The following is a 576,716-nucleotide window of genomic DNA, read 5'->3' as shown; positions in this document are numbered from 1 at the left end:
ATCACAAAAATTAGTTCACTTTTGCATTCTAATGATTTTTATTGTGAATTTGTCATGAAATAGTTTTAAAACAATTTTAGGAATTAATTAGTCTTTATTTTGAAATAATTAGGATTTCATGTTGGTGTTACATCTTTATAAAAATTATAAAAAATTTAAAAATGAGAAAAGAAAATAAAAGAGAAAAGAAAATAAGAGTAGAATAGGTGGTCATAAAAAGGGCTGGCCAATTTTGGGCCACTCTCGTGCAAAACCCCAGCCCAATCACGCCCAAGCAGCCCAGAACCCTCTGGTCCAAGGCGTTAGATTAAAAACGACGTCGTTTGGCGTCGATTGATCCAAGCTGTCGAGGTCCCATGATCTAACGGCCAGGAAGCCCCACTCCCACACTATATAACTGTCCAAACGTTACCCCCCCACCCCGGTCCTTCACCTTCCTCACCCTACCTCTCTGTGCAAACCCTAATCCCAACCGCCCCAAAATCCTCGCCGGCGGCGAGTGCAACTTACACCATTCAAACCCAAATTAACACCATAGATCCCCCATGAACCCCTCTTCTCATTCCCACTATTGGTTTCTCTCGAATATGGCCAGAGTTCATCGAATCTCCGTTTGAAGTTTTCGGTCAGGTCGCAAGTTTATCCAAACCAGCTGAAAATCATACCACACAATCCCCAGACTTCCCTCAACCCAAATCCATGACCATCTTCCTTCAAATCTCTGAGAAGTGGCTCGAATTTCAGATCTAAAATTTCTGGCCAAAACCCTAAAACCAAAATCTTTATGATTTCGAACCGTAATATCCTTAACCATGTGTTCTCTTGTAAGAACACATGGTTAGGGATGTTGCGTGTCAAAAATCTGGAGAGATTCGAAAGGCAGTGCTTAGTCGGAGACTTAGCTCTGTGGGTAAGTTTTCTTTAACTCTCTGAGTCATTTTCAATAGTCTCATGCTCCCTTATTTGGTTAGTTGGATTGTTTGTTTATCGATCATATTTTAATGTCGTTCATAGATAATAATAGTTGTTAGTTTAATTAGCTAGTATTAACGTTAGTTCATGCTGATACACTGTCTTGATTGCCCTGTTTATCTCGTTCTGGTTGTTTAATGATTCTGAGTTTAGATGTTAGTTTAATGTTGATGATTACACTCGTTTGATTAATGGATTGTTAGAATATGCAGTAGGATAAGTTGTATTTTGATTCAATTTTGATATTCTGCCTTAGAGTTGGACCTGGTTGGTTATAGCTGAGCAAATCTTTTGTTTTAGTTAACTTTAGTTAGATTTTAGCTGGGGCTAAAAGGATTGGAATCAGTTAGCATTGGGCTGTAAATCCCAGACTAGTAGAAGGACATTTTTAGGGATAGAAAAGGGCAGTTTCTTTGAGAATAGTAATTTCAAAATAGGGGTAAGGGTAGTATAGGTGTTTTAGTGGGAAAAGAGCATCATAGGGCCTTCTAGAAGGGTATTTTAGTGTAGATTTCAGCCAACTTAGGATATTAGCTTGAGAAACAAGTCATGAAATGAGGGACTAAACTAAAAATAAGGGAGGGACTAAAAAAGAAACACAAAACCTGATTCACCTTCTGGGGTCACCTATAAAAAGGGCATCAAGTGCCTTGAGTGGGGGGGTCTTCTTTTGGTCAGCCATTTTTTGGACTCAAAAATAGTTCCCTGCCATTAGCCTATCTCCAATAATTCTTAAATTCCAATTCTATTAGCTACCCCTACTGATCTGAATGGTTTTCTCCAGTTGGATTGGATTTCGAATGTTGCTTGAAAATTGGTAGACATCTGTTGGTTAATTGTTAGAGATTTTGGTCTGGTTTTGAGATTGATTTGAGTATTGCTCTTTCATTTTTGTTTGTATTTCAAACTACTCTAGGTGAAACTTACATCTCTGGGGTTGTGAATTGCATATTTGTTGGCTTGGTATTGTCACTGCCACTGCTGACCTTCATTTCCTCTGTTGAAACTCCATTCTCAGGTACACACTCGATCATTGTATTGGCCCATCTTGGAAATTGAGATATTGAAATAGAATTGGCCTTCCATTTGCTATCAGAAGTTTATATGCTCGATTATTTTAGCAAAATGTAGTCAGTACTTGTTTAATATCATTTAATTTTTCTTTGGGTGTGTTCGTTATGCCTAGCTGGACTGTATCCATGTTCTGTTAATTATAGATGAACTAGTGGTTGGACTGTATGAATGTTCGAGTCATTGGTATTAGTTTAAACTTTCTCAATACGCTCAGACTTGTGACTGTCACCTTTTGTTATTCGTAGTATCATAGAAAACTTAATTCAATTGTTTATTTGTACTTCAAAAATTCAATGCTTTCAATTACTTAATGAATTTAGTAAGATAATTTAGTGTCAAATCGGAGGTTGAGTGGTCAATGCTCTACTGCAATCATGTTGAGCAACCTGAAGGAAATGTCTTTGATAATCTGTCTGTGTTAAATTCAAATGAGACGCTCTGCAGACGTTGTTTGGGATTCGATGCTATTTTGAGCATCACAATGGCATGGGCCATCTACGCCGGCTGGGGACTCGAACCTAAGTCCTTGATAAAAAGCAGGCTCGTGGTTTTCCGTCTTCCGTCTGGGCCAACCTTTGGCCCATGGGGTTTATCAATTTGAGCCCGTTTCAAAAATAGCAATTTAAGATTCGAATGATAAAATATGGGTTTTGAATTAGGTAGCTGGTTCAAGCTAAAAGGTGTGTCCTTTTCTTTGGATCCGGACTTGAACTCGAGACCCGGACTTTGATGTTAACCAATTAGGATTTTTCCTTTTTCTTTTAGAAACAAAAACAAAAAATAGAAAATATAGTCGCTCTTAGGCTTACCTTTGAAATGAAATGAGACGAGCCTCGCTCAAGAAAACACAAAATGCGGGGCCCTCAATAAATGGTTATTAAAATTGATTAGAATTTGGGAGGGACATTTAGCGAACTTCACGGCTTTTCCCCAAAATAATATTACGATAGAATCTTTAGGCGCAATTTTAATTAAATGACCTTCTTAAACTCGGGTGCGCATTGATGCCACTCAAATCCAACTCTCGACGAAGTCAAAATGTGTTGATAACCACGGGTACATTGATTGCGACGTGGATCGAAACACGTTTTCACGACGTCGCAATTCTTTTAAAATAAATAATGATAATAAGCGGTTTCACAAGTAAAAGGTACATAAGCTAGCATGTATTAAGATTAGATACAATTAAATACAACAGTTAAGCGACCGTGCTAGAACCACGGAGCCCGGGAATGCCTAACACCTTCTCCCAGGTTTACAAAATTCCTTACTCGGATTTCTGGTTTGCGGACTGTTAACAGAGTCTTAAATTTCCTCGGTTCGGGATTTAACTGGTGACTTGGGACACCATTAATCTCCCAAGTGGCGACGCTGAATAATTAATAATGAAATCTCGTTCTGATTGTCCTTTAAATGGAAAAACTCCTTTACGCCCTTGCGGGGGGTGTAGATGAAAAAGGAGGTGTGACACGGGCTACCACCAAATCTTAATAGATGAGGAGGACGTAGAAAAGGCGACATTCATCATGCCATGGGGAACATACTGCTATCGGGTCATGCCATTTGGTTTGAAAAATGCTGGGTCAACCTACATGAGGGCAATGACGACCATATTCCACAACATGATACACAAGGAGATCGAGGTTTATGTGGATGATGTGATTGTAAGGTCTAGAAAGAAGTCTGACCATGTCAGAGATCTGAGAAAGTTCTTCCAAAGGCTTCGCAGGTACAATCTCAAGCTCAATCCCGCAAAATGCACGTTCGGTGTTCCATCTGGAAAGTTGTTGGGATTCATAGTCAGTCGTCGATGTATTGAATTAGACCCGTCAAAGATCAAAGCTATCCAGGAATTCCCACCCCCAAAGAACAAGACTGATGTGATGAGTCTGTTGGGGAGATTGAATTACATCAGCAGGTTTATTACTCAGCTCACGACAACTTGTGAGCCTATCTTCAAATTGTTAAAGAAAGACGGTGTGGTCAAATGGACAGATGAATGTCAGGAAGCATTTGATAAGATAAAGGGGTACTTGTCAAACCCACCTGTGTTGGTCCCGCCAGAACCAATGAGACCTTTGATTCTATATTTGACGGTCTTGGACAATTCACTTGGTTGTGTGTTGAGTTAGCATGACATTACCGGCAGGAAGGAGCAGGCCATCTATTATCTCAGCAAGAAGTTCACATCTTACGAGGTTAAGTACACTCATCTTGAGAGGACGTGTTGCGCCCTCACTTGGGTGGCACAGAAGTTGAAGCACTATTTGTCATCTTACACTACTTACCTCATATCTCGTTTAGATCCGTTAAAGTATATCTTTCAGAAGACTATGCCTACAGGGAGGCTCACAAAGTGGCAGATTTTGCTCATAGAATTTGACATTGTCTACGTGACCCGAACTGTGATGAAAGCACAAGCATTGGTTGACCATTTGGCTGAGAATCCTGTGGATAAAGAATGCGAACCTTTGAAGACTTATTTCTCTAATGAAGAGGTAATGCACATTAATGAATTGGAACAGGTTAAAAAGCCAGGATGGAAACTTTTCTTTGATGGGGATGCTAACATGAAAGGCGTTGAGATAAGAGCGGTACTTATTTCTGAAACATGGCATCACTACCCTGTTACGGCTCAGCTTCGTTTCTATTGTACTAACAACATTGCTAAGTATGAGGCGTGCATTCTGGGTTTGAGGTTAGCCGTAGACATGAGTGTCCAGGAATTCTTGGTCTTGGGGGACTCGTACCTTCTGGTGCACCAGATTTAAGGAGAATGGGAAACACGGGATTTAAAACTCATACCATACCGACAATGCTTGCAGGATCTTTATCAACGGTTCCAATCAATAGAGTTCAGGCATATTCCAAGGATTCACAATGAGGTCGCCGATGCTTTGGCTACTCTGGCGTCAATGTTGCACCATCCCAATACGGCTTATATGGATCATTTGCAGATTCAGATCAACGATCAGCATGCCTACTGTAATGTGGTGGAAGAAGAGCTCGATGGGGACCCTTGGTTTCACGATATCAAGGAATACATCAGGCTGGGGGTGTATCCAGTACAAGCCATAGGTGATCAAAAGAGAACAATTAGGCGGTTGGCAAGCGGTTTTTTCTTCAACGGAGGGGTTTTATACAAAAGGACTCCAGACCTTGGGCTGCTGAGATGCATAGATGCAAGTTAGGCTACAACTATTATGACCAAAGTACATTCTGGAGTCTGTGGACCGCACATGAGTGGGTATGTTCTGGCAAAGAAGATCCTTCGAGCACATTATTATTGGCTCACCATGGAGCGAGATTGTGTCAGTTTTGTGCGCAAGTGTCATTAATGTCAGGTGCACAGAGATTTGATTCATTCTCCACCATCTGAATTACATACAATGTCTGCACCATGGACCTTTGTTGCTTGGGGCATGGATGTCATTGGACCAATCGAGCCAGCAGCGTCCAACGGGCACGGGTTTATTCTGGTGGCCATAGACTATTTCACCAAGTGGGTAGAAGCTAAAACATTCAAGTCTGTAACCAAGAAGGTGGTGGTTGATTTTGTGCACTTAAATATCATTTGCCGGTTTGGGATACCAAAGATAATCATTACAGACAATGGGGCTAATCTCAATAGTCATCTGATGAAAGAGGTATGTCAGCAGTTCAAGATTACACATCACAATTCCACCCCATATCACCCCAAGGCGAATGGAGCAGTCGAGGCAGCCAACAAGAACATAAAAAAGATACTTCGAAAAATGGTGGAAGGGTCCAGGGAGTGTCATGAAGGCAACCGTTTCCATTGCTGGGTTATCGCACTACTGTCCGTACTTCAGTAGGGGCGACTCCTTATTTGTTGGTGTATGGCACCGAAGCAGTGATACCCGCAGAAGTAGAAATTCCATCCCTTCGAATTATCGCGGAGGCTGAGATCGATGATGATGAGTGGGTCAAAACCCGCTTGGAATAATTGAGTTTGATCGACGAGAAAAGATTGGCATCAATGTGTCACGGCCAATTGTATCAACAAAGAATGGCAAGAGCATATAATAAGAATGTGCGTCCACAGAAGTTTGAAGTAGGTCAGCAAGTGTTAAGACGTATCCTTCCATATCAGGCTGAGGCCAAAGGCAAGTTCGCTCCAAAATGGTAGGGGTCGTTCATCGTAACTAGAGTGTTGTCAAATGGTGCTTTGTATTTAATAGATATAGAAGGCAAGTATGTAGAAAACATCAATTCCGATGTGGTCAAGAGATACTATGTATGATTTTCTTTGGTTAATTTATATTTGTTTGTATTTGGCATATTTTTGAAGATTTAAAATGATGAAGGCATTTTGTTCTGCTATCTAAACACTTTATCCTTTGTTACCCCCTTTGAGCCTTATTTATTTTCTTTCACACCCCTCTTTCGGGATCAGTAGCAAATATCATAAACATCAGCATGAAAGATAAGTAAAGGAAGAAGAGAAAAAGAAAAAAAAAAGAAAAGAGAAAAAAAAAGAATAAAAAGAGAAGGAAAAGAATGAAAAGAGAAAGAAAAAAAGGAAAAAGAGAAGAAAAACAACAAAAAGAGAAAAAGAAAGCAAAAAAGAGAAAGAAAAGAAAGAGAAAGGAGAAAACCACAACAACAAAGTAATTCCTATGACATGAACTACGTTCGACCTGATTCCTTTAAGGATAAGTAGACAGCCTCACGGTTCGGTCCCATCAAAATAAAAATCCAAACTCCACAAGTAAGAAACTGGGGCAGAATTTGTGGGCAGAAACTTGATTCCGAAAGTTGCAATTTTAAACCTATTCGAATTGTTTTGAGCCTTTGATATCCTTTCTTTCTCACCCTATCCAAAAACCCGCACTACGGTCCAAAGAAAGACCTTCTGATCATTCTTCGAGAGATGCCAAGTCAAGAAAGCGGAGGTGATTCATGTCAAGGGCAACACTCTAGTCTAAGCAAAAAATATTGAAAATGAGAGAGTCTTATTGGTGAAAACCCTCACGGGCACCATAAGGCGATGAGAGGTGAGAGAGATCAAAATGAGAGAGTCTTATTGGTGAAAACCCTCACGGGCACCGTAAGGAGAAAGTGAGTTGAGAGATGAGCAAATGAGAGAGGCTTGCTAGGGAAAACCTTCAGGGCACCGCAGGTCGAACAAGGTCAAAGTTTTGATGAAGAAATCAGGTTATGGAAATTCCGGGGCAACAAAGTATGGCAACTGAAAGTTGATCAGTTGGACAGATTGGACCGATTAATCCGAAATACATGTCATGATCATTGGTGCCAGCCGCTCCACTCAGATAAGTCTCTTTTCTTTTTCTTCTTCCGATAGTCTTCCAGTTTTGGATTTTCTTATCCTTAACTCTGAAAGTCATTGCATTTCATTTCTTTTGGGTTTATTTATCTAAGGTTCCCAATGTCAGTTCTGTTTAAGCAAATAAGAAGCAATTTCAAAGCTCACTACCAGCTTCAAAATTGCAAAGCACAGTGCTGCCAGAGCATACCAAATATAGCATGATGTAAAGTGGGATAAAGTGCCAGCAAAAGTTCCATCGGCAGAATGATTTAGTAATTTCATGAGAGATGCATAGGTTCAGTTAAAGGGGTCAAAGGAGTGAAAAAACGGTTCGGGTTTAGAACACTCAGATCATCAAGGGTCATGGGGTTTGAAAGACAGTCAGAAAGTCAAGTGATTCAGGGCCAGTTCGGTGAATCCAGTCAAAACAAAACAATGCAGCGGAGAGACCTTCAGCAAGAATGCCATCAACTAACCACCAAATTTTAAACTGACAAATTTTTTCTTTGATTAAAACAGGGGCAGGAAATTTCAGTTGGTTCGAAGAAACCCTCCGTGAAGAAAAGCAGTCACCAAACAGGTTTGGTTTTTGATTTTCAGGACCCTCCTCGATAATGGAATTTAATTTTAAAATTTTCAGGACCCTCCTGGATAATGGGATTTAGTTTTTAAGTTTTCAGGACCCTCCTGGATAATGGGATTTAATTTAAAATTGTCAGGACCCTCCTGGATAATGAGATTTAGTTTTTAAGTTTTCAGGACCCTCCTGGATAATGGGATTTAGTTATTTAAATTCTCAGGACCCTCCTGGATAATGGGATTTAATTTAAAATTCTCAGGACTCTCCTGGATAATGGGATTTAGTCTTTAAATTCTCAGGACCCACCTGGATAATGGGATTTAGTTTTTAAATTTTCAGGACCCTCCTAGATAATGGGATTTAATTTTAAAATTTCAGGGTCCTCCTGGATAATGGGTTTTAACCTTAAAAACTTCTCAGGACCCTCTTGGCCAATGGGACTTAGTTAAAATTCAAAACGTGCATGAGTAACAAGATCTAGCTAGGCTCTACCTTGAGGAAATATAAGTTTGGCTTTGAAGTTTTCTTGCTTTGGATAAGATTCAATTTGAAATTCTCAGGACCCTCCTAGATAATGGGATTTACTTTTAGGTGTTCAGGACCCGCCTGAATAATGAGATTTAGTTTTAAGTTTTCAGGACCCTCCTAGATAATGGGATTTAATTTTTGTTGTTAGTACCCTCCTGGATAATGGGATGTAGTTTAATACTTTCTTAGATAAAAAGATGTAGCAGGAGTAACACCTTTAGAAGATATGATTTAGATTTTTAAAGCCTTCATTTAACTAGGAGTTTTCAGGACCCTCCTGGATAATGTGATTTAGCTTTCAAATTCGTAGAGATATTTGAAAACATGATGCAATGCGCCCAACATCAAACCAGGGCAGTCGTTTTCTTTGTTTTGCTTATTTTATGGAAATCAGGCGCCCACCTGGAAAACAAGGGAATATATTTTCACGTTTCAACAATCAGGCGCCCACCTGGAGAACAAGAGAATATATTTCAAGTTCAGCAATTAGGCCCCCACCTGGAGAACAAGCGAATGCATTTTCAAGATTCAGCAATAAGGCGCCCACCTAAAGAACAAGGGAATATATTTCAAGTTTAGCAATCAGGCGCCCACCTGGAGAACAAGGAAATACATTTCAAGTTTCAGCAATCAGGCGCCCACCTGGAGAACAAGGGAATACATTTCAAGTTTTGGTAATCAGGCGCCCACTTGAAGAACAAGGGAATACATTTTCAAGTTTCGGTAATCAGGCGCCCACCTGAAGGACAAGGGAATACATTTTCAAGTTTCGGTAATCAGGCGCCCACCTGGAGAACAACGGAATACATTTCGAGTTCAGCAATCAGGCGCCCACCTGAAAAACAAGGGAATACATTTTCGAGTTCGGCAGTCAGGCACCCACCTGGATAACAAGGGAATACATTTCAAATTTTTGTAATCAGGCACCCACATGGAGAACGTGGAAATACATTTTCAAGTTTCGGTAATCAGACGCCCACCTGAAGAACAAGGGTATATATTTCAAGTTTTGGTAATCAGGCGCCCACCTGGATAACAAGGGAATACATTTCAAGTTTTGGTAATCAGGAGCCCACCTGAAGAACAAGGGAATACATTTTCAAGTTTCGGTAATCAGGTGCCCACCTGAAGAACAAGAGAATACATTTAAGTTTCAGCAATCAGGCGTCCCCTTGGAGAAAGGGAAAATATCTCAGATTACAATTCAAAGCGGCAACAAGGGGATTCCACAGGGAGAATGAAAGTCAACAGGGCAACAAGAACCACAAGAGCAAGTTTGAAGATATAGATAGGATTTTGTAATGCATAGATCATAGTCTAGTCTAGCTTCTTTTTATTTTTATCATGCTGTAATAAGGGGTTCAGTAAGCAGTAGCAGCAGCAACAGCAACAGTGAAATCACAGCTTCATGGTAGTCTCAGCTACTAAAACTTCCTGAACTATACTGACCTGATTCCTTTATAGCCAAGGATATGTAGGCAACCTCGAAAGTAGGGTGCGGTCAAATCTTTCAAAAATGCTTCCCATGGAGTATTCAAACGGGCAAAAATCGCTCGTATCCGCTCACTTTATCTTTGCACGAAAACTCTTCGTGTTTCCGGGCAAAGAGGGGCAGCTGTGAGCATGTGATTTTTGCCCTATATGAATTACTCCCATAAATTCAAAACAAAATAATTTCTTTCAGTGTTTGAAATTTTGTGGATTTTTGTGGCATTTTATGTTAAATGTTTGCATTTGTCTGTGCATATTTATTTTATTTAATTAATGAAAAATACAAAAATATATTTCATTTGCATTTAGGATTTAATTCCACATTTTAGGATTAATTAACAAATTAGTTGTTTTATAAAAATGGAAAAATCACAAAAAAATAGTTTATTTTGCACTTAGTAAATTTAATTTCGAATTTTGGTAGTTTTTCCTTGAATTTGGTTTTTAATTAATTGGGGTAAATATTATTTCGAGTAATTAGTTTAATTTGGTGAAATATTTAGTTTAAAGAGTAATTTAGGATTTAAATTAATTTGAAAAAGAAAAAGAATAGAAAAAGAATTAATTAAAAGAAATGGGAAGAGTCAATTAAAAGGGGGCTGTAATTTGGACCATTTTTAATTAAAATCCGCCCAGAACACTCCCCAGCCGAGGCCCAAACCTGGTTTCCAATCGGTCTAGACTCTCCAAGTATTGGGACAATTTGATCTTGGCCCTTCATCTCTTTTCATCAGACGGCCAGCGAAGCCTTTTCCTTTTAATTAAAATTGTCTGAATTGAAGGCATCAGAATAGTTTAGACCATTTTAGTTTCTCCGTCATCGTCTATGTTAGAGTTTAGAAACCCTAAACGCCGCCCCAAAAGCTCACCATCATCCGGTGGCGGCACAGCCTTGCACCACCCCTATCCGCCTCAAAATCACACCCTAGAACCCTCTCCGTCTCCACATCCCAAATTGCTAGCCCTTTAACCTTGAATTATATCCTAGTTCGTCGAATCTCAGATCAAAGAATCAAGTCCTATGAACCCTAATCTTGCTCCCTCTGTCAAGTTCAAGCTTCTGGGCTGAAAATGGTTCGAAGTTTATGCCATGTCGACTTTTCTCCTCGAGAACGAGTGACTGGCATGGACTTCAATTCATTTTAAAGCCCATCGGCCTCATGCAAGACCAAAACCAGCAAGTCTGTTGAGAGATGCTTGCCTCCGTTAGTCAATATGTATTTCTCCTCCTTTGTGTCATTTTTCTTTGTTTTCTGAATTTGGTTGAAATAGTTCATTGAGAATATAATTGGGGCCAAATACTCTTAAGTCGTTTATTCGTTGTTTTGTTTGATTCACTTGTCTGGTTCATAAGTTTCCAATTGTTGCTGGTTTGATTAAGTGTTTCTTTTTGTTTTGCTTGAATCATTTGAGGTCTCTGAGACTCAATTCTTTTCCCTCCCTGTATTTTTTTCGTTTGGCACAAACAGCCCTGTTCATTTGAGCCTCAGTGCTCGTTGATTAATGGTCTGAAGTTAGTGGGTTTGGGCTATAGTACTCAGACCCATGGGTTGGGTGAAGTTTTGTTTTAAGTTGACCCAGTTTTGGTTTCTGAAGGTAAATAACAGTTATTTAAGGGGTAATTTGGGGAAATAGGGGTAGGTAATCTTTTGATAACTGTTTAGGAAATTTCCTAGAAGCTGAAAAAGGATTTACTTGGCCAGCAGGTCAGAAGTTTAGGGATCAAGAAGCAAAAATGAGAATTGGAAAGGGATTAAGGGAGTGAATATTAAAATCTAAGTTCTGCCCTAGTCCCTTGCCTATAAAGGCATCCTAAACTTGCCTTTCAAGGCAGACCCAAGAGAATTTCAAAAGAAAATCCAGAAATAATTCTAACGGCTGAAAACTTTAGTAAAACACTGTTACATCTATTTTCTTTTGTAATTTTTGAAGCTTTTTAATTCTGAAACCATTGCTGGTTTAATCTGGGGGCTAAAATGGCTTGATTCTGGGGTCTTGAAAAGCTGATTCGAAGTGTTGGTTTTAAAAGTTACTGTTTCATTGTCTAAGTCCAGTGGGTTTTTTTTTGCTTGGCTTCCTGATTCCTGAGTGCTGACTTACTAGTTTGTTGTTGTTTATTGTTGCCTCATTTCTCTCTACCCTTTTCCATTTCTAGGTATTATCTTGGCTATGATAGCTGCTGAAGTATTGAAGCATGCTTGATGTATGTAGTTGTGATGAAAATTGGTAAAATTCTGCAGACTTTCTTATGTATCTTTGTTTCGGAATTTCTAAGTTATGCTTAGTTTGCTTATTTTAGTTTGTATAATTCTCATGGAGTGTGTTGAGTAAACAATGAGTTTGGAAAGAATTGCATAAGTATTAAGATTTAGACTATGATAGCCACATAAGCTGCCCCTTTGGTTAAATCAGTGTTTGGTTTCTGCATTTTCCATTCATGTTTAAGTTTGTTAGTTTGGATGTCATTTCAATTTTGATTGCAGAAAGCTTTCTAGTTTAGTTATTTGACTGTTAATTGGCTATTGAAATTGTAATAATCGTCCGCTTGCAACCATGTTAGGATGTTTTATTAGTGTAGAGGTTAATATGTTTAAAGAGTAGATCCATGATTCATTATTGATTTGTAATCAACTATAAAAATAGATTCACAACCTGGTAATGCATGTACATGTCTCTTTGCTCTTTTCTGAAAATCTCAAAAGAAGTTGGGCCTGACTTTGGCCCATGCCATATAGTCCATTTGGACTAGCTGTGAAGATGATGTTATTATTTTTCTCTTCAGGGATTCGATCCTGAGTCCCCGTTTTTCAGCTACAACGTTTTCGAATTGGGTCTGCTATTTGAGGTTTGGCCCAAATCGTTTTAAAATCAATGGTTCACTAGTTACAGTAAGTTATTGGGCTTAGGCTTTTAAAAGGAAAGGGACTTTTGTTTACTTATTCCGTTTTTTTTAGTTTAAACTTTAACATAGAACACCTTTTAATTCCTTTAGGCTTTTTATTTAATTAAGCTAGACTCTTCACAAATAGATTGAGGTGAGCAATATTAGAAAACATAAATAGCTTATGGCCCTCGTTTATGTCAATCTTGTTTTAATCCTTTGAAATCGAGGCGTGCTATTTAGGCGAATTTCCATGGCCCTCGCAAAAGTTAAAAACGTGTAGCTGCTTTAGGCGTGTTGTTAAATAACATTACCTTCCTAAATTTGGGTGTGCATTTCATGTGACCCAAATCAAAATCTTAAAACGTTGACTAAAATATTTTTAGGATTGCGGGTGCATTTTATGTGGCGTGATCTAAAGACACGTTTTAAACGACATTTAATCTTCTTTAAAATTGAATAAAAGCGGTTAAAAGCTAAAATGCATATAGGTCTAAAAGTGTTTCTAAAATCAAATAATTGAGCCAAAAATAACAGTCGAGCGATCGTGCTAGAACCACGGAACTCGGGAATGCCTAACACCTTCTCCCGGGTTAACAAAATTCCTTATCCGGATTTCTGTGTTCGCAGACTATAAAACAGAGTCAATCCTTTCCTTGATTCGGGATTTGAACCGGTGACTTGGGACGCCATAAATTATCCCAAGTGGCGACTCTGAATTTAATACAAAAATAATCCCATTTCGATTGTCACTTAAATTGGAAAAAACTCCCTTATTTACACCCTTTATGGGATATATAGAAAGGAGGTGTGGAAGTTAGCTTTAGCACTGGCAAACACAAGACAAGTGGAGTGCTAAACTACATCCATTCAGATTTATGGGGTCCCTCTAAACTTTCATTGAAGGGCAGAAAGAGGTATCTTCTCACTTTTATTGATGATTTCTCACGAAAGGTTTGGGTGCATTTTTTGAAGGCAAAAAGTGATTCTTTTGAAGCATTTAAAGAGTAAAAGATTTTGGTTGAAAATCAAATGGAATGGAAATCAAGTATCTTCGCACAGACAATGGCTTGGAGTTTTGCAATGAAGAGCTTAATGAATTCTGCAAGGTTCATGGGATCTCAAGACATAAGACTGTCAGGCATACGCCACAGCAGAATGAAGTTGCCGAGATAATGAATAGAACTCTTCTTGAAAAGGCTCGTTGTATGCTCCTACAAGCAAAAATGTCCCAAGTATTTTGGGCTGAAGCAGTTCACACTGCTGCTCATATTGTCAGTTGATCTCCAGCATCGGCAATTGACTGTAAGACTCCGAATGAGGTGTGGTCAGGTGAACCCTTTAACTATTCATACTTACGAGTATTTGAGTGTCCAGCTTATTATCACGTTAACGAAGTAAAGCTTGAACCAAGGGCTAAGAAGGACATATTCGTAGGGTATGTGGATGGAGTAAAAGGGTACAAACTTTGGTGTTTGTCTTTACTCAAATTTATAGTTAGTAGAGATGTCACCTTCGATGAATCCTATATACTTGATTCCCGTAAAATTTTTGTGGAGTTTTCAGGAAACAAGAACGACGAGCAGGTGGAGCTTTAGGTGGAGCTTGCCAAGGAAAAAGGATCAAGAGATACAGGTTAAAGATAAGTCAGAAGATGTAGACCTTGAAGAACTTGCTGTCAATGAACCATACACAATTGTGAAGGGGAAGGAGAAGAGGCAGACACGAGAACCAGAATACCTTATAGATCAAGCAAACTTGATTGCATGTGCGTTCGTAGCTGCATAGGAAGAGATTAAGGATCTGGAGCCCTCCTCATATATTGAAGCAACTTCTTGCAAGGATGTTGTACAATGGCGGTTAGCCATGACTGAAGAGATGGAGTCTCTTCACAAGAATCAGACATGGGTCTTAGTGAAAAGATAAAAGGGGAAAAGGACAGTTGGATGCAAGTAGGTCTACCGAAAGAAAGAGGGAATTTCTGAAGTGGAAGATGCTAGGTTCAAGGCGAGATTGGTTGCAAAAGGTTTCAATCAGAAGGAGGGAATTGACTACAATGAGATTTTCTCTCCAGTCGTGAAGCATAACTCAATTTGCGTGCTACTAGCATTGGTTGCCCAATTTAACTTGGAGCTTCAACAGCTTAATGTCAAAACTGCTTTCTTACATAGTGATCTAAAAGAGACAATCTACATGGATCAGCCTGAAGGTTTCCTAGCTGAGGGAAAAGAAAATCACGTATGCCAACTAAAGAAGTCTTTGTATGGTTTGAAGCAATCCCCTAGACAGTGGTACAAGAGGTTTGATGCATTCATGACTACATATGAATTCTCAAGGAGTGTATTTGATAGTTGTGTGTATCATAAGAAGATGTCTGGTAACTCAATAATTTATTTACTGTTGTATGTTCATGATATGCTTATTGCTCTAACAACATTACAGAGATAAATGCTTTGAAGAAATTGTTGAGTAAGGAATTTGACATGAAGGATTTAGGAGCTGCAAAAAAAATCCTTGGTATGGAGATTTTAAGAGAAGACAGTGTTGTACATCTTTCTCAGAAGATGTATATTGAAAGGGTTCTCGAGAGATTCAATATGCATACGTGCAAGCCTGTAAGTATACCATTAGCTCCTCATTTTAAACTTTCAGAGTTACAAATGCCTCAGTCCGAGGATGAAGTGGAGCATATGCAAAGATTCCTTATGCCAGTGTAGTCGGTAGTATTATGTATGCTATGGTATGCACACGTCAAGATATTGCTCAATCTGTAAGTGTGGTTAGTAAATACATGTCCAGCCCAGGAAAGAGGCATTGGGAAGCTGTCAAGTGAATATTGAGATATCTCAAATGAGCTTATGGTGTTGGTCTAACCTTTTGAAAAAGTGGAGGTATTTCAATTCTCGGTTATGTAGATTCTAACTATGCAGGAGATCTTGACAGAAGAAGGTCCACAATTGGATACATCTTTACCCTCGTTGGTAGTGCCATTAGTTGGAAGTCGACTCTGCAGTTGATTGTCGCTTTGTCTACGATAGAAGCAAAATACATGGCAGCAGCGGAGGCAGTGAAGGAAGCTATCTGGTTGAACGGTTTAGTAGCAGAATTGAGTTTGGTTAAGCTAGAATCAACTCTTAGATGTGATAGTCAGAGTGCTATTCATATAATGAAAAATCAGAGATTTCATGAGCGCACTAAACACATTGATGTCAGATTTCATTTTATTCGAGATGTTGTTGAAGTGGGAACTATCAAGATCGTGAAGGTTATCATAGACGATAATGTTGCAGACATATTGACCAAGATAGTCCTGCTCGCTAAGTTTGCACAATGCAAGGACTTGGCGGGGGTGTGCATCAACTGATGCAACTCCGAAGAGAATAGTTGTTAGGTGGAGGTGGTACGTTCAACAATGGTTTGATTCAAGTTGTTCACACGCACGCTCGAAACGCAAACCAAGGTGGACATTGAAAGTGTTGGTTTATGTTTAGTCAACAATGGCATGCCAATTGGAAGAGTTGGTGGAAAGAGTTGGTGTGGATGCTAGGAGGAAGCTTCCTCCTTTGATGTCACCCATGACATCAAGAGGAGGTAGTTTGATGTCACCAATGACATCAAGAGGAGGTCTTTACCTCTATAAATAGATGCACTTCTCTTAAGTGTAATTGGGAAATCTCCCTTTCCTTCGTTAATATTAAAAAAGGCAATTGTTCTCTGGTGGACGTAGGATTATTTTTCTTTCTTTTACGTTTCCGCTAAAAGATCATGTAGCTGTTTTCTGGAGTGCTAATGAACCTCATATGCCATTGATTTGACATTCATTTTATTTGATTATTCCAGGTCATATACTGTGAATTTCAGAGACATGGCATGTAGAAGTCATTGTGATCAAGAGTTGGGAGAATCTGCCCGATGTAGCTTACTAACGAGCTTATAGCTACTTGATAAACAATTAATTAGTAGTTACTAGATTCAAATATTTTAGCATTTCGTTATGTTATTTGCACTCTCAAATTATGGATTAATAAAGTGCATTGAGCTTTTTGAAGTGAAATATTATTATTATTATTATGATTGTTGTTGTTATCCTAGAATGTAAATAGGTATAAAAGGCATTACAAATGTTGGAATAGTTCTTTATTATTTTTAGCGGCAAATATAAAAGTCGCTAAAATATCCTCTTTTGTAGCTAGATATTACTGACTATAATAAAAGTCATAAAATAAATAACAACAACAACAACAATCACCCAGTGTAAGTCCACAAGTGGGGTCTGGGGAGGGTAATATGTACGCAGACCTTACCTCTACCCCGAGGGGCAGAGAGGTTGTTTCCAGGAGACCCTCGGCTCAAGAAGGCAACAAGAGCCACTATATTAGTACTATCAATAGACTCATAATAAAATAATATAAAATACCATAAAATCTATAACATGACATAAATACCATAAAATAACAAAGTAACAGCAATATAAGAAATATAGAAAATACGAGAAAGATGTAAGGTATACTAATAAATAAATAAATAAATAAAGTTGAATTCAAGAATCGTTTTAGCGGCTATTGTATTTGCCGCCAAATGAGCTACCTTTTATTGGTCATTAAATTGGTTTTAGCGGTAATAATAAAGGTTGCAATATGTATGACCTATGTAATATTGGGGAGATTTTAGTGACTATTGCAATTGCCGGCAAATAAATGCCGCTAAAACTCAAGGATCTTTACTGGCCATTAAAGGGGTCTTTACCAGCACTTGGTTTAATGGTCGCTAATAACTTTACCGACGTTGGATACAACTGCCAAAAGGTAATTGCCGGTAAATGATTTTGCGTCCATTTCTATTGCCGCTAAAAAGTAATTTTTTTTTTGTTGTAGTGAGAACTCTAAATCAGTCAACAAAGAAGAGGATCTAAATACAAAGAACTTAATTGAAACAAGTATACATACAAATCAAACAAAGACAATTTCAGAACCCAGATGAAACCAAAAATACCTAGGGTTTTAACACGATGAACAAGGTAGAAGAAAATATAATAAATTATTTAAACATAGTAAAATCATAAAACAACACTAGAAATTGGAGAAGAGATCTTTTAAAAGAGGTTGAGAAACCCCTAATTGTTGAAGATGAAGAGTCGTTTTGAAAAATCGGAAAACCTTTAAGGAAAACACTTAAGAGGTTCATACCACACACAGATCTAAGACAGATATGAAAGAAAATCGGAAAGCCTTTAAAGTTAGGGTTTCGGAGAACCCAGAAAAATGAGAAAGACTTCGAAAAGTTACCGATCAAGATGGAAAAGTCAAGGATCTAACTCGAACAGCCATGGATGGCCGGAAAGAGACCATGGATAGAAGTTGAGCAAGGTCTAGACTAGATCTCTTCGAGAACTTTCCATGAAATCACGAAAACAGGCAACTCGTAGACATAGGAGATCGGTATACATCTCAAACAGCCATGGGAGTCCATAGATTGGGTGAGGATCGAAGGGGATTAGGGTTAGTTTGAGTGGCGGCGGCTAGGGTTGGCTTTAGGTTTCAGATAGAGTTTGAGAGGAGAGGGGATTCAAGGGCGGCGGACCGTAACAAATGAATTAAGTTAGGGGTCGTTTTGGGTTAAAAATGGTAAGGGGAAAAGGGGACCATTGATCTGAATGATCAACGGTCATGATCAAATGGATAGGTAGGGATCCGGTTTGAGCTTGAGTTAAAATTGTGTTAGGGTCGGATTTGAATTGGAATTGGGTTGGGGAATTGCGGATTCGATTTGGGCTAGATTTTAAAGTCAATTATGGTTATAAGTTAAATAACCATTTTTCCCTTTTAATTTTATAAAAATAATAAATAATTTCTGAAAACTAATTTAAAAGGATAAAATTATTTATAACACATAAATAATAATTTAAAAATATAGGATCTAATTTTATGAATATAAAACATAATTAAACCTTTTAAAAGGGGCTAATATTGTAATTATATGCAATTTACCTTTAAACATACTAAATAAAATTGTAAAAATATGTAAAAATTACCTTAGCCATATTTTGGTTATCATAAATATGAAAATCCAATAGATGAATTATCAAAATAATAATTTTGAAAATAATTTTTTGGGATTTTATGGATAAAAAGGGAGAAAATAAATCAATTTAAAACTTTAAAAATTATGGAAAAATAATAAAACACTTGGACATGCTTATATATGCATACATATGCTATTTTGAAAGTATTTTGCATATATAAATATAAAGTATTTTTATCCATATGTTACTATGTATATTAAATAATAAAAACAACATCGAATCCTCAAAAAACCCAAAGGGTAAAGTTTACATGCTAAGGCATAAAGAAATTTCTTACTAAGTCTTTTAAGCCGAAAAGAGGGAAAAAATAGCCATCTTTTAAAGGCCATATCGGTCTAATCTAAAGAGCCTAAGGTCCAATACACTTAGATTTTGAGATCTTATTCTTACTCAATTCGGGCCTAAGGGTTCCACTATTCCGAGCTCAAGTAAAACTAACTTGAATATAGCTCGAAGGTTTATCATTATTTGATATAAAACCTTAAGGGGTCTTTTACCATGAGTTTGAAACTTACTCGAACTCGATTATAAAAACAATACAATTATGGATTTGATCAAGCCATCCAAAATCAAAATCCCGAACATATTGTTGAAGCTCAGGGACTTGCCCTCGCTTAACTAAAAAAATTAAGGGTTTGTTCTACTCTGAGTTCGAGCTAGTGCTCACTTGATTATAGAGGCTAAGCAACCCGATTGAAATAACATTTTCACAAGGCAAACGCATAGCGGAATTTATCAAAAATCAAAAATCAGAGACAAAATGGAAAGAAAAGGAATTTTTCATATATGCAAAGTATTTACAAAGACCACACAAGGTCTTACACAAAAACCAAAAAATAGAAGGAGAAAAAATCCTAAGTGCCTAGTGTCGCACCCCCTTTTTCCTTCGCGGAATCGGGTTCATAACATTTTTGGTATGTTACAACTCTTTCCTTTTGGGAAAGGGATTTGCATTTTTGAAGAGTCGCCACCTAACGATTTAAGGTGTGTTAGTGCACCTATAGGGTTCATTTATAACTACGTTTGGTAATCAGAGATAGGGTAAGGGCTTGAAATTATCTTAAGGGAAGGTGTTAGACACCCTTCAGGATCCACTAGTGTAGTTACCGACCAAACAGTTTTTGTGAATTTGTACAATTAGAAGATAAACGAGTATGGCTCAAATGGTAGGGGATTTATGTTTGAATACACGATCGTAAGAAACCAACTAATGAAAAAAAAAACTAGATTTTGAAAAGGATTACAATCTAAGCATATTCATGAATGAAAGAGAGGTGTCCTAGGTTCGTTTATAATATGGATCATATCAATGCAATACCCGGTATGACACTCCTCTAAGAGGGGCTATAAGTGGTATTAATGCACTGGTCATCATATCCATATCTACCCTTTCCCACCACGTGAAGGTAATTAAAGCGAAGGTTGGTCTCGACCACTATTGCATGTTGTTACTTGTCCCATCCTATCAGTCCCGGAGGAATTTTGGACTTCTATCCTATAAGAGAAGGGTTCTAGGAAGACCCTCAGGTTTAAAGGCAAAATACTAGGCAACAAAAAAAACACATAGGACTGCATTTAGGGGGTAAACAAAGAAATCAGATAGAAGGCTCAGATATACCTCCACAACTAATGAACATATATAGCACGACTCATACACAATTAAAGTCTAAATTCAGATCCTAACAAGGTATTTAAGTGGTAATAGTAGAACCAGATTTATTACATGACTCAGAAATAAAATATGAATCAGGCATGCCTACTGATTTTAACATGCTGGCAATTAAGCAAAGACAATTCTGGCTTTATTTAAGTTATTACCTAAGGCTTGCCTAGGCGTAAAATAATATGCAGCAATTACCAGAATTATTAAAAACAGTTTGGAGGTTATTTTATCTAAAACATGTTGTTCTAAATATTGCAAAGACATGTAGGGATTATTACCAGTTTGTTTAAAGTAGGATGAGACTGTTGATACTCTTTTTCATGCATCAGTAGTTTAACTAAGCGTAGCTGAGTGAGTATGAACGAGAACCTAGTCATGGTATCTAATGATTTATATGCAGGATTCCTAAAGTAGGATTTTTAAATGCACAACATGATTTCAGAATTTCCTAAGAACAGGATTTCTAAATGCACAGCATGATTGGAGAATTTCCTAAGAACAGGATTCCTAGATGAAATTTCAGAACATGCTTTGTGGGCAGAATCACATATTAGCAGCTTATTTTATTGTTATTATCTACCTTATAGACATGATTTCTAAGTGTGGATGAGATGCTGAAAACAGTACATATAAATCCTAAATGGCATGATATCTAATGCATGGCATGCTTGGCATGTTGTACCTAAACATGGCTGCTATTGAGCATAGAGAAAGTAAACCTAGGAACATGATTTCTACCGTGGATTATACTGCAGCATGCATATTACCCACCCCTTTTCACTATCCAACCCAGAGTTATCTACAAATAATTATTACAGACCAACACTAAAATGAATTAGATAAGAAGAGTAAAATTTACACTATAGAGAGCCTAAAACAGGCCCAAACATTCAATACCTGATTAGGACTTCTTCCCTGAGTTATATAATAAATCACCTCAAGTGCCAAGATTTTTCCATAGCCTTTCTCATATCTGGGTGTGTCAGAGTTCCCTAAGGACCTCAAGGGATCCCGGGCAGTGCTCACAGCCAGATTGCATAACCAAGTCAGAGTAAGTGCAGTGTGGAAAGGCAAGCTTTTATGTGTCCAAGTTCAAGGCAGAGTAAGTGCAGTGTGGAAAGGCAAGCTTTTATGTGTCCAAGTTCAGAGAGAGCTCAAGGGTCCCAAGGCAAGGCTCACACAAAAGGGGCAGAAACTAGTGGTCTAAGAGTATATATGAGAGTGCTTGACATAGATTTAAAAGAGTTGAGTTGGAAATAGTTTTGACAAAGATTAGTTTGAAATAAGTTTTGGAAAGCAATAGAAGAGTTTGCCTTAGTGAACCAGTTTTGAAGAAGAAAAGAAACAGGACAATCAGCAACTCAAAACCAAACCAACATACATAGTTCAAATATATGAAAAGCATATTTGCACACAGGTTAACACCATAGAAATACTACAGAAACTTAAATAGTCACAACAATAGTTCATCACAAAGGGTTCATACCAGGAGCTTAACAGTATTAGATTAATGAGTGCTAAAAAGTGTTACTCATTAGGTTTAGGGGGAAGGGTTCAGGATCACATAGCGACTAGGTGTCACAAACATATGCTTATAATGTATTGGGGGTTAGGGGGTAGGGCAGAATAGTAGTAGAAAATGTAAGAAAGCAGTAGACACGCTAAATTACAGGGAATGGGTAATCCCATGACAAAATAGGCATGCTATTTGCAAGGGAGACATCAGAACTACAAGTAGAAGCATAAGAGAAACAAAAGTAAGTGCAATACAAATAGAGATATGTTGTTTTGGATGCTGTAAGTTAAACTGAAAACATACCAGTAAAAAATGAGAGAATAAGTGCAGAGTGAGGAGTGAAGAACAATACAATGAAGGAAAGTAGAGCAGTAGTGTGTAGAGCAGTAGAGCAATGTAATCACTCAGTTTTGGCTTGCAGCCAACTGAGTATCAAGTAAACATCAAGAGAAGTAAGCGAGTATGCATGTGTGTAAGAGAGACTTCAGAACAGTGTCATTATTCGTCTGTTATGCTAAAGAGAGGGTAGAGTATTCATAGTTTGAGAACATGCAGGAAAATAAGGTAATAAGTACTGACTTAGCACAATTATAGAAATAATACAAATCAGAATCAATTAAAAACCCGGACTCCCTTCAATTAGGGAATCATAGTTCAAATGGGTACAAGTTGTATCAAATAGGAAAAAGAATTACTTATAAGACTGGTTTTACCACAATAGGAGTAGTAAAAGCATGTAGCATGTAATAAGGACTAAGTACAAAATATTTTCAAGTAAGGAAAGTACACGTTAAATAGCTAACAGCATATTTGTGCACAAAAATTAGGTAGAGTACAATTTTAATTCTGAAAGTTAGTTCAAAGAATCACGAATGAGATTCAAAATCACAGGGAATCAGTACTAACTAAGGAAAGTACCACAAAAGTAAAGAAGAAATCCAAAAAATCAGTACAGAATTACAAGGAAAAATGCACAAAATAATAGATTCAGGGAAGATATCGCAGGTCTAAGGAGATCACACAAAATCAATATAAATCATTATGTGAACAATCAATAAAACAAATAGTCGGAACTATTAAACGATAAATAACACGTGTTGAGCAAAATCAGCGAAACCCTAAGAACAAATTAGAGCAAGAAGCACAAGAGCATATAGAACATACATGAAACCTAGAATGTTCATGAGAGACATGCAAACACATCGCAAACAGACTCAAACTTCAAATCAAACCTAGAAGTATTAGGGTTTCTTAACAAAAATGAATTGAGCAAAAGGAAAGACTCCAGCGGTGTTTAAACATACTAAAAATCACAAAGTAATTGCTAAAAATCAAAAAGAAATAGTTTTTTGCAAAAGGGTTTGGAAACCCTAGTCTGGAAAATGAGGAAATCGTTTGAAATCAGAGAAATCTTTTGAGAAAAACAGGTGACAACCTTAAAAGACATATAGATCCATCACAGATCTAAAAATATCGGAGAATTTAAAGCTAGGGTTTCCAGAAAAGTAGTATAGATGATAGAATAGGTCAAGAACCCATAGATCTGTAATAAAACAAGAAGAAGTTCTTACTCACAAACGGAAAATGGCCTGAGACAAGCTTATAAACAAAGTTCCAAACCGGAACCAACTGGGGTTCCCTTGATAAAATCTCAAAGATCCAAGAAATCGAAGAGACATGGCGTGTGGAAGACAAAGTCTGGTCGAAGAATGACATAGAAACATCGTAGGAGGGGTTCACGCTGGTGACGGCATTTTAGGGTTAGGGTTAGGTCTCAAAGAGAATTTGGAGAGGAAAGGATCCAAGGGCGGCTTTTTTGGTAAGAATGAAAGGGTTTGGGGGGTCGTTTGGGATTAATTATGGAAAGGAATAACGTGGACCGTTGATATGAGAGATCAACGGCCGAGATTTAAAAGGGTAGGTGGGTTTCGGGTTTGGGTATGGGTTAATAGGGTGTGGGTCGAGCTTTTAATTGCAAAATTGGGCTAGGAATTGGGGTCCGATTTGGCTATAATTGAAAGCCAATTCGGCTATAATTTAAATAGCCAGTTTTTCCTATTTCATTTATAAAAAATAGTAGATAATTTTTGGAAAATAATTTAAAGTTCTAAAATGCTTTAAAATACATAATTGACAATTTAAAAATACAGGGTCCAATTATATATATATATATATATATATATATATATATATATATATATAACATAATTAAATATCAAAAAGGGCTAATATTGTAATTATGTGCAATTTAGCTTTAAAAATACTAAATGTAATTTTAAAAATATATAAAAATGATCTTAGCCATATTTTGGCATAAATATAGAAATCCAATAGATGAATTATCAAAACAATAATTTTGCAAATAATTATTGGGGATTTATGGAGAAAAAGGGAGAAAATAAATCAATTTAAAACCTTAAAATTATAGAAATAATAAAAACCTTGAACATGTTTATATATGCATATATATGCTATTTTAAAGGTATTTTGCATATTAAAAATATATAGGGAAAAATTGGGTATCAACAACTGCCCATCTTTTCCAGGGAAGGATGAAAAAGTTTTCGGGTAAAGAAACGATGGCCAATTTTGACCGAACGAAACAGTTCGAGAGATTAGGCCGTGCCCTGTCTTCGGAGCTGCCTACATATCCCTGGTTTCACAGGACTCAGGTCGTATGTAGTTTCGGATCCATCGGCAGAGTGCACCGATGAAGTTATTTCAAGAACGGACGCAACATCTAGGGCTGGGTGAGTGAACGGTTTATGGGAATGGTTAGGTTTAATATGGCTTGAGGGAACTGGAGCGGGATCTCTCCTGCTAGGATAGCCATTGCTCGTCGTTTCACCTGCAAATAGAAGCAATACAAGCGTATGCTATGCATAAATTTAAACATGATGCAAATTCCTGTTGGACCATGAATGTTATCTTCGGACGATGAGGATGATGTCCTTAGACCATGATGTCCTTGGCCATGGGTTGTATGATAAGGGATTCGCAGGCCATGAAATGATGTTCTCGGGCTATGAGAATGGTACCTCCGAACCATGACGATTTTGAATAATGATATGCAGAAGATTGAAGGAGATCCTCATGCCATGACATGGTGTTCTCGGGCTATTAAGATGGTGCCTCCAAACGATGATGCCTTTGGATGAGTTGGCGATATTTCAGCCCATGAAGGATGCAATATGTGGCGATCTTTCAGCCATGCAATGTAGTTTGTGGCAATCTTTCAGCCATGCAGATACAGTATGGGGCGATCTTTCAGCTATGCAGATGGAGACAGTGTTTAGTCTCGGAATGCAGAATGGTAGTCTTATGCAATGCAGATGCAGATAGAGGTAGAGTTTAACCCCGGAAGGCAGAATAGTAACCTTATGCAAATTGGAATGCAAATAGTAGCCTTATGCAATGCAGTTGCATATGGAGACATCGTTTAGTCTTGGAAGGTAGAATGGTAGCCTTATGCAATGCTAATGCAGATGAAGACAACGTTTAGTCTCAGAAGGTAGAATGGTAGCCTTATGAAATGAAGATGCAGATGGAGACAATGTTTAGTCTCGGAAGGCAGAATGGTAGCCTTATGCAATGAAGATGTAGATGGAGACAACGTTTAGTCTCGGAAGGCAGAATGGTAGCCTTATACAAATTGGAAGGAAGAATAGTAGCCTTATGCAATGCAGATGCAGATGGGGTAGTGTTTAACCCCGGAAGGCAGAATAGTAGCCTTATGCAGTGCAGATGCAGATAGAGACAACGTTTAGTCTTGGAAGGCAGAATGGTAGCCTTATGCAATGCTGATGCAGATGGAGACAACGTTTAGTCTTGGAAGGCAGAATGATAGCCTTATGCAAGAAATAAGATAACACCGACAGTAGAGTTTTCTTAGTTGATAGCAGATTGCGACATTGTGATTACTAGGAACATTGTGACGTATGGAACATCACTGGTGTGTGCTGATAATAGATGTTGGCAAGTGCAATGGTTCTGGGAGTCATATTTTGAACAATGTTTGTCCCATGGGTGTACAGTATGTTTAATGACTTCGTAATCCTAGTGCCTGCATCCAAAGAAAATCGTGAGTTTTGTAAGGAGGATGGTTAGTTCGTATCCCTGTTGGCTTTGCTTGACTCATTCGGCTTTGATCTGGTGATACCATCTATATCATTGGGGTAGCGTTGCTAAACAAAGCAGTTTCAATAATAAACATGCATGATTTTGTAAAAGTATGACATAAATGTATAGTTAAAAATAGCTTTTAGATGAACCGACGACTATGACATAGTTCAGGACATTGCAACCTCTCCTGCTACGGAATTTTGAGGGTCCTCCTCAAAATTCTACCCCAGTATTATGGGTTGATGTTTTTGACTGTTGCTCGTGCGGCGATCGGCTGAAATAACTTTCGAATTTTGAGGGTCCTCCTCAAAATTCTGCCCCAGTTTCCAATTGCGGGGAAAATGAAATTTTTATTGAATTGTGACCGAACCCATAGGGTTGCCTAAATATCCCCTCTTAAATGGGAATCATGTCAGGCGCAGTTTAATTTACATCATATAAGGAAAGCACAAAGATTACACATAGTAATGCTTGACTGCATCTGAATTAATTGGCTTTGGCCAGACTTCTCCGTCCATTTCTGCAAGTATGAGGGCTTCTCCCGTCAAAACCCGGTAAACCATGTATGGACCCTTCCAGTTGGGAGAGAACTTCTTTTTAGCTTTGTCTTGATGCGGAAAAATTTTCTTCAACACCAGATGTCCCGGTGCGAACTGTCTTGGTTTGACTCTTTTGTTGAAGGCTCTGGACATTCTATTCTGATAGAGTTGACCATGGCAGACTGCATTCATTCTCTTTCCGTCTATAAGGGGTAATTGCTCATAATGACTTTTTACCTAATCTGCGTCGTCGAGCTCAACTTCTTGTATGATCCTTCGGGAAGGAATTTCTACCTCAGCGAGAATGACAGCCACCATACCGTAAACCAGCATATAGGGGGTTGCCCCGGTTGATGTATGGACCGTGGTACGATACCCTAGAAGAGCAAATGATAACTTCTCGTGCCATTTTCTGTGATTCTTTATCATATTTCTTAATATCTTCTTGATATTCTTGTTGGCGGCTTCTATAGCTCCTCTCATCTAAGGCATGTAGGCTGTGGAATTCTTGTGTTTAATCTTGAAAGTTTCGCACATAGCTTTTATCAAGTCGATGTTGAGGTTGGAGCCATTATTAGTAATGGTTGATTCTGGAATTCCGAATCGACAAACAATGTGGTTGCAGACAAAGTCTGCCATGACTTTCTTAGTTACTGCTCCGTAAGATGCTGCTTCAACCCATTTGGTGAAATAGTCGGTGGCTACTAGGATAAACCTGTGTCCGTTGGAAATAGCAGGCTCGATTGGTCCAATAACGTCCATTCTCCAGGCGGCGAATGACCATGGTGATCTTGTTGTGTTAAGCTCGCTTGGATGTACCTTTATCATGTCTGCATGTATCTGATAGCGGTGGAATTTTCGGATATACTAGATGCAGTCCATTTCCATAGTCATCCGAAAGTAACCAGCCCGGAGTATCTTCTTCGGTAAGACAAAACCGTTTATATGTGGACCGCAGGTCCCAACATGAATTTTCTCTAGTAGCCTGGATGCTTCCTTTGCGTCGACACATCTCAATAATCCTAAATCGGGAGTTCTCCTATACAGGATTCCTCTGTTATGAAAGAAGTTGTTGGACAATCTCTAAAGTGTGCGTTTCTGAGTAGGATTTGCAAGCTCCGGTTACTCTCCTTTTGCCAAATACTCCTTGATATCATGAAACCAAGGCTTTCCGTCTGCTTCATCTTCAACATGGACACAGTAAGTTGGCTGATAATGGATTTTTACTGGAATGAGATCAATGAAATTCTTGTCGGGATGTTGTATCATAGATGATATGGAGGCCAATGCATCGACAAACTCATTCTGGATTCTGGGAACATGTTGGAATTCCATCTTTGTGAACCTCTTTCTAAATTCCTGTACGTGATATAGATACGGGAGTATCTTGGAGTTCTTGTTTGCCCATTCTTCTCGTACGTGATGTATAAGTAAGACTGAATCTCCAATCACTAGCAACTCTTGAACGTTCATGTCAATGGCCATTTTGGGTCCTAATATGCAGGCTTCATACTCGGCCATATTGGGTCCTAATATGCAGGCTTCATACTCGGCCATATTGTTGGTGCATGGGAACCTGAGTTTGGCAGACACCGGATAATGCTGACAGGTATATGATATTAAGACTGCTCCTATGCCAACTCTTTTGAAGTTTCCGGCATAGGGTTCCGCAATGTCTTCTCCTATGAATGATACTTCTTCATCAGGAAAATACGTTTTCAAGGGTTCGTATCCTCCATCCATGGGGTTTTCAGCAAGGTGGTCTGCCAGTGCCTGTCCCTTGACCGCTTTCTAAGTCACGTAAACAATGTCGAACTCACTTAACAGGATTTGCCACTTGGCTAGCTTGATAGTGGGCATGGGATTCTGAAAGATGTGCTTCAAGGGATCCATTCTAGATATGAGATATGTAGTATAGGTGCATAAGTAATGTCTTAGCTTCTGGTCTACCCAAGTCAAAGCACAACAGGTTTGTTCCAATAGAGAATACCGTGCCTCGTAAGGGGTGAACTTCTTACTGAGATAGTAAATGGCTTTTTTTCCTCCCTGTTTCATCATTTTCATCATTCTGCCCTAGAACGCAGCCGAAAGCTCTATCTAACACTAAAATGTAGAGTAATAGGGGTCTACCTGGCACGGGAAGGACTAAGACTGTGGCATTGACATGTACTCTTTGATTTTGTCGAAGGCCCTTTGGCAGTCATTGGTCCATTTGGTGGCGGCGTCCTTCTTTAACATCTTAAAGATTGGCTCACAGATAACTGTAAATTGTGCTATGAATCAACTGCTGTAGTTAAGCCTTCCCAAGAAACTCATCACATCCTTCTTGTTCTTTGGCTGTGGTAGTTCTTGAATGGCTTTGACTTTCGATGGATCCAGTTCTATTCCTCAGCGACTCACAATAAACCCAAGCAATTTTCCAGCAGGAACCCCAAATGCACATTTTGTGGGGTTTAGTTTCAGGTTGTATATATGCAGCCTATTGAAGAACTTCCTCCGATCTCCTATGTGGTCAGTGGCCTTCTTGGATTTGATAATAACATCATCCACATACACCTCTATCTCCTTGTGTATCATATCATGGAAGATGGTAGTCATGGCCCTCAAGTAGGTGGCCCCTGTATTCTTTAGGCCGAATGGCATCATCTTGTAACAGTGCACTCCCCACAGTGTAATGAAAGTCGTTTTCTCAGCAACTTCCTCATATATCCAGATCTGATGATATCCAACGAAGCAATCTACGAATGACTGTAGCTCATGCTTGGCACAATTGTCAATCAGGATGTGTATATTTGGAAAAGGGAAGTCGTCTTTTGGACTGGCCCGGTTGAGATCCCGGTAGTCGACATAGACTCTGACCTTCCCATTCTTCTTTGGCACTAGCACAATGTTGGCTAACCATGTCGGGTATTTTACTACCCTGAGAACCTTAGCCTTGATCTTCTTGGTGACTTCTTCCTTGATTTTCAAACTCATATCAGGCTTGAACTTTCCGAGTGTCTGCTTTATTGGTGGACGCATTGGATCAGTTGGCAGTTTGTGAGCCACAATAAACGTACTTAGACCAGTCATGTCATCATACGACCAGGAGAATATGTCCTCATACTCCTTTAGAAATTCTGTGTATTCTTTCTTCTCTGATGGCGATAGGCGAATGCTGATTCGCGTTTCCTTGGTATTTTCTGCATCTCCTAGGTTGACAATATCGATCTCGTCCAAGTTGGACTTAGGTCTGTTCTCAAAGTTCTCAACTTCTTCGATTATCTCGTCAGGTATACCATCTTCCTCAAAATCAATGTCCGTTTGTTGCATTGTCTCATTGCATGTCACAGTCATTGGTTCATCAAGATAAGTAATAGTAATGCTATATTGGTAAAGTAAGAAAGAAAACGATAGCAATAAATATTAATTCATAAGAAAAATTAAAAATGCTTTCGATAAATTGAATACTGTTTTGAACACCAAAGATCTTATTGTAGGAATTGAAAAATGCGAAAAGAAAATCATTTATTAAAAATAGTGAATAATACTTGTTTTCGCCTTGCTACCCTGAGGCTCGTTGGGCTCTGGTTGTCCTGATGGTCCAATTCTTGAGATGTGCCCCTTTACTCACAGCCTGTATAGAAGGGCCTTCCTCCCCCTCCTCCTCGAGAATAACACAACAGTCCATATCATTGTCTTCCAGAAACAAGTTCTTCACTGCTACAAGTTCTTCTTCTTCATCTGACCCATAAATAATGTTAGCCTGTTGGAAAGTCTGCTCCATATATGGTATTGGCTGCTCTAGTAGGTAGTAAGGACCGCGCCATGGTGGCAACCAGTTATTGAATTCTTCCCAGGTGTATTCATATCTCCAAGCCAAAGGTAGTGCCATGTTTCTTGAGTTTTATGGGTTTAGGGATTCATTGGAGGTTGTTGTCGAGCCCTTTGCCGGGTTTGTACCTACTCCAACTCAGTATACTTTTGATTTTGCTATCCCACCATTTGTCTTTGTCGATAGCATTGACCCACTCAATGTGGTGGTAAGTTTCTCCTCCCAGATTCTTTCTTCGCTCGATCACCAGAATGGTCTGGCGACTGTATATAGGGTTACTACCGTCATCGTGAATGATCACTTGTTGGTGATTCCATTCAAACTTTACTGCCAGACGCAGTGTTGATGCTACGACCCCAACATCATGAATCCATGGCCGTCCCAGCAGCAAGTTGTAAGATACTGATACATCTATCACCTGGAAATCGACCTCGAACCAGGTTGGTCTCATCTGCAAGCATAGAATAATCACACTAATGGTGGATCTCTAAGAACCATCGAAGTCTTTCACATTGATTGCTCCATCCTTTATCTCATGTAGCCCTTTACCCAACTTCTTGAGGGTTACCAGCGGACAAATGATATGACTGGAACCTCCATCGATCAGTATTCTGGTGATGAAATAATCTTCGCATTACACGGTGATGTGTAGTGCTTTGTTGTGCCCCAGCCCTTCAGGTGGCAGCTCGTCCTCATAAAAGGTGATCTTATGGCTTTCCAGCACTTGTCCTACCATATTAGCCCCTTCCCCGCTAGTGATGTTACTTGGTACGTACGCTTTATTTAGCACCTTTAACAAAGCATTTTTGTGCGTCTCAGAATTTTGCAGCAAAGAGAGAATTGATATTTGTGCTGGCGTCTTGTTTAACTGGTCGATGATCGAATATTCCTTGACCTGTATTTTCCTCCACAGGTCGTCCGGACCTGTCTCAATGACGGGCGACCAATTGGACGCCTACTTGCTTGATTCAGCTAGATGTTCAGGGGTATAGACTCTACCAGTTCTTGTCATACAATGTGCTGCGACAGTTTCTTCAATCTTGACCTTGCCTTTCCTTCACGCCTTGGTTGTATAGTCCTAAGGTACAATATTTGTATAGAATGGTGGCATGGTTGACATCTCCACTAGGATCAGCGCGGCTATCCTCACTTCGAATGGAACATATGCCTTGGGTGGCAAGACTGCAACCTCAAATGGTGTGAGTGCATTAACCGGAGACGTGAATTCAACCTCAATTGGCGTCGGTGCCTTTGCGGGTGGCGCTGCTTCAAACTCAAGAGGTATAGACATATTCACCTTAGCGTCCTCAAACGGTTGGATCTGGACTATGATAGGATTGAGAATAATTGTTGGTTTATTTGGGTCATCACCTTCTGCGACCAACCCAATTGATCCCTTGGGATCCGAGTCATCTTCTACTTCAATCATGTGGATACATACACCCTTGTGTTCTGGCACAGTGTTGTTGCAGACGTTTGGAACGGGTTCCTTTGTGACAATGGTCTTGTTATCAATCAAAGACTGTATCTTATCTTTCAAGGAGCTACATTTATCGATGGTGTGCCTTTTATGCTAGGGTGGTATGCATAGGACTTGTTTGGGTTAACCCAATAAGAAGGATTCTCAGGTGTTGTAGCAGGGATGGGGGTGACAAAACCAGCAGCTTTGAGCCTCTCATACAGCTAGTCGATGGGTTCAGCGATGGCGGTATATTGCTTTGAAGGTCTGCGATCAAAATTAGGTCGGGGTCTAGTGAAATTTTGGTGTGCAGGGGGTGATTGATAATGGGATGGTTGAGCATTATAAGTTTGGTAGACATGAGCGGGTTAAGAGTATCTGGGTGAGGTAGGTTGGTATGTAGGATGTGGAGATGACTGATAAGTTGGTGGCAGAGCTTGGTATGAGGGTGCTTGGTAATTTGGGGTTAGTTGATATGCGAGTGGAGGTGTTGGATAAGCTTGGCATTTAAGGGGAGACTTGATCCTTTATGCAACCATCACGACCCCTATGTCCCTTTTCTTGGACACACCACCGAACTATAAAGCCTTATTCGTAGCTTGCAAGGCTTTAAAATTTGTAACCATACCACTTTTAATACGTTCTTCAATTCTTTCACCTAATTTGATAATGTCGGAGAACTTGTGGTTCTCAATCATCATCACCCGTTCATAGTACTAATAAGCAAATCCTTTTCATCAGACTCAGGCGTGCATGGTATAGGTTGGGTAGAGTGTGACATGGTCTCCACGTAGATAGGATTGTTATGGTGGCCTGGTGTATGGGTGTGGAAATGGTTGTTTATGGAGTTTTGAGGTTCTGGGATGAGTAGTGGAGTGTTGTTTGGGGTATGACAAGTGTTACATTGGTTCTTTGGTGGAGCAACTTGGTGGTGAGGCGCGGGATGATTCTGTTGTTTTGGGATATTTTGAGGAGGTGTAGGGTTTTGAGCGTTGGGGAAGTTGGTATCTGGGGTGCTGAGGGAAAATGACAGGTTTGCCAGATTCCGAACCTAATCGAGCTTTTCCTGGAATTTCAATAGTTTCTATTCAAGTTGTGACACATTCTCGTTAGGAACCCGAATACCCTGGCGATCAGTGGCCTCTACCCATTCAACTATGTTTTCCTTCCTGATGTTGTTCAAATCTTCCATTTTATTCTTGCCTATGTCTTTGCCTTTAATGGGACTAAGAGGAGGAGTGGGTAGAGGGCCCCTGGATCTTGTGAAATAAGATGATGATGCCATAGTGCACGAACTAACCTTTGGGGAGGGAAATAATAAAAACAAAATAAAACAAAAGGTAATCAAGTCAGTGAGGATTATGAAAAGTATTGCAATATTTAAACACATAGTGCGGGAAATATAAAGCGTGTCTTAATTGGGGAACCTCTTTGTGCCCGATTAGGCTTAGCGACAAATAGACTTGGAGAATTTTTAATGCTAAATGCCTCATTTTATTGATAAAAATAGGCGAATCCCAAAATGACACTAAACAAGCAAGAAATAAAAGTCACTAATAGTCATTGACCTTATTACATTCATAGAGAGAAAAAGTAAATTCCTATCTATTTGGTCCCAGAAGGACCTTCCCCAGATTCGACATCCTTGGCTCCCTCAAACAGCTCCCTAATTTGCGAAGTCCCAGCAACAAGTATGCTCTGGCTAGATGTCCACCTTCGGTCCCTTCAGCTTTTTGACAGTCTTCAACCCTTTTGAGAAATTTTCCCTCCAGTTCTATTATGCCTCGCTCCAAGTATTCTAGCCTTTTGTTGGCACTGATAGCCATGTCTTTCCATTCCTCAATCAGCTTCTGGTTGGACTCTTGTATCCCGCGGTGTTCTCTCTTGCATTCACGGATCATTTTACGCAGCTGGTTGTACTTGACTTGCTCCTCGGCCTTTTCATCTATAATTATGTGACCTCGAACAAACCCTGGCTGGCCTAGACCATCCCAATTGTCTTCCAACCAACCCGAATAGAAAAGGGTACAACCGACATGATATATGTCTGGATCGATGGTGTCTTTCCTGTTACAATCTTGCAGTGCCACATGTGCTGGGCTTGGCACTTGTAGGGACTATCATCATTTTGGAAGTCAGCTCGAAGATTGCTCATTTTGTCGACTCTGGGTATGACTTGTTTCCCACCTGCTTGCCTCATAACTCGAAGGTAAGTGAGAAGGTTACGAGAATATGTATGTCCTCGGGATTAAACCCATCAAAATAAGGGAGCTGATGATTTCCATATGTAATAAAAAGCTCGGTACAGCCTGAATGAACACAAAGGAGTCTGAGACTAGATGCATTTAGAAGAGATGGAATGCTGCCCTGGCAGTAGAATAAGGGTGTAATTGTGATAGATAAGAGGATGATGCTTAGGCATTTGATTGAGTAATAATTTAACGAGATATGGATTTCATTAATTGCACGGGATTAGAATACCCCCATAAGATGAATCGCGTTGGGATGCAATAAAATACAGCTATTGAAGTATAGTATTATCCCTAGGTGGATCAGGAAAATCACTTCATATGTTCCCCGATAAGATGTGAGCCCTAGTGACAGTGTATTACGTAAGAGGTTGCAAGTTATCAGTGATATATTATAGATCAACATTAAGGTGAGTAAACAATAGATGGGTACAAGTTCCAAAGTTCGAGATGAGATTTGTTTGTTATTCTTAGATGAATAATAATGAGGAAGCACTAAAGGACATAGATTTATACATATAGGATAAGCAGCGAGAGAGTAACCTGGAGTTGGGTAGCAAACCTCGGTAATAATAAACCGAAGTAAGTTTTATGGTATAGTATAACCTACCTTGATGTATTAAATCCATAAGGATAGATATACAAGGCTATGAAACAAGATATAGAAATAGTCTTAAGTTCGATAAAGTACCAAGAGAAAGACATCAGTACACCTATAGATGCCTAGAGGAATAACTTGTCATAATTCTGTATATGTTCATAAAGTGAGGCTTAGAAATTGGCTAAAAGATGTAAGAAAAAGAGAATACGAGTCGCTAGGCGCTCATACAAGGACACAGTTGTACATACTGCATGACATAAGGTAGCAAATGTTACGATGTTGGAAGAATTCTGACCACATGTCATGGCGTGACAAAGAGGCCTAAAAGGGGGGAATGCCCAAATGTTTAGATTTATTCACAAAACAGTGGCTTAGATGGAAAGATGAGCATTAAAGTATTCGTAAGAGCTATAGTTTATGAAACTAATAAGTGCATCAATCAACATTCGAGGACGAATGTTCCATAGGGGGGAAAGATGTTACACCCCAAGTTTTCATATATGAGAGTACATCGTAAGTCATTGATGTAAGCTTGGAAATGAGATTATATTTGGAAGCAAATAAAGTAAGTTAATCATGTTACCTTGGAGGTTAAAAATATTTAAGATTATGAATAACGAGTACCAAGAGGGTTGGAAATCTTAGAAGCTAAACCAATTGAAGAAAATAAGTTTCGTCAAAAGTCGACAAGTTTGGAATGTTATAACATGTACTTTGGGGTGAGACTAGGGTTCTTAACATGATAAGGAGGTTATTCTATGAGTTATTTTAGTAGTATGATAATCATTTTCTATATTTTGAAGGCAAGAAAGTTGTGGAACAAGAGTAGGCAGAGGTCATCACAAGTTACATTCATAGATTTGCTGAAATTTAGGTCAAATGTATCTGAGAATTTCTCCAAATATACTTGGATTCATGGGGTGTTCTACCTACCAAATTGAATATCTACTAGTCTAGTTTCTAATGCATTAAACCATTTGTCAATACGATATCGGAGTAGAGAATATTCGTGTTTTCGCGAGACCGCGCAAGTAGCTCCCAATGGGACCCACTTAGGCGGTGGTTGACCTACTTCAATTTATAAACGATTTGAACGCCTATTTTTGCTCATTTTTCAACTAAAATTCTTCTCCAAACTTCTACTAACCCTCCTAAACATATACCACAAGGGTTTGAAGTGATTCCAAAGTGATTACACCATATTTCAACATCAAAACTTAGTTCTAGTGAAGAACAACACCTCTTTGAGGTTGTGTTGTCATTGAGGATTGTTGTGGGCTGTATTTGGATGAAATTCCAAGTTGTTGCTGCTGTATAAAGTGAGTATAACAGCCTACTAATTGTGCTTAATCTTTCTTGTATGTTGGTTAAGTTGTTAGGATGATAAACTACAAGATAATACTTGGGTTAGCTTAAGTCACTTCTATGGTGTTGTATTGCTATTGAGGGTTGTTGTAAACTGAATATAACTTGCATTTTGACTTGAAGTTACTGTAGGAGGTATTTATATTGTGTTATTACTTGTTCCTAAGGTTATCTTGATGTTGATTAAGTTAAATGGATGGGCTAGACATGAACTAGTGAATAAAGTTGCTAATTGAGGATAGTTGAAGTTGTGGATTATTTTCGTTGTTATAAATATATGGTTTAAGGTTGGAATCATTGATTAATGACTTAATTATCATGTTAGTGATACTTTTTTGTTGAAGTAATAAGTCTATAAGGATTGATAAGGGGTATACGGATTCCAATAGGAGCTTGTCGCTCGTCGTAATGTAGTTGTGACTTGTTGTTGTTATATGGTGTCTTGATATTGATAATTATGTATTGATGGATTGATCTGGTCATTGTTGTTTGTATATTGTATTGGAGTAGGCCCTTGTTACAAGGGAGATGCTGCCAAAATTTACGTAAACGAGCTACTAGCTTAAGTTATAGACTTAGCCTTTGCTCAACACTGATTTTGAATCTCCTTATACTATGATAGATTGAGTTGACTTGTTTGAAGAGTTTCTTGGAAGTGATAAGGACTCAACGGGTTTAAGGTATGTTAAGGCACTTTCTTCTTTCTTTTGGCATGATCTAAAGTGAAATGAATACGCTACTTCATAACGGATCTACTCCTAGCAACTAAGGTTGTCCTTGTTGTTCTTTCCTTTAAGTTTATTCTAAGCAAGTGTGTATGATCCTTGAATCCTACTAAGGTTCATATTAAGGGTATGGATGTCCATATTGTGCTTAAGTCACTCCAAAAGGTTTAGAAGGTGATTCCATGAGTCTATCATACATTATATATAGTATCTATTTTACTCTACCGAGCTGCTCTATAGTCGGCCGGGTACGGAACCAATTGTGCAACCACTGATCAGTTGGGTTTACCGAGCTCCACGTGGCCGGGTATGATTCTACCGAACCTTATGATGGCCGGGTACGTTTTACCGAGTCCTCTTTGAGGCTGGGTACGATATGATGATGATGATGCCCACAGAGGTGAATGTTTTAAAACGTTTATGTATATATATGTATTATGCATTTCATATCAGTAACCCCCAGAGGCACTCAGATGTTACAGGTTGTATCTCCTCTATCTCTCTCTTTACATTACTATTCTTGTTTATGCTTTACTCCTTGACATACTCGGTACTTTATTTGTACTGACGTCCCTTTTGCCTGGGGACGCTGCGTTTCATTCCCGCAGGTCCCGATTGATAGGTTGACAGTCCTCCTAGTAGGCTATCAGCTCAGCGAAGGTGTTGGTGCACTCCACTTGCTCCGGAGTTTCCTATTTGGTCAGTATGCTTTGGATATGTATTGATTGGTATGGCGTGGCCCTATCCCAACCTTTATGATTTTATGTACTCTTAGAGGCTTGTAGACAAATGTCAGGTGTATGGATAATTATATGGCCTTGTCGGCCTATGTTTCGAGTTTACAAATGGTCATGTCGGCCTTATAGGCCCGTATGTCACATATATTAGTTTGTATATCATGTTGGGTCTTTATATGTTGAGTATTCCCTTATGTTTTATTCTTGTTATCTTATGACGGGTTTTCTAGCTCATTTACTCATGATAACATGATAAGAAAGATATGTTACGTTGGTACTCGGTTGAGTAAGGCACCGGGTGCCCGTCGCGGCCCTTCGGTTTGGGTCGTGACAGAAGTGGTATCAGAGCAGTTCTATCCTAGGGAGTCTACCTTAGCCAGCCTAGTATGGATTCTCCCTTTCTTAATTGGAAACACGATCAGACCCAGGAAGCAAAACATGAAGATGAAAACCCTACGGTGGATATGTCCCAAAGACATGATGGCAAATTCGTCATGGTAGGTACGGTATGATATGATGTGACCGTACCATTCATACATGTAGCTAAAAGGGATGTATGATTCCTTCAGGCATACCAATTCTGCATTATTCTTCAAACCCATCATTTTAAGGAAACCCTTTCCTGTGCGGTTCTCAGGCATTATCAAACCCGGAGTTTCCCATAATAGACCAGCCAGTCCTCCTATCTCCTCTAGCAAAGGTGTCATCTCGATGTCCCCAAAATGGAACACGACCCTTTCACAATCCCAAAATAAGATAGAAGCTTCCAGTATCATGTTGTTAGGCTGGATCTCCAGGAGGGATGGTAGATTGCCCAAATATTTTCTGACGAGAGTTTTGTCACTAGAATGTAAATCTTCCTACCAACTTAGCAATCTTTGGTGGATATTGGTGACCATGCCGAATCTGGGGACTTCATGCCTCATGTTTCTACAAGACAAACAATGTTAGGCCCTTACCCCCACCAGACTCGACTATTTAATATCAACAATTAGCATGAAGAATTTAGTTATCCAAATAAATAAACAGAACGTGAAGATGTCTGTTTGGGTTTAGAGAAACCTAGTGGATTTTGGACAAGGCTATCTTAAAGGATCATTACATGGACAATAAAATTGACCCCGCTAGGATTGACCATGATGCATCTTAAATAGAGTAAGGTTTATATGGGGTTTTAGAATGGTACCCTTGAGTGGACAACTCGAGAGGGAAGGCATAGAATTGTCGACTGCACCGCTGATCGACTAGTTTTACCGCAAATAAGCCTTTCTGAATTTAGGGGGTAATGATATAGGAAGGGCGCAACCACTCATCAAGCGTTGCTATAGTATTTATTTGGCACGAGTGGAGTATGATGTTGATCATGATTATGCAATAATTAAAAGCATGCTGACATGTATTTGCACGTTAAGAAAGCGATAAATACAACAGTTTTACAATTTAAAGCAGTCATAAAGGAAGGAAACAAGAAAGATACGTCAGTTTTGCTTTTGGAGAAGAAATTAAATGCTTAAAGAATTTAAACAAATAATTGCACATAGGGAGGTACAAATTCACAAAAACGGTATGAAATGGTAAAAACCTAGATATCCCCAGTAGAGTCACCATGATGTCGCGCCCACTTTTTCCTTTGCAGAATCGGGTTCATGACACTTTTGGTATGAGACAACTCTTTCCTTTAGGGAAAGGGATTTGCATTTTTGAAGAGTCGCCGCCTAACGATTTAAGGTGCATTAGGGCACCTATAGGGTTCATTTACAACTACGTTTGGTAAAAACTCAAAACCAAATCAACAAACATAGTTCAAACACAAACAGGGAAATGAGGCATTGGGGACAAGTAGTTCATATATGAAAAGCATATTTGCACACAGGTTAACACCATATAAATACTACAGAAACATAAATAGTCATAGCAATAGTTCATCACAAAGGGTTCTTACCAGGATCTTAACAGTATTAGATTAAGGGGTGCTAAAGAGAGTTACTCATTAGGTTTAGGGGGGAAGGGTACAAGATCACATAGCGACTAGGTGTCACAAACACACGCTTATAATGTATTGGGGGTTAGGGGGTAGGGTAGAATAGTAGTAAAAAATGTATAAAAGTAGTAGACATGCTGAATTACAGGGAAGGGGTAATCCCATGGCAAAATAGGCATGCTATTTGCAAGGGAGACATCAGAACCACAAGTAGAAGCATAATAGAAACAAAAGGAAGTGCAATACAAATAGAGACTTGTTGTTTTGGATGCTATAAGTTAAACTGAAAACATACCAGTAAAAAATGAGAGAATAAGTGCAAAGCGAGGAGTGAAGAATAGTATAATGAAGGGAAGTAGAGCATAGTGTGTAGAGCAGTACAACAATAGAGCAATAAAGCAATGTAATCACTCAGTTTTGGCTTGCAGCCGACTGAGTATAAGGTAAACAACAAGAGAAGCAAGAAAGTATGTATGTGTGTAAGAGAGAGTTCAAAACAATGTCATTGTTTGTCTGTTATGCTAAAGAGAGGGTCGAGTATTCATAGTTTGAGAACAGGCAGAAAAATAAGGTAATAAGTACTGACTTAGCACAATTATAGAAATAATACAAATCAGAATCAATTAAAGACCCAGACTCCCTTCAATTAGGGAGTCATAGTTCAAACGGGTACAATTTGTATCAAATAGGAAAAAGAATTACTTATAAGACTGGTTTTACCACAATAGGAGTAGTAAAAGTAATTAGCATGTAATAAGGACTAAGTACAAAATATTTTCAAGTAAGGAAAGTACACGTTAAATAGATAACAACATATTTGTGCACATAAATAAGGTAGAGTACAATTTTAATTCTGAAAGTTAGTTCAAAGAATCATGAATGAGATTGAAAATCATAGGGAATCAACACTAACTAAGGAAGTACCACAAAGTAAGGAAGCAATTCAAAAAATCAGTACATAATTACAAGGAAAAATAAACAAAATCACAGATTCAGGGAAGATATCACAGGTCTAAGGAGATTAAAATAAATCGATATAAATCATTATGTGAACAATCAATAAAACAAATAGTCGGACCTATTAAATGATAAATAACATGTGTTGAACAAAATCAGCGAAACCCAAAGAACAAATTAGAGTAGGAAGCACAAGAGCATATAGAACATACATGAAACCTAGAATGTTCATGAGAGACATGCAAACACATCACAAACAGACTCAAACTTCAAATCGAACCCAGAAGTATTAGGGTTTCTTAACAAAAATGAATCGAGCAAAAGGAAAGACTCCATTGATGTTTAAACATGCTAAAAATCACAAAGTAATTGCTAAAAATCAGAAATAAATCATCTTTTGCAAAAGGGTTTCGAAACCCTAGTTTGGAAAATGAAGAAATCATTTGAAATCAGAGAAATCTTTTGAGTAAAAGAGGTGAGAACCTTAAAAGATACATAGATCTATCGCAGATCTAAAATGATCAGAGGATTTAAAGCTAGGGTTTCCAAAAAAGTAGTATAGATGATAGAATAGGTCAAGAACCCATAGATCCGTAATAAAACAAGAAGAAGTTCCTACTCACAAACGGAAAATGGCCTGAGATAGGCTGATAAACAAAGTTCCAAACCGGAACCAGCTGGGGTTCCCTTGAGAAAAACTCAAGGATCCAAGAAATCGAAGAGTCATTGCGTGCGGAAGACCAGGTTTAGTTGGAGAAGACATAGAAACATCGTAGGTGGGGTTCACGTCGGTGATGACGTTTTAGGGTTAGGGTTAGGTCTTACAGAGAATTTGGAGAAGAAGAGATTCAAGGGAGGGTGTTTTGGTAAGAATGAAAGTGTTTGGGAGGGCGTTTGGGATTAATTATGGAAAGAAATAACGTGGACCGTTGACTAGGAGATCAACGGTCGAGATTCAAAAGGGTAGGTAGGTTTCGAGTTTGGGTATGGGTTAGTAGAGTATGGGTTGGATTTTTAATTGCAAAATTGGGCTGGGAATTGGGGTCTGATTTGGCTATAATTGAAAACCAATTTGGCAATAATTTAAATAGCTCGTTTTTTCCTATTTAATTTATAAAAAATAGTAGATAATTTCTAGAAAATAATTTTAAGTGCTAAAATTCTTTAAAATACATAATTAATAAATTAAAGATACAGGATCCTATTTATGCATATAAAACACAATTAAATCTTAAAAGGGCTAATATTGCAATTATGTTCAATTTATCTTTAAAAATACTAAATGTAATTATAAAAATATAATAAAATTACCTTAGCCATATTTTCGTATAAATATAGAAATCCAATCGATGAATGATCAAAACAATAATTTTGGAAATAATTATTGGGAATTTTATGGATAAAAAAGGAGAAAATAAATCAATTTAAAACCTTAAAATTATGGAAAAATAATAAAAACCTTGGACATGTTTATATATGCACATATATTCTATTTTGAAGGTATTTTGCATATTGAAAATATATAGGGAAAAATTGGGTATCAACACCAAGTCCGCTTCGGGAGCCGCATCTTTGAGAGTTTCATCTTCATCTCCTCCTCTCTCGGTTCCACTGGCGGAGTCTTCATCATTATAAAGCAAAGCTCCGGCCACGTCCTCCAACTCCTTCGCCTTCTCGATGTCAGCAGAGAGGTCGAAGCCACGAGCATGCACCTCCTCAAGAGTCTCTCTTTTAGATTGGCGCGTAGCATGCTCGGCAACACAGGACAATCTAATCTCAGCAGCATCAAAAATTTCCTTTGCTCGAGTGTTAGCAGCTTCAGCGTCGGCTCGGTGGGAGGCCACAAGCGCCCCCACCTCGGAAGTGGCCCTTGCAACCTCAGCGGCCAACATAGCATCGAGCTCTTCAATCTTCTAGGCTGGGCCAAGCTCTCCTCCTTCACACTTTAGAGTTGATGCTCAACCAATGAAAGTTGGGCCTGCAAACAAATATGGCAAATATTTGTTTAAATGCAATAACACAATTTTTGGATGATCCAGAACTGATAACATATGCATATGGATGCTTTGCAATGAAAGAGCTGCATTCCACCATATGATAGTAGATTTACCTTCCAGGAATGAAATTTAGTTTACACCTCCTTGATCAAATCTTCATAATATGCTTTATACAGGGTAGCCTAGTAGTTGAAATGGAATTCCCCTCTAGAGAAGCATGTGATCTCACCCATTGATTCAAGTAAAACGTTAGCCACAATTAAATGCTTATAGTACGAGATTTTAGATTTATTGATTAATTGAGCAGAAACATCTTCATATTTCTTCAACAATGTCGTAAATCGTTTTTCAATTAAACAAGTTAAGAAGAAGAAAAGATTATGCTATCAACATTATATTCCAGGTGATTAAATGGATCAGTCAACTTAGACATTCCATATCCTGTAAATGATTTGTCTTCAAATAATTTATTCAAAGACCTTGGTAGAAACTTAGTTGGTAGAAAAAATTAGGTTGGAAGTGGATCACGTTGCTTCAAACCTGTAGTGCAATGAAAAAATCGTGCTGCCTGTGTGGGCTCCATCCCATCTATATAGGTATGTTCCTACATAACAATACGTGGCTATTACTCATTCTTGGGGATCAAGTTTTGGAATGTGTGGAGAAGGATTTTAATTCTCTTGTAGAATACTTGGAGACCGTGTCTCTTTTGCCTTATAAAAGAAGAGCTTTCTCACTTCTTCGGATACACAAGCAAAGATACACAAGCAAAGAGAGAAAGAAAGAGTGCGGCATTATATACAGGGTATAAGAAAATAGTTTATGAGAAAAAATAGAAAGATGTGAGCGGTATTGTAGTGAGGTGCGAATGTAAAAAAGGATTATTTATTTTGAGTATTGTAGTGGTCTTTGTAGTATTTTACTCGGGCCTACAAAGTGAGTATAAAATTCTTACTATAATGATATTTGTTGCTCCTCTCGTGATCGTGGTTTTTTCCTTATTCGGAAAGATTTTCCATGTAAAACATTTTATGTCGTTGTCACTCTTTTTATTGATGATTATCGTATCTCAATGCTACATTTTTTTCCGCTTTTATTACCGTGAATATTATTTCTTTGGGGTTTATTTCCAACAATTGATATTAGTGCACTGGTTCTGCTCGTACACAGAAATGCCAATCATGGCCGATATTACTATACTCGGTGAAAAGAAAATGTTCAAAATAAAGTACGAGGTAGTAAAATTTAACGGAGATAGCGATTTTTAAATATGACAAAGAAGGATGAGAGAGTTTCTCATCCAACGAGGATTACACAAGGTACTAGATGATGATACCAAAAAGAATGATACCATGAAAGCTGAGGATTGGGCTGACTTGGATGAAAAGGTTGCTAGTGCAATCAGGTTGCACTTATCAGATGATGTGGTAAATAACATCATTGATGAAGGCACGACCCATGAGGTATTTGGACAAGGTTGGAAAGCCTATACATGTCCAAAACGTTGACAAATAAATTGTACCTGAAAAAGCAAATATATACCCTACACATGAGTGAAGGTACGAATTTTTTTTACATTTAAACGCGTTTAATGGACTAATCACACAACTCTCCAACCTCAGAGCAAAAATCGAGGAAGAAGATAAAGCCATCTTGCTCTTGAACTCTTTTCCATCTTATTACGATAATTTGACAACAACCATCCTGCACGGTAAGACTACCATTAACTTTAAAGACATCACATCGACTCTTCTACTCAATGAGAATATGAGAAAGAAGCCTAAAAATTAAGGGCAGACTCTCATCACAGAAGGTAGGGGTGTGAGTTTTCAAAGGAATTCGAGCAACTATGATAGATCCATAGCATGTAGAAAGTCTAACAACCGATCCAAATCAAGAGCTAGAAATTGCTACAATTGTGATCAATCAGGTCACTTCAAAAGAGATTGCCCAAATTCAAAGAAGGGTGAATATGAAACCAGTGGCTAGAAGAATGACGATAATACAACTGCCATAGTACAACATAATGATAATGTTGTTCTCTTCATAAATGAAGAAGAGGAATGCATGCACTTGCAGATCCAGAGTCGAAATGGGTGGTTGACACAGAAGCATCTTACCATACCACACATGTAAGAGATCGTTTTTTTGCAGATATACAACAGGTGATTTCGACACTATCAGTATGAGTAACATAATGTTGGTGACATTTGTATCAAGACAAGTATCGGATGCACATTGGTTCTAAAACACATGCGGCATGTACCTAATTATCTTGGGAATTGCTTTAGACTGAGATGGATATAAGAACTATTTCGAAAATCAAGAGTGGAGACTCACCAATGGATCATTGGTGGTTGCAAAGGGAGTTTCTCATGGCACATTGTACAGGACAAATGGAAAAATATGCCGAGGTGAATTGAATGCGGCATAAGATGAGATTACTGCAGATTTGTGCCACAAAAGAATGAGTCATATGAGCGAGCAGGGATTGCAGATTCTTACCAGAAAATCACTCATTTCTTACGCCAAAGGTACAACAGTAAAACCTTGTGACTATTCTTTATTTGATAAGCACCACCGAGTCTCATTTTAGACATCGTCTTGAAGAAAATTAAATATACTTGATTGGGTAAATTCTGATGTTTGTGGTCCAATAAAAATTTAATCGATGGGCGTGTTGCTCCCAAACGCATATGTACGTATAAATGGTCGTACAAGTAATATAGGATTGTAAGTCCAGATATCGTACCCACAGGGACTTGTGATTAACTATCACTAAATTAAAACAAGAAAATTAATCTATTCAATCAATTTACTAATAATTATTAACTACAACTAATCTAGCATAACAAATTAAGAGATTAAACGAAATAAGTTTGAAATCTTGTAGATTAATTCTATGGGAGAAAATATTCTAGAGCTATAGGTTAGCTAACAATCCCGTTGGGTTTTTCACTTAAATCGTATAATTAATATATCTGGTTTATTGGTTGACATTGTTAATATTGCTCGCATCCTTCTCCCGAAGTACTACTCGCCTATTCAAGCTAATCTAACGCCTATAATCCTATGGAATTAGAATTAACAAGAACGCATTAATAATTCCTATATAGTGTCGCACCTCCTTTTTCCGCCCCCGCGAGGGTGCGTGGGGTGAAGGAGTTTTCTCCAATTAAAGGACAGTCGAAACGGGATTTGTTTGTTTGTTTTAGAGTCGCCACTTGGGAATTTTAAGGCGTCCCAAGTCACCAATTTTAATCCCTAAATCGAGGAGAATATGACTCTGTTTATTATTCTGCGAACCAGAAATCCTGAGTAAGGAATTCTGTTAATCCGGAAGAAGGTGTTAGGCATTTCCGAATTCCGTGGTTCTAGCACGGTCGCTTAACGGTTTTTATTCTTGGCTTAATTATCTCGATTTTACGTTTTTTATTGCATGATTTTGTTATCGCTTCTGTTTAGATTGTTTATAATTAAAGACCCTTCTTCGAATCGAATCACGCATACGTGTATCCGTTTTATATATTATATTTTTTAACGTGAAAAATCGTGCTACGCGTACGTATACACAATGATATTGATAATATAATAATTATTATTTTTTTTCGAAATTTTTATTTATTTATAAAAATAGACTTAAGTTCGAAATTGTGCTTAAAATAAAATTAAAAACGTCTGTCGCTCTTGTATGATTAAATAGTGAACTGCACTTCTCGGGTTATATGAAATTAATTTAAGATCCTCCGACGAATCTCTTTTTATTAAAAATTTGCTCGAAGTTGCGCGAACGCATAATCCGAATTGCCTTTAGAAGTATAATCAAGTCACGCGAACGCATCCCTAATTATGCAAATATTCTTGACAGTAATATAAATTCTCTACAAATGTTTATTGCATCCATCTATTTTCTAATGGAAGTCATGACAAATCACTATTTGAGATGCCTCTAAATTCCTTGAAAAGAATTCACAATTCATTAAGTGTTGACCGCAAATTATATTTTACACGTATGAATTATATTCCTCCAAACCATTCGAATTTAAGGAGTAAAAATGAACAACGTATGATTACTACCATTTGTAGTGAATACATTATTTGCCTACCCAAATAAACAACGTGCGAATTACGTATAAACATTGGGAAAGAATTGATGTAAGAAAGGAAATGATATTTTCCAAGAATTTTCATCATTCTATTTGAGGCGAATACTATATATTTTTTTTATATTTTAAAATGTTATAATCTATAGATCTAATCACCTTCTACATTACTTGTTTTTAATCCAAAGTTATAATCGTTTAGTTAATTTGTTTTCAATGGTAGATAAGAATCAAGTTGATAAGAAAGAGAACTATTATACAAATTGATTCAATAAAATTGCATCACATGCAGTATAGTTGTACGTTTGGACCATTCCTAATATTCTAAACTCATAACAAGCTAGATCAAATCACCTTCCACATATGATTATATATATACTCATCATCATGCCATATATGAACATATAACTTATATCAATCTAAACCAAAATCAGATTTTTTATAAGATATACTAATAATGTAATTTCTTGATACTTCCATTCTATTTTACATTTAGCTAACAATATTACGGGATGTAATAAATGGCCCATTTTATACCATGTTCCCTACCTTGATATTTCAATCATGACTTTGCTTAATGAAAATTTCGAAATAGGTGATATTATTACAACACTTAAACGAACTTTATGAGGTAACAATTATCTTATATTCATTACGCCAAACGTACTACTATATTAATCAAATGAAACAAAAAACCAAATTTTAAACTAATGAATCTTGAACGAATGGAAAACAGAATTATAATTCCCGAACTTCATTAATTTGTCATGTTGAAGCTTTTCATGACATGAATTTACAGATATGTACCTGGTATTGGAAGCAAAAGAAAATGAAGATGAGAATCAGCAGCAGTAATAACAGTACAACAGCAACAACTGCCCAGCAACAGTAACAACCCAGTAACAGACCGGTGGAGTAGTAATCCCAAAAATAAAAGCTTTAAGCTTTAAATGAAACAACAACCATTAATACTAATTTCAAACAAAGAAAGAAAGCAGAAGATTTTTTAGTTTTATTTTTATTTTGAAAGCTTAAATATTTTTCGGAATTTTTCTCTCTTCTATTCTCTGTCTGTTTTTTCTCTCTATCTGTGTGTGTATTTTTTCTCTCGTCTCTCTTTCTATTGTCTTCTCAATGTCTTGTGTTCAAGACTTCATCTTATAACTCATCCCATAAACCTTTCAATTAATTAAAATTCATACTTTTTCTCTACCCAACCCATTATCTTTCCACTCATCCCTATTACATTAAATAAACATATCACACCACCCCATTATATTTTGTCCCTCATGCTTCATTTAAAATAATGCAAGATTCCCCCTTTAAATTAAATCTTGTCCCCCCTTTATATTAAACAACTATATCACAACTCACCCCATTTCATTTTGTACCCCATGCTTCAAATAAACAATTTCAAAATGTACAATTCCTAAACTACCCCCTCCGATCTTACTGAAATTACCAAACTACCCCTGAACGTACTACAAATTTACCAAACTACCCATCAGCTATAACACATCAATTAATCAAACTTAACCAAAATATAGACAATATGATCAATTTCTAACAATGTTCAAACAACAATATGAACACGGATGAACATCATAACAACAATATCACATGAACACGATTTTAACAACATTTCAACAACAAAGCACATGAACATGATTTCAACAACATTTCAACAACAAATCACATGAACACAAATTGAACAACAAAGAACAACTAAAATTTGATTGAACAATATTTTAGCAACAAACAATCTTATTTTCGGATTCAACAACAACAACAAACAAGTATATTTTGATTTCTAAATTCAATAATATTGAACTTAAAATCAACTCTAACAACATTACAACAAACAATTCTTATATTAAACTTTAAACAAGATTATGAGAACAATTCAAGAAATAATCATAAATGGTAAACAAGAAATCAAACTATACAAAATTCGGATTCAAGATCATCCAAACAAAGTATGAACATGAATGAATCTATTTTAAACAACAAACATGATGGATTTAAATGATTAAACCAACATATTTCTCTAACACAACTAAATTCTTTTAGACAAATAACAAGATCGACGAATAAACAATTATGAACTTAAGCTTAAACTTAACAATATTAACAACTTCTAACAATACATAAACACATGAAACAAATTGAAGAAATAGTTAATTAAATTTCAATTTGAATCTAACAAACATCAAACTAACAAATACTTACTTAAACAATAATACAAACATGAAATAAATATGAAAACAACTAATTAAACTTCTATTTTGAAATCTGAAAATTAATTTAACAAACAACATGAACACACTAGAAAATTATTTCAAAGATGAACAACGAACAAAACAAGAATCAAATATTTAACGATTTTAACTTTTAGAAATATAAAAACGAAATATGGACAAAATAAAACTCAAAAACAACTAACCGGAGATGAATCAACGAAGAACTTTGATTGTAAACAAATCTGTCTGAGCCTCGACCAAAGCTCGAACAAATGACGACGAAGACGAAGAGAAGATGAAGCAGCCCGTAGGTACTGCCGCGACGAGCAGCAGCAGCAGTCCGTCCAACACCTGCTGTGACGAGCAGCAGCAGCACTACGTAGGAAGCAGAAGCAACGGCGGAGGAAGGAGGAGAAGCAACGGCGATAGGCGTGTTTGGATGACGGCGTGTTTGCTGAAAAGCAGCTGCGCAAGCAGCAGCAGTTCGGTCATGTTTGGTTGAAACAGAAGCATCAGCGACATGGATGACGACGAAAACACAAAGAAGAAGAAGAAGAAGAAGCAGTTGAACGCAGCAAGAAGGAGAAGCAGTTGAACGCAGCAGGGGAAGCCATGGATGAGCTCAAACTCGACGATGACGAAGCTTGACGGAGGAGGGCAACTATGGAGTTGTTGGTGCGTGTGTGCGTGAGTGACGGGGTGAGGGGGCATTCGTGGGGGAGGCTGGTCGACGTTGCAGGCTGGGGTTTGTGGGGGGGGCAGCCATGGGAGCTTGAGAAACTTGGAGAAGAAGAAGAAGATAGGAAAGGGGGGGTGGCGGATTGGTTAGGTCTTTTTAGGGTTTTCTTCTCTTTTTTTTTGTTTTGTGTTGTTTGTAAGATAATAGGATGTTGGGTTATGGACTGGGTCGACCCAGTTCGAAATGGACTGGGTCGTAGGGAAGATTGGGCCATTTTTTGGGCCTATGGCTTGAAATCGAAGAAGAGGCCCAATTCCGACTTTCTTTATATTTTCGCTCTCTTTTCTTCTTTTATTTCTCTAAAACTAAATTATAAAAATACTTAAACTATTATTAAGAAGTAAATTAAGTTATAAAAGCGCAAATTAACTCCCAATAACAATTAACGCACAATTAAGTATTAATTAAGCATAAAATTGTATATTTGGACATTAAATGCTAAAAATGCAAACGATGCCTATTTTTGTAAGTTTTTAATTTTTGTAAAACAAATTCAATTACTAACAATTGTATAATTAAATCTTACATGCAAAATGCGACATATTTTTGTATTTTTTATTAATTTAGCAAATAAACATGCACAGACAAATGCAAATAATTATTCAAAATATCACAAAATTGCACACCAAAGAAAAATCATTTTATTTTTGAATTTTGTTTTGGGAGTAATTCTCATATAGGGCAAAAATCACGTGCTTACAGCTGCCCCTCTTTGCCCGAAGACACGAAGGGTTTTCGTGCAAAGATAAAGCGAGCGATTTTTTGCCCATCCGAGTACTCCGTTGAAGCATTTTTTGAAAAAGATTTGACCGAACCTTTGCTTCAAAGGTTTCCTACATATCCTGGGCTAAACAGGAATCAGGCCAATGTAGTTCGGGAAATTTTGGTAGCTGGGACTACCGTGGGACTGCATTGTTACTGTTGTTGCATGCTATTACCACTGCTTACCGATCTCCTTGTTACACCATGCTTAAAAGAAAACAAGAAGCTAGGCTAGAGTACAATTTGTTTTTGTTGCCTTGCTTCTTTGTCTGCTTGCATTTCTTCCGGTGCTTTTCTTCTTTTGACACATGCACTTGAGTTTGTGCTGTGACCTCTTGTTGCAACCTTCTGCTTCCCGGTGCCGGGGAATTTTATTGTTTCCTACTGGGGATTCCTATTGTAACCCTCTGTTTTATTGTCCTCTGACTTGATCTTGAAATGTATGCCTCTGTTATCTGGGCGGGCTCCCAACTTCAATACTTGAAAATTAAAGACTTGAAATGTATGCCTCTGTTATCTGGGCGGGTTCCCAAGTTCAATGCTTGAAAATTAAAGACTGAAATGTATGCCTCTGTTCTATGGGCGGGCTCCCAACTTCAACTACAACTTTAAAAATGAATGTCATTCCTCTCTTCAGGCGGGCTCCTGACTTCAACAACAACTTTGAATATAATTCACCATTCCTCTCTTCAGGCGGGCTCCTGACTTCAACAACAACTTTGAAAATAATTCGCCATTCCTCTCTTCAGGCGGGCTCCTGACTTCCACCAATACATCGCCATTCCTTTCTTTAGGTTGGCAAGATTTCAACAACTTTTAAAAATGCCTTTCCTCTCTTCAGGCGGGCTCCTGACAACAACTTTGAAAATAATCGCCATTCCTCTCTTTAGGCGGGCTCCTGACTTCAAACCATACATCGCCATTCCTTTCTTTAGGTTGGCAAGATTTCAACAACTTTTAAACTCCTTTCCTCTCTTCAGGCGGGCTCCTGACAACAACTTTGAAAATAATCGCCATTCCTCTCTTCAGGCGGGCTCCTGACTTCAAACCATACATCGTCATTCCTTTCTTTAGGTTGGCAAGATTTCAACAACTTTTAAAAACGTCTTTCCTCTCTTCAGGCGGGCTCCTGACAACAACTTTGAAAATAATCCGCCATTCCTCTCTTCAGGAGGGCTCCTGACTTCAACAACACATCGCCATTCCTTTCTTTAGGTTGGCAAGATTTCAACAACTTTTAAAAATGTCTTTCCTCTCTTCAGGCGGGCTCCTAACAACAACTTTGAAAATAATCACCATTCCTCTCTTCAGGCGGGCTCCTGACTTCAAACCATACATCGCCATTCCTTTCTTTAGGTTGGCAAGATTTCAACAACTTTTAAAAATGCCTTTCCTCTCTTCAGGCGGGCTCCTGACAACAACTTTGAAAATAATCGCCATTCCTCTCTTCAGGCGGGCTCCTGACTTCAAACAATACATCGCCATTCCTTTCTTTAGGTTGGCAAGATTTCAACAACTTTAAAAACGCATTTCCTCTCTTCAGGCGGGCTCCTGACTTCAACAACAACTTTGAAAATAATCGCCATTCCTCTCTTCAGGCGGGCTCCTGACTTCAACCGATAAATCGCCATTCCATTCTTCAGGGGGGCTCCTGACTTCAACCATTTTTTTTTTCAAAAGTGCCATTCCTTTCTTTGGCTGGCACGATTTTAACAACCCTTTTTTTTTAAAGAAAATGCCTTCTTCTTTAATTCTTCATCCTCATTCTCCAGGTGGACGCCTGATTTATTCTTAAATTCTTCATCCTCGTTCTCTAGGTGGACGCCTGACTTCTTCTTAAATTTTTCATCCTCATTCTCCAGGTGGACGCCTGATTTCTTCTTCAATTTTTTCATCCTCATTCTCTAGGTGGACGCCTGATTTCTTCTTCAATTTTTTCATCCTCATTCTCCAGGTGGACGCCTGACTTCTTCTTCAATTTTTTCATCCTCATTCTCCAGGTGGACGCCTGATTTCTTCTTCAATTTTTTCATCCTCATTCTCCAGGTGGACGCCTGACTTCTTCTTTTCTTTTCTTTTTCCTTCGCTCTGCTTTGTTCTTGCTTGCTGGGGATAATACCACTGTGGGAGTCTCCTTTCTTCCCCTCCTTCAAATTCAATTTTTTTTTTCAACACTGCTGGGGATAAAAGTGTTATCTTCTTGGGATAACGTTGTTGAGGATAATGCTTCTGGGGAATTTTATCCTTTCAAATCGATGCTTCATTCTTCTGGAAGCTGCTGGGGATGATAATGGTTTTTGCTTTTCTGAGCACAAATGTCATCCCTTTGTTCTGTCTGCTGGGGAACAACTTCCTTCATTGGAAACTTATTATGTCGGGGGCAACACTGGTTCAATGACCACTTCCCTTGAGACTGGTGTTATCTTTATTCTTCCTCGAGTGGGTACCTGACTTCCAGAAAATTTTCCAAATGAAAGGAAAATTTTCTGCCCCAGTTTTACAGTCTCCCTTATGGCATGCATTTCTGTCATCAATGCCATTCCCTTTACCTGTTTCAAATCAAACAAAATTTGTTAGTTTAAAACGTGGTGGTTGGTTGTGATACTCCCACTGGGATGGTTTTCCCTTTTCCCTTCCTTGCTCTGCGTTCCACAACTTGTTGGGGATGATATTATTTGCTGGGGATAATCCTTTTCTGCTGGGGATATCCCTCTTCTTTCGTGGCATGGCTCGGAAACTTGTATTTTCCCGACCTTTTAGTCTCGCATGAATTTCCCAAATCATGCGCATTGCTCTCCTTGTTTGTCCACGGGCCTTGGCCTTGAGGTTTTAATAACCTTTGATTTTGGCAAGGATATCCCTCTTGATACTCGTTGATCCCTTTGTCAATCTCCTTTTGCTGGAGATATCTTTCTTGACACTAGCCTTGCGCTTGTTCCTTGCTGACTATATCATTTGTATGCACTAGTCAGATCTTATCTTGGAAAGCTGATGGCCTATTTTGAAGTCATTTCCCACTGGTACTGACCAAACAGACTCTACTGGGGAATTTTCTATGAAAGGAGGAAGATAAAAAGGAACAGAATAAAAGACAAAGGAAAAAGATGACTTTTTAACAAAAGAAACTATAAATAAAAAACCCATCACACGCCGACACCGACTCTAATGGTCATGACATGCATATGTGGCCTATCCTCTGCTGTCAATCATCTTTCAAGATCTTCAATTGGCAATTCCCCATCTGATTCTTAATCTTATTCGACTTGTAGTGCTCGAAGGGTTTTCACTATCAAGACTCTCTCATTTTGGGTTTTTCTCTCAGCTTTCATCGCCTTATGGTGTCCGTGAAGATTTTCACCGATAAGACTCTCTCATTTGTATCACTTTCCCGCTGGGGATTTGGAGTGTTGCCGGTATGACTCTCTCTGCTGGAGATTAGAGTCCTTTCTGCTGTGGAACAGAATGTTATGTTCGTCGGTAAGATTCTCATTTGTCTGACTTGGCATCTTTTGCAGACTGATCAGAAGGTCTTTCTTTGGACCGTAATGTGGGTTTTTTGGATAGGCTTAGAAAGAAAGGGTATTAAAGGCTCAAAAACAAAATAAATTTGGGGTTTTAAAATTACAACATTCGGAACCAATTTGTTTACAACGAGTACAACTCTTGCCCCAGTTTCTTGCTTGGGGATTATTTATTAAAAAAAAATTTATTATTATTTATTACACCATGCATACCATGCACATTATGCACACTATGCACCCTATGACCGAGCCGTGAAGCGCCTACGTATCCTCTTTGAGGAATCAGGTCAAACGTCGTTCCCAATTCCTCTTTTTTCATTTGACTTTCTTTTGTTTTTTTTTCATTTTTCTTTTTCTTTTTCTTTTTTTTTTTGATTTTTCTTTACCTTCCAGGCTCGTATTTCCTAGTCGTTGCTATTGATTCCGAACGAGGGGTATGAAAGAAAATAAATAAGGCTCAAAAGGGGTAACGAAGGATAAAGTGTTTAGGTAGCAGAATAAAATGCCTTCGTCATTCCAGTCTTCAAAACATGCCAAGTGCAAACAACACAATTGAACATAGATTTATAGTCTCTTCCGATGGTGCTGGACTTGACAATTATGTTAAACACTTGCTTTTTCATTTGTCATTTCTAAAGCACTGCTGGGCGACACTCTCACTCTCATGCACGACCCTCATGCCAATTTGGCGAATCTTGCATTTAACGGTTTTCATTATGTTTTACTTGTCCCAGTTCCACATGACTTGGGCTTCAAATAATCTCAAACCGTTCTTATTTCCTTTAAATGCTTTAATCACCTTCCCAGGGTTTTATGACTAACTTTATAGACTAGGCCCAAACTGTGTGCGCATGTCATGTCCCTAGAATCGGCATTGAACGAAAATGACAAAAGGACTAAATAAAAAGATGACTGGAAATAATAAAAGACCGGCTTTTGTATTAGACTTCCGGCGAAATGGTTAGAAAAACAAACAAAACAACCAGAATAAAATCTTAACACAACATCAACGAGACTTAAACAAACTGATACGACAAAAATGGAAAGATAAGAAGGTTTGACACAAGACAATATTCGGATTACAACCCTAAGAATAATCCGGATAACAGAAATGACAACAAAATAAACCACCAACAGCTTCTCTCTTGCTAACCAAGGAACGGAGCGTCCTCCCATTTTATCAAAATTGGCATCTTAGCCACTAAGCTTTGCATTAGTATTGCCAAGACCATTATCAACTTCAATATCATCAACCTTAGTCAACAAGTCCCAATAGGATTCGAGTGCTTCTGTTATCAGGATTGATCCCCGCAAAGTGTGCTTCTGGGTCTTGTATTTCCGGCTTACCACAAACCAACCACCTGTTCCGGCTTACCACAAACCAACCACCTAACTTTCTTTGTGATTCAAAGCAAAACAGGTTAGAATGGACTCAGTCGGTCCTCATTATTAACAACATCTTTTCCCTTTTTTTCTTTTTATTTTTTCGATTTTTTTTTCATTTTTTTCGATTTTTTTTTTGTGGTCGAATCTTATGGAGATTGCCTACGTATCATGACCCCGCATGAATCAGACCTTGCGTAGTTCGGACCAATAAAATATGAACAATACTAATCATTTTTTTTCAATTTTCATATTAAAATAAACTGGGTTTCAATGGTTTGAAGATGACCTACAAACTCGAAAATCAAACAACCCACATATTTTAATCAAAAGATTTACAAACTCAAAAACAAACGGCCAGCTTCCTTTTCCCGTTTGACAAATGCAACCAAACGGCTATTTTTGCAAATGTGGCCTCTTCCAAATTTTGAGGCCGGAGAGGATTATTTTATGACACTTTAAAAACTTGTCCATTCTTTTAGGAAAATAACCTTTCGACAACTGAAAGATACTCTAAGGCTATTTCGGCAAGAACGGTTTAAGACACTGTCGAAGCTAGCTCGGCTTATTTTTGACTAAAAAAAAATTCACCTGACCGTTGACTCTTTGTTTTTTTTTCAAATTACAATAAAAACCAGGTGTTGCAACACGACCCTTCAGCGCCTCGGGGACGAAGATTTTTAAGGCTGTGTGGGTCAACTGAACCATTTTTTAAAAAAATGACCCAAAGGTGGCTGTTTATGCAAAGTCAGCCTTCCGGCGTCCCTTTCGGGAACATTCGGCTATGTCTTGATAAAACAGCGTCACCCGACTTCTTTATGACAAAACTAAAATTTGACATATATATTTTTTTTTTGGCTATTTTGTTTTAGTAAAAAGAGAAAAGAAAATATTATTTTTTTGAATTTTACCTTTAATAAAAGAAATGCTTTCTAAAAAAAATATTTCTTGAATTTTGAATTTTCTTTTCAATTTTTAAAGAAGAAGGAAAATATTTTCGAATTTGTTTTATTTTATAATATATATTTTTTCAATAATTAAAAAGACTTTCTAAAGAAGTCAATAATGTAAAATATTTTTGGATTTTTTGTTTTGAAAATTGGGAGTCTAAAAAAAACTTTTCCAGACTTTTCGGCAGGACAAATATTTTTGCAACAAATAAAGATATATATACATTTTTGGAAATAAAGAAAAACTTTTTGGATTTATATATATATTTGCAACAAATAATAAAACCACTTTCAACGCGACTCTTTTTATTTTATTATTTTTATTTTTATTTTGGTATCTAAACAAAAATAATAAAATAAAAACCCATTTTAAAAACAAGACTCTTTTTCATTTTCATTTTTTATGGCAAGACAAACTATTTTTTTTCTAATTTATTTTTTTAAAAAAAACAAGACAGAACAACGACTCTCTTTTTTTTTCTATTTTTCCTTTGCTTTTAATAAAACAAACTAATAAAACATTTTTTTTTCATTTTCTCAAAATTTCGGCAGAGTTTTGACAGTTATTTGGGCATTGGTTTTTTTTTCAAAAATAAACAATCAATTCCCTAACCGCTATTTTTTTTTCAATTTTAAAATATTATTCCTGATATTCAAAAGTCAATCAGCACACAAGTACGAATCAAATAAATGCGCAAGTAGGAGCAAGTAAGATGCATCAGGATGGTCATTTTCATTTTTTGGTACACCTGTCCTAGACAGACCCAACCCCTGTGTTGAGTCTCCAAAGTCAAATGCACGTGATGCAAACAAACGCTCCTACTAGGGATCCGGCATGAAGCTGAGTTATTCTAAGTGAAAAAACCTGAGGCATATTGATCTAGCCCTGGCTTACCCAAACAGACAGTTTGAGCCGAAGCGGGGGCAACGTACCGGGAGCACGAAAGTCTACCCGGCCTAGTTACTTGTCCCAACTTCGTCTTATTTGGTATGACTTTAACAGAAAGGTGGGTCACGCGCACGTGTGCACCATAAATTTAGAAGGCTCAGAAAGAAGGGGGTTTCGTAGCAGTTGTATATATTCATAATTCAAACAATATTAAAGCGGTAAAAGTGTCATTTAGCACATTGGGCATATATCATGTGAAAAAAATCAGATAATAAATAAAGCCAACTATAACAATTATTTTAAGCTCGAATTCTTGAACCCTGAACCAGAGGTTCTGGGTAAATTCCCCAGCAGAGTCGCCAGAGCTGTCGCATCTCCTTTTTCCACCCCCGCGAGGGTGCGTGGGGTGAAGGAGTTTTCTCCAATTAAAGGACAATCGAAACGGGATTTGTTTGTTTGTTTTAGAGTCGCCACTTGGGAATTTTAAGGCGTCCCAAGTAACCAATTTTAATCCCTGAATCGAGGAGAATATGACTCTTTTTATTATTCTGCGAACCAGAAATCCTGAGTAAGAAATTCTGTTAATCCGGAAGAAGGTGTTAGGCATTTCCGAATTCCGTGGTTCTAGCACGGTCGCTTAACTGTTTTTATTCTTGGCTTAATTATCTCGATTTTACGTTTTTTATTGCATGATTTTGTTATCACTTCTGTTTAGATTGTTTATAATTAAAGACCCTTCTTCGAATCGAATCACGCATACGTGTATCCGTTTTATATATTATATTTTTTAACGTGAAAAATCGTGCTACGCGTACGTATACACAATGATATTGATAATATAATTATTATTATTTTTTTCGAAATTTTTATTTATTTATAAAAATAGACTTAAGTTCGAAATTGTGCTTAAAATAAAATTAAAAATGTCTGTCGCTCTTGTATGATTAAATAGTGAACTGCACTTCTCGGGTTATATGAAATTAATTTAAGATCCTCCGACGAATCTCTTTTTATTAAAAATTTGCTCGAAGTTGCGCGAACGCATAATCCGAATTGCCTTTAGAAGTATAATCAAGTCACGCGAACGCATCCCTAATTATGCAAATATTCTTGACAATAATATAAATTCTCTACAAATGTTTATTGCATCCATCTATTTTCTAATGGAAGTCATGAGAAATCACTATTTGAGATGCCTCTAAATTCCTTGAAAAGAATTCACAATTCATTAAGTGTTGACCGCAAATTATATTTTACACGTATGAATTATATTCCTCCAAACCATTCGAATTTAAGGAGTAAAAATGAACAACGTATGATTACTACCATTTGTAGTGAATACATTATTTTCCTACCCAAATAAATAACGTGCGAATTATGTATAAACATTGGGAAAGAATTGATGTAAGAAAGGAAATGATATTTTCCAAGAATTTTCATCATTCTATTTGAGGCGAATACTATATATTTTTTTTTATATTTTAAAATGTTATAATCTATAGACCTAATCACCTTCTACATTACTTGTTTTTAATCCAAAGTTATAATCGTTTAGTTAATTTGTTTTCAATGGTGGATAAGAATCAAGTTGATAAGAAAGAGAACTATTATACAAATTGATTCAATAAAATTGCATCACATGCAGTATAGTTGTACGTTTGGACCATTCCTAATATTCTAAACTCATAACAAGCTAGATCAAATCACCTTCCACATATGATTATATATATACTCATCATCATGCCATATATGAACATATAACTTATATCAATCTAAACCAAAATCAGATTTTTTATAAGATATACTAATAATGTAATTTCTTGATACTTCCATTCTATTTTACATTTAGCTAACAATATTACGGGATGTAATAAATGGCCCATTTTATACCATGTCCCCTACCTTGATATTTCAATCATGACTTCGCTTAATGAAAATTTCGAAATAGGTGATATTATTACAACACTTAAACGAACTTTATGAGGTAACAATTATCTTATATTCATTACGCCAAACGTACTACTATATTAATCAACTGAAACAAAAAAAACAAATTTTAAACTAATGAATCTTGAACGAATGGAAAACAAAATTATAATTCTCGAACTTCATTAATTTGTCATGTTGAAGCTTTTCATGACATGAATTTACAGATATGTACCTGATATTGGAAGCAAAAGAAAATGAAGATGAGAATCAGCAGCAGTAATAACAGTACAACAGCAACAACTGCCCAGCAACAGTAACAACCCAGTAACAGACCGGTGGAGTAGTAATCCCAAAAACAAAAGCTTTAAGCTTTAAATGAAACAACAACCATTAATACTAATTTCAAACAAAGAAAGAAAGCAGTAGATTTTTTAGTTTTATTTTTATTTTGAAAGCTTAAATATTTTTCGGAATTTTTCTCTCTTTTATTCTCTGTCCGTTTTTTCTCTCTATCTGTGTGTGTATTTTTTCTCTCGTCTCTCTTTCTATTGTCTTCTCAATGTCTTGTGTTCAAGACTTCATCTTATAACTCATCCCATAAACCTTTCAATTAATTAAAATCCATACTTTTTCTCTACCCAACCCATTATCTTTCCACTCATCCCCATTACATTAAATAAACATATCACACCACCTCATTATATTTTGTCCCCCATGCTTCATTTAAAATAATGCAAGATTCCCCCTTTAAATTAAATCTTGTCCCCCATTTATATTAAACAACTATATCACAACCCACCCCATTTCATTTTGTACCCCATGCTTCAAATAAACAATTTCAAAATGTACAATTCCTAAACTACCCCCTCCGACCTTACTGAAATTACCAAACTACCCCTGAACGTACTACAAATTTACCAAACTACCCATCAGCTATAACACATCAATTAATCAAACTTAACCAAAATATAGACAATATGATCAATTTCTAACAATGTTCAAACAACAATATGAACACGGATGAACATCATAACAACAATATCACATGAACACGATTTTAACAACATTTCAACAACAAAGCACATGAACATGATTTCAACAACATTTCAACAACAAATCACATGAACACAAATTGAACAACAAAGAACAACTAAAATTTGATTGAACAATATTTTAGCAACAAACAATCCTATTTTCGGATTCAACAACAACAACAAACAAGTATATTTTGATTTCTAAATTCAATAATATTGAACTTAAAATCAACTCTAACAACATTACAACAAATAATTCTTATATTAAACTTTAAATAAGATTATGAGAACAATTCAAGAAATAATCATAAATGGTAAACAAGAAATCAAACTATACAAAATTCGGATTCAAGATCATCCAAACAAAGTATGAACATGAATGAATCTATTTTAAACAACAAACATGATGGATTTAAACGATTAAACCAACATATTTCTCTAACACAACTAAATTCTTTTAGACAAATAACAAGATCGCCGAATAAACAATTATGAACTTAAGCTTAAACTTAACAATATTAACAACTTCTAACAATACATGAACACATGAAACAAATTGAAGAAATAGTTAATTAAATTTCAATTTGAATCTAACAAACATCAAACTAACAAATACTTACTTAAACAATAATACAAACATGAAATAAACATGAAAACAACTAATTAAACTTCTATTTTGAAATCTGAAAATTAATTTAACAAACAACATGAACACACTAGAAAATTATTTCAAAGATGAACAACGAACAAAACAAGAATCAAATATTTAACGATTTTAACTTTTAGAAATATAAAAACGAAATATGGACAAAATAAAACTCAAAAACAACTAACCGGAGATGAATCAACGAAGAACTTTGATTGTAAACAAATCTGTCCGAGCCTCGACCAAAGCTCGAACAAATGACGACGAAGACGAAGAGAAGATGAAGCAGCCCGTAGCTACTGCCGCGACGAGCAGCAGCAGCAGTCCGTCCAACACCTGCTGTGACGAGCAGCAGCAGCACTACGTAGGAAGCAGAAGCAACGGCGGAGGAAGGAGGAGAAGCAACGGCGATAGGCGTGTTTGGATGACGGCGTGTTTGCTGAAACGCAGCTGCGCGAGCAGCAGCAGTTCGGTCATGTTTGGTTGAAACAGAAGCAGCAGCGACATGGATGACGACGAAAACACGAAGAAGAAGAAGAAGAAGCAGCTGAACGCAGCAAGAAGGAGAAGCAGCTGAACGCAGTAGGGGAAGCCATGGATGAGCTCAAACTCGACGATGACGAAGCTTGACGGAGGAGGGCAACTATGGAGTTGTTGGTGCGTGTGTGCGTGAGTGACGGGGTGAGGGGGCATTCGTGGGGGAGGCTGGTCGACGTTGCAGGCTGGGGTTTGTGGGGGGGGGGGGGCAGCCATGGGAGCTTGAGAAACTTGGAGAAGAAGAAGAAGATAGGAAAGAGGGGGTGGCGGATTGGTTAGGTCTTTTTAGGGTTTTCTTCTCTTTTTTTTTGTTTTGTGTTGTTTGTAAGATAATAGGATGTTGGGTTATGGACTGGGTCAACCCAGTTCGAAATGGACTGGGTCGTAGGGAAGATTGGGCCATTTTTTGGGCCTATGGCTTGAAATCGAAGAAGAGGCCCAATTTCGACTTTCTTTATATTTTCGCTCTCTTTTCTTCTTTTATTTCTCTAAAACTAAATTATAAAAATACTTAAACTATTATTAAGAACTAAATTAAGTTATAAAAGCGCAAATTAACTCCCAATAATAATTAACGCACAATTAAGTATTAATTAAGCATAAAATTGTATATTTGGACATTAAATGCTAAAAATGCAAACGATGCCTATTTTTGTAAGTTTTTAATTTTTGTAAAACAAATTCAATTACTAACAATTGTATAATTAAATCTTACATGCAAAATGCGACATATTTTTGTATTTTTTATTAATTTAGCAAATAAACATGCACAGACAAATGCAAATAATTATTCAAAATATCACAAAATTGCACACCAAAGAAAAATCATTTTATTTTTGAATTTTTTTTGGGAGTAATTCTCATATAGGGCAAAAATCACGTGCTTACATATAGTAACCAAGCAAGTCAATTAGGTATATTCTTATCCTAACCGCAAACCTACTCCCCCCCCTCTCAGAGTTAAGATCTTTCTCTACTCAATCTTATATGCAATCTATAATTCCCTCTCCCGAGTTAAATCCTAGATTCGTAGATAGTATTCAATTGGTGAACAAGTAATCAAATAATTAAGCGCAAAATTGATTAAATAAACCAATATGAAAAAAATAACAAGAATAATTTAAACTTCAAACTACAATGTTCATGTATCACCCAACAACTCTAGAACTAATAAATTTTGAGAATAAAGGAAGATAAGAGAAGAAAAACTAGTTAGAACCCTACTCCAAGCGTGGTGTATGTTCCCCTTGTGAATTCTCCTTCAAAATATCTTCGATCCCCTCCAAATTAGGTTTAAAACCTCTTTTATACGGGTTAGGTCCGTGTAGGGGTGAAATAACATTATCTCGGACGAAATAAAGAAACCCGCACATGCAGCATACAGACCAGCGCGAGGTGCTGGTCTTAGCGCCAAATCTAGTGCGTTTTCACGTTCAATTCCTTCGTTGCATTACTTTCATCAATTTCATTCTAAATGAAACGGAATTATATATCCTTTTTCATGTCCTCCACTTGGGGGACAAAACCCAAAGGGTGTACTCCTTTTTATTCTTTAATTTTCTTTTTTTTTCTTCGGCATTTTATCAAATTTTACTCCAAATATCTTTATCTTTGCATAACTTTATTCCTACAAAGTTAAAATATAATATTAAGCACAATTTAATATAATTAATTCTTAAAAGACGATTAAAAGTACTCGAACACAAGGCAATAATGGGAAAGTATATGTTTTTGATTGAACATCAACACCCCACACATAGACACTTGCTCGTCCTCGAACAACTCTCAATAAATCAAGCTTATAAACACCACCACTTCGGTTGATACTAACCATTAGGACCTATAGCAACCCAAACCATCAGATATACAATTCATGATCATCGTGCAAGATATACAAGTAACAAACAAACAACAAACTTCTAACATTTTAATCTCAGAGATGGTTTAACTTACAAAATTTAAGCTCGCTCGCCGACTCTGCCATATAAATGTAATAACATCACCTATCTATCATGAAATAAGTGCCCTTACAAGAATAAATAGTCCATATACTCAAATGAAAGAATGAATATAATTTACGGACTTAGCATCAATGAACAACTCTCTCACTCACAAAGAATTCACATGTATGCACAAAGAACCGTTGGCTTGCCCATTTGTGATGACCTTGAATTCAGTGTTCCGAGGCCTAAAAACCTCCCTTTAACCTCACCTTGATTTACGTGTGTGGTCCGGACCTATATCCGGAAAGCCTTCTATGTGAAAATATGAGAAATAGAAAATTTTTAGAGTTAAAATTTGATTATGGTTGACTTTGGTCAACATTTTGAGCAAACAGACCCGGATCCATGTTTCGACGATCCCGGGAGGTCCGCAGTAAAATATGGGACTTGGGCATATGCCCGGAAATGAATTCCGAGGTCTCAATCCTTAGAAATTAATTTTTGAAAGAAATTATTTTACTTAATTATCTAAGAAATGAAGAAAAGAATTAATATTTGAAACCATTGTTATCATGCCCGTATTTTGGTTCCGGAGCCCGGTACAAACTTGTTATAGTATTTGAAAGATAACTATAAATTTTGGTGAAAAATAGAGTCTATTTGATGTGAGTTGGACTTCCAGTTGAAAAGTTATGAACTTTGAAAGTTCTTGATGAAATGTTGAGTTTGAAGGTTTAATTTATGATTTTACATGTTATTTTGATGATGTGATCGCACGAGTAGGTCCATATGATGTCTTTGAGTTAGTATGCACACTTAGTTTGGAGTTCCGAGGGCTCGGGTGAGTTTCATGTAGGTCCAGGATGTCTTAGGCTTAAAACATGGATGTTGCAGGTTCAGAGAAGTGCAAATCTCTGAACCCGCCAGTGCTGACCGCACTGGTTTTGTGCTGTGCAGTCCGCACAGGTTCACTGGTTCAACTTCGGAAGCCTATATCTTTTGATCTACAAGAAATTTTGAGATGATTTAAAACGGAAGTTGTAGCCGTTCGTGTCTAGTTTCTAGAAAGCTAAATAATTCACAATTTGGACATCTGTATAGAAAGTTAGGGCCAAAATACTAAAACATGTCACTGCAATCCACATGGGAGTTGTGCGGTCGCACTCAATTATGTGCGGTCCGCACAGGGGGTCTGAGAGGGGTATATTAAAATGGTATTTTTAGTAATTTTTCATTTTTCAAAACCCCAAAAACGTAAGAGGCAATTTTTCAAACATCCTTTTTTCTCCAAAATATTGGTAAGTGACTTCTAACTCGTTTCTTCAATCATTAACATTTTTTCACATGATTTTACCTCAAAATCAATGATTTTCATGGAGGAAATTGAGTGTTTTGGGTAGGACCTAGATTGTTCGAAAAATGAGGATTTGGACCTCGATTTGAGGTCCGATTTCAAAATAAATTATATATTTGGGTTCGGGGGTGAATGGGTAATCCAGTTTAGGTTCGAACCTCGGGTTTTGACCATGTGGGCTCAAGGGCGATTTTTTACTTTTTGGGAAAAATACTATAAAACATATTTTCATGCATTAGAATTGGTATACTTACCATTTATTAATGTTATTAAGTAACTTTTGGTTAGATACGAGCGAGTTGGTGGTGGAATGAAGAGGTAAAGCGATAGTTGAGGCTTAAATTGTGTTCGTGGCATCGAGGTAAGTATTTGGTCTAACCATAGCTTGAGGGATTAGGAGTTGTGTCTTATTTGCTACATGTTAATTGTGGATACGACGTATAGGCATGGTGACGAGTATCTATACGTTGGTGTCAAGCATGCCCGTGAGTCTTGTATTATAATTGTTATGACTCCGTTGTGGTTTATTGCGCTTCATATGTTATTATCACCATTGTTCCATTGCCGGGATGTTTGTTTGATATTATTGTTCCCTTGCCGGGATGTTTGTTTTGATAGTATTATTCCCTTGCCATGATGTTGTTGAAATATCATTGTTCCCTTGCCGGGAAGTGGATATATTGCTCTTGTTCCCTTGTCGGGATTCCTTGTGATTATTGTTGGCTTGTAACTAGGAGCGGGTGGTACGCCTACCACAAGATATAATGAAATAGAAGCGGGTGGTATGCCTACTACAAGATGTAATAAAATGGGAGTGGATGGTACGCCTACCACCAGATGTAATGAAATGGGAGCGGGTGGTACACCTACCACAAGATTTATTGAAATGGGAGCAGGTGATACGCCTACCACAATATATAATGAAATGGGAGCGGGTGGTATGCCTACCACAAGATATAATGAAATGGGAGCGGGTGGTACGCCTATCACAAGAGATAATGAAATGGGAGTGGGTGGTACGCCTACCACGAGATAAATGAAATGGGAGTGGGTGGCATGCCTGCCATGAGATACATAAAGTGGGAGCGGGTGACACGCCTGCCACGAGATACAGGAAATGGGATCGGGTTGCACGCCTGCAACAAGATGTGAAAAGAAAGTGAAATCTGCCTTTGTTTTCCTTATTCTTGTTAGTGGTTGGATTTTGATTCCTTTATAGTTCTCTTGATATTCTGTTTTACCTGTTATTCCCCGAAGCATGTTTCCCCTCCCATCTTTACTTGTTTATTCCTGATTTACTTTCCGCTATATATTATATAACTGCACAGGTTTATTTGGTGGTTTGGTCCTAGCCTCGTCACTACTTTGTCGAGGTTAGGCTAGACACTTACCAGCACATGGGGTCGGTTGTGATGATACTACACTCTAAACTGTGTGCAGATCCTGGAGCAGCTCTTGGACCGTAGTTTGGAGGCTACCTTCAGTCCACGCGGAGATCCAAGGTAAACCTGCGGCGTCCGCAGGCCCTGGCATCTCCTCTATTTTTTATTTTCTGTTTCATCTTTTTGCTTCAGAAACAATGTGTCTTTTATTCTCGGACCTTGTATTTAACAGTCTTAGACCGTCTGTGACACTGTGACACCAGGTTTTGGGTGATTAAGGCTTATGTAATTGTAATAGCTATAGAATCAAATATTTTATTATTTTTCTTCCGCTTAAATAAAAATTCTGCTGTTTATACATTATCTCTTTATATCCGTTAAAAAGAATTAATTGGATAATGGAGTAATTAGTTTAAAGAATTGGCTTGCCTAGCTCAAATTAGTAGGTGCCATCACGACTCTCGGGGGTGGCAAAACTGGGTCGTGACACCATTATGTACATCTCTATTAAGTAAGCATACTCGACTAGAATCAAATATGACTTTAACGGGATGTAATGTTGTCTAAGGGATGAGTAGGAGAATTATATAATAGTGACTTATATTTTCCTACGCACTTTGCACTTTTAGACCTCATAACCCATTATTTTCTACTCTTCACTTTATTTTTCATCCTTCTCTTCATCAATTGTTTCACATGTATTTCCATCGTATCAAGAACTTTTTTTTTTCAAAGCAATTTTTTTCTTTCACTTTTTTTTTCATGTCACGTTCTTTTGAAGAGGACCTTTTCATTACTTTTCACTATAGTTTGTCACTATTTTTCACTTAATCATCACTTTCATTAAATTTATCAATTAAACAGTCTATGCAACAGTGCTCAAGGAAGCATGATGCAAAAACTAGGGATTCAACAAATGGATCAAGGCAAAAATACGGCTTCCAAACAAAAAGCCACATGTTCCAAGGGCTAACTAGTGATATAATATTTGAAAAGGCTAAATCCACAAGACATATCAAAGAAAGCCTATCATCATCTTCTAAACCGAGTAACACTTTTATTTCGCTTCAATACATGTAGGGCAAGTTCTAGACTAAGATGGAAAACATGGAATATATATAAGATATCCCCACCACACATTGCACAAGTATAAATCAAGATGGACTATTCTACTCCAAGACAGATAAGATCATAGCGAACGACAAAATAAGAATAAGTTATATACAAAGTTACAACCCTGAGTTTAGGTGAAAAGTCTACAATTTTATTCATTACTCAAGCACTCAGAGGAAAGTACTACTCAAGATGAGGTTCAAGTTACATCTCCTAGAAAAGAACCAATGCAAAATGAAAAACCAAGGGGGATTATTACCTAACCGAAACTAACTAGAAACAAAAAATATTTTGAATTTTTTTCTATTGGACCTTAATCCCTCAAGAAAGCTGCCTACAAAATCCATCATCAGGAAAAGTCCCACTTTTATGATTTTTTTATCTTTTCTTTTTTTTATTTTTTTATTTTTTATTTTTGACAAAAACTACTACACTAAGAACGAGTACCACAACTAAGCTAAGATAGCACAAAAAATTAGTTAGACAATCTCCTCACCCCACACTTAAAATTATTCAATGTACTCAATGCACACTATAAATAAAAAGAACGTAAAAGAGACTCCCTGATAGGCCAAAGGGCGAAGCATTAGCAGCTCACGGAATATTCAGACTTCTCCCAGGTATGGTCCTTTGTGTGGGTACCTCAAACTTAGTTTCAACTACCTGCTCGATTTTTCACACTCGCCTATTGCCTTTGAATCCATGCTCCTACTCTGACAAACACAAAAACAACACTACAAAAAGAAAAATCCAACTAAAATAAATAAATAAAAAGAAAAATAAAAAATAAAGTTGGGTTGCATCCCAACAAGATCTTCATTCAACGTCACAACACGACGCAATTACTTTTACCACTTTTCATCCTACTCTGACGATATGAATTGCGCCCCAAGCACATAGAGGAAAGTACTACTCAAGCTTAGGCCAAAATATACTAGTATCAAACAAGTTACATATTTTTCTTCTCCCTCTTTTCCTACTCCTAAAAAATATCTAATACTAAAAACAAATTTACCCAGTTCAAGTTACGTCCCCTGAAAAAAGAACCAACACAAAAAGAAAAACCAAGGGGATTATTACCTAACTAAAACTAACTAGAAACGAAAATAAATATTCTTGATTTTTTTACTGTACCTTAATCCCTCAAGAAAGATGCCAACAAAATTCATCATCAGGAAAATCCGAATTTTCTGATTTTTTCTCTTTTTTTTCCTTTTTTATTTTTAACAAAAACTACTATACTAGGAATGAATACTACAACTAAGCTAAGACATCACAAAAAATTACTCAGACTATCTCCTCACCCCACACTTAAAATTATGCAATGTCTATAAATAAAAAGGACGTAAAAGCGACTCCTTGGTAGGCCAAAGGCTGAAGCATTAGCGACTCACGGAATACTCAGACTTCTCCCAGGTATGGTCCTTTATGCGGGTACCTTATACTTAGTTTCAACCTCCTGCTCTATTTTTCACACTCGCCCATTGATTTTAACTTCATGCTCCTACTCATACAAATACAAAAAAAAACACTACAAAAAGAAAAATACAATAAAAAAACACTACAAAAAGAAAAATACAATAAAAAAATAATACAAAAGGAAAAATAAAAAAATAAAATTGGGTTACCTCCCAACAAGCACTTTATTCAATGTCGCGGAACGACGCAATTACTTTCACCACTTTTTCTTCTACTTTGACGATATGAATTGCGCTCCCAATTTTGCGTCAATATTCTATCGCGTTCCTAGGCAGTGGTGTGAATACCAAAGAACGAAGTAAACAATGTCGCATCTTGAACTTCTTGGCCTTTAAGTGAGGGATGATGTTTTGTCTCACTGGCATTGCAAATTTCAGAATGTATGTGTCTTGTTCTTCATCTGTACATCTTCCTAAAGGTTCAATCTCCATCTCTCCATCCAAACATAATGTAGTAAATAATTAGAATGAGGACCAATATGCCCCAACTCAATAATTGTATTATTTTTGATATCCTCATTAATATATACTTCCTCAGCCTCAGCATCATCAACAAGAATTGGTATTCTCGTTTTAGCTCCTCAATTTGGCCTAGAGATCCTTTTCAACTTCACACAACTCATCACTATATTGTTGGGCGTTACGCGCATCAACATTTGCACTCAATTGAGCCTCCAAGTCGCAAATAGAACTGCAAAATTGGTCGATCTCTTGTCTCAATTCAGCTCTTTCTTCTATAAAGTATTGCATCTCATTTGTAATTTTCTCACGGAAACGTCCATATTCATCTAATAATTTCATGTATATATCAAGAATGTGAACATCATGTTCCATATTATCCAATTTCCTACTCCTTTCAAATGCACAAGAATTATTACAATTATCACAAGAAGGGATTGGAGTAGGATAACAACACTTAGAGCAATTGTTCCAATTTCCACAACAAATAGTACATGATTCAGATGGTGCACACAACTCTGTCCTGAGAATATTTTTGCAATATTTCAACAAGTGGGTCCCTATACAATATGCATCACAAAAACAAGACTACTTACTATCTTTCGTTCAAAGATGTCATATAAAAAAAATATAATACTAACTACTTTAAACTAAAACTAAATATTTAAATAGATAAAAATAAAACTCTAATCTAGTAAAATAGTTAATTTTTATGTCCTCGGAAATGGCGCAAAAAACTCGTTACTTCCAAATGTACACGCAAGTATATGTGGTCGTACAAGTAATATATGATTATAAGTCCAGATATCGTACCCACAACAGCTTGAGATTAACTATCACTAAATTAAACTAAGACAATTAATTTATTCAAGCGATTTTCTAAAGACTATTAACTACAACTAATCTAGCATAGAAAACTAAGTGATTAAAGGAAAAAAGGTTGAAATCTTAGAGATGAAATCAATGGGAGAAAATATTCTAGAGTTATGGGTTAGCTAACAATACCCTTGAGTTTTCCACTTAAATCGTTTAATTAATTTATCTGGTTTATTAGTTAACATGGTTAATATTGCTCGTAGCCATCTCCGAAGTACTACTCTCCTATTTAAGCTAATATATCGCCTATATATGGAATTAGAATTAGCAAGAACGCATTAATAGTTCCCAGGTATATTCCTATCCTAACCGCAAATCCGTCCGCTACTCAGAGTTAAAATCTTATTCTACTCAATATTATATGCAATCTAGAATTCCCTTTCCGGAGTCCAATCATAGATTCGTAGATAGTACTCAATTGGTGATCAAACAATCAAATAATTGAGCATAAATTTGAATAATAACCCAATATGATAAAATAATAAGAACAATTTAAACTTAAAACTACAATATTTATGTAGCACCCAACAACTAAACTAATAAACTATTAGATTAAAAGAAGAGAAGAGAAGAAAAACTAGTTAGAAGCCTCCTCCAAGGGTGGTGTGTGTTTCCCCACGTAAAGTCTCCTTCAAAATATCTTCGATCCCCCCCCCCCAAATAGTTTGAAAACCCCTTTCATATGAGTTTGGGCCATGTAGAGCAGAAATAACATTGTTCAAGATGAAATAAGAAAAACCGCACACGCACCGTCCAGACCAGCATGAGGCGTTGGCCTTAGCGCCGAATTCAGTACGTTTCCACGTTCAATTCCTTTGCTACGTTACTTTTATCAATTGCATTATAAATGATATTGAAGTATACAAATGCAATTAAAATAATTATTAGTGCATATGGGCTATTATTGCAAGTTGTGCAATTTTAGCCTTTAAAAATGTAAATGTAATTATAACAAAGGCACTAAATTATTTAAAAGCTAATATGGTATAAATGATTATCTTAGATGATAAAAGCATCATAAAAATTATTTGTAAGGTTATTAATGGGTATTTATATAGTAAAAATGCAGAAATAAATTGATTTAAAACCCTTTAACAAATTAATGAAAATTATGAAAAATACTTATGCATGCTTGTAAGTCAAATGATGATGCACATGCAATATTTTGAAGGTATATATATATATGAAAAAATATGAGGAAACAATTGGGTATCAACAGTTGCCCCTCTTTATCCGGAAAGGATGAAAGAGTTATCGGGTGAAGAAATATTGACCGATTTTGACCAAATGGTGTGATTTGAAAAACATAAGATGCACTCTGGTCTCTTATCTACCTATGTATCCCTGGTTTTACAAGAATTAGGCAATGTGTAGTTCGGGATCCGGCGGTGGAATAAACTGATGGAATTATTGTAAGAACGGACTGGATATTCTAGATAGGACAAATCAGGATTGAGAATGATAACGTATATTTGAGTATGTATCATATTAGAATGGGTAACAGATGGTGATCGGTTATGTTTGAAATAATTGAAGGCTATGAACGTTGAATGGAAACTGGAGCAAAGATTACTCCTGTTATGATAACGGCTACTTACCGGATTACCTGCAAACTCAAGAAATGATGCATGCATATAGATTATCGCATAAATTGAAACATGATGCAAATTTTCTTTGGATCATGGAGATCGTCTTGGGGCGGTGAGGATGATGTCCTTGCACCATGATGTCTTGGGCCATGAATTGTGCAGTAAAGGATTCGCATGACATGAAATGATATTCTCGGCCTATGAATATGGTACCTCTGAACCTGACACCTTTGAATAATAATGTGCAATATCGAGAGATCCTTGGGTCATGACATGGTGTCTTCCGTCTGTGAGGATGATGCCTTCGGACTATGACGCCTTTAGACAAATTGGCTATATCGGCCCATGAGATGCGGAGGCATGATGATTGAGATAGAACAAGACAAAACTTAGTCTTGTGTAGAATTGGTAGTAGAGCTTAGCCCAGAGAGAAGAGAATAATGCAAGATTTTGGAATAGAGCAACATTTACGGTTATGCAAGGAGAGACAATGCTTAGTCTCGTACAAGATTGGAGACAATGCTTAGTCTCATGCAATTGAGGAGGCAGGGCTTAGCCTCATGCAAGATGGAAGGTAGGGCTTAGCCTCATGAAGGAAGAGGAGACAATGCTTAGTCTCATGCAATGAAAGGCAGTGCTTAGCCTTATGCAATTAGGGAGGCAAGGCTCAACCTTATGCAAGAAGAGCAGAAAATTCTTAGTCTCATGCAATGGAAGGCAATGCTTAGCCTTATGCAATTAGGGAGGTAGGGCTTAGCCTCATGCAAGAAAAGGAGACAATGCTTAGTCTCATGCAATAGAAGTGAGTGCTTAGCCTTATAAAATTAGGGAGACAGGGCTTAGCCTCATGCAAAAAGGGAGTCAGGGTTTAGCCTCATGCAAGAATAGGAGACAATGCTTAGTCCCATGCAATGGAAGGCAATGATTAGCCTTATTCAATTGAGGAGGTCGATGTCACGACCCTAAAATAGACCTGATCATGATGGCGCCTACCATGGAACTAGGCCAGCTGACACAATTCCTAAATCTAACCAATTTTTCTATAACAGTCATTTTTAAGCCATTAATTAACAAGAAATCTTATAGTATATGTTTAAATAACAAGTGCGGAACAAATATACAAGCTCGACATCAGGGTGTCACGAGCATCTACTGAGGTCTGAATATAACTAAGAGTCTAAAATAAACTAAAAACAGTCTAACGAAAACAAGAGAGAGAAGAGTAGGGCTGCGAACGTCGGACAAATACCTTGCTAACTCCGATGACTGTGCCACTGAGCAATCAACACCAGCTATCGGATTCATAAATACCTGAATCTGCACACAAGGTACGGGGAGTAATGTGAGTACGCCAACTCAGTAAGTAATAAAAGTAAATGAAAGATGAGTAGTAAGAAAACACATAATTTCACGTCATAGCACTATAACAAATACAGTATATTTCTCAAAAACAGTACAAAAACCAATTACTTCGTAAATCAAGCTTAGTTTTAGAAAAACCTTTTAAAACAACTGTCAATAGTTTCAAAAAGTGATAAAATAGTGAGTAAAATGATAGAAATGTAAACAGCCCCTTGGGTAAAACATGTATCATAAACGCCCCTCGGGCATAATATCAACAGAACCAGTCCCTTGGGCTACCTCACAATTACTCGTAATCAGCTCCTAGGCATATCATGAATCAACAACCGCCCCTCAGGAAAAATATGGATCAAGAGCAGCCCCTCGGGCAACAATATGAAACAACAACATCCCCTCGGGCTACATCATATCGCTCACACTGGGTACCTATGCTCACTGGGGGTGTACAGACTCCTGGAGGGGCCCCTTACGGCCTAAGCGCAATAACAAGTCATCTCGTGGCAAAATCAAATAGGCTCTCGGCCTCATATCAACAAGCCACCTCGTGGCGCAACAAATCAGGCCTTTGGCCTCAAAATCATGAATCAGTATAACACTACTGCGGCGCGCAGCCCGATCCATAATATCCTCACAACACAGGCCCTCTTCCTCATTTAGTCAGAAATCTCTCAGGCCACTCGGGCAACAGTAAAACATGATGCTCAGCCCAAAATATAATTTAAAATACCAAAACGGATTAAATATGGATGTGTTATGAAAATAGTAGAATACAGTATGACTAAGTACAAATATGAAGTCAAAATAATGAGGAATAGTAGTAAAAATCCCCTAAGGGTACAAAACAGTTGGCACGAGGCCCAAATATGGCATTCATCCCAAAACATGATAATACTTTCCAAAACACAATGATATCAAATAGTTTTCAATCAAATACGTAGTTTAACAGTCATATGGGACGGACTAAGTCACAATCCCCAACGGTGCATGACCCCACGCTCGTCATCTAGCATGTGTGTCACCTCAAAGTAGCGCACAACGATGTGAAATCCGGGGTTTCATACTCTCAGGACAACATTTACAATCATTACTTACCTCAATCCGAGCAAATTCCTACTCTGAAATGCCTTTTCCCCTCGAATCGACCTCCAATCGATCCGAATCTAGCCACAGTTAATTCAATTCAGTCAATACTAATTATAGGAATAATTCCACATGAAATACTAATTTTCCAACAAAATCCGAAATTAACCTAAAATTTGCCTGCGGGGCCCACGTCTTGGAATACAACAAAACTCACAAAATGCAATAACTCATTCAATTACGAGTCCAACCATATTAATTTTACTCAAATCCGACTACGAATCGATGTTCAAATCTTGAAAATTCGTTTTTGAAGATTTTACAAAAATCCCAATTTCTTACACCTAAATCCAAAATAATTGATGAATATGGACATGGATTTATGAAATATAATCACTTTCGGATATAGAACACTTATCCAAGTCGAAGTCGTGAAAACCCCCTCTGGAATCGCCTAAATTCGAGACTCAAAACTCAAAAATGAGTAAAAATGGCTAACTCTTGTGTTTAAGAATCTATCCAGGCAAGTTGTATTTTTCAATTGAGACTTATAAATCGCATTTGATACATGTGATTTCGCCTATATCCTAGAAAAAAAAAAAGCATTACCAACCTTTAGTAAATCGATCATAACTTTCTGTATAAATTTCCAAATGATGAATGGTTTAACTTTTTGGAAACAAGAAACCAAGGCTACAACTTTGATATGTTGCTCATCACCTAATTCTTTATAGATAGCGAGATATAATCTCTCAAATTAGCCGACTCGCATCAGAAATTTCTGGAAAATTTTCAAAACAGCTTGACCAGCCTTCAGTAAATTGATCATAACTTTCTGTATAAATGTCGAAATAATTAATAATTTAACTTTATGGAAACTAGGATGCAAGAGATACAACTTTCATGTTTTGTAAATTTTCATATTCCTTATATATTTCGAGATACAAGCTTCTGAAATAGGCTCCACAATTGAACAGTGCTGTCCAAATCTTCTGCAGCAAAAATTTTCAGCAACTTGTTTTTTTGTCCTTATGGACTGAGCACGCATGTCGAGGAATTATTCTCACGTTGCCAAATTGATGATTTTACTTTAACACAAATATTCACGGTTGATCCCATATTACCGCATTCAACATAAGTATGACAATACCATTTCAATTGAGATTATCTACTTTATCCATATTTGTAAACTTGAAGACCAAATTTCTTACACTCCAATCATTTCCAGAAAGGTCCGATTTTCACGTCAGCACATGATATTAGTCTCGACTAGCTATAGCAACTCATGCCTACACACCCATCAAATATGGGGTATTACATTCTTCCCCACTTAGGGTCATTCGTCCTCAAATGAGAAGTAGAGTCCGTCCTCAAATACATAATGTAACTTATCTCTTTCTTTGCACATCTCAATATCCCAAATTTTTCTAACTCCCAAAATTTTCAGAAATTTCGGCAGAGTCTCCCCTGTAATTGGGCCTATCTACCTGTCAGAGTAACATCAAAACAACTCCTAACAACATGTACATAACCCAGCAAAGCACCACAAAGTATATATCAATAACACTAATCTCCGCATTACAAGCACGACATTATCACAATGATATCTTTTCATAAAACGCATTATATGTATGACCATAACCACATCTCTGGTCTTAATAGTTGTTCATAATAGATTACAACATCGCTAATTAACCTCATATTAATAAAATCTCATTTTAAACCTCCAATTTACCAACAACGAGGCATGAAGATCTCATAATTACTTACACGAATTAACGAGTAACAATTTACATCCCCGAGCACTCACCTCGTAGTCTAAAACTCAATAATTACAATAAAAACCTTGCAAGTTATGCACAAAGATGTTCATACATGATTGGCTTTTTTTTTTGCAGATAAGTCTAATAGGCATGACTCCCTATAAGTACTATAGTACAAATTTTAATTTCATGAAGGGAGAATTTAAATATATAATTTGTTTTCACCACAAGGGCCTCGTCCTTATATAACATCAACCGTAGCTTGTATCCCGGTTTAAATATTTCACATTATATAAAACACGAGGATCTCTTCCTCAACTCTGTACCACAAGTAATATGCACATCGTGCCAAATTGGAACATTCCATTTCCTTCTTTTAAATAATTTTCCGTTTAACAAAATGACAACACATAATAATAGACATACGTATCTCCATCCAATCTCCTAATAGGAGTATTCACATAAGCAGATTTCAGAATTACAAAGCTCACTCATAAGTGGAGAACAATAGGATGACTTGCCTCAATACTCAGAACTGAATCAAGTTAACAAAATTGTTACTTTATAATCATTCGATACTGTACTTGTAACGACACCATCTGGTGTTGCGACCTCAACCATACCATAAAAAATATATCAATGGCTCGGTCTCCACCTCTAGGAGTCTCACCTCCACCTCTAACATCCTGACCCCTACATTTGTTTGGTCATGTAAGTGGAGCAGTAACTGTAATGGGGCACGTAGTATGAGTGCTTTTACAAAATATGTTTCTCCCAAGTCTAGGAAATTTTTTCCATGATGTGCCTAGTAATACCACATTCATAACAATCCCTTTGAGGGTTCGGCTGCTCATATTGAGTCTATTTTAAATAACTAGAATAACCATTATATGAACCTCGTGGTGGTGGTGCATTAAAAGAACTTTCTAGAGTAACCATAGTAATTAATATATTGACTAAGATGGACGACTGCCCGAGCCCCGATCATTATGATTTGTAGTTGTAGTGTAAAATCCGATGAATCCTTTAAAACCTCGAGACCTCTTGGTCTTCTTAGCTTCCTCTTTTCCTCATTCAGAACACATTCTAACATTTTGGAAATTTCTACCACTAGCCGAAATGAAGCATCAACCTATAGCTTCCTGGGTTTTACTAAATTTCAAGATCATAATTGTGTCCTTTAATGAGTCTGTGGACTCGCTCTCTAGCTTACAGACTAAAGTAGGAGTATGACGACTAACTTATTAAACCTGATGATATATTATGACACCATTATGTTGATCTGGTACAACCGTTCAGACCGCATATACCACATATTATGGAGAATCTGGGAGACAAACTCCTTCAAAAACATTTATGAGAACTGAGCTGAGTAGGTGTCTAGTCTGCCCTCTTCATAGGCTTGCCACAAACACCAACGGCTAATTTCTTCTTTTGCTATGTTGACTCAACACTGCTGAGCTAACCTATTTATTTATATACTCCCTGATTCTTCTTTGGGGTAACTCTTTCCCCTAATTATGCACAATAATCACAAAAGTATACCTACATTAAGATAAATCTTGGCTCGAACTACATAGTCCAAAAGATCGTCAACCACTGTACTTCCTCTGAAGCACCCCAAAATCTGCAACCTTGACTTCCACACTAAGTGGACCTTCAATAAATTTAAGGTTGTTTTTCTAACTCCTTTGATATTGAAGTATTGGATAATTAAAGAGGCAGAGATACCGCAAGTCCCAACCTTATCCCCTACATGTCTCATACCTTAAATATGTGTAAATTATTGGGGAGCCTTTCAGTACCATATATATATATATACATTTCAGGTCAAAACTGATATAACACATGACCATTCGATCTATTCATTGATAGTGGACATCCCCATTTTGCATGAAGTCATGGGTCACAACGTCCGATAATCCACAATGTTGACCTTTTAACTCATATAAGTCAACCAGACGTCAAGGTCCGTTGCACCCCTACAAGATTTACTGGGTGATCTTCTCAATACGTCCGCATCTTCGGACAGAACTATAATGGGTCTAGTAAATACCTAATCTTTCCACCACCTGTTGGTGGAATCTGTCATCTGAAACACAATAAAATCAACCCCTATTGCTTTCAACTATTCCCATATTCTGCAATACTTCATAGTAGCGGTTCAGAAAATCATGTGGGTCCTTAGAAGGTGTACCACTGAAATGGACTGGAAATAGCTAGGTAAACTTATCCAATCTTGGCAAAGCCTCAAAAGACAAAGCAGGCCTATCATCGGCATGTGTTGCAATAACTGGTTGAGCTGCCCCAACTGGATGAGATTAAGCTAAATCCTTCATAAACTCATGCAACACAACCCATCTAATTCCTCAAACCATTTGTAAATATTGCACTCACCGTCAAAACAGTCAATCTAACTCTCATACGCAATCCAAACTCAAACTGTAGCACATGTAATTCACTAGTAAAAAGAGGACTCGCTAAAACAACATAGGGTTCACACAAACCTCGACACACCCCGCAGGAGGTAACCCACCTGCTTAGCCTCAAACTAGTATCTCGCTACATACTTCTATAATCATACTATTACGCAATCACTTAATCCCCCCTCAGTCTGAACTCATAACACAACATGAAGATCTACTCCACTCCACAACTAAACTACACGAGTGGTCCTTCAACACACCCATAGTTCGAGGTCATACGTCAACTCAAGACGAAAGTCAAACAGCCAATAGTCCTTACTACATCTCCAGCAAACTCTTCTTGTCACATTCAAACAATCTGAATACATCTCGCAATCAAATAATACTCGCCCCATAGTTATCCAGTCACAAATCCCACCAATAAGAACACAAACGGACATATAAGTCCCAAATGCACATGCTCACAAAATCAAAATCTTAGTAGTGAAGCCACAGACAAAGCCCGGCCTCATGTCCTCCAGACTGGCCCAACATCACACATAGAAATCACATCTCGCACCTTATCCAGGGAATCACAAGCTGTTGATGCACAGTAGATACTGAGCGCTCATGTGCATAAACAAATGCATGGAAGGAATTCAAGGAATTATGCTTCAACTTTAATCAATGTCGTACAATAAGAATTCAAGAATGTGGAATTTTCTAAAGGGTTCTGTAGCCTCTCGAAGATAAGTACAGACGTCTTCGACTAATCTGCAAAACTCTACTAAACCCACTCATTACTCGTGAGATCTTTGTAACCTAGTGCTCCGATACCAACTTGTCACGACCCTAAAATAGACCGGGTCATGATGGCGCCTATCGTGGAACTAGGCCAGCCGACACAATTCCTAAATCTAACCATTTTTTCTATAACAGTCATTTTTAAGCCATTAATTAACAAGAAATCTTATAGCATATGTCTAAATAACCTGTGCGAAAGAAATATACAAGCCCGATATCGGGGTGTCACAAGTCATGAGCATCTACTAAGGTTTGAATACAACGAAGAGTCTAAAAATAAACTAAAAATAGTCTAAGGAAGATAATAGGGAGAAGAGCATGGCTGCGAACGTCGGGCAACTACCTTGCTAACTCCGATGACTCTGCCACTGAGCAATCAACACTCGCTACCAGGTTCAGAAATACCTGAATCTGCACACAAGGTGCAGGGAGTAATGTGAGTACGCCAACTCAGTAAGTAATAAAAGTAAATTAAAGCTGAGTAGTAAGAAACACATAATTTCACGTCATAGCACTACAACAAATACCATATATTTCTCAAAAATAGTACAGAAACCATTTACTTCGTAAATCAAGCTTAGTTTCAGTAAAACCTTTTAAAACAACTTTCAATAGTTTCAAATGAGTAATAAAATAGTGAGTAAAAATGATAGAAAAGCAAACATCCCCTCGGGCAAAACATGTACCATAAATCGCCCCTCAGGCATAATATCAGCAGAACCAGTCCCTTGGGCTACCTCACAATCACTCATAATCAGCCCCTCGGGCACAACATGAATCAAGAACCGCCCCTCAAGCAAAACATGGATCAAGAATAGCCCCTCGGGCAACAATATGAAACAACAACAGCCCTTCGGGCTATATAATATCACTCACACTGGGTACCCGCACTCACTGGGGGTGTACAGACTCCTTGAGGGGGCCCTTATGGCCCAAGCGCAATAACAAGCCATCTCGTGGCATAATCAAATAGGCTCTCGGTCTCATATCAACAAGCCACCTCGTGGCGTAACAAATTAGGCCCTTGGCCTCAAAAGCATGAATTAGTATAATACTGCTACGACGCGCAGCCTGATCTCATAGTATCCTCACAACACAGGCCCTCGGCCTCATTTAGTCAGAAATCTCTCAGGCCACTCGGAAAATAGTAAAACATGATGCTTAGCCCAAAATATCATTTAAAATACCAAAACGGATTAAATATGGATGTGTTATGAAAATAGTAGAATATAGCATGACTAAGTACAAATATGAAGTCAAAACAGTGAGGAATAGTAGTGAAAATATCCTAAGGGTCCAAAACAATTGGCACGAGGCCCAAATATGGCATTCAGCCCAAATCATGATAATACTTTCCAAAACACAGTGATATCAAACAGTTTTCAATCAAATATGCGGTTTAACAGTCATATAGGATGGACTAAGTCACAATCCCCAACGGTCCACGACCCCACGCTCGTCATATAGCATGTGTGTCACCTCAAAGTAGCACAACAATGTGAAATCCGGGGTTTCATACCCTCAGGACAATATTTACAATTATTACTTATCTCAATCCGAGCAAAATCCTACTCCGAAATGCTTTTTCCCCTCGAATCGGCCTCCAATCGATCTAAATCTAGCCACAGTTAATTTAATTCAGTCAATACTAATTATAGGAATTAATTTCATATGAAAATACTAACTTTCCGAAAAAAACCGAAATTAACCCAAAATTTTTCCGTGGGGTCCACATCTTGGAATATGACAAAACTCACAAAATACGATAACCCATTCAATTACGTGTCCAAACATACTAATTTTACTCAAATCCGACTCCGAATCGATGTTTAAATCTTGAAAAATCGTTTTTGAAGATTTTACAAAAATCCCAATTTCTTACACCTAAATCCAAAATAATTTATGAATATGGATATGGATTTATGAAATATAATGACTTTCGGATATTGAACACTTACCCAAGTCGAAGTCGTGAAAACCCCCTTTGGAATCGCCTAAATCCGAGACTCAAAACTCAAAAATGAGTAAAAATGGCTAACTCTCGTGGTTAAGAATCTGTCCCGGCAAGTTGCATTTGTCAATTGAGACTTATAAATCGCATTTGATACATGCGATTTCGCCTCTTTCCCATAAAACAACAGCATTACCAGCCTTCAGTAAATCGATCATAGCTTTCTGTATAAATATCCAAATGATGAACGGTTTAACTTTCTGGAAACTAAACAACAAGAGCTACAACTTTGATGTGTTGCTCATCACCCAGTTTCTTATAGGTAGTGAGATATAAGCTCCCAAAGTAGCCTACTCGCATAAAAAAAAATTGGAAAATTTTCAAAACAACTTGACAAGCCTTCAGTAATTCGGTCATAACATTCTGTATAAATGTCCAAATGATTAATAATTTAACTTTCTGGAAACTAGGATGCAAGGACTACAACTTTCATGTTTTGTATTTTCATAATCGAATTCCGACCAAGATATCAAAAAGTCAACTCTCGGTCAAACTTTCAAAAATCTTCTATTTTCCAACTTTCGCCAAAATGCGTCAAATTGTCCTACGGACTTCCAAATCCAAATCCGAACATGCTCGTAAGTCTAAAACACCATACGAAACTATTGCAATCATCAAAATTCCATTCCGGGGTCGTTTCCTCAAAAGTTAAATCTCCGGTCAAACTTAAGAAATCTTTAGCCTTAGATTTCTAGATTCCGTTAAATGGCGATAATTTGAGCTAGGGACCTCCAAATTCGATTTCGGGCATATGACCAAGTCCCAAATTATGATACGGAACTACCGAAATGGTCAAAACTTGGATCTGAGTTCGCTTTGCTCAAAATGTTGACCGAAGTCAACTCCGTTGAGCTTTAAAGCTCTAATTCACAATTTAATCCATTTTCACATAAAAACCTTCTGGAAATTACATGGAATGTGCACGCAAGTCGGGGAATAATTGATACCACTCTTCAAGGTCTTAAAATATCGAGATAATTATTTAATTTAAAGATGACATTTTGGGTCATCACAGTAGAGCTTAGTCTCATGCAAGAGTAAGGCAGTGCTTAGCCTTATGCAATTGAGGAGACATGGCTTAGCCTCATGTAAGATTTGCGACAGTTCTTAGTCTCATGCAGTGAACATGTAATAATTAGCAACAGAGTATTTCTTAGCTGGAAATATGTTTGCGCTTGGCAGCTTTGTCGTTATGAAGATTGTGATTTTGAGGTGTGCCTGAATTTGGGAATATTTCTTGTTCCTGCATCCAAAGGGAAATTGTGAGTTTTATTGGGAAGGTCGTTTCATGTCTTCGCCGGCTTGTTTTGCCTTGCTTTGCTCCGGAGATCCTGTTCGATTACCATGGGCAGCACTGGGTGCCACATAAATGAAATTTTCGAAAAGTATGCATGCATTCGATAAATATAGTTAATTTTAAAAATAGTTGTTTACGATATCGAGAAATTAAATGAGTTAATGACTGTGATACTTTAGAGACATTGCGACTTTTTCACATTAGAATTTTGAGGGTCCTCCTCAAAAGTTTGCCCTAGTTTAATAAGCAATTATTTGGTCGTTCTGCATGTGACAAAGTTTGTTGGATTTACTTCGGAATTTTGAGAATCCTTCTCAAAAGTCTGCCCCGGTTACTTAACCGATTCACTAATTGTTTTGCAAACGACGACTTCGGCTGGACTTGTTCCTCCTTAAAATCTACCCAGTTATTGGTTGTGGAGAAAATGAAAATTTTATTGAGATGTGATCGAACCCATAGAGCTTCCTATGTATCTCCTCTTAAACGGGAATCAGGTCAAGCGTAGTTCAGTACATCATGTCAAGAAATGCAAAAAGTTTAAGCATAGTATCTTTTGATCGTGTATGAATTGATAGGCTTTGGCCAAATTTCTCCATCCATTTCTGCGAATATGAGTGCTTCTCCTGTTAGTACCCTGTGAACCATGTAAGAACCTTGCTAGTTAGGTGAGAATTTTCCTTTGGCTTCATCCTGGTGTGGAAAAATCCATTTCAGCACCAGCTGCTCCAGTGCGAACTATCTAGGTTTGACCCTTTTGTTGAAAGCTTTGGACATTCTGTTCTGATAAAGCATACCATGACACAATGAACTCATTCTTTTCCCATTAATGAGATCTAATTGCTCATAGCGGCTCTTTATCCATTCTGCATCACTAAGTTCAGCTTCTTGTATAATTCTCAAGGAAGGAATTTCTACCTCGATGGGGATGACGACTTTAGTACCGTAGACCAACAGGTAAGGAGTTGCCCCCCAAGACGTGCAAACTATGGTACAGTATCCCAATAAGGGAAATGGTAACTTCTTGTTCCACTACTTGTTATTCTCTACCATCTTCCTTAGTATATTCTTAATGTTCTTGTTGGCGGCCTCCACAACTCCATTCATTTGGGGTCGGTATGCTATGGAGTTTTTGTGCTTGATTTTGAATTTTTCGCACATGGCTTTCATTATATTACTGTTGAGATAGGCGGCCTTGTCAGTGATGATAGATTAAGGAACACTGAATCAAAAAACAATATGATCCCCGACAAAATCTGCGACAACTTTCTGTGTTACAACTTTGTAAGATGCAACTTCAATCCAGTTTGTGAAATAGTCTATGGCCACTAGAATGAACATGTGCACGTTTGAAGTGGTAGGCTCAATTGGTTCAACGACATCCATTCCCTAGGCAGCAAAAGGCCAAGGTGCGTTGGTTGCATTAAGTTCACTTGGAGGTACGCGTATTATATCTGTGTGTATCTGGCACTGATCAAATTTCTGGACATACCAGATGCAGTCTACTTCAATAGTCATCCAAATGTATCCGAATCTATGTATTTTCTTGGCTACGATGAAACCATTCATATGTGGGCCGCATGTTCCAGTGTGTATCACTTCAAGCAACTTGGAGGCTTCCTTGGGATCAATGCATCGTAAGAGAACTAAATTTGGAGTTCTTCTATACAGAATTCCTCCACTCTGGAAAAAATGGTTTAACAGTCTCCAAAGTGTGCATTTCTGGGTATGGTTTGCATGCTCTAGATATTCTCCTTTTGCCAAATATTCTCTAATATCGTGGAACCATGGATTCACATCTGTTTCTTCTGCAACATGAGCATTGTAAGCCGGTTAATTATGAATCCTTACCATAATGAGATCGATGAAATTCTTGTCCGAGTGTTGTATCATGGAGGACAAAGTGGCCAATGCATCTGCGAAATCATTTTGGATTTTGGGGATATGCCGAAACTCTATCTTTATGAATCATTTCATCAGCTCTTTTACGTGATGCAGATATGGTAGTATCTTGGTGTTCTTTGTAGCCCATTCTCCTTTTACCTGGTGTACCAGCAAGTCTGGATTGCCAATTATAAACAATTCCTGGATATTCATGTCGATGGCCAGATTGAGTCCCATGATGCAAGCCTCATATTCTGCCATATTGTTAGTCAGTCCGCATCGACCCGGTCTCACAGACGGTGGAACAACGTTGTATTAGCATCCCCATTCTGAGCCATTGATTGATTCAAATGAACGGCCCAGATCAGGCCATTCACTTACCCAAACGACGCCGTAAAGGGCCATCTCTCAACCGTTAACCCAATCCCATCCAACGGCCTCAAGCCATCCCCATATGCCCGACCCATTTTACCCCGGACCAGCCCGACATCCTTTTAAGTGGAACGACACCGTTCCCTTTAAGTGAAGGGATCCTGGCCCTCGATTTCACCTGATCCAATGGCCAGGATCCATTTCCCCCCTCCGTATATAAGCCCCTCATCACACCCCACGCCCCTTATCCGAACACCCCCCCCCTTTTCATCGTCTCTCTCAAGAGACTAACCTAACACCTCTGTCCAAACCCTATCTGCCCCCATACACTCTCACCGTGAACCCGGCGGCAACGATGCCGGTGACCACCAAAGTAACACCCCTGATGCACCCAACTACCCTGAACTCGGATCTGCAAACCGTTGGGTTCAAATCATTCCCCATCGTCTCGAATCTTCGTTTGAAGGTTCGAGAAAATTCCGATCTACACCAACCCACCCCGGATTCATACCATCCATTACCTTGCCCTCACTCGTGACCAAACCAAGCTTGGTTTGGTCCGAATCTACCCACAAATCCTCAAGCCCCAAATCGGACTGTTCAAACCCTAGAACACAAGAACTTTGGAATTCGACCAGTTTAAATGGAGGGTTGGGGTCTAATAGACCTTAATTGAAGTGTTCTCGGTTAATAACACTTCGATTAAAGTCCGTTCGACCTCAAATGATCGAGTCTGGTTCAAGCTTGGGTCGTTTGTTGTTGAGCTTCCAGAGTAAGTTCTCTTTTCCTTTGTTGTTCTTGTTTGAATGGTGTTTATGTTTGTTAGCATATTTAGTTAGTTTGGATGATGTTTCTGATATTTTTCTTTCAATTTCCTCCATCTTCGTAAGACCTTTTTATTTGGTCAATTACTCTTCTGTTTATGGTTGAATACGTATGGTGATATACATATTTCAATTTGATTAATATCGTCGAATAGATAATTCATATAGATTCCCTGTGTCGTGCAAAGTTGTTGAAGGTAGTTGATGCCCTATTCGTGTTGTTCGTTTAATCGACTGATTGTTCTATGTTATGATTAATATAGTCGATTAGATAAATGTCGTCGATTAGTTTAATAGGACTGAATGTGCAAATATTCTGATTCATATAGCTTCATATGACTAATCGAATCATTGTCGTTTAGCTGATTGTTTGACATTATCGGTGAATGGTTTGTAGCTGCAATGTAATAGCTAGAACTCAGTTTAGGGCAGCTTGAATTTGAACTTTCAGAAGTTCAAAATTTCCTGCTGTTGAAGTAGGGTAAACAGTAGTAACCAGGGGTTAACAGGGGTAGTTTTGGGTGTGAAAAGATCATAAATGGTTAGTTTAAGTTGGGCTGACATAGGGTACTGAAATAGGATTAAACTAATACAATAGTGGGGAACAAACTTGATAGAATGGAGTTAATTGAAGATTGTCAGTTGCCCATACCATTTGGGGCACAAAACACATGTTAATGGGAAATAAAGGGGTATGGGCAGAGTTGAGGGTTGGGGAAAACGAGGCAGCCTGGGGCCTGCCTGTATTTTGCCTATAAATAGGCTCTTTTAGGGTAGAGAAAAGGGTTGGACATCAGAGGTTAAGAGGTTAGGAAATCAGAAATTAAGGTTGAACACTAAGAAGCTTTCAGCTGCTTTTTTCTGAACCTTCACAAGTTAGAAATAGGCTGAAAGTTGAGCTAATTTTCCAAAGCTAAAAGAGTAGTTTGAGAGATAAAAGAGGTCTTTTCTGTTGCACTATTGAATATCAGGACTGTAGATGGTGCTGTTTATTGGGTCTTCTGTTTTTTTTTGTTCACTGATTCTGCTGGAGTTCTGTTTAGTACTCAAAAAATTGCACTATTTATTGGTTATTGTTAGCACTGGTTGTTGCTGTTGGGTTTTTCTGAAATTTCTGCTGGGCTTTCTCTTAAGTTGTTGCTGAGTTTTGGTCTGTTATTGGGTTGTCTCTGTTGTTGTTACTGGTTTGGGGCTGTCGACTGTCTGTGTTGCTGTGTTGTTGCATACTACTCTGCTGATCATTCTTCTTCTTTTGCTTTCCTATACCAGGTACACAACGGATACATTTGTCAATGTAGGCTGAAATTTGAAGCATGAATACAAAGAGTTGAAGTTATTTTGAATTCATTTTAGAAATATACTGAACATTAGTTGTATGTATGATAGTGTACTTTCTCTACTAGAACCATGAAATCAGCTGTGGTGTAACTGCACTTTTATACATATCATTTAGTTGGAAAACTCTATGTTTTTGCTTATAATAAAAAGGATTAATGTTGCAGTAGCCATTTTCTGTTAAGTTCATCATTGTTGTCAAGAAGCATGTTAGGTATCCAATAGTTACTTCCTTAAACAAATGTCAGTTTTTTTTTAGTTGGTAAAAATATGGTGTGATTAAGGTAAGCTGTACATCGCATGTTAGCCTTTCCCCTTATGAATGTTAAGCACATACCAAATAAGTTGAATAGGCCCAATTGGAATAAGGGTGGCCCAGGCCGAGTATCACGTCATGCACGTTGGGCCTGGGCCCGTAATATCTAAATGACTGCCCATATACGCATTCATGTTCGGATTTTGCAAATCCTATTCGGAACCCGACTAATAACTAACTTGTAAGCATGTAAATAAAGTTGGACCGTTCTTTTTCTTTCATTATTAGAGACAAACTCAATAGAAAACATAGCCACTATAGGATGACCTTTTAAATAAAACGAGACGAGCCTCGCCAAATAAAAATGTAAGTTGCGGGGCCCTCAATAATTGGTCATAATAAATACTTAGAATTTGGGATGGACTGTTTAGTGAATTTCACTGCCTTCCCCAAAGATAATAATGTGTTAGACTCTTTAGGCGCGATTTAATTAATCTTACCTTCTTAAACTCGGGTGCGCATTTTATGCGACCCAAATCCAAATCCCAAAACATTGAATAAAAATGTTTTCCGGATTGCGGGTGCATTTCATGTGACGCAATCCAAAGACATGTTTTTTTAAATGATGTTCACATTCTTTAAAAATATAATAATAAAAGCGTTAAAGAGTTAAAACTTGCACGTGAGCGCATAATTGTATAAAATCAGATAAATAGGCTGAATATGACAGTTGAGCGACCGTGCTAGAACCACGGAACTCGGGAATGCCTAACACCTTCTCCCGGGTTAACAGAATTCCTTATTCGAATTTCTAGTTCGCGGACTGTAATACAGAGTCATTCTTTTCCTCGACTCGGGATTAAATTGGTGACTTGGGACACCTTAAATCTCTCAAGCGGCGACTCTGAAACAAATAAACAAATCCCGTTTTGTTTGTCCTTTAATTGGAAAAACTCCTACGCCTCTGGCGGGAGCGGAAAAAAGAGGTGTGACATTTATTAGTAGTGAAAAAATAGATATTAAGGTCGGAATGGAATTTCGGAAGTTGGAGTAGGTTTATAGGGGCATTTGTGACGTGTGTGCAAAATTTAAGGTTATTCAGACGAGGTTTGGTAGGTTTCGGCGTCGTTTGCGGAATTTGAAAGTTTAAAAGTTCTTAGGCTTGAATTTGAGGTTGATTTAGTGTTTAGATGTTGTTTTAAGTGTTCCGAAGGCTCGACTAAATTTGTATATTGGTATAGGACTTGTTGGTATCATTTGCCCGACGATCGAGCTTGATTAATCCCCTCGAAAGATCGACGACTGTAGAGGCGAAGTAGATGACCGATGGTGAATCGAGGTGCTTCAGTGTTATTAACAAAGTGGCGGAGGAGGATCACGACCCTCCAAAAGAACTGGTCAATCAGCTCGAGGCAAACCTCGTACCTTTTGCAAAAGTCAAGGACTATGGGATCCACCTGGGCAAGTGTGAATTGGTATGTGTAAAAACATAGATACCCTTCCACATATGTGGTGATGTCCTCATCGAGACCGGTGACGACCACTTCCTTCCCCTCCCATTTGCAGTCCTCTCAAACTGTAGGGAGTGTGTCCTCGGTGATGGAGCATATGTACCTCCTCACCTCGATCATGTTAACTTGAAGCTTTTCGCCCTTTAAGTTGATTTCTATAGAGAAGCCTTCGGCGATGAAGTTCTTCATAGGAGGTTTGGGGCCACATCAGGTACGACCACCTTAGCATCCGTGGCCGAGTTAGAAGTTAAATGGACAGTCGGTTGAGCTACTGATCTTCACCATCGAGTTCGGGGAAATATGAATATATGAAGGCAAATGTGAAGATATGAAGATGAGGATTAATATTTAAAGGTCAAACTTAGGTTTAAAGATGGAGTGTGAAGATCTGGAGATGAGAAGATGAAGATATGAAGTTATGAAGAACAATATATCATGATTTGAAGGGGTTAAAGGCAAGTGAAAAGTGTAAAAAGGATCAAAGTTTTTATAGAGAAGTGGTAATATATGTGTGATGTTTCACATTCGAGGACGGTCAACCGAAGGCTGATATGTGATTGAGTCAGAACGACATGACTGATGGGACGTTTCAATAACTTATTGACGCGGTTGTAGCATAGGGACGAAGGAACCGGGGTAAATTAATCATTTTTCTTCACTTCAATAAATTTGTTCTCCAAAAAATAAAAAGACTATATGTGTACGGGTAAAATCGGAGACAATGTTACCCTTAATTCCCTAATGAAGAGACGAGAGGGAAGCACGGTCCGACGCAACTTCGAGTGAAGTCCAAGGATCCCTCATGTCAGAGTCCGAGGGGGATGACTGATATATCTGGGATCGATCACGGCTGAACAACGGTTCCAGGACAAAATACAGTTCGAACAACGGGAGCCGTAATATTCACCCTCAATCGGTTATTACAGTGCAAATATCGTCCGACATCAACTTTGGATAACATTTACCGATATTTAGACTTGTACTAGGATTGAAATTCTCCTACTATATAAAGGGGTGAATTTGTTCATTTTAACACAATGTTGACATGCATATCAAAACAATAAAAGTTTATTTTTGTCTTCTAACTATTATTCACAACGTTCTTCAGTTACTTCCTTCTTTAATCGCAACCGAGCTCATATCGAGGATTTGTTCAAGGCCGAATTTTGGTGTTCATCGTGTGCAAATTTAGTTGTTGCTCCTTTTAAAGTGTAAACTGAGTTCAGATTTGCCACTGAAAAAATTTGTACTATATAAATTTATGATCAACAAAAGTCTTGACGAGTGGTTCCACCAAATTGAATAACTTGGTTGTGAACTTTATCACTGTCGGTGGTTGGTTTTCAATCATTTCTTGAGAAACTCCTATAAATTATTTAAAACTAAAATTTGTTTTCAAAAAGATTTGGGAAATCTTCTAATGTTGCACAATTTCGGCTAGTTTCATTGTTGGATTTTCTACTGTCAGCAGTCACCTCATTTTATCTTTTAAACGTTTTCCTACGGCTTGCCCTTCGTCTATAAGCTACTGCGGTTTGTATATATATCATTTATCCCGATTTTAAATTTATATACAATAAAAGAAGAAGTAAAGCCGTCGTAACAAGTCAAGTGAAATAATCATAAGATGACAAATATATATTTTTAGTACAAAGCTCTAAAAAAGTTAGAGTACTAAAATTATTTTAAAATTAAAAAGCAAAAATACGAGAAAATTAAAAGTTACCAATTTAAATTGGGGAGTTGTTTCCAGTTGGAATTTTAAAATATTTAAAAATAAACAAAAACAAAATTAAGAAAAAAAATACCAATTTAAATTGGGGAGTAGTTTCAAGTTGGAGTTTTAAAACTACTTTAAAATAAAAATACGAAAATAAAAGAAAAAATCAATTTAAATTGGGGAGTAGATTTTTCTAATAGTAGTCTCTATATATAGTTAGTAGATTTTTCAAATAGTAGTCTTTATATATATAGTTTCTCCTTATGGTTATATATAGAGAGAAGTCAAATAATTATATGATGCCAAGTGGTATAACCATATAATGACTATATAGATTTTTAGGACTCCCAGATCCCATTTCCCAACTCCCTGTATCCTCTGAATTGTCAAAAACTAAAGCTCCTGATTCAATCTGCAACAAATTCGTGATTCCAACACAATTACGACCCTTCTCCCGTAACGATTCGATCGTTCATTTTGAGCATTTACACTTCGCTCGGTAGTTTGAGGGCATAAGTAACTCCTTATGATGTATGATAATTTATGCAAATCGTTGATTTTGGGGTTTCAGGTTATTTGGAATAGGTTTTGGAATATTGAGTTCGCCGTGGGTACTTTAAGTTGAAAAACGCTGACCAAGTTTGATTTTTCAAGAATTTGACCCCGGATGTAAATTTTGATGTTCTGTTAGCTCTGTTAGGTGATTTTGGACTAAGGAGCGCGTCTAAAATATAATTTGGAGGTCCGTGGCAGAATTAGGCTTGAATTGGCAAAAGTTGAAAATTTGGCGATTTTGATCAGCAGTAGAAAATTAGATATCGGGATGTAGGATATTCGGGGAGTAGGTCTGTAGTGTCATTTGTGACGTGTGTGCAAAATTTGAGGTTATTCGGACGAGGTTTGGTAGGTTTCAAAGTCGTTGGCGAATATCGGAAGTTTAGAAGTTCTTAGGCTTGAATCCGAGATTAATTTGGTGTTTTGTTGTTGTTTTCGGTGATTCGAAGGTTCGACTAAGTTCGTATGATGTTGTTGGATATGTTGGTATGTTTGGATGAGGTCCCGAGGGCCTCGGGGTGATTTTGGGTAGCGATCGGAGAGTTTAAAGTGGGGAAAATGCAGTTGAAGCTGATGTTGTTGGTGTGTCCGCACCTGCAGAAAGGGGACCACAAGTTCGAGGATTGCAGGTATGAGGATCGCAGGTGCGGTAGACTGAGCGCAGATGCAGAAAGGGCAGGTTGGAGTTTGAGCATAGGTGCGCAGGTGATGGCCACACCTGCGAGCCCGCAGGTACGATACATGGGTTGCAGGTGCGAAAGCTGAGGAAGCTGGCATTTAAGTGAAAACCGCGGGTGCGAGGTTCTTACCGCATGTGTGTGGATATGGCCGCTAGTGCGGACATGCTAGGCAGAAAACCCCAATTAGAGGTATTGTTCTCTATTTTTCGATTTTTTGGATTTGAGGAGTTCGGGAGAGAGGCGATTTTCGAAGGATTTCAAGGAGCAACGTTAGGGTAAGTGATTCTAACCTATAATGGTATAAATTCTTGAATCTATGGTTTTATTCATCATCTAAGTGGGAATTTGAGCTAGAAATTTGAGAATTTAAGGCTTGAAAATTGAAGAGTTTGATATGAGGATTTGAGGGGCCAAACAGTGTTGGATTTTACTAAATTTGGTATGGTTATACTTATGAGTGAATAAGCTTTCTAGTTTTGTAATTTTTGCTGGGTTTTGAGGCATGGGCCCGAGGGTCGGGATTGAGCTGATTTCGGGATTTTAGTCTAATTAGATAGTTTTTCTTATGGAATTCATTCCATTAGAGTTTATTGATGGTATTGTACTGGCGGTGAAATAGATTCGGAACTTTTGGAGGTCGAGTCGAGGGGCGAGAGCATCCCGGAGTAGGAATTCTACGCTGCTAAGGTAAGTCACTCTTCTAAACTTAGTGTTGGGGGTATGAAACCTCGAGTTAGGTATTATGTGATTGGTATTGAGGTGACGCATATGCCAGGTGACGGGCGTGTGGGTGTGCACACGGTGAAATGTGACTCTATGGTTCCCATGGCCCATTATAGTGGCCCTATTTTGTCGATAATTGTGTTTTTACCATGTGATAAAGTAATTGAGCTGTCAATCATGCTAGATATCATATTTAGACTTTATGCCAATACAATTGAGACCCATAATGGTCGTTTCCTGTTATTATTACACAGACTTCATTAATATCTTGCACTCAGTCATGTTCATGCATTCATATCATATCTCAGTCTCAGTTGTTAATTATTGATACATCATATTCTTGTTGTCGGGCTAGTTTTCATGACACTGTGAGGCCGTGAGTGAGACTAGAGTGATTGATGACTGAGTAAGGCCTAGAGTCTAGTTGTGAGGATATTGATACCATAGCACATGAGTTGTCCGTACAGCACGTGGGTTATTCGTGCGGATCCAAGTATGGATATTATAGCACGTGAGTTTGTCCGTACAACACGTGAGTTGTCCGTGCGGATCCAGATTGATATTATGGAACGTGAGTTGTTCGTGCAGCACATGAATTGTCCGTGCTTAGCGCTTGAGTTGTAGGAGCCCCTCCGGAGTCTGAATACCCCAGATGAGCGCACTTGACTATAAACGAGTGTGGATCAAGATTCATGGCATTTGCATACACATATGACATACAGGCATTTGCATGCATGCATGACATCCTGACATAAAGATGCATTTTTCCTCATGTTATATAGTATTACGACATCCATGACTTATTATACACATTGACATGTTGGCTCAGAGGTATTCTATACTTGTTATTTTGTGAAAAAAATGAAACATCTTACTTGAAGATTTTGAGAAAAATTATAGTTTTCAAACTTACCTATATTTCAACATTTTGGCAACATATTTGAGTTATCACAAAAATATTTGAAAAGCATGTCTATTTTCTGGAATTGTGAGCGAGTTGAGCATGTTACTTCTAAGATACTCTTTTGATACTTATATTACGCTGTTGTGAGTTGTTGTAGAATACTTATATTGGATCGGACCTAGTGTTAGCTCATCACCGCTTTCAACTTAATGTTAGGTTTGTTACTTAATCTGTAAATGGGGTCGGTTGTACTGACACTACACTTCTGCACATTGCGTGCAGATGTTGGATGTTATTGTTGCTGTGCTAGATTTTTGCGAAACTTGAAGATGTACCGGCGTCCCTGTTATAGCTGCCTCTTTTGTTTGGGGTAGCCTTAACTTATAAAACTCTGTTTATGTACTTTTCAAATAGACTGTGTATTTTTTTCATTGTTGCATTTAATCTTTATTCGTACAAGCTCTTGATTTGTACTACCAGTCCTTGAAAAATGTATAAAATTCCGTAAATTACCTTCATTTAATTGTTGTGTTAATATAATTGGAATTGAATAATAAATAGTTGGCTTAACTAGCGGGTAAGGTTATGTGACATCACGACTAGTGAATTTTGGATCGTGATATTTTCTTCCGCAGAAACAACGGTCAAAAAGCTCAAATAATATCAGGAAATTGGAGTGAAGGATTTTTGTTCCGAATTCTATACGAATCGGAGTCGCACGGACAGAGAGTTATTATTCCGAGTAACACATACAAAGTTGTTATTGAAATTTAAGTATCTTCTCACTGGTATGACGAATTTTGGAACTCAAATCTGCCTGATTCGTACATAGAGAATAATAGTTTGACTATCCGGAGATGCCACAGATTGTACAGGGATGTTTTATTGAATATAGATGATCATCTGGTAGGATTCATGGTTCCATTCCCTCTGATTTTCACAGGTGGAATTAATCCTCTGTATTGGGATCCAATTCTTTCAATAGGGGCATTTGATTTTCCTTCTTACGGCATTGATTTAACACCATTTTTGGGGATTTTACTTGACGGCCAAGCCCATTTTCTAAGGATTTGTTCTTTTCTTTTGGCAACAGAAGAGGAGTCTGAAACCTAAATGGTAACTTTTTGGACTCAAAACACGTTTCTATTGTTTAAAAAAATATTTTTTACCTAAAACGCGGTATTATACTGCATGTTACTTTAACGGAATTTTAGCCGTTAAAGTAAAATGCAGTACAATACCACGTTTTACATATAACGCATTGTTATATTGCATTTTGCCCACAGCATAGTGCAAATAAGTGAACCTAAGGGCCCCACTCTCTTCCTTTTCCGTTTTTTGTCCTTGTGCTAAGCTTCAGGTATCTCAAGTATATGCAATCTGTTTTTTTTTTTAATAACTTCAACTTAAAATATATTTCGAAATATATTTTAAAATACAACTACAGATTGGTAACTTGCAAGAAAATATATTTAAAATACAACTAAGAGTAATTAGTGACCAAATAACTAAGATTGAAACTTTAATATATTTTACCCTGTATATGTGTTTAGAAGCGACTTACTTCAAAGATATGGAAAGGACACAAGCGCACAACATGTCCTCAAATATCTAAATAGTGCAGTTAGACTGTCCGTCCATCTAAGGGTAAAAAGTTGTGCTGAACCTAACCTAAATACCCAACCCTCATTGCACGGCCCTCTAAAACTGCGATGTAAATTGAGTACCCCTATCTAAAATAATGGAAACTGGGATACTATACAAGCTAACAACCTCTCGGATATAAATCTCAGTCAACTGCTCAGAAGTGTTGGTAATACCAACAGGAATGAAGTGCACAGACTTGGTCAGCCGATCCAAAATAACCCAAATAGCATCGAACGTCCTTGAAATCTGTGAGAGCCTAACTATAAAGTCCATAGTGATCCTCTTCCACTTCCACTCCAAAATATCTAATCTCTGAAGAAATACACTCAGTCTCTGATGCTCATACTTAACCTGCTGATAGTTGAGACGCCAAGAAACAAATGCAACAATATCCTTCTTCATCCTCCTCTACCAATAGTGTTGTCTCAAATCCTGGTACATCTTCATGGCACCCGGATGGATGGAATACCGCGAGCTGTGTGCCTCCTCAACAATCAACTCCTGAAGCCCATCTACATTAGTCACACATATCCGGCCCTGCATCCTCAACACACCATTATCACCAATAGTCACATCCCTAGCATCACCTCGTCGGACCCTATCTTGAAGAACGAGCAAGTGGGTGTCATCATACTGATGCTCCCTAATACGGTCATAAGAGGATCTGGAGACCACGCAAGCCAATACCCGACTAGGCTTTGAAATATCCAACCTTACAAGTTGGCCCATTAAGGTCTGAACATCCAATGCCAAAGGTCTCTCTACAGCCGGAAGATAAGCTAAACTCCCCAAACTCTCTATCCGGCGACTCAAAGCATCAGCCACCATATTGGTTTTTTTTGAATGGTATAGAATAGTGATATCATAGTCCTTAAGAAGCTCCAACAATCTCCACTGATGCAAATTAAGATCCTTCTGCTTGAACAGATGTTATAGACTCCGGTGATCAGTATAAATCTGACAATAAACCCCATACAAATAATTACACCAAATCTTCGAGGTGTGAACAATGGATGCCAACTCAAGATCATGCACTGGATAATTCTTCTCATCGGTCTTCAACTGACGCGGGGCATAGGAAATCACCCTACCCTCCTGCATCAAAATACAACCAATGCCTACCCTCTAGGAATCACAATACGCGGTATAAGAACCTGAAGCTGATGGCAGAACTGATACTAGAGTTATGGTCAAGGCAGTCTTGATCTTCTAAAAGCTCTCCTCTCACTCTTCCAACTACCTGAATGGAGCACCTTTTTGGGTCAATTTGGTCAAAGGAAAAGAAATGGATGTAAGTCCCTCTACGAAGTAATAGTAATAACCTACCAAACCAAGAAAGCTCCTAATCTCCGTAGCTGAGGACGGTCTAGGCCAACTTTGCACCGCCTTTATCTTCTTCGGATCCACCTGAATACCCTCAGTGGACACCACGTGTCCCAAGAATGCTACTGAACTGAGCCAAACCTCACACTTGGAGAACTTTGCAAAAAGCTTCTCCTCCCTCAATCTTTGTAATACAATCCTCAAATGCTGAGCATGCTCCTCCTGGCTACGAGAGTACACCAGGATGTCATCAATGAATACAATAATGAATGAGTCCAAATAGGGCTGGAATACATTGTTCATCAAATGCATGAACGTTGCTGGGGCATTGGTAAGCCCAAAAGACATCACCAAGAACTCATAATGGTCATATTGGTCCTGAAAGTTACCTTAAGAATATCTGAATCCTGAATCTTCAACTGGTGATACTCGGACCTCAAATCAATCTTGGAGAACACCCTTGCTCCTTGAAGCTGGTCAAATGAATCATCAATGCGGGGCAAGGGATACTTGTTTTTAACTGTGACCTTGTTCAACTGCCTGTAGTCAACGCACATTCTCATGGAACCATGTGTATTCTTCACAAATAGAACTGGTGCACCCCAAGGTGACACACTAGGATGAATAAACCAATTATCAAGGAGTTCCTAAAGCCGTTCTTTCAATTTCTTTAACTCCGCTGATGCCATACAATATAGTGAAATTGAAATAGGCTGAGTGCTCGGCAACAAATCAATACCAAAGTCAATATCCTTGTCAGGCAGCATGCCCGACAGGTCTACAGGAAACTCATCCAGAAAATCACATAGCACCAGAATAGAATTATAGCAGGAGTCTCTGCACTACCATCTCTCACAAAAGCCGAGTAAGAGAGACAACCCTTCTCAACCATACGCTGAGCCTTCAAATATGAAATCACCCTACTCGGTACATAGTCTATAGAGCCACTCCACTCTACCCTCGGCAACCCCGGCATCACTAACGTCATAGTTTTAGCGTGACAATCTAAAACAGCATGACATGGAGATAACCAATCAATACCCATTTAACATCAAAATCAACATACTGAGCAACAAAAGGTCCACTCGGGTCTATAGACCCCCAATAGACAACACATGACCGATATACATTGTCCACAACAATAGTATTACCCACCAAAATAGATAAATGAACAGATGAAACTAACAACTCATGGGGCATATACAGAAAATGAGCGAAATACGAGGAAACATATGAATATATAGAACAAGGGTCAAATATAGAGGCATCTCTATGATAGACGGAGACAATACCTGTAATCATAACATTTGAAACAATAGCATCTGGGTTCTGGCTACCTCCTGATCTGCCTCCCCCTCTCGGGCGACCCCTAGCTGACTTGGCTCTTCCCCTTGTTGTCTGAGGTCCACCCCTGGCTGGCTGGGCAGGTGGTAGAGGAACTGGTGTTGGTGCTATCGGCCAAGTACTCCATTATGGAGCCCCACCTAATAGCCTAGGGTAATCTCTCATAATGGGACCAATATCCCTGCACTTGAAACAACCCCTCCTCTAATGAAACTGGTGCTCCTAATGCCCAAAAGAACTGCTTGGAGATACTTGAGTGGAGGGGAATGATGAGAACTCTGCATTGGAAGTGCAATAAGTGATGACTAACCCTGCTGATGATTGTGAGAACCATGGCCATATGATGCGCCACGGTGAAATGGGCGAGCTGACGGAGCCTGAATAGATGGCCTCTACCGTGTTGGAACTGACCCCCATGAGGAGTACCACTAAATCCACCTGCTCCACGAGGCCACTTGGCCTCCTTTTCAACCCTCTCGTAACTACGAACCATCTCAATATGTCGATAAATGTCGACAACCTCATCAAAGGTAGCAACACACACCCTCTCTCAGGTCATAAGCAATCGTAGCTAAAAAGTGAGACCATCGATGAACCTCATAATCCTCTCCCTATCCGTGGGAACCAAGCAGATAGGATGTAGGTTCAACTCCAGGAACTACATCTCGTATTGCGTTATAGATATATCACCCTAGCAAAGCTACACAAACTGTTTACGTAGCTCCTCTCTGTTGGACTGGGGCATAAACTTCTGAAAACATACCACGGAGAACTGCTGCCAAGTGAGGGGTGCTACGCCAACACGCCTACACTTATCGTAAGTCTCCAACCATTGGAGTGAAACCAAAGAAAACTGAAATATAGTGAATGACACCCTATAAGTCTCTAGAATACCGGTTGTGCAGAGTAATCTCTGACACTTGTCCAAGAAATCCTGGGCATCCTCTCTCTCTATGCCACTTAAAGGTGGAGATTGGAGTCTCCCAAACCTCTCCAAACTACACTAATCATCCTCCCGCATAGTAGGAACTGCATGCTCTTGAGCAACTACAACCAGCTAGGCTGGTGGTACACCTGGTGTCTGGAGTCCCTGGCAACCTGCTCTGGTGTGCGGGCGGCGGGAGTTTGAGAATGCCTCCCCGGCCTGAGAAGTGGCAGCGATCGTAGTAACTGACACCGGTTGAACAAGGCCCGTACATACTAATAAAATCTAGACCAGGGCCTCCTGAATGCCTGGAATCACAATAGGCAAAGGTGGAGCCTGCGCTGGTCTCGCTGGAACATCTGCCACGGGAACCTAGTCTTGCTCTGGGACAACTGGGGGATTTGTAGGTGCTACCCTCGCTGCTGCGCTGGCGATGTCTCTACCTCTACCATAGCCACTAGTACTGGTTGATGTCCCTCTTGACCGGTAGCATGAGTCTTCACCTATATGTGTGAATGAAATAATAAATGTTTAGTCACCAGAATAAACAGAACGCACGATAGGAATACAAGAATGTGAAATTTTCCTAAGGGATATGCAGACGCTCGAAGATAACTATAGACGTCTCTGTACCAATCCGCAAGACTCTACTAATCCGCTCATGACTCGTGAGACCTATGTAACCTAGGCTCTGATACCAACTTTTCACGACTCAAATCTAAACCCTATCGTGATGGCGTCTATCGTGATACTAGGCAAGCCTATTTATCCAAACAAATACTACCAATTTAATTATCAAAGTTAAGTAAAGATTCTTAATATTAGAAAATCCCATGAAATCAAGTTAAACTCAAATTTAAAAATAAAATACGGAAAACGAGCCCCAAACATCAGGGTATCACTAAGTCATGAGCGTCTAAGTACTTAAACTATTACATCAACTGTCTAAATGTCAATACAACCAACAAGAATAAATAGAAGGAGAAACAAGGTCTTGAAGACGCTGGCAGCTACCTTGCAGTCTCCGAAACCCTAAGGGCCTAAACTCAACAATCGCCGCGCTCAAACACACCTGGATCTGTACATGAAGTGCAGGGTGTAGTATGAGGGGTACAAATGACTAAACAAGTAACAACAATAACAAAGGAATTGAGTAGTAGTGACGAGCTAAGTAGAATAATTCAATTAATAGATTTTTCTACAGTTAAGAATAAACAGGAGTAAAAGGTCAGTTTCATGAATTATCAACTACTACAAGGCAAATAGCAGATAAAAGCAACAACAACAAAAATAGATGAAACCTCACGAGCACTGTCACTCAATCTCCTCAACCCTCAATGCACATGCTCAATAGGTACCTACAGTCACTGGGGTTGTTCAGACTCCGGAGGGGCTCCTACAGCCCAAGCGCTAATCTGCACGAACCAATCACGTGATGCACGGACAACTCACGTGTTATCATGTCATATCTAGATCTGCACGGACAACTCACATACTATGGTATCAATCTGGATTTACACGGACAACTGAAGTGCTATAGTACAATATCTCACAATAGGCTTTCGGCCTTACTCAGTCATGTACCTCTCGAGCCTCATAGTTTTCAATAAATAAAGGAAAGCAGACCAATTCAATGTATTACAATGTATTAGCAAGAAGATAATAGAGACTAAGGTAAACATGTACAAGAATCACATAACTGAGTATATCTACTGTAAGCAGGGATAAAGTCTAAGCATGATCTCTAACATGGAAGCAGTCAAGTTCTAGCGAACATGAAAAACACATAAACACAAATAAAGGCTATTAGGCTTCACAGCCTCACAGGACCCCCAAGTCTAAATCCCTCATGGCGTACATCCACATGCCCGTCACCTAGCATGGATGTCACCTCCAAACAGTCACATGATATCAAATCTCTAAGTTTATACCCTAAAACCCAGATTTAAAATTGTTACTTACCTTAACATCGTAGGTATCCTACTCCGGGATGCCCTCTCCCCTCGTCTCGGTCTCTAAAAGCTCTGAATATATTCACAACCAGTACAATACCATCAACATACGCCAGAGAAACGAATTCCACAAGAAAATTACAAAATTAGGGTAAACCCCGAAATTGGCTAAAACTCGGGCTCGGGGCCCACGTCTCAAAACACGACAAAAAGTACAGAACTATAAAGCCCATTCACTCACGAGTCTAACCATACCAAATTTATCAAAATCCAACACCGTTTGGTCCCTCAAATCCTTACATCAAACTCTCCAAAATCCAAAGCCCTAATCCATCAACTTCACCCATAATACCCACTAATTACAAGATTAAACAGTGGAAAATCATTATAAACACGAGTACTAAGGCTCAAGCAACTTACCTCACAGATATCCCTTGAATTCCCCTTCAAAATCACTGCCCAAAGCGCAAAAACCGACTAAAGTGGTGAAGGACGTACCAAAGTTCGCGAAGTGTGCAATATATACTTTCTGCCCAGGCTTCTCGCAACTGCAGCCATTTACTCGCACCAGCAAGACCGCACCGGCAGTAAAATTCTTGCACCTGCGGGCTTTCCTTAAATGCCCAGCTTCCGAACCTGTGCCCAGGTTTCGCATCTGCGGGCTCGCAGATGCGGCCAAATGCTCGCGCCTGCTCACCAACCCTGGGCTTCCCATTTCCGCATCTGCAAGCCTCCTTCCATGCTTGCGACCTCGCACTTGCGGCTCCCCGTCTGCATGCAATTCAAAACACCAGAAAAACAGTACTTCCAACTCTAAAATTCATTTCGTTAATCACCTAAAACACACCCAAGATCCTCGGGACGCTCCATTCTCGAGAACTGAGAAAGTGTAATGATCCGGCCAATCGTTCCGAGAGTTATAGTTCTATTTCCCCCATTTTTACTCCTTTATGTGTTTTTAGCTTTATTGTATTATATCGGGTTGGTTGGTTTGGGTCCGGGATGGCTTTGGAGTGAAATGATATACTTAGTCTCTTATTAGAAAATTTAAGTTGGAAAAGTTAACTGGATGTTGACTTATATGTGAAAGATCTCGGATTTTGATTTTTTTGATTCGGATAGCTCCGTTAGGTAATTTTGGGCTTGGGAGCGCGCTCAAAATGTAATTTGGAGGTCCGTCATAGAATTAGGCTTGAATTGGCGAAAGATTATAATTTGGGGATTTTGATCAGTAGTGAAAAATTAGATATCAGGGTCGGAATGGAATTCCGGAAGTTGGAGTAGGTTTGTAGGGGCATTTGTGACATGTGTGCAAAATTTAAGGTTATTCAGACGAGGTTTGGTAGGTATCGGCATTGTTTGCGGAATTTGAAAGTTTAAAAGTTCTTAGGCTTTCGAGGTTGATTTAGTGTTTAGATGTTGTTTTAAGTGTTCCGAAGGCTCGACTAAGTTCGTATATTGGTATAGGACTTGTTGGTATCATTTGCCCGACGATCGAGCTTAATTAATCCCCTTGAAAGATCGACGACTGTAGAGACGAAGTAGATGACCGATGGTGAATCGAGGTGCTTCAGTGTTATTAACAAAGTGGCGGAGGAGGATCACGACCCTCCAAAAGGACTGGTCAATCGGCTCGAGGCAAACCTCGTACCTTTTGCAAAAGTCAAGGACTATGGGATCCACCGGGGCAAGTGTGAATTGGTATGTGTAAAAGCATAGATACCCTTCCACATATGTGGTGATTTCCTCATCGGGACCGGTGACGACCACTTCCTTCCCCTCCTATTTGCAGTCCTCCCAAACTGTAGGGAGTGTGTCCTCGGTGATGGAGCATATGTACCTCCTCACCTCGATCATGTTAACTTGAAGTTTTTTCGCCCTTTAAGTTGATTTCTATAGAGAAGCCTTCGGGGATGAAGTTCTTCATAGGAGGTTCGGGGCCACATCAGGTACGACCACATTAGCATCCGTGGCCGAGATAGAAGTTAAATGGACAGTCAGTTGAGGTATTGATTTCGAAGAATTCACCATCGAGTTCGGGGAAATATGAATATATGAAGGTGAATGTGAAGATTTGAATATGAGGATTAAGATTTGAAGGTCAAACTTAGGTTTAAAGATGGAGTATGAAGATATGAAGTTATGAAGAACAATATATCATGATTTGAAGGGGTTAAAGGCAAGTGAAAAGTGTAAAAAGGATCAAAGTTTTTATAGAGAAGTGGTAATATATGTGTGATGTTTCGCATTCGAAGACGGTCAACCGGAGGCTGATACGTGATTGAGTCAGAACGACATGACTGATGGGACGTTTCAATAACTTATCGACGCGGCTGTAGCATAGGGACGATGGAACCGGGGTAAATTAATCATTTTTCTTCACTTCAATAAATCTGTTCTCCAAAAAGTGAAAAAGACTATATGTGTACGGGTAAAATCGGAGACAATGTTACCCTTGATTCCCTAATGAAGAGACAAGAGGGAAGCACGGTCCGACGCAACATCGAGCGAAGTCGAAGGATCCCTCGTGTCAGAGTCCGAGGGGATGACTGATATATCTGGGATCGGTCACGGCTGAACAACAGTGCTAGGACAAAATACAGTTCGAACAACGGGAGCCGTAATATTCACCCTCAACCGGATATTACAGTGCAAATATCGTCCGACATCAACTGTGGATAAACATTTACCGATATTTAGACTTGTACTAGGATTGAAATTCTCCTACTATATAAAGGGGTAAATTTGTTCATTTTAACACAATGTTGACACGCATTTCAAAACAATAAAAGTTTATTTTTGTCTTCTAATTATTATTCAAAGTGTTCTTCAGTTACTCCCTTCTTTAATCGCAACCGAGCTCATATCGAGGATTCGCTCAAGGCCGAATTTTGGTGTTCAGCTTAAGACCATGCTTTATTGTTCCATTACGATTGGTTTGATCGCTCATTCTCTCTACAATCTAATTATTTGTTGTTGTTAGATCATTCATAATGAATTAAATCATGTATTCTATAAATCGTGTGCAAATTTAGTTGTTGCTCCTTTTAAATTGTAAACTGAGTCTAGATTTGCCATTGAAAAAATTTGTACTATATAAATTTATGATCAACAAAAGTCTTAGACGAGTGGTTCCACCAAATTGGATAACTTGGTTATGCACTTTATCACTGTCGGTGGTTGGTTTTCAATCATTTCTTGAGAAACTCCTATAAATTATTTAAAACTAAAATTTGTTTTCAAAAAGATTTGGGAAATCTTCTAATGTTGCACAATTTCGGCTAGTTTCATTATTGGATTTTCTACTGTCAGCAGTCACCTCATTTTATCTTTTAAACGTTTTCCTATGGCTTGCCCTTCGTCTATAAGCTACTGCGGTTTGTATATATATCATTTATCCCGCTTTTAAATTTATATATAATAAAAGAAGAAGTAAAGCCACCGTATTAAGTCAAGTGACATAATCATAAGATGACAAATATAAATTTTTAGTACAAAGCTCTAAAAAAGTTAGAGTACTAAAATTATTTTAAAATTAAAAAACAAAAATACGAGAAAATTAAAAGTTACCAATTTAAATTGGGGAGTTGTTTCCAGTTGGAATTTTAAAATATTTAAAAAGAAACAAAAACAAAATTAAGAAAAAACAATTACCAATTTAAATTGGGGAGTAGTTTCAAGTGGGAGTTTTAAAACTACTTTGAAATAAAAATACGAAAATAAGAGAAAAAATTAATTTAAATTGGAGAGTAGATTTTTCTAATAGTAGTCTATATATATAGTTAGTCGATTTTTCAAATAGTAGTCTCTATATATATAGTTTCTCCTTATGGTTATATATAAAGAGAGAAGTCAAATAATTATATGATGCCAAGTGGTATAACCATATAATGATTATATAGATTTTTAGGACTCTCACATCCCATTTCCCAACTCCTTGTATCCTCTGAATTGTCAAAAACTAAAGCTCCTGATTCATATCTGCAACAAATTCGTGATTCCAACACAATTACGACCCTTCTCCTGTAACGATTTGATCGGTCGTTTTGAGCATTTGCACTTCGCTCGATAGTTTGAGGGCATAAGTAACTCCTTATGATGTATGATAATTTATGCAAATCGTCGATTTTGGGGTTTCAGGTTATTTGGAATAGGTTTTGGAAGATTGAGTTCGTCGTGGGAACTTTAAGTTGAAAAACGTTGACCAAGTTTGATTTTTCAAGAATTTGACCCCATATGTAAATTTTGATGTTCCGTTAGCTCTGTTAGGTGATTTTGGACTAAAGAGCGCGTCCAAAATATAATTCGGAGGTCCGTGGTAGAATTAGGCTTGAATTGGCAAAAGTTGAAAATTTGGCGATTTTGATCAGCAGTGGAAAATTAGATATTGGGTCGTAGGTTATTCGGGGAGTAGGTTCGTAGTGTCATTTGTGACGTGTGTGCAAAATTTGAGGTTATTCGGACGAGGTTTTGTATGTTTCAACGTCGTTGGCGAATATCGGAAGTTTAGAAGTTCTTAGGCTTGAATCCGAGGTTAATTTGGTGTTTTGATGTTGTTTTGGGTGATTCGAAGGTTCGACTAAGTTTGTATGATGTTGTTGGATATGTTGGTATGTTTGGATGAGGTTCCGAGGGCCTCGGGGTGATTTTGGGTAGCGATCAGAGAGTTTAAAGTGGGGAAAATGCAGTTGAAGCTAATGTTGCTGGTGTGTCCGCACCTGCGGAAAAGGGACCACAAGTTCGAGGATTGCAGGTATGAGGATCGCAGGTGCGGTAGACTGAGCGCAGATGCAGAAAGGCCAGGTTGGAGTTTGAGCGTAGGTGCGCAGGTGATGGCCACACCTGCGAGCCCGCAGGTACGGTACATGGGTTGCAGGTGCGAAAGCTGAGGAAGCTGGCGTTTAAGTGAAGACTGCGGGTGCGAGGTTCTTACCGCAGGTGTGTGGATATGGCCGCTAGTGCGGACATGTGGCAGAAAACCCCAATTCGAGGTGTTGTTCTCTATTTTTCGATTTTTTGGATTTGAGGAGTTCGGGAGAAAGGCGATTTTCGAAGGATTTCAAGGAGCAACGTTAGGGTAAGTGATTCTAACCTATAATGGTATAAATTCATGAATCTATGGTTTTATTCATCATCTAAGTGGGAATTTGAGCTAGAAATTTGAGAATTTAAGGCTTGAAAATTGAAGAGTTTGATATGAGGATTTGAGGGGCCAAACGGTGTTGAATTTTGCTAAATTTGGTATGGTTAGACTTATGAGTGAATAAGCTTTCTAGTTTTGTAATTTTTGTCATGGGCCCGAGGGTCGGGGTTGAGCTGATTTCGAAATTTTGGTCTAATTTGATAGTTTTTCTTGTGGAATTAATTCCATTAGAGTTTATTGATGGTATCGTACTGGCGGTGAAATAGATTCGGAACTGTTGGAGGTCGAGTCGAGGGGCGAGAACATCCCGGAGTAGGAATTCTACGCTGCTAAGGTAAGTCACTCTTCTAAACTTAGCGTTGGGGGTATGAAACCTCGAGTTAGGTGTTAAGTGATTGGTATTGAGGTGACGCATATGCTAGGTGACGGACGTGTGGGTGTGCACCCTGTGAAATGGGACTCTATGGTTCCCATGGCCCATTATAGTGGCCCTATTTTGTCGATAACTGTGTTTTTACCATGTGATAAAGTAATTGAGTTGTCAATCATGCTAGGTATCATGTTTAGACTTTATGCTAATACAATTGAGACCCATAATGGTCGTTTCCTGCTATTATTTCACAGACTTCATTAACATCTTGTACTCAGTCATGTTCATGCATTCATATCATATCTCACTCTCAGTTGTTAGTTGTTGATACATCATATTCTTGTTATCGGGCTAGTTTTCATGACACTGTGAGGCCGTGAGTGAGACTAGAGTGATTGATGACTGAGTAAGGCCTAGGGCCTGGTTGTAAGGATATTGATACCATAGCACGTGAATTATCCGTACAGCACGTGAGTTATTCGTGCAGATCCAAGTATGTATATTATATCACGTGAATTTGTCCGTGCAATACGTGAGTTGTCCATGCGGATCCAGATATTGATATTATGGAACGTGAGTTGTCCGTGCAGCACATGAATTGTCTGTGCTTAGCGCTTGAGTTGTAAGAGCCCCTTCGGAGTCTGAATACCTCAGGTGAGCGCACTTGACTATAAACGAGTGTTGATCAAGATTCATGGCATTTGCATACACATATGACATACAGGCATTTGCATGCATGCATGACATCCCGACATAAAGATGCATTTTTCCTCATATTATATAGTATTACGACATCCATGACTTATTATACACATTGACATGTTGGCTCAGAGGTATTCTATACTTGTTATTTTGTGAAAAAAATGAAACATCTTACTTGAAGATTTTGAGAAAAATTATAGTTTTCAAACTTACCTGTATTTCAACATTTTGGCAGCAGATTTGAGTTATCACACAAATATTTGAAAAGCATGTCTATTTTCTGGAACTGTGAGCGAGTTGAGCATATTACTTCTAAGATAATCTTTTGATACTTGTATTACGTTGTTGCGAGCTGTTGTAGAATACTAATATTGGATCGGACCTAGTGTTAGCTCATCACTGCTTTCAACCTAATGTTAGGTTTGTTACTTAATCTGTACATGGGGTCGGTTGTACTGATACTACACTTCTGCACATTGCATGCAGATGTTAGATGCTGTTGTTGTTGTGCTTGATAGTTGCGAAACTTGAAGATGTATCGGCGTCCCTGTTATAGCTGCCTCCTTTGTTTGGGGTAGCCTTAACTTATAAGATTTTGTTTATGTACTTTTCAAAGAGACTATGTATTTATTTTATTGTTGCATTTAACCTTTATTCGTACAAGCTCTTGATTTGTATTACCAGTCATTGAAAAATGTATAAAATTCCGTAAATTACCTTCATTTAATTGTTGTGTTAATATAATTGGAATTGAATAATAAATAATTGGCTTAGCTAGTGGGTAAGGTTATGTGACATCACGACTAGTGAATTTTGGATCGTGATATTTCCATCCGCAGAAACAACGATCGAAAAGCTCAAATATTATCAGGAAATTGGAGTGAAGGATTTTTGTTCCGAATTCTATACGAATCGGAGTCGCATGGACAGAGAGTTATTATTCCAAGTAACACATACAAAGCTGTTATTGAAATTTACGTATCATCTCACTGGTATGACGAATTTTAGTACTCAAATCTGCCTGATTCGTACATAGAGAATAATAGTTTGATTACCCGGAGAGACCACGGATTGTACAGGGAAGTTTCATTGAATATAGATGAGCATCTGGTAGGATTCGTGGTTCCATTCCCTCTGATTTTCACAGGTGGAATTAATCCTCTGTATTGGGATCCAGTTCTTTCAACAGGGGCATTTGATTTTCCTTCTTGCGGCATTGATTTAACACCATTTGTGGGGCTTTTACTTGACGGCCAAGCCCATTTTCTAAGGATTTGTTCTTTTCTTTTGGCAACAGAAGAGGAGTCCGAAACCTAAATGATAACTTTTTGGACTCAAAACACGTTTCTATTATTTAAAAAAAAAAATTATTTTTCTACCTAAAACACGATATTATACTATATTTTATTTTAACAGAATTTTAACCGTTAAAGTAAAATGTAATATAATACCACGTTTTACATATAACGCAGTATTATATTGCATTTTGCCCACAGCACAGTGCAAATAAGTGAACCTAAGGGCCCCACTCTCTTCCTTTTCCGTTTTTTGTCCTTGTGCTAAGCTTCAGGTATCTCAAGTACATGCAATCTATTATTTTTTTTTTAATAACTCAACTTAAAATATATTTCGAAATATATTTTAAAATACAACTACAGATTGATAACTTGCAAGAAAATATATTTAAAATACAACTAAGAGTAATTAGTGACCAAATAACTAAGATTGAAACTTTAGTATATTTTACCTTGTATATGTGTTTAGAAGAGACTTATTTCAAAGAAATGGAAAGGACACTGCAGATTCATAATTTTATTTGCGCCAAAAAGGAATCAGATTTAAAATCTGGATAACATAGCCCCAAAATCAAAACTCTTTAACAAATAAGCTAATCAGAACAATAAATCAAACATTCAAATGAAATGAAATGGCATAAGAAAAAGGTATAATGATTTGCAAAAAAGAAGACTTTGGACTCGCAAGAATGTTCCTCTTTAAGATGGGAACAAAGAGAGGCAATATCAAAATGCTCATAACAATACGGGCATGGGAAATCGGGTCGGACCTCTTCTTCAACCTCGAAATCATCTATGCTCAGCCTATCTACTTCACCTCCAATATCATGCCAAAAAAAAAAAACAGAAAATAAAAAATCTCCTTGTTTTTTCCTAGACAGATCAATGAAAAGCAATAAAATCCATAAGAAAAAAAAACACAAACCAAGTTGAGAACTTTGATGATTGTAGGAATTGTGTTGCTGTAAATTCAACTGCCAGAAATCTCAATCCATGGAGAAATGAAGAAAGAGAGAGAAATGGGTTCAGTGACAAAAAACGGAAAAGGCCCTTTAGTGGGGCCCTTAGGTTCACTGATTTGCGCTGTGATGTGGGCAAAACGCAATAAAAACGTGTTTTGAATCAAAAAAGTTGCTATTTAGGTTTGGGACTCAACAAGGGGCGAGCGCCGGTGAAGATGATGGAGGTGAGGTAGTCCAAGCTTACACTTTTCGGTCGACGGTCTTTTTCCCACGTTTTTTTATATGCTATAGTACTCGAGGAAGCACATCTTGTATGTTGTAGAAATTTTATTTTGTTTCTTGTCACTGAGACTCTTTTCTGTCTTATAAATTTATGGACCCTAATCTTACACTTTTGAATTTGTAAAAATTTGAATTCATAAAAATATGAGATAAAAAAATTGTCTCGTACACTTAATGTTAGCTATATGAAACACAAAATAAAATTTACACCGTTTGAAAAGGTACGGGTATGAGGTGGGACTTTTAGGCAAGGTGAAACTCTCAAGTAGTTGAATTAATAAAGCTAAACCACAAAAATTAATTTTTCCTTCTTTTTTTATACATAATTTCTTGAACTCCACCACCCCCTAATCCATATCATTCTTCTTCATCCTTCACACCCCACCCTCTTTAAAAAATCACATTTAAATTTTACAAAAATGGACATGGACTATGTACGCAAAATGTAAATCATCAAATAGAACTATGAAAGATCTCGAAACACAAAATAGGAACTCAAAACGATTTATCTCCATCTTAATGCCAACTTTCTTCCTTCTCATTTTTACACCCACTCACTTCGGGAAAAGAATTTGCTTCTACCGCATATCATTAGGCCGTTATTCATCTCCCTTAATGTGCATACAAGGTGTAAAGGTATGGTACGAGTACAATTAATCATAGATATACGTTAAGTATCAAGACTAACTTCAACAAATTAGTGATAACATTAAGTCAAAAGATACTAAATTTACATAACCTGCAAAGTTCATAAGCGTATAAAATAATAGAGACACAACCATGAAATAGTGGATATCAATAATAAAGTGCACAGTTGTTTCCCCGTAAAAAGATATAATTAAATTTATAACGTAATTCATAAACACATGAATTAATTTGATCCAAAGATATGAAATAAACAAGAATAGAACCAAGATTATGTAAATAACTCAAAGGTAATATAAGTATGGCGGTATGATTGCCTCTCAGGAAGCGGTCACAAGAAGGATATTAAGAACAAAAAAAGCAAGTAGTTTTATAAAGCGAGAGAAAAGTATAGAATTGAGTACAGATGATTTTTCGTCCCACTATGAATACAAGTTTTTCTATTAATAGCTCTATTCAGGGAGACAAGATCCCAAAATCAAACCCTTCTCGAATGAAGATAAAACCCCTATTGATGATTGTGTAACGGTTGATAATTAATAAAAAAAATATTTGTAAAAACTACTCACTGAATGTTGTTCTCCAATTAATGTCTTACTTTTGATCATCCTTCTCGGTTTCAAGCCTTCGGAACTCTCTCAACACCGATTACATGCTCACATCCGGTACTAATTATTTGCTGACCCATATCTTACATATCTTTGTTTTCACGTGTCATTCATCCAGTTGTCACTAACCAATTTTACCCCATATAGATAGTTCCCCTACTTTCTGGTGACAAAACTTTGTGTTATGGGGAAGTAGATAACACCCCTTATCTTGGCGAGAAACTTACTGAACGGTTTATGACACTTGAAAAATCGCACATCTTCTCGCATTTAATGACCCGAACACGTGTTATCCCATGATTCGACAAATTGTTTTGCAAGTTTTTAAGGTAATCATGACCCTGAATTTTGCCATCTATAAAATTCTATACTACTCTTCACTTTTTGTCACGACCCAAACTGCTGGGCCACGATGGGCACCCGGTACCTTACTCAATTGAATACCAACATAAAGTATCTTTGCGTATCATGCTATCAAAAGTGAATGAGACAGAACGGTTGTCGTAGGATAAATAGAATAAAACATGTAATACCAACTTATACATAAAACATACGGGTATGTAAGACCGAAATGATCACTCGTATACTAAACATAGGCCGACAAGGCCATACAATCTTTTACGTACATGATATATGTCTACAAACCTCCAAGAATACATAATCGTCATATGACCAGGACATGACCCTGATATACCAATTAATATGTGTCTAATGCATACTCACCAAATAGATAACTCCGGAGCAAATGGAGTGCACTAACACCTTCCGCTCAGTTGATAGCTTACTTGGAGGACTCTAGAACTATTTATCGGGACTTGCAGGCATGAAACGCAGTGTCCCCAGGCAAAAGGAACGTCAGTACAAATAATGTACTAAGTATATAAGGAACGGAAATCAGTTGTAACGACCCGGCCAGTCGTTTCATGAATTGCAGTCCCGTTCTCTCTATTTCTGCTTCTTTATGTGTTGTTCAGTTGTATTTCATGATGTCGTGTCGGTTGTTCTGTGTTTGGATTGGTTATGGAGTGAAATGAGACACTTAGTCTCTACTTTGGAAGCTTTAGTTGGAAAAGTCAACCGAAAATTGACTTGTAAGTAAATGATCTCGAAATTTGATTTTTATGGGTCGGATAGCTTCGATAGGTGATTTGGGTCTTAGAAGCATATTCGGAATGTAATTTGGACGTCCGTGGTAGATTTAGGCTTGAATTGGCGAAATTAGAAATTTGGCATTTTCCGGTCAGCAGTGAAAATCTTGATATCGGGGTCGGAATGGAATTCCGGAAATTGGAGTAGGTCCGTTGTATCATTTGTGACGTGTGTGCAAAATTTTATATTATTCGGATGAGGTTTAATATGTTTTTCGATCGAATTCGGAATTCGAACGTTTTGGAATCCTTAAGGTTGAATCCAAGGTGATTTGGTGTCTCGATGTTGTTTTGAGTGTTTTGAGGGTTGGTACAAGTTTGAATAGTGGTATATGACTTGTTAGTATTTTTGGTTAAGGTCCTAGGGGCATCGGGATGAATTCGGAAGGATGAGGGGAAGTTTGGAATTGAAGTTGAGCAGCTTCAGCTACTGTTCTTGTCATAACCGCACCTGCGGATAGGGGACTACAGGTGCGGTGTCGCAGATGTGTGGACGAGGTCGGAGAAGTGATTTTGGTCAATTGGTTTTGGATCGCAGGTGCGGGGCTATAGGTGCGAGGTTCTAACCGCAGATGCGGAAGTTGGCCCTTAAGTGAAAACCGCAGGTGCGGGTATTTTGATCGCAGAAGTGGTCCGCAGGTACGAGAATTTGTCCGCGGGTGCGGAAATACCTTGGCAGAAACTATATAAGCCTTCCTTCGTGATTTTTAGCCTTGTTCCTTCATTTTTGAGACGGGTTGAGAGCTTTTTGAGAGTATTTGAATAGGGATTTAAGGAATAACGCTTGGAGGTAAGATTTTTGAACTCATTAATACTCAATTCTATGGCATTATCTTACTGATTTGGCTTGAAATTATTGGAAATTAAGGGTTAAAAGAGGAGAATTAGGGCTTGGTATTGAAGATATTCCATTAGGGATTTGAGAGGCCATTTGGGGTCCGATTTTGATGTTCTTGGTATGTATAGACTCGTGGGAGGATAAGGATTCTACTAATATAAATTTTATCAAAATTCGAGACATACGCCCGAGGATCGGGTTTGACCAATTTCGGGATTTTGAGTTTTGTTTGATGATTTTCACGTGGGCTTTGTCCCTTTGGCTTGTATTGATGTTATGATTCTGATTTTGGATAGATTCGGGACAATTTGAGGCCGAGTTGAGAGGAAAGGGCATTACGGAATACATTTCCATCCGGTTCGAGGTAAGTAACGATTGTAAATCTAGACTTGAGGGTATGAAACCCTGGAATTTTGTACTATTTTGATAAAAGAGGTGACACACATGCTAGGTGACGGGCGTGCACCCGTAGGTATTGTGACTTGGTCCGTCCCGTGGAGATTGTAGAGTTGCATATTTAGATAAACTTTATACGATATCCATACGATTTAGAAATGAATCTGTTAACTTGTGCTGAATGCCATGTTTGGGGCCTTGTGCCGAACTGTTTGGACCCTTAGGGGTATTTACTACTTCCCTCACACTGTTTTGATTTGAAAGCATATCCTCAGTCATGATTTTACCTGTTAATTGTTGATTCAGTTTCATTACTCTACTTTCAAATATATGAAAATTGTTTGGGTTGAGTTCCCTGATTTTTACCAAAATGCCCGAGTGGCTGTGAGGTTAATGACTGAGGGAGAGAGGTCGAGGACCTGATGGTGAGGATTATATATATATATATATATATATATATATATATATATATATATATATATATATATGGATCGGGCTGCACGCCGCAACAATATTGATATTTATATATATGGATAGGGCTACACGCTACAGCGATATGTTGGATCGGACTGCGCGTCGCAGCGATATAACGCTTGGGCTGTAGGAGCCCCTTCGAAGTCTGTACACCTCCAGTGAGTGTAGTCTACTATATATTACGAATCAGGCTGCATGCCGCAACGGTTATTATTATAAGATATCTATTGAGCGGGAGTGCTGGGTGTGAGTACTGATTGATGAGAGTTGAGTCACGAGTGACTAAAAGGCTTGCCCGAGGGGCTATACTTATGAGTGATACTTTGTCCGAGGGGCTTATTTATGAGATTTTCTGTTTTTACTCTTCTTTTATATTGAGCCTCTATTGAAAAATATTGAATAAATGCTTTAAAGGATTTTCCTTGAAACGGGAGTTTTTAGGAGATATTTGGTTATTGAACTATAGATTTTAACCTTGATATTTTTGTTGGGATTTTTGATAAAGTATGTATATGATTTTAAATGCTCGTCACTGCACTCAGCCTTTATTTACTTTAGTTACTTACTGAGTTGGCGTACACACGTTACTCACTGCACCATGTGTGCAGATCCAGGTGCCAGAGCCTCCGAGTGAGAGTTGATCGTTGCCTTCAGAGTCTTATTAGGAGATTGCAAGGTAGCTGCACGACGTTCGCAGCCTTGCCTTTCTTCTTCCTATTCTAGTACTTTATATTTCAGACTTATTTTGTTTTAAGCAGACAGTGTTGAGTTGTACGTAGTGGCTTATGACTAGTGACACCAGATTCGGGTTGTGTTGATGTATTTACGTACTTGTTTCTGTGTATTTTTATATAAATTAAATTAAGATATTTGAGATTCTGATTAAAAAATGAATTTATAAAAGAACTCGATGTTGTAAAAGTTGAATCGGCTTGCCTAGTACTATGATAGGCGCCATCGCGACCAGGGTGGTTTGGGGTCGTGACAAGTTGTTATTAGAGCCTAGGTTACATAGGTCTTATGGGTCATGGGCCGAATTATTAAATTCTCGGGGATCCGTACGGAGACGTCTCTACTTATCCTCGGGAGGCTGCAGAACCTTTAGGAAAAACTTCACATTCTTGAAATTCCTGTTGTGCAAATTTGTTGATTCTGGTACTAAACTTTTGTTATTCTATTCTCTCACAGATGGTGAGGACATGTGCTACCGGTCAGAACGGACGACCACCAGTACCACCAGTTGGGGCCACTAGAGGCCGAGGTCGAGGTTAAGACCGTGGTAGGGGTAGGGGTGTAGCCCACACAGCAGCTAGGGCAGCACTTGCAGATCCACTAGCTGCCCCAGTTTATGATCAGGTCCCAGTTGCGGACGTTCCAGCAGGACCAGCTCAGGCACCGATTGTGCCGATTGTTATTCTAGGCCTTTAGGAGGCCCTAGTCTAGATTCTATCAGTGTGCAGTGGCTTGGCTCATGCGGTCTCAATTACTACGGTTGTAGCTATTTCTCAGGTCGGGGGAAGCATACAGACTCTCGCTCCTCGCACACCTGAGCAGGTTGTGTAGGGACTTCAAACACCGGGAGCACCTCCAACCAAGCCGGTTGCCCCAACCCAGGATTATGTGGTACTAGTTATGCCTGACGATGAGCAATGTCTAATGGAGAGGTTTGGTAGTCTTCAGACTCCGACTTTCAGTGGTGCAGAGGGCGATGATGCCCAGGGTTTCTTAGATAAGTGTCAGAGGATGCTTCAGACGACGGGTGTTTTGGAGACCAGTGGGGTCTCGTTCACTACTTTTCCAGTTTTTAGGAGTTGCCTTTACTTGGTGGAAGGCTTATAAGAGGCGTAGTCCTGTTGATGCAGCGCCCCTTACCTGGTAGCAGTTCTCCGCTCTTTTTTTTGAGAAGTATATGCCACAGTCTCACAGAGAGGAGCTGTGTAGCTAGTTCGAGTAGTTGTGTCAGGATGATATGATTGTGACACAGTATGAGATTAGATTTTCAGAGCTATTTCGTCATGTTGTGTGGTTGGTTCCTATGGGTAGGGAAAGGATTAGGAGGTTCGTGGATGGCCTCACGTACCAACTTCAGATTCTTATGACTAGAGAGAGGTTGTCAGGTGTTACCTTTGAGCAGATTTTTGATATTGCCCGAGAGATTGAGTCAGTTCGTCGCCAGGAGCAAGAAGAGAGGCAGGCCAAGAGGTCTCGAGGATCTGGTAGTTTTGGTGGCTCCTTCGAGAGGCCAGTTTCAGCATGGTAGAGGCCATCTATTCAGACATGCTCAGTCGGCTTGCCCAGTTCATCGTGGGGCATCATCGGGCCATGGTTCTCATAGTTCTCATCAGGTCCATTCATACTTAGTACCCTTCCAACCTAGAGTTCATATCGTGCTTCATCAGTTCAGGGATCTTCCGTACCAGGCTCTTCTGCCAGTCATCCCGGTGCTAGGGGTTCCCTTCAGTCCCTATCTCCAGCACCAGGGAGCTATTATGAGTGTGGAGAGTTTGGGCATATGAGGAGGTAGTGTCCTCGTCTTAGTAGGGGTCCAGCTCAGCAGAAGAGTCAGCCCTCGACTTTAGCTCTAGTTACTTTACCACCCGCTCAGGCAGCCAGGGGTGAGGGTTAGTCAGCTAGGGGTTACCCTTGAGAGGGAGGTCAATCAGGTGGTGGTCATACCCATTTCTATGCACTCCCAGCTAGACCAGATGCTATTGCTTCAATGCCGTAACTACAAGTATTGTCTTAGTTTACCACCGAGATGCCTCTGTGTTATTTGATCCTGGTCCCATTTTTTCATATGTGTTATCATATTTTGCTCATTATTTGGATACACCCCGTGAGTCTCTTGTTTCATCTGTTCATGTATCTATTCCGGTGGGCAATACTGTTGTTGTGGACCGCGCGTATCGGTCTTGTGTGGTAACTATTGGGGTTTGGAGACCCGAGTGGACCTTTTGTTGCTTTGTTTGGTCGATTTTGATGTGATATTGGACATGGATTGGTTATCTCCATGTCGTGCTATTTTAGACTATCATGCTAAGACAATGATGTTGGCTATGCTGGGTGTGCCACGTATTGAGTGGCAAGGTTCGACTGATTTTGCTCCCAGTAGGGTGATTTCATTTTCGAAGGCCCAGCGGATGGTTGGGAAGGGTTGTCTTTCTTACTTGGATTTTTTTGAGGGATGTCAGTGCAAAGACTCCTACCATGTATTCGGTCCCGGTAGTGAGGTACTTTCCAGTTGTGTTTCCTGCAGACCTGTCGGGCATATTACCAAACAGAGATGTTGATTTTGGTATTGATTTAGTGTTGGGCACTCAGCCCATTTCTATTCCACCGTACCGTATGGACCTAACGGAGTTGAAAGATTTGAATGAGCAGCTTCAGGAACTCCTTGATAAGGGGTTTATTCGGCCTAGTGTGTTGCCTTGGGGTGCGCATGTTCTATTTGTGAAGAAGAAGGATGACACAATGAGGATGTGCATTGATTATAGGCAGTTGAACAAAGTTACAATCAAGAACAAGTTAGTTACAATCAAGAACAAGTATCCTTTGCCTCATATTGATGATTTATTTGATCAGCTTCAGGGAGCGAGGGTGTTCTCCAAGATTGATCTCCGTTCAGGGTATCACCAGTTGAAGATCAGGGACTTGGACATTCTTAAGACAACTTTCAGGACACGATATGGTCATTATGAGTTCCTTGTGATGTCTTTTGGGTTGACCAATGCCCCAACAGCGTTCATGCATTTGATGAACAATGTGTTTCGGCCTTATCTCGACTCATTCGTTATTGTATTCATTGATGATATCATGGTATACTTGCATAGTCAGGAGGAGCACGCAGAGCATTTGAGAGTTGTGTTGCAGAGATTGAGGGAGAAGAAGCTTTATGCAAAGTTCTCCAAGTATGAGTTTTGGCTTAGTTCAGTGACTTTCTTGGGGAACGTGGTGTCCAGTGAGGGTATTCAGGTTGATTCGAAGAAGGTAGAGGCGACTCAGAGTTGGCCCAGATCATCCTCAGCCACAGATATTCGCAGCTTTCTTGGTTTGGCGGGTTATTATCGTCGGTTCGTTCAGGGATTTTCATCTATTGCATCTCCCTTGACCAAATTGCCTCAAAAGGGTACTCCATTTAGGTGGTCGGATGAGTGTGAAGTGAGCTTTCAGAAGCTCAAGACAGCCTTGATCATAACTCTAGTGTTAGTTTTGCCATCAGCTTTAGGTTTATATACAATGTATTGTGATGTTTCAAGAGTTGGTATTGAGTGTGTGTTGATACAGGAGGGTAGAGCGATTGCTTATGCTTCTCGTCAGTTGAAGCCCCATGAGAAGAACCACCATGTTCATGACCTAGAGTTGACCGCCATTTTTCACTTGTTGAAGATTTGGATGCATTATCTTTATGGTGTGTCTTGTGAGATGTTTACTGATCATTATAGCCTCCAGCACTTGTTCAAGCAGAAGGATCTCAATTTGAGGCAGTAGAGATGGTTGGAGCTGCTAAAGGACTATGATATCACTATCTTGTACCATCCGGAAAAGGCCAATGTAGTGGCCGATGGCTTGAGTACGATGGCAGTGAGTATGGGCAGTTTGACATACATTCTTGTTAGGGAGAGACCTCTTGCAGTTGATGTTAAGTCCTTGGACAATCGGTTCATGAGGTTGGATATTTCGGATCCTAGTCAGGTATTAGCTTGTGTGGTTTCTCGGTCTTCTTTGTTTGATCGCATCAGAGAGTGCCAGTATGATAATACTCATTTGCTTGTCCTCAAGGATAGAGTTCAGCACGATGATGCTAGAGATGTGACTATTGATGATGATGGGGTATTGAGGATGCATGGCCGGATACATGTGCCCAATGTAGATGGGCTTTGGGAGTTAATTCTGGAGGAGGCCCATAGCTCGCGGTATTCCATCCATCCGGGTGCCGCGAAGATGTATCAGGATTTGAGGCAGCACTATTGGTGGAGGAGAATGAAGAAGGATATTGTGGGATTTGTAGTTCGGTGACTTAATTGTCAACAGGTGAAATATGAGCATCAGAGACTGGGTGGATTGCTTTAGCCGTTAGATATTCCAGAGTGGAAGTGGGAGCAGATCACTATAGATTTTGTAGTTGGGCTCCCATAGACTTTGAAGAAGTTCGATGCTATTTGGGTGATTGTGGATCGACTGGCCATGTCCGTGCACTTGATTCCTGTGTGTACTACCTATTCTTCAGAGCGGTTAGCAGAGATTTATATTCGAGAGATTGTTCGCCTGCATGGGGTTCCAGTTTCCATCATTTTAGATAGGGGTACTCAGTTTACTTCACAATTTGGGAGGGTCGTGCAGTGAGAGTTGGGTACTTAGGTTGAGTTGAGCACATCTTTTCAGCCTCAGACGGATGGGCATGTTGCACACTTGTGTCATTGATTTTGGAGGGTCATGAGATTAGTTTCTACCGCTCACGGAGTTTGCTTATAACAACAGTTATCAGTCGAGTATTTAGATGGCTCCATATGAGGCTTTATATAAGAGACGATGTAGATCTCCAGTTGGTTAGTTTGAGCTGGGCGAGGCTAGGCTTTTGGGTACAGACTTGGTGCATGATGCTTTGGACAAGGTGAAGGTGATTCAGGAGTGGCTTCATACAACACAATCAAGACAAAAGAGTTATGCGGACATGAAGGTTCGTGATGTGTCCTACATAGTTGGGGAGAAGGTTCTACTGAAGGTTTCACCCATAAAGGGCGTTATGAGATTTGGGAAGAGGGGTAAATGGAGTCCTCGGTTCATTGGGCCTTTTGATGTGCTTCGTAGGATTGGGGAGGTGGCTTATAAGCTTGCTTTGCCACTCAGCTTGTCGAGTGTGCATCCGGTATTTCATGTTTCTATGCTTCGAAAGTATATTAGCGATCCGTCTCATGTTTTGGATTTCAGCACGGTTCAGTTAGACGGTGATTTGACTTATGATGTGGAGCTAGTGGTTATTTCGAAGCGTCAGGTTCGAAAGTTGATATCAAAGGATATAGCTTTAGTGAAAGTGCAGTGGAGAGTTCGGACCGTGGAGGAGGCTACCTAGGAGACCGAGCAGGAGATGCGAAGCAGATATCCTCACCTATTTGATGCTTCAGATATGTTTCTTAACTCGTTTCGAGGACGAACATTTGTTTAAGAAGGGGAAGTTGTAATGACTCGGCCGACCGTTTCATGAGTTGCAATCCCTTTCTCACCATTTCTACTTCTTTACGTGTTGTTCAACTGTATTTCATCATGTCATGTCGATTGCTCTGTGTTTGGGTTAGTCATGGAGTGAAATGAGACACTTAGTCTCTACTTAGGAAGCTTTAGTTGGAAAAGTCAACTGGAAGTTGACTTGTGAGTAAACAGTCTTGGAATTTGGTTTTATAGTTCGGATAGCTTCGATAGGTGATTTTGGACTTAGGAGCGTGTTCGGAATATAATTTGAAGGTCCGTGGTAGATTTAGGCTTGAATTGGTGAAATTGAAAATTTGGCATTTTTCGGTCAGCAGTGGAAATTTTGATACCGGGGTCGTAATGGAATTCCGAAAATTGGAGTAGGTGTGTTGTGTCATTTGTGATGTGTGTATAAAATTTCAGGTCATTCGGATGATGTTTGATAGGTTTTTGGATCGAATTTGGAATTCGGAAGTTTTGGAATCCTTAGGCTTGAATCCGAGGGTGATTTGGTGTTTCGATGTTGTTTTGAGTGTTTTGAGGGTTGCTAAAAGTTTGAATAGTGCTATATGACTTGTTCGTATTTTTAGTTGAGGTCCCGGGGCCTCGGGATGAATTCAGAAGGATAACGGAAAGTTTGGAATTGAAGTTGAGCAGCTTCCGCTGCTGTTCCTGTCATAACCACACCTGCGGATAGGGGACCGCAGGTGCGGTGTCGCAGATGCGTGGAGGAGGTCTCAGAAGCGGTTTTGGTCAATTGGTTTTGGATCGCAGGTGTAGAGCTTCTATCCTCAGGTGCGAGGTTCTAACCGTAGATGCAGAAGTTGGCCCTTAAGTGAAAACCGCAGGTGCAATTATTTTTACTGCAGAAGTGGTCCGCAGGTGCGAGAATTTGTCTGCAGGTTCGGAAATACCTGGGCAGAAACTATGTAAGCCTTCCTTCGCGATTTTCAACCTTGTTCCTCCATTTTTGAGACAGGTTGAGAGCTTTTGAGAGGATTTGAAGAGGGATTCAAGGGATAACGCTTGGAGGTAAGATTTTTGAACCCAATACTCGATTCTATGGCATTATCTTACTGATTTGGCTTGAAATTATTGGAAATTAAGGGTTACAATTGGAGATTTAGGGCTTGGTATTGGAGAGTTTCCATTGAGGATTTGAGGGGCCATTTGGGGTCCGATTTTGATGTTCTTGGTATGTATATACTCGTGGGAGGATAACGATTCTAGTTATATGACTTTTATCAAAATCTAAGACGTGGGACCGGGTGTCGGGTTTGACCAATTTCGTGATTTTGAGTTTTATTTGATGATTTTCGTCTGGGCTTTGTCTCTTTGGCTTGAATTGATGTTATGATTCTGATTTTGGATAGATTTGGGATGATTTGAGGCCGAGTCGAGAGGTAAGGGCATTGCGGAATAGATTTCCATCCGATTCGAGGTAAGTAATGACTGTAAATCTATACATGAGGGTATGAAAACCCCGAAATTTCGTACTATTTTGATAAATGAGGTGACTCACATGCTAGGTGACGGGCGTGTGGGCGTGCACCCATAGGGATTCTGACTTGGTCCGTCCCGTGGAGATTGTATAGTTCCATATTTTGATAAACTTTATATGATCTCCATGTGTTTTAGAAATGAATCTGTTAACTTGGGCTGAAACGTTTGGGGCTTTGTACCGAACTGTTTAGACCCTTAGAGGTATTTTACTATTTCCCTCACATTGTTTTGATTTGAAAACATATTCTCAGTCATGATTTTTTCTATTTATTGTTGATTCAGTTTCATTACTCTACTTTCAAATATATGAAAACTGTTTGGGCTGAGTTCCCTGATTTTCACTGAAACGCCCGAGTGACTGTGAGGTTAATGACTGAGAGAGAGAGGTCGAGGAAGTGACGGTGATGATTATATATATCTATGGATCATGGATCAGGCTGCACGCTACAACGATATATATACTGGATCGGGTTGCACGCCTTAGCGATATATATATTGGATCGGGCTGCGTGCTGCAACAATATGACGCTTGGGCTATAGGAGCCCCTCCGGAGTCTGTACACCCCCAATGAGCGTAGTCGACTATATATTATAGATTGGGCTGCACGCCGCAACAGTTATTATTATGAGATATCTATTGAGCGGTAGTGTTGGGTGTGAGTACTGATTGACAAGAGTTGATTCACGAATGACTGAGAGGCTTGCCCAAGGGTCTATACTTATGAGTGATACTTTGATCGAGGGGCTTGTTTATGAGATTTTCTTTTTTCACTCTTCTTTTATACTGAGCCTCTATTGAAAAATGTTGAATAAATCCTTTAAAGGATTTTCCTTGAAATGGGAGTTTTTACGAGATATTTGGTTATTGAACTATAGATTTTGACTTTGATATTTCTGTTGGGATTTCTGATAAAGTATGTATATGATTTTAAATGCTCGTCACTACACTCAGTCTTTATTTACTTTGGTTACTTAATGAGTTGGCGTAGTCACGTTACTCTCTGCATATTGCGTGCAGATCCAGGGGCCAGAGCCTCCAAGTGAGAGCTGATCGTTGCCTTCAGAGTCTTATTCGGAGATTGCAAGATAGTTGCACGACGTTCGTAGCCCTATCTTTCTCCTTCCTATTCTAGTACTTTATATTTCAGACTTATTTTGTATTAAGCACACAATTTTGAGTTGTACTTAGTAGCTCATGACTAGTGACACCAGATTTAGGCTGTGTTGTTGTATTTACGTACTTGTTTCTGCTTATTTTTATATAAATTTAATTGAGAGATTTGATATTATTCTGATTAAAAAATAAATTTATAAAAGAACTCGATGTTGTAAATGTTGAATCAGCTTGCCTAGTACTGTGATAGGCGCCATCACGACCGGAGTGGTTTGGGGTCGTGACATCAGTAAACAATAGACATGAGTGAAACATAGAGTAAAAGACTCAACATGTATATCTGAATAGCTTTGTGAATCATTTAATATTCAAAATGTCATGCTTATGCGTATAAATGTCATACCATGCATGGGTATATGCGTTCATAACATCATCAAGGCTCTGAGGGCATCCCATCATATCATCTCGGCCACTATGGGCAAATCATCAACGTATGCCTAGCTGATCAGGTGGTGGTGCGTATATAACGCCGTAACCTTTTTCATATCCCATATACATATATATACATATATATATATATAACGCCATCTGGTCATGGGTCAGTGTACATGTATAAATGAATGTAATGTATGAGAAGTACGCTAATTAAATCTTTTGGAACGTCATAAGACCATTATACCTCTGATTGATATCATGAAATAAACACATCAACTTACGTATTTTCTGAAACCCATTAGAGATATAATAATAAGACATATGGGAGTTCAAGAATATAGACATCTCTAATACTTCTATGAATCGAGTCATTTATGTAAGTTGTGCATTTGCTCGTTTCATTTATATCGTATAGATCATGCCAAAAAGAATTAAGGTATAACCTTAACATACTTGAGCTGATTCATTTGACAATTCCTTTAACATACGTCTTGTGCAAAAACACGTGACAGCGGATTGAAGTAGGAAAAAATCCGTATGATATTTTTGAGAAAGATTGTATCGTGCTCTCTTAGAATTGCAAATCCCGTTGCTATTATGTAGTATAACTTCATACTAATTCCTTTATTGAAGATCCGATTCTTGGAGATTTTGGTGAATTTGATCAAACTCTTGTATGGCTTTCCTTGGTAGAACAGTAACGTTTCCATGCCTATCTTTATGAATTGTTGGAGATACTTATAAAATCTCATGTTACTTTGTCTTTTAAATTGCAGAGCTCTTATATTAGAATGGGTGTAGGCCCACTTTATGTGGTGGCTTAACCACATCACCATCTTAATTGCAACCTTATCATAATGACTAATGAGCCATTAATTAGAATTGGGTGGGGGATGTTAGGGGGGATTTAGATTTATCCAAAATTTTACCCCTTTTCCTTAATCAATTTATTAATCCCCGCAAATTCAATAATTAATAAATTACCCACATAATTAAGTATTATCTCAAATTACTTATAATACTACTCACTTTTAACACACCTTAATATCATGGCTATATGTACCTTGTATGACCACATTGGTATGTCATCCAAGATTAATTGTGTACAACCATGCAAGAGTAGATTTATCATTCACAGCAGACACTCTATATAAAGGCTATAAGGTCTCGCTAAATTTAATTAGCGAACTAGTGTAAGAAAATCCCAGACTGCTAACAAATGGGTCTCAAAGGCAAATTAATCGCTCAAATAGAGATGAAGTGTGCTGGAGATTTGCTTCATGAACACTTCAAATCAAATCCACACCAAACCTCCACCATGTCTCCTAATAAGATAACAAATTTCACGTTACATGAGGGTCAGTTGGGCAGTACTGGTTCTGTTGTTAGCTGGAAGTTTGTTCTCGGTAAGCCTCTATTTCCTTTCGAATTTCAATTTGCTTTGGTACAAGTGACCTATTTCTCAGCATTCTCTCTTCTTTTTATTTTGTGATAGAGTGGGTTTAGTACCCAAAAATAATAATTTTTTTTGGAAAATAAGAGATTTTTTTTTTGTTTTGTGTTTGATTAGGTAGGAGAGAATACATTTAAAAAATTATAATTTAGGCAAACACTCTATGGGACGAAATAACATAAGGGTAGTAGATTTGGCCTAGGAGCCGGAGTAGCGGTGGCAAGGAGATGGCGGCTGGAGGGGGTATTAAGGGGGAGGGGTGAGGTTGGGCAGGTAGAGGTAGGGGCGGATGCACCTTTGATGAAGTGGTGTCACGAGATACCGCTTCGTCGGAAAATTTTATTAAATATATGTATTAATACTGTAAGAAAATGGATAAATAGAAAAAAATGACATCACTTGATGTAAATTATCTCTTGATGTGTTGGTTATGTACTTGATTTTGTTCTAGGACTTCAAAGGTTCAAACGTCAATGAGTAATTTTTTTTAACGAATATTTGAGAGATCCTCGGTGGTTAAAATTGTGCTTAAGTAAAATTGAACTCGAGGCATTTACTAACTTAAGATTCAACAAAACCAATAGACTAAGGTTATTTTTTGTCCAAAAATATGATAATTAGAGTTATTATTCCTGTTCTTTTATAAATTTCAATACGGCTTATAAAAATTTCTGCGTACGCCCCTGGGTAGAAGGTACGTAGGAGGTAGGGGTGGAGGTGGGGGTAGAGGTCGGGGTGGAAGTGGGAAATATGGCGGGGAAGATTGAGAAAGAATTTTGAAAAATATTTTTTCTCCTTTTGGTAGGGAATTCTTTTTCCTCCAATTGGAGAATTTCTCCAATTGAAAAAAATGTGTTCATGCAGAAAATATTTGTCACAATATTAAAACAAACTAAACATGAAAATATTGAATTTTTCAGTCATACCTAACATATCCGTAATGTATTGCAATTTCCGTGCAATTAAGGCATGATCTTAAATTTCCGTGCAATTATTTAAAATGTATCATGTATGACATGAGCTTAAATGTTTTGTTTTTTGTCACTATGTTCGTTTTGACAACAGGAGGAAAAGAGAGGCATGCGAAGCAGGTCCTGCACATAGATGATGCAAAAAAATCAATCACCTTCAATTTTGTTGAAGGTGATATGAATGAATTATACAAGTCCATGACAGCTACTTTGACTGCAGAGGGAAACTGGATGACTTGGACCTTTGTGTATGAGAAGTTGAATGAAAACATACCAGAGCCCCTTGATATTTTTGAATTAGCTATTTGCCTCCTCAAAGACCTTGAGCCTCACCATGTTGGGAAATAGATATTTCTTCCCCCTCCCATCAGTATGATGAAGTATTATGGCCATCCTAAATCCTTATGAATAAATAAACTTATGGATAAATAAAACTATTTGGTGTGATATATATTCCCTATGTGTTCTATGTTGCGTTTCCAATGGTAATAATATTATATTAATGAATATGATGTACTTTTGGATCGACTCTATGTAATAATCTAACCTCTCTTTTGGTATTTTTATGTGTCAATACATATTTTGAGACTTTTCGTAGGTTCATATGATAATTGGACTTACTGGTATGGTCGGTTTGGAACCCGACGAGCTCGAGGGTGTTCCGGCACTATTACGTGTAATTTGGAAGTTATAGAGTTCCTTGTATCGACCCTAGCAACATTGATTAGAATAGTTGCATTCGCTTCATTATTCGAGACATTTGAATAGATCAGTATAGTATTATTGGACTTGTTTGATTGTTTAGAGGAGTCCCGGGGTCTTGGATGAGTTTCGGCGGTTGAACAAATTCTGAAGTTGTAAATTTTTCTAGTGCCTTTATTTTGATCGGTTGGGTAGTGTCAGGATCTCGAAGGCTTGTGTGAGCTTGTCATGGTGGCCGTGTGTAATGACCCCGTCGGTCGTTTTGTGTAATGTTGTTACCCTCCATATTTTTGTACGTAAAAATGCGTCGTAAGCAAAATAAAGTAGGAAAAAAAATGAGATCATCTTTAAAGTATATAAAGTAAGCTAATCAATTTACCTCAGAGGATACAAATATTGAAGATCATTATCAACAAGTACAAAGAGGGATGGAAGGTTCAGAAGATAACGGAATTAAAAAAAATAATATTTCGTTGAAAGTCAACAAGTAGGGAATGTTATAACATGTACTTTTTGGATGAGACTAGGTACTTAACATGATAAGGAGGTTATGTCATGACTTACGTTAGTTGTATGATAGTCATGTGTTATGTTTTGAAGTCAAGAGAGTTGTGGAACAAAAGTCGATGAAAGTCATCACAAGTTACTTTCATAAGTTTTACTGAAACTTTGGGTCAAATGTAACTGCGATTTTCTCGCCATATACTTAGGGTTATGGGGTGTTCCACCCATCAAATTAAATATCTATGAGTCTATTTTCCAACTCATTAAACCGTTTATCAATACGACATCGGAGTAGAGAGATATATGCGTTTTGCGAGACTGCACAAATTGCTAGGTGACAAGTAGGTGTGTCACCTACTTGTTTAAATGAGAGGATTAAATATTTTCAAAAGGGGGCTATTTCGGGTTGGCCAAAGAGCCATTAAAGGATTATCTCCTACAAATATAACACCCATTATATAACAAAATAGCTAGAGATAAGCCCCTGCAAAAATTGTTGCAAAAATTAAACACAAAGCCCAATTGATTTTGTCTCCTTTTAAAGTTTCAGTTGGAGGAAAAACCTAGGGTTTGAAGAACCAAGCTAGGATCTGCGGTATTCAAAAAATAAGGTAATTTTATCGCTCTCTTTCATCCATAATTTTGTTGGAAATGTACGTAAAGTCGTTCTATAATTGTGAGAACTCACAAGATGGTAATCGGAAGTCGTGAGCTCAAGTTATTCAACTTTTATGGACTGTTTTATGTTGCTGTTGCATTGTGTGTTTTACTACTATTTTAGGGAGTTTTTGGGCAGAAAGAGTGTGGAGAAACACCACATAAATAAAGGGTGGTGGGTAGGTCGTTCGTCGTAATATTTTCGGGTTGTTTGACACTACTACGGTTGTCGTTTTGCATAAGAAGAGATTGGGGTATGTTGGGCTGTATTGTGATGGATATAAGTCAGGAATTATTATTGTCTTCTTGTGTTGTTGGTGTTGGATCGAATGGGAGGAAATAAAGATTATAGGGGAAATGCCATCCATTTTAATTTAAAATAAGTTTGTCGTTCGTTATGTGATAGTTGTGTCTTTCGTAACTTAATGATAGTATTATTATTGTTTTTGTAGATTAAGATGAAAGGAGAAGAGTTCAACCTGTCATCAGAAAGATTGTGATAAGGTATGTTAAGAGTAAACCTTTCCTTCATTTTTGCATCTTCTTGTAACTACATGTGTTTGATAATAAGACATAAAGAGAAGTCCGTACTCCTGAATTTATGTACATTATCCTAGTCTCATAAGTTATAGTATTCTCCCGTATCGAGACATTATATCCAATTACATATTGGCTTCTCTCAATCAAGAGCATAGAGGGTCTATATATATATAGTATTCATGTATTTTCACCACCTTTGAGCTATAATCGGTGGGCAGGCCCTGTTAGGCAACCTTCTATCAAATGATAAGTTATACACTGAGCCAACTGTGGCCGAACACCTATGAGCGAGCTCGGAATGGATGAGATACCGATCCTAGCATTTGAGCGTCGATGAGAGAGCCTAATGCGGCCAAGCAGTTACATGTTCAGAGCCTTATATGGCCGAACAATTATTTTACATACAATATTGAGAGAGTTGTGTCAATATCAGCAGGTAAGTATATCTCCATATCATCTTTGACCCCCAGTTACTTTCAGTTATTATATTATCACTTTAGTTTCAGCTTTTAGTTATCCTATTGCCTTACATACTCGGTACGTTGTTTCGCACTAACGTCCCTTTCTTGGGGAAGCTAATTTCATGAATGCAAGTTTGGATAGCCGGACTAGTAGACCTCCTCCATGGTGTCTATGTTGAGCTTTATCGGTATGCTCCATGTCCTTTGGAGTTGTCGGGTCTAGGGTTTTGAGTACATATTGTGTATATATGTATTTATATTATGGGTAGGTCGAGGCCCTGTTCCGACTACAGTACATATATCAATACAGGCTTATAGACATATCCTGTCAAGTTAGTGCAGTATGTTGGGATTGTATGCCTTGTATGTATATTTTTTTTGGTTTGTCAGTTGTAGTAGTTATGACGACCTTGTCGACCCAATATTATATTGATACTTAGTCAGATCTAGTTTCCGTTCAGTTTTATAGTTTGTTTCTCAGATTGTCTGGCAATGTGTAACTATAGCAAAAGTATGATATTGTATGTTCATTGTCCCTCAGTATCAAGTTGGTACGCTCGGACAAGTGAGGCACAGGATGTTGGCCTCGCCTCCCCAAGTGTGGGGCGTGAAAAACTTGGTATCAGTGAAGTCCTATCCTAGGGAATCTACAAGTTGTGACTTGTAGGGTCTTGTTTATAGATGTGTTGTGATTCATATTATATAAGCAGGGATCTACAGGCCATTTAGGAGTTGGTTAGTCTTATTTCAGATCCTCGGGATACCGAGAAATCCCTAGCACGTATATTGAGGATACCAAGAGATCTTCGAGATACCAAGATATCCATGGATTATATTGAGAATACCGAGAGATCCTCGGGATACCAAGAGATCCCTGGCTTATATTGAGGATACTGAGAGATCCCTGGCATATATTCAGGGTACTAAGAGATCCTCGGGATATTGAGAGATCCCCGATTATTATCCTTGTGAAGAATGGTATCTCCTTGTGATTGTTTTTGGCCTCTATTTCAGTTATTGAGTTCCTTATATTCCTATATTTAATTCTTATTGTTAGCTTTCAACTGTACTGCTTACCTTATTCTGTCATACCTTATATTTTTATTTATCTCAGTAGGGCCCTGACCTTCTTCGTCACTACCCGACCGAGGTTAGGCTTGGCACTTACTGAGTACCGCTGTGGTGTACTCATACCCTTTCTTCACATGTTTTTCATGTGCAGATCTAGGTACCTTGACTCAGACTTACCATCCTTGAGGCGAGGCGACCCTTCGGAGACTTCGAGGTATATCTGTCGCATTCGCAGACCGAAGAGTCTCTCTCTATTCTTTCTTGTAGTTACAACCCTTATGTATTTACTTGTTTTAGACTATTCTAGAGTTAGAGCACTATGTAATATCCTTAGCTTGTGATTCATGGGTTTTCAAGTTTTGGGGGAGATATTTATTGGATTTGAGAGTTATATTTTGTATGTCAAGCGGCACTTTTAAAACATTGTTCTATTACATTATTTCTGTTTTAAATTATATTCTTCCGTAAATTGATTTATCTTCTGCATTTAGGCTTACCTAGTCGTAGAGACTAGGTGTCGTCACGATGGTTCATGGAAGGAGAATTGGGGTCGTGACACATGTGGTCATATATGGTAAGTTCTTTATGAAGTAAGTCTCTTATAATTTGTTTCCTTTTATGATTTGGATTTTTTATGCTACTAACGTGTTACCCATATGTAGTCCAAGTTTACCTCATTTCAGGCATGTACTTCCATTATTTTTTCTGAGTAAATTGAGAGAAAAATTAGAAAAAACGAGTTTAAAATTTCAAAGTGGATATTGAAGGCTTGAATGTGTAGAAAAACCAGACTAAAGAACTTGTTCCTTTGATACAATATCAAATTCATTGTACCTAGTCTAGTTCATTGTATTAGGCTTATTGAGTTGTAATCTTATATGGTTATATTTGAAGCATTTGAAGAGATTTTTCTTTGGGAGAGAATTCAAGTCTTAGGCTAGAGTTAACTTGAGCATTTTGCTAAAGTCAGAGTGGTCGTAGGCAGTTAAGTCGCTAGGATTTAGTCTCTTAAGTTATAAGAGTTTTGTAACCTGAAATTGATCGTTGTTTTAGTGAAGTTTTTGTGAGAAATTCCAAAGGTGTGTCTTACTCCCTTGAGCAAGGAGGTTTTTTTTTACGTAAAAATCTTCTGTGTATTTAATTTCGCACTTTATTATCTCAGTTGTTTAACGAAGGAGCATATATAAGAACCAAGTTCTTATACAGATGTCTAAGTGGTACATCAACTCAACAATTACCGGGCTATGAATAATAAAGGAAGTCTTTGCACCACAATTTGCAACATCAAGTGCAATTTTCATGCCTGAATTTCCACTCCCAACCACTAACACATTTTTTGCCTTAAACTTTTCTCCATTTTTGTATTGAGTTGAGTGCATGATCTCACCATTAAAACTCTCTATTCCAAAAACATTAGGTATAAAAGCATCACCAAACTCTCCAGTTTCCACCACAAGAAAACTACCGGAATATTCCTTGACGTTGTCGGAATATTCTCCTCCATTATTCCTCCACCTAACACTTAAACCTTTGTTCGTCCTCGAGCAAGGTAAAATCAACCCACAATCGATCGAACAAAATTAAGCTTATCGCTAGCAAGCCACACATTTCAATTAAGCTTAAGCACCCATGACTTTGGTTGATACCAACAATTAGCCCTTTGCATATGCGTTCTCGGACTTCCTTCTCCATGTTAATAACCTGCCAAGTACACTATTGAACAATTCAAACCAATCAAATAGCACATTCGGGATATCTCAACCTCAGAAATTGACTCCTTAGGATAACTACTTTCGGGCCAACTTACTCACTATGGCTGAAAAGTTTAATAAAGTCGCCTATCCATCATGAAACATGTGCCCTCACCACAAAATCGAGAAAGATAGTATGCACACTCAAATAAAATTTGAGCGCAATTTAAGGACTTCAAAACATTTGAAGAATTCTCTCACTCTTTCAATGAAGTTCACATGCGCACAAAATGTACCATATGCTTGCCCTTAATGTCAATCTCTACTATTATAGGCTTGCTCGATCTCAAATCAATTAAGACTTTTCATGGTTATAATATGGGCTAAGGGATGAGTAGGATATATTAAGGAATAGTAGTTCACCCTCCTAAGCACTTTAACACATCACATAATCAACTTTGAGCGCAAATTCTTCAATCCCAACTTCCATTTTTCAACAAAAATCACTCCCGACAACGTTCCTTTTTTCTTTAAGCACTACCTTAATATATCCCCCACTAGCAAGAATAGAACAACAATTTATTCACTTTTCCTTATCTTTTTTTTTCAGATTTTTCTTTTTTTTTTCTTTTCCAAATTTCGCTAGTGGTGTATTATTTTACAAAATAAGTGCCCCCTTCTTTCTTTTATTGGTTCCACTCAAAAGTCACCACACACTCAGTCCCTTCTTACTTCTTTTAGCGCTCATTTTATAATTACAGTGCCTTAAAAGGTAAATAATCAAAACAATGTTAATTAGAAACAAAAAGGGTATAGGCTTGTAATGTGGGTGCCAAATAAAAGTATATAGGCTCAAAAGGGTTAACTAGGGATATATTTGATTTGTGGTAGCATTATAGTTCAAAAGGATCAAAGAAGGGCTAAAATCATATTTCGAACCGAGCAGAACCTAGGATTTTGCTTCAACTCATATACCGGGCAAGTTCTAGACACAAATGTACAACATGAGACTTATACAAAAAATCTCACTACACATTGGCACATGATTCACTTAGGATGACTACATTTCAACTTTCAATCAAAGCAAATACTGAGTTAAGTCCCAATTTTTAATGAACTCAGCACAATAATTAGCACAAGAGTCAAGACAATAAGCCTAAGTGTCACGAGGAAGCTTTTCAACTTTTAAAGGCAAAAACAATCCTCACAAACTCATGGAGAAAGTTATAATCCACATGCTTAGGTCTAACTCTGTTAATACCAAACAAGTCACAGAATATGCTGAATTTAGTCTAAGTCTTTACATGCTACACTACTCAAAAAAGAAAAACTAATACCCGGTTCAAAAATTCATCCCTTGGAAAAGAACCAATGGCCAAAGAAAAATCAAGGGGGATTATTTCCTAATAGATTATATTTACTAACTACTCAAGGCTAAGAAAATCATTTTGTGCTTTTTTGAGGACCTTAATCCCTCAAGAAAACTGTCTAGGAGAACCATCGTCGGGAAAAATCCAATTTTCTATTTTTTTAAAACAAAAACTCTACACTAAAAACGAGTACTAAGCTATGCTAGCACAGAAACTCACCCAAACAATATCCTCACCCCACACTTAAAATTGTCAAAATTCCCGACTCTGCTACTTATCTAACTGTTCTGTGATTTTCAATAACCTCAGGTAGTTATTGAGGCAACTCCATTAGAATATTTAATAGGTATCACGGGAACATTTGAACACTGTGGCAGCCATTCGGTTATAAAATCTCTATGTTTTATAACTAATGCAAAGAATTATGGACCATTTGGGTCTAAGGTTGGGGGAACCCCATTTTCACTTATGATGAAAGAAGGTGTAGCTATTGTGGGATTTCACGGGCATTGTGGAGCGTATCTTGATGCTATTGGTGTTTATTTGCAAAAACTTACTCCTCCTAATTTCGCAAAGGAACCTATGGTTGAAGACATTGAAATTCGTGACGTATGTTATGATTATTCCCTCATTCGCTTAATCACTTCTACTTTTATTTCTTCACCTCATACTTCAGCAAATGAACCTAAAGCAAAAAAGAAAATGAGGCAAATGAAACTATTGTTGAAGAAATTGAAATATATGACGTCTATACTACTTTTTCTCTTACTATCATGAATCGGATAAATTTTGTTTCTTGTTTGTTTTATTTTATTTCTTTCCGATTAATTGTGACTTTATATACTAAACCAACATATGCATGCCACGTGTCTGCACATAAATTTCTTTCATTTAATATGTATTCTTACGTTATTAAATCTCTTAACCATTATAAGTTAGTACTTTCGGTACAAATACCGAGTACGAGCAAGTTTTTGCTATCAGAGACATGTGCATTCACTATTTTATAACAAAGAATATGACCTTATTGATAGAATTATAGACTTCTTGTTGTAAGAATAAAAAAACAACTAAACATTATAAAGCTTATCAATCCTGATTAGTTATGATTTTCACTAAATCGCCAATTCCCCTTTTTAGTGCATAATGTAGTAAATTGAAGAGGGGGGGGGGGGCACCAGCTGAACATATTCTTTTAATGTAGTTGAACATATTCATAGTAAACCATTTTCTTGACATGCTTATTTTGGATATATAACTAGTTACTCAAACTCTAAAAAAATAATATATAGAGAATTAACTGTCTTTCTTTGTGAGAATTTGATATAATGTTTGGTCTTTTGGCAGGTGTCATTTTCTACCCTTCGCAAGGACACTTTCAATGTTCTGGATTTTATAGAGAGCTTAAAGAATGAAGAAATTCAAAAAGCCGTTGACGTGGATCTAACTGAAAAGCTGATATTGGAGTTGGACTTCCTCCTTCTGAATCTCCATCATCTTTCCAAGTATCATGCTGAACAACGTTCTCCATTCATGATAGAATATGAGATTCTTCAGAATGCATGTGGCAGCATAAGACATTTCTACGAGTTGATAGTGAATGGTTGTGTTGGGAATGAATTTTTGAATATGTCTTACCTCAGTTTCAACTAATGGCTGAGAGAGTACGACGCTTCCTATGACATAATCAAATTGGTGGACACTTTCGACTCGTCAAGCTAGCACATCTATTCTTGGAGATTATTCCAACTCAGCTGGAGGTTATGCAAATATGTCTTACAAATTTGAAAGCTTCAACATCATCAAAAGTTGGACACTTTATTAAGAAGCTCCTAAAAACCTCTCCGGATATTCTTAAAGAATATATGATTCATCTACAAGAGCACTTGATAAATGTTATTACCGCTAACACTCTAGGGGCTCGAAACATTCATATCATGATAGAGTTCCTATTAATCATTCTCACTGATGTGCCTAAGGACTTTATTCATAATGGCAAGTTGTTTAAATTCCTAGCGCGTGTCGGAGCACTTACCTGGGACGTATCAGCTATTGGTCGCGACTTAGAAGAGAAATCAAAGAATGCAAAGAGTACCAATGAAACAAACGGTGCAACTCTAGTCTTTCTCAAAAATATTGAACTCCTGAAGAGAGAACTCAAAGATGTTTACTTGAAAGCCCCGAACTCATCTCAACTCTGCTTTCCCATGAGTGATGGATCCATGTTCATGCATCTTCTACTTAGACACTTAAATGATTTGCTCAATTCCAATACTTATTTAGTTGATTTGATAAAGGAAGAAATCGGGCTGGTGAAAGAAAATCTAGAATTCATAAGATCTTTCTTCGAGAATGTTGAGCAGGAATTCTATAAAGATCTCTGGGCACGTGTTTTAGATGTGGCATATGAGACAAAATATGTCATTGATTCAATTATTGTAAGAGACAATGGTCTCTTACATCTTATTTTCTCACTTTCCTTTTCCTTAGAAAAGATCAATCTTATCAAAGAAGGGGTCTTAAATTTATTTGAGAAGAATCCCGAGAACATGGGCGTCATTGTTGTGAACTCTCCCAACAAGCTAGTTGAGCGCAAGTCATCAATACCTAGTAAAATAATCGTAGGTTTTAAAGAGGAGACATCCTTGATAATTAGGAAGCTCACCAGTGGACAAAAAACGCTAGATGTCATTTCGATCACTGGCATGCCCGGTTCGGGTAAAACTACATGGAGCGTACAAAGTGTATAATGATAAGTCAGTTTCTAGTCATTTTGACATCCGTGCATGGTGTACAGTCGATCAAAAGTATGACGAGATGGCGTTACTGGAAAAACTTTTTAATCAAGTTGTTGGCTCAGCTTTGAAATTCGGTGAGAATATTGATGTTGCTGATAAGCTACGGAAACATTTGTTTGGAAAGAGGTACCTTATAGTCTTAGATGATTTGTGGGACACTACAGCATGGGATGAGTTGACAAGGCCTTTTCCTGGAGTTGAGAAAGGAAGTCGAATTATTTTGACGACTCGAGAAAAGAAAGTGGCTGTGCATGCACAACGCCACAGTGATCCTATTGACCTTCGATTGCTAAACCTAGAAGAAAGTTGGGAGTTATTAGAGAAAAAGGTCTTTGGAAAAGAAAGTTGCCCTGATGAACTACTGGATGTTGGAGAAGAGATAGTCCAAAACTGTAAACGGCTTCCTTTGGTGGTTGATTTGATTGCTGGAGTCATTGCAGGGAAGGAAAAGAAAAGGAGTGTATGGGTTGAAGTTCGAAATAATTTGAATTCCTTTATTTTCCAGAAAGAAGAGGACGTGATGAAGATTATAGCATTAAGTTATGAAATACCTGATCCCTTAAAGTCGTGCTTGATTCACCTTGCGAGTTTTCCAAAGGACGAAGCAATTCCCGTCCGTAATTTGGAAGTTTTATCGCTTGCTGAAGGATTTTTGGAGCAGAGAGAGATAAAAAAGGGTCACACCTCCTTTTTACACACCCGAGGGTGATATAAGAGAGTTTTTTCAATTTAAGTGATATTATTCGAAAATGGGATTATTTATTTTTTTCAGAGTCGCCACTTGGGAAAGGTTTGGCTTTTAGTGTCCCAATTCGCCGGTTTATCTTGAATCCCAATTTGAGAAAAATATTCGACTTTCCGAATGAAGTCTGCGAACCAGAAATTCTAAGTAAGGAATTCTGTTGACCCGAGGGAAGGTGTTAGGCACCCCGAATCCCGTGGTTCTAGCACGGTCGCTTAAATTGTTGTAATGGCTAAATATCTGATTTTTATACACGTTATATCTTGTGTGCTTTTATTAAGTTTAAACCGCTTTTATTATTATTTTTAATAGAATTGCAACGTCGTAAAAATGCATCTCGAACCACATCACAATCAATGTACTCGTGGTTGTTAATACGTTTCGACTCCGTTGAGATTTGGATTTAGGTCGCATAAATGCGCACCCAAGTTTAGGAAAGTAATATTATTAAAAACGCGCCTAATGATACTAACACGTTTGCAATTTACGAGGGTCATGAAATTTACTAAATGACACACCTCAAATTCTAAGGATTAAACGACACTTTGACTAAAAACGAGGGCCAAGATTTCGTTATTTCTTAATTAGTATGGCGCGCCTCGAGCAAACTACGATATTCATGATTTGCTCCTTGCCTAAGCAATACATGATTCGTTTAAGCAAATATGGTGCAAGATATTTCATGCAATAATCTTTATCTGGTCAGAATAAATAGACGAATTCGGACCATCATCTAAACAAAATCGGCACACTCTATATAGTATTGCATAAAATACTTACCCAATCTTAATAAAGCGGCTTGGGAATAAGGGTTTTTTTTAGTGGAAGAAAAAGCTTTTATTGGGATTAAACTAAGTTATATGTCAAAAAATAAAAATAAAAGAAAAATTAATATACAAAATCTTCTAGTAGTTGGTACGTACTATTTTTGACCCAAAAATAGAAAGAAATGAGACTAGGCTTTTAATCACCTCTATACAACTTCAATCCTTTCTTTCTTCTTAGTTTTGCCAATCCCTTTTTTCACATGAGAACAGATTCTTGTGGTTGCCATGAAAATATATCGGTTTACAATGGTGAGAAGTGAGTTTTGTCCACTGAAATTCATGCCATCAATATTTAAATATTTCTTGAAAATATTAAATCTCATGTACTAGTCAAATAAAAAATATATAGGAAAAAGTCATTCTTTTCACCTTGGATGCGGTACTTCAATGCAACAAACAAGCAATATTAGACCAAATAAAATTAAAAGAGGGAGACCCATGGATAGCATGATAAATCCATTAACAAGAAAATGAAATGAAACCATAAACCACAACTTAACTTCACTACAACAATCATACCATCATGAAAATATTCATTCATTTCCTAAACTCATAAGATTTAAGCAGAATACTTGATTGAACAAAACTCTAAAACAACGAGTTTATAGAATAGCTACAGCGTCCAACAGTCACAATAAAGAGGAAAGTAATTACACAAAACTATGTGATTTAACTCTTAATTACAAACCCTCTTTTGGGCAGAATATACTAATTGAAAACTCAAAAGAACACAGTGATAGTATATTAAAAGAAGAAAGGGTGTAGACTAGCTTTCTCATTCTTAATTCATGATTCAAGTTTATACCTCAAATGATATCCATAAGATCAAGATATACCTGGAAAGAGGAAAACAAATAGGGGGGGGGTGAGATTTAGCAGACTCAGCAGCAACAAGAATCAGTGTTCAGCAAGCACAAATGACTAAAGAGGACCAACTTAAAACTCACAATTTAGAACCAATAGTATATCAATGGAACACAATCAACAAAACCACACCAAGCAGGGTCCAATTACTTGAATGCAAACTAAATTTAGCTCTTCAAATTGATGAAAATAGTTCAAGAAGAGTGAGTTAAGAGAGATCAGACGATCAAACTTAAACCAACAATACAGTTTTCTATACTTTTATATCATTTCTTCTGGATTTCTCAACTTCCTCACTCAGGTTTTCAAACTGTACAAGGTTGTCCCTCTCTATTGCTCTCCGTCAGATTGTTAAGCTCCCTTGACCTCTCTATTTTTGAGGTTTTTTTTCTTACAATTTCAGATCCTCCTCTTTCTTGTGTTCTACCTCCCTTTTATTCTGATTTCCAGCTCTCTAAAGTGGGCATTCCATTAGTGCATTTGCCACTAACAACTTATCTTTTCAGTTTTTAATTACCCCACTACCCTAGTGCCTTCTTATTTTACTACTAATGCCCATTTCAATCCCCTAAAATCAACCAGTGCCTTTCTCATTACAAGTGTCCCTTCCCTTATTAATTAATTAGTTAGTGCAACTTCCATTACCAATCTCCTTTTCCATTTTTTAATTGTCTACTTGCTGAATTAGTGACACACTATCCTAGTGTTGTTATTAAAAATCAGTTGATGAATAGCAAGCCATTATGTCCAGCTATAACTAATTCGAGCAAACATACGGGCAAATAGCTAAATGAACAACTTCAAATCCGCAGAGAGCAACTACGAAAGAAAAAAAAATCTATAACTGCAGCTTTTTAACTACATTTAATCCACCAGCATTTGTGCAGTAAGGGTGTAAACTGTCCAGAAAACATGTTCTAGGAAAAGACATAAAATACTCCAACATTTCCTATAACAAGTATTTGGCCAGCAACTTAATTTGAATATCATTTGGAATACTAATGGCGCAAGTCTTATCTTTACGGTATCTAACTTGATTTTCCTAAATCAATTAGAACATGAAGATTGCAATTCTACCTTTGCACTATAAGGTAAACATCCATATTTACAACATGACAGTAAAGTAAGAAGAGGACATTTTCCTTTACAGAGCAACCAAAACCCATCTATTGCTATACAGATTCAAACTTATGCACAAATTAAACCATATCAACTCAATCATCAAAACCATGTATATGAAATTAAAAGAGATAGGAAAGAATTGAACCTAGTGTTGCCAATTAATGAGAGTTTTCAACTTCACAACTTCTGGACGCCAACATGGCTACAACAAGTGACATAACTGAAATTTGAACCACAGATGCAACACGGACCTCAAACCGGAAATAACGATTCTGCGAAATGTGACTCCGAACCTCGACAGCGACTCAAAATTAGCAAATTCAACTTTGACTCAAACAAACTCCATCTCGTCACTAGTGAACGCACAAGCTAGTCTCGCGGCAAGGTTAAAGCAACGTAAACAATCCATAAAGCAAAGAGAAATGCTAACCCTGCCCCTGTTTCTGTCCGTTTCCTCTATGTGGATTAGAGATGAGAAAATTAGTTCATCTCTTTCGCTCTTGTTCTCTCCCTATGTTTACGTGTGTGTGTGCGTGATTTTCAGGCTGAACACGCCGCGAATTTGGTGGCTGTTCGGCGACGAGGCTGGGTGGAGTCGTCTGGTTCGTGGTTGGAGATGGAGGAGGGAGTTGTGGCGCCACTGGTTGAGGTCATTTGTTGGGTGGGGAAACGAAGAAGACGGGGTTGGGAGGCGTGGAGAGGACGATGGTCTGGGAGGTGTTATTTGGGGGTGGTGGCTCTAATTAGGGTTGAAGAAGATGGGGAAATGAAAAATGAAATGGAGTGGGGGTCGTTTGTCTAGAGGTAGTGGACCGGGTCGGGTTGACCGGTGGGTTGGGGCTGATTTAGGTAGGTATAAGGGTGTTTAGTTTGGGCTTGGGGTGAATTGGGTTGTAATTGGCCCAAATAGGGTCTTTTAATTAAGAAGACTAATTCTTTCTTCTTCTTTTTTTTCTTTTCATTTTCTTTTCAATAAAAATGCAAACCTAATTTTAACCTTGATCAAATTATCCTAGAATACTAATCTAAATAATAATTATCACACATAATCAAATACTAATAAACTTACACAATTTTGATATTAAACACTAAAATGCGAAGTACGTTATTTTTTGTGATTTTTTATATTTGTAAAACTTACTTAATTAATCCTAATTGTACAATTAAATCCAAAATGCAACATATTTTTCATTCTTCATTTATTTAAACACATAAATATGCACGGACATAGGCAAATAATGACATAAAATAACATAAAAATTCAACAAAAATGCATACAATAAAATCGACAATGTTTATTATTTTTGATTTCTTTGGGAGTAGTTCGTATGGGGCAAAAATCACGTGCTCACAAAAAGTGTGGAAGAACTTATTGAGATTTATCTGGATAATTTAATTTCCAGTAGCTTGGTAATTTCTTTCAATGAAATAGGTGATGATCGGACTTGCCAAATTCATGATCTTGTGCATGACTTTTGTTTGATAAAAGCAAGAGAGGAAAAGTTGTTTGGCGAGATAAGTTCAAGTGCTCCATCATCATCTTCTTCAGATCTGATGCCACGTCAAATGAACATTGAATATCGTAAGTGGCACTTTGGGCATAACAATTTTGTCCTGTTCGATTCAAAAAATAAAAGGAATTCTGGTTATAAAAACCTCTATTCTTTGAGGATATCTGGACACGTATATCATGACATATGTCATTATGATATATGTCACCTAAGACACTTGAGGCTTCTTAGAGTATTGCAAGTGGATAGATTTTCTATCGCGGTAAATGATTGTTTGCTGAATGAAATATGCACATTGGTTCATTTGAGGTACTTAAACATTCAGACAGAAGTTTACTCTCTGCCTTCGTCTTTTTCAAATCTCTGGAATCTGGAAATTTTGTTGGTGAATAATTACGGACCACCCTTGGTGCTATTACCAATAATTTGGAATCTTGTAAAGTTGCGAGTGCTGGGCATAGATAGTTGTTCTTTCTTTGATTTGGATGCACATGAACCAATACTGGTAGCAGATGACTCAAAGTTAGTGAGCTCGAGATTATTACGGGGACTAGAGCTTTCCAATTCGAAAGATATAGAGGATATTTTCAAAAGGTTTCTTAATCTTCAAGAGCTTCGATTTGATCTCAAGGAATCATGGGATTGTTCAACAGGGCAATATTGGTTCCCGAAATTGGAATTCCTAAATGAACTAGAATCTCTCAAAGTAACTTTTAAAAGTTCAAATTCAAATGATAGTGCACTCGCTGTAGAGACAAATCGGCTTTGGGATTTTCACTTCCCTTCGAGTGTGAAAATGTTGTGTTTGTGTGAATTTCGTCTGACATCCGATTCATTATCAACAATAGGAAGACTGTCCAATCTTGGAGAGTTGTACCTTAAAAGTGCATTCATCGAGGGGGAAGAATGGAACATGGAGGAGGAAGACACCTTCCAGAATCTCAAATGTTTGACATTGCCGAGAGTGAATCTTGCTAAGTGGGAGGTTAGAGAGGAATCCTTTCCCGCGCTTGAGAAATTACGACTGCGGGACTGTCGTAAGCTTGAGCAGATTCCACCAAGTTTCGGGGATATTTGTTCATTAAAAAGTATCGAATTACGGAGGAGCCCTCAACTGGAAGAATCTGCTGTGAAGATTAAGCAAGAAGCTGAAGATATGAATAGGGATATTCTGGTCCTTGTTTATAACTGATCAAGTCCTGCGCACTTTTACCCTGAGAAAATATGTGAGTATAGACGAATTTATTACCTCATTTTCATTATATGTGGCAGAGTTTGACTAGTGTAATTTTCTTTTGCAAAAGGCATCTAAGGAATACATCCTCAGACATCTAAATTGTGATGCATTCTCCCAGCTATTTCCGTTCTTCTTTTCTTCATTTTGTGGGTAAATATATTCCAGCATTTGTTCTTTCAAATTGTTGTTCTTGTATAATCTCCTTTCTTCTTCGGCATGGCTTGAATTGTTTGCATATCATATGTTACTCCTCAAGTACAGAAACATACATGGGATTGCTAACTCTGCACAATGATGGGATAATATTCACTCAGATATTGATTAATTGTGATGCAGGCTGCAAGAATCAGCCCATCGACGCATTTGGAGTTGAGGCTGTTGTATCTTTGATCAAGATGTTTCAATAGGAGCTGCTGTACAATATTTGACCTCATGTGCAACAGTAAATGTTATTATAATCCTCCAGTGCCTACTAACGCATGGTATCCCATCGCAAACTTCAGAAAAATGTACTAATCCTAATGCTTTAGGAAGTGGCATTATCTCCTTCAGACACTGATCCATATGCTTATTGTTCTGCAGTTGCAGTTAGCTCTAGATGTGTAGATAATTTTGCTCCGTCTTCTGTGAAACAACAAACAAGAAGCTCACACTTTCGTCCCTCCCAAATCGACAATGCCTTGATTGTTGTTCAATAGCCCGGCTTAACTGCTGTACTAGTTTTGGTGATGCTAAGCTTCGATAGCACTCTGTCACGGACTCGCCAACTTTGGCTGCAAAAGCTAACTCATGATGTGAAAAGTTGTGAGCTGCTTGTAAACTATTCAGAAATCTCTCTTCAGTGCTTGTGAACAGCTATCACTAGTGGTTATAGTGGTGGTAGTGGTGGACGGACGAGCAGTTGGAGTGGAGGTGGTGGAGGAGGTGGAGGGATTAGCAGCAGCAGTTGGGGTGGAGGTGGTGGCTGTGGAGGCGGAGGTGGTGGATGTGGCGGTGGAGGTGGTGGTGGATGTTGAGACTATAGAGATTAAAAATAGTTAAAATTGTCTTCTTTTCTGCTTTCTAGTGTGGCTATATACTAATATGTATAATGGTAACGTCTGCGTACACATTACCCTTCCCAGACGCCCAACAATGGATCGTGTTCACAAGCAGTTCTGAATAGTTTCTTTATACATTACTTTGTGGTACAAGATGAGGGTCTGAGAGGGGAGAGTGAATGAGAGAATAAATCCTCATAAATGTTGCATACTCTAGATCTCTAACTCAAGTAAAACTGCAGTGCCTATACATTTTTGAACTTGCTCTGTAGTATTTTGTTTTTTGAGGTTTAACTTTATGCACTGAAATTGTAAATAAACATTTACAATAACACAAATGGTGCAAAAACTTTTCTCACTATCAATGTATATACTAAAATTTATTATTCCAATCTCATATACATAGAATTATTTACAAGTAAAGAGGTGGTTTCATCGTTGATTCTCACAATTTTATGCCAAAGTGGATGCCACAAGCTATTAAAAAGTATTGAATTTTTCCAGGGTAATGGAGGTGTTGATTAGACTCCCTTTTTAATCTTTAGTATTTTTTAACCGTGGCTTCTTTTATGTTGGTGGCTGTTGGGAATAAACCCCGTAAAAATAGTATTCCCGATATTAGTGATAAACGCAAAACACTAAGTTATGGTTAAATCAACAAGAATAGAAATGCAGCAATAATGACACCAAGATTTTTACGTGGAAACCCTTCTGAATAAGGGAAAAACCACGGCCAAGAAAAGCAACTGATATCACTATAGCGAGGAATTTTACACTGTGTAGTAACGAGTAAAAAATACTCCTAAGACCACTACACCCTCAAAAGAAATAAACACTCTTTTGCTTTTTCCACCTCACTACAATATCTCTCACACTCTATTTTTCTTCACAAACTATTTTCTTATAGTTTATGGAATACCTTGCTCTCTCTTTTCTCTCTTTGTTGGTGTGTAGAAATGAGAGTTAAAGCTCTCCTTTTATAGCCAAAACCTCACTCTCTAAAGCCTACAATATTTGACAATTTACACACCCTTTTCATAATTTCAACAAGGTTGGCTACCAAACCAAACCAAGTCAATAAAATTGGCTACCAAATTATACAAATTCAACAAGGTTGGCTACCAAACCAAACCAAGTCAATAAAATTGGCTACCAACTCATTTGAATGAGATGGACACCATATCAATCTCCCCCTCCAGCCTCATTCATCTAGAGGAGGTAGCACTGTCTTCTAGTTTGAGTGCATGCTGACAAGTTCTTTGCATAACTCGAACTTGTCTCTTGGTACCACCTTGGTCAACATATCTGCAGGATTTTCACTCGTGTGAATCTTTTTGACTTGAAGTGATTCGTTCTCCACTTGCTCACGAATCCAATGATATCTGACGTCAATGTGTTTTGTTCTCGCATGGTACATAGAGTTTTTGCTCAGGTCTATTGCACTCTAACTGTCGCAATAGACAACATACTCCATCTGTCGCAATCCAAGTTCTTGAAGAAATCTCTTGAGCCATATCATCTCTTTGCCAGCTTTAGTAACCACAATATACTCCGCTTCAGTTGTAGCTATTGCAACACACTTCTGCAACTTCGACTGCCATGATATAGCTCCCCCTAAAAAAGTAAACAAATATCCAGTAGTGGATTTTCTGTTATCAAGGTCACCTGCCATATCAGAATCTGTATAACCCTTCAAAATTGGATTTGATCCTCCAAAACATAAGCATTCACGTGAGCTTCCTCTTAGATCCTGAGTATCCACTTTACAGCTTCCCAATGCTCTTTTCTTGGATTTTCGAGAAATCTGCTAACAACACCGACTGCATGAGCAATATCTGGTCGAGTACATACCATTGCATACATCAAACATCCAACGGCAGAGGAATAGGGAATCTTGGCCATTCTCTCTTTTTCCTCCGTTATTGTTGGACACATCTTCTTGCTCAACTTCAGATGACCTGGAAGAGGTGTGCGAACCAACTTAGCACTTTTCATATTGAAGCGCTCCAGTACACGTTCTATGTACTTCTCCTGTGACAAGTAAAGCTTCCTTTCGTTTCTCGAACGAGTAATTCACATGCCCAAAATCTGCTTAGCATGACCCAAGTCTTTCATTGCAAAAAACTTATTCAACTGTTTCTTCAACTCGTCAATCTTAGAAGAATTCCTGCCCACAATCAATATATCATCCACATATAGCAAGAGGATGATAAAATCGTCATCAGAAAATCTTTGTACAAACAAACAGTGATCTGAAGAAGTCTTCTTGTAGCCTTGCTCCCCCATAACAGACTCAAACTTCTTATACCACTATCTGGGAGCTTGCTTCAATCCATATAGACTCTTCTTAAGTTTGCATACAAGATTTTCTTTACCTTTTGCCTTGAAGCCTTCAGGTTGTTCCATATAAATCTCCTCTTCTAAATCACCGTGAAGAAAAGCAGTCTTCACATCCATCTGCTCAATCTCCAAATCAAGACTGGCAGTCAAACCAAGATCTGTCCGAATGGAGGACATTTTTAGGACAAGAGAAAATATTTCGTCAAAGTCAATACCTTTCCTTTGACCAAATCCCTTGACAACCAATCTAGCTTTGTATCTGGGCTTCAAACTATGTTCTTCAGCTTTAACTTTGAATACCCACTTGTTCTTCAAAGCTCTTATGCCCTTAGGCAATTTCACCAACTCATAAGTATGGTTCTCATGCAGAGATTTCATCTCATCTTGCATGGCTTCAATCCATTGATCCTTGTGCTCATCTTCTATAGCCTCCGCATAACATTCAGGTTCTCCCCCATCAGTGAGTAATACATACTCATTGGGTGAATAACGGGAGGAAGGAGTACGAGGTCTAGAAGACCTCCTGAGTGGAATATCTAACTCGTCAACAGCTTCATGAGTATGAGCATCTACCTCATCAACATTAGCATTGTTATTACCATCACCATCAATATGTTGATCTGGAATATGGTTCTGGGCATCACCATCATTATTGAGCCCACCAGCGTCATCCCCATTTGTATGAGGAACTTGATCAAGATTAACTAAACCTTCAGAACTTGAAGATTTTAACTTCTCCGCTTTGTTAATATCTTCAATGGTTTGATCCTCCACGAAGATAACATCACGGCTTCTCACAACCTTCTTCTCAATTGGATCATATAGCCTGTAACCAAACTCATCAAGGCCATAACCAATGAAGATGCACTGCCTTGTCTTGGCAGTTAATTTTGACCTCTCATCTTTAGGCATATGTACAAAAGCTTTGCAACCAAACACTTTCAAGTGGTCATAGGAAACATCCTTGCCATACCAAACTTTGTTTGGAACATCACTTTGCAAAGCAACCGCAGGGGATAGATTAATAACATGTGCGACGGTCAACAAAGCCTCACCCCAAAAGGAATTCGGCAACTTTGCTTCAGAAAGCAAACATCTGACTCTTTCCATCAATGTCCTGTTCATCCTTTCTGCTAAACCATTAAGCTGAGGAGTCTTAGGAGGAGTCTTCTGGTGTCTGATACACTATTGTTTGCAGTATTCGTCAAACGGTCCACAATATTCACCACCGTTATCAGTACGAATACACTTCAGCTTCTTTCCAGTTTCTCTTTCAACTGAAGCCTGAAACTGCTTAAAGACACCTAACACTTGGTCTTTAGTCTTCAAGATGTAGGCCCAAAGTTTCCTTGAACAATCATCAATAAAGGTAGTAAAATAAAGTGCACCACCCAAAGTTCTTGTCTTCATTGGACCACATAAATCTGAATGCACCAACTCAAGCAACTCTGTCTTTCTTGAAGGAGGATGAGACTGGAAAGAAACTCTTTTTTGTTTTCCAGCCAAGCAGTGCTCACATTTTTCTAATTTTGCACTTTCAAAATTTGACAACAATTTCTTCTTGGCCAGAACATTTAGTCCTTTCTCGCTAATGTGGCTAAGCCTCTTATGCCATAACGTTGAAGAGTTATGGCTCTCAACGACATTCACCATATCAACACAGGTAGAGGCTGTAGTCCAGTATAGACCACGACGCTTTTCCCCACGAGCCACAATCATGGAACCCTTAGTGAGCTTCCACTTTCCAGCACCATTGGTACTGACATATCCTTCATCATCTAAAACACCAACAGAGATCAAGTGCAAACGAACATCAGGTGCATGCTTTACATTGTTTAAAACTAGTTTAGTTCCAATACTAGTTTCCAAACAAATCGTTCCAACACCAGCCACCCTAGATACAGTCTCATTACCCATACTCAGAGTTCCAAAGTCACCCTGAGTATAGGATGAGAAAAATTCCTTCCTTGATGTCACATGAGGTGCGACACCACTGTCCACAACCCAGCTTGACTCATCACAAGCAATATTTATCAGATCCGCATCAAGGACTGTAACAAGATCTTCTGTAGTGACGGTGGCCACACGATTGCCATCTTCTTTCTGTTCTTCCTTGTCTCTATTCTCCTTTTTCAAAATCCGGCAGAACTTCTTTGTGTACCCTTTCTTCCCGCAATGGTAGCACTCAATATCTTTAAGTCTGCTTCTGGATTTGCTTCTATTATGTTCTCTATTTTGAGAACCCCGATTCTTGTTTCTCCCCCTAGAGTCAGTCACCAAGACATCTGATGAGGAGGAACCCTGAGATTTTCTTCTCATCTCTTCATTTAGAAGGCTGCTCTTGGCAAGATCCATAGAGATCACACCATCTGGAGCAGAATTTGATAATGAAGTTCTAAGAATTTCCCAAGAATCTGGTAGGGAACCAAGTAGAAACAAGCCTTGAATTTCTTCATCAAATTTAATGCCCATAGCAGATAACTGGTTCATGATCCCCTGAAAATTATTCAGATGATCTGTCATCGCGGAACCATCGTGGTATTTTAAACCGAACATCTTCTTTATCAAAAACATTTTGTTGTTTTCAGTTTTCCGAGCATACAAACTTTCAAGGTGCTCCCATAGGGTCCGAGCATGTGTCTCCCCAGAAATATGGTTCAAAACATTATCGTCAACCCACTGTCTAATAAAGCCGCAAACCTACATGTGTAACAGATTCCACTCTTCATCTGATTTATTATCAGGCTTTACAGTGGCGAAGACAGGTTGATGAAAATTCTTGACATAGAGCAAATCTTCCATTTTGCCCTTCCAAATGACATAATTTGTGCCATTCAAGGTAACCATTCTACTAGTGTTGGCTTCCATCGTTTATCACAAATACAAATACTATTTATTAGGAGACCAAAGTAATTCTTTTCTAATATGGAAGTTCAGACTGTGCTGCAACCACAGAGCATACTCAGACAGAACCTTGGCTCTGATACCACTTGTTGGGAATAAACCCCGTAAAAATAGTATTCCCGATATTAGTGATAAACGCAAAACACTAAGTTATGGTTAAATTAGCAATAATAGAAATGCAGCAATAATGACACCAAGATTTTTAGGTGGAAATCCTTCTGAATAAGGGAAAAACCACGGCCAAGAAAAGCAACTGATATCACTATAGCGAGGAATTTTACACTGTGTAGTAACGAGTAAAAAATACTCCTAAGACCACTACACCATCAAAAGAAATAAACACTCTTTTACTTTTTCTACCTCACTACAATATCTCTCACACTCTATTTTTCTTCACAAACTATTTTCTTATAGTTTATGGAATACCTTGCTCTCTCTTTTCTCTCTTTGTTGGTGTGTAGAAATGAGAGTTAAAGCTCTCCTTTTATAGCCAAAACCTCACTCTCTAAAGCCTACAATATTTGACAATTTACACACCCTTTTCATAATTTCAACAAGGTTGGCTACCAAACCAAACCAAGTCAATAAAATTGGCTACCAAATTATACAAATTCAACAAGGTTGGCTACCAAACCAAACCAAGTCAATAAAATTGGCTACCAACTCATTTGAATGAGATGGACACCATATCAGTGGCAACTTTAAGACCTTACATAAGTATTGGATCGATGAGTTCATTGACGAGAAGTTTGTTTAAAAATACATTTTGATTGAAGGTGATGCCTTGATAGACAAACTCGGATATACTTACAAGGATAGCTAGCGATTTCAAGCTCAAGGAAAAAGAAGTCAAGGCAGGCACTGGCGTACGCAGGATTTTTTACTGTTATAAAGTAATGCCCTTTGGTCTCAAAAATGCTGGGGCAACCTATCAAAGGTTGGTCACCAAAATGTTCCAAGAACATTTAGGGAAAACAATGGAGGTATATATAGACGATATGCTCGTCAAAACCCAGCAATCTCATGATCATATTTCTCATCTATCTGTTACGTTTGAAATTTTGCAAAAATTTAATATGAAACTCAACCCAGAAAAATGTGCATTTGGAGTTGCATCAGGTAAGTTTTTGGGTTTTCTTATTTCTAATCGTGGTATTGAAGTGAATCCTTCTCAGATCAAAGCAATAGAAGAAATCCCTGATATCCTTACTAATAAAAAGGAAGTACAAAGATTAACGGGAAGAATTGCAGCTTTGGGAAGATTTATTTCCAAATCCTCAGAAAGGTGTTTTAAGTTTTTCTCTACGCTTAAAAAGCAAGATCATTTTGAATGGAATGAAGATTGTCAACAAGCCCTTAGAAATTTGAAAGCTTATTTGTCAAAACCACCATTGTTGGCAAAACCAAGGGTAGGGGAAAAACTTCTCCTTTATCTGGCTGTATCCGAAGTAGCAGTGAGTGTTGTTTTAGTCCGCGAGGACCAAGGTAAACAATCTCCTATTTATTATGTAAGTAAGTCATTATTGGATGCTGAGACACGATACCCACAGCTAGAAAAATTAGCATTAGCTTTAATCATGGCATCTAGAAAATTAAGACCTTATTTTCAATGTCATCCCATTATTGTGGTTACTGCTTTTCCGCTTCAAAATATTTTGCATAAACACGAACTTTCAGGAAGATTAGCAAAATGGGCTATAAAAATAAGTGAATATGAAGTTGTTTATCAACCCAGGACCGCTATAAAGTCTCAAGTACTAGCTGATTTCGTGACTGATTTTAGCCAGGGGACGCATTTAGAAGCAGAAAAAGAATTATTAGTTTTTAATGGAGCGAACCCGGGGACTTGGGTTTTATTCACTGACGGTTCATCTAATGTAAAAGGAGCAGGCCTAGGAATAGTCCTCGTACCACCTGCGGGTGAGACTATTAGACAGGCTATAAAATGTCATACTATAACTAACAATGAAGCAGAGTATGAGGCTGTAATTGCAGGTTTAGAATTGGTACGAGAACTCGGCATAACACAGATTATAATCAAGAGTGATTCTCAACTCGTGGTTAATCAAATGCTGGGGACTTATACAGCCAGAGAGACACGAATGCAAGAATACCTTGCAAAGGTACGGGAGTTAATAAAGCAATTCCAGACTTGGAAAGTAGTGCAGATCCCAAGAGATGAGAATGGAGAGGCAGATGCTTTAGCAAATCTCGCATCTGCAGCAGACGTAGCAAACAATACAAATGCTTCAGTCATACAGCTATTTCATTCCGTTCTCGAATCTGATAAAAACGAGGTAAATTTTAATCATCTAACATGGGATTGGAGAAACGAAATTATTGCCTTTTTACAGCATGGTACCGTGCCTATTGACAAAGGAAAGGCTCACGCGCTTCGTAAAAAAGCTGCACGATATTGTTTATATCAAGGAAATCTTTATCGAAAGATGTTCGGTGGACCACTAGCAAGGTGTATCGGACCCTCTCAAACAGAATATGTGATGAGAGAAATACACGAAGGACATTGTGGGAATCACGCAGGGGGACGGTCACTGGTAAGAACATTAATTCGTACAAGATATTATTGGCCTAAGATGGAAGAAGAGACAACAAGTTTCGTGTCCAAATGTGATAAATGTCAGAGGTACGACAATAATATGCACAGACCAGCTGAGTTACTACATCCTGTTATAGCCCCGTGGCCCTTTATGAAATGGGGAATGGACATCGTAGGTCCGCTTCCGCAAGCAAAAGGTCAGGTAAAGTTTCTACTTGTACTTACAGATTATTTCACTAAATGGGTAGAAGCAGGGGATTTAAACAGGTACGGGAGAAAGAAGTTAAAGACTTCATATGGCGAAATATAATATGCCGCTTTGGAGTACCAAGGGAGATCGTGTGTGACAATGGACCACAATTCATTGGAGCTCAAATCACATAATTTCTTCAAAGTTGGCAGATCAAAAGAATAACGTCTACGCCATACTATCCAGTAAGAAATGGACAAGCTGAATCTACTAACAAAGTCATTCTTAACAACTTAAAGAAGAGGTTACAGGATTCAAAAGGTAATTGGCCTGAGGTGTTACCTGGAGTATTATGGGCTTATCGTACAATGACCAAAACGGGCACTGGAGAAACACCATTTTCAATGGTTTATGGTGCGCAAGCTTTAATTCCAGTTGAAATAGGTGAGCCAAGCACACGGTACGATCAGGCAACGGAAGAATCTAATGATGAAGAGATGAGGGTTAGCCTAGATTTACTTGAAGGGAGAAGAGAAGCTGCATTGATAAGGATGGCAGCACAAAAGCAAGTAATAGAACGATATTACAATAGGAAAGCACGCTTCAGATTTTTCAAAATTGGGGACTTCGTGCTTAAAAAGGTGTTCCAATCTGCAAAGGCTGCTAACTCAGGAAAGCTAAGTCCAACATGGGAAGGACCCTACAAAGTCCGTGGCATTGCGGGAAAAGGAGCATACCAGTTGGAGACAATGGACGGTAAAGTCTTACCTTCACATTGGAATGCCGTCCACTTAAAAAGATATTACTTTTGAGGAAGTACCTACGGTCAGGTATCATCATGTTAAAATTTATCTATTCGATTATTAATATTTTACTAACGATTTTAGATGCTAGGCAAAATACCCTAACTCGTGCCAAATGATGAGTCACAACCTGCAAGGCAAAATGGAGTATACTTAAATTCCTAGCCCAAGGTTACAATTAATCTGATGGAAATACACACGAGTTAGGCAGTCTTCGTCTATAATCGCACCTTCGAGTCCCATATATCTTTCTGTTTCAGGAAAAAGGGCCAAAGTAAAAGAAATAAACAAGTGCTCGAGGCTTCATACTTCACCGCTCAAACACTTGGGGGACTACAATACTGTACATAGATACGTGCAGAAATGCATATATGAATGTCGAACAACAGAGTCAAGTGTTGAGTAAAAGTTACTAAGTCTTCAGCGGTTGTGAGAATAACAGAGTCATCTCTCGAAACTCATAAGCAAAGTCATCCCTCAAACCCTTCTTAATATGTAAAGATGGGGTCATGACGATGTACTGAAACAGGTTATGAAGAAAAACCTTGTTTATTCTATGTTATGTACAAATCTGTTACAAGAAAAACAGTTACGAGAAAGTTGTAGATGCATTGTAATACATGTAACCGTCAAACAATTGTTAAAGTTTATGAATAAAAACTTGCCAAAGTTGTTTCATACAAAACGTGTGTTTTCCTATTTCTTTCATCGTATTATAACACCATTATGAAGTTGAGACGTCTTCTTCATTAAGTGTCGATAAAATAAAAGGGCCCTCTTTTATAAGTCTCATGTTGATAATCCATTAGAAGAATCATAAAGCATTTAAAAGGATAAAAATGCTAAGCTATTCCATGAGTCCTATAGGCAAGAATAGAATATGCATAAGTACCAATAAAACTTCTTAATATAAAAAAGAATATAAGACTTAAGTACAAACTTAGTCAATAAAGCGTCTGTTTGTTACAAGTGTCCTATTGAAGGGTTTGGAGCATCAGAAGTTTCACCCTCGGAAGCAGGAATTGCTGCGGTAGCCACTTCTTCACTTAAAGGTTCTTCCGTTCCAGGAGCTTCGAGTACAGGGGAAGGAGTATCGGTAGATTGCTGACTTTTCTCAATGGTATCTACAACTTTGGCCAGCTCAGACTGCAAGTCAAAACCTTCCTGAGTAGCTTCTGTCAAAGCATCACGGCGAGATTTCAGGAAAGCCCAACTCACCTCAATGTTGAAATTCTCCTCCAGAAGTCCGTATTCCTTTTCCCACATAGCAAGATCATTTTTTAAGATTTGGTACTCAGCTAAATGGGAACTGAGCTTGAGTCAAGCTTTGCACTAACTCTCCTGCATACTCTTCCTTCTTGGCCAAAAGTGCCTTAAGCTCCCTAATTTCTTCGCTAGCCTTGGATAATTGTTCTAACAAAGAGCATTCCAAAAGCTCTTTGTCTCTTTTAAATTGGCTTGAAGAAGCCTTGACAGTTGCCAGTTCAGAAGTCAAGCCACGATTTTGCTGCTCAAGGAGGTTCTTATTTTCTTGCAACTCTTCTATGGTCCCTTGAGCATTCTCAAACTGTTCTTTCCAATTGGCTGCTTCAAGCTGGGCTCCCCTAGCTGTTTCTTCAGCCTCATGGACAGTTTTTTCAGACTCTCGGACTTTTCTTTCCAGAAGGGAAATTCTTCCCATTAATTCCGTGCCAATGAGGTTAGCCTACAGAGACAACTCATAGAAATGAGGGATTGAAGATAATAAAAAAAACTTGCTGGTAAAAGAAAAATACCTTCAAAGTAGAATGAACTATGTCATTCATCAGAGTCAAGCAGCTATGGCTCTCCATCTTCTTCTTCTCAATATCTCCAATTAGGGGCTCAAGCCAGACATCGGCCCTACCAGTTTTCCTTAAGAGGCTATGATTAGCAGGAACTTCCAGAGTAACGCTTCTCATAGTCATACTTCCACTGCTAGAACCCGTCTCTGTACTATGAATAGAGGGAAGTGGAGCAATGGAAGGAATGGAAGGAATGTAAGGAGAAGATGTAAAAACCAATGCAGAAGCAGAAGCAAGAGCAGTAGAAACTGCTAAGGGAACGAATATAGGAGCGGTAGAAACTGGCAAAAGAACGGAAGTCGTCAAAACTGGTAAAGAAATACTTGCGGTTGGCAGAGGAATGGAGGAAATAGGAATGAATGAGGAAAGAGGAGCTTCATCAAAAACATGTCCGAGCTCGCTACTCTTGAAACCACTATAAAAAAGATGCTGAATTGACTCATTATTATCTCTTGGTTCGGTGTCCTCGTCAGAGAGAGTCAAAACAGGCTCGGTGGTGGAGGTTCGAGCAGGAGTATCTTCAATTTCATCATCAATGATTATCCGCCTCCTGACCCTTGGTCTGGTGACTAAAGAGGTACCCTCCTCTTCTTCTTCTTCAGAACTTTCCTTTATTGCTTTCCTCTTTGACAGCAAGGTTCGAGCCTTATCCAAATCAAGAGCAACATTCGCAGACATGCGAATGGCCATAGCTACTTCAGCCGTCATTCCTCTAACACCAAATCCTGATTAAAGGATGGATATACATGATCAAAATTAAGGAAAAAATGCTTAACATGTAAAAAAAAACATATAAAAAGGGGCATACCATGGGTTTTGACCTTCCAGCCATGTAAGGAAGAAATTGACTTCCAAGTTCTTTGTTCCTTAGAAGCAATCTTCAAAAGTGAATCAACCCAACCACGGAAGTTGGGAATAGGTTCCACATCTCCCATGGTTGCTACAAAAAACCAAGAAGAGACGAGGTTAAAAATAAAATTTCTTTTGAAATTCTCAAAAGTAGGTACGGTAAATACAAGGAAACCTACATTCAAAATTCCACTTCTTAGGGAAGGGAGTATTTGTTTCGCCAATCAAGTCCACCGTGCGAACAACAACGTAATGAATATACCACCCACGATCTTTGTCATCTTCAGGATTTACCAGAACTTTTTTGCTCCTTGCAGTTAAGGTAAAAACACCATGGCGTATTAAGTTAGGGTGGTATAGATGAATGAGGTGAGAGAAGGTGAAATTGACATTGACTTTGGAGGATAAATATCTCAAACAAGCCACTGTTCTCCACACTAGTGGACCGATTTGGGCCAAACAGATTGTAAAGAAACGACAAAAATCAAGGATAACTGGGTCAATCGGAGGATTAAAACCTAAAGTGAAGGGGTAAGTGTAAACAAAAGAATACCCACTTCTAAAGGAGGAGATTCTTTGGCTTGGGGGAAGGAATTGACATTCGAAGACTATCCTTCCAGTTACAATCTTTTCTTATGGTGGAGATTGTAAGCTCAGTTACTATTGTAGGGTAAGTATCGGCTTTTTCTAAATTTGCAATTTGTTTTTGAAGAGACGTTTTGTCACTTTCAAAAGACAAATCGTTGGGAACTATCTCATCAACTGAGGGTTCTTGAGAAGAATCAAGAATTTCTCTACTTTTAGAAGAGGGGGCTTTTGGGGTAGAACTCCTTGAAGAAGAACCAGAGGAGCCGCCTCGAGTAGATTCTAACCCTGTTCGAAGCCTACCTCCTCCGCCTCTTCTGTGTCTAATAGGGGCGTTGGGGAATGGTCTAGAATTGGAACTTTCTTACGGTTAGGGTTTGAAGAAGACATTGTTAGAAAGGATAAGTCGAAGGAAAGTGAAAACGAAGAAGAGAGTGATTGCTGAAGGTTTGTAAAGAAGACAAAGGAAGAAAAGGTTATGTAAATAATGAGAACCGTCAACCTTAGAAGTGTAATGATGGAAAGCCTATAATAAAGGCAGCTATCACTTCGTGAATAGTGAGGATGAAGAAGTCTTGAAAAAGGGTGTAAATAGCGGAATCAATCAGAAAATGACACATGGGCAGAACATTAAATGGAAAAGACTACTGAGGTGTTAGTACTGTCATAAGCATTAATTGTGGCAAAAATTCCTTTTTCATGGGGGTCCACTTCCCAATTATTTAATTGATAAATAAATGGAAAGTGGGGGGATTATCTGTATTGGGAAAAAACCGAGTATTAAATTAAAGATGATGTGGCAAGACACGTGGCTCAATTAAATGGTCAAAGCACAACAATTGACTAAGAGGCACGGGTAGAGACAGCCATGGGAAGAAGAATTTAAATAGGTACGAGACGAAGTATAGCTACGAGTCTCGTACCAATTTAAATTATTTACAGCCAACGGATTAGAAGGCATTAAAAGACAAAGATTTGATGACAGAGAGGAGTACAAATTCATTATTAAATACTTGATACGTTAGGAAATTGGTATTTAATAGGAATGATTGTATAACGGCTTATTAAATGTCATTTATTGCTCATAATTATATCATTAAAGCTGAAGCTTCATTCCTTTACCTAGAATTACCTATAAAAGGAAGAAGTATCATCATTTGTAAGGACACGGAATACTACTGAGAATTCATTGAAATACAAAGTTATTCGCTATTTTATCATCATTCTCAAAAGTATTTTATTTTTGTCTCTTGATTATTAGTAACCCGAATTTCTTTTTAGCTTTGACCAAAGACTCAGATTTTTGGTTAAACAGTTATATCATCCATATCTTCTCATAGAACTTCTACTCTAGACTTAGAAGTAGAAGCAGAAGTTTTACCACCTGTTCTTTCCATAGACTTATATTTATCAAACATTGATCTAGCATAAGAATATATGTTAGTTTGGCAGTCTTCGAGAGATGGTTGTTCATTTTCTTAAATTGCTAAATACTCCTAAATTTTACAAACAAGTCCCTTTGCACCTCTTAATTTTAAATAAGGGTTAAGTAGAGAAGAAATTAAATAAACTTGGGGAATAGGGAAAAAATACTTTTAAAATTTTGCAATCATTTTATTAATGGCTGGTAAGTTGGATTTATTTTATACTTACCAAATACAACAGAAATTACACAAATATACCATAATATTTGTGTAACGGTAGGATAATATAAACCAGAATTTTTTTTTGTAGCATTATAAATTTTTTCTAAAATTTTAGTAAACTCTTTGATCACATCCCAATCGGAATCAACAATTTGACCAGCAGGGATACCATTATGCATATCAAATACCTTTTGCATAAGCGTGTACAGTGATGAAAAAGTTATGAATGCAATACAATGCCATTATTCTAATCTCTTTCACCAATTAACTCCCAAATACTGCAACCTTTACCTACTACATAGCATGGAAAATCGACCAAATATTGTAAGGTCAAAGAAATCTAATGCAATTTATTTCAACGACGTATGAAATATGAAAAGCACATCAAGTCCAAGCCTAAACAAAAGGAAGAGATTAGTAATAACCAAACCTTGATGAATACTGTCAATGAACTCAAAGAATCATATAACCAAACCTTGACAAGAGCATATAGGTATCAGATACTATAAAAGTTTAGCAAACGGAATTCCAAATCAAAATCACTAAAGGAAATCCAAATGAAGTTTAGATTGATCAGAAGAAATATAGTGTTTATAAAATTTATATGGAATGAAAAAGATAAAGATCAAATCTACATATTGAGAATCATATTTAAGTTATGAAGATAGGAAATAAGAGTTTAAATACCTCCTCATTTTACAAGCCATGACACAAACTAATGACTTGGAGTGAAATTTATAATGTGAGTCCTCCGAGCGGAGGGTGCAACCACACCCGCAGTACCCTTTTTTAGAGAGTAGTTTTATTTTATTACTTCTGAGGAGGAGGTGGTAGACGGGAATGGTATGTTACTGACGGGGCTTGAACCCTTCACCTTAATCGTAAAAGATCGTGAGCTCATAAAGGAAGCCAGCTCTTAGCCAGTATATGAAGTACCTAGTATGGAAGGGTCCATCTTTACGCCCTTTACGCCTTCCCACTCCAAAATATTTGCTTATATCTCCATAAACAAGCTTGCTTAGCATCACTGATCTGAAGTCAGCCACTTTGAATGAAAAATATCTCAACATTAGTATCCCCAAATGTGACATTTCTTTTGTCATTATGTGCATCTGCTTATACAAAATAAAAATAAAAAGATTAGAAACAACAATATTGAAGTTTACTAACATGAAAAACTACAACAACAAATCCAATGTGATATCACAAGTTGAATTTGGGGAAGATAGCTATTTACCCGTAAAACGGTACAGTTGAATTTACGCGTGATTTATAGACAAGTGAATCGATTTGATCTTAAAACGATAAATGAATTAGACTAAAATAGAAGACTTAGCCTTAAAATTTAGATAAAGCAGCAGAAATCATGGTTCCGGGAATTACACTACTAGATATCCGGAAAAAAGCGACTACAAAAAGCGACCAAAGTTGGCCGCTTACAGGTCAAAAAGCGACCAAAAAGCGTCCAAACTAGCTTGGTCGCTATTTTGCTGGTCCCTTTACCTTAGAGACCAAAGTTGGTCTAATTAGCGACCAACTTTGGTCTCTAAGGTAAAAGGACCAAATATTCCGGGTTTTAAATATAGAGACCATCTTTGGTCGCTTTAGTATTTTAATAATATAAATTTAGCGACCAAAGGTGGTCTCTATATTTAAATTACGTCTTTTTTATTTATTATTAATCAAAATATAGCGACCAACTTTGGTATGTAAACCAAATATTATATTTTAAAATCTGAAAAATAGCGACCAAAGTTGGCAACTTTTTTTTTTGTTTAAACATAAGCGACATAAATTGGTCACTAATTGCAAGAATTTAATTATTTTTTAAACGTATTTTCCAGAAATTATTATTTTTTAATCGAATAGCGACCAAAGTTGGTCGCTTTTTAAGAAATCTGGGTTAATTAGCGACCAACCTTGGGCGCTATTGCCCAGATTTTTTTAATATGAAAAGCGACCAACAAGAGACCAAAGTTGGTCGCTTTTCTGGGTATAATTTTGGCAGAAACTGCCTTTTTTGGCAACTACATCACTTGCCAACATACTAAATTCCCTATTACAAGCAACAACAACAACAATACCAACAACAACAACAATAACATTAAAACCAACAAAGTATAAAGTTCAATAGAACTAACACATTATGCTAACAAAACTAAGTTAACACTTATTACAAGCCCATTCAAAAACTGGTTCTATTATCTAGTTCAAAGTATATATTGTACTCAGGGAGTGTTCTTTCAGCATCCTCGTCCAAAAGTTGGATTGCCTCGCCCGACTCATTAGGTGGCTGACTGTGTATGAATTCCTCCACGTTAGCTGTGAAGTGAACCTATAAGAAAATTTACATTGAATTAGTATTTCAAAATTTATATAAAAGTATATCAAAATACTTAATGAAAAGTAAAAAATTTACATGTATAGTCGAGGCTTGGCCCTCGACCCACCTTTCTGGATCAGTCTCTTTCTTCTTCTTTACAATACGAGTCTCATTGAATAGCTCATCTTGCTTTATTGGCATCATAAAGCTGTCTAGTGGCTTTGGTGATTATCCTCGTGGTACTATTACTAGGGATGAACTTGGATACAGAGAATAACTTAGATACAGTACCCGACAGGGTGTGTCTTTGATCAATTGTTGTTCTCATTAGCGACAATGATAATGAGAAGGCAATGGCATGTGTTTCAAACAGTGATGGTGTAGGTAGGAATTTAACATTTCCTAAGCAGATAAAAGAAGAGGTTATAGAGGAATTCTCTACTTCATTTTTCAAGAGGAAAAGAAGTTTAATTGAGAGTGACAAGGTTGATGGTAATGGAAAGAATTGGACTATGAATTGGACTTCTTTTCCTCTTGAAAAATGAAGTAGAGAATTCCTCTATAACCTCTTCTTTTATCTGCTTAGGAAATGTTAAATTTCTACCTACACCATCACTGTTTGAAATACAAAAGTATGGAAATGCTTCAAAAGAATTAAAGGTAAAACACTTCTCTAAGGAAGAGAATGATGCTGAACTCTGCATAAACGTGATATGTGCACTTTATAGCCAGCAGATTTCTCCAAACGTCTCTTCCTTGGAGAAGTGTTTTACCTTTAATTCTTTTGATTAGCATTTCCATACTTTTGTCACTCAAATCATTGTCTGAATCCGAAGAAATATCACCAATCCCATTAAGCTTTTACGGATCAGACTTAGAAGAAAGTTGAGAATAAAACTTTCTTTCGTCCTTGTCATCACAAAGTCATATGATCCCATTTTATTTGAACTGCAATGAGCAACAGACAACTTTCCATTACCATCAACCTTGCCACTCTCAATTAAACTTCTTTTACTCTTGGAAAATGAAGTATAGAATTCCTCTATAACCTCTTCTTTTATCTGCTTAGGAAATGTTAAATTTCTACCTACACCGTCACTGTTTGAAATATATGCCATTGCCTTCTCATCATCATTGTCGCTAATGAGACAACAATTAAAGACCCACTATGCCAGGTACTGTATCTAAGTTATTCTTGGTGGAAGTTCCATTGCATGTCTAATAAAGTCATCAACCCCTTCTACAAAATCATGACGCAATCCTAAATTTCAATTCATATCCACAAAATTTTAATTCATATCCTAAAGGCTCAATTCATATCCTAAAAGTTCAATTCATACACAAAAATTTCAATTCATATCCTAAATGTTCAATTCATATCCTAAAAGTGCAATTCATGCACAAAAATTTCAATTTATAAACTAAAATTTCAATTTATAAACTAAAATTTCAATTTATAAACTCAAATTCCAATACATAAACTAAAAGTCCAATTCATATCCTAAATGTTCAATTCATATCCTAAAGGTTCAACTCATATCCACAAAAGTTCAATTCATATCCTAAAATTTCAATTTATAAACTAAAATTCCAATACATAAACTAAAAGTCCAATTCAGATCCTAAAGGCTCAATTCATATCTTAAAAGTTCAATTCATACAGAAAAATTTCAATTCATGTCCTAAAGGTTCAATTCATATCCTAAAGGTTCAACTCATATCCACAAAAGTTCAATTCATATCCTAAAATTTCAATTTATAGACTAAAATTCCAATACATAAATTAAAATTCCAATTCATATCCTAAAGGTTCAACTCATATCCACAAAAGTTCAATTCATACACAAAAATTTCTATTCATATCCTAAAGGTTCAATTCATATCCTAAAGATTCAACTCATATCCACAAAAGTTCAATTCATATCGTAAAATTTCAATTTATAAACTAAAAGTCCAATTCATATCCTAAAGGTTCAACTCATATCCTAAAGGTTCAACTCATATCCACGAATGTCACGACTCGGATTTCCCACTCTCGGGAGTCGTGATGGCGCCTACTCGTAGAAGCTAGGCAAGCCGCTAAATATAGAAATCACAAACTCTTCTGTTTTAACCCTTTTTAACATCTTAGATTAACAAGTAATCAGCACTGAATACTAATGATAAACAGAACAAGCGGAAGACTTAACAGATGAAAATAACCAAAATCAGTACAACAGTGCCAAAATACTCCTTTACTCGGAATCTGGTGTCACAATATTCACGAACTGTCTATGAATACTACATACAAATGTCGGAAAAAGGAAATACAGTCTGTCTCGGATACAAGTGAAAATAGAACATATAAATAGATAGAAGAGAACGTCAGGCCTGCGGATTCCTACAGGACTACCTCGGGATCTCTGGGTGGACTGAAGGCTGGCTCCCCAAGTGCTACTGTCCCAGTGCTGCTCCGGTATCTACATAGAGTGAAGAGTGTAGCATCAGCACAACCGACCCCATATGCTGGTAAGTGTCTGGCCTAACCCCGAGACGAGGTAGTGACGAGGCTAGGACCAGACTCTAAATAAACCTGTACAGTTATATATATATATATATATATACAGCGAAAAAATAAACAGGAATAAACAATTTAAATGGAAGGGGGTACATGCTACGGGGAAAATATCAAGTCCAGCAGAAACTAAAGAGAAATATGAGAGAATAATCCAAATCTACAAAAAACAATAATAACACTATTGCGGTGCACAACCCGATCCCTTATCATTTAACACTATTGCGGCGTGCAACCCGATCCACTTATATCACTGTTGCGGTGTGCAAACTGATCCAATATAATGTTGTTACGGCATGCAACCCGATCCAATATAATATTGTTGAGGCGTGCAACCCAATCCAATATAATATTATTGTGGCGTGCAACCCAATCCAATATAATATTGTTGCGGCGCGCAACCCAATGCATATATTTATATACCTTAAACTCAACTATACCACGAGTCCCGGCAAGGGATCAACAATAAACTACACTATCCCGGCAAGGGATTCAACAGTAAAAGTAAATACGTCCCGGCAAGGGAGAATCAACTATAACTAATCTTAACTCAACTTCTACTCATCTCATCTAACACCAATACTCAATCATAAATAATTTTCATGAAAACAAACTTAATCCTTGCTCAATATCGAGAATCATCAATTAATGTATCCGTAGTATCGTTGAAGAACATAACAAATTTCAATATAAAACTCATGGTCATGCTTGACACCAACGTATAGATACTCGTCACCATGCCTATACGTCGTACTCAACAAGAAGCAAATAGAAAATAGGACACAACTCCTAATCCCTCAAGTTAGGGTTAGACCGAACACTTACCTCAAACTTCCACGGTCAACTCAAGCCTCAAACACCGCCTTTCCTTTCGAATTTGGCTCCAAATCAATTGTATCTATACATAATTGACTTCGTAACATCAATAAACGCTAAACAATCCAATTCCAATGCTTAATTATAGCTTTCTAATCATTCTTCCCAAAAAGTCAAAAATTGACCCCTGGCCTGCTCAGTCAAAACACGAGGTTTGGACCAAAACCCGATCATCCATTCACCCACGAGCCCGAATATATAATTTGTTTTGAAATCCGACCCCAAAATGAGGTCAAATTCCAATTAATCAAAAAGCCTTAACTCTACCAAATTCCTAATTTTTTACCCTTAATCTCATGTTTTAGGCCTAGAAATCTAGTGGGTGTTGATAAAAATGGAAGAAAACGAGCTTAGGATTACATACCTATGAAGCTATGGTGAAGTTCCTCTTCAAAAATCGCCCAAGAAGTGTGGAGAAGATGAAGTTTATGAAAAGTGGAGGAATTATCGTAATGTAATTTGTTTTTGAAACTTAAAATAACTGGGCGAAAATGGTCTTCGCATTTGCGATAGGCTCATCGCGTTCGCGATGAGTCAGGCCTGAGAGACCTTCGCTTTCGCATAAGTGGGCTCGCATTCGCAGAGAAATAACTCCTCGACCCTTCGCGTTCGCATCCAGGTGGTCGCGTTTGCGTAGTGTATAGTACCCCTCCCCCTGCCTAGGCTATAAGCCTTCGTGAACACGAGGGTGCCACAAAGATGTATCAGAATTTGCGGCATCATTATTGGTGGTAGAGAATTAAGAAGGATATCGTTAAATATGTGTCTCGGTATTTGAATTGTCAGCAGGTTAAGTATGAGCATCAGACGCCTGGTGATTTATTTTAGAGGACTAAGCTTCCCGAGTGGAAGTGGGAGCAGGTCACTATGGATTTCGTTGTTGGACTCCCGTAGACTCGGAGGAAGTTCGATGCTGTACGGGTCATTGTTTATAGGCTGACCAAGTCAGCACATTTCATTCCTGTGCCAGTCTCCTATTCTTCTAAGAGGTTAGCTGAGATCTATATCCAGGAGATTGTTCGCCTTCATGGTGTGCCCGTGTCTATCATTTCGGACCGAGGACACAATTTACCTCACACTTCTAGAGAGCAGTTCAACGAGAGTTCGGCACTCGGGTTGAGTTAAGCACAACATTTCATCCTCAGACGGATGGCCAGTCCGAGCGGACTATTTAGATTTTGGAGGATATGCTCCGAGATTATGTCATTGACTTTGGAGGCTCGTGGGATCGGTTTTTACCTTTAGCCGAGTTTGTCTACAACAATAGCTACCAGTCGAGTATCCAGATAGCTCCTTATGAGGCTTTATATGGTAGACGGTGTCGATCTCCGATCGGATGGTTTGAGCCGAGAGAGGCTCGGTTGTTGGGTATGGATCTGGTTCAGGAAGCATTGGACAAGGTCAGGATTATTTAGGATAGGCTTCATATAGCTCAGTCCAGGCAAAAGAGTTATGCCGACCGCAAGATTAGAGATTTGGCTTTCATGATCGGTGAGTGGGTATTGCTTTGAGTGTCGCCTATGAATGGCGTGATGAGATTTGGGAAGAAGGGAAAGCTTAGCCCTAGGTTCATAGGTTCGTTTGAGATTCTTGAACGAGTGGGAGAGGTGGCTTATAGACTTGAATTGGCGCCGAGCTTATCAGCCGTTCATCTAGTGTTTCATGTGTCCATGCTTCGAAAGTATCACGACGATCCATCCCATGTGTTAGATTTCTGCACTGTCCAATTGGACAAGGACTCGTCTTATGAGGAGGAGCCGGTAGCTATTCTAGACCAGCAGGATCGTCAGTTAAGATCAAAGAGTTTTCCTTATGTTCGTGTTTAGTGGAAAGGTCAGCCTGCTGAGGCATAGACCTGGGAGTCCGAGTCCGATATGCGGAGCTGTTATCCCCATCTTTTACCTGACTCAGGTACTTCATTCTTATGTTCGTTCGAGGATGAACGGTTGTTTTAGAGGTGGATAATGTGATGACCTAAAAGGTCATCACTTACCTTTAAATTGAATTCTGTGTTCTGAGGCCTTGGAAGCCTTATTTAGCATCACCTCAATTTGCGTATGCGGTCCGGGCGTGTAGCCAGAAATCCTATATGTGAAAATTTACGCAAAATAATAAATTTTGAATATAAAATGAGTTAATTTGACTTCGGTCAACGTTTTGTGTAAATGGACTCGGACCCTTGATTTGACAGTCCCCGAAGGGTCCGCAAAAGATTTTGGGACTTGGGCGTATGCCCGGAATCGAATTTCAAAGTCCCAAGCCCGAGAAATGAATTTTTAAAGAAAATTATTTTCTAAAATTGTTTAAAGGATTTGGAAATGAAATTTCATTAGAACATGATGGTATCGGGCCCGTTTTTTGGTTCTAGTACCTGGTACAGGTCTGATATAAGATTTAAGATGATTATGTGGAATTTGGTGAGAAACGGATGTCATTTGACGTAATTTGGACCTAATTTGCAAAAATTGATATTTTAAGAAGTTTGAGATAATTCTTTGATTTTGAGATTTAATTCGATGTTAATGATGTTGTTTTGGCAATTTGATCGCAGGGATAAGTTCATATGGTGTTTTTGAGTTAAAACATATATTTGGTTTGGAGCCCTAAGGGCCCGGGTGAGTTTCAGGTGTGTTTTGGAAGGTTTTTGGAACTCAAAAGTTGCAAGTTTTTTCCAGTTTCTAGTGTGCTGATACTTTCTTCTTCGCATTCGCAGGAGGACCCTCGTGAACGCGATTTGTTATTTGTGCTGAAGGAAAATTCCTTCTACGCGAACGCGTAACCCAGGTCGTGAACGTGAAGCATTGGAGGGCCTTCCCTTCGCGAACGCGAGCCTAGTATCACGAATGCGAAGGCTTATAGCCTAGGCAGGGGGAGGGGTACTATACCCTGTGCGAACGCAACCTCTTAGACGTGAACGCGACCACCTGGACGCGAACGCGACCACTTGCCCGGGCAATTTTCGTAATTTAGGTCCGAATCACGTCAAATGACATCCGTTTCTCACCAAATTCCACAGAATCATCTTAAATCATATATAAGATATGTACCGGGCACCAGAACCAAATATGGGCCCGATACCATCATGGTCTAATAAAATTTCATTTTCAAATCCTTTAAACAATTTCAGAAAAAAAGTTTCTTTAAAAATTCATTTCTAGGGCTTGGGACTTCGGAATTCTATTCCAGGCATACGCTCAAGTCCCAAAATTTCATGCGGACTCTCTAGGATCGTCAAATCACGGGCCCGGGTCCGTTTACCTAAAACATTGACCGAAGTCAAATTAACTCATTTTATAGTAAAAATTTATCATTCTTTTACAGATTTTCACATATAGGCTTTCCGGCTACACTCCTGGATGGCGCATGCAAATCGAGGTAATGCTAATTAAGCTCTCCAAGGCCTCGGAACACAAAATTTAATTAAAAGTCAAGTGATGACCTTTTGGGTCATCACAACAAAAGTTCAATTCATACACAAAAAATTCAATTCATATCCTAAAGGTTCAACTCATATCCACAAAAGTTCTATTCAAACACAACAATTTCAATTCATATCCTAAATGTTCAATTCATATTCTAAAAGTTCAATTCATACACAAAAATTTCAATTTATAAACTAAAATTTTAATTTATAAACTAAAATTCCAATACATAAACTAAAAGTCCAATTCATATCCTAAAGGTTCAACTCATATCCTAAAAGTTCAATTCATACACAAAATTTTTAATTCATATCCTAAATGTTCAATTCATATCCTAAAAGTTCAATTCATACACAAGAATTTCAATTTATAAACTAAAATTACAATACATAAACTAAAAGTCTAATTCATATCCTAAAGGTTCAATTCATATCCTAAAAGTTCAATTCATACACAAAAATTTCAATTCATATCCTAAAGATTCAATTCATATCCTAAAGGTTCGACTCATATCCACAAAAGTTCAATTCATATCCTAAAATTTCAATTTATAAACTAAAATTCCAATACATAAACTAAACCCTGATTCTATCTAAACTATCAAGATAATACAACATATAATTCAAATATAACTAAACTAAATTCAACACTAATTAAACTAATTAGTTAATAAAATTAATTAACAAAGCTAAGTAAAACAAGAATAAACCCTAATCCTCAATAAAATACAATGTTCAAAGAATTTAAACACTAATTCATATCCTTAATCTACAATATTGAAATAATTGAAACCAAAACTAGAAATTACAAAGATTCAAGATTATAATTCAAATCTAGTTTTTTTTAGGTGGAGAAGGAGAGAAAGGGGCAGCGGCAGCTCCGGTGGTGGCTCAGGCGGTCACAGTGGTGGCGCGGGGTGGGGGGATTGATTTGTGTGAGAGACATAGAGAAGGTGAGGGGAATGTGTTGAGAGAGAATTTGGGGAAATATTTGGAAGAAAATAAGAGAATGGGAGGGGGAAACCCGTTTTTGAGTCTGGATTTACAAAAAAACGACCAACGTTGGTCGCTAGTTTGGTAGCTAATTAAGTTTTGATTGTATGACCAAAATAGCGTCCAACGTTGGTCGCTATTTTTGACTGTTTGACCAAAATAGAGACCAAAGATGCTCGCTATTTCTAAAAAAAATTAAATTAAATAACTTCTTTTTCTATTTTGGTTTTTAAATATTATAAGCTATAAAAAAATCTTATTAGCTATAAATATTTATTTTATTTAACTACAATTATTATAAATAATTAAAAACTATAAGCATAATCTTTAAAAAAATTATATTAACTAGGTAATTACTTGTAATAGATTATAATAGCATGTATGCAAATGAATTTTTTTTTAATATTCAACGATTTATCTGAGTAGGTTATAAGTCGATGAATCAATTTACAAGTGTATCAATACTTAAACGAACCTGCCCTTGTGTTCCTAGCGCTTCATGTTCTTATATATATTCAGTGTAATACTATAACGTATATATAACTTGTTATAGTATATGTTAGTATGTGTATATATATATAACACATACACTTCGTGATACTTTAACGACATATATAGCATGTTATAGTACATGATACTGTATTCATTATTTATATTGTAACAGAGTTAATGAATTACATTCATTCATCACTAGGTTATCAGTCGATGAAACAATTATAACAGATTAATTGATATAAGTCGAGACATTTTGTTTTTAATATTCAACGATGCATTTGAGTAGGTTATAAGTCGATAAATCAATTTACAAGTGTATCAATACCTAAAAGAACCCGACCATGTGTTCCCAGAGCTTCATGTTCTTATATATATATATGAGAGAGAGAGAGAGAGACACCACACACACACACACACACACACACACACAAATACTTCACTGTAATACTATAACGTATATATAACTTGTTATAGTATATGTTAGTGTGTGTATATATATAACACACACACTTTGTGATGCTTTAACTATATATATAACATGTTATAGTACATGATATTGTATTCATTATTTGTATTGTAACAGAGTTAATGAATTACATTCATTCATCATTAGGTTATAAGTCGATGAATCAATTATAACAGATTAATTGATATAAGTCGAGACGTTTTGTTTTTAATATTCAACGATGCATCTGAGTAGGTTATAAGTCGATGAATCAATTTACAAGTGTATCAATACCTAAAAGAACCCATCCCTGTTCCGAGCGCTTCATGTTCTTATATATATATATATATATATATATATATATATATATATATATATATGAGAGAGATATATATAGACACACACATACACACACAGACACTTCACTGTAATACTATAACGTATATATAACTTGTTATAGTATATGTTAGTGTGTGTATATATATAACACACACACTTCGTGATACTTTAACTACATAAATATCATGTTATAGTACATGCTAATGTATTAATTATTTGTATTGTATCTTCTTTTCTTGTTCATTGACACTTATCTTGCATAGTACTAACACATACAAGTACTTTCAAGACTTCTTCAGGAAATTTTTATAAATCCCAAGACTACTTTTAAATAAAAGACAACACATTAATTTTGAAAAGAAAAGGCTATATATTGAATGCCATAAATAGTGAGACTTTTTCTCTGACCAGTAGTCTTTTCTTGTCAAAAATAATGTATGCGTACATTTCCTTAAATATTATATAATATAATTTAAAAGCAGTCAAGACACTTTGGTTTGTCAAAACAAGAAACTTTGATTTGCACACATAGGGTCCTTTGGTTGCCGGTTAGATTTATGTAGGTATTAGTTATTCATGTATTAGTTATGCATGTATCAGTTATGCAAGAATAAATAATACAGTGATTAGTTATACATGAGGGATATTGGAGCCGAGGCTCCCAGTATTGATTTTTTCCTATCCAGATATGTTTCCTGCAGACCTGTCAGGCATGCCACCGGACAAGGATATTAACTTTGGTATTGATTTAGTGCCGGGCACTCAGCCCATTTCTATTCCACCATATGGTATGGCACCAACGGAGTTGAAGGAATTAAAGTAGAAGCTTCAGGAGCACCTTGATAAGGGATTTATTCGGCCTAGTGTGTCACCTTGGGGTGTGCCGGTTCTATTTGTAAAGAAGAAGGATGACACAATGAGAATGTGCATTGATTATAGGAAATTGAATAAGGTAACACTTAAAACAAGTATCCTTTGCCTCGCATTGATGATTTATTCGACCAGCTTCAGGGAGAGAGAGTGTTCTCCAAGATTGATCTCCGTTCAGGTTATCACCAGTTGAAGATCAGGGATTCGGATATTCTTAAGACGACTTTCAGGACCCGATATGGTCACTATGAGTTCTTGGTGATGTCTTTTGGGATAATAATGCCCCGGCATCGTTCATGTATTTGATGAACAGCGTGTTCTAGCCTTAGTTCGATTCGTTTGTCATAGTCTTCATTGATGATATTCTGGTGTATTCGCATAGTCAGGAGGAATACACGGAGCATTTGAGAGTTTTGTTGCAGAGATTGAGAGAGGAGAAACTTCATGCAAAATTCTCCAAGTGTGAGTTTTGGCTTGGTTCAGTGGCTTTCTTGGGGTACGTGGTGTCCAGTGAGGGTATTCAGGTTGATCCGAAGAAGATAGAGGTGGTTCAGAGTTGGGCCAGACCGTCCTCATCCAAAGAGATTCGCAGCTTTCTTGGCTTGGCAGGCTATTATCATCGGTTTGTTCAGGGATTCTCATCTATCGCATCGCCCTTAACCAAGTTGACTTAGAAGGGTGCTTCATTTGTATGGTCGTAAGAGTGTGAGGAGAGTTTCCAGAAGCTCAAGATAGCTTTGACCACAACTCCAGTATTGGTTTTGCCATCAACTTCAGGTTCATATACAGTGTATTGTGATGCTTCGAGGGTTGGGATTGGTTGTGTGTTGATGTAGGAGGGTATAGTCATTGCTTATGCTTCTCGTCAGTTTAAACCCCATGAGAAGAACTACCCCGTTCATGATTTGGAGTTGGCTGCCATAGTTCACGCATTGAAGATTTGGAGGCATTACTTGCATGGCGTATCATGTGAGGCGTTCACTGATCATCGCAGTCTTCAGCATTTGTTCAAGCAAAACTCTACTGGAAATATAATCAGTCAAGCCTCGCCACTCAATCCGTGGCACACCCGGTATAGACAATGTGAGTGTCTTAGCATGACAGTCCAGAATAGCACGACATGGAGATAGCCAATCCATGCCCAAAATGATATTGAAATCCACCATACATAATAGTAAAAGATCCACTCGGGTCTCTAGACCTCTAATAGTCACCATACACGATCATACACACGGTCTACAACAATAGTATCGCCCACCGGACTAGATATATGAACATCTGAAATAAGAGACTCACGAGACATATCCAAAAAACGGGCAAAGTATGATGACACATAGGAAAAGGTGGAACCGGTATCAAATAATACAGATGCATCTCTATGGCAGAATGAAACAATACCTGAAATCACAGCGTCTGAAGCAGCAACATCTGGTCTACCTGGGAGGGCATAGAAATGAGCCTGACCGCCACCTGATCGACATCCCTCTCTAGGGAGACCCTTGGATTCCTGACCGCCACCCTTAGCTGGCTGGGCAGGTGGTGAAGTAACTGGAGCAGAAGTCGAAGGCTGACCCCTCTGCTAAGACTGACTATCATGAAGACGAGGGCACAACCTCCTTATATATCCAAACTCTCCGCACTCATAACAACTCCTCGGTGCGGGAGATTGGGACTGAAAGGAACCCCTAGCACCGGAATGACCAGTAGAAGGACCTGGCATAGAAGAACCCTGGACTGATGGAGCACGAGTCGATCTTTGAGCTGGAAGAGCACTAAGTGATGAGTGGACCTGATGAAAACTATGAAAGTCATGACCCGATGATGCTCCACGGTAACCTGGGTAAGATGAATTAGCTTGCCTGAAAGAACGGTCTCTGCCCTGCTAGAACTGACCCCTCTAAGGAGCACTACTAAAGCTACCAGATCCCCGAGGACTCTTGGCCTCCCTCTCTTCTCGCTCCTGCTGGCGAACCGTCTCAATCTTATGGGCGATATCAACAACCTCCTCAAAGGTAGCACCTGTCACCCTCTCCTTAGTCATGAGAATCCAAAGCTGGTACGTAAGGCCATCAACAAACCTTCTTATCCTCTCTCGATCTCTGGGAACCAACCAAACCGCATGACAGGATAACTCAGAGAACCGCATCTCATACAATGACACCGTCGTATCCCCCTAACGTAGCTTCTCAAACTATCTGCGTAGCTCTTCTCAACGCAACTGGGTACATACTTCTCCAGGAAGAGGACAGAGAACTGCTGCCAAGTAAGGGAGCTACACCAACAGGCCTACGCCTCTCATACGCCTCCCACCAAGTGAAGGCATCCCCAAAAAATTGAAAGGTAGTAAATGACACATCACTAGTCTCAAGAATCCCTGATGTATGAAGCATCCACTAGCACTTATCCAAGAAACCCTAGGCATCCTCGCCCTCTGCATCGCTGAATTGGAGTCTACCAAACCTCTCAAGTCGACACTGCTGATCATCCGGCATAACTGGTGTTGACATGTGATTTTCGTCCCTCCCCAAATTTTTCACATTTTAGCACGTAAATATTTAATTTAGCCTTAATGTAGCTATTTCAGCTTATTTTGACTCTTTTACTTTATTTTCGTCAAAAAAATGAAAATTACAAAAAAAAAAAAGATATAAAAAGATATATAAATTTTAGTTTATTTATTTCTCATAAACTTTAAAAAATACAAAAATAGTACTTTATATTTTTATCTTTATATATAAAAAAATGAAAATTGTAAAAAATAGTTTAATGAATGTATTGTAGCTTTTTTTTTTAAAACTTGAAAAAATATAAAAATAGTTTTGTTTTAATTGTCAGTCTTATTTTTATAGTTATTTTGCTTATGTAGGATTAATTAAATAAATTCATGTTTTCATTCTCGGTTCCGGGCAAAGAATAATATTCGGGTTCAAATGACCCATTTTTAGGCCTAATTTTCGAACCTAGCCCGTAACAATCCGAGCCCACCACATGTGGGGGACAGAGACAAAACACAAGAACATGGACACATGGACAAAGTAACATGGGAAGGCTTTTAAAATTGGACCACTTAGATTTAAAAAAAAGAAGAGAAAAGCACATGAAAATACCCTACATTTACATATACACGGATGAGCACATGAAGGGGGAGGGACTTAGACATTTTTTTGAAAAAAAAAGGAAGACCACTACTATTGGTCTTCTTCTCCAAAAATGGAGAAGAAGAAAAAAAACCATACACGCCGGAAAATCAGTACGACGAACCACACCACGTCGTCCCTCTCCCTCCAGTCGACAACCATCACCCCAACCAGTATGCTACACCCTTCCAGCCACCGTTTCCGCCAAACGAACCACCACGACCATAACTCCACCTCCTTCACGTCTCAAAACCACCACTGCCCATCACCGAAAAAATCGAACAAACCACCCTCATCGTCGCCATAGACTCCCTCCGTTTGTCGCTACATCCATCAACCAGACGAGCTCAACCTCTCTATCGAGCAACCAGATCGTCCCCGTCATCCTTCTTCCTGTCGACAACCAATCAACCAGCCCCACGACAACCGGAGCCCCGTCGAGCAGCAGCTGTTGCTGCTGCTGTTGCTGTCACACCTCCTTTTTGCGCGCCTACCCCGAAAGATAAATGCGTGAGGGAGTTTTTCCAATTTAAGTGACAATATTCGAAATAGGATTATTTACTTAATTTAGAGTTGCCACTTGGGAAAGGTTTGGCTTTTGGTGTCCCAAGTCACCGGTTTATCTTGAATCCCAATTCGAGGAAAATATTCGACTTTCCAAATGAAGTCTGCGAACCAGAAATTCTAAGTAAGGAATTCTGTTGACCCGAGGGAAGGTGTTAGGTACCCCCGAATCCCGTGGTTCTAGCACGGTCGCTTAAATTATTATAAATGGCTAAATATCTGATTTTAATACATGTTATAACTTATGCGCTTTTATTTAACTTTAAACCGCTTTAATTATTATTTTTTAATAGAATTGCAAAGTCGTGAAAATGCATCTCGAACAACGTCGCAATCAATGCACCCGTGGTTGTTAATACATTCCGTCTCCGTTGAGATTTGGATTTGGGTCACATAAATGCGCACCCGAATTTAAGAATGTAATTTAATTAAAATTGCGCCTAAAGAGTCAAACGCGTTATTGTTTTGGGGAAAGCTGTGCAATCTGTTAAACAGTCCATCCTGAAGTCTAAGTATTTTTTAATATACACATTCATGAGGGCCCCGTAATTTGTACATTTTATTCGGCGAGGCTCGCTTCATTTTTTATTTAAAGAAAAGGCATTCAACCGAGTGAACTACATTTTCTTACTAAATTCATCTCTAAAAAATAAAAAAGAAAGTCTCCAAATTAATTACATGCTTTAAACGGGCGTAACTTATTAGTCGAATTGAAACAAGTGAAAACTGAAAATTGCAGTAGAGACAATAGAAGATTGTTTCATGCCTTATTCTATAATTGAATATTACTAATTTGGAGTTATAAATAGAATACAGAATTTACAAACAATATTGTCAAAATAAACTAATTATCCTTTAACTAATTTGAAACCCTCATTGTTAGGTGGATTAAACCAACTTCGAACTTCCATTATTTCATATGTATTCATGCTTCATGTTTCAGCTTACAAAGTATATCGGTGTATCAGTTGTGTACCTAGTATTTGGAAAACAAAGAAAGAAGATGAAGATCAGTAGAAGCAGCAGTAGCGTGAATGCACAACAACAACAGGTTCAGCAACACAACAAAACCAGCAGAGTCCAGTAATGACTAGTAGAATAAACCAGTAACAGATTGAAACCCAGCAGTACCAGAATGTAATCGCAGTCAAAGCAGAAGAGAGACAGCTACAAGACAGCAGTAGTTTACTGATTTTTTCAACACTAAAAGAAAAGCAGCCTGAAATTATTAAAGTAAAAGTTCAGTTTTGTTTTTCTCTTTTGCTCTCAAATTCTGATTTCTCAAAATTCAGTCCACTCTCTCTCAACTTTTTCTTCTCGAATCCCCCTTACACTGTGTAAAGTGACTCTATTTATAACAAGACCTTGCCTTGATTACCAACTACATTATGTCTTGTTCCCCACAAGATTAAACAAGTACATTATTCCCACCGCATTATATCTTGTCCCTCATGCCTATACTTAAACAATTATATTATTCCCCCACTACATTATGTCTTGTCCCCCAATAGTACTATTTTAATATTATTTAATTTCTAGTGGGCGAAACACTCAAATTAATTATTCAAATCCCGAAAATACCCCTGATACTAGTGAAATTACCATTCTACCCCCAAAATAATTTGAAATTACCATAACACCCCCATCAGCTATATCCAAACCCTAATCAATTAAACAATTACAACAGCTATGACCAATTCCTAATCAAATTTAACTAATAAATTTTAAGCTAGAAACTCAGATTATGTAAAAGATCATCAAAACAAAGACTAAGGATTCAGGGAACCAAAACATATGATGAACAACAACTAAAATCATTTTGACTGAACAACATTTTAATCAACAAACATACTTTCAGATTCAATAACAGTAACAAATTAAACATAACGAACAAGTAGATTCAAATCACTAAACTCAATAATCAATTGAACTCAAACTAAATCAAACAACATCATAACAAAGATGAATGATTCAAACTAAAATAAAACTCGACATTAAATGACTTGATGAACAACTAACAAACTTCAAACAAAAATGAACACGAATTATCTCTAATACAAACAAAGACCCGGGTTCGAATTCAAACCAAACCATCGGAACACAAACACAATCAGAGAAAGACGAAAAGGAGCGGAAGATGAACTCGCTGAACAAAAATTAAGAGAACGAAAACTTACTAGTTTGAAGCCCGGATTCGAACGAAACCTCGATGCGCTGGTTGACCAGAGTTAGAAGTAGAACGATGAGGGTCACTGGTTGGCCGTTTGGAAGAGCTGGACGTCGACAAAGTAGCCGGCGAAGCTGCACGCAGCAGAAGCTCACGTCGTTCATGGCTGCAGCTCTATGGACATCACCGACAAGCATCTTGTCACCATCTTTATCCTCATAAGTGAGTACATATTCCTACCCATGAAGCAAATCCTTCAGTTTTATCTCACTTAATAACTCCTTTCCAAGAGCACCATGAGATCCATATTGACCAATAGTAAAACAGCTAAACATCTTCTCGAGAGCGGAAGAGAGCTCCTGGTATGCAGAATAGCTTCTAAGGTCCACTTTCCTTAAATAAGGAGCAATGTCCATGTTGACCTTAATGAAAAGAGCTGGTGATCCAGCTTTTCTATCCACCTCTTCATTGTTCTTTGAGGTAGAGGCTAATGTGTTCTTTCTAAAAGATCGAATAGGTGTCCAACCCACAACTTGTGCCTTGGTAGCGGGGGCACCGCTGCCTACACGGTTTGAAGCCTCATTCACAGCAGAAGCCCTCTCTAGAAATGTGTTCTGATTAGTTGCCTCTTTCATTTTTGGTGGTTGACACGAGAGGTCTCCTTCGCATCGCCTGCTTTCACACCTTACTCTGTCGTTCTGGCTGGGAGGTGAAAGATGGTCGATGACTGTGTGTGTGCGTGCGACACATAGTCAATCTTGGAGCTCACGTCGTTCGTGGAAGGAGCTGGGGTTGTCGTGGTTGTTCAAGCTTGAGCTTCGCGGCGAGGGGTCGTTTGGTCGTTTGGATGAAGCTGGACGAAACAGCAACAACAAAGCTGTATTGTGGTCGACGACGAGGGTGGATGCGTCGGGTAGGTGTTGTTGTTGTGTGTGTGTGTGTGTGCGGGGAGACGCAGCAAAAGGGGAGGGAAGCCATGGAAGGGAGCTTGGTTTGGAGAAGGAGAAATAGAGGGAGATGGGGCAGCCATGGCCATGGCTTGGGGTGAAGGTTTGGAGAAGAAGAGAGGGAGAGAGGGGGCGGGTGGGGTTTAGGTTTAGGTTAGGTTTTTTTGTTTTGTTTCTGTGAAATGTAAAGTGGGAAGATAGGGGAATTGGGTTGTTGGGTTTGGACTGGGTCGACCCGGTTTGAAATGGACCGGGTCGTAGGGGAATATGGGTATATTTGGGCCTGTGGTTCAAAATTGAAGAAGAGGCCCAAATCCGATTTTCTTTGTATTTTTTGTTCTTTTCTATTTATTTAATTTCCTAATTAATAAAGCCGAAAATGCTACGATTAAATTATAAAACTCAAAATTATCTAAAAATACTAATTAACTCCTAATAACAATTATCGCACATTTAAATAGCAATTAACGATAAAATCACTCAATTTGGACGTTAAATGCTAAAAATGCAACGTACATTATTTTTATGATTTTTTCATTTTGTAAAACAAACTTAATTAAATATTAAATGCGAACGCGACATATTTTTTATATTTTTATTAAATTAAACAAGTAAACATGCACAAACAAAAATACAAATAATTATCCAAAAATGCCACGAAAATTCAAAAATCGCATGCAAAGGAAAATTATTTTATTTTGGATTTTTGGGAGTAATTCTCATATAGGGCAAAAATCACGTGCTCACAGCTGCCCCTCTTTGTCCAAAAATACGAAGAGTCTTCGTGAAAAGATAAAGTGAGCGGATACGAGCGGTTTTTGCCCGTTCGAGTACTCCATGTGAAGCATTTTTTGAAATATTTGACCGAACCTTTGCTTCAAAGGTTTCCTACATATCCTGGGCTAAACAAGAATCATGTCAATGTAGTTCGGGAAGTTTTGGTAGCTGGGACTACCGTGGGACTGCAATGCTATTGTTACTGATGTTGCATGCTGTTACTACTACTTTAACGACCTCCTTATTACACCAAAGGAAAATTAAAACTAAGCTAGCTATGCCTATCAATTACTAGTTACAAGATTCCTATCTATAATTCTTTCACAAATTGATCTCTTGAGTCTTAGCTGATTCTGCTTGTAGACTTTGATCTGAATCTTGATGCTCGCAAGTTGTAGGCACTTATTATTTATGTGAAGCATTGAGTGAAGCGGGATTGGCGGAGCTCGTGGCTTCAATCAGATTTTGATCGATCTGCACTTTGTCTGCTACAGTTTTGGGCTAATCATCTTTTTTTCCTTCTTTATTCTGGATTGAGACTCACTCCGTAGGTCATCTCGATCCATGTGCCTCGAGGTCGAACCTGCTCAGACAACAAAACAAATAAACAAACGAAATTTTTCTGCCCCAGATTTACTAGGAAAATTTCGTGAGTTAGTTGCCATAAAAATCTACAGAATTGATGAGGGGATTGGAAACCTCAAATCTAAAAGACGCAACTCAGGGATTGGAGGCCTAATGTTTGCAAAATGCGAGACGCTCAATTCAAGGATTGGAGCCCTAATATTGAATAAAAGAAAACATTGCTCAACTCAGGGATTGGAACCCTAATGTCGGCTAAATGAAACTTGCTCAACTCAGGGATTGGAGCCCTAATGTCGGCTAAAGGAAAATTGCTCAACTCAGGGATTGGAGCCCTGATGTCGGCTAAACGAAAATTGCTCAACTCAGGGATTGAAGCCCTAATGTTGGCTAAGGACAATCACTCAACTTAGGGATTGGAGCCCTAATGTTGTTAAAGGCGACTAGGGAATGGAGGCCCTATGTCTAAAAATCTCAACTTAGGGATTGGAGTCCTAATATTGGTAAAGGCGACTAGGGAATGGAGGCCCTATGTCTAAAAATCTCAACTTAGGGATTGGAGCCCTAATGTTGGCAAAAGGCGACTAGGGAATGGAGGCCCTATGTCTAAAATCTCAACATAGGGATTGGAGCCCTAATGTTGGCAAAAGGTGACTAGGGAATGGAGGCCCTATGTCTAAAATCTCAACTTAGGGATTGGAGCCCTAATGTCTAGTCATTGTTGGTATACCACCACGAAACCCTGAGAACGCACTGTTGACATGTGATTTTTGTCCCTCCCCAAATTTTTCACATTTTAGCACGTAAATATTTAATTTAGCCTTAATGTAGCTATTTCAGCTTATTTTGACTCTTTTACTTTATTTTCGTCACAAAAATGAAAATTACAAAAAATATATATAAATTTTAGTTTATTTATTTCTCATAAACTTTAAAAAATATAAAAATAGTACTTTATATTTTTATCTTTATATATATAAAACGAAAAATTGTAAAAAATAGTTTAATTAATGTGTTGTAGCTTTTTTTAAAAAAAACTTGGAAAAATATAAAAATAGTTTCGTTTTAATTGTCAGTTTTATTTTTATAGTTATTTTGCTTATGTAGGATTAATTAAATAAATTCATGTTTTCATTCTCGGTTCCGGGAAAAGAATAATATTCGGGTTCAAACGACTCATTTTTAGGCCTAATTTTCGAACCTAGCCCGTAACAATCCGAGCCCACCACACGTGGGGGACATAGACAAACACAAGAACATGGGCACATGGACAAAGTAACATGGGAAGGCTTTTAAAATTCGACCACTTAGATTTAAAAAAAAAGAAAGAGAAAAGCACATGAAAACACCCTACATTTACATGTACACGGATGAGCACATGAAGGGGGAGGGACTTAGACATTTTTTTGAAAAAAAAAAGGAAGACCAATACTGTTGGTCTTCTTCTCCATTTTTGGAGAAGAAGAAAAAAAAACCATACACGCGTAAAATCAGTACGACGAACCACACCACGTCGTCCCTCTCCCTCCCATCGACAACCATCACCCCAACCAATCTGCTCCCTCTTCCAGCCACCGTTTCTGCCAAACGAACCACCACGACAATAACTCCACCTCCTTCACGTCTCAAAACTACCACTGCTCGTCACCAAAAAGTTGAACAGACCACCCTCATCGTCGCCATAGACGCCCTCCATTCATCGCTACATCCGTCAACCGGACGAGCTTAACCTCACTATCGAGCAACCAGATCGTCCCCGTCATCCTTCTTCCAATCGACAACCTTTCAACCAGCCCCACGACCACCGGAGCCCCGTCGAGCAGCAACTGTTGCTTCACGTTCTTCTCCTTCGAACACCATAACACCAGCCCCCCCCAGGTCTCTAACCAATCTGCCCAGTTGCCGCTATTTCTTCATTGTCGTCGCGCAGTCCGTCTGAGGTCGTTGTTTGAGTTGTGCTCGTGGTTTCCGGTCTGAGATCTTTGAGCTTGACATTGAGGTTCCAAGGTTCCATCGTTGGAGAGGTTTCCGATAGTTTTCGGTCCAGTTTGGTTGTTTTTCTTGCTTTAAACAGGTGCATACACATTCCTAAACTTGTGATATTTGCTTAAATGGAATGAAAATGGCATGGATTTCCTATGAACTTTTTGTGTGTTGTCTTTGTTGAATTGCTTTTGATTTTATCATGGATATTATTACCTATTAGAATTGTTGTTCCATATTTGTTTAACCTCGGATGACTTCATTGTTGTTTTGTTTAATTCGTTTTTCGTTTGAATTTTGTCTTATAAGATATGTTTCACAAAATGGGTACATGAAAGAAATAAGTTGCTAGATTTAGATTATAGCATAACGATTAGTCTTCATGATTTAATTGTTAGTCTAATTCTATAATGCTTGCTTTACAATAGTCACAAAGTTTGAGAAGAATAACTAACACCTAGTATACTTTTAGGTGCGCCTTTAATTTATTATCATGATTACGGGTACGATTCTCGTGACGTAGTTGTGATACTTAATTTCTAAATTCGGGTGCACATTTATGTGACCCAAATAAAAATCTCAACGGAGTCGGAATGTATTAACAACCACAGGTGCGTTGATTGCGACGTGGTTCGAGATGCATTTTCACGACGTTGCAATTCTATTAAAAAATAATAATAAAAGTTGTTTAAACTTAATAAAAGCACACAAGTTATAACATGTATTAAAATCAGATATTTACCATTATAACAATTTAAGCGACCGTGCTAGAACCACGGGATCCTTGGGTGCCTAACACCTTCCCTCGGGTCAACAGAATTCCTTACTTAGAATTTCTGGTTCGCAGACTTCATTTGGAAAGTCGAAAATTTCCTCAATTTGGGATTCAAGATAAACCGTTGACTTGGGACACCAAAAGCCAAACCTTTCCCAAGTGGTGACTCTGAAATAAATAAATAATCCCATTTTCGAATAATGTCACTTAAAATGGAAAAACTCCCCTCACGCATTTATCCTTCGGGGTAGGCGCGCAAAAAGGAGGTGTGACAACTGGTACCCCAAACTCCTGAACTGGTGTAACAGGCTGGGCTGGAGGTGCCCCCGGTGTCTTTAGTCCATACACAACCTACTCAGGTGTGCCTGAAATGGGAGTCTGGGTGACTCCCCTGGCCTGGGAAGTAGCTGCGGCCGTAGTAGCTGAGACAGCCTGAGCCAAACCGGTACACACTAATAAGATCTGAGCTAAAGCCTCTTGGAGACCTGAGATCACAATAGGCACAGCTGGTGCCTAAACTGGTTCTGCTGTTGCGTCCACAATTGGGACCTGATCCAAAACTGGGGCAACTGGTGGATCTGCCGGTGCTGCTCTAGCTGCTCTTCCCCTACCACGGCCTCAACCGCGACCTCGGCCTCTAGTAGCCCCAGCTGGTGGTACTGGCGGTCGTCCTCCCTACCTGGCACCACATGTCCTCACCATCAGTGAGAGAATGTAATAACAAAAGTTTAGTACTCAAACAAACAGATCTGCACGACAAGAATTTCAAGAATATGAAGTTTTTCCTAAAGGTTTTGTAGTCTCTCAAGGATAAATACAGACGTCTCCACACCAATCCGCGAGACTGTACTAAACCGGCTCATGACTTGCGAGACCTATGTAACCTAGGATCTGATACCAACTTGTCACGACCCCAAGTACTGGTCGCGATGGCACCTATCACATTACTAGGCAAGACAACTAGTCAACTAACCACAACCCATTTCTTTTAGTAAGAAACCATTTTCAACACAAGTTTTAAATGCCAAATTTCATAATAAACATTTAAAACAATAGAAAATATGCGAAAGTCATAATTGATAGAAAATTACATAGTCCACAATCTGGTGTCACGAGTCTAGAGCCTCTAATACAGGTCTGAATACCTACTACATCACTAGTCTAGAAAAAAAATACGGAAAATAACATGATAGACATGAGAAAATAAGGCTGGGAACGCCATGCAGCTACCTCGAAATCCCCGATAGAAACTGAATCAGCTGAAGATGCTCACTCGGCCGCTCGGGAACCTGGATCTACACACAAGATGCAGGGAGTAACGTGAGTACGCCAACTCAGTAAGTTACTAAAGTAAATAAGGACTGAAAGTAGTAACGAGTAATTGAAAACATATAACTTTAAAATCAGTTCTATCATAAAAATCATCATTTTAAATTTAAAACATTGAATCAGATACATAGCAATATATTCAACAGATGCTTATTTAAAAGAAGAGTGAAACAGTGAAAATATTATAACAGGGCCCCTCGGGCAAGGAATCACTCAAAATATGGCCTTTCGGGCAGCCTCTCAGTCACTCGTGACTCAACTCTTGTCATACAATACTCACTCTTAGCACTCGGCTCATGTATAATCTCATAATATTAGAAATCATAGTAACCACTGCGGCGTGTAGCCCAATCCATATATTTATAGTAGACTACGCTCACTGGGGAAATGCAGACTCCGGAGGGGCTCCTACAGCCCAAGTGTCATATCGATGTGGCGTGCAGTCCGACCCATATAATCATTGTTGCGGCATGCAGCCCGATCCATAACTCACATATATATAAATATCCTCACAATTGGGTTCTCAACCTCTCTCAGTCTTTAAACTCACAGCCTCTCAGGGCACAACAATAGAAAATAGGGGAGCTTAGCCTAAACAGTTCTCACAATTTGGAGTAGATTAATAAAACAAGTTTTAAAACATTTAAGCAGGTAAACCATGACTGAGGATATGCTTTTAGCAAGTAAAGTAAGGAAAATAGTCAAAATGCCCCTAAGGGTTTCTACAGGTCGGCACAAGGCCTCAAATGTGGCATACAGCCCATAAAACAGTATAAGAATCCAAAATACGGAATAATATAACATTTCCAAATCAAATACGCGGCTTAATAGTCGCTACGGGACTGACCAAGTCATAATTCCTTCCGGTACATGGCCACACGCTCGTCACCTAGCATGTGTGTCACCACTTTTATCAAATCAAGTTAAATACCGGGGTTTTGTACCCTCAGTTCCAGATTTATAATGGTTACTTACCTCAAACCGGTGAAAATACTACTCTCCGATACCTTTGCCCCTCGAATCAGCCTCCAGTCACGTCGAATCTATTTAAAATCAGAATCATGGAGTCAAAATATGCTAAGGGAATGAAGCCCAAGAGAAAACAATCAAAAAATACCAAAATCCCGAAATTGGCCAAACCCGACCCTCGGGCCCACGTCTCGAAATTCAGAAATTTTTACATCAAAGATTCCTTATCTCCCCACGAGTTCATGCATATCAGAAATGCTCAAATCCGACCCCAAATGGTCCTTCAAATCCCAAATCAAAAGCCCAATTTTCAATCCCTAGTTCTTCAATTTGAGGCTTAGATTTCATGATTTTCTAGGTGGAATTCACATAATAATAGAGTTTTTAGTCAAAAAATCTTATCTCCCAATGATTCTCCTTGAATCCCTCGTCAATCTCATTCAAAAATCTCAAACAACGAGCAGTTATGGGTAATATAAGCCCAAAATTCGCGGACAAGACGAGCTTAAAAAAATTCTGCCCAGGTCCAATTTTCTTCTTCGTAAATGCGGTCAAACCCTCGCGTTCACGAAGCACAAACTCACTTTGAACAACTTTTCCTCTACGCGAACGCAACATAACCATCACGAATGCGATGCTTCCTCGACCTTACCCTTCGCGAACGCGCTCACTCTTCCGCGAATGCGATGAACAATCGACCTTGAATCCATCTGACCCAAATTCCTCTATGCGATCGCGAAAACCTTCTCGCGAACGCGGTGCATAGCCTCGCAGCCCTTCACGAATGCATCACCTACTTCGCGAATGCGAAGGTTAAACTTTCACCTCCCTCAGTAGACTCTTCGCAAAAGCGAGGGTCCTCTAGCAAACGCGAAGACCAAAATGTCTGCAATTGCTGGAACTCAAAATCTACAATTTTCTTAACTCTCAAATGATCTGATTGACAACTCGGAACACACCCGATGCCCCCGGGACCTCTAACAAAGGCACCAACGCATCTTAAAACCTTATTCAAACTTGTTCCAATCATCAAAACACCTCAAACAACATCAAATCACCCAAAACACATTAGATTTAAGCCTAAGTTTCTAAAATCTTCCGAAATACACTTTTGATCAAAAACCCAACCAAACCACGTCCAAATGACTTGAAATTTTGCACACACATCCCAAATGACACAACGAAGCTCCTGCAACTCTCAAAATTCCATTCCAACCCCTATATCAAAATCTTGCCTATCAACCGGAAATTGCCAAAATATCAACTTCACACATTCAAGCCTAATTCTACTCCGAACCACCAAAACCCATTCCTACCATGCTCTTAAGTCATAAATCACCTCCCAAAGCTAACTTAACCATCAGAACTCATATCCGAGCCCTCTAACACATAAATCAATATTCGGTTGACTTTTCCAACTTAAGCCTTCTTAAAAGAGACTAAGTGTCTCAAATTTTCACCAAACGCATTTCGGACTCAATCCGACCAACTCGATACCATAAGACACAGATAACGAAGCATAAAGAAGCAGAAATAAAGTAAACAGAGTGGTAACTCATGAGACAACTGGTCGGGTCGTCACACTAACAATTCATTTGCTTGGCAAGCCAGCATTAGAGTAATTTCTTTTGCCAATTTTTAAAAACACTTCGAACAATTTAACCAATTAAATAGAAATAAAACTAAAATGAAGAAATAGTAGCATAATATGTTATAACTAGGGATTTTGATGCATTTTATACTCCTTCTTGCTTATGTTTTGATTAGGAATTTGTACAAAATAGCTCCAAAAGGCTCACAAGTTGTGCTTAATTGCAGGCTTGATCAACAAAGTGATAAGATGTCAAAGATCATTTCAAAAAGGAGTGAAATTTGCACAAGTACCAAGACAAGACAAAGCTTAGGCAAAACAAGCCCAATGCGGCTGCACACCATTATGTGAGGTCCGCACAAGTGAGGTTCAGAGAAGGTGATTTCCAGGCCAACATGCAATGTAGCCGCATGAGATTTAATGTGGTCCACATTGAAGTCACTACGGACGCACTCGATTTAGTGCCGTCGACAGAACCAAAGATCAGAGTTGCCATTTTTAGAGATTGAAGTCAATGCGGTACGCGCTCCATTTCATGCAGACTGGACTAGAAGCTATCGCGATCGCAATCCATTATATGCGATCCGCACATAATTTTGTGTTGTCCGCACTAGCCCCGCAGGGGTATTTTTTTTAAAATTTTTTAACTTAGTATAAATAGCTTATTTTCCCATTTTTAGGTCATCAGAGAGTTTTAGCTAAGAGTTGTGCTCGTGACTTCGAAATTAGCCATTTTGGGCATTTTTATCTTTATTTCAACATTGAATCTTCTAGTTTATCTTAGCAATTAATTAATATGAGTTTTTCTTCATCTATTTCTTGTTTTCCCTCTTTAATTATGAGTAGCTAGATCTATAAGCTAGGGTTGTAGCTCAACCCTAGTGTGAGTAATTGATGAGTCTTGTGTTTTAGGGCTAGATTGACTATGGGTGTTTGATATTTAGGCTAATTTCATGTTTAATTGCCGAATTAGTGGTTTCAAACACTAGTTTGTGTTTAGTTGACTTGAGCTCTTCTTGAGAAAGAGAGCCTAAGTCTCTGAAATTGGTCCACAAGGAATTGGGGCATATTCAAGAGATTGATAGCCCCAATTAAAGGGTTAAACCTCGAGAGATTAATACCCGACATGAATCATAATTGCTTGTCCAAATTTGCATACCCAATTGGTCTTGATCACTTGAACCACCAAGAGGTGTATAGTGGGTAAAATCATGTAAAGGTTATATTATACTCCCCAAATATGTCAATCATGCCTTAGACTCAAGTACCCTCAATTGACCACCTAGGTGAAAGTCACTACCCTGTGCCTTTTAAACCATTTGAACAACCCCCAACATTTTATTCTTAGCTTATTCTAGTTTAATTAAATATTGTAGTTTGATAAAAGTAGAAGTAAAATAAAAACCCAAAAATGTTTAGAAGTGTAATTTGGAACACATACACAACTCTAAACTAGATAGATACCCGACTCCAATTTCTATCTCTCTGTGGAAATCGATCCTGACCCTAGATCGGGTAAAAGCTGCTTCGACCCTATCTCGCTACTCAATAGTAGTGCAGGGTAGGCCTCGATCACTTTTTGGCACCATTTTCGGGGAGATAACGGTTTTGGCTATCTATCTAGTTAGTTTTATGTATTGTTCTTCTTTCCTTCTTTGTTACTAATTTCTTTGTGTCACAATTCCGGTACCAAATGGCAGCGAACAACTCTAATGAACCTCTTGGAAATGTGATTACGGGGGAGGAGGTAGTTGATGTCGGAGATGATAAGGTGCCTCTTATAACTCAAGGACAACGTAGAGGCCGCCAGACTAATGCGAATGTTAATGACAATATTCCATAACCTCCTCCGCCACCTCCAAGAGTGTCTCCTAGAGTGCTTCCGAACCAAGGCTATGTAAGTGCTATTGTCCCACCCCAAATCCGGGCGGGAAATTTTCAAATAACCAATGTGATGTTGACCTTACTTGAGTAGCGTGGGTATTTCACGGGCGCTGCAAATCAAAATGCTTACAAACATCTCAAGGGGTTCGTGGATACATGTTGTGGGAGCAAGCAGACTAATGTGTCTGGGGATGCTCTTAGGTTGAGACTCTTCCCATTCTCACTTAGAGGGAAGGCATTGGATTGGCTCGAGCAACTTCCCAACCATTTCATCACTACTTGGGATGAGTTGGCGGACAAGTTCATTGCAAAATATTTCTCTCCAGGGCATATGGCGGCGTTGCGAGATGAGATATTGTCTTTCAAGCAAGAGCCCATGGAACCTTTGCATGAGATTTGGGAGCGTTATAGAACAATGGTGAAATAATGCCCCAACAATATATGACTGAGGCGATGATCCAACAAACCTTCTACCGGGGAATTAACACCACAAACCAATGCATAGTGAGCCAACTTGCTGGGAGCAACTTTATGAAGATGTCGTATGATGAGGCATGTGATATTCTTGACGAGATGGCTAACACTTCTTCTATGTGGCAAAGTAGAGCCAATGTGCCCTAGGGTGACCCCACAGTTACTCATTTGCACAATGAGTTACATGATCATGGGTAGGCTATAGCCAAGTTGACAACTACTATGAACAAACTAGCAAAGGCACAATTGCAACAAGTTCAAAATCCTCTCCAAGTGAATGCCATGGAGGGTGTCAATATGCTTGTCAACAAAAGAAGGCAAATAGGGAAACAAAACCAAGGGAATTTTGAGCAATTTGATAATGACTGCGGTGGATTTCAAAATGATGGTTGTGATGAACAAAGTGAAGAGGTTCAATACGTGAATAATTATCAAGGCCAATGGGGAAACTCTTCCAACCAACAACAATGGAGACCTCAAGGCAATTGGGTAAATCAACAACAAGACAATAGTAATTGGGGGAACAACAACCACAAAAACAACAGGGGCGATCAGAACAACAATCAAACCGACCAAGGAAATTGGAATGGTAATAACAACAATTGGGGTGGTAATAACAATCAAGGTGGATGGAATAATGGAAACCAAGGAAATCGGGGGCAAGGCTTTCAAAGGCCCCCAAAGTACCAACAACCGAACAATCTACCCCTATTTCCATCTCAAGGTCCTAGTTCTTCTAGAAATGATATGGGTAGAATTGAAATGATGTTTGAACAGACGATGAAGAAGAATGCAGATTCTGATGCATAGTTAGCTTCCCATAATACCTCTATCAGAAACTTGGAGGTGCAGTTAGGCCAAATCTCCCAGTCCTTGAATACACGCCCTAAAGGTGCTCTACCAAGTGATATAGTAGTGAACCTAAAGGGTAGGAACAATCATGTGATGGCAGTAACTACATGGGGTGGACTAAGCGGTGATGTGAATGCCTCCAAGCAAAAGAAAGTTTTAAGTGATGATGTTGAGTTGCAAGAAGATGAAGTTCCTTTGGTGGTTGAGAATGTGATTGATGAAAATGTGAATGAAAAAGTGAGGATTGATATTCAAGATGTCGAGGTGGAAACTCAAAATGATGTAAACCCGACTAGGGAACACATAATAGACATGCCGGAGCTGGTTGTGCCTAAAGCCAAAGCTCCTTTTTCAAGGCCACCTCCACCTTATCCTCAAAGCCTCACGAAGTACAAAAATGAGAATCAGTTTAAAAAGTTTATTGACATGATGAAGAACTTGTCCATTATTGTATCTTTGGTGGAGGCTCTTGAACAAATATCGGGCTATGCTAAATTCATGAAGGACTTGGTCACAAAGAAGCGTACTATGGATTGTGAAACTATAAAGATGACTCACCGAGTTAGTGCATTCAATGGACCCGAAGCTTGAAGATCCCTGTATTTTCACCATTCCTTGCACCATTGGGAGTGCGGACTTTGCCAAGGCTCTATGCAATTTGGGGGCTAGTATCAATTTGATGCCCTACTCAGTTTTCAAAACCTTGAGTATTGGGCAACCTAGGCCGATTTCCATGAGGTTACAAATGGCAGGTAGATCGATGAAGAGACTATTGGGTATTATTGATGATGTGCTTGTCTGGGTGGAAAAATTTATCTTGCCAGCTAACTTTATGATCTTGGACTGCAAGGTGGACTATGAAGTTCCTATCATATTGGGAAGACCTTTCCTAGCTACGGGGAAGGCCTTAGTTGATTTGAAAGTAGGGGAACTCACCTTCCGGGTGGGTGATCAAAAGGTGGTCTTTCATGTATGGAAATTAATGAAACAACCCAACAGTACCGAGGTGTGATCTTTTGTGGACCTCGTTACAGTAGTGATAATTGATGACACCAGTGCAATGATCAATGTGAAGGACCCATTGAAGGTCTTATTGTTGAATCTAGATGTCAATGAGGATGCAAGCCGAGTGGAGTGTGTGAATGCTTTGGAATGAGCTCTTACTCTTATGAGCCTAGGAAATTATCTTTGGATATCGAGAATAGAAAGACTCCACCAACTAAACCTTCAATTGAGGAGCCTCCGGTGTTAGAGTTAAAACCACTGCCTCCACACCTCAGGTATGAGTTCTTAGGCTCAAACTCTACTTTGCCAGTTATTCTTCTTGCCTTACTAACATGCAGGTTGATGCCATATTGGCGGTGCTTCAAAAGCGGAAAAAGGCAATTGGATGGACTTTAGCTGATATTCAAGGGATAAGCCCCGCATTCTATATGCACAAGATTATTCCGGAAGATGATGCAAAGCCCTCCTTGGATCATCAAAGGAGGTTGAACGAGGAACTATAAGAAGTCGTGAAAAAGGAAATGGTCAAGTGGTTGGATGTCGGGGTTATGTACCCTATCTCTGATAGCTCTTGGACTTCGTCGGTGCAATGTGTACTGAAGAAGGGTGGCATGACTGTGGTTACAATTTTAGAAAATGAGTTGATTCCTACAAGAACTGTCACCAGTTGGAGGGTATGCATGGACTACCTCAAGTTGAATAAAGTGACCGCAAGGATCACTTTCCTTTGCCTTTTCTTGATCATATGTTAGATCAACTTGCTAGGCATGTCTTCTACTATTTCTTGGATGGGTATTATGGGTACAACCAAATCTTGATTGCTCTGAATGATTAGGAGAAGACCACATTCACTTGTCCATATGGAACCTTTGTTTTTTCTAGGATGTCTTTTGGGTTGTGTAATGCACCGGCTACATTTCAGTGGTGTATAATGGCCATTTCCACCGATATGGTGGAAGACATTTTGGAGGTGTTCATGGACGACTTTAGTGTTGTGGGGGATTCATTTGATGAATTCTTGAAGAATCTTGATAGAGTTTTGGCCCGTTGTGAGGAAACTAATCTTATCCTCAATTGGAAGAAATGCCATTTTATGGTGGAAAAAGGAATAGTTGTTGGGCATAAAATTTCAAAGCATGGTATTGAGGTAGATAAAGCAAAGATCGATGTAATTTCAAGGCTCCCTCCCCCTACATTCGTCAAGGAAGTTAGAAGTTTTCTTGGGCATGCGGGGTTCTACCGGAGATTTATCAAAGACTTTTCGAAGGTAGTGAATCCCTTGTGCAAGTTGTTGGAAAAAGATGCTAAGTTCGTGTTTGGTGAAAAATGTATGCAAGTCATTGAACTTCTCAAGCATAAGTTGACCACCACTCTTATCATTACCACGCCTAATTAGAGCTTGCCCTTTGAGATCATGTGTGATACGAGCGATGATGCGGTTGGGACGGTTTTTGGTCAATGAGTGAACAAAATATTTCATCCAGTGTACTATAAGAGAAAGACAATGAATGAATATCAAGTGAACTATACGGTGACTGAAAAATAACTTTTGACTATTGTGTTCGCAATGGAAAAATTTTGACCGTATCTTATGGGTTCTAAAGGTTATTATTTATACCGACCATGACACACTCCGGTACTTAATGATGAAGAAAGATTCTAAATCTAGACTGATGCTATGAGTCTTGTTACTTCAAGAGTTTAATTTGGAGATTGTGGACCGGAAGGGTAGTGAGAACCAAGTGATGGACCACTTGTCCCGCTTGTAGGAGGAGGGGAGGCCTTGTGATTAATGATTCATTTCCCAACAAACAACTCCTTTTGGTGTCGATGAATGATATGCCATGGTTTGCTGATGTTGCTAATTTCCTTATGACTGGTATAATCCCGTGTGAGCTCTCTTCTAACTAAAGGAAGAGGCTCAAGCGGGATAGTTTGGATTTCTATTGGGATGAGCCATACTTGTTCAAGATTTTCACGGATGGTGTGATCCGAAGGTGTGTCCCGGAGGAAGAGCAATTGAGTATCTTGGAGGCTTGTCATTCCTCTCCCTATGGTGGCCATCATGTCAGGGCGGGGATGGCTTCAAAAGTTCTTAGTTGTGGGTTTTATTGGCCAACTTTGTTCAAAGATATGGGTGATTTTGTGAGGAGATGTGATGCATTCCAAAAAGCCAGTGGAATTTCGAAGAAATATGAGATACCTCTCAATACCATCCTTGAGGTTGATATTTTTGATGTATGAGCCATTGATTTTATGGGATCGTTTATTATCTCGTGTGGGAACACGTACATTCTTGTGGTGGTGGACTATGTTTCAAAGTGGGTTGAAGCCGTGGCTTTTCCCAACAATGAGGCCCGGTGTGTTGTTGCATTTCTCAATAAGATCATTTTTACAAGGTTTGGTACTCCTCGTGCAATTATAAGTGATGGCGGGTCTCATTTTTGCAATAGAGCTTTCGACACTTTGCTTGCAAAGTATGGTGTCAATCATAAAGTTTCAACTCCCTATCATCCTCAAGCGAGTGGTCAAGTGGAAGTCTCCAACAAGGAAATCAAAAGCATATTGTCAAAGATGGTCAATGCAAATAGGACTGATTGGTCAAAGAAGTTGGATGACGCTCTATGGGCTTATAGGACTGCTTACAAGACTCTGATTGGTATGTCTCCGTATCGGTTGGTGTTTGGTAAAGCTTGCCATCTACCGGTTAAGTTAGAGCACAAGGCCATGTGGTCTTTGAGGAAGCTAAATCTTAAATGGGATGTTGCAGCTAATCTTCGTGTGGAGCAGCTTAATTGTCATGACTCCAACCCCAGTCATGATGGTGCCCAATACACTGCTAGGAAAGCCCGACCATTCAACAACATTATCCTAAATTCTTATTCAGATTATAGATAAATATCACAGAGAATTTACTAAGTCATCACTTTTAAGTAATTATAACTAATAATAAAATCTCCGAAAATTCAACTAAAATACCACACCATAGCCCAATAGAATCCGGTGTCACGAATATGACCCTCTAATACAGAATATCCACCCTTTACAAGTCTCTCTAGAAAAAAAATACGGAATAAAAGATAGAGATAGATGGGAGAGATCAAGGCTGCGAACGCAATGCAACTACCTCAATACTCCCGGATACTGCTGTTTAGCTAAACAAATCCTCACTCAGCCTGTAGTGTACCTGGATCTGCATGCAAGGTGCAGGGAGTAATGTGAGTACTCCGACCCAGTGAGTAATAAACAAAAATGCTGAGAATAAGAAATCATGGAAAAATACAAAGTAAACTATAAATGCCAGTTTAGGACAACAATTAGTGAAGCAACAAGTCAATTAAATTAGAGTACCAAATACTGAGACAGGTATAACAGATAAAAACAGATACATGAGTGCAATGCAATGCATATGATTGTACTCTCTAGTACCCACTGCGGCATGCAGCCCGAGCCATCCATTTTATTTATCGTCGACGGCGCTCACTGGGGGTGTGTACAGACTCCGGAGGGGCTCCTACAGCCCAAACACAATAACAAGCCATCTCGTGGCATCAATCAAGTCTTGGTCAGTCATTGTTACCTGACCAATTTATATCACACAGTGCCATTGTTACCACTGTTTCAATGTAATCAACCAGGCCCTCGGCCTCAATATCAATGTAATCAACTAGGCTCTCGGCCTCAATATCAATATAACAATGCTGTGGCACGCAGCATGATCCATGCTCAGTCCAGAAATCATCATAAGCCCCTTGGGCATTTGTAAACCAGTAGTTCTCAGCCCAAAATATCATTTACGAATACCATTTATGTTTTCAAATCTTAGAAAGATGGCCGAGTTTGCAAAACAGTATTTAAAAATCTTAGACCGTGATCAAATGATATGCATGTATGCGAAAACAGTGATATCAATCCCTAAAGGATTCAAATAATTGGCAAGAAGCCCAAATGTAACAATTAAATCCAAGTAAGGATGATTCTCAATTTAGTTCAAGCAGAAAACACGGTAAAAACATCTCTCAGGATGGACCAAGTCACAATCTCCAATGGTGCTCTACCCCACGCCCGTTATCCGGCGTGAAAGTCACCTCAATATAGCGTTACGATGTGAAATTTTGGGGTTTCAAACGCTCAGGACATCATTTACATCAATTACTCACCTCGAACCGGCTACTTCTTTAGCTCGCGATGCCTTTGCCCCTTATTGACCTCTGAATGCCTCGAATCTAGCCATAACGATTCAATTCAGTTAATAAAAATTATAGGAATTAATTCCATATAGAATTCTACATTTTCCATCAAAATCCGAAATTACACTCAAAATTCGCCTGTGGGGACCACGTCTCGGAATCCGGCAAAACTCATAAAATCTAACAACCCATTTCGATACGAGTTCAACCATACCAAACTTATCAAATTTTGACAACAACTCGACCTCCAAATCTTAATTTTTCATTTTTGGAAGATTTTGTAAAAATCATGATTTCTTCCATTTAAATCCGAATTAAACGATGAAAATAACCATGGATTTATGTAATATAAACACTTTCGAGTATAGGACACTTAATTGAGTTGAAATCGTGAAGAACACCTCAAAATCGCCCAATAACCGAGCTCCAAAAATCCCAAAACGAAAAATGAAGAAATGAGCATTTTTGGTCCTTAAGTTTATGCCCGTCCGTCACTAAAAGTCTATTTTCATCACTAAACGTCGTCACTAAAAGTCCACCAGAAACAACTTTACCAGCCATATTCAATCGATCATAACTTTCTATACAAATATCTGAATGACAAATGGTTTCACTTTCTGGAAACTATAATCCAAGGGCTACAACTTTTGTGTTTTTCATATTTTCTGATTCCCTATATATTTTGAGATATAAACTTCCAAGTAGACCCCTGGCATCACATATTTCTGAAAAATTTCAAAACAACTTTACCAGCCCTTATTCGATTGATCATAACTTGCTGTATATATGTCAGAATAATTAATAGTTTAGCTTTCTGGAAAATAGGATACAAGGGCTACAACTTTTATGTTTTGTAAAGTTATAGATTACTTATGTATTTTGAGAAATAAGCTTCCGAAATAGGCTCCACGATTGCACAGTTGTTGTCCAAGACAGCTTCTGCAGCAGAAAATTCCAGCAATCCTTTTATCCGATTTCCATTCCGTTAACGTTCCGAAATCCACCCGAAGACCTCGGGACCTTAACAAATTATACCAACTTGTCCCAAAATACAATACGAACTTAACATTGCAATCAAATCGCCAAAATAATGTCATATACCACGAATTAAGCTTTAAAATCCAAGAATTCCTTCAAATTTCATAAAACATCAAATTTTCCATTTTGAGTCCAAAACACGTCAACGACGTCCATTTTCAACCAAACTTTACAGAAAGTACTTAAACCATATATAAGACCTGTACTAGGCACCAGAACCAAAATACGGGCCCGATACCATCACTTTCTAATCAAATTTCATTTCCATTTTCCTTAAATATTTTCATAAAGCAATTTTACTCAAAAATTTATTTCTCGGGCCTGAGACCTCGGAATTTGATGATTATAGTTCCTATGAGTCAAAAATAATTATACGAACATAGTACTTCAATAGACACTCAATTCGGAGCTCGTTTGCTCAGTGCGATATGCATTTCGCTCGTTAAATAATTAACTCATGTTTCGCGTCAAAAACCCAATCGCGACTTGATGAAATTAGACCAAACTTTCCAGATCACTCCTATAATTCATTATTTAAATTCTAGAAATCTCAAAATAAAATTTCGATCTGTAGAACTAAAAATAGAACTTTAGATCATTACATGCTTATTCTCAAACGACAAAAATCTTCCAAAAACTCTTCAAAAACTTATCCGAGCCTCATGGGACCCCGACAAAACATGCCAACATAATTCATAACATTATTCAAACCTCTTCCAATCATTAAAACACCTCAAACAACATCAAATTATCCAAAACTCATCGAATTCAAGCCAAATTTTATAAAAACTTTCGAAATACACTTTCGATCAAAAACCCGACCAAACCACGTCCGAATGACCTGAAATTTTGCACACATATACCAAATCACCTAACGAAGCTACAAAAACATTTGGAATTCCATTCCGACTCTCGGATCAAAATCTCACCTATCAACCGGAATTCGCCAAAATACTAACTTCGCCAGTTCAAGCCTAATTCTACACCGCCTCCAAAACCAATTCCGATCACGCTCCTAAGTCACAAATCACCTAATGGAGCTAGAAAAATAAAAAAAAATCCGATCCGAGATCATTTACACATAAGTCAACTCTTGGTCAAACCTTTCAAATTCAAAGCTTTCAACTGAGACTATTCTTTCAAATTCATTCCGATTTTTCCTGAAAACCAAAACCAACGATCTACATCAGTCATAATACATAACACGGGGCAAGTCATGCTCGAGAACTGGCAATCAAAGCGCAAAAGCTGAAAACGACCGGTCGGGTCGTTACATCCTTCCCCACTTAAACACACATTCGTCCTCGAACGTTCCAGAGTTGTTCTAAAAGCTAACCAATAGCTGAATAACCTTACCAAACACATACCCGGGGGTGATCCCACGTCACCCTATCTCATATAGTTCCGATAGCACAATATAACTGAAATTTCACAACACACTCTAGCCCATAACCTTAGAACCACATTTTCATTTCCGAAATCATACACAAGGTCAGAACCTCACATCTATATTCAGAATAAGCCCGAACCAGCTGTAATAACCGATACCTGCAACCTCAGGTGCAATTATATGATAGACCACATAACTCAAATGCTTGTCATGATAACTTCTAATCTTAGCAGTTGCACACAACACCCGAATACCGATAGAAAAATTCTTATCAACTAAAGTGTCATCTCAACACTTTTACATACTTCCAATGCTAACTAAATCACGCGGTAAGCCATAACCATTTTCCATATCAACCATTCATGAAGCCACTTCTCCTTTGGCAAATGCTACATCAAATTTCTGAGCCAAAGCTCGATATTATCCTTCCAACATGCTGAAATCAAATTCGTTCGTATTCATTAATGATCCCACTGATCTCTTCTAATCCAACACATTATTCTAGTGACATGACATATCAATACAGGCCTAATCCACCACTCGCACAATACGCGCGCCAATAAGCAATAGTTCAAGCGTACTCAATTCATGAAAATGACTCAAACGAAAGAGTTGTACCTCAAGCTCACCAGTACCACCACAACACAAGGCTGAGAACCTGTCTCACATCATAGAAATATAACACACAAATCTAATCCGGAAGGTCATATCTCCACATAGCTTCGCTGCCATGCGCGACCCTATCTAGACACTAGTTCACATGAGACGCCTCAAGTCACCATGCTCAAAATCATCAACCAAGCGCAATTTGATATCTAGTACCACTAGTGAATCACCATACCCACGGAGAAGTACATAATACAATGCCATAACGGAAAACCTCACTATTATGCCATCCGGTTACCCTAAAAAGGGAGAATACCTTAAAGAAAAAAGCCACTTTGCAAGTTCCACAAGTACCACCCCAACGATATACTATTGGCTCGTCAATCACAGTGGAACCAAGATATATGAATAGAATAATAATAACCAGCTCTTCTATAGCTCACATTGACATCAACCTCATGAGAAACTTAGCTGCCAATAACATAATCCACCTGGCACGGTCACAGACCTCCAGTCCAAGCATATCATATAGAAGCAATCCAACAAGTACACATGTATATGCTAACTGAAACAAGATTCTCATTCTCCTTGACTGGAATAAATAATACTCTATATTGTAGGCATGAGCAAAATGCACTGTCATAGCTCAAATTAGCAAGTTAACACAGAATTAGTAATTACCAAGTTTGTTATGGAATTTAGCATCTTGGAAATCTCAAGTATAGTCCAGATAGTTCTTAAAAGAGTTACGAATATGAGAAATATGATACCTTAGCCCAATATCCCACTCTAGGCATATCATAGCCTATGTATCTTCCCAGCATGAATATTAGCTCGTTGTTTGCACACAGGTTCAACCCTCACATATATTCTCGCTCACAGCGCATAGTTATCACCATCAATTAGCTCAACTAGTGCATCCAAAGAGTTTAGATAAGACACTCACCTCAAACATACCATAATCCCGAAATAGTATATTTTTGAGAATTCCCCGTCTCCAAATTCCTAGATTACATAAATCACCATAACTGATCACAACCTCAGCACTCAATGACTGACACCTCCCTCAAGTACGATCATTTCATGATAATTATTCTCAAAATTTTCCTACAATACATAGCAAGATCGAAATATTGGCAGTCGATCAACCATGTGGGTGTTGAAATACAAATAGACATTTATTGGTTAAAATATAGTGTGCACCCTTCTAAGGTCTTACCGAGCAGTTATAACATTCATCTAAATACCTGAAACTGACTATTCCATCCAGAACATGTTACCTTCCCTTTAAGAATGAATTGCCACGTTGCACATGAAAATATCAATCATGTACCACACACCACGTCTATCATGCCATCTTTTTGCAAACACAAAATCTCATTAGAAATTTCTGGGCTATAGGAAAATTACATTCCGGCAATTCGAAATCTTCTATTTTCTCCCATTTAGGAGGAGTTCGTAATATACAATATGTTCCGTGCACCGGTAGAAGATATCCAGCTAGAACTATTGCAAAAACCATCAAGAAAACTTTCAAATCTGCTCACACATACCCAAGTTATTAAAATGGAATTCCTCTGGATTGACCCGCCCATGTAGGTCACCAACCCAAAAATATTGCCATAAAACATCTGTAAAGCATCACAATATACGGTATATGAATCTGAAGCTGATGGCAAAACCAACACTGGAGCTGCGGTCAAAGCTGTCTTGAGCTTCTGAAAGCTTTTCTCACATTCGTCTGACCATATAAACGGTGCACCCTTCTGAGTTAACTTGGTCAAGGGCGATGCAATGGATGAAAAATCCCTCACAATTGGGATAGAATCAATACTAGGAGTCTCAGCTCCAACATCTAGCACAAATGCTAGATATGACAGACAACCCTTACCAACTATACACTGGGCTTTCAAGAAAGAAATTACTCTGCTAGGAACATAATTAGTCATACCACGCCACTCGATCCGCGGTACACCCGGCATAGCCAAAGTAATTGTCTTAGCATGATAGTCTAGAATAACATGACATGGAAATAACCAATTCATGCCCAATATAACATCAAAGTCCTCCATGCTCAATAGCAATAGATCAACTCGGGTCTCCAGACCCTCAATAATCACAACACATGACTGGTACACACAGTCCACAACAACAGTATGACCTACCGGGGTAGATACATGAACAGGTAAAGAAGGAAACTCTTGGGGGCGTACCCAAATAATGAGCAAAATATGAGGACACATAAGAATATGTGGAACTGGGATCGAATAATACAGATGCATCTCTGTGGCAGACTAGACAATTCCTATAGTGACAGCATCTGAAGCAATAGCATAAAAAATTAGGTCCATCCACCGCCTGATCGATCTTAATCCCCGTAAGCAATAACCGACTCACCAACACGCCTCAAACTGGAACCAATATAGCACATAATCGTGCAATCAACTTATTTAATAGAAAACTCTACAACTTGGCTCAAAGACATAGATCAAAACGCACTCAATAAATCATAACGCACATACTCTATTATTGCCATAATACCATAGTGAGATTGAACTCACTCCTTCATAAGCTTGTGGAAATACAAATCATCTAGAATTTTAACTTTTCTGCAATTCTTCATTCACTCACATAACAATTAAGCCCACTCTCTAGGAGACCAAATTTAGATTTCAACGCATATTCTTCACTTGTAAATGAGATCTTCTAATAAACAGTATAAGAATCGCACCACCTTAGAACACTCCGCATGAGATAACCCACCTGTTTCACTTATAATTAATATTTTTGTATACCTTCCACCGTCATTCACATTACACAATCACTTAGTCTTCCTAAGTCTAAACTCATACCATAACATGAAATTTACTTCACTCCAAACAGGAGACATGAAAAGATTCTTCACAGGCCCATAACTCAGGGCTACACATCAGATCACAATGAAAATCAAACACTTAATAGTTTATCTATCATCCTGTTGCCCTTCCTCGTTACCTCTAAGTCATATAGATATATCTCGCAGTACTAACATACTCCTCACGTGGCTATCCAACCATCATTCCCACTAATAGGGACAATACCAGACATATAATTTCAAAACTCTTGCTCGCACAATCAGCACTTCGGTGCTCAAGCCATAGGCAAGGATCCAACCTCAAGTCCTCCAGACTGGCCCACCATAAACTCATAGAGATAACACCTCGCCTCTCTATCGGGGAATCACAAGCCATCGAGGCATATCTGATACTGAGCGCTCATGCGCGCATACGAACACATGGAAGGAATTTCAAAAGTTTCTTTTCAAGATGAATCAAGAACGCAGGATAATAATTCAAAAACGTGAAGTTTTCCTAAAGGTTCTGCAGCCTTTCGAGGATAAAGACAGATGTCTCCGTACCGATCCGCGAGTCTCTACTAAACCGGCTCATGACTCGCGAGACCAATTAACCTAGGCTCTGATACCAACTTTTCACGACCCCACCCTGGTCATAATGGCGCCCAATACACTACTAGGAAAGCCCGACCATTCAACAATATTATCCCAAATTCTTATTCAGATTATAGATAAATATCATAGATACTTTACTAAGTCATCACTTTCAATTTTATAATTAATAATAAAATCTGCGAAAATTCAACTAAAATAACACACCATAGCCCAATAGAATCTGGTGTCATGAATATGAGCCTTTAATACAGAATATCCACCTTTTACAAGTCTGTCTAAAAAAAATACGGAATAAAAGATAGAGATAGAGGGGAGAGATCAAGGCTGCGAACACCATGCAGCTACCTCAATACTCCCAGATACTGTTGTTCATCTAAACAAATCCTCACTCAGCCTGTGGTGTACCTGGATCTGCACGCAAGGTGCAGAGAGTAATGTGAATACCCCGACCCAGTGAGTAATAAATATAAATAAAGTCTGAGAATAAGAAATCACGAAAAAATAAAAAGTAAGCTATAACTGGCAGTTTAGGACAACAATTAGTGAAGCAACAAGTTAATTAAATCAAAGTACCAAATACTGAGACAGGTATAACAGATAAAAACAAATGCATGAGTGCAATGCAATGCATATGATGGTACTCTCTAGTACCCACTGCGGCGTGCAGCCCGAGCCATCCATTTTATTTATCGTCGACGGCGCTCACTGGGGGTGTGTACAGACTCCGGAGGGGCTCCTACAGCCCAAGCGCAATATCAAGCCATCTCGTGGCATCAAATCTAGGCCCTCGACCTCATATCAATATCAGTATAATCACCTAGGCTCTCGGCCTCAATATCAATGTAATCAACCAGTCCCTCGTCCTCAATATCAATGTAATCAACCACGCACTCGATCGCAATATAAATATAACACTACTGCGGCGCGTAGCCCGATCTATGCTCAGTCCAGAAATCATCATAAGCCCCTTGGGCATTGTAAAACAGTAGTTCTCAGCCCGAAATATCATTTAAGAATACCATTTAAATTTTCAAATTTTAGAAAGATGGCTGAGTTTGCAAAACAGTATTTAAAAACCTTGGACTAAGATCAAATGATATGCATGTATGTGAAAACAGTGATGTCAATCCCTTAAAGATTCAAATAATTGGCAAGAAGCCCAAATGTAACAATTAAATCCAAGTAAGGATGATTCTCAATTTAGTTCAAGTAGAAAACACGGTAAAAACATCTCTCGGGACGGACCAAGTCACAATCTCCAATGGTGCTCTACCCCATGACTGTTATCCGGCGTGCAAGTCACCTCAATATAGCGTTACAACGTGAAATTTTGGGGTTTCAAACCCTCTGGACATCATTTACATCAATTACTCACCTCCAACCGGCTACTTCTTTAGCCTGCGACGCCTTTGCCCCTTATTGACCTCTGAATGCCTCGAATCAAGCCAAAACGATTCGATTCAGTTAATAAAAATTATAGGAATTAATTCCATATGGAATTCTACATTTTCCATCAAAATCCGAAATTGCACTTAAAATTCGCATGTGGGGCCCACATCACAGAATCCGGCGAAACTCATAAAATCCGACAACCCATTTCGATACGAGTTCAACCATACCAAAATTATCAAATTCCGACAACAACTGGACCTCCAAATCTTAATTTTTTATTTTTGGAAGATTTTGCAAAAATCTTTCCATTTAAATCGGAATTAAACGATGAAAATAACCATAGATTTATATAATATAAACACTTTCGAGTATAGGATACTTACTTGAGTTGAAATCGTGAAGAACACCTCAAAATTGTCCAAGAACTGAGCTCCAAAAATCCCAAAACGAAAAATGAAGAAATGAGCATTTTTGGTCCTTAAGTTTCTGCCCGTTCGTCACTAAAAGTTTATTTTCATCACTAAAAGTCCACCAGAAACAGCTTTACCAGCCATATTCAATCGATCATAAATTTCTGTACATATGTCTGAATGACAAATGGTTTAACTTTCGGGAAACTAGAATCTAAGAGCTACAACTTTCGTGTCTTGTATATTTTGTGATTACATATATATTTCGAGATATAAGATTCCAAAGTAGCCCCATCGCATCACACGTTTCTAAAAAATTTCAAAACAGCTTTACCAGCCCTTATTCGATCGATCATAACTTTTTGTATATATGTCGGAATAATTAATGGTTTAGTTTTCTGGAAACTAGGATGCAAGGGATACAACTTTCATGTTTTGTGAAATTTACAGATTCCTTATATATTTTTAGTTATTAGCTTCCGAAATATGCTCCACGATTGCACAGTTGCTGTCCAAGACAGCTTCTGCAGCAGAAAATTCTAGCAATCCTTTTATCCGATTTCCATTCCGTTAACCTTCCGAAATCCACCCAAGGCCCTCGGGACCTTAACCAATTATACCAACATGTCCCAAAATACAATACGAACTTAACCGTGCGATCAAATCGCCAAAATACCGTAATATACCACAAATTAAGCGTTAAAATCCAAGAGTTCCTTCAAATTTCATAAAACGTCAAATTTTCCATTTTGAGTCCGAAACACGTCAAACGACGTCCATTTTCAACCATACTTTATAGAAAGTGCTTAAACCATATATAAGACCCGTACTGGGTGCCGAAACCAAAATATGGGCCCGATACCATCACTTTCTAATCAAACTTCATTTCCATTTTCCTTAAATATTTTCAGAAGCAATTTTATTCAAAAATTCATTTCTCGGGTCTGGGACCTCGGAATTCGATGATTCTTATTCCTATGAGTCTCAAATAATGATACGAACATATTCCTTCAATCAAAACTCAATTCGGAGCTTGTTTTCTCAGTGCGATATCCATTTCGCTCGTTAAACAATTAACTCAAATTTCATGTCAAAACCCCAATCGCGACTTGATGAATTAGACCAAACTTTCCAGATCACTCCTATAATTCATTATTTAAATTCTACAAATCTCGAAATAAAATTTCAATATCTAGAACTAAAATAGACCTTTGGATCATTACATGTTTATGCTCAAGTGGCAAAAATCTTCCAAAAACGTTTCCAAAACTTATCCGAGCCTCATGGGACCCCGACCAAACATGCCAACATAATTCATAACATTATTCAAACCTCTTCCAATCATAAAAACACTTCAAACAACATCAAATTACCCAAACCTCATCGAATTCAAGCCTAATTTTCTAAAAACTTTCGAAATACACTTTCGATCAAAACCCGACCAAACCACGTCCGAATGACCTAAACTTTTGCACACATATCCCAAATCACCTAACGAAGCTACACCAACTCTCAGAATTCCATTTCGACTCTTGGATCAAAATCTCACCCATCAACCGGAATTCGCCAAAATACTAACTTCGCCAATTCAAGCCTAATTCTACACCGGACCTCCAAAACCAATTCTGATCCCGATCCTAAGTCACAAATCACCTAATGGAGCTAGACAAATAAAAAAATCCAATCCGTGATCATTTAAACATAAGTCAACTCTTGCTCAAACCTTTCAAATTAAAAGCTTTCAACTGAGACTATTCTTTCAAATTCATTCCGATTTTTCCTAAAAATCAAAACCAACAATCTACATCAGTCATAATACATAAAACTAGGCAAGTCATGCTCGAAAATTATAGATCAAAGCGCAAAAGGTGAAAATGACCAGTCGGGTCGTTACATTAATGAACTTGATGAATTCTGATTCCATGCCTACTCCAGTTCATCCTTGTACAAGGACAAGATAAAGTACCTTCATGATAAATATGCTCGTAGCAAGGAGTTCAAAGTGGGTCATTTGGTTCTCTTGTTCAACTCCCAGTTACATCTATTTTCGGTAAAGCTCAAGTCAAAACGGAGTGGACCTTTTGAAGTGGTGTGTGTGACCCTGTTTGGTGCTCTTGATTTTAAAAACAAAAATGGGAAAATTTTCAGAGTGAATGGGCATAGGGTCAAGCACTTCTTGGGAAAAATTGATGACAGCCACGTTGTGGCACTTCTTCATCTTAAATAATGTGATGGTAACCTGTGTCGTGCCGCGACGTTAAATCAGGAGCTTCTTATGAGGCAACCCATGTGTTTTTCTTCATGTTTTAATTTGATTTTCATTGTAGTATAGGATTGATTTTTGGATTAACTGGTTGTGAGATGCTACAGGATTGTGTTGATGCAGTACAGGACATAGTGGAAAAAGTGTTCAGGTCTCTGAAGTTGTCAATGCGGACGCACTACATTCAGTGTGGACCGCACTAGTGAAAAGTGAAATGTCCAACTCTCTGAAGTTTTCCACTGCGGACGCATTATATTTTGTGTGGTCCACGGTGGACCACTGCGGCCGCATGACATTTTGTGCGGACCGCAAAGGGTTGCCTTCTAAAACTTGAAACAAGCTGTGTGGTGTGGACCGCAGTCCATTCTGTGCGGTCCGTATTGGGTTGGTAAGACTGGGATCCAGGTCTTTTTCTATAAATAGGGCATGAGGCCCTCCTTTTACACTTCTAGATCTCTTGACTCTCTGAAATATTAAATCATTGTTCATCTACTCTTCTCGCAATTAACTGCTTGGAATTGTTCATTTACATTTATTCTAACATCTGGTAACACCATCTTCTTTTTAATTGTCTAAATTTTGTTATTTTTCCTCTACTTTTTGTTTTCTTGTCTATTTTTCTTTTCTTCTCGTATTTCTTTCAATTTGGTAGGATTAGGTTAGTTCTTTTCTTGTTTAATGTGGACTTAAGTAGTTAAAATCACTGGGCAAGCACTTATGTGTTAGATTGGACTTAAAATCAAATTATTTTGAACCCTAAGTTAGTACCGTAACTGGGCACTCAGTGCCGACCGCATTGGTTTTTGTGCAGTCTGCGGTGCCCTTGTGTGGTCCGCAATACCATTTTGTGCGGACCGCATTACTGATAAACCTGAAACCTGATCTTTGAAGACCGCTGCCGTATTGCATTTAGTGCGGTCCGCGGTACCTCAATGCAGACAGCATTACCATTTTGTGCGGTTCGCGGAGCAATTGTTCAGAGAGTGGGTAGTCTGATCCCCACCTCTGTATGGACCGCAGTTCCATTTTGTGAGGTCTGCATTGACCTCTGTGAAGCCCCACTCCATTTTGTGTGGTCCGCACTGTGAGATTTCTACAACTTTTTGCAATTTTTTCTGTTCTGCAACCCTATACTTAATTGAATCTATTGATACTAACAAAGCATAACTGAACTTGTTTGCAGACAATGGTGAAACAAAGAGGCAAGGTCTCTAAACAACCAGGCAGGGAGAGTCATCCCGGGGTGGCAAAGGTAAGAAAATGATAAAACTGACCCTTTAGGTCCGGCAAAACATCAAGAACCAAAGAAACATTATCAAGGCTACAGACAGGGCCTGTGACCAGTCTGGGAGTGAGTGTGAGCCTTCCCAAGAGATTTCTTCAGACTCCGTACTAGAGTACATTGAAGACTGGCCGGAGAGAAACAGACTGAGAGACACACCTCCAACACACTCCACTACCCAAGTGTCAGTGAATGTAACTTCTGGGTTGTTTGAGGGCTCAGTGAAGGTAGTGGATAATATTCCACCTCTCCCACAGCTTCATTATCTAGAGAGGGTGCAGTAGGAGATGATGAGGAAGTAGGAGGAGAAGAAGTAGTAGGAGAAGGGGGTGAACCTCAAGTGGGAGGTGTTGCGAGAACTAGAAAATTGGAGGCGTGGCAAGATCGGTTTGTGAGTGAAGTAGCGTATCATAAATTTAGGGAATGGTTGCCAGTAAAATAATTAATCCTGTAGAGGAGTTTTGTTGATAGAGACTTGCTGCCTCGCAACCCTAATGTGAGGAGTTAGTTTAGGAAGAGAGTTGGTTGGGAGTACTTTTTGGGTGAATGTGTAGTTGCCAACTAGTACTTGGTCAAGGAATTCTACACTAACGTTGCCCAAATCAAAAAAGGGCACCAAAGTGACCAAGGTGCAAAACTTGAAGGTGCTATTTGATGAAAAGACAATAAATGGCTACCTTTTTTGATGAGGAGGATGAGGCACTATATATGGAAAAGATGGAATTGGGCGAGGAGGACCGACCGTGGTTGGCATAGTATCTGGAAATCCTAGGTACCACCCCTAATTGGTTGAATGCAGGCGTCAAGATTCTGAGAAGAAGTTTGAACTTCGAGGACAAGGGGTGGGAAACATTTGTGTGCAGTAGGTTGGACCCCACTACTCATGACAACTCCCTCCCTCTGCATCGGGCAGTTTTGGTGGAATCGATCATGGTGGGGTACCCGATAAATGTCGGAAATGTAATGTCTAGGGTAATCACACTTGTGAATAGTGAGAATGACAGAAACTACCCTTTCCCTAGCTTCTTCACTATGTACTTCAGGGACCTCAAAGTTTAAAACAGGCCATTTGATATCAAGGTCAAAGCAAAGGCCCCTTTCTCATGGTACATCATGCAGGGGGGTAACAACCCAAAGAGCAAGAACTTCAAGGGAACAACTACTGCTCCAACTGGCTAGTCTGAAGATCCAGTTGTGGTAGTGGCTCCTGCTAAGCCTGCCTCCACCTCAGCAGACATTCCTCCTGGACCATTATCGCGCCCCCATTTTTCTAGAGCAAAATTGGGTTCATGACATTCGGGAGGACAACTCGTTCCCTTTCGGGAGTTGGGTTTGAATTGAAGAGTCGCCACCTAATAATTTGAGTGCATTAGGACACTATGGAAGGTTTGATTTGAACAACCATAGATTGGGTAAGGGCTCGCAATTATCTCAAGGGGAAGGTGTTAGGAACCCCTCAAGATCCATTAGTGTGGTTCCCAGCCAAGCTATTATTGTGACTTTGGGTGCAAACAATACATAGGCAAATAAAGACTTCGAATAGGAGGGGATTTTCACATAATGGTTACACATAAACAGAAGCAAGAAAAAAGGAACTAAAAGGAGTAGATTAAAGTAATGGTAAAAAAAAGATTTAAAATAAACAAAGAAAACAAAAGGAGGGGGGGTCCTAGGTTTATTAATAATATGGATCACCCCACACAACATCCGGTAATCACTCCTCAATGAGGGGCTACAAGAGATGTTACCGCGTGGTCATCATATCCATATCTACCCTTCCCCGCCCTATTGAGGTATTAAAGTGCAAAATTGTCTAGTTTACTTATTGCATGCTATTACCCGCCCCAATTCTATCAGTCCTGGAGGCATTTAGGACTACTAATCCTAAAGGGGAGGTATGTTGGGCTCATTTATGGTTTCAAAGATAAAAATACTAAAGCAACAAGCAAAAACATATATATATCAAGTATGGGGAATCACATAAACAAATAAGGCTCAAACAGGCATCCCTAAAAGAAAAGCATATAGTTTAGCATGTCTTACACGTACTGATTGGGGTCTGATAAAACTTAACAGTTGGGGAAGACTGATTTATTGTATATTTCACATAAGAAACCCAAATCAGGCATGCCTACTAGTTGTAGTTATTGACAGAACTGATGTAGTTTATAAACCTTTACCCTAAGGCTTGCCTAAGTGTTGGGCAAGGGTCCTATAGGCATGATATCTACGCGTTATTGACTTAAAAACCTTTTATGGACATGGTAAACAATGTAGAAAGCATATAGGCATGGCATCTAAATGATGTACTTTGTTTAAGCCTATGAACATGATATGTAGATGCAGTTAATTATTTAAGCACTATAACAGGTTTGCCTAGTGACAGATGTATATCCAGGATTCGGATTTCTAGTTAACTATGAGCACGGTATCTAAATGTTGTAATTCATTAAGCCTATGAACACATTTTCCTAGTGCAAGATGTATATGCAAAATTTAGAATGGCCTATGGACATGTTTTCTAGATGCATATGCAGAATTTAGGTTTCGAGTAATTACAATAATGGAAACAAATGAAAGTGCAGAATTATATAGACATGGCATCTACATAAAGGTGCATAGGTTATTATAATCATGATATCCATATGTGAAGGTGCAGAAGTCCTTATAGGCATGATATCTACGTATGGAAGTGCAGAACTCCTATAGGCATGATGTCTATATGAATGAAGAATCATGTACACATATAAACAGGATATCTACAGATGAGAGTGCAGAAATATGCAAACCTACAGGCAGGATATCTACCCTTTGCATACAGTTACCCCTCCCTCTTTTCATTAGCCATCCCCAATAGTTTATTACAAAGTTATTACATCCTAGAATGAAATAAGAAAAACACATCAAAAATTGAAAAATTACAACCAAGGAGAGCCTAATTCAGAATTCCTGTCTTAAACATGAAGTAAACCAACTCCAAAGATCAAGATCCAAAGCCTTTCTCTCATTTGGATGTATCAGAGTTTCCTAAGAGCCTCAAATGGACTCCAAGCAGTGCTCACACCCAAATGCATTACAGGATTAAGTTATAGTGTAGTGTGGAAGGGCCAGCCCTCTAGTTTCCAAGTTCAGAGGGAACTCAAGGTCCCAAGGCAAGGCTCATAGGAGGGGGCAGAACATAGAAGCTAAGAGTGAGTGCTAGTCCAAAAGGGAAATTCTGAAAGGTGAAAGGAGAAGGAAGTAACTTAAAACCAGTGCACATAGGGGTATATGGGAGTGGGGAATTTGCAAGAAAAGCAGGCAAATGGGCATACCCAGCAATGAGACATACTGGCACACTCTCCAGCCTACTTAGAGGTTAAGACCTCAGGGGTTCAAAACTCAGTTCATGGACAACAATTCTTGTTGTCATGCCCTAAGTCTTGACTTACAAACACATAGGGGTAATGGGATAGGGAGTAATTGTTCACAAAAAAAGCAAGCAGTAGCACATAGGCATATTAAGTTAGATGCTAAACTTTACAAGAAACAATAAAGTAGACATGGATACAAAGACTGTAAGTAAACACCTTAGGGTGATGCTGAAAATTAAGTTAGGACATACCAGTTTCAAAGGGACAAGTAAAGAAGAAAGTTGTAGTCTTGTAAAAGCCAAAGTGCAGACAAGAAGCAAGAATACTCTAAGTATGAATTCAGAAAAGTTTGTGACCTTGTGAGGTCTGAAGTGTGTGCTGGTGAAAAGGGGCCATGCTCTTTTATAGTGTAGAAATCAAGCAGAAATAAGGTAAGAAAATGGTTTGAAAAGTTGATTTCCAATCAATTACACTAAGCTTCCCTTAATCAAGGGATTCATATTCAAATGGGTATAAACCAATTAAGGAAAGAAATTAGTCAAACACTTTTGTGTAAAGTAGCAAATTAGGGGGAAATACATAAGGGTTATTTAAGGACTAGGCCTTTGAAATCCACGGTTGTACAATTTAAGGAAAGAAAATCAATTAACAACTAAGAAATCAGAAGTTAAAGATTTGGTATGAATGAACCAAGTTAGAAAGGTGGAAAAGCTTTTAACTTAAGGAAATTCAGTAACAATCAATTAGACCTATTAAAAAGGAATTCCGAATCAATCACTAGTTTGAAAACTCTTTTGAAGAGAGATTCATCACATATAAAAAGCATACAGACACGTTAAACATGAAAGAAACTTGTTATGCCATTGTAAAATCGGTAGAAACTCTAGTGTAGAAGAGTTTAGCAAAAGGTCAGAGTCATATGAAAGCAAGGAATGTGTCTGAAAGAGTTAGGGGTTTTGAAATAAACCCTAAGTTCAATCAAATCACATAATAAAACTTGGCAGAACCCCAAAATTCTAGGGTTTCCACATTGAATCAAGTACAGAGATGAGAATGCGAGTAGTTGAAATGGGCTTAGAGGTTTCAGAGTTGAAACCTCTTGCATGCCTCTTTCATCAACAGAAACTCATGAGAAAAACATGATAGCAAAGTAACATATGAAACGTAGTAGAAGCACTCAAAAGAAAAACACTGATAGGAATAGTAAAAGAAACATGCTTAAGAGATTTTTCAGAAGAAACTTAAACAGGGCTTAATAGAAGGAAAATAAGGAAACTTAAGAAAGTAGCAGGAAAATACAGTAGGAGAAACATGCTGGATCATAGTAGAACACAGTAGAAAAGCATATGAGAGAATAATATGGAAACATGGCAGAAGAACATACAACCATGGAGTATATAAAACTCAGTAAAAGAATGTACAAGAACGAAGTGTAAAAACTCAGTAGAAGAACATACAAGAACGGAGAACATACAAAAATGGGGTGTAAAAACTCAGTAAAAGAACATACAAGGTAGAAGAAAACATAAGAACACAGTAGAGGCAAATAAACACAAAAGACAAAGGAGAGAAAGTTAGAGAAACACTTAAGCATTTTCAGAAAACCCTAGATTGGAAACGAAGCGGTTTTGAAAGTAATGTTTGAAAGAAAAGTCAAGGAAATCGTTTGAAAACCCAAGGAGAGGATAGATACACAATGGATCTAAGTAAATCGGAGAAAACTTCGAAGGGTTAGGGTCTCATAAGAACCCTAGAAATGAGAAACGCTTGGGAAAAGGTCCGATCTGAGCCTGAGAAGTAAGAACCAGGCTCGAAACACCATTGTACGCCAGAGCAAGGATAGAGATGGTCGTACAACCTTGAATCGGTAGAGATATGAGCAAACACCTTCGAGGTCAGGCCTCGAATCTTCAAGTATCAGGCGCGTGGGAGCAAGACGCGGTGGGTATAGGACTCCCAAAGACTGAGAAGCTATGGATTCCAGTGGTTTCAGGGTTGAATATAGTGAGAGGGGATAGGGTTAGGGAATGTTTGGGAGAGTCTGAGAGAGGAGAGGATTTCAAAGGCGGCGGGTTAGGGGAAAATTATTTTAGGGTTGGGTGTTTGTGAATTAAAAAAGGAAAGGAATGATTGTGGTCGTTGATCAAAATGATCAACGGCCTGGATCAAAAGGGGAGGCCGGGCAGGTGAGATTAGTTGGGTCAGGGGCGGGTTAAATTGAAATTGGGTTAATTGGGGAGTTGATTCAGGCTATAATTGAAATGAAATAAGGCTAGCATTTAAATAACCACTTTCTCCCTTTGGTTTTATAAAAAATAGTAAAATGATTTCTGAAAATAAATTAAAGGTAATAACTTAATTAATAATATATAAATATTACATTAAAAATATTGGAACCAATTTCATAAGTATAAAATGCAATTAAATCTTAAAATAGGCTAAAATTGCAATTATATGCAATTTAGCCTTAAAATACTAAATAAATTTGTAAAAATGTGAAAAACTTACCTTAGCTATATTTTGGTATAAATGTGAGAAAACAATAAGTTAATCACCAAAATGATAATTTGAGGAACAATTATTGGTTTTTGTATTGTTAAAATAGGGTAATAAATTGATTTAAAAATCTTTTAAAAATTAGGAAAAATACTAAAACATTTGGACATACTTATATATGTATATATATGCTATTTTGAAAGTATTTTGCAAGTATTTTGAATATAAAAATACATAGGGAAAAAATTGCGTATCAACAGCTGCCCCTCTTTACCTGGGAAGGATGAAAGAGATATCGGGTAAAGATATGATGGCCAATTTTGACCGAACGAAATGGTTTGAATAATTTACCTAGATATGGCTCCTAATATGCCTACATACCGTTGGTCTTACAGGAATCAGGCCATATTTAGTTCAGTACCCGTTGGCGGAATATGCTGATAGAGGTTTTCCAAGACGGGCACGCTATTTGGGTTGGGATGGACGGTTAAAATCTGACAAGGTTGTTAGAACTAGAGCAGGATTGCTCCTGCTGAGACGGACGTTGCTCGCCGATTTACTTGCAAATAAGCAATACAAGTGTATAATGTGCAAAAAATTTAAACATGATGCAAGTTCCCATTGGACCATGAATGTTATCTTTGGGTGGTTAGGATGATGTCCTCAGACCATGACGTCCTGGGCCATAAAGCGTATAATAAGGATTTGCAGGCCATGAAATGATACTCTCGGGCTATGAGAATGATGCCTCCGAACTATGATGCCTTTGAATAATGATATGCAAAAGATAAAAAGGAGTCCTGAGGCCATGGCATGGCGTTATCGAGCTATGAAGATGGTGCCTCCAAACAATGATGCCTTTGGACAGATTGGCGATCTTTCATCCTATGAGATGATGTAAATGAAGTGGAGATCTTTCATCTGATACAAGGTATAAATGAAGAGGCAATCTTTCAGCCATGCAAGATGTAAATGAAGTGGTGATCTTTCTGCCGATTCAAAGTGTAAATGAAGTGGCGATCTTTCAGCCGATGCAAGGTATAAATGAAGTGGCGATCTTTCAGCCATGCAGATGTAAATAAAGCGGCGATATTTCAGCTGATGCAAGGTGTAAATGAAGTGGCGATCTTTTAGCCGATGCAAGATGTAAATGAAGCGGTGATCCTTCAGCTGATGCAAGGTATAAATGAAATGGCGATATTTCAGCCATGCAGATATGAATAAAGCGGCGATATTTCAGCCATGCAGATGGAGGTAGAGCTTAACCTCGGAAGGCAAAATTGTAGCCTTATGCAATGCAGGAAATGCAGATGGAGGTAGAGCTTAACCTCGAAAGGCAGAATGGTAGCCTTATGCAATGCAGAAAATGCAGATAGAGACAGAGCTTAGTCTCAGAAGGTAGAATGTTAGCCTTATGCAATGGAGGTAATGCAAATGGAGACAGAAATTAGTCTCGGAAGGCAGAATGGTAGCCTTATGCAATGGAGGTAATGCAGATGGAGGTAGAGCTTAACCTCGAAAGGCAGAATGGTAGCCTTATGCAATGTAAAAATGCAGATGGAGGTAGAACTTAACCTCGGAAGGCAGAATGGTAGCCTTAGGTAATGCGAAAATGCAGATGGAGGTAGAGCTTAACCTCGAAAGGCAGAATGGTAGCCTTATGCAATGCAGAGAATGTAGATGGAGGTAAAGCTTTACCTCGGAAGGCAAAATTGTAGCCTTATGCAATGAAGAAAATGCAGATGGAGACAGAGCTTAGTCTCGGAAGGCAAAATGGTAGCCTTATGCAAGAAGTAAAAGGGCAAATGATAATAGGATTTTCTTAGCTGATAGCGGATTGTGATATTGCGACTATTGGGGATACTGTATCTGCTTGGGAAACTGTGTGCAGATAGCAGCTGTGAGTAAGTTCAACGGTTCTGAGAGTTTTATTCCTAAACTTGGTGAGTGAGCATTGTAAGCACGTGATTTTTGCCCAATATGAGAATTACTCCCAAAAAAATTCAAAAATAAAATAATTTTCCGTGGTGTGCAATTTTGTGATATTTTGTGATATTTTTGAATAATTATTTGTATTTTGTCTGTGCATGTTTACTTGCTAAATTAATAAAAATACAAAAATATGTCGCATTTTGCATGTAGGATTTCATTCTACAATTGTTAGTAATTAAATTTGTTTTACAAAAAATAAAAATTACAAAAATATGCATCGTTTGCATTTTTAGCATTTAATGTCCAAATATACAATTTTATGCTTAATTATTACTTAATTGTGCGTTAATTGTTATTGGGAGTTAATTTGCGCTTTTATAACTTAATTTAGTTCTTAATAATAGTTTAAGTATTTTTATAATTTAGTTTTAGAAAAAATAAAAGAATAAAAAAGAAAACAAAAATACAAAAAATCGGAATTGGTCCTCTTCTTCAAATTCAAGCCACAAGCCCAAAAAATACCCAATCTTCCGAAACGACCCAGTCCATTTCGAACTGGGTCGACCCAGTCCAATACCAACAACCCAACTCCCCTCTTCATTTTCATTTTTCATTTTTACAAAACAAAAACAAAACAAAAAAAAAAGAGAAGAAGAAGAAATCCCTAGACTTAAGCCATCCACCCCCCTCCTATCTTCATCTTCTCCAACCTCCAAGCTCCACCTCCAATGGCTACCCTTCCTCATACCTCCACCACCTCAACACACACACACACGACATTCTCATCGTCCCATCGACCCCAACACGAGCAGCCATGACTGCTTTCACCCCCTCGTTTCCCGTTGTCGAAACCAAACGACCATTGGAGTAGCTTCACGTCCGCCATTGTTGCTGCGTTTTCTTCCAGTCGTTGCAGCTGCTACTGCTGTTCCTTCGTCATCCATGGAGGTCCTTCTGCTTCCATCTTCTCAACCTCAAGTCCAAACGACCAAGCTGCTCCGTTCTCCAAAACGCAGCAATGAAAGTTGCTCGAAACTAGCCCAAAAACGAGCTCACATCGCTGCCTCGTCGTTGCTGCCTTCCTCCTCGTGTCCAGCCATTGCAGCTACTGTTTCATCGTCCAAACGAACCCAGCTACTTCTTCTTCATGTTCGTCGTCGCTGTGTCGCCGCTGCTGCTGCCGCTGCGTCGCTGCTGTAGCTGCCCGCGTCGCCACTACTGCTGCGTTTTTCTTCCAGTTGTCTGCTGCTTCACTTCATCGTCCTCGTTGCTGCGTTTGCTGCTGCATTACAGCATTTCCGAGCAGTTGTTGCTGCTTTCTTGGCCAGCTGCGTAGGCTTCAAAGTTCTTCTTCAATGCAAGCTTCGTGTTCTTCGTTTCTTCGTCGTTGTTTTGAATCGGTTAGTTGGTTTATGTTTCAAATTTCGTCCATATCTTGTTCGTTGTTTTCGGATCCAAAATCGTTAAATATTTGATTCTTGTTTTGTTCGTTGTTCATCGTTGAAATAATTTTCTAGTTTGTTCATATGTTTTGTTGATTTAATTTTCAGATTCAAATGAAACTTTGATTAATTAATTTTTCAGTTTGTTTCATGTTTGTTTCATTGTTCTTATTTATTGTTTAGATAAAAGTTGTTAGTTTAATGTTGGTGAGATACAAATTGAAGTTTAATTAATTGTTTCTTTAATTTGTTTCATGTGTTTTATGTATTTTTAGAAATTGTTAATATTGTTAAGTTCAAGTTTAAGTTCATAATTGTTTCTTCGTCGATCTTGTTATTTGTCTAAAAGAATTTAGTTATGTTAGGGAAATATGTTGGTTTAATCGTTTAAATCCATCATGTTTGTTGTTTAAAATAGATTTAATTCATGTTCATACTTTGTTTGATTGTTCTTGAATCCGAAATTTGTATAGCTTGATTTCTTGTTTACCATTTGTGATTATTTCTTGAATTTCTCATAAAGTTTAATATAGGAATTGTTGGTTGTAATGTTGTTAGAGTTAATTTTAAGTTCAATATTATTGAATTTAGAAATCTAAATATACTTGTTTGATTGTTGTTGTTGAATCCGAAAATAGGTTTGTTTGTTGCTAAAATATTGTTCAATCAAATTTTAGTTGTTCTTTGTTGTTCAATTTGTGTTCATGTGATTTGTTGTTGAAATATTGAAGAAATCATGTTCATGTGATTTGTTGTTTGAACATTGTTAGAAATTGATCATATTGTCTATATTTTGGTTAAGTTTGATTAATTGATTGTTATAGCTGATGGGGTAGTTTGGTAATTTATAGTACGTTCAGGGGTAAAATGTTAATTGCAATAAGGTCGGAGGGATAGTTTAGGAATTGTACATTTTGTAATTTTTTATATGAAGTATGGGGGACAAAATGAAATGGGGTGGGTTGTGATATAGTTATTTAATATAAAGGGGGGACAAGACAAATTTTAGTGTGGGAGAATCTTGTATTTGTTTATGTTAGGCATGGGGGACAAAATATAATGGGGTGGTATGATATATTTATTTAATGTAATGGGGATGAGTGGGAAGATAATGGGTTTGGTAGAGAAAATAGGTTGATTTTAATTGATTAAAGGATTTATGGGATGGGATTATATATAGAAAGTCTTGAACACAAGACAATAGACACAGATAGAAAGAATAAGAACGATAGAGAGAAAACGAATCTGAAAACAAAAGAGAGAAAAAGGGCCGAACATTTAAGAGAGAGAAAATTCCGAAAAATATTTAAACTTTCAAAATAAAAAAAAAAACTAAAAAAAATCTTCTGCTTTCTTTCATTGTTTGAAATCAGAATTAATTGTTGTTTCATCAAAGCTTGAAGCTTTTGTTTTTTGGGATTACTGCTCTACTGGTTTGCAAACTCTTTTCCTGGGTTGTTACTGTTGCTGGGCTGTACTGTTATTACTGCTGCTGATTCTCATCTTCATTTTCTTTTGCTTCCAATATCAGGTACACAACTGACACGCTGGTTATTGTAATCCGAATATGAAGCATGAATACGAAAAATGAAGAGTTGAAATTCTAAATTTACTTTAATTATATTCTAAATTTTATTTGTATGTATAATTTATTTAGTTTGCAAAAAATCAGAATCGTGTAGCTATTTAATACATATAGTGGAACATCCGACGATAGCTTAACGATTGAATTATCTATATATTGCCTAAAAATAAATAAATGGTGTAGTAACTCCGTCAAGTAAAACGAATAGGCCATTTAGTAGGAACTTGGTAAAAATATTGTTTAGTTAAATAATATTGGTTAATTTCAGCATGTAAATGGGCTAGGATTAAAATTAGATTGCTAAGTTTTTTTTAATTTGACAAACTGAGAGCATGCCTAGTATAATGTAACTAGGTAATAACATGTGAATAAGACTGCCCAGGTCTAATTTTATGTCATACACGTTGGGCCTGGGCCTGCAGTGGCAACGGGCTGTCATGTTTGCATATTTTCAGATTTTATGAATCATATTCAAAATTCATCTATAATAACTCAAGCATGTAAATAAATTAAGATATTTTCTCTTTTATTTTGTAGAGACAAATTTCAATAGAAAAATGTAGGCATTTTAGGATTGTCCTTTTAAAAATAAAAATGAGACGAGCCTCGCTTAATAAAATGTATAGATTGCGGGGCCCTCATAAAATGTTTAATTAAAATTAATTAGATTTTGGGATGAGCCGTTTAGCAAAATTCCACGGCCTTACCCAGAAATAATAATACGCTAATTGCTTTAGACGCGCATTTTAATAAGCTTACATTCTTAAACACGGGTGCGCATTTATGCGACCCAAATCCAAATCCCAGAACATTGAATAAAAATACGTTCCGGATCGCGGGTGCATTTTATGTGACGCAATCCAAAGACATGTTTTTAAAAGATGTTCACATTTTAAAAAATATATATATATATATAATGATAAAAGCGGTAAAAAGATAAAATTTGCACATAAGTTCATATTTGTATAAAATCAGATAATCAAGCCGAATATAACAGTTGAGCGATCGTGCTAGAACCACGGAACTCGGGAATGCCTAACACCTTCTCCCGGGTTAACAGAATTCCTTATCCGGATTTCTGGTTCGCAGACTGTAATACAGAGTCATTCTTTTCCTCGATTCGGGATTAAAATTGGTGACTTGGGACACCCTAAATCTCCCAAGTGGCGACTATGAAATAAATAAATAAATCCCGTTTCGATTGTCCTTTAATTGGAAAAACTCTCTGCACCCTCTCGGGGGCGGAAAAAGGAGGTGCGACAGCTCTGGCGACTCCGCTGGGGAATAGAGACCCAGAACCACTGGTTCAGGGTTCAAGAATTCGAGCTTAAAATAACTGTTATAGTTGGCTTTATTTATTATCTGATTTTTACATGATATATGCTTAATGTGCTAAATGATGCTTTTACCGCTTTAATATTATCTGAATTGTGTATATAAAACTGCTACGAAACCCTTCTTCTTTCTGAGTCTTCTGAATTTATGGTGTACACGTGTGCGTGGCCCACCTTTCTGTTAGAAGTCATACCAAATAAAACGAAGTTGGGACAAGTAACTAGGCCGGGTAGACTTTCGTGCTCCCAGTACGTTGCCCCCACTTCGGCTCAAGCTGTCCACTTGAGTAAGCCAGGGCTAGAACAATATGCCTCAGGTTTTTTCACTTAGAATAACTCAGCTTCATGCCGGATCCCTAGTAGGAGCGATTGTTTGCATCACGTGCATTTGACTTTGGAGGCTCAACACAGGGGTTGGGTCTGTCTAGGACAGGTGTACCAAAAAAAAAATGAAAATGACCATCCTGATGCATCTTACTTGCTCCTACTTGCGCATTTATTTGATTCGGACTTGTGTGCTGACTAACTTTTGAATATCAGGAATAATATTTTAAAATTGAAAAAAAAATAGCGGTTAGGGAATTGATTGTTTATTTTTGAAAAAAACCAATGCCCAAATAACTGTCAAAACTCTGCCGAAATTTTGAGAAAATGAAAAAAATATTTTATTAGTTTGTTTTATTAAAAGCAAAGAAAAATAGAAAGAAAAAAAAATCGTTGTTCTATCTTATTTTTCAAAAAATAAAATAAAAAAATAAAAAAAGGAAAATAGTTTGTCTTCCCCTGAAAAATGACAATGAAAAAAAAAGAGTCTTATTTTTAAAATAGTTTTTTTATTTGTTTCTGAAAATGCCAAAATGAAAATGAAAGAGTCGTGCTTGGAAAGTGTTTTTTTTTATTTGTTGCTGGAAAAAAAAATTCTGTTTTAAAATAGTTTGGTTATTTGGCCCGAACTACGCGGGTTTGATTCTCACCGGATGTGAGATACGTAGGTAACCCTCATCGGGTCCAACCCCCATTTTTGCTAAAATAGCCAAAAACCAATAAATAAAATAAAGAACGTGTCAAAATTTTAATTTTGTCATAAATAAGTCGGACGGTGTCTAGCCTCCCCTTTTGCTAAAAATAGCCAAAAAAAAATATGTCAAATTTTAATTTTGTCATAAAGAAGTCGGGTGACGCTGTTTTATCAAGACATAGCCGAATGTTCCCGAAAGGGACGACGGAAGGCTGACTTTACATAAACAGCCACCTTTGGGTCATTTTTAAGATTTGGTCCAGTTGACCCACACAGCCTTGAAAAATCTTCGTCCCCGAGGCGCTGAAGGGCCATGTTTGCAACACCCGGTTTTTATTGTAATTTTTTTAAAAAAAAAAACAAAAAACAAAGAGTTAACGGTCAGGTAAATACCGTTTAGATTTTTTTTGTCAAAAATAAGCCGAGCCAGCTTCGGCCGCGTCTTAAACCGTTCTTACCGAAATAGTCTTAGAGTATCTTTCAGTTGTCAAAGGCTATTTTCGTGAAAGAATGGACAAGTTTGTAAAGTGTCAAAATAATCCTCCCCGGCCTCAAAATTCATGTGAGATTTGGAAAGGGCCACATTTGCAATAATAGCCGTTTGGTTGCATTTGTCAAACGGGGAAAGGAAGCTGGCCTTTTTATTTCGAGGTTATAAATATTTAATTAGAATATGTGGGTTGTTTGATTTTCGAGTTTGTAGGTCATCTTTAAACCTTTGAAACCCAGTTTGTTTTAAATTGAAAAAAAATGTTTAGTAATGTTTATCTGTTATTGGTCCGAACTACGCAAGGTCTGATTCATGCGGGATCATGATACGTAGGCAATCTCCATAAGATTCGACCCCCACAACAAAAAAAAACAAAAAATGAGAAAAAAATGAAAAAAAAAATCGAAAAAAAAGAAAAGAAAAAATGAAGAAAAAAAAAGAAAAAAAAAAGAAAAAATTGAAAAAAGAGGAAAATATGTTATTAATAAGGGGGACCGACGAAGTCCATTCTAACCTGTTTCGCTTTGAATCACAAAGAAAGTTAAGGTGGTTGGTTTGTGGTAAGCCGGAAATACAAGACCCAGAAGCACACTTTGCGAGGATCAGGCCTGATAACAGAAGCACTCGAATCCTATGGGGGCTTGTTGACTAAAGTTGATGATATTGAAGTTGGCAATGGTCTGGGCAATACTGATGCGAAGCTCAGTGGCTGAGATGCCTGTTTTGATAAAATAGGAGGACGCTCCGTTCTTTGGTTAGCAGGAGAGAAGTTTTTGGTGGCTTATTTTGTTGTCATTTCTGGTGTTCGGATTATTAGGGCTGTAATTCAGATATTGTCTTGTGTCAAACTGTCTTAGCTTTCTGTTTTGTCATAACGGTTTGTTTTTGTCCAAGTTGTGTTAGGATTTTATTTTGGTTGTTTTGTTTGTTTTGTTATTCAAACCATCTCGCCGGTAGTCTAAAGCAAATCCGGTCCTTTATTATTTCCAGTTTTCTTTTTGTTTAGTCCTTTTATCATTTTTATTCAACGCCGATTCTAGTGACATGACATGCGCACACAATTTGGGCCTAGTCTTTAAAGTTAATCATAAAACCCTGGAGAGGTGATCAAAGCATTTAAAGGAAATAAGAACGGTTTGAGATTATTTGAAGCCCGGGTCATGTGGAACTGGGGCAAGTAAAGCACAAAGAAAACCGTTTAAAAGCAAGATTCACCAAATTGGTGTGAGGGTCGTTCATGATAATAAGAGTGAGAGTGTCGCCCAACGGTGCTTTAGAAATGACAAATGTTAGCATAATTGTCAAGTCCAGCACCATCGGAAGAGACTATAAATCTATGTTCAAATGTGTTGTTTGCACTTGGCATGTTTTGAAGACTGGAATGACGAAGGCATTTTGTTCTGCTACCTAAACACTTTATCCTTCGTTACCCCTTTTGAGCCTTATTTATTTTCTTTCATACCCCTCGTTCGGAATCAATAGCAACAACTAGGAAATACGAGCCTGGAAGGTAAAGAAAAAAAACGAAAAAAGGAAAAGAAAAGAAAAATGATAACAAAAAAAAACAAAGGAAAGTCAAATGAATACAGAGGAATTGGGAACTACGTTTGACCCGATTCCTCAAAGAGGATACGTAGGCGCTTCACGGCTCGGTCATAGGGTGCATAGTATGCATAGTGTGCATGGTGTGCATGGTGTAATAAAAAGTAAAAAAAAATTAAAAAAAATAACATAATAATAAATAATCCCCAAGCAAGAAACTGGGGCAAGGGTTGCGCTTGTTATAAACAAATATGATTTCGAAGGTTGTAATTTTGAACCCCAAATTGATTTGTTTTTGAGCCTTTAATACCCTTTCTTTCTAAGCCTATCCAAAAAAAAACCACATTACGGTCCAAAGAAAGACCTTCTGATCAGTCTTCAAAAGACGCCAAGTCAGACAAATGAGAGTCTTACCGGTGAACATAACACTCTGTTCTACAGCAGAAGGGACTCTAAGCAGAGAAAGTCATACCGGCAACACTCCAAATCCCCAGCTGGAAAGTGATACAAATGAGAGAGTCTTATCGGTGAAAATCTTCACGGACACCATAAGGCGATGAAAGCTGAGAGAAAAACCAAAATGGGAGAGGCTTGATAGTGAAAACCCTTCGGGCACTACAAGTCGAATAAGATCTGGAATCAGATGGGGGAACTGCCAATTGAAGGTCTTGAAAGACGATTGACGGCAGAGGATAGGCCACATGTGCATGTCATGACCATTAGAGTCGGTATCTGCGTTTGATAGGTTTTTTTTATTCATAGTTTCTTTTGTTAAAGAGTCACCTTTTTCCTTTGTCTTTTATTCTGTTCCTTTTTATCTTTCTCCTTTCATAGAAAATTTCCCAGTAGAGTCTGTTTGGTCAGAACAAGTGGGAAATGACTTCAAAATAGGCCATCAGCTTTCCAATTGTGCAAGACGAGATCTGATTAGTACATCCAAGTGGTATAGTCAGCAAGGAATAAGCACGAGGCCAGTGTCAAAAAGATATCCCCAGCAAAAGGGAATTGACAAAAGATCAACGAGTGTCAAGAGGGATATCCTTGCCAAAATCAAAGGTTATTAAAACCTCAAGGCCAAGGCCCGTGGACAAACAAGGAGAGCAATAAGCATGATTTGGGAAATTCATGCGAGACTAAAAGGTCGGGAAAATGCAAGTTTCCGAGCCATGCCACGAAAGAAGAGGGATATCCCCAGCAAATAATATCATCCCCAACAAGTTTTGGAACGCAGAGCAAGGAAGGAGAAAGGGAAAACCATCCCAGTGGAGTATCACAGCCAACCACCACGCTTTAAGCTAATAAATGTTTGATTTGAAACAGGTAAAAGAAATGGCATTTATAACGGAAATGCATGCCACAAGAAAGATTGTCAAACCGGGGCAGAAAATTTTCTTTTCAGTTAGAAAATTTTCTGGAAATCAGGTACCATTTGGGGAGGAATAAAGATAGCACCAAGGAAGTGGTCTTTGAACTAGGGTTGCCCCCAACATAATAAGCTTCCAATGGAGGAAGTTGATCCCCAGCAGACAGAACCAAAGAGATGAAATTGGTGTTTAGAAAAAGCAAAAGTCATTATCATCCCCAGCGGCTTCCAGAAGAATAAAGCATCGATCTGTAGGGATAAAATTCCCCAACAGCGTTATCCTCAACAACGTTATCCCAAGAAGATAACACTTTTATCCCCAGCAGTGTTGAGAGAATTTAAAATAAAATAAAAAACAAAAAAAAAAAGAGAAAAAAAAAAGAAAAAGAAAAAAAATAGTCGGGAGATTTGAAGGAGGGGAAGAAAGGAGACTCCCACAGTGGTATTATCTCCAGCAAGCAAGAACAAAGCAGCGCAAAGGAAAAAGAAAAGAAAAGAAGAAATTGCAAAGGTAAGTTTTTCAAATCATTGATCTTTACATTTCTCTCCTAGGATAAAAAGTCCTAGTCTGATGAATTTCCCTCCCGATACAATCTTGGTCCGATGAAATTTTCTCCCAAGATAAGATATCAAATCTTAGTCCGATGAAATTTTCTCCTAAGATACCAAATCTTAGTCCGATGAATCTTTCTCCTAAGACAGAAATCTTGGTCCGATGAAATTTTTCTCCCAAGATAAGATATCAAATCTTAGTCCGATGAATTTTTCTCCTAAGATATCAAATCTTAGTCCGATGAATCTTTCTCCTAAGATAGAGATCTTAGTCTAATGAATTTTTCTCCTAAGATATCAAATCTTAGTCCGATGAATCTTTCTCCTAAGATCACAACAAAATGAGCCTAGTTTGATGATTTATCTCCTAGAGTCACAATCTTGGTTCGATGGAATTTTTCCTCCTAAGATAAGAAATTAAATCTTAGTCCGATGAATTTTTCTCCTAAGATAGAAATCTTAGTCTGATGAATCTTTCTCCTAAGATCACAACAAAATTGACCTAGTTTGACGATTTATCTCCTAGAGTCACAATCTTGGTCCTATGAAATCTTTCTCCCAAGATAAGATATCAAATCTTAGTCCGATGAATCTTTCTCCTAAGATAGAAATCTTAGTCCGATGAAATTTTCTCCTAAGATGTCAAATCTTAGTCCGATGAATCTTTCTCCTAAGATCACAACAAAATGGACCTAGTCTAACGATTTATCTCCTAGAGTCAAAATCTTGGTCTGATAAAATTTTTCTCCCAAGATAATATAATAAAATCTTAGTCGGATGAATTTTCTCCTAGGATCAAAATCTAGTCTGATGAATTTTCTCCTAGGATAATTTGAAAAAAAAAGAAGAAGTTTGAATTTGAAAAAAAAAAGGTTGTTGAAATCAGGAGCCCCCTGAAGAATAGAATGAAGATTTATTGATGGAAGTCAGGAGCCCCCCTGAAGAATAGAATGGCGATTTAGTGGTTGAAGTCAGGAGCCTGCCTAAAGAAAAGAATGGCGATTATTTTCAAAGTTGTTGTTAAAGTCAGGAGCCCGCCTGAAGAGAGGAAAGGCGTTTTTTAAAAGTTGTTGAAATCTCGCCAACCTAAAGAAAGGAATGGCGATGTATTGGTTGAAGTCAGGAGCCCCCCTAAAGAATAGAATGACGATTTAGTGGTTGAAGTCAGGAGCCCGCCTGAAGAGAGGAATGACGAATTATTTTCAAAGTTGTTGTTGAAGTCAGGAGCCCGCCTGAAGAGAGGAATGGCATTTTTAAAAGTTGTTGAAATCTCGCCAACCTGAAGAACAGAATGGCAATATATTGGTTGAAGTCAGGAGCCTCCCTGAAGAACAGAATGACGATTTAGTGGTTGAAGTCAGGAGCCCGCCTGAAGAGAGGAATGGCGATTATTTTCAAAGTTGTTGTTGAAGTCAGGAGCCCGCCTGAAGAGAGGAATGGCGATTTATTTTCAAAGTTGTTGTTGAAGTCAGGAGCCCGCCTGAAGAGAGGAAAGGCGTTTTTAAAAGTTGTTGAAATCTCGCCAACCTAAAGAAAGGAATGGCGATGTATTGGTTGAAGTCAGGAGCCCCCCTGAAGAATAGAATGGCGATTTAGTGGTTGAAGTCAGGAGCCCGCCTGAAGAGAGGAATGACGATTATTTTCAAAGTTGTTGTTGAAGTCAGGAGCCCGCCTGAAGAGAGGAATGGCGATTTATTTTCAAAGTTGTTGTTGAAGTCAGGAGCCCGCCTGAAGAGAGGAAAGGCGTTTATTTTAAAAGTTGTGTATTTGAAGTCAGGAGCCCGCCTGAAGAGAGGAATGTCGCTTATTTTTAAAGTTGTTGTTGATGTTGGGAGCCCGCCCAGATAACAGAGGCATATATTTTAGTCTTTACATTTCAGTTGTTAAAGTTGGGAGCCCGCCCAGATAACAGAGGCATACATTTCAAGTCTTTAATTTTCAAGTATTGAAGTTGGGAGCCCGCCCAGATAATAGAGGCATACATTTCAAGATCAAGTCAGAGGACAATAAAACAGAGGGTTACAATAGGAATCCCCAACAGGAAAAAATAAAATTCCCCGGCACCGGGAAACAGAAGGTTGCAACAAGAGGTCACAGTACAAACTCAAGTACATGTGTCAAAAGAAGAAAAGCACCGTAAGAAATGCAAGCAGACAAGAAAGCAAGGCAACAAGAACAAATTGCAGCCTAGCCTAGCTTCTTGTTTTCTTTTAAGTACGGTGTAACAAGGAGATCGGTAATCAGTAGTAATAGCATGCAACAACAGTAACATTGCAGTCCCACGGTAGTCCCAGCTACCAAAACTTCCCGAACTACATTGACCTGATTCCTGTTTAGCCCAGGATATGTAGGAAACCTTTGAAGCAAAGGTTCAGTCATCAAAAAAAAAAATGCTTCACACGGAGTACTCGGATGGGCAAAAATCGCTCGCTTTATCTTTGCACGAAAACCCTTCGTGTCTTCGGGCAAAGAGGGGCAGCTGTAAGCACGTGTTTTTTGCCCAATATGAGAATTACTCCCAAAAAAATTCAAAAATAAAATAATTTTCCGTGGTGTGCAATTTTGTGATATTTTTGAATAATTATTTGTATTTTGTCCGTGCATGTTGACTTGCTAAATTAATACAAAAATACAAAAATATGTCGCATTTTGCATGTAGGATTTAATTCTACAATTGTTAGTAATTAAATTTGTTTTACAAAAAATAAAAATTACAAAAATAGGCATCGTTTGCATTTTTAGCAATTAATGTCCAAATATACAATTTTATGCTTAATTATTACTTAATTGTGCGTTAATTGTTATTGGGAGTTAATTTGCGCTTTTATAACTTAATTTAGTTCTTAATAATAGTTTAAGTATTTTTATAATTTAGTTTTAGAAAAAATAAAAGAAGAAAAAAAAAACAAAAATACAAAAAATCGGAGTTGGGCCTCTTCTTCAAATTCAAGCCACAAGCCCAAAAAATACCCAATCTTCCAAAACGACCCAGTCCATTTCGAACTGGGTCGACCCAGCCCAATACCAACAACCCAACTCCCCTCTTCATTTTCATTTTTCATTTTTACAAAACAAAAACAAAACAAAAAAAAAGAGAAGAAGAAGAAAACCCTAGACTTAAGCCATCCACCCCCCTCCTATCTTCATCTTCTCCAACCTCCAAGCCCCACCTCCCACGGCTGCCCTTCCTCATGCCTCCACCACCTCAACACACACACACAAGACATTCTCATCGTCCCATCGACCCAACACGAGCAGCCATGGCTGCTTTCCCCCCCTCGTTTCCCGTTGTCAAAACCAAACGACCATTGGAGTAGCTTCACGTCCGCCATTGTTGCTGCGTTTTCTTCCAGTCGTTGCAGCTGCTACTGCTTTTCCTTCGTCATCCATGGAGGTCCTTCTGCTTCCATCTTCTCAACCTCAAGTCCAAACGACCAAGCTGCTCCGTTCTCCAAAACGCAGCAATGAAAGTTGCTCGAAACCAGCCCAAAAACTAGCTCACATCGCTTCCTCGTCGCTGCTGCCTTCCTCCTCGCGTCCAGCCATTGCAGCTACTGTTTCATCGTCCAAACGAACCCAGCTACTTCTTGTTCATGTTCGTCGTCGCTGTGTCGCCGCTGCTGCTGCCGCTGCGTCGCCGTCGCTGCTGCCGCTGCGGCTGCCCGCGTCGCCACTGCTGCTGCGTTTTTCTTCCAGCTGTCTGCTGCTTCACTTCATCGTCCTCGTTGCTGCGTTTGCTGCTGCATTACAGCATTTCCGAGCAGTTGTTGCTGCTTTCTTGGCCAGCTGCGTAGGCTTCAAAGTTCTTCTTCAATGCAAGCTTCGTGTTCTTCGTTTCTTCGTCGTTGTTTTGAATCGGTTAGTTGGTTTATGTTTCAAATTTCGTCCATATCTTGTTCGTTGTTTTCGGATCCAAAATCGTTAAATATTTGATTCTTGTTTTGTTCGTTGTTCATCGTTGAAATAATTTTCTAGTTTGTTCATATGTTTTGTTGATTTAATTTTCAGATTCAAATGAAACTTTGATTAATTAATTTTTCAGTTTGTTTCATGTTTGTTTCATTGTTCTTATTTATTGTTTAGATAAAAGTTGTTAGTTTAATGTTGGTGAGATACAAATTGAAGTTTAATTAATTGTTTCTTCAATTTGTTTCATGTGTTTTATGTATTTTTAGAAATTGTTAATATTGTTAAGTTCAAGTTTAAGTTCATAATTGTTTCTTCGTCGATCTTGTTATTTGTCTAAAAGAATTTAGTTGTGTTAGGGAAATATGTTGGTTTAATCGTTTAAATCCATCATGTTTGTTGTTTAAAATAGATTTAATTCATGTTCATACTTTGTTTGATTGTTCTTGAATCCGAAATTTGTATAGCTTGATTTCTTGTTTACCATTTGTGATTATTTCTTGAATTTGTCTCATAAAGTTTAATATAGGAATTGTTGGTTGTAATGTTGTTAGAGTTAATTTTAAGTTCAATATTATTGAATTTAGAAATCTAAATATACTTGTTTGATTGTTGTTGTTGTTGAATCCGAAAATAGGCTTGTTGTTGCTAAAATATTGTTCAATCAAATTTTAGTTGTTCTTTGTTGTTCAATTTGTGTTTATGTGATTTGTTGTTGAAATATTGAAGAAATCATGTTCATGTGATTTGTTGTTTGAACATTGTTAGAAATTGATCATATTGTCTATATTTTGGTTAAGTTTGATTAATTGATTGTTATAGCTGATGGGGTAGTTTGGTAATTTGTAGTACGTTCAGGGGTAAAATGTTAATTGCAATAAGGTCGGAGGGATAGTTTAGGAATTGTACATTTTGTTATTTTTTATATGAAGCATGGGGGACAAAATGAAATGGGGTGGGTTGTGATATAGTTATTTAATATAAAGGGGGGACAAGACAAATTTTAGTGTGGGAGAATCTTGTATTTGTTTATGTTAGGCATGGGGGACAAAATATAATGGGGTGATGTGATATATTTATTTAATGTAATGGGGATGAGTGGGAAGATAATGGGTTTGGTAGAGAAAATGGGTTGATTTTAATTGATTAAAAGATTTATGGGATGGGATTATATATAGAAAGTCTTGAACACAAGACAATAGACACAAACAGAAAGAATAAGAACGAGAGAGAGAAAACGAATCTGAAAACAAAAGAGAGAAAAAGGGCCGAACATTTAAGAGAGAGAAAATTCCGAAAAATATTTAAGCTTTCAAAATAAAAAAAAACTAAAAAAATCTTCTGCTTTCTTTCATTGTTTGAAATCAGAATTAATTGTTGTTTCATTAAAGCTTAAAGCTTTTATTTTTTGGGATTACTGCTCTACTGGTTTGCAAACTCTTTTCCTGGGTTGTTACTGTTGCTGGGTTGTTGTTGCTGTGTTGTACTGTTATTACTGCTGCTGATTCTCATCTTCATTTTCTTTTGCTTCCAATATCAGGTACACAACTGACACGCTGGTTATTGTAATCCGAATATGAAGCATGAATACGAAAAATGAAGAGTTGAAATTCTAAATTTACTTTAATTATATTCTGAATTTTATTTGTATGTATAATTTATTTAGTTTGCAAAAAATCAGAATCGTGTAGCTATTTAATACATATAGTGGAACATCCGACGATAGCTTAACGATTGAATTATCTATATATTGCCTAAAAATAAATAAATGGTGTAGTAACTCCGTCAAGTAAAACGAATAGGCCATTTAGTAGGAACTTGGTAAAAATATTGTTTAGTTAAATAATATTGGTTAATTTCAGCATGTAAATGGGCTAGGATTAAAATTAGATTGCTAAGTTTTTTTTAATTTGACAAACTGAGAGCATGCCTAGTATAATGTAACTAGGTAATAACATGTGAATAAGACGGCCCAGGTCTAATTTTATGTCATACACGTTGGGCCTGGGCCTGCAGTGGCAACGGGCTGTCATGTTTGCATATTTTCAGATTTTATGAATCATATTCAAAATTCATCTATAATAACTCAAGCATGTAAATAAATTAAGATATTTTCTCTTTTATTTTGTAGAGACAAATTTCAATAGAAAAATGTAGGCATTTTAGGATTGTCCTTTTAAAAATAAAAATGAGACGAGCCTCGCTTAATAAAATGTATAGATTGCGGGGCCCTCATAAAATGTTTAATTAAAATTAATTAGATTTTGGGATGAGCCGTTTAGCAAAATTCCACGGCCTTACCCAGAAATAATAATACGCTAATTGCTTTAGACGCGCATTTTAATAAGCTTACATTCTTAAACACGGGTGCGCATTTATGCGACCCAAATCCAAATATCAAAACATTGAATAAAAATACGTTCCGGATCGCGGGTGCATTTTATGTGACGCAATCCAAAGACATGTTTTTAAACGATGTTCACATTTTTTTTAAAAAAAATATATATATAATGATAAAAGCGGTAAAAAGATAAAATTTGCACATAAGTTCATATTTGTATAAAATCAGATAATCAAACCGAATATAACAGTTGAGCGACCGTGCTAGAACCACGGAACTCGGGAATGCCTAACACCTTCTCCCGGGTTAACAGAATTCCTTATCCGGATTTCTGGTTCGCAGACTGTAATACAGAGTCATTCTTTTCCTCGATTCGGGATTAAAATTGGTGACTTGGGACACCCTAAATCTCCCAAGTGGCGACTTTGAAATAAATAAATAAATCCCGTTTCGATTGTCCTTTAATTGGAAAAACTCCCTGCACCCTCTCGGGGGCGGAAAAAGGAGGTGTGACAAGCATAGAGTATATTTGATGATTTTGCAACTCAAGTGCCTACATCCAAACAAAAATCGTGAGTTTGTAAAGGTGGAAAAGTTGGTTTGTATCCCCGCTGGCTTTGCTTGACCTGCTCAGCTTTGATCTAGTGTTATTGTACGTATCATTGGGGTAGCTTTGCTAAACAAGGCAATTTTAGTAATAAACATGCATGATTTAGTAAAATCATAACATAAGTACATAATTAAGAATAGTTTTCTTTAGATGAGTCGACGACTGCGACGTGGTTCAAGACATTGAAACTTCTCCTCAAAATTCTGCCCCAGTTTAGTGGGCTATTATTCCTGACGGCTGTTAATGATAAATGGCTAGAATCGATTTCGAAATTTTGAGGATCCTCCTCAAAATTTTGCCCCAGTTTCCAATAGCGGGGGAAATGGAAATTTTATTGAATTGTGACCGAACTCATAGGGCTGCCTACTTATCCCCCCTTAAACGGGAATCAGGTCAGGCGTAGTTCAATTACATAAGGAAATCATAAAGATTACACATAATATCACTTGACTGCGTCTGAATTGATCGGCTTTGGCCAAACTTCTCCGTCATTTCTGCGAGTATAAGGGCTCCTACTGTTAGAACTCGATGAACCATGTACGAACCCTGCTAGTTGGGAGAGAATTTCCCTTTGCCTTCATCTTGATGCAGAAAAATTTTCTTTAACACCAGCTGCCCCGGTATGAATTATCTCGGCTTCTCTTTTAGTAAAGGCTCTAGACATCCTGTTCTGATAAAGCTAGTCGTGGTAAACTGCATTCATTCTCTTTCCATCTATAAGATCTAGCTACTCATAATGATTCTTCACTCATTCTGCATTGTCTAGCTCTGCTTCCTGCATGATTCTTAATGAGGGAATTTCCACCTCGGAGGGAGTGACGGCTTTTGTACCATAAACTAGCATATAGGGGGTTGCCCCGCTTGATGTGCGGCCTGTGGTACGATACCCAATATATCAAAAAATAGCTTCTCATGATACTGCGTATGCTTCTCTATCATTTTCCTAAGTATCTTCTTGATATTCTTGTTGGCAGCCTCTACGACTCCGTTCATCTGAGGTCTGTAAGCTGTAGAATTCTTGTGTTTGATCTTGAAGGTTTCACACATGGCTTTCATCAGGTCATTGTTGAGGTTGGAACCATTATTAGTGATAATTGACTCTGAGATCCTGAACTAACACACGATATGGTCGCGGACAAAATCTTCCACGACTTTTTTAGTTACTGCTCTGTAAGATGCTGCTTCAACCCATTTGGTAATATAATCAATTGCTACTAGGATAAACCTGTGCCCATTTGATGCGGCAGGTTTTATTGGTCCGATAACATCCATTCCCTATGCGGCGAGCGGCTATGGCGAGCTTGTTGTATTAAGCTCATTTGGAGGCACCTTTATCATGTTTGCATGTATCTGGAAACGGTGGCACTTTCAGACATACCGGATGCAGTCTATTTCCATAGTCATCAAAAAGTAACCAGCTCGGAGTATTTTCTTTTCTAAAACAAAGCCATTCATATGTGGACCGCAGGTCCCTGCATGAATTTCCTCTAATAGCCTGGATGTTTCCTTTGCGTCGACACACCTTAGTAATCCCAAATCAGGAGTCCTCCTGTACAGTATTCCTCCGCTATGAAAGAAATTGTTGGATAACCTCTGAAGCGTGCTCTTCTGAGTAGCATTTCCGAGTTCTGGGTATTCTCCTTTTGCTAAGTATTCCTTGATATCATGAAACCAAGGTTTTCCGTATGCCTTTTCTTCAACATGAGCACAATAAGCTGGCTGATCATGGATCTTTACCGGAATGGGATCAATAAAATTCTTTTCTGGATGTTGTATCATGGATTATAGGGTAGCAGTGTATCGGTGAATTCATTCTAGACCCTGGGAACATGCTGGAATTCTATCTTTGTGAACCTCTTTCTCAAATCATGTACATTATACAGATAAGGGAGTATCTTGGAGTTCTTGGTCACCCATTCTTCTCAGACCTGATGTATAAGCAAGTCTGAATCCCAAATTACTAGAAACTCTTAGATATTCATGTCAATGGCCATTTTGAGCCCTAAGATGCAGGCTTCGTACTCGGCCATGTTGTTGGTGCACGGGAACCTGAGTTTGGAAGATACCAGATAATGATGACTGATTTCTGATACTAGGATTGCTCCTATGCCAATTCCTTTGAAATTTGTTGCTCCATCAAAAAACATTCTCCAATCGTCATAGGATTCTGTAATTCTTCTCCTATGAATGATACCTCTTCATCAGGAAAATATGTTTTTAGGGGTTCGTATTCTCCGTCCATGGGATTCTTGGCAAGGTGATCTGCTAGTGCCTGTCCTATGATCTCTTTCTGAGTTACGTAGACAATGTCAAATTCGCTCAACAAGATTTACCACTTGGCTAGCTTGCTAGTAGGCATGGGCTTCTGAAAGATGTACTTCAAATGATCCATCCTTGATATGAGATATGTAGTGTAGGCATAGAAATAGTGCCTCAACTTCTGAGCTACCCAACTTTGAGCACAACAGGTGCGCTCTAACAGAGAATAACAGGCCTCGTACAGAGTGAACTTCTTACTGAGGTAATAGATGGCCTGCTCCTTCCTCCCCATTTCATCATGCTACCCCAGAACGCAACCGAAAGATCCATCCAATACTGCAAGGTAGAGTAATAAGGGTCTACCTGGAGCAGGTAGGACTAAAACTAGTGGTGTTGACAGGTATTCCTTGATTCTGTCGAAAGCTTTTTGGCAATCATCAGGCCATTTGGTAGCGACATCCTTCTTCAACATCTTAAAGATCGGCTCATAGATAACTATAGATTGTGCTATGAATCGGTTGATGTAGTTAAATCTCCCCAAGAAACTCATCACGCCCTTCTTGTTCTTTGGCGGTGGTAGTTATTGAATAGCTTTGACCTTTGATGGATCCAGTTCTATTCCTCAGCGACTCACAATAAACCCAAGTAGTTTTCCAGCAGGAACCCCGAATACACATTTTGCGGGATTCAATTTCAGGTTGTACCTTCGCAGTCTATTGAAGAATTTCCTCAAATATTTCATGTGATCAGAGGCTTTCTTGGACTTTATGATGATATCATCTACATACACCTCAATCTCCTTGTGTAACATATCGTGAAAGATGGTAGTCATGGCCCTCATGTAGGTGGACCCTACATTCTTTAACTCAAACGGCATTATCTTATAATAGTACATTACCCACGGCGTAATGAAGGCCATTTTTTCAGCGTCTTCTTCATCCATCCGGATCTGATGATACCCAGAGAAACAATCTATAAATGATTGTAACTCATGCTTGGTGCAATTGTCAATCAGGATTTGTATGTTTACCAAGGGGAAGTCGTCTTTCGGACTGGCTCGATTGAGATCCCGGTAGTCGACACAGACTCTGAACTTCCCATATTTCTTCGGTACTGGCACGATGTTAGCTAGCCATGTTGGATATTCTACTACCATGAGGACCTTAGCTTTGACCTACTTAGTGACTTCTTCCTTGATTTTTAGACTCATGTCGGGGTTAGACTTTTCGAGATTCTGTTTCACCGATGGACATGTCTGATCAGTTAGTAGTTTGTGCGCCACAATAAATGTACTTAAACTAGTCATGTTATCATATGACCAGGCGAATATGTCCTCATATTCCTTCAGAAATTCTGTGTATTCTACCTTTTCTGACGGTGACAAATAAACGCTGATCTGAGTTTCTTTGATATTTTCCGCATCTCCCAAGTTAACAATCTCGATCTCATCCAGGTTGGACTTAGGTCTGTTCTCAAAATTTTCAACCTTTTTAACAATCTCTTCCAGTATATCATCTTCCTCTAAATCTGTGTCCGTTGGTTGCGTTGTCTTGTTGTATGTCACAGTCATTGGTTCATCAAGATAGGTAATAGTAATGCTGTATAAATAAAGTAATGAGAGGAAAATAATAAGAGTAAGATTTGTAAGAAAACAAAAATGTTTTGATAAATTTCATACTATTTTGGACATTGGAAGATCTTATTGCGAAAAAATACGAAAGGAAAGTCAACTAGTAAAAATAAAAGATAGTGCATGATGCTTTGTTCAGCCTTAATACCCCAAGGCTTTCCGGACTCTAGTGGTTCTGATGGTCCAATTGTTGAGGGATGTTCCTCAACTTATGGCCTGTATGGAAGGGCCTTCCTCCCCCTTCTCCTTAAAATGACACAGCAATCGTGTTTTTGACAGGACTTGGAGGAAGAGTGGGTAGAGGGCCCCGGGATCATGTGAAATATGATAATGATGCCAGAGTGCACGAACTAACCTTTGAGGAGGGGAATAAATAAACAAAAATAAAAACAAAAAGGTAACAAGTCAGTGAGGATTATAAGAAAGTGTTGCGATATTTAAACACATATTGCAAGAATGTAAATCGTGTCCTATTTGGGAACCTCTTTGTGCCCGATGTAGGCCTAACAACAAATTGATTTGGAGAACTGAGAATGTTAAATGCCTCATTTTATTGATAAAAAGTATACGAGTCCCAAATCGACACTAAATAACAGGAAATAAAATATCACTAGTGGCCATCGGCCTTATTACATTTCATAAAGAAAAAAGATAAAATCCTATCTACTTGGCCCCAAATGACCTTCCTCAGGTTGAATGTTCTCGTTGATCAAATCCTCCAGTTCGCACAGATTCACCAGTAAAAACGTCCTTGCCCGGTGTTCTCCGTCGTTTCCCTCAACGTTCTGCTAGTCGGTGACTCTCTTCCTCACTTTTCCTTCCAATTCCAGCAGATTGTATTCTAGATATTCCAACTTTTCGCTAGCTTTGGCAACCCTTTCTTTCCACTCATTAATTCAGTCATTTGATGGAAGACTCCTCCACCAGTCTAGCAAAAGTGAGGGTGTTCTAGCCATACCGAAGCTGAGGACCTCGTTCTTCATTTTCTATAAAACAAAAAGGTTGAGACCTTACTCCCACCACACTCGACTATTAATATCAATAATTGGTATAAAAGCATTTAGTTCTTCAAATAAATGCACAAAACGTGGTAGTGTCCGTTTGGGTTTTAGGGAAACCATGTTGACTTTGGACAGGGCTATCTTTAAGAGTCATCATGCAGACAACATAACTGAGTCGACTAGGTTTGACCATGATGCATGCACAATTAAACAGAGTAAGGTTTCTATGGGGTTTTAGACTGGTACCCTTGAGCGGACAACTCAAGAGGAAAAGGCACAGAACCGTCGACTACACCGTTGATCAACTGGTTTTACAGCAAATACGCCTTTTTCTGATATAGGGGTGATAATATCGGAAGAGCGTAACCACTCATTATAAGCGTTGTTATATGATTTGTTTAGCACGAGTGGAATATGATATTGAAAACATGTTTATGCAATAACTAAAGCAGGTTGTCACGTATTTGCACGTTGAGAAAGTAGTAAATACAATAGTTCTTCATAATTTAAAGTAGTAGTAAAGGAAAGCAGTAAAGGAAAAGAAACAAAAAGACAAGTCAGTTTTGCAATCGAAAAGAAAATTGAATGCTTAAAATAAATAAACAAATAATTATGCATAAAGAAGCATAAATTCACAATAATAGTCTAAAATGGTGAAAGCCTAAAAGATATCCCCAGCAGAGTCACCATGCTATCGCGCCCCCATTTTTCTAGAGCGAAATCGGGTTCATGACATTCGGGAGGACAAATCGTTCCCTTTTGAGAGTGGGTTTGAATTGAAGAGTCGCCACTTAATGATTTGAGTGCATTAGGCCACTATGGAAGGTTTGATTTGAACAACCAGAGATTGGGTAAGGGCTCGCAATTATCTCAAGGGGAAGGTGTTAGGCACCGCTCAAGATCCACTAGTGTGGTTCCCAGCCAAGCTATTATTGTGACTTTGGGTGCAAATAATACATAGGCAAATAAAGACTTCGAATAGGAGGGGATTTTCACATAATGGTTACAAATAAACAGAAGTAAGAAAAAAGGAACTAAAAGGAGTTGATTAAAGGAATGGTAAAAAAAAGATTTAAAAGACACAAAGAAAACAAAAGGAGGGGGGGTCCTAGGTTTATTAATAATATGGATCACCCCACACAAAATCCGGTAATCACTCCTCAATGAGGGGCTACACAAGATGTTACCGCGTGGTCATCATATACTTATCTACCCTTCCCCATCTCGTTGAGGTGTTAAAGCGCAAAATGGTCTCATTTACTTATTGCATGCTATTACCCGCCACAATTCTATCAGTCCCGGAGGCATTTAGGACTACTAATCCTAAAGGGGAGGTATGTTGGGCTCATTTATGGTTTTAAAGGTAAAAATACTAAAGCGACAAGCAAAAACATATATATAGCAAGTATGGGGAAGCACATAAACAAATAAGGCTCAAACAGACCTCCTTAAAGAAAATCATATAGTTTAGAATGTCTTACACGTACTGATTGGTGTTTGATTAAACTTAAAAGTTGGGGCAGACTAATTTATTACATATTTCAGATAAGAAACACAAATCAGGACTGCCTACTGGTTGTAGTTATTGACAGAACTGATGTAGTTTATAAACCTTTACCCTAAGGCTTGCCTAATTATTGGGCAAGGGTCTTTTAGGCATGATATCTATGTGTTGTAGATTTTAAAACCTTTTATGGACATGGTCAACAATGTAGAAAGCCTATAGGCATGGCATATAAATGTTGAACTTTGTTTAAGCCTATGAACATGATATCTAGATGCATTTAATTGTTTAAGCTGTATAACAGGTTTGTCTAGTGACAGATGTAGTTAATTGTTTAAGCTTTATAACTGATTTATTGCATATTTTAGATAAGAAACCCAAATAAGGCCTGCCTGCTGGTTGTAGTTATTGACAGAACTGATGTAGTTTATAAATTTATACCCTAAGGCTTGACTAAGTGTTGGGCAAGGGTCCTATAGGCATGATATCTATGCGTTGTTGATTTTAAAACCTTTTATGGACATGGTAAACAATGCAGAAAGACTATAGGCATGGCATCTAACAACGAAGTCTATGAACATGATATCTTGATGTAGTTAATTGTTTAAACTCTATAACAGGTTTACCTAGTAACAGATGCATATAAAGGATTCGGATTTCCAGTTAACTATGAGCATGGTATCTAAATGATGTACTTCATTAAGCCTATGAACACATTTTCCTGGTGATAGATGTATAGGCAAAATTCAGAATAGCCTATGGACATGTTTTCTATATGCATATGAAGGATTCAGGTTTCGAATAATTACAGGCATGGTAACATATGAAAGTATAGAATTCTATGGACGTGGTATCTACATGAAGGTGCAGAGGTTTTTATAATCATGATATCCATATGTGAAGGTGCAGAACTCCTTATAGGCGTAGTATCTACATATGAAAGTACAGAACTCCTATGGGAATGATGTCTATATAAATGCAGAATCATGTAAACCTATAAATAGGATATCTACAGATGAGAGTGCAGAAATATGCAAACCTACAGGCAGGATATCTACCCTTTGCATACATTTACCCCTCCCTCTTTTCACTAGCCATCCCCAATAGTTTATTATAAAGTTATTACAGCCCAGAATGAAATAAGAAAAATACATCAGAAATTGAAAAACTACAACCAAGGAGAGCCTGATTCAGACTTCATGTCTGAAGCATGAAGTAAACCAACTTCAAAGATCAATATCCAAAGCCTTTCTCTCATTTGGATGTGTTAGAGTTCCCTAAGAGCCTCAAATGGACTCCGGACAGTGCTCACACCCAAATGCATTGCATGATTAAGTCATAGTGCAGTATGGAAGGGCTAGCCCTCAAATGTCCATGTACATAGGGAACTGAAGGTCCCAAGGCAAGGCTCACCGTAGGGGGGCAAAACTTAGAAGCTAAGAGTGAGTGCAAGTGCAAAAGGGAAATTCTGAAAGGGGAAAAGAGAAGGAAGTAACTTAAAACCAGTGCACATAGGGGTATATGGGAGTGGGGAATTTGCAGGAAGAGCGGGAAATGGAGCATACCCAGCAATGAGACATACTAGCACACTCTTCAGCCTACTTAGAGGTTAAGACCTTAGGGGTTCAAAACTCAGTTCATGGACAACAATTCTTGTTGCCATGCCCTAAGTCTTGACTTACAAACACATAGGGGTAATGGGATAGGGAGTAAGTTTTCACAAAAGAAGCAAGCAGTAGCACATAGCCATATTAAGTTAGATGCTAAACTTTACAGAAAACAATAAAGTAGACATGGATACAAAGACTGTAAGTAAACACATTGGGGTGATGCTGAAAATTAAGTTAGGACATACCAGTTTCAAAGGGACAAGTAAAGAAGAAAGCAGTAGTCTTGTAAAAGCCAAAGTGCAGACAAGAAGCAAGAACACTCTAAGTATGGATTTAGAAGAGGTTGTGAGCTTGTGAGGTATGAAGTTTGTGCTGGTGAAAAGGGGTCGTGCCCTTTTATAGTGTAGAAATCAAGTAGAAATAAGGTAAGAAAATGGTTTGAAAAGATGATTACCAATCAATTACACTAAGCTTCCCTCAATCAAGGGATTCAGATTCAAACAGGTATAAACCAATTAAGGAAAGAAATTAATCAAACCCTTTGTGTAAAGTAGCAAATTAGGAGGAAATACATAAGGGTTATTTAAGGACAAGGCCTTTGAAATACACGGTTGTACAATTTAAGTAAAGGAAATCAATTAACAGCCAAGAAAACAGAAGTTAAAGATTTGGTATGAATGAACCAAGTCAAAAAGGTGGAAAAGGTTTTAACTTAAGGAAAATCAGTAACAATTAATTAGACCTATTAAAAAGGAATTTTGAATCAATCACTAGTTTGAAAACCCTTTTGAAGAGAGATTCATCACATATTAAAAGCATACAAACACGTTAAACATGAAAGAAACTTGTTATGCCATTGTAAAATCGGTAGAAACTCTAGTGTAGAAGAGTTTAGCAAAAGGTCAGAGTCATATGAAAGAAAGGAATGGGTCTGAAAGAGTTAGGGGTTTTGCAATAAATCCTGAGTTCAATCAAATCACATAATAAAGCTTGGCGGAACCCCCAAATTCTAGGGTTTCCACATTGAATCAAGTACAGAGATGAGAAGACGAGTAGTTGAAACGGGCTCAGAGGTTTCAGAGTTGAAACCTCTTGCATGCCTCTTTCATCAACAGAAACTCATGAGAAAAACATGATAGCAAAGTAACATATGAAACACGGTAGAAGCACTCAAAAGAAAAACACTGATAGGAATAGTAAAAGAAATATGCTTAAGAGATTTTTCAGAAGAAACTTAAATAGGGCTTAATAGAAGGAAAATTAGGAAACTTAAGAAAGTAGCAGGAACATATAGTAGGAGAAACATGTTGGATCATAGTAGAACATAGTAGAAAAGCATATGAGAGCATAGTATGGAAACATGGTAGAAGAATATACAAGCATGGAGTATATAAAACTCAGCAAAAGAATGTACAAGAACGAAGTGTAAAAACTTAGTAGAAGAACATATAAGAACGGAGAACACACAAAAATGGGGTGTAAAAACTAAGTAAAAGAACATACAAGGTAGAAGAAAACATAAGAACACAGTAGAGGCAAATAAACACAAAAGACAAAGGAGAGAAAGTTAGAGAAACACTTAAGCATTTTCAGAAAACCCTAGATCGGAAATGAAGCGGTTTTGAAAGTAATTTTTGAAAGAAAAGTTAGGGAAATCATTTGAAAACCCAAGAAGAGCATAGATACACAACAGATCTAAGGAAATCATGGAAAAACTCGAAGGTTTAGGGTCTTAGAAGAACCCTAGAAATGAGAAAGGCTTGGGAAAAGGTCTGATTTGAGTCGAAGAAGTCAGAACCAGGCTCGAAACACTATTGTACACCGGAGATAGCCGTAGAACCTTGAATCGGCGGAGATCTAAGCGAAAACCTTCGAGGTCAGACCTTGAATATTCAAGTATCAAGCGCGTTGGAGCAAGAGGGGGTGAGTATAAGACTCCGATAGCCTAAGAAGCTATGGATTCCGGTGGTTTCACGATTGAAGACGGTGAGAGGGGCTAGGGTTAGGGAATGTTCGAGAGAGTCTGAGAAAGGAGAGGATTTTAGAGGTGGCGGGTTAGGGGAAAATGATTTTAGGGTTGGGTGTTTGTGAATTAAAAATGGAAAGGAATGATTGTAGTCGTTGATCATTTCATTGTGGCCGTTGATCAAAATGATCAACGGCCTGGATCAAAAGGGGAGGCCGGGCGGGTTAGATTAGTTAGGTTAGGGGCGGGTTAAATTTTAAATTGGGCCGGTCAATTTGGGATTTGAAATTGGGTCAATTGGGGGGTTGATTCAGGCTATAATCGAAATGAAATAGGGCTAGCATTTAAATAACCACTTTCTCCCTTTTATTTTATAAAAAATAGTAAAATAATTTTCAAAAATAAATTAAAGGTACAAAATTAATTAATAATATATAAATATTACATTAAAAATACTGGAACCAACTTCATAAGTATAAAATACAATTAAATCTTAAAATAAGCTAAAATTGCAATTATATGCAATTTAGCCTTAAAAATACTAAATAAATTTGTAAAAATGTGAAAAAACTACCTTAGCTATATTTTAGTATAAATGTGAGAATAAAATAAGTTATTCACCAAAATGATAATTTGAGGAACAATTATTGGTTTTTGTATTATTAAAATAGGGCGATAAATTAATTTAAAAATCTTTTAAAAATTAGGAAAAATACTAAAACATTTGGACATACTTATATATGTATATATATGCTATTTTGAAAGTATTTTGCATATAAAAATACATAGGGAAAAAATTTGGGTATCAATACCCATCCACTTCAGTAGATCCCGAGATACCCTCTTCCCGTACCTACCTAGTGACTGCACACCGACTGAGCCAGGCTCTTCTCAGCATCAACAACTGGATGCAGACAACTTCATCCATGTTGTCGATCCTCACTTCTACAGTAGAGTCTTAGTCGGCACCTCCGCCTCCGCCTCCACAGGTCCCATAGTCCATAGAGGGTGCCCTCAAAGAGATTCCGGCGAACCAAAAGAAAATCCTCGACACTCAGAAGGTGCTCATAGATGCGGTTGATTCACATAGCAAGGCTCTCAAGGAGCTTGCTAGGGAGCACAAGAAGTTGAGAAAGACGCTGGTTTCCAAAGAGTCCGTGAAGGAGCTGAGGATTGATGTTGACAGGTTGAAGGCAGATTAGCTGCCTTTGGACTTATTGCTACAAGATCCGGTACCGGCAGCTCATCCCCAGCCCGAGAAGTCCTAGAGGCCTCCCAAGAGGAATATGATGATTCCAGAGCAGACGATGCAATCATCCAGTTGGCAAACCCATAGGAGACCTCCTCTAGTCAGCCACATGGTGCACCTCAAGAGCCTGTCCAGGCCCAGGTCCCAGCAGTAGAGCAGCAGGCCATAGGGAACCAGTCTGAGGTTTCCAAGCACAGTGAGGACCCAGGGACAACTCAGGAGCCCATGCAGATAGAAGGGCCATAGGGAGTCTCTGTATCCTTTTTCCTTTTTTATTTTTAGTGCTTACTTAGTTTAGTTAGCTTTTGGGGACGATGCTAGCTTTCATTTGAGGGGGTAGGCCCTAATTTTATGGATTCAGATGATTGTATAGATTTGACATTTTTTATGCTTTCTTTATTTTTCATCTTTGGTTTGTATATAATTTTAATATTTCGTTACATTTCTCGTACTTTTATTTTACATTGGGTATGTATATAAAGTTATGTTACATTGTACATATTTATCCCATCTATTGTATATTCGACAAATCCCCTCTTTTATATATTCATTTTACTTTCCGCAAATTTTTCTTTCTAAGCTTCTTAATTATGTCTGTAGCTTCTTGTTTTGAAAGTTTGCAATAAGCCTTTGGTTTGTTTAATGTCACGGTTCTTTCCAAATGTGGAGTTTGTGTGAACCGGGTGGCTCTTCCCAATGATGGATGGTGTGACAACCTTCTTAAGGGTTTGAGTCTATTTTTCTTTTTTTTAGTAATTAGTGGTTAAGGGTGCCTCAAGGAAAGCTTCACTTGGGCCTAGCACATTTGCCTTTGATCTTATGGTCAAAAATAAATTATTGTGTTTAGGATGGTGAAAGTCGTGACCGTGAGACTCTTGTGTTGACTGATAATCATCAAGTGGTTTTTCGAGACCATTTTGTGCTCAAATATTATCTAAGGTCGTTGTGGTCCCCCAAAACTGTGTCTTTAGCGATCCCATAGCTTGTGTGGTGAGTAATCGCATTGCAAGTCCAAGTCTCGAGCCATTGGTCTAGAACTTGCCCTGAATGTTTTTTTGAGGCGAAATCCTAAGTGAATTTTGACTTGAGACATGATTATATAATCTCTTTGGTCCAAATGATAGCTTGAACACTTCCATAACCTACCAATGATAAGATCCCTAGTCAACCCTTTTGAGCCTTAGACCTTTTTCCTTCAAGAACCATGATACAAGCCTTTACCCGTTCTAAAAGATACCCTCTCTTAGAACCCAATCTTTCCTTTAACACATGGCAAAAGTATAAGTTTGGGGGGAGAGACGGGGATTGCAACAAAGTGGTAAAAATGCATAAAAATGAAGAAAAGAAAAGGCAATGAAAAAGAAAGAAAAGCAAAAAGACAAAAAGAATGTTCAATATGTAAGAGAATAAAAAGGGATTCAAGAAAAGCAAAGAATGAAAGGTGTGGAAAGTTGAAAAAGGAGAAAAGGTTTGAAATGTATAAAAAAGAGTGATAGTGTGTCTCTCTAACCCCTTAGAAAGAAGTGAAATTATTCAAAGAGTCAAGTGAATATGTGCCAAAGGAAACAAAAGAAGTGCTTAAGGGAAGATGGAACCTACTTAGACCAAATATTTCCTACCCTGAACCAAAAGCCTTCACTATGTCTCCACAAAATCCCTATATGATCTTGAGTTGAATGAAGCTTACATTAGTGGTGACTCACATAAGGGGCAAGCATATGGTACTTATAGCCAAACTTATGACTTTTTCTTGAGAGAGATGAGTGAACTTCCATTGTCCTCGTTCTGAGTGCCACTATTCTAAAGGTGAGGTTTGCTTAGGGAGAGTTGAGGATGTGTGAGTTTGGGTTCCACAATGACCGAAGTAATAGAAAGAGTTCTTTGATGTGTTGAGTCAACTCTTGATGCTCTTGTGTCGCACTTAATCCATGGTGTTTCAAAGAGTAAATGTTGTTAATGATTCATTTGTATTGAAGGCAATTGTTAGTCCCAATTGATGCTAGATGAGGTTACTTTAGGACAGCTGAATTTTCTTGGATTTTTCCTTAAGGGGTGGGTCTTATTTTGTTTGCTTGAGGACAATCAAAAGCTTAAGTTTGGGGGAGTTCATAACTAGGGATTTTGATGCATTTTATACTCCTTCTTGCTTATGTTTTGACTAGGAATTTGTACAAAATAGTCCCAAAAGGTTCAAAAGTTGTGCTTGATTGCAGATTTGATCAACAAGGTGAGAAGATGTCAAAGATCAGCTCAAAAAGGAGTGAAACTTGCACAAGTACCAAGACAAGACAAAGCTCAGGCAAAACAGGCACAATGCAGCCGCACACCATTCTGTGCAGTCCAGACAAGTGAGGTTCAGAGAAGGTGATTGTGAGAACGTGATTTTTGCCCTAATCGAGAATTACTCCCAAAGAATCCAAAACGAAACAATTTTCTTTTGTGTGCGATTTTTGAATTTTCGTGGCATTTTTTGGATAATTATTTGTATTTTTATTTGTGCATGTTTAATTGTTTAAATTAATAAAAATATAAAAATATGTTGCGTTTGCATTTAATATTTAATTAAATTTGTTTTACAAAATGAAAAAATCATAAAAAATAATGTACGTTGCATTTTTAGCATTTACCGTCCAAATTGTGTGATTTTATCGTTAATTGCTATTTAAATGTGCGATGATTGTTATTAGGAGTTAATTAGTATTTTGAGATAATTTTGGGTGTTATAATTTAATCTTAGCATTTTTAGCTTTATTATTGAGGAAATTGAATAATTAGAAAAGAACAAAAATATAAGAAATCGGATTGGGCCTTTTCTTCAATTTTAAACCACAGGCCCAACGATACCCAACATTCCCCTATGACCCGGTCCATTTCAACCCGGGTCGACCCAGTCCATAACCCCAAAGACCCAACCCCTTTCTTCATTTTTCATTTTTTCATTTCCCTAACCCTAAACCTAACAAACCACTCGCCCCCTCTCTTCATCTTCTCCAAAACTCCAAAACACACACATCCATGGCAGCTCGTCCATGGCTGCCTTCGAATAAACGACCATCCCTGCTGCGTCGTCTTCTTCATCACACCACAGTCCGTCGAGCTCCAGCCATCGACGACGAACAGCTCTGTCGACCACTTGAAGCAGCCCGCCAACGACCATCATTGTTCCATTTGCAGCAGCCATCGCTGTTGCTTCACCTTCTCAAATGACCACCAGTCTGACGACCCCCCCTCGTCTACCACTCTTCAGCGAGAAACTGCCATCGTCGTCGACCAGTAGCTCGTTGGCCAACAGCCCGTCGTTCACCTGCAACTCCAGCCATCGACGACCAATGCCTGAACCACCAACAAGCACAGCCAGCCCGTCCTTCACCGCCATGGCTGCTGCTTTTTCTACTTCAAATGCCATGCTTGTCGACTTCCAGCCCTTCGTCTTTGACTCCAACCATGAACGACGCCATGAACAACCATGTCCATCACGTCCAAACAAACCCCATCGCTTCTGCTGCCTTCCCCACTGTCAAATCAGCCATGAACGCCCAGCTCTTCCAGTTGCGAGGCTCTAGCCATGGATATGAGTTGTTACTACGTGCAGCTTCAACGCGTGCAGTTCGTCGAGGTTAAAAGAGAAGGCGGGTTTTCGTTGAGTCGTGATCCGGTACGTCGAGGTTGCTGTCCGCGTTTGGGTTCGTCGTCGTTCCGATCTGGTTAGTGGGTTTAAGTTTCACTTCTGTCCGTATTTTGTTTGATATTCTTGGATCTGAAATCAGTATACGTTTGGCTCTTTTCTTGTTCGATGTTTATCGTTTCTTGATTATTTCTTCAGTTTGTTTCATTTGTTCTTATTTATTTTTTAATATAGAAATTGTTAGTTTAATTGTAATGCATTTAGATTTAAGTTGAAGTTTAATTAATTATTTCTTCAGTTTGTTTTTATTCATTTAAAAGGATTTAGTTTTAATATATAAGTATGTTAGTTTAATAACTTGAATCTTTCATCTTGACTGTAATATTGTTAGATTCTGTTTGAGGTTCAATTGGTTATTTAGTTTTAGTGATTTGAATCTATTTATTTATTCTGTTTAAGCTTAATTTGAATTTAAACTCAGTAATTTGAATATGCTTGTTTGATATTGTTGTTGAATCTGATAGTAGGTTTGTTGTTTAAAGATATTGTTTAGTCAAAATAATTTCAGTTGTTTCTTTGTTGTTCATCATTTAGTTTGAATTTTTTGATTGAATTTGATTAAGAATTGGTTATAGTTGCTATATTTTGGTTAATTGATTAGGTGAATTGGTTATAGCTGTTGATTTGATTTTAGTTCTTAGATAATTTTTGAAGTTTGAATAGATTTTTGAATCAGGGCAGTAACAGTAGTTTTACGGGTAATACGGGAATTAATCAATTGCAGATTTATTTAATTTAAGTGCTCTTCCCACTAAGCTCTAATAATAGTAAAATATTATAGTGGTGGATAAGACATATGTTAGTGGGGAACAAGACATGATGATGTAAAGTAAAAAGGAAGGGATTAATGATGAGGTCTTCTTTGACCATTCAAAAAGGAGAGAACCGTGGGGTCCGTGTTGACTGCTTTTACTTAAGTAAAAAATCAGAAATAGTATAGGTAATAATAAAAGTTAAAAGGTGTACATAGTAGAAGAATATTGGGAAAAAAGTAAAAAGAGGAAAAAGGGGGTAGTAATAATAGTTTAAAAAGTAAAAAGGAAAGAGGTAAAAAGAAAAAAGGAGTCTTGCTTTGGATATAAGAGGACTCATTTGACACTTAGAAAAAAAAAACGGAAGAAAAAAAGGGAGAGAAAACGAAACTGGAAAAAGATTCTGCCTTCCTTCATTGTTGAAATCAGCATTAATTGTCATTGTTTCATCGAAGCTTGAAGCTTCTTTCTTGGGTGCTAAAAATTAGAAGTTACTGTTTCTTTTGCAATGGGTTATCTCTCTATTTGTCCGTGTTTGTTTTCTAGTACTACTGGTATTCAAGTGGTGTTGCTTGGGTTTACTATTGGTCTTCGGTTGGTTTGGAAGTTCCTGGTTTTTCCCACTTGGTTGTAGTCTCCTGGGTTTTCGGCTATTCCTACTGTTACTGGTCTATTTCTGTGTTGCTGGACTGTTGTTGTTGTGCTATATTGTTACTACTACTGCTGATTCTCATCTTCATCTTTTCTTATTTCTAATACCAGGTACACGACTGTAACACTAGCTATTGCAAGCTGAAAAATGTGAAAGCATGAATACATATGAAGAATGGAACTTTGAAGTTTTAATTCAGCTTTTTCTTTGTTTCTTTTACTGATTGTATTTAGGCTATTTCAGGTATTATTATTTTATAAATTTCTATCGCTTTGCATAACTAGGCATCTTATAATGATGTACTAAATAATACTCTGTTTTAGTTTGGTTATTAGGTAGTATATGTTTAAGCATGCTCCTTACTGTCAAACTGTTTAATAATTGGAATAAGAGGAAAATAACATAAGTTGGTCTTTAGTGAATCGGCTTGGCAAAATGGGTTAATTCACTAGCTATGAATGTTTTAATATTGTCAACAGTAGGTTAATCGTGAACGGGTAGCTAAATTTAATTAAGGCATGATTTGAGTTCAAACAAGACTAGATAATGTTTAAGTTTAATAAACTTTCTAATAAGCTTTAGTAATTATGGTTAAATCTTGTTTCAAATGGTTGTGAATGATTAATTCCAATAGTTTTTTTTTATAACAATGCGAGCTTCAATCTATTTATATTTGATTTCTTTTGAATATTAGTTGTCGAATTTCGTATTTTATTTACAATTTTGAATTTTTTTTTTATTATTTTTTTAAAAAAATTCCTTTCCATTAATATTTGTCTTAATCTAGCAATTAGTATGTTACGTTTTCTTATTTTTTTAAGTTCGTAATTAATTAGGATTTTCTTTCTTTATTTTAGAGACTAATTTAAATAGAGATGTAGTCACTTTAGGATATCCTTAAAATAAAGGAGGCGTGCCTCGCCACAGTAAATCACAAATTGCAGGGCCCTCAATAGAAGGACTCAATAACCGGGTAGACTTTGGAGTTGGCCGTCTAGTGAAATTTTACGGTCTTTCCCAAAACAACAATACGCTAGTCATTTTAGGCGCGTCTTTAATAAATTACTTTCTTAAATACGGGTGTGCATTTATGTAACCCAAATTCAAATCTCAACGGAGTCAAAATGTGTCGATAACCACGGGTGCATTGACTGTGACGTGGTTCGAGATACATTTTCACAACGTTATAATTCTCCGTAAAATAAGAATAAAATTGATAAAAGCGGTTCAAAGCTAAAATTTGTATATAAGTTCTTAATTGTTAAAAATCAGATAAATAAGCCGAATATAATAGTTGAGCGACCGTGCTAAAACCACGGAACTCGGGAATGCCTAACACCTTCTCCCGGGTTAACAGAATTCCTTATCCGAATTTCTGGTTTGCGGACTGTTAAACAGAGTCATTCTTTTCCTCGATTCGGGATTCAACCGGTGACTTGGGACACCATAAATCTCCCAAGTGGCGACTCTGAATTAAATAAATAAATCCCGTTTCGGTTGTCTTTTAATTGGAAAAAAACTCCCCTCGTACCCTTGCGGGTGCCAGAAAAAGGAGGTGTGACAGATCTGGCGACTCTGCTGGGGATAGGAACCCAGAATCTCTAGTTCATGGTTCAAGAATTCGAGCTTAGAATAATTGTTATTATTCGGCATTGTCTATTATCTGATTTGATTTTATGATTGGGCTTAAAATGTGCAAAATGATGTTTTTTACCGCTTTGATATTATTTGGACTGTATATATAAAATGTACCGAAACCCCTCTCTTATCTCTCTTGAGGAGTGCACGCTGGTCATGACTTCTTTTTGTTAGTGTCATATACCAAAATAGAACGAGGATTTGGAGGTGTTGCAAAACCGGATGGCCTTTTGGTTACCGGTACACAGCTCCCATCCTCGGCTCGAGTTGTCTGCTCGGGTAAGCCAGGTCTAGAACAAACACCTAGGTTTTAAAACTTAGTATAACAAATCCTCATGACAGATCCCTAGTAGGAACGCTTATTTGCATCATGTGCATTTGACTTAGGGGACTCAACACAGGGGTTGAATCCGTCTAGGACTAGCAACCTGAAATGAAAAGGTCATCCTGATGCATCTTATTTGTTTTCCTCGCATTTATTTGTTTCGGGATTGCATGCTGACCGGTTTCGAAATATCAAAAAAATTGAGAAAACAAAGAGAGAGTAAATAGCAATTAATTACCTATTTTAGAAAAAACCAATGCCCAAGTACTATCGAAACTCTACCAAAATTTTGAGAAAATATTTTATGTTTTAAAAATTGTTTGTTTCACTCAAAAAAAATGCGTGAAAAAAAAAGTCTTTTACTTTAGTTAGTTTGTTTGTTTGTTATGAAATATATATATACATAGTTTGATTGTTTGTTATGAAAAAAAGGGGGAAAGGGAAAAGTGTATTGTTTTCAAAATTTTATTTGCCCGAACTACGCCGGTTTGATTCTCACAGGATGTGAGATACGTAGGTAACCCTCATCGGGTCTGACCTCCCCTCTTGTAAAATAGCCACAAATGTCAAAAAAAAAAATCGTCGTAAATAAATTAGGTGATTTCATTCTTGTAAAAAATAGCTGAATGTCCCTAAAAAGACGCCGGAAGGCTGTTTTTGCGAAAATAGCCACCTTTGGTCATTTTCAATGTTTTGTCCGGTTGGTAAAATACAGCATTTAAATCTTCTTCGAAGTGCTGAAAGGTCGTATTGACAAGACCGGAGTTTTATTTTAATGTGTGTCAATTTTTGTTTATTCTTTCTTTGAGTCCAATGAGTGTTAATCACCCCAAACAAACATACAGAATGAGCCCGGGTCCAAGTTTGCTGGTAACAGTTAGGAGCAAGATCCCTTTGGAGTTGCGCTTGTGGTGGGAGGATTTGGAAAAATCAGAGTAAGACAAGATCAAACTACATCTGGGAGGTCTCACCAGTTTGTTGAATGTCGGACCTAGATGTGACATCATAAAGGCTTTGGTTACATTTTGGGACCCGGCCCACAATGTATTTCACTTCTCAGATTTTGAACTCCCCCCAACCTTAGAAGAGGTAGCAGGCTATATGGACATTACCGAGGGGTTAAGGCACAAATATCTGATCCCTCCAAGAGCCGTAAATTCGCACAAGTTCATGGATCTACTGAAGATAAGCAAGGGAGTCCCATACTCTGAGTTGGATAGGGGTTTTTCTACTCTGCAATTCATATACCAGAGGTATGGGCATATAGGAGGGTTCGACGATCTGAAAGCGGGGTTTGCAGCAGAGGGAATCGGACAAAGTGGGATGAACATAGTGGGTTCGCCTTCATGGTAGCGTTCTTGGGCATTGTGGTGTTTCCTTGGAAAGATAGAAATATTGATTTGAATGTGGCTGGAATCGTCAAGGTCCTAATTACCAACAACAAAAGCACGCTTGCCCATATGATAATGTCCGAGATATACCGAGCTCTCATAGCCTGTAAGGCCGGGGCAGATTTCTTTGAAGGATGCAATTTGTTGTTGTAGATGTGGATGATCGAGCACTTGTGTCATCACCCTCAGTATATGAGCTATAGATCTACAAACGAAAGCTACATTGAAGGATATAACACAAGGGTTTCAGGGCTCAAATTGCCACAAGGGTTTGAAGGCTGGGTATCCTATTTCCGTGCCATCACCGCAGTGCAAATAGATCGGACATTGGGTTGGCTTACTGTTGAAGAAATTATGTATATGCCCGCCACTGGTCCTTACTTCCTCTTAATGGGACTCCGAGGCATTCAACCTTATGCGCCTTACCAGGTCATGAGACATTTGGGAAGATGTCAGGTAATACACCCAGACGAAGATCTTAGTTTTTATGCCGTCGAGGTTAGCAACGACGACCAATTTCATGAAAAGACCGTTCGTTATATATGGAGCGAATGCCAGTATTTGCCGGCAAATACTCGAGTGTGTGACTTATCCAGAGGTGAAGTCTCACCTGCTTATCTCGCTTGGTATAGAAAAAAGAGTATTGCGAGAGACGAACTAGAACGGCCAACCAAAAGAACTCACCTCCAAGATTTTGTTGAGTCATCACAAGAACGGTGTGGCTAGCTTGCAAAAGAAGAAAACTACAGGGCGGAAATAGGCAAGCTGAAATAACAGATTAGGGACCTGGAGTTTGTAAACAGTGTGCAAGTTGCTTCCGACAAAGGGGAAAAGAACAAATTGGCCCAAGAAAATGGGGCGCTGAAGGCCCAAATCCGACAAATAAGAAAAGATGCTGACAACCAACAAAGGAGTCGGTCAGACAAAAGGTTGATAAATGGGTTAAAAAATCAACTTACCAAATGTCAGAAAGGTTTGGAAATATCGGAAGCTAGCATGACGAGAATCCGATCCAGATGGGCAAGGGGTACAAAAGCGCGAGCAAAGTACATGCAGCAAATAAAGAGGGACTACGAAGGGAACATCGCTATATTGAGAGAAACAATATCCACCCTCGAAGAGCGGATCTTCAGACAAGCCCGAGATGCCAAAACAGATAGGGAGCACTACTACGATATGATGGCCCGAATGGAGAAATAGATGAGTGAGTTTCAGGATTGACTCTTTTGCAACGCTCAAGTGCTAGGGATGCGGAATCAACAAATAGAGCAATTGCTCACGGAAAGGGACAGAATCAAGGGCAGAATCGACAATATCGGGCACTAAATCACCATAAAGTGCTTAGCTTGTAAAGATATGTCCCGTACCACTTTTTTCGCTTCAATAATGATTTATGTCCATCAGATCATGAAAGATTTGAAAGATCTGCAGAGGGGCCTTGCACAAAAGCTCGCGGCAAGGCCAAACGACGTCCTGCGGGTGCTAAAATTCGAAACTCTGAGACATTCATAGTTTAAGTCTGCATTTTCCTTGTCTTCGGAGTTTTTTGTTCGTTGGAGTCTGTATTTTCCCTTTTTGCATAAAGTCTGTAGTGTGTATCAAGTCTTCCAGTTTCCTTTCAAAAATGTTTCGCCTTGTAATAGAACGTTTTGCTGAAAAAGATTAAAAAAAACAAAAATGGTGTCTTTAATTTTTGCACTTGTGGGCAGAACTACGCTTGGTCTGATTCATGAGGGGACATGATACGTAGGCAATCCACATAATATTCGACCACTACTAAAGAAATAAAAAGAGAAAGTGAATAAGAGAAAGAAGTGAGCGAAACCTGAAAGAAAGAGACAAGAAAAAAAAAGAGGTTTTTTGAAATACTTGAAAGAGGCAAATAAAATAAGTCGGGACGATGCATACGGTCGGAGTAAAAACATGATAGAAATGGTTAAACAACCTAGGAACATTGCATCCCCCAATGTGCAATTGCAATATGTGTTAACTCTAACGCTAATCAGTTTGTTGTTGATCTCCGAAATTTTGAACCAGTTAGTTGTTAGAACATTCTGGCAGATTACCATTACTAGACAAGATCAAAGGGCCCATACTGAAAAGCTTGACTAATTCAGACCAAAGTGTTGAGGATGAAAGGACTGAGAATCAAATGTTGAAGGAAGAAATGGATAAGATGAGGCAGGAGATGAAAGAAATGCAGCTGGCCTTAGCTAGGGTACAAAAGGCGCCAGACCCTCCCATTACTCCCACTCTCCCACCAGGACACACGCCGGGATACCTTCCCCCCCCCCCGGCTCTTCAACAAGCCTCCCCAGTCACCCATACTATCAAGGAAGAAATGCCTATGATCCCCAAGCTTCACAACCCAATCAGAACCCTCCCCCACCAAATGTTCCTATTTTCGTGGCACCCCCACCAGCCACGCTACAAAGATCACCCAGTGAGCCGTTGTTTCAGGCTCATGACAACCAATATTACCCCCCTAAACCAACCTTCAAAGCACCCGATCCATACATTTACACCCCTCACCTTGAGCTCCCGGCGGAGACTGAAAGGCCGGCCAAGAACCCGGAGCAGGACGAAGTGCTTCGCAAAGTGAAAAGCCTGGAGCAGTACTTCAGGAATATGCATGGATTGGGAAACCAAGTTAGTGTGGACTACAAGATCTGTGTCCCTCCAACGATGTTCAATTGCCGGTAGGTTTTAAGATGCCAAAATTTGAACTATATGAGGGACATGGTGATCCCATGGCACATCTACGATGTTTTTGTAGTAAGATACGAGGGACAGGTGGGAAGGATGAGCTGCTGATAGCTTATTTTTGTCAAAGTTTAAGCGGGTCTGCACTGGAATGGTACACAAGACAGGATCCGAGCAGGTGGTACACCTGGGACGATCTAGCACAAGCATTTGCAGGTCATTTCCAATATAACCTTGAGATTGTCCCCGACCGTCTCACATTGTTGAAACTTGAGAAGAAGTCGGGAGAGAGCTTTAGAGAATTTGGGTTTCGGTGGAGAGAATAGGAAGCAAGAGTTGATCCTCCGATGAGAGAGGGGGAAATGGTGAACAACTTGCTGCAGACTCTAGAGCCAACTTACTTTGGTCACTTAGTGACGTCAATTGGAAAATATTTTAATGAGGTGGTGAAAATGGGCGGTATGATTGAATATGGACTTAAGTCTAACAAAATCCTGAGCTATTCGGCAATCAAAACAACCACCCAGGCCATTCAGAGTGGCACGGGAGGTGCGCTCGGGAAGAAGAAAAGAGAAGAAGTCGCAATAATAGAGGCAAGTAATTGGTCCAGATCGAGAGGTCCTTTCTCCCACTACCAAGCTAGACCCCATCACCCAAATTACCCGCACACCCCAAATTACTCTCCACAGCCCTACTACCCACCACAAGAACCACATTTCTCTGTCTATCAAGCCCAGACATATACCCATCCTTCGGCTCGCCCACAGTAGCGCGCGTCGGCTCCCCAAAATACCTATCCACCTCCACATAACACATATCCACCTCCACAAAACACATATCCACCACCAAAGGCCTACAGGAATCCCACAGGGCCAGGTTTTCGAGGGAATCAGGCTTTCAAAAATGAAAGGGTGCAGAGACAAAGAACATTCACTGAGTTGGTAGAAAGCTATACTGCTTTGTTCCATAAATTAAGGCTGTTAGGTTTGTTGAGTCCTGTTGAGGCCCTTCCCTAAAATTAAGGCCCTTCCCTAAAATATGGACCACTCGGTAAGCTGTAATTATTGTTCGGGGGCTCCCGAACATGATACCGAGAAGTGCTGGAGGTTGAAACGTGAAGTGCAAGATCTTATTGACACCAACAAGATCGAGGTTCAGACACCGGAGACACCCAACATCAATCAAAACCCGTTGCCATCACACCACGAAACCCATTTGACCGAGCTTGTGCACAAAGGAGGGGAGCTAAATAAACCCTCGTAGATGGTGATGGTGATTCGTGCCAGTCCAAAAGAAAGGTCGACAAGTGGAGAAGAGGTGGTATAGTTGGAAGAGGTAGACGTCAAGCCAGTAGTGGTGATGGGGAAGAGTTCGCCTTTTGTTGCAAATAATCCAGAGCCGGTTAAGGTAACGGTGTGAGGGGCGCCAAGTAGCCAGCACGCCTAGGGCCAGTTGTCATCAAGCCAGTAATGCAAATGCCGATAGCCAGTGAGAAAGCCGTGCCATGGAATTACAGTAAAGCGATGGTAACATACAAAGGGAAGGAGGTTATGGAAGAAGTATATGAGGCCCAGGGGTTAACTCGTTCGGGAAGGTGTTTTGCTCCTGCAGAGTTAAGAAAGGCCAATCTAGCAGTGATAAAGAAGCCAGTGACAGAGGAAGAGGTGGAAGAGTTTTTGAAGAAAATGAAGGCACAAGACTACTCCATTGTGGAGCAGTTAAGGAAGACCCCGACACAGATCTCATTGTTGTCGATGTTGATCCATTCAGACGAGCACCACCGGGTATTGATGAAAATTCTGAACGAAGCCCATGTTCCGGATAAGACGTCTGTGAACCATCTGGAGAAAATAGTAAACAAAATTTTCGAGGTCAACAGGGTCACTTTTTTAGATGATGAATTGCCAGTAGAGGGTACGGAACACAACAAAGCTCTCTATTTGACCGTGAAGTGTGAAGATTCGGTGGTCACTCGGGTATTGATTGATAATGGGTCAAGCGCCAACATTTGTCCTTTGTCTACTCTGAACAAGCTGAAGGTTGATAATGACAGGATTCACATGAACAACATCTGCGTACGAGGTTTTGATGGGGGTGGTACTGACACGGTAGGTGGCATCATGCTGGAATTGACAATTGGTCCATTCGAGTTCACCATGGAATTCCAAGTGATAGACGTGGCAGTCTCGTATAATCTTCTATTGGGGCGACCCTGGATCCATGCCGCAAAAGCAGTGCCTTCTACATTGCACCAAATGATGAAATTTGAGTGGGATAGACAAGAGATCATGGTCCATGAGGATGACGGCGCATGCACTGTGAGTGATGCCATTGTGCCATTCATAGAAACTGATGATGATAAGGGGCCATGGGTGTACCAGGTTTTTGAAGCGGTTTCAGTGGATAAAATTTCTAAGGGCGAGGACCTTCCACTTCCCAGAATCGCAGCTGAGACCTTCATGATGGCATCGGAAATGTTGAATAGCGGGTTTGTACCAGGAAAAGGTTTGGGGGTTGATCTGCAGGGTATTGTCCATCCTGTTTCTTTGCCAAAGAATTTGGATACATTTGGGCTGGGGTTCAAGCCTACAGCAGCAGACGTGAGACGACCCCGCAAGTTGAAGAAAAGAGTCTGGGTTCTCCCCAAGCCGGTTCCGCGGTTATCTAGATCATCTGTCAGAGCAGGTGATAGAAAGTTGTCGGTCCCGAAAGTTCTTGGAACAATGATTGGGCCAGATGGAGATTTGAACGAGAGCTTTGAAAGGTTGTTCGCTGATGTCAACATGGTAGAAGCTGGAGAAGGTTCCAGTAGGGTAGCTATACAGTTTGTGGGGCCTAGGACCAATATCAACAATTGGACAGCTACTCCCCTTCCTACCCGGAGGGAGTCTTGGTAGTGGGCTCTGATTTTTCTTTATTTATTGTTTTGGGTTATTCCAGGATTTTAATCCAGTTTGGTTTTGTATTCAGCAAAGTGTGAAACTCTGTTATCCCGTACTTTAATAAAGTAAAAGTTTTTTCTTATTTTGTTTTCTTTTTTTTTATTTCTGAACAGTTCTCGTTATACTGGTTCTAATGACATGGCATGCACAACGGATCTTCAACCCAGTCTAAATAATCAATCTGATTCCGAATTAATTGCACAAGAGGTTGATTGTGATGATGAATCAGAATACGAGAAGATGAAGCCTTCAAAAAGATAAACAGAGAGTTAAGCCAGTTTGAAGAGAAATCCAAGCCCAACTTAAATGACACAGAAGCCATCAATTTAGGGGATGCAGATGACATCAGGGAAACTAAAATAAGCATCCACATCGCACCGAACATCAGGTAGGAACTAATCAAAGTGCTCATTGAATTCAAAGACGTTTTTGCATGATCATACGATGGCATGTCGGGCTTAAGCACCGATCTAGTGGTTCACAAATTGTCCACTGACCCGGTGTGCCCTCCTATCAAGCAAAAATTAAGGAAGTTCAAGACAGATATGAGTGTGAAGATCAAAGAAGAAGTAACCAAGCAGCTACAGGCGAAGGTTATTCGGGTCACTCAATATCCTGATTGGTTGACTAATGTGGTACCGATGCTGAAGAAAGATGAGAAAATCAGAGTATGCGTCGATTACCGCAATCTGAACAGGGCAAGCCCAAAGGATAACTTTCCATTACCCAACATCCATATCTTAATCGATAATTGTGCTAGACATGAGATCGAGTCTTTTGTAGATTTCTATGCTGGATATCATCAGATTCTGATGGATGAAGAAGATGCAGAAAAGACGGCATTCATTACGCCGTGGGGGACTTATTGCTACCGGGTAATGCCTTTTGGCTTGAATAACGCTGGGGCAACGTACATGAGAGCAATGACTACGGTGTTTCATGATATGATAGACAAAGAGATTAAGGTGTACGTAGATGATGTGATCATAAAATCTAAGAATCAGTAAGACCACGTAGCAGACCTAAGGAAATTTTTCCAAAGACTTCGAAGGTACGACATTAAGCTCAACCCGTCCAAATGCGCATTTGTTGTTCCATCTGGAAAGTTGTTGGGATTCATCGTCAGTCGGCGAGGCATTGAGTTGTACCCGTCAAAAATCAAATCCATCCAAGAATTGTTGTCACCGAAGAACAAAACAGAAGTAATGAGTCTGTTGAGAAGGTTGAATTATATCAGCAGGTTCATCGCTCAACTCACGGCCACTTGTGAGCCCATTTTTCGGCTACTAAAGAAAGATGTTGCGGTAGAATGGACGACAGAATGTCAGGAAGCTTTCAACCAGATCAAGGGCTATCTATCAAACCCACCTGTGTTGGTCCCGCTCAAACTAGAAAGACCGTTGATTCTCTATCTAACGGTACTAGAAAATTCATTTGGTTGCGTACTGGGAAAACATGATATCACAAGAAGGAAGGAGCAAGCCATCTATTATCTCAGTAAGAAGTTTACGGTCTATGAGGTTAAGTACACTCAACTTGAGAAGACATGTTGCACCCTAACTTGGGTGGCACAGAAGTTCAAACATTATCTGTCATCATATACTACTTATCTCATTTCACGCTTGGATCCACTGAAGTATATTTTCCAGAAGCCTATGCCCACAGGGAGGTTAGCGAAATGGCAAATATTACTCACAGAGTTCGACATCGTCTATGTGACGAGGACGACCATGAAAGCCCAAGCAATTGTCGATCATTTGGCTAAGAATCCTGTTGATGAAGAATACGAGCCATTGAGGACGTATTTTCCTGATGAAGAAGTGATGCATATAGATGAGTTGGAAATATCTGAGTTACCAGGTTAGAATCTCTTCTTTGATGGAGCCGCAAATGCAAAAAAAGTTGGAATAGGAGCGGTACTTATTTCTGAAACAGGACATCATTATCATGTCACGGCGCAACTACATTTCTATTGTACCAATAACATGGCTGAATATGAGGCGTGAATTTTGGGCATATAGTTAGCTGCAGACATGGATGTCCAGGACGTCTTGGTCTTGGGAGACTCGGACCTCCTGGTGCATCTGATTCAGGGTGAATGGGAAACACGGTATTTGAAGCTCATGCCATATCGACAATATTTGCATGACCTAAGCAAGCGATTTCGATCAGTAGAGTTCAGACACATCCCAAGAGTTCACAATGAGTTTGTCGATGCTCTGGCCACTTTAGCATCGATGTTGCACCACCCAGACAAAATTCATGTTGACCCGTTGCATATCCAAGTTCGTGATCAGCATGCTTATTGCAACATGATAGAGGAAGAAATGGATGGCGAACCCTGGTTTTATGATGTCAGGGAATACCTCAGGATGGGGATATACCCGGAGCAGGCCACCGGAGATCAAAAGAGAGCCATTCGGCGATTGGCAAATGGATTTTTCCTTAGTAGAGGAGTGTTGTACAAAAGAACGCCAGATTTGGGATTGCTGAGATATATAGATGTTAGTCAAGCCACAGCAGTTATGACAGAGGTACATGATGGAGTTTGTGGGCCACATATGAGCGGATATGTATTGGCCAAGAAGATTCTTCGAGCAGGGTATTATTGGCTCACTATAGAGCGTGATTGTATCAGATTCGTGCGGAAATGCCATCAGTGTCAGATACACGGAGATCTGATTCATTCGCCACCTACAGAATTGCATACAATGTCAGCACCTTGGCCTTTTGTTTCCTGGGGCATGGATGTCATTGGACCTATTGAGCTGGTAGTTTCCAACGGTCATAGGTTCATTCTGGTGATCATCGATTATTTCACTAAGTGGGTTGAAGCTGAAACTTTCAAATCTGTAACCAAGAAGGCAGTGGTAGATTTTGTTCATTCCCATATCATCTGTAGGTTTGGGATACCAAAAGTGATCATCACAGACAATGGTGCTAATCTCAATAGCGGCTTAATGAAAGAAGTATGTCAATAGTTTAAGATTACACACCGTAATTCCACACCATATCGTCCTAAGGCCAGTCGAGGAAGCCAACAAGAACATAAAGAAGATATTGAGGAAGATGGTAGAAGGGTCTAGGCAATGGCATGAAAAGTTGCCATTTGCATTATTGGGTTATCGCACTACTATCCGCACTTCAGTAGGTGCAACTTCTTATTTGTTGGTATATGGAACTGAAGCAGTGATACCAGCAGAGATTGAAATCACGTCTCTCCGAATTGCCGCTGAGGCTGGGATTAATGATAATGAATGGGTCAAAGCCCGATTGGAACAGTTGAGCTTGATTGATGAAAAGAGATTGGTAGCAGTATGTCATAGCCAGTTGTACCAAAAGAGAATGGCAAGAGCATACAACAAAAAGGTGCATCCCAGGAAGTTTGAAGTGGGGAAGCAAGTATTGAAACGAATCCTGCACATCAGGCTGAAGCAAAGGGCAAGTTCGCCCCAAACTGGCAAGGACCGTTTATTGTGACCAGGATGTTATCCAATGGCGCTTTAAGTCTAACAGATGTCGACGGAAGATGCGTCGACATGGCTATTAATTCTGACCCAGTTAAGAGATATTATGTATAATTCTTTGATTATAATTATTGTTTATTTGTTTGCTTGTACTTGGCATTTATCGGAGAATGAAATGACGGAGGCAATTTGTTCTTATATCCAAACACCTCAACCTTTGTTTCCCCTTTTGAGCCTTATTTATTATTTCATACCCCTCTTTTGGAATCGGTAATGAAAATTAGAGAAGAAAAGAAGCGAAGAAAAGAAAAATAAATAAAATAATAATAATAATTATAATAATAATAATAATAATAACAAAAGAAAAGAAAAAAAAGTCACAAGAAAAACAGAGGAATTGGGAACTACGTTTGACCTGATTCCTCAAAGAGGATACGTAGGCACCTCACGGCTCGGTCATAGTGTAACAAAAATCATAGTGTAACAAAAAATAAAAGTCTCCAAGCAAGAAACTGGGGCAGAAGTTGTGTTTATAATCTTATGAAGGAAGTTTGATTCCAAGAGTTGTAATGTTTTACCCATCAAAATTATTTTGAACCTTTAATACCCTTTTTTATTTTAGCCACACACAAAAAGCCATATTGATGTCCAAAAAAGACCTCCTGATCAGTATCCGAGAAATGCCAAGGCATGCAAATGAAAGTCGGGAATAACACTCTGATCCCTAGCAGGGAAGAGGATCATAAGTTGGAAATGAATTGATAGCCGAAAAAATCCCCAGCAGAGAGAGTCATATCAGCAGCACTCCAATCCCCAACGAAAAAATAAAATAAAATGAGAGAGTCTTATCAGTGAAAACCTTCACAGGCACCGTAAGGCGACGGGAGCTGAGAGAAATGAGAGATTCTTATCGGTGAAAACCTTTACAGGCACCATAAGGCGACGGGAGTTGAGAGAAATGAGAGAGTCTTAGTAGTGAAAACCCCTCGAAGGGCACTATGAGGCGACAAGATAAGATGGGCGGAAAGGATCCGTATTTGGCAAAGAGTTGAGGGTCCGTTTATGCCCAGCAAGATGAGGCCATCCGGAAGATTGATTGATACAAATAGACTGGGTTGACTAATATGGGATGCATGACATGATCGTTGGGATTGGGTATATCATTGAGATAAGTCCTTTTCCTTTTCTTCTCACCAACATTTGTTCGGAAAGACTTTTTCTTTTTCTTTTCATTCTTTTGTTTAAAGACTTTTTCCCAGCAGTTTGTCTTTGAAAGAGTTTTCAGAGCTCACTACCAGTTTCCAAAACAGTGCGAGGCTAAGTGCAAATAAGACAAGCCCAAGACAAGAAGTTTGTCGCAAGACCAAATGATGGATGGGTCTAGACTCCGACAGAAGTTGGAAAAAAACAGGAAAAACAAAGTGGAAATAGTTATGGATCAAATTCCAAGAGGATACCCAACAGATTTGCAAGATGCAGGAACAACTCCAATAGATTGTCGACCAAATTCTGCGATGATCGGACAATACAGAATGGGAAGGAAGAGAAAAGAAAAACCATCCCCAGCAGGGACATTATCCCCAGCAAGTTTTGTAATAAAACGCAAAGCAGGGAAAGGCAAAGGGAAAAATCATCCCCAGCAGGAGTAGCACGAACACTCACCACATTTTAAAACTAACAAATATTTCTTTGATTTGAAGCAGGGAGTGGAAATGCCATGACAGCGGGAAGACATGGTCACAAAAAAGATCATCAAACTGGGGCAGAAAATTTTCCCCCATTGCGAAAATTTTCTTGAAATCAGATACCCACTTGGGGAAGATGGAGGATAACACAAGTTTTGAAGGAAGTAGAATTCCCAGCAGTTTATAGGAGAAGGCAATATAAGTCCTTAAGAAAACAATCTTGGAAGAAGCATGATAACACAAGTTTTAAGGATAGTGATCTTTAAATCAGTATCATCCTTACCATTATTAAAAGGAGGAAAGCAACTAGTCTTAAAGAAGGAAGATAATTCCCCAGCAGCGTTATCCCCGGCAGGTTTCAAAGAAGTGAAAACACCAGTTTGAGGGAGGTTATTTATTTTAAAAGCTAAAGAAGTCAGGAGCCCGCCTGTAGAATGGAGATTGTTATTTTAAGTTGAAGAAGTCAGGAGCTCGCCTGTAGAACGGAGGTTGTTAAATTTCAAGTTGAGGAAGTCAGGAGCCCGCCTGTATAATGGAGCTTGTTAAATTTTGAGTTGATGAAGTCAGGAGCCCGCCTGTAGAACGGAGGTTGTTATTTTAAGTTGAAAAAGTCAGGAGCTCGCCTGTATAATGGAGGTTGTTAAATTTTAAGTTGATGAAGTTAGGAGCCTGCCTGTAGAACAGAGGTTGTTAAATTTTAAATTTTGATTGAAGTCAGGAGCCCGCCTGTAGAACGGAGGTTGTTATGTTTTAAGTTAAGGAAGTCAGGAGCCCGCCTGTAGAATGAAGGTTGTTAAATTTTAAAGTTGAAGAAGTCAGGAGCCCGCCTGTATAACGGAGGTTGTTAAATTTTGAGTTGATAAAGTCAGGAGACCGCCTATAGAATGGAGGTTGTTATTTTAAGTTGAAGAGGTCAGGAGCCCGCCTGTAGAACGGAGGTTGTTAAATTTTAAGTTGAGGAAGTCAGGAGCCCGCCTGTAGAACAGAGGTTGTTAAATTTTAAGTTGGAATCAGGAGCCCGCCTATAAAACGGAGGTTGTTAAATTTAGATTGAAATCAGGAGCCCGCATGTAGAACATAAGTTGTTATAATTTTAGGTTGAAGAAGTCAGGAGCTCGCCTGTAGAACGGAGGTTGTTATTTTCAAGTTGAAGAATTCAGGAGCCCGCCTGTAGAACGGAGGTTGTTATTTTAAGTTGAGGAAGTCAGGAGCCTGCCTGTAGAACGGAGGTTGTTAAATTTTAAGTTGAAGAAGTCAGGAGCCCGCTTGTAGAACAGAGGTTATTAAAATTTTAAAGTAGAAGAAGTCAGGAGCCCGCTTGTAGAACGGAGGTTGTTAAATTTTAAGATGAGGAAGTCAGGATCCCGCATGTAGAACAGAGGTTGTTAAATTTTAAGTTGAAGAAGTCAGGAGCCCGCCTGTAGAACAGAGGTTATTAAAATTTTAAAGTCGAAGAAATCATGAGCCCGCCTGTAGAACGGAGGTTGTTAAGATTTTGGTTGAAGTCAGGAGCCCGCCTGAAGAATGGAGGCTGAATTATCTTTAAATTGTTGTTGAAGTCAGGAGCCCGCTTGGAGAATGGAGGTCTTATATTTTAGGAAATTTTTGAAGTCAGTAAAGCAGACGAATACGAAAAAAAATCCCCAGTGGGAAACAACAAAAATCCCCAGCAGAGGGAGGCAGTTCAAGATTCGAAGAAAAAATAATCCGAAGCTCACAAGAAAGAAGTAAGCAGTTCGAGATTGACAATCAATGGAGGATACAAGCCAAATCAGAAGTGAAGAAATACCAGAGAAAGACAAGGCAACAAGGCAGTAACAGTCACATGACCAAGTTTGAGAATAAATCTTTGTAATTCATAGATCATAGCTTAGTATAACTTCTTTATTTTTCATCGAGGTGTAATAAGGAGGTCAGTAAGAGGTATCATCGGTAGCAACAGCAGTAACAACAAAATTGCAGTCCCATGGTAGTCCCAGCTACCAAAGCTTCCCGAACTACATTGACCTGATTTCTGTATAGCTCAGGATATGTAGGAAACCTTTGAAACAAAGGTTCGGTCAAATCTTTCAAAAAATGCTTCACATGGAGTATTCCAACGGGCAAATATCGTTCGTATCCGCTTATTTTATTTTTGCACGAAAACCCTACGTGTTTTCGAACAAAGAGGGGCAACTGTGAGCACGTAATTTTTGCCCTATACGAGAATTACTCCCAAAGAATCCAAAACGAAACAATTTTACTTTGTGTGCGATTTTTGAATTTTTGTGGCATTTTCTGGATAATTATTTATATTTTTGTCTGTGCATGCTTATTTGTTTAAATTAATAAAAATATAAAAATATGTTGCGTTTGCATTTAATATTTAATTAAATTTGTTTTACAAAATGAAAAAATCATAAAAATAACGTACGTTGAATTTTTCGCGTTTAACGTCCAAATTGTGTGATTTTATCGTTAATTGCTATTTAAATGTGCGATGATTGTTATTAGGAGTTAATTAGTATTTTGAGATAATTTTGGGTGTTTTAATTTAATATTAGAATTTTTAGCTTTATTATTTAGGAAATTGAATAATTAGAAAAGAACAAAAATAGAAGAAATCAGATTGGGCCTTTTCTTCAATTTTAAACCACAGGCCCAAAGATACCCAACCTTCCCCTACGACCCGGTCCATTTCAACCCGGGTCGACCCAGTCCATAATCCCAAAGACCCAACCCCTTTCTTCATTTTTCATTTTTTCATTTCCCTAACCCTAAACCTAACAAACCACTCGCCCCCTCTCTTCATCTTCTCCAAAACTCCAAAACACACACATCCATGACAGCTCGTCCATGGCTGCCTTCGAACCAATGACCACCCTTTCTGCATCGTCTTCTTCATCGAACCACAGTCCGTCGAGCTCCAGCCATCGACGATGAACAGCTCCATCGACCACTTGAAGTAGCCCGTCAACGACAATCGTCGTTCCATCTCCAGCAGCCATCGCTGCTGCTTCACCTTCTCAAATGACCACCAGTCCGATGACACCCCCTCGTCGACCACTTTTCAGCGAGCAACTGCCATCGTCGTTGACCAGCAGCTCATCGGCCAACAGCCCATCGTTTACCTGCAACTCCAGCCATCGACGACCAATGCATGTACCACCAACAAGCACAGCCAGCCCGTCCTTCACCGCCATGGCTGCTGATTTTTCTGCTTCGAATGTCATGCTCATCGACTTCCAGCCCTTCGTCTTCGACTCCAACCATGAACGATGCCATGAACAACCATGTCCATCACGTCCAAACAAACCCCATAGCTTCTGCTGCCTTCCCCACTGTCAAACCAGCCATGAACGCCCAGTTCCTCCAATTGCGAGGCTCCAGCCATGGACGTGAGCTGCTGCTACGTGCAGCTTCGACGCGTGTAGTTCATCGAGGTTAAAAGAGAAGGCAGTTTTTCGTTGAGTCAAGATCCGGTACATCGAGGTTGTTGTCCGCTTTTGAGTTCGTCGTCGTTCCGATCCGGTTAGTGGGTTTAAGTTTTATTTCTGTCTGTATTTTGTTTGATATTCTCGGATCTAAAATCATTATACGTTGGATTCTTTTCTTGTTCGTTGTTTATCGTTTCTTGATTATTTCTTTAGTTTGTTTCATTTGTTCTTGTTTATTTTTTAATATAGAAATTGTTAGTTTAATTGTAATATTGTTAGATTTAAGTTGAAGTTCAATTAATTATTTCTTCAGTTTGTTTTTATTCATTTAAAAGGATTTAGTTTTAATATAGAAGTATGTTAGTTTGATAACTTGAATCCTTCATCTTGACTGTAATATTGTTAGATTCAGTTTGAGGTTCAATTGGTTATTTAGTTTTAGTAATTTGAATCTGTTTATTTGTTCCGTTTAAGCTTAATTTGAATTTGAAATCAGTAATTTGAATATGCTTGTTTGATATTGTTGTTGAATCTGAAAGTAGGTTTGTTGTTTAAAGATATTGTTTAGTAAAAATAATTTCAGTTGTTTCTTTGTTGTTCATCATTTAGTTTGAATTTGTTGATTGAATTTGATTAAGAATTGGTTATAGTTGCTATATTTTGGTTAATTGAGTAGTTGAATTGGTTATAGCTGTTAATTTGATTTTAGTTCTTATATAATTTTTAAAGTTTGAACAGATTTTTGAATCAGGGCAGTAACAGTAGTTTTAAGGGTAATACAGGAATTAACCAATTACAAATTTATTTAATTTAAGTGCTCTGCCCACTAAGCTATAATAATAGTAAAATATTATTGTGGGGGACAAGACATATGTTAGTGGGGAACAAGACATAATGATGTAAAGTAAAAAGGAGGGGGTTAATGATGAGGTCTTCTTTGACCATTCAAAAAGGGGGGAACCGTGAGGTCCGTGTTGACTGCTTTTACTTAAGTAAAAAATCAGAAATAGTATAGGTAATAATAAAAGTTAAAAGGTGTACATAGTAGAAGAATATTGGGAAAAAAGTAAAAAGAGAAATAAAAGGATAGTAATAATAGTTTAAAAAGTAAAAAGGAAAGAGGTAAAATGAAAAAGGGGTCTTGCTTTGGATATAAGAGGACTCATTTTGACACTTAGAAGAAAAAAGATGGAATAAACAAAGGGTGAGAAAACGAAACTGGAAAAAGATTCTGCATTCCTTCATTGTTGAAATCAGCATTAATTGTCATTGTTTCATCGAAGCTTGAAGCTTCTTTCTTGGGTGCTAAAAATTAGAAGTTACTGTTTCTTTTGCAATTGGTTATCTCTCTGTTTGTCTGTGTTTGTTTTCTAGTACTACTAGTATTCAAGTGGTGTTGTTTGGGTTTACTGTTGGTCTTCGGTTGGTTTGGAAGTTCCTAGTTTTTCCCACTTGGTTGTAGTCTCTTGGGTTTTTGGCTATTCCTACTGTTACTGGTCTATTCCTGTGTTGCTTGACTGTTGATGTTGTGCTGTATTGTTACTACTGCTGCTGATTCTCATCTTCATCTTTTCTTATTTCTAATACCAGGTACACGACTGTAACACTAGCTATTGCAAGCTGAAAAATGTGAAAGCATGAATACATATGAAGAATGGAACTTTGAAGTTTTAATTCAGCTTTTTCTTTGTTTCTTTTACTGATTGTATTTAGGCTATTTCAGGTATTATTATTTTATAAATTTCTATCGCTTTGCATAACTAGGCATCTTATAATGATGTACTAAATAATACTCTATTTTAGTTTGGTTATTAGGTAGTATATGTTTAAGCATGCTCCTTACTGTCAAACTGTTTAATAATTGGAATAAAAGGAAAAATAACATAAGTTGGTCTTTAGTGAATCGACTTGTTAAAACGGGTTAATTCTCTAACTATGAAGGTTTTAATATTGTCAACAGTAGGTTAATCGTGAACGGGTAGCTAAATTTAATTAAGGCGTGATTTGAGTTCAAACAAGACTAGATAATGTTTAAGTTTAATAAACTTTCTAATAAGCTTTAGTAATTATGGTTAAATCTAGTTTCAAATGGTTGTGAATAATTAATTCCAATAGTTTTTTTATAACAATGTGAGCTTCAATCTAGCTATATTTGATTTCTTTTGAATATTAGTTGTCGAATTTCGTATTTTATTTACAATTTCAAATTTTCTTTTTTTAAAAAAAAAATCCTTTCCATTAATATTTGTATTAATCCAGCAATTAGTATGTTACGTTTTCTTATTTTTTTTAAGCTCGTAATTAATTGAGATTTTCTTTCTTTATTTTAGAGACTAATTTAAATAGAGATGTAGTCACTTTAGGATATCCTTAAAATAAAGGAGGCGTGCCTCGCCATAGTAAATCACAAATTGTGGGGCCCTCAATAAAAGGACTCAATAACCAGGTAGACTTTGGAGTTGGCCGTCTAGTGAAATTTTACGGTCTTTCCCAGAACAACAATACGCTAGTCGCTTTAGGCGCGTCTTTAATAAATTACTTTCTTAAATACGGGTGTGCATTTATGTAACCTAAATTCAAATCTCAACGGAGTCGAAATGTGTCGATAACCATGGGTGCATTAACTGTGACGTGGTTCGATATACATTTTTACAACGTTGCAATTCTCCGTAAAATAATAACAATAATAATAAAATTGATAAAAGCGGTTCAAAGCTAAAATTTGCATATAAGTTCTTAATTATTAAAAATCAGATAAATAAGCCGAATATAACAGTTGAGCGACCGTGCTAGAACCACGGAATTCGGAAATTCCTAACACCTTCTCCCGGGTTAACAGAATTCCATATCCGAATTTCTGGTTCACGGACTGTTAAACAGAGTCATTCTTTTCCTCGATTCGGGATTCAACCGGTGACTTGGGACCCCATAAATCTCCCAAGTGGCGACTCTGAATTAAATAAACAAATCCCGTTTCGATTGTCCTTTAATTGGAAAAACTCCCCTCGTACCCTTGGGGGTGCCGGAAAAAGGAGGTGTGACAGTGATTTCCAGGCCAACACGCAATGCGGCCGTATGAGATTTAATGTGATACGCACTGAAGTCATTGGGGACGCATTCGATTTAGTGCGGTCCGCAGAACCAAAGATCAGAGAGTTGCAAGTTTTGGTGATTGAAGTCAATATGGTCCGCGCTCCATTTCATGCGAACCGCACTAGAAGCCATTGCGGCCGCAGTCCATTCTGTGCAGTCCCTATGGGCCCAGTTTAGAGAGTTCGATTTTAAATTCTAGAGCCTTAGTGCGGCCGCACGTGTTTTTGTGCGGTCCGCACTAGCCCCGCAGGGGTAATTTTGTCTAGATTTTTCAACTTAGTATAAATAGCTTCTTTTCCCTTTTATAGGTCATCAAATAGTTTTAGCTAAGAGTTGCACTCGTGACTTCGAATATTTTACCCATTTTGGGCCATTTTATCTTCATTTCAACATCGAATCTTCTAGTTTTTCTTATCAATTAATCAATAAGAGTTTTTCTTCATCTATTTCTTGTTTTTCCTCTTTAATTATGAGTAGCTAGACCCATAAGATAGGGTTGTGGCTCAACCCTAGTGTGGGTAATTAATGGATCTTGTGTTTTAGGGCTAGATTGACTATGAGTGTTTGATATTTGGGCTAATTTCATGTTTAATTGTTGAATTAGTAGTTGCAAACACTAGTTTGTGTTTACTTGACTTGATCTCTTCTTGAGAAAGAGAGCCTAAGTCTCTCAAATTAGTCCAGCAAGGAATTGGGGCGTATTCAAGAGATTGATAGCCCCAATTAAAGGGTTAAAGCTCGAAAGAGTAATATCCGACTTGAACCTTGATTGCTTGTGCAAATTTGCATACCCAATTGGTCTTGACAAAGTGAATTCGGGCAAAATTACTCGAACCATCGAGAGGTGTAGAGTGGGCAAAATCGTGCAAAGGTTATATCATACTCCCCAAATATGTCAATCATGCCTTAGACTTCTGATTGACACAATGGTGGCCACAAAGGGGATTGGTGGTGGAATGCAGTTGTCCAAGGTAAAGTGGAAGCAAAGAAGGCGGCTTACCTGCGGTTAGTAGGGAGCACTGACGAGGAGGAGAAGAGAGAGAATAGTCAAAGGTATAAGGTAGCTAGGAAGGAGGTGAAGATGGCAGTGACGGAGGCTAAGTCGACAGCTTTTGCTCATCTGTATGAGGAACTAAGGAACAAAGGTGGGGAGAAGAAGTTATTCCAACTCGCTAAGGCGAGAGAGAGGTCAACTCGGGATCTGGACCAATTGAGGTGCATAAAAGATGATGACGACAAAGTTTTGATGGGAGATGACCAGATTAAGAGGAGGTGGTAGATGTACTTTCATAAACTTCTGAGTGAAGAAGGGGATCAAGATATTATACTTGGGGAATCGAGGAATACCGACAGTCACCATGAATTAAGTAATTATAGGGACATTGAGATCGATGAAGTCATGGAGGCAATGCATAAGATGAGAAGGGGCAGAGCTACCGGGCCAGACGAAATTCCGGTTGAACTGTGGAGGTGTGTGGGTAGAGCAGGCTTGGAATGGCTTACTGCATTGTTTAGTGTTATATTCAAGACTAATAGGATGCCCGAAGAGTGGAGGTAGAGTACAATGGTCCCGTTGTATAAGAACAAAGGTGATGTCCAGAGCTATAACAACTATAGGGGCATCAAATTACTAAGTCATACCATGAAAGTTTGGGAGAGAGTGGTAGAAATGAGAGTGCGAAAGACGGTGTCTATTTCAGACAACTAGTTCGGGTTCATGCCGAGGCGATCTACCACAGAAGCTATCCACCTTATTAGGAGGATGGTGGAACAGTACAGGGATAGGAAGAAGGATCTCCACATGGTGTTTATTGATCTGGAGAAAGCGTACGATAGGGTTCCAAGGGAGGTCTTACGAAGCTGCTTAGAGGATAAAGGGGTCTCAGTTGACTATATTAGGGTGATTAAAGACATGTATGATGGAGCTAAGACTCGGGTAAGGACAGTAGGAGGCGACTCTGAACACTTTCCAGTTATTACGGGGTTGCACCAAGGGTCGGCGCTCAGCCCATTCCTATTTGCCCTGGTGATGGATGCACTGACTCATCATATTCAAGGGGAGGTGCCATGGTGCATGCTATTCACTGATGGCATTATTCTAATTTACGAGACACGAGGCGGCGTCAACGAGAGGCTAGAGATTTGGAGACATGCTCTTGAGTCTAAAGGTTTCAAGTTGAGCAGGACGAAGACAGAATACCTCGAGTGCAAATTTGGAGTTGAGCCGACGGAAGCGGGAGTTGAAGTGAGGCTTGACTCTCAAGTCATTCCCAAGAGGGGTAGTTTCAAGTACCTTGGATCGGTTATTCAGGGGATCGGGGAGATTGACGAGAATGTCACACACCATATAGGGGTGGGGTGGATGAAGTGGAGGTTAGCGTCGGGAGTCTTATGTGACAAAAAAGTGCCATCGTTACTAAAAGGTAAGTTTTATAGAGCAGTGGTTAGGCCTGCAATGTTATATGGAACTGAATGTTGGCCGGTAAAGAACTCACACATCCAGAAGAAGAAAGTAGCAGAGATGAGGATGTTGAGGTGGATGTGCGGTGATACAAGGATGGATAAGATTAGGAATGAATATATTCGAGAGAAGGTGGGCGTGGCCCCCATGGAGGACAAGATGCGGGAAGTAAGACTCAGATGGTTCGGGCACATTCAGAGGAGAAGCACTGATGCACCGGTGAGGAGATGTGAGCGACTGGATGTAGTGGGCACGCGGAGAGGAAGAGGGCGACCTAAGAAGTATTAGGGAGAGGTGATCAGACATGACATGGCGCGACTTAGGATTACTGAGGACATGGCCCTTGACAGGGAATTATGGAGGTCGAGCATTAAGGTTGTAGGTTAGGGTAAAGTTGTGAATATTTCTACAGCACAATAGAGTGAGACTAGCCAGTTAGGAGTTAGACTAAGAATGTCATTGGTAGTCTATTGATGCAAGGCTTTACCTGCTAGTTTTTACTATACCAGCCATCTATTTTGTATTTCGTATTCCGTATTTCATATCTCTTATATTGTTGTTATTTTGTTATGTTATTTTATGTTATGTTATTTTATGTTATTTTGTTATGTTATTTTATTATGCATTTTTACGGTACTAATATATCGGGTCCTGTTATTTTTTTTGAGCCGAGGGTCTTCTGGAAACAGCCTATCTACCCTTCGGGGTAGGGGTAAGGTCTGCGTACATATTACCCTCCCCAGACCCTACTTGTGAGATTATATTGGGTCGTTATTGTTGTTGTTGTTGTTGTTGTGCCTTAGACTCAAGTACCATCAATTGACCACCTAGGTGAAAGTCACTACCCTAGTGCCTTTTAAACTATTTGAACAACCCGTAACATTTCACTCTTAGCTTATTCTAGTTTAATTTAACATTGTAGTTTGATAAAAGTAGAAGTAAAACAAAAACCCAAAAATGTTTAGAAGTGTAATTTGGAATACATACGCAACTCTAAACTAGATAGATACCCAACTCCAACTTCTATCTCTTTGTGGAAATCGATCCCGACCCTAAATCGGGTAAAAAGCTGCTTTGAACCTTTCTCGCTACTCAATAGTAGTGCAGGGTAAGCCTCGATCAATAACCTAATCATCTAGTACAACCTGGATCTGGAGTCACAAGTATAAGAGCTTCTAGAGTTTCTATAATAAGGTTTGAAATAAGTACGACTGTCTCGAATGAAATGAAAAGTAAATAGGGAAGAAGGAAGGGGACTTCAAGGTCTGCGAACACCAGCAGATCTACCTCGAGTCTCCAAATATGCCAATCTGAGCTGATGCACCTCACGTACAGCTGGGACTAGTACCAAAATTTGCACAAGAAGTGCAGAGTGTAGTATGAGTACAACCGACCCAATATACTCCGTAAGTGTCGAGCCTAACCTCGACGAGGTAGTGATGAGGCTATGACAGGACACCCACGTAATTAAACATGTGCAGACGAAAATATACGTACAATATAACAATAAATAAAGACTAAACTTGTACTATTAGGAGGGGACATGCGAAAGAGGGGGGGTACAAGATACGGTAACTACAGTAGGAAATGACGACATGAACAGTCAGTAAACCTTCAACCAATGAAAACTGATAAACATATGAATAAAGACTGCACGACATCACCCATCGAGCCTCAATTTGCTGAATCTGGTGCTTTTGGTTTTCATATCCGTGATCGCGAGTGGATTTACGCAATCACGAAGAGTAATTTGGCATCAGGGGAATTTTTCTCTATGCGATCGCGAAAGGATGTATGCAATCGCGTAGAGGTTTGGCTTGCAGTGAATCGCAAACGCGTAAAGGTAGTCGCATTCGCGAAGAAGGAATGGTAAAGCTGGGGGGTTGAGGTAGTTGTGTTATGCGATCGCGTTGCCTGGGATTCGATCGTGATGTTGAGGCAGCTTGTTAATCTTGTTCGCCAATGCTTTTACACAATTGTGGAGAGTATATTTGATTTGGGCAGAAATTGTCTTATGTGATCGCGAATGAATTTCCGTGATCGCGATGTGTAAATAACTGGCCAACAAAACTTATGTTTGAAATAGAGGGTTTATTTCATATTTCAAAAGATGGACTTAGAGAGCTCGATTTGGGGCGAAATTTCGAGGGATTTTCAGAAAGATCATTGGGGTAAGAATTCCTAACACAATTTTGGTTAAGTTACTCGAATCTATCATTGTTTTTATCATGTAATTAAGGATTGAAGTTAAAAAAATTGCAGAAAAATGGTAGAACTTCTTAGACTAAGTATTTGAGTTTTGAAAGGCGAAATGAGGTTGCATTTGAATAATTCTTGTATGGTTGGACTTGATATCGAATGTGTGTTCAGATTTTTATAATTTTGGTCAGGTTCTGAGACGCGAGTAAGGGTTGACTTTTTGGGTCGATTTTTCAATTCTTTGCAAAGATCGTAATTTCATTGTTTGAATTAGTTTTCTATAGTTATATTTATAATATTAAATTCTTTTTGGCTAGATTCGAGCCGTTCGGAGTTGAAAAATTGAGGAAAAAGCCTTCTAGTGGATTGATTAGTGTGGTTTGAGAAAGTGGATTGCCTAACTTTGTGTGGGGGAAATTATCCTTGGGGATTGGTATTATTTGTGATAATTATAATATGTGAAAGTCGTGTACGCAAGGTGACGAGTGTGTATATGGACTAAAAGTAGAAATTTCCGGTTTTTGCTATGTAGATCCATTTTCATGCCTTAATTGAGTTACCTTAACATGTTATATAGCTATAATTTTTAGTTTAATTTCACATGTCTACTTGTTTTACCCCTTAATTGCTAATAGTCCTACATGTTTAGTTGAAGTACTTGCTTCCTTTATTCTGTATTCATTATTTAACTGTTGACTTCTTTACCTGAAATTTCTATTTTTGGGATACCTTGTTGTTGAATTTTGTATTGAGTCGCAAAGGCCGTGATTCCTATTGATGCTAAGTGTTAAGTTGTGAAATATTATTTTATTGAGTTACTCTATGGTTGCTATTTTTAAGATTTTGTGTACATATCGTGGTTGAGTCGTGGGGTCCTTATTGTGAAATTCTGTTATTGCTTGTTTTTTTTTTCTGGCAAGTTGTAATATTGGGCACTTGAGGAGCGAGTTGTGCTACGTTGTGATATTGATACGCATACAGTGGTATAAAATCTAGGTGTTGAAACACATGGGTTGAGATAAGGTGGACTTGATACGCGTGGCTAGTAGGGGAACTACTAGGAGCCATGCGGTATGATAAGATGGGCTAAAACACGGGATGCTATTTCGGAAAAAAAAAAATTCAAACTGAATGTAAAGGCTAGCACGGTGATATTAATATTGTGATTCATTTTGTAATTTGAGACTATGAGGCGGTACCTCGGTAGTGACTCTTGTCGACATTTCCCCATTCTTTTGTACTTGTCTTTGATCGGTGTTTCCCTTATCATACTACTAATTGTCTTTCTCCATGTTGCACTATTTACTTAATTCTGCATAGTTATTCTTCTTATACCATTCGTTGTTTCAATTTCATTATTGTCTTTATTACACTGTATATATTTGTTCAGCCATTTATTAATTCCAGTAGGGCCCTGATCTGACCTTGTCACTACTCTATCGATGTTAGGCTTGACACTTACTGGGTACTGTTGTAGTGTACTCATGCTACTCTTTTGCATATCGTTTTGTGCAGATCCAAGTTTATCTTATCAGTCCCCGCACTAGTGAGCTGAGTTGCATTTGGAGACTTCAAAGTAGACCTGCCTACGTCTGCAGGCCTCAGAGTCCCCTTCTATCCATTTTTACATTTTCCTCCTTTACTAGACACAATTGTATATGAATGGTTTTGGTATTGTCATAGAGCTTGTGACTAGTATTATGCCTTGGGCTATTGTATATACTTTGAGCCGTAGAGATTTCCCTTCATATATATGTTGCTAAGTGTTTTTTTTTTTTTGAGATTCTAGATTATTGTATCATTCACTTTCGCATGTTTGTTAGGCTTACATAGTCTTAGGTCACGACATCCATCGGAGGAAAAATGGGGTCGTGACAAAAAGCATCACCAAATTCTCCAGTTGCCACCACAAGAAACCTACCGGAATATTCCTCGGTCGCTGGAATATTCTCCTCCATTATTCCTCACCTTGACAATCCATTTTCTAGAGGACTCCTCAAAAACTGCAGCTTCAACAGTTTTGTCTTAAAATATTGATGAACCAATGTTGAAATATGAAACATAGCCATCTTAATATTTAATGAATTGTTTTGTTGAAATATAAGTAGGATATGAGGTGGAAAAGGGATATATGGAAGTCGACAAAATTGTTTAGGCAAATGAAGATTAAGAGGATCATATGAAGCATAACAATCTTCTTTTTCAAGAATATAATTATGTTACGGATTGAGGTGACTTGTCATTAAAAAAAACCAAGACTCTAATCCAAACCTACTATCAATAATTTCATGCGCCGGCCACGTTTTATCTAATTCAACTTGTAGTTAATATATTGCTTAAAGAAATTAATGTTTCCTCTTGGAAGTTGCAATAATTATTTAAGTATAAATTCTTGCTTAGTAGTTAATTTATTTACTCATCTATTATGTCGAGAAAGCATAAACAAATGAGCACTCACATTTTGTGGTTTTTTATATAACAGAAAATAGATACCCGAATTTGCAACTTCTTTTCTTGTTGAAAAGAGGAGAATTCATACATGATACATACACAGCAACAGAGAGGAGAAACCATTCCATATCTCAGATTTTTCATCTTCAGCATCAATTAAAAAGGTTAGTCAACATCTTAGCCCCGATTAGCTAAACAAAGTTTATTTAACTGAATTTGCAATCATGTTTTCTGCTTCTTTTCTTCAGTTTCATTCTATTCTTTCTCCTGATTAGGTTTTATACATGAGATCTTGAGAAAATTACAATGATGGATAGAGGAAAAGAAATTGAAGGAGAAAGAGAGAAAGGGGAAGAATTCAACTTTGAGGTATGCCATACAATATATTGATTAACTTTTATTGTATACTTAGTTTCTTGCTATTCTCTACGGAGTTCAATTCAAGTAATGGGAAAGAATTTAACAGTGAAGTTAAACAAGTATCAATAGAGCAGATCCATCCCCTTTTTAGTGCATAACCAGTAAAAATAATCTATTAAACTGAAGGAAAAAAATGAAACTTATTTCGACGCATATGTGGACAAATAAGAAAAAACAATGTTTGGTCTTTTGGCAGGTGTCATTTTCTACTCTTCGCAAGGACATTTTCAATGTTCTGGATTTCATAGAGAGGCTAAAGAATGATGAACATCAGAAATCTCTTGACTTGAATCTAATTGAAATGCTTAAATTGGAGCTGGCATTTGTTTGTACATATGTCCAGCTTTCTTATTCCGATTTGGAAGAGTTTGAAGAAGTAATGACTCGCAAAGGACAAGATGTTGAAGATCTGCTTCGAAGAATTTTGAATGATGTTGACGACGACGTGCAGTTTAAATATGACATGCATCATGTCCTTCCTCGCCTTAAGTATAATATTTATATCAGCTCACGTCGCCATTCTGAATCAAGTGCCACCATGACTAAGGAGCATTTGCACTTCCTGCTCTTGAGTCTCCACCATCTATCCAAGTATTGTTCTGAACAGGATTTTCCTTTAATGACTGAATATGAGATGCTTAAGAATGTATGTGGCAACATAAGCGATTTCCATGGGTTGATGGTGAATGGTTGCGTTGAGCATGATATTGTTGAGAGTGTAATACCTCAGTTTCAACCTATGGCTGAGAGAGTTGGACATTTCCATTGGAATGATCGGATTGATGGAGACTCTCGACTCTTCAAGCTAGCACATCTACTCTTGAAGATTATTCCAATTGAACTGGAGGTTATGCACATATGTTATACAAATTTGAGAGCTTCAACGTCAACAGAAGTTGGATGCTTCATTAAACAGCTCCTAGAAACCTATCCAGACATTCTTAGGGGATATTTGATTCATCTACAAGAGCACATGGTGAATATAATTACCGCGAACTCTTCAAAGGCTCAAAACGTTCATGTCATGATAGAGTTCCTATTGATCATTCTCACTGATGTGCCTGAGGACTCTATTCATAATGGTAAGTTGTTTGAATTCCTAGCACGTGTTGGAGCACTTACCAGGGACGTATCAGGTATTGCTCGCGACTTAGAAGAGAAATCAAGGAATAGAGAGAGTACCAATGAAACAAATAGTGCAACTCTAGGCTTGCTCGAAAATATTGAACTCCTGAAGAGAGAACTCAAAGATGTTTACTTGAAAGCCCCAGACTCATCTCAACTCTGCTTTCCCATGAGTGATGGACCCCTGTTCATCCATCTTCAACTTAGACACTTAAATGGTTTGCTCAATTCCAATGCTTATTCGGTTGCTTTGATAAAGGAAGAAATCAAACTGGTGAAAGAATATCTAGAATTCATAAGCTATTTCTTGATGAATGTTGAGCAAGAATTGTACAAAAATCTCCTGGCACATGCTTTAGATGTGGCATATGAGGCAAAAGATGTCATTGATTCAATTATTTTAAGAGATAATGGTCTCTTACATCTTATTTTCTCACTTCCTTTTGTCATAGAAAAGATCAATCTTATCAAAGAAGAGGTCTCAAATTTACTCGAGAGGATTCCCAAGAATAGGGGCATCATTGTTATGAACTCTCCCAAAAAGCCAGTTGAGCACAAGTCATCAATAGCTGGTAAAATAATCGTAGGTTTTAAAAAGGAGACTGACTTGATAATTAGGAATCTCACCATGGGATCAAAAACGCTAGATGTCATTTCGATCACTGGTATGCCTGGTTCGGGCAAAACAACTTTGGCACACAAAGTGTATAATGATAAGGTTGTTTCTAGTCATTTCGACATCCGTGCATGGTGCACAGTGGATCATGAATATGACGAGGAGGAGTTGTTGGAGAGCCTTTTTAATCAAGTTACTGACTCAACTTTGAAATCTAGTGAGAATATTGATATTGCTGATGAGCTACGGAAACAACTATTTGGGAAGAGGTACCTTATTGTCTTAGATGACTTATGGGATATTGCAACATGGGAAGAGCTGAGAAGAATTTTTCCTGAAGTTGAGAAAGGAAGTCGAATTATTTTGACGACTCGAGAAAAGAAAGTGGCTTTGCATGCACAACGCCACAGTGATCCGCTTGATCTTCGATTGTTAAGATTAGAAGAAAGTATGGAGTTATTAGAGAAAAGGGTCTTTGGAAAAGAAAGTTTCCCTGATGATCTACTGGATGTTGGGAAAGAAATTGTCCGAATTTGTAAAGGGCTTCCTTTGGTGGTTGATCTAATCGCTGGAGTAATTGCGGGGAAGGAAAAGAAAAGGAGTGTGTGGGTTGAAGTTCGAAATAATTTGCATTCCTTCATTTTCCAGAATGAAGTGGACGTGATGAAGGTTATCGCATTAAGTTATGACCTTTTACCAGATCCCCTAAAGCCATGCTTACTTTACCTTGCAAGTTATCCGAAGGACAAAGCAATTCTAGTCGAATCTTTGAAACTTTTATGGCCTGCCGAAGGATTTTTGGAACATAGAGAGATGGAGAGTGTGGAAGAAGTGGTGGAGGTTTATCTGGATAATTTAGTTTCCAGTAGCTTGGTTATTTATTTCAATGAGAGGAAAAATTGCCAAATTCATGATTTTGTGCATGACTTTTGTTTGATAAAAGCAAGAGAGGAAAAGTTGTTTGAGCAGATACGTTCTTCAAGTGCTCTATCATCATCTTCTTCAGATTTGATGCCACGTCAGATGACCATTTATTATAATAAGGGGCACTTTGGGCATATCAATTTTTTCCTATTCGATTCAAAAAAGAAAAGGCATTCCGGTAAACACCTCTATTCTTTGATTATAAATGGACAGAAGCTGGACAATAGTCTTTATGATATATGTCACCTAAGAAACTTGAGGCTCCTTAGAGTGTTGCTCCTGCGTGCCTCTTTTATCAAGGTGAATGATTATTTGCTGAATGAGATATGCACGTTGGTTCACTTGAGGTTCTTACAAATTGAGACTGAAGTTAAATCTCTGCCTTTGTCTTTTTCAAACCTATGGAATCTGGAAACTCTGGTGGTGAATAACGATGGACCAACCTTGGTACTACTTCCGACAATTTGGAATCTTGTAAAGTTGCGAATGGTGGTCATAGATGATTGTTCTTTCTTTGATTTGGATACAGATGAACCGATACTGGTAGCAGAGGACTCAAAGTTAGAGAGATTGAGAATATTAGGGGGACTCAAGCTTTCCTATTCGATAGAGACAGTGGATATTTTCAAAAGGTTTCCCAATCTTCAACGGCTTGAATTTAATCTCAAGGAATCATGGGATTGTTCAACAGAACAATTTTGGTTCCCGAAATTGGACTGCCTAAATGAACTGAAATTCCTCAAAGTAAACTTTAAAAGATCTAATACAAATGATATTGTGCTCTCTGTGACAAGTCGGATGTGGGATTTTCACTTCCCTTCTAGTTTGAAAGGACTGTTTTTGCTTGAGTTTCCTTTCACATCTGATTCACTATCAACAATAGCAAGACTGCCCAACCTTGAAGTGCTGCACCTTATAGTCGCAATCATCGAGGAGGAAGAATGGAACATGGAGGAGGAAGACACCTTCCAGAAACTCAAATGTTTGACATTGCAACAAGTGAGTCTTGCTCAGTGGGAGGTTAGAGAGGAATCCTTTCCTGTGCTTGAGAAATTACGACTGTGGGATTGTCAAAAGTTTAAGGAGATTCCGCAGAGTTTCGGGGATCTTGTTTCATTGAAAATTATCGATCCGTGGAGAAGCCCTCAACTTGAAGATTCGGCTCGGGAGATTAAGCAATATGTTGAAGATATGATGGGAGAAGACAGGATTCAGGTTCTTGTTCGGCAATGAGTCTTGAACACTCTTACCCTGGGAAAAATATGTGAGTATAGATGAATTTATTACCTCCTTTATTTCATTTTATGTGGCTGACATTGACCAGTATAGTTTTCTTTGCAGAGAGCTAGTAAGGAATACATCCAGCTTTTTTGAGGCTAAAGATGAATCCTCAAACATCCAGCTTTCACTACTTTTCTTTTACTCTGTTGTGTGGTGAATAAGTGATATATTTGTATTGATATCAATTATTACTATTTAACTTTTGTCTAATTTCCCTGTTTTTTCTTCCTTTTGTGTGCTTATGGTAAACAAAAATGTACTCTAGTTATGTATTCCAAGATTTGTTCTTTCAAATTGTTATTGGTGTATACTCTCTTTGCATTATCATACGTTACTTCTCAAGTCCAGAGACATACATGGGATAATATTCACTCAGATATTGATTACAAGGTGTATTTGAAGTGAAACAAAAGGTGGGCAACCTCTGTACTAGATGAAATTTATCTTATATCTCAGCTTTTTCATGTTTTTATATATCTTTCAAGATTTACCTTCACAATCAGCTCATCGACACATAGAGTTTTAATTGTGATGCAGACTGGTGGAATTCACGGGCACCAAGAATCAGCCCATCGACGCATTTGGAGTTGAGACTGCTGTATCTTTGATCAAGATGTTTCAATAGGTGCTGCTGTACAACATTTGGCCTCATGTGCAACAGTAAGTGTTTTTAAAAATCCTCTTCTGCCTATTTATACATCAATGCAGGATATCCCATCGCAAACTTGAGACAAATTGGTGCAAGAAAAATGTACTAATCCTAATGTGAGTGGGAAAGATGCAGTCAAAATTGAGTACTAGCGCTACTGGTAGTTGTGATAATATAAGGGAAGCTGAAAATAATTAATCGAAATGTGCAAGAGCCACTAAGATATTAGCTCCTTCACTAAAGGAGTCCCAAATACCTTTCTTTTTCCTTTTCAAAGATGAACAATATTGTTGTTTTGACCTTTATCTGTCCACTTTGTGTTGCATGCATTACAGTCCTACTGAGATCATCCATAACCACTAACCAGGATGAATGGAAAAGGAAAATTTTGTCCGCTTGTCTCAATCCTCTATGAGGAAAAGAAAAAAGTGGGGATCTTTTTTTCAAAACAGAAAATTCACAGGGCTTTGCAAAAGTTCAATTTGTTGATCCACCAAACCCCAGCTATTTGCGTAGATCAAGGAGGAAATTCCAGTACTTTACGTGATCGAAAGCCTTTTCAATACCGTATTTGCATAATAACTCTACTTTCGCAGACGTTTTCTTAATGTCTGGAAGAATTGAGATGGTACTTTGTATAAAAATACATAATTATTTTGAACATATTAACCATTTCTTTGTTTTCCGATTGCCTGGAAAGGACAAAAGAAAGATCTTGTTTGCACTCTAGCAAGACTCTTCAGCGTTAGTTTTGATGGTGTTATCTTCTATAGTATGTGTAAAGCCTTTTGTAGTATCTAATAATTTCATTTCTGATTGTGCTATCCCTGTTCTCATCAAGTGTAGTACTTCCAACTTATCTATGTAAACTTCTTTTCTGTCCCATCCTTTCGGTCATAAGCCTCTAGACTTTCGTCTCCTAGATACTTTCCTCAGTATTTTGCTATGTCTTTCTGTTTCATCTGTGAATTTGCTGTTGATATGAGAACTTCCTCCCTCAAACTTCCTTCTCCAGCATTCTATCAAAAAATTATAACCGGTGCTATTCCATTCTCTAATTTACCCTTTAGCATCTTCAAATTTCTTCTTCAGGCCTTTAGAGAGAGTACACGTATTTACATTTACTTAATTATATCTACAACGCGCCCACTCATATGAAGAACTGATTCTTTTTCTTGGGCCCAAGCACATGGAAATTCTTTTTTTAATCATCACTGTTTAGATCTATTCTATTGCCTCGGTGATAGGAAGGACAAACGACGGTTCTCCATTCACGTCGCGGGTATCAGATTGTTAAAATTTTCTTGGATATTAATTTGCTGAATCTTAAGTTAAGATCATCCGACTTTTGATGTGATTTTTATGGGCCCATGGGTTTATCAGGTTTTTGACGCAGTCTCAGTAGACAAAATTCCTAAGGGTGGGGGCCTTCCACTTCCCAGAATCACAGCTGCAACCTTCATGATAGCCTCAGAGATGTTGAACAACGGGTTTGTACCAGGAAAAGGTTTGGGGATTGATCTGCAGGGAATGGTCCAGCCAGTTTCTTTGCCCAAGAACCTGGATACTTTTGGGTTGGGATTCAAGCCTACCACAACAAATGTAAAGCGGGCCCGCAAGTTGAAGAAAAGAGTCTGGGTCCTTCCTAAGCCAATCCCGCGCCTATCCAGATCATTTGTGAAAGTAGGGTTCAGAAAGTTGCTGGTCCTAGAAGTTCTCGGACCCCTGATCGGGCCAGATGGAGATTTGAATAAGGGCTTTGAAAGAATGTTCGCAGATATCAACATGATAGAAGTTGGAGAGGGTTCCAGTAAGGTAGACATACAGTTTGTGGGGCCAAGGGCCAAAACAATTGGATAGCTAATCCTCTTCCTACTTGGAGGGAGTCCTGGTAGTTGGCTCTGATTTTCCTTCTTGTTTTCTGGATTATTCTAGGGTTGTAATCCAGATTCCTTTTTATTTTTATTATTGCTCAACAAAGTGTGAAACCTTGTTGTCCCATAGTTCAATAAAATGAAAAGTTTCTTCTTCATTCCTTATTTTATTTTTAATTGTTGTTTTTTTCTATTTTTTTTCTCAACAGTTCTTTTCATACTGGTCTTAACGACATGGCATGCACAATGGATCTTCAACCTACTCTAAAAGATCAATATGATTCCGAACTAACTATACAAGAGATCGATTATAAATCGGAATACGATGAGGATGAAGCCTTCGAAGAGATAAACAGAGAGTTAAGCCAGTTTGAAGAAAAATCCAGGCCCAACTTAAATGACACAGAAGCCATCAATTTAGGGGATGCAGTCGATATCAGGGAAACTAAAATAAGTATCCACATTGCACCAAATATCAGGGAAGAATTAATCAAAATACTTATTGAGTTCAAAAATATTTTTGCATGGTCGTATGATGACATGCCGGGTTTAAGCGCGGATTTAGTGGTTCATAAATTGCCTACTGACCCGGCATGCCCTCCCGTCAAGCAGAAGTTGAGGAAGTTCAAGACGGATATGAGTGTGAAGATTAAAGAGGAAGTAACCAAACAGCTGCAAGCAAAGGTTATTCGTGTCACTCGATATCCTGATTGGTTGGCTAATGTGGTGCCGGTGCCAAAGAAAGATGGAAAGATCAGGGTGTCTGTCAATTACCGCAATCTGAACAGGGCAAGCCCAAAGGACAACTTTCCTTTACCCAACATCCATATCTTGATCGACAATTGTGCCAGACGTGAGATCAGATCTTTTGTAGATTGCTATGCTGGGTATCACCAGATTCTGATGGATGAAGAAGATGCGGAAAAGACGGCATTCATTACGCTGTGGGGAACTTATTGCTACCGGGTAATGCCATTTGGTTTGAAGAATACTGGGGCAACGTACATGAGAGCAATGACTACTGTGTTTCATGACATGATCCACAAAGAAATTGAGGTGTACGTGGACGATGTGATCATAAAATCCAAGCATCAGGAAAACCACGTAGCAGACTTAAAGAAGTTTTTTTAAAGGCTTCGAAGGTACGATATTAAGCTCAACCCGGCCAAATATGCATTTGGAGTTCCATGTGGAAAGCTGTTGGGATTCATCGTCAGTCGGCGAGGTATTGAACTGGACCCGTCGAAGATCAAATCTATCCAAGATTTGCCACCGCCGAAGAATAAGACAAAAGTAATGAGTCTGTTGGGAAGGTTGAATTACATCAGCAGATTTATTGCTCAACTCACAGCAACTTGTGAACCCATCTTTCGGCTACTGAAGAAGGATGCCGCGGTAGAATGGACGGCAAAATGTGAAGAGGCATTTGATCAGATCAAAGGATATTTATCAAATCCACCTGTGTTGGTTCCACCTGAGCCGGGGAGACCGTTAATTCTTTATCTAACGGTCCTGGAGAATTCATTTGGCTGTGTGTTAGGGCAACACGACATTACAGGAAGGAAGGAGCAAGCCATCTATTATCTCAGCAAGAAGTTTACAGTATATGAGGTAAAGTACACTCAACTCGAGAAGACATGTTGCGCCCTAACTTGGGTGGCCCAGAAATTGAAGCATTATTTGTCCTCATATACTACTTATCTCATTTCCTGCTTGGATCCACTAAAGTATATTTTCCAGAAGCCTATGCCCACAGGGAGGTTAGCGAAATGGCAAATATTACTCATGGAGTTTGACATCGTCTATGTCACGAGGACAGCCATGAAGGCCCAAGCGCTGGTCGATCACTTGGCTGAGAATCCTGTTGATGAAGAATACGAGCCGTTGAGGACGTATTTTCCTGACGAGGAAGTAATGCATATAGATGAGTTGGAATTACCTGAGGAACCAGGTTGGAAACTTTTCTTTGATGGAGCCGCAAATGCGAAGGGTGTTGGAATAGGAGCGGTACTTATTTCTGAAACAGGACGTCATTATCCTGTTACAGCTCAGCTGCATTTCTATTGTACCAACAATATGGCTGAGTATGAGGAATGCATTTTGGGTCTGCGACTATCTGCAGACATGGATGTCCAGGACATTTTGGTCTTGGGAGACTCGGACCTCCTGGTGCATCAGATTCAGGGTGAATGGGAAACACGGGATTTGAAGCTCATACCATATCGACAATGTTTGCACGATCTGAGCAAGCGATTTCGATCAGTGGAGTTCAGACACATCCCAAGAGTTCACAATGAGGTTGCCGATGCATTGGCCACTTTAGCATCGATGTTGCACCACCCAGACAAAACTCATGTTGACCCGTTGCACATCCAGGTTCGTGATTAGCATGCCTATTGCAACATGATAGAGGAAGAAGTGGATGGCGAGCCATGGTTTTATGACATCAAGGAGTACCTCAGGATGGGGATATACCCGAAGCAGGCACCGGAGATCAAAAAAGAGCCATTCGGCGATTGTCAAGTGGTTTCTTACTCAGTGGAGGAGTGTTGTACAAAAGAACCCCAGATTTGGGATTGCTGAGATGTATAGACGCCAGTCAAGCCACGACAGTTATGACAGAGGTACATGCTGGAGTTTGTGGGCCACATATGAGAGGATATGTATTGGCGAAGAAGATTCTTCGAGCGGGGTATTATTGGCTCACTATGGAGCATGATTGTATCAATTTCGTGCGAAAATGCCATCAATGTCAGATACACGGAGATTTGATTCATTCTCCGCCGACAGAATTGCATACAATGTCAGCGCCATGGCCATTTGTTGCCTGGGGCATGGATGTCATTGGACCTATTGAGCCGGCAGCTACCAACGGTCATAGGTTCATTCTTGTGGCCATCGACTATTTCACTAAGTGGGTTGAAGCTAAAACTTTCAAGTCAGTAACCAAGAAAGCAGTGGTGGATTTTGTTCACTCCCATATCATCTGTAGATTTGGGGTCCCAAAAGTGATCATCACGGATAATGGTGCTAATCTTAACAGCAATTTGATGAAAGAAGTATGTCAACAGTTTAAGATTACACACCGTAATTCCATACCATATCTTCCCAAGGCGAATGGAGCAGTTGAAGCAGCCAACAAGAACATCAAGAAGATACTGAGGAAGATGGTAGAAGGATCCAGACAATGACATGAAAAGTTACCATTTGCATTGTTGGGTTATCGCACCACTGTCCGTACTTCAGTAGAGACAACTCCTTATTTATTGGTATATGGAACTGAAGCAGTAATACCAGCGGAAGTTGAAATTCCATCCCTTCGGATTGTCGCTGAGGCTGAGATTGATGATGACGAGTGGGTCAAAACCCGTTTGGAACAGTTAAACTTGATTGATGAAAAGAGATTGGCAACTGTGTGTCATGGTCAGTTATATCAAAAGAGAATGGCGAGAGCCTACAACAAGAAGTTGCGCCCCAGAAAATTTGAGGTGGGGCAGCAGGTGTTGAAACGAATCCTGCCACATCAGGCCGAAGCAAAAGGCAAGTTCGCCCCGAATTGGCAAGGACCGTTCATTATAACCAGAGTGTTGTCCAATGGCGCTTTATGTTTAACAGATATCGACGGGAAATGCGTTGACATGGCTATCAATGCTGACGCAGTTAAGAGATATTATGTATGATTTCTTTTGATTGTAATTGTTGTTTGTGGTTGGCATTTATCGGAGAATGAAATGACGGAGGCAGTTCTTTTTTCTATCCAAACACTTTAACCTTTGCTTCCCCTTTTGAGCCTTATTTATTCTTTCATATCCCTCTTTTGGAATCAGTAATTAAATTAAAAGAAAAAGAAAAAGAGAAAAATAATGATAATAAAGACAAAAGAAAAGTCACAAGAAAAACAAAGGAATTGGGAACTACGTTTGACCTGATTCCTCAAAGAAGGATACGTAGGCGCCTCACGGCTCGGTCATAGTGTAACAAAAAATAAAGAATCCCCAAGCAAGAAAAACTGGGGCAGAAGTTTGTGTTTGTAATGTTGGAAAGAAAGTTCGATTCCAAGAGTTGTAATGTTTTACCCGTCAAAATGATTTTGAACCCTCTTGATACCCTTTTTCTTTAAGCCATACACAAAAAACCCATATTGATTTCCAAAAAAAAAGACCTCCCGATCAGCCTCCGAGAAGTGCCAAGTCAAGCAAATGGAAGTCGGGAATAACACTCTGATCCCCAACAAAGAAGAAGATCATAAGCTGGAAATGAATTGATAGCCGAAAGAATCCCCAGCAAAGAGAGTCATGTCGACAACACTCCAATCCCCAGCTGAAAAATAAACTAAAATGAGAGAGTCTCATCGGTGAAAACTTTCACAGGCACCATGAGACGACGGGAGTTGAGAGAAATGAGAGAGTCTTATTAGTGAAAACCTCTCTAAGGGCACTATGAGGCGACAAGGTAAGATTGGCGGGAAGGATCCGCGGTTGGAAAAGAGTTGAGTGTTTATTTATCCCCAGCAAGATGAGGCCATCCGAAAGATTGATTGATACGAATAGACTGGGTTGATCAATCCGGAATGCATGACATGATCGTTGGGATCGATTATATCATTCAGATAAGTTCTTTTCTTTCTTTTTCCCTAGCATTTGTTCAGAAAGACTTCTTCTTTTTCTATTTTTTGAAATCATCACTTTTTCATTTCTTGGTTTAAAAGACTTTACCTCCCCTGCAGTTTGTTTTGAAAAGGATTTTCAGAGCTTATTACCAGTGGCCAAAATGGTGCAAAGCAAAATGTGAATAGGACAGGCCAAAGATAAGGCGACAAAGCGAAAAGAAGTTTGTCGCAAGACCAAATGACGAATGGGTCTAGATCCCAAGAGGACTAAATTTCCAGGGGAAGTCGGAGAAAAACAGAAAGAACAACAGTTAAAAAGTTATGGATCAAATTCCAAGAGGATCCCCAGCATATTTGCGAGATACAGGAACAACTCCGACAGATTCTCGATCAAGCTCCACAATGGTCGGACAACACGGAGCGGGGAAGGAAGAGAAACAAAAACCATCCCCAGTAGGAATATCAGCCCCAGCAAACAATATCCTCCCCAGCAAGTTTTATAGCAAAGCAGGGAAAAGAAAAGGGAAAAACCATCCCCAGCAAAAGGGGCACGACCACTCGCCCCGTTTAAACTAACAATTTTTTTTTTGATTTAAGGCATGGAAAGGAAATATTATTGACAACAGGAAGACAGGGTCACAAAGAAGATTATCAAACTGGGGCAGAAAATTTTCTCTCATTAAGAAAATTTTCTTAAAATCAGATAGTCATTTGGGAAAGAGAGAAGATAACACAAGTTTTTGAAGGAAGTAAAATCCCCAACAGTATACGAGAAGGGAGATACAAGTTTTAAAAGAAAAGCAATCTTGGAAGAAGCAAGATAACCCAAAGTTGTAAAAGTAATGACCTTTGAATCAATATCATCCCCACCATTATTAAAAGGAGGAAGATAATTCCCCAGCAGTGTTATTCCCAGCAGGTTTCAGGGAAGTGAAAGCACCAACTTTAAAGGAAATAGTCTTTGAAGAAGGAAAATGACATATTGATGAAATAAAATATCGGTGTTATCCCCAGCAGTTTTTCAGAGGAATAAAACACCAGTTTTGAAGGAAGCAGTTGTTGAAATCAGGAGCCCGCCTGGAGAATGGAGGTGTTACATTTAAAAATTGGAGAAGTCAGGAGCCCAACTGGAGAATAGAGGCTGATTTATTTTTAAGTTGTTGTTGAAGTCAGGAGCCCGCCTGGAGAATGGAGGCCGAATTATTTTCAAAGTTGTTGAAGTCAGGAGCCCGCTTGTAGAACGGAGGTTGTTATATTCTAAGTCGGAGAAGTCAGGGGCCCGCCTGTAGAACAGAGGTTGTTTATTTTAAGTTGGAGAAGTCAGGAGCCCGCCTGTAGAACGGAGGTTGTTAAATTTTAATTTGGAGTCAGGAGCCCGCCTGTAGAACGGAGGTTGTCAAGGAAACAGTTGAAGAAGTCAGGAGCCCGCCTATAGAACGGAGGTTGTTATTTTAAATTGAAGAAGTCAGGAGCCCGCCTGTAGAACGGAGGTTATTTATTTTAAGTTGGAGAAGTCAGGAGCCCGCCTGTAGAACGGAGGTTGTTATATTAAATTGAAGAAGTCAGGAGCCCTCCTGTAGAACGGAGGTTGTTTATTTTAAAAAGTTGAAGAAGTCAGGAGCCCGCCTGTAGAACGGAGGTTGTTATATTTTAAGTCGGAGAAGTCAGGAGCCCGCCTGTAGAACGGAGGTTGTTTATTTTAAGTTGGAGAAGTCAGGAGCCCGCCTGTAGAACGGAGGTTGTTAAATTTTAAGTTGGAGTCAGGAGCCCGCCTGTAGAACAGAGGTTGTTATATTTAAAAGAAGTCAGGAGCCCGCCTGAAGAATGGAGGCTGAATTATTTTCAAGAAGCTATTGAGGTCAAGAGCCCGCCTGTAGAATGGAGGTTGTGTAATCTTTCAAAAGTCAAGTTGGAGTCAGGAGCCCGCCTGCAGAACAGAGGAATACATTTCAAGATCAAACAGAAGTCAGTAATGAGGAGGGTTACAACAAAAATCCCCAGCATAAGAAGCTTTAATGTAGGAAGCAGTGTCCCCAGCAGACAAAGCGGAATAATAAAACTTGTGTTCAGAAAAGCAAAAGGCCAGTGTCATCCCCAGCAGTTTTCGAAGGAAAGGCGCCAGAGGAAACACAAGCCGACAACAAAGCAAAGCAACCAGAGCGCGTGGAAGATAGATAAGATTTTGTAATTTCTAGTTTAGTCTAGCCTCTAGTTTTCTTTTGAGCACAATGTAACAAGGAGATCGGTAAGCAGTAGTAACAACATGCGACAACAGTAACAACAAAAAGTAGTCCCATGGTAGTTCCAGCTGCCAAAAATTTCCCGAACTACATTAACCTGATTCCCTTCTAGCCAGGGATATGTAGGAAACCTTTGAAGCAAAGGCTCGGTTAAATCTTTTTCAAAAAATGCTTCACATGGAGTACTCGGATGGGCAAAAATTGCTCACTTTATCTTTGCACGAATACTCTTCGTGTTTTCGGACAAAGAGGGGCAACTGTAAGCACGTGATTTTTGCCCTATGAGAGAATTACTCCCAAAAAATTCAAAATAAAACAATTTTCCTTTGTGGGCAATTTTGAGAATTTTCGTGGCATTTTCAATAATTATTTGTATTTGTCCATGCATGTTTATTTGTTAAATTAATAAAAAATATAAAAATACATCATATTTGCATTTAGGATTTAAGTTTACAATTAGAAGTAATTAAGTTTGTTTTACAAGAATGAAAATTGCAAAAATATGCATCGTTTGCATTTTTAGCATTCAATGTCAAATTGTGCAATTTTGTTTTAATTGGTGTTTAATTATGTATGATAATTGTTGATAGGAATTAATTAGTATTTTTGATAAGTTAATTTAGTTTGTAACTTAATTTAGAATTTTAGTTTTATTAATTAGAAAGTAAAAGAAAAGAGAGCAAAAAAATATAAAGAAAATCGGAATTGGGCCTCTTCTTCAATTTTGAACGTAGGCCCAAAACACCTCTACCCAACCCAAAACCCTTGACCCAAGCCCAACCGCCCCCCATCTGACCACACGACCCCCCCCCCCCACTCTTTCTCTCATTTTTGTTTCATTTGTTACCTAAAAAACCCTAAACACACCCCATCTCTTTCTCCTAGCCGTCGGACCCATGCACCCCCCCCCCCTCTTCATCTTCTTCGTCCAAACGATCCCTCCAGCCATGAAACCCCACAACCCCCCTCTTCCGCTCACCACTATCCATGCACCCCCTCCTCGTCCGCCATTGACGAGCAGCAGCGCTGCTGCGTCTACCACCCTTGCTGTTTCTTCTTCTCGTCCAGCAGCCATGAATGACCAGTGAAACAACCATCGCTGCTGCTTCTTCTTCTTCGTCCCCATAGGTCCCAAACGACCATCTGCTAAACAACCATAGTCCGTCGAGCTCCAACCTCCCATGGCTGCTGTTTCTTCTGCCCCGTCTTCATCTTCTTCGATAGTCCGTCGAACCTGTGAGCACGTGATTTTTGCCTCACGAAAACTACTCCAAAATAAATCAAAAAATAAAATAAATTTCTTTTACTGTGCAATTTTTGAATTTGCGTGGTGTTTGTTAAATATTTGTCTTATATCCGTAAATGTTTACTTTGTCATAACAAAATGAAAATAAAAATAAAAATATATGTTGCATGCATATCTAGGATTTAATTATGCATTTAATAATTGATTCAAAAAATAAAATCACAAAAAATATGCATTCGTTCTATTTTTAAATATGTCACTGTGTGATTAATGTTTTGACTATGTGTTAAATAGTTGTTATAAAGTAATTAATATTTTGTGTAAAGTTAAAAATTGTTTTATAAATTTTATTAGGATTTTTTATAAGTAAGAATAAATTTAGAAAAAAAATATAAGTTGTAAAATGAAACTCGGACCTAGATTAAAATCCAGGCCCAAGTCAAGTTACCCCCCCCCCAGCCCAATCCAAACAGCCCAGGTCCGGTCCAATCCAAACAAGTCAAAACGACAGCGTTTGGTCGTAGTTTATCAGGGACCGTTGGATCAAATCCAACCAACGGTTGAGATCTCATCACCCTAACCCATAATCCTTACCCGATCCAATACCCGGTTCAACCCGTCCCCCCAAACTTAAGCCAAACGACATCGTTTGGTTAAGTGAATAGATCCTGGCCTTTCATTCTACTTGATCGGACGGTCAAGATTAATCCACCTTCCCCCTATATAAACCCCAAATCCTTACCCCGGCCCCCCTAACTAAACACCCCCCTCCTCTCACTATTCATCATCGTCCTCAACCAAACCCCTAACCCTAGCCGCCCTAGCATCCCACCGCCTGAAACCCGGCGGCAACAACGCCGCCGGTCACCAAAATAACACCCCAGAACCCCCTGAACATCCTCTATCCAGATATGTTAGCCACTTGGCTCGAATCTCCCTGAAGGTTCTCGAATCTTCATTTGAAGATTCGAGCCAAACTCAGATCTAAACCAAACAGCCCTCAGTTAACACCATAGCATCCCCTAGCCTGCCTCGTTATGGATCTAGTGTTGGTTTGGTTCGAATCCCCTCAGAACTCTTCGAATCTTCTTTTGAAGGTTCGAATAAAAAAGAACTCACTCAGATCCCTTTCTAAACTAACACCAAGTCACCCCTAGGTTTCCCTCACCCTTGTGTCATCATTGGTTCCCCTCGAATCTAACCAGAAATGGTTAAGCCCCAAATCGAACCTTTAGGAAACCTAGAAATACCAGACTTTTGGATTCTGCCCAAATTAAATAGAAGATTGAGGTTTAATCGACCTTAGTCAAAGTATTTTCAGTTGAAAATACTTCGACTAAGGTCTGTTTGATTTCAAACAAAATCCGAATCCAAGTGGAGTTCTAGTCTGAATAAATTTGAAGGTTCAGAGGTATTTTTCTATTTCTTTTGTGTATTCTACGTGTATTTTTGGTTGTTTTAATAACCTGTTAATTTTCATATTTTTGTTTGATTAATTCTGTCATTTTTGTCTCATACCCGTATGTCTGATCAAATAAATGAATTGTTTCTGTTGGTTATGTTTGTTCACAATGTGTGTAATCGACTCGATTAAATTCGTCGATTAGTTATATTATGAATTCTCGTTTATGATAATGCTGATTGAAACAGTCTGTTTCTATTTTTTAGACTGATTATTGACAAATGTTGTAAATAGTCAACTGATTAATACTCGTCAATTAAATCATGTTTGTTTGCAAATCAGTAAATTCAAATGAATGTTGTGTATATATTGTTTCCTGAACAGGGCATGGTCAGTATATTGACAATGCTCCTGTGTTTGTTTGATTTTAGTCCAATGTTGAAATTCAGTTGAATTATTAGGCTGAATTCAGTATAATATTGTTGTGATGTTAGTTTTGAATTCAAGTTTACAAATGTTGGTTAAATACAATTGTATTAGGAGGTTAATCCTAGGATTGGTTATAGCTGCTTAAACAGATTTTAAAATCTGTATTGTTAGATTCTGAATTTAAGGCAATAATAACAGTAATTACAGTAGGATTTCTGGGGCATTTCTGGGACAGAACAGTAAGGGTAATGTGATAGTATAGTGGGCTGAAAGTGGAATATTAATGGCTATAGTTTAATATGATAATGGGAAACAAAGGGTAATGGGGCTGCTTAAAATCAGGATAAGATCATTTAAAGTATTAAAAAGCAGTTTTTAATGGAACTTTCTGATTTTAAAAGAAGAAGGGGGTCCAAGAAGCACTAAAAGGAAATAGGACAGACCTGTATAAGTACAGGGACTGGAAATTTGAAAAGGGATCAGATTTTAAATGAGGGAATTTAGAGAGAGAAATCAGTTTTCAGACAGAGATTTTAGAGATCAGTTTTCAGAGAGATTTAAGGAGATTTAGATCAGAAAGATTTCAGAGAGATTTAGAGTGAGATAAAAAGAAAGAGAATCAAGTAGAAAATCAGAAATGAAAATCTGAAGAGGAAGAAGAAACAGAAAAGAAACCAAAAGAGAACATTCACACACACACATAGTCTGACACAGATACAACAGCAGAAACAGAAAAATCAGAAATAGGAATTTGAAACAGAAAAGAAACTGAAATCTGAAATATTGTTCTTTCGTTGAATCTGTTCGAATTTATTTGATTCCATTGTTCAGTTAAAATCTGAAGTTTCTTTAAAAATACTGTTACTGTGCATCTGGGTTCCTCGGGTCTTATTATTGCTCAAATCTGTGGAAGTACTGATATTCTGCCGGTGTTTTTGTTACTGCTGAAATTTACTCTTTCTACCTTCGTTTCCAGGTACCTATCTTTTAAATTCTATGTTGGGAAGAGATTCAGCATGACAAATAAATGAAGCTTGAATTGTAATACTGTCTTCTATTCGTTTAAGCTTATTAGTTTAAATTTCAGCTTTGTTTCATGTTGGTTAACCAGTAGTGAATTCGACTCGATGGATACAAGTTAATTGTCTTATTTTGAAATTCGTATAAAAACTTTGCAATAATGTTATCCATGTCGAAATCTCATCAGTTTAATTATATTTGAGTTGTGTAAATAGGTAGCATGGCAGAAAGTTGGCTTTTGTTTATACTTTATGGTATTGTTAGTTAGGTATAGCATAATATGGAAATATCAAGGAAAAATACGCTATTAGTTTATTTTGTTAGTTAGTTAGTTGTTGTTTAAAGATAGATGATGTTGGTTACAATTTGCTATCTTTTGGCACAACATTGGTTGTGTTTATAATCAATAGTTGAAAGACGCGTTAGTAAAATCCGCTATGTTCACGATGCCAAAATATGGTGAATAATATTGTATGCAATATCATTTTATTAAATCAACAGGTAGACTTGTTCTCTTTCGTAATAACAAAGGGCCTAGGAATTTATACAATGCGAAAATTAATGTTTAGCGATAATTCACATAGATTGAGAATCAAATTGGTTTGATTATATGTATATATATCCCAACTCAATCATAAGCATAATTAATTAAAATGATTTCGCCTATTAGATTAAAAATAAGTATATGAGAATGAGATGATATGTATAAGATGTATAAGCATGAATTGCAATATTTTATATCAATGGTGAGTAGAAATAGAATTTGCACTAAATAAAATAATGAAAATTTTTCAAAAATATTTCTTCCTTTCATAAATCATTTTTTTAGTTTCATATGCAATTCATTCTTTGGTATATATATATGTTATATTTGCTAAGAATAGTATTAGTCATATTTTTTCTTTTCTTTGAATTTGAATAGTTTGGATGAATATAATTTATACTCGAAAATTATAATCGACGGGCAACATTTAATAAATTATGAATTCTTTTAAAAGAATTTAAAGGCATCCCTTGAATGTGAATTTCTCAGGATTTTCATATAAAATGTGTAGTTATAATAAACAATTTGTGGAAAATCCATAATATTATTACAAAGCTTTTGCGCAATTAGGGATGCATTCACGTACCCTGATTATATTTTTAAAAGCAAATCCGGATTATGCGTACGCGCAATTTCGAGTGAATATTTAATAAAAAAAGATTTCTCCAAAAATGTTAAAATAATTTCATATAACCTGGGATGTGCAGTTCACTGTTTAAATATAAGGGTGATGACGTTCATAATTTTATTTTAAATCACGAACATATGAATTTGTAATAAAGGACATAATATGGTCAATTATATTGTGTACACGTATGCGTGACATGATCTCCCGTAATTATGAAAGGTATATAATACGAATATACGTAAGCGTAATTCGTTTATATAATTGTAAACAATAAGTAAAAGCGGTAGTAAAATCATGCAATAAAAAAATGTATTTAGTAAAAATCAAGATAATTAAGCCAATAATAAAAACAGTTGAGCGACCGTGCTAGAACCACAGAATTCGGAAATGCCTAACACCTTCTTCCGGATTAACAGAATTCCTTACTCAGGATTTCTGGTTCGCAGAATAATAAACAGAGTCATATTCTCCTCGATTCAGGGATTAAAACCGGTGACTTGGGACGCCTTAAAATTCCCAGGTGGAGACTCTGAAATAATTAAATAAATCCCGTTTCGACTGTCCTTCAATTGGAGAAAACTCCCCACGCGCCCCGCGGGCGCCGTAAAAAGGAGGTGCGACAGAACCATCGTCAAACCCAGCCCGCCATGGCTGCTGCTACTCAACACACACACACACGACCTCCTTCAACAGCCTTCCACGACCCATGCACACACAGGGATAGAGCAACAACAAGAGGTCATTGAAACAAAGTGAGAGATAGACGGAGGAAAAGCGAAGCAGTCCGGTTAAAGTCTGGCGAAGTTCTGTCAAGGTCTCGTTTAGTTTTGTTTGAGTCCGTCGTTGTTCGTCGTTCGGTGAGGTCCAGTCTGAGTTCGTCGAGGTTAAAAGAGAAAGTGGGTTTTAGTTGAGTCGAGATCCGATACGTCGAGGTTGCTGTCCGAGTTTTCCGTTTCCGTTCGAGTTCGTCATTGTTCATTTCCGGTTAGTTGGTTTAAGTTTCATTTCTGTCCGTACTTTGTTTGATATTCTCGGATTTGAAATCAGTATATGTTTGATTCTTTTCTTGTTCGTTGTTTATCATTTCTTGATTATTTCTTCAGTTTGTTTTATGTTCTTGTTTAGTTTTAATATAGAAGTGTTTAGTTTAATCATGTTGTTAGATTTAATTTAAAGTTCAATTGATTATTGAGTTTAGTGATTTGAATCTACTTGTTGGTTATGTTCAATTTGTTACTGTTATTGAATCTGAAAGTATGTTTGTTGTTAAAAATATTGTTCAGTCAAAAATATTGAGTTTCTAGCCTAAATTTGTTGATGAAATTTGATTAAGAATTGGTTATAGCTGCTGTATTTTGGTTAGATTGATTAGGTGAATTGATTATAGCTGATGGGGTAGAATGGTAATTTCAGTAGTTTCAGGGGCATTTTCGAGATTTTAAGTTTTAGCAATTGATTAATTTGAGTGTTCTGTCCACTAAGCGCTAATATATTAAAATAATGCATAAAATAATACGTAGTGGGGGATAAGACATAATGGTGGGAATTAATACAATTAATTAATGCATAACGGGGGACAAGACATAATGGTGAGAATTAATACAATTAATTAGTGCATAATGGGGGACACGACATAATGGTGGAAATTAATACAATTAATTAATGCATAACTGAGGACAAGACATAATGGTGAGAATTAATTTAGGTACTGCTAGTTTGGATATAAAGAGAAAGAGCTGGACACAAATAAAAAAGGAAAAGGGAGAAGAATTCGCAAATATTGAAAGATTTTTGAGATTTCGAATTTGAAAGGAGATTGGCTAAATATTAAGGGGGGATTCGAGAGAGAATAGGTTTTCTGAATATTAAGGAAGAATTTCAAAATATTGAAGAGGATTCGAATTTGAAGAGAGTTTAAAAGAAAGAATTTTCTGAACATTAAGAGAGAATTAAGGGTTAAACATTAACTGGTCTTTCAATCTAAAAAAAGGCTCACTTTGTTTTTGCCCGTTGATTATTGTTGGTGTTTCTCGATTTTCATGTGGTTTGTTCTTTGTGTTTGGTTGGTTATTTGCTACTACTTCACTGGTTGCGGGGTGTTGTTGTTTTTATATGCTACTACATTTCTGCTGATCTTCCTCTTCTTTTACTTCCAATACCAGGTACATGGCTGTAACCCTGTCGATATTGTAAGCTGAAATCTGAAAGCATGAATGCATATGAAGAGTGGAACTTTGAAGTTTTAATTTAGCTTTTTCTTTGTTTCTTTTACTGATTGTATTTAGGCTATTTCATGTATTATTATTCTGTAAATTTCTGTCACTTTGAATAACTTGGCATCAATGTATTAAATAATACTCTGCTTTAGTTTGATTATTAGGGAGTATATATTTAAGCATGCTCATTACTGTCAAACTGTTTAATAATTGGAATAAGAGGGAAATAACATAAGTTGGTCTTTAGTGAATCGGCTTGGCAAAACGGATTAGTTTACTAGCTATGAAGGTTTTAATATTGTCAACAGTAGGTTAATCGTGAACATGTAGCCAAATTTAGTTAAAGCATGAATTTAAATTAATTTCGTAATTAGGCATTATGGCATGATTTGAGTTCAAACAAGACGAGTTAACGTTTAAATTTAATAAACTTTCGAATATGTATTTTCACGATGTTCCAACAGTTCAAGTCATCTAACAATAAGAGTTTAATCTAGTTATAGGATAATTAGTTTCTTTTGAATATATTATTTGTCGATTCCGTATTTTATTTATAATTTCAATTTTAGTAATATTCCTTTCCGTTAACATTTGTCTTAATCTAGTATTTAATATGTTACGCATTTTTTTTTCAAGCATGTAACTAATTAGGATTTTTTTCACTTTTATTTTAGAGACGAATTTAATAGAAATGTAGTCATTTTAGGATATCCTAAAAATAAATGAGGCGAGCCTCAACAAATAAGGATACACAAGTTGCGGGGCCCTCAATAATTTGTTTTAAAATACTTAGACTTCGGGACGGGCCGTTTAGCAAAATTTCACGGCCCTACCTAAAAATAATGATACGCTAGTCGCTTTAGGCGCGTATTTAATAAGGTTATCTTCTTAAACTCGGGTGCACATTTATGTGACCCAAATCCAAATCTCAACAGAGTTGAAATATGCCAACAACCACGGGTGCATTGATGTGACGTGGTTCGAGATGTATTTTCACGATGTTGCAATTCTCGATAAATAATAATAATAATAATAATAATAATAATACTATGATAAAAGCGGTTAAAAGTTAAAATTCGCACATATGTTCAACATGTATTGTATCAGATAATCAAGCCGAATATGACAGTTGAGCGACCGTGCAAGAACCACGGAACTCGGGAATGCCTAACACCTTCTCCCGGGTTAATAGAATTCCTTATCCGGATTTCTGGTGCGCAAACTGTTAAACAGAGTCATTCCTTTTCTCGATTCGGGATTCAACCGGTGACTCGGGACACCATAAATCTCTCAAGTGGCGACTCTAAAATAAATAAATAAATCCTGTTTCGACTGTCCTTTAATTGGAAAAAACTCCCTTTCGCGTCCCTTTTGCGGGCGGCGCGGGCGAAAAAGGAGGTGTGACATTGCTAACACAGTTGGAGCAGGTGTTGAAGGCACAATAGTCGATTGGTGCTCGATAGAAGAGCTAGGAGATGAAGGAACATTATCTGATTGTTCTGTCAAAGTACGGGTAACCTGGTATACTAGCCACTCATCTTCCTCCCCTTGACTTGTAGAGATGGGAGGAGCATAGAAGAATGGTATAGTCTCTGAAAACACCACATCAATTGACACCAAATATTTTCCAAGTTCAGTAGAATAACACTGATACCCCTTCTGAAGGCAAGAATAACCAAGAAAAACACACTTCAATGCCTTGGGATCCAACTTGGTAACAGATGGTCGAACATCTCGAACATAACATGTTCTTCCAAACACCTTAGGTTCCACAGGAAATAATGACTTATTTGGAAAAAGAATACTGTAAGGCATATTATCTCCAAGCACAGTAGATGGCATGCGATTAATCAAAAAACAAGTCGTGGAGACCGCATCAGCCCAGAACTGTTTAGGAACTTTCATTTGGAATAGAAGTGCCCGAGCTGTCTCAAGTAGATGCCTATTCTTCCTTTCAGCGACTCCATTTTGAGAGGGTGTATCAACACATGAAGACTTATGTAGTACACTATGATATCTCATGTAGGACTAAAATAACTCTGACGTGTATTCTTTAGCATTATCACTCCTTACAATACATACCGAAGTGTTGAATTGAGTTTTAACTTCAGCACAAAAGGCAGAAAAGTGAGTAAACACTTCAGAGCGACTCTTCATAACGTAAATCCAAGTCTTTTGGGAAAAATCATCTACAAAAGTGACAAAATACTTATGTCCAGTTTTAGAAACAACATGACATGGTCCCTAAACATCAGAATGAACTAACTCAAAAGATGACTCAGCTCGTTTGTTAACCCTTGGACCTAACGAGATGTGATGATGTTTTGCAAATCGACATGACTCACAATGCAATTAAGAAATATTCTGAAACCGAGTGCCCCTCTTTGTCCGAAAACACGAAGAGTTTTAGTGCAAAGATAAAGTGAGCAGATACGAGCAATTTTTGCCCATCCGAGTACTCCGTGTGAAGCAATTTTTTGAACGATTTAACCGAACCTTTGCTTTAAAGGTTTCCTACATATTCCTGGCTATAAGGGAATCAGGTTAATGTAGTTCGGAAAGTTTTGGTAGCTAGGACTACCATGGGACTGCAATGTTACTGTTGTTGCATGCTGTTATTACTGCTTGCCGACCTCCTTATTACACCATGCTGAAAGAAAACAAGAAGCTAGACTAAACTACAGTCTATGAATTACAAAATCTTATCTAGATCTTCAGCCATGCTCTTGTGTCTCTTATTGCTTTGATGTCTCGGTGACTCCTCTGGTATTTCTTTACTTCTAATTTGTCTTGTATTCTCCCTTGACTACCGATCTCGAATTGCTTATTTCCTTCTCGTGAGCTTCGCATTATCTTTCCATCGGATCTTGAACTTCCTTCCTCTGCTAGGGATTTTTGTTGCTTCCCGCTAGGGATTTCGGTTGTATTTCTCTGCTTTACTGACTTCAACACCAATCACTTCTTCAACACCAATTACTTCTGGCTTGACTTGTGGTCTTCCTTCTGATTTCTGCTGGAGGTTTTTGTTGTAACCCTCCGCTTTACTGACTTCAAACTTCCATGTATTCCTCTGTTATATGGGCGGACTCCCAACTTCAAAACTTAAAATGTAAAGACTGAAATGTATTCCTCTGTTATATGGGCGGGCTCCCAACTTCTTCAACTTAAAATGTAAAAAATGAAATGTATTCCTCTGTTATATGGGCGGGCTCCCAACCTCAACCAACAACTTCGAAAAATAAATCGTCATTCCGTTCTTCAGGCGGGGCTCCTGACCTCAACAACAACTTTGAAAAATAAATCCCCATTCCGTTCTTCGGGGGGGGGGGCTCCTGACCTCAACAACAACTTCGAAAAATAAATCATCATTCCTTTCTTTAGGCGGGCGAGATTTCAACAACAACTTCGAAAAAAAAATCGTCATTCTATTCTTCAGGGGGGCGGGCGAGATTTCAACAACTTCAAAAAATAAATCGCCATTCTGTTCTTCAGGGGGCTCCTGACCTCAACAACAACTTCGAAAAATAAATCGGCATTCCTTTCTTCAGGCGGGGGGCTCCTGACCTCAACAACAACTTTAATGATTCAAACTAGGAAGTGTGTCTCCTACGAATGAACTTAAATGAACCAGACTAGGAAGTGCGTCTCCTAGGAGAAAATCTCAGTTTAGGAAGTGCGTCTCCTAAAGCAAAAATATAACCTGAAAGACTCAGACTAGGAAGTGCGTCTCCTAGGGGTGAAACTTCAATGATTCAAACTAGGAAGTGCGTCTCCTATGAATGAACTTAAATAAACCAGACTAGGAAGTGCGTCTCCTGGGAGAAAATATCAATTTAGGAAGTGCGTCTCCTAAAGCAAAAATATAACCCGAAAGACCCAGACTAGGAAGTGCGTCTCCTAGGGGTGAAACTTCAATGATTCAAACTAGGAAGTGCGTATCCTACGAACGAACTTAAATGAACCAGACTAGAAAGTGCGTCTCCTAGGAGAAAATCTCAATTTAGGAAATGCATTTCCTAAAGCAAAAATATAACCCGAAAGACCTAGACTAGGAAGTGCGTCTCCTAGGGGTGAAACTTCAATGATTCAAACTAGGAAGTGCATCTCCTACGAATGAACTTAAATGAACCAGACTAGGAAGTGCGTCTCCTAGGAGAAAATCTCAATTTAGGAAGTGCATCTCGTAAAGCAAAAATATAACTTGAAAACCCAACTAGGAAATGCTTTTCCTAGTAGTGATGTGTGATCTTCTCAATAGCCTTTTCGTAAGCAGAATTGGGGCATTACACCTGAAAATTTCAACCTTCCAAGCTTTTATATGAACATAGCTTTCATCTCTGTTTCAGATAAAGAAAACTTGTGAGTTTAAACATGGTGGTTGGTTTGGGGCCTTGACTTTGCGACGGCTGCTCCTTCACTTGCCATGATAACTCTGATTTCACCTTGAAAGACATTGCTCGCTTTAAAACTTGTTTTGCCTTCTCCCGAAAAACTGCTGGGGATACCACTCTTCACCAAACTTGTGTTAGACTTCCCGAAAATTTTCTGCCCCAGTTTGACAATCTTTCTTGTGGTACATCTTTCCGTCATCAGTAACATTCCCTGTCCCGGCTTCAAATCAAAGAAAATTTGGTCAGTTTAAAATGTGGTGGTTGGTTGTGATACTCTGGGGATGTTATCAACCATTTTCCCATCTGTGCATTGTCTGACCATCTTGAAGCTTGGCTGATACCTTCTGCCCTTTTTGGCGATTCCTCATTCACAAACCTCTTAACCATTTTTCCAGTCTCCTTATCTGACCTCATGTATTTTCATGACAGCCGATTTCACGTGAAGATCTTGCATGTTCATTGATTAACCACTCCCTCCATCGTCTGTGTTACTGAAATACCTTTTCCCGGTGCAGACCTAATATCTTCTTTTGCGGTACTATCCGTGAACTGGCATTGCCCCAACCTTCCAGTCCTATCTCCTACGAATTTCCCGATTATGTCCATTGCTTTTCGCGTTGTTCTTTCTTGATTTTCTGTTGGCCTTGGCCTTATAACCCTCGATTTTTGCTGGGGATATCCTTCTTGACACTGGTCCATCCTTTTGTTAATCTTATCATCGAATATACCCTCGGTTTAATCCCCCTGGCCCTCTTTTTGTTGCACTGTCCCTGAATTGATATTGACAAATCTTGGGTATTTTGCGCGAACCTCAAAGCACGTTGACTATTACCAGCTCATTGTGCTTGTTCTTTCCTGACTTATACCACTTTGATGTACTAGTCAGATCTCGTCTTGCATAATTGGAAAGCGATGGCAAATTTTGAAATCATTTCTCGCTTGTTCTGACCAAAGAGACTCAAGAAGAGGAAATGACAAAGGAAAAAGGAACAGAGTAAAAGGCAAAAGAAAGAGATGACTCCTAACAAGAAAACTACAAAGTAAAACCTATCAGATGTGGATACCAACTCTATTGGCCATGACATGCACACGTGGTCTATCCTCCGTCGTTTAATCGCCTTTCACAATCTTCGTCTGGTGATTTCCTGTATGATTCTCAATCTTTATTCGACTTGTAGTGCCCGAAGGGTTTTCACTATCAAGCCTCTCTCATTTTGGTTTTTCTCTCAACTTATAGCTACCTCAAGGTACCCGTGAAGGTTTTCACCGATAAGACTCTCTCATTTTATTACTTTTCTATCGGGGATCAGAGTGTTATTCCTTACTTCCATTTGCATGACTTGGCATTTTTCGAAGACTGGTCAAAAGGTCTTTCTTTGGACCGTAACGTAGGGTTTTGGATAGGGCTAGAAAGAAAGGGTATTAGCGGCTCAAACGAATCAATTTGGGTTCAAAATTTACAACCTTCGGAACCATATTTCTTTACGTCAAACACAACTTCTGCCCCAGTTTCTTGCTTGGGGATTTTTTTATTTTGTTACACTATGCACACTATGTTACACTATGACCAAGCCGTGAGGTGCCTATGTATCCTTCTTTGAGGAATCAGGTCAAATGTAGTTCCCAATTCCTTTTTTGTTTTCTTTTCTTTTTCTTTTTCTTTTTCTTTCTCTTTTACTCATTTTTCCTTTCTCCTTTCTCTTTTGTTGTTTTGTTGTTTCTGTTGTTTTCTTTTCCTTTTCTTTTCTTTTTCTTTATCTTCTATGCTTGTGTTTTCTAATATTTGCTACTGATTCCGAATGAGGGGTATGAAAGAAAACCAATAAAGCTCAAAAGGGTTAACAAAGGATAAAGTGTTTAGATAGCTGAATAAAATGCCTTTGTCATTCCAATCTTCAAAACATGCTAAGCACAAACAACACAATTAAATATTCTCCACATCTTCTGATTGTGCCGGACTTGATAACCATATCCACACATTCGGCTTTTTATTTGTCATTTTTAAGGCATCGTTGGGCAATACTCTCACTTTCGTTACCATGAACGACCCCCTTATCAATATGGCTAACTTGCTTTTATGGTTTTTTTTCTTTATGTTTTACTTGCCCCAGCTTCACGTGGCTCGGGCTTCAAAGGATCTCAAGTTGCTCCTATTTCCCTTAAGTGTCCCGATCATCTCCCAATGGCTTTATAATTAACTCTTAAGATTAGGCCCAAATTGTGCGCGCATGTCATGTCACTAGAATCGGTGTTGAACAAAGACAAAACAAAATGATAAAAAAACTAAACAAAGAAGATGACTGGAGGTAACAAAAGACCGGAATTTGCATTAGACAAGTGGTGAAATGGTTCGTATAACGAAATAAGCAAAACAACTGGGGTACAACCTTGGAACAAACCCTAAAACAACCCTAGACCACACCAAACAAACCACTATGACAAAAATGGAAGGATAAGAGGGTTTGACACAAGACAATGACCGGACTACAACCCTGTAAATAACCCGGACAATAGAAATGATAACAAAATGAACCACCAAAACTCCTCCCTGACCAACCATGAAAGGAGTGTCTTTCCAATTACCAAGCACGACATCTTAACTACTGGGTTCCCCATAAATATTGTCAAAACCATTAACAACTTCAATATCATTAACTTCAATCCGCAAATTCCCAAGAGGATTTGCATGCTCCTTGTCACTGTCATTGATCACAATTACCCCTTCTTGAATCATTCTTTCTATTTCCCTTTTCAAAGAACGACAATCTTCAATGCTATGCCCTTGGACATTAGAGTGGTACATGCATCGTACAGTAGGATCAAAGACTTTTGCATATGGGTCTGGAGTATAGCCAAGGAGCGGCTCAATCAGGACAGAATGCTTTAACTTTTCAAATAAGCTTGTGTAGGACTCCCCAATTGGCGTGAAATTATTTATTTGCCTTTGTTCCCTTCCCTACCCCTATTTTCTAGGGTTGTTGGGTGCTCGAAAATGTTGTGAAGGCAAGAATGCATTATGTGGTGCTGGCGCTCGCCATAGGGAGTGACCTGGTGGTTGGACATATGACCGGACATTGTTCGGAGGATAATACTGAAGTGGATTATGTGGAGCTCGGGGACAGGTTTGGGCGTGATGGGCGGAAAAGAGTGGCTCTGATGGTGGGTAGTAGGGTTGTGGAAGGCCATATGGCATGTGTGGGTAATTTGAGTGATGGGGTCTGGGCTGGTAGTGAGGGGAAGGGCCTCTGGATCTGGCCCAAGTACCTTCTTCGACTGTGGCGACCTCCTCTCTCTTCTTTTTCCCAAGCGCACCTCCCGTGCCTCTTTGGATAGACTGAGTTGTGGCCTTGATTGCCGAATAGCTCATTATCTTGTTGGATCTGAGTCCCTCTTCAACCACACCACCCATTTTTACTACTTCGTTGAAAGATTTACCAACTGACGTCACCAGGTGACCAAAGTAAGTTGGCTCCAAAGTTTGTAAGAAGTAGTCCACCATTTCACCTTCCCTCATTGGTGGATCGACCCTTGCTGCTTGTTCTCTTCAACGGAATCCGAATTTCCTGAAGCTCTCTCCAGGCTTTTTCTCAAGTTTCAACAGTGTGAGACGGTCAGGGACAATCTCAAGGTTATACTGGAAGTGACCTGCAAATGCTTGTGCTAGATCGTCCCAGGTATACCACCTGCTAGGATCATGCCTCGTGTACCATTCTAGGGCGGACCCGCTTAAACTTTGACCAAAATAAGCTATCAGCAGCTCATCCTTCCCACCTGCCCCTCTCATCTTACTGCAGAAACCTCGCAAATGTGCCATGGGATCACCATGTCCCTCATATAGATCAAACTTTGTAATCTTAAAACCTACCGGCAATTGAACATCGGGGAATGGGCACAAATCTTTGTAGGCCACACTGACTTGGTTGCCTAACCCATGGATATTCTTGAAGGATTGCTCCAAGCTTTTCACTTTACGGAGCACTTCGTCCTGCTCTGGATTCTTAGCTGGCCTCTCAGTTTCTGTCGGGACCTAAAGGTGATGGGTGTAAGTGTATGGCTCGGGTGCTTTAAAGGTTGGTTTAGGGGGGTAATACTGGTTATCGTGAGCCTGAAACAACGGCTCACTGGATGATCTTTGCAGCGTGGCTGGTGGAGGTGCCACGAAAACAGGAACAGTTGGCGGAGGAGGGTTTTGTTTGGGTGGTGGAGCTTGGGCATTATAGGAAGTTTCCCCTTGATAGTATTGGGCAATGGGGAAGCTCGTTGATGGACCAGTGGGAGGGTGTTCCGGAGTCCGAGCCGGTGAGAGGGTAGGAGTAGGGGGAAGGGTTGGTGATGTTTGTCCCCTAGCCCAGGTTAGGTGCATCCCAGCTATCTCTTGTCTCAACCTGTCTACTTCCTCCTTTATCATTTGTATTTGTGTCTTTTCCTCCTCAACACTTTTGTCCGAACCAGACATACTTTCTGGAATGGGCCCTTTAGATCTTGTGTGGTAATGGTAATCTGCCAGAACATTCTAACGAGCTAACTGTTTTGAAATCTCTTTCGCTGATATAAACAACAAACTTGCTAGCGTTAGAGTTTAACACATATTGCAATTTCACATTGGGGAATGCAATGTTCCTAGGCAGTTTAACCATTTCTAACATGTCTTTGCTTTGACTGCATGTGTCATTTCGGCTTATGTCCTTTCTTTTATTCACTTTGCCTTTTCTTTTTCTTTTTTTCTTTTTAGTGATGGTCGAATCTTATGTGGATTGCCTACGTATCATGTCCCCGCATGAATTAGATCGGGCGTAGTTCTGCCACATAAAAGGTAAACAACAATAAAACATTTTTGGAATCACTTAAAGACGAACAACAGACTCGAAAGTCAAACGGCCCACATACTCTAATCAAAATAAATACAAACTCAAGAAAAATAAAATGAGAGATTCCTTCCCCAATATGCCGATTTTAACTAAACGGTTGTTTTTGCAAACGTGGCCCCTTCCCAATTTCACATGAATTTTGAGGCCGGGAAGATTATTTTATGACACTTCACAAACTTGTCCGTTCTTTTACGAAAATAGCCTTTTGACAACTGAAAGATACTCTAAAGCTATCTCGGCAAGAACGGTTTAAGACACCGCCGAAGCTGGCTCGACTTAAAAAATCTATACGGTATTCTTTACCACTGACTCTTTTTCTTATTATTTTTCAAATTAAAATAAAAGACCGGGTTTTGCCAACACAGCCTTTTGGCACCTCGGGGACGAAGATTTTAAGGCTGCGTTAGCTAACCGACCAAAATTCTAAAAACATGACCAAAGGTGGCCGTTTATGCAAAGTCAGCCTTCCGGCGTCCTTTTTGGGAACATTCGGCTATTTCTGACAAAAACAGCATCACCCAACTCTATGACGAAAAATTAAAATTTTTGACATTTTCTGGCTATTTTTGCAAAAGGGGAGGTTGGATCCAATGAGGGCTGCCTACGTATCTCACATCCTGTGAGAATCAAACCGGTGTAGTTCACCCAACATAAACTAAACTTGTAAAAAAGACTCCTTTCTTTTGTTTTTCAAATAAATCAAACTAAAAAATACAATTTTTTTTTCATTTTTAAAAATTTCGGCAGGGTTTTGACACTACTTGGACATTGGTTTTATTTTTATAAAAATAAGTAGTTATCTCCCTATACTGCTATTTTTTTTTCTTTTTTATTTACAATTTTTCAAAAATTCCCGATTTCAGAAGCCGGTCAGCATGCAGATCTGAAGCAAATAAATGTCCAAACAAATAGGATGCAGTAGGATGGTCTTTTTTCATTTCAGGTTGCTTGTCCTAGACGGACCCAACCCCTGTGTTGAGTCTCCTAAGTCAAATGCAACATGATGCAAATAAACGTTCCTACTAGGGATCCGGCATGAAGTCAAGTTATTCTAGGTTCAACCTGGGTATATGTTCTAGATAGTGTACCCGAGCGGACAACTCGAGTTGAGGAATGAGCTCCTTTCCGGGAACCAAAAGGCCAGTTGGCTTAGAAACTTTCCGATCCTCTTTTATTTCAGGGTATGACACTAACAGAATAGGGAGTCTCAACCAGTAAGCACATCCCCGAAGGTGAGAAGAGAAGGTTTCGGCACAGTTTATATGTACAGTTAAAATAATATCAAAGCGGTAAAAAAACATCATTTTGCACATTTAGGCCAAAACATGTAATAAGATCAAATAATAAATAAAGCCAAATATAACAATTCATCTAAGCTCGAATTCTGAACCCTGAACCAGAGATTTTAGGTTCGGTCCCCAGCAGAGTCGCCAAAGCTGTCACACCTCCTTTTTTGCCCGCGCCGCCGCAAAGGGGCGCGGAGGGGAGTTTTTCCAATTAAAGGACAATCGAAACGGGATTTATTTATTTAATATGAGTTGCCACTTGGGAGATTTATGGTGTCCTAAGTCACCGGTTGAATCCCGAATCGAGGAAAAGAATGACTCTGTTTAACAGTCTGCGCACCAGAAATTCGGATAAGGAATTCTGTTAACCCGGGAGAAGGTGTTAGGCATTCCCGAGTTCCGTGGTTCTAGCACGGTCGCTCAACTATCGTATTTAGCTTAATTATCTGATTTTATACAATTATGAACTTATGTGCAAACTTTAAACTCTTTACCGCTTTTATTATTATTAATATTTTAACAGAGAATTACAACATTGTGAAAAAACGTATCTCGAACCACGTCACATCAATGTACCTGTGGTTATCGACACATTTTGACTCTGTTGAGATTTGGATTTGGGTCACATAAATGTGCACCCGAGTTTAAGAAAGTAAATTGTTAAAGGCGCGCCTAAAGCGACTAGCGTATCATTATTTTGGTTAAGGCCGTGAAATTTGCTAAACGGCCGCTCCCGAAGTCTATACAATTATTAACCAATTATTGAGGGCCCCACAATTTGTGCGTTTTATTGGGCGAGGCTCATCTCGTTTATTTTAAAAGGATAATCCTAAAGTGCCTACATTTTTACTATTAAATTTATCTCTAAAAATGAAAGAGAAAAGGTCCTAATTTATTTACATGCTTACGAGTTGTTATAGGATTACAGTAGATGATAACGGTAATTTACACTCGAACTCGTAAAAATGGAGAAATGTTTCATGCCTTTATTCTATAAGTGAATTACTAAAGCTGAAATTACAAAATGCATACAAAATTGTCAAGATATTCAAAACAAACTAACCATTCTCAAAATTGATTTAAACTAACATTCCTAAAATTGATTTAAACTATTGGAATTAACGGCTAGGAAATGTTATCAACAGGGATTCGAATATTGGCCTATATGCTGCCTACCGGAATCGAACACTGCCTATTTAAAATTTGCCTCAAATACAAAAAAAAGCTAGAGATGAAATATGGCAACTAATCTCTTAACTTATTTGTTCATTCTACAAATTACATATTTAACTACATGGAGTCTGTAATTGACAACTACAAACTATAGTTTGAAAACCAAACAGTTCCGGTTAAATACAAGACTACGTCATGCATTCCAGTTGAGTTATAAAACTAAACTATATAAATACTTGTCACATATCTTATTAAACTATAGATACAACACTAATTCATCAAATATCCTAGCATTTCATTTCACTTTCACATCTCACAGCCACATCAGTATTGATTCGAAAGTGTACCTGGATAACGGAAACACAAGAAGATGAAGGAGCGGTCAGCAACAGTAATAGCCAGCAACAACCAGTAAACAGAACACCCAGTGACAGATTTGAAAACCAACAGTTTTCCAGCACACTCAATGAAATAGCACCAACACAAACCAACGCAGACCAGAAATAACAAACTCAAAAAAAATCCACTTAAAACCTCAATGAAATCTCTGAAATAACCAGCCTCCTTCTTACTCTCAGATTACTGAACTTTTAAATGTTAAAAATCCGGTCTAGACTTTCTCCGAAAACAATCCGCCCCAAACTCTCCTAAAAATCCCTTGATTTCCAGAATGTCTTCCTCCCCCCTTTAACTTGTGTTCACCTCTTCTCATTTATAGCCGAACTTGAAGCACTTAAATTAATCCCACCATCTTCTCCCCATCCCCCTTTTGAATCCCACTACTTAATGTTTTGTCCTCCACTATATTAAACAAATATATTAGTTCTCACTACCACATGTCTTTTCTTTATTTAATTCTCTTATTCCCCACTACTGCATGCTTTGTCCCCCACTATATTAAACAATGTATTAATTCCCACTACCACATGTCTTGTCCCCCACTATGTATTAAACAATGTATTAATTTAATATTATTAGTACTTAGTGGACAGAGCACTCAAATTAATCATTTTTTAAAACTTAAAATCCCGAAAATGCCCCTGAAACTACTGAAATTTACCATTCTACCCCCATCCCTTTCAATCTGTACCAAAACCATATCAGCTATAACCAATTCACCTAATCAACGATCCAATTAACAAACAAACTCTGAATAAACAAACTCGCCAAACGAACTCCTAATCGACAACATTCATGAATTAACAACAGAGTCATATTCATATCAACAAACTTAACAGGACAAACAAGTAGATTTAAATCACTAAACTCAACATCAGTTGAACTCAAACTAAATCAAACAACATCATAACAAAGATGAATGATTCAAACTAAATCAAAAACTAAAGACCAGCACATAAACACTCGACATTAAATCACTTGATGAAAAACTAACGAACTTCAAACAAAAATGAACACGAATTATCTCTAATACAAACAAAGACCTGGGTTCGAATTCAAACCAACCTATCGGAGCACGAACATAATCATAGAAAGAAGAAAAGGAGCGGAAGATGAATTCACTGAACGAAAACTAAAAGAAAAGAGAACGAAAACCTACTAGTTTGAAGTCCGGTTTCGAACGGAACCTCGACGAACAACGCCGAACGGGAACCTCAAGAGTGGTTTCATGGCTACATTGTGTCACACCTCCTTTTTCCGCACCCGCGAGGGGCAAGAGAGTTTTTTCCAATTAAAGGACAATCGAAACGGGATTTGTTTATTTATTTCAGAGTCGCCACTTGGGAGATTTAGGGTGTCCCAAGTCACCAATTTTAATCCCGAATCGAGGAAAAGAATGACTCCATGTTACAGTCTGCGTACCAGAAATCCGGATAAGGAATTCTGTTAACCCGGGAGAAGGTGTTAGGCATTCCCGAGTTCCGTGGTTCTAGCACGGTCGCTCAACTGTCATATTCGGCTTGATTATCTGATTTTATGCAAGTATGAACTTATGTGCAAATTTTAACTTTTAACCGCTTTATTATTATTGCTTTTACAAGAATGTGAACATCGCTTAAAACACGTCTTTGGACCGCGTCACATGAAATGCACCCACAATCCGGAATGCATTTTATTTGATGTTTTGAGATTTGGATTTGGGTCGCATGAAATGCACACCCGAGCTTAAGAAAGTAAATCATTAAACACGCGCCTAAAGAGACTATCGCGTTATTATTTTGCGGAGGCCGTGAAATTCGCTAAACGACCCTCCTGAATTCTAAGTAATTTTAAACAAGTATTTACTGAGGGCCCCGCAATTTGTGTTTTTATTTGGCGAGGCTCATCTCATTCCTTTTTTTTAAAAGGAATTTGCAACGTCATGGACATGCATCTCGAACCACGTTACAATCAATGTACCCGCGATTTAGAGACACATTTCAACTCCGTTGAGATTGGGATTTGGGCCACCTAAATGTGCACCCGAGTTAAGGAGAATAAATTATTAAAGGCGCGCCTAAAGCAACTAGCGCATTGTTATTTTGGGGAAGGCCGTAAAATTTGCTAAACGGCATGTCCCAAATTCTAATTATTTTAATATATATATTTTTGTGAGGGCTCTGTAATCTGTGCATTTTTTATTTTTGGCGAAGCTTGTCTCACTTTTTTTATTATTATTATTATTTATTTTTATTTTTTATATTTTTTTTTAAAAGGATGTCATTTTTACGCCTTTAACAATACTAAACCTTACGGCTTCTTTACAACTAAAATCTCATAACTTATCAAAATTTAATAAAATAAGTCTGGTGAATGGGTGTTTCGGAAGTGGTAACAACAAGTACTAATGCTAATTTTGCCCGAACGAACTAAGAAAAAGACCACGAACAAATTAACATCAAACTTGTGTCATAGAACAACTAGCCCAACTTAATTAAATGACATCAAATAAACAAGAATAACACAACGCAAAATGAACAAAATGCATACGATGAAAACACGAGCAGAAAATTATCATACCAATTTCTATATTGCAACTTCAAACATTTAACGTAACATTTCCTTATCTAATACTTGAGGTTTACTAACCTTTGAACCTCAACAACCTCAGAACGACAAACACGATTCCGACGGAACTCAAGTCGGACCTCTCTGAACGAAGAACAACGACGGAACCTCGGACAACACCTCGACGTACCGGACCTCAACGAACCAAAGTCGACCTCGACGGAAAACAGAAAACTCGGCCAAGCAAGATCGCAGCAACCCACTGCTGCTCGGAAATGCAGCTACGACTGCTTGGCATGCAGCAATAGCTGCTCGTTGGACTGAAAATGGCGGACTGGTTCTTGGCTACGGCGAATGAGAAAAATGGTCGTGGGGCTGCTTGGTTTCGCTGGTGGTGATGGAGGTGGGAGTTGGTTGCGACGGGCTGTCGACGATGGAGCTAGGAGGAGGAGGAATGGTCGTAGGCAGTTTGGGTGGTTTGACGATGCTGAGGAAGCTGGTGGCGACGTGAGGATATGGTGGTTGAAGGGTCGTTTGGTGGTTTACTGGAGGGGTCGTGACGGAGAGGGGGTCAACTGGAGCGACTGGTTTGGAGGTGGAACGAGGGTGGTGGTGTTTGGTGGGGGTGACGACGGGGTGCGAGGATTTTACGTGAGGGAGTGGTGGTTTTGGGTGTAGGGTTGCTGGTGGTTTTGAGACAGTAGTTTTACGGAGGGAGCTGATGGCGGGCTTTGTTGATGGTGGTCGACGATGGTTATGGCGTTTGGACAGTGGTCGACGATGGAGGAGTTGGGTGGTCGTTCATGGAGGACCTGCAGGCAGTAGGTGGTTTCATGGGGTAGCTGATGGCGGGCTTTGTCGATGGAGGAGTCCGGCGTTGATGGAGGTGGAACGATGGTGGGTTTTTTGGTTTGCTAGGGTTTTTCTTTTCTTCTTGAGGAAGAAGACGAGGATACAGTACTTCCCCCCTCCAAAAATTCAAAAGTCCCCCTTTTCCAAGTCCTTTGTCCGTGTTTTGTAATGGGTTTGCCCAAAAAAATGAGCCCCACGCGTGGTGGGGTTCGAGACTTATGTCCCCCACGCGTGGTGGGGTTCCCCATGTGTCCTGGACTCGGTTTATTATGGGCTAGGTCCGAAAATTAGGCCTAAAACCGGGTAGTTTGAACCCGAATATTATTCTTTTGCCCGGACCCGAGAAATAGGAACACGTTGCTTAACTAGTCCTATGTAAGCAAAATAACTACCAAAAATAAGACTAGTATTTAAACAAAACTATATCTTTTTAAATATTTTTCAAGATTTAAAATAGCTACAAAATATTAATAAAACTGTTTTTTGTAATTTTCGTTTTTTAAATATTAAGATAAAATATGAGGTAATATTTTTGTATTTTTCAAAGTTAAAATGACTATAAAACCTTAATAGAACTATATTTTTTGTAATTTTCGAAATTATATAAAGTACAAAAATAAAGTGCAATTTTTGTATTTTTCAAGTTTATGAGAGATACATAAACTAAAATTTATATATTTTTTTTTTGAAAATTTTCTTTTTGCAACGAAATAAAGTAAAAATAGTTAAAATAGCTATACTAGACCCAATTTCACATATTCACGCTAAAAATGTGAAAATTCTCGGGGAGGGTCAAAAATCACGTGCTTACAGCTGCCCCTCTTTGACTGGAAACACGAAGAGTTTTCCGACAAAGAACGACTAGACATGTTTTTGACCCGACCATTACTTGGACGGACTACACTTAAGGAAAGGGAGGGAATGTGACCGAGCCCTGGTATCTGAGCTGCCTACATATCCTTGGTTATACAGGAATCAGGCCACGTGTAGTTCGGAAATGAGAGAGATGGTAGAGTGTACCGAGGTGAGGAGCCGATCGAGGTGCCGTTCCGTTGAGGTTCCGGTCCGCGGTCCTGTCATTACATCAAAAATGATAACTGAAAAGATTAACTAAACCTATCAGCTACTAGTTACAAGGATTCCTATCTCTAAGTCTTCTGAAACTTGATCTTGAGTCTTGAATGGTGCTTCATACAGACTTTGGATTTGAACCTTGATACTTGCTAGTTGTAGGCGCTAGTTCTTGAGCAGACCACCTCTGTTCTCCACTTCCGTGCCTTGGATTCATCATTCATTTTTTTCTTTTTTTTTCTTGTTGTTTTGTTTTACCAGCCTTTTGTGAATGCTGGGGATTTTTATTGCTTCCTGCTGGGGATTTCTGTTGTATTCCTCTGCTTTATTGATTCTAAGTGTGCTCCTTTCTCATATGAGCGGGTTTTTGACTTCAATACTTCAATTGTATTCCCTTATTCTCCAGGTGGGTGCCTGATTTCTATTTCTTTTATCCTTGTTCTCCATGTGGACGCCTGATTTCTTCCTTCCTTTGTCCTTATTCTCCCGGTGGACGCCTGATTACTTCTTTTCTTTGTCCTTGTTCTCCAGGTGGACGCCTGATTTCTATTTTTCTTTGTCCATGTTCTCCAGGTGGACGCCTGATTACTTCTTTTCTTTGTCCTTGTTCTCCAGGTGGACGCCTGATTTCTTCTTTTCTTCGACATACAACAAACTCCGTTCTACAGGCGGGTCTCCTATTAGTAAGATTAAACTTAGGAAGTGCGTCTCCTATGGTGAAACTAAACTGAGGAAGTGCGTCTCCTATTGGTAATGTCATGCCTGCATTCATACTTGTGGGCGAACTAGAATATGGAATGAACAGACAAAATGTATTCCCGCATTATACTGGTGGGCGACCTAGAACTTAAATGTATTCCCGCATTATACTGGTGGGCGACCTAGAACTTAAATGTATTCCCGCATTTTACTGGTGGGCGACCTAGAACTTGAATGTATTCCCGCATTTTACTGGTGGGCGACCTAGAACTTAAATGTATTCCCGCATTATACTGGTGGGCGACCTAGAACTTAAATGTATTCCCGCATTATACTGGTGGGCGACCTAGAACTTAAATGTATTCCCGCATTATACTGGTGGGCGACCTAGAACTTAAAAGTATTCCCGCATTTTACTGGTGGGCGACCTAGAACTTAAATGTATTCCCGCATTTTACTGGTGGGCGACCTAGAACTTAAATGTATTCCCGCATTTTACTGGTGGGCGACCTAGAACTTAAAAGTATTCCCGCATTATACTGGTGGGCGACCTAGAACTTAAAAGTATTCCCGCATTATACTGGTGGGCGACCTAGAACTTAAATGTATTCCCGCATTTTACTGGTGGGCGACCTAGAACTTAAATGTATTCCCGCATTTTACTGGTGGGCGACCTAGAACTTAAATGTATTCCCGCATTATACTGGTGGGCGACCTAGAACTTAAATGTATTCCCGCATTTTACTGGTGGGCGACCTAGAACTTAAATGTATTCCCGCATTATACTGGTGGGCGACCTAGAACTTAAAAGTATTCCCGCATTATACTGGTGGGCGACCTAGAACTTAAATGTATTCCCGCATTTTACTGGTGGGCGACCTAGAACTTAAATGTATTCCCGCATTTTACTGGTGGGCGACCTAGAACTTAAATGTATTCCCGCATTTTACTGGTGGGCGACATAGAACTTAAATGTATTCCCGCATTTTACTAGTGGGCGACCTAGAACTTAAATGTATTCCTGCATTATACTGGTGGGTGACCTAGAACTTAAAAGTATTCCCGCATTATACTGGTGGGCGACCTAGAACTTAAATGTATTCCCGCATTATACTGGTGGGCGACCTAGAACTTAAATGTATTCCCGCATTTTACTGGTGGGCGACCTAGAACTTAAATGTATTCCCGCATTTTACTGGTGGGCGACCTAGAACTTAAATGTATTCCCGCATTATACTGGTGGGCGACCTAGAACTTAAATGTATTCCCGCATTTTACTGGTGGGCGACCTAGAACTTAAATGTATTCCCGCATTTTACTGGTGGGCGACCTAGAACTTAAATGTATTCCCGCATTTTACTGGTGGGCGACCTAGAACTTAAATGTATTCCCGCATTTTACTGGTGGGCGACCTAGAACTTAAATGTATTCCCGCATTTTACTGGTGGGCGACCTAGAACTTAAATGTATTCCCGCATTTTACTGGTGGGCGACCTAGAACTTAAATGTATTCCCGCATTATACTGGTGGGCGACCTAGAACTTAAATGTATTCCCGCATTTTACTGGTGGGAGACCTAGAACTTAAATGTATTCCCGCATTATACTGGTGGGCGACCTAGAACTTAAATGTATTCCCGCATTTTACTGGTGGGCGACCTAGAACTTAAAAGTATTCCCGCATTATACTGGTGGGGGAACTAGAACTTAAATGTATTCCCGCATTTTACTGGTGGATGACCTAGAACTTAAATGTATTCCCGCATTTTACTGGTGGGCGACCTAGAACTTAAATGTATTCCTGCATTTTACTGGTGGGCGACCTAGAACTTAAATGTATTCCTGCATTATACTGGTGGGCGACCTAGAACTTAAATGTATTCCCGCATTTTACTGGTGGGCGACCTAGAACTTAAAAGTATTCCCGCATTATACTGGTGGGCGACCTAGAACTGAAATGTATTCCCGCATTATACTGGTGGGCGACCTAGAACTTAAAAGTATTCCCGCATTATACTGGTGGGCGACCTAGAACTTAAATGTATTCCCGCATTATACTGGTGGGCGACCTAGAACTTAAATGTATTCCCGCATTTTACTGGTGGGCGACCTAGAACTTAAATGAAAGGACAGAAATGTATGCCTCTGTTATATGGGCGGGCTCCCAACTTCAATACTAACTTAGAAGGAAATGCCTCTCTCACGGGTGAAAACTAAACTTAGGAGGAAATGCATCTCCTATGGGTAAAACTAGACTTAGGAGGAAATGCATCTCCTATGGGTGAAAACTGAACCTAGGAGGGAACTTTAGCCTATTCGAGGGCGGACGAACCCAAAATATCATATTCGAGGGCGGATGAACCCAAAATATCCTGTTTGAGGGCGGATTAACCCAACATATCCTGTTCGAGGGCGGATGAACCCAAAATATCCTATTCGAGGGCGGATGAACCCAACATATCCTATTTGAGGGCGGATGAACTCGACATATCCTATTTGAGGGCGGATGAACCCGACATATCCTATTTGAGGGCGGATGAACCCAACATATCCTATTTGAGGGCGGATGAACCCAACAGATCCTATTTGAGGGCGGATGAACCCAAAATATCCTATTTGAGGGCGGATGAACCCAACATATCCTATTTGAGGGCGGATGAACCCAAAATATCCTATTTGAGGGCGGATGAACCCAACATATCCTATTTGAGGGCGGATGAACCCAACATATCCTATTTGAGGGCGGATGAACCCAACATATCCTATTTGAGGGCGGATGAACCCAACATGATCCTATTTGAGGGCGGATGAACCCAACATATCCTATTTGAGGGCGGATGAACCCAACATATCCTATTTGAGGGCGGATGAACCCAACATATCCTATTTGAGGGCGGATGAACCCGACAGATCCTATTTGAGGGCGGATGAACCCGACATATCCTATTTGAGGGCGGATGAACCCGACATATCCTATTTGAGGGCGGATGAACGCCTGGTCAAGAAATGTAAAGACTGAACCCGACATATCCTATTTGAGGGCGGATGAACCCAACATATCCTATTTGAGGGCGGATGAACCCAACATATCCTATTTGAGGGCGGATGAACCCGACATATCCTATTTGAGGGCGGATGAACCCGACATATCCTATTTGAGGGCGGATGAACCCGACATATCCTATTTGAGGGCGGATGAACCCGACATATCCTGTTTGAGGGCGGATGAACCCGACATATCCTGTTTGAGGGCGGATGAACCCAACATATCCTGTTTGAGGGCGGATGAACCCAACATATCCTATTTGAGGGCGGATGAACCCAACAGATCCTATTTGAGGGCGGATGAACCCAACATATCCTATTTGAGGGCGGATGAACCCAACATATCCTATTTGAGGGCGGATGAACCCAACATATCCTATTTGAGGGCGGATGAACCCGACATATCCTATTTGAGGGCGGATGAACCCGACATATCCTATTTGAGGGCGGATGAACCCGACATATCCTATTTGAGGGCGGATGAACCCGACATATCCTGTTTGAGGGCGGATGAACCCAACATATCCTATTTGAGGGCGGATGAACCCAACATATCCTATTTGAGGGCGGATGAACCCAACATATCCTATTTGAGGGCGGATGAACCCAACAGATCCTATTTGAGGGCGGATGAACCCAAAATATCCTATTTGAGGGCGGATGAACCCAACATATCCTATTTGAGGGCGGATGAACCCGACATATCCTATTTGAGGGCGGATGAACCCCACATATCCTGTTTGAGGGCGGATGAACCCAACATATCATGTTTGAGGGCGGATGAACCCAACATATCCTGTTTGAGGGCGGATGAACCCAACATATCCTATTTGAGGGCGGATGAACCCAAAATATCCTTAAGACTTGAAAATGTCTTAACGCGAAAACTTGGTGGGGATTATTTACTTACCTGTTGGGGGGGTAAAATGTTATCAGCTGGGGGTACTTGAATTCCAGAAAATTTTCTAAATGGAAGGAAAATTTTCTGCCCCAGTTTGATAATATCCCTTGTGGCATGCGTTTCTGCATCAATGCCATTTCCTTTACCTGTTTCAAATCAAACAAAATTTGTTAGTTTAAAACATGGTGGTTGGATGTGATACTCCTATTGGGATGACTTTCCCTTTCTCTTTCATTGCGCTGTGTTGCACAACTTGTTGGGGACGATTTTATTTGCTGGGTACAATCCCTTTCTGCTGGGGATATCCCTCTTCTTTCTGTTCATGGGCCTTGGCCTTGAGGCTTATAACTTTTGATAAAGGCAATGGTATCCCTCTTGACACTTGTCAATCCTTCTGTCAATTCCCTTTTGCTGGGGATATCTTTTGACATTGGCCTCGCGTTTGTTCCCTGCTGACTATACCACTTGGATGTACTAGTCAGATCTCATTTTGGAAAGCTGATGGCCTATTTTGAAGTCAATTCACACTTGTTCTGACCAAACCGACTATATTGGGGATTTTTCTATGAAAGGAAAAAAGATAAAAGGGAACAGAATAAAAGGACAAAAGGAAAAAGATGACCTTTTAACAAAAAACTATAAATAAAAATCTATCAAACGCAGATTCCGACTCTAATGGCCATGACATGCATATGCGGCCTGTCCTCCGCCGTTAATCATCTTTCGAGATCTTCAATTGGCGATTCCCCATCTGATTCTCAATCTTATTCGACTTGTAGTGCCCGAAGGGTTTTCACTATCAAGTCTCTCTCATTTTTGGTTCTTTTCTCAGCTTCCATCGCCTTATGGTGCCTGTGAAGGTTTTCACCAATAAGACTCTCTCGTTTTTATATCTCTCTCCAGCTGGGGATTTGGAGTGTTGCCGGTATGACTCTTTCTGTTGGAAATTAGAGTCCTTTCTGCTGTGGAACAGAATGTTATGTTCGCCGGTAAGACTCTTCATTTGTCTGACTTGACATCTTTTGAAGACTGATCAGAAGGTCTTTCTTTGGACCGTAATGTGGGTTTTGGACAAGGTTAGAAAGAAAGGGTATAAAAGGCTCAAAAATACATTAATTCTGGGTTATTAGTTACAACCTTCGGAATTAGATTTATTTACAACAAACACAACCTTTGCCCCAGTTTCTTGCTTGGGGATATTTTAATTGATTTTTTTTCATTTTTCAAAACTATGACCGAGCCGTGAAGCGTCTACGTATCCTCTTTGAGGAATCGGGTCAAATGTAGTTCCCAATTCCTCTTTTCCATTTGACTTTCTTCTTTTTTTTTTCTTTTTCTTTTTTGTTATCACTTTTCTTTTCTTTTCTCTTTTCATTTCTCCTTTCTTTTTGTCGTTTTTCTTTCTCTCTTTTTTCTTTTATTTTTCTTTTTCCATTTTGTTGTTTTCTTTTCTTTCTTTTCTCTTACCTGCCATGCTCGCGTATTTTATTCGTTGCTACTAATTCCGAACGAGGGGTATGAAAGAAAATAAATAAGGCTCAAAAGGGGTAACGAAGGATAAAGTGTTTGGGTAGCAGAACAAAATGCCTTCGTCATTCCAGTCTTCAAAACATGCCAAGTGCAAACAACACAACTTACATTTGTAGTCTCTTCTGATGGTGCTGGACTTGACAATTATATTCAACATCTGTTTGGTCATTTGTCACTTCTAAAGCACCGTTGGGTGACACTCTTATTTTCATTATTATGAACGACCCTCATGCCAATTTAGGCGAATCTTTCTTTAATGGTTTTCTTTGCGTTTAACTTGCCCCAGTTCCACATGACTCGGGCTCCAAATAATCTCAAACCGTACTTATTTCCTTTAAATGCTTTGATCGCCTTTCCGAGGTTTTATGATTAACTTTTAAGCTTAGACCCAAACTGTGTGTGCGTATCATGTCACTAGAATCGGCGCCGAACAAAAATGAGAGAAGGACTAAACAAAAAGATGGCTGGAAATAATAAAAGACCGGCTTTTGTATTAGATTATCGGTGAAATAGTTTGAAAAAAAACAAAACAAACCGGAATAAAATCCTAAACAACCTGGACAAAACTTAAACAAACCGCTATGATAAAAAAAATGGAAAGATAAGAAGGTTTGACACAGGACAAAATCCGAATTACAATCCTAATAATCCGAACAACAGAAATGACAACAAAATAAACCACCACAAGCTTTTCTCTTGCTAACCAAGGAACGGAGCGTCCTCCCATTTTATCAAACTTGGCATCGTAGCCACTGAGCTTCGCATCAGCATTGCCTAGACCATTACCATCTTCAATATCATCAACCTTAGTCAACAAGTCCCCAATAGGATTCGAGTGCTTCTGTTATCAGGCATGATCCTAGCAGAGCGTGTATCATGAGGTGCAAGTAAAGGATTCTGGGTGTCATTGTCTGGCTTACCACAAACCAACCACCTTAACAACATCTCTAAAACAAACAGGTTAGAATGGACTCAGTCGGTCCCCATTATTAACATCTTTTTTCTTTTTTTTTTCAATTTTTTCCTTTTCTCTTTTTTCATTTTTCTTCGTTTTTTTTCAGTTTTTTTTTCTTTTCTTTTCCCCTTTTTTCTTTCTTTTTTTTTTCATCCTCTTTTTCATTTTTTTTTTTGCTTTTCTTTTGTTGTGGTCGAATCTTATGGAGATTGCCTACGTATCATGACCCCGCATGAATCAGACCTTGCGTAGTTCGGACCGCTGAAAGATAAACAATACTAAACATTTTTCATATTAGAACAAACTGGGTTTCAAAGGTTCAAATATGAACTACAAACTCAAAAATCAAACAAACCACATATTTTAATCAAAAGCTTTACAAACTCAAAAACAAAAGGCTAGCTCCCTTTCTCTGTTCGACAAATGCAACCAAACGGTTATTTTTGCAAATGTGGCCCCTTCCAAATTTCACATGAATTTTGAGGCCGGGGAGGATTATTTATGACACTTTACAAACTTGTCCGTTCTTTTACGAAAATAGCCTTTCGACAACTGAAAGATACTCTAAGGCTATTTCGGCAAGAACGGTTTAAGACGCGGCCGAAGCTGGCTCGACTTATTTTATTTTTTCATTTTTTTTTACTAAACATCCAAACGGCATTCACCTGACCGTTTACTCTTTGTTTTTTTTTTTCAAATTACGATAAAAACATTGTGTTGCAAACACGGCCTTTCGACGTCTCGGGGACGAAGCTTTTTAAGGCTGTGTGGGTCAACTGGACCAAACTCCCAGACATGACCCAAAAGGTGGCTGTTTACGCAAAGTCAGCCTTCCGGCGTCCCTTTCGGGAACATTCGGCTATTTATGACAAACAACATCTCCTGACTTAGTTATGACTCTTTTATTGTTTTTTTTCAAAAATAAGAAACTTAATATTGCAAACACGGCCTATCAACGTCTCGGGGACGAAGATTTTTAAGGCCGTGTGGGTCAACTGGACTAAATCTTAAAATGACCCAAAGGTGGCTGTTTATGCAAAGTCAGCCTTCCGGCGTCCCTTTCGGAAACATTCGGCTATGTCTTGATAAAACAGCGTCACCCGACTTCTTTATGACAAAAAACTAAAATTTGACATGTATTTTTTTTATTATTATTATTATTTGTTTTTTTGGCTTTTTTAGCAAAAGGTGGGGTTGGACCCGATGAGGGTTGCCTACGTATCTCACATCCGGTGAGAATCAAACCCGCGTAGTTCGGGCCAATAAACTATTTTTGAGAAGACCCTTTTCCATTTTCTATTCTTTTTTTTTATTTATATAACAAACAAACAAACTATTATTTTTCGTTCATAACAAACAAACTAACTAACATAAAACATAAAACATTCATTCTTTTTTCCTTTGTTTTTCTTATTCTAAAGAAAAAGATTTTTTTTTTTCTTGGAATTTTTACTTTTAATAAAAGAAATGCTTTAAAAATATTTTTTTGAATTTTCTTTTGAATTTTTTTTTGGATTATATATATATTTATTTTGGAACAAATAATAAAATCACGTTCAACGCCCGACTCTTTTTATATTTTTTATTTATTTATTTTTGGCATTTTCATAGACAAGCAAAATAAAATAAAAAAACATTTTAAAACCAGACTCTTTTTCATTTTCATTTAATGGCAAAACAAACTATTTTCTTTTCAATATTTTTGGAAAAAAATAAGACAGAACAATGATGATTTTTTTTCTATTTTTCCTTTGCTTTTAATATAACAAACTAATAAGACATTTTTTTTTCATTTTCTCAAAATTTCGGCAGAGTTTCGATACTACTCGGACATTGGTTTCTTTTTTCTAAAAATAAGTAGTTATATCTCTACACTGTTATTTTTTTTCCTCCTTTTTTCACGATTTTTTTAATCTGTGGAAAATAATGAAAACATACAAAATCTTTTGAATTTTCATGCTTTGTTTATATATATATTTTTATTTTTATATTTATTATTACTTTAAAAAAAAGGTGGCATGGGAGACATAATGATTTCCAAGACTTCTTAGATTCCGCAAATGCCCCCCATGCGCTTTTCCCAACATATGAAGCATGAGGGACATAGGGAATTTCAAGACTTCTTGGATTCCACAAATGTTCCCTAGGTGTTTTCCCAAAAATGAAGCGTGGGGGACATAGGGAATTCCAAGGCTTCTTGGATTCCACAAATGTTCCCCATGTTTTTTGATTAAAAATAACACCATGCTGGAAAAACGTGCAACCTTCTTATTACACGTGGTCAACATAACAAAGTGTGTCATTTGTCCGCCACTATCATTGGTCCGCCAAATGATCCATTCACCCTTGAATAAATACAACATGTAACACATAGGATGCCGAAGATGGTCTATTATTTTCAGGTTGCTTGTCCTAGACGGACCCAACCCCTGTGTTGAGTCCCCTAAGTCAGATGCACATGATGCAAATAAACGTTCCTACTAGGGATCCGACATGAAGCTGAGTTATTCTAAGTTCATAACCTGGGTATTTGTTCTAGACAGTGTACCCGAGCGGACAACTCGAGCTGAGGAAGGAGCTCCTTTCCGGGAACCAAAAGGCCAGCCGGCTTAGAAACTTTCCGAGCCTCTTTTATTTAGGGTACGACACTAACAGAATAGGGAGTCTCAACCAGTAAGCACATCCCCGGAGGTAAGAAGAGAAAGGTTTCGGCACAGTTTATATACAGTTCAAATAATATCAAAGCGGTAAAAGCATCATTTGGCACATTAGGCTCAAACATATAAAAATCAGATAAAACCAAATATAACAATTTATCTAAGCTCGAATTTCTAACCCTGAACCAGTGGTTCTGGGTCATCGTCCCCAGCGGAGTCGCCAGAGCTGTCACACCTCCTTTTTCCGCACCCGCGAGGGGCAAGGGAGTTTTTTCCAATTAAAGGACAATCGAAACGGGATTTGTTTATTTATTTCAGAGTCGCCCCTTGGGAGATTTAGGGTGTCCCAAGTCACCAATTTTAATCCCGAATCGAGGAAAAGAATGACTCCATGTTACAGTCTGCGTACCAGAAATCCGGATAAGGAATTCTGTTAACCCGGGAGAAGGTGTTAGGCATTCCCGAGTTCCGTGGTTCTAGCACGGTCGCTCAACTGTCATATTCGGCTTGATTATCTGATTTTATGCAAGTATGAACTTATGTGCAAATTTTAACTTTTAACCGCTTTATTATTATTGTTTTTACAAGAATGTGAACATCGCTTAAAACACGTCTTTGGACTGCGTCACATGAAATGCACCCACAATCCGGAATGCATTTTATTTGATGTTTTGAGATTTGGATTTGGGTCGCATGAAATGCACACCCAAGCTTAAGAAAGTAAATCATTAAACACGCGCCTAAAGAGACTATCGCGTTATTATTTTGCGGAGGCCGTGAAATTCGCTAAACGACCCTCCTGAATTCTAAGTAATTTTAAACAAGTATTTACTGAGGGCCCCGAAATTTGTGTTTTTATTCGGCGAGGCTCATCTCATTCTTATTTTTTAAAAGGAATTTGCAACGTCATGGACATGCATCTCGAACCACGTTACAATCAATGTACCCGCGATTTAGAGACACATTTCAACTCCGCTGAGATTGGGATTTGGGCCACCTAAATGTGCACCCGAGTTAAGGAGAATAAATTATTAAAGGCGCGCCTAAAGCAACTAGCGCATTGTTATTTTGGGGAAGGCCGTAAAATTTGCTAAACGGCATGTCCCGAATTCTAATTATTTTAATATATATATTTTTGTGAGGGCTCCGTAATCTGTACATTTTTTATTTTTGGCGAAGCTTGTCTCGCTTTTTTTTTTATTATTATTTATTTTTATTTTTTATATATTTTTTTTTAAAAGGATGTCATTTTTACGCCTTTAACAATACTAAACCTTACGGCTTCTTTACAACTAAAATCTCATAACTTATCAAAATTTAATAAAATAAGTCTGGTGAATGGGTGTTTCGGAAGTGGTAACAACAAGTACTAATGCTAATTTTGCCCGAACGAACTAAGAAAAAGACCACGAACAAATTAACATCAAACTTGTGTTAATTAAATGATATCAAATAAACAAGAATAACACAACGCAAAATGAACAAAATGCATACGATGAAAACACGAGCAGAAAATTATCATACCAATTTCTATATTGCATCTTCGAACATTTAACGTAACATTTCCTTATCTAATACTTGAGGTTTACTAACCTTTGAACCTCAACAACCTCAGAACGACAAACACGATTCCGACGGAACTCAAGCCGGACCTCTCTGAACGAAGAACAACGACGGAACCTCGGACAGCACCTCGACGTACCGGACCTCGACGAACCAAAGTCGACCTCGACGGAAAACAGAAAACTCGGCCAAGCAAGATCGCAGCAACCCACCGCTGCTCGGAAATGTAGCTACGACTGCTTGGCATGCAGCAATAGCTGCTCGTTGGACTGAAAATGGCGGACTGTTTCTTGGCTACGGCGAAGGAGAAAAATGGTCGTGGGGCTGCTTGGTTCAACAGGTGGTGATGGAGGTGGGAGTTGGTTGCGACGGGCTGTCGACGATGGAGCTAGGAGGAGGAGGAATGGTCGTAGGCAGTTTGGGTGGTTTGACGATGCTGAGGAAGCTGGTGGCGACGTGAGGAGATGGTGGTTGAAGGGTCGTTTGGTGGTTTACTGGAGGGGTCGTGACGGAGAGGGGGTCAACTGGAGCGACTGGTTTGGAGGTGGAACGAGGGTGGTGGTGTTTGGTGGGGGTGACGACGGGGTGCGAGGATGGTTTTACGTGAGGGAGTGGTGGTTTTGGGTGTAGGGTTGCTGGTGGTTTTGAGACAGTAGTTTTACGGAGGGAGCTGATGGCGGGCTTTGTTGATGGTGGTCGACGATGGTTATGGCGTTTGGACAGTGGTCGACGATGGAGGAGTTGGGTGGTCGTTCATGGAGGACCTGCAGGCAGTAGGTGGTTTCATGGGGTAGCTGATGGCGGGCTTTGTCGATGGAGGAGTCCGGCGTTGATGGAGGTGGAACGATGGTGGGTTTTTTGGTTTGCTAGGGTTTTTCTTTTCTTCTTGAGGAAGAAGACGAGGATACAGTACTTCCCCCCTCCAAAAATTCAAAAGTCCCCCTTTTCCAAGTCCTTTGTCCGTGTTTTGTAATGGGTTTGCCAAAAAAAATGAGCCCCACGCGTGGTGGGGTTCGAGACTTATGTCCCCCACGCGTGGTGGGGTTCCCCATGTATCCTGGACTCGGTTTATTATGGGCTAGGTCCGAAAATTAGGCCTAAAACCGGGTAGTTTGAACCCGAATATTATTCTTTTGCCCGGACCCGAGAAATAGGAACACGTTGCTTAACTAGTCCTATGTAAGCAAAATAACTACCAAAAATAAGACTAGTATTTAAACAAAACTATATCTTTTTAAATATTTTTCAAGATTTAAAATAGCTACAAAATATTAATAAAACTATTTTTTGTAATTTTCGTTTTTTAAATATTAAGATAAAATATGAAGTAATATTTTTTGTATTTTTCAAAGTTAAAATGACTATAAAACCTTAATAAAACTATATTTTTTGTAATTTTCGAAATTATATAAAGTACAAAAATAAAGTGCAATTTTTGTATTTTTCAAGTTTATGAGAGATACATAAACTAAAATTTATATATATATTTTTTGAAATTTTTCTTTTTGCAACGAAATAAAGTAAAAATAGTTAAAATAGCTATACTAGACCCAATTTCACATATTCACGCTAAAAATGTGAAAATTCTCGGGGAGGGTCAAAAATCACGTGCTTACAGCTGCCCCTCTTTGACTGGAAACACGAAGAGTTTTCCGACAAAGAACGACTAGACGTGTTTTTGACCCGACCATTACTTGGATGGCTAGTCGTGGAAGTTGCTACTGGTTTGGGGACGATGGAGGCGACGATGGTCGTTTGGACGTGACGACGACGGGGTTGGGGACGATGGATGCTGGTTCGTTGCTGGAATGACGGGCTGGTTGCTGCTGGGCAGGGTTATAGGTGACGGGAGGCTGTTGGAAGCTGATGGGTGGTTCGACGCTACTGGAGTGAGGCCGAAGGGTTTGGCGATGGAGTTTGGCAGTGTGACGAGCTGTTTCAGGTGGAACGAGGGAGCTGGTTGGTTTCGAGAGGGACATGGTCGTGGGCTGTTGGACGTGAGGGAGCTGGTTGCTCCGACGAAGAAGAAGGCGAAGCAGAAGAAAAAGGCAGCCATGGGAGGGTGGTTTTGAGCTGGAGCTCGACGGTCGTTCATGGTGGTTCGTCCATGGCTGGAGTGAAAACGAAGAAGGTGAAGCTGAAAAGGTGGTCGACGGAGCAGCCAGTGAAGCTGCACGAAGCAGCAACTCACGTCGAGGAATAGGGAGGAGCAGGGACGACGGGGAGGGTAGCCATGGATGGTGATGGTGGAGGGGTCGTTTGGAGAAGGAGAGGAGAGGGGGCGGGCAGCTTTTTTTTTAGGGTTTTGGGGTTGGAAAAAATGATAAAATGAAAATGGGGGGGGGGGGATTCGTTTGGGTTATGGGGCGGACTGGGTCAGGTCGACCCGGTAGGGGTTATTTGGTTTGGGCCTGGTTGATTTAAATTAAAAGGTGGCCCAATCCGATTTTCTTCTTATTTCCAATGCTTCTTTTTTTTTTCTTCTTTTTTTCTTAAACTAAAACTATATTCTAAAAATCCTAAATTATCCTATAGAACTAAATTAATTTATAAAAGTGCTAATTAACTCTTAATAATAGTTAACACACAATTAAATAGCAATTACGATAAAAGCACACAACTAAATTATCCTACAGAGCTTCTTCAACAAAGGTAAAGAGTGATGCCCCAATCGACAATGTGCTTCAAAAGGAGACACAATACTAGAGCATGCAATAGACTGTTGCTCCCATTCATCAAGGATATATAGATCACCAGATAAATACCCTTTACCAATAATTTGCTTCGTCGTAAGATCAAGAAACAAACAATGATTGGGAAAGAACGCTACACAGCAATTAAGGTCTCTGGTGATTTTACTAACAGCAATCAATTTAAAGGTCAGGTTTGGTAGACTTAATACAGATGACAGGGTAATAGAGGAAGTCGGTTTAACAGTTCCAGATCCAACATTACTACATGTTGTTCCATCAGCTATATTAACTAAAGAGGGTGCTTTGTGTGATCGAAAGCTAGAAAAATATTTGGATTACCTGTCATGTGATTTGTGGCACCTGAGCCAATCACCCATTTATTTTAAGAGGTGATAAGACATGTGTTATTTGGACCGGCAAAAGCAGTAACTGAAGAAGATACCTTAATTGATTTATGATATTGAAGGAACTCAAGAAACTCATCCGAAACTAGGATTGTTGGAGTAGAAGTTGTATCACTATTTCCTCCTTGCTTACTACTTATGTTGATCTTTCCAAAAATCCCCAAAGTACCAATATAAATGTCAAAAAAGCCAATAAAGCTCAAAAGTTCTCCACCAGAATAACATTATCCAACGAAACAGCGAAGGAAAGACACCCAATGAAACAAAGAAACAGAACTCTAATAGAGCCAATCTAATGGGCAATAACTAATCAAAAGTTCGGCCAATAGTGTAAGAATCACTAACCAACAGATTAATCTCAAAGCAATAAAAAAAGGGCCAAAAATTCTGCACACAAAGTTGGTTCACTACTAAGGATCATGCAATCACAGAAGGAAACAAAATTTGAACACAACAGAGAAAAGGTGACAAAACCTTGACACTATGAACCGAACCTGGGACGGTCAGAGATTTTCCCAGTCGAGGTTTCCTGAACAAACAAACACCATAAGCTGAACGAAAATGTAAAGTCAATGCCGGAGAGATAGTTAAACTTCAAATTCCAAACTCTTCAAAAGTATTCTGACCCTAACTGACAGTTCCGGTAAGTTCTCTATCTAACTCCGGTAAAGCCAGAGAACCTGCTCTAATACCATGTGAACGAAATAGAAAGAATAACTTACGTTCTCATTCCAAGAGGTGAGCAATATAAATACATGTACGATGCTAACTAAGGAAAGAAATAAAAGAGATTCCTACAAATCTGCTATTTATGTACACTACTAAGAAAGAGTCTACATTCATTCCATAATAAGTTTCTAGATTCATCCTATAATAAGTGTTTAGATTCATTCTATAACATAGAGGAATCCTTTCACATGCTTGAGAAATTACGACTGTCGAAATGTCATAAGCTTGAGGAGATTCCGCCTAGTTTCGGGGATATTTGTTCATTAAAAAGTATCGAACTATGGAGGAGCCTTCAACTTGAAGCATCTGCTCTGAAGATTAAGCAAGATGTTGAAGATATGATGGGGGATATTCAGGTCTTTGTTTATAAGTCTTGAGCACTTTTACCCTCGGAAAATATGTGAGTATAGACGAACTTATTACTTCCTTTATTTCATTTTATTTGGCAGAATTTGACCAGTGTAATTTTCTTTTGCAGAGAGCATGCAAGGAATACATTCTCCCTGCTATTTTACTCTTCCTCTTTTACTATATAACTTTTGTCTAATTTCCTCACTTTTTCTTCATTTTGTATACTTAAAACAGGTACTCTAGTTATGTATTCCAAGATTTGTTCTTCCAAATTGTTGTTTTTTGTACTCTCTTTTCTTTGAATTGTTTGCATATATATGGGATTGCTGGCTATATATATATATATATATATATATATATATATATATATATATATATATATATATATATATATATATATATATATATATATATATATATATATATATATATATATATATATATATATATATATATATATATATATATATATATATATATATATGTTATGTGCTGTATCTTGACCTGCTATTTCAACAAATGTGATGACTGCTCTCAGTTTTTCTTCTTGTATAGAAAATAACTATAGTGTTAAATACTGCTACATCTTCTGTTTTCCCTTTTACAAGTGAAATCATTTTTATTAGGGTACATCAATATGGTGTTATGTGTACATATAAGTATTACTAAAGAATTCTTTTCTGTTAACCAATTGTTTTCTGTACAACTATCATATGATATTTGATGTTACCTTGTTGCTTAATAAGATTAAGAGTAATGAAGCAAAGGCCAAAAGAGTTCATTTGCTCAATGAAGGTGTTACTTTTATATAGGATGGTGTGAGTTAAGTAATGGAGACTTAGTAGATAATGTGCATTTTCTTCCTTATTTTAAGTAAAATTTGTTATCAGGCTCCAAACTCAATAAGGAACTGAAATGCGTGGCCACTTTAGGGAGTATTATAGCAAGTAGTTACAGAATCCGGGATGCTTTATACATCGGACTGCTCTTTATTTTATCCATCTTTGGACATCACAACATGTTAAACACCACTCTATTGCTATACAACATTTATACCTTTAAATAATTAAACTACTTATAATATTAAACTTTGATTTGATTGGACTACTTTTTCGACTTATTAGTTTAAACTCTGCTTGCACTATTACCAATATAATACACAGGTTAATTATAATTTTAATTAATCACAGTTTCTGCTTTAATTTCTAAAATCAGGCTGGAATTTTTGCCCTTTGGAATGGCTAAGCAATCACGAAGATGAACCAAAGGAAAAATACATGCATCATATCATCAACTGTTGAAAATGTCATTCGGAATTTTTGCATTTTAATTTTGTAAGACTTAGTACTATTTCTACTTTGGCTTTTTGCTTTCATAGTTTGTTACTGTCTACAACGCTTTTTCCTTGGAATTGGGTTAGATATTTTCGTCAGTTCGTGTCAATGTTACGTTGTTATCAATCTGTGATTCTGTGATGACCCGATAGGTCATCTAGAGTTTTAAACCCTAATTCCGTGTTTCGAAACCTCAAATACCTATTTTTTATCCTTCCTCGTTTTGCGTGTGCAGTCATGTGTAGCTGTAGTTGCAGTTAGCTTATACCATCTTTTTTCATATTTCCTGTCCTTTGTTTTTCATGTTCAAAGATAATCCAAGATTTTAAGTCAGCCAAGGTGAAATACCACCACAACACTACGCCTTTGATGTGTGCTAATGAGTTCAAGTGATTGTATAACCTGCAAGTGACATGCATCTATCAATTTATAGTTTAAAGCAATATTAATAGACATCCATTTAAGTAGCAGATGCTATAAAAGTTCAGCAAATGGAATTCCATTTGCGTCATTTTACTAGCCATGACACAAATTAATGGCTTGGTACACATGAATTTCCAGAGAGAATTACAACTAACGGGCCATTTCATCAGAAGAACATGTCACTAGAAAGAGAAGAAAAAAATAATGCTACATAACGATAAAAATCTCTGTAAATAGCACATACACAAAAGAAAACTAACAAAATGAATAGAACTTTTTCACTTCTGGAGTAAAGAAAATTGGTTCCATCACATCCACGAAGTATAGCAACAAAAGGGAGGAATAATCATTTTGCTTAGAAAAGGGAGGACTATAGCCTCAGAATGCGGGATGCTTTGTACACCGAGCTGCCCTTTATTTTATCCATCTTCGGATATGACAAGATGTTTGTCACGACCCCGATTTATCTCCGTAGGAAGTCGTGATGACACCTAGTTCCTAAGACTATCTAAGTCTAACAGTTGTTGATTAAACAATAAATTTCTTACCAATTAACTATTAAGCATGAAACAGAAGTTACTGTAATAAGCCAATAATCTCAACATGATACAATATCCCACACCGGTAGTACAAGAAGCTTTTCTAAGAGTTCTAGAAATAACAATACATCATTGTCCCAGAATAATAGGAACAATGGAAACAAAATACAACAAAAGGTGTCTTTGGTGCCTGCAAACGCCCAGCAGAGGTACCTTGAAGTCTCCAGTCGCACAGGCATAAGTGTCACGACCCAGAATTTCCACCAACGGAATCGTGATGGCGTATAACATCACACTCACTTGGCAAGCCAACGTTAGAGTTTTATTAACCATTTTCCTTTACATTTCATTGATTAAAAATTTACAAGCTAAAATAAGTAGAAGTAAATGCGAACGTAAGTGAATAACCTTTTTGTCTATGTACTATTACCAATGTCATTGCTATTACTACCCAGAATTCGGTGTCACAATCCACGAACATACTATAATTTTCTACAAACATCGGTCCGAAAGAAATTACAACTGTTCCGGAAATAAAGAAAACAGTAATGTAGAGATGTAGAAGGGGACGCCAGGGCCTGCGGACGCCAGCAAAAGTACCTTGGGTCTCCTAGTTGAAATATCTGCAACCGACCTCTCGATCAGCCACTACCAGCTCCAAAAGTTGCACAGAAAGTGCAGAGTGCAGTATCAGTACAACTGACTCCATGTACTGGTAAGTGTCGAGCCTAACCTCGACGAAGTAGTAACGAGGCTACGGTAGGGAAATTACAATATAACCTACATATAGTGTATAATAAAAGCAGAAAGAAGGGCCGGATAAAATAAAGCAGTAACTTGCAAGGAATGAATACAGAACTCATGTGCTTTTTCAGTATCCAGCTATAACCAATCCTTAATTGAAATACGAAGCTACCAAATAACTTACACAGTAGAAGAAAATACATAAACACGTAAACTGATGCGGCGCGCATCCCGATCCCACCATATATCAATATCAATATAAATATTCACTTTTATTACTACATATCAATCCACCCTTATTCCTCATGTTGCGGCATGCAACCCAATCCCACAGTGCAATAGCATTTCACCCTTATTCCTCCTCAATATATCACCCTTATTCCTCCTGATGCGGCGCGAAACCCAATCCTACCATATAATAGCATTTCACCCTTATTCCTCCTCAATATATATCACCCTTATTTCTCCTGTTGCGGCACGCAACCCGATTCCACCATATCAGTACCAATTACACAGTAAGAATAGGAATTTCATAATTTAACTCAAAATTCTCCACAATATTTAAAACTCACACCAAAGCAAACGGAAAGCTTGTACGTTATGAAACTTCACACAAATAATACTACTCAGCGAGACCAATCCAAAATACACCCTAAAACACCGCTAAACCCGCTTAAGCCGAAAAATATGAGATAATGAAACTACGGAATGTCTAATACCTTCAACAAAGAAAACCAATATCTGACAAGTAGCAATTAAATATGAAAATACCATTAAAGCATGTAACAATTAAGGCAGGGGAAGACAATATAATAAGAACGGGAAGAAAACAGGTAAAACGGACAAATTGGCGGCGCATAGGTACTCGCCACCTCATCTATACACTACTCACATGGATTTTCACGTAGAAATTAAGTCAAGGATCCTTAATCCCTCGAGTCAAAGTTAGGCACAACACTTACCTCGATCCACATGCCACTCACTACTCAAGTACTGTTTTTCCTCTAGATTCCACCTCCAAACCACTTGTATCTAGCCATAATTAACTTAATAACATCAAATATTGCTAAAGAAATCAAGTTTAATACATAAATTTAGGTTTCCCAACATTTCCCCCAAAAGTTAAAAATTGACCCCGAGCCCACTTGGTCAAAACCCGAGGTTCGGACCAAAACTCATTCATCCCCCCCCAGCTCAAATATGTAATTAGTTCGGAATCCAACCTAAAATCGAGGTCTAAATTCCCAATTTGCAAAAACCACCCCAATTCTTCCAAAATCCCTAATTTCTACCATGAAAGAACAAGGTTTAGGACTAGGAATCTAATCAGTGATGATAGAAATTGAAGAAAATGAGTTAAAGAGTGCAAACCTATGATTTAATGTTGAATCCCCCTTCAAAAATCGCCCTAGGTTGAGTTCTAGTGAAAGAGATATGAAATTTTTGGAGAATTCCCATTTTTGGTCGGTTTTAAGAACATTGGACCGGCCCTCTTCACGTTCGTGAAGGGCCTGTCGGGATCGTGATACACAGCGGCTGAAGGCCTACGCATTCGTGAGATACCCTTCACGTTCTCGAAGGCTTACTCCCCCCAGCCTCCATGTTCGCAAACCAACTCTGTTTCGCGATGGGTATATTTCCCCTCCCTCTGGTCCCATACTTCGCGTTCGCGATAGCCTGGTCGCGTTCGTGGAGGGAAAGACCCCCACTTCTCTGCGTTCGCGACCTAATCTACGCGTTCGCGTAGAGTAAAAACATTCCCAGGCCAGCTTACCCTTCGCGTTCGCGAAGAACGAAACCAGCAAGTGCAAAAGTAAAGCAAGAAACCAAATTTTCTAAGTCTAAAACATCACGTAGCCTATTCGAACCTCACCCGAGCCCTCGGGGCTCCAAACCAAACATGCACACAAGTCTAAAAACATCATACGAACTTGCTCACGCAATCAAATCGCCAAAATAATGCCTAGATCTACAAATTTAGCACCAAATTGAATAACATTTTCAAGAAAGTCTTAAAACTTCTAACTTTACAACCGGACGTCCGAATTACGTCAAACCAACTCTGTTTCGCGATGGGTATATTTCCCCTCCCTCTGGTCCCATACTTCGCGTTCGCGATAGCCTGGTCGCGTTCGTGGAGGGAAAGACCCCCACTTCTCTGCGTTCGCGACCTAATCTACGCGTTCGTGTAGAGTAAAAACATTCCCAGGCCAGCTTACCCTTCGCGTTCGCGAAGAACGAAACCAGCAAGTGCAAAAGTAAAGCAAGAAACCAAATTTTCTAAGTCTAAAACATCACGTAGCCTATTCGAACCTCACCCGAGCCCTCGGGGCTCCAAACCAAACATGCACACAAGTCTAAAAACATCATACGAACTTGCTCACGCAATCAAATCGCCAAAATAATGCCTAGATCTACAAATTTAGCACCAAATTGAATAACATTTTCAAGAAAGTCTTAAAACTTCTAACTTTACAACCGGACGTCCGAATTACGTCAAACCAACTCTGTTTCGCGATGGGTATATTTCCCCTCCCTCTGGTCCCATACTTCGCGTTCGCGATAGCCTGGTCGCGTTCGTGGAGGGAAAGACCCCCACTTCTCTGCGTTCGCGACCTAATCTACGCGTTCGCGTAGAGTAAAAACATTCCCAGGCCAGCTTACCCTTCGCGTTCGCGAAGAACGAAACCAGCAAGTGCAAAAGTAAAGCAAGAAACCAAATTTTCTAAGTCTAAAACATCACGTAGCCTATTCGAACCTCACCCGAGCCCTCGGGGCTCCAAACCAAACATGCACACAAGTCTAAAAACATCATACGAACTTGCTCACGCAATCAAATCGCCAAAATAATGCCTAGATCTACAAATTTAGCACCAAATTGAATAACATTTTCAAGAAAGTCTTAAAACTTCTAACTTTACAACCGGACGACCGAATTACGTCAAACCAACTCTGTTTCGCGATGGGTATATTTCCCCTCCCTCTGGTCCCATACTTCGCGTTCGCGATAGCCTGGTCGCGTTCGTGGAGGGAAAGACCCCCACTTCTCTGCGTTCGCGACCTAATCTACGCGTTCGCGTAGAGTAAAAACATTCCCAGGCCAGCTTACCCTTCGCGTTCGCGAAGAACGAAACCAGCAAGTGCAAAAGTAAAGCAAGAAACCAAATTTTCTAAGTCTAAAACATCACGTAGCCTATTCGAACCTCACCCGAGCCCTCGGGGCTCCAAACCAAACATGCACACAAGTCTAAAAACATCATACGAACTTGCTCACGCAATCAAATCGCCAAAATAATGCCTAGATCTACAAATTTAGCACCAAATTGAATAACATTTTCAAGAAAGTCTTAAAACTTCTAACTTTACAACCGGACGTCCGAATTACGTCAAACCAACTCTGTTTCTCACCAAATTTCACAGATAAGTCTTAAATATCATAATGAACTAGTACCGGTCTCCGGAACCAAGATACAGACCCGATATCAACAAGATCAACTATTAATCAAATTCTTAAAACCATTTAATTTTCAGCCCTTCAATTTTCATCAAAAATTCATATCTCGAGCTAGGGACCTCGAATTCGATTTTGGGCATACGCCTAGGTCCCATATTTCGATACGGTCCTATCAAAACTATCAAAATATGAGTCCGGGTCCATTTACCATAAATGTTGACCGAAGTCAACTAAATCAACTTTTAAAGGAAAAATTATTATTTTCATCAATTTTTAACATAACAGCTTTCCGGTAACACGCCCAAACTACGCACACAAATCGAGGAGGGATTAAAATGGGAATTTTAAGGCTTCGGAATACAGAATTGAATTTTTTAATTATAAGATGACCTTTTGGGTCATCACAATAAGTCTTAAAATCAGCCCGATCACAAGTACCAGGTTGTGCACAAAAATTACAGAAGTATAGCATGAGTACACCACAATGGTATCCAGTAAGTAGTAAGCCTAATCTCGGTAGAGTAGTGATGAGTCCAGGTCAATGCACCTACCAGATATGTAAACCTGTGCAGGATAATACATAAATCTAACAAGAGAAGAATATCAATATAAGGCCAATAACATAAAGATTTCGCATTACAATCAACAATGAAGATAAGGGGAGCACGAATGGCAATGAGAAATAACCAAGTAATTAAGCAACAACATAGTAGGGTAAAAATGAAACATGAATGGATTCAAGTAAAGGAAAACCGATGACAACTCAATCAATCAAACCATTCCTTATAATAAATTTATAAGCTATTGAGTTAAATATAGAATTTGTTAAATTAAACATAGTAATTATTTTTAAACCAATTAAAACATCTGGTAGGCTAAAGATTTTAAATTGAGAAATCAGGTAAAGTGATATACGACAACTATTAAGAATAATAAGGTACCGAATGAAATAACGAGTTTTAGCTTAAGAGTCACGTACGGTAAGCATGTTAAAAATTCTTTTACTTAAAACCGTTATGTTACTAACAACTCAACGGGGTATGAGATATTGACCTGGCATAGTAAACTCGTCTTGACAATGAATTCACCGAAATAATGGTAATAGGAAAGGAAAGCAGGGAATGACGGAAAGCAGTATACCAATAAAAACAACTCAATCCTCGAATCAGTAAATCCAACAATATTCATTCTCAGAATCTTATATGCTAAATACTAAAAGCTAAAACATTACAACAATAAATACAACACACACAATCTGTTGCGGCGCATAACCCGATCCCACCGTACAAACACATTCCTCCCTTATTTCACTCATAAATATCAGTATTAATAAGTAAAATATGTTGCATCCAACCCCATCCCACCATAGAAACACATTCCTCCCTTATTCCACTCGTAAATATCAATAATAATAAATAAAATATGTTGGGGTGCGCAATGCAACCCCACCATATACTCAAAGTCAATATCATAATCCTCTCTTATTTCACCATATCAATCCTCCATTATTTCACCATATCGATCCTCCATTATTTCACCTGTTCTGGCGTGCAACCCGATCCCACCGTATCAATATCAATCCACCCTTATTCCACCTGTTGCGGCGTGCAGCCCGATCCATAAGCAATTTAAATTAACAACAACAATCCAACACTCAATTTACAAGAATTTCTTCAATCAGAGGGCATGAGTACGTGACAATAAAGGGACAACGTAAAAGTCACGGAATGTAACAAATATTACAACAATAGCAAGACAAGTAAAGCACGTGATAACCAAGGTGTGCAATTACAACAATTAAGGCAAGTAGCAGGTAAACACAGAGTCATGGAAGGAACTCAACAATTAAGAGGTCACAAAACAATAAGGAAGCAACAACTTCAACTAAAGCATTTAAGTGCACAGTAACAGGTAAGAGGAAGAACAAGGGCTAACAACGTCAAGTAAAGCATGTAAGAGTAGACTAACGATGGAAGATATCACAAATTATGACACTTCAATTAAATGCATGAAAAGTGTTTAGATACTCGGAACCAGACAAATACCACATATAGGTCGTGAACCCACTCGTCACCTCGCGTACACGACCTTCACACAACACAAATACCACATTTATCTCAAATCTTAAGAGGTATTTTCCCCTACACAAAGTTAGGCAAGATACGTACCTCAGTTCGACTAAATCAATACCCAAATTATCTTTTTCTTTACAAATTCACCTCCGCTCGGCTTAATCTAGCCAAAGATGACTTAAATACATCACACAATGCAGGAGAAAACAATTTAAATTGATAGAGCTATGATCTTTATACAATTTCTAAAAAGTCAGCCCCGGGCTCATCTAGTCAAAAAACCGAGTCTAAAGATAGGTCTTGACTACCTAGAGCCCCACGAGTCCATATACGTATTTTGTTTCTAAATCCGAGTCAAATTCAACTCTCAAATACGAAATTTTTATTTTTTCAAAATTTGGCGAAAATCCAAATTTTTCCCTTAGATTCTCATGAATCTGATGTTAAATCTAATGTATAATCACGAAACTTAATTGAATGTTGAATAGAATTACTTACCAAATAGTTTAGTATGAAAATCCCTCCATAAAATCACCTCCCAATGAGGTTAGGGTTCAAAATATGGTAAAATGAAGCTAAATCTCGGAATACTCAGCTATATGCAGGCTGTAGACATTGCATTTGCAACACGGAGGTCGCAAATGCGAACTCCGCAAAAGCGAGTATCATATTGCAAAAGAAAACCGGGAGGAACTCTGCTAAAGTTGTATTTGCAACCAAAAATATCACAAATGCGAAGACAGCTACCATCGCAAAAGCGAACAGCCCACACTCGCAAATGCGAGGAATATCTCCACAAATGCAAACTCTTCCCCAGCAGCCCACTTTCGAAAATGTGAGGGATACTTCACAAATGCGATAGTCGCATTTGCGACAAAAACATCGCAAATGCGATGGAACCAACACCAACACTCAAAAATTTTATAAAATTATTATGGAACTCACCCAAGCCCCCGAGGCTCCAAACGAAACACCCACACCAGTCAAAACACATAACACGAACTCGCTTGCTTGATCAAAACATCAAAATAACCTCTAGAATCACGAATCGGATGCCAAAACACATGGAAATCCCCATGAACTTCAAAAATTTCTAGAATCGCAACCACCCGTCCGAACCTTATCAAATCAACTCTAAATGACGCCAAATTTTGAAGGCATGTTCCATATGATGAAGTGCACCCGTTCCAAGTCCCAAAAACTAAAATTCGAACTCGATAGCCTTAAAGTCAAACCATGGTCAAACTTAGGAAAGTTCTAAATCGTTAAATTGCCGACTTCCGCCAAATGATGTTGAAACCCTCTAGAAACATCCAAATGTAAGTCCGGGCATACGCCCAATTCCAAAATTACCATCCGGACCTACCAGAACTATCAAATCCCTGGTCTGACATCAAATACCCAAAAAGTCAAACATGATCAATTCTTTGAACTTCGAGCTTCTCAAATGAGAGTCACCCCCTTAAAATCATTTCCGAACCACTCAAAAACTCGAGCCGATGATGCACGTAAGTCATAATACATTAGGTGAAGATACTCATGACCTCAAACTGCCGAATTTAAAACGACCAGTCGGGTCGTTACAATGTTAAACACTACTCTATTTTGTACAACATTTATAGCTTTCAATGATTCATATTCATTAAACGAATTATAGTATTAAACTTTGGTTGGAGTAATTTTTCAACTATTAGTTTAAACTTCGCTTTCGCTACCACCAATATAATACACATATTAGTTATGGTTTTAATTAATCACATTTTGTGGTTTAATTTATAAAGTCAGGTTGGATTATAGCAAGTAGTCATAGTATGTAGGATGCTTTTTGCACCGGGTTGCCCTCTATTTTAACTATCTTCAGACATCACAAGATATTAAACACCACTCTATTGCTCTACAACATTTAAAGCTTTCAATAATTCAAATTCATCAAATTACTACTTATAATACTAAACTTTTATTTGATATTTTTCTCTATTGGCAACTAAGTATTAGTTTAAACTTAGCTTGCACAATCACCAATATAATACACAGATTAATTATAATTTTAAGTAATCGTAGTTTCTGCTTTAATTTCTGAAGTCTTGGTCCTAATGGAATGGTAAAGTAATCATGAAGATGAACCAAAGAAAAATACATGTAGCATATCATCAACGGTTGAAAATGTTATGTGGAATTTTCGCATTTTAATTTGGGAAAATGCATAAGTATCCCCTTGAACTAAGGTGTTACGACCCAAAAATCCCTCCAAAGGAGTCGTGATGGCACCTAGTCTCTAAACTAGGTAAGCGTAACATTTTCTGCAATAACAAGGATATTTACTAACTTTAAATTCAATAACTCTTAACAATTTACCATTCCCAAAACCGGTGGTACTAGTCATAAGTCTTTCTAAGAGTAGTTATACAAAATAAATACATCACTGTTCCGAAACGAAGGGGAACAAATGGAAATAAGTACAATTGAAGGTGACTCCGAGGACTGCGAACGCTACAACAGGTTTACCTTGAGTCTCAACGACAACGAATAGCTACTATCGATCAAATACTGGATCTGTACATTTTGTAGTATCAGCAAAACCGACTCCATGTGCTGGTAAGTGCCTAGCCTAAACTCGGCGAAGTAGTGACAAGGCTAGGACCAGACTACCAAATAAACCTGTGCAATATAGTGTATAAAAATAAAAGGAAGCATATAACAATGATGACAATAATGACCAACCAGTAATATAAATAGCAGGCAACAAGAACACCATAAATGTTTCTCAACAAATAATAAATACAAGTGCAATAAATTAATCAAGTCCTTCAAATATAAATCTTTCGCCTATAAATCCTTTAAGTAATAATCTCTAAGATAATATGTTTTTCAATAAATATATTTCGAATATATTTCCTTCAAATAAGTATCTTTCAAATAAGCATCTTTCGAATATAATTCTTTCGAGTAAAGGTCACCTTGTGACGCCTCATTTCATAATCATAAATAATATAGGTTTAAGGCCACCTTTATATTTTCACGGCACCTCGTGCCCACATATTTCTGTCTCATATTGCACAACAATATTCTCATATTACTCAGTTCATAGGTTCCATAACCCAATACAATTAAGAATGTTCAAGGAGCTTCATTTATTTAACATAAAGTAGAGTACAACTCCCAACCCAAATAGGAAATCAACAAGAAAAGATGAAGTTATTTTTAGAAATCATTTGATAAAGAAAATACCCCTTTTCAATTAAAGTACAATATCGAATGAATTATTACCGTTAATACGAGAAATTAATAAATCAAAACATAGAAGAAATTCCTTTTTAAGTAAAGTACAACCTCAAACGGTTTAAGGAAAATTTAGCTGAGAAATCAATTGAGTAAAAAAAAAATGTAACAATTGTTGAAATTTGAAGTATTGAATATATATAAAACAAACAGGGTGAGGTATTGTCAACACTATGGATTCCCACACAAAGGATCACAGTCGTAAAGGAATCTAAACCATTAAAACACTTGAATTGATAACAACAATTACAACGGAGACAAAAATAATCACGGAAGGAGTACATCTTAGCACAGAGATAACAACCGGGGATCTCCCACAATACCGTCCTGTAGTACCCAAATATAAATACCCAGTACTGGGGGAATCTACCGGGTGTATTTCCGTAGTTCCATATAACTGTGAAAGGGGATCTACCGGGTGTATTTCTATAGTTCCATATAACTGTGAAAGGGGATCTCCCGGGAATCTAACCCGTAGTCCCAAAGTAAATGTGCAGGGGGATCTTCCGGGAATCTAATCCGTAGTCCCAAAGTAAACAAACAAGGGGGAGCTACCGTAATCCCACATCCATAGTCCCAAAATAAATACACGACGCAACCAACAGAATCAACAATTACATCACAACCGAAGGATCGAATATCACCGCAATATATATAACAACAACAAATGACAATAATACAAGTTAAGACAAGTAAATCAACTCAGGGGATGTAAATCATGAGAAAATGGTAGAACCAGCTCAAAGGAATAACCACAGAAAAGAATACCGGCATAAAGGAAACAGTTCAATAACGGGAAAACTAACACGTAGCAACGATCCCACAATATACAAGTCAATAATAAGGAAATCAACACGAGTCAAGTAGTTATGAAAATATAACATAACAATAGGAGAGGCAAAACTCTTCAGTTAAGTCAAATAGGAGTCACATTAATCAAAGTATAAGACTCACGGGCATGCTTGACACCAACGTATAGATACTCGTTACCATGCCTATACGTCGTACTCGACAAATAACACATAACAATTATGACACAACTCCTAATCCCTCAAGCTAAGGTTAGACCAAACACTAACCTTTTTGAAGTTAGGCCGATATTCAAAAATAGCCTTCTTGCTTGAATTGACCTCCTAGAGACTCAAATCTATCCAAATTAATTGTACAACTTCATTAAAATACATCGGAAACAATTTCAGATAATAAAACATTGACTTAAAAATTCACATTAAAAAGTTAACCAAAAGTCAACGCGGGACATGCCTCTCGGAACCCGACTTGATTTTCATGAAATCTGAACACCCATTCCAATACGAGTTCAACCATACCAATTTTATCAAATTCCGACATCAGATTGATCTTCGGATCTCAAAAAATTATTTTAGAAGTTTCTATCATTTTTCTCCAAATTTTCACCCCAAATCACGAATCAAATGATGAATTCAATGATAGACGCATGTATTCTAGCCAAATCCGAGTTAGAATTACTTATCCCGATGAATTTCTTGAAAAACCTTCGAAATATCGCCAAAATCCGAGGTCTCTAGGTCAAAATATCAAATAAAATTCAAAACCTTGTATTTATAGAGTACCCCACGGATTTCCACCTCTGCGGGCCACACAAAATCGACCGCGGTCCACACAAAACCTGTGCGGTCCGCACAAAAATGACCGCGGCCGCACAGGTTTTCCTTTGTAGTGACAGGCTTTAGTATTTTAGCCATAACTTTCTCTACAGATGTCCAAAAGCCTATTTAATATGTTTCTGAAAACTAGATTCAAAGATCTACAACTCGTTTTTGAATCATCCCCAAATTCCTTGTAGATCAAAAGATATGATCTTTCGAAGTTGGTCCAATGACCTGCGGATTCTTCATGACCGCGGACTACGGACCATTTTCCGCGGCCGCACTAAAACCACCACGCCCAGCGCTAAAACTTCTGCCCCCATCCATTTTTTAAGTTCCAGAATGTCCGGACTCGCTCAAAACTCACCCGAAACAAATCTGAGGCCCTCAGACCTCAACTCAAACATTCCAACACCTCCCATAACATCATTAACACCTAGTCGAGCCTTCGAATCACTCAAAACAACATCAAAACACCAAATTAACTTCGGATTCAAGCTTAAGAACTTAGAAATTTCAAATTCCACAAACAATGCCGAAACCTATCAAATCAAGTCCGATTGACCCCAAATTTTGCACACAAGTCATAAATGACATAATGGAGCTATTCCAACTTCTTGAGTGGGATTTTAATCTCGATATAAAAAAGTCAACCCCTCGGTCAAATTTTCAAACTTCGACTTCTCATTTTCCCTATTTCAAGCCTAATTAAACTACAAACTTCCAAATAATTTTACGGGCACACTCCTAAATCCAAAATTACTATACGGAGCTATTGGAATCATCCAAAATCCATTCCGGATTTGTTTACTCATATTTCACCTTCCGGTCAATTTAATTCAACTTAAGCTCTCTTCTTGGAGACTAAGTGTCTCAATTCCTTTCAAAACCTTTCCGAACCTGAACCAATTTCCCCGGCAAGTTACATAAGAACCGTGAAGCATGAATTTAGCAGTATATGGGGAAACGAGGTTCTACTTATTCAAAACAACTGGTCGGATCGTTACATTCTCCACCTCTTAAACAAACGTTCGTCCTCGAACGTACTAAGATTATTTTGAAGTTTCAAATTTGATGTTTCTACTTTTACACATATACTCATGGTTGATCCCATATTACCGCATTCGAAATAAGTCTAACAATACCGTTTCAATTGAGGCTATTTACCTTACTCATATTTGTACTTTAAGATGAAATTTCCTACACTCCAAACATCTTCAAAGTGGTCCAATTTTCACATCAATACACGGTATTAGTCTCGATTGTATATAGAAACCCGTGCCTATGCACACATGAACTTTTAATAGCGCTTAAATACTTTGAATTTTGCCGTGGTGTACATTCTCCCCACTTAGGGTCATTCATCCTCAATGAGAAGTAGAGTCCGCCCTCAAACATATAACATAACTTATCTCTTTCTTTGCACATCTCAATATCCCAAATTTTTCTAACTCTCAAATTTTTCAGAAGTTTCGGCAGAGTCTCCCCTATAATTGGGCCTATCCACTTGTCAGAGTAACACCAAAACAACTCCTAACAACACATCCTCAACTCAACAGATCACCGCAATGTATATATCAGTAATATTAATCTCCGCATTACAAGCGTGACATTATCATAAAGATATCTGGACATGAAACACATCATATGTATGACCTTAACCACATTTCTTATCTCATTAGTTATTTATAATCGATTACAGCATCACCAATTACTCATGTTAACAAAATTTTGTTTCAAACCTCCACTTTATGTTAACAAGGCATGAAGACCTCATAATTACTTACGCAAATTAACGACTCACATTTAACACCACCTCGACACTCACCTCGTAGGCTAAAATTCACTAATTACAATACAATTTGGTAAATTTTGCACAGAGATATTCATACAAGAATTTTCAAATAAGCCTCATAGGCATGACTCCCTATAAGTACTATAGTACAAATTTTTAATTTCACAACGGAGAATTTCAACATATAAATTTTTCACCACAAGGACCTCGTCCTTATATAACATCCACCACAGCTTGTAGCTTGGTTTAAATATTTCATATCATATAAAAATGTGAGGATCTCGTCCTCAACTCTGAATCACAAGTATTTTGCACATTATGCCAACTAAAATTTTCCATTTCCTTTCTTCCTTCTTTCGAATAATTTCCGTTGAACAAAATCACCACATACAATGATCCCTCATACTGGTAAGGCATATAATTTACAATTGAAATCAATTATTTAGAAATTACATCAAACTCATCGAATTGATTAACAAAAGTCACTTTTAGTCTAACAACTATTTTTAGTGACCAGCACATAATGATAGATATAGCTATCTCCATATAATCTCCCAACGGAAGTATTCACATACATAAATTTTAGGATTACGAAGCTCACTCATGAGCGGAGAATATTAGGAGGACTTGCCTCGATACTCAGAACCGAATCAAGTTAATGAAATTGTTACTTTATAATAACTCGAGATCGTACTTGTAACGATTCCATCTAGTGTAGCGACCTCAACTATACCATAGCAAATATATCAATGGATCGGGCCTCCACCTCTTAGGAGTCATCTACCCGCTTTTACTCCACCCCTAATTGGTAGTGTAAGTAGAGTAGTAACTGTAATAGAGTACGTGGCACGTGTGCTATGATGGAATAGCTTTCTCCCAAGTCTAGGACAATTTTTCAAGGTGTTCCTAGTATCACCATATTCATAACAACCCATCCGCAGTTCGACTGCTCATACTGAGTTCGTACCAGATAACTTAAATAACCATTGCAAGAAATTCCATGCCACTGGTACATTAAAAGATGACTGCCCCTCGCAAGTGTTGTGATTAACTTAAGCACTACAAGTATACTGAATATGTTTCAATGACCCCGCTAATACTGAAATGTAGAATTATTAAGGACGCGGGAATATCTTAAGTCTCATCATCATCCCATTCAAATCTCAGCTCTTGATCATATACAAGTTTTGGAAAACCTTTCAATACTAAATAAACATATCTCAGGCCAAAATGGGTATAACACGTGACCCCGCAATTTGATCGTTGATAGTGGACTCCCCTCACTTGGCACGAAGCCATAGGTCACAATATCTGATAATCCACAATGTGTTATAAGTCAACCAGACACCAGGGCCCATTGCACACTGGGTGATCTCTCAATACTTCCGCATCTTCAATCTTGGAAACACGTGGTAACAATGACTGAGCAATCCTGGCTCCCTTATAACCCCTCTGTGTAACACTGACCATTGGCGCATAGTTATTACCGAGTGCGCAATTTCATACATGAGTGGTTGCAAAACAACATAAGTTATTGTTGATACCCAATTTTTTTTCCTGTATATTTTAATATGCAAAATACCTTCAAAGTAGCCTATATATGCATATATTAGTATATCCCAATGATCAACGGCCACCAATTAACCTTACCTTTTTTAATTCCCCATTACCCCCAAACCCTAATCACTTCCCACCTATAGCCGCCCTTGAATCCCCACTTCTCCCAAACCCTCTCTCAAACCTAGCCTCCGCCTTTAATCACCACCCTAAAATTTCCTGAATCCATGGCCTCCAAAGCTATTAAAGTCCTGTACCTACCTCCTGTAACTCCTATATGCTCGATTATTGCAGTTTCAATATCAAACCTTGAAGAAGTTTGGTCCAGACCTTGGTCCATTTCAGTGTTATGCTGTCTCCGGTCATCTTCAACCTTGTTCCGGCCAGCTATGGCTATTCAAGCCTGACTCCTTGTTTCTCCTGCTTAGACCAACGTTTTTCCAAGACTTTCTCACCATCTGGGTTCGTTTGAAACCCTAACTTTCAAGGTTCTTCCGATTCTCTTAGATCCTTTGTAGATCTGTGTTTTCTCTAAGATCCTAAACGTTTTCTCATGGTCTCTTTCAAAACTCTACTTTCAAAACCTTTGTCTTTTCTGATTTAGGGTTTTTGTTACTTTATTTCGAAGCTCTTCTGATTTTTAAACCTGTTCTACTATGTTTCTTACGTTGTTCTTCTTCTATGTTTCTTACGTTGTTCTTCTACCGTGTTTCTTATGTTGTTCTTCTACTAGAATATGCATGTTAAAAGTCTCAGTTCCTTTTCTTTTGAGATTTCTGAACTTATTTCGTTAGTATTTCTGCCTGATTTGCTTGTTTTCATCTCTATACTCGAATGATGGGGAAAACCCTAGATTTTGGGTTTCATCCGAGTATTGAGACTATTTGCTATGTGATTAGTTTGTTCCTTATCTCTAAACTTGTTTGGCTTCAAAACCCGAATTTCTTTAGACCTATTCGAGTTTCTAAAGTTGTTTCATCTATTACTCGATTGAGTTTCGAAATCATTGTTTCAACTTCTGTTGCCTTATGTGGTTTTGATTACCTGCTATCAGTAGAACTCGACCATATTTTCAAAAAAAGGTCTTTTACTGAACTCTTTTGCATGCTTCTGATGCCCTCTTCTCCCTATTACTAAGTTGACCTATGTGACTATCATGTTTCACCATCTACCGACTTTGTAGTTAGTATCGCATGCTTCTCTTTGACATGGTTTAACCTTGCATGCCTAAGGTTTAGATTATGCACTCTTTTATATGCTAAATTTCCCTCTAAAATGACCTTCAATTTGGGACTGATTTCAGACCTCCTTGTGTAAGTTTGATTGATTCTTTTCTTGTTTTACTGATTTCCTTGATTCTTGGGTTGATTTGAGAACTTTCCCTTAGCCTTTCGATTCTCCTATTTCTGACTTGGTTTATTTATAATTTCAAATTCCTGACTCCTTGATTTACTATGTACTGATTGGTTTATTCTGTTTCTTACCTTATTTGGTTAACCGTGTATTTCAAAGATTCTTCATTAAATCTTCCCTTAGTTAAACACCTATGTATTTTACCCCTAATTGTCTACTTTGCACGAGATGTTTACTTGATCTCCTTCCTTAAATAATTTTTGTCCATTACCATTTAAGTTTAAACTCCGTAATTAAAGGAAGTTCTTATAATGATTGATTTTTTAATTGGTACACAGTTTCATAATTATTTTCTTGCCTTATTTTCTGCCTGTTTTCACACTATAAATACATGTTCTTCATTGACACAAACACACCATCACTCATAGTATTTCTGAACTTACACTTACACTCTAAAGAAAATATTCTTTCTTGTTGCTTGTACTGTGGCATGTTTACAAGACCTACTACTTACTTTTCTTTATTTGCTTCTTCGAAACTGGTATGTCCTGATTTAAGCTTTTTAGCATCGCAACAATGTGTTTATTTACTGCTTTTGTATCCCTGTCTGCTTAGTGCTTTTATGTGTTTCAACAATACTGATCTCATTCTGCCTGTTCTATTATGAATCCCAAACCCCTGCCCCCTATGTGTTTAAGCTATGGTTTGAGGCATGGCAATACTACAAGTTATTGTCCATGAATTAAACTCGATCCCTTGGGATCCTAGCCTCTAAATAGTGTGTTCTGGCAGGTTTGAGAGTATGCTAGCATCCTCCATTGCTGAGCATGCTTGAAGCCTGTCCTGGCCTAAGCAATAGGCTCTTCACAATTTTCATACCCCCCTGAACTCCCTATGTGTGTTTATTAGTAGTTGTTTCCCTCTCTTTTTCCCCTTTAGTAGTCTATTCTACACTTGCACACTTTCTTAGTCTTTAAGTTCTGCCCCCCTCTAATAAGCCTTGCCTTGGAACCTTTGAGTTCCCTCTGAACTTGGACACTTGAGGGCTGGCCCTTCCACGCTGCACTTGTCCTAATCTGATTATACATTTGGGTGTGAGCATTGCCCGGAGTCCCTTTGAGGCTCTTAGGGAACTTGGACACACTCAAATGGGAGAAAGGATTTGGATCATGATCCCTTGGAGTTGGTTTACCTCATGTTTCAGACATGAAGTCTGAATCAAGCTCTCCTTTGGTTGTACTTTTATTTATATTTTCTGATGTATTTGTTTTACTTCATTCCGGGCTGTAATAATTTGTAATAAATTTTTGGGGATGACTAGTGAAAACGGCGGGTAACTATGTATGCAAGGGGTAGATACTATGCCTATAGGTCATTCTGAATTCTGCAACTCTCACATAGATGGCATGTCTATAGGTATTTCTAAATTCTGCATTCTCTCATATAGAAATCATGTCCCTAAGTATTTGGAAATTTGAATTCTGCATATGCGTATAGAAATCATGCCTATAGGTCTATTACAATTCTGCACATAAAAATACATATAGAAATCATGCTTATAGGTCTATTACAATTCTGCATATTCCAATACATATAGAAATCATGCCTATAGGTCTATTACAATTCTGCATATTCAAATACATATAGAAATCATGCTTATAGGTTTAAAACAATTTCTGCATTAGATATCATGCCTATAGGTTTGAAAACAAGCTTATGCACCCAAATACTACGTCTATAAGGTTTAAAATCAACAATGTATAGAAAGCATGCCTATAGGAGTTTCTGAATGAATCTGATTCACTTCCCTTAATGCCAGATCTAAGAATCAGTAATAATATGTACTATCATCTGTAGAACCTGTAATCAATTTGTTAATTCTGCCTTTCTTCTGATAATCTGAGTCCTTTACTCAACCAAAGTTTAGCAAGCATGCCTATAGGGTTTTCAAATAATTTGTCTCGAGTTTTAATGTCTTATTACCTTCTAAACTCAGTAGATATCATGTCTATAGGACCTCGTCCTAACACTTAGGTAAGCCTTAGGGTAATAACTATAAACTGAATCTATTTTAATAAGTACAACCAGCAGGCAGGCCTGATTTGGGCTTCTTATCTGAATTATGTAATAAATTAGTCTGCCTTAACTTTTAAACTCTCTCTCATATTTGGTATTTAATCAGACCTAAACAGTATGTGAAAGCGATGCTAATTATGTGCGTTTTTCTATTCAAAGAGGTATAACTGAGCCTCTGTTTGTTTATATGCTTCCCTAAAATGTGCAATGCATTTTTTGTATGCCGCCTTAGATTTTTTACCTTTTAAAACCTCAAATAAGCCCAATATCCCTCCCCTTTTAGGATAAGTAGTCCTAAGTGCCTCCTGGACTGATAGGATTGGGACGGGTAATAACATGCAATAAGTAATCGAGATCATCCGCGCTTTAAATACCTTAACAGGTTGGGAAGGATAGATATGGATATGATGACCATGAGATAACGTCTCGTGTAGCCCCTCACTGAGGAGTGATTGTCGGATGTTGTGTGGGTGATCCATATTATTAATAAACCTAGGACCCCCCCCCCCCCTTTTCCCTTTGTTTCTTTGTTTCTTCTAATGATTTCAAACTATTTCTTTTAAGAAAATTAGCTTTCTTTTCATTCTTTCCAATTTTGTTTGTAACCATTATGTGAAAATCCCCTCTTATTTGAAGTTTTATTTACCTACATGTTATTTGCACCTAAATGCACAATAATAGTCTGGCTGGGAACCACACTAGTAGATTCTGAGGGGTGCCAAACATCTTCCCCTTGGGATAATTTCAAGTCCTTACCCCAATCTCTGGTTACTCAAATCAAACCTTCTTGGTGTCCTAATGCACCTTAATCATTAAGTGGAGACTCTTCAATTCAAACCCAAATTCCCAAAAAGGGAATGAGTTGTCCTCCCAAATGTCATAAACCCGATTTCGCGAGAAAAAGGGGGCGCGACAGCATGTCGACATTGCTGGGGATCTTTTAGGCTTTTACCATTTCAGACTATTATTGTGGCTTGACATTTTATTTATATGCCTTTATTCCCCTTTTCAACTACAAAACTGACTTGTCTTTTGTTTCCTTTCTTTACTTCTTTTACTACTTTCCTTTACTGATTTCCTTTATTATTCCCCTTTTCAACTACAAAACTGACTTGTCTTTTGTTTCTTTTCTTTATTTCTTTTACTGCTTTCCTTTACTGATTTCCTTTATTACTGCTTTAAATTATGAAGAACTGTTGTATTTACTGCTTTCTCAACGTGCAAATACGTGACAACCTGCTTTAGTTATTGCATAAACATGTTTTCAACATCATATTCTACTCGTGCCAAACAAAATACCATAGCAACGCTTATAATGAGTGGTTGCGCTTTTCCGATATTATCACCCCCTAAATCCAGCAAAGGCATATTTGCGGTAAAACCAACCGATCAACGGTGTAGTCGATGGTTCTGCGCCTTTCCCTCTTGAGTTTTCCGCTCAAGGGTACCAGTCTAAAATCCTATAGAAAACTTACTCTATTTAATTGTGCATGTATCATGGTCAAACCTAGCCGAGTTAGTTATGTTGTCCGCATAATGACTCTTTAAGATAGCCTTATCCAAAGTCCACTGGGTTTCCCTAAAATCCAAACGAACACTACCACATTTTGTGCATTTATTTGGAGAACTAAATGTTTTTATGCCAATTATTGATATTTAATAGTCGAGTCTGGTGGGGGTAAAGGGCCTAACCCTTTTGTCTTGCAGAAATATGAGGCACGAAGTCCCCAGATTCGGCATGGTCACCAACATCCACCCAAAATTGCTAAGCTGGTGGGAGGATCTTTATTCCAGTGATCAGACTCTTGTCCGGAAATACCTAGAAAGCCTACATTCTCTCCTGGAAATCCAACCTAACAACAAGATCATAGAAGTTGCTACTCTGTTCTGGGATTGTGATAGGTTTGTATTCCGCTTTGGGGACATTAAGATGACACCCCTACTGGAGGAAATAGGAGTATTAGCTGGTATACCATGGGAAACTTCGAGTTTGTTAATGCTGGAAAACCGCAAGGGTATTTCCTCAAAATGATGGGTCTAAAGAAGAATCCAAACTTGACATGCTTGAAAGAGTCGTACATTCCCTTAGACTACTTGTATGAGAGGTATGGTAACAGCAAGTCCTACCATACCTATCCCGACGAATTTGCCATCACATCATTAGGGCATATTCACCGAAGGGTCTTGTATTTATGTTTTGTTTCTTGGGGTTGATAGTGTTTCCAATGAAGAAAGCAAGGATCCATACCAGGCTAGCTATAGTAACTAAAACTCTGATGGATGGCATTGGTGGGCAACCTTTTAGCATTGTGCCCATGACTATTACGGAGATATATCGATCCTTGGAGAAGCGTCAATGAGGAGCCGGACACTTTGAGGGCTGCAATTTGCTACTCCAGCTCAAGCTCATAAAACATCTCCAAAGGGGTGAATACCGACAAGAGATTCAGCGAAGGGACTGGGATGATCATATAGCTTTCCATCATCCAAGGCAGATGAATTACATGCCCAACATGTTCGTCCAACCAGAAGACACCAAAGGATGGTTAAAGCTGTTTGAAAACCTAACTGAGGATCAAATACAATGGATGTTTGAATGGTTCCCTACCGATGAGTTTATCGCCCGATCCAGTGATGCACTGTTTCTGATATTAATCGGTTTGAGAGGGATCTACCCTTACATCCCTCTTCGAGTTATGAGACAGGCTGGTAGGAAGCAGGTTATACCAAGAGTCGACAAGATGAGTCACTTTCGGGCCAACTTCCAAGCTGATGACAGTCCTTATAAGTGCCAAGCTCAGCATATGTGGCATTGCAAGATCATCATGGGAAGAGATACTATCGAACCAGGCAGATACTATGCTGGTTGTGCTCCCTACTATTTAGGTTGGTTAGAATCTAATCACGACGGTCTGGGTCAGCCAGGACTTGCTAGGGGTCATAGGATCATAGACGAGAGGGTCGGGGCACAGGTCAAATACAATCAACTGCGCAAGAGGATTCAGGAATGCAAAAGCAAGCACTGTGAGATACAGGAAGCCAACCAAAAATTGATTGAAGAGTGGAAAGACATGGCTGTCACTGCCAACAAGTGACTGGGGTACTTGGAGCGGGGTATACTAGAACTGGAAAGGAAATTTCTCAAAAGAATCAAGGATTGCCAGAATGCTGAGGGAAACGATGGCGGACATCTAGCCAAAGCCTACCTACTGTTGGGACTTCGCGAGCTGGGAAAGCTGTTCGATGGAGCCAAAGATGTCGAGTCTGGGGAAGGTCCTTCTGGGACCAAGTAGATAGGAGTTTTTCCTTTTTCGCTTTACAAAATGTAATAAGGCCAACGGCCATTAGTGCTACTTTACTTCCAGTTATTTTCTGTCTATTTGGGACTCGTCTATTTTTAATCAATGAAATGAGGCATTTAGCATTCTCAGTTCTCCAAATAAACTTGTCGCCAGGCCTACCTCGGGCACAAGAGAGGTTCCCAAATAGGACACAATTTACATTTTTGCACTATATGTTTAATATCGCAATTTTTCTTATAATCCTCACTAACTTGTTACCTTTTTGTTTTTACTTTTTCATTCCCCCTCCCCAAAGGTTAGTTCGTGCACTCTGGAAATATCATCTTATTCAACGAGATCCAGGGGCCCTCCACCCACTCCTCCTCTTAGTCCTGTCAGAAACAAGAACAAAGGGAAGATGGAAGATCTGAACAATACCAGAAAGGAGAACTCAATTGAACGGGTAGAGGTCACTCATGCCCATGGTACTCAGGTTTCCAAAGAGAATGCATCCCAACTGGAACAAAAGCTGTTGAAGTTCCAAGAGGAACTTGATCAGGTTCGGAATCTGGCAAATCTGTCATTTTCCCTCACCACTCCAGATGTCAACTTCCCAAATGCTCAGAACCTCACTGTAGACATGTGATTTTTGACCCTCCCCAAGATTTTTTATATATTAGCGTAAAATATTTAATTTAGGCATAATATAGATATTTTAAGTAATTTTGACTCTTTTACTCTATTTTATTACAAGAAAACAAAATCACAAAAATAGGTTCATTTATGTTTTGTAGTCATTTTTAATTAAAAAAAATCTTAAAAATATATACAACAATAGTATCGTATTTTTATTTTAATGTGATATTTTGAAAATACCAAAAATAGATTTGTTTTAATGGTTAGTTTTATTTTAATAATTATTTAAATAGTAGGAATAATTAACAAATGGGCGCGTATTTTTAATCTCATTCGCGGCAAAAGAATAGAGCTTGGGCTCGAGCAACCCGTCTTTAGGCCTAATTTTGGACCTAGCCCACAATTGCCAAACCCATAATTCCTAGGCCCATACCCTTTAACCTAAAACCCTACAACCTAGACTCTACACTATAAAAAGAAGGCTAAGACTAAAGAAAGGGGGACGCCTAAAAATCTGCAGAAGGAGCGACTGATTTTCAGAAAGGAAACGACCCCCCCCCCTCCCCACCCCCGTCTCCGTCTTCTCCGAACGACCCCCGTTAGTCATCTTCTTCAGCAGCACAAACCAACTACACAACCCCCACCTCCCTGTCTTGCGTCCTCTTCAGACTGAAGTAACGCCATTGAAGACCCGAGAACAGACCCCCTTCATCTTCTCCACCTTTCAAATCCCTCACCCTTAAAAGCGAAACCAGCCATGAAAATAGCTTCAAAACCAGTTGTGTAAGCTCACCACTTTCGCCATCAAAGCAACGCGAAACAGCTCGAAACAACTCCAAAATCATGAGCTACTACCATGGTGTTCGCTGGGTCCGTTTTCTGGTTTAGTTTGAATTTTCCGGCGAGTTTCGATTGCGATTTGGAGTCGAGAAAAACAAAACAGTATTTCGAGGTCATGTTTGTCATTCTGAGTTCGTCGAGGTTCGAAGGTTCCTATTCTTCGTCCTTTGTTTCATTTCGTGTATTTCTTATAATTATGGGTCAATGTGAAGATTTGTGTGAATTCTTGTTGCTTGTGATATGTTGAGGAGGAATCTCTACTCTTAATTAAAATTATTTTGATCGTTTGAGCTAATTCACCAACTCGTTTGATGCAAAAATTGAGATAGAACTGTTATATTTATTTGTTGGTGGCCATGTGTAAAACAGGTATTAATTCTTAAAAGAGTGTTCGGCCATTTGTACTTATAGCTTTGTCCCTTTTTCTTATGAACTTGAAGGATCGAAATTGGTGCTAACTTTCAGTAGGCTTGTTTGTGGCGTTTGAATTGTCTAAAAGGATGCCGTTGAGGGGTGTTGTCTTTTGGTTCACAATGTTCTCTGGTTATTGTAAAGTGGGTGATTTTGTTAGACGCCACTTCCTCTTTTGATCCACTGGTTTGCATTTGTTCTTTGAATTTTGACACAAAAGCACATAAGGCATATGTTATATAAAGGTTCCTCTGTTTGGCGTAAGCACTCAGGAGATGAACTTATCATACTGGCCTCGTAGTTAATTTGTCATTTTTTGGATTTCCTAGTCTATTAGAGTTGATGTGAAGCTAGTTTGGACTATCATTGGAGTTGACTTCTTTTTTCTCTTCTAAATCTTAAAGGCTGGAATTTAGTCCTTAATTGAATGAATCGTGTGTCCTTTCAAAGATAATTGAAGTTTCTGCAATAAGCCATCTCACTAACATAAAGATCTCTTGTCGTTGAATTTGGATGCTTGGCTTGGTTCTATGGTAAAAATGGGTTGAGGTGTGGCATATTAGCCAAATGAATAGTTTATGGCCCTCACGAGCTAGTTTAGAAACCTTTTGGTTAGAATAAATTGAGGGGTGTCGTGCCAAACAAAATCTCAAATGCATGGCCCTCATTTAATTAACATGTGAATCCTTAGAAATCGAGGCGTTCCGTTTAGTTGAATTTCCATGGCCCTCACAAATTTACAAAAACGCGTAGTTACTTTAGGCTCGTATTTTAAAATTTACTTTCCTTAAACTCGGGTGTGCATTGATGCGACCCAAATCCAAATCTCGATGAAGTCGAAATATGTTGACAATCACGGGTGCATTGATTGTGACGGGGTTCGATACGCGTTTTCACGACGTTGCAATTCTTATAAAATAAAATGATAGAAAAGAGGTACACAAATTGAGACGAGCCTCACCGAACAAAAATAAATAAATGTGGGGCCCTCAATAAATGGTTATTAAAAATGATTAGAATTTGGGATGGCCATTTAGCGAACTTCGCGGCTTTCCCTAAAGATAACAACGCGTTAGACCCTTTAGGAGCGTTTTTAATAAAATTACTTTCTTAAACTCGGGTGCGCATTGATGCGACCCAAGTCCAAATCTCAACGGAGTTGGAATGTGTCAATAACCACGGGTGCATTGATGTGACGTGGTTCGAGACACATTTTCACGACGTTGCAACTCTCGTTAAAAATAATGATAAAAGCGGTCTATAAATAAAAGCACATAGGCTAGCATGTATCAAAATCAGATAAAATTAAATACAACAGTTAAGTGACCGTGCTAGAACCACGAAACTCGGGAATGCCTAACACCTTCTCTCGGGTTAACAGAATTCCTTACTCGGATTTCTGGTTCGCGGACTATAACAGAGTCATATTTTTCCTCGGTTCGGGGCTCAACCGGTGACTTGGGATACCATTAATATCCCAAGTGGCGACTCTGAATAATTAATAATTAAATCCCGTTCCGATTGTCCTTTAATTGGAAAAACTCCTTTACGCCCTTTCCGGGGTGTAGGAAAAAGGAGGTGTGACAGCTCTGGCGACTCTGCTGGGGACTAAACTCAGAATCTCTGGTTCAGGGTTCAGAATTCGAGCATAGATAAATTGTTGTATTTAATTGTATCTGATTTTCCTACATGTTTGTGCTGAATGTGCTAAATGTTACCGCTTTGATATTATCTGAACTGTATATAAACTGTGCCGACACCCTTCTCTCTTCACCTCCGGGGATGTGCTTACTGGTTGAGACTCCCTATTCTGTTAGTGTCATACCTTGAAATAAGAAAGAGGCCGGACAAGTTATGAAGCCGGATGGCCTTTTGGTTCCCGGTAAGTTACCCCCTCCTCGACTCGAGTTGTCCGCTCAGGTACACAGTCTAGAACACCGACCCAGGTTTTGAACATAGAATAACGTGACTTCTTACCGGATCCCTAGTAGGAACACTTATTTGCATCCCGTTGCATTTGACTTAGCGGACTCAACACAGGGGTTGGGTCCGTCTAGGACTAGCAACCTGAAATGAAAAGACAATCCTGATACATCCTACTTGCTCTGTACATATATTTGTTTCGAAGCTGCATGTTGACCGGTTTCTGAATCTCGGGAATGATGGAAAATTGAGAAAAAAAAAGAGAAAAGAGAAAAAAAGAAATATCAGTTAGGGAGTTAATTGATTATTTTAGAAATAAAAATCAATGACCAATTACTGGCGAAACTCTGCCGAAATTTTGAGGAAATAAAAAAAAGGAAAATATTTTATTTTGTTTTACTAAAAAAAAGCAAAGAAAAATAGAAAAAAAAAGAGTCTTTTAATTTTGGAAAGTTGGTTGTTGAAAAAGAAAGAGATAAAAAGAGTCTTTATTTTTGTTTGAAAAACATAAGTTGTTTCATTATTTGTTGAAAAAGGAAAGAAAAAAAAGTCTTTTATTTTTAGTTTGAAAAAATAGGTTGTTTTATTGTCTGTGGAAAATGAAAAAGAAAAAAGAGTCTGTTATTTTTAGCTTGGAAAAATAGGCTGTTTTATTTGTTGAAAAGAAATAGAAAAAAGAGAGTCTTGTTTCTAAAAATAGTTTTTATTCGCTTATGAAATGCCAAAAATAAAAATGGAAAAGTGTCATGTTTTAAAATAGTTCGGTTAATTCGCCCGAACTACGCCTGGTCTGATTCGTGCGGGGTCACGATACGTAGACAACCCCCATCGGGTCCAACCTCCCCTTTAAAAATAGCCAAAATGTCAAAAAACAAATATAATAATAATTTAAATTTTCGTTATAGATAAGTCGGGTGATGCCGTTTTTGTCAAAATAGCCAAATGTTCCCGAACGGGACGCCGGAAGGCTGATTTTGCATAAACAGCCACCTTTGGTCATGTTTTTGATTTTTGACCCTTACAGCCTTAAAATCTTCGCCCCCGAGGTGCTGAAAGGTCGTGTTTGCAATACCGGGTCATTTATTTTAATTTGAAAAACAAGAAAAAAAGTCAGTGGTCAAGTGAATACCGTTCGGATTTTGGGTCAAAGTTGGCATAAAGGGGAATGAATCTATCATTTTGTTTTTGCGTTTGTATTTCTTTTAACTAGAGTATATGGATCGTTTGATTTTTGAGTCTGTATTTCATCGTTAAGTTGGTCAGTTTTGTTGTTATTATGAAAATGAAAAATTCCAAAAATATTTTATTGTCGCTTACCTTTTATTTGCACGAACTATGCCTGGTCTGATTCGTGCGGGGTCACGATACGTAGTCAATCCACATAGGATTCGACCACAAAAAAAAGAAAAAAAAAGAAGAATTGAATAAAAAAATGGAAAAGATGTTGTTAATAATAAGGACCGACCCAATCCATTCTAACATGTTTTGTTTTGAATTGTAAAGAAAGTTGAGGTGGTCGGTTGTGGTAAGCTGGAAACACAAGATCCAAGGAAAATGATAACTGACATCAAAGCTATTACGAGTGCTCAAGAGACTCAGGGTCAGAGGATTCAACAAGGGTCTACTGTGGTTGAGGAAAATAGAACACTGAAACAACAAATGACCAAAATGTGTCAAGCCTGGGCCAATAGCCAAGGACAGTCTTGTCACGAGTCACGATTTGCTACACAGCAAGAACAACACCACTCTCCCGAGTACCACTCGTACTCGTTTGAGCTTCCTGTAAACATCGAGAAGCCTGCACAAAAGAGAGTACAGGAAGAAATAACCCAAAGAGTAAAAAGATTAGAACAACGGTAGAAAAACACGCAAGCAATGGCAGGTCAAAAGAGCGTTGCCTTCAGAGATCTATGCATGTTCCCCGATGTCCACTTGCCGCCTGGTTTCAAGGTTCCCAAATTTGAAAAGTACAATGGACATGGAGACCCCATAGCCCACCTGAAAAGGTATTGCAACCAATTGAGAGGTGTGGGAAGAAATGAGGAATTGCTTATAGCTTATTTTGGGGAAAGCGTCACGGGAGTAACATCTGAATGGTTTTTGGATCAGGACACATCTTGCTGGTACGTCTGGGATGACATGGCACGATCCTTTGTCAAAAAGTTTCAATACAACATCGACATCGCCCCATACCGCATTTCCCTTTCTAACCTAAAAAAGAAACCAACTGAAAGTTTCAGGGAATATGCTATCAAATGGAGAGAGCAGGCAGCTAGAGCTAAGCCACCCATGGATGACCACGAGTTAATCACTGTCTTTCTCCAGGCTCAAGAGCCAGATTATTTTCAATACATGATGTCCGCAGTGGGTAAATCCTTCCCGGAAGCAATCAAAATGGGAGAAATGGTGGAGAACGGTCTTAAGATAGGCATAATTATAAGTCAAACAGCTCTCAAAGCTGCAGCTCAAGCTGTCCAAATTGAATCTGGTAACACGACTGAGAGGGATGAAGAAATCATGGTGATATCAGGGTTGAGAAGAGGTCCTAGGAGAACATCTCGAAGGTATGTGCAGCCTCATCAGGTTTTTCATGACCCCCTTAAGCATTACTATCCACCTCCGAACCCCCCATACTCTGTTGATCCATCCCAGTATGTTGCCCAGCCACCAAATCACCTAAGAAAGCGAGCACGAGTATCACAAAATCTTTACCAGCCTCCGCAAAATTTTCAATTACCTTGTAACCCATATCCAAGCCAGGGGTATAGAAGGGAACAAAAGTTGAAAGATAGTTTTACACCAATAGGAGATTCCTACGCAAGCTTATTTGAGACATTAAAACAACATGGCATCATTGCACCTATTCCTCCAAATCAGGTGGACCGACGTGCGAGAAGCTTTGACTCATCTAAAAGGTGTGAATACCACTCCAATGCTCTGGGGCACAATGTGGAAAATTTTCGGGATTTGAAAAAAGAAATAGAAAGGATGATCCGGGAAAATTTGATTCAAGACAGTGGCACCCAGAATATCATGCTACATCCCTTACATGAGGAGGCACACTTGGTGGGGATGATGCCCAGTGACATAGGGTATGAGAATCCTCGTGGGAACTTGTTGACTGAAGTTGAAGATACTGACGCAGATAGTGGTCATGGAAATATGGATGCAAAGCTTAGTGGCTAGGATGCCGTGCTTGGTAATTGGAAAGACGCTCCATTCCCAAGTCAGCCGGGGAGGAGCTTTGGTGGTCCATTTTGCTGTCATTTCTGTTATCCGGGTTATTTGCAGGGTTGTAATCCGGATATTGTCTTGTGATCAAACCCTCTTATCCTTTCATTTTTGTCTAGCTTGTTTAGTCGTAGTGGTTCGTTTAAGTGTTGTCCATGGATGTTTTAGGTTCATTCTAGGGTTGTACTCCAGTTTGTTTGCTTGTTTTGTTATTCGAGTTATTTCATCGTTGTCTAAATGTAAAATTCCGGTCTTTTGTTACTTCCAATCATTGTTCTTCATTTAGTTCTTTTCTATCCTTTTGTTTTATCTTTTGTCTAATGCTGGTTCTAGTGCCATGACATGCACGCATAATTCTCAGTCGGGTCTTTAAAAGCTATGTTAGTCGGGAAGCAAGGAAACCATTTTTGAAAACGATAAGGGCACTTGAGGGAATAAGAACAGATTGGGACGTTTTGAGATTGTTTGACGCCCGAACCATGTGAAACTGGGGAAGATAGAACATAAAGAAACCCTAAAGGCAAGTTTGCCAAATTGACAGGGGGCTGTTCGTGGTAATAAGAGTGAGGGTGTTGTCCAATGGGGCTTGGTAATTAACAAATGTCAAAGGCGAATGTGTGGATATGGTTATCAAGTCTAGTACAATTAATAGATGTTACAAATGTTTTTCTTGGTCTGTTTAATTGTGTAGTTTGCACTTGGCATGTTTTGAAGATTAGAATGACGAAGGCATTTTGTTCTGCTATCTAAACACCTTATCATTCGTTACCCCTCTGAGCTTTGTTTATTTTCTTTCATACCCCTCGTTCGGAATCAGTAGCAAAGATCAGAAACACAAGCGTGAAAGATAAGCAAAGGAAAAGAAGAAAAAAAAAGAATGAAAAGGGAGAGAAGAAAAATGAAATTGAAAAAAAGAAGAGAAAAGAAAAAAAAAGAGAAAAAAGAGGAAAAAGAAGAAAAAAAACAACAAAACAACAAAAGAGGAAAAGGAAGAAAGAAAAGAAAAGAAAAGAGAAAGAGAAGAGAAAAATCACAACAATAGAGCAATTCCTATGTCGTGAACTACGTTTGACTTGATCCCGAAAGGGTACGTAGGCAGCCTCTGTGAGGTTCAGTCATACCAAAACAAAAATCCAAAAGTCCCCAAGCAAGAAATTGGGGCAGAAATTGTGGTTGTTGTGAGAAGTTGGATTCCGAAAGTTGTAATTTTAACCCATTTTGAAATTGTTTTGAGCCTTTTATACCCTTTCTTTCTAACCCATCCAAAAGCCTACATTACGGTCCAAAGAAAGACCTTCTGATCAGTCTTTGAGAAATGCCAAGTCAAGCAGGTAAGGTAATTCCTGTCAGGGGCAACACTCCGGTCCAAACAAGGAAAATGAAAATGAGAGAATCTTATTGATGAAAATCCTCATGGGTATTGCAAGGTGATGAAAGCTGAGAGAAATAAAAAATGAGAGAGTCTTATTGGTGAAAACCTTCACGGGCACCTTGAGGCGACAGTAAGTTGAGAGAAAGAACGAAATGAGAGAGGTTTGATGGTGAAAACCCTTTGGGCACTACAAGCCAAATAGGGAATGCGAATCAAATTGGATAAGCGGAGCAATGAAGCCCAGTTTCACGGCAAAAAGGAACAACAAGAGATGAATATCAGATTTGCTTAACAGAATAGGTCGCAGGTGCATGTCAAGGTCATTAGAGTCGGTATCCACATCCGATAGGTTTCTACTGTGTAGTTTTCTTGTTAGGAATCATCTCTTTCTATTGTCCTTTACTTTGTTCCTTTTGTTTTGTTTATTTCCCCTTTCTGAGTCTTTTGGTCGTAACAAGTGAGGAATGACTTCAAAATTTTCCACCAGCTTTCCAATTGCACAAAATGGGGTCATAAGTCAGGAAAAATAACAAGAGCACTGAGCTGGTAATAATCAACATACTTTGGGATCCTTATGAAACACAAAGTTTGGTAGATGTCGGTTCAGGAATAATGCAACAGATAGAGGGTATTGGGATTGAACGGGGAAAAAGGGTATTTCAGTGACACAGATGACGGGGAAAGTGGTTAATCAGTAAACATGCAAGACCTTCAAGAAGAATCAGTTGTCACAGAAAACATATGGGGTCAGATAAGAAGACTAGAAGTAATAATTGAGAGATAGTCGTCAAGAAGGGCGGAAGTTATCAGCCAAGTTTCAAAGATGGTCAGAGAACGCAAAGCATGGAAAGGATAAAAGGAAAGCCATCCTAGCGGGAGTACCACAACCAACCACCACACTTTTAAGCTGACAGAATTTTCTTTGATTTGAAACAGGGGTGCTTTGTTATAATTAAACAAAAATACATGTTTCATGCATATCTAGGATTTAATTATGCATTTAATAATTGATTAAAAATAAAATTACAAAATATACATTTGTTCTAATTTTAATGTTTCACTATGTGATTAATATTTTTTTATATATGTGTTAATAATTGTTAAAGGTTGATTAATGTTGTAAAGTTAATTCTTGTGTTTATAATCTTAATTAGGATTTTAATAATTAAATTGGAAATTAAAAGAAGTGGAAATTAAGTGGGTAAAACGGATCTGGGCCAAAAATCCTAAACAAAAAATCAGGCCCAAACAATTTTAACCCTCCATAGCCCAATCCCAACACTCCCATGTCCGGTCCAAATTCAAACGAACCAAAACGACAACGTTTGGTCGTCCCTCATCAAGGGCCATTGGATTAAATCCAACCAACGGCTGAGATCCCACGGACCTAACCCATAATCATTACCCGATCCGATACCCGGTTCAACCCGTCCCCCCAGCTTAAACCAAACGACATCGTTTGGTTAAGTGAATAGATCCTGGCCTTTCATTCTGATAGATCGGACGGTCAATATCAATCCACCATTCCCCTATATAAACCCATAATCCTTACCCCGGCCCCCCTAACTTAACACTCCCCCCCACTCTCCACTGTTCATCATCATCTTCCAAAACCACACCCCTAACCCTAGCCGCCCTAACATCCCACCGCCTGAAACCCGGCGGCAACAACGCCGCCGGTCACCAAAATAACACCCCAGAACCCCCTGAACACCCTATATCCAAATATGTTATCCGCTTGGCTCGAATCTCCCTGAAAGTTCTCGAATATTCATTTGAAGATTCGAGCCAATCTCAGATCTAAACCAAACAGCCCTTAGTTAACACCATAGCATCCCCTAGCTTGCCTCGTTATGGATCTAGTGTTGGTTTGGTTTGAATCCCTTCAGAACTCTTCGAATCTTCTTTTGAAGGTTCGAACCAAACAAGAACTTACCCAGATTTGTTCTAAACTAACACCAAATCACCCCTAGGTTTCCCTCACCCTTGTGTCATTGTTGGTTCCCCTCGAATCTGACCAGAAATGGTTAAGTCCCAAATCGAATCTTCAGGAACCCTAGAAATACCAGACTTTTGGATTCTGCCTGAATTAAATAAAGATTGAGGTTTAATCGACCTTAGTCGAAGTATTTTCAGTGGAAAATACTTCGACTAAGGTCTGTTTGATTTCAAACAAAGTCCGAATCCAAGTTGAGTTTGAGTCGGAATAAAATTGAAGATTCAGAGGTATTTTTTCTATTTATTTTGTGTATTCTACGTGTATTTTTGTGTTTGTTTCATTAGTCTGTGTAATTTTCCCATCTTTTATTGTCATACTGTCTCCTACCCGTCTACTTGATTCTAAATGTGAATTGTTTCTGTTGGTTGTGATTAGTTACAATGTGTGTAATCGACTCGATTAAGTTCGTCGATTAGTTGTATTGTGAATCTTGTTTCTAAAAATGTTGACTGAAGCAACCTGTTTCGGATGGATTATTTTGTTGTAATCAGTTTAATTAATACTCGTTAATTAAGTCATCTTTGTTTATAGTTCAATAAAATCCATCATATGGATGTTGTATATGTGTTGATTTCTGAGCATTAAGTTTCAGGGCATTGTCAGTATATTGACAATGCTCCTGTATCTGTTTGATCCTAACTCAATGTTGAAGTTCTGTTTAAATTGTTATGTTGAATTCAGTGTGATTTTACAAATGTTGATTAGATGTAATTGTGTTAGAAGGTTACATTCTTAGTTAGGATTCAGTCCAAAACTTTAGGATTGGTTGTAGCTGTCTTAAATCAGATTAATAATCAGGTTTGAACAGATTTTAAAAATCTGTATTGTTAGATTTTAAGTTTGACAGCAGTAATAATAGTAATCACAGTAGGATTTCTGAGGGTATTTCTGGGACAGAATAGTGAGGGTAATATGATAGCATAATGGGCTGAAAGTGGAAAGTTATTGGCTATTATTTAAAGTGATAATGGGAAACAAAGGGTAATGGGGCTGCTTAAAATCAGGATAAGATCACTTAAAGTATTAAAAAGCAGTTTTTAATGGAACTTTCTGATTTTTAAAAGAAGAAAGGGGTCCAAGAAGCACAAAAAGAGATAGGACAGACCTGTATAAGTACAGGGACTGGAAATTTGAAAAGGGAGGAGATTTTAAGAGAAGAAAAAAAAGGAAGGAGAGATCAGGAGAAAGGTGAGATTTTGAATATAGATTTGGAAGAAAGATTGAGATCAGATTTTTAAAAAAGGAATTGGGAGAGAAAGAGAAATCAGTTTTCAGACAGAGATTTTAGGACTGAATATCAGTCTTCAGTGAGAGTTTTTTTTTAAGAGAGGGAAAAGATAGATTTGAGTGTGGAAAATCAAGCAAAAAATCAGAAATGAAAATATGAAGAGGAAGAAGAAACAGAAAAGAAACCAAAAGAGAACAGTCACACACACACACAATATCTGACACAGATACAACAGCAGAAACAGAAAAATCAGAAATGGGAATTTGAAACAGAAAAGAAACTGAAATCTGAAATATTGTTCTTTCGTTGAATCTGTTCAAATTTATTTGATTCTATTGTTCAGTTAAAATCTGAAGTTTCTTTAAAAATACTGTTACTGTGCATCTGGGTTCCTCGGGTCTTATTATTGCTCAAATCTGGGGAAATACTACTATTCTGCTGATTTTATTACTGCTGTTATTGCTAAAATTTACTTCTTCTACCTTCATTTCCCGGTACATATCTTTTAAACTCATGTCATACAAAGCTTTCAACATGACAAGATAAATGAAGCTCGAATTGTAATTATGTCTTTATTTCATTTAAGTTCGTTAGTTTAAATTTCAGCTTTGTTTCATGTTAGTTAACTAGTAGTGAGCTTCAACACGATGGCTATAAGCTAAATGTCTCATTTTGAAATTCATATAAAACTTTGTAATAATGTTATCTATGTCAAAATTTCATTAGTTTAGTTATCTTTGAGTTGTGTAAATAGGAAGCATGGCAGAAAGTTGGCTTTTATTTACACTTTATGATATTGTTAGCTAGGTATAGCATAATATGGAAATATCAAGGAAAAATACGCTATTAGTTTATTTTGTTAGTTAGTTAGTTGTTGTTTAAAGCTAAATGATGTTGGTTGCAATTTGCTATCTTTTGGCACAACATTGGTTGTGTTTATAATCAATAGTTGAAAGACGCGTTAGTACATTCCGCTATGTTCATGATGTCAACTATGGTGAGTAATGTTGTATGCAATATCATTTTATTAAGTCAACAGGTAGACTTGTTCTCTTTCTTAATAATAAAGGGCCTAGGAACTTATACAATGTGAAAGTTAATGTTTAGCAATAATTCATATAGATTAAGAATCAAATTGGTTTGATTATGTATATATCTATCCCAACTCAATCATAAGCATAATTAATTAAAATAATTTCGCCTATTAGATTAAAAACAAGTATATGAGAATAAGTTGAGATGTACATGCACAAATTGCAACACTTTATATCAATGGTAATTAGAAATAGAATTTGCACTAAATAAATAATGAAAAATTGTTCAAAAATACTTCTTCCCTTCATAAATCATTTTTGTTAAGTTTCATATGCAATTCATCCTTTGATATATGTATATATGTTGTATTTGTGAAGAATAGTATTAATCATGTTCTTATTCTTTACTTTGAATTTGAATAGTCTTGGATGAACATAAATTATACGCGGAAATTATAATCGACGGTCAACATTTAATAAATTGTGAATTTTTGTTTAAGAATTTAAAGGCATCCCTTAAATGAGAATTTCTCAGGATTTTCATATAAAAAGGTGTAGATATAATAAACAATTTGTGAAAGATCCATAACATTATTACAAATATTTTGCGCAATTAGGGATGCGTTCGCGTACCCTGATTATATTTTTAAAAGCAAATTCGGATTATGCGTACGCGCAATTTCGAACGAATATTTAATAAAAAAGATTTCTCCAAAAATGTTAAAATAATTTCATATGACCTGGGATGTGCAGTTCACTGTTTAAATATAAGGGTGGTAACATTCTTAATTCTATTTTAAATCACGAACATATGAATTTGTAATAAAGGATATAATATGATCAATTATATTATGTACACGTATGCGTGACATGATCCCCTTAACTATGAAAGGTATATAATACGAATATACGTACGCGTAATTCATCTATATAATTGTAAACAATAAATAAAAGCGGTAGTAAAATCATGTAACAAAAATGTATTTAATAAAATCAAGATAATTAAGCCAATAATAAAAACAGTTGAGCGACCGTGCTAGAACCACGGAATTCGGAAATGCCTAACACCTTCTTCCGGATTAACAGAATTCCTTACTCAGGATTTCTGGTTCGCAGAATAATAAACAGAGTCATATTCTCCTCGATTCAGGGATTAAAACCGGTGACTTGGGACGCCTTAAAATTCCCAGGTGGCGACTCTGAAATAATTAAATAAATCCTGTTTCGACTGTCCTTCAATTGGAGAAAACTCCCCACGCGCCCCGCGGGCGTGGTAAAAAGGAGGTGCAACAGAAGTTATCAGCCAAGTTTCAAAGATGGTCGGACAACGCAAAGCATGGAAAGGAGAAAAGGAAAGCCATCCCAGCGGGAGTACCACAACCAACCACCGCACTTTTAAACTGACAGAATTTTCTTTGATTTGAAACAGGGGCATGGAAATGTTATTGATGGCAGAAAGATATGATACAGGAGGATTATCAAACTAGGGCAGAAAATTTTCTGTCGTGTTGAAAATTTTCTTGAAGTCGGGTACCCATCTGAAGAACATGAAGGTCAATACAAGTGTTTTTACAAAGAGAAAAAGAGAGGGAAGTAGTTTTTAGGAAAGAAACACCAGTTCTAAGAAAAGTAATTTTTTGAGGAATGAAATACTAGTTTTTAGGGAAGTGGTTTTTTTTGAAGGAGGACAACACCAGTTTTTAGGGAAGCAGTTCTGAAGGAAGATAATTCAAGTTAGTGGGTAGGTAAAACAAATTTCGAAGGAAAGTGGTTAAAAGATAAAAATCTTAGTTTGTTGAATTTTTCACCTAAGATAAAGAAATCTTAGTCTATTGAATCTTTTACCCAAGATAAAGAAATCTTAGTCTGTTGAATTTTTCACCTAAGATAAAAATCTTAGTCTGATGAATCTTTCACCTAAGATAAATGCAAAAGTTGGAAAAACGAAAGGAAGGCATAATTTGGGAAAAGATAAAGACAGAAGTTGGAAAAGAAAGGAGGGCATAATTTAGATAAAAGCAGAAGTTGGAAAAAATAAGGGAAGGCAGAATTTGAGGAAAAAGAAATGAAGGCATAATTTGAAGAAGGGGAAGATAAAAGTCGAAAAAAAAAGGAATGCATAATTTGGAAAAGGATGAAGGCAGAATTTGAGGAGAAAGAAAGGAAGGTATAATTTAAAGAAGGGGAAGGCAGAAGCTGAAAAAAGGGAAGGAAGGCAGAATTTGAAAAGAATGGAAGTTGGAATTTGGAAAATTAAGAAAGTCGGGATCCCAAAAATGGACCTAGTCTGATGAATTATCTCCTAGAGTCAAAATCGCAGTCCGATGAATCTTCCTCCTGAGATCACACAAAAATGGACCTAGGCTGATGAATTATCTCCTAGAGTCACAATCTTAGTCTGTTGAATCTTTCTCCTAAGATGAAAATCTTAGTCTGATGAATTTTTCACCTAAGATAAAGATAAATCTTAGTCTGTTGAATCTTTCTCCTAAGATGAAAATCTTAGTCTGATGAATTTTTCACCTAAGATAAAGATAAATCTTAGTCTGTTGAATCTTTCTCCTAAGATAAAAATCTTAGTCTGATGAATTTTTCACCTAAGATAGAGATAAAAATCTTAGTCTGTTGAATCTTTCTCCTGAGATGGAAATCTTAGTCTGATGAATTTTTCACCTAAGATAAAGATAAATCTTAGTCTGTTGAATCTTTCTCCTAAGATGAAAATCTTAGTCTGATGAATTTTTCACCTAAGATAGAGATAAAAATCTTAGTCTGTTGAATCTTTCTCCTAAGATGGAAATCTTAGTCTGATGAATTTTTCACCTAAGATAAAGATAAATCTTAGTCAGTCGAATCTTTCACCTAAGATGAAAATCTTAGTCTGATGAATTTTTTCACCTAAGATAAATTCTAAATTTTAAGATACATTTTAGTATTTAAATTTTTAAAAAAGTTGCATTCCAGTCTTATCACAATTCAAGTTTTGGTTCTTATTAGTATGTGGTAACAAACAACCAGTTTTCCAAACTGGGGCAGAAAGTTTTCTTTGTTTTGTCTATTTTTGTGAAGTCAGGAGCCCGCCTAGATAATAGAGGAATACATTCAAATTTTAAGCAATCAGGAGCCCGCCTGAAGAACAGAGGTGATACGATTCAAATTTTAGTTTTCAATCGATTTTTTTGTCTTCTTGAAGTCAGGAGCCCGCCTGAAGAACAGAGGCATACAATTCAAGTTTCGAAAGTCAGGAGTCCACCTGAAGAACTGAGAAGTCAGGAGTCCGCCTAGAGAATAGAGACATACAATTCAAGTTTCGGAAATCAGGAGCCCGCCTGTATAACAGAGGATCCCGCCTGGATAATAGGGGAATACATTTTAATTTCAAGTTCAGCAGTTAGGAGTCTGCCTGGATAATAGAGGAATACATTCAATTTCAAGTTCAGCAGTCAGGAACCCGCCTGGAAAGCAGGAAATACATTTCAAGTTAGCGGTCATGGAGCCCCGCCTGGAGAATCGGGTCAGTTTTTACTTTAGTCAAGCTTAGTTTACAGTTTTCCTAGTCTATTATTTAGTTTAATTTCATCATTGCATTAATAATACAGGTGGTTTACAATTTTGCTAACAACTCACAAATCTTCCTAGTGCAAACTAGGGCAGAAAATTTCTTTGTTTTGTCTATCTTGTTGTAATCAGGCGCCCACCTGGAGAACAAGGGAGAACAACTCAAGTTTCTAGGGAAAACAGTTTCAAAGGAAGACAGTTCGAGTTTCAGGGAAAATGGTTCAAAGTGTAAGGGAAAATAGTGTCAAGTAACAAGGGAAGACAGTTCAGGTTCAGCAATCAGGCGCCCACCTGAAAAAAAAAGGGAATTCAATTCAGAATGCAATTCAGAAGTTGATGAAGGATGTGAGCTGCTCAAGACATGGCCGAGGTCACAAGCACTACATGTTCGGTCCTGACCCAAAAGCTGTAGAAGAACGAGCTAGCACCTGCAGCTAACAAGTGTCAAGGTTCAAATCTAAAGTCTGCATGAAGAACCATTCAAGACTCAAGATCAAGCTTCAGAAGACTTATAGATAGGAATCTTGTAGCTCGTAGTCGATAGGCTTAGCTAGTCTTTTTCATCTTTTGATTTTTGATGTAATAACAGGAACTGCAGACCGGAACCTCGACGGAACGGCACCTCGATCGGATCTCCACCTCGGCATACTCCGTCATCTCACTCATTTCAGAACTACACGTGGCCTGATTCCTATATAGCCAAGGATATGTAGGCAGCCCAGATACCAGGGCTCGGTCACACTCCCTTCTCTCTTAGTCTCAGTCTCTCCAAATAAGGGTCGGGTCAAAAACCTGTCTAGTCAGTCTTTGTCTGAAAACTCTGTACGTTTTCAGTCAAAGAGGGGCAGCTGTAGACATGTGATTTTTGACCCTCCCCAAGATTTTTTATATATTAGCGTAAAATATTTAATTTAGGCATAATATAGATATTTTAAGTAATTTTGACTCTTTTACTCTATTTTATTACAAGAAAACAAAATCACAAAAATAAGTTCATTTATGTTTTGTAGTCATTGTTAATTAAAAAAAAATCTTAAAAATATATACAACAATAGTATCGTATTTTTATTTTAATGTGATATTTTGAAAATACCAAAAATAGATTTGTTTTAATGGTTAGTTTTATTTTAATAATTATTTGAATAGTAGGAATAATTAACAAATGGGCGCGTATTTTTAATCTCATTCGCGGCAAAAGAATAGAGCTTGGGCTCGAGCAACCCATCTTTAGGCCTAATTTTGGACCTAGCCCACAATTGCCAAGCCCATAATTCCTAGGCCCATACCCCTTAACCTAAAACCCTAAAACCTAGACTCTACACTATAAAAAGAAGGCTAAGACTAAAGAAGTAAGGGATGGGGAACAAAAGGGTTGCGCATGAAAGAAGCTGAAGGGAAAGACCCCCCCCCCCCCACCCCCGTCTCTGTCTTCTCCGAACGACCCCCGTTAGTCATCTTCTTCAGCAGCACAAACCAACTACACAACCCCCATCTCTCTGTCTTGCGTCCTCTTCAGACTGAAGTAACGCCATTGAAGACCCGAGAACAGACCCCCTTCATCTTCTCCACCTTTCAAATCCCTCGCCCTTAAAAGCGAAACCAGCCATGAAAATAGCTTCAAAACCAGTTGTGTAAACTCACCATTTTCGCCATCAAAGCAACACGAAACAGCCCGAAACAACTCCAAAATCATGAGCTACTGTCATGGAGTTCGCTGGGTCTGTTTTCTGGTTTAGTTTGAATTTTCCGGCGAGTTTCGATTGCGATTTGGAGTCGAGAAAAACAAAACAGTATTTCGAGGTCGTATTTGTCATTTTGAGTTCATCGAGGTTCGAAGGTTCCTATTCTTCGTCCTTTGTTTCATTTTGTTTATTTCTTATAATTATGGGTCAATGTGAAGATTTGTGTGAATTCTTGTTGCTTGTGATATGTTGAGGAGGAATCTTTACTCTTAATTAAAATTATTTTGATCGTTTGAGCTAATTCACCAACTCGTTTGATGCAAAAATTGAGATAGAACTGTTATATTCATTTGTTGGTGGCCATGTTTAAAACAGGTATTAATTCTTAAAAAGAGTGTTCGGCCATTTGTACTTATAGCTTTGTCCCTTTTTCTTATGAACTTGAAGGATCGAAATTGGTGCTAACTTTCAGTAGGCTTGTTTGTGGCGTTTGAATTGTCTAAAAGGATGCCGTTGAGGGGTGTTGTCATTTGGTTCACAATGTTCTCTGGTTATTGTAAAGTGGGTAATTTTGTCAGACGCCTCTTCCTCTTTTGATCCACTGGTTTGCATTTGTTCTTTGAATTTTAACACAAAAGCACATAAGGCTTATGTTATATAAAGGTTCCTCTGTTTGGCGTAAGCACTCAGGAGATGAACTTATCATACTGGCCTCGTAGTTAATTTGTCATTTTTTGGATTTCCTAGTCTATTAGAGTTGATGTGAAGCTAGTTTGGACTATCATTGGAGTTGACTTCTTTTTTCTCTTTTATGTGAAGCTAGTTTGGACTATCATTGGAGTTGACTTCTTTTTTCTCTTCTAAATCTTAAAGGCTGGAATTTAGTCCTTAATTGAATGAATCGTGTGTCCTTTCAAAGATAATTGAAGTTTCTGCAATAAGCCATCTCACTAACATAAAGATATCTTGTCGTTGAATTTGGATGCTTGGCTTGGTTCTATGGTAAAAATGGGTTGAGGTGTGGCATATTAGCCAAATGAATAGTTTATGGCCCAATTGAGCTAGTTTAGAAACCTTTTGGTTAGAATAAATTGAGGGGTGCCGTGCCAAACAAAATCTCAAATGCATGGCCCTCATTTAATTAACATATGAATCCTTAGAAATCGAGGCGTTCCGTTTAGTTGAATTTCCATGGCCCTCACAAATTTACAAAAATGCGTAGTTACTTTAGGCGCGTATTTTAAAATTTACTTTCCTTAAACTCGGGTGTGCATTGATGCGACCCAAATCCAAATCTCGATGAAGTCGAAATATGTTGACAATCACGGGCGCATTGATTGTGACGGGGTTCGATACGCGTTTTCACGACGTTGCAATTCTTATAAAATAAAATGATAGAAAAGAGGTTCACAAATTGAGACGAGCCTCACCGAACAAAAATAAATAAATGTGGGGCCCTCAATAAATGGTTATTAAAAATGATTAGAATTTGGGAGGGCCATTTAGCGAACTTCGCGGCTTTCCCTAAAGATAACAACTCGTTAGACCCTTTAGGGGTGTTTTTAATAAAATTACTTTCTTAAACTCGGGTGTGCATTGATGCGACCCAAGTTCAAATCTCAACGGAGTTGGAATGTGTCAATAACCACGGGTGCATTGATGTGACGTGGTTCGAGACACATTTTCACGGCGTTGCAACTCTCGTTAAAAATAATGATAAAAGCGGTTTATAAATAAAAGAACATAGGCTAGCATGTATCAAAATCAGATAAAATTAAATACAACAGTTAAGCGACCGTGCTAGAACCACGGAACTCGGGAATGCCTAACACCTTCTCTCGGGTTAACAGAATTCCTTACTCGGATTTCTGGTTCGCGGACTGTAACAGAGTCATATTTTTCCTCGGTTCGGGGCTCAACCGGTGACTTGGGACACCATTAATCTCCCAAGTGGCGACTCTGAATAATTAATAATTAAATCTCGTTCCGATTGTCCATTAATTGGAAAAACTCCTTTAGGCCCTTTCCGAGGTGTAGGAAAAAGGAGGTGTGACACCCACACCTCCACAAAATATCCCAAAGCCACAAAACCATCCCGCTCATCACCACCACTGCAACACCTACCATACTTCCAACATGTTACGCCCCATATTTTTGTACATAGAAATACGCCATAAGTAAATTGATAAAATCTCGAAAATGAGATTATCTCGAGGTTAGCATATTTATGCTATTTACAACAAGCAATAAGTAAGTGCCATGAAGGATAAAAGGTACACGGATTAAAGAAAATGAATTTTGTTGAAGGTTGTCAATTTGGGATAAAATACGGTCCGAACTATAATACCCTATATTTATGGACTAGTATCATACAAAGTACCATAGGACCGTGATAGTATGATGTATAAAGTATATTAAAAATGAGTAGAATTTTAAGTAATTTAAAAAAATTCTTAATTTTTGCGGGTAATTGGTTAATTACCGGGTAACGAAATATTACCTAATAAGTGGATAATGATTAATATTTCTCACCCTATCCCACGTGTCAGCCACTATGTCTATATACATATGACACATACAATGGAAGGAAAGGTGGCAAAATATTAAGGAATTTAAGATTGTTTAAGCACTTAGTCATAAAGAATTCAAGGCTTTCAATTTGGACACAAAAATAGGCGTGAACTTTAGCACAGTAAGAATGAGATTCCTTTTACCAAAAATCTTTGTTTTATCATTCTCCATCCCACTAAAATTTTAACTACATGCACATTCTTAATCCAAACTGATAATTTCCTTGATATTGTCCCAGTTGTATTATAAATTCACGAACCAACCACTCCTACAGGTCTGCAAAGGTATTTTGGAAGATTAAAAACATAAATGGAAGAAGGTATCATTATCATTCACAAATACAATTTGACATCAATCTTATGTAGGCAAAATCAAATTTCAAGCGTTTTAATGAATGAACTGAGAGTAATTTTGGATAAGGGAGTACGGTATAATCTTTTTCAAGATAATCGACACAGGTATGTTAAGGTCATCCCTTCTTTCTTTTGGCATGGTCCAAATTATACTAAAGAAACGAGCAAACGCATAGTTTCCACAAATTACTCTATTCATAGAAAATCTAGGGATGTCTATATTCTTGATTCCCCATGTGAATTATTATCATCTTCTGTTCATGGGTCTCAAAATAATACGCAGTTGGAAAAGTTTATCCGGAAGGAATATCGATATTATTATGTATTTTTCATGCATTTCACTCATTTATACATGTTGTATTAACCCATGACCAGATGGCGTTATATACGCGTATATATATAAATATATGTATATGGGATATGGGAAAAGGTTACAGTGTTATATACGCACCACCACCTGATCAGCTGGTATATGATGATGATGTTGCCCACAGTGGCTGAAATATGATTCAAACGGCGTTATATACGCGTATATATGTATGTATATATATGTATATGGGATATGAGAATGGTTATGGCATTATATACACACCACCACCTGATCAGCTGGTATACGATTATGACTTTGCCTATAGTGGCCGATATGATATGATGGGATGCCCTCAGAGGCTTATGATGTTATGAAACATATACCTATGCACGACATGACATTCATACGCATATGCATGACGCTGAAAGTAATTTATGATTTACAAAGTTATTCAGGCTTACGGGTTGGGTCATGTACTCTATATTTCTTCCATGTCTCTGATGTACTTACTTATGTGCCTTACATACTCGGTACATTATTCGTACTGACGTCCCTTTTGCCTGGGGATGCTGCATTTCATGCCCGCCAGGTCCTGATAGACAGGTCGAGAGCCCTCCAACTAGGCTATCAGCTCAGCGGAAGATGTTAGTGCGCTCCATTTGCTTCGGAGTTGCATATTTGGTTAGTATGATTTAGACGTCTATTGTTTAGTATGGCGGGACTCTGTCCCGACCTTTGTGACACTTATGTACTCTTAGAGGCTTGTAGTCATATGTCGTGTACGTGAAAGATTGTACGGCCCTGTCAACCTATGGTTGAGTTTATAAATGATTATATTAGCCTATTAGGCCCATATGTCACATGTATATAATGATGTAATAAGAAAGGTACATTATGTTGGTACTCGGTCAAGTAAGGTACTGGGTGCCCGTCGCGGCCCATCGGGTTGGGTCGTGACACAACAATACTACGTTGCTCATCCCAAAACCGTTGAACTCTACAAATGACCATTTCTACGCTCGTCATAACACCCTCATCTATGTGGAGACCGTACCACACTCCACCCAACCCATGTCAAGCAAACTCGATTCTAATGATAAAGACTCACTCATCAGGAACCTGGCTGAAGAACTTAAGAAGTTGACTAGCCGAATTTAGGGCATCGAAGGAAGTAAGGGGATTGAAGGGTTGAATTACGAAGATCTTTGCATACAACCCGATGTTGAACTGCCCGAGGGGTAAAAAACTCCTAAGTTCGAGATGTTTGATGGTACAAGGGATCCAAGAGTTCATTTGAGAACATACTGTGACAAACTGGTCGGAGTAGGAAAGGACGAGAGGATCCGCATGAAACTTTTCATGAGGAGTCTGAAAGGAGATGCTCTGTCTTAGTACATTAGCCAAGACCCGAATAAATGGTCGAACTAGGTGAGTATGACATCCGACTTTATGGACAGATTCACGTTCAACACAGAAAATGCACCAGATGTGTTCTACATCTAGAACCTAAAGAAGGAGCGACAAAAACATTCCGCGAGTATGTTACTCGCTGGAGATCAGAAGCTGCTAAGGTCAGGCCTGCTTTAGAGGAGGAACAAATTAACAAGTTTTTCGTTCGGGATCAAGACCCACAGTATTATGAAAGGCTAATGTTGATTGAGAACCATAAATTTTCTGACATCATCAAGCTGGGAGAAAGGATCAAAGAAGGCATCAAAAGTGATATGGTTACAAACTTAGAAGCCTTGCAAGCCACCAATAAGACTTTACATTCTGGTGGTATGTCCAAGAAAAGGTACGTAGGTGCCGTAATGGTGGCACAGAGAACCAAATCCCCTATCAAATACCAAACCTATCCAATGCCTCCACTCACATATCATCCCACTCCAAACTACCAAGCACCCTCACCCTCTTACCAAAATCCGCCACCTACTTATCAATCACATCCACCTCCCATATATCAGCCTACCTCACCCAGATATTCCCAACCTGCACATGCTTACCAAGTCTACAATTCTCAACCATCCCACTATCAATCCCTTCCAACACGCCAAAACTTCCCAAGACCTCGACCAAATTTTGATCGCCGACCTCCGAAACAGTATATATCTATTGTCGAACCCATTGACCAGCTGTACGAGAGACTCAAAACTACTGGTTATGTTACCCATATCCCTGTTATAACTCTTGAAAACCTTTCTCAGTAGGTTAATCTAAACAAATCGTATGCATACCATTCCGGCATGAAGGGACACACCATCGACGAATTTCGTTCTCTAAAAGACAAGATCCAGGCTTTGATTGACAACAAGATTATTGCGGTAAAGGAGCCTACTTCGAATGTCCGCAATAACCCTCTACCAGACCATAAGGGTGGAGACATTCACATGATTGAAATAGAGGATGATTGGGATCCCGAGGGATCAATCGGGTTGATTGCAGAAGGTGATGACCCAAAGAAGCCAATAGTCACCCTTAATCCGATTGTAGTCCAGATTCAACCCTCTAGGGATGCCGAGGTAAATATGTCCACGCCACTTGAGTTTAAAGCACCATCCTCTGCAAAGACGCCAACGCCGATTGAGGTCGAATTTATGTCACCAGCAAATGCACCTACACCTTTCGATATTGCAGTTTTACCACCTAAGGTGCATGCACCGTTCGGAGTAAAGATAGCCACGCCAATTCCGATGGCAATGTCTGTCGTAACACCATTCCATACAAATACCATACCTTAGGACTACACAGCCGAGGCAAGAAGAAAAGGGAAGGTCAAGTTCGGGGAAACCGTTACGGCACAGGGTATGACAAGAACCGGTAGGGTTTATACCCCGGAACATTTGGCTGAGTCAAGCAAGTAGGCCTCTGGTCGGCCAACCATCACTGAAACCGGGCTCGATGATCTTGGGAGAAAGATACAATCCAAGGAATACTCGATTGTTGATCAGTTGAACATAACGCCGGTACAAATTTCTATCCTAGCTTTGCTACAAAATTCCGATGCACACAAGAATGCCTTGTTAAAGGTGCTGAGTGAGGCATATGTACCAAGCAACATCACCGGAGGAGAGATGGCAAACATGGTAGGGCAAGTATTAGAAAGTCACAAGATCACTTTCCATGAAGATGAGCTGCCACCCGAAGGGTTGAGTCACAACAAGGCATTGCACATCACCGTGCAATGCAAAGATTATTTTATCACCAGAATCCTAATTGATGGAGGGTCCAGCCTCAACATTTGTCCGTTGGTAACACTCAGGACATTGGGAAAGGGGTTGTATGAGATCAAGGACGGGGCCATCAACGTCAAAGCTTTCGACGGTTCCCAAAAGGTCCACCATTGGGGAAATCAGCCCGCTTTTGCAAATGGGGCCTACTTGGTTCGATGTTGATTTTCAAGTGATAGACCTGTCGGCATCTTACAATTTGTTGTTGGGACGACCGTAGATCATGCCGCTACGGCCATAGCATTAACACTACATCAGGCAGTGAAATTTGAGTGGAACCACCAAGAGGTGATCATTCACGGCGATGGTAGCAATCCCATATACAGTCACCAGACCATCCCAACAATCGGAGGCAGAAGAAAGATAGGCAGGGAGACCTATCACCACATCGAGCGAGTCAACACCGTTGACAAGGACAAATGGTGGGACAATAAAATTGAAAGCATATTGAACTGGAGCAGATACGAACCTGGTAAGGGACTTGTAAAGAACCTCCAAGAAATCGCTATTTTTTACAATAAAACCATTTGTTTTATTTTTCAATTTCTTTTGGAGCAATTGTCGCGTAAATAAAAATCACGTGCTCACACTTCTGTCTTGGCAATGGCTACTGTGAGCACGTGATTTTTGCCTCTTACGAATTACTCCAAAATAACTCCCAAAATTTTTCTTTAATTATGTGGAAAGATTGTACGGTTTTCTTGTTCGTTTGCGTGTGTAATTTTGTTAATGCATTTAAAAATACAAAAATAATATAATGTAATATGTGTTGCATGTGCATTTAGGATTCAGTTTTTCAATTTAGGAATTAACAAGTTTTACAAAAAGAAAATCACAAAATATGTAATTGTTGTAATTTTGTCATTTAAATGTGCCCTTATGTGATTTTATTTTTTTGATTTGCATGTTAATTATTGTAGGTGTTAATTAATATTTGTAGTTAGATTTTACAAATAATTAGGAATTGTAATTAAATCAGAAAATTAAATAAGAAAAAAGAAAAGAATTCAGAAAATAAAGAAGGATTCGGACTGGGCCAATTTTTAAAAGAAAAGCAGGCCCAAAGGTTACACCTCCTACCCGGCCCAGATCTGCCAACCCAAAAAACCATCAAACGACGTAGTATAGGGCAAGAACTACGTCGTTTTGATGATGCCCATCCAGGTAATTTCCAGACAATCAAACGGCGTCGTATTGGTATTTTTTATCTGAACCGTTGATCAAATAGATCCAACGGTCCAGTTCAGATCTTTAATTAAACCAAACGACGTCGTATGATTGAATTTAATCGGGGCCGTTCATTGATTTTTGATCTGATGGTTCCAGGTCAGTCCTCTATACCCGACCCACCTACATCTGAGACTGACCCAATCCCTACTAAAACCAAAACGACACCGTTTAGTTAAATGAACTGATCCCGACCGTAGATCTTACCTGATCCAACGGACGAGATCAGACCACCCCTCCCCTATATAAGTAAAATTCATACCCCAGCCCCCTAACCAAACACCCTCCCTACCTCTCCTGTTCATCATCGTCCCTAAGACGATGCCCCCAAACCCTAGCCGCACTAGCTCCCCCTCGCCTGAAACCCGGTGGCAACTACGCTGTCGGTCACCAAACCAACACCCTAAGATCACCTGACCATCCTCTATCCAAATCTGGTAACCACTAAGCTCGAATCTTCCTGGAGTTTCTCGAATCTTCATTTGAAGATTCGAGCCAAACTCAGATCCAAACCAACCAGTCCCTAATTAACACCATAGCACCCCCTAACCGCCCTCGTTACAGATCTGTTAGTTGTTCACCTCGAATCACCCTACATCGTCTCGAATCTTCAACCGAAGATTCGACCATAACTTAAACCTACCCCAATGCACCCCAAACCCACACTAGTCACTCTCCTAACCTCACTCGTAACCAAACCAAACTTGGTTTGGTTCGAATCTGACCAGAAACGGTTGAGCCCTAAATCAGACCTTCAAGAACCCTAAAATCCCAAATTTTGGATTCTGCCCAAATTGAATAGAAGGTTGGGGTCTAATCGACCTTAATCGAAGTATTTTCAATTGAGAATACTTCGTCTAAGGTCTGTTTGATTTCAAAATGTCCGAATCAGAGTTTCAAAGACTGGGTCCGTATTGATTCTGTTATTATGAGGTATTTTTATTCTTTCCTTCGTGTTTATTTTCATTATTTACATATCTGTTTATTTACTATGTTGATTTTGGTTGTTGTTAAGTCACACTGGCTCTATTTATTTTCAAAGGACCTTTTATTTGGTCCAATTTTGTCTGTTATTTATAGTCGTCCTAACTGTATGTGTTATAAATGGTGAAATCGAGTCCTAAATTGCGTCGCTTACTTAATTCCCTGTTAGCCTATAAATTCGTCAATAACACTGTTTGATAGTTGCTTTGTTACTAATTTGTTTAAGTGTCAATTGTAATGTGCAGTCGATTAATAAGTGGTGTCGATTAATTAGTTTCCGTTAAATCCTTGATTCTGGCAATAATCCTGAAATTATTTGAATTGCTTGTTTTCATTGTTTGCTGATCAATGTCTGCTATAATATGCAATCATTTGATTAAGCTTCATTGATTGGTCTGTCTGTATAGACTGAATCATTCAACATTCTGTTTGGTTTTAATTCTGATTGTTAATTACCCGATTATTTAAAATTCTGTAAATATTGTTCTGAATTGGAAATCTAATGTTTTTCTGCATTAAAACCTTAGGATTTGGTTATAGCTATTCAATCAGAAACTAGTATTGATAATTAAGTTTGAACAGATGATAAAACCTGTTTTGTATTGGATTCTGATTTTGTATTAGGGGCAATATTTTGAGATTTTTCAGAAGTAGTTAAGGCTTAGTTTGGGGAAAATAAACTACATGAATACTTGTTTAAGGCTGCTGAATATTCAAACTTGTTAGTGGACTGATTTGAGACATTCCTAAGTGGGTTTGTGTAAAGATAATAGACAACTAATGGTAGGGTTCAATAATGTGTTTGTTTAAAGAATACTGGGGAACAAAAGAAGATGGGGGGGCTGAAATTAAGGGAAAAGGTGTCCTTAGTGGCTTGATTAATTGAAAATTCAGACTTAGTGCTATTTGGGTGGGAAATTTCTAATTTTAAAAGGGGAAAAGGGGTCCGGGCAGTAGGCTGGAAGAAAGGGGGTTTAATTGTATAAAGAAGGAGTATTGGGACTGATTTTGAGAGGACAGACACTCGGGGAAATACACACACAGAGATATACAGAACATAGGAAAAAAAGGGAGATTATCTGAAAAGAGAGATAGAAAAGAAAAACAGAAAAAAAGCACACACATACACACAGAAAAAAGAAAACAGAACAGAAAAATAGAGAAGAAGCGAAATCAGAAATATTGTTTCCTCATATCTGTCCGGGTTTGTTTGGTGATACTGTTTGCTTAAATCTGAAATTTTCTTAAAATTTCTGCTACTGTTCGTCTGGTTTTCAGGATTTCTGTCGGTTTTGTTCAAATCTGTTGAACTGATTGGTATTTTTCTGCTGTTGGGTTTCTGTTGCTGCTGTTGCTGAAATATTACCTCTTTTCCCTCATTTCCAGGTATATATCTGTAGACTCATGTCATGAAAAGCTTCAATATTGCAAATAAATGAAGTTTGGAATTGCAATTATGTCCTCTACTCATTTAAATTTATTAGTTAAGTTTCAGTCTTTTTTTAGTTAGCTAATGTAGTATTATACTTGATATGTGAGCTACTAGCCAACTGGCCTTTTGGAGTAGTATAAACTCTGCTGTAATATTATTTATTCTGAAGTTTAGTGGTAACATTATTTTCGAATTGTCAAGATAGGGAACACGGCAGAAAGCTGACCATTAATTAAATTTTGTAATCTTGTTGGCTAAGTATAGGATAGTATGGAAATATCAAGGAACCACATTACTAGTATATCTCGTCAAGCATCCGATTTTTGTTTAAAGCTAGATGATGTAAGTTGTTTCTTGTTCGTATATGGCATGATAACGGTTATGTGTATAACTATAAGTGAGAGGGGAATTGATATAATCCGTTACGTTTAAGATATTGGAACATTACGGATAGTTCAGATGTATAATTACGTTACATGTAATGTCATTTTATTAAATAAATTTGTAGATTAGTTCTCTTTCTTAATAACAAATGGCTTATTTATTTTAGGAATGCGATTAACTCATTTCTTAAAAATAATAAATAAAATAATGTCAATGATTTTACAAAGTGTAGACTTAGTATTTGTAAATAGCTTGCATAAGCCGAAAAAAAATTGGTTTAATTTTACCTATCCCAAATTCAATCATCGTAAGCAAATTAACCAAATAATTAGACCTTTGGATTAAAAACAAGTTGTGTAGAAGAAGGTTGGATTTATAAATATGAATTGCGACATTTTAAGTCAAAAATGTACAAAATAGCGTTCGCTCCAAATAGAATAATGGAAATTCTTCGAAAACAATTAGTTTGCTTGTCAATTAATTTTTCCTAGTTTTTACACATAATTCGCTTTTGGTAAGTCTTCAAACGTATACATTTAGTCTTAAGCTTATGAAAATAATAAATAACTTGTGCATATAATTATCAAGTATTGAAAGTACATATATCGTATTCACGATAAAACGGTAGTTTTAGTTGCATGTTATTTATTTTTCATCTCATTAATTCTTTTAATTTGAATAGTTTTTGAGGTATGTAATTCACCCGCTTAAAAAATAAATAATTTGTGGCCAACACCTAATAAATTTTGATTTTTTAAGAAATCTCGAGACATTTCATTCGGTGATTTCCCATGGCTTTCATATTTAACAATAGATGGACATAATAAACATTTGTGGAAAATTTATATCACCATCAAAAAATATTTCGTGTAATTAGGGACACGTTCGCGTGACATAATTACATTTCTAGAGACAATTCGGAGTATGCGTTCGCGCAACTTCGAGCAAACTTTTCTAATAAAAGGGGTTTTTCTGGAGGATATTAAATTAATTTATTTCATATAACCCGAGATGTGCAGTTCACTATTTAATTATACAAGAATGACGAATGTTTGTAATTTTATTTAAGCACGCGAAATTTCGACCATAAATTCTTTTATAATAAAAAATATAAAAAATATTATCAATCTTATTGTGTACACGTAGGCGTGACACGATTCTTTACATTTAAAAAAAATATAATGCGAATATACGTACGCGTGATTCGTTTCAAGGGGGATCTATAATTGTAAATAATCTAACCAAAAGCGGTAACAAAATCATGCAACAAGAAGTAATGTATTTAGTAAATCAAGATAATTAGGCCAAGTATAAAAATGGTTAAGCGACCGTGCTAGAACCACGGAATACGGGAATGCCTAACACCTTCTCCCGGATTAACAGAATTCCTTACTCAGATTTCTGGTTCGCAGAATGACAAACAGAGTCATATTTTCCTCGACTCGGGATTAAAACCGGTGACTTGGGACGCCATAAAATTCCCAGGTGGCGACTCTGAAATTAATAAAGAATCCCGTTTCGATTGTCCTTTAATTGGAAAAACTCCCTTTACACTACGCCCTCCTCGGGAATGTTGTGTAAAGTAGGAGGTGTGACAGCTCTGGCGACTCTGCTGGGGATAAAAGTGCTGACCCAGAACCACTGGTTCAGGGTTTGAGAATTCGAGCTTAAAATAACTGTTATAGTTGGCTTTATTTATTATCTGATTTTTACATGTTTATGCTTAATGTGATAAATGTTGCTTTTTACCGCTTTAATATTATCTGAATTGTGTATATAAAACTGCTACGAAACCCTCCTTCTTTCTGAGTCTTCTAAATTTATGGTTCACACGTGCGCGTGGCCCACCTTTCTATTAGAAGTCATCAAATAAGACGAAGTTGGGACAAGTAACTAGGCCGGGTAGACTTTCGTGCTCGCGGTACGTTGCCCCCATTTCGGCTCAAACTGTCCGTTTGGGTAAGCCAGGTCTAGAACAATCTGCCTCAGGTTTTTCACTTAGAATAACTCAGCCTCGTACCGGATCCCTAGTAGGAACGTCTATTTGCATCATGTACATTTGACCTTAGAGACTCAACACAGGGGTTGGGTCTATCTAGGACAGGTGAACCCGAAATGAAAGGACCATCCTGATGCATCCTACTTGCTACTTGTGCATTCATTTGCCTCGGATTTGCTTGTTGGCCAGCTTAATTAAAAAAAATCATTGTGAGAGCCGAGAAATAAAATGGGTTGTTTTAGAAAATTCCCAAAATAGTTTTAAATTTAAAAGAAGAAGAAGAAGAAGAAGTGTTAAATAAAAAAAATGATTTTTTTTATGAGTGTCTGTTTTCAAAATGAGTTTTGATTTTGTTAAAATTAAATCGCAGATACAAAATGAGCACCACCCAAAACCCACCATTCGCAGATGTAGATGAGTTTCTATTTCGGCTTCAGATGTGGTGGCATGAGTTAGGAGAAGATGGTCAAACATGGGTCATTAAGCATTTGGGAACTCTCATAGATATTATGAAAGTTAAACCACGTGATGATTTGATTGCGGCGTTAGTAACTTTTTGGGACCCTGTTCACAATGTCTTTCGTTTCTCTGATTTCGAGCTTACTCCTACATTAGAAGAGATAGTCGGATATGCTGGTTTTGACGGATATTTAAGAAATCAAAATCTGATATTCCCAAAGGCTCCCTCGGTGCATCGATTCTTTGGCCTTCTGAATATCAGTAATCAAATCAGAAAAAGCAATGTTGTCAACGGGTGTTGTTCTTTCAACTTCCTATATTCAAGGTTCGGAAAGCCGGACGGATATGAAATTCATGAAAAGGGCCTTACTAACAAACAGAACAAAGACACCTGGCAGATTCACCGTTGCTTCGCTTTCATGGTGGATTTTCTGGGAATCATGGTCTTCCCAAACAAAGAACAAACAATTGATATTCGCACAGCGAAAGTCGTACAGGTCCTCACTACCAAGGAAAATCACACTCTTGCCCCGATCATTCTCTCCGACATTTATCGGGCGTTGACTTTATGTAAATCAGGGGCAAAGGTCTTCGAAGGGTGCAAAATTTTGTTGCAAATGTGGATGATTGAACATCTCCAACATCAGCCAAGTTCATGCAGTATGGTCCAAGCAATGATAATTTTATCGAGAGTTATGAAGAAAGAATAAAAGATTATAAGTCTCCAGAAGGGATGGAAGCCTGGGTATCTCATCTAAGATCTTTAACGGCAAGTCAAATTGAGTGGACTTTGGGATGGCTCCCGACAAGAGAAGTGATACACATGTCAACCTTGAATAGTTATTTGCTGCTATTGGGATTGAGAAGCGTCCAGCCATATGCGCCACAGAGAGTTCTAAGACAACTAGGGAGATACCAAGTGGTGCCTGATGATGAGGATTTGAGTATGCAAGTAATCGAGTTACACCCCGAAGCCACTCTTCCCGAAGCTTTAATTCAGCAGATGTGGAATGGATGTCGATACTTGAAAGATGATACTCAAGTTCCAGACACAACAAAGGGCGAGATAAATCCAGGATATGCAAGGTGGTTTGAGAAACGATCCCGCGTGGATGATGCACCAGAACACGATCTAAGAAGGCCAATAAAAAGACCCCATGTCCAAACCTTTAACGATAAAATCCAAGAACGATTGATTTGGGGAGAAAAGGAAAAGGGATACAAAGCGACTATCCATGCCTTAAAGGAAAGTCTGAGGAACCTCAATTTGGAGAAAGACTTACAAGAACAAGAAGCAGAAGGTGAAAAGAAGAGTCTGGCTTGTGAAAATAAAAATCTTCACGCTCAATTTCAAAAAATGAAGAAAGCTTCTGAAACACCAATGAGGAGTTGGAAAGATCAAAAAATCATCGCCAATCTTTTGGAAAAAATGCAAGATTATGATTCCATTTTGGCAAAAACCGAAAAGGCGTTGGGCAAAGCTAAAGAAAGAATCATACAATTAAACGAGGAGGCCAGATCTAATAAGGAACGCCAAGTAATGCAATCCGAAGAAAACAGGACACAATTCAAGAAAGAGAAAGATCGTTGGATACATTCAGAAGCTCAACTCCATGCACAATTGGAAGAAGCGATAAGATACAATAGAGAACATCAGCACACAGACATCGACAGAGAAAGAGCACAGGCAAGACTCGATCAGGCCAGACTCCGAGCTCAATTAGAGTCAGCTTTAGATCGCGAAGACCGTATCAGAGATATAGCCACCACTCGCCAACAGCAAATGCAAAACCAAGACCAACGTCTCCAAGATTTCAGGGCACAAATCCATGATTTAGCAGTTTACACCTCTCAAAGTTATGTGAACTGCCAAGGGATGGATTATGAAAGGTTTATAGAGCATGCACCTATTTTTGCCCGTCATCTGGAAATGGAGTTAGAAAGAATGTATCGCACGCTAGGAGGTCAGTCGGGTCAAGCCCCACAGTGAGCAGATGATCCAATGATTGAAAACAAAAGTGGGGATTGGAGCATGTTCAGAGCTGTTAAGAGTTATGTCTTTTGTTTGATTTGGGTTTGTGTCGAGTTTTTAAACCATTTTCTTATAATGTTTTCCAAATGTAATGTATGTTCCATCTTTGTATTATTTCAAGAATAAATAAAAGTGTTGACAATTGCTTTACGTCTGAACTACGCAAGGTCTGATTCATGCGGGGACATGATACGTAGGCAATCTCTATAAGATTCGACCACAATCAAAAGAAGGAATAAAATAAAGAGTGAGTGACAATAAAAAGAAATATCAAGAAAAGCTGGGATGACACAAGCAGCCGAGCAAATGCATGATAGAAAAGGGTTATTTGTCTAGGAACAATGCATCTCAACGTGTAATTATATATGTGTTAAACTCTCAAAACTAACAAGTTTGTTCATTTCCAGAATTCAAGCAGTTATTTTTTCTAAGAGTATACTGGCACATTATCATTATCACACCAGATCAAAAGGACCAATACCCGAAAGCATGTCTATCCCGGATGTCGACACAGGTATTGAGATAGAGGAGATGGACGTCGGTAAAATGAAAGAAGAGATGCTTAAACTTAAGCAACAAATGACCGAGATGTATCGGGCTTGGTCTACAGGACAATCGCCCCCATCTTACCCAGCTAACCCTGCCTCCACCCCATCACTAGCCCAAACTCAGGATAGTCCTGCCACTGAACTATCCCCGAGTTTCCCCATCTACCAGCACTACCGAGGCACCACCTCTCATACACCGCAGTCTCCACCTCCTAAACCAGTTCCATACCCTCCTCCACCAGTAACTCCTGTCTTCGTGGCACCTCCCCCAGCTACACTCCACAAATCTCCTAGTGAGCCTATATTCCAGGCCCAGGACAACCAATACTACCCCCGGAGCCCACTTTCAAAGCTTCCGAAATCTATTCATTCACTCCCCGTTTTGACCTCCCAACAGAAATTGGAAAGCCAGTCAAAAATACTGAACAAGAAGAGATATTCAGGAAGGTCAAAAGTTTAGAACAATCGTTCTGAGATATGCGAGGGTTAGGAGGACAGGCCAGTGTGGCCTACAAGGACTTATGTTTGTTCCCAAATGTGCAATTACCAGTTGGTTTCAAGATGCCCAAATTTTACCTATACAACGGGCACGACGATCCAGTAGCCCACTTGAGGGGTTTCTGCAGCAAGATGCGAGGAGCTGGGGGAAGAGACGAATTATTAATGGCTTACTTCAGTCAAAGTTTGAGCGGATTAGCTTTGGAGTGGTATACCCGCCAGGACCATGGGAGATGGTACACCTGGGATGACCTGGCACAGACATTTGCTTGTCACTTCCAATACAATCTGGAAATCATCCCAGATCGACTATCCTTGACAAAATTTGAGAAAAAGCACAATGAAAGTTTTAGAGAGTATGGTTTCCGGTGGAGGGAACAGGCAGAAAGGGTGGATCCTCCTATGAAGGAAAGTGAAATGGTAGACTACTTCCTACAAGCCTTGGAGCCAACTTACTATGCCCATTTGGTTTCAGCGATAGGAAAATCATTCAACGAAGTAGTGAAGATGGGAGGTATGGTGGAAGAAGGCCTCAAGACGAATAAAATCATGAGTTATTCGGCTATTAAGGCAACTACTCAAGCTATTCAAGGCGGAGTAGGAGGGATTGGAAAGAAGAAAAGGGAGGAAGCGACAATGGTTGATTCAGGAACTTGGTCGGGATCCAGAGGTTCACCTCATTACTACAATCAACATCGATCCCACCAACCAACTTATCACCACAATTCACCCCAACACTACTATCACCCGTCGGAACCTCATTTTTCCGTTAACCATGCGCAAGCATACAATCAGCCACCTGCCCACGCTCATTGGCGTGCTCCTGTCATACCAAGTACCTACCCTTATCCGCGAACCTATCCCGGACCAGGTTTCAGGCCTAATCAAGCATTCAGGGGTGAAAGGGGGCAGAAAAAAAAAACCTTCACTCCACTGGGAGAATCCTACACTAGTCTGTTCCACAAGCTAAGACAGCTAGATATGCTCAGGCCGATACAATCCAAGCTGCCCAATCCTCCTCCAAAGAATCTGGACTACACCGTTAGCTGTGAGTATTGTTCTGGTACACCAGGCCATGATACAGAAAAGTGCTGGCATTTAAAGAATACAATACAAGAGCTGATTGATACTAATAAAATTGAAGTTCAAACCCCTGAAGCTCCCAATATCAACAGAAATCCAATGCCAGCCCATCAGGAGGCCAATATGATAGAAATAGTACGGGCTGATGGGGAAACAAAGAAGTCGTCACAAACCGTCATGATGATTCGGTCTCATGAAGCCAAGCCAGATGAACAGTTAGCAGAGGAGAAGTCGGTACCTAAGCAGAACAAAAATGGTGATGAGCCATCTGTGGTAGTTGAGAAAGGATCTTCAAGCAAAGTTGCTACGAAGCAGGAAGGATCAAAAGTGATTGTACCAGGGGTCGCCAGCAAACCCATCATAGTCGTGGAAGGAGCCCGTGTAGATCAGGTTATTATCAAGCTAGTGACCCAGTTACCGGTGATCAACAACAAGGCCATTCCATGGAACTACGAACGGGTAACGGTAATGTACAAAGGAAAAGAAGTCAAGGAAGAAGTCTGTGAGGTGCAAGGCTTGACTCGCTCGGGAAAATGTTTTACTCCCGAAGAGTTAAGAAAAACTAAAAATAATCCAACACCAATAAAGAAATCTGTGACGGAAGAAGAAGCAGAAGAATTCTTGAGAAAGATGAAGCTCCATGACTATTCTATTGTGGAACAATTGAAAAAGACGCCCGCTCAAATTTCATTATTGTCATTAATGATCCATTCGGACGAGCACCGTCAAGCTTTAATAAAGATCTTGAATGAGGCACACGTTCCTGATAAGATCTCCGTGAATCACTTGGAAAAAATAGCCAACAAAATCTTTGAGACAAATAGAATCACATTTTCTGATGACGAATTGCCTGTAGAAGGTACTAAGCACAACAGATCTCTTTACCTCACCTTAAAATGTGAAAACTCCGTAGTGACCCGGGTGTTGGTTGACAACGGGTCAAGCGCAAGCATCTGCCCTCTCTCCACTCTAAGCAAGTTGAAAATAAAAGAGGAAAGAATCCATAAGAATAGTATTTGTGTACGGGGATTTGACGGTGGAAGCAGAGATTCATTTGGCGACATAGTGCTGGAGCTGACGATAGGGCCAGTTGAATTCACAATGGAGTTTCAGGTGTTGGATATAGCTGTTTCTTATAATTTACTGTTGGGTCGACCATGGATCCATGCTGCTAAAGCAGTCCCATCAACACTACACCAGGTGGTCAAGTTTGAATGGGATAAACAAGAAATAGTTGTGCATGGGGAAGGCAGTTTAAATGCTCACAGCAGTGCCATTGTACCGGTCGAGGGAATAGAAAATGACCAGGGACCATGGGTTTACCAGGTTTCCGACACAATGTTGGTAGAGAAAATTCTGGAGGGGAAATACATTCCGAATCCAAAGATAATCGCTGCATCAGTCATGGTAGCCTATGAAATGTTGAAGAATGGTTTCGTACCCGGCAAAGGTTTGGGCTCATCTTTGCAAGGCATTATACAACCAGTATCTCTTCCCGAGAACTGGGGAACATTCAGATTGGGATTCATACCCACTGTCACAGACGTGAGAAAGGCCAGAAAGTCAAAACAGAAGGCATAGGTACTTCCGAAGCCAGTACCACATCTATCAAAATCTTTTGTCAAGTCTGGTAACAGAAATCACCCGATAATAACAATTCCTAAATCCATGATTAATCCTGAGGAGGAATTAATTGAAAGATTTGAAAAGTTATTTGACGATGTGAACATGATGGAAAGAGGTGAAGGTTCTAGCAACGCAGAAGTTCAATTCGTCGAGCCAGAGACAAGGCTTAATAACTGGAAAGCCACTCTTCTCCCCATTCGAAAGTAGTCTTGGTAGTTTATTTTGATTTTCCTTCAGTTTGTTTGGGTTACTTCAGGGTTGTAATCCAAATTTTTATCTTACAGTTTGTTTGAAGTGTGCAAACCTTGTTATCTTTCATCATCCAATGAAATATAGTTTCCTTTTCATTATCATTCCTGATAGTTTTCTTTTCTTTTTCTTCTTTTTTGTACAGTCCTTTTTACGCTGGCTCTAGTGATATGGCATGCATAAGGAATCCTCAGCCCAGTCTTAAAAATCAATCTGGTTCCGAAATAATAATTCAAGAAGTATATTGTGATTATGAATCGGAATATGATGAGGATGAGGCTTTCGAAGAGATTAGTAAAGAGTTAATTCATTTTGAAGAAAAAACCAAACCTAACCTGAGTGATACCAAAGACATCAATCTAGGAGATACAAATAATATCCGAGAAACTAAAATAAGTGTCCACCTCGAACAAAAGATCCGGGAGGAGTTAATTAAAACACTCATCGAATTCAAAGATGTTTTTGCATGGTCATATGACGACATGCTAGGCTTAAGCACTGATTTTGTGGTTCACAAATTGCCTACTGATCCAATGGTGCTTCCTGTCAAGCAAAAGCTGAGGAAGTTCCAGACTGATATGAGTGTGAAACTTAAAGAAGAAATCACCAAACAGTTGGATGCAAAGGTCATTCGAGTCACTCGATATCCTGTTTGGTTGGCTAATATCGTTCCTATGCCAAAGAAAGACGGCAAGATTAGAGTATGCGTCGATTACCGCAATCTCAACAAAGCAAGTCCGAAGGATAACTTCCCATTACCCAATATCCATATTTTGATCGATAATTGTGCCAAGCATGAGATAGGATCTTTTGTGGATTGTTATGTCGGGTATCATCAAATTCTAATGGATGAAGAAGATGCAGAAAAGACGGCATTCATCACACCATGGGGAACTTATTGCTACCGGGTAATGCCATTTGGTTTGAAGAACGCCGGGGCAACATACATGAGAGCAATGACTACGGTGTTTTATGATATGATACATAAGGAAATTGAGGTATACGTGGACGATGTGATCATAAAATCAAAGCATCAGGCCGACCACGTTGGAGATTTGAGGAAATTTTTCCTGAGACTTCGTAGGTACAATCTCAAACTTAACCCTGCCAAGTGCGCATTTGGTGTTCCATCTGGAAAGCTGTTGGGATTTATAGTCAGTCGGCAAGGCATCGAGCTAGACCCATCAAAGATCAAAGCCATCTAAAAATTGCCACCTCCAAGGAACAAGACTGAAGTAATGAGTTTGTTAGGGAGGTTAAATTACATCAGCAGGTTTATTGCTCAGCTCACGACAACCTGTGAGCCTATTTTCAAATTGTTGAAGAAAGTTGTTGCGGTCAAATGGACTGATGAGTGTCAAGAAGCGTTTGATAAGATAAAAGGATACTTGTCAAACCCACCCATGCTGGTTCCACCAGAACCAGGAAGACCTTTGATTCTTTACTTGACAGTCTTGGAAAACTCATTTGGTTGTGTACTGGGGCAACATGACATCACTGGCAGAAAGGAACAGGCCATCTACTACCTTAGCAAGAAATTCACAGCTTATGAGGTTAAGTACACTCATCTGGAAAGGACATGTTGCGCCCTAACTTGGGTAGCTCAGAAATTGAAACACTATTTGTCATCCTACACTACTTACCTCATTTCGCGTCTGGATCCGTTGAAATATATTTTTCAAAAGCCTATGCCAACAGGGAGACTTGCAAAGTGGCAGATATTGCTCACAGAATTTGATATCATCTATGTGACTCGGACTGCAATAAAAGCCCAAGCATTGGCCGATCATTTAGCCGAAAACCCGGTCGACGAAGAGTACGAGCCATTGAGAACTTATTTTCCCGATGAAGAAGTAATGCATATCGGTGAGATGGAGCAAATTGAAAAACCTGGCTGGAAACTTTTCTTTGATGGGGCTGCTAACATGAAAGGAGTCGGGATAAGAGCTGTGATTATTTCTGAAACCGGGCATCACTATCCTGTTACGGCTCAACTTCGGTTTTATTGCACCAATAATATGGCTGAGTATGAAGCTTGTATTTTGGGGTTAAGGCTAGCTGCAGACATGGGTATCCAGGAAATCTTGTTTTTGGGAGATTCTGATCTTCTGGTACATCAAATTCAAGGAGAATGGGAAACACGAGACCTAAAGCTCATACCCTACCGACAATGTTTACATGATCTTTGCCAACGGTTTCGATCAGTGGAGTTCAGGCATATTCCAAGAATCCATAACGAGGTTGCCGATGCATTGGCTGCCCTGGCATCAATGTTGCACTATCCGGACAAAGCTTATGTGGATCCACTGCATATTCAAGTCCACGATCAGCACGCTTACTGCAACATGGTTGAAGAAGAATTTGATGGTGAACCATGGTTCCACGATATCAAGGAGTATATCAGAATGGGGATATATCCAGCACAAGCCACAGGGGATCAAAAGAGAACCATTAGGCAGTTGGCAAATGGATTCTTCCTAAGTGGAGGAGTTTTGTATAAAAGAACACCAGACCTTGGATTATTAAGATGCATAGATGCTAGACAAGCTATGGCTGTCATGTCTGAAGTACATTCGGTAGTTTGCAGACCCCATATGAGCGGATATGTGTTGGCAAAGAAAATTCTCCGAGCTGGTTACTATTGGCTTACCATGGAGCAAGATTGTATCAGTTTTGTGCGCAAATGTCATCAATGCCAGATACACGGAGATTTGATTCATTCTCCACCATCCGAGCTGCACACAATGTCGGCACCATGGCCCTTCGTCGCTTGGGGCATGGATATTATTGGACCAATTGAGTCGGCAGCATCCAATGGGCACAGGTTCATTCTGGTAGCCATTGATTATTTCACCAAATAGGTTGAAGCCAAAACATTCAAATCGGTGACCAAGAAAGCTGTGGTCGATTTTGTTCACTCAAATATCATATGTCGATTCGGAATCCCGAAGGTGATCATCACAGATAACGGTGCTAATCTTAACAGTAACTTAATGAGAGAAGTATGTCAACAGTTTAAGATTATACATCGCAATTCTACCCCATATCGGCCCAAGGCGAATGGAGCAGTCGAGGCAGCCAACAAAAACATAAAGAAGATACTTCGGAAAATGGTAGAAGGTTCAAGACAATGGCACGAAAAATTACCATTTGTGTTGTTGGGATATCGCACTACTGTTCGCACTTCGGTAGGAGCAACTCCTTATTTGTTGGTATATGGCACTGAGGCGGTAATTCCTGTTGAAGTTGAAATTCCTTCTCTTCGAATCGTCGCCGAAGCTAAGATTGATGATGATGAATGGGTCAAAACCCGTTTGGAACAGTTGAACTTGATTGATGAAAAACGATTGGCGGCCGTATGTCATGGCCAATTGTATCAAAGAAAAATAGCAAGAGCATACAACAAAAAGGTGTGTCCCCGAAAGTTTGAAGTGGGTCAACAGGTGCTGAAACGTATTCTTCCACATCAGGTTGAAGCAAAGGGCAAGTTTGCCCCAAATTGGCAAGGACCGTTCATTGTGACCAGAGTATTGTCCAATGGTGCATTATGTTTAACAAATATTGAAGGAAAATGCATAGATATGGCTATCAATTCTGATGCAGTAAAGAGATATTATGCATGATTTTTCTTTGGTATAATTATTGAATGTCTGTATTTGGCATTATTTCGAAGATTGGAAATGACAAAGGCAATTCATTCTGCTATCTAAACACTGTACCCTTTGTTCCCCCTTTGAGCCACATTTGTTTCTTTCCTACCCTCTTTTGGAATCAATGAAAAAAATTTGAAGTGAACTACGTTTGACCTGATTCCTCAAAGAGGATACGTAGGCGCCTCATGGCTTGGTCATAGGGTGCATTATATGCATAATGTGCATAAAATGAAACATCAAGAGACCCCCAATCAAGAAACTGGGGCAGGAATTGTATTGGCAATAAGAAAAATGATTCCAAGAGTTGTAATTTTTAAACCCATATCAAAATTGTTTAACTTTTGATACCCTTTCATTCCAACCACATACCAAAAGACCTTTCGATCAATCTTAGAAAAATGTCGAGTCAAGCAAATGGAGGTAATTCATAACACTCTGGTCCAAACAAGAAAAAGCGATGAAAATAAGAGAGTCTTATAGGTGAAAACCCGCACGGGCACCATGAGACGACGGAAGCTGAGGGAAAGTGAAATGAGAGAGTCTTATTGGTGAAAACCTTCGCAGGCACCATAAGGCGAAAAGGAATTAAGAAATAAACAAATGATGGAGGTTTGTCGGTGAAAACTCTTTAAGACACTGCAAGTCAAACAAGGTCCGTAAGTTGGCAAAAAGTAAAATTGTTTAACTTTTGATACCCTTTCATTCCAACCACATACCAAAAGACCTTTCGATCAATCTTAGAAAAATGCTGAGTCAAGCAAATGGAGGTAATTCATAACACTCTGGTCCAAATAAGAAAAAGCGATGAAAATGAGAGAGTTTTATAGGTGAAAACCCGCACGGGCACTATGAGACGACGAAAGCTGAGGGAAAGTGAAATGAGAGAGTCTTATTGGTGAAAACCTTCGCAGGCACCATAAGGCGAAAAGGAATTAAGAAATAAACAAATGATGGAGGTTTGTCGGTGAAAACTCTTTAAGACACTGCAAGTCAAACAAGAACCGTAAGTTGGCAAAAAGTAAAATTGGGTTGTGGAAATTTTGGAAAGATCGAAAAGGAGGTTGGTTAAATAGACTGGGCTGATTAATCTACAATGCATACCCTGATCATTGGTGCCAGTAACTCCAATCAGATAAGTTCCTTATTCCTATCTCCAACAATCATCCAAATTTGGATTTTTCTTTTCATTCTTAATTGTCGAAATCGTCATGTTTCATCACTAATAATCATACTCTTCTAAAGTTTTTGAGGTAAGTTTCGTTCCAAGCAAATAAAAAGGAATGTCAAGGTATACTACCAAGATTCAAGATTGCACAATGCAAAATATGGCCATGATAGGCGGGAAGTAATAGGACGAAAATAAGATATGGGTGTGAGAAAAGTTGAATCAGAAAAGTGGTTCAGTAATATCAGGAGAGACATATGATTACGATTGAAGGGGTTTGAAGTGAAAACAACAGTTGGGGATCCTACGGTTAAGGATCAATTATGAGGACAAAACAGTCTTTTTAACCGCTCCAAGGCAGTAAAACATGACAAAGAGAAACTCCACCCCCAGCAAGAATGCCACAACTAACCACCATGCCTTAAACTAACAAAATTTTCTTTGATTTGAAATAGGGGCAAAAACAATATTTGTTTCAGGAAACACCCGGTGAGGGAAGAAGTCAGGCGTCCACTTGGAGAACAAGGAAGAGCAATGGAAGTATTAGCAATCAGGCATCCACCTAGAGAACAAGGAAGAGCAATGGAAGTATTAGCAATCAGGCGTCCACCTGGAGAACAAGGAAGAGCAATGGAAATATCAGCAAACAGGCATCCACCTGGATAACAAGGAAGAATAGTTGAAATAGCAATCAGGCGTCCACCTGGAGAACAAGGAAGAGCAATGGAAGTATTAGCAATCAGGCGTCCACCTGGAAAACAAGGAAGAGCAATGGAAATATCAGCAAGCAGGTGTCCACCTGGAGAACAAGGAAGAACAGTTGAAATATAGCAAGCAGGCGTCCACCTGGAGAACAAGGAAGAACAGTTGAAATAGCAATCAGGCGTCCACCTGGAGAACAAGGAAGAGCAATGGAAGTATTAGCAATCAGGTGTCCACCTGGAGAACAAGGAAGAGCAATGGAAATATCAGCAAGCAGGCGTCCACCTGGAGAACAAGGAAGAGCAATGGAAGTATCAGCAATCAGGCGTCCACCTGGAGAACAAGGAAGAACAGTTGAAGTATCAGCAATCAGGCGTCCACCTGTAGAACAAAGAAGAACAGTTGAAGTATCAGCAATCAGGAGCCCACCTGGAGAATAAGGGAATACAATTCAAATTTTAAGTAATCAGGAGCCCCCCCCTGAAGAACAGAATGGCAATTTATTTTTGACATTGCTGGTTGAAGTCAAGAGCCCGCCCATATAATAGAGGAGTACACCTAGAGTCAATAAAGCAGAGGAATCCAACCGAATCCCCAGCGGGAAACAACAAGAATCCCAAACAGAGGAAGGAAGTACAAGACACAATGAAAAACAATGCGAAAAGAAATAAGCAGTTCGAGATCGGTGGTCAAAGGAGAATACGAGACAAATCGGAAGCAAAGGATACCAAAGAGTCACCAAGACATCAAAGAAACAAGAAACGCAAGGGCATGATCTAGATAAGATTTTGTAATTCATATACCATGGTCTAGTCTAGCTTTTTATTTTCTTTAAGCAGGGTGTAATAAGGAGGTTAGCAAGAAGTAAAAGCAGCACGCAACAGCAGTAACATCACAGTCCAACGGTAGTCCCAGCTACCAAAACTTCCCGAACTACATTGACCTGATTCCTTTATAGCCAAGGATATATAGGAAACCTTTGAAGCAGATGTTTGGTCAAATCTTTTAAAAAAAATGCTTCCAACGGAGTATTCAAACAGGCAAAAATCGCTCGTATCCGTTCACTTTATCTTTACACGAAAACTCTTCGTGTTTCCGGACAAAGAGGGGCAGCTGTGAGCACGTCATTTTTGCCTTTTACGAATTACTCCAAAATAACTCCCAAAATTTTTCTTTAATTATGTGGAAATATTGTACGGTTTTCTTGTTCGTTTGCGTGTGTAATTTTATTAATGCATTTAAAAATACAAAAATAATATAATGTAATATGTGTTGCATGTGCATTTAGGATTTAGTTTTTCAATTTAGGAATTAACAAGTTTTACAAAAAGAAAATCACAAAATATGTAATTGTTGTAATTTTGTCATTTAAATATGCCCTTATGTGATTTCATTTTTTTGATTTGCATGTTAATTATTGTAAGTGTTAATTAATATTTGTAGTTAGATTTTACAATTAATTAGGAATTGTATTTAAATCAGAAAATTAAAGAAGAAAAAAGAAAAGAATTCAAAAAATAAAGAAGGATTCGGATTGGGCCAATTTTTAAAAGAAAATCAGGCCCAAAGGTTACACCTCCTACCCGGCCCAGATCTGCCAACCCAAAAAACCATCAAACGACATAGTATAGGGCAAGAACTATGTCGTTTTGATGATGCCCATCCAGGTAATTTTCAGACAATCAAACGACGTCGTATTGGTATTTTTTATCTGAACGTTGATCAAATAGATCCAACGGTCCAGTTCAGATCTTTAATTAAACCAAACGACGTCGTATGATTGAATTTAATCGGGGCCGTTCATTGATTTTTGATCTGATGGTTCCAAGTCAGTCCTCTATACCCGACCCACCTACATCTGAGACCGACCCAATCCCCACTAAAACCAAAACGGCACCGTTTAGTTAAATGAACTGATCCCGACCGTAGATCTTACCTGATCCAACGGACGAGATCAGACCACCCCTCCCCTATATAAGTTAAATTCATACCCCAACCCCTAACCAAACACCCCCCTCCCTCTCCTGTTCATAATCGTCCCTAAGACGATGTCCCCAAACCCTAGCCGCCCTAGCTCCCCCTCGCCTGAAACCCGGCGGCAACTACGCTGCCGGTCACCAAACCAACACCCTAAGACCACCTGACCATCCTCTATCCAAATCTGGTAACCACTAAGCTCGAATCTTCCTGGAGTTTCTCGAATCTTCATTTGAAGATTCGAGCCAAACTCAGATCCAAACCAACCAGTCCCTAATTAACACCATAGCACCCCCTAACCGCCCTCGTTACAGATCTGTTAGTTGTTCACCTCGAATCACCCTACATCGTCTCGAATCTTCAATCGAAGATTCGAGCATAACTTAAACCTACCCCAATGCACCCCAAACCCACACCAGTCACTCTCCTAACCTCACTCGTAACCAAACCAAACTTGGTTTGGTTCGAATCTGACCAGAAACGGTTGAGCCCTAAATCAGACCTTCAAGAACCCTAAAATCCCAAATTTTGGATTCTGCCCAAATTGAATAGAAGGTTGGGGTCTAATCGACCTTAATCGAAGTATTTTCAGTTGAGAATACTTCGACTAAGGTCTGTTTGATTTCAAAATGTCCGAATCAGAGTTTCAAAGACTGGGTCCGTATTGATTCTGTTATTATGAGGTATTTTTATTCTTTCCTTCGTGTTTATTTTCATTATTTACGTATCTGTTTATTTACTATGTTGATTTTGGTTGTTGTTAAGTCACACTGACTCTATTTATTTTCAAAGGACCTTTTATTTGGTCCAATTTTGTCTGTTATTTATAGTCGTCCTAACTGTATGTGTTATAAATGGTGAAATCGAGTCCTAAATTGCGTTGCTTACTTAATTTCCTGTTAGCCTATAAATTCGTCAATAACACTGTTTGATAGTTGCTTTGTTACTAATTTGTTTAAGTGTCAATTGTAATGTGCAGTCGATTAATAAGTGGTGTTGATTAATTAGTTTCCGTTAGATCCTTGATTCTGGCAATAATCCTGAAATTATTTGAATTGCTTGTTTTCATTGTTTGTTGATCAATGTCAGCTATAATATGCAATCATTTGATTAAGCTTCATTGATTAGTCTGTCTGTATAGACTGAATCATTCAACATTCTGTTTGGTTTTAATTCTGATTGTTAATTACCCGATTATTTAAAATTCTGTAAATATTGTTCTGAATTGGAAATCTAATATTTTTCTGCATTAAAACCTTAGGATTTGGTTATAGCTGTTCAATCAAAAACTAGTATTGATAATTAAGTTTGAACAGATGATAAAACCTGTTTTGTATTGGATTCTGATTTTGTATTAGGGGCAATATTTTGAGATTTTTCAGAAGTAGTTAAGGCTTAGTTTGGGGAAAATAAAATACATGAATACTTGTTTAAGGCTGCTGAATATTCAAACTTGTTAGTGGACTGATTTGAGACATTCCTAAGTGGGTTTGTGTAAAGATAATAGACAACTAATGGTAGGGTTCAATAATGTGTTTGTTTAAAGAATACTGGGGAACAAAAGAAGATGGGGGGCTGAAATTAAGGGAAAAGGTATCCTTAGTGGCTGATTAATTAGAAAAATAGTTTTAGTGTTATTTGAGTGGGAAATTTCTGATTTTAAAAGGGGAAAAGGGGTCCGGGCAGTAGGCTGGAAGAAAGGGGGTTTAATTGTATAAAGAAGGAGTATTGGGACTGATTTTGAGAGGACAGACACTCAGGGAAATACACACACAGAGATATACAGAACATAGAAAAAAAAGGGAGATTATCTAAAAAGAGAGATAGAAAAGAAAAACAGAAAAAAAGCACACACATACACACAGAAAAAAGAAAACAGAACAGAAAAATAGAGAAGAAAGAAAGCAAAATCAGAAATATTGTTTCCACATATCTGTCCGGGTTTGTTTGGTGATACTGCTTGCTTAAATCTGAAATTTTCTTAAAATTTCTGCTACTGTTCGTCTGGTTTTCTTGGTTTCTGTCGGTTTTGTTCAAATCTGTTGAATTGATTGGTATTTTTCTGCTGTTGGGTTTTTGCTGCTGCTGTTGCTGAAATATTACCTCTTTATCCTCATTTCCAGGTATATATCTGTAGACTCATGTCATGAAAAGCTTCAATATTGCAAATATATTAAGTTTGGAATTGCAATTATGTCCTCTACTCATTTAAATCTATTAGTTAAGTTTCAGTCTTTTTTTAGTTAGCTAATGTAGTATTATACTTGGCATGTGAGCTACTAGCCAACTAGCCTTTTGGAGTAGTATAAACTTTGCTGTAATATTATTTATTCTGAAGTTTAGTGGTAACATTTATTTTCGAATTGTCAAGATAGGGAACACGGCAGAAAGCTGACCATTAATTAAATTTTGTAATCTTGTTGGCTAAGTATAGGATAGTATGGAAATATGAAGGAACCACATTACTAGTATATCTCGTCAAGCATCCGATTTTGTTTAAAGCTAGATGATGTAAGTTGTTTCTTATTCGTATATGGCATGATAACAGTTATGTGTATAACTATAAGTGAGAGGGGAATTGATATAATCCGTTACGTTTAAAATATTGGAACATTACGGATAGTTCAGATGTATAATTACGTTACATGTAATGTCATTTTATTAAATAAATTTGTAGATTAGTTCTCTTTCTTAATAACAAATGGCTTATTTATTTTAGGAATGCGATTAACTCATTTCTTAAAAATAATATATAAAATAATGTCAATGATTTTTCAAAGTGCAGACTTAGTATTTGTAAATAGCTTGCATAAGCCGAAAAAAATTGGTTTAATTTTACCTATCCCAAATTCAATCATCGTAAGCAAATTAACCAAATAATTAGACCTTTGGATTAAAAACAAGTTGTGTAGAAGAAGGCTGGATTTATAAATATGAATTGCCACATTTTAAGTAAAAAATGTACAAAATAGCGTTAGCTCCAAATAGAATAATGGAAATTCTTCGAAAACTATTAGTTTGCTTATCAATTAAATTTTTCCTAGTTTTTACACATAATTCGCTTTTGGTAAGTCTTCAAACATATACATTTAGTCTTAAGCTTATGAAAATAATAAATAACTTGTGCATATAATTATCAAGTACTGAAAGTACATATACCGTATTCACGATAAAACGGTAGTTTTAGTTGCATGTTATTTATTTTTCATCTCATTAATTCTTTTAATTTGAATAGTTTTTGAGGTATATAATTCACCCGCTTAAAAAATAAATAATTTGTGGCCAACACCTAATAAATTTTGATTTTTTAAGAAATCTCGAGACATTTCATTCGGTGATTTCCCATGGCTTTCATATTTAACAATAGATGGACATAATAAACATTTGTGGAAAATTTATATCACCATCAAAAAATATTTCGTGTAATTAGGGACACGTTCGCGTGACATAATTACATTTCTAAAGACAATTCGGAGTATGCGTTCGCGCAACTTCGAGCAAACTTTTCTAATAAAAGGGGTTTTTCTGGAGGATATTAAATTAATTTATTTCATATAACCCGAGATGTGCAGTTCACTATTTAATTATACAAGAATGACGAATGTTTGTAATTTTATTTAAGCACGCGAAATTTCGACCATAAATTCTTTTATAATAAAAAATATAAAAAATATTATCAATCTTATTGTGTACACGTAGGCGTGACACGATTCTTTACATTTAAAAAAATAATGCGAATATACGTACGCGTGATTCGTTTCAAGGGGGATCTATAATTGTAAATAATCTAACCAAAAGCGGTAACAAAATCATGCAACAAGAAGTAATGTATTTAGTAAATCAAGATAATTAGGCCAAGTATAAAAATGGTTAAGCGACCGTGCTAGAACCACGGAATACGGGAATGCCTAACACCTTCTCCCGGATTAACAGAATTCCTTACTCAGATTTCTGGTTCGCAGAATGACAAACAGAGTCATATTTTTCTCGACTCGGGATTAAAACTGGTGACTTGGGACACCATAAAATTCCCAGGTGGCGACTCTGAAATTAATAAAGAATCCCGTTTCGATTGTCCTTTAATTGGAAAAACTCCCTTTACACTACGCCCTCCTCGGGAATGTTGTGTAAAGTAAGAGGTGTGACAGCTACAATGGCCTTCAGTGCCGGATCAAATTCATCAGCTTCACAAATCATTCCGACTATTGGTCTGATGTTGTAAGCATTCAATAGATTTTTCATCACATCAAGAGCTTCTTCATCCCGAAAAATGATTCTTTCAGCTTCAATCAAATCTTCAACCGCCCTTTTGAGGGTCCAACAGTCCTCTATATTGTGTCCCACTACTCCAGAGTGGTATTCACATCTAACGTCAGCTCGGTGCAAGGGGGACTCGGGGTTTGGCCTGTTCGGGGCCACTGGCTGTAATAGATCTAGCCTGATTAGCTTTTGGAACAAGCTTGAATACGATTCACCAATAGGGGTGAAATGATTCTTTCTGAAAGGCTCTCTTGGGTGAGGATTGTATTGGGGATCATTTGGTTGAGGATTATATGGATCTTGGTAAGAATGGGCATTTCTGGGAAGTGGATCTCGGTTTTGTGGATAATGATGTGGCCACGGGTAAGGTTGCACGTTCATCATTGCATAAGGAGGTAGTGCCACGGCATAAGCAACATCTTGAAAGGGATAATGGTGTGGTGGGACCAAAGGAGGCACATGTGATTGGCTGAATAACATGCTGGCCCCCTCGAGCTTGAAACCATCATGGCTCCCTCTTCACTCCCATTACATATATCAAACCCTCTGAACCATTTTGAACATTTGGTGATGTGGCTTTAAAAGTAGCATGACTCATGATTCGACCTGTTTTTAGCCCATTTTCAACCATCTCACCGATTTTGATAGTTTCGGCAAATGGCTTACCCATCACAGACATCATGTTTTGAAAATAATCAGCCTCTTGGGCCTGGAGGAAGACCATGACCATTTCAATTTCATCCATTGGAGGCTTTATCCTCGCAGCTTGCTCACACCATTTGGCAGCATACTCGCGGAAGCTTTCCGCGGTTTTCTTTTTCAAATTGGACAAAGTGTTTCTGTCTGGAGCGATGTCCACATTATACTGGAACTGACGGACAAAATCTCGAGCCATATCGTCCCACACATGCCAATGAGTAATTTCTTGATCCGTATACCACTTAGAAGCGATTTCGGTGAGGCTTTCCCCAAAATAGGCCATTAGCAGCTCCTCTTTTCCACCAGCACCCCTTAACTGGTTACAGTATCATTTCATATCAGCGATCGGGTCTCCATGCCCGTCGTACTTTTCAAATTTTGGAATCTTGAAGCCAACTGGCAAGTGGATATGGGGAAACATACAGAGGTCAGAGTATGAGACACTTTTCTGGCCACTTAGACCTTACATATTTTTCAGGCTTTGTTCCAGGATCTTCATCTTTCGAGCCATTTCCTCTTGCTCAGGATTTTTAATAGCTCTTTCTTGCTCCCCCGAGAGATCATATTGCGGAGGTTGAGTTAAAGAGTACGGGGTCACATATGTTATTTCTGGTTGAAGTTGTGGACCCTGAAAGATGAACGTTGGAGGTGGTACCTTTGAAGCTGGTGCCTGGGGGCGAACCACAGAAGGCATGCCAGGATCATTGGAGGGCATTGGAGGGTGCCTGCATGGGATAAGCGGGTTGGGCACAGGGGCGTTGGTAACCTCACCTGACTTGGGGATCAATTTAGGGAACCTAGGGATTGCACTTGGCGATTCCCTACCATTAGACCAGGCATTCCACATTTCCAATATGCGGAGACACAACAATTTATTCTCTTCAGCAGCTGCTAATTCTAGCTGCAAAATAGCCGATGTTGGGCTATCTTCAGGACCGATGATTGGTAGATTGCTTGCGGAGGCCATTTGTGCCCTTAGATCTTGTAAAAGAGGGGAGGCTGGACTACTAACAAATCCAACCACCAAAACCTTGCTTTTCACACCCAACAACCTTGTTAGTTTTGAAACATTTAACATATAGGAAATTGCATGTTGGTATGCAATGCACCTAATAGTTAAACATTTCTACCAAGTGTTTGAACGGTTGCATGTTTCATCCCGGCCTTAACTAACTTTTTAAGTATGGACCTCTTTTCTTCATCTTTGTTTCTCTCTAATCACTCTTGATTTTTGTTATGTTTTTGCCGCTCTTTTATTTTTGGCACTCTTTTTTTCTCTTTTTGTTTGTCTCTCTTTTATTTCTTGTCGCTTTTTTTCACACTTCTTTTTTTTTCTTTTTTTTTCACTCTCTTTTTCAATTTATTTTTTTACTCAACTAATTTTATGGCTATGATCGAATCCGATGGGGATTGCCTACGTATCATGACCCCGCATGAATCAGATCTTGCGTAGTTCGGGAAGATTGAGAATGGAGTAAATAAGCTAACTCTTTTTTTTGGTTACTTTTATAAACTCAAACCATGAAAGCTTTAAGAAAAAGAAAGACATATTTTTTTTGAAATCCATTTTTTTTTGGAATTTTCGAAAGAAATGCTTTAGAAGAAGAAAGGAAATATTTTTTTTTATTTTGTTTTTTTTTTTGAAAGAAAGACTTTTAAAAAATTCATTTGCCTTTTATTTGAACATTGGGAATTTTAAAAGTAAAAAGAAAATATTTTTGTTTGAATTTTCATTTATTTTATCTTTTTCTAAAGAAGAAAGAAAATATTTTTTGGCTTTTGGATGTTGCCTCTTAATTTTCGAAAAAGGGCACTTTTAAGAAAAAATTTTGGATTTCTGAGTTTTTTTTATTTACAAAAACACTTTTAAAGAAAAGCGAAAATATTTTTGGACTTCAATTTTTCAATTTTTTTTTGAAAGAAAGACTTTTAAACAAGGAAAAGATTTTTCTTTTTTTCATATTTTTGAATTTTTGAGAAAATACTTCAAAATTAAGGAAATCCGTATTTTGGATTTTGATTTTTTTTTGTATGAAAGACTTTAGAAAGAACGAAATTACTTTATTTTGAGTTTTGTTTTTAAAAAAAAAATTTGAATTTTCTGAGGAAAGATTTCTAAAGAAGAAACTAATGGAAAATATTTTTTTGGATTTTTGAAAATTAGGGTCGGAACCGATGAGGTTTGCCTACGTATCTCACATCCGGTGAGAATCGGACCCGCGTAGTTCGGTCAGTTTTGACGTAAAAACATGATATTTGACTCACTCTTTTGAAATACATTTTCCTTTTTCTCTCTTTTTTCAAAAATTTTGGTAGAATTTCGGGATATTTTCCAATACTGGGATTGTTAGAACCGGGTAAATTTTCTATCCTACCTCACTCTTGGTTTTTCTCTTTATTTCCTTTTCCTAGCTGGTCAACATGCAAGCCGAAACAAATAAATATTCACATAGCACGTAGGATGCATCGGGATGGTCTTTATTTCGGGTACACCTGTCCTAGATGTTGATATCCAATTTTTCCCTATGTATTTTTACACTCAAAATACTTTCACAATAGCATATATAGGTATCCCCAAAGGTTTTGGTATTTTTTCAAAATTTTTAAAGATTTTAAAACCAATTTATGGCTTATTTTTTGCTCTATAAAATCCAGAAATTATTCCCAAAACTTGTCATTTTGGTGAATAATTATATTTATTCTCACATTTACCCAAAAATATAATATACATGATTTTTGCATAATTTTACAAGTCCATTTGTTATTTTAAACTAAAATTGCATGAAATTGCAATTTTAGCCTGTTTCTCGATTTAATAGCATTTTTAAATCATAAAATCATTTCTAATATTTTTAAATTGATACTTATGCATTGTTTATTAACTCATTATTTTTAATTTGATTTTTAAATCATTTTAACTATTTTAATTAATTAAAAAGAGAAAAGATGGCTATTTAAAAGCTGGCCCATTTCCATTTCAATTGTAGCCAAATTGGGATCCCAATTAAACCCAAATCCCAGCCCAAATCAAATGAACCACTTCTAATTCGGACCCGCCCCAAACCCAATTCACTTAACCCGCCCGGCCACCCCGTACAATCTAGTTACCTTTTTTAACTCCCAAACCCCCTAACCCTACCTCATTACCCAAAACCAGCCGCACCCAAATTCCCTCGTCTCTCAAATGCTCTCCAGGCCACTCGAAACCCTAGCCGTCTACCATCGTCTCCGACCAAACCCACCAGCGTCCATGGCTTCCCAGGCCATGGACGACCTATATTCCCTCCCCTTTCACCCCAAGCCATGATTATTCGAGGCTTTCGAGGATCAATCTTCAACAGACCTATTCAGGTCCTCCGCCGATCTAAGTTCTTTTGGCTTCTACAGCTCCGTTCCGGCGTGTTCAAGCTCTAAAGGCTTAGCCATGGCCCAGATTCGTTCAGAGACCAAACCATTCCAGGCCTTCTCGTCTCTAGGGTTTCCGAGAAACCCTAAAAAGCTTGATTCGAGGTTTTTCTTTCCTTATTCTCTTATATCTGTAGCAGATCTATGCTCTACGCGATGTTTTAACGATCTCCCCTAATTTTCCTTTCTAAAATTAGCCTGTTCAAATTAGGATTTTCAAAAAGTCCTATAACGATTCTTCTTCTTCTTTCTTTATGTGAATATATCTGTTCATGTTGTGTCTTATGTGTGCTTGCTTGTTCTTATGTTTTGCCATTAATACGCATGTTTCTCTATTTGTGCTCTGTTATTTCTTCTACTGGTTTTCTACAGCATACTTTACATGTCTATCTTACGGTTCCTTTACTATTTCTCTTGTTGAGTTCTGATTGCCTTTACTGGATCTTCGTTTGGGTCCTAAAACTGTTTATGCCAATCTTTCTTTCTTGCTTGATACTAGCATGCTTATATACGAGGGTTTTGTTCTTTTTGAATTGATACTATTAGCTTGTGATTGATTTCAATCTCCTTTACTGAGGCTCGATTGATTGCTACTGATTTTCCCAATTAAACCTTTTCCTCCCCTTTTCTGACTAAGTACATTCGAACAAGGTTTTCAATTACTGGCTGTTTGATTGATTTGCTTTCCTTATTTTCCAAACCGTATACCATAGGATTCTTGCCTTAATTAAATTTTGTGTACTTACCCTTGTTATGATACTTTGAAAAGATTTTAAATAACTTTTATTTCCTTAATTATATCATGTCGTTTGAAATCAAATCCCTTAACCTTAGGGAGACCTTATGTGATTGACTGAAATTATTTTCTTACCTTTGCTCACTTGTTTTCAGCCCTATAAAAGGGACTACTCTTTCTGCGCACACACAATTCTTCATATACATCTTTTGCAATAACAACACACTTCAGACTTCGAGTTGCAATTGAACACTACATAATTTCAATACAATTGCTTTTTGAATTTTTAGTACTGAGCACTCTGCTCCTCTTCTTTCTCCAATACCATTAAGTTTTCTCAAAACTTTCGAGTGTTCTGCTAAGTCTTGAGTTGATTTTCTCTGTGCTGTGGCTGCAAGTGCTCTATTTCTCTTTTCTGTTACTTTGCAACTGGTATGTCTATCCTATTTTAAATACTCCTCCTCCACTAGGTGCTTTACATTTTCAGTTCTATCATACCTCTTACTTACTGTTTTTCTGCAACTTTAACACTCTTGTTCTTATGTGAATTCCCTTTATCCCCTACACCCTTTGTATGCGAGTTATGGTTCAAGGCATGACAACACTCTAATATTGTTGTCCATGCTTCTGGATTGGATTCTTTGAATCCCAAACTCAATCAGTCCCCATTCATTTTCCCCTTTCTGTGCTTTTTTTTAGCTTTAGACTTGGGCCTGGCAGTGTCCTGATCACTGTCCAGACCCTGGTTTGACCATCAAGGGTCTGCTCTTAATGTGCTTGACCAAGCAAGTGGTCAGGGATGTGCCGGCCCACTTTGTGGCTAGGCATAACCACCACCTGCCATGGATCCCCAATCCCCCTTTCCCTTTGCACTTACTCTTAGCTATTAAGTTTTGCCCCTCTCTTGCAAGCCATGCTTTGGGACCCCTGAGTTCCCTCTGAACTTGGATGCCTGAGGGCTGGCACTTCCGCACTGCACTATTCTGTCACTAAAGGGTCATTCAGAGTGTAAGCATTGCCTGGAGTTCTTGAAGCTCCTTGGAACTTTGAAACACTCTAAGTAAGAGAAGGCCTCGGAATCTGGAATCCGGATTTGGTGAAACACATGTTATTGGGTATTAAGTTTGAATTAGGCCGCTCGGATCTAGCTGTAGGTTATGGTGTATTTCTGTTTACTTTCTTTCTTCTGGTTCTATAATAATGTTGTAAAAGAACTCGGGGAATATTAGTAAAGGGTGTGGGAAGGGTTTACATTGCTTGCATGTCATATAAAGACCATGCATATAGGATCCTTCATGTTTTAACCATCTAGACACCATGCCTATAGGATCCTTCATGTTTAATCATCTAGACACCATGCCTATAGGATTAACGTTTAAATCAGTCATCTAGATATCATGTCTATAGGATCGACGCTTAATCATCTTGCAAATCGTTAGAAATCCTTCCTATAGGACTTAAAATTCGTATAATCAGTTGCATATAGAAACCATGCCTATAAAAAATGCATATGTGTTAGGCAAACTATAGGGTAATCAAATAATCACTCTTTTATCAGTTCAGCCACGGGTCTTAAAGAATCAAAAATGTTAGATATCATGCCTATAGGAGTTCGTCTTAAACTCACCTAATTTGTTTAAGTAATAATAATCTGTCAACTGGTCTTTAACGTTTAATGTCATGTTTTCCATAAAAGCTCTTACGAACCTGTGTGTTTTAAACTCTTTAGATCTACAGCTTTCTTCCAAAATAGTTCTTTTAAATAACCTTCTACTTAAATGTTTTGCTCAGTCCTTGAAATTATCTTTCGAAAAAATTAGTCCTTACTCGTTCTTTCTTTTAAAGTATCCTCACTTCTAAAAATGTTTCTCACCATTCTCCTACGTTTTGCTCAAACAGTCTGCTACTTTTAACTCACTTCTGAACTTACTGCAGTCTTCACTTTCTTTAACTCTTCTGCATTAGGCCATTCCTTTTCTGAAGTCAGTACTTTCTGAATAGCTCGTCTAAAATGCCTCAACTCCTGACAATTGGATCCGAGTTGCCTAATGCAGACCTTTTATCTAATTCTATGTGTTAAACTGATCTGTCCGCCGCTTCATTTTAATCTTAAAGACCAAACTAGTATGTGTAAGTCATGCTAGACTTATTGCTATTTGATTCGCGGGGTTTCATGTGAGCCTTACATATATGTTTGTTAACCCCTCTATTTGTTACTTGTTTTGTATGTTGAAACTAGTATTTTATCCTTTTAAACTCTATATATGCCTCCATCCCCTTCTTCCCTTTAGGATTAGAAGTCCAAATACCCCGGGACTGATAGGTTGGGACAGGTACTAGCATGCAATAAGTAAAACGAGACTAATCGCGTTTAATACCTTAACGGGTGGGAAGGGTAGAATATGGAGATGATGATGGTGCGCTAATATCTCGTGTGAGAATGATTGTTGGGTATTGCACCAAAGTGATCCATATTATATTTAAACCTAGGACCCCTTTTCTCTTTTTTTAGTTGTTGATGTTTTCTTAAGTTAATGTTTTCTTCAACTAAGCTTTCTCTTTTCCAAATCACTTGTGTCCTTCTTCTTTCAAAACTTTTCCACTTGTTTATACTTCCTATGTGCAAACTTTGCTTGTTTATTCATGCTCCTCTTAAAGTCATAACTAAGCACGGCCGGGAACCACACTAGTGGATCTTGAGGGATGCCTAACACCTTCCCCTCGAGATAATCTCAAACCCTTACCTGAACTCTGGTTTATCTTTCAAAAATCTCCTCTTCTTTAAAAGTGTCCTAATGCACTATAATCATTAGGTGGCGACTCTTCAAACTCCATAACCCGGTTCCTCAAAAGGGGAATAAGAGTTGTTTTGTCCATAATGTCGTAAACCCAATTTCGCCTTCTTTCAGGGAGGGAAAAAGGGGGCGTCGACAGCATGGCGACTCTGCTGGGGATTTCCTTAAGGCTTTTACCATTACGTGCTTTTATGACTTGATTGCTTCCTTTATTGCCTTTATTTCCTGTTTTTAATCATTTCTTCATGAGTACTAACTTGACTCTTTGTGTTTTCTTTTACTTTAACCGCTTTCCCCTTTACTACTTTACCATTATTTCAATTCCGTTTTTATTTCCAAGCATTTATTGTAATCTTTACTTTATGAATGTGAAAATACATGCAATTTGTTCCATTATTGTAACTGCATTCCTCAACATCACATTCCACTCGTGCCAAACAAATTCTATAGCAACGCTTATAATGAGTGGTTGCGCTCTTCCAATATTATCACCCTTTAAATTCGGCAAAGGCTTATTTGCGGTAAAACCAGTCGATCAACGGTGTAGTCGACGGTTCCGCGCCTTTCCCTCTTGAGTTGTCCGCTCAAGGGTACCTTGTCTAGCACTTCAAAGTAGAAACCTTACTCTATTAAACTGTTCATGCATCATGGTCAAACTTAGTCGAGTCAGTTATGTTGTCCGCATAATGACTCATTAAGACAGCCTAAGCCAAAGTCCATCGGGTTTCCAGAAACCCAAACGGACACCTTCACGTTATGTACATTCATTTGGAGAACTAAATGTCTTTATTGCTAATTGTTGATTTAAATAGCCGAGTCTGGTGGGGGTTAAGCACCTAACATTTTGTTTTGCAGAAAATGAGACACGAAGTCCCCAGATTCGGTATGGTATCCAACATCCACCCAAGGTTGCTAAGCTGGTGGGAGGATCTTCATGGCAATGATCAAACCCTCGTCCGCAAGTACTTAGGGAATTTGCCCTCACTTCTGGAAATCCAACCCAACAACAAGATCATTGAGTCTGCCACTTTGTTTTGGGATGGTGATCGATCAGTGTTCCGTTTCGGAGACTTGGAAATGACCCCTCTGCTAGAAGAGATAGGGGGCCTAGCTGGTATCCCTTGGGAGACTCCGGGTTTGCTTATGCCGAAGAATCGCAAAAGTAGAGGCTTTCTTAAGATGATGGGACTCAAGAAAAATCCCGACCTTTCTTGTTTGAAGGACTCCTACATACCATTCGACTTCTTATACGAGAGATATGGCCACAACAAGTCCTATCGCACACACATGGACGAATTCGCCCTCACCTCTTTGGGACATATACTTAGAAGGGTGTTTGTGTTCATGTTTTGCTTCTTGGGCATGATAATTTTTCCTATGAAGAAGGCTAGGATCCACACCAGACTAACCATGGTGACCAAGACCTTAATGGAAGGGATCGACGGCCAGTCTTTCAGCATAGTGCCCATGATCCTCGCTGAAATCTATCGAGCCTTGGGAAAGTGTCAGCAAGGGGCTCCACATTTCGAGGGTTGTAATCTGTTACTGCAACTTTGGCTCATAGAACACCTTCAGAAAGGCGACTACAGACAGGAAATCATACGCAGAGATTGGGATGACCATATCGCTTTTCACCATCCAAAGCGAATGAACTTCATGCCCAACATGTTCGCTCAGCCAGAAGACGCCAGTGGATGGGTAGAGTTGTTCGAGAATCTAAAAGAAGAGCAAATCCAATGGATGTTCGAGTGATTCCCAACAAGGGAGTTCATTATCCGTTCTCGAGATGCACCATTGGCCTGAGGGGAACTCATCCTTACGTCCCCCTCCGAGTCATGAGGCAAGCCGGAAGGAAACAAATCATACTCAGGATAGAGAAAATGAGTCACTTCAGAGGTGACTTTCAAGATGATGACAGCCCGCACAGGTGTCACGCTCAGCATATGTGGCACTGCAAGCTCGTTTAGGGAAGGAGTCTATTGAACCAGACAGGTATCATGCCGGGTGTGTGCCGCACTACACAGGTTGGTTGGAAGATGATCACATTGGTTTGGGTCACCCAGGGTTTGTCCATGGTCATAGGCTTATTGATGAAAAGACTGCAGCAAAGGCTAAACACAATCAACTGCGCAAAAGGATGCGAGAATGCGAGAATTAGCACCGGAAAATACAGGAAGCCCACGAGAAGCTGATCAATGAGTGGAATGATATGGCTGTCAACGCCAACAATCGGCTGGGGTATCTGGAATGAGGCTTAGTGGAATTGGAAGGTAAATTTCTGAAGAGGATCGACGATTGTCAGAATGCTGAGGGTAATAAAGGTGGGAACCTGGCCCGAGCTTACTTGCTGCTGGGACTGCGCGAGCTGGTGCAGCTGTACGAGGGAGGCGAGAATACCGAATCTGGGGAAGGTCCTTCTGGGACCAAGTAGTTAGGATTTTTACTTTTTCTGCTTTCTTAAATGTAATAAGGTCGCAGGCCATTAGTGACATCTTTATTATTCAGTCGTTTTCGACTCGTTCTGTTTTTATCAATGAAATGAGGCATTTAGCATTATGAGTTCTCCAAATTTTACTTGTCGTTAGGCCTACCTCGGGCACAATGAGGCACCCAAATTAGGAAGCGATCTATATTCCTGCACAATGTGTTTAAATATTGCAATATTATTTATTAGAATCCGCACTAACCTTTTTACCTTTTGTTTTTCTTTTATTTTATTCCTCTCCCCAAAGGTTAGTTCGTGCATTCTGGCACCATCAGCATACTCAACAAGATCCAAAGGTCCTCCACCTCCTCCTCCTCCAAGTCCTCCCAGAAACAGGAACAAAGGCAAAATGGAAGATACCAGTGCTAGAAAGGAAATCGGAGAGACTTCAATCACCAAGGAAACTGCTGCTCATCTTGAGCAAACTTTGCTAAGGTTCTGGGAAGAGTTGGAACAAGTCCGGAGCTTGGCAAGTCTGTCAATCACTCTCGCTGCTACTGATGCCAACAAATCACCACCGCCACCGCCACCGCCAGCCCAACCTGCTCATATCCAAGCCGGCAACACATGCAACAATGCTTCACCGCTCATCCCTGAGCCCCAAAACATCACAAAAGACCATAACACTCCAGTCTTTGTGGACACTATGCCACATTACAGCCAGCCAATCGCCAGTGCAATCGGGTCAGATGACAAGAACTCCCTCATTCAGAATTTGGCCGCTGAGGTCAAGAAACTGACTAGCCGGGTCCAAAGTTTTGAAGGTAACAAAGGTGTTGAAGGGTTGAATTACAAAGATCTCTGTGTTCAGTCAGATGTTGAGTTCCCGGAGGGGTACAAACCTCCCAAGTTCAAACTATTTGATGGAACAGGCGACCCCAGGATCCACCTGAGAATGTATTGTGACAAGTTGGTAGGAGTCGGAAGGGACGAGAAGATCCGCATGAAGCTGTTCATGAGGAGTTTGAAGGGTGATGCTTTATCCTGGTATATTAGCCAAGATGCGAAGAAATGGACTAGTTGGGTGAATATGGCGTATGACTTTATGGATCGGTTTAGGTTCAACACTAAGAACGCACCAGATATGTTCTATATCCAGAATCTCAAGAAGAAGCCCACAGAGACCTTCCGCGAGCATGCTACTCGTTAGAGGTCAGAAGCTGCTAAGGTCAGATCGGCCTTGGAGGAAGAACAAATGAACAGGTTCTTTGTCCGTGCTCAGGATCCACAGTATTACGAGAGGCTGATGCTAATAGAGGGCCAAAAGTTCTCCGACATCATCAAGTTGGGAGAAAGAATCGAAGAAGGCATCAAAAATGGTATGGTCACTAACCTTGAGGCGTTGCAAGATACCAACAAGGCTTTACAGTCTGGTGGCTCGTCAAAGAAAAAGGATGTAAATTTCGTAATGGCTGCGCAAAGGAACAACTCCCCTATGAAGTACCAAACATATCCCTCATCTCCACTTACATATCAACCTTCCCTAAATTACCAAGCACCATCACCCACTTACCATATTCCACCATTCGTCTACCAGTCATCTCCACCATCCACATATCAACCCATCTCGCCAAGATATTCCCAATCTGCACCCGTATACCAAGCATATAACTCTCAACCTTCTCACTACCCATCACCTCCTACCCGCCAAAACCTCCCTCGACCTACACCAAACTTCGACCGCAAACCTTCCAGACAATATACCGCCATTGCTGAACCAATTGACCAACTATATGAAAGACTCAAAGCAGCCGGTTATGTTACCCCTATCTCTACCATAACTCCAGAAAATACCTCCCAGTGGATCAACCCAAACAAGACTTGCGCATACCATTCCGGGATGAAAGGCCATACCATCGACGAGTGTCGCTCGTTGAAAGACAAGATTCAAAATCTGATTGACAACAAGATCATTATAGCAAAGGAGCCCGCTCCTAGTGTCCGCAACAACCCTCTGCCTGACCATAAGGGTGGAGGCATCCACATGATCGAGATCGAAGATGATTGGAATCCCAAGGGGTCAATCAGTTTTATAGCTGAAGGAGACGAGCCTAAGAAGCCAACAGTTACTCTCAATCCCATTGTTGTCCAGATTCAGCCTTCTGAGGGCGATATGGTAAATGAGTCTGTATCACTCGAGTTTGAAGCACCTCCTGCAAAGGCACCAAAGCCAATTGAGGTTGAGTTCGGGGTTCCAAAGGCGCCTACACCGTTTGAGGTTACTGTGTTACCTCCCAAGGCACCAATTCCAGTCTCCATGACAGACGTAACCCCGTTCAAGACAAATGCTATACCTTGGGATTACACCACTGAGGCTAGAAGGAAAGGAAAGACATATACTGGGGAAGCGATCGCCGCACAGGGCATGACCAGGACAGGCAGGGTATACACCTCGAACACTTGGCTGAGTCCAGCAAGCAGGCCTCCGGGCGGGCTGTTGAAACTGGACCCGATGACCTGTGGAGGAAGGTACAGGCCAAATAATACTCGGTCGTCGAGCAACTGAACAAAACGCCAGCACAGATTTCTATTCTGGCTCTTCTACAAAGCTCTGAGGCACATAAAAACGCCTTACTGAAAATACTGAGTGAAGCTTACGTTCCCAGCAACATAACAGGAGGCGAAATAGCAAACATGGTGGGGCAGATACTGGAAAGCCATAAGATCGCCTTCCACAAAGATGAATTACCGCCAGAAGGGCTTGGTCACAATAAAGCATTGCACATCACCGCGCAATGCGAGGATCACTTTATCACCACGATTCTAGTCGACGGGGGATCCAGCCTTAACATTTGTTTGTTGGTAACTCTCAGGACATTGGGTAAGGGATTGCACGAGATCAAAGACAGGGCTATCAGTGTCAAAGCTTTTGATGGATCTCAAAGGTCCACCATTGGAGAAATTAGCTTATGCCTACAGATGGGACCCACCTAGTTCGATGTCGAGTTCCAAGTCATTGACGTACCAACGTCTTACAATTTGTTGCTAGGACGACCCTGGATCCACGCCATTGGGGCTGTGGCGTCAACTTTGCATCAGGCTGTAAAATTTGAATGGAATCATCAGGAAGTAATCATTCATGGCGACGGTAGCAACCCTATATATAGTCGCCAGGCCATCCCGATGATCGGAGGTAGAAGGAAAATCGGTGGAGAAACATACCATCACATCGAGCGAGTCAACGCCATAGACAAAGATAAGTGGTGGGATAACAAAATTGAGGGCATTCTGAATTGGAGTGGATACGAGCCCGGAAAGGGGCTTGGCAAGAATCTCCAGGGTATCACCAAGCCTATCCAGTTGAAGAAGCATGGAACTACTTTTGGCCTGGGTTATGAATACACTTGGGAGGAGTTCAGTGACTGGTCACCACCATGGCGCGGTCCCTACTACCCACTGGAGCACCCTCTACCTCAGTTAGAGCAGACTTTTCAGCCAGCCGATGTTATATATGGATTAGAGGAAGATGAGACACTGGCAGCAATGAAGAACGTGTTTCTGGAGGATAATATGGATTGTTGTGTTATCTTCGAGGAGGAAGGGGAGGAGGGCCCTTCCATTCAAGCTGTGAACCGAGGAGAACACATCGTCAATTGGTCAATCAGGACCACCAGTGCCCGGAGAGCCTCGGGGTAGCAAGGCTAAAAGACGCATATGTATCGTACTTTACTTTTAGTTGACTTTACTTTTCCGCATTGTCTTTACTTTTGAAAAGAGCTCCGATGTTTTAGACAATTATGAATTTTCCAAGTTTATCTTTATGTTTCGCTCTCATTTATTTTCTCTACCATTTACTTATTTTACACAACATTACTATTACATATCTTGATGATGAACCGACGACTGTAACTTGCAACGAGACAGTACGACAAATGGACATAGACTCAGAAGAGGATGAAATACCAGAAGAGGTTGTCAGAGAGGTCAAGAATTTTGAGAACAGGCCTAAGTCTAACTTAGACGAAACTGAAGTCATTAATTTGGGGAACGCAGAAAATGTCAAGGAAACACGTATCAGCGTACACTTGTCACCATCAGAAAAGGAAGAATACACAGGGTTTTTGAAAGAATATGAGGATATATTCACTTGGTCGTATGATGATATGACCGGTCTCAGCACATCCATCATGGCTCACATACTGCCGACAGAACCAGCATGCCCACCAGTCAAACAGAAACTCAGAAAGTTCGAACCCGACATGAGTTTGAAAATCAAAGAAGAAGTCACCAAGCAAGTCAAAGCCAGGGTTCTCAGAGTAGTGGAGTATCCAACATGATTAGCCAACGTTGTGCCGATACCAAAGAAGGATGGGAAGGTTAGAGTCTGTGTCGACTACCAGGATCTCAACCGGGCCAGTCCTAAGGACGATTTCCCTTTACCAAATATACACATACTGATTGATAACTGCGCCAAACATGAGCTCCAGTCATTCGTCGATTGTTTTGCTGGATACCACCAGATATGGATGGATGAAGAAGATGCAGAGAAAACGGCATTCATCACGCCATGAGGAATGTACTGTTACAGAATGATGCCGTTCGATTTAAAGAATGTTGGTGCTACCTACATGAGAGCCATGACCATAATCTTTCATGATATGATACATAAAGAGATCGAGGTGTATGTGGACGACGTCATCATTAAATCCAGGAAAGCTGCAGATCACATGGGAGATTTGAGAAAATTCTTCAACAGACTGAGGAGATACAAATTAAAACTAAATCCCGCCAAGTGTGCGTTCGGGGTCCTAGCCGGAAAGTTATTGGGTTTCGTTGTGAGTCGCCGGGGAATAGAATTGGACCCGTCAAAGGTCAAAGCCATTCAAGAGTTGCCACTGCCAAAGAACAAGAAAGATGTAATGAGTTTTCTGGGAAGACTCAACTATATTAGCCGATTCATAGCTCAGTCCACTGTCATTTGTGAACCTATCTTCAAGATGCTAAAGAAGGCCGCTGCCACCAAATGGACTGATGATTGTCAAAAGGCCTTCGACAGAATGAAAGAATACTTATCGACACCGCCAGTCTTGGTTCCACCCGAGCCAGGGAGACCTCTATTGCTTTATCTGCAGTGTTGGATGGGGCATCTGGTTGTGTTTTGGGACAACATGATGAGACAGGAATAAAGGAGCAAGCCATCTACTATCTCAGTAAGAAGTTCACACCATACGAGGCCCGGTATTCTCTTTTAGAACGCACTTGTTGTGCTCTAACCTGGGTGGCTCAGAAATTGAGGCACTATTTCTGTGCTTACACCACTTATCTCATATCCAGGATGGATCCATCGAAGTATATCTTTCAGAAGCCCATGCCTACCGGCAAGCTCGCCAAGTGGCAAATACTGTTAAGTGAATTTGACATCGTTTATGTTACCCAGAAGGCAGTCAAAGGACAAGCCTTAGCAAATCACCTCGCCGAGAATTTTGTAGGAGGAGAATACAAACTTTAAAGACGTATTTTCCTGATGAGGAGATAGCCTTCATAGGAGAAGGCATTGCAGAATCCTATGACGGATGGAGGATGTTTTTCGACGGAGCCGCAAATTTCAAAGGAGTTGGTATAGGAGTGGTCTTGGTATCAGAAACCGGTCAGCATTACCCAGTATCTGCCAAGCTCAGATTCCCGTGCACCAACAACATGGCCGAGTATGAAGCCTGCATCTTAGGGCTCAAGCTGGCAATTGACATGAACATTCAGGAACTATTAGTGATCGGAGATTCGGACCTACTCATACATCAGGTTCGAGAAGAATGGGCGACTAAGAATTCCAAAATACTCCCCTATCTGTATCACATACAGGAGTTGAGGAAAAGATTCAGAAAGACAGAATTCCAGCATGTTCCCAAAGCATAGAATGAGTTCGCTGATGCCTTAGCCACTTTATCATCTATGATCCAGCATCCCGATACAAACTTTATTGACCTCATCCAGGTCAAGATCCATGACCAACCGGCTTATTGTGCTCACGTCGAGGAAGAAGCTGACGGGAAACCTTGGTTCCCAGATATCAGAGAATACTTGACAACAGGAGAATACCCAGAGCTTGCCAATGCTACTCAGAAACGAACACTTCGGAGATTGTCCAACAACTTCTTTCACAGCGGAGGAGTCATGTATAGGAGGACTCCCGATATGTTATTATTAAGATGTGTCGAGGCAAGAGAAGCAACCAAACTATTGGAGGAAGTTCACGCAGGGACCTGTGGACCACATATGAATGGTTTCGTTTTGGCAAAGAAGATACTCCGAGCAGGGTATTTTTGGATGACCATGGAAACAGACTGCATCCAGTACGTCCGGAAATGCCACCGTTGTCAAATACATGCAGATATGATAAAGGTACCTCCAAACGTGTTTACTGCAACAAGCTCACCATGGTCGTTTGCCGCTTGGGAAATGGATGTCATTGGACCAATTGAACCAGCCGCGTCAAATGGGCACAGGTTCATCCTAGTGGCAATTGATTACTTTACCAAATGGGTTGAAGCAGCATCATACAAGGCAGTCACCAAGAAAGTAGTAGCAGATTTCATCTGAGATCGTATGGTTTGTCGGTTCGGGGTTCCGGAATCAATCATCACCGACAACGGTTCTAATCTCAATAGCAACCTGATAAAGGCAATGTGCGAAACATTCAAGATTAAACATAAGAACTCTACGGCTTACAGACCTCAAATGAATGGAGGTATAGAAGTAGCCAATAAGAACATCAAGAAGATACTAAGGAAGATGATCGAAAAGCACAAATAGTGGCATGAGAAGTTGTCATTCGCCTTACTGGGTTATCGTACCATGGTTCGTACATCAACCGGGGTCACTCCCTACATGCTGGTTTATGGTACAGAGGCGGTCATCCCCGACGGGGTAGAAATTCCTTCCTTAAAGGTCATACAAGAAGCAGAATTAGATGATGCAGAATGGGTCAAGAGTCGCTACGAGCAGTTAGCCCTCATAGACGGAAAAAGAATGAATGTTGTTTGTCACGGTCAATTATATCAGAACAGAATGTCCAGAGCCTTCAACAAAAGAGTCAAGCTAAGGAAGTTCGCGCCAGGGCAGTTAGTATTGAAGAAGATATTTCCATATCAAGACGAGGCCAGAGGGAAATTCTCTCCTAATTGGCAGGGTCCGTATATGGTGCATCGAGTCCTAACCGGGGGATCCCTTATTCTCGCAGAAATGGACGGAGAAGTCTGGCCGAAGCCTATCAACGCAGACGCCATGAAGCGATACTACATTTGATCATATTCTTTTCTTTCATGATGTAATTTGAACTACGCCTGACATGATTCCCGTTTAAGAGGGGATACGTAGACAGCCCTATGGGTTCGGTCACATTTTAATAAAAATTCCATTTTCCCCGCTATTGGAACTGGGGCAGAATTTTGAGGAGGACCCTCAAAATTCCGAAGTCAGTCGTCAGTTTTCTCATCAGCACCAACCCAGTAAACCGGGACAGAATTTTGAGGAGGGCCCTCAAAATTCTGGGATTGTTCCGCGTTCAGTCATCCAGCACAGCCGTCAACAACACCAGCCCAGTAAACTGGGGCAGAATTTTGAGGAGAACCCTCAAAATTCTGGAGCAAGCGAGGTTGCCGTGTTTTGAACCACGTTGCAGTCGTTGGTTCATCCAATATAAAATCATTTTATATATATGTACTTGCATTATGTTTACTAAGTCATGCACAAGCATCATTTGCATCACCGTCGTTTAGTAACGCTACCCCCGTGATACACAACGCCAAGAGCTGAAGGATACGAACTAACCTCCCCCTCTATAAAACTCACAATTTTTCTTTGGATGCAGGAATTCGGGCAACGAATCAAAGTATATTTGCTGTTCAGAATCAAAAACCCTCCATAGGGTCACTATCTGCACTCGACACTCCCCATCAGTCTTAATGTCGCAAACCGCCTACCAGAATTTAGGCCGCAAAGCAAACCGCACCCACCCTTCAAAGCCGAGACTCTCAAAGCAATCACTCATTTCAAAAAAGGCTACTATCTACACCCAGCATTCCCCAGCAGTCATGATATCGCAACCGCCTATCAGCTAAGAAAATTACTACCATTTGCTCCTTTACATTCCTGCACTGCATAAGGCTACTCTCTGCCTTCCGAGGTTAAGCTCTACCTCCATATTGCATAAGGCTACTTTCTGCCTTTCGAGACTAAGCTTTGTCTCCATCTGCATTTTGCATAAGGCTACTCTCTGCCTTCCGAGGTTAAGCTCTACCTCCATATTGCATAAGGCTATCTATCTGCCTTTCGAGACTAAGCTCTGTCTCCATCTGCATCTTGCATAAGGCTACTCTCTGCCTTCCGAGGTTAAGCTCTACCTCCATATTGCATAAGGCTACTTTCTGCCTTCCGAGGTTAAGCTCTACCTCCATATTGCATAAGGCTATCTATCTGCCTTTCGAGACTAAGCTCTATCTCCATCCGCATTTTGCATAAGGCTACTCTCTGCCATCCGAGGTTAAGTTCTACCTCCATATTGCATAAGGCTACTTTCTGCCTTCCGAGGTTAAGCTCTACCTCCATATTGTATAAGGCTATCTATCTACCTTTCGACACTAAGCTCTGTCTCCATCCGCATTTTGCATAAGGCTACTCTCAGCCTTCCGAGGTTAAGCTCTACCTCCATCTTGCATAAGGCTGTCCATCTGCCTTTCAAGACTAAGCTCTGTCTCCATCTGCATTTTGCATAAGGCTACTATCTGCCTTCCGAGGTTAAGCTCTACCTCCATATTGCATAAGGCTATCTATCTGCCTGTCGAGACTAAGCTCTGTCTCCATCTGCATCTTGCATAAGGCTACTCTCTGCCTTCTGAGGTTATGTTCTACCTCCATATTGCATAAGGCTATTTATCTGCCTTCCGAGACTAAGCTCTGTCTCCATCTATATTTTGCATAAGGCTATTCTTTGCCTTTCGAGGTTAAGCTCTACCTCCATATTTCATAAGGCTATCTATCTGCCTTTCGAGAATAAATTCTGTCTCCGTCCTGTATGGCTGAAATATTGCCACCTGCATTTTAATTCTCGCTCTGGCTGAAAAATCGCCACTCTTTGCATTCATTCGGCTGAAAGATTGCCACCTTCTCATGGGCTGAAAAATCGCCAACTTATTCAAAGGCGTCATAGTTCGGAGGCCATCTGCATAGCCCGAGAACACCATTTCATGGCCTGCGAATCTTTATTTTATGCTCTTCATGGCCCAGGACATCATAGTTTGAGGACGTCATCCTAACCGTCTAAAGACAGCACTCATGGTCCAACGGAACTTGCATCATGTTTAAATTATGCACAATATATGCGCACATTGCTCATTTACAGGTACACCGGCTAGCGAGCAGCCGTCTCGGCAGGAGCGCTCCCGCTCCGGTTCCCCGTAACTTATTTGATCCCAAATATCCCTTCAACTTAACCATCACACCCGTCTTTTCGAAATTCCATCGGCATATTCCGTCAATGTTTCCTGAACTACGTATGGCCTGATTCCTGTAAAACCAGGGATATGTAAGAAGCTCAGAAACCAGAGCGCAGTCAAAATCCTTTTGCAATCACTATTTCTGGTCAAAATTGGTCATCTTATCTTTACCCGACAACTCTTACATCCTCCTCGGGTAAAGAAGGGCAACTGTTGATACCCAATTTTTTCCTATGTATTTTTACACTCAAAATACTTTCAAAATAGCATATATAGGTATCCCCAAAGGTTTTGGTATTTTTTCCAAATTTTTAAAGATTTGAAAACCAATTTATGGCCTATTTTTTGCTCTATAAAATCTAGTAATTATTCCCAAAACTTGTCATTTTGGTGAATAATTATTTTTATTCTCACATTTACCCAAAAATATAATTTACATGATTTTTGCATAATTTTACAAGTGCATTTGTTATTTTAAACTAAAATTGCATGAAATTGCAATTTTAGCTTGTTTCTCGATTTAATAGAATTTTTAAATCATAAAATCATTTATAATATTTTTAAATTGATACTTATGCATTGTTTATTAATCATTATTTTTTGATTTTTAAATCATTTTAACTATTTTAATTAATTAAAAAGAGAAAAAATGGCTATTTAAAAGCTGGCCCATTTCCATTTCAATTGTAGCCAAATTGGGATCCCAATTAAACCCAAATCCCAGCCCAAATCAAATGACCCAATTCTAATTCTGACCTGCCCCAAACCCAATTCACTTAACCCGCCCGGTCGCCCCGTACAATCTAGGCCGTTGATCATTTTGATCAACGGCCACCCTCTCTCCTTACCTTTTTTAACTCCCAAACCCCCTAACCCTACCTCATTACCCAAAACCAGCCGTCCCCAAATTCCCTCGTCTCTCAAATGCTCTCCAGGCCACTCGAAACCCTAGCCATCTATCATCGTCTCCGACCAAACCCACCGGAGTCCATGGCTTCCCAGGCCATGGACGACCTATATTCCCTCCCCTTTCACCCCAAGCCATGATTATTCGAGGCTTTCGAGGATTGATCTTCAACAGACCTGTTCAGGTTCTCCATCGATCTGAGTTCTTTTGGCTTCTACGGCTCCGTTCCGGCGTGTTCAAGCTCTAAAGGCTTAGCCATGGCCCAAATTCGTTCAGAGACCAAACCATTTCAGGCCTTCTCGTCTCTAAGGTTTCCGAGAAACCCTAAAAAGCTTGATTCGAGGTTTTTATTTCCTTATTCTCTTAGATCTGTAGCAGATCTATGCTCTACGCGATGTTTTAACGATCTCCCCTAATTTTCCTTTTTAAAATTAGCCTGTTCAAATTAGGGTTTTCAAAAAGTCCTAAAACGATTCTTCTTCTTCTTTCTTTATGTGAATATATCTGTTCATGTTGTGTCTTATGTGTGCTTGCTTGTTCTTATGTTTTGCCATTAATACGCATGTTTCTCTATTTGTGCTCTGTTATTTCTTCTACTGGTTTTCTACAGCATACTTTACATGTCTATCTTACGGTTCCTTTACTATTTCTCTTGTTGAGTTCTGATTGCCTTTACTGGATCTTCGTTTGGGTCCTAAAACTGTTTATGCCAATCTTTCTTTCTTGCTTGATACTAGCATGCTTATATACGAGGGTTTTGTTCTTTTTGAATTGATACTATTAGCTTGTGATTGATTTCAATCTCCTTTTACTGAGGCTCGATTGATTGCTACTGATTTTCCCAATTAAACCTTTTCCTCCCCTTTTCTGACTAAGTACATTCGAACAAGGTTTTCAATTACTGGTTGTTTGATTGATTTACTTTCCTTATTTTCCAAACCGTATACCATAGGATTCTTGCCTTAATTAAATTTTGTATACTTACCCTTGTTATGATACTTTGAAAAGGTTTTTAATAACTTTTATTTCCTTAATTATATCATGCCGTTTGAAATCAAATCCCTTAACCTTAGGGAGACCTCATGTGATTGACTGAAATTATTTTCTTACCTTTGCTCACTTGTTTTCAGCCCTATAAAAGGGACTACTCTTTCTGCGCACACACAGTTCTTCATATACATCTTTTGCAATAACAACACACTTCAGACTTCGAGTTGCAATTGAACACTACATAATTTCAATACGACTGCTTTCTGAATTTTTAGTACTGAGCACTCCGCTCCTCTTCTTTCTCCAATACCATTAAGTTTTCTCAAAACTTTCGAGTGTTTTGCTGAAGTGTTGAGTTGATTTTCTCTGTGTTGTGGCTGCAAGTGCTCTATTTCTCTTTTCTATTACTTTGCAACTGGTATGTCTATCCTATTTTAAATACTCCTCCTCCACTAGGTGCTTTACATTTTCAGTTCTACCATACCTCTTACTTACTGTTTTTCTGCAACTTTGACACTCTTGTTCTTATGTGAATTCCCTTTATCCCCTACCCCCTTTGTATGTGAGTTATGGTTCAAGGCATGACAACACTCTAATATTGTTGTCCATGCTTCTGGATTGGATTCTTTGAATCCCAAACTCAATCAGTCCCCATTCCTTTTCCCCTTTATGTGTTTTTTTTAGCTTTAGACTTGGGCCTGGCAGTGTCCTGATCACTGTCCAGACCCTGGTCTGACCATCAAGGGTCTGCTCTTAATGTGTTTGACCAAGCATGTGGTCAGGGATGTGCCGGCCCACTTTGTGGCTAGGCATAACCACCACCTGCCATGGCTCCCCAATCCCCCTTTCCCTTTGCACTTACTCTTAGCTATTAAGTTCTGCCCCTCTCTTGTAAGTCATGCTTTGGGACCCCTGAGTTCCCTCTGAACTTGGATGCCTGAGGGCTGGCACTTCCGCACTGCACTATTCTGTCCCTAAAGGGTCATTCAGAGTGTAAGCATTGCCTCGAGTTCTTGAAGCTCCTTGGAACTTTGAAACACTCTGAGTAAGAGAAGGCCTCGGAATCTGGAATCCGGATTTGGTGAAACACATGTTATTGGGTATTAAGTTTGAATTTGGCCGCTCGGATCTAGCTGTAGGCTGTGGTGTATTTCTGTTTACTTTCTTTCTTCTGGTTCTGTAATAATCTTGTAAAAGAACTCGGGGAATATTAGTAAAGGGTGTGGGAAGGGTTTACATTGCTTGCATGTCATATAGAGACCATGCCTATAGGATCCTTCATGTTTTAACCATCTAGACACCATACATATAGGATCCTTCATGTTTTAATCATCTAGACATCATGCCTATAAGATTTTAATATTGCAAACCATTTAGATATCATGCCTATAGGATTAACGATCAGTCATCTAGATATCATGTCTACAGGATCGATGCTTAATCATCTTGCAAATCATTAGAAATCCTGCCTATAGGACTTAAAATTCGTATAATCAGTTGCATATAGAAACCATGCCTATAAAAAATGCATATGCGTTAGGCAAACTATAGGGTAATCAAATAATCACTCTTTTATCAGTTCAGCCACGGGTCTTAAAGAATCAAAAATGTTAGATATCATGCCTGTAGGAGTTCGTCTTAAACTCACCTAATTTGTTTAAGTAATAATAATCTGTTAACTGGTCTTTAACGTTTAATGTCACGTTTTCCATAAAAGCTCTTACGAACCTGTGTGTTTTAAACTCTTTAGATCTACAACTTTCTTCTGAAACAGTTCTTTTAAATAACCTTCTACTTAAATGTTTTGCTCATTCCTTGAAATTATCTTTCGAAAAAAATAGTCCTTACTCGTTCTTTCTTTTAAAGTATCCTCACTTCTAAAAACGCTTTTCACCATTCTCCTGCTTTTTGCTCAAACAGTCTGCTACTTTTAACTCACTTCTGAACTTACTGCAGTCTTCACTTTCTTTAACTCTTCTGCATTAGGCCATTCCTTTTCTGAAGTCAATACTTTCTGAATAACTCGTCTAAAAAGCCTCAACTCCTGACAATTGGATCCGAGTTGCCTAATGCAGACCTTTTATCTAATTCTATGTGTTAAACTGATCTGTCCGCCGCTTCATTTTAATCTTAAAGACCAAACTAGTATGTGTAAGTCATGCTAGACTTATTGCTATTTGATTCACGGGGTTTATGTGAGCCATACATTTCTGCTTGTTAACCCCTCTATTTGTTACTTGTTTTGTATGTCGAAACTAGTATTTTATCCTTTTAAACTCCATATATGCATCCCTCTTTTCTTTCCCTTTAGGATTAGAAGTCCAAATACCCCGGGACTGATAGGTTGGGACGGGTACTAGCATGCAATAAGTAAAACGAGACTAATCGCGTTTAATACCTTAACGGGTGGGAAGGGTAGAATATGGAGATGATGATGGTGCGCTAATATCTCGTGTGAGAATGATTGCTGGGTATTGCACCAAAGTGATCCATATTATATTTAAACCTAGGACCCCTTTTCTCTTTTTTTAGTTGTTGATGTTTTCTTAAGTTAATGTTTTCTTCAACTAAGCTTTCTCTTTTCAAAATCACTTGTGTCCTTCTTCTTTCAAAACTTTTCCACTTGTTTATACTTCCTATGTGCAAACTTTGCTTGTTTATTCATGCTCCTCTTAAAGTCATAACTAAGTACGGCCGGGAAACACACTAGTGGATCTTGAGGGGTGCCTAACATCTTCCCCTCGAGATAATCTCAAGCCCTTACCCGAACTCTGGTTTATCTTTCAAAAATCTTCTCTTCTTTAAAAGTGTCCTAATGCACTATAATCATTAGGTGACGACTTTTCAAACTCCATAACCCGGTTCCTCGAAAGGGGAATAAGAGTTGTTTTGTCCATAATGTCGTAAACCCGATTTTGCCTTCTTTCAGGGAGGGAAAAAGGGGGCGTCGACACTAGACGGACCCAACCCCTGTGTTGAGTCCCCAAGGTCAAATGCACGTGATGCAAATAATCATTCCTACTAGGGATCCGGCATGAGGCTGCATTATTCTAGGTTTTAAAACCTGGGTTTGTGTTCTAGACTTGGCTTACCCGAGCGGACGACTGGGGACAAAGAGGGGGCAACGTACCGGGAGCACTGTAGTCTACCCGGCCTTGTTGCTGGCCCAGCCTTGATCTATTTGGTATAGTTTCTACAGAAAAAGCGGGCCACACGAACGTGTGCACCATTTTCACAAGACTCAGAGGGGTGGCGTAAGAAGACATTTAAATACAGTTCAAGTAATATCAAAGCGGTAAATGACAATTAGCACATTAAGTCCACAAAATACAATATTATCAACAATAAAGCCAAATAAAAAATCACATTAACAAGTTCGAATTTTTAAATCCTTAACCAGAAGTTCTGGGTTCTTTTCCCCAGCAGAGTCGCTAGAGTTGTCACCCCTCCTTTTTACACACTCGAGAGGGGATATAAGGGAGTTTTTCCACTTTAAGTGACATTATTTAAAATGGGATTATTTATTTAATCAGAGTCGCCACTTGGAATATTTATGGTCTACCAAGTCACCGATTTATTTTAAAATCCCAAATCGAGGAAGTTTTATTTTTGAAGAGTCTGCGAACCAAAAATTCTAGATAAGGAATTCTGTTAACCCAGGAGAAGGTGTTAGGCATTCCCGGGTTCCGTGGTTCTAGCATGGTCGCTTAGTGATTATTACTTGGCTTAAATTGTTTGACTACTCATTTTTAGGACCTATGTGCATTTACCTTTTAAACCGCTTTTAATCACTTGAGTTATTCGTAATTAAAGAATTGAGTTATGCGTACGTATACTCTTTTCTTTTGACGCGTTAAAAAAATCATGTCATGCGAACGTGTCCACAATTAATAATGCTTTGTTTATTTATTAAGAAAGTTTGGTTGAAGTTGCGCGGACGCATCCCGCAAGCCATTTATTTTTAGAATTAAGTTTGCAATTATACTACGCAAACGTATATATAATCACAATACTAGTCGAAATCGAGCCTAAAGCAGACTACGGGTGTTCATAAATTATTTATTAAACTATTTTGAGATTATTGTGAGGCCATGAGAAGTATGGAACGTTCTTTGTGGAAGAAGTGTAAGATTAGCTATTAGATTTATTAGCAAGTTCAATTACCCTACTAAGCTAGAATAATTTGGATAACTTACCATGGCAATTTATAATAAATAACGGCTTCATTTCAATCAAACGATCAAATAGCAAATTGCTAATGGCAGCCAACTTGGTAGCAAATTATGCTTCAACTTCTATGTTATATAGACCAAATTCCAATACATAACTAAATCCCAAAGTCTCACGTTCTCAAGGGAAAATGGAGAACTCATCCCTGAGGCTAGTCTCATGACTACTTGCAACCATTTTTTAGGATTATTTTTGGATTTAACACTCTTTTGATTAACAGTACATGTCAAACAATTGATGCTTTTTCTAAATAGCTTAACTTCCTCGGAATATGATGATAAAGGAAAACAATTCCTATCAATGCTCAAAACATTCAGAGAGCAAAAGCGGAAATTAACGTCCCTTTCACAAAAACCCTTACTACATGCAACTTGCTTAGTTTTGTCATTTACGTATCAGCTGATTCAAATCCAATTGTCAAATGCACATTTTAAGCAAAAAAACAAAACCAACATCAAGGAATAAGTCTGAATGGATATTAATAAAATAATTTACGCTATCATTGAGGCATTGAATAGAAGAATCGATATTATAACTCATCCCTCTGTTTTAAAAGCACTTACAAAAATAAAATGGCTACATGTGTAACATCTTCATTTTAATTTCTACCTATTATTCTTTAGCATCATTTTAACGATTGCAAATGGAAATGAATCTGGAGATGCCATACAGCTTATATTAGCTCTACAACTGCCATTGATTTGCCTAGTGGGAGATACAGATGCACTTGAATAAACACTAGTCGGATCACACAATTTACATTAGCTAGAAACAGAAACAACCGAAGATGTAAGGAATTAATTTCTTGTTGTAGAACACACTATTTCAGCAAATCCAAACCAAGATATCATAAGTTCAATAGTTGAAACAATTGGCTTTTTACAGCTAAACAAATTTTACAGCTAAACAAATTTACATGGTGGCTAAACATGGTGGCTTCGTGAATTCAAAACAAATCTGTAACATGAATAAATTCAGATTTTTAATTATGAATTCAACAAAGGAGTCATAGATGAGTATAGCGTACCTTAAACAAAAATCGACAAAAAAATGATCAAATAAGGTCTAAACTTCAAAGCTGGAGCTCAACTACTAAACGCAGAATCAGCAGCGAAATCATCAACAATCAACAAATGAACAGTAATCCAGTTTTTGAATTTTTGAAGAACAGAACCTCGGACGGAATCTCTTGCCGGCGGTCAGATCTGGCGGAACCAAACGGAGTTCATGAAGGCTGCCGGAATTCTAAGGGGTTCTAGTTTAAGATGGAGGTGGTTCCATTTAGGTTCTTGTGTATGTGCTTTAGGTGATGACGGGATGAGGAGGAGGGTCGCTTCTTTTTGAAGATAAAAGGGGCCATAGAGAGCAGTGAGATTGAAAGAAAAGAAGAAGAAGGGTCCTCCTTTGATATGCGCCGTTTCTCTATATTTCTCTAAGGGTCTCCCCATCTATCCTTAGGTCTAGCTAGGTTTTAATTAAAAAAGGGAGTGGTTGGATCAGGCGGGTCGGGTCGGTTTTTGGGCTTGGGTTTTGGGCATGTGTTTTGGGCCTGATTTGGGTACAAGTATTAGCCCAATTCATATTAAAACCCCTCTTTCATTCCTTTTCCTTTGTTTTTCTTCTCTTCTTCTTTAATTAAAAATCCTAAAATTAAAATCCGAGATTATCTAAAAATATGAAATTAAACTAACTAAACCAGTTATAAAAATTGTAAACATTACTTATTCTAAATTAAAAAGAGAAAAATCGATAAAGTAAAATTAAAAGACAAAAAATGTAAAAATGAGCTATTTTTTGTGATTTTCGAATTTCTACAAAAATAAAATAACTACTAGTTAATTCTAAAATATAAAAACAAATCTTAAATTCAATGCATGATATTTTTGTATTTTTTCATGATTAAAATAAAAATTAAACATGCACAAAAATGCAAACAATTAATAAAAATCCTATAAAATGGTAAATAATTGGAAAAAACCTATTTTCTTTGATTTTATAGGAGAAATTCATATAGGGCAAAAACCACGTGCTCACAGGCGTATAAAATTTTTAATCAATATCAAATCTATCCACTTTTGTTATCTCATTGCTTATGTTCTATGTTTCTCTTCTCTATCATGTTGTGTGCACATATGTGGCATGAGTTCACTTGGCTAGACTTCTTATGATGTTTATCTGTTTTTGTCTCTTTAATGATGCCAAAATGGGAAAATTAATGTGTGTAGTAGATGAGCAATAAGGAAGGCGTAAAGTCATGGGGAACTACAAGTCACAGGGAACTACTTGTGAAACTTGTGTTCTCCTGTTACTTAATCTGGTTCTCACTACTCTAAATCCACTTTATCAATGTTAAGTTTGTCATCATCAAAAAGGAAAATTAATAGGTTTTAAATGTCTTTGCCTTATGCTTTGATGATCTAACAAACTTACTGTTAAGAACCAGATAGGGAACCTGACACATTTGGACTACGCTGCAAGATTAACGGTCTCTAGCTAAATGTGAACTGCTACAGCTTCAGGAGATAGGAAACCAAACAAGGACCTGATACCCTTGTGGTTCCCTCATAGCAGTACAAAGTCAATTGGACACAGCTGGAAGTGATGTCACCGCCTACACTGTTTCTGCCTGCACTGCACTGTTTCCAGTGTCCACTTATTCCTTGAGCAACTAAAGTGCTTACATCATTTCAAGTGATGTCATCAAGGTGTATCAACAATGATTTTATATCAAAACATCACTTGAACATTTCTATTTCGCATTCAAGCTTTTTGTAAAACAGAGAAATCAATCCTCACGAGCTTGAAGAACAAAGTTAAACGCTACTACGGACCAGTTCCTAAAGTTAGTATATTGTTGTCGTTAGTTGATTTGTAACTTTGTGATTGTTCTTATTGTATCTCCTAAACTGCTTAGTCAGAAGCGTTGATTAGGAATCCTCTTGTAAAATCTGTAAACTCTCTGAGTTTATGTTGTGACTAGGTTAGTCATAAGTTAAAGTCTTTGTCACTAGAGAGTAACAAAGTGCTTGTGGTGAGAGTATCATAAGTTAGTCAAAGTCTTTGTAACTAGAATCACAAAGTGGCTTGTAGTGAGAGTGCCACAAGTTAGTTGAGTTGAATCTTTTGTAATAGAGTTATTACAAAGTGGCTTGTAATAGGTGTTTACAAGTTAGTGAAGTTGAAAGCCTACAAGGTGTAGGTCGTGGTTTTTGTCCCCTACAAAGTGGCTTGTTTTTGTCCCCTAAAGCAAATACGCATTTGCAACTTTGTGAGGGCCAGGGAAGTTCAACTAAATGGCACGCCTCGGATTCTAAGGATTAAAACAAAATTAATTGAACTAGGGCCATGCAATTGTCTTTTTTGTTTGGCACAGTGCGCCTCAACTTATTCTAATCAAGAGACTTCTATATTAAATTACGAGGGCCATACACTGTATGTGTCACCTAGTATGGCTCACCTCCAATTCATATAGGGAATCTAATTAATTGAAGAGGAAGACTTATCAAAGCTTTGGCCTAAGAAATTGAACTAACTTTAAATTAACAGATTAATCGGGAGAATGGATTCTTTTGGGCTCGAGCCACCAGCCCTATAAAGAGAAGCAACAGATTTCCAACTCAAACCCAATCATGAGCCCAAATCCTCGGGAAAACTGGGCACCAGCAGGAGGCAGGACTCCAGATCGAGTCCTTAAACATGCAAGCATCGGATTATTTAAAGCAGGCCGAGTGAATCCGATTCCCAAGTTTTATAAAGCTAATTCGAAGCCCACTATGTCTTTACTTGACAAATCGATCCATTTGGCCCTAAACGACATTGTACATATGACTTAATTCACAATTACCTCAAACGAACTCAATGCTTAATCCACCCAATTCAAATGACCACAAGTTAATTTAAAAATAAACTATGGCTTCTGTTTATCATGAAATCATATTGGTAATATAAACGTGAATTGACAAACTGAGCCAGCATGAAAGCAAACTTGGTTTAATTTGTGATTCCTAATGATCCATATGCTTTCGACTCAAACTTACAAACAGACCTTTGCATGTTCAACCAAGCCAAACTTTATTTTCAATCAAATACATATACTTAATTATTAAGCATCAACGGACATGCACCAATTAGAATATCAGGCCTAAGACTTCAGTTTCAGGAATATATAATCACCCTTTTCAATCGAACACACCTCAACCCTTTAAAAACCCACATGATAACTTAAGAGTTGAAAGCAATAGAGCTTAACCACATGAATGAATACATATATGCTATTAGATATGGATAGCATAACCAACAGTCCACATACACAAAATGGTCTCAAATGTTCTGAATTACTTACACCTCAACAGACTATTAGACCTCATGTTTCCCATTAAGACAGGATGTAGCATGGATTTCCTAAGAAACAATACGTTACTACTATATCAAAAATGAATAGGTAAGCTAATTATTCTTACACTACAATACTAACTTCAGAAATACTAAGGAAATAACTAACATTTATGTTTAAGGGAACAATATTTATTTATAGAATCTTCAGGCAATTACAACATTCACACTTGCATATCATCTTTAATAGAGTTAGAGAATACCTGGAAAGCAAAATAACAGACGGGGTGAGAGTAGTAGCAGTAAACAACACAGCATATGACCTCAGATTCAATCTCTTAAAACAGTGAAATTAACCCAAGATGAAACCAATGAAACAGTGTTCAACCAGTAGAAATTTTAAGCTAAAACTCTTTCCAAGACTCAAATTCAGATCACTTTAAACACCAGAATCAGACACCATTTCAGAAATCAAAAACTCAAAAATCAAAGAAAATATTCAATGGAACAGTGATTTATTTTGGAAATCCAGCCGCTTTTTGTTTTTTCTCTATTTTTTATCTCTTAATCTCTGAAGTTCTTATCTCCTAAACTCTTCCTTGAATGGCAAGGAAATGAGCCTTTATAGGCAAGGCAATAGGGCAACAATAGAGAAATCAGATTTTCATTTCAGCCCTTCCCTAATTTTCATTTTAGCTTAACTAACCTTAGTTAATTATCAGATTTGCAAGACAGTCCCCCTTCCTAGCTTCTAGGAAGATTCCTTTTCAGTTACACTAAAGATTCCTCAAGCCAAATTCCTAAACTAACCTCCACACCCTCGACATTTAACATTAAAACCAATAGGGTCAAGCTGACCCAAATACCCAGCCACCCTGGGTTTTACCAAACCAGTTCTTCCCTTTTTCCTTTGGGCCTCGGATCAACAAGGCCCAAACCAAAATCAAACTCAAAAGACTAATGGGTTAAATGAAATTACCCCACCCCCCACAAACTCGGAATTTACTTAAACAAGAGAGAAACATAATGAAATAAAGACGACAGAACTAATAAAATTAAAACAAACATGAAACAATAACTCTCAAGTTTTAGGCATGCAGGCATAGCTGACTCAGAATGAGGAAGAAAATGATAGAAAGCAGAAGAGATGGAGCAAACAGGGCAAGACCTGGAACTGAACGACTAAGAGAAACAAAAGAAGGATCTAAAATTCCTATTTGCAAGCGGACGGGCTTGAAAAACCTCAAACGGACTTTGGTTTGACCCAAAATCGGCATCAATCGAGTGTTCTCGTCGAGAACAAGTGACCAATGACAATTTCAGCCCTAATCGTTCTCTGAAGCTCGAAGATTTGAGGAGATTTTATCTTTCTTCTTTACCTTCTTTAAGATATGGAATTGACCCGATTTGGTAGGAATTTGAGGGATTATGGTGATGGCTTAGGGGTCAAGGGTGAGTGGGTGTTGTGGAGGAAGAGTTTGGGGTGATTTGGAGCTGGAACACCGTAACAATGACGGATTAGGGCTTTGCTGTGGAAGAGACGAAGTGTCGAGGGATTTGGAGTGAACTGAGTGTCTCTGAGGATTTTCAGACATTTTTAATCAGGAAGAAAGACATTTCTGGGGCCGTTGGATGAAACAAATTGAAAGGCCTAGATTTGCCGAGTTAAAGCGGCGTCGTTTGGTTGGGAGACAGAATTGGCCGGGTATTAGGAGAATCGGGCTGGATTTTGAATGGGTAAAAGGGCATTGGGCTTGGGAGTTAAATTAAAACAGCCCAAAAAACTGAACTCTCATTTCTTTTTATATCTCCTTTCAATTTTCTTCATTATAATTTTTTTCTTTTTTTTCAACATTAAGTTAAAATCTAAATTAATCCCTAGAACCTAATTAACCTAAAAAAATAGTAATTAAACCTAAATGATAATTATCACAATTAATTTAAAAAACAAATTAAAAGAAAAACTACGCAAATGTCAAAATTAATATTACAAAGTGCAAATTAAACTATTTGTAATTTTTTTTCATTTTTATAAAATAACTAATTTACTAATTAATCCTAAAATGTAGAATTAAATCCTAAATGCAAATGCGACTTATTTTTTTTTGTATTTTTTTATTGATTAAACAAAATTAACATGCACAGACAATATGCAAATAGTAACAAAAAAATGCCACAAAAATCTACAAAATTACAAATAATGAAAAATTATTTTATTTTGAATTTGTGGGAGTAATTCATATAGGGCAATAATCACGTGCTCACAGCTGCCCCTCTTTGCTCGAAAACATAAAGAATTTTCGTGCAAAGATAAAGTGAGCGTATACGAGCGATTTTTCCTGTTTGAATACTCCGTGGGAAGCATTTTTGAAAGATTTGACCGCACCCTACTTTCAAGGTTGCCTACATATCCTTGGCTATAAAGGAATCAGGTCAGTGTAGTTCGAGAATGTTTGGTAGCTGGGACTACCATGAAGCTGTGATTTCACTGTTGCTACTGCCACTGCTTACTGAACTCCTTATTACACCATGTCAAAATAAAAAGAAGCTAGACTAGACTATGATGTATGCATTACAAGAATCCTATCTATATCTTCAAACTTGATCTTGCAGCTCTTATTGCCATGTTGATTTGTTGCCGACTTGAATTGTAATCTGAGATGTTTTCCTTTTCTTTAGGAGGACGCCTGATTGCTGAATTTGAACTGTATTCCTGTGCTCTCAAGGTGGGCGTCTGATTGCTGAACTTGAACTATATTCCCGTGCTCTCTAGGAGGGCTCCTTACTACTGAACTTGAATTGTATTCCCATGCTCTCCAGGTGGGCTCCTGACTGGTGAACTTGAATTGTATACTTGTGCTCTCCAGGTGGGCTCTTGACTGCTGAACTTGAATTGTATTTCCATGCTCTCTAGGTGGGCGTCTGATTGCTGAACTTGAATTGTATTCCCGTGCTCTCCAGGTGGGTGCCTGACTGCTGAACTTGAATTGTATTCCCGTGCTCTCCAGGTGGGCGCCTGATTGCTGAACTTGAATTGTATTCCCGTGCTCTCCAGGTGGGCGCCTCACTGCTGTTGTACTCCCGTTCTCTCCAGGTGGGCGCCTTACTACTAAACTTGAATTGTATTATTGTGCTCTTAAGGTGGGTGCCTGACTGCTGAACTTGAATTGTATTCCCGTGCTCTCCAGGTGGGCGCCTGACTGCTGAACTTGAACTGCTTTTGCCTGTTCTCCAAGTGGGTACCTGATTTCAACAAAAATAGAGAAAACAAAGAAATTTTTTTTGCCCCAATTTGGTAGTTGAGCACATATGTGAGTGTTAAACTGAATCATATTACCAAATATTACTAAGAATTTGAAAGCTAGGCCCCATTATCCAGGGGGTCCTGACAACTCTTAATTAAACGACAATTTTAAATCTAAGTTATATCTTCTAAAGGTGTGACTTTTGCTAAATCTTGTTATCTAAGAGGGTCTTAAACTACTCCCCATTATCCAGGAGGGTTCTAAAAATCAAAAGTCAAGTTTTATCTTAAGAGTGACAATTTTACGGCTAAATTGCACTACCCTACAACAGAGCTTACGCCAAATCTTGTTATCTAATGGAAGTCTTAAAGCTAAGTCCCATTATTCAGGAGGGTCCTGAAAACTCCTAATTGAATCCTATCTTAAACATGCACACTTTGAAACCAACTTATATTCCTTGGGGTACATTTATGCTAGATTTTGCTATTTATGATTGTTTTGATTTTTAAACTAGGTACCATTTTCTAGGAGGGTCCTGAAAATTTATGGTCAAACCTATTTGGTGCCTGCCTTTCCTTACGGAGGGTTTCTCCGAAAGAAATGAAATTTTCTGCCCCTGTTTCAGTCAAAGAAAAATCTTGTCAGTTTAAAAGTATGGTGGTTGGTTTGTGGCCTTGACTTTGAGGGCGTTTACTCCTTCACTTCCCATGATCACTTTGATTTCCACTCGAAGACCTTGTTTGTTCATTGACTAACCACTTTCTCTGTCACCCTTATCACAGAAAATACCTCTTCTCCGTTCAGACCCAATACCCTTTATTTGTTGCATTGCTCATAAACCGCCATTTACAAAACTTGTGTGTTTCACGTGAATCCCAAAGCATGTCAATTGCCACCCACTCAGTGTGTATGCTGTTCTTTCTTAACTTAAACCACTAGATTTGTCCTTGAGGTCTATTGCTCATTCACTTGCCATGATAACTTTGATTTCTATTTGGAAGACCTTGCTTGTCACTGGTTGACCACTTTCTTTGTCAATCTTATCACAGAAAATACCTTTGATCTATTCACCCTAACCCTCCATTTGTTGCATTCTTCATGAATTGATATATACCAAGCCTTTGTATTTCACAAGGACCCCAGAGCATGTTGATTGTTACCAACTCAATGCGCTTGTTGTTCTTTCCTAACTTATGACACTTTGATGTGCTGGACAGATCCCGTTTTGTGCAACTAGACAGCTGGTGGCAAATTTTGAAATCATTTCTCACTTGTTATGACCAAACTGACTCGGAAAGAGGAAGTAAACAAGACAAAAGGAACAAAGTAAAGGACAATGGAAAGAGATGATTCCTAACAAGAAAACTACAAAGTAGCAACCTATCAGATGTGGATACCAACTCTAATGACCATGACATGCACCTATGGCCGATTCTGTCAAGCAAGTCTGATGTTCAACTCCTGTTATACCCCAAACTGTGAAACTGGGCTTCAATGCTCTGATTATCCAATCTGATTCACAATCCTTTTTCGACTTGTAGTGCCCGAAGGGTTTTCCCATCAAGCCTCTCTCATTTTGTTCTTTCTCTCAACTTGCAATCGCCTCAAGGTGCCCGTGAAGGTTTTCACCAATAAGACTCTCTCATTTTCATTATTTTTACTGCTTGGACCGGAGTGTTGCCCCTGACATGAATCACCTCTATTTGCTCGACGTGGCATCTCTCGAAGAATGATCAGAAATTTTTTTTTAGATCGTAATGCGGGCTTTTGGATGGGGTTAGAAAGAAAGGGTATCAAAGGCTCAAAACAATTCACATGGGTTTAAAATTAAAACTTTTGAAACCAGATTTCTTACAACAATCACAACTTTTGCCCCAGTTTCCTGCTTGGGGACTTTCGGATTTTTATTTTGATAGGACCGAACCGTGAGGCTGCTTACGTATCCTTAAAAGGAATCAGGTTGAATGTAGTTCATGTCATAGAAATTACTTTGTTGTTGTGATTTTTCTTTTCTTTTTCTTCCTCTTCCTCTTCTTTTCTTTTCTTTCTTCCTTTTCTCTTTTTGTTGTTTTGTTGTTTTTTTTTCTTCTCTTTTTCTTCTTTTTTTTCTTTTCTTCTTCCTCTTTTTTTCTTCTCTCCCTTTTCATTCTTTTCTTTTCTCCTTTTCCTTTACTTATCTTTCACGCTTGTGTTTCTGATCTTTGCTACCGATTCCGAAAGAGGGGTATGAAAGAAAATAAACAAGGCTCAAAGGGATAAGAAGGATAAGGTGTTTAGATAGCAGAACAAAATGCCTTCGTCATTCCAATCTTCAAAATATGCCAAGTACAAACAACACAGTTAAGCAAACCAAGGAAAACATTTGTAACATCTTTTGATTGCGCTAGACTTGATAACCATATCCACACATTTTCCCTCTACATCTGTTAAATACAAAGCACCATTGGATATCACTCTCATTACCACGAACGACCCCGACCAATTTGGGGCAAATTTGCCTTTAGCTTCAACCTGATATGGCAAGATGCATTTTAATAGTGTTTCTTTATATTCTATCTGCCCCAATTTCACACAATTCGGGCTTGAAGTGATCTCAAAATGCCTTTACTCATTTCCCTCAAATGCCCATACATCTTCAATATTGTTTCATTGCTTTGTAATTAAACTGACTTTTAAAACCAGGTTGAGAATTACGCGTGCTTGTCGTGTCACTAGAGTCAATAGAAAAACAACTATGAAAAGAAAAGAGAACTAAACGAAAATGACTAGAAATCACTGAAAACAGAAAATTTCATTAGACAGATGGTGAAAGGGTTTGGACAACAAAACAAGCAAACTAAACTGGGGTTACAAACCTAGAACAAACCTAGACAACAATAAACGGGCTACTATGACTAAACAAACTAGGCAAAATAAAATGATAGAAGGGTTTGAGTCACAAGACAATATCCGGATTACAACCCTGAAATAACCCGGACAGCAAAAATGACAACAAATAAACTACCAAAACTCCTCCCTGGCTAACCGATAAAAAAGCGTCCTTCCAATCATCAAACTCAACATCTTAGCCACTGAATTCTGCATCAACAATACTAGGACCTTCGCAAGTCTCCATCACATTGTTCTTAATAGATTGTCTTTGGGTTCTCTTTGCCTACTCGTTCTTAGGATCAACCTCTGATAGCGTTGAAAGCTTCGTAGCACGTGGACCTTCGAGGATCCTAGAAGAATTCTCACATTCCTTTTCAAAATAAATCATACCCACCATATTCGTCTCATTATGCATAGGTGACGGACTTTGTCTAGTGTATGTTGCATTTGGATTTTGCACGATAATGTCGCTTGCATCAATAAGCTTTTGAATTGAATTCTTCAGATTCCAACACTTCTCTATGTCATGCCCCGGGGCATCTAAGCAATATGCGCACCTTTGAGAAAAATCAAACTTCTTTGGAAGAGGGTTTGACATTTTTATCTGGATCGGCTTCAACATGTCCAATTTCCTTAACCTTTGGAACACACTGGCATATGACTCTCCCAATGGAGTGAAGGTTTTCTTCTTCTGCAATCTCTCGTTCTTAAATGCCTGATTGGGTCGGAAACCTGATCCAGAGGGATTTTGGTAGGCTCGAGGGAGTGGGTAGGCATTTTGGGGAGTAGGGTACTTGGAAAGTGATGTACGACTTTGGGAGTTCTATGGAGAGAAGTAGCATTGGAGGGTCATCTAGGGCACAAAGATATCCACAGGGACGATGTCGAGGCTGGAAGTACTGAGCAGGAAGGCCCATCGGATCATCTTTTTTGTTTCTCTTTCTTCCACCCAAGCTTACTGGGGTGTTCTGAATGTCTGTCGAACAACTCATGATTTTGCCAGACTTGATTCCCTTTTCTACTAGCTCCCCTATTTTTAACACATCATTGAAAGGTTTACCCAAGGTCGGAATCAAATGACTGAAGTAGGTGGGCCCCTGAGCTTGTAAGAAAAGCTCAACCATTTCTTCTTCACCAATCAAGGTACTGACTCGAGCAGCTTGCTCCCTCCACTTGAGCCCAAACTCCCTAAAGCTTTCCTCCGGCTTCTTTTCCATTTTAGATAGGGAGGAGAGGTCTAGGTAATGCCTAATTTATATGGAAAGTGTTGAACAAAATCTTGAGCTATGTCACCCAATGTAGGCCAGTTCTCGACATCTTGAAAATTATGCCACTCCAAAGCTGCCCTAATCAGGCTCTTACAGAAATATGCCATCAACAAGTCATCTTTCTCTCCAACACTTCTCATTTCACTTCAATAAACCCTGAGGTGGGCTACCGGATCTCCACACCCATCATACAAGTTAAATTTTGGCACTTTAAACCCACGGGCAGGCGAACGTCAGGGGACACAGACAATTCTTTGCAAGCCATGTTACCCTGGCCTCCCATTCATTGCTTGTTGTTTAAGGATTGTTCTATGCCTTTTAGCTTCCTGGGTATCTCATCTCGCCCTTCTCTTCCTATGAACTTTTCATTTTCAACATGAGGCTCATCCCGCAGGCCCTACTTGTATCAGTTGGGAACCTTGTAGGCAACCTTTGAGGGGTAATATCGAGCATCATGAGCTTTGAGTGGGTGTTCATTATCGGGGATAGTGGATGTGACATGAGGGCGATTTTGGGGAGAGGTAATTGGAGGATGAGTGATGAAGCTACTAGGACGGTTAGGAAAGCTGTGATAAGTGGGTGGATCTGGAGAGTATGGAGGATCATCTGGCTTTGTGCCCGGAGTTTGGATAAAGGCAGCATCTAGAAAGCTAGGTGGTGGCGGGTTTGGTGCCTTCCTAGTCATCCAGGCCTGATACATGCCCGTCATGTATTGTCTTAACATCCTTACCTCATTAGCCAACCCAGCGTCCTGTTCAACCAACTACTTTCGGGCACCGGTATCAACAACCCAATTTTGTTGTTGTCCGCCATTGCCTTTTGAATTTATGTTGCAGAGAGGAGTTACTACTTAGTGAACCACAAACCAACCACCTTTCTGTACTGAATTGTCAACAACAAACTTGTTAGTGATTAGAACTTAACAGATAGGCAACCGCACATTTGGGGAATGAATGCACCTAAGTAGTTAACCGTTTCTATTATGCATTTGATCGGTTGCTTGCGTCATCCCAGCTTTTCCTTATTTCCCAGCTTTTCCTTATTTACATTTGCAACTTCTTCTCATTTCCTTTCACTCATGCCTTTCTCTGCTTGATTTCTCTTTGTTTTTATCCCTTTTATTTCTCTCTCTTGTTTTGCCATTGTTTCCTCCCCACGATTTCTTATTTTTTTTCTCTATTTTATTTTCTTTTTTTTCTTCTTTGTTTTACTCTTTTTTTTTCTCTTTTTTTCTCTCTTCTCTTTTTCTCTTTTCTTTCTTTTGGTTATGGTCGAATCCTATGAAGATTTCCTACGTATCATGATCCCGCATGAATCATACCGAGCGTAGTTCTAGGGGATAAGTATAAAAATAATAAAATATTTTTTGGGATTTTCAAATTTTCATAAAACGCAAATGTTTTGATTACAACGACTAATGAATCTAATAGATTCAAAAAGAACTAACAGACTCTGATGAAAAGACAAAAATACAAACTCAATAACAAACTAACATACTCCAACAGAAAGAACATACAAACTCGAAAACAAACTGACAGACTCTAGCAGAAAGAAAATACAGACTCAAGTAAAAATCACGAATACATCAGTGCCTCAACTACTCCTGGGGCCCGTGGGACATCATTCGGTCTCGCCGCGGGCCGACGTGCTAAATCCCCTTAGAGGTGGTAGAGATCTTCCATTATCCGGCGGACAAAGGTCATCAAGGTGGCAAAGAACATGGATCTAGTCATATCCTCACAACTACTGCACTTCATCGCGATGTAGTCGGCGATCCTTCTAACTCTCTCTCTTTCTCTCTCTCTCTCTCTCTCTCTTATGACACCCTTTTCTTGCAACAAACGGCCAATCTGCTGGGCCCTAGCTTCCAAAGTTTGTTCGGCTACTTGATTCTACTCTTGAAGTTGTTGCAAATCTCTTTCTAAATGTGCCATTGCTGTATAACAATGTTCTCTTTTAGTCTTGAAGTCTTTCGCCTGTTTGATCATTTTGTTCTCAATGGTGATGACCCTTTTCTTTAACCCCGCAACCTCATTGTCATACTTTTCTTCTAATTGTTTAACCAGGTGCGCTCGTTCCTCCGCATTTTTAGACAATTGCCTTTGAGCCCTAGCTATTTCACCCTCTACTTTGTTCAGATCAAAACTATATTCACCCACTTTCTGCCTCATGTTATCTATAAGTTTTCACCTTTGGCACTTCTGGTGGGATTTTCTGCTGCTATTTTCATTTTCTGAATCTAGGCTTGAAGGGCCTCATTTTCTTTGGCTAGCTTTTTCTTTTCACCCTCATCCGCCGTGGCTTGCAAGCTATTCTCGAATTGAAGTTCTTTGACTTGCTTTTCCAGCTTTCCTATTGTTGCCCTGTACTCATTCTCCTTGGCCAACCAAGCCCACTGTTCTTGCGACGCCTCAACGAATTCCTGAATGTGAGACTTTTTGGCTGGTCTTTTTGGTTCGGCCCTTGCAGTGTTCTTCTTTCTATACCAGGCAAAATAGGCAGTTGAGACCTCACCTCTAGATAGGTCACGCACTCGAGTGTTCGCTGTCAAATACTGGCACTCGTTCCAAATAGAACGAACTGTTTCTTCATGAAATTGGCCGTCGGAGCTTACCTCTACCACATAAACACTAAGATCTTCATCTGGGTGATCACCTGACACCTTCCCAACTGTCTCATCACCCGGTAGGGAGCGTAAGGCTGAATACCTCGAAGACCCACTAGGAGGAAGTAAGGACCAGTGGTGGGCATATATACAATTTCTTCAACAGGAAGCCAACCCAGTATCCATTCTATTTGCCTCGCAGTGATGGAGCGAAGGTGGGATACCCAATCTCCAAACCCCTCTGGTAACTTGAACCCTGAAATCCTTGTGTCGAACTCTTCAATGCAATGTTTCTCTGCAGACCCATAACTCATATACTGAGGGTGGTGATACAGGTGTTTGATCATCTACATTTGTAGTAGCAAATTGCATCCCTCGAAGAAATCTGCCCAGCTTTACAAGCTGTGAAAGCTTAGTATATCTCAGATACTATCATGGGGGCAAGGGTGCTCTTGGCATTGGTAATCAAGACTTTGACAACTCCAGCCACCCGCAGATCGATATTCCCATCTTTCTGGGGAAACACCACGAGGCCTAAGAAAGATACCATGAAAGCGAAACGCCTGTGCTCATCCCATTTTGCTCGGTTCCCTTTGCTACAAACCCCGCTTTTCGGGTTGTTGAATCCTCCTACATGCCCGTACCTCTAGTATACAAAATGTAAAGTTGAAAAACCGTCCTCCAACTCGGATTACGGGACCCCCTTGCTTATCTTTAGCAAATCCATGAATTTGTGAGAGTTAACAGCTCTTGGAGCGATCAGATACTTATGCCTCAGACCTTCAGTACTTCCCATATAACCTACTATCTCTTCCAAAGTGGGTGTGAGTTCAAAATTCGAGAAATGCAAGACGTTGTGAGCTGGGTCCCAAAACGTAACCAACGCCTTTATGATGTCTCCTCTAGGCCTTATCTTCATCAACCCGGTGAGACCTCAGAAATGTAGATTGACCTTATCTTGCTCTGACTTACCTAGATCCTCCCACCACATATGCAACTCCAAAGGGATCTTATTCATGACTATTATTGGCAAACTTTGACTCGTGCTCATTCTGAACATTTATTAGGGTGATTAAGCAAAATCAAGACTCACTTGACTCAAAACAAAGTTAACACTATTTTTCTCTCTTTTCTTTTTTTTTTTCAAATTTTCATTTCAAAATAAAAACCTGGCTTTACAAATACGGCCTTTCAACACTTCCGGGGAGAAGATTTTAAGGTTGTGCTTGCTAACCAGCCAAAATGTCAAAAAAAAAGACCAAAGGTGGTTGTTCTTGCAAAAACAGCCTTCTGGCGTCCTTTTGGGGACATTCGACTAGTTTAAACAAGAATGGCTTCACCTTACTTATTTCCAAATAAAAATAAAATTTTTGTTCTTTTTGGGCTATTTTTGCAAAAAAGGAAGCTGGCCCCGATGGGGGTTGCCTACGTATCCCACATCCGGTGAGAATCAAACTGGGGTAGTTCAGGCAATTTTGACAAAACAAAAAATCAACTTTTTTTCTCTTTTTCCTTGAAAACAATAAAAATTCTCTTTTTGTTTTTTTTTTCAAAATTTCAGCAGAGTTTCAGTATTTTTTGGGACATTGGTTTTCAAAACAGGTAATTACCTCCCTTAGCCCTCACATTGCTATTTTCTATTCCAAACTCTCTCTTTTTATTCAAAAGCCGGTCAGCATGCAAATTCGAAGCAAATAAATGCACAAGTAGTAAGTAAGATGCATCAGGATGGTCTTTTTCATTTTTGGGTACACCTGTCCTAGACAGACCCAACCCCTGTGTTGAGTCTCCAGAGTCAAAAAGCACATGATGCAAACAAACGTTCCTACTAGGGATCCGGCATGAGGTCTTGTTATACTAGGTTTAAAACCTGGTTTTATTTGTTCAAGACCTGGCTTACCTGAGCGGACAACTCGAGCCGAGGGGGGGCAGCGTACCGGTAACCAAAAGATCATTCGGCTTTGCAACTTGTCCGAACCTCGTTCTATTTGGGATATGACACTAACAGAAAGAAGTCACGACCAGCATGCACTCCTCAGGAGAGAGAAGAGAGGGGTTTCGTACCAGTTTATATATACAATTCAGATAATATCAAAGCGGTAAAAGCTACACTTAGCACATTAGGCCCAAACATGTAATAAAATCAGATAATAAAAGAAGCCAAATACAACAATAGTGGGCAAAGGGATCGATTGGTCAAGTAAAGGCATAGAGGGCTTCGAATTAGCTTTATAAAACTTGGGAATTGGATTCACTCAACCTGCTTTAAATAATCCGATGCTTGCAAGTTTAAGGACTCGATCTAGAGTCCTGCCTCCTACTGGTGCCTCCCGATGGGGAACAAACCTAGAACCACTGGTTCAGGGTTCAAGAACCCAGAACCACTGGCCCCAATGACATTGCACATATGACTTAATTTACAATTACCTCAAACGAACTCAATGCTTAATCCACCCAATTCAAATGACCACAAGTTAATTTAAAACTAAACTATGGCTTCTGTTTATCATGAAATCATATTGGTAATGTAAACGTGAATTGACAAACTGAGCCAGCATGAAAGAAAACTTGGTTTAATTTGTGATTCCTAATGATCCATATGCTTTCGACTCAAACTTACAACCAGACCTTTGCATGTTCAACAAAGCCAAACTTCATTTTTCAAGCAAATGCATCTACTTAATTATTAAGCATCAACGAACGTGCACCAATTAGAATATCAGTCCTAAGACTTCAGTTTCAAGAATAAATAATCACCCTTTTCAATTGAATACACCTCAACCCTTTAAAAACCCACATGATAACTTAAGAGTTGAAAGCAACAGAGTTTAACCACATGAATGAATACATTTATACAATTAGATATGGATAGCAAAACCAATAGTCCACATACACAAAATGGTCTCAAATGTTCTGAAGTACTTACACCTCAATAGACTATTAGACCTCATGTTTCCCATTAAGACAGGATGCAGCATGGATTTTCTAGGAAACATTACATTACTACTATATCAAAAAAGAACAGGTAAGCTAATCATTGTTACACTACAACACTAACTTCAGAAATACTAAGAAATAACTAACATTTATGATTAAGGGAACAATATTCATTTATAGAATCTTCAAGCAATTACAACTTTCACACTTGCATCTCATCTTTCATAGAGTCAGGGAATACCTGGAAAGAAAAATAACAGAGGGAGTGAGAGTAGTAGCGGTAAACAGCACAGCATATGACCTCAGATTCAATCACTTGAAAGAGTGAAATTAACCCAAGATGAAACCAATAAAACAGTGTTCAACCAGCAAAAATTTTAAGCTAAAACTCTTTCCATGACTCAAATTCAGATCAATTCAAACCCCAGAATCAGACACCATTTCAGAAATCAAAAACTCAAAAATCAAAGAATATGTTAAATGGAATAGTGATTTATTTTGGAAATCTAGCCGGTTTTTGTCTTTTCTCTATTTTTTATCTCTTAATCTATGAAGTTCTTATCTACTAAACTCTTCCTTGAATGGAAAGGAAATGAGCCTTTATAGGCAAGGCAATAGGGCAACAATAGAGAAATTAGATTTTCATTTCAGCCCTTCCCCAATTTTCATTTAAGCTTAACTAACCTTAGTTAATTATCATATTTACAAGACAGTCCCCCTCCCCAGCTTCTAGGAAGCTTCCTTTTTAGTTACACTAAAGATTCCTCAAGCCAAATTCCTAAACTAACCTCCATACCCTTGACATTTACCATTAAAACCAACTGGGTCAAGCTAACCCAAATACCCAGCCAACCTGGGTTTTACCAAATAAGTTCTTCCCCTTTTCCTTTGGGCCTCGGATCAACAAGGCCCAAACCAAAATCAAACTCAAAAGACTAATGGGTTAAAGGAAATTACTCCCCCACAGACTCAGAATTTACTTAAACAAGAGAGAAACATAATGATATAAAGACGACGGAACTAATAAACTTAAAACAAACATGAAACAATAACTCTCAAGTTTTAAGCATGCAGGCATAGCTGACTTAGAACGAGGAAGAAAATAATAGAGAGCAGAAGAGATGGAGCAAATAGGGCATGAACTGCAACTGAACGACTAAGAGAAATAGAAGAAGGATCTGAAATACCTTTTTGCAAATGGACGAACTTGAAAAAACTCAAGCGGTCTTCGATTTGACCCAAAATCGGCATCAATCGAGTGTTCTCGTCGAGAACAAGCGACCAATGGCAACTTCAGCCCTAATCGTTCTCTGAAGCTCGAAGATTTGGGGAGATTTTATCTTTCTTCTTTTCCTTCTTTTAGATCTGGAATTGACCCGATTTGGTGAGAATTTGAGGAATTATGGTGATAGCTTAGGGGTCAAGGGTGAGTGGGTGTTGTGGAGGAAGAGTTTGGGGTGATTTGGAGCTGGAACACTGTAACAATGGCGGATTAGGGCTTTGTTACAGAAGAGACGAAATGTCTAGGGATTTGGAGTGAACTGAGTGTCTCTGAGGTTTTTCAGACATTTTTAATGAGGAAGAGAGACAGTTCTGGGGCTGTTGGATGAAACAAATTGAAAGTCCCAAATTTGCCGAGTTAAAGCGGTGTCGTTTGGTTGGGAGACGAAATTGGACCGGGTATTGGGAGAATCGGGCTGGATTTTGAACGGGTGAAAGGGCATTGGGCTTGTGAGTTAAATTAAAACAGCCCAAAAAACTGAACTGTCATTTCTTTTTATATCTCCTTTCAATTTTCTTCATTCTAATTTTTCTCTTTTTTTTCAACATTAAGTTAAAATCTTAATTAATCCCTAGAACCTAATTAACCTAAAAAAACACTAATTAAACCTAAATGATAATTATCACAATTAATTTAAAAACAAATTAAAAGAAAAACTACACAAAAGTCAAAATTAATATTACAAAGTGCAAATTAAACTATTTGTGATTTTTTTTCATTTTTATAAAACAACTAATTTACTAATTAATTCTAAAATGTAGAATTAAATCCTAAATGCAAATGCGACGTATTTTTTTGTATTTTTCATTGGTTAAACAAAATTAAGATGCACAGACAATATGCAAATAGTAACAAAATAATGCCACAAAAATTCACAAAATTACAAATAATAGAAAATTATTTTATTTTGAATTTATGGGAGTAATTCATATAGGGCAAAAATCACGTGCTCACACCTGCCAAGTACGCTATTGAACAATTCAAACCAATCAAATAGCACATTCGGGACATCTCAACCTCAAAAACTGACTCCTTAGGATAACTACTTTCAGACCAACTTACTCACTCTGACTGAAAAGTTTAATAAACTCGCATATCCATCATGAACCATGTGCCTCACCACAAAATCGAGAAAGATAGTCCGCACACTCAAATAAAATTTGAACGTAATTTAAGGACTTCAAAACATTAGAAGAATTCTCTCACTCTCTCAATGAAGTTCACATGCGCACAAAAGGTACCATATGCTTCCCCTTAATGTAAATCTCTACTAATATAGGCTTGCTCGATCTCAAATCAATTAGGACTTTTCATGGTTATAATGTGGGCTAAAGGATGGGTAGGATATATTTAGGAATAGTAGTTGTGACGACCCAAAGGGTCATCACCGGTTTTCTCCCTTTTACCGTGCTTCCGAGGCCTTGAAAACCTCACATTTAGTTACCTCGATTTGTGTGCACAGTCCAGACGCGTAGCCGGGAAAGCTTATGTGTTAAATTATGTGCAATTGATAAATTGTGGCTTTAAAATGGTTAAAAGTTGACTTTGGTCAATATTTTGGTTAAACAGATCCGGACCCGTGATTTGATGGTCTCGGAGAGTCCGTAGAAAAATATGGGACTCAGGCGTATTCCCGGAATAGAAATCCGAGGTCCCGAGCCCGAGAAATAAATTTTTGAAAGAAATTATTTTCTGAAATTTAATATGAAAATTTGAAATGAAGATTTATTAGAACGTGTTGGTATCGGGCCCATATTTTGGTTTCGGTGCCCGGTACAGGTCTTATATGTGTATTAAGATGTTTCTGTGAAATTTGGCTAAAATCGGACGTCATTTGACGTGTTTCGGACCTAAAACTATAAGTTTGAAAGTTTATAAAGTTTGATGAAAAAGTGATGATTTTGAGGTTTGATTCCTCGTTTATGATGTTATTTTGGTGATTTCATGGTTAAGTTCGAAGGATGTTGTTGAGTTAGCGTGTGTGTTTAGTTAGGAGCGTCGAGGGCTCGGGAGTGTTTCGGAGGTGTTTCGGAGTGGTTTTGGCCTTAGAAAAATTGCAGAAGTTTCAGTTATGATGTTTTGGTATCCAGTTCTATGCGATCGCATAAGTTGCATTGCGATCGCATAGAGTAATCCTTCAGGTGCCACAAATTTGTTCTACGCGATCGCATAGCTTAGCCAGATCCTTCAATGCGAACGCAACCTTAATCCGTGTTCGCGTTTCATTAAGTCCAAACCTGGAATGCACAGCCTTTTCTTCTATGCATTCGCAGCAGCCCTTCCGCGATCACAATGACTAGCTCCCCCTTACCCTATGCGATCGCACTACCTTCTTTGCGATCGCATAGGATTTTGCCCAGTCCTTTAAAAGTCCCAAAATAGAACACTTACGAGAAATTCCCCATTTTTCACAAATCCTCTCTTCTTCAAAGCTCTTGGACGATTCTTGGAGCATTTCTTCACCAAAGTTTCTTGGGTAAGTGTTTCTTAACTCGTTTTCTTCATTTTCCATCAATATCATTTGAATTCCTAGGCCTAAAACATGTGAAAATAGGTAGAAAATTAGAGAATTGGGTAGGGTTAGAGCTTTTAATTTTTTCTTGAATTAGACCTCGTTTTGGGGTCGAACTTGAAAGCAAATTATATATTCGGGCTCGTGGGTAGCAAATTGTTTGAACCTTGTGTTTTGACCAAGTGGTCCTGGGGTCGATTTTTGGAATTTTAGGAAGAAAGGTTGGGAATCTATATTTAGGCATTGGGTTTGATTTGTTTAGCTTATATTGATATTATAAAGTCGTTATTGCATAGATTTGACTGAGTTGGAGCCGAATTCGAGAGGGAAGGCGATTGTTGTGGATTGATTCGGCCGTGGAAGTTGAGGTAAGTGTTCGGTCTAACCTTAGCTTGAGGGATTAGGAGTTGAGTTATAATTGCTACTTGTTATGTGTTGAGTGCGACGTTTGGGCATGGTGACGAGTATCCATATGTTGGTGTCGAGCATGACCGTGGGTCTTAAATTGATAATTGTGTATTTTTAATTGGTTCTATGAAAGACTTGTTTCATGAGCCTTGATACTGAGTATTGGTTTTTAACTATGCTAAGTAGAAATTGAATAGGATTGGTTATAGCTGGATCTCCCTTGCCGGGATAGTTAATTTAATATTCCTTTTTCCCTTGCCGGGATTATATTGTGTAATGTGTTGAAAGAAATGGGAGCGGGTGGTACGCCTACCACAAATGAAATTGAAATGGGAGCGAGTGGTACGCCTACCACAAATGATATTGAAATGGGAGCGAGTGGTACGCCTACCACAAATGATATTGAAATGGGAGCGGGTTTCACGCCTGCAACAAATGATATTGAAATGGGAACGAGTGGTACGCCTACCACAAATGATATTGAAATGGGAGCGAGAGGTACGCCTACCACAAATGATATTGAAATGGGAGCGAGTGGTACGCCTACCACAAATGACATTGAAATGGGAGCGAGTGGTACGCCTACCACAAGATATTGATTGAAATGGGAACGGGTGGTACGCCTACCACGAAATATGATGAAATGGGATCGGGTTGCATGCCTCCAACAAGATGAATTGAACATGAAAGTTGTCTTATTTCCTTTATTCTGTGTTAGAAGCTAGATTGTAGATGTTTACTCTTTTATCTCTGATATTTTATTTTTATTTGTTGTCCCCAGAGCATGTTTACCCTCCCCAGCTTTAACTGATTATTACTTGTTTACTTTTCCGCCATATATTGTATAACTGCACAGGTTTATCTGGAGTCTAGTCCTAGCCTCGTCACTACCTCGCCGGGGTTAGGCTAGACACTTACCAGCACATGGGGTCGGTTGTGCTGATGCTACACTCTGTGCTCTTTTGCACAGATCCAGGTCTTGGACAACGAGCTTTTGGACAGCTGTAGGAGCATTGGGAGCTGAATTTAATCCAGAGATTTCCGAGGTAGCCTTGCTGACGTCCGCATGGCCCGGAGTCTCTCTTATCATTGTTTTTCGTTTGATTTCCTTTGTATCAGATCAGACAGTACTGTATTTTATTCAGACTTTGTATTTAGCATTCTGTAGAAGTTCGTGAGTTAGTGACACCAGATCCGGGTAGAGGTGTATTTGAGCTTCCGTACTTGGTTTTAGTTATTTATGTTTTGAGTCTTCCGCTTTGTATTAATTGTCTCGTCTTTCTTTATATTGTTGATGTTGTTAAGAGAAGTATCAAATTAATTGGCTTGCCTAGCTCCTATTAGTAGGCGCCATCACGACTCCCGATGGTGGAAAAATTCGGGTCGTGATAAGTTGGTATTAGAGCACTAGGTTACTTAGGTCTCACAACTCACGGACAAGCTCGGTAGAGTCTGAGGGATCAGTATGAATACGTTTATATTTATCCCGCAGAGGCTACTGAGTTAGGAAAACTTCACATCTGTTCTTTCTTGTCGTGCGGTTCTGTTTCCTCAATACTGATTGAATTTCTACTCTATCCTATAGCGAATGGTGAGGTCACGTACCGCTTCTTCAGCCAAACAACAGCATAGACCGGTGTTAGATCAGTGACGTCTTTGGAGGCTTTACGAAGATTGGACAGATTCACCAAGCCCTTCACTATTACATTCAGCGGTGCATCTACTGAGGGTCCCCGGATTATCTAGACCACTATCATGAGGTTCTCAGGAATATGGGGATCAGGGAGACCAATGAGGTTGATTTTGCTACTTTTCGTTTGCCTGGATCTACCGAGACCTGTTGGAAAGATTATTGATTGGCTATACCAGTTAAATCATCAGCCTCGACTTGGGAGTAGTTTTCAGAGTTATTTATGGAGAAGTTTCTCCCTGTTGAGAGAGGCCTATCGGAGACAGTTCGAGCATCTCCAGCTTCTATGATTGTTACTCAATAAGAGACCAGATTTATCGACTTGGCTCATCATGCTCTTATCATGCTTCCCACTGAGAGAGGGAGTGAAGAGGTTCATTGACGGACGCGTCCAGCCGCAGAGTTAATTGGCCCCGTCATTCAGGCAGATTTAGTGGTACCTCGTTTGGAGGTAGAGATTCGTATGGTAGAGGCCATCCTCCTAGGCCCTTTCAGTCAGCTCTCCAGGTCACTCATGGTACTCCAGGTGGTAGTGGTTCTCAGCCATATTATGCTGAGCAGCAGTCCTTCAGTGCACCACCAGCTCCCATCAGTGCACCCCCACTTCAGAGCTTCAGGGGTGGACATTCAGGTCGACAGGTCCAGCAGTCTCTGCAGCCGAGGGCTTGTTATGGTTGTGGTGACCCGAGTCACATTGTTAGATTTTGCCCTCGAGCTTCAGGTAGTTCTCAGCAACAGGGTCCTAGTCCTATGATTCAGGCACAAGTTGCTCCACAACCTGCCCAACCAGCTAGAGGCAGGGGTAGAGGACGTAGAGGTGGAGGTAGAGGTCATAGAGGTGGAACTCAGACCGCCGGAGGTAGGGGTCAGCTAGCAGCCGATCGTCCTAGGGATGTGATTCAGGGAGGTGGGGCCTAGCCCCGATGTTATGCTTTGCCAGCCAGGCCAGAGGTTGAGTCATGTGATGCTATTATTACAGGTACTATTTTGGTCTGTGATAGAGATGCTTCAGTGCTATTTGACCCTGGATCTACGTATTCATATGTGTCGTCCTATTTTGCACCCTACCTGGTTATGCCTAGTGAGGCCTTGAGTATTCCTGTGTATGTATCTACACCAGTGGGTGATTCTATAGTGGTTGATCGGGTTCATCGTTCCTGTGTTGTGGTGTTTAGGGGTCTTGAGACCCGTGTTGATTTGTTGCTCTTAGATATGGTGGATTTCGACGTTATATTAGGGATGGATTGGTTGTCCCCATATCATGTGATCTTGGATTGTCATGCCAAGACTGTGACTTTAGCCTTATTGGATTTGCCCCGTTTAGAGTGGAGAGGGACTCCTGGTCATTCTACCCGCAGTCTTATTCCGTATGTGAAGGCTCGACATATGGTCGAGAAGGGGTGTTTGGCCTACTTGGCTTATGTTCGTGATTCCAGTGCTGAGATTCCCTTTATTGATTCTGTGCCCATGGTTCGTGAGTTTCCTAAGGTTTTCCCATCAGACTTGCCAAGGATGCCACCTGATAGGGATATTGATTTCTGCATCGATTTGGCTCCGGGCACTCAGCCCATTTCTATTCTACCATATCGCATGGCCCCGCCAGAGTTGAAAGAGTTGAAGGAGCAATTGCAAGACTTGCTTGAGAAGGGTTTCATTAGACCCAGCTTTCCGCTGTGGAGTGCGCCGGTGTTGTTTGTTAAGAAAAAGGATGGTTCGATGAGAATGTGCATTGATTACTGGCAATTGAACAAGGTTACAATTAAGAATAAGTATCCACTGCGAGGGTTGATGATTTGTTCGATCAGCTTCAGGGTGCCATGGTATTTTCAAAGATTGACTTGAGATCTGGCTACCATCAGTTGAGGATTAGGGCATCCGATGTCTCTAAGACAGCATTCCGCACTCGGTACGGGCATTACGAGTTCTTGGTTATGTCATTTGGGTTGACCAATTCCCCAGCAACCTTTATCGATTTGATGAACCGAGTGTTCAAGCCTTATTTGGACTCGTTCGTGATAGTCTTCATTGATGATATTTTGATATATTCCTGCAGTCGGGAGGAGCACGAGCAGCATCTTAGAGTGGCTCTTCAGACCTTGAGGGGTAGTCAGTTATACGATAAGTTCTCCAAGTGGGAGTTTTGGTTGAGCTCAATTGCATTTCTGGGTCATGTTGTATTAGCAGAGGGTATTCAGGTTGATCCGAAGAAGATTGAGGCAGTCAAGAACTGGTCTAGACCAGCATCAGCCACAGAGATTTGGAGTTTCTTGGGATTGGCAGGCTACTATCGTTGGTTCGTAGAGGGGTTCTCATCTATTGCAGCCCCGATGCCCAAGTTGACCCAGAAGGGGCCCCAGTTCATATGGTCGGGTGAGTGTGAGGCGAACTTTCAGAAGCTCAAGATAGCTCTGACTATGGCACCGATATTGGTTTTGCCCACAAGTTCAGGGCCTTATATAGTCTATTGTGATGCATCTCGTATTGGACTTGGTGTAGTGTTGATACAGGATGGCAAGGTCATTGCCTATGCTTCGAGGCAGTTGAAGATCCACGAGAAGAATTATCCGGTTCATGATCTTGATTAGGCAGCCATTGTTCACGCATTGAAGATTTGGAGGCACTATTTGTATGGCGTGGCGTGTGAGGTGTTCACGGATCATAAGAGTCTTCAATATTTGTTCAAGCAAAAGGAGTTGAATTTGAGGTAGAGAAGGTGGTTGGAGTTGTTAAAAGATTATTACATCACTATCCTATATCACCCGGAAAAGGCCAATGTGGTAGCCGATGCCTTGAGTAGGAGGTCAGCCGGTATGGGCAGTCTTGCTTATGTTTTGGTCGGTGAGAGACCGCTTGCTTTGGACATTCAGGCTTTGGCCAATCGATTTGTGAGGTTGGATATTTTTTAGCCTAGCCGAGTATTATCTTGCACGGTCGCTCGTTCTTTATTATGGGAGCGTATCCATGATCGGCAATTTGATGATCCCCATTTGTGTATCCTTAGAGACACAGTGCAACGTGGAGGTGCCAAGCAGGTTACCTTAGGTAATGATGGAGTTTTGAGATTGCAGGGTCGAGTTTGTGTGGCTAATGTGGATGGGCTTCGAGAGTTGATTTTAGAGTAGGCCCATAGCTCCCGGTACTCTATTCATCCAGGCACCGCGAAGATGTATCAGGACTTGCGGTAGCATTATTGGTGGCGTAGAATGAAGAAGGATATCGTTGCCTATGTGGCTCGGTGTTTGAATTGTCAGCAGGTTAAGTGTGAGCATCAGAGGCCTAGTGGTTTATTTCAGAGGATTAAGCTTCCCGAGAAGTGGGAACAGATCACTATGGATTTTGTTGTTGGGCTCCCGCAGACTCGGAGGAAGTTCGATGCAGTTTGGGTCATTGTTGATAGGCTGACCAAGTCAGCGCATTTCATTCTTGTGGCAGTCTCTTATTCGTCTGAGAGATTAGCTGAGATCTATATCAGGGAGATTTTTCACCTTCATGGGGTGCCTATATCTATCATTTCAGACCGAGGTACGCAGCTTACCTCACGCTTCTGGAAAGCGGTTCAGCGAGAGTTGGACACCTAGGTTGAGTTGAGTACATCATTTCATCCCCAAATGGACGGTCAGTCCGAGAGGACTATTCAGATTCTAGAGGATATGCTCCGAGCCTGTGCCATTGATTTTGGAGGCTAGTGGGACCAGTTTTTGCCTTTAGCAGATTTCGCCTACAACAACAGCTACCAGTCCAGCATTCAGATGGCTCCTTATGAGGCCTTGTATGGTAGATGATGTCGGTCTCCAGTTGGATGGTTTGAGCCGGGAGAGGCTCGGTTATTGGGTACAGATCTGGTTCAGGAGGCCTTGGATAAGGTCTGGGTCATTCAGGATAGGCTTCGTACAGCTCAGTCCAGGCAAAAGAGCTATACAGATCGTAAGGTTCGAGATGTGGCTTTCATGGTGGGTGAGCAGGTATTGCTCCGGGTGTTGCCTATGAAGGGCGTGATGAGATTTGGGAAGAAGGGCAAGCTTAGCCCTAGGTTCATTGGTCCATTATAGACTTGCATTACCACCGAGCTTATCAGCTATACATCCAGTGTTTCATGTGTCCATGCTTCGGAAATATCACGGCGATCCATCCCACGTGTTAGATTTCAGCACTGTCCAGTTCGACAAGGACTTATCTTATGAGGAGGAGCCAGTAGCTATTCTAGACTGGAAGGTTCGCTAGTTGAGGTCGAAGCATTTTCCTTCGGTTCGTGTTCAGTAGAGAGGTCAGCCTCCTGAGGCATCGACCTGGGAGTCCGAGTCTGATATGCGGAGCCGTTATCCTCATCTATTTCTCGACTCAGGTACTTCTTTCTTTTGTCTGTTAGAGGACGAACGGTTGTTTGAGGTAGAGAATGTAATGACCCAAAGGGTCATCACCATTTTTCTCCCTTTTACCGTGCTTCCGAGGCCTTGAAAACCTCACCTTTAGTTGCCTCGATTTGCGTACGCAGTCCGGGTGTGTAGCCGGGAAAGCTTATGTATTAAATTATGTGCAATTTGATAAATTGTGGCTTTAAAATGGTTAAAAGATGACTTTGGTCAACATTTTGGGTAAACGGACCCGGACCCATGATTTGACGGTCCCAGAGGGTCTGTAGAAAAATATGGGACTCGGGCGTATTCCCGGAATCGAAATCCGAGGTCCCGAGCCCGAGAAATGAATTTTTGAAAGAAATTATTTTCTGAAATTTAATATGAAAATTTGAAATGAAGATTTATTAGAACGTTTTGGTATCGGGCCCATATTTTAGTTTCGGTGCGCGGTACAGGTCTTATATGTGTATTAAGATGTTTCTGTAAAATTTGGCTGAAATCGGACGTCACTTGACGTGTTTCAGACCTAAAACTCTAAGTTTGAAAGTTTATGAAGTTTGATGAAAAAGTGATGATTTTGAGGTTTGATTCCTCGTTTATGATGTTATTTTGGCGATTTAATCGCATGGTTAAGTATGTAGGATGTTGTTGAGTTAGTGTGTGTGTTTGGTTAGGAGCCCCGAGGGCTCGAGTGTTTTTCAGAGGTGTTACAGAGTGGTTTTGTCCTTAGAAAAATTGCAGAAGTTTCAATTCTGATGTTCTGGTATCCAGTTCTATGCGATCGCATAGGTTGCATTGCGATCGCATAGAGTAATCCTTCAGGTGCCCCACATTTGTTCTGCGTGACCTCATAGATTCATCCGCGATTGCATAGCTTAGCCAGATCCTTCAATGCGAATGCAACCTTTAATCCGTGTTCGCATTTCATTAAGTCCAAACCTGGAATGCACATCCTTTTCTTCTATGCGTTCACAGCAGCCCTTCCGCGATCGCAATGACCAGCTCCTCCTTACCCTATGCGATCGCACTACCTTCTTCGCGATCGCATAGGGCAATTTCTCCCAGTCCTTTAAAAGTCTCAAAACAGAACACTTACGAGAAATTCCCCATTTTTCACAAATCCTCTCTTCTTCAAAGCTCTTGGACGATTCTTGGAGAATTTCTTCACCAAAGTTTCTTAGGTAAGTGTTGCTTAACTCGTTTTCTTCATTTTCCATCAATATCATTTGAATTCCTAGGCCTAAAACATGTGAAAATAGGTAGATAATTAGAGAATTGGGTAGGGTTAGAGATTTTAATTTTTTTCTTGAATTAGACCTCGTTTTGGAGTCGAACTTGAAAGCAAATTATATATTCGGGCTCGTGGGTGAATGGGTGACCGGAATTTGGTTTGAACCTCGTGTTTTGACCAAGCAGGCCCGAGGTCGATTTTTGGAATTTTGGGAAGAAAGGTTGGGAATCTATATTTAGGCGTTGGGTTTGATTTGTTTAGCTTATATTGATATTATAAAGTCGTTATTGCATAGATTTGACTGAGTTAGAGCCGAATTCGAGAGGGAAGGTGATTATTGTGGATTGATTCGGCCGTGGAAGTTGAGGTAAGTGTTCGGTCTAACCTTAGCTTGAAGGATTAGGAGTTGAGTTATAACTGCTACTTGTTATGTGTTGAGTACGACGTATGGGCATGGTGATGAGTATCCATATGTTGGTGTCGAGCATGACCGTGGGTTTTAAATTGATAATTGTGTATTCTTAATTTATTCTATGAAAGACTTGTTTGATGATCCTTGATACTGAGTATTGGTTTTTAACTGTGCTAAGTAGAAATTGAATAGGATTGGTTATAGCTGGATCTCCCTTGCCGGGATAGTTGATTTAATATTCCTTTTTCCCTTGCCGGGATAGGAGCATGACCGTGGAGCTTTTGGACAGCTATAGGAGCATTGGGAGCTGACTTCAGTCCAGAGATTTCCGAGGTAGCCTTGCTGACGTCCGCATGGCCCGGAGTCTCTCTTATCTTTGTTTTTCGTTTGATTTCCTTTGTATCAGATCAGACAGTACTGTATTTTATTCAGACTTTGTATTTAGCATTCTGTAGAAGTTCGTGAGTTAGTGACACCAGATCCGGGTAGAGGTGTATTTGAGCTTCCGTACTTGGTTTCAGTTATTTATGTTTTGAGTCTTCCGCTTTGTATTAATTGTCTCGTCTTTCTTTATATTGTTGATGTTGTTAAGAGAAGTATCAAATTAATTGGCTTGCCTAGCTCCTATTAGTAGGCTCCATCACGACTCCCGATGGTGGAAAAATCTGGGTCGTGACAAGTTGGTATCAGAGCAAGCACTTTAACACATCACATAATCAACTTTGAGGGAAAACTCTTCAATCCCAACTTCCATTTTTCAACAAAAATTACTCCCAACAAAGTTCCCTTTTTCTTTAAGCACTACCTTATTGTATACCCCACTAGCAAGAATAGAACAACAATTTATTCACTTTTCCCTATCTTTTTTTTCATATTTTTCTTTTCCAAATTTCGCTAGTGGTGTATTATTTTACAAAATAAGTGCCCCCTTCTTTCTTTTATTGGTTCCACTCAAAAGCCACCACACACTCAGTCCATTCTTACTTCTTTTAGCGCTTATTTTACAATTACAGTGCCTTAAGAGGTAAAGGATCAAAACAATGTTAATTAAAAACAAAAAGGGTATAGGCTTGTAATGTGGGTGCCAAATAAAAGTATATATGGTCAAAAGGGTTAACTAGGGATATATTTGATTTGTGGTAGCATTATAGTTCAAAAGGATCAAAGAAGGCCTAAAATCATATTTCAAACCGAGCAGAACCTAGGATTTCGCTTCAACTCACATACCGGGAAAGTTCTAGACACAAATGTACAACACGAGACTTATACAAAAACTCTCACCACACATTGGCACTTGATTCACTTAGGATGACTACATTTCAACTTTCAATCAAAGCAAATACTGAGTTAAGTCCCAATTTTTAATGCACTCAGCACAACAATTAGCATAGGAGTCAAGACAATGAGCCTAAGCGTCACGAAGAAGCTATTCAACTTATAAAGGCAAAAACAGTCCGCACAAATTCATGGAGAAAGTTATAATCCACATGCTCAGGTCTAACTCTGTTAATATCAAGCAAGTCACAGAATATACTGAATTTAGTCTGAGTCTTTACATGCTACACTACTCAAAAAAGAAAAACTAATACCCGCTTCAAAAATTCATCCCTTGGAAAAGAACCGATGGCCAAAGAAAAACCAAGGGGGATTATTGCCTAATAGATTATATTTACTAACTACTCAAAGCTAAGAAAATCTTTTTGTGCTTTTCTGAGGACCTTAATCCCTCAAGAAAACTGTTTAGGAGATCCATCGTTGGGAAAAGTCCAATTTTCTATTTTTTTTAAACAAAAACTCTACACTAAGAACGAGTACTAAGCTATGCTAGCACAGAAACTCACCCAAACAATATCCCCGCCCCACACTTAAAATTGTGCAATGTCCTCAATGCACACTATAAATAACAAGAGGGTAAAGAGACTCCCTGGTAAGCCAGAGGCCGAAGCAATAGCAGCTCACGAGGTACTCAGACTTCCCCTAGGCATTGTCCTTTGTGTTGCACCCCACACTTAGTTCTCACCATCTAACTCGCTTTTGCACTCTTCCAATGGCTGCGCTTCCTATTCTTATAATCCTACAAAATAAAAACAAATACTACAACAATAATAAGAAAAGAAAAAAAAACTAAAAGAAAATAGTAAAGATGGGTTGCCTCCCAACAAGCGCCTGAATTATCGTCGCGGCACAACACTGCTACTCTGTTCAGGCTGGGCGCTTTCTCTTCTTCTTTCTGCCATTAAGCCTAGCCTTTTTATACACTCTCAGAAGGTTTCCTCTTTCATCTCCGAGTCTTTTCTCTATCATCCTTACACACTCAGCTTGCAACACCACCTCCTCAAATTCAGTTGTCCCATATGAATCACTACAATTCGCATAAGGACTTTGTTGTATCCCCTTCAGTTCTACCGCAGTAATCATGCAAAAGTCCTCATAATGCTTAGGGAGATTAAGTTCCTTGTACACATTGAAAGTGATTTCCTCATTGCCAACTCTCATCTTCAACTTCCCTTCCCTAACATCAATAAGTGCTCCACCAGTAGCTAAGAATGGTCACCCCATAATAATAGGTACTTCCTCATCTGCCTCGTAATCAAGAACAATAAAATCAGCAAGAAGAATAAACTTTCCCACTCGAACTAACACATCCTAAATAATTCCTTCTGGCATAACTAGTGATCTATCAGCCAACTGCAAAGTGATTGTAGTAGGTTTAAGCACCCCCAATCCGAGTTGCTTAAATAAAGAGGATGTAAGCAAATTTATACTAGTCCCTAAATCACACAAGGCTCTACCAACATCTTGTTTTCTAAGAGACAGAGGAATTGTGAAACACCCAGGATCCTTCAACTTAGGAGGAAGTTTACTCTAAACTCTAGCACTGCACTCTTTAGTAAGTGCAACTATTTCAAACTCTGTATGTCTTCGCTTATTTGCCACAATATCCCTAAGATACCTTGCATACTTAGGCACTTCCTGTAAAATTTCCACCAACGGCAAATTCACACGCACTTGGCTCAAAATATCTAATAATTTCTTGTACATAGCATCATCTTTTTGCTTTTGAAGTCTCTGTGGAAACGGAGGTGGTGGCCTTGTCACAATTTCTGGCTTTTCTTTCTTATTCTCCTCAATGGGTTTAGGAACTAATTCTCCTTCACGTCTAGCTGTATACTTCTTTTTCTATGAAACTTCTTCTAATTCTCTTCCATTTCTCAAGGTAACCGCATTGACTTGAGCCTTAGGATTAGGCTCAATATCACTCAGGAGAGTTCCAGCATGTATAGTATTTTGATTTGCTGCTAACTGCCCCATTTTCCTCTCAAGATTTCTAAAATTGGTCCTGAGTTGTTGATTTTCAAGCAACAACTTCTTCAGCAAGTCATTCATACTCTCTTCTATTTGTCGGGGTGGGTTCTGAGGTTGATTGAAATTTCCTTGGGGTTTATAATGATTTTTATGCGGCTGATTTCCACCCCATGAGAAGTTGGGATGATTCTTCCAATTTGGGTTGTAAGTGTTCCCATATTGTGCATTCTGATTCATTAGACCTTTGATCTGTTTCCCCACGTAGTATATATATTCAGGATTCGTGCGGCACATGTCACTCATATGGCTGCCACCACATAGTTCGCAGCAAATAGACATTTGTTGTACATGTTGCATCTATTGTGTTTATTGCATTGTCATTCTATTCATCTGATTTGCTAATTTTGCTATATCGGCTCTCATGGCTGAGACGTCATCAAGCTCAATCAACCCGGCTGCCTTCTATTTAATTTCTCTTCGTGAATCCCCATCTCCTTGCCAATTATGATCATTAGCAGTGAAGTTATTTAGCAAGAGTTGGATTTCACTATACGGTCTAGCCATGCAACTACCCCCACAAGCTAAATCAAGATTCATCTTTGATGCATTATCTAGCCCATCAACAAAAGTGTGACCCAATACCTCATCAGTCTGACAATGATGTGGGCAATCTCTGAGTAGCTTCTAGTATCTTTCCCACGCTTGGCAAACTGTCTCGCCATCCTGTTGTTTGAACCCAAGAATCTGACTCCTCAATGACTTTGTCTTCTTAGTGGGGAAAAACTTGATTAAGAATTTCCGTGCTAGATCATCCCAAGTGTGGATTAAGTTCGCAGGCTCCTTTTGCAACCATTCCTTAGCTTCCCCCAACAGTGAAAAGGGAAAAAGTGTCAGCCTAACATAGTCCTTGGAAACGTTTGGATAATTGTAGGTATCCATAATTTCCAAGAAATTTTTAATGTGCCTCTGCGAATCTTCATGAGATAAACCCACATATTGCCCTATGGACTGAATCAGTTGTACCAAGTACTATTTGAGTTCAAAATGCCCTGTGATCTCAGGCTTCACAATAGCCTGAGTCATATTAGCAAGATTGAGCCTTGCGGCTTCTATCACTGCATGCTCTGCATTACCTGCCATCTCTATTGGCTGTGGTTGAACTACGATGTCCAACTCTCTTTCAATTCTAGTTCTAGCTTCGACTTCCCTCCTCACTCTGTGAAGTGTTCGTTCAATTTCAAGATCAGGAGGAAGGAGATTGTTTGGGCTTCTACTCCTCTGCATTCAAGAGAAGAGTCTGTGTTAACACAAATAAGGTAAACTGAAAATTAAAACTTGAATAAATAACTAATGAAAGCTCAATTCAGTCAAGTAGCTAATTTCTAAGTCCTCGGCAACGGCGCCAAAAACTTGTTGTGACCAAAAACACTCATGCAAATGTACGCGATCATCAAGTAATAAAGTAGTGAGTAGAGTATCTTTCCCACGAAGACTTGTGATTAACTATTGACTGATTCAAACTCAATTAACTTATCGATTCAACAGATTTTTCACAAAATATAGAAGTCACTAATTTACTACCTAAGACTATCAAGCAATGAATTAACTAGAAATCAACCGAACAAATAGCAATTTCAAATAACAATCAGTAGGAGAGAATATTCCAGGGTCACGGGTTATCTAACAATCGTGTTGTGTTCTTAGATCAGAATGACTAATTAATTTATTTGGATTGTTGATTGACAGGGTTGATATTGCTCATAAGAATCTGTCGAATTCTTACTCGCCTATTCAACCTAACTTAATGCCTATATGTCTATGGAATTAAGATTAACAAAAATGTATTTACACTTCCTGTATTTCAACCAATCAAGACAATTAGGTATATGTCTATCTTAATTGTGAATCTGTTCCCCGATGTCCGGGTTCAAGAACTTGCTCTATTTAATTCTATATGCAATATAGAATTCTCACTTTCGAGTTTAACTCTAGATTCGTAGATAGTATTTCACTGTTAGCTACTCAGCAAAATAATTGAGAACAAAATTAAATAAACAATCCAATATGATAAAATCAACTTCGTCAAATTAAACTTCAAACATCAACATTCATGTTTCACCAATGACCCTAGAACAATAGGGTTCTTAGCCACACATGCTCATGGTAACAATTTCAAGTAATTCCCATGAATACATAAAAATCAATAAAAGAAGGAAAAAGTAAGAACTCAAGACGAATTCCGTGGTTCCCAAGCTTTGTCGTGGCTTTTTCTCCTCTCCCAATATGTTAGATGACCTAAAAGAGGTGTTTTTTGGCTTATATATTGCGTACAAAAGTCGTGGGCCAAAGTTCTCCTAATCCTAGTCCGAATCTACTTCAGGGATTGATGTTGGGGTGGATGCTTTGCATCCACATCGTCCTCCGCTTCTCAGCTTCGCATGGTAGGTTGCTCCATCTCAGCTTTGCCCAGGTGCGGGCTATGGGGATGCTATGGGCCGACTTCACTTCTAAGGGGTGCACCAAGTAACCTTCTTCCCAAGGTTGGATGCGACGCATCCAACCTCTTCTCCTCTAGTTGGAACATCTTTTCTTCATATTTTTGCACTCTAAACACCCTAAATCATCACACACAACTCCATTAGTCATAAAACCAATAATTAAACCATGTTGGGCATGTTTAACACCAAATAGCAACAAAAAGCGGTTAAAACATGGGTAAAGTAACATCAAAACATATAGAAATATGCCCAACATCATACAATATTGATGGACCAATGTTGAAACATGAAACATAGTCATCTAAATATTGAATGAATTTTTTTCTTGAAATATAATAGGATATGAGGTGGGAAAAGGGATATATGAAAGTTGGCATAATTGTTTAGGCAAATGAAGATTAAGACGATCAAATGAATATTTATTCCATATGGAAGCATAACAATCTTCTTTTTCAAGAATTATGACAGGGATTGAGAGTTTTCTTAGACATGCAGCTGTTGCAATTCCAGATGGACCTCCTCCTACTATGATCACTACTTGATTTTGTGTTACATATATATATATAAAACTTACCACAATTAGATGTGAAGGCAAAAGACAAGTTTAGTTTGGTTTTGTTATTGAAAAAATGAGTTATTTAATATTTGTTCTCTACCGTATACAACAACAACAAACTCAATATTGTCTCACAAGTGGGGTTTGAGGAGGGTAGTATGTAGGCAGACATTACCCCTGCCTTTAAGGTAGAAAGACTATTTCTGATATACTCTCAGCTTGTTCCCTAATCGTATGGATTCATAACTTATCCTTCAAACCTAGAGTCCAATCAATCGTTTTAAGTATAAAATTTTCGCAAAATATTGGCTGATTTCTTTCGATCTTATCTCATTTTTAGTGGGAAAAATTATTCAGTATTGATGATATAAGGTAACAGATTTTCGGTGGAAGGTTGAGGTGACTTGTCATTAAAAAAACCAAGACTCTAATCCAAACCTACTATCAATAATTTCATGCGCCGGCCACGTTTTATCTAATTCAACTTGTAGTTAATATATTGCTTAAAGAAATTAAAGATTCTGAAAGTACAAGAGGGGGTGGGGGAGGGGGGTGGAATTGTTTTCTTTTTAAAAAAATTATCACTACTAGTTGACTAGTTGTCTAACAGCTTGTTTGGATGGTTGTTACATATCGTTTCATAATGTATCGTATCATATTGTATTGTATTGTATCGTTTGATGAATATAATGTTTGGATGGATTGTGTTATTTTGCCGTCGTTTCTTGATATCACGCACCAATAATATAAGCTGAGAAGACTTTTTCCAGTTAAAATTTCAATACCTCAATTTTTTCCTGCGTGGGAAGATTTTCTGATGATGAATTTTTCCTCCCAAATCTGAGTGTATTTTGCTTTGCTTATGAACAGATCTTTTTGAGAGTTTTATTATTGTGTGAAAAGGATAGAAAGAGGAAAAAGAAAAACAGAATAAATGAAAGAAAAACGGTTAGACAAAGTCGTCGGTGAATGAATATCCACCGGAATTAGAGAAGAAACGAAAAAAGAAGTAAAAGAAAAAAACAAAGAAAAAGGAAAATGAAAAAAAAAGTAAGAAAAAATAGTAAAAAAGCATATATAAAAATATGAAAATCATTTTTCTTGCTTCTCACTCTTCTAAGGAGAGTGAAATACACACGCTCTGCCACGTCACCTTTAAGGGTGCAAATAATTCTACTTTAAAATAGTTTAGGGGGTAATAAAATCCCGCTAAGGTAGAGTGTGTAGTTGGAAATTTGGGTATAGGTCAGGGGTACTTATGCATTTTCCCTAATTTTTTTGATAAATTTGATGCTTTAATTGAGAAGAATGTGGATGATGATGACTTTGAAATGGATATTATTATTAATCAAGCTTCAAGTAAGAAAATATTCACGAGCACACATATTCATGGCTAAGTATGATTTGTATTTGATGTATGCTAAAATAGCTTAAATGTCTTTCCTAGTTTTATAATGTAAAAAGTATGCACTCAAACCAAGATATAACAGTTCTGACAATGGTCTAATAATGTTATCCTTATTATCAAAGATGGAGAGTCATTGGAGGTTGGGAAAAAACAAGCAGAAGAACCTGGTTCATCACTGTTCAGGTATGCATTTACTCACTCTAAAGTAAATTCATGTTCTGCTTGCAGAAGCTATGTAGTCTAGTCTAAACTCCACTTAAAATGCATCCTCTACCCAGAACGTTAATAATTTTTTAAGCTCCAGCCTCACACGCATCTTAAACATTGTCAGCCATAAAACATGACAGGAGAAAAGATGCAAATACAAAGGGAGAATCAAAAGTTGAGGTTCATAAAGAGAATTGATCTAAATGCATAGAAAATGATGCACATACTAAGGGGGAGCTGGAACTTATGATTGGAAAAAAAATAAAAAAAACAAGGGGAAGAATATGTGTTTGCACAAAATAGTGAATGCTGTCTGATTTTGAATATATTGAAAAATTATATGCCTAGCCATTTAAAGGGTTGCAATGAATGGAAGGTGAATACCTTACACTTGTGCAAAAGCTCTATGTATTGTGTATCGATAAAGAGGGAATCAAATGAAGAAAAATCAGTTCCTCGACACCTCTTCCAAAAAGAAAAAAAGAAGACTAAAAAGAAGAAGGTGAATATGGTATTGTTCAAGTTAACTGAAACCAAAATGGTAAAAGGAGGAATTATTACTGCAGTTGAAAAAGGATAAAAGAAAAACTTTTCATAATTCCTAAAACCCTTGAACCTGGTCCTTTACACTTTTTCCTATGAAATAAGTTCAATTCATTTTTGATCTTGTAGTCTTTTGTTTAAAATTCATGCTTTTTAGTTCTATTTTGATGTTGTAGTGCTTAACTGTTACATTACAATTGGTTTTTGTTTAATGTAATTCCCGCTTGCTTTGATTTTACTACTTTTGATGGCTAGTATCGTTAGATTAATGTTCTTGAGAGTGTTTAACTTGATTGTTTGTTGTATAGCCCCAACGGCCATAGGATTGATATTAAACTCTTGCTACATGTTTGACATACTATTAGATATTGATATATTCTATGATGCCAAAAGGGGGAAGATTGAGATTTGCACAAAAGTGGAACGAAAAATCTAGGTTAGCTAAGTTTCATATACTCATGTTCTCATGTGTTGTATGTGGTTTGATTGGGTTGATCATGCATGGATCATATGGGCTTTTGGGTATATCTGTTTGTCATCATCAAAAAGGGATAAATTGTTAAGAATTGGGTTTTGATGATTAACAATTGTATCCAGTGAACATGTGTTGAGAATCAAGTTCTCATAGTAGTAGCTGAAGGTTCTTTTAAGGCAGTAACTTTTACACAAAGTTAGTATAGTCCAATATTGCTGGAAAGGACTCTTGTTTCTCATCATCAAATAGGAAAAAATTATTGGAAATTAGATTTGATGATTAACAAACATGGCAGATATATTAGGGACATGTTCCTGCTGAGTTGGTCTTGCAGAGTGCTGGCACTTAATCCTAGCGGGAGTAGGATTTATTTTTTGAGAGAGATATTATCTTATTTCGTATTTTATGACCTATTAGCCACCTAAATAATAGAGAATTTTGGTAAATCTTTATTGTTAACTTGAAGACCAAGTTTGTAAGGAAGTAGAGTTAAAAGTGAATTTATTTTAAGAAAAGAATCATATATTTCATATACTTTCTTTATTCTCTAGGGTTAGAAGGGAGATCTATAAATGATATATTTTTCATGAAATTGGTAGAAATTAAACAGGTATTTTGCTGGAAAAGAGTTAGAATTAGAGTGGTAAACAAAAAAGGAAAACCATGTGATCATATATGGTAAGTTCTTTATGAAGTAGGTCTCTTATTATTTGTTCCCTTTTATGATTTGAACTTTTTATGCTACTAACGTGTCACCTATATGTAGTCCAAGTTTACCTCATTTCAGGCACACACTTCCATTATTATTTCAGAGTAAATTGAGAGAAAAGTAAGAAAGAAGTGGATATTGAAGGCTGGAATGTGCAGAAGAACCAGACTAAAGAACTTGTTCCTTTGATACAATATCAAATTCATTGTACTTAGTCTAGTTCATTGTATTAGGTTTATTGAGTTGTAATCTTATTTACTTATATAATAAGCATTTCAAGAGGTTTTTCTCTGTGAGAGAATTCAAGTGTTAGGCTAGAGTTACCTTGAGCATTTTGCTATAATCAGAGTGGTTGTAGGCAATCAAGTGGCAAGAATTTAATCTATTAGGTTATAAGTGTTTGTAACCTAAAATTGCTCGTTGTTTTAGTAAAGTTTTTGTGAGATATCCCAAAGGCGAGTCATTGTTTTTACTCCCTTGAGAAAAGAGGGTTTTCACGTAAAAAGCTTCTGTGTATTTAATTCCGCACTTTACTGTTTCAGTTGTTTAACGAAGGAGCAGATATAATGTCATGGCCCCGGTTCGCCCTCCATGAACCATCGTGGCGACACCTAGTCTCTACGACTAGGTAAGCCTAAATGCGGAAGATAAACCAAACTTGCGGAAGAAAAAAAAATAATTTTAAACAGAAATAGTGTAATAAAATAGCATTTGAAAGTGCCACTCAGTATACACAGTACCAACTCTCATAAAGTAATACAGTTTTTCCCAAAACCTGGAAACTCATGAATCACAAGCTACGAATATAATAAAAATGCTCTAACTCCGGAATGTCTACATCAACATAAGAAAATAGAAGGGCTATCACTACAAGATAGAATGAAAAGGGACTCCTCGATCTGCGGACGCAGCAGATATACCTCGAAGTCTCTGGAGCAGTCACCTCGGCTCAAGGGTGATAGGACTGAGTCAAAGTACCTGGATCTGCACATGAAAAACATGCGCAGAAAGGGGGCATGAGTACACCACAATGGTACTCAGTAAGTGCCAAGCCTAACCTCGGTCGGGTAGTGACGAGGAAGTTCAGGGCCCTACTGAGTTAAAATAAATATATAAGGTGTGGCAGTATAAGATAAGCAGTACAGCTGAAAGCTAACAATAATAATTTAATATAGAAAGACGAGGAATTCAATAAATAAAACAGAGGCAAAAACAGACACAAGGAAATAACCAGGGATCTCTCAGTATCACGAGGATCTCTTAGTACCCTCAATATATGTCAAGGATCTCTTGGTATCCCGAGGATCTCTCGGTATCCTCAATATATGCTAGGGATCTCTTGGAATCCCGAGGATCTCTCTGTATCCTCATTATATGCTAGGGATCTCTTGGTATCCTGGGTATCTCTTGGTATCCTCAATATACATGCTAGGGATCTCTCAGTATCCCGCAACTCAGCTCAAATCATAAATACGTGCAGGGGATGTCCCGGGATGACGTCCCGTAGTCCCAAAGTAAAACACGCAGCAACAACATAAGGAATACACATTAAAGCCCAATTTCGTACCAAGTAAACAGGTAATTCTAACCTAACATGCTTCACATAATACAATTAAGACACTTTAAACAAGTAAGCAATTAAGTCAGTTAAACATGCTTTTCTAGGTTAACAACATGCTTAAATTGCAAGTAGTATAAGACAGGAAAAAGGAACACAATTAAAGTTTCTTAAAGAAAATCGGATTTCCATCAATTAGCTCAAGTACGCACTCGTCACCTCACGTACAAGGCATTTCAATTATCAAATATACCAAATCCTAAGGGAAGGTCCCCCCACAAGGTTAGGCAAGCCACTTATCTCGAACCAGCTCAAATCAATATGAAACCACGCTCTTCCCACGAGTACTCGACTCCAAATGTCCCAAATCTATTCAATTCAATTGCATAATGTAAATAACACTTCAAATAATTGATTCTACAAAGAAATTCTAAGCTAATACGCAAAATTAGGTAAAATAACCAAAATGCCCCTCGGGTACACGTCTCGGAATCAGGTAAGATTTACATTTCCAGAATCCTCACACTCTCATGAGTTCGGTCATACCAAAAGTACCAAAATCGGACCTCAAATGGTCCCTCAAATCATCACTCAAAAGTCTCTAATTAGTCAAGCCCTAACCCCCAATTTACCACTAATTTTTCTTAAATTTTCATGCTTATTGTCGACGCCCCCTTTTTCCTCCGCCTCCCCTATTGGGGGTTAGAAATCGGGTATACGACATTGGGGAGGACAACTCTATTCCCTTTCAAGAATTGGGTTTTGGAGTTTTTTGAAGAGTCGCCACCTAATGATTATAGTGCATTAGGACACTTTTAGAAGGGTTTGAGATGAAAACCAGAGTTCGGGTAAGGTCTAGAAAATATCTTAAGGGGAAGGTGTTAGGCACCCCTCAAGATCCACTAGTGTGGTTCCCGACCATGTTACAATTGTGACTTTACAAGTAAACAAACAAAGCTCAAATAAGGACTTACATAGGGCATTGCGATTAGATCAAAAACTTTTGAAGGTAAGTAAAGAGGACAGAAATTTATAAAAAGATTTGAAAAGTTGAAAGCACATAAAGGGAAAGGGGTCCTAGGTTTATGATTAATATGGATCACTTCAATGCAATATCCAGCAATCACTCCTCAGAAGAGGGGTCGCACGTGATATTAGCGCACCGGTCATCATATCCATATTCTACCCTCCCTACCCTGTTAAGGTATTAAAGCGCAAATGGTATCGTCACTTATTGCATGCTAGTATCCGTCCCAATCCTATCAGTCCCGGAGGCATTTAAGACTACTAATCCTAAAGGGAAAGGGCTTTTTGAGAAAAGTTTCAAAGGATAAAATACTAAGGCGACATTCAAAACATATAATACAGGTATGGGAAAGCATGTAAGCAAATAGCGCTCAAGTAAACCTCCTTAAATAACAACATATAGTTTAGCATGTCTTGCACGTACTGGTTTGGTCTTAAAAAAAATTAAAGTGATAAGCGGACTGATTAAACATATACTGTTAGACAAGAAGTCCGCATTAGGTTCACCCGAATGCAGTTGCCTCAGACTGATCCAGTTAGTTAATCAACCTTTGTCTATGTGTTGAAATAGAACTACTGATTTTGAAAACAAACTGATAAAAGAATTGTTGGTCTTTGACAGAGTAAAAGTGAATTTCAGAGAAGGTATTGATTTATTATAGAAAAACGTTTACCAACTTAAAAAAAAAGAGTTTATCAAATTTTGTCAGGAAAAGAGATGGTAAAAGAAATACGGACTGATTTTAGAAAAAGGGTCTGCCAGCTTTATCGAGTTTTTTAGAAAAGGATTTGCGAGTTCAGAAGTCGGGTAAAGCTTTAAACAAGTAAGACTGTTTATATCCAAGATTCCCTATAGGCATGCTTTCTACAAATTACTGATTAATACCTTTCCAAACTGAACAGGAGCCCTATGAACATGATATTTATGTACGACTTTTATTATTAAGCCTAACTGTTTGCCTAATAGCGTTTGCATAGAAATATAGGAATCTATAGGCATGATAACTACGCGTGGAATTGCAGAAATTAGAATAACACCCTATAGGCATGTTTTCTACCCTTACGCATAAAAGTAAACCCCTCCCCTTTTCACTAGATCCCCGAGTTTATTCAAATTATTACAAACCGAAAAATAAGACAGAAATGAAAAAATACATCAGAAATTACAGCTACATCCGAGCAGCCTAATTCAGACTTGGTATCTAACAATATGAGATTGAACCACTTACGAGATCCAGATTTTCAAAGCCTTCTCTTACCTAATGTGCTTCAGAGATCCAAGGAGTTTCAAGAACTCCAGGCAGTGCTTACACCCCAGATATTACAGAATTAGATTATAGTGCAGTGTAGAAATGCCAATTCTCAGATGTCCAAGTTAGAGGGAACTCAAGGTCCCAAGGCAAGGCTCAAAAGAGAGGGGTAAAACTTAGGATTCTAGGAATAGGTGTAAGTGCAAAAAGGGGAAAGGGAATCAGAGAAAACCAAGGCAAGCTAGTGGTCGTGCCCAACAATTGGGATGCTGGCACGCCCCTGACCAGCTTGCTGGTCGAACATTGAGAGTTAGGATCCATTGTGGATCAAGCCAAGGTCTGGAAAGCAATTAGGATACTGCCAGGCCAAGGACTTAACTCAAGCATATAGAAGGGAATAGGGGTAGGGACTCATAGCAGAAACAGGTAAAAGAAATTAGCATGTCTGTTAAACATTTAACTCCATATAGACAGTAAAGTAAGCATAGATGCAAAGGCTGTAAGTAAACACATTGGGATGATGCTGAAACTAAAACTAGAACATACCAGTCTTAAAGAAACAAGTAAGAAGAAAGTAGCAGCCTTGTAAATCCAAAGTGTAAACAAGCAGTCAGAATACGATGAGTCTAGAAGAGAAGTGAGATTGTGAAACTGTGAAGTCTGTAGTGCAAAAGTGTTGAGTTGAAAGTGTGTGTGTGTTATGAAAAATATTGGATTGTGAGTATGCAGTGTAAAGTTCTACTTTCTTTCGAAGTCCAGGTCTTGTTTTAAAAGTGAAGAAGGGCAGTCCCTGTATACTATAGAGAAACGAGTGAGAAAAGGTAAGAAAATAATTTGCAATCAATCACATAGAATCCCCCTACAACTAAGGGATTCTGATTTTAAACGGGCAGAAGACAATTAAGGAAGGAAATTTTGAGTTAAAACTTTCAAAGTAGCACAAGAAGGGTAAATACACATGAGTTATTTAAGGAAAAATTTTAGTAGTACACGGTTTGTAAAAGTAAGGCAAGAGAATCAATTAAACAACGAAGAAAATCAAAATTACAGGCCTTGCTCAAATAAACCAAGTCAGGAATAGATAAAGAAGATTCAATTAGAGAAAAATCAATAGTAATCAATCAAACCTTATTAAAAGGAATTCAGAATCAATCAATAGTTGGAAAAATCCTTTTGAAAGAAGAACTCTCATATATAAAGCACTCGAGCATGTGAATAAAGAAGTTATATAGAAGGGAGTTTAATCAAAGAGAGGTTCAGAATCATGAGAAACAAATAGGCATGAGGTCATAGAGAACATATTGGAGAAAGAAGTTCGGAAAAGAAGAGGTGATACAGACTTAAATTAAAACAGAGGAAACATGTTTAGCAAGAACGTAAGCAGAGTAAAATCAAAGAACTCAACAGCAAGCACATATAGTAGAAGAGTAAGGGAAACAAAACAAGGATTAACAGGAGTAACATGTATAAAAGAAAAGTAGAAGGACAATACATGCGTAGTAAAACAAAAGTCACACGAGCATGATATATACAAACACACATAAAGAAAAGAAGAAGAAGAAGAATCAGAAAGATATTTTTTTGAAAACCCTTTCAGAAACCCTAAATCGAAGACAAACGATTTTGAAAAGAAAATTTTGGGAAAACACTTTAAATGTCGAGTAAAGCATAGATCTAAGCAAATAAACAGAGAAAGAACCTCGAATAGCTTAGGGTTTCGGAGAAACCCTAGAAATGAGAAAGGCTTTGGAAGAAAAATCAGATCTTGAGTCGAAGAGGTGAGGAATCAGGCTCCTGAGGCCTGGATGTGCCGGAGCAAGATCGGCAAGGGCCCTAGAACCTAGGATCTGTAGAGATCTGAACGGACACCACCGAGGTCAGACCTCGAATCTTCGAACACCAAACGTATAAGAGCAAATGGAGACGAGTTTAAGCCATCCATGGCCTGAGAGGCCATGGATTCCAGTGAGCTTGAAGTAGAAGACGATTAGGGTTTCGAGAACCTTGGAGAGAGTTTGAGAGAGGAGAGTGTTTAGAGGCGGCAGTTTGAGTGAAATGAGTTAGGGTTAGGGGTGTGGGCGGATTAAAAAAGGAAAGGGGAAATCGTGGCCGTTGATCAAAATGATCAACGACCTGGATTAAAAGAAGGGTTGGGCGGGTTGGATAACAGGTCAGGGGTCGGGTAAAAATAAGAATTGGGTCGTCCGAATTTGAGTTGAAATTGGGTCAATTTTTAGGCTAAAATCGAAATGTAATGGGGCTATAATTGAAATAAACTGAGGCTACATGTTAAATAGCCTGTTTTACCCTTTTTATTTATTAAAAATAGTAAAAATAATTTTAAAAACAGATTAAAAGCACTGAGCTAATTAATGGTATATAAATATTAATCTAAAAATACTGGAAATGATTTTATGATCGCAAAACGCTATTAATCGTAATATAGGCCATAATTGCAATTTTATGCAATTTAGCTTAAAAAATATCAAATGAATTTGTAAAAATATGCAAAAAAATCACGTTAATTATATTTTGGTATAAATATGAGAATAAAATAAGTTATTCACCAAAATGATAATTTTGGAAATAATTATTGAATTTTGTACTGCTAAAAATAGACAATACATTGATTTTAAAAATCTTAAAAATTAGTGATTAATACTGAAACTCTTGGGCATGCTTATGTATGCATGTATATGTTATTTTAAACTTATTTTGAGTATATAAAAATACATAGGGAAAAATTGGGTATCAACAGCTGCCCCTCTTTAGCCGGGAAGGATGAAAGAGTTGTCGGGTAAAGATAAGATGGCCAATTTTGACCGAAAGAAACGATTTGCAAAGAGTTTTGACCGAGCTCTAGCTCTTGAGCCGCCTACATATCCCTGGTATTACAGGAATCAGGTCATATGTAGTTCAGGAACCATTCACGGAATATGCCGATGGTCGAATGTGATGTTTTAGTCTAAGAGAGGTTTCTGAAAACTGATAGGCTGCGGGAGCTGGAGCGAGATTGCTCCTGCTGAGACGGCCGTTGCCAGCCGGTGTACTTGCAAGTAAACAATACGAGCGTATATCGTGCGTAAATTTAAACGTGATGCAAGTTCCCATCGGACCATGAATGTTGTCCTAGGACGGTTAGGATGACGTTCTTAGACCATGATGTCCTGGGCCATGAAGCGTATGGTAAAGGATTCTCAAGCTATGAAATGATGTTGTCGGGCTATGAGAATGATGCCTCCGAACTATGATGCCTTTGAATAATGATATGCAAAAGATAAAATGGGGTCTTCGGGCCATGGCATGGCGTTCTCGGGCTATGCGAATGGTGCCTCCGAACAATGACGCCTTTAGACAATTCGGCGATCTTTCAGCCCATGAAATGTAGAAGGTGGCGATCTTTTCAGCCGATGCAAGACATAAATAAAAGGTGGCGGTATTTCAGCCGATGCAAGACGTAAATAAAAGGTGGCGGTATTTCAGCTGTGCAAAAAAAAATAATGTGGCGATATTTCAGCCATGCAAGAAAATAAAGTGGCGATATTTCAGCCATGTAGGATGGAGACAGAGCTTAGTCTCGGAAGGCAGAAAGGTAGCCTTATGCAATGCAAAAATGCAGATGGAGATATAGCTTAACCTCGGAAGGCAGAAAGGTAGCCTTATGCAATGCAGGATGGAGGTAGAGCTTAACCTCGGAAGACAGAAAAGTAGCCTTATGCAAAAATGCAGATGGAGACAGAGCTTAGTCTCGAAAGGCAAAAGAGTAGCCTTATGCAATGCAGGATGGAGGTAGAGCTTAACCTCGGAAGGCGGAAAAGTAGCCTTATGCAAAAATGCAGATGGAGACAGAGCTTAGTCTCGAAAGGCAGAAGAGTAGCCTTATGCAAAAATACAGATGGAGACAGAGCTTAGTCTCGAAAGGAAGAAGAGTAGCCTTATGCAGATGCAAAGATATGCAGATGGAGGATGACTGCTGGGGAGATTGTGTGCGGATAGCAATTGCGGGCAAGTGATGATTTTGAGAAGTTGCATTCTTGGGAAAGTATGCGTACATAAATATATTTAACGATACTGCAAGTCGACTACCTGCATCCAAAAAAAATCGTGAGTTCTGTAAGGGGAAAAGGTTAGTTCGTCTTCCCCGGGCTTTTGGCGTTGTGCGTCATTGGGGCAGCGTCGCTAAACAATAGCAATCCGGATAATAGTTATGCATGATTTAGTAAATATAACGTAAATATATAATCGAAAATAGCTTTCTTTAGATGAACCAATGACTGCGACGTGGTTCAAGACATTGCAACCTCTTTTGCTCCGGAATTTTAAGAGTCTTCCTCAAAATTCCGCCTCAGTTTGCTGAGCGGACATTTCCGACGACCGTGCTGAATGACTAAAAGAAATTATCTTCAGAATTTTGAGGGTCCTCCTCAAAATTCTACCCCAGTTTACTGGACCGGCGTTCCTGGCAATGCATGGACTAAAATCAACTTCGGAATTTTGAGGGTCCTCCTCAAAATTCTGCCCCAGTTCCAACAGCGGGGGAAAATGGAATTTTTATTAAATTGAGACCAAACCCATAGGGCTGCCTACGTATCCCCTCTTAAACGGGAATTAGGTCAGGCGTAGTTCAAATTACATCATAAAGGGAATCATAAGTGGTTATACATAATATCGTTTCACTACATCTGAATTGATTGGCTTTGGCCAGACTTCTCCATCCATTTCTGCAAGAATAAGGGCTCCTCCAGTTAGAACCCGATGAACCATGTACGGACCCTGCTATTTGGGAGAGAACTTCCCTTTGGCCTCGTCCTGATGTGGGAATATTTTCTTCAACACCAGCTGTCCCGGTGTAAACTTCCTTGGTTTAACTCTTTTGTTGAAGGCTCTGGACATTCTGTTCTGATACAACTGACCATAGCAAACTGCATTCATCCTTTTTCCATCTATGAGGGCCAACTGCTCGTAGCGACCTTTTACCCATTTTGCATCGTCCAGCTCCGCTTCTTGTATGATCCTTAAGGAAGGAATCTCTTTCTCGGTGGGGATGACTGCCTCTGTACCATAAACCAGCATGTAGGGAGTTTCTCCGGTCGATGTGCGGACTGTGGTGCGGTATCCCAATACGGCGAATGATAATTTCTCATGCCATTGTTTGTGCTTTTCAATCATCTTTCTTAGTATCTTCTTGATATTCTTGTTGGCTGCCTCAACAGCTCCATTCATCTAAGGCCTGTAGGCTGTAGATCTCTTGTGTTTGATTTTGAATGTTTCGCACATTGCTTTCTTCAAGTCGCTATTGAGATTGGAACCATTATAAGTGATGATTGATTCCAGAATTCCAAACCGACAAACAATGCGGTCGCGGACGAAATCTGCCACGACTTTCTTGGTTACTGCTTTATAAGATGCTGCTTCGACCCATTTGGTGAAGTAATCAATTGCCACTAGAATAAACCTATGCCCGTTTGATGCGGCAGGCTCGATTGGTCCAATAATATCCATTCCCCAAGCGGCGAATGGCCATGGTGAACTTGTTGCAATGAGCTCATTTGGAGGCACCTTTACCATATCAGCATGTATCTGACAGCGATGGCATCTACGAACATACCGGATACAGTCTGTTTCCATAATCATCCAAAAATATCCTGCCGAAGTATCTTCTTTGCTAAGACAAAACCATTCATGTGCGGCCCGCAGGTCCCTGCATGCACTTCGTCCAATAGCTTGGACGCTTCATTTGCTTCAACACATCTTAGTAGACCCAAATTGGGAGTCCTTCTGTACAGGATTCCTCCACTGTGAAAGAAGTTGCTGGATAACCTACGAAGTGTGCGTTTCTGAGTAGCGTTGGCAAGTTCTGGATATTCCCCTGTTGTCAAGTACTCCTTGATGTCATGGAACCATGGTTTTCCATCCGCTTCTTCCTCAACATGGGCGCAATAAGCTGGTTGGTCATGAATCTTTATTGGGATGGGATCAATGAAATTTGTATCTGGATGTTGGATCATGGATGATAAAGTAGCTAAGGCGTCAGCAAACTCGTTTTGGATTTTGGGGACGTGCTAGAACTCTGTCTTTGTGAACCTTTTCCTTAACTCCTGTATATGATGCAAGTAGGGGAGTATTTTAGAGTTCTTGGTTGCCCACTCTTCTCGAACCTGATGTATGAGCAAGTCCGAATCCCCGATCACTAGCAACTCCTGAACGTTCATGTCAATGGCCATTTTGAGCCCCAAGATACAGGCTTCATATTCGGCCATATTGTTGGTGCAAGGGAACCTGAGCTTGGTGGATACCGGGTAATGCTGACCGGTTTCTAACACTAGGACTGCTCCTATGCCAACTCCTTTGAAATTTGCTGCTCCGTCGAAAAACAACCTCCAACCATCATAGGACTCTGCAATATCTTCTCCTATGAAAGATACTTCCTCATCGGGGAAATACGTTTTTAGGGGCTCGTATTCTCCGTCCACGGGATTCTCGGCGAGATGATCTACCAATGCTTGCCCTTTGATTGCTTTTTGGGTCACGTAAATAATGTCGAATTCACTTAGTAGAATCTGCCACTTGGCGAGCTTGCCAATGGGCATGGGCTTCTGGAAGATATACTTCAGAGGGTCCATTCTGGATATGAGATAAGTAGTGTAAGCACAGAAGTAATGCCTTAACTTCTGCGCGACCCAAGTCAGAGCACAACAGGTGCTTTCCAAAAGGGAATATCGGGCCTCGTATGGTGTGAACTTCTTACTGAGATAGTAGATGGCTTGCTCCTTTCTCCCTGTTTCATCATGTTGTCCCAGAACACACCCGAATGCTCCCTCCAATACCGCAAGGTAAAGCAATCGGGGTCTTCCTGGCTTAGGCGGAACCAAGACTGGCGGCGTTGACAGGTATTCCTTGATTTTGTCAAAAGCTTTCTGACAATCATCCGTCCACTTGGTAGCAGCATTCTTTTTCAACATTCTGAAGATAGGTTCACAAATGACCGTGGACTGAGCTATGAACCAGCTGATATAGTTGAGTCTCCCTAGGAAACTCATCACGTCCTTCTTGTTCTTTGGCGGTGGTATTTCTTGGATAGCTTTGACCTTTGATGGATCTAGTTCTATTCCTCTTCGACTTATGATGAAACCCAATAATTTTCCAGCAGGAACCCCGAACGCACACTTGGCGGGATTCAGTTTCAGATTGTACCTCCTTAGTCTGTTGAAGAACTTTCTTAGGTCTTCCCTATGATCCTTGGCTTTCTTGGATTTGATGATGACATCATCGACATATACCTCGATCTCCTTGTGTATCATGTCGTGAAAGATGGTGGTCATGGCTCTCATATAGGTGGCACCAGCATTTTTCAAACCGAATGGCATCATTTTGTAACAGTACATTCCCCACGGCGTGATGAAAGCCGTTTTCTCTGCATCTTCCTCATCCATCCATATCTGATGATACCCAGCGAAACAATCAACAAAGGACTGCAACTCATGCTTTGCGTAGTTGTCAATTAGAATGTGTATGTTAGGCAAGGGGAAGTCGTCTTTGGGACTGGCCCGGTTAAGCTCCCGGTAGTCGACACAAACTCTAACTTTCCCATCCTTTTTTGGTACTGGCACGACATTGGCTAACCATGTCGGATACTCTACCACCCTGAGAACCTTGGCTTTGACTTGCTTGGTAACCTCTTCTTTGATATTCAAACTCATGTCGGGTTTGAATTTCCTGAGCTTTTGCTTTACCGGCGGACATATTGGATCCGTTGGCAGTTTGTGAGCTACAATGGATGTACTGAGACCAGTCATGTCATCATATGACCAGGAGAATATGTCTTCATATTCCTTTAGGAACTTCGTGTATTCTTTCTTTTCTGATGGTGACAGGTGAACACTGATGCGCGTTTCTTTGACATTCTTTGTATCTCCCAGATTAACGACCTCAGTTTTGTCCAAGTTAGACTTAGGCCTATTCTCGAAATTCTCAACCTCTCTGATGACCTCTTTTGGTATATCATCCTCTTCTGAATCCATATCTGTTTGTTGCGTTGTCTCATTGCTAGTCACAATCGTTGGTTTATCGTCAAGGCAAGTAATAGTAATGCTGTGTAAAAATAAAGTGAATGATAGAAAAATAATAAGAGTGGGATATGTAGTAAATTGAAATGCTTAGATTGAGTTCATAAATGTTTTGAATATCAGAGCTCTTTTCAAAATTAAAGATAATGCGGGAATAAAATCATCTAGTAAAAGGTAAAAGTGTAATACATGGTGCTTTTGTTTATCCTTGCTACCCCGAAGCTTTCCGGGCCCTGGTGGGTCTGATTGACCAATTGCTGAGGCGCTCTCCTCGGTTCACAGCTTGTATAGAAGGGCCTTCCTCCTCGAAAATAACACAGCAATCCATATCATCGTCCTCCAGGAACAGATTCTTCATGGCTGCTAATGCTTCATCTTCTTCTGATCCGTATATGATGTCGGTCGGCTGGAAAGTCTGCTCCAGGCAAGGTATCGGATGCTCCAATAGATAGTAGGGACCGCACCATGGTGGTGACAAGTGATTGAACTCCTCCAAGTGTATTCATACCCCAAACCAAATGTAGTACCATGTTCCTTCAGCTTGATGGGCTTGGTGATTCCCTGGAGGTTTTTGCCGAGTCCCTTTCCAGGTTCGTACCCATACCAATTCAGGATACTTTCAATCTTGTTATCCCACCATTTATCCTTGTCTACAGCGTTGACCCGCTCTATGTGGTGGTATGTTTCTCCACCTTTTTTCCTTCTGCCTCCAACCATTGGGACGGTCTGGCGGCTGTATATGGGGTTGCTACCATTACCATGAATAATCACCTCTTGGTGATTCCACTCGAATTTCACTGCTTGATGCAGGGTCGATGCTACCGCTCCAGCAGTGTGGATCCATGGTCGTCCCAACAGCAAGTTGTAGGATGCTGGGACATCTATCACTTGAAAGTCAATGTCGAACCAAGTTGGTCCCATTTGCAGACATAGGCTGATTTCTCCGATAGTGGACCTTTGGGACCCATCGAAGGCTTTGACATTGATGGCCCCATCTTTGATCTCGTGCAGGCTCTTTCCCAATGTTCTGAGAGTTATCAATGGACAGATGTTGAGGCTGGAGCCTCCATCGATCAAGACTCTAGTGATGAAGTAATCCTCGCACTACACGGTGATGTGCAGGGCCATATTGTGACTTAGTCCTTCCGGTGGTAGCTCATCTTCGTGGAAGGTGATCTTGTGGCTTTCCAATACTTGCCCTACCATATTTGCCATTTCGCCTCCAGTTATGTTGCTGGGTACATAAGCTTCGCTTAATATCTTCATCAAGGCGTTTTTATGTGCGTCAGATCTCTGCATAAGAGCTAGGATGAAGATCTGGGCTGGTATTTTGTTCAACTGCTCGACGACTGAATACTCATTATCTTGTATTTTTTTCCCAAGATCATCGGTCCCAGTTTCAATAGTCCGTCCAGGGTTTCTGGACTCAGCTAGGTGCTCTGGAGTGTAAACCCTGCCTATTCTGGTTATACCCTGCGCAGCAATTGCTTCCCCCGTCTTAGTCTTTCCTTTTCTTCTTGCCTCAGCTGTGTAATCCCACGGTATGGCATTTGAGTGGGATGGTGTTATGTCTGACATTGCTACAGGAATGGGTGCCCTTGGCGGTAACACAGCAACTTCGAAAGATACAGGTGCCTTCGGGACTCCAAAATCAACCTCAATTGGTCTGGGCACCTTTGTAGAAGAAGGTGCTTCATATTCGAGAGGTAAAGACATATTTACTTCATCACCCTTGGAGGGCTGATTCTATACCATGATTGGGTTAAGTGTGACTGCCGGTTTCTTTGGCTCATCACCCTCAGCAATCAATCCTATCGATCCCTTAGGGTCCCAGTCATCTTCGATCTCGATCATGTGAATGTCTCCAACTTTGTGATCGGGCAGAGGGTTGTTGCGGACATTAGGAGCAGGCTCCTTTGCTATGATAACCTTATTGTTTATCAGATTCTGAATCTTGTCTTTCAACGAGCAGCACTCATCAATAATATGTCCCTTCATGCCGGAGTGGTACGCATAGGTCTTATTAGGGTTGACCCACTGGGAAGGATTTTCTGGAGTTATGGCAGGGATAGGGGAGACATAACCAGTAGCTTTAAGTCTCTCGTACAGCTGCTCAATTGGCTCAGTGATGGCTGTATATTGTCTGGGAGGTCTGCGGTCAGAATTTGGCCTGGGTCTAGGGAAATTTTGGCGAGTGGGAGGTGATTGGTAGTGAGAGGGTTGGGCACTATAAGTTTGGTAAACAAGTGCGAATTGAGAGTATCTGGATGAAGTAGGTTGATATATGATAGGTGGAAATGATTGGTAAACGGGTGGAGGATTTTGGTAAGAGGGTGCGGGTGCTTGGTAATTTGGGATTAGGATGATATGTAAGTAGAGGTGACGGGTAAGTGTGGTATTTCGGTGGTGATTTAGCTCCCTGTGTGACCATCACGTCACTCATGTCCTTCTTCTTGGACGTGCCACCAGACTGTAAAGCCTTGTTGGTGGCCTGCAATGCTTCAAGATTAGTAACCATACCATTCTTAATGCCTTCTTCAATTCTTTCTCCCAGTTTGATGATGTCGGAGAATTTCTGGCCCTCGATCAGCATCAACCTCTCATAATATTGTGGATCCTGGGCCCGGACAAAGAACCTGTTCATATGTTCCTCTTCTAAGGCTGGCCTGACCTTAGCAGCCTTTGATCTCCAACGAGTAGCATACTCGCGGAATGTCTCGGTAGGCTTCTTCTTCAAATTTTGGATGTAGAATACATCTGGTGCATTCTCTGTATTAAATCAGAACCTATCCATGAAATCCGATGCCATACCTACCTAACTGGTCCATTTCTTGGGGTCTTGGCTGATGTACCAGGATAAAGCGTCCCCCTTCAGACTTCTCATGAAGAGTTTCATGCGGACTTTCTCATCCCTTCCGACTCCAACTAGCTTATCACAGTATGTCCTCAGGTGGACTTTGGGATCTCCTGTGCCATCGAATATTTCAAACTTGGGAGGTTTGTACCCCTCCAGAAGTTCAACATCTGGCTGAATACAAAGGTTTTCATAATTCAGCCCCTCTATACCTTTGTTTCCTTCCATGCCCTGGACTCGGCTGGTCAACTTCTTGAGTTCTACTGCCAAGTTTCTGATGAGAGAGTCCTTGTCATCAGACTCAGGTACACTTGAGATTGGTTGAGTATAGTGGGGTATAGTATCTACGTAGATGGGAGTGTTGTGGAGGTGGTTGTTTGTGGTGTTTAGTGGTTCATGAATAGGTAGCAGAGTGTTGTTTAGAATGTGGCATGTGTTGCAGCATTGAGCATGAGTGGGTTGCTTCTGTGGTTGTGGGGTGTTCTGTGGAGGTGAGGGATTTTGAGTATTCAGAAAGTTGACATCAGGAGCGGTGAGAGTGAATGATAAATTTGCCAAATTCCGAACTTGATCCAGTTCTTCTTGGAACTTCAACAGTTTCTGCTCAAGTTGGGTAGCAGTTTTCTTAGCAAACGGGGTACCCTGAGGAATCTCAATTCTTTCAATTTCTTTTCTGGCGCTTGAATCTCCCATTCTGCCTTTGTTCTTGTTCCGGATAGGACTCGGAGGAGGAGGAGGTGGAGGGCCCTTGGATCTCGTACTGTATGATGATGGTGCCAGAATACACGAACTAACCTTTGGGGAGGGGAATAAAAAATAAAGAAAAACAAAAAGGTAACAAGTTAGTGCGGATTATGAGAAGGAAATATTGCAATATTTTAAACACATTGTGCAAGAATATAAGTCGCGTCCTAATTTGGGTGCCTCGTTGTGCCCGAGGTAGGCCTAGCGGCAAATTAATTTGGAGAACTTATAATGCTAAATGCCTCATTTTATTGATAAAAATAAGACGAATCCAAAACGACGCTAAATAGTAAATTGTCACTAGTGGTCATTGGCCTTATTACATCATTAAAAGCAAAAGACTCCTAACTACTTTGTCCCGGAAGGACCTTCCCCAGGTTGAATATTCTCGTTGATCAGATCCTCCAGCTCGCACAGATTTTCCAGTAAAAATGCCTTTGCCAGGCGTTCTCCTTCGCTTCCCTCAATGTTTTGACAGTCGGTGACTCTCTTCCTCACTTTCCCTTCCAATTCTAGCAAGTTGTACTCTAGGTATTATAGCTTCTCACTAGCCTTGGTGACTCTCTCTTTCCATTCGTTGATTTGATTGCTCAATGGAAGGTTTCTCCGCCAAGCCTGCAAAAGTGAAGGTATGTTTACCATACCAAAGTCGGGAACTTTGTCATTCATTTTCTGCAAAACAAAAAGGGTTAAGACCTCACCCCCACCGGACTCGACTATTTAAACCAATAATTAGCATAGCAAGCATTTAGTTCTCCAAATAAATGCACAGAACATGTAGGTGTCTGTTTTTTCAGGGAAACCCGATGGACTTTGGACAAGGCTATCTTAACGAGTCATTATGCGGACAACATAACTGACTCGGCTAGGTTTGACCACGATGCATGCACAGTTAAACAGAGTAAGGTTTCTATGGGGTATTAGACCGGTACCCTTGAGCGGACAACTCAAGAGGGAAAGGCACAGAACTGTCGACTGCACCGCTGATCGACTGGTTTTATCGCAAATATGCCTTTGCCAAATTTAAAGGGTGATAATATTGGAAGAGCTCAACCACTCATTATAAGCGTTGATATGGTATTTGTTTGGCACGAGTGGAATATGATGTTGAAGATGCAGTTTACAAGAATGAAACAAATTGACATGTATTTCCACATTCATAAGATAAATGATTACAATAATTGTAGTAATTACAACAGTATTGAAATAAAGCAGCAAAGAAAAGCAGCTAAAGGAAAGAAAAAACATGAAGAGCCAAGTCAGTTTCGTAGTGATAGAATAAAAGACAATAAATAAAGCAATTAATGAGATAGTAAAGTCACAAGCAACATGCAATGGTAAAAGCCTAAAAAATCCCCAGTAGAGTCGCCATGCTGTCGACGCCCCCTTTTTCCTCCCCCCTTGTTGGGGGTTAGAAATTGGGTATACGACATTGGGGAGGACAACTCTATTCCCTTTCGAGAATTGGGTTTTGGAGTTATTTGAAGAGTCGCCACCTAATGATTATAGTACATTAGAACACTTTTAGAAGGGTTTGAGATGAAAACCAGAGTTCGGGTAAGGGCGAGAAAATATCTCAAGGGGAAGGTGTTAGGCACCCCTCAAGATCCACTAGTGTGGTTCCCGACCATGTTATAATTGTGACTTTACAAGTAAACAAACAAAGCTCAAATAAGGACTTACATAGGGCATTGCGATTAGATCAAAAACTTTTGAAGGTAAGTAAAGAGGACAGAAATTTATGAAAAGATTTGAAAAGTTGAAAGCACATAAAGGGAAGGGGGTCCTAGGTTTATGATTAATATGGATCACTTCAATGCAATATCCAGCAATCACTCCTCAGAAGAGGGGTCGCACGTGATATTAGCGCACCGGTCATCATATCCATATTCTACCCTCCCTACCCCGTTAAGGTATTAAAGCGCGAATGGTATAGTCACTTATATTGCATGCTAGTACCCGTCCCAATCCTATCAGTCCCGGAGGTATTTAGGACTACTAATCCTAAAGGGAAAGGGGTTTGGGGCTTTTTGAGAGTTTCAAAGGATAAAATACTAAGGCGACATTCAAAACATATAATACAGGTATGGGAAAGCATGTAAGCAAATAGGGCTCAAGACAACCTCCTTAAATAATAGCATATAGTTTAGCATGTCTTGCACGTACTGGTTTGGTCTTAAAAAAATTAAAGCGATAAGCGGACTGATTCAACACATACTGTTAGACAAGTAGTCTGCATTAGGTTCACCCTAATGCAGTTGCCTCAGACTGATCCAGTTAGTTAATCAACCTTTGTCTATGTGTTGAAATAGAACTACTGATTTTGAAAATAAACTGATAAAAGAATTGCTGGTCTTTGACAGAGTAAAAGTGAATTTCAGAGAAGGTATTGATTTATTATAGAAAAACGTTTACCAACTTAAAAAAAAAGAGTTTATCAAATTTTGTCAGGAAAAGAGATGGTAAAATAAATACGGACTGATTTCAGAAAAAGGGTCTGCCAGCTTTATCGAGTTTTTTCAGAAAAGGATTTGCGAGTTCGGAAGTCGGATAAAGCTTTAAACAAGTAAGACTGTTTATATCCAAGATTCCCTATAGGCACGCTTTCTACAAATTACTGATTAATACCTTTCCAAACTAAACAGGAGCCCTATGAACATGATATTTATGTACGACTTTTATTATTAAGCCTAAATGTTTGCCTAATAGCGTTTGCATAGAAATATAGGAATCTATAGGCATGATAACTACGCGTGGAATTGCAGAAATTAGAAATAACACCCTATAGGCATGTTTTCTACCCTTACGCATAAAAGTAAACCCCTCCCCTTTTCACTAGATCCCCGAGTTTATACAAATTATTACAAACCGAAAAATAAGACATAAATGAAAAAATACATCAGAAATTACAGCTACATCCGAGTAGCCTAATTCAAACTTGGTATCTAACAATATAAGATTGAACCACTTCCGAGATCCAGGTTTCCAAAGCCTTATCTTACCTAGGGTGCTTCAGAGATCCAAGGAGTTTCAAGAACTCCAGGCAGTGCTTACACCACAGATATTACAGAATTAGATTATGGTGCAGTGTAGAAACGCCAACTCTCAGATGTCCAAGTTCAGAGGGAACTCAAGGTCCCAAGGCAAGGCTCAAAAGAGAGGGGCAGAACTTAGGATTCTAGGAATAGGTGTAAGTGCACAAAGGGGAAAGGGAATCAGAGAAAACCAAGGCAAGCTAGTGGTCGTACCCAGCAATTGGGATGTTGGCATGCCCCTGACCAGCTTGCTGATCGAACATTGAGAGTTAGGATCCATTGTGGATCAAGCCAAGGTCTGGAAAGCAATTAAGATACTGCCAGGCCAAGGACTTAACTCAAGCATATATAAGGGAATAGGGGTAGGGACTCATAGCAGAAACAGGTAAAAGAAATTAGCATGTCAGCTAAACATTTAACTCCATATAGACAGTAAAGTAAGCATAGATGCAAAGGTTGTAAGTAAACACATTGGGATGATGCTGAAACTAAAACTAGAACATACCTGTCTTAAAGAAACAAGTAAGAAGAAAGCAGCAGCCTTGTAAATCCAAAGTGTAAACAGGCAGTCAGAATACGATGAGTCTAGAAGAGAAGTGAGATTGTGAAACTGTGACGTCTGTAGTGCAAAAGTGTTGAGTTGAAAGTGTGTATGTTATGAATAATATTGGATTATGAGTATGCAGTGTAAAGTTCTACTTTCTTTCGAAGTCCAAGTCTTGTTTTAAAAGTGCAGAAGGGCAGTCCCTTTATAGTGTAGAGAAACGAGTGAGAAAAGGTAAGAAAATAATTTGCAATCAATCACATAGAATCCCCCTTCAACTAAGGGATTCTGATTTCAAACGGGCAGAAGGCAATTAAGGAAAGAAATTTTGAGTTAAAACTTTCAAAATAGCACAAGAAGGGTAAATATACATGAGTTATTTAAGTAAAAATTTTAGTAGTACGCGGTTTGTAAAAATAAGACAAGAGAATCAATTAAACAACCAAGGAAATCAAAATTACATGCCTTGCTCAAATGAACCAAGTCAGGAATAGATAAATAAGATTCAATTAGAGAAAAATCAGTAGTAATCAATCAAACCTTATTAAAAGGAATTCGGAATCAATCAATAGTTGGAAAAATCCTTTTGAAAGAAGAACTCTCATATATAAAGCACTCGAGCATGTGAATAAAGAAGTTATATAGAAGGGAGTTTAATCAAAGAGAGGTTCAGAATCATGAGAAACAAATAGGCATGAGGTCATAGAGAAAATATTGGAGAAAGAAGTTCGGAAAAGAAGAGGTGATACAGACTTAAATTAAAACAGAGGGAACATGTTTAGCAAGAACGTAAGCAGAGTAAAATCAAAGAACTCAACAGCAAGCACATATAGTAGAAGAGTAAGGGAAACAAAACAAGGATTAACAGGAGTAACATGTGTAAAAGAAAAGTAGAAGGACAGTACATGCGTAGTAAAAAAAAAAAGTCACACGAGCATGATATATACAAACACACATAAAGAAAAGAAGAAGAAGAATCAGAAAGATATTTTTTTGAAAACAGATATTTTATTGAAAAACCTTTCAGAAACCCTAAATCGAAGACAAACAATTTTGAAAAGAAATTTTTGGGAAAACACTTTAAATGTCGAGTAAAGCATAGATATAGCATAGATCTAAGCAAACAAACAAAGAAAGAACCTCGAATAGCTTAGGGTTTCGGAGAAACCCTAGAAATGAGAAAGGCTTTGGAAGAAAAATCAGATCCTGAGTCGAAAAGGTGAGGAATCAGGCTCCTGAGGCCTGGATGTGCCGGAGCAAGGTCGGCAAGGGCCCTAGAACCTCGGATCTGTAGAGATCTGAACGGACACCACCGAGGTCAGACCTCGAACCTTTGAACACCAAACGTATAAGACCAAAGGGAGACGAGTTTAAGCCATCCATGGCCTGAGAGGCCATGGATTCCGGTGAGCTTGAGGTAGAAGACAGTAGAAGACGATTAGGGTTTCGAGAACCTTGGAGAGAGTTTGAGAGCGGAGAGTGTTTAGAGGCGGCGGTTTGAGTGAAATGAGTTAGGGTTGGGGGAGGAGGAAAAAGGGGGCGTCGACACTTATAATGATAAAAATCACTCCAATAACGAGTTTAGGGACCAAAGACCTTACCCCGACGAACTCCTCTGAAAATCCTTCTTGAAAAATGCTCCCCAAGCTTCTTCCCGTTTGAAAAGAGGTGAAAAATAGCTAAATTTCGCGAAGGCAAGTATTTATATGTTTCTGCCCAGTTAATCTGCTTCTGCAATGCGGTCCCGCTTCTGCGAGGACATGGTCGCATCTGCGACCTTTCACTTAAAGACCAGCTTCCGCACCTGCGATTACCCATTCACAGATGCGGTACCGCTTCTGCGGTAAGTCTCCCGCATCTGCGGACCCTGATTATCCTCCCCAATTCCGCTTCTACGATTGTTTCGCCTCTTTTTCGGCTCCGCACCTACGGGACCCAACCGCAGGTGCGGTTATGGCAGATATCAGCAGCTTCGACTGCTTCAAACCACTTCCAATTTTTCTGACAACCATCCGAAATCATCCCGAGGCCCCCGAGACCTCAATCAAAAGCACAAACAAGTCTAATACCGCTGTCCAAACTTATATCAATCCTTAAAACACCTAAAACAACATCGAAACGACCAATCAACCACGAATTCAAGCCTAAGAACTCCAAAACTCTAAAAATACGCTTTCTATCAAAAAGTCTATCAAACCTCGTCCGAATGACCTGAAATTTTGCACACACATCACATTCAACACTACGGAGCTACTCCAACTTCCGGAATTCCATTCCGACCCTCGGATCAAAATCTCACTATCGAATAGGAAACTTCAAAATTCGACATTTCAGTATTTCAAGCCTAAATTAGCTACGGACCTCCAAAACACCATCCGATCACGCCCCTAAGCCCGAAATTACCCAACGGAGCTAACAGAACTATCAGAATTTTATTCGGAGGTCGTCTTCATACTGTTCCGACTACGGTCAACTTTCCAACACATAAGCTCTCCTAGGGATTAAGTGTCCCAAAACTCTCCGAAACTCAAAACCGAATATCCCGACAAATCAAAATAGCAGAAATAAACATGGAAAAAGTAATTAATAGGGGATCAGAACGTTAATTCTTAAGACGACTGGCCGGATCGTCACATATAAGAACCAACTTCTTATACAGGTGTCTAAGTGGTGCACCAACTCAACAATTACCGGGCTCCAAATAATAATGGAAGTCATTGCACCACAATTTGCAACATCAAGTGCAATTTCCATGCCTGAATTTCCACTCCCAACCACTAACACGTTTTTTGCCTTAACAATCTTCTTTTTCAAGAATTATGTTAGGGATTGAGAGTTTGTTTAAACATGCAGCTGTTGCAATTCCAGATGGACCTCCTCCTACTATGATCACTACTTGATTTTGTGTTACAATTCTCATATTGGTGAAAAAAAGGAGGTTAAAATGTGAAGGCAAAATTTTTTTTAACTTACAACAATTAGAAATGAAGGCAAAAGACATGTTTAGTTTGGTTTATTATTGAAAAAATGAGTTATTTAATATTTGTTCACTACCGTATACAATAACAACAAACTCAATATAGTCTCACAATTGGGGTCTAATGAGGATAGTATGTACATAGACCTTACTCCTACCTTTAAGATAGAGAGACTGTTTCTGATACCCTCAGCTCAAGGATTGTTCCCTATCGTATGGATTTATAATTTATTCTTCAAACCAAGAGTCAATCAATCTTTTTAATTTTTAGTGGGCAAAATTATTCAGTATTGCTGATATAAGGCAACAGATTTTCGGTGGAATGGTTGAGGTGACTTGTCATTAAAAAAAACAAGACTCTAATCCAAACCTACTATCAATAATTTCATGCGTCGGCCACGTTTTATTTACTTTAACTTGTACTTAATATATTGCTTAAAGAAATTAAAGATTCCTCTTGGAGGTTGCAATAATTATTTAAGTATAAATCCTTGCTTAGGAATTAATTTATTTGCTCATCTATTATGTCGAGAAAGCATAAATAAATGAGCACTCACATCTTGTGGTTTTTTATATAACAGAAAATAGATATCTTAATATTAACTGACGCACTAAAATGGCCTGACCCTCCATCTACACAATGAAGGTGAGGCCATACGGCCATCCGCACCAATTACTCGAAACAATGTTGGACAAATATTACTTTTAGCCCATGTCAGAAATTATTTATATTTGATAGTCAAAAAATTATATAAAATTTGTATAATTTTATATATAACGTACATAAATCTATATATATAAATAAATATGTATTTTTGACTATTATTTTGAGAACACTTATACAATGTCATTTTCTCCAAAATTGTTTACCTAATTATCTTGTGTGACTGATTTGAGTTTGCAAACATCCTTTGCATAAGCAGTTAATAAAATTGAAACCTAAAAAATAGATAAATTGGTCGGAATTTAAATTATATGCACGGTAAGTGTAAGAACTCTTTTTACAGTTATTACTGTTATGTTGAGGAAGAGGCAAATCCGAAAATAACGAAGATAAGGAACACCAAATTTTAACGTGAAAAACTTTCAAATTGAAAGTAAAAACCACGGAATCACAAAGATCCAAAAAACTTCACTATAACAATAAGAGGGTTACAAAAATTTTCCGTATTGGCTACACAATAAGTGCCAAACATGGAGCAACACTAGCAACAACAAATCAATTGAATAAGGAGGAGAAGTCACAAAACTGGAAATGTTGTTCGGGGCTCGAAATCAGATGCTACGGGCCTCCAATTCCGATCTCCGCCGTTTAAATCAAAGACCAAGATGTTATGAAAACTCAATCCAAATTTCAGCCCGATCCAACAGTTAAACGTGATTTGAAGTTGTCTGGTCAGAACAAACATCTGCAGCAAAACAAACACTTTTTCATATCTCTTCTCTCTTGATGAAACCTCTCTCAAAAACTACTCTTATGTGCTTAAGTCTTTCAAAGACTTATACCAATAGTCATAGAATAATTCTCCAAGGTTATCGTATTTATAAATAATGAGTAGTGTTTTCTCTTAAAGCCAAAACCAACTCTAAATAGGAATAAAAACCAAATCCAATTTCGAATAGGAATGGAAATCAAAAGAGAATAGGAGTAGGCCATTGGGCCTTTGGTTGGACAACATGGGCATGTGCCCAACGAACTCCCCCTCCAACCAAGGGGCCAAATGTATCTTCAAGTAGAGCAACTATTGACAGGCTTCATGCCTGCAATTTTCTGCAAAACACATGCTTATCTGCAAGCTTAATTACGAAGTCCTCAGGTTGCTCCATATAAATATCCTTATCTAAATTACCATGAAGAAAAGCAGTCTTTACATCCATCTACTCAACCTCTAAATCTAGACTCGCGGCTAAGCCTAGAATGAAGATATCTTTACAATAGGCGAGAAAATTTCATCAAAGTCAACTTCTTTCTTCTGGCCAAAACCCTTAACAACTAACATCGCCTTGTACCTAGGCGTAGAGGTATATATGGTTATCTTGCTTTATTCTGAATATCCATTTGTTAGATAAAGCTCTCTTACCTTTCGGCAATTTTACTAACTCATATGTGTCATTCTCATGGAGTGACTTCATCTCATCTTCCATGGCTTCTATCCACTGATCTTTGTGAGTATCTTGCATGGCTTCATCATAATTCTCAGGTTCTTCCATATCAATAAAAAGTACATACTCACCAGGAGGATAACGCCTGGATATTCAGTTCTTGCAGTTCTTGTAAGTTTAGTGTATTTCTTATGGCTTATACAGTATTTTGTTCGAAACTAAATGTGGATAAGTCGCTCAACAAAAGGGTAAAATGGATGGTCATATGAGCTTCAATCCTCTTCCATATGTCTTAGCTCCCAATGTTCACACAGCAACTACACAAGGCTCAGACAAATAAATGCAGGAGAAAGATTAACATAGAACTAATACCTGCACTCTTCCTAAGCAGAAGGCATAGAGCCATTCTTGTTACTATATCGCATTGATACTACATCTTCATCAATTGCCCAAACAAAATCGGGGGTGTCGAACAGAGCCTTGTCACCAAAGGGTTTGTTAGGACCGAAAATAATTAGGTGTCATGCGGAAGCTAGTAAGAAAACTCTGAACGACGATAAATTAGACAACAAACAAGAAATATACCAAAAGAGACACAAACATTTAACGTGGTTCGGTCAATTGACCTACGTTTACGGCGGAGATGAGCAATCCACTATATAAAAGAGAGTACAAAAAATATTGAGAAAACAACCTCACGAAGAGGCAAATTGTCACGATCCGGATTTTCCACCCTCGGGAGTCGTGATGGCGCCTACTAGTGAAAGCTAGGAAAGCCAACCGTTTGAACAAATTACCTTTTTTCCCATTGTAATCCTTTAACAATTATGAACCAACAGTTTATAAATAGCGGAATTTAAACGAGCAGAAGAAACAAATAAAACCATTTAAATATTTCCAATTCAATTTTTTAAACAAAGACTACCCAGAACTGGTGTCACAACTTCACAGACGGTCTAGGAATACTACAAACAAGGTCTGAAAAATAAATACAACACTGTTTCTGAAATACGTAAATGAAACAGGATGAAAGGGGTAGAGGGAGATGCCAGGGCCTGTGGACACCTGCAGAACTACCTTGGATCTCCGTACGGACTAAAGGCAGCCACCCAAGCTAAGGTCCAAAAGTTGCTACGCCGGGATCTGCACACAGTGCAGAGTGTAGTATTAGCACAACCGACCCCATGTGTTGGTAAGTACCTAGCCTAACCTCGGCGAAGTAATGACAAGGCTAGGACCAGACTACCAAATAAACATGTGCAGTTAAATCATATACAACGGAAAATAAAAGCAGGAATATACAGTTAAGGATGGGAGGGGGAAACATACTGCAGGGAAACATGAAATGGTAACAGAAGGACAGCGAGTAAGTATAAGGATCACTATAACTTAATCATCAACAAGAATCAGGAATCAAACAAGTGCACGGCATCACCCTTCGTGCTTTTACTCTCGTCCTCGCCATAAGAATCAATATAATCTGCACGGCATCACCCTTCGTGTTTTTACTCTCACCCTCACCATAAAAATCAATATAATCGGCACAGAATTGTACATTGTGTGGCACGTCATCACCCTTTGTGCTTTTACACTCTTCCTCATAAAATCATACATGGAATCACCCTTCGTGCTTTAACACTCTCTCACCAAACTAATACACGGTATCACCCTTCGTGCTTTAACACTCTTCCTCACCCAAACAACAATCAAAAACAATAAGGGTAAGGAAATAAATAAAATCACAATAAAATCTCGGCAAGGGAACAACAGCTCAACAATCGAATCCTGACAAGGGAACAATATAATAATCCTCTTCTCTTTTTCACATTTACTTCACAACTTAAGCCAATGCTCTATAAGGTTCAATTGTCAATTATACTTCCACAATTCAATATACAACTTGAGCCAACGCTCTTCAATACTCAAATACCACTATTACTTCCACAAACTTTACTCGACAATAGAAATCATCACAAAAGGCAAGAATAAACACAAACGGAGTCATGATAATCACAATATAAGACTCACGGGCATGCTTGACACCAACGTATAGATACTCGTCACCATGCTTATACGCGGTACTCAACAAATAACGCATAGAAAATAGGACACAACTCCTAATCCCTCAAGCTAAGGTTAGACCAAACACTTACCTCGATGTCATGAACACACTTCAAGACTCAACTATCGCTTTACCTCTTGATTCTACCACCAATTCGCTCGTATCTAGCCACAAGTTACTTAACTATATCAATAAATGCTAAATGAATCAATTCCAATGCATGAAAATAGATTTTCTAAAGTTTTTTTCATAAAGTCAAAAATTGCCCCCAGGCCCATATGGTCAAAACCCGAGGTTCGAACCAAAACCCGATTACACATTCCCCCACGAACCCAACTATATAATTTGTTTTGAAATTAGACCTCAAATCGAGGTCCAAATCCCCAAAATTTGAAAAACCTAGGTTCTACCCAAAACACCCAATTTCCCCATGAAAACCTTTGATTTAGAGTTAAAATCATGAGAAAAGATGTTAAAGATTAATAAAAACAAGTTAGAAATGACTTACAATCGATTTGGAAGAGTACTTGTCTTTGAAAAATCGCCCAAGAGTGTTTTGGTTTTGAAAGGGTTTGAAAAATGAAAGATTTTCGGCTAAGTTATGAATTTGCAGGTCGCAGATGTCGCAATTTGTCGCATTTGCGACTAATGATCGCAATTGCGAAGTTGCTTTTGCGATTGGATTGTCGCATTTGCGACAAGGGGAATTTTTGGGCCTCTTTGCATTTGCGAAGAAGTGATCGCATTTGCGATTAGGCCTGCCCAGGCCTTCTCTCGCATTAGCGATGGTCTACTCGCATTTGCGATCTCGCATTTGCGAGCCAGGGTTTGCAAATGCGAAGCCTGCAGACCTGCAACATACCAGTTAAAAATCTGCAACATCCTAAGTTAAATTCTACTCTATGGCCTATCCAAAACTCACCCGAGCCCTCGGGGCTCCAAACAAAACATGCGCACCAACCTAAAAACATCATACGGACTTGCTCGTGCAATCAAATCATAAAAATAACATGTAAAACCATGAATTAAACCTCAAAACTCATCATTTTTATCAAGAACACCTAAAGTTCATAACTCTTCAACTGGAAGTCCAAATCACGTCAAATAAACTCCATTTGCACCAAATTTCACAAATATCATTTAAATACTATAACAAGTTTGTACCGGGCTCCGGAACTAAAATACGGGCCCGATACCAATGGTTTCAAACATTAATTCTTCTTTATTTCACAGATAATTCAGCAAAATAATTTCTTTCAAAAATTGATTTCTAAGGCTTGGGACCTCGGAATTCATTTCCGGGCATACGCCCAAGTCCCATATTTTACTGCGGACCTCGCCAGATCGTCGGAACACGGATCTGGGTCCGTTTGCTCAAAATGTTGACCAAAGTCAACCATAATCAAATTTTAACTCTAGAAATTTCTATTTCTCATATTTTCACATAAAAGGCTTTCCAGATATAGGCCCAGACCATGCACGCAAATCGAGGTAAGGTAAAAAGGAGGTTCGCAGGCCTCAAAACATAGTATTTGTTTCTAAAACAAGTGATGACCTTTCGGGTCATCACATCCTCCACCTCTAAAACAATTGTTCGTCCTCAAACGGACATAAGAAGGAAGTACCTGAGTCGGGAAAAAGATGGGGATAATGGCTCCGCATATCAGACTCGGACTCCCAGGTCGATGCCTCAGCAGGCTGACCTCTCCACTGAACATGAACAGAAGGGTAACTCTTCGATCTCAACTAACAAACCTGCTGGTCTAGAATATCTACCGGCTCCTCCTTATAGGACAAGTCCTTGTCCAACTGGACAGTGTTGAAATCTAACACGTGGGATGGATTGTCGTGATACTTCCGAAGCATGGACACATGAAATACTGAATGCACGGTTGATAAGCTTGGCGGCAACGCAAGTCTGTAAGCCACCTCTCCCACTCGATCAAGAATCTCAAACGGGCCAATAAGCATAGGGCTAAGCTTGCCCCTCTTCCCAAATCTCATCACGCCCTTCATAGGTGACACCCGAAGCAATACCCGCTCACCGACCATGAAAGCCAAATCTCGAACCTTACGGTCGGCATAACTCTTTTTCCTGGACTGAGCTGTACGAAGCCTATACTAAATGATCCTAACCTTGTCCAAGGCATCCTGTACTAGATCCGTACCCAACAACCGAGCCTCTCCCGACTCGAACCATCCAATTGGCGACCGACACCGCCTACCATATAAAGCCTCATAAGGAGTCATCTGGATACTCGACTGGTAGCTGTTGTTGTAGGTAAACTCCACTAAAGGCAAGAACTGATCCCACGAGCCTCCAAAGTCAATGACACAAGCTCAGAGCATATCCTCCGAAATCTGAATAGTCCGCTCGAACTGCCTGTCTGTCTGAGGATGAAATGTTGTGCTCAACTCAACCTGTGTGCCCAACTCCCGCTGAACTGCTCTCCAGAAATGTGAGGTAAACTGCGTACCTCGGTCCAAAATGATAGATACGGGCACACCATGAAGACGAACAATCTCTCGGATATAGATCTCAGTTAACCTCTCGTAAGAATATGAGACTGCCACCAGAATGAAATATGTTGGCTTGGTCAGCCTATCAATAATAACCCACACTGCATCGAACTTCCGCTGAGTCCGTGGGAGTCCAACAACGAAGTCCATAGTGATACGCTCCCACTTCCACTCAGGAATCTCAATTTTCTGGAACAAACCACCAGGCCTCTGATGCTCATACTTAACCTGCTGACAATTCAAACACCGAGCCACATATACAATAATATCCTTCTTCATTCTCCTCCACCAATAGCACTGCCGCAAATTCTAATACATCTTAGCGGCGTCCGGGTGAATAGAGTACCGGGAACTATGGGATTCCTACAAAATCAACTCCCGGAGCCTATCCACATTAGGCACACAAACTCGACCCTGCAGCCTCAAAACTCCATCATCTCCTAATGTAACCTGCTTGGCACTTCCGTGTTGCACCGTGTCCCTAAGGACACGCAAATAAGGATCATCATACTACCGATCTCGGATACGCTCCAATAACGAAGAACGAGCAACTGTGGAAGCTAACACACGGCTGGGCTCAGAAACATCCAACCTCACGAATTGATTGGCCAAAGCCTGAACATCCAAAGCAAGCGGTCTTTCACCGACCGGAATATAAGCAAGACTGCCCATACTAGCTGACTTTCTATTCAAAGCATCGGCTACCACATTGGTCTTTCCCGGATGATATAAGATGGTGATATCATAGTCCTTTAATAGCTCCAAACACCTTCTGTGCCTCAAATTTAGCTCCTTCTGCTTGAACAAATACTGCAGACTGTTGTGATTTGTGAACACTTCGCATAACACGCCATATAGATAATGCCTCCAAATCTTCAACGCGTGGACAATGGCTGCTAACTCCAAATAATGAACTAGATAGTTCTTCTCATGAATCTTCAACTACCATGAAGCATAGGCAATGACTTTGTCATCCTGCATCAACAACGTACCAAGTCCAATACGAGATGCATCACAATAAACTGTATACGGCCCTAAACCTGTGGGCAAAACCAACATCGGTGCCGTAGTCAAAGTTGGCTTGAGCTTCTAAAAGGTCGACTCACACTCATCCGACCACCTGAACTGGGCACCCTTCTGGGTCAACCTGGTCAGCGGGGCTGCAATAGATGAAAAACCCCTCCACAAAGAAATGATAATAGCCTACCAAACCCAAGAAGCTCCAGATCTCCATAGCTAATGCTAGTCTAGGCCAGTTCTTGACTGCCTCTATCTTCTTCGGATCTACCCGAATACCCTCTGCTGACACTTTATGACCCCAAGAATGCAACTGAACTCAACCAGAACTCAAACTTCGAAAACTTAGCATACAACTGACTATCTCTCAGAGTCTGGAGTACCACTCTCAGATGCTGCTCATGCTCCTCCCGGCTGCGGGAATAGAGCAAAATATCATCAATGAAAACTATCACGAACGAATCCAAGTAAGGCATGAACACTCGGTTCATCAAATCCATAAAAGTTGCTGGGGCATTCGTCAACCCAAATGGCATCACCAAGAACTCATAATGCCCGTACCGAGTGCAGAAAGCTATCTTAGAGACATCGAATGTCCTGATCCTCAACAGATGGTAGCCAGATCTCGAGTCAATTTTCGAAAATACCTTGGCACCCTAAAGCTGATCAAATAAATCATCAATCCTCGGCAATGGATACTTATTCTTGATTGTAACCTTATTCAGCTGCCAGTAATCTATACACATTCTCATCGATTTGTCCTTCTTCTTAACAAACAATGTCGGCGCACCCCAAGGAGAAACACTAGGTCTAATGAAACCTTTTTCAAGCAAGTCTTGCAATTGCTCCTTCAATTCTTTCAACTCAGGCGGGGCCATACGATACGGCGAAATTGAGATGGGCTGAGTACCCGGAGCCAAATCAATGCAGAAGTCAATATCCCTGTCGGGTGGCATACCCGTCAGGTCTAAAGGAAATACCTCAGGAAACTCACAGACAACAGGCATAGAATCAATAGAAGGAACCTCGGCATTAGAATCACGAACATACGCCAAATAGGCCAAACACCCCTTCTCGACCATACGCCAAGCCTTCATATATGAGATAACACTACTGGTAGAATGACCAGGAGTTCCTCTCCACTCTAAAAGAGGTACACCCGGCAAGGCTAAGGTCACAGTCTTAGCATGACAGTCCAAGATAGCGTGGTAGGGTGATAACCAGTCCATCCCCAATATGACATCGAAATCAACCATGTCCAAAAGTAAAAAATCTATACGAGTCTCAAGACCCCCAATCACAACTATACACGAATGATGGACACGATCTACCATAATAGAATCACCCACCGGTGTAGACACATATATAGAAGCACTCAAAGAATCACTAGGCATGACCAGATACGGTGCAAAATAAGATGACACATAGGAGTATGTTGATCCTGGATCAAATAGAACTGAAACATCTTTATTACAAACCAGAACAGTACTTGTGATAACTGCATCGGAAGCCTCAGCCTCAGGCCTGGCTGGAAGAGCATAACATCGGGGCTGGGCCCCACCACCCTAAACTACATCTCTGGGATAGCATGCTGCTGGCTGGTCTCCACCTCTAGCGACCTGACCTCCACCTCTAATACCTCTACCCCTACCTCTAGCACCTCTACCTCCACATCTAGCTAGCTTAGTGGGCTGTGGAACACTCGGTGCCTGAACCATGGTACGGGAACCCTGATGCTGAGAGCTGCTCGATGCTCGAGAACAAAACCTAGCAATGAGACCCATATAACCACAAGTATAACAAGCCCTCAACTGCTGAGACTACTGACCCTAATGACCTAAATGACCACCCTGAAAACTCTGGAACGGTGGTGCACTTATAGGAGCTAGGGGTGCACTGTAGGACTGCTAATCAGAATACTGAATATGAGAACCACGGCCACCTGAAGCACCATGAGAAACCCGAAGTGCTAACTGAAAAGGCCTAGGAGGATGGCCTCTACCATGCGAATCCCTGCCTCCAAATGAGGTACCACTGAATCTGTCTGAATGATGAGGCCTGTGAGCACGTGATTTTTGCCTCACGAAAACTACTCCGAAATAAATCAAAAATAAAATAAATTTCTTTTAGTGCGCAATTTTTAGAATTTGTGTGGCGTTTATTAAATATTTGTGTTATGTCCGTAAATGTTTACTTTGTTTGTTAAAATAAAAAATAAAATAAAAAAAAACACGTGTTGCATGCATAATTAGGATTTAATTATGCATTTAAAAGTTAATTTAAATAAAATCACAAAAATATACATTCGTTCTATTTTAAATATGTCACTGTGTGATTAATGTTTTGTCTATGTGTTAAATAGTTGTTATAAAGTAATTAATATTTTTGCGAGGTTAAAATTGTTTTATAATTAAAATTAGGAATTTAAATTAGAAAATGAAAAATAAATTGGAAAAATAAAAAAATCGGACTTGGACTAAAATCCAGGCCCAAATCAAATTAATCCCCTCACAGCCCAATCCAAACGACCCCAGGTCCGGTCCGTCTCAAAGATACCCCAAACGATGTCGTTTTGGAAACTTTGATGAAGGCCGTTGATTTCAAATTGATCAACGGTCCGAAAGCATTACTTTCCACCCGACCCGTTTCTCGTCAGAGACTGATCCGGTCTTAAAGGAAATGAAACGATGTCGTTTCATTTCAATAAGCAATCCCAGCCGTAAATTGCATTTGATCTAACGGCCAAGATCCACTGGTTACCCTAGTATATAAGCTCAAAAGTTACACCCCACACCCCAGGCAAGACCCCCCTCTCCTCTCTTCTTCCCCGAGTCTCCAGAGATCGGAACTCAAGCCACCGCCCTCACGGCGGCGAACGGTGACGATACCTCCCCATTTTCACACCCCGAACTCACCTCAACTTCCCGATCCTAGATCCCTGAACCTTATCCTCCAAATATCAGCCAACGTCTTCGAATCTCCGATCGAAGATGCAGTCCAAAACCTAGTTCATCTGATAGCCACCAAACTCACATCTTTCAACCTCCAAACCTCTCTCACCACTAGAGCCTCATGAGTTTCCTTCGAATCAGCCTGGAACCCCTCAAATATCGAATCAAAATCAAGAACCCTAGCTCCGCCATGAAATGCCCTGGTGGCGGCGCCATTCTAATCAGTTCCAAACTAACACCAAATGACCCCTAGGCCTCCCTCACCCTTGAGTCATCCTTAGTTCCCTTCGAATCTGCACAAATTTGGTCGAACCCTAAATCTGAGAAAAAGTGAAACACTGAAATACCAACTCGTGGAATTTGTCCGAGTTAATTAAAGGTTTGAGGTCTAAGAGAATTTAATCGAGGTATTCTCAATTGAGAATACCTCGAATAAAGTCTGTTCAACCTCAAAAAGATCCGAATTCAAAGTTAAGTTTTTGTCCGTATAGATTTGAAGATTCAAAGGTATTCTTCTGATTTCTTTTGTATCCTATGTATAAATTATTGCATATTTCAGTAGCCTGTTTAATTTTTCATATTTGTTTAGTTAATTCTGTGATTCTACCTCGTACCCGATTAGTTGATCAGAATTATATCATTGTTTCTGTTGATTATGATTGTTTATAATATGTGTAATCGACTCGATTAAATTCGTCAATTAGTTGTTTTGTGAATTCTTATTGCCACTAATATTGATTGACACAGCCTGTTTATCTACTTGAAGACTGATTGTTTGACAATTATGGTAGTTAGTCGGTCGATTAATGAGTGGTGTCAATTAATCAGTTTCTGTAAAATCCTTGAGTCTGGCAATAATCCTAAAGTTATTTGATTTGCTTACTTTCATTATTTACTGATCAATGTCAGCTATAATCATCTGATTAAGCTTCATTGATTAGTCTGTCTGTATAAACTGAATCATTTCAACATTCTGTTTGGTTTTAATTTTGACTGTTAATTACCCTATTAGTTAAAAAACTCTGTAAAAATTATTCTGACATGGTATCCAATGTTTTTCTTTTATCTGTGTTAATCATAGGATTGGTTATAGCTACTTAAACAGACTTTAAAATCTGTTTTGTATCAGATTCTGATTTTTGTAATAGAATCAGTAATAACATTAGGATTTCAGGGGTACTATTGGGAATGAAACAGTGAGGGTAGTAATGGGCTGATAATGGAGTGTTAATGGCTCTTATTTAATGTAATAATGGGGAACAAAGGGTAAGGGTAGTGCTGGAAATCAGGAAAAATTCTGCTAATGGGATTTAAAGTAATAAAGTAGAATTTTGAGTGGAGATTTCCTGATTTTTTTTTAAAAGAGAAGGGGTCTAGGCAGCATTAGGAAGGCAGACCTGTATAAGATAGAGGGGATTGGGACTGAAGAGAGGAAGAGAGATTTTAGGATCAGATTTTGATCAGATTTTATTGAGAGATTTCGAAGAAAAAGAAAAGAAATCAGATTATTTTTGTCATAAGAGGAAAAAGAGGAAGAAAACAGAAAAAGAAATAGAAAAGAGAACATTCACACACACACACACAATCTGAAACAGAAAAGAAACTGAAATCTGAAATATTATTCTTTCGTTGAATCTGTTCGGATTTATTTGATCCCATTGTTCAGTTAAAATCTGAAGTTTCTTAAAAAATATTGTTACTGTGCATCTGGGTTCCTCGGGTCTTATTATTGCTCAAATCTGTGGAAATACTGCTATTCTGCTGATTTTTGTTACTGCTGCAACTTCTGAAATTTACTCCTTCTACCTTCATTTCCAGGTACATATCTTTTAAATTCTATGTTGGAAAGAGATTCAGCATGACAAATCAATGAAGCTTGAATTGCAATTCTATTTTTCCATTTATCTAAGTTCATTATTATAAATTTCAGTTTTGTTTCATATTGTTTAATATAGTAGTATGCTTGACATGCTAATTATCAGCTGATCATTCTCTTTTGAAATTCATATAAGTGTTGTAATAATATTATCTATTCCAGAATTTCATTAAAGTATAGTTATGATTGAATTGTCAAGATAGGGAACATGGCATGAAGTTGGCTATTAATTAAGTCTTATGACATTGTTAGTCAGGTATAGAGTATTCTGGGAATATCAAGAAAATGCGTGGTTAGCGTATTTCGATTGTTTGGTTGTGGATTAAGGCTAGATGATGTTGGTTGCATTTTGTCCATATATGGCGAATAATGTTGTATGCAATATCATTTTATTAAGTCAATTAGGTAGATTTGTTCTCTTTCTTAATAACAAATGGCCTAGGAATTTTACAATGCGAAAGTTAGTGTTTAACAATGGTTCACATAAATTGAGAATCAAATCGGTTTGATTATATATATATCTTACATTCAACCATAAGCAGAATTAACAAAATAATTAGGCCTATTAGATTAAAAGCAAGTATATGAGAATGAGATGAGATGTACAAGCACAAATTGCAACACTTTATATCAATGGTAAGTAGAAATAGAATTTGCACTAAATAAAAATAATGAAAATTCTTCAAAAATATTTCTTTCCTTCATAAATCATTTTTTTTATTTTAGTTTCATATGCAATTCATTCTTTGGTATATATATATATGTTGTATTTGCTAAAAATAGTATTAATCATATTTTTATTCTTTTCTTTGAATTTGAATAGTCTGGATGAATATAATTTATACGCGGAAATTATAATCGACGGGCAACATTTAATAAATTGTGAATTCTTTTAAAAGAATTTAAAGGCATCCCTTAAATGTGAATTTCTCAGGATTTTCATATAAAATGTGTAGATATAATAAACAATTCGTGGAAAACCCATAATACCATTAAGAATATTTGGCGTAATTAGGGATGCATTCGCGTAACCTAATTATATTTTTTAAAAGCAATTCGAATTATGCGTTCGCGCAACTTCGAGTGAACATATTAATAAAAGGGATTTCTCCGAGGAAATCAAAATAATTTCATATAGCCCGAGATGTGCAATTCATTGTTTAAATACAAGGGTGACGATGTTCTTAATTTTATTTTAAATTTTGAACATATGAGTTTTAACAAAAAATATAATATGGTCAATTTTATTGTGTACACGTATGCGTGGCACGATCCCCTGTAATTATAAAAGGTATATAATACGAATATACGTACGCATAATTCGTTTATATAATTGTAAACAATAAATAAAAGCGGTCGTAAAATCATGCAATAAAAACGTATTTAGTAAAATCAAGATAATTAAGCCAATAATAAAAACAGTTGAGCGACCGTGCTAGAACCACGGAATTCGGAAATGCCTAACACCTTCTTCCGGATTAACAGAATTCTTTACTCAGGATTTCTGGTTCGCAGAATAACAAACAGAGTCATATTCTCCTCGATTCAGGGATTAAAACCGGTGACTTGGGACGCCTTAAAATTCCCAGATGGCGACTCTGAAATAATTAAATAAATCCCGTTTCGACTGTCCTTCAATTGGAGAAAACTCCCTAAGCGCCCCGCGGGTGCGGAAAAAGGAGGTGCGACAGCTCTGGCGACTCTGCTGGGGATTATTTAGTGAAACCCAAAACCACTGGTTCAGGGTTTAAGAATTCAAGCTTAAAATAACTGTTATAATTGGCTTTATTTATTATCTGATTTTTACATGATATATGCTCAATATGCTAAATGAAATTTTTACTGCTTTAATATTATTTGAATTGTGCATATACAATTGCTACGAAACCTCCTTCTTTCTGAGTCTTCTGAATTTATGGTGCACACGTGCGCGTGGCCCACCTTTCTGATAAAGTCATACCAAATAAGACGAAGTTGGGACAAGTAACTAGGTCGGGTAGATTTTCGTGCTCCCGGTACGTTGCCCTCGCTTCGGCTCAAACTGTCCGTTTGGGTAAGCCAGGTTTAGAGCAATCAACCTCAGGTTTTTCACCTAGAATAACTCAGCCATGTACCGGATCCCTAGTAGGAACGTCTATTTGCATCATGTACATTTGGCCTTGGAGACTCAACACAAGGGTGGGGTTGGGTATGTCTAGGACAGGTGAACCCGAAATAAATATGCATCCTACTTGCTACCTGTGCATTCATTTGCCTTGAACATGCTTGTTGACCAGCTTAAATGAAATCATGGTAAGAACCGAGGAATAAAATGGGTTGTTTTAAAAATTCCCAAAAAATAGTTTTAAATCTTGAAATAAAGGTATTTAATAAATTAAAAAAAAATTGAAAATCATTTTTTAGTGTATATTTTCAAAATGAGTTTTGACTTTATTAAAATTAAATTTCAGATACAAAATGAGCATCACACAAGACCCCCCATCCACGAATACAGAAGAGTTTCTATTTCAGCTTCAAATGTGGTGGTATGAATTAGGCGAAGATGGTCAAAAATGGGTCGTCAAGCATTTGGGAAATCTCACGGATGTCATGAAAGTTAAACCCCGTGATGATCTGATTGCGGCGTTAGTAACTTTTTGGGACCCTGTTCACAATGTCTGACTTCGAGCTTACTCCTACATTAGAGGAGATAGCTGGATATGCTGGTTTTGACGGAAGTCTAAGAAATCAAAGCCTGATATTCACAAAGGCTCCCACGGTACATCGATTCTTCGGTCTTCTGAACATCAGCAGTCAAATCAGGAAAAGCAATGTCATCAATGGATATTGTTCTTTCAACTTCTTGTATTCAAGGTTCGGAAAGCCAGATGGATTTGAAATTCTTGAGAAAGGCCTTACTAACAAGCAAAACAAAGACACCTCGCAGATTCACCGTCGCTTCGCCTTCATGGTGGCTTTTCTAGGAATCATGGTCTTCCCAAACAAAGAGCTAACAATTGATATTCGCACGGCAAAAGTTGTACAGGTCCTCACCACCAAGAAAAATCACACCCTTGTCCCCATCATTCTCTCAGACATTTATCGGGCGTTGACTTTATGTAAATCAGGAGCGAAAGTCTTCGAAGGATGCAAAATTTTGTTGCAAATGTGGGTGATTGAACATCTCCAACAACAGCCCAAGATCATACAGTATGGGCCAACCAATGATAATTTCATCGAGAGTTATGAGGAGAGAATGAAAGATTATAAGTCCCCAGAAGGGATAGAAGCCTGGATATCTCATCTAAGGGCTTTAACGTCAAATCAAATTTAGTGGACTTTGGGATGGCTCCCAATGAGGGAAGTGATACACATGTCAACCTCAAATAGTTATTTGCTATTATTGGGATTGGGAAGCATCCAGCCATATGTGCCACTAAGAGTTCTAAGACAACTGGGGAGATACCAAGTAGTTCCTGATGATGAAGATTTGAGTATACAAGTAATCGAATTACACCCTGAAGCCACTATTCCTGAGGCTTTAATTCAGCAAATGTGGAATGGATGTCGATACTTGAAAAGTGATACTCAAGTCCCAGACACTACAAAGGGTGAGATAAATCCTGGATATGCGAGGTGGTTTGAGAAACGGTCTCGCGTGGATGATGTACCAGAACCTGAGCTAAGAAGGCCAACAAAAAGACCCCATGTTCAAAGCTTTAATGATAAAATCCAAGAGCGGTTGATTTGGGGAGAAAAGGAAAAAGGGTACAAAGCAACTATCCATGCCCTAAAAGAAAATCTGAGGAGCCTCAGTCTGGAGAAAGATTTGCAAGCACAAGAAGCCGAAGGCGAGAAGAAGAGTCTAGCTTGTGAGAATGAAAATTTTCACGCTCGATTCCAAAAAATGAAAAGAGTTTCTGAAACACCAAAGAGGAGCTGGAAGGATCAAAAACCCATCGCCAATCTTTTTGAAAGAATGCAAGATTATGATTCCATTCTTGCGGAAAACGAAAGGGCGTTGAGCAAAGCTAAAGAAAAAATCCAACAATTAAACGAAGAGGCCAGATCTAATAAGGAACGCCAAGTAAGGCAATCCGAAGAAGACAGGCACAATTCAAGAAGGAAAAAGACCATTGGATACGATCAGAAGACCAGCTTCGTGCACAACTAGAAGAGGCAAGAAGATGCAACAGAGAACATCAACAAGCAGACATCGACAGGGAAAGAGCGCATGCAAGATTAGAGCAGGCCAGACTCCGAGCTCTATTAGAGTCAGCTCTAGATCGTGAAAACCGTGTCAGAGATATAGCCACCACTCGCCAGCAGCAATTGCAGAACCAAGACCAACGTCTCCAAGATTTCAGGGCACAAATCCACGACCTGGCGGTCTACACCTCTCAAAGTTACGTAAACTGCCAAGGAATGGATTATGAAAGGTTTACAGAGCATGCACCCATTTTTGCCCGTCATCTAGCAATGGAGTTGGAAAGGATGTATCGTACGCTGGGAGGTCATCCAGGTCAAGCCCCACATTGAGCAGATGATCCAATAATTGACAACAAAAGTGGAAAGTGGGGCATGTTGTGAGATGTTAAGAGTTGTATCTTTTATTTAAGTGTGTGTGTTTCAAATCATTTTCTTATAAGGTTTTCAAATGTAATAGCTGTTCATCTTTGTATAATGAATAAAAGTGTTTGCCTTATGTCCGAACTACGCAAGGTCTGATTCATGCGGGGGCATGATACGTAGACAATCTTTATAAGATTCGACCACCACAATAAAAGATATATATAATAAATAAAATTAAAAGTGAATAACAATAAAAATTTCAAGAAAGCTGGGACGACACAAGCAGTCGAGCAAATGCATAATAGAAAGGGATTACTTGTCTAGGAGCATTGCATCTCAATGTGTAATTATATATGTGTTAAACTCTCAAAACTAACAAGTTTGTTCATTTCCAGAATTCAAGCAGTTAGTTTCTCTAAAGAGTATACTGGCATATTATCATTATCACACGAGATTAAAAGGACCAATACCCGAAAGTATGTCTATCCCAGATGTTGACATAGGTATTGAGCTAGAGGAGATGGATGTCGGGAAAATGAAAGAAGAGATGTTTAAACTCAAGCAGCAAATGGCTGAGATGTACCAAGCCTGGTCTACAGGACAGTTACCCCCATCTTACCCAACTAACCCTGCTCCATCAATGACCCAAACTCAGGATAATATTACCACTGAATTATCCCCAAATTTCCCCATTTACCAGCACTACCGAGGCACCACCTCTCAGACACCGCAGTCTCCACCTCCGAAACCAGTTCCATACTTTCCTCCACCTGTGACTCCTGTTTTCGTAGCACCTCCCCCGACTACATTCCACAAATCTCCTAGTGAGCCCATATTCCAGGCCCAAGACAATCAATATTACCCCCCGGAGCCCACCTTCAAGGCCTCCGAAATCCATTCAACTACTCCTCATTTTGACCTCCCAACCGAAAGTGACAAGCCAGCCAAAAATGCTGAACAAGAAGAGATGTTCAGGAAGGTCAAAAGTCTAGAACAATCGTTCTGAGACATGCGAGGGTTAGGTGGGCAAGTCAGTGTAGCATACAAGGATTTGTGTTTGTTCCCAAATGTACAATTACCAGTTGGTTTCAAAATGCCTAAATTTGACCTATACAATGGGCACAGTGACCCAGTAGCCCACTTAAGGGGTTTCTGCAGCAAAATGAGAGGAGCTGGGGGAAAGGACGAATTATTGATGGCTTACTTCAGTCAAAGTTTAAGCGGATCAGCTTTGGAGTGGTATACACGCCAGGACCATGGGAGATGGTACACCTGGGATGACCTGGCACAGGCATTCGCATACCATTTCCAATACAATCTGGAAATCATCCCAGATCGACTATCTTTAACAAAATTTGAGAAGAAACACAATGAAAGTTTCAGAGAGTATGGCTTCCGGTGGAGAGAACAGGCAGCAAGAGTGGATCCTCCTATGAAGGAGAGTGAAATGGTAGACTACTTCCTCCAAGCTTTGGAACCAACTTACTATGCCCATTTGGTTTCAGCGGTAGGGAAATCATTCAATGAAGTAGTGAAGATGGGAGGTATGGTGGAAGAAGGCCTCAAGACAAATAAAATCATGAGCTATTCAGCAATTAAGGCAACTACTCAAGCTATTCAAGGCGGGGTAGGAGGAATCGGAAGAAAGAAGAGGGAGGAAGCAGCGGTAGTAGATTCAGGAATTTGGTCGGGACCCAGAAGTTCACCGTTTTACTATAATCAACAACGACCTCGCCAATCAACTTACCACCACGAATCATCCCAACACTACTATCACCCTTCGGAGCCTCATTTTTCCATTAACCATGCACAAGCATACAATCAGCCACCGGTTCACGCTAATTGGCATGCTCCTACCATACTAAGTACTTACCCACGAGCCTATCCCGGACCAGGTTTCAGGCCTAGGCTAGCATTCAGGGGAGAAAGGGAACAGAAAAAGAAAACCTACACTCCATTGGGAGAGTCTTACACTAGTTTGTTCCACAGGCTGAGACAGCTGGACATGCTAAGACCAATACAATCCAAGCTACCCAATCCTCCTCCAAAGAATCTGGACTACACCATTAGCTATGAGTATTGTTCCGGTACACCAGGCCATGATACGGAAAAATGCTGGCATTTGAAAAATGCAATACAAGAGCTGATTGATACTAATAAAATCGAGGTGCAAAACCCCAAAACTCCCAATATCAATAGAAATCCAATGCCAGCCCATCAGGAGGCCAATATGATAGAAATCATACAAGCTGATGGGGAGACAAAGAAGCCGTCACAAACTGTCATGATGATCAGGTCTCATGAAGTCAAGCCAGATAAGCAGTTAACAGAGGAGAAGCCGGTACCTAAGCAGAACAGAAATGGTGATGAACCATCTGTGATAATTGAAAAAGGGTCTTCGAGCAAGGTTGGCACAAAGCAAGAAAGGTTGAAAGTGATAGTACCAGGGGTTGCCAGTAAACCCATTATAGTCGTGGAAGGAGCCCGTACAGATTGGGTTATTATCACACCTGTAACCCAGCTACCAGTGATCAACAACAAGGCCATTCCATGGAACTATGAACGGGTGACTGTAATGTACAAGGGAAAAGAAGTCAAGGAAGAAGTGTGTGAGGTGCAAGGCTTGACTCGTTCGGGAAGATGTTTTACTCCCGAAGAGTTAAGAAAAACTAAAAATAATCCAACACCAATAAAGAAAGCTGTGACGGAAGAAGAAGCGGAAGAGTTTTTAAGAAAAATGAAGCTCCATGATTATTCTGTTGTGGATCAACTAAAGAAGACGCCCGCTCAAATTTCATTATTGTCATTATTGATCCATTCAGAAGAGCACCGTCTGGCTTTGATGAAAATCCTGAATGAGGCTCATGTTCCTGAAAAAATCTCTGTAAATCATTTGGGAAGAATAGCCAACAGAATCTTTGAGGCAAACAGAATTACATTTTCTGATGATGAATTGCCTATGGAAGGTACCGAGCACAACAGAGCTTTTTACCTCACCGTGAAATGTGAAAACTCCGTAGTAACCCGGGTATTGGTTGACAACGGGTCAAGTACAAACATCTGTCCTCTCTCCACTTTAAGCAAATTAAAAATCAAAGAAGAGAGGATCCAGAAGAATAGCATTTGCGTACGGGGGTTTGACGGTGGAAGCAGAGATTCATTTGGCGATATAGTGTTGGAACTGACAATAGGACCAGTTGAATTCACAATGAAGTTTCAAGTACTGGACATAACTGTTTCTTATAACTTGTTGTTGGGTCGACCATGGATCCATGCTGCTAAAGCAGTACCGTCAACACTACACCAGGCGGTCAAGTTTGAATGAGATCATCAAGAAATAGTTGTGCATGGGGAAGAAAGTTTAAATGCTCACAGCAGTATCATTGTACCGGTCGAGAGAATAGAAAATGACTAGGGACCATGGGTATACCAAGTGTCCGATACAGTGTCGGTAGAGAAAATTCCAGAGAGGAAATACCTTCTGAATCCAAAGATAACCTCTGCATCAGTCATGGTAGCTTATGAAATGTTAAAAAATAGTTTTATACCCGGCAAAGGTCTGGGCTCATCTTTGCAAGGAATTATACAACCAGTATCTCTCCCCGAGAACTGGGGAACATTCGGTTTGGGGTTCATACCCACTGTCAACGACGTGAAAAAAGCCAGAAAGTTGAAACAAAAGGCATGGGTTCTTCCAAAACCAGTCCCACATCTATCAAAGTCTTTTGTCAAGACCGGTGCTAAAAATCGCCTGATAACAACAATTCCTAAATCCCGGGTCAATCCTGAGGAGGAATTAATTGAAAGATTCGAGAAATTGTTTAATGATGTGAATATATTGGAAAGCGGAGAAGGGTGTAGCAACGCAGAAGTTCAATTCGTTGGGCCAAAAACAAAGCTTAATAATTGGAAAGCCACTCCTCTCCCCATTCGAAAGGAATCTTGGTAGTTTATTTTGATTTTCTTTCAGTTTGTTTGGGTTACCTCAGGGTTGTAATCCCAATGCTTATCTTACAGTTTGTTTGAAGTGTGCAAACCTTGTTATCTTTCAGCATCCAATAAAATAGAGTTTCCTTTATCATTCCTGATAGTTTTCTTTTTCCCTTTCTTCTTTTTCTATACAGTTCTTTTTACGCTGGCTCTAATGATATGGCATGCATGAGGAATCCTCAGCCTAGTCTTAAAAATCAATCTGGTTCCGAAGTAATAATTCAAGAAATATATTGTGATTATGAATCAGAATATGATGAAGATGAGGTTTTTGAAGAGATTAGTAAAGAGTTAATTCACTTTGAGGAAAAAATCAAACCTAACTTGAGTGATACCGAGGACATCAATATAGGGGACACGAGTAATAATCCGGGAAACTAAAATAAGTGTCCATCTCGAACCAAAGATCCGAGAAGAGTTAATTAAAGCACTCATAGAATTCAAAGATGTTTTTGCATGGTCATATGACGACATGCCGGCCTGAGCACTGATTTAGTGGTTCACAAATTGCCCACCGATCCAACGGTGCCTCCTGTCAAGCAGAGGCTGAGAAAATTCAAGCCTAATATGAGTGTGAGAATTAAGGAAGAAATCACCAAACAGTTGGAAGCAAAGGTCATTCGAGTCACTCGATATCCTGTTTGGTTAGCTAATATCGTTCCTGTGCCAAAGAAAGACAGCAAAATTAGAGTATGCGTCGACTACCGCAATATCAACAAAGCCAGTCCGAAGGATAATTTCCCATTACCCAATATCCATATTTTGATCGATAATTGTGCCAAGCATGATATAGGATCTTTCGTGGATTGTTATGCCGGGTATCATCAAATTCTAATGGATGAAGAAGACGCAAAAAAACGGCATTCATCACACCATGGGGAACTTATTGCTACTGGGTAATGCCATTCGGTTTGAAGAACGCCGGAGCAACCTACATGAGAGCGATGACCACGGTGTTTCATGATATGATACACAAGGAGATTGAGGTATACGTGGACGATGTGATCATAAAATCAAAGCATCAGGCCGACCACGTTGGGGATTTGAGGAAATTCTTCTTAAGACTTTGCAGGTACAACCTCAAGCTTAACCCTGCCAAATGCGCATTTGGAGTTCCATCTGGAAAGTTGCTGGGATTCATAGTCAGTCGGCGAGGCATCAAGCTAGACCCGTCAAAAATCAAAGCCATCCAAGAATTGCCACATCCAAGGAACAAAACTGAAGTAATGAGTTTGTTGGGAAGGTTAAATTACATCAGCAGGTTTATTGTTCAGCTCATAACAACCTTTGAGCCAATTTTCAAATTGTTGAAAAAGGATGCTGCGGTCAAATGGACCGATAAGTGTCAAGAAGCGTTCGATAAGATAAAAGGGTACTTGTCGAACCCACCCATGTTGGTCCCGCCAGAGCCAGGAAGACCTCTGATTCTTTACTTGACGGTCTTGGAAAATTCATTTGGTTGTGTATTGGGGCAACATGACCTCACCGGCAGAAAAGAACAGGCCATCTACTACCTTAGCAAGAAGTTCACAGCTTATGAGGTTAAGTATACTCATCTGGAAAAGACATGTTGCGCCCTAACATGGGTAGCTCAGAAGTTGAAACACTATTTGTCGTCCTACACTACTTACCTCATTTCGCGTTTGGATCCATTGAAATATATTTTTCAAAAGCCTATGCCAACAGGAAGACTTGCAAAGTGGCAGATATTGCTCACAGAATTTGACATCGTCTATGTGACTCGGACTGCAATGAAAGCCCAAGCACTGGCCGATCATTTAGCCGAAAACCCGGTCGATGAGGAATACGAGCCGTTAAAAACCTATTTCCCCGATGAAGAAATAATGCATATCGATGAGATGGAGCAAATTGAAAAACCTGGCTGGAAACTTTTCTTCGATGGGGCTGTTAACATGAAAGGAGTCGGAATAGTAGCTGTAATCATTTCTGAAATAGGGCATCACTATCCTGTTACGGCTCAACTGCGATTTTATTGCACCAATAATATGGATGAATATGAAGCTTGTATTATGGGGTTAAGGCTAGCTGCAGACATGGGTATCCAAGAAATCTTAGTCATGGGAGATTCAGATCTTCTGGTACATCAAATTCAAGGAGAATGGGAAACCCGAGACTTAAAGCTCATACCATACCGATAATGTCTACATGATCTTTGTCAGCGGTTTCAATCAGTGGAGTTTCGGCATATTCCAAGGATCCATAATGAGGTCGCCGATGCATTGGCTACTTTGGCATCAATGTTGCACCATCCAGACAAAGCTTATGTGGATCCACTACATATTCGAGTCCACGATCAGCACGCTTATTGCAATATGGTTGAAGAAGAATTTGATGGTGAACCATGGTTCCACGACATCAAGGAGTATATCAGGATGGGGATATATCCCGCACAAGCCACATGAGATCAAAAAAGGACCATTAGGCGATTGGCAAATGGATTCTTCTTAAGTGGAGGAGTTTTGTATAAAAGAACACCATATCTTGGATTATTAAGATCCATAGATGCCAGACAAGCTACGGCTGTCATGTCTGAAGTACATTCGGGAGTTTGTGGACCCCACATGAGCGGATATGTATTAGCAAAGAAAATCCTCCGAGCTGGTTACTATTGGCTTACCATGGAGCGAGATTGTATCAGTTTTGTGCGCAAGTGTCATCAATGCCAGATACACGGAGATTTGATTCATTCTCCACCATCCGAGTTGCACACAATGTCGGCACCATGGCCCTTCGTTGCCTGGGGCATGGATGTGATTGGACCAATTGAGCCGGCAGCATCCAATGGGCACAGGTTCATTCTGGTAGCCATTGATTATTTTACCAAATGGGTTGAGGCCAAGACATTCAAATCAGTGACCAAGAAAGCTGTAGTCGATTTTGTCCACTCAAATATCATATGTCGATTCGGAATCCCAAAGGTGATCATCACAGATAATGGTGCTAATCTTAACAGCAACTTAATGAAGGAAGTATGTCAACAGTTTAAGATTACACATCGCAACTCTACCCCATATCGGCCCAAGGCGAATGGAGCAGTCGAGGCAGCCAACAAAAACATAAAGAAGATACTTCGGAAAATGGTAGAAGGTTCAAGACAATGGCATGAAAAATTACCATTTGCATTATTGGGATACCGCACTACTGTTCGCACTTCAGTAGGAGCAACTCCTTATTTGTTGGTATATGGCACTAAAGCAGTAATTCCTTGCAGAAGTTGAGATTCCTTCCCTTCGGATCATCGCCGAAGCAAAGATTGATGATGATGAATGGGTCAAAACCCGTCTGGAACAGTTAAACTTGATTGATGAAAAACGATTGGCCGCAGTATGTCATGGTCAATTATATCAAAGAAGAATAGCAAGAGCATACAACAAAAAGGTGCGTCCGCGGAAGTTTGAAGTGGGTCAACATGTGCTGAAACGTATTCTTCCACATCAGGTTGAGGCAAAAGGCAAATTTGCCCCGAATTGGCAAGGACCATTCATTGTGACCAGAGTATTATGGAATGGTGCACTATGCCTAACAGATATTGAAGGCAAATGCATAGACATGGCGATCAATTCTGACGCGGTAAAGAGATATTATGCATAATTTTTTGAATGTTTGTATTTAGCATTATTTCGAAGATTGGAATGACAAAGGCAATTTATTCTGCTATCCAAATACTATACCCTTTGCTTTCCCTTTTGAGTCATATTTGTTTCTTTCCTACCCTCTCTTGGAATCAATGAAAATCAAATATGAAATAATATTAATAAAAAAAAAATCACTATTATTTAGTGAACTACGTTTGACCTGATTCCTCAAAGAAGGATACGTAGGCGCCTCACGGCTCGGTCATAGGGTGCACAATATGCATAATGTGCACAAAAAGAAACATCAAGAGACCCCAATCAAGAAACTGGGGCAAAGAATTGTATTGGAAATAAGAAAAAAAATCCAAGAGTTGTAATTTTAAACCCATACCAAAACTATTTAGCTTTTGATACCTTTCCATTTCCAACCACATACCAAAAAGACCTTTCGATCAATCTTAGAAAAATGCTGAGTCAAGCAAATGAAAATGGTTCATAACACTCTGGTACAAACAAGAAAAGAAAGTAAAAATGAGAGAGTCTTATAGGTGAAAACCCACACGGGCACCATAAGATGACATAAGTTGAGAGAAAGTAAAATGAGCGAGTCTTATTGGTGAAAACCTTCGCAGGCACCATAAGGAGAAAAGGAAGTAAGAAATGAACAAATGAAGAAAGTTTGTCGGTGAAAACTCTTTGAGATATTGCAAGTCAAACAGGTCTGTAAAATGAAAAATGAAGTTGGGTTATGGAAATTTTGGGGGAAACAAAAATGAGACAATTAAAAGGAGATTAAAAGACTGGGTTGATTAATCCGAAATGCATACCCTGATCATTGGCGCCAGTAACTCCAATCAGATAAGTTTTTATTCCTTCTCCAACAGTCATCCAAATTTGGTTTTTTTCTTTTCATTCTATAATTGTCGAAATCAGCGTGTTTCGTCACTAATAATCTTACTTTTCTAAAGCTTTGAGATAAGTTTTATTCCAAACAAATAAGAAGGAATGTCAAGGTATACTACCAAGATTCAAGATTACATGATGCAAAATACGGCCATGAAAGGTGGGAGATAAAAATAATAAGATATGGGTGTAAGAAAAGTGGAATCAAAAGTGGATCAGCAATGTCAGGAGAACATATGATTACGGTTAAAAGGGTTTGAAGGAAAACATACAGAGGGGAATCCTATAGTTAAGGATCAATTACAAGGACAAACAGTCTTTTCAACCATTTCAAGGCAACAAAACAAGACAGAGAAGCCCCACCATCGGCGAGAATGCCCAGTTAACCATCCTGTTTTAAAACTAACAAAGTTTTCTTTGATTTGAAAACAGGGGCAAAAACAACATTTGTGTCAGGAAAATGAGGATGAAAGAATTAAAAAGAAATCAGGCGTCCACCTGGAGAATGAGGATGAAGAATTGAAGAAATCAGGCGTCCACCTGGAGAATGAGGATGAAGAATTAAAGAAGAAATCAGGCGTCCACCTGGAGAATGAGGATGAAGGAATTAAAGAAATCAGGCGTCCACCTGGAGAACAAGGACAAAGAATTGAAGAAATCAGGCGTCCACCTGGAGAATGAGGATGAGAATTTAAGGAAAAATCAGGCGTCCACCTGGAGAATGAGGATGAAGAATTAAGAAGAAGTCAGGCGTCCACCTGGAGAATGAGGATGAGAAATTTAAGAAGAAGTCAGGCGTCCACCTGGAGAATGAGGATGAAGAATTGAAGAAATCAGGCGTCCACCTGGAGAATGAGGATAAAGAAATTTAAGAAGAAATCAGGCGTCCACCTGGAGAATGAGGATGAAAAGAAGAAGTTAAGAAGAAATCAGGCGTCCACCTGGAGAATGAGGATGAAGAATTGAAGAAATCAGGCGTCCACCTGGAGAATGAGGATGAGAATTGAAGAAATCAGGCGTCCACCTGGAGAATGAGGATGAAGAATTGAAGAAATCAGGCGTCCACCTGGAGAATGAGGATAAAGAATTTAAGAAGAAATCAGGCGTCCACCTGGAGAATGAGGATGAAGAATTGAAGAAGTCAGGCGTCCACCTGGAGAATAAGGACAAAGAAAAGAAGCAGTCAGGTGCCCACCTGGAGAACAAGGGAATACAATTAAAGCAGCAGAAGTCAGGCGCCCACCTGGAGAACAAGGGAATACAATTGAAGTGTTGAAATCAAAAGCCCGCTCATATGAGAAAGGAGCACACTTAGAGTCAATAAAGCAGAGGAGTCCAACAAAGTCCCCAGCAGGAAACAACAAGAGTCCCAAACAGATAAAGAAAATACGGGATACAATGAAAAGGAATACGGAATAAGCCAAATGCCCAAGAGTCACCAAAATATCAAGACAACAAGGTACGCAAGGGCATGATCTAGATAAGATTTTATAATTCATGTACCATAGGCTAGTTTAGCTTTTTGTATTACCTTTGAAGCAAGGTGTAATAAGGAGGTCAGCAAGCAGTAAAAGCAGCACGAAACAGCAGTAACATCACCGTCTCACGGTAGTCCCAGCTACCCTAAACTTCCCGAACTACATTGACCTGATTCCTTTATGGCCAAGGATATGTAGGAAACCTTTGAAGCAGAGGTTCGGTCAAATCTTTCAAAAAATGCTTCCCACGGAGTATTCGAACGGGCAAAAATCGCTCGTATCCGCTCACTTAATCTTTGCGCGGAAACTCGAAAGCACGAAAACTCTTCGAGTTTCCGCGCAAAGAGGGGCAGCTGTGAGCACGTGATTTTTGCCTCACGAAAACTACTCCAAAATAAATCAAAAATAAAATAAATTTCTTTTAGTGCGCAATTTTTAGAATTTGTGTGGCGTTTATTAAATATTTGTGTTATGTCCGTAAATGTTTACTTTGTTTGTTAAAATAAAAAATAAAATAAAAAACACGTGTTGCATGCATAATTAGGATTTAATTATGCATTTGAAAGTTAATTTAAATAAAATCACAAAAATATGCATTCGTTCTATTTTAAATATGTCACTGTGTGATTAATGTTTTGTCTATGTGTTAAATAGTTGTTATAAAGTAATTAATATTTTTGCGAGGTTAAAATTATTTTATAATTAAAATTAGGAATTTAAATTAGAAAATGAAAAATAAATTGGAAAAATAAAAAAATCGGACCTGGACTAAAATCCAGGCCCAAATCAAATTAATCCCCTCACAGCCCAATCCACACGACCCCAGGTCCGGTCCGTCTCAAAGATACCCTAAACGATGTCGTTTTGGAAACTTTGATGAAGGCCGTTGATTTCAAATTGATCAACGGTCCAAAAGCATTACTTTCCACCCGACCCGTTTCTCGTCAGAGACCGATCCGGTCTTAAAGGAAATGAAACGATGTTGTTTCATTTCAATAAGCAATCCCAGCCGTAAATTGCATTTGATTTAACGGCCAAGATCCACTGGTTACCCTAGTATATAAGCTCAAAAGTTCCACCCCACACCCCAGGCAAGACCCCCCTCTCCTCTCTTCTTCCCCGAGTCTCCAGAGATCGGAACTCAAGCCACCTCCCTCACGGCGGCGAACGGTGACGATACCTCCCCATTTTCACACCCCGAACTCACCTCAACTTCCCGATCCTAGATCCCTGAACCTTATCCTCCAAATATCAGCCAATGTCTTCGAATCTCCGATCGAAGATGCAGTCCAAAACCTAGTTCATCTGATAGCCACCAAACTCACACCTTTCAACCTCCGGACCTCTCTCACCACTAGAGCCTCATGAGTTTCCTTCGAATCAGCCTGGAACCCCTCAAATATCGAATCAAAATCAAGAACCCTAGCGCCGCCATGAAATGCCCTGGTGGCGGCGCCATTCTAATCAGTTCCAAACTAACGCCAAATGACCCCTAGGCCTCCCTAACCCTTGAGTCATCCTTAGTTCCCTTCGAATCTGCCCAAATTTGGTCAAACCCTAAATCTGAGAAAAAGTGAAACACTGAAATACCAACTCGTGGAATTTGTCCGAGTTAATTAAAGGATTGAGGTCTAAGAGACTTTAATCGAGGTATTCTCAAGAATACCTCGAATAAAGTCTGTTCAACCTCAAAAAGATCTGAATTCAAAGTTAAGCTTTTGTCCGTATAAATTTGAAGATTCAAAGGTATTCTTCTGATTTCTTTTGTATCCTATGTATAAATTATTGCTTGTTTCAGTAGCCTGTTTAATTTTTCATATTTGTTTAGTTAATTTTGTGATTCTACCTCGTACCCGATTAGTTGATCAGAATTATATCATTGTTTCTGTTGATTATGATTGTTTATAATATGTGTAATCGACTCGATTAAATTCGTCGATTAGTTGTTTTGTGAATTCTTATTGCCACTAATATTGATTGACACAGCCTGTTTATCTACTTGAAGACTGATTGTTTGACAATTATGGTAGTTAGTCGGTCGATTAATGAGTGGTGTCAATTAATCAGTTTCTGTAAAATCCTTGAGTCTGGCAATAATCCTAAAGTTATTTGATTTGCTTACTTTCATTATTTACTGATCAATGTCAGCTATAATCATCTGATTAAGCTTCATTGATTAGTCTGTCTGTATAAACTGAATCATTTCAACATTCTGTTTGGTTTTAATTTTGACTGTTAATTACCCTATTAGTTAAAAAACTCTGTAAAAATTATTCTGACATGGTATCCAATGTTTTTCTTTTATCTGTGTTAATCATAGGATTGGTTATAGCTACTTAAACAGACTTTAAAATCTGTTTTGTATCAGATTCTGGTTTTTGTAATAGAATCAGTAATAACATTAGGATTTCAGGGGTACTATTGGGAATGAAACAGTGAGGGTAGTAATGGGCTGATAATGGAGTGTTAATGGCTCTTATTTAATGTAATAATGGGGAACAAAGGGTAAGGGTAGTGCTGAAAATCAGGAAAAATTCTGCTAATGGGATTTAAAGTAATAAAGTAGAATTTTGAGTGGAGATTTCCTGATTTTTTTTAAAAGAGAAGGGGTCTAGGCAGCACTAGGAAGGCAGACCTGTATAAGATAGAGGGGATTGGGACTGAAGAGAGGAAGAGAGATTTTAGGATCAGATTTTGATCAGATTTTATTGAGAGATTTCGAAGAAAAAGAAAAGAAATCAGATTATTTTTGTCAGAAGAGGAAAGAGAGGAAGAAAACAGAAAAAGAAATAGAAAAGAGAACATTCACACACACACACACAATCTGAAACAGAAAAGAAACTGAAATCTGAAATATTATTCTTTCGTTGAATCTGTTCGGATTTATTTGATCCCATTGTTCAGTTAAAATCTGAAGTTTCTTAAAAAATATTGTTACTGTGCATCTGGGTTCCTCGGGTCTTATTATTGCTCAAATCTGTGGAAATACTGCTATTCTGCTGATTTTTGTTACTGCTGCAACTTCTGAAATTTACTCCTTCTACCTTCATTTCCAGGTACATATCTTTTAAATTCTATGTTGGAAAGAGATTCAGCATGACAAATCAATGAAGCTTGAATTGCAATTCTATTTTTCCATTTATCTAAGTTCATTATTATAAATTTCAGTTTTGTTTCATATTGTTTAATATAGTAGTATGCTTGACATGCTAATTATCAGCTGATCATTCTCTTTTGAAATTCATATAAGTGTTGTAATAATATTATCTATTCCAGAATTTCATTAAAGTATAGTTATGATTGAATTGTCAAGATAGGGAACATGGCATGAAGTTGGCTATTAATTAAGTCTTATGACATTGTTAGTCAGGTATAGAGTATTCTGGGAATATCAAGAAAATGCGTGGTTAGCGTATTTCGATTGTTTGGTTGTGGATTAAGGCTAGATGATGTTGGTTGCATTTTGTCCATATATGGCGAATAATGTTGTATGCAATATCATTTTATTAAGTCAATTAGGTAGATTTGTTCTCTTTCTTAATAACAAATGGCCTAGGAATTTTACAATGCGAAAGTTAGTGTTTAACAATGGTTCACATAAATTGAGAATCAAATCGGTTTGATTATATATATATCTTACATTCAACCATAAGCAGAATTAACAAAATAATTAGGCCTATTAGATTAAAAGCAAGTATATGAGAATGAGATGAGATGTACAAGCACAAATTGCAACACTTTATATCAATGATAAGTAGAAATAGAATTTGCACTAAATAAAAATAATGAAAATTCTTCAAAAATATTTCTTCCCTTCATAAATCATTTTTTTTATTTTAGTTTCATATGCAATTCATTCTTTGGTATATATATATATGTTGTATTTGCTAAAAATAGTATTAATCATATTTTTATTCTTTTCTTTGAATTTGAATAGTCTGGATGAATATAATTTATACGCGGAAATTATAATCGACGGGCAACATTTAATAAATTGTGAATTCTTTTAAAAGAATTTAAAGGCATCCCTTAAATGTGAATTTCTCAGGATTTTCATATAAAATGTGTAGATATAATAAACAATTCGTGGAAAACCCATAATACCATTAAGAATATTTGGCGTAATTAGGGATGCATTCGCGTAACCTAATTATATTTTTTAAAAGCAATTCGAATTATGCGTTCGCGCAACTTCGAGTGAACATATTAATAAAAGGGATTTCTCCGAGGAAATCAAAATAATTTCATATAGCCCGAGATGTGCAATTCATTGTTTAAATACAAGGGTGACGATGTTCTTAATTTTATTTTAAATTTTGAACATATGAGTTTTAACAAAAAATATAATATGGTCAATTTTATTGTGTACACGTATGCGTGGCACGATCCCCTGTAATTATAAAAGGTATATAATACGAATATACGTACGCATAATTCGTTTATATAATTGTAAACAATAAATAAAAGCGGTCGTAAAATCATGCAATAAAAACGTATTTAGTAAAATCAAGATAATTAAGCCAATAATAAAAACAGTTGAGCGACCGTGCTAGAACCACGGAATTCGGAAATGCCTAACACCTTCTTCCGGATTAACAGAATTCTTTACTCAGGATTTCTGGTTCGCAGAATAACAAACAGAGTCATATTCTCCTCGATTCAGGGATTAAAACTGGTGACTTGGGACGCCTTAAAATTCCCAGGTGGCGACTCTGAAATAATTAAATAAATCCCGTTTCGACTGTCCTTCAATTGGAGAAAACTCCCTAAGCGCCCCGCGGGTGCGGAAAAAGGAGGTGCGACAAGGCCCCTTGTCAGACCCTTGACCACTTCTCTACGATAGAACCATCTCAACTCTCTTGGCCACATTGGCCACCTCCTGAAAAGAAATCTCACTCCCCGTCTCCTTAGCCATCTGAAGTCGAATAGGCTAGATGAGCCTCTCAATGAACTTTCTCACTCTCTCTCTCTCTCTCTCTCTCAGTGGGGAGTATAAGTAGAGCATGACGGGCCAAATGATAAACCTGGTCTCGTACTAAGTAACAATCATAGAACCCTGTTGGAGATGCTCAAACTGCCTCCGATAGATCTCTCTCTGAGTGACAGGAAGAAACTTTTCCAGAAACAGCTGAAAAAACTGCTCCCAAGTCAAAGCTGGTGACCCAACTGGTCTGGCCAAACAATAATCCCTCCACCAAGTCTTGGCGGATCCAGATAAGTGAAAAGTAGCAAAGTTGACCGCATTGGTCTCCACTATCCCCATGTTCTTGAGAACCTTATGATAGATGTCTAAATAATCCTGGGGATCCTCAGAAGATGCACCGCTGAAAGTGGTAGTAAAGAGCTTGGTGAACCTATCCAATCTCCACAAGTCATCGGCAAACATAGATGCTCCATCACCGGTCTGAGCTACCACACCCGGCTGAACTGCTCCAACTAGATGAGCTGCTGGAGTCTGAAACTGGGGAGTCATCTACTCTAGAGTGCGAGTAGCAGGAGTCTGGGCTCTTCCTCTAGCCTGAGAGACGACTGGTGCTATAGGAAGCAAGCCTGCCCGGGTGACACTCTCCATAAGGCCCATTAGACGGACCAGAGCATCTTGGAGTACTGGGGTAGCAATGAACCCCTCTAGGACCTGAGTTGGGCCCACCGGAACTGCCTGGGCCGAAACCTCATCATCAAACTCAACTTGAGGCTCCGCCGCTAGTGCTGCTGCTCTGGGCTGTGCTCTACTCCTACCTCGGCCTCTAGCACGGCCTCGGCCGCAGCCTCGCCCTTGCCCTCTGCCCCTCATGGGAGCTGCTACTGGGGGCTCGGGCTACTGATCAGTGGATGAGGAAGCGTGTGTTCTCGCCATCTACGAAAGAACAGAGTAGAAAATTAATTAGCATTGAGAAACCAAATTGCACGATAGGAAAGAATAGATGTGAAATTTTTTTGTAGCCTCTAGGGGATAAATACAGATGTCTCCATACCGATCCCTCAGACTCTATAAGCTTGTCCGTGAATTGTGAGACCTATGTAACCTAGAGCTCTGATACCAACTTGTCACGACCCGAATTTTCTGCCCTCGGGAGTCGTGATGACGCCTACTAGTGAAAGCTAGGCAAGCCAACCGTTTGAACAAATTACCTTTTTCCCATTTTAATCCTTTAGCAATTATGAACCAACAGTTTATAAACATCAGAATTTAAACAAGCGGAAGAAACAAATAAAATCATTTAAATATTTCCAATTCAATTTGTTAAACAAAGACTACCCAGAACTAGTGTCACAACTTCACAGATGGTCTAGGAATACTACAAACAAGGTCTGAAAAATAAATGCAACACTGTTTCTGAAATATGTAAATAAACAGGATGAAAGGGGTAGAGGGAGACGCCAGGGCCTGCGAACGCCTACAGGACTACCTTGAATCTCCGTATGGACTGAAGGCAGCCACCCATGCTAAGGTCCAAAAGTTGTTGTGCCAGAATCTGCACACAGTGTAGAGTGTAGTATTAGCACAACCGACCCCATGTGCTGGTAAGTGCCTAGCCTAACCTCGGCAAAGTATTGACGAGGCTAGGACCAGACTGCCAAATAAACATGTGCAGTTAAATCATATATAGCGGAAAATAAAAGCAGGAATATACAGTTAAGGATGGGAGGGGGAAACATGCTGCGGGGAAACATGAAATGGTAATAGAAGGACAGCAGGTAAGTATAAGGATCACCATAACTTAATCATCAACAAGAATCGGGAATCAAACAAGTGAACGGCATCACCCTTCGTGCTTTTACTCTCGTCCTCGCCATAAGAATCAATATAATCTGCACGGCATCACTCTTCGTGCTTTTACTCTCATCCTCACCATAAAAATCAATATAATCAGCACGGAATTGTACATCGTTCTGCACGGCAACACCCTTCGTGCTTTTACACTCTTCCTCACAAAATCATACACGGCATCACCCTTCGTGCTTTAACACTCTCTCACCAAAATAATACACGGCATTACCCTTCGTGCTTTAACACTCTTCCTCACCCAAACAACAATCACAAACAATAAGGGCAAGGAAATAAATAAAATCTCGGCAAGGGAACAATAGTTCAACAATCAAATCCCGGCGGGAACAATACAAGATTCCTCCTCTTTTTCACATTTACTTTACAACTCACTTCACAACTTGAGCTAATGCTCTATAAGGTTCAATTGCCAATTATACTTCCACAATTCATTATACAACTTGAGCCAACGCTCTTCAATACTCAAATACCACTATTACTTCCACATACTTTACTCGACAATAGAAATCATCACAACAGGCATGAACAATACAAACAGAGTCATGATAATCACAATATAAGACTCACGAGCATGCTTGACACCAACGTATAGATACTCGTCACCATACCTATTCGTCGTACTCAACAAATAACACAAGCAAATAGGACACAACTCCTAATCCCTCAAGCTAAGGTTAGACCAAACACTTACCTCGATGTCACGAACACAATTCAAGTCTCAACTATCGCTTTACTTCTTGATTCCACCACCAATTCGCTCGTATCTAGCCACAAGTTACTTAATTATATCAATAAATGCTAAATGAATCAATTCCAATGCATGAAAATAGATTTTCTAAAAAATTTCTCAAAAAGTCAAAAATCGCCCTGGGCCCACATGGTCAAAACATGAGGTTCAAACCAAAACCCGATTACCCATTCCCCCACGAATCCAAATATATAATTTGTTTTGAAATCGAACCTTAAATCGAGTTCCAAATTCCCAAAATTTGAAAAACCTAGGTTCTACCCAAAACACCCAATTTCCCTCATGAAAACCTTTGATTTAGAGTTGAAATCATGAGAAAAGATGTTAAATATTAATAAAAACAAGTTAGAAATGACTTACAATCGATTTGGAAGAGTACTTGTCTTTGAAAAATCGCCCATGGTTTTGAAAGGGTTTGAAAAATGAAAGATTTTCGGCTAAGTTATGAATTTGCAGGTCGCAAATGTCGCAATTGCGAACCCTTCAGAAGTCTGCTATTGTCGCATTTGCGACTAATGATCGTAATTGTGAAGTCGCTTTTGCGATGGGATTGTCGCATTTGCGACGAGGGGAATTTCTGGGCCTCTTCGCATTTGCGAAGAAGTGATCGCAATCAGGCCGCCCAGGCCTTCTCTCGCATTTGCGATGGTCTACTCGCATTTGCGATCTTGCATTTGCGTGCCAGGATTTGCAAAGGCGAAGCCTGCGGACCTGCAACATACCAGTAAAAAAGCTGCAACATCCTAAGTTAAATCCACTCTGTGGCTTATACAAAACTCACCCGAGCTCTCCGGGATCCAAACCAAACATGCACACCAACCTAAAAATATCATACGGACTTGCTTGTGCAATCAAATCAGGAAAATAATATGTAAAACCATGAGTTAAACCTCAAAACTCATCATTTTCATCAAGAACACTTAAAGTTCATAACTCTTCAACCGGAAATCCAAATCACGTCAATTAAACTCTATTTTTCACTAAATTTCACAGTTATCATTTAAATACTATAACAAGTTTGTACCGGGTTTTGGAACCAAAATACGGGCCCGATACCAATAGTTTCAAACATTAATTCTTTTCTTTATTTCATAGATAATTCAGCAAAATAATTTCTTTGAAAAATTGATTTTCAAGGCTTGGAACCTCGAAATTCATTTCCGGGCATTCGCCCAAGTCCCATATTTTACTGCAGACCTCCTGGGATTGTCGGAACACAGATTCGGGTCTGTTTTCTCAAAATGTTGACCAAAGTCAACCATAATCAAATTTTAACTCTAGAAATTTCTATTTCTCATATTTTTACATAAAAGGCTTTCCGGATATAGATCTGGACCATGCACGCAAATCGAGGTGGGGTAAAAAGAAGGTTCTAAGGCCTCGGAACACATGATTTATTTCTAAAACAAGTGATCAGGTCATCATATAAATACAAGTGACACACTAACACTTGTTCCCACAAGTTCTCCCCTTAAACAAGACTCTCAAACCCTATATGACTACATTGTGGATGCTCCTGAATGAGAAGGAAGGATTCTCAATTTATAAAAGTCCAAACCTTTTCCTACAAGAAAAGGGACTAGCCAAATATGAGAGATTTATAATTTTCTTCCACAAGAAGAAAAATCCAATTATGGTAAATATGTTTCCCTTTCCTTCAAGATATAGAAAAATCAAATATGGTAAGAAAATCTGGACAAACACCTAACAATGTAACCAAAGGGATCACATTATTTCCAACTTTGCATCATTAGAAATTAAATTGGTGGAAATCACGAATTCACTGCTCATCTTTTTCCAATTCTTAAGGGATAGGAACACACACAATAGAAAAGCTAACAAAAATGTTGGCCTGAGTCAATTTGTTTTGATGACTGACAAAGAAACACACGCATGAACCAGGTCCATACACAGTGTACACAGCCACAGACAGATTCGAGCACAAGGCATGCACGTGAAAGAGATAAGCATAAGTGGTTATGCTGAATATCTCCTGAACGAAAAGGTTGCATATTCGATAAGGAGCAGGACTCCTTACGTGAAGAGAACTCTATCCAAGATAAGGGAAAAAGTTAGAAGTTGAAGAAAACTAGAATTCTTCCATCAAGGAAGAGTATAGCATTAGAACTCTAGTTAATCCTATTCAACTAACTATATAAATATTAGTCTGTTCTCTTTTACAGGTAATGCACAAACGCAGAAGTTAAGCAAGAGTTGAGAGCAAAATAGCAAGGCATGTTGCAAGCAATTCCTGTGTGATTCAAGTGTGTAAACCTTAAGCTACGTGAACCCGGTAGAAGAACCAGTTGCAAGTGTCTGTCTTTTATTCTAGTTTCATTGTAGTAGGGGTTTTGAGTTGTACCTTTCAGCTTTATCTAGAAGCATTTGTACTAGGTACTTTGAGTTGTAGTATTCAAGTTAGAGTTAACTTGATGTTATCGCAATAGTTTGAGGTTGGTTGCCCACAAAGGGTTAGAGGTAATCTTTAGGTTTACAAGAGTTCTGTAAACGCTGTTTTTGACTCAATAATTTAGTGAAGTGTTAGAAAAAAATCTACTGAGTAGTAGGTCATGATTTTTTCACTTTTTGAGCCGGGTGTTTTTCCCATAAAAATTATTTTGTTCTTTACTTTCTGTATTTATTATTCCGCGACAGTAGTATAAGGAACGCATAGAAAAACCAAGTCCTTCTATAATCCAGTGCACGTGAAAATTAAACACCACACAAATCACCTCATTCTTATATGGTATTGAAGTATAAAACATCAAAAAATGAATATAACTTTTCTCACTTCTAGAGTAAAGAAAATTGGTTCCACCACATCCACGAAGTATTGCAACAAAAAGGAGGAATATATAGTTTGTTTTAGAAAAGGGAGGATTATAGTCACAAAATGCAGGATGCTTTGTGCATCGGGCTACCCTTTATTTCATTCATCATATCATCAACGGTTGAAAATATCATTTGGAATTTTTGCATTTTAATTCACCCTTTATTTCTTTCTTAGTTTGTTGCTTTCTACAATGTTTTTTTACTCGAATGGGTCACATATTTTTGCTAGTTGGTATCAATGTTACGTTGTTATCAATATGTTTCTCCCTGTATTTCAGTTTATGTGAATCTATTTCCTTTTTGGTCCGTTCCAAAAAGAATGAACCCTTTCTAAATTTGGTAACAATTTAGCTTAAAGTTACAACTCTACCCTTAATGAGAAGCTTTTATAATCACATAAATACTCCGGGCCCCATTGGACTTGTTTAGGACCACAAATTTCAAAAGTCTTCATTTCTTCTTAAACTCCGTGCCCAGTCAAACAAGTTCACATAAATTGGAACGGAGGGAGTATTCTTTTTCTTTATTTTTTCCTACTATTTCTTTGTATTTACACTGATAATTTTCAACACTCTCACACTTGCAATTTCTTTTCCTCTTTAATATGAGGTCAACGCTATTTCTTGCTAAGCGTTACACTTGAATCGGCAGTGCCCTTAGTGTTGCTCAACCGCCCGACTCAAGAATCGCACTAAGTTGAGATGAGACTAGTTCTGATACATTCGATCACGAACTCTAAAAATTGCACTTCCAACTATGAATGAAAGAGTAAATGTATAATTAATAGTGCTCACTTCTAAACAAAGTTAAAGAAACTAGAGGAAATTACACTAACTACCCACTAAACCTAAAATAATAACCCGATTTTACCCATTTCAATAATAATTACTATACCTACCTAACCCAACCAAAATAATTACCCGTTCACCCATTTCTCAATTGCCTTACTAACCTCTCTCCTCTTTAAAGCTTCCCTTTCCCCTTTCCCTTCTTCCCGTTTCTTCTTCCAGCAACAAAATGCTATCTCCGTCTTACATATCTCATGTTTTCTCGTAGTGTTTGTCTTTGTTTGAGTCACTGCCCAATTTTTTATTGTGATTTTGATGAGTGAGATTTGATATGGTTTAATGATAAGCTAAATAACTAATATCTTTTGAGAAGTTCATAGTGATTTATTGTAAGAAAAATTAGATCAACCACTGAAAGACCTTGAAACTTGAAAATCATAAATTGCATTTATCGAGTTTGTAATTGTTTGATTAGATTTTGAGTGGCATGTGATTAAAATATCGATTGGCAACTGTAACTAAATGTTGAGTCAATTTGGTCGAGATTTGGAGTAATTTTTTGAATTTTGAGTCGAAATTGAGTTGACGTAGCAAAAAAGACAATTTATATATTGTTGCTAAATTTTTAGCCAATTTGCTAGATTTTTAAAATTTGGGTTGTTATTGAGTTGATGTGTAGATTATACTTTTGATGCTGGTTTTTGGAGATTTATTGTACAAAAATTTAAATCCACCATTGAATGTCCTTGAAGTTTGAAACTCATAACTTGGTTTGTTTGAGTTTTTAATTGTTTTGATCCGATCTTGTACGGGTTTGTTTGGAAAGTTGATTGGAGCTAGGTTGTAGTTAAAGTTTTAGTCAATTTGGTGGAGATTTTATCGTAGATTTTAGAAATTTGGGTTGAAATATAGTTGAACCAGAGAAGCAGACAAATTTGTATTGTATAGTTGTATACTATATTGGTATCATATGATAGTTGAATTATTTTTTAGTTGTATTAGTTGTATTTAATTGGTACAATATTTGATTTTCTTTTAATAATAGTAATATAGTACAATATCTTGAAATACTTTATTATATTAATATGTGGTACACGATTTTTTTATTTTTTTCTTTATGCATGTGTGTTATGTAATAGTAGTATAGTCACATAGTTGCCGGAAATTAACCAGTAAAATTGTATATCATGTTGGTATAGTTATAAGTCATATTGGTATCATATGGTAGTTTGAACATTGTTTTGGTTGTTTTAGCTGCATTTTAAGTGAATTCTATTATGAAATTATTTATATGAACATGATTTGCAGTGCTGAAATTTTTGTATGACGATGGACATAAATTATGTGTATTATGTAATAGTTTTATAATTATAGGCAATTGTTGGAACGACCCCATACAACTATATACCATGTTAGTATATGGAGTGAGCAAGTTATTTTGCGAATATTTAGCTTGTAACATGAGTATGTAATTTTCTCATACTTTTATTGTGTCCTTTAATATTTTGGTACAGTAGTATAGTTGTAGGTAGTTGTAGCAATATTCAAGAGCAATCATATGCTCTGTTGGTATACATATATACTATACTGGTATCATATGTTAGTTAATATTTTTTTGATTGTATTAGCTACATTTAATTGGTACACAATTTGATTTTTCTTTAGTAATAATATATAAAAAAAATAGTGAAAACAGTAAATGAAATTAGATTATGAAGAGAAAAAGAATATAAAAAAAGAAATTAAATGAAATTAGAAAAGGAAAAAAAGAAAAAAAGAAAAAAATAAGAAGAAAACGAGAAAAAAGAAAAGGAGAAAAGAAAAAAAAAGAAAAAAGAAAAAAGAAAAGAAAAGAAGCATAGAAATAAAAAAGAGTTGGAGAATAAAGAAAAAAATCCCCACAAAACCTATATAAAGAAAAAAATCCCCACAAAACCTACTATGGGTAGGAAATATAATTAGTTTATGAGTAGGAAAACAAATGGGTAAACAAGGGTAAATGGTTTTGTTTTCGTGGGCAATTGTGTCAAAACCCCAAAAAACTAAGCCTATTTCAAATTTGGCGTCCAACCTTTTGTCATTTTCTACCTAACATCAATGATCTGACCTTCAGCCGAATATTTTCAACTTCTTATCTCAAGTAGTTGGTTTGTTGAAAAGCGGAGAATTCATACATTATACATACACAACAACTGAAAGAAGCAACCATTTCATACTCTCTGTTGCCATATATCTCACAGATTTTTCATCTTCAACATCAATTAAAAAGGTTAGTCAACCATGATCGAAACCATTCTATGACTATTTTGTGCTTCTTTCTTCAGATCCTTTGTATTCTTGCTCCTTCTTCTTCTTCTTCTTCTTTCTCCTGATTAGGTTTTATGTATATGAAGGAATTACAATCATGGAAAGAGGAAAAGGAGAAAGCGAGAAAGGGAAAGCAATCAAATTATCGGTATATTGTCATGTCATACAATATGTATACTCATATTTATTATAACTAATGTTGATTTTGGATGATTATCCAACTAATCCTCAAAATACAATATGTATGTATAATTTTAATATATATAAAAAGGAAGGGACACAACATGTCATACAATATGAATAGTCAGATGTAACTTTTATAGATGAAAAATTAGTTTAAATGTTTGTCATGTTCTTTTTATTTATGGACTAATTTATACAATGATCACTTAATAACTCACTGGCAATTTTTTGTGACCATAGCATAAAATTAACTAGTTTTGTGATTATTTCCTCCTTTGTTTAATCACCTCTACTTCCTTTACTTCACATCATACTTACACACAAGCACGCTTCCCTTTCTTAAAACTAATGACTTATGTTACTCTTCTAACTCCTTATACAGAATAAATAACTTTAAATAGAATGATCATAAGAAATATTAAGAGAAAGGGATTAAAAAAAAAAAACAAAGCAAATCGCCAGCAATGGTACCTTGCCTTCTCTTCTATTACATGACTGTATATATATTCATTCTATTTTTCTTTTTCACTGCAAATAATGGAGCCATTGATTTGTTATGTATGTGAAGGGAAATCAAGTGAGTTACGATCAAGAGGACTCAATATTGTTGGAGCCATGGGGAGGCACTGGTGGATCAGAATGGAATTACATGCTGAAAAGTCCTATTAAAGAAATATTGATTGCTCATGGAGATGTTATAGACTCCATCATGTTCAGAACCATTACTGAACAAGGTACTACCATCGACTCACCAAAGTTTGGTGGGGATGGAGGTCGAAGAGACAAGGTAAGTCCAAAAAGATTGTGGCCGAACAGACAACGTTCTTCTCAAGTTAAATTTGTGTCATGCCGTAGCAATGAGCTTAAATTATGTTTAAAAAAATTAATTATTAAGATAATTAAACCAGATATAGCAGGTTATTCATTTGTCTTACAACTTTCAAGTTACCTTATCAGGCTCTTGATACGAAAAACCACGTTATATGTCAGCTTAATATGATAGTGTAGCAACTTTTTGCATTTCCAGTGAACATAGCGTAAAATCTATAGTTATATAAGCATCTTTCAAGTCAAAGATATGAATGCACATATTGCTTCATATTTAAGTTTTCCGCTTCTTTTGCATTGAGAGGATTCAACTAAGTGTCCGAATTTGCTTTAGGTCACAGTTTTTGAATCCTAATATGACATTCTTGCACTTTTCTAAATTCTTGTCAAAATTCCCAACTTTGCTACTTATTTAACCGATATGTGATTTGCAATAATCTCAGGTTGTTGTTGAGGCAACTCCATTGGAATATTTAACAGGCATCAAAGGGACATTTGGACGTTTTTATGGCCATTCGGTTATAAAATCTCTATGTTTTATAACTAATGCAAAGAATTATGGACCATTTGGGTCTGAGGCTGGTGGAACCCCATTTTCTCTTGTGATGAAAGAAGGTGTAGCTATTGTGGGATTTCACGGGCGGTCTGGGTTGTACCTTGATGCTATTGGTGTTTATTTGCAGAAACTTGCTCCTCCCACTTCAGCAAAGGAATATATGGTTGAAGTATGTTGTTATTATTCCCTCCTTCACTTAATCACCTCTACTTCTGTTTCTTCACCTTATACTTCAGCGAATGAACCTGAAGCTAAAAAAAAGAATTGACGTAAATGAACTTATGGTTGAAGAAATTGAAATCCATGACGTCTATACTATTTTTTCTCTTAATAGCAGGAATCGGATAAATGTTGTTTCTTATTTGTTTTATTTTTTCTTTCCGATAAATTGTGACTTTATATACTAAACTAACAGATGCAAGGCATGTGTCTGCACATAAATTTCTTTTACTTAATAGATATTCTTACGATATTAAATCACTTAACCATTATAAGTTAGTATTTTTTGGTATAAATACCGAGTACAAGCAAGTTTTTTCTACCAGAGACATGTGCATTCACTATTTTATAAACAAAGAATATGAACTTGTTGATAGAATTATAAACTTCTTGTTGTAAGAACAAAGAAAAAAATAACTAAACATTATAAATCTTATCAATCATGGTTAGTTATGATTTTCAAGAGCTTGTGTTTATATATTTGACAGTTACCTCTATTCATGTCTTCCTCGGAATGGTTAGAAAAAATCTTCCAAAATCATACATCCTCCTTTTTAGTGCATAATCTAGTAAATAGAAGAGGGGGGAAAACACTAGCTGAACATATTCTTTTAATGCAGTTGAACATATGCATAGTATGATATTAAACCATTTTCTTGACATGCTTATTTTGGATATATAACCAGTTGCTCAAACTCTAAGAACATAATATATAGAGAATTAATTGTCTTTCTTCATGCGAATTTGATATAATATTTTGTCTTTTGGCATGTGTCATTTTCTACTCTTCGCAAGGACACTCTCAATGTTCTGGATTTCATAGAGAGCTTAAAGAATGAAGAAAATCAAAAAGTTGTTGACGTAGATCTATCTGAAAAAATGAAATTGGAGCTGGACTTCCTCCTCTTGAATCTCCATCATCTTTCCAAGTATCGTGCTGAACAACTTTCTACATTCATGACCGAATATGAGATTCTTCAGAATGTTTGCAGCAATATAAGAGATTTCCACGAGTTGATAGTGAATGGTTGCATTGGGCATGAGATTGTTAAATATGTCTTACCTCAGGTTCAATTAATGGCTAAGAGAGTGGGACTCTTCCTATGGCATAATCAAATTAGTGGACACTCTCGATCCTTCAAGCTAGCACATCCATTCTTGGAGATTATTCCAACTCAGTTGGAGGTTATGCACATATGTTTTACAAATTTGAAAGCTTCAACGTCATCAGAAGTTGGACGCTTTATTAAGAAGCTCTTGGAAACCTCTCCAGACATTCTTGGAGGATATTTGATTCATCTACAAGACCGCATGGTAAATGTTATTACCGCTAGCACTTCAGGGGATCGAAACATTTATGTCATGATAGAGTTCCTATTAATCGTTCTTACTGATATGCCCAAGGAGTTTGTTCATGATGACAAATTGTTTGATCTCTTGTCACATGTTGGAAAACTTATTAGGGAGGTATCAACTCTTGTTCGCGACTTAGAAGAGAATTCAAGAAATAAAGAAAGTACCAATGGAAAAAACCATGCAACTTCGGACTTGATGGAAAATATTGAACTCCTGAAAGGAGATCTCAAACATGTTTACTTAAAAGTCCCAGACTCGTCTCAACTATGCTTCCCCATGAATGATGGATCACTCTTCATGCATCTTCTACTTAGACACTTAAATGATTTGCTTAATTCCAATGCTTATTCAGTTTCTTTGATAAAGAAAGAAATTGGACTGGTGAAAGAAGATCTAGAATTCATAAGATCTATCTTCATGCATGTTGAACAAGAATTATATAAAGATCTCTGGGCACGTGTTTTGGATTTGGCATATGAAGCAAAATATGTCATTGATTCAATTATTGTACGAGATAATGGTCTATTACACCTTATTTTCTTACTTCCCTTTGCCATAGAAAAGATCAATATTATCAAAGAAGAAGTCTCCAACTTACTTAAGAAGATTCCCAAGAACATGAGCCTCATTGTTTTAAACTCTCCCAACAAGCCAGTTGAAAGCAAGTCATCATCAGCTGAGCAAATAATCGTAGGTTTCAAAGAAGAGACAGATTGGATAATTAGGAATCTCACCAGTGGACCAAAAATGCTAGATGTTATTTCAATTACTGGCATGCCGGGTTCGGGTAAAACTACATTGGCTTACAAAGTATATAATGATAAGTCAGTTTCTAGTTATTTTGACATCCGTGCATGGTGTACAGTCGATCAAAAATATGACGAGAAGAAGTTGTTGGAGAACATTTTTATTCAAGTTACTAGCTCAGCTTCAAAATTCAGTGAGAATATTAATGTTGCTGATGAGCTACGGAAACATCTGTTTGGAAAGAGGTACCTTATAGTCTTGGATGATTTGTGGGATACTGCAGCATGGGATGAGCTGATGAGACCTTTTCCTGAAGTTGAGAAAGGAAGTCGAATTATTTTGACGACTCGAGAAAAGAAAGTTGCTTTGTATGCACAACGCCACAGTAATCCTCTTAATCTTCGATCGCTAAGACAAGAAGAAAGTTTGGAGTTATTACAGAAAAGGATCTTTGGAAAGGAAAGTTTCCCGGATGAACTATTGGATGTTGGCGATGAAATAGTCCAAAATTGTAAAGGGCTTCCTTTGGTGGTTGATTTGATCGCTGGAGTAATTGCGGGGAAGGAAAAGAAAAGGAATGTGTGGGTTGAAGTTCGAAATAATTTGCATTCCTTCATTTTCCAGAATGAAGTGGACGTGATGAAGGTTATAGCATTAAGTTATGACCTTTTACCAGATACCCTAAAGCCATGCTTGCTTTACCTTGCAAGTTATCCGAAGGACAAAGCAATTCTAGTCGAATCTTTGAAAGTTTTATGGCCTGCCGAAGGATTTTTGGAACAGAGAGAGATGAAGAGTGTAGAAGAAGTGGTGGAGGTTTATCTGGATAATTTAGTTTCCAGTAGCTTGGTAATTTCTTTCAATGAGATAGGTAAATACTGGACTTGTCAAATTCATGATCTTGTGCATGACTTTTGTTTGATAAAAGCAAGAGAGGAAAAGTTGTTTGACTGGATACGTTCTAGTGCTCTATCGTCAACTTCTTCCGATTTGATGCCACATCAGATGACCATTTATTATGATAAGGGGCATTTTGGGCATAGCAATTTTTTTCTATTCGATTCAAAAAAGAAAAGGCATTCTGGTAAACACCTTTATTCTTTGATTATAAATGGACAAAAGCTGGACAATAGTCTTTATGATATATGTCACCTAAGAAACTTGAGGCTCCTTAGAGTGTTGCTCCTGCATGACTCTTTTATCAAGGTAAATGATTCTTTGCTAAATGAGATATGCACGTTGGTTCACTTGAGGTTCTTGCAGATTAACACAGAAGTTAAATTTCTGCCTTTGTCTTTTTCAAACCTCTGGAATCTGGAAACTCTGTCGGTGAATAACGATGGACCGGCCTTGGTACTACTACCAACAATTTGGAATTTGGTAAAGTTGCGAACGGTGGTCATAGATAATTGTTCTTTCTTTGATTTGGATACAGATGAACTGATATTGGTAGCAGAGGACTCTAAGTTAGAGAACTTAAGAATATTAGGGGGACTCAAGCTTTCCTATTCCATAGACACAGAGGATATTTTCAAAAGCTTTCCCAATCTTCAACGGCTTAAATTTAATCTCAAGGAGTCATGGGATTCTTCAACAGAACAATACTGGTTCCCGAAATTGGACTTCCTAAATGAACTGGAATTCCTCAAAGTAAAGTTTGAAAGTTCAAATACAAATGATATTGCGCTCTCTGTAGCAGCAACTCGGCTGTGGGATTTTCACTTCCCTTCTAGTTTGAAACTATTGAGTTTTCTTGAGTTTCCTCTGACATCTGATTCACTATCAACAATAGCAAGACTGCCCAACCTTGAAGAGTTGTACCTTGTAGCCGCAATCATCGAGGGGGAAGAATGGAATATGGGGGAGGAAGACACCTTCCAGAAACTCAAATTTTTGACATTGCAGCGAGTGAGTCTTGTTAAGTGGGAGGTTAGAGAGGAATCCTTTCATGTGCTTGAGAAATTACAACTATGGGAATGTCGAAAGCTTGACGAGATTCCGCAGAGTTTTGGGGATCTTGTTTCATTGAAAATTATCGATCTGTGGAGAAGCCCTCAACTTGAAGATTCCGCTCGGGAGATTAAGCAATATGCTGAAGATATGATGGGAAAAGACATGATTCAGGTCCTTGTTCGGAATGAGTCTTGAACACTCTTACCCTGGGAAAAATATGTGAGTATAGATGAATTTATTACCTCCTTTATTTCATTTTATGTGGCGGACATTGACTCATATAATTTTCTTTGCAGAGAGCATGTAAGGAATACATCCAGCTTTTGAGGCTAAAGATGAATCCTCAGACATCTATTGCATTCTCCTTGTTATTTCACTCCTTTTCTTTACTCTGTTGTCTGGTGAATAAGTGATGGATTTGTATTGATATCAATTATTACTATAGGACTTTTGTCTACTTTCCCCACTTTTTCTTCATTTTGTATGCTTATAGTAAAAAAACAGGTACTCTAGTTACGTAATCCTAGATTTGTTCTTTCAAATTGTTGCTTTTGTGTATCAAGTCCACTGACATACATGGGATTTCTGGCTCTCCGCAATAATGGGATAATATTCACTCAGATATTGATTACAAGGGCATGAGAATAATGCTTTAGGAAGTGGATTTGGATGATAGCAAGAAGTGAAACTAAAGGTGGGCAACCTCTGCACTATTTGAAAGTTATCTTATATCTCTGCTTTTTATGTATCTTTCAAGAAATACCGTCACAATCAGTTCATCGACGCATAGAGTTTTAATTGTGATGCAGGCTTGTGGAATTCACGTGCACCAAGAATCATGCCATCGACGCATTTGGAGTTGAGGATGCTGTATCTTTGATCAAGATGTCTCAATAGGTGCTGATGTACAATATTTGGCCTCATGTGCAACAGTAAGTGTTAATAAAAACCCTCTTGTGCCTATTAATACATCAATGCAGGATATCCCATCGCAAACTTCAGACAAATTGGTGCAAGAAAAATGTACTAATCCTAAGTTGAGTGGGAAAGATGCAGTATTTCAGTCAAATTTGAGTACTACTACTGGTAGTTGTGACAATACAAGGGAAGCTGAAAATTTTAATCGAAATGTGCAAGAGCCACTAAGCTATCACCTCACAATGCCTTGATTGTTGTTCCACAGCGCGACTCAACTGCCACACTAGTTTTATTGATGCTAAGCTTTGATAGCACTCTGTCACAGACTCACCAACTTTGTCTGACAAAGCTAACTCATGATGTGAAAAGTCGTGAACTGCTTGTAAACTGCCCAGAAATCTCTCTCCAATGTAGGCTACACCGGCATTCAACTTGAGTTGAAACCATGTTTTCTTGTTGGAAGTCACATTATGCAGTCCGATTATCTCAAGTCTTATGCCATCCCTTATCATATTTTCTGCTCCTTGCTTTATCCCGTTCAAAGATAATCCAAGATTTTACATCATCGAATGCAAAATACCACCACAACACTACGCCTTTCATGTGTGCTAGTGAGTTCAAGTGATTGTATAACCTGCAAGTGACATGCATCTATCAATGCCTCTGGTCATCATGTGCTTGAATATAGGCGAAAAAGTTATGAATGCAATACAATGTCATTCTCCTCATCTCTTCAACCAATCTTTCAAATGCTACACACTGAGTGGCTCAAATTTGTAAAGCAGAATAATGCATCTAATGTCACTTCCATTATTACTATTCAAATTTGCATTGCTTTCTACCAGCATACTAGTTGTTATGTACTGTAACTTTTACCTACTTTATAGCATGGAAAATCAATATTTTTAATATAACTTGTAAGGTCAAAGAAAGGTAATGCAATTTATTTCAGCGTGTCTAAAGATGTGTGAAAGAATGAACTATGCAAAGCACATCAAGTCCAAGCCTAGATAAAGGAAGAGATCAATAGTGCTAATCAAACCTTGATGAGTACTGTCAATGAACTCAAAGAATCATATACTCACTCCGTTTCAATTTATGTAAACCTATTTGACTGAGCACATAGTTTAAGAAAAAAATGAAGACTTTTTGAATTTGTGGTCCAAAATAAGTCAAAAAGGGGTCCAGAGTATTTGTGTCGTTATAAAAGTTTCTCATTAATTAAGTGTAGAATTGGAAGTTTAAGCTAAATTGTTTCCAAATTTAGAAAGAGGTCATTCTTTTTAGAATGGAAAAAAAGGAAATAGATTCACAAAAATTGAAATGGAGGGAGTGACTAACAATTACGACTCAACCTCAAGCAAGTCAAGATCAACAATGAAACATGGCGCTCAATTTAAGTTCATCTTGTATCAATATAATACCAGAGAATCATATAACCAACTACCATATTGAGGATTGTGACATAGTTGATTGATTGATTGGCCTTTGCTGCACACTAAGAATTCTCCACTTGCATATCATTTTATGTGATAGTTGTCGAAGGAGTGGTAGAGGAGCCGTCAAGATGACTGAACTGATTGTGTCCACACATGAGCATGGATATTTGGGCTTTCCATGTCGCAAACTTATGGTTGTCAACAAGCTTTATCGGCAACTGTGACACATAATTGAACTGAATAATAACACTAGAGTTACAGCTAATAGAGTCAGCATTTGTCACAATGGGGGCTATTTTAAGTGTGATCCCGTGGTGGTAGTCAAAGGATCGTAAAAAAACTCGTGAGAGTCTGTCACGACCCAAAATCATGATGGTACCTAGTCCATAGGACTAGTTAAGTCTAATATATGTTGAGTTATTAATAGTTCAACCATTTAACCATTAAACATAAACCAGTAAATGCCATACTTAGCCAACAATGATCAATAGATGTACAATATCCCAAAACCGGTAGTACGAAGTCATAAGCCTTTCTAAGTGTAACCAAGAATGTCATATACATCACTGTTTGGAATAGAAGTAAATAGTAACAATGTAAAGTTCCATAAGGTGACTCCGAGGCCTGTGAGTGTAGTGGCATGTATACCTTGAAGTCTCCGCAGCAACATCTAGCTAACAACCGGCACGCTCAGAGGCACCTGAATCTGCACAAAAATGTGCAGAAGGGTAGCATGAGTACACAATAGCGCTACCTAGTAAGTATCAAGAATAACTTCAGCGAAATAGTGACGAGGTACAATCGAGACTCATACTAGATGTAATAATCTGTGCAAGTATTAATATCAAACTAACTGAGGAACGAATCAATATAAAGCTAAACATGGAAAGAATAACAATATAACTCTAGCAATGGGCAGTGAGACAACAAATAGCAACAAGGAGTAAATGGGAGATAACATAACAAAGTAATCGGAACACAATCAAAGTACCAATGAGACCAATCAAGGAAAAAAAATATCACGATCTAAGTTCTCCCTCCATGAACCGTCGTGACGACACCTAGTCTCTATAACTAGGTAAGCCTAACATTTTGTGAAAATGAGACGAAAACATGAAAAACTAACAATTTAAGGAAAATTTAATTAAAAAATTTAGATGTCGCTCAGCATATGCAATAATCACTTTTAAACTGAATATAAACGCTCCCAAAACCGCGAATATCATGAGTCGCAAGCTACAAAAGTAAATAGTTCTGCTAAACTCTTGAAACTATTAATGAAGAAAAATACAAGAAAGTCTTAATCTTAAGGAAGGGTAGATAGGGACTCCTAGGCATGCGGACGCGGCAAATATACCTCGAAGTTTCCACAGTTGTCTCGCCTCACTGGTAATGCAACTGACGTGAGGTACCGAGATCTGCACACAAAAAAACATGTGCAAGAAAGGGCATGAGTACGTGATAACTGCGATTTCTGCATGTTTTTTATACTCATTCTTACCTGAGCTTTGTGCATTTATTGTCATATAATAGTCCCAAAATGCTTACAAATGACACTTGATTGCATGTTTGAGCGACAAGATGACAAATACTAAAGATCGGCTTAAAAAAGGAGTGAAATCTGCCGAGTGTCAAGAGACAACTGAAAGGGGGGATCAAAAGGCCCTGCGCGGTCCGCACTGTTCTGTCACGCGGTCGCGCAGGAGAGTTTAGAAGCTGGGCATATCCAAGTTCAACCTGTGCGGACCGCACTGTTTTGCCACGCGGCCGCGCAGGAAAGTTCAGAGGCCATGATATTTTTAAGATAAGCTGCGCGGTCTGCGCCTCTTCTCGCGCGGTCCGCACCCAGTTCCAACGTGGTCCACGTCCCTTTTTGTGCGATCCGCACCTAAGAGAATCAGAGAAGCAATCACTCGAGACAAAAGCTCATGCGACCGCGCACCTAATCAGTGCGGTCCGCGTGGATAAAGTTTATGCGGCCGCACGTCTCTTTTGTGCGGTCCGTGCCCCCCAGTACCAGATGCAAGTAATGAAGACCTAGAGCCCTACGCGGCCACGCGTCATTTGTGTGCGGTCCGCGCCAGAACCTCAAGGGTATTTTTGTCCGGTTTTTCCTGTGAAGTATAAATAGAACATTTTACTTTTTAGCAAGTTTGGGAGGAAGGCGGTTCGAGAGTAGAGAGTAGCTGAACTCGTGTTACCCTATTATCAGCCTATTTTGGGCCATTTCTTCTAGTTTTAAAGGGGAATCAAGTAGATTAACATTGTAGTTAACTATTATGTCAATTTCATCTATTATTTCTTTTATATTTGTTACTACTATGTCTAGCTAAACCCATTAGCTAGGGTTGTGGCTCAACCCTAGTGTGGGAAATTGATGGGTGTGATTGTTTAGTGCATGAATGATGTGGGTGTTTGCTATTTGGATTAATCTTAAGTTTTCACTAAGATTTGGTGGTTGCAAACACTAAGTCTAGCTTAGTGGGTCTTGACTCTCCTTGAGAAAGAGAGTCTATGACCTCAAGATTAACTCCAACAAGGAATCGGGATGGACCCATGAGAATGGTAGTCCCAATTAACGGGTTAGACCTCGAGAGAGTAATTACCCAACTTGAACCATAAGTTGCTTGGGCAAATTAGCCTACCCGATTGGTCTCGAGAGAGTCAATTGAGCAAAATCACTCTCTCTACCGAGAGGTGTGAGAGTGGGTGTAAAAGGTGCAACGGTTATAGCATAAGCCCCATATTTGTCATTCTGGCATAAGGAATTTCTATCCGTTAGTGGACCACCTAGGTAAATGCTGCATCCCTAGTGCTTTTATCTATCTTGCATACAATTTAGAATCGTAATTTTAGCATAACCTAGTTTTATAACTGTAGTTGATAAATTGTAGCTCTTAAACAAAAGAAAACCAAAAATGTTAGAAGATCAATTATGAGCTAAAACACTATCCTAGACCATACAAATACTAGACTCCAATTTGAATTTCCCAGTGGAAAATCGACCCCGATATCGCTATTGGGTAAAGGTATTAGCGCCCACTCATCCTTAGGTTGAGTCTGCTGTGATCACTTTTTGGCGCCGTTGTCGGGGAACTTTATGGTGTTGACTATCTGTGTAGCTAGTATTGTGTTTTGCTTCTCTTTCCTTCTTATTCACTAATTTTGTGTGTTGATCAATCAGGTACCATGGCTCTTAATGCAAATGACCCTCTCGGCAATATGATAGCCGGGGAGGAGGTAGAAGATCTAGAACAAGATGAGGTCTTACCTCAACTTCCACGGAGAGGCCGGAATGTCAATATAAATGCAAATGAGAACAACAACATTCCAGACCCTCCTCCACAACCACCGAGAGTGGCTCCCAGAGTTCTACCAAATCAAGGATACGCCAGCGCTATTGTTCCTCCCCGAATCCGGGCGGGGAACTTTCAAATCACAAATGTTATGCTGACCTTGCTCGAGCAACGAGGTTATTTCACGGGTGCCTCCGATCAAAATGCCTACAAGCACTTGAAGGGGTTCGTGGATACTTGTTGGGGTAGCAAGCAGACAAACATGTCCGAAGACGCGCTGAGATTGAGGCTTTTCCCGTTCTCTCTTTGGGCTAAAGCATTGGATTGGTTAGAAAGGCTCCCCAATCATTCTATCACAACATGGGATGAATTGTCGGACAAATTTATTGCCAAGTTCTTCTCTCCAAGTCATATGGCGGCTCTTCGGGATGAAATTCTAGCTTTCAAGCAGGAGCCAAGAGAACCTTTGCATGAAATATGGGAAATATATAGAACAATGGTGAAGGAGTGCCCTAATAACGACATGACCGAGGCTATGATTCAACAAACTTTTTATCGGGGCATCAACACCACAAATCAATGCGTTGTGAACTAATTGGCCGGAGGGAATTTTATGAAACCTTCTTACCAAGAGGCATGTGATGTACTTGATGAAATGGCCGACACCTCTTCGGCATGGCAAAGCCGAGCAAACGTGCCACAAGGTGACCCCACGGTCATCCGTTTGCACAAGGAATTGCACGATCATGGACAAGCGATAGCCGAACTTACAACAACTATGAACCAATTAGCAAAGGCGCAATTGCAACAAGTCCAAAACCCGCGCCAAGTCAATGCAATGGAAGGTGTTTCTATGTTGAAAAGGAGGCAAAGAGGACAACAACCTCAAGGTAATTGTGAATAATATGACAACAACAATGATGGTGGTGGGTATTCGAATGAAGGTTTTGATGACCAAAGTGAGGAAGTCCAATATGTCAACAACTACCAAGGGAATAGAGGCAACCAAGGGAATCAGCAATGGAGACCCTAAGGTAATTGGGGCAATCAACAAGGCGGCAATTGGAATTACAACAACAATCAAGGAGGCAATTGGGGGAACAATAATTCTGGGAACCAAGGAAATTGGAGCGGGAACAACAATTGGAACAACAACAATGGTGGTCAAGGTAATAGGGGCAAGGCTATCAAAGGTCCCCAATGTATCAACAGCCCAATAACCCGCCTCTGTTCCAATCTCAAGGGTCGAGTTCATCGGGCAATGACATGAGTTGAATAGAGAGCATGTTCGAACAAATGATGAAAAGAAGTCAAGATTCCGAGGCCCAATTAGCTTCGCATGATACATCTATCAGGAACTTGGAAGTGCAATTAGGCCAAATCTCTCAATCTTTTAATACTCGCCCAAAAGGTTCTTTACCAAGTGACACAGTAGTAAACCCCAAGGGAGGGCACAACAATCATGTGATGGCAGTGACAACACGAAGTGGAAGAGGCGGTGATGTGCATGCCTCAAGAGATAACTTAGTTCTGATAGATGAAGATGAGTTGCAAAATGATGAGATTCCGTTGGTAGTTGAGGATGTTGTCGAACCAAGTGCAAATGATGATGGGAGAATTGCAATTGATGAGGGTGAGGAGGAGACTCAAGAGGCCATGAACCCGTCTAGGGAACACGTCATTAGTATGCCCGAACCGGTGGTGCCAAAAGCCAAGGTACCCTTGCCTAGACCTCCTCCGCCCTACCCTCAACGGTTGGCCAAGCAAAAGGGTGATAACCAATTTAAGAAATTTATTAAAATGATGAAGAGTTTGACTATCAATGTGCCGTTGGTGGAGGCACTCGAGCAAATGCCGGGATACGCAAAGTTCATGAAATATTTGGTTACAAAAAAAGAGATCAATGGAGTGTGAGACAATCAAGATGACCCATCAAGTGAGCGCAATTGTGCATTCTATGGCTCCAAAACTTGAGGATCCCGGCGCATTCACTATCCCATGTACCATTGGAAGTGCCGACTTTGCAAAAGCCCTTTGCGACTTGGGGGCAAGTATCAATTTAATGCCATATTCGGTCTTCAATACCTTGGGAATCGGACAACCTCGTCCAACTTCTATGAGGCTTCAAATGGCGGACCGATCAATGAAGCGGCCTTTGGGAATTATTGATGATGTCCTTGTTCGTGTTGATAAGTTCATATTGCCAGCCGATTTCGTGATCTTGGATTGTGAAATGGATTTTGAGGTGCCTATCATTCTTGAGAGGCCCTTCCTAGCTACGGGAAAGTCCTTGGTTGATGTGGAAGCGGGAGAATTGACCTTCCGTGTTGGTGATGAAAAGGTGGTGTTTCACGTATGCAAATCAATGAGGCAACCAAATAGCAACGAGATGTGCTCGTTTGTTGACATTGTCACGACAGTGATAGTGGATGACACAAGCGCTATGGCTAATGTTGAGGACCCGCTTGAGGCCGTGCTATTGAACATGGATGTTGATGATGATGCTAGATGGGTGGAGTGTGTGAATGCATTACATGGCATGGGCTCATATTCTTATGAACCGAGGAAGTTATCTCTTGATCTTGAAAATCGCAAAACTCTTCCCACCAAGCCATCTATTGAGGAGCCACCGGTGTTGGAGTTGAAACCACTTCCTCCTAACCTCAGGTATGAATTTCTTGGTCCGAATTTTACTTTGCCGGTTATACTTACTTCTTGCTTGACTAACGTGCAGGTTGAAGCCACTTTGGCGGTTCTTCAAAAGCGCAAGCGGGCAATTGGATGGACCTTGGCGGATATTCGGGGTATTAGCCCCGTGTTTTGCATGCACAAGATAATATTGGAGGATGATGCTAGGACGTCTCTTGAACATCAAAGGAGACTCAATGAAGCCATGCAAGAGATGGTTAAAAAGGAAGTCATCAAGTGGCTTGACGCCGGTGTGGTGTACCCAATTTCTGATAGTTCGTGGACTTCTCCAGTGCAATATGTGCCAAAGAAGGGAGGAATGACTGTGGTGACTAATGACAATAATGAACTTATTCCGACTCGCACTGTGACGGGTTGGAGTGTATGCATGGACTACCGAAAGTTGAACAAGGTGACTAGAAAGGATCATTTCCCGCTACCGTTCTTGGACCAAATGCTTGATCGTCTTGTAGGCCGGGCTTTCTATTGTTTTTTGGATGGGTATTCAGGCTATAACCAAATTCTCATTGCCCCGGAAGACCAAGAAAAGACAACTTTCACATGTCCTTATGGCACATTCGCCTTCTCTCGAATGCCATTTGGGTTATGTAATGCACCGGCGACTTTCCAATGATGTATGATGGCAATCTTCACCGATATGGTGGAAGACATTTTGGAGGTCTTCATGGATGATTTTAGTGTGGTCGGGGACTCTTTCGGTGATTGCTTGCAAAACTTGGATCGTGTATTGGTTCGATGCGAAGACACAAACTTGGTCCTTAATTGGTAGAAATGCCATTTTATGGTAGAAGAAGGCATTGTGTTGGGTCACAAAATTTCAAAAAGAGGGATTGAGGTTGATAAAGCGAAAATTGAGGTTATCTCGAAGCTCCCTCCCCCTACTTCTGTCAAAGGGGTGAGGAGTTTTCTTGGACACGCGGGTTTATACCGAAGATTCATCAAAGACTTATCTAAGGTAGTTAACCCGTTGTGTAAATTGCTTGAGAAAGATGCCAAATATGTGTTTGATGAGAAATGTATGGAGGCTTTCGAGCTTCTAAAGCAAAAGTTGACGACTACCCCCGTTATTACCGCACCAAATTGGAGCTTGCCCTTTGAGCTCATGTGCGATGCTAGTGATGTTGCGGTGGGGGCGGTTTTGGGCAAAAGAATCAACAAGATGTTCCATCCGGTGTACTACGCAAGTAAGACAATGAATGAAGCTCAAAGGAACTATACGGTCACTGAAAAGGAATTACTTGCCATTGTTTTTGCCATGGAGAAGTTTCGCCCATACCTTATGGGGTCCAAAGTGATTATTCATACCGATCACGCCGCCCTTAGGTATTTGATGACGAAGAAAGATTCTAAAGCGAGGTTAATGAGATGGGTGCTTCTTCTTCAAGAATTTGATTTGGAGATCATTGATAGAAAAGGTAGTGAAAACCAAGTGGCGGACCACTTGTCTCGATTGGAGGAGGAAGGGAGGCCTTTGGACGGCCTTGAGATAAATGATGCTTTTCCGGATGAACAACTCCTCTCGGTCTCAATGCTAGACATGCCATGGTTTGCCGACATTGCCAATTACCTTGTTACCGGTGTGGTTCCGTATGAGCTCTCTTTTAACCAAAGGAAGAAGCTCAAGCGGGATTGCTTGGATTACTATTGGGATGAGCCGTATCTTTTTAAAATCTGCACCGATGGTGTAATTTGCCGGTGTGTTCCTGAAGATGAGCAACTGAGTATTGTGGAAGCTTGTCACTCTTCGCCCTATGGTGGCCATCATGGCGGGACAAGGACGGCGTCTAAAGTGTTGAGCTGTGGTTTCTATTGGCCTTCGTTGTTCAAGGATGCCGGTGACTTTGTGAAAAGATGTGATGAATGCCAACGTGCCGGAAGGATTTCGAAAAAAGATGAGATGCCCCTTAACACAATTCTAGGGGTTGACATCTTTGATGTTTGGGGGATAGACTTTATGGGACCATTTGTAAGTTCCTGTGGCAACACTTACATCTTGGTAGCGGTTGACTATGTGTCGAAATGGGTTGAGGCCATAGCTTTGCCAAATAATGAAGCTCGAAGTGTGGTGGCATTTTTGAAAAAGAGTATCTTCACGAGGTTTGGCACTCCACGTGCCATAATTAGTGACGGGGGTTCTCATTTTTGCAACTGGGCTTTTGACTCTCTGCTAGCCAAGTATGGGGTAAATCACAAGGTAACCACTCCTTATCATCCTCAAGCGAGTGGCCAAGTTAAGGTGTCCAACCGTTAGATTAAGAGTATTTTATCCAAAACTGTCAATGCAAATAGGACTGACTGGTCGAAGAAGTTGGATGATGCTCTTTGGGCTTATCGTACAGCTTTCAAGACGCCGATTGGTATGTCACTGTATCGGTTGGTGTTTGGGAAGGCTTGTCATCTTCCGGTATAATTGGAACATAAAGCAATGTGGGCGCTGAAAAAGTTGAACTTAGAATGGGATGTAGCTGCAAATCTTCGGGTGGAGCAATTGAATGAACTTGATGAGTTTAGGTTTCATGCTTACTCCAGCTCGTCCTTGTATAAGGACAAGATGAAGTACCTTCATGACAAGTATGCCAGAGGGAAGGAATTCAAAATGGGTGATATGGTTCTTCTTTTCAATTCCCGGTTGAGTTTATTTCCGGGCAAGTTGAAGTCCAAGTGGAGCGGCCCTTTTGAAGTGGTTGGGATAACTCCCTTTGGTGCCATTGATCTCAAAAATAAAAATGGTGAAGTCTTCCGAGTCAATGGGCATCGTGTCAAGCATTATTTGGGAAAGATTGATGACAGCCACGTGGTGGCGCGCATTCATTTGAAATGACTGTGATGGTAACATGCGTCATGCCGCAACGTTAAATCAGGCGCTTCGTGGGAGGCAACCCATGTCTTTTTCCTTTTCTTTGTTTTTCTGTTGTAGAGTAGGATTTTTGAGCTGATAATTTGTGAAGTGTTGCAGGGATTTTGTTGAACCAGTGCAGGGAAGAAGTACAAAAAAATGATCAATCCATAGAAATTGCCCCACGCGGCCGCGCATCAAAGCAGTGCGGTCCGCGTGGGCTTGAGCAGCAGTGAGTTCATCCTCATAAAAAATTCAACGCGGTCCGCGTCCCTTTCTGTGCGGTCCGCGTGTGAGAAGCTTGAATTACCAAGTCTCTGATAAACTCCCACGCGGCCGCGCATCAAAGCAGTGCGGTCCGCGTGGGCTGAGTAGTCAAAATGTGACTAAAAGAAACCAGCGCGGACCGCGGCCATTTTTGTGCGGCCGCGCTGGTAGGTAAGCTGAAAGCCCCAGGGTTTTTCTATAAATAGAAGCCTTCCGCCTCATTTGAACCTTTTCGCAAATTTTCATCTAGAGCTCTAAATTTTCACTGTTCATCCGCACTCCCTGCTCATTTAGTCGATTTTTCACTAATCCCTGGTAACAAATCTTGTTCATTTCATGCATAGCCTAATTTTTTGTTTCTTCTCATTACTCTCTACTAGTATAACTTTTTATTTTCATTTTTTCTTCTTAATGACTGTTAGTTTGGATTTCTATTGTTTAGTGCGACTTAGGGGCATAAATCCATGTAATTAATTGAGTAGGGACACTGAGGGGTCAAATTCCAATTAAAATGGGACTTAAAGAGAAAAAATTTTCCGCCTCTGTTAAATCTGCCCTATGCGGTCGCACAACATTTTTGCGCGGTCCGCGTGGTTTTTTTTGTGTGCTATGATGAATCGCCTACATACAGTCCGCGTGACATTTCTATAGGGTCCGCGTAAGTCCAGCGCGGCCGCGCATCAAAACTGTGCGGACCGCGTGTGAAAAGTTCAGAGAAGTCACCATTTTGGCAGTTTACCTGTGCGGTCCGCGTCCATCTCTATGCGGTCCGCGTTGAAGTTACGCGGCCGCAACGCAAAATAGTGCGGACCGCGTCGGTTCATTCAGAGAAACCATTGTGTGAATCAGTAAACTGCGCGGACCGCATGCCTTTTGGTGCGGTCCGCATTCCTCTGTCTGTGAAACTGTGTCTGCAATTCTTTCATTCAATTGAACTATCCATTTCATATCATGTGCTTTTACTAACAATGCTAGGCATGTCCTCCTTGCAGAAAATGGTTCAAAAACATGTGGCTAAGAAGCGAACGGGGAAACAAAGACAATCCGAGATAGGTGGTTCCTCCCGTGGGGGAAGGGGAAAAGGAATTGGAAAGCTAAATCCTAAGACCAGGGAAGCAGATAAAGCTGCATCTCACTCCACGAGGAGTGAGTATGCTCCGTCACGGAGCATTACCTCGAAGTCTTCTCCAACATATAGGGCCACTTCATTCCAACTCTGTGACCCTCCTTCCCCGAATCATGTTGATATAGCCTCTTCCAAGGAGCCGGTCGATGTTATCTCGGACTCGTCTGATGAGTCCGGAGCAGAAAAAGACAAGGGGAGCACTTACTCCACGTCTCCCACAGCTTCAATATCAGGGGATAGTGGAGGATATGCCGAAGGGGGTGAACCACAGGTTGGAGGTATAGAGAGAACCAGGAAACCAAAAGCATGGGAGGATAGGTTTGTCAACGAGGTCGCTTTCCACAAATTCAGGGAATGGTGGCTGAAGAGAAAGTTGATTCCGGAAAGGCGGTTCATAGACGCCGATCTTGTCCCACTCAACCCTCACGTGCAAGCACAATTCCACACTAGAGAGGGTTGTGGATTCTTCAAAGAGAGAGTTGAATTTGCAAACGAGCATATGGTGAAGGAGTTTTATTGCGATGTTCACCACACAGTTCGGAACTCCAAAGCAACAAAAGTGAGGGACAATCGATTTAACCCGTCTACACACGATCACTCCATCCCCCTTCCTCGGGCTGTCTTGGTGGCAGCTATCATGGCGGGCTTCCCTCTGAATGTGGGAAACATAATGTCGAGGGTGATTTATCAAGTCGGGAACGAAACAAAAAAAAACTTCCCCTTTCCGAACACACTCTCCCTTTACTTCAGAGAGTTGAAAGTGAAGAAGAAAAGATATGATGTTACGGTACCTCCAGTGGCCCCCTACTCATGGTATGATCAGTTGGGTACGGACAACCCAAAGAGAGGACAGAAAACTCCAGCTTCTACCTCCTCCGCACCTGGCCAGTCTGAAGAGCCAGTTGCGACAGAGCAGCCCTCTGACCCTATTCCTGATGAGACACTTCCCCCAGGTCCTTCCTTCACAGCTGGTCCATCAGTTGCATCTGCTCCGGTGATTCCTTCATCAAAGACTCACCGGTTCACTGCCAACTAGCTAGCACACTCTCTTGCCAGTTTAAACAACTGGATGTCAGTTGCGACAGCTAAGTTATCTTCTTTGACCACTGTTGTGCAGGCACAGGGAGCACCAGCTACTGTAGAGATTCCCTCCGCCATTGAGGATGTTTTGAAAAAGATCCTGGCCAACCAGGAAAAGATGATGGCAACACAGGATACCTTGACTAAGGAGGTTGGGGAACATGGAAAAGCTTTGGAAAAATTGGTTCGGGAGCACAAAAAGCTAAGGAAACAGAAAGCTTCCAAGGAGTCAGTTGCACAATTGAGAGGGGATGTGGACAAGTTGCTAGCGGATCAGATGCCATTCGACTTATTATTTGGAGATCCAGCTGGAGAGCCAGCAATAGAGCAGCCACAAGTAGAGGAGGATAGGCCAAGGAAGAAGAGGAAGCTCCCGAATACAGAGGGAATAGTGATCGAGGTGGCTCCCCCGTCTAGTACAACAGATGTTGAGCCCTTTTCAGTTCCACCAGTTTATGAGCAGGATCATGAGCAGACACCTATCCCAGCAGCACATCAGCAGGCTGGGGACCAGTTTGATGAGGCTTGAGGGGCCGCTCTATATCCTTTGCTTATTTTTGATTTTTGATGTCTTATTTGGTAGTTAGCATTGGGGACAATGCTAGCTCTTATTCATGGGGGTGTGGCCCTACTATTTGGATTAACTGTCAGGATGACTGTATATATTATTTTACCTTCTTTTAATTTCTATACATTAGTAGTGGATAGATGGTTTGTATATAACTGTTCATTCCAGATGATCTTCAGAGTTTATGTATATATTCATTTCCCCCTGGTTGTATATTCTACTCCCCGTTTGTACATATTCATTAGGTTTTCATCTTGATTTCCTATTTTTCGTTTTATTAGTTGCAAAGTTAGGCTCGTAGCCTTTGTGTTTTGTTTTGGCATTTGCAATAAGCCCTTGGTTTTCTTAATGCCACGGTTCTTTCCAAGGGTAGATATTGTGCGAACCGGGTGGCTCTTCCCAATGATAGATGGTGTGAAAACCTTCTTAAGGGTTTGAGTTCGTTTTTTTTTATCTTCAAGTTTTTGTAGTTAAGGATACCTCAGGCAAAGCCTCACTTGGGCCTAACACATTTGCCTTTGATCTTATGGTCGAAGACATTATGTTGTGTTTAGGATAGTGAAAGTTGTGGCCTTGAGACTCTTGTGTTGACCAAATAATCATCACGTGGTCATTTTGGGCCATGGGGCGCTTGAATCATATCTAAGGTTGTTGTGGGCCCTCGACTCCGTCTTAGGCAACCCTTGAGTGTGTGTGGTGAGAATTCGAATTGCGAGCCCAAGTACCGAGCCGATGGTCTAGAACTTGCCCTGAATGTTTGTTGAGGCGAAATCATAGGTAGAACTTGACTTGAGACGTGAGTATAGGCTCTCCTTGATCCAAAATGCAAAATTTGAACACTTTTCATGACCTACCAATGAAATAATCCCTAGTTTAACCCTTTTGAGCCTTAAATCTTTTTCGTTCATGAACCAAGCTAAAAACCTATACCCGTTCCTAACGAAACCCCCTCTTGGCACCCAAATCTTCCCTTGAGTAAATGGAAAATGTCTAAGTTTGGGGGGGAGAGACAGGAAGGGCATCAATGTGTAAAAAAAAGGCAATGAAAAAGAGAAAAAGACAAAAAGAAAGACAAAAATGAATAAAAACCAAAAAGGGAATCCAAGGACGACAAAAAGAAGTGAAAAAGGTGTAGAAAAGTGATAAAAAAGAGAAAGGATTTGAATTGCAAAAGAAAGAGTGACAATGTGTCCCTCTAACCCCTTGAAAGAAGTGAACTAATCAATTGAGTCAAGAAAGTGTGCCAAAATAAATCAAAAGAAGGGCTTAAGGGAAGATTAAACCCATTTGAACAAAAACACGTCCTACCTTTACCAAAAGCCTTCACAATGACTCCTCAAAAGCCCTATATGATCTTGAGTTGAGGGAAGCCTACATCAGTGGATACTTACATAAGGGGCAAGCATATGGTACTTAGAGCCGGACTCAGGGCCTCTTCTTTGTGAGAGACGAGAGAGAAATCCATTCATCTCGATTTGTGTGCAAATACCCTAATAGGTGAGATTCACTCAGAGAAAGTCAAGGATGTGTGAGTTTGGGTTCCATGATGACCAAAGAAATTGAGAAAGGTTCCGTGATGAAATGTGTCAACTCTTGATACTCTTGTGTCGCACTTGATCCACAAGTTTGCAAGTTTAAATATGTTGAGGATGCATTCGCATTGAGGGCAATTGCTAGTCCCAATTGATGCCTGCTGAGGTTACTTTAGGATAAACAGGAATTACTTGGTTGTTTTCCATTGAGGGGTAGGTCTCATTCTATTTGCTTGAGGACAAGCAAAGGTTTAAGTTTGGGAGAGTTGATAACTGCGATTTCTACATGTTTTTTATACCCATTCTTACCTGAGCTTTGTGCATTTATTATCATATAATAGTCCCAAAATGCTTACAAATGACACTTGATTGCAGGTTTGAGCGACAAGATGACAAATACTAAAGACCGGCTCAAAAAAGGAGTGAAATCTGCCGAGTGTCAAGAGACAACTGAAAGGGGGGATCAAAAGGCCCTGCGCGGTCCACACTATTCTGTCACGCGGCCGCGCAGGAGAGTTCAGAAGCTGGGCATATCCAAGTTCAACCTGTGCGGACCGCACTATTTTGCCACGCAGCCGCGCAGGAAAGTTCAGAGGCCATGATATTTTTAAGATAAGTTGCGCGGTCCGCGCCTCTTCTCGTGCGGTCCGCACCCAGTTCCAACGCGGTCCGCGTCCCTTTTTGTGCGGTCCGCACCTAAGAGAATCAGAGAAGCAATCACTCGAGACAAAAGCTCATGCGACCGCGCACCTAATCAGTGCGGTCCGCGTGGATGAAGTTCAAGCAGTAGCACGTCACTTTTGTGCGGTCCGCGCCCCCAGTACCAGATGCAAGTAATGAAGACCCAGAGCCCTACGCGGCCGTGCGTCATTTGTGCGCGGTCCGCGCCAGACCCTCAAGGGTATTTTTGTCCGGTTTTTCCTGTGAAGTATAAATAGAACATTTTACTTTTTAGCAAGTTTGGGAGGAAGGCGGTTCGAGAGTAGAGAGCAGCTGAACTCATGTTACCCTATTATCAGCCTATTTTGGGCCACTTCTTCTAGTTTTAAAGGGGAATCAAGTAGATTAACATTGTAGTTAACTATTATGTCAATTTCATCTATTATTTCTTTGATTTTTGTTACTACTATGTCTAGCTAAACCCATTAGCTAGGGTTGTGGCTCAACCCTAGTGTGGGAAATTGATGGGTGTGATTGTTTAGTGCATGAATGATGTGGGTGTTTGCTATTTGGATTAATCTTAAGTTTTCACTAAGATTTGGTGGTTGCAAACACTAAGTCTAGCTTAGTGGGTCTTGACTCTCCTTGAGAAAGAGAGTCTATGACCTCAAGATTAACTCCAACAAGGAATCGGGATGGACCCATGAGAATGGTAGTCCCAATTAACGGGTTAGACCTCGAGAGAGTAATTACCCAACTTGAACCATAAGTTGCTTGGGCAAATTAGCCTACCCGATTGGTCTCGAGAGAGTCAATTGAGCAAAATCACTCTTGTAAGCACGTGATTTTTGCCCTATATGAGAATTACTCCCAAAAAAAAATCAAAATAAAATGATTTTCCTTGGTGTGCAATTTTGTGATATTTTGTGATGTTTTTGAATAATTATTTGTATTTGTCTGTGCATGTTTATTTGTTAAATTAATAAAAATACAAAAATATGTCGCATTTGCATGTAGGATTTAATTATACAATTGTTAGTAATAAAGTTTGTTTTACAAAAATTAAAAATTACAAAAATAGGCATCTTTTACATTTTTAGCATTTAATGTCCAAATATACAATTTTATGCTTAATTATTACTTAATTGTGCGTTAATTGTTATTCGGAGTTAATTTGCGCTTTTATAACTTAATTTAGTTCTTAATAATAATTTAAGTATTTTTATAATTTAGTTTTAGAAAAATAAAAGAAGAAAAGAGAGCGAAAATATAAAGAAAATCGGATTGGGCCTCTTCTTCAATTTCAAACCACAAGCCAAAATAATTGCCCAACCTTCCCCATGACCCGGTCCATCTCCACACGGGTCGACCCGGTCCGCCCCATAACCCCAATACCCAACCCATTTTCATTTTTTTATTTTTGTCCAACACAAAACAAAACAAAACAAAAAAACCCCAAACCCTAAAAAACCTAAACTATCCGCCCCCCCCCCCCCCACTTTTTCTTCTTCTTCTCCAAACTCCAAACAACATTCATCCATGGCTTCCCCTTTCATACACACGCACAGCTCCTTCACCATCATCTTCCTCCTCACGCAAGGCAACTCCAAACAAAAGCCAAGCAAGTTGCGTCTTCTTCGTCGCGCGGACTGCCATGGCTAAGCTGCTACTGCTTCACCAACATTCATGGATGCTCCTCCTCCTTCGTTCTTCGTCCAAACAACCAAACGACCCTCGACGAGCGGCTTCACTTCTGCGTCGTCTGCTTCAGCTTTCTTTATCGTTGTCTTCCTTCTTGACGACCATAGCTGCTGAACGCAGAAACAGTCGACGACCATGGCTTCTTCAGCCCGCTGTTGTTGCGTCCTTTTCTCTTCGCCGCTGCTGCTGTTTCTTTTCCTCCATTGTTGATGTTGTCGCTGCTTCGTTATATTCTCCAACTCCTCCGGGTTGCTGCTGCTGCTCACGTTTCTGCTTTATCTTCTTCGTTTCGTCGAGCTCGAGTTGAGTGGTCGAGCTCCCGAGCTTCAGCTATGGACGTGAGGCTTCGCTCCACTTGTCTCCATCCAAATGAATAGCTGCTACTGCTTCTTATTCACTACATACCCCATCGTTGTTTCTTCACGTTTGCTTCACCTCTTTCAGTTGCTTCTTAGGATCGTCTTCATCGTCGTTTGCGCGAGTTTTGGTTGGGGTCGTCAAAACAGTCTATACCTAGTTCGTTGTTCGTCGTTTCGTTCCGGTTAGTGGGTTTTGAGTTTTATTTTTGTCCGTATTTCATTTTGATATTTCTCGAATCTAAAATCGGTAAATGTTTGATTTTTGTTTTGATCGTGTTCATTGTTTTGTTAATTTTTCAGTTGTTCATGTGAAATTGTTAGTTTAATATTTGTTAGATTCAAATTGAAATTTAATTAATTATTTTTAGTTTGTTTCATGTGTTTTATGTATTTTCAGAAATTGTTAATGGTGTTAGATTCAAGTTTAAATTCATAATTGTTTCTTCTTAGGTTTTGTTTTGTTATTTGCCTAAAATAATTTAGTTGTAATAGGGAAATATGTTGGTTTAATCATTTGAATCTGTCATGTTTTGTTGTTTAAAATAGATTTAATTCATGTTCATCTTTGTTTGAAATTCGTTTTTAATCCAGTGATTTTTATGTGAGTTTGTTTTGGTTTTTTGATTTGTTGATTTAGTTTGAATCATGTTGTTAATATTGTTGTCTCTTTTGCTCATTCATTTTTTGGTTTAAGTGATTGGTTCCCAATATGGTTAATTCATTCACATTAATTTGATGTTGTTCATCTGTGTTCATATGAGTTTTTGTTGAATGTGTTTAGAAATTGGTCATATTGGCTATATTTTGGTTAAAATTGATTAGTTGAATTGGTTATAGCTGATGGGGTAGTTTGGTAAAATGCAGTACGTTCAGGGGTAAAATTGTAATTGCAATAAGGTCGGAGGGGTAGTTTGGTAATTGAACATTTTGAATAATTGTTTATATTAAGCATGGGGGACAAAATGTAATGGGGTGTGGGTGATATAATTGTTTATGTTAGGCATGGGGGACAAGACATAATGGGTTGGGAATAATTCTTTAGTTTAAAATAGTGGGGGACAAAACATTAGATAGTGGATTTAAAAGGGGGATGAGTGGGAACATAATGGGTTTGGTAGGATAAAGTGTGGTTTTATTAATGGATTGAAGGGTTTTGGGATGGGAAATAAATAGAGAAAACTTGATCAGATTTTGGGGGAGAGTTTTGAGGACGGACAGAGAAGAATAAGAGAGAGAAAAAAAAGAGCTGAATATTTAAGAGAGAAAGAAAAATTCCGAAAAATATTAAAACTTTCAAATAAAAAAAATCTTCTGCTTTCTTTCGATATTTGAAATCAGCATTAATTGTTGTTGTTTCATCGAAGCTTGAAGCTTTTGTTTTGGGATTACTACTCCACCAGTTTGCAAACTCGGTTCCTGGGTTGTTACTGTTGCTGGACTGTTGTTGATGTGTTGTATTGTTATTACTGCTGCTGATTCTCATCTTCATCTTCTTTTGTTTCCAATACCAGGTACACGACTGTAATACTAGCTATTGCAAGCTAATAATGTGGAAGCATGAATACATATGAAGAATGAAATTTTGAAGTTTTAATTTCGTTTTTCTTTGTTCCTTTTGTTGATTGTATTTAAGCTATTTCATGTATTACTGAATAATAATTGGAATAAGAAAAAATAACATAAGTTAGTCTTTAATGAATCGGTTTGGCAAAATGGGTTAATTCACTAGTTATGAAGGTTTCAAGATTATCAACAGTAGGTTAATCATGAATAAGTAGCTAAATTTAGCTAAGACATGAATTTAAATTAAATTTCGTAAATTAGGCATTAAGGCATGATTTGAGTTCAAGCAAGATTAGAAGAACGTTTAAGTCTAATAAACTTTCTAATAAGCTTTAGTAATTATGGTTAAATCTAGTTTCAAATGGTTGTGAATAATTAATCTCAATAATTTTTTTTTATAACAATGCTGAGTTGTATTTGATTCTTTTGGATATTAGTTGTCGAATTTTTATTTTATTTATAATTTCGAAATTTTGAGTAAAATTCTTTTTTCATCAATATTTGTATTAATCTAGCAATTAGCATGCCATGTTTTCTTAAAATAATAAAAAAGCTAGTAATTAATTAGGATTTTCTTTCTTTATTTTAGAGACTAATTTTTATAGAAAAATGTAGTCGCTTTAAGATTTGTCCATTTAAAATAAATGAGATGAGCCTCGCTTAATAAAATGTATAGATTGCGGGGCCTTCAATAAATGTACATTTAATTGCTTAGAATTCGGGAGGAGCCGTTTTAGCAAATTTCACGGCCCTACCCAAAATAATGATACGCTAATCGCTTTAGGCGTGTATTTAATAATGTTATCTTCTTAAACTCGGGTGCGTATTTCATGCGACCCAAATCCAAATCCCAAAACATTGAATAAAAATGTGTTCCGGATTGCGGGTGCATTTCATGTGACGTAATCCAAAGACATGTTTTAAACAATGTTCACATTCTTGTAAAAATAATAATAACAATTATGAAAGCGGTAAAAAGATAAAATTTGCACATAAGTTCATATTTGTATAAAATCAGATAATCAAGCCGAATATAACAGTTGAGCGACCGTGCTAGAACCACGGAACTCGGGAATGCCTAACACCTTCTCCCGGGTTAACAGAATTCCTTATCCGGATTTCTGGTACGCAAACTGTAATATGGAGTCATTCTTTTCCTCGATTCGGGATTAAAATTGGTGACTTGGGACACCCTAAATCTCCCAAGTGGCTACTCTGAAATAAATAAACAAATCCCGTTTCGATTGTCCTTTAATTGGAAAAAACTCCTTCACCCCTCGCGGGGGCAGAAAAAGGAGGTGTGACAGCTCTCTCTACCGAGAGGTGTGAGAGTGGGTGTAAAAGGTGCAACGGTTATAGCATAAGCCCCATATTTGTCATTCTGGCATTAGGAATTTCTATCCGTTAGTGGACCACCTAGGTAAATGCTGCATCCCTAGTGCTTTATCTATCTTGCATACAATTTAGAATCGTAGTTTTAGCATAACCTAGTTTTACAACTGTAGTTGATAAATTGTAGCTCTTAAACAAAAGAAAACCAAAAATGTTAGAAGATCAATTATGAGCTAAAACACTATCCTAGACCATACAAATACTCGACTCCAATTTGAAGTTCCCAGTGGAAAATCGACCCCGATATCGCTATTGGGTAAAGGTATTAGCGCCCACTCATCCTTAGGTTGAGTCTGCTGTGATCAGTACGCCACAACGGTACGCAGTAAGTGCCAAGCCTAACCTCGGTCGAGTAGTGACGAGATCAGATCAGGGCCCTACTAGTATATGTATATAACAAAATAATTTCGAATGAAATATCGCAGTAAAGATAAATACTAAAATTTAACGAGAATAAAATCACAGAAAAACTATAGCTCATTACACAGAGATAACAATAGGGGATCTCCCAGGATACCGTCATGTAGTCCCAAACGTAACTGTGTAAGGGATCTCTCGAGATACTGTCCCGTAGTCCCAAACGTAAATATTAAGGGGATCTCCGGGGATACCGTCCCGTAGTCCCAAAGTAAATATACAGTACAAGGGGATCTCTCGAGATACCGTCCCGTAGACCCAAACATAAACGTGCAGAGGGATCTCCTAGAATACCGTTTTGTAGTTCCGAACAACTCAGTCAACATAAATAACAGTTTAAACAAGGAATTCTACAATTCAGTCTATGTTCATTTCAAAGAAGATAGATAATTTTCACTAAACATGCTACATAGAGTTCAGAAAGGCAGTTAAGGTAGTTAAGACAATTAAGGCACGTAGGCATGCTTTCCTAAGCTAAACAGGATAGTTACATATACTAGTGTTGCTCAATTAAAGGAAAAACAAATATTTGCTTAATGAAAACAGGGTTTTTTTCCAACAAATAGCTCGTGTACGCACTCTTCACCTCACGTACACGGCGCTCATATATCAAATAGTCCAAATCCTAATGGGAGTTCCCCCACATAAAGTTAGGCAAGGCACTTACCCCAAATCAAGCTTAAATCAATCTGAAATCACGCTTTTTCCATAAGTATCTAACTCCAAGTGGCCCAAGTCTAATCAACTCAATTACATAACGTAAATATAGCTACAAACAAGTAAATTAGCTAATGAAATCAAAGCTAAAGTGAGAAAATAGAAAAATGCTCAAAAATCATCCCCGGGCCCACGTCTCAGAATCGGGTAAAAGTCACAAATTATGAACACCCATTCACTCACGATTTCACTCGTACCAAAATTATCCAAATCCGATGTCAAAATCCCACTCAAAACTCAGAAATTTGATTGGGGAACTTTTCCCCAATTTTTCCAACTTTCTCACTCAAAATCCTTGATCAAATGACGTAAACAACTATGGATTAATGAAATATGATCAAAATAGGATTAGGAATCGTTACCCCATAATTTCCTCTGAAAAACTCTCGAAAAATCGCCTTCCTCCGAGCTCAAAATTGAATTTTATTGAATGAAAACCAAACCCTCGAATTCTCTCTTTTTATGCCAAATGAACCGCACTTGCGGGTCCCCACTTCGCACCTGCGGCACTGCACCTGCGGAAAATCCATCGCAGGTGCAGAAATCACTTAAGTGGGATGGGACCACATCTGCAAGCACTGGGCCGCACCTGCGACCCGCTCCTGCGGTCCCTCAACCGTTTCTGCGCTTCGCTTCTGCGGGCTCCTCACCGCATCTGTGGAACCAGTTGGGCAGGACCAATTCCACTTCTGCGGCTCCTTAGTCGCTTCTGCGGCTCGCACCTGCGGCCCAAATGCGCAGGTGCGAAAACACCAGATGCAACACACTTCAGCCCTTTGCATAAGTCTCAAACCAATCTGTTAAGCACCCGAAACTCACTCGAGGCCCCCGGAACCTCAACCAAACATACAAACCAATCCTAAAACATCATACGAAGTTAGTCGAGCCCTAAAATCACATCAAACGACACTAAAAACATAATTCATCCTCCAATCCATACCTAATGAACTTGAAACTTCAAATTCTAGAACTGATGCCGAAACCAACCAAACCACATCCCATTAACCCCAAATTTTTCACACAAGTCATACTCAACACTATAGACCTACTCCAACTTCCGGAATCGGATTCTGACCATGATATCAAAATTTCCATTGCTGACCCAAAATTCCAAAAATTCAACGCTCGCCATTTTCAAGCCAAAAAGAGCTACGAAGCTCCAAAATACAATCCGAACACGCACCTAAGCACAAAATTACCCAACAGAGCTAACGGAATCGACGAAATTCTATTATGGAGTCGTCTTCACATTGTTCCACCTACGGTCCGAATTCTAAGATTTAAACTCTCATTTAGGGACTAAGTGTCCCAAAACACTCCGAAACTCAAAATGAATCATTCCGGCAAGTCACAATAGCAGAAATAGATATGAGGGAAGCAGTTAATAGGGGTTCGGGGCATTAATTCTCAAAATTACCGGCAGGGTCGTTACATCCTCCCCCTCTTAAAACATTCATTCATCCTTGAAAGAGCATAGAGACATACCTGATGTGGTGAAAAGATGAGGATAACAGTTGCACACATCCTGCTCGGTCTCCTAGGTCGCCTCATCGACCGACTGCCCCGCCACTGAACCTTCACTGATGCAATGCTCTTTGACTTTAGTTTTCGAACATGCGTGTCCAATATAGCCACTGGCTCCTCAACATAAGATAGATCCTTGTCCAACTGGACGGAGCTGAAATCCAACACGTGAGACGGATCACCGTGATACTTCCAGAGCATCAAAACATGAAATATCGGATTAACTCCTGCTAGGCTGGAAGGTAAGGCAAGCTCATAAGGAACTTCCCCAACACGCCGCAACAGCTCAAAGGGACCAATAAACCTTGGGCTCAACTTGCCCCTCTTTCCGAATCTTATAATGCCCTTCATAGGCAAAACCCGAAGCAAGACCCGCTCTCTAACCATAAATGAAACATTGCGAACCTTCCAATTAGCATAACTCTTTAGGCTAGACTGGGTTGTGCAATGTCTATCCTGAATCACCTTAACCTTCTCCAAAGCGTCCTGAACTCTATGCCCAATAATCTAGCCTCGCCCAACTCGAACCAACCTACTAGGGACCGACACAGCCTACCATACAGAGCCTCATACGGTGCCATCTGAATGTTGGACTGATAACTGTTATTGTAGGAAAACTCCTCAAGTGGAAAGAACTTATTCCAAGAACCTTCAAACTCCATCACACACGCACAGAGCATATCCTCAAGAATCTGAATAATGCGTTCGGACTGTCCATCCATCTGGGGGTGAAATGTTGTGCTCAACTCCACCGAATACCCAAATGATGTTGTACGGCTCTCCAGAACTGTTATGTAAACTATGTGCCCCGGTCAGAGATGATAGATACCGGCATGCCATGAAGTCTGACAATCTCACGGATATAAACTCGAGCCAGCTGCTCGGAAGAATAGGTAGTCATCACAAGAAGGAAATGAGCAGACTTTGTCAGCCTATCTACAATCACTCAAACTGCATCAAACTTCCGCTGAGTCCGTGGAGTCAAACAACGAAATCCATAGTGATCTGTTCCCATTTCCACTCCGGAATCTCTAACTTTTGATGCTCATACTTCACCTACTTGCAATTTAGACACCGAGCAACATACTCCACTATGTCCTTTTTCATCCTACGCCACCAATAATGCTACCTCAAGTCCTGATACATCTTCGCGGCACCCGGATAAATAGAGTACCATGAGCTATGAGCCTCCTGAAGAATCAACTCACGCAAACCATCTATATTAGGCACACATAGCATGCCCTGCATCCTCAATGCACCATCATCCCCAATAGTAACCTCCTTAGCATCACCGTGATGAACCGTGTCCTTAAGGATAAACAGATGGGGTTCATCATACTGACGCTCCCTGATACGATCATAAAGAGAAAACCGAGAGACCACACAAGCCAATACTCGACTAGGCTCAGAAATATCCAATCTCACAAACTGGCTGGCTAAAGCCTGAACATCCAACACCATGGGCCTCTCTACTACAGGTAGATAACCAAAACTCTCCAAACTCTCTACTCGGCGACTCAAAGCAGTGGCCACCACATTGGCCTTCTCCGGGTGGTACAAAATAGTGATATCATAATCCTTAAGCATCTCTAACCACCTCCTCTGACGCAAATTAAGATCCTTCTACTTGAACAGATGTTGCAAACTCTGGTGATCAGTATAAATCTCACAAGGAACACCGTACAAATAATACCGCCAAATCTTCATAGCATGAACAATAACTGCTAACTCAAGGTCGTGGACATGATAGTTCTTTTCATGCACCTTCAGTTGTCTAGACACGTAGGCAATCACCCTACCGTCCTGCATCAACAACGCACCGAGGCCAACTCGCGACGCATCATAATAGACTATATAAGACCCCGAACCTGTAGGCAATATCAATATTGGGGCTATAGTTAAAGTTGTCTTGAGCTTTTGAAAGCTCTCCTTACACTCTTCCATCCATATGAACGAAGCACCCTTCTAGGTCATCCTGGTCATAGGTGCTGCAAATAGATGAGAATCCCTTAACAAATCGACACTAATAACATGCCAAACCAAGAAAACTTCAAATCTCTGTAGCCGAGGATGGTCTGGGCCAACTCTGCACTACCTCCGCCTTCTTCGGATCCAGCTTGATCCCTTCACTCGACACTACGTGAACCAAAAATTCCACAAAATCCAACCAGAACTCACATTTTGAAAACTTTGTATATAATCTTTTCTCTCAAGGCCTGAAGCACTATCCTCAAGTACTGCTCATGATCTTCCCGACTCTGGGAGTAAACTAGAATGTCATCAACAAAGACAGTGATGAACAAGTCAAGATATGGCAGGAATACACTGTGCATCAAATGCATAAATGTTGTTGGGGCATTGGTCAGCCCAAATGACATAACAAGGAACTCGTAATGACCATACCGAGTCCTGAGCGCAGTCTTCAGGATATCTGGCTCCCGAATCTTCAACTAATGATAACCTAAACACAAATCAATCTTTGAAAACACTCGAGCACCCTATAACTGATCAAACAGGTCATCAATACAAGGCACATGATACCAGTTCTTCATTGTAACTTTGTTCAACTGGCTATAATCAATGCACATACACATAGAACCATCTTTTTCCTTTACAAACAAGATAGGAATACCCCAAGATGACACACTGGGCCGAATAATGCCCTTATCAAGCAATTCATATAACTATTCCTTCAATTCTTTCAACTCAAGGGGGGCCACACGATAAGGAGGAATAGAGATGGGTTGAGTGCCCGACAACAAATCAATGCCAAAATCAATATCTCTGTCGGGCGGCATGCCCGGAAGATCAGCTGGAAACACATCAAGGAAATCCCTCACTACTGGGACTGAACCAATTGTAGGGGTATCAATACTAACATCTCTCACATAAGCTAGATACGCGTCACACCCCTTCTCAACCATTCGCTGAGCTTTAAGAAATGAATTAACTCTACTAGGAGTGTAATCTAAAGTACCCTCCCCCACTCTAATCGCGATAAACCTGGCATAGCCAGCGTCATGGTATTGGCGTGACAATCAAGAATAAGATTATTATGGGGCGACAACCAGTCCATGCCCAAGATAACATCAAAATCTACCATGTTGAGCAATAATAAATCTGCTCTGATCTCAAAACTACTAAGAGCAATCAAACACGACCGATAAATGTGGTCCACAATAAGAGAATCCCCCACAAGAGTAGACACATAAATAGGGGAACTCAAAGAATTCCAAAATGAATTGACCTAAAGCAGTTATTCACCATGTTAGCCTTTGCACGGCCTTCACACTATCCATGATCGTGATATCCTTAATAGCCTTGATCTTATCAGAATTTATTTCAGTACCTCGATTTGACCCCATGAAGCCGAGGAACTTACTCGAGCCAACTTTGAAGGCACATTTCTCCGGGTTAAGCTTCATATTGTATTTCCTCAAAATTGTAAATGTTACCTGCAAATGAATTAAATGGTCCTCTGCGCAGGGACTTAATCAACATATCATCAATATAGACTTCCATTATTTTACCTATTTGTTCTTCGAGCATTTTATTAACTAGGCGTTGGTATGTAGCTCCTGCATTTTTTAGCCTGAAAGACATTATGTTGTAATAATAAGTTTCAAATTAGTAATAAACGAAGTCTTTTCCTGGTACTCCGGGTTCATCTGAATCTGATTGTACCCTGGAATAGGCATCGAGAAAAGTTAGTGTATCATGGCCAACCGTGGAATCGATCAACCGATTGATTTTAGCAAGGGGAAAGAATTTTTTGGACATACTTTGATCAAGTCTTTATAATCTACGCATATTCTAAGTTTCTTTGCTTTTTTAGGAACTACAACTACGTTGGCTAACCACTCGGGGTACTTTACCTCCTGAATAGATCCTATTTTAAGAAGTTTGGTTACCTCGTCTTTTATGAAAGCATGCTTTACCTCGGACTGAGGCCTACTTTTTTGATTCACCGGTCTGGGATCGATGCTTAGCCGATGCATGGTGATTGTCGATGGATCCCTGTCATATCTAAATGGGACCAAGCAAAGCAATCCATATTATCAATAAGAAATTGAATGAGCCAAAACATAATTAACTTAATAACATCAATAAATGCTAAAGAACTTAATTCTGATGCTTAATTATAGATTTTCCAATATTTTCCCAAAAAGTCAAAACCCGACCTCGGGCCCGCTTGGTCAAAACTCGAGGTTCGGACCAAAACTCATTCACCCATTTTCCCACGAGCCCAAATATGTAATTAGTTTCAAAATTCGACCCCAAATCGAGGTTTAAATTCTAATTATACAAAAAGCCCTAGTTCTACCCAAACCCCCTATTTTTACCATAAAAACCCTAGATTTAAGGTTGAAAATTGATGAAAAACCATGAGTAATTGAAAGAAAGTGGTTTAGAATCATTTACCAATACTTTGGGGAAGAACTTGTCTCTTGAAAATCGCCTCTAAGCTTTCTTGGTTTTGAAAATATGAAATTATGGAAGACTCCCATTTTTTATTCTGTTTTTAAAACACTGGACAGACCTTCTTCGCGTTCGCGAGAGGTCTGTCGCATTCGCGATGCATTGCGGTCAGAAGGGCCTTCGCGTTCGCGATGAGCTGCTCGCGTTCGCGATGGTCTGTCCCCCCTGACCATCATATTCACGTGCCTGGGACCGCATTCGTGAAGAGCAACTTGATGATTTCCCCAACCACCTCCATTACACTACGCGTTCGCGTATGGTCGGTCGTGTTCGCGAAGAGCAATCCCCCCAGTGCTCCGCGTTCGCGACCAAGGTCTCGCGTTTGTGTAGAAGAGACCCCTGCCCCGCCCAACTTGCACTTCACATTCGCGAGAGTTGCTTCGCGAACGCGAAGCACAAAGTATCAGCCATACCAACAACAGCAATACAACAGATTTTCTAAGGTCAAAACACCCCGAAGCCTATCCGAAACTCACCCAAGCCCTCGGGGCTCCAAACCAAACATGCACACAAGTCTAAAAATATCATACGGACTTACTCGTATGATCAAATAGCAGAAATAATATCTTAAACAACGAATTTAGCATCAAAATCAATGAAAATCTCAAGAATTCTTAAAGTTACTATTTCACAACCGAGGGTCCGAATCACGTCATGAATTTCGTTTCTTACCAAATTTCACCAACATGACTTAATTACCATATTAAACCTGTACCGGGCTCCGAAACCAAAATACGGGCCTGATACCATCAAAATCAAGCATTGTTACATTTCCAAAAACCACCATATTTTCAGTTAAACAATTTTCTTCAAAAGTTCATTTCTCGGGTTAGGGACCTCGGAATTGGGCATACACCCAAGTCCCATATTTTTCTACGGACCCTCCGGGACCGTGAAATCACAGGTCCGGATCCGTATTCCCAAAATGTTGACCAAAGTCAACTTAATTCAATTTTAAAGGCAAAATTTAGCATTTTCTCAAATTTTCACATAAAGGCTTTCCGGAAGCGCACCCGGACTGTGCACACAAATCGAGGAAAACAAATGAGGTCTTGAAGGCCTCAGAACCCCGAATTGGGTTCTAAAATATGAGATGACCTTTTGGGTCATCACAAAAAGCAATATTTCTGTAATTTGATTTGAGTGTAATTACACAGTTTTAGCATATATGTCTGACTAAGTAATTACTTGGTCAGCATGTAATTCGGTCTAAGGGTGTAATTACTCTCTGCTATTCTCAAGGAGGCTGAGAATTGTTGATAATTACATGGTATAATTACAATGTTATTTTGTGAATCTCTTTTCTTCTCTTTTTAATTTACTGTTTATTTTTATTCTTTTTTTCTCTTTAATTTATTTCCTTTTAACTTTTTAAATTCTTTTGATAAATATTATTATTATATATATTATTTATCTTTTATTTATTTATTTCTCATTTTTCAACCTTTACTTCACGTTGTATGCAATAAATTTTCGAGACACGTGAAATTTTATTTATTTATAGTTCCGTTAAATTTTACGACCACATTTTGGTAGATATATCTAACAGTACTCACTTTTACTAAACTTAAGGGCCATATTTTGGTCATTTTATCTTTAGCATCATTATTTGGTGCTACTTTATTTGGAATAGTTTCTCATCCTCACCTGTAAAGCTACTTTATAAGATACCTGTGGAATCTCATTCTTCTCGTATAGAAGCATTTTATATTCTCTCACATGATAGGTAAACAATATTTTATTGACAAAAAACAGAAAGGTGAAACCATTCCATACTCTCTGTTGCTTCATTCAAGTAAAAAGGTTAGCCAATCATGATCTTAATCTCTATTAACTTAAACAAAAGTTTGTTTAACTGAATTTTTATATCTGCAAAACTATTTTCTGCTATATATGACTTTCTTCAGTTTCATTCTATTCTTACTTCTTTCTCCTGATGAAGTTTTATGTATTTTTTATACATCAGATCATGGATAGAGGAAAAGAAATTGAAGGAGAAAGGGAGAAAGGGGAAGAATTCAACTTTGAGGTATGCAATACATATTATAACTAAAAATGATGACTACAATAATATTATACAATTGTTCTAAACATCTTCTTACATTGTTAGTGAATTTTAATTAGACACGTGCAGGTAGTTGAAAGAATTATATAATTAAATTAATGGTTAATTAAAAACTCGATTAAATTTAAATAACTAAAGAATTGAATATAGTTGGGAAAATGCATAAGTACTCCCTGACCTATACCCAAAATCTCAACTACACACTTTTTCTTTGCGGGAATCTTATTACCCCCTAAACTTATTTTAAATGAAATTATTTGCACTCTTAACGCTGACGTGGCAGAGTTTGTATATTTCACTCTCCCAAAGAAGAGTGAGAAGAAGGAAAAAATGATTTTTCAGATTATTTTTTTATTCTTTTTTACCATTTTTTCTTACTTTTTTTTTCTTTTCCTTTTCCTTTTCCTTTGTCTTTTTTCCTTTACTTTTTTTTTTCGTTTCTTCTCTAATTCCGGCGGATATTCATTCACCGGTGACTTTGTCTAACCGTTTTTCTTCCATTTTTTCTTTTCACACAAAAATTTAACTCTCAAAAAATCTATTCATAAGCAAAGCAAAATACACTCATATTAGGGGGAAAAAAATTCACCATCGGAAAACCTTCCCACGCCGGAATAAACATGATATATTGAAATTTTAGCTGGAAAAAGTTTTCTCAGCTTACATTCGTTTTTATTTCTTTTGCTCTTCCTCCCACACATAAATTACACTTTCAAAAAAAATTTATACACACACACACACACACACACACACACATATATATATATATATATATATATATATAAAAGCAAATCTTTCAATTTAGATAAAAATCTGTCGCCGGAAAAAAAAATTCACCGGAAAAAATGGTATTTGTGAAATTCCGACGACCACCATTTTATGTCGCCGGTGACCAAAACAAAAAGAAAGAGAATGAAATAACAAAATAAAAATGAGAATAATAAGAAATGAGAAAAAAGGATAAGAAAAAGAAGAAAGAATAAAAAAATACTAAAAATATATGTGGGGGAGCGTGTAGCTCACCACTTGCCAAGAGTTTGGTGCAAAAATTACATTTAAAATAAGTTTAGGGGATAATAGAATTCCCCCAAAGAAAAAGTGTATAGTTGGAAATTCGGGTATAAGTCAGGAGGGTACTTATGCATTTTCCCAATATAGTTCCTATGGTTGAAATATAACCTAGGGCCTAAACTTCTCCTTTTATTAATTTGACCAGTTTCTAGACACATGTGTTGCACCTATGTTAATCAGTATAAACTTTTGTAAAAATATAAATAATAATTAAACTTATGTGTGATTAGTAACAAGAAATTCGAACACAAAAATATTTGATATCATCCCAGGGCAGCTCGACATAATATGGAGCCTAAGGCGAAAATAAAAAGTGAGGCTTTAAAATTTTTTAATTATTTTTTTTACTCTTATAATTTATCAAAATCTAAAGAAGTTATAATAGTTTTAATTTTTGCCAATGTCAAACCAATTTGTTTAGTCCTTTTTATGTTATCATGTTGAACTTTATTAATTTAATTTTAAGAAACTTTTCCCACCGAGGCAACATATATAGAAATTATTAACTGTAATTGAATTAACACTATTTACCTATTTGAGTTTGCCAATTATAGTATTCTTCTACTTATACAGTTTTTCTTAGCACTTTTAATTATAAATATAAATCGAAACAAATAATACTATAGTAACTACTATGTTTCAAGAGTCATTCAATGTTAAGGAGGAATTTTAATAGTTACTTATCAAAGTAGCTTGAAAAATATTTATAAAGTCACTCAAAGATTTTTAAAAAAATTATTCTAGACTAACATTGTAAGAAGATCGATTTAAGTTAGAACGATTTAAAGACAGGAAACAACTAGTAACTACAAATTAAGATGTATAAAACTTTTAGCTATAACTATTTAACAAAATGATTTAATTTTTTTTATAAATAGTGTATAATTATTAAATATTATTTATATTATTTGGGGCCCTAAGTATTTTGGGGCCTAAGACTATTGGCTTAATGGCCTTGGGCTCCAGCTGGCCCTAATATCGTCTGAACCAATAAAATTTAACAATTATATTTTGTTATGTAGGAAGGTCCAACGGGATTAATTTCGATGTTATTAGATACAATCATGTGATAGGATTGTATCTTACATAATACTTCCTTATAGACAATGTTCCTATTATATAATTCAAACATTTCGATTGCTTTTTCATGATCACAACTCTTGATATCTATAAAATTTCTAATTCATGTATATGCATTATTAAATGTATTATCCCGTCTGAATTATTAAAAAAATTATATCAATAAGACTATGAATTTATAATGAACATTAACAAAAATAGAATCAAATATAATGCACTATTACTCCTTCAGAATCATATTAATTAATGATTGGCTAATAATGTATTACGCTTAAAGATCTTTTCTAAAACATTAGAACCACTAAATAGACAATAACACTATTTGTACTTACCCAAAGAATAATGGTGACAACCGATGACACGAAATCGTCATGGAGGAAAAAATATGACTACCAAATTAATCATTATTCTCTCGATTAATCACGATCACAAGGATGTGCCTCACTTAGAAAACGAATTTAATTAAAGTTTGGTCTTTTGACAGGTGTCATTTTCTGCTCTTCGCAAGGACATTTTCAATATTCTGGATTTCATAGAGAGGCTAAAGAATGATGAACATCAGAAAGCTCTTGACTTGGATCTAATTGAAATGCTGAAATTTGAGCTGGCATTTGTTTGTACATATGTCCAGCTTTCTTGTTCCGATTTGAATCAGTTTGAAGAAGTAATGACTAGCAAAGGACAATATGTTGAAGATCTGCTTCGACGAATTTTGAATGATGACATGCATCATGTCCTTCCTCGCTTCATGGATAATACGAATGATTGTATCAGCTCACGTCGTCGTTCTGAATCAAGTGCCACCATGACTGAGAAGCATTTGAACTTCCTCCTCTCGAATCTCTACCATCTATCCAAGTATAATGCTGAACAGGTTTTTCCATCAGTGACTGAATATGAAATTCTTCAGAATATATGTGGCAACATAAGAGATTTCCATGGGTTGAAAGTGAATGGTTGCGTTGAGCATGAGATTATTGAATATTTCTTACCTCAGTTTCAACTTATGGCTGAGAGAATAGGATTTTTCCTTTGGGATAGTCGGATTCATGGAGATTCTCGACTCTTCGAGCTAGCACATCTAATCTTGAAGATTGTTCCAATTGAACTGCAAGTTATGCACATATGTTATACAAATCTGAGGGCTTCAGCGTCAAGAGAAGTTGGATGTTTCATTAAGCAGCTCCTAGAAACCCAGCCAGACATTCTTAGGGGATATTTGATTCATCTACAAGAGCACATGGTTAATGTAATTACCGCTAACACTTCAGGGGATCGAAACATTCATGTCATGATAGAGTTCCTATTAATCATTCTTACTAATATGCCCAAGGAGTTTATTCATCATGACAAATTTTTTGATCTCTTGGAACATGTTGGAGAACTTATCAGGGAGGTATCAACTCTTGTTCACGACTCAGAAGAGAATTCAAAAAATGAAGACATTAATGATGGAAAAACCCATGCAACTTCGCACTTGATGGAAAATATTGAACACATGAAAGGAGATCTAAGACATGTTTACTTAAAAGCTCCAGACTCTTCTCAACTCTACTTCCCTATGAGTGATGGATCTCTCTTTATGCATCTTCTACTCATGCACTTGAATGATTTACTCAATTCCAATGCTTATTCAGTTGCATTGATAAAGGAAGAAATTAAGCTGGTGAAAGAAGATCTAGAATTCATAAGATCTTTTTTGATAAATGTTGAGAAAGAATTGTATAAAGATATCTGGGCACGTGTTCTAGATTTGGCATATGAGGCAAAAGATGTCATTGATTCAATTATTGTACGTGATAATGGTCTCTTACATCTTATTTTCTCACTTCCTTTTGTTGTAAAAAAAATCAAGCTTACCAAAGAAGAGGTCCCTAATTTACTTGAGAAGATTCCAAAGAACAAGGGCATCATTGTTGTGAAGTCTCCCACCAAGTATGTTGAAAGGAAGTCTTTAACAACTGGTCAAACAATCGTAGGTTTTAAGGAGGAGACAGATTTGATTATTAGTAAGCTCACCAGTGGACCGAAAATGCTAGATGTCATTTCGATCACTGGTACGCCGGGTTCGGGTAAAACTACTTTGGCATACAAAGTGTATAATGATATGTCAGTTTCTCGCCATTTCGACATTCGTTCATGGTGTACAGTTGATCAAAAATATGATGAGAAGAAGTTGTTGGAGGACATTTTTAATCAAGTTACTGGCTCAGCTTTGAAATACAGAGATAATATTGATGTTGCTAATGAGCTACGGAAACATCTGTTTGGAAAGAAGTTCCTTATCGTCTTAGATGACTTGTGGGATACTACAGCATGGGATGAGTTAACAAGACCTTTTCCTGAAGCGAAGAAAGGAAGTAGAATTATTTTGACAACTCGAGAAAAGAAAGTGGCTTTGCATGCACAACGCCACAGTGATCCTCTTGATCTTCGATTGCAAAGATTAGAAGAAAGTATGGAGTTATTAGAGAAAAGGGTCTTTGGAAAAGAAAGTTTCCCTGATGAACTACTGAATGTTGGGAAAGAAATTGTCCAAAATTGTAAAGGGCTTCCTTTGGTGGTTGATTTGATCGCTGGAGTTATTGCGGGTAAGGAAAAGAAAAAGACTGTTTGGCTTGAAGTTCTAAATAATTTGAGTTCCTTCATTTTTCAGAATGAAGTGGACGTGATGAAGGTTATAGAATTAAGTTATGACCTTTTACCGGATCACCTAAAGATGTACTTACTTAACTTTGCAAATTATAGCAAGGACGCAGCAATTCCAGTCGGTTATTTGAAAAGATGCTGGCGTGCCGAAGGATTTGCGGAACGCACAGAGATGAACAGTGTGGAAGAAGTGATGGATGTTTATTTGGATACTTTAATTTCCAATAGCTTGGTTATTTCTTTCAATGAGATAGGTACCATTCGAACTTTCCAAATTCATGATCTTGTGCATGACTTTTGTGGGATAAAAGCAAGAGAGGAAAAGTTGCTTGACGTGATAACATCAAGTGCTCCATCATCATCTTCTTCAGATTTGATGCCGCGTCAAATGACCATTTTATATGATAAGGAGCACTTTGGGCATAACAATTTTATCCTGTTCGATTCAAAAAAGAAAAGGCATTCTGGTAAACACCTCTATTCTTTGGTGATATATGGACAGAAGCTTGACAATAGTCTTTATGATATATGTCACCTAAGACACTTGAGGCTTCTTAGATTTTTGCAACTGGATGGCTCTTTTATCAAGGTGAATGATTCTTTGCTCCATGAAATATGCACGTTGGTCCATTTGAGGGTCTTACAGATTAAGACAGAAGTTAAATCTTTGCCTTTGTCTTTTTCAAATCTCTGGAATCTAGAAATTATGTGCCTGAAAAACGATGGACCACCCTTGGTACTACTACCGACAATTTGGAATCTTGTAAAGTTGCAAGTGTTGTACATAGAAGATTGTTCTTTCTTTGATTTGGATATGGATGAACCAATACTGGTAGCAGAGGACTCAAAGTTAGAGAACCTGAGAATATTAGGGGGACTCAAACTTTCTTATCTGAAAGACACGGAGGATATTTTCAAAAGGTTTCCCAATCTTCAAGAGCTTCAATTTGATCTCAAGGAATCATGGGATTGTTCAACAGAGCGATATTGGTTCCCGAAACTGGACTTCCTAAATGAACTAGAACACCTCGAAGGAACTTTTGAAAGTTCAAATACAAATGATAGTGTGCCATCTGTAGCGACAAATCGACTATGGGATTTTCACTTCCCTTTGAGTTTGAAAATATTGTCGTTGTCTGTGTTTCCTCTGACATCTGATTCACTATCAACAATAGCAAGACTGCCCAAGCTCGAAATTCTGAACCTTGAAGATGCAATCATCGAGGGGGGAGAATGGAACCTGGGAGAGGAAGACACCTTCCAGAATCTCAAATGTTTGACGTTGCTGCGAGTGACTCCTGCTAAGTTGGAGGCTAGAGAGGAATCCTTTCATGTGCTTGAGAAATTAGAACTGTGGGAATGTTTTAAGCTTGAGGAGATTCCGCCTAGTTTCGGGGATATTTGTTCATTAAAAAGTGTCGTATTGAGGAGGAGCCCTCAACTTGAAGCATCTGCTCTGGAGATTAAGAAATATGTTGAAGGACTGGGTGGGGATATTCAGGTCCTTGTTTATAACTGATTAAGTCTTGAGCATTTTTATCCTGGGAAAATATGTGAGTACAGACAACTGTGTAATTTTCTTTTGCAGAGAGAGAGCATGTAAGGAATATATCCAGCTTTTGTGCACCTATTGCTATTTCACTCCTTTTCGTTTACTCTGTTGTGTGGTGAATATTGTATTGATATAACTTTTGTCTAATTTCCCCATTTTTTCTTTCATTTTGTATGTTTAAAACAGGCACGCTAGTTATGTATTCCAAAATTTGTTTTGTGTACTCTCTTTTCTTTTTTGGGATTGCTGTTTACATATACATGGGATTGCTGGCTCTCTGCTATGATGCGATAATCACTCAGATATTGTAGAAAATTGTCTTTCATTGCATCAGATATATATATTTCAGCACTAGTTGCTATGTGCTGTATCTTGACCTGCTATTTCAACAAATGTGATGAGTACTCTCAGTTTTTCTTTTTGTATAGAAAATAACTATAGTGTTAAATACTGCTACATCTTCTGTTTTCCCTTTTACAAGTGAAATCATTTTTATTAGGGTACATCAATATGGTGTTATGTGTACATAAAAGTATTACTAAACAATTCTTTTCTGTTAACCAATTGTTTTCTGTACAACTACAACAACCATCAAATATCAGTGTATTGAACAGATGGATACCGTTGGTCCATTAGGTGCAGGGTATTAAAAATGGTAACAGCGAGACTAAGTACCTTGGGAAAGTATAACGGAGGATAACTATAACTAATAGTATCGGATAGTAGAGGGGCAAATGTAACCCTCATGCCTTAGTAGATAATGTGCTTTTTCTTCCTGATTTTAAGTAAAATTTGTTATCAGGCTCCAAACTCAATTAAGGAACTGAAATGCATGGCCACTTTTTATCCAGACTTCTGTATATTCCAGGACCTTTACAGTGCGATGGTGAACGAAATTTCATTTGTGGAAAAGCCTTAACTAATGCAATAAACCATTTTTTTTTTTGGTTTCCCACCCGGTTTCCGGTACCCTCATTGGAGCCTGACTATATCCGGATTCGCGCTGCGTAGGGCCCCGTTCGGGGAGAAGCGCTCCCTACCAAGTATTTTTCCATACCTAGGGCTCGAACTCGAGACTATTGGTTAAGGGAAGAGCAGTCCCACCACTGCACCACATCCTTTGGTGGTAATAAACCAAAATTTTCATTTGAGGAAGCACACTAAATTACCCTTCAAAAATAGTATTACTAGAGCTTCTGCGGTGTTTGATTTGATACACATTGATTTACGAGGACCATATGGTGTACAAACCTTTGATGGAAATAAAACGTTCTTGACTATTGTTGATGATCATTCTCAGATGACATGGTTATACCTGTTGAAATGAACAATGATGCCATTGTTATTTGAGAACATTTCTGCAATTAGTACATACTCAGTTTAATAGAAATGTAAAAGTGTTTAGATCAGACAATAGAACAGAATTTGTGAATCATGACTATCAAGAATATTTCACTGATCATATATCTACACACCTCAGCAAAATGGCATAGACGCGTTCTGGAGGTGGAAAGGGCTCTTAGATTTCAATGGTACATCCCTTTAAAATTTTCGGGTCATTGTGTTCTGGCAGCAACTTAGATTATAATCTCCCAATGTTCCCATCATGGCATCATCACAAGCACTGCAACTACACGAGACTCGGGCAAATAAATGCCGGAGAAAGATAAACGCAGAACTAATACCATAGCAGAAGCCACAGAGCAATTCTGGTACTATATTATCAATACACATCAAAGAATAGTCAACACCAAAAATAGCATCTTGACAAGAGCATATAAGTAGCAGATACTACAAAAGTTCAACAAATAGAATTCCATTTGCATTTAGTTTATTAGAGAGAATTGCAACTAATGTTTAACCATACATTACATAATTAATTAGTCTGTAAGAAGTACATAACCACACCATTTCATCAGAAGAACATGTCACTGGAAAGAGAAGGAAAAAATAGCACTACATAACAATACAAAAGTCTGCGAGGAGTTTAAACATGCCCCCTCGCACCCAAAAATATAATATAACAGCACAACGCGGAGCTTAAAATCTTTTTTTGAAATTAATTGCTGTGAAGTCGCTCGATAAAGGGTATAATTGATGGTCATATGAGCTTCAATCCTCTCTCATAACATTTAGCTCCCAATGTTCCCACAACAACCAGCACTGCAACTACACGAGGCTCAAGCAAATAAATGCACGAGAAAGATTAAACAGAACTAATACCTGCACTCTTCCTAAACAGAAGCCACAGAGCAACTTATTCACCTGTCTTTATACGTACCTCGGTGGCTGCATAAGTGGAAGTCACATTATGCAGTCCGATTATCTAAAGTCCCATGCCATCTTTTTTCATTATTCCTGTCCTTTCTTTTTCCTGTTCAAAGATAATCCAAGATTTTAAGTCAGCGAATGTGAAATAGCACCACAACACTACGACTTTGATGTGTGCTAATGAGTTCAAGTGATTATATAACCTGCAAGTTGTTAGTTTTTCCAACAATTATGGTGATGTATGGGAGAGGTAAGCAATGTTGCAACTCTCCTTAGTGAGATAAGCAATAATGCAATGAGTGGTAGGTGAGATGGGAATATTGCAAATTGATCCTTCTTGGTAGGTGAGATTTGCACTTTTGGTCCCTATCTCAAAACTATAAATACCCCCTTCCATTTCATTGTATAACACACCAAAAAATATATCAAAACTCAAGAAGAAAGAGTTTGAGAGGGAGAGAGATGTAGTTCCTTTAGAAATGTTTCCTAACAGGGGAGTGACAAAATAGTGAGTAGAAATACTAGTCGGGTATTTTTCGGGAAACACTTTTGTGTGCGCCACTATTTTGGGTAGAGCTCAGGAATTGTTGTACCTCCAAATTATTGGGGAAGTCTCTCTTTGTATGCCTGCTAAATGTTTTAGTGGAAGTTGGTGTCGGATTTGTGGACGTAGCCTAAACGTTTTTGGTGAACCACGTTAAATATTGTGTCATTTATTTTTGGGTTTCGTTGATCATTTATTTTATTCCGCTGTGCAGTAGTGTTTAGTGCCACCGGGTCCTAACAAGTGGTATCAGAGCTTTGGTTAGAGTACTATTCATACGTACGGTACTATTCATACGTACGGTACTATTCATACGTACGAGTACTATTCATCCATACGGGCACTATTCATATCCACGGTTACTATTCACCGTCGGAATTTTTTTTAGATTGCAGAAGTCTGTCAAATTCTGATCTAAATGGAGGCGAGGACAAGCAAGATGGTCAACCTGAATGGCACAAATTATCACTTATGGAGAAACAAGATGAAGGATCTCCTGTTCGTGACAAAGATGCACCTGCCGGTGTTCAGTTCTCAGAAACGTGAAGATAAGTCAGACGAGGACTGGGAATTTGAGCACAACCAAGTGTGCGGCTACATACGGCAATTTGTTGAAGACAATGTGTACAACCACATTTCTGGTGTGACACATGCAAGGTCGTTATGGGACAAGCTCGAAGAGTTGTATGCCTCTAAAACAGGTAACAACAAATTATTTTACTTGACAAAATTAATGCAAGTAAAATATGTAGAAGGGACAACTGTGGCAGATCACCTTAATGAAATACAAGGGATTGTCGACCAGTTGTCGGGAATGGGCATAAAGTTTGATGACGAGGTACTTGCTCTTATGGTGCTGGCAACACTCCCATAGTCATGGGAAACCTTGAAGGTTTCAATCACCAATTCTGCACCCAACGGTGTGGTAAACATGGAGACAGTCAAGAGTGGCATTCTGAATGAAGAAATGAGACGCCGATCACAAGGAACATCTTCTTCACAGTCAGAGGTGTTGGCTGTTACGACCAGGGGGAGAAGTCAAAATAAGAGCCAGAGTAACAGAGATAAGAGCAGAGGTAAATCCAACAAATTTGCAAATGTTGAGTGCCATTACTGCAAAAAGAAGGGGCATATCAAAAGATTTTGCCGACAGTTCCAGAATGACCAGAAGAAGAACAAAGGCAAAAAGGTGAAGCCCGAAGAAAGCAGTGATGATGAAACGAACTCCTTTGGTGAGTTCAACGTTGTCTACGATGACGACATTATCAATCTGACAACCCAAGAGATGACCTGGGTGATTGATAGTGGGGCTACCATTCATGCGACGCCACGGAGAGAACTCTTCTCATCTTACACACCTAGAGACTTTGGTCGTGTAAAGATGGGAAATGCCAATTTCTCAACAGTTGTAGGCAAAGGTGATGTTTGCCTAGAGACCATGAATGGGATGAAGCTACTTTTAAAAGATGTCAGGCATGTTCCAGATATGCGCCTGAATCTGATCTCCGTAGACAAGCTCGATGAGGAAGGTTACTGCAATACCTTCCATAATGGCCAATGGAAGCTCACGAAGGGCTCATTAGTGGTGGCGCGGGGCACGAAGCAGTCAAAGTTGTACGTGACCCAGGCGAGCATCTCCCAACAAGTTATAAATGTTGCGGAGAATGATAGCAATATCAAGTTGTGGCATAGACGTCTTGGCCACATGAGTGAGAAGTCAATGGCGCGTTTGGTAAAGAAGAATGCCTTACCAGGTCTAAACCAGATCCAGTTGAAGAAGTGTGCTGACTGTTTAGCTGGGAAACAAAACAGAGTTTCGTTCAAAAGATTCCCTCCTTCCAGAAGGCAAAATGTGTTGGATCTGGTACACTCAGATGTATGTGGACCTTTCAAGAAGTCCCTCGGTGGTGCCCGATATTTCGTGACCTTTATTGATGATCATTCACGAAAGACATGGGTATACACGCTGAAGACCAAGGATCAAGTGTTTCAAGTTTTCAAACAGTTTCTGACCTTGGTGGAAAGAGAGACTGGTAAGAAGTTGAAGTGCATCCGGACAGACAATGGCGGTGAATACCAGGGTCAATTTGATGCTTACTGTAAAGAGCATGGTATTCGACATCAGTTCACACCTCCTAAAACTCCCCAGTTGAATGGCTTGGCTGAGAGGATGAACAGAACTTTGATCGAGAGAACCAGATGTTTACTCTCTCATTCAAAGTTACCAAAGGCTTTCTGGGGTGAAGCTCTAGTTACAGCAGCCTATGTGCTGAACCATTCACCCTGTGTCCCTCTTCAGTACGAGGCTCCAGAAAAGATTTGGTCAGGAAGAGATATCTCTTATGATCAATTACGGGTATTTGGCTGCAAAGCCTATGTCCATGTTCCGAAAGATGAAAGGAGCAAACTTGATGTCAAGACAAGGGAGTGTGTATTCATCGGCTATGGTCAAGACATGCTTGGCTATAAGTTCTATGATCCGGTGCAGAAGAAGCTCGTCAGGAGTCGAGATGTCGTGTTCGTTGAGGACCAAACAATTGAAGACATTGACAAAGTAGAGAAGTCCACTGATGATTCTGCTGAGTTTGAGTTGCCTCCAACAGTGGTGCCGAGACAAGTTGGAGATGATGTTCAGGATAATCAACCTGAAGCCCCTGATCTTCCTAATGAAGATAAACCAGCAGATACTGAAGGTAACGAGGACAATGGTGATGATGATGCAGACGAGGAGGATCAACCTCAACCACCAATCCTCAATAACCCTCCTTATCACACAAGATCTGGAAGAGTTGTGCAACAGTCTACCAGATATTCTCCACATGAGTATGTGTTACTCACTGACAGGGGAGAACCCGACAGCTTTGAAGAAGCTATTGATGATGAACATAAGGAGAAGTGGATAGAAGCCATGCAAGACGAGATGAAATCCTTGCATGAGAACAAGACGTTTGAGCTGGTGAAGTTGCCGAAAGGCAAGAGAGCTTTGAAGAATAAGTGGGTGTTCAAGATGAAGCATGATGAACACAATTCCCTTCCGAGATTCAAAGCAAGATTGGTCGTCAAAGGTTTCAATCAAAGGAAAGGCATTGACTTTGATGAAATATTCTCACCAGTTGTGAAAATGACCTCAATACGCACGGTGCTGGGATTAGCAGCAAGCCTCAACCTGGAGGTTGAGCAGATGGATGTAAAAACCGCCTTCCTACATGGTGATTTGGAAGATGAGATATACATGGAGCAACCAGACGGTTTCCAGCAAAAGGGGAAAGAGGATTGCGTTTGTAGATTGAGGAAAAGCCTCTATGGCTTAAAACAGGCACCAAGGCAGTGGTACAAGAAGTTCGAGTCGGTGATGGGGCAACACGGCTACAAGAAGACAACTTCAGACCATTGTGTGTTCGCTCAGAAGTTTTCTGACGATGATTTCATCATCCTATTGCTCTATGTGGATGATATGTTGATTGTTGGCCGGAATGTTTCCAGAATTAATAGCTTAAAAGAACAGCTAAGCAAGTTCTTCGCCATGAAAGACTTGGGGCCAGCAAAACAGATCCTTGGGATGAGGATTATGCGAGACCGAGAAGCCAAGAAGTTATGGTTGTCTCAGGAGAAGTACATCGAGAAGGTACTTCAACGGTTCAACATGGAGAAAACTAAAGCAGTTAGCTGTCCTCTTGCTAACCACTTTAGATTGAGCACCAAGCAAAGCCCGTCAACAGATGATGAGAGAAGAAAGATGGAGCGGATTCCATATGCTTCAGCAGTAGGAAGTTTGATGTATGCCATGGTTTGTACACGGCCAGATATCGCTCACGCTGTAGGAGTGGTAAGTAGATTTCTTTCTAATCCAGGAAAGGAACATTGGGATGCTGTTAAGTGGATTCTCAGGTATCTTCGAGGAACCTCCAAACTATGCTTATGTTTTGGAGAAGACAACCCTATGTTGGTTGGCTATACTGATGCAGATATGGCCGGAGATGTTGATTCGAGAAAATCAACTTCAGGATACTTGATTAACTTTTCAGGGGGAGCTGTGTCATGGCAATCAAAGTTGCAAAAATGTGTTGCATTATCAACTACTGAAGCTGAATTCATCGCAGCAACGGAGGCTTGCAAAGAATTGATATGGATGAAGAAGTTCTTAACTGAACTTGGATTTTCGCAAGACGGTTATCAGTTATTTTGTGATAGTCAAAGTGCTATCCACCTTGCGAAGAATGCCTCATTCCATTCCAGATCCAAACATATTGATGTGAGATATAATTGGATCAGGGATGTGTTGGAGAAGAGGATGTTGCGGCTTGAAAAGATCCATACAGACGAAAATGGATCGGACATGTTGACCAAGACTTTACCGAAAGGGAAGTTTGAGTTCTGTAGAGAAGCTGCAGGGATAGTGGATCCACCATATAGTTGGAAGGGGGAGAATTGTTAGTTTTTCCAACAATTATAGTGATGTATGAGAGAGGTAAGCAATGATGCAACTCTCCTTAGTGAGATAAGCAATGATGCAATGAGTGGTAGGTGAGATGGGAATATTGCAAATTGATCCTTCTTGGTAGGTGAGATTTGCACTTTTGGTCCCTATCTCAAAACTATAAATACCCCCTTCCATTTCATTGTATAACACACCAAAAAATATATCAAAACTCAAGAAGAAAGAGTTTGAGAGGGAGAGAGATGTAGTTCCTTTAGAAATGTTTCCTAACAGGGGAGTGACAAAATAGTGAGTAGAAATACTAGTCGGGTATTTTTCGGGAAACACTTTTGTGTGCGCCACTATTTTGGGTAGAGCTCAGGAATTGTTGTACCTCCAAATTATTGGGGAAGTCTCTCTTTGTATGCCTGCTAAATGTTTTAGTGGAAGTTGGTGTCGGATTTGTGGACGTAGCCTAAACGTTTTTGGTGAACCACGTTAAATATTGTGTCATTTATTTTTGGGTTTCGTTGATCATTTATTTTATTCCGCTGTGCAGTAGTGTTTAGTGCCACCGGGTCCTAACACAAGTGACATGCATCTATCAATTTATAGTTTAAAGCAATATTATCAATAGACATCAAAGAATAGTCGACACTAAAAATAACATCTAGACAAGGGCATATAAGTAGCAGATGCTATAAAAGTTCAGCAAATGGATCGAATTCCATTTGCATCATTTTACAAGCCATGACACAAAGTAATGACTTAGTACACATGAATTTCCAGAGAGAATTACAACTAATGGGCCATTTCATCAGAAGAACGTGTCACTAAAAAGAAAAGAAAAAGATAGAGCTACATAACGATAAAAATCCTCTGCAAATAGCACATATAAAATAGAAAACTAACAAAATGAATAGAACTTTTTCACTTCTGGAGTAAAGAAAATAGGTTCCATCACATCCATCAAGTATAGCAACAAAAGAGAGGAATAAACATTTTGTTTAGAAAAGGGAGGATTATAGCCACAAAATGTGGGATGCTTTGTGCATCGGGCTGCCCTTTATTTTATCCATCTTAGGATATCACAAGATGTTTGTCACGACCCCAATTTCCCTCTCCTAGGAAGTCGTGATGGCACCTAGTTCCTAAGACCGGGTAAGCCTAACACTTGCTGATTAATAATAGATTTCTAACCAATTAACTATTAAACATGAAACAAAAGTTTCTATAATAAGCCAATAATCTCAACATGATGCAATATCCCAAAACGGGTAATACAAGTCACAAGCTTTTCTAAAAGTTCTAGAAATAACAATACATCACTGTCCCGGAATAATAGGAACAATGAAAACAAAATACAACAGAAAATGACTTTGGAGCCTGCGAACGCCTAGCAGGGGTACCTTGAAGTCTCCAGCCGCACATGCATAAGTCTCAAAACCAGCTTGATCCAAAGTACTTGGTTTTGCACAAAAATATGCAGAAGCGTAGCATGAGTACACCACAGTGGTTAAGTATCAAGTCTAACCTCGGTAGAGTAGTGATGAGGTCAAGTCAAGACATCTACCATACATGTAAACCTGTGCAGGATATATAATACATAAAGCTAACAAAAGAAGAATATCAATATAAGGCCAATAACAGAAAGATTTCACATTTACAATCAACAGTGAAGGTAAAGAGGAGCACGAATGGCAACGAGAATACATAAAGGGGTACAGATAAAACATGAATGGGTTCAAGTAAAGGAAAACTGATGACAACTCAATCAATCAAAACATTCCTCATATGTCACAACTTCCAAACCTTACACACTTGGCATCTTGTGCCCACATTTTCCAAATAACTTTCGCACGGCAAAATCTACGTGCTACCATGTATATAGAATCAGTGTCAAATGCTAATTAACATGTTTAAGAGATTTATCTACATACAGTAAAGCGTAATAACAACTTTGAATAAAATAGGAAATCAGATGAGAAAAATGAGCTTAATTGAGAAATCATTTGGATGAAGAAAATAATAAGTTTTTTTTTTTAATAAAATAAAGGATCGGATAAGTTACCGAGTTAAATATAGAATTTGTTAAATTAAACATAGTAATGATTTTCAAACCAAGTAAAACATCTGGTAGGGTAAAGAGCTTAAATTGAGAAATCAGGTAAAGTGAAATACGACACAACTATTAATTTATAAGAATGTTTACGATCAGAGGATATGAGTACACGGCAATAAAGGAACAACGTAAAAGTCACAGAACCCACAACAAATATTACAACAGCAGCAGGATAAGTGAAGCACGTGACAACCAAAATGTGCAATTACAACAATTAAAACAAGTAGCATGTAAGCACGGAGTCATGTTATCCAAAGGAATTTTAAAGATACACCAGATGGACAACATATGAATACTCTGGTTTGAAGATATTAATGATCTATAGACAAGAGTTAGTAGGAGCAAAGGCACACACATGGGCAGTTATAGAGCAGCAATTGTGGACACAAATCAGAGTACTGGCCAGTTCTAGCATAAACTACTTCAGTAGGTTATCAAAGAGAGGTAGTATAAGAACATCAAAAGACTGCTCTTCATCAGCAATATATGCAGGGAGCCAGGCAAAAGGACATCACACATACAGTCACTATGATCAAATTCTTATGGAAGAGATCATAGTGATGGTTTTTGACACTAACATTGTTTTCGTTTTTGCAGGAGAACTTACTGTGTCTACGCCCTATTCCTCGAGAAACTTTCATGCGGTGGTATTAGTACAATGTACTCATTCCACTGGAAGGAAACCGAGGATAGGCACAAGCATGGAACCAAGGCTTAGTTTTAGGATACTATGGTTTGTCAACTCTGCAGGGACTTGTTCTCATAAGTCTATGCTCTTTATCAACATATGCAGTGTCCTAAAACTAAGTTTGAAGACTTGTTGCTTATTAATTCTAATAGATACACAAAAATGGAATAGCAACAAGAGACTGCCAAGAAAAAATAGCAGAAAAACAACTACAAAG

General features: G+C 38.8%; 6 protein-coding genes, 1 long non-coding RNA gene and 2 pseudogenes across 9 annotated transcripts; 6 read left to right on the top strand and 3 right to left on the bottom strand.

Moving 5' to 3' along the window:
* The first annotated feature begins 123,488 nt into the window (after positions 1–123,488).
* Positions 123,489–125,256, top strand: LOC142179361 (kirola-like). Its single transcript, XM_075249089.1, has 2 exons — positions 123,489–123,731; positions 124,844–125,256. The coding sequence occupies exons 1-2, from the start codon at positions 123,545–123,547 to the stop codon at positions 125,095–125,097; spliced, it is 441 nt and encodes a 146-aa protein (XP_075105190.1). The 5' UTR covers positions 123,489–123,544; the 3' UTR covers positions 125,098–125,256.
* A 4,124-nt stretch (positions 125,257–129,380) lies between these two features.
* LOC142174678 (putative indole-3-pyruvate monooxygenase YUCCA10) lies at positions 129,381–474,665 on the bottom strand (annotated as a pseudogene).
* LOC142179608 (putative late blight resistance protein homolog R1B-16) lies at positions 134,424–140,801 on the top strand. The gene is made up of 2 exons (XM_075250608.1): positions 134,424–135,209; positions 139,448–140,801. The coding sequence occupies exons 1-2, from the start codon at positions 134,431–134,433 to the stop codon at positions 140,799–140,801; spliced, it is 2,133 nt and encodes a 710-aa protein (XP_075106709.1). The 5' UTR covers positions 134,424–134,430.
* Positions 136,689–138,872, bottom strand: LOC142179362 (uncharacterized). Its single transcript, XR_012707366.1, has 2 exons — positions 138,244–138,872; positions 136,689–136,948 (listed from the first exon to the last, which is right to left on the bottom strand). It is a non-coding gene; the product is annotated as an uncharacterized LOC142179362 (long non-coding RNA).
* Positions 139,192–141,781, top strand: LOC142179609 (putative late blight resistance protein homolog R1B-16). The gene is made up of 4 exons (XM_075250609.1): positions 139,192–139,198; positions 139,531–140,835; positions 141,183–141,328; positions 141,429–141,781. The coding sequence occupies exons 1-2, from the start codon at positions 139,192–139,194 to the stop codon at positions 140,799–140,801; spliced, it is 1,278 nt and encodes a 425-aa protein (XP_075106710.1). The 3' UTR covers positions 140,802–140,835; positions 141,183–141,328; positions 141,429–141,781.
* LOC142174704 (auxin-responsive protein IAA8-like) lies at positions 172,368–174,841 on the bottom strand (annotated as a pseudogene).
* LOC107826627 (putative late blight resistance protein homolog R1A-3) lies at positions 270,980–275,657 on the top strand. Of its 2 annotated transcripts, none has more exons than XM_075249087.1 (4): positions 270,980–271,161; positions 271,273–271,366; positions 271,614–275,346; positions 275,424–275,657. In XM_075249087.1, the coding sequence occupies exons 2-3, from the start codon at positions 271,304–271,306 to the stop codon at positions 275,313–275,315; spliced, it is 3,765 nt and encodes a 1,254-aa protein (XP_075105188.1). In that variant the 5' UTR covers positions 270,980–271,161; positions 271,273–271,303; the 3' UTR covers positions 275,316–275,346; positions 275,424–275,657. The 2 variants fall into 2 exon arrangements, with proteins under 2 accessions (XP_075105188.1, XP_075105189.1); XM_075249088.1 differs by having other exon boundaries at positions 275,412–275,657.
* Positions 474,666–523,446: 48,781 nt separating the features above from the next.
* On the top strand, positions 523,447–531,200 carry LOC107767755 (putative late blight resistance protein homolog R1B-16). Of its 2 annotated transcripts, none has more exons than XM_075249084.1 (7): positions 523,447–523,577; positions 523,702–523,763; positions 524,367–524,585; positions 525,070–525,351; positions 526,197–529,676; positions 529,754–530,151; positions 530,267–531,200. In XM_075249084.1, exons 2-5 carry the CDS (start codon positions 523,713–523,715, stop codon positions 529,650–529,652), a joined length of 4,008 nt encoding a protein of 1,335 aa, XP_075105185.1. In that variant the 5' UTR covers positions 523,447–523,577; positions 523,702–523,712; the 3' UTR covers positions 529,653–529,676; positions 529,754–530,151; positions 530,267–531,200. The 2 variants fall into 2 exon arrangements, with proteins under 2 accessions (XP_075105185.1, XP_075105186.1); XM_075249085.1 differs by having other exon boundaries at positions 523,468–523,577; positions 523,685–523,763.
* Positions 531,201–559,744: 28,544 nt separating this feature from the next.
* LOC107767752 (putative late blight resistance protein homolog R1B-17) lies at positions 559,745–566,680 on the top strand. The gene is made up of 3 exons (XM_075249083.1): positions 559,745–559,843; positions 560,007–560,069; positions 562,741–566,680. Exons 1-3 carry the CDS (start codon positions 559,760–559,762, stop codon positions 566,422–566,424), a joined length of 3,831 nt encoding a protein of 1,276 aa, XP_075105184.1. The 5' UTR covers positions 559,745–559,759; the 3' UTR covers positions 566,425–566,680.
* Positions 566,681–576,716: the final 10,036 nt, after the last annotated feature.

This window comes from Nicotiana tabacum, chromosome 3 (assembly GCF_000715075.1).
Source record: "Nicotiana tabacum cultivar K326 chromosome 3, ASM71507v2, whole genome shotgun sequence".
Classification (NCBI taxonomy): domain Eukaryota; kingdom Viridiplantae; phylum Streptophyta; class Magnoliopsida; order Solanales; family Solanaceae; genus Nicotiana; species Nicotiana tabacum.
The sequence above is the reverse complement of the archived record's forward strand: the minus strand, read 5'-3'. Positions and strand labels throughout refer to the sequence as shown.

Excerpts from the sequence above, each read along its gene's own strand:
- LOC142179361 (XM_075249089.1), top strand. The coding sequence starts at position 123,545 with ATGGGTCTCAAAGGCAAATTAATCGCTCAAATAGAGATGAAGTGTGCT. Across the intron at positions 123,732-124,843 it reads TAGCTGGAAGTTTGTTCTCG|GAGGAAAAGAGAGGCATGCG; the intron begins GTAAGCCTCTAT and ends TTTTGACAACAG.
- LOC142179608 (XM_075250608.1), top strand. The coding sequence starts at position 134,431 with ATGTCATTTCGATCACTGGCATGCCCGGTTCGGGTAAAACTACATGGA. Across the intron at positions 135,210-139,447 it reads GGATTTTTGGAGCAGAGAGA|CACAAAAAGTGTGGAAGAAC; the intron begins GATAAAAAAGGG and ends AAATCACGTGCT.
- LOC107826627 (XM_075249087.1), top strand. The coding sequence starts at position 271,304 with ATGATGGATAGAGGAAAAGAAATTGAAGGAGAAAGAGAGAAAGGGGAA. Across the intron at positions 271,367-271,613 it reads GGGAAGAATTCAACTTTGAG|GTGTCATTTTCTACTCTTCG; the intron begins GTATGCCATACA and ends GTCTTTTGGCAG.
- LOC107767755 (XM_075249084.1), top strand. The coding sequence starts at position 523,713 with ATGGAAAGAGGAAAAGGAGAAAGCGAGAAAGGGAAAGCAATCAAATTA. Across the intron at positions 523,764-524,366 it reads GGAAAGCAATCAAATTATCG|GGAAATCAAGTGAGTTACGA; the intron begins GTATATTGTCAT and ends ATGTATGTGAAG. Across the intron at positions 525,352-526,196 it reads CAAAGGAATATATGGTTGAA|GACACTCTCAATGTTCTGGA; the intron begins GTATGTTGTTAT and ends ACTCTTCGCAAG.
- LOC107767752 (XM_075249083.1), top strand. The coding sequence starts at position 559,760 with ATGATAGGTAAACAATATTTTATTGACAAAAAACAGAAAGGTGAAACC. Across the intron at positions 559,844-560,006 it reads TGCTTCATTCAAGTAAAAAG|ATCATGGATAGAGGAAAAGA; the intron begins GTTAGCCAATCA and ends TTTATACATCAG. Across the intron at positions 560,070-562,740 it reads GGGAAGAATTCAACTTTGAG|GTGTCATTTTCTGCTCTTCG; the intron begins GTATGCAATACA and ends GTCTTTTGACAG.